At 45.5% G+C, this 564,087-nt stretch overlaps 7 protein-coding genes and 1 non-coding gene across 12 annotated transcripts; 6 read left to right on the top strand and 2 right to left on the bottom strand.

The window, feature by feature from the left end:
* Positions 1 to 10,324: 10,324 nt before the first annotated feature.
* On the top strand, positions 10,325 to 46,187 carry Tbc1d10a (TBC1 domain family member 10A). The gene is made up of 9 exons (XM_004664061.2): positions 10,325 to 10,575; positions 30,186 to 30,285; positions 37,362 to 37,469; positions 42,609 to 42,715; positions 43,338 to 43,452; positions 43,539 to 43,604; positions 44,162 to 44,351; positions 44,438 to 44,592; positions 45,335 to 46,187. The coding sequence occupies exons 1-9, from the start codon at positions 10,364 to 10,366 to the stop codon at positions 45,803 to 45,805; spliced, it is 1,524 nt and encodes a 507-aa protein (XP_004664118.1). The 5' UTR covers positions 10,325 to 10,363; the 3' UTR covers positions 45,806 to 46,187.
* A 3,099-nt stretch (positions 46,188 to 49,286) lies between these two features.
* On the top strand, positions 49,287 to 54,254 carry Castor1 (cytosolic arginine sensor for mTORC1 subunit 1). 2 transcript variants are annotated; one of them, XM_004663988.3, is made up of 9 exons: positions 49,287 to 49,434; positions 50,022 to 50,092; positions 51,489 to 51,676; positions 51,769 to 51,901; positions 52,132 to 52,255; positions 52,646 to 52,759; positions 53,275 to 53,357; positions 53,454 to 53,548; positions 53,697 to 54,254. In XM_004663988.3, the coding sequence occupies exons 1-9, from the start codon at positions 49,322 to 49,324 to the stop codon at positions 53,772 to 53,774; spliced, it is 999 nt and encodes a 332-aa protein (XP_004664045.2). In that variant the 5' UTR covers positions 49,287 to 49,321; the 3' UTR covers positions 53,775 to 54,254. The 2 variants fall into 2 exon arrangements, with proteins under 2 accessions (XP_004664045.2, XP_044988539.1); XM_045132604.1 differs by having other exon boundaries at positions 52,129 to 52,255.
* Positions 54,255 to 73,774: 19,520 nt separating this feature from the next.
* On the top strand, positions 73,775 to 76,716 carry Osm (oncostatin M). Its single transcript, XM_045132107.1, has 3 exons — positions 73,775 to 73,796; positions 75,444 to 75,574; positions 76,165 to 76,716. The coding sequence occupies exons 2-3, from the start codon at positions 75,479 to 75,481 to the stop codon at positions 76,714 to 76,716; spliced, it is 648 nt and encodes a 215-aa protein (XP_044988042.1). The 5' UTR covers positions 73,775 to 73,796; positions 75,444 to 75,478.
* Positions 76,717 to 88,966: 12,250 nt separating this feature from the next.
* Positions 88,967 to 105,507, top strand: Lif (LIF interleukin 6 family cytokine). The gene is made up of 4 exons (XM_045132690.1): positions 88,967 to 89,015; positions 99,638 to 99,768; positions 101,518 to 101,696; positions 102,388 to 105,507. The coding sequence occupies exons 2-4, from the start codon at positions 99,750 to 99,752 to the stop codon at positions 102,796 to 102,798; spliced, it is 609 nt and encodes a 202-aa protein (XP_044988625.1). The 5' UTR covers positions 88,967 to 89,015; positions 99,638 to 99,749; the 3' UTR covers positions 102,799 to 105,507.
* A 91,563-nt stretch (positions 105,508 to 197,070) lies between these two features.
* On the bottom strand, positions 197,071 to 300,586 carry Hormad2 (HORMA domain containing 2). Its single transcript, XM_004663986.2, has 11 exons — positions 300,512 to 300,586; positions 267,991 to 268,078; positions 260,587 to 260,728; positions 258,009 to 258,072; positions 257,485 to 257,521; positions 250,412 to 250,432; positions 249,691 to 249,717; positions 242,906 to 242,973; positions 239,140 to 239,291; positions 238,746 to 238,999; positions 197,071 to 197,850 (listed from the first exon to the last, which is right to left on the bottom strand). The coding sequence occupies exons 2-11, from the start codon at positions 268,039 to 268,041 to the stop codon at positions 197,746 to 197,748; spliced, it is 921 nt and encodes a 306-aa protein (XP_004664043.1). The 5' UTR covers positions 268,042 to 268,078; positions 300,512 to 300,586; the 3' UTR covers positions 197,071 to 197,745.
* A 504-nt stretch (positions 300,587 to 301,090) lies between these two features.
* On the top strand, positions 301,091 to 301,197 carry LOC123454290. The gene has a single exon (XR_006633275.1). It is a non-coding gene; the product is annotated as a U6 spliceosomal RNA (small nuclear RNA).
* A 20,771-nt stretch (positions 301,198 to 321,968) lies between these two features.
* Mtmr3 (myotubularin related protein 3) lies at positions 321,969 to 460,240 on the bottom strand. 3 transcript variants are annotated; one of them, XM_045133001.1, is made up of 20 exons: positions 460,157 to 460,240; positions 387,773 to 387,825; positions 378,038 to 378,128; positions 372,900 to 372,989; positions 372,410 to 372,526; positions 361,312 to 361,394; positions 356,054 to 356,220; positions 350,231 to 350,327; positions 348,471 to 348,584; positions 342,086 to 342,291; positions 340,560 to 340,691; positions 339,184 to 339,295; positions 335,442 to 335,637; positions 334,398 to 334,583; positions 331,945 to 332,115; positions 330,689 to 330,834; positions 328,292 to 329,699; positions 326,989 to 327,099; positions 326,438 to 326,526; positions 321,969 to 324,068 (listed from the first exon to the last, which is right to left on the bottom strand). In XM_045133001.1, the coding sequence occupies exons 3-20, from the start codon at positions 378,038 to 378,040 to the stop codon at positions 323,897 to 323,899; spliced, it is 3,600 nt and encodes a 1,199-aa protein (XP_044988936.1). In that variant the 5' UTR covers positions 378,041 to 378,128; positions 387,773 to 387,825; positions 460,157 to 460,240; the 3' UTR covers positions 321,969 to 323,896. The 3 variants fall into 3 exon arrangements, with proteins under 3 accessions (XP_044988936.1, XP_044988937.1, XP_044988938.1); XM_045133002.1 differs by lacking the exons at positions 387,773 to 387,825; positions 460,157 to 460,240 and adding an exon at positions 383,098 to 383,179; XM_045133003.1 differs by lacking the exons at positions 326,989 to 327,099; positions 460,157 to 460,240.
* Positions 460,241 to 518,430: 58,190 nt separating this feature from the next.
* On the top strand, positions 518,431 to 563,765 carry Ascc2 (activating signal cointegrator 1 complex subunit 2). 2 transcript variants are annotated; one of them, XM_045132625.1, is made up of 20 exons: positions 518,431 to 518,524; positions 521,637 to 521,734; positions 529,804 to 529,962; positions 530,313 to 530,483; positions 532,594 to 532,723; positions 537,819 to 537,886; positions 539,704 to 539,814; positions 541,207 to 541,319; positions 546,736 to 546,810; positions 548,927 to 549,034; positions 549,255 to 549,323; positions 549,824 to 549,898; positions 551,074 to 551,257; positions 553,079 to 553,293; positions 553,712 to 553,831; positions 558,668 to 558,761; positions 558,846 to 558,967; positions 559,457 to 559,556; positions 560,738 to 560,817; positions 563,253 to 563,765. In XM_045132625.1, exons 2-20 carry the CDS (start codon positions 521,654 to 521,656, stop codon positions 563,422 to 563,424), a joined length of 2,247 nt encoding a protein of 748 aa, XP_044988560.1. In that variant the 5' UTR covers positions 518,431 to 518,524; positions 521,637 to 521,653; the 3' UTR covers positions 563,425 to 563,765. The 2 variants fall into 2 exon arrangements, with proteins under 2 accessions (XP_044988560.1, XP_044988561.1); XM_045132626.1 differs by lacking the exon at positions 529,804 to 529,962.
* The last annotated feature ends 322 nt before the right edge of the window (positions 563,766 to 564,087 follow it).

The raw sequence follows: 564,087 nt of genomic DNA, 5'->3' as shown, positions 1-564,087 counted from the left end.
AGCCCATGCTAACTCAGCTTCCTAAGTGCTAGAATTAAAGGCATGTGCCACCACACCTGGCTCTCTCTGTCTCTTTTAAATAAATAAATAAGTTTTACAAGCTAAGGAGATGTCTCTACAGTGCTTATTGCACAAGCATCATGAGAACTTGAGTTCACATCCCGGACCACATCCAGGACCTACATAAAGGCTGGGCTCTGTAGCATGTGCCTGTAACTACTGGGGAGGTGGAGACAAGAGGATCCTTGGGGCTTGCTGACTAGCCAGTCTAGCAAAATCCAGCTCCAGGTTCAGGGAAAGACCCTAGCTCAAAAAACAAGATGGAGAGGCTGCAGAGATGGGTTAGCGGTTAAGGCGTTTGCCTGCAAAGCCAAAGGTTCCTGTTTCGATTCCCCAGGACCTACATAAGCCAGATGCACAAGGAAGCACATGCATCTGGAGTTCATTTGTAGTGACTAGAGGCCCTGGCACACCCATTCACACACACACACACTCTCTCTCTCTGCCTCTTTCACTCTCTCAAATAAATAAAAGTAAATAAAAATAATTTAAAAAAAAAAAAAAACAAGATGGAGGGGCTGGAGAGATGGCTTAGCAGTTAAGGTGTTTGCCTGAGAAGCCAAAGGACCTCGGTTCTATTCCCCAGCTTCCACAAAAGCCAGATGCACAAGGTGTCACATGCATCTGGAGTTTGTTTGCAGTGGATGGAGTGGTTGAGGAAGATGCCTGGTACCTACTTAATGGCTTCCACATGCACAAGTACCACAGACATGGACAAGCAAACACATGTATGCACACCATATGGCCAAAAAAAAAAAAAAAAAAAATCCAAAAACAAAAGTTGCATACACAGCTTTTCTAATTCTCAGTGCCAACTCCTGAAGACTATTTTAAAAGATTTTTATTTTATTTACTTGTTTGGGAGAGAAGAGATGAAAGTGGGCACACGAGGGCCTCCAGCCACGACAAACTCCAGACACATGTGCCACTTTGTGCATCTGGCTTTAAAAAAATTTTTTTTTAAGATTTATTTTTATCTATTTATTGGAGAGAGAAAGAGAGAATGGGCGCTCCAGGGCCTCTAGGCACTGCAAACAAACTCCAGATGCATGTGCCACCATGTGTATCTGGCTTACATGGGACCTGGAGAATTGAACCTGTGTCCCTAGGCTTTGCAGGCATGCACCTTGACCGCTAAGCCATCCCTCCAGCCCTGCATCTGGCTTTATGTGGGTACTGGGGAATTGAACCTAGGTCCTCAGGCTTCATAGGCACTGTCTTAACCACTAAGCCGTCCCTGCAGCACACACACACCCTTTTAATTTCTACATTTTTTTCAGCTTTTTTTTTTATTAAGTAGTCAGTTTGTCTGGACACATGTCCCTCTTCCTTGCCCCCATTCTGATGGGGCCCCCCTCAGTGGGATTGCTGTTATTCCCCTTGGGGTTGAGAGTTACGAGATGTGAGAGCATCAGTCATTGTTAGGGGGAGGGCAGTACCTCTGGATATTCCCTTCCACTCTGGCCCTTACAATCTTTCCACTCCATCCTCCACAAAATTCCCTGAGCTGGAGAGATGTCTTAGCTGTTAAGGCAGTTTTTCTGGGAAGCCTAAGGACCTAGGCTTAATTCCTTCCCCCAGTACCCGTGTAAGCCAGATACACAAGGTGGTGCATGTGTCTGGAGTTTGTTTGCAGTGGTTAGATGATCTATAATTATGAAAGCTGTCAATAAATTTTTAAAAAATGTTAAGATCTTTGAATCATTAACTTTATATCTGATTTGGGAATTTGTCTGTCACTTCTGCATTCCTTATGTAAAGGAGGAGATGCACTATTCTAGGTATCTCTGGGCCCTACAGTCCATGAAGCAGGACAAGATAAACTGTCCCTTACATCATTACAGAGAAAGTACTACAGTTGCCTTTAAGCTCAGTTCAATTAAGTGGTCCTTGTCCTTTAACTGTGCTGATTAGATCAGGGATAGGCATCTGACTCAGTGTAAGTGGTGGACGTTACCAGAGAATGGATGCAGCCTCATCTCTTCAATAGCACCTTCCAGAAGGTGTGTACATGTGAAGAAAGGTAAGTGGCAGCCGGGCATGGTGGCACACACCTTTAATCCTAGCACTTGGAAGACAGAGGTAGGAGGATTGCCAAGCGTTGGAGGCCACCCTGAGACTATATAGTGAATTCCAGATCAGCCTGGGCTACAGTGAGACCCGACCTCAAAGGAAAGAAGAAAGAAAGAAAGAGAGAGAGAGAGAGAGAGAAGTGGCATGGAACTGCTTGCTTCTAAGGGATGCAGACTGACAGGATTCATGGACACAACCATGCAAAGGGCCTGATGCAGGGTCTGAGAAGAGGAGCATATGTGCGTGAGTGCCTTATCAACACGTTCCTGTAGTCCTACTGTCTTCACTCCTCTCCAAAAGAACGCCCCTCCTACCCTCCAGCAGCCAATCCTGCAGGTGTCTCACTGCATGGCCTCAGGCCTGTTGCCCTTTGAACTCCAGTAAACCATATAAATATGCGGGGCTTTGCTTCTTTAATTTTTAATTTTGTCTTGGTTGTTGTTCCAGAGGTAGGGTCTCACTCTAGCTCAGGCTGATCTGGAATCACTGTAGTCTCAGGGTGGCCTTGAACTCACAGTGATCCTCCTACCTCTGCCTCCTGAGTGCTGGGATTAAAGGCGTGTGCCATCATGCTTGGCTTTTCTTATTACTTAGTATGAGTGTGCCAGGGCCTCTTACTACTATAAATAAACTCCAGATACATGTGCCACTTGGTTCATCTGGCTGTATGTGGGTGCTGGAGAATTGAACCTGAGCCAGCAGGCTTTGCAAACACAGGCCTTTAACAACTGAGTCATCTTCCCAGGGGCCCCTTTTTAAAAAAATTAATATATTTTATTTATTTATTTGAGAGAGAGAGAACAAAAGAAGGAGAGAAAGAGAGAGTGGGAGGGGGAATGGGCATGCCAGGGCCTCCAGCCACTGCAAACAAACTCCAGATGCATGTTCCCCCTTGTGCATCTGGCTTATGTGGGTCCTGGAGAATCGAACCAGGATCCTTTAGCTTTGCAGGCAAATGCCTTAACCGCTGAGCCATCCCTCCAGCCCCTGAGACCCCCTTTTTGGGGGTGGAGGTGGGATTTGTTTTGAGGCTGTGGTCTTGCCATGTTGTCCAGTTAGCCTCAAATACCAGGACTCAAGCTGTCTTTCCACCTCAGCCTTCCAGTTAGCTAGGATTACACACCGCCATACCTGGCTTGGAATTCCCCTTCTTTGATCATTTATTGATGTGTTCACTGCTCCCCTGCTTCCTCACTCCAATCTAAACACACCGTCTTCTGAACTGTGCCTTCTTCAAGGAGAGTCTCTTTTTTTTAAAAGACATGTATTGGAGAGAGGACGAGAGAGAGAGAGGGAGGGAGGGAAGGAGGGAGGGAGGGAGGGAGGGAGGGAGGGAGGGAGGGAGGAAAAGAAGCAGATAGAAAGACAGAATGAACACCAAAACCTCCAGCTACTGTAAACAAACTCCAGACACAAGCACCACCTTGTGCATCTGGCTTACATGGGTCCTGGGGAATCAATCGAACCAGGGTCCTTAGGCTTTGAAGGCAAGCGCCTTAACCTCTAACCAATCTCTCCAGTCCCAAGGAGAATCTTTATACCTTTTGGGTGCTAGGGTCCAAACCCAGGGCCTTGCAACCACTGAGCTAAATCCCCAACCTGCCCTGCTTCTTGTATACAGTTCTAGATGCCTCCCCCGCCAACCAGGGCTCCCTCATTTCTGTTTGCTTCCCACTGCCAGCCCTGTCCCACCACTGTCCAAACCTTACTCTGCTTGGTTTTCTTCACACCACCTGACAAATGCTCTACACTTGTCCATGTTCTCTTCACTCCGCTGACCTCTAACCCTCTGCTGAGCTAGAACTTCGTCGTTCTTTCTGTGGTGCTGGGAATTGAACCCAGGGCCTGAAGTATGCTAGGTAAGTGTTCTGCTGAGCTGTCTCCCTGCCTTTCTTATCTCTTGTCCACTGGAGTATTGTCTGGCCCCTGATAGGTCTATTAAATTAAAGAGCTCAAGCCTTTTTAACCCTAATCCCAGCATCCAGGAGACTGAGACAGGATTGTGAGTTTTGCGGTTAGCCTGGGCTACATAGCTTAAAAAAAGAAAAGCTAGGGCTAGAGGGATGGCTAAGTGGTTAAGCGATAGCCTGTGAAACCTAAAGACCCCAGTTCAGGGCTCCATTCCCCATGACCCACCCTAGTCAGATGCACAAGGGGGCGCACATGCGTCTGGAGTTCGTCTGCAGTGGCTGGAGGCCCTAGTGCACCCATTCTCTCTCTCTCTATCTGCCTCTTTCTCTCTGTCTGTCGCTCTCAAATAAATCAATAAAAATAAACAAAAAAAAATTTTAAAAGCTAGGTGTGATGGCATATTGGAATTCTAGCACTTGGGAGGTGGAAGGAAATATGAACATCTGGAATTAAGGTTATCTTCACCCACTGAGCAGGTTCACACACACACTAAACTATGTGAGATTTTGTAAAAACAAAACAAAACAAAACAAAACAAAAAACAACTGAAATGTCCTAAAATTTGAGTAAAAGAAACCTAACATTAGCAGGGTGTGGTGGTGCCTTTAGCATCAGTACTAGGGAGGCTGAGGTAGGAAGATCACTATGAGTTTGAAGCCATCCTGGGGCTACAAAGTTTCCAAGTCAGCCTGGACTAGAGACCCTGCCTTTAAACAAAATGCTATGCCCTGAGGCTTTAGCTCACTGACTCACCAAGTCATTATCAACATTCCTATTTTTTTTTTAATACTTATTTATTTACTTACTTGAGAGAGAAAGAAAGAGAGGAAGGGAGAGAGGGAGAGAAAGGGCGTGCCAGGGCCTCTTAGCCACTGCAAAGGAACTCCAGGTAGATGTGCCACCTTGTACATCTGGCTTTACATGGGTGCTGGGGAATTGAATCTGGGTCATTAGGCTTTGCAGGCAAGCACTTTAACTGCTGAGCCATCTCTCCAGCCCCAACATTTCTTTTATTTGTTCTGAGGTAGGGTCTTGCTCTAGCCCAGGCTGACTTATGTAGTCTCAGGGTGGCCTTGAACTCATGATGATCCTCCTATCTCTGCCTCCCAAGTGCTCTGATTAAAGGCATGTGCCACCATGCCCGGCTTCAACATTTCTTTTTTTTTGTTGTTGTTGTTTTGTTTTTTTTGAGGTAGGGTCTCACTCTAGCCCAGGCTGACCTGGAATTTACTCTCTAGTCTCAGGGTAGCCTGGAACTCACGGCAATCCTCCTACCTCTGCCCCCCAAGGGCTAGGATTAAAGGCATGCACCACACCTGCCTTCATTGTCAATTTGACAGGGTTTTCCATCACCTAGGAAACACACCATTGGGCACCTATGGGAGGGTATTTCCAGGCAAGTTTAACTGAGGAGGGATGACCTCCCCTGACTAGGGGTAGGTTAGGGTCCTGGAATACATATAAAGCAGGAAGGGGGGAGCTTTACATTAGCATTTATCTCTTTCTGCTTCCTATCTGGACACACAAGGTGACCAGCTATGTCCTGGTACCCCTTCCATGCTTTCCTCACCATGACTCACAGTCGTACTCAAACTATAAGTTGAAATAGACCCTTCCTTCCTTGAGTAATATAGTCAGTATACAATGCCCTTTTAGGAATATGTTTGGGAGCTTTAAATAACCTTACTAGGACCAGGATGCCAAAGTCGAAGGGTTGTAAATACTTTGCCATGTTTGGGGCTTTACATCTGTTCTGGATATATATGATTCATCTCTTTCCTTTTCCTGGGATAGGTCTACACCCTGAGGCAAGGCCCACTCTGCTTTTCCTGGGAGCTGGAACTAAAAGTCAGTACCTCTGTCTAGTCATTGGAGAGGAGGAATATTCTCCTAAATGGAGGACTTAAGGACAAATTGCCTGTGCCCACTCCCATGTCTGTCATGTGTCCATTTGTGACAAACCAGAATGCCACGGCATGTAAAGACTATGCAGAAAGGGACTGGAGAGATGGCTCAGCGGTTAAGGCACTTGCCTGCAGAGACTAATGACCCAGGTTCAGTTCCCCAGTGCCTGCGAAAGCCAGATACACAAAGTGGCACATGTGTCTGGAGTTCATTTGCAACGGCTGGAGGCACTGACACACCCATTTCTACCTGTCTCTCTCCTTTCTCTGTTTGCAAATAAGTAAATTTTTAAAAAATCTTTTTTTTTTTCCAAGGTAGGGTCTCACTCTAGTCCAGGCTGACCTGGAATTCACCATGTAGTCTCAGGGTGGCCTCGGACTCATGGCGATCCTCCTGCCTCTGCCTCCCAAGTGCTGAGATTAAAGGCATGCACCACCATGTCTGGCTTACCACTTTTTATTTTATATGAGAGAGTGAGAGAAAGGGCACACCAGGGCCTCTAGTCACTGCAAACAAACTCCAGACACATGCACCACCTTGTGCTTCTGGCTTACTGGGGTACAAGGGAATTAAACCTGAGTCCCTTGGCTTTGCAGGCAAGTGCCTGAACTGCTAAGCCATCTCTCCAGCCCCTATTTATTTATTTGAGACAGACAAAGAGAGAAAGAAGCAGATAGAGAGACCATGGGCAAGCCAGGGCGTCCAGTTGCTACAGATAAATTCCAGACACATGTGCTACCTTGTGCATTTTGCTTATGTGGGTCCTGGGGAATTGAACCTGGGTCCTTTGGCTTTGCAGGCAAATGCTTTTTTTTTTTTTTTTTTTTTTTTTTTTTTTTTTTTTTAAGACTGTGCAGTGAGATCTTCAATCAGAGAAACAGTGAATTTCTCAAAACTTAAATCCTCCCCTCTTGGAGCTTGCTTCTGGCCCTTTGTAGCCTGTCTTGAGGCCTGCAGCTCAGGCTGTCTCTTCTAGTCCCTTCCTTTCCTGGGCCGGTCTTCCCCCAGGTATGTAGGGAAGTGTTAAATGGCACCATAGCTGTGACTTGTAAACTGTAAAATACCAAACTTAAGTGAGGAACTGTCATTACAGCTGTAAGAGTTGACAATCTCTAGTGCAGAATTTGGCTGCTGGGGGCAAGTCCATTGGCCCCCAGTCTTGCTAACAGAAGCATTTGGTTTGGTGAGAACTGGGTTTGAGTCTTGGGTGTGTTTAATTCTGGGACTTCGAAACACTGTGACTTTATTACTACACAGACTCTCAATTCTTCTACCTATAAAATAGGACTGATTATATCTGCATATACATAATTATTAAAAGGCATAATTAAAGGAAAGCGGGTGTGGTGGCACACGCCTTTAATCCCAGCACTCAGGAGGCAGAGGTAGGAGGATCACCATGAGTTCAAGGCTGCCCTGAGACTACATAGTGAATTCCAGGTCAGCCTGGACTAGAGTAAAACCCTACCTCAAAAAACAAAAACTAACAAAAGAGAAAAAATACGAAAGCCAAGCTGGTGCCACATGCCTTTAATCTCAGCACTGGGGAGGCAGAGGTAGGAAGAACGCCCTACCAGGAAAAACTGGAAAAAAAGAAAAAAAAGAAAAAGAGAGAGAGAGAAAATGAGAGAAGCTGGACACAAAATCCACACATTATGATTACGGTTCCACTTAAAAAGGAAAAGTCCAGGGCTGGAGAGATGGCTTAGCAGTTAAGGTGTTTGCCTGTAAAGCCAAAGGACCCAGGTTTAATTCCCCACAACTCACATAAGCCAGGTGCACAAGGTGGCACATGTGTCTGCAGTTCATTTGCAGTGGCTGAAAGCTCTGGTGCACCTATCATCTACCTCTCTCTCTCTCTCTCTCTCTCTCTCTCTCAAATAAATAAAATAAATACTTTTTTTAAAAAGGAAAAGTCCAGAAAAAGTAAGTCTATTGGCAAAGTAGTGACTTAGTGCTAAGGAACAGGAGTTTCTTTTGGAGATGATGAAACGTTCTAAAATTAGATTGTGGTGATGGTTGCACACTATAAATATACTAAAAATGGAATTGTATGTTTTGCTATTATTTTAATTTTTTACTTTAAGGTTTTTTGGGGTAGGGTCTCACTGTAGCCCAGACTAACTTGGAACTCACTGTAGCCACAGGTTGGCCTTGAACTCACAGTGATCCTGCTACCACAGACTCCCATGAGCTGGGGTTAAAGGTGTGTGCCACTGCACCCAGCCTGGTTATTTTCCTTTTTCTTTTCTTTTCTTTCTGTCTGTCTCTCTCTCTCTCTCTTTTTTGAGATATGGCCTCTTATTGTAACCAAGGCTGGCTTCTCACAATCTGTGTCATCCTACTGAAGGCTGAGATTATGGGCATGTCCTACAGTGACTGGATTATTATTATTATTGTTTATTTTTATTTTTTGTTTCTCGAGGTAGGGTCTCACTATAGCTCAGGCTGACCTGCAATTTACTATGTAGTTTCAGGGCAGCCTTGAACTCATGGTGATCCTCCTACCTCTGCCTCCCGAGTGCTGGGATTAAAGGCGTGCGCCACCATGCCTGGCTCTATTTATTTATTTATTTATTTTTTGTTTTTCGAGGTAGGATCTCACTGTAGACCAGGCTGACCTGGAATTCACTATGTAGTCTCAGAGTGGCCTCAAACTCATGGCAATCCTCCTACCTCTGCCTCTTGAGTGCTGGGATTAAAGGTGTGTGTCACCATGCACAGCAGGATTATTTTTAATTTTTTAAAAATATTTTATTTATTTGAGAAAGGTAAGGAGAGGGAGAGAGTCAAAGAGGTGGAGAGAGAATGAATATGGGCATACCAGGGCCTCCAGCCTCTGCAAATGAACTCCAAATGCATGTGCCTTGTGCATCTGGCTTTAGGTATGTATTGGGGAATGGAATTCAGTCCTTCAGATTTTGCAAGTAAGCACCTTTAACCATTGCGCCATCCCTGCAGACCTTTACTTTTTTTTTCTTTTTTTCCCCCAAGGTAGGGTCTCACTTGGGCTCAGGCTGACCTGGAATTCACTATGTAATCTCAGGCTGGCCTCCAACTCATGGCGATCCTCCTACTTCTGCCTACCAAGTGCTGGGATTAAAGACATGCACTACCATGCCTGGCTGACCTTTAATTTTTATTTAACTATAGTTTTTGGTGGTAATGGGGTGCAGACCTATGATGTACGGTAAATATCCAGTAAAACTACTGAAGAGCCCACACTTACAGTCCCAGTATTGGGGAGACCGAATCAGGCATCACCCTGAGCCACAGAGTTGAGAGTTGTCTCAAGAAAGTGAACAGGGGCTGGAAGGATGGCTTAGCCGTTAACGCCCTTGCCTGCAAAGCCAAAGGACCCAAGTTTGATTGCCCAGTATCCAAGTAAAACCAGATGCACAAGGTGGTGCATGCGTCTGGAGTTCATCTGCAGTGTCCATTCTCTATCTGCCTCAATCTCTCTTTCTCTCTCAAATGAATAAATAAATAAATAAAACCTTAAAAAGTACATTTTTTAAAAAGCAACCCCCCCAAAAAAAACATAAAACTACCCACCAAAACAAAAAGTTATCTTGGAAACAAGATATCAAGAGAAAGTACATAGAGTTTAAGTCAGTAAATAAATGTAAATCATTCTTTTAATTTTTTAATATTAAAGTTATTCATTGGGCAGAGACAAAGAGGCAGGAAAGAAGAGTGAGTATAAACACCATAGGTCCTCCGCCAATGCAAATGAACTCCAGACAAATGTAACACTTTGTGCATCTGGTTTTTACTTGGGTACTGGGGAATCGAACCGGGTTCGTCGGGTTTTGCAAGCAGATCATCTCTCCAGCCCTGAACATCATTCATAAATAAGGTCTTCCACAAGCCAATTTAAAAGTCTTCTAAACAGTAAGCAAGGGAGGTGGGCCTTTAAGCCGAATCCCTAGACCTATTTCTCTATTCGGGTCTCTTCAGCGGAAACCATCCCATTCACGACTCAGGGGTTTCCCGCAAGGCGCGGGCCTCCGGAAGCCAGCAGGGCGCGGGGCCGAATCTCCAGGGATGCCCTAAGGGCCTAGGCCTGCCTGAAAGCTGTAAAGATGACAGACCTGGTTGGAGCCAACCCGGAAAGGCCAGAGCAGCTTGTCCAGGTGAGTTCCCATGACTGACAGCGGGGGCGGGGAGGGGTGGGAGGAGGGTCCCGGGTGACGGCTGCCCCGCCCCCTCACGTCCGTCCCGTTGGCGCCAGCCTGGAAGGTGGGCGGGGCCTGCAGCCCTTGGCGTCTATTGGGCGTGAACTCGGACGTTCCCGCCCACAGCCTTGTGCCAGCCAATGGGCGCGGCGCGTGGGCGGGGCATAAGCCGGGGCGGCTGAGGTGGCTGAGGTGGCCGCTTGGGGTTCTCGTCTGTGGTGGCGGGCGCGGCCGGGATGGCGAAGAGCAGCGGAGGAGAGGATGGGCCGCGCGCGCCTGCGGACGACGGGAGCCTGTCGGGGACCCGGGAGAATCTGGTCCAGGGCGCCGACGCCGTCACCACCGATGAACTCAGCTCTCTGGGCTCTGACTCCGAGGCCAACGGCTTTGCGGAGCGCCGCATAGACAAGTTCGGCTTCATCGTGGGCTCGCAAGGCGCCGAGGGCGCGTGAGTAGCGCCGGGGGGCGGGGAGGAGGAGGGGGGCGTCTACCTATAGGCCCTCCCCCCCGGGAGATCCGGGGATGGGGGGGGCGGAGGCGCGGGATCCGCGCAGGCGTGGGACCTGGGCGGACCTTGCCGCCCGCCGTCGTCGGTGGTGATGGTGGGGGTGGGACACACACACACACACACACACACACACACACACGCCACGACACTTCTCCTTCCCAACCAAGGGGACACGGGACCCCGGCTTTCCTCCGCTGTCCTGTCCCATCCCCACAGTCCCGCCCGAGGCTGCAGTTCTACTTCCGATCTAGGGCAGGCCAACCCCTCCTCCCTGCCCCCAAGCCCCTCCCTCCAGAGACACCGACCCGCCCCCCAAGCCCCCAAGGAAGGACAGGTCGTTGTCCTGCCCACTGCGAGACCACCATGGACACCAGCTCCAAACCCACCGCTGTCACCCAGGCCTTCTGAGCAGATCGACTTTACCCCCCCCCCCCCATGGGCTCACGCAGATGGTTTCCTCATCTCTCCCCACCCCCAGTAGACAGCTCTTGGCCATCCATCCACTCCCCAACCCTGGAAGCCCTAGGCAGACTTTAGAAGGACCTCCTTCTCTGCTGCCCGCCCCCAACCCCATTCCAGATCACACTAACTAACCCTCCCGCTCCTCGCCTGGGTTGAGACTAGCCAGCTTCCTCCCCGACCATAGTCCCATCTTGACATTGACCGGCTCTTTTCTCCTCATGGAAAGGGTCAGAGAATGTCACCCTCACACCTATTCCTCCACCAGCCAAAGGCAGTTTTCTCCCTTGTCGTAGGCAACAGGTGGGACCCTACTACTTCTTTACCTCAGCTTCACAGGCAGCATGCTGACTCCTGGGATGCTTGTGGGTGGGAGTAGTAAGAAAACCGCAGGGACCCCAACTTGCGTAGCACACCCAGGCACCCAGATGGCAGGCAGAGAAAGGTCAGGCAGTAATCAGCGCCTTCCCTGCAACATGGGCAGGCTGGGCCCCAGCTCTCTGCCACACACAACTCCCCCTGAGCTCAGTCCTCCCAGGTAAGTGCTCGCAGTCTGGTGGTCCCTTAGGAAAGGTGGCGTCTAGTTCCCATCCTGTCCTAGCTGTCTTGGCATACAAGGCTAGTGGCATGCACAGAATCATGAGGAGCTCCCAGTTAACATAGAGCCCCTCATAAGTCAACAAGGAGGCCCCACTCCAGTCATGACCCCCACTCTCTCCTCCTCTTTGATAGATTGTGACTGCCCAAGGTGCACCCACACACCTGTGGCTTATGGAAGTGCCTGGCTACCCCAAGACTCTACACCATAAAAGGTCACTTTCAGTCTCCAGACTCCACCCCCACACCCGCCCCAAAGCCTTCTAGTCACCAGACCTCCTTCTTAGGAGAAATATATAGAAAATTAGCTCTTCTTCTAGAGGGAGTCTCCTTCCAGTTAGTAGATCCAGCCCCTCCCCACTAAGAGCAGGCCAAGCCTACAGAAAGCATCCCTCATTCTTAGCCCTCACCCTGAACTTGTAAGGACATAGGGTGTGTTTGAATTGGGGCATAGTCTCCAGGGATCAGGGAGCCAGGGAGGGGTGGGGTCTTGAGAGGGTGGGAAGTTCTCAGTCTCATTTGTGGGGCCTTGGAAGTAGCAGTGCAAATTTGCTGGTTAATAATAATAATAGTTGTTATTATTATTAATTATTTTAGTATTTTGAGGTAAGGTCTCACTCTGACCAGGAATTCACTATGTAGTCTCAGGCTGGCCTCATACTGCGATCCACCTACCTCTGCCTCCCGAGTGCTGGGATTAAAGGTGAGCACCACTACGCTCAGCTTGCTGGTCAATTTTAAGCCATGGGAATTCCTCCTCCATGTTTATCAGGCATTTGACCAGATTTCAGAGTGAGGTTAGCATGATATAGTGAAGAGGGGCCAGACTTATTGATCACGCTTGTGACCATGGGCAGATCCTCTGAGTCTGTTTACTCACTCTGAAGGGCACCAGTAACACCTATATCTATCTAACATTACTGAGGGGAGTCAATGAGAATCCAGGTATATAAAAGCATCTAGTACTATGCCTGGCACAATTAGTAGCTAATAACATATTTTATTTTTTTCCTTCTAATGGTCTGAAAAGTGAGAAAATGAGGGTGTATCTCTGGTATTTGTGGGCAGAAAGAGGCCCCAGTGGGAGAGCCTCCCTTTGGCTGTGGTCTCCAACCAAGCCGCCAGACATCTGTCTTCCCCACCCCAGACCGCATATCCGATGTGGCTCTGCAACATGCCCACTGTATCTCTGGTGTCTATAAGGCCAAGGATGCAGTGAGATGCCAAGACCATTCCTCTCTCCCTGCCTCACTTTTTTGGTGATGGTTAGCAAAAGCTCTGATACTGGAAAACTTGGGTTTTCCTTGTTTAGTTTATATTGTGGTTCCCAGAAAGCCAAGAGTAAGTCCCAGCTCAAAGCCATAAGGGGGGAAGTTGTGGGAAGTTGCAGGGTGACCGCCCTGAACCTAGTCTCGTGGTTGAAGGCTAGGAGTCCATGTGCTGTCTCAGAGAAGTGAAACATTAGCACTGAAGGCTGCAGTGGAGATGGTGGGGACTCTGGCTCCAGATTAAAGGTCCATTTTAACCACTCTGGGCTAAAGGTTGTCTCAAAACAAGTCAGTTTTGGTAGTTGCCAGGGGCTGAGAGCATGAGAAAGAAAACAATCAGAGGCTACCTTAGGTGTCTGTTAGGTACCTGGCATGAATAGACAAGTATAACATAAAACCATAGATTGATTGAGCTGGAAGTGATTTTAAGAGATTGACTAGGGGCGGGGGGAGGGGGCGGAATTCAACGAGGCTAGCATTTACTTACTGTATAGAGAGGAAATGGAGAATAGAGAGATGAATAACTTACTAAAGATCACATAGCATATTTCTGGCAGAACCAGGACTTGGGCCCAGGGTTCCAGAATTCCAGGTCAGGACCAGCTGCATTGTCCATAATTGTGTCCTTTTGGCCCTAGCAAGAAATCAGGTGTCAGGCTGGAGAGATGGCTTAAGTGGTTAAGGCGCATACCTGCAAAGTCTAAGGACCCAGGTTCGATTGTGTAGGTCCCATATAAGCCAGGTAGATGCACATGGTGGCGTATGCCTCTGGAGTTTGTTTACAGCTCCCTCCCTCTCTCTATCTCTAAAAGGTAAATAAAAATAAATCTTAAAAAAAAATCAGGTGTCAAACAGACAAAACTAAAAACAAAACAAAAACCAAAAAACCCTATAGGAACCTCCAATGTCCTGGCTTAGCTCAGCGCTTTTCACTCCCTCAGCAGTGTCGGAGGCTAGTAGGTGGCTGTCATTATCCTGATCAGCTTATGGCTGCGACTATGCTTATTCTCACCTTTTCCTCCTCAGGCCTGCAGTGGAGTAAATGTTCAATATTTATTAACTGAATAAGTTAGACATTTCAAGTTGGAAAACTAAAAAGTGACCTTAGAGATGGCTGTTACCATTTGCAAAGTTATGACAGAAGTGATTAACTTTCCCTCTTCAGCCTATAAGGAGCAAAGCAGGATTCCCAGTTGTATGCTTTCACACTTCTTCACCTTCTCTCTGCTAGACTACTCTTCAGGGAACCTTTGGTAGGACCGAGATATTCCCTGTCTGCTCTTGAGCAATAGCCAGAAGCAAGAAAGCAGGTAGCCAGTGAATGACCCTGTGGGTGGTGTAGGTACAGATAAAGGACCTGGCAACATTCCTTCTAGCTTGGCCAGAAACCAACTTGGGCATTGTAGACCCAGGAAGACCAGGTGTTCTGAGCAGGGATAGGTAGGAGGAATGATGTTCCCCTTCCATAGCTCTTGGGGGTAGAAGGACCAAGCCTGAGCAAAACTCCTTCTGCAGCCTGGCAGGTCAGGAAGGGAAAGCAGATGTAAATTGAATACCAGATCTCCTTGCCTGAGGGAGATAACCTGAGAGATGAGTCTGGGACCTTTCTCTCCTTTTTTCCATGTGATATCAGGACTGGCCTGAGGCTAGAGCTTCCCACCCAGCCTCAGTCTACTCTACTCAGGCTGCAGGTCAGATGAGCTAGAGAGCTATGCTCCCTGGGATCCCGTGGGTGTTGACTTCCTGTTAAGGGATCTGAGTTGGGCTCTGGGAGAAACATCTGGAATAGCAAGCAGTGTTGCCTTCTTTAATTCCCTTGTTCCCTCTGCTTTCAACCAGTTAGGATATCCATAAAGTAAGAAATGGGAATCATAGAACTGGCTTAATTGGCATCCTTATATATGAATCTGTGCCAGTTTTGGTTGAGATGGGGCCAGGGCTCTCCTGGCAAGCCAGAGCCTGTTTCTTTGCCCACCTGCTACCACCACCTCTTGTTTGTAAGCTCAGAGCATCTACTTTTTTATTTTTTATGCAAGGGCAAGGAACTTTATTTCAGGCTTAAGCTTGGTCTCTTGACTTCACCAACGCAGTTTTTTTTTTTTGTTGTTGTTTTTGGACAGGTCTCGCTCTAGCCCAGGCTGACCTGGAATTCACTATGTAGTCTCAGGGTAGCCTCAAACTCATGGTGGTCCTCCTACCTCTGCCTGCATCTACATTTTTTTTTTTTTTTTTTTTTTGAGATCCCAGGAGAGCATGGGGCTGGCATTGAATGGTCCGTGGGAGGCCCATCTGGAAAAAGGCAGCTGCACATGTGGGCTTTGGTCTGTGACTGTGGACCATAGCCTCCCCCCCCCCCCCCCGTTTCTTTTCTCCTTCTTCCCTACTCTGAGCCTCAAAGGAAAATCTGGTTTGGTGGCCCTGTGGGTGTTCTAGGGCTTCTGACAAGACCTGACTTGGTAAAGAAGTGGGCAGCACCCCAGCTGCTGCCCTGGGAAGGTGCCTGTGTGTCCACCTGCTGGGAAACCCTAAGCTGTGGGAAAGAGATAAGGTGAAGGGGCCTGCTTGATGTTTGTCCTCCTAGCGTCTGTCTGAAACAGGACCTCCAGGGGGATGCCTGGCTCGGGTCTGGTCTCCCAGTCTGTTTACACAAGGGTGGGGGAGAGAAGGCAGCCATGGGCTTCTTCCTTAGGAGACCGTGGAGTCACCCTTGGACATGTGCCTCATTTCTGAGCATCAGTGTCTGTCTCACCTGTGAACTGGGTTAGCTAATGCTGACTTTACTTTGCACGGTTTAAATGAACTTAGGGTTGGCAAGATCCTGGAACAGAGTAGGTGTTCAGTGTCCTCATTATCTTAAATAAAAGCATTTATTTATTTATTTATTTATTTATTTATTTAGTTAGTTAGTTATTTGGGAGGGAGAGGGGGATATGAGTATGAATGGGTACACTAGGGCCTCTTTTTTTTCCGAGTCAGGGTCTCACTCCAGCTCAGGCTGACCTGGAATTCACTCACAGCAATCCTCCTACCTCTGCCTCCTGAATGCTAGGATTAAAGGCGTGAGCCACCGCGCCCGGCCACTAGGGCCTCTTGCACCACACTGTGTAACTGGCTTTCCCTGGGTGCTAGGGATTGGAATCTGGGCTGGCAGTCTCTGCAGCAAACACGTTTCACGGCTGAGCCATATTCCTAGCCCTGTCTTCATTTTCTACTTCCCCTCTCTGGCCATGATGATGAGTAGGCCCTTTTGGCAGGAGTGAATCCTAATCCAGTTGACCTCTCATTTCCTCTGAAAAGGGGTAATTATTCCCATTCTGTACATGAGCACTAAAGATCTAAGAAAAGAGTGCTGCAAATGTACCAGCTGATCAATGGCAGAGCTGGGACAAGAACATGTTTCTTGACATTGGCTCTAGTCACTAAGCCTTGCCTAGGTGGCAGCAGGCAGGGTGCTGGTTCTCCTTATCTCTGAGGACCCCCCAGCCAGGAGTTAGCAGGACCCTGGATGCCACCATGCCAGTGTGGAGGCCAGGGCATGCCTCAGTACAGTGAAAATCTGTGACTGTCCACGTGGGAGAAAAGCCTACAGAGGAAGATCCAAGATCCTTGGGCAGGCCCTGGAGGCATGGTCTAGTCCTTTGTAGGCTAGAGACAATACTGCATTGATGTTGACCTCCAATTGACCACATGGCTTTGATACCATTCTGTGCCTTTTTATTTTTTCCCCCAGTTTGTGCCTCTTTGGAAGATGTATTTGTAGTTTTTGTGGGCAAGGCAAGGATTTTGTTTCTTGTTCCAGCAAGGAGTCTGAAATGCAGACAAGTTGGGATTAGTTAAGAGTGGAGCTATGTGCCCTTGTCTACTCTCTTCGTCATTGTGGAGCCCATTGAGCCCCAGCCCAGGACCCATTGTCCCCTGAGTCTGGGCCCTCTCCTTCACTGGTGTCAGCGTATTAACTCATTACTTCCTTGGTCCTGCAGGAAGCACATTTGAGAGGGAGGCCTCCTTTAGCCACTTAGTTTACCCCTGGCATACGTGCTATTCTAAACCCTCTTAGAAGGGAGAAACTAGCCTGACTGCTTCACTAGAAAAATCCTGACACTTCACCTGCTTAGAAGCCTCTTGCCCAGGATTTTAGGGCTACTACTAACTTGGCTTTATTTATTTATTTATTTTGTTTTTTTCAAGGTAGGGTCTCACTCTAGCTCAGGCTGACCTGGAATTCACTGTGTAGTCTCAGGGTGGCCTCGAACTCATGATAATCCTCCTACCTCTGCCTCTCGAGTGCTGGGATTAAAGGCGTGCATCACCATGTCCAGCTTTTCCAACTTGGCTTTCTGTTTCATCTTCCCTTTGTCTAGTTCTCTCCTAACCTCACCCTCTATTCGGTTCCCTGTCCAGCTTCTCAGAGATTGTCAGAGCTTAGCTCTTTACTTTTGCTCAGGTAGGAAGGTAGGCAAGCCTCTGGGGACAGCCATTGAGGGTATTTTTTGCTAACTTTGACACTTTAGCAGTGAGCTTTTTTCCCCATATTCCTCTTTAGGTGCTGACTCCACTGGGTGCTGTGATTGGAATAAGAACTGAACTGTCTTGCTGCCCTCAAGGGCTTCAAAGAGTAGTTGGAAAACAACCACAAACAAGTCTTTACAGTGTTGAGAGACAAAAGCTGTAATTGGGCATGCAGCTACTTGGAGAGGCAATAGGAGGAAGCAGCAGCAAGAACTAGTATTTGATCCCAGAAAGTCATTCCACTGGAAGGGAAGGCTCCTATGTCCAGTGTTCCACCCCCAGACCCGCTGTTTGAAAGTATAGTGTGCCAAGAGCAGAGGTGGTCAGGAGAGTGGCAGGTAAGAGGAAAGAAGCTGGATAGGTTGGGGAAAGAGGTTAGGCCAGAGAGTTAGCTTTGAATGCCAGGCTGAGTCCTGGGTTTCATTCAGCAGGTTAGTTGTGGAAGATAGCGGAAAGAGGAGTTGGATCACAAGTGGTGAGATTGTTGGGAGAATCCAGGGTAGGCCAAAAGAACTGTGATGAGACCTGGAAAAGTTCTAGAGCTAGGAGGAGGACCAGACTGGTGAATCATTAGGCCTTGGACTATGACAGGCCCTCGTGAGCTATAAGGGAAGTGGGAACACATCACAGAGTCAGTCCATCCTGTAGCCTGGCTACATGAAGGCAGAGCTAGCTGCTCTTTCCTCTGTAGTGAGTGAGCAGTGAGCTGCTGCTGATTAAGGTCTGTCATAGCACTGGGCTTCCCAAGGTGCCTGGCTTGGCTGGTTGGCATGTGCAGGGCATATCAAGGGGCTCTTTGTCTCCAGCAGGAGAGTGGGTTGGCTGACCTGGTTGGGAGGGAGTGGGGCGAGGAGTACCAAGCTTTGTGGTCTGTGCCTGGTAAACATATTGAATGGCAAGAAGGCTGCAAGGAGAGCCAGATTCCTCTCCAGGGAGTGAGGCCGAGGACAGGAAAATGCTGCTTTAGGGTAGTGTGGCGGCTGGGAGGGTGGATCTGGGCTTTGGGGCACAGCATAGACTGGACAAGGGGAAACACATGACAACTGAGAACTAGCTTCACTTCAGCCAGGTAATTTTCTCTGGTCTCAGTGCTTCGTGCCGTGGCTGGGGCAGGTGGAAGCAAGCTCTGTACCTATGAGAGGCAGACCCTAGGGGCTCTACCAGTGGCTCTTAGAGATCAGAGATTTTGGCTAGAAATGTAGTGTTAGACTAATGTCAGAGGAAAGTGCTCTGATATAAGCACAGTATTAGCTGTATCAACTTCTCAAGTAACTCTTAGGGTTCATAGCTTAGGCATGTTTCCCATCCAACTGCAGGGTTAATGCCCCTGCTCTTCATCCAGCACTTACTGTGTGTGCAGCCTTGTGCCAGCCTCAGGGTAGACTGGTCTTGCGCTCATAGGACCTACAGCCTAGCAGGGAAGTCATACATTAGAAAGTAGTTATGGGTGTGGCTATGTATAAAGATTGTGAGGCTCAAACAAGGTGACTGGATTAGGAACATTGCAAACAAAGATTACTGAGCAAGGATCTGAAGATCCAGTCCTGGGCTTCCCTGAGCCATTCACTGGCTGTGTGACCTTGAGAAGGTTGCTTAATCTTTCTGAACCTCAGTTTCCCCACACCTATCTCTAACATTCTGAGACTGACCTTGGAACAATGCTTTGAGAAATTTTTTACATGGTAGGTGTCCCAACACAAGGGGTCATCGTGGCACATCCCGCAGGAACCAGTGCTTCCTGCAGTGCTCTGTTCCTCTCATATTCCTCTTTGTGCGCCAAGCCAGGGGCCCTTGTATCTGTGGAGGGGCGATCAGAGTGAAGGGTGCTGTGACATACCTAGCTCTTCCGTCTCCAGTATCCCTTACAAGAACAGTGGGAATTTGGTAAAGGGCAAAGATTATTTAGCCATGTTCACAGATAGGGAAGCTGAGGCTGAGGAGATGATGGAGCTGGCCCTGGAATCTGAGGATCCTCTTTCCCAATTTTCCTTCTCACCGAAGCTGGTGTCTACCTTGTGACCCCTCCTCCCATTTCCCGCCCCAGTCTTAGAAATTAGGCCCAGTCCCAAGTGTCTGTACTTTGCCTAATCGGTCTCTTGGTTTTTTTTTGGGGGGGTGGGGGGGTTTGAGGTAGGGTCTCTCTGTAGCTCAGGCCGATCTGGAATTCACTGTGTAGTCTCAGGATGCACTCAAACTCACAGCGATCCTCCTACCTCTGCCTCCCGAGTGCTGGGATTAAAGGCATGCACCACCACGCCCTGCTTCTTGGGTTGTTTTGGTGGTTGAATGTTACACAGAATAGAACTCCTCTCCCATGTCTGCACATACTCCTCCCTTCATATGTACCCCAAGATGAGGCAGGAGCAGGTTGTAAAGGGCCCAGGGAGGGAAGTGTGTGAGAAACTCTTTTATTGTGTCTGGGTCCTGGACACCATGGGTTTAGAATAATCTTTCTTGGCCTGTCTTTTTTGGAAGATGCTACTCCTATCCCCCTCCCCCATGTAAAATAAATAGGGCTGGAGAGATGGCTTAGTGGTTAAAGTGCTTGCTGCCAAAACCAAAATGACCCAGGTTCAATTCCCCAGTACCCATGTAAAGCCAGATGCATAAGGTGGCACATGTGTCTGGAGTCCCCTTGCAGTAGCTAGAGACCCTGGCATACTCTTTCTCTCTATCTGCCTCTTTCTCTTTCTCTCTCCCTTCCTCCCCCCACCTCAATAAATAAATAAAATATTTAAGCCAGGTGTGGTGGTGCACACCTTTAATACCAGCATTTGGGAGTTGGAGGTAGGAGGATTACCATGAGTTCAAGGCCATCCTGAGACTAATTCCAAGTCAGCCTGGGCTAGAGCAAAACCCTACCTCAAGGGCTGGAGAGATGGCTTAGCAGTTAAGCACTTGCCTGTGAAGCCTAAGGACCCCGGTTCGAGGCTCAACTCCCCAGGACCCACGTTAGCCAGATGCACAAGGGGGTGCACATGTCTGGAGTTCGTTTGCAGTGGCTGGAGGCCCTGGCGCACCCATTCTCTCTCCTTATCTCTGTCTGCCTCTTTCTCTGTCTGTCACTCTCAAATAAATAAATAAAAATATTAAAAAAAAACCTACCTCGAAAAAATATATATGTATGTGTGTGTATTTACATATGTGTGTGTGTATGTGTGTATATATATATATGTACATATATATATGTACGTATGTGTATATATAAATTATTTGGTTCATGAGGAAGCAAGGCAGCATGAGTATAAAAATCCAGCCTCCCTGATATGCTTTCTCCACAGATCCCCCCCCCCCCCACGGTACTGGGACAGACAGGAGCCAGTGCCAATCAGCTTATGGTCAGGAATTTTCTGGTCTACTAGGTCAGGTGGGAATCCTCCCCTTCCAATTCCTCACTGAGTCATTTGTAGTAGAACCCTTAGGCAGCCCTCACTCTGGGCCTATTCTTTCTTCTCCTCTACTCATGAATAGAAAGCAAAAGTGAGAGCAAAGATGGGTCTCCTGAGACCAATGTGTGACCAGAGGGCCACGTGGGGCCTCTGCTCTCCTAAGTAGTGGCAGTCACCATCTTCCTTCTGAGTGCCTTGTAGGCTTTTATCCTGGGCTTCTTGGCCTGCCGTAAGGTGACCTTCTCCATTCTCTCAGAATTGTCATCATAATGCCATTTCACAGAGAAATCTGTATACTGGACCAGGGTGTCACATACCGCACCTCATCTAATTCTATGAGATGTAGTTATCGTTATAATCCCCATTTTCCATAGAGGTAAATTGACTTGCCAAGTGCCACACAGCTGGCGGCTTGTGGTCCACTGAGCTCCAGGCTTCTGGAAGCTGAGCAGACAGCATCAAGGATGAAGTGGGTAAGAGCCAGAGAGGAGGAAAGGGCCTACATTCACCTGCCAGGGCCAGTGCCATGCCTGCTTGCTGTGGACTTGGATGGTGACTAGCATGCTGAGAAATCTGCCAAACGGGGTTGATAATTGGAGGATATATTTCTTGGGCTTGTTTCCAGGATTAAATGAAATGCTGTCAGTTAAGTGTTGAGCAGTATCTGGTGCAGAGCAAGTGCCTAGTAAGTGGTATAACAGACATTCAGTTACATTAATTGAATAGAACTGTAATGCTGTAAAAGACCATTGTGAAGCAGATCTGGCCTTAGCTGTGTGCTGGCCTTTAGCAAGATCTGGCGCTGGTGTTGGTCTGGAGAGGAGGTGCCCTTTACCACACTGTGACTGTGCTTGACCGACTACTCTCAAGGCAATCGGTATTCCCAGCACACTCCTGAGAACACTAAGACTTAAGACATCTGAGAGCACAGAACACATGAATTACTGGGTGCTGCTAGGTACCTGGGACACGCTGCAGAGAATGGGCCTGACTGAGCCCTCCAGGAGCATACCCCCTGAGCCAAGCTGCCTGGGCAGAGCAGGGCTTGGGTGAGGAAGCCAGACTCGCTCTGCTGGACTGCTCACGTTCCCTTACAAGCACGCCTTTCCTATTAGCTTGCACTTGCACATACTGGGCCTTCTGCCTGGTGTGTCCTTTTCCCTTTTTCAGCACGGCTACTTCCTGTCACCGTTCAAACCCCAATTTAAGTCAGGCTCCTCTTTGAAGTAGACACCCTCCGCCCTCACCCTGGGGATTTCTTGCAGGTGGCCAGCACTCATCCGCATGCTCTGTGCTGTCACTTCTGTGTCCTCAAGGGCAGGATCTGCATTTTATCCATCTTTGTAGCAGTCTGCAGAGAGGTGTATGGAATGTAATGAAGTGCTAATTGTGCTCTCCTGGATCAGGTAGGAGAGGCATTATAGAGGTGCAGGTAGCTCTAACCAGGCCTACAATGAATGGTGAGTAAGAACCAGTTAGTGGGGAGGCCAAAGGAAGTGGCTCATGGGGTGGGGCGCCTAGAGATAAGCCCAGGGGTGAAAGGAGTAATGGACAGGGAACAGGAGGGGGGAGAGTAGGGCCTACAGTTTCTACTGGAGAAGGAGGACGACAAGGAGCCATGAAGGAGTAGGAAGAGGGCCCTTGTGTAATCAGTCAAGGCAGTTAGGTGAGATCTATCAGTAAGACCTAGCAGTTTGGAAGAATAGTGAGGGGTCCATACATGAGTCCTGGGCGCCCATAGGGAGACTGTGACCTGAGAACCAGTTCCTGGCCAGAAGTTTCAAGCATTATTCTACCTTGTTGGGGTTGGGATTTGGGGGAGGACTATCTCCTGTTGAGAAAAGGCTCCACAGTTTGCTGTAGTTATTAGGCAAGGCTGCCCTGTAGGATTGTGCTGTCTGTGTCCTCCCCCAGTTGATTGGGCCAGATGAAAGGAGGAGAGCCCTTGGTTTTCTGGAGTCAGCAAGACTGGTGCCTAAAGGAGCCATTTCTTCTGCCTCACATAGAACAGGGTGGAGCTGAACGGAGTGGAGAACTGGACAGAGGCCCAGGGTGCCGAGGCCAGTGAAGGGTGGAGAGAACCTGTTTACCATTGTGCACTGACCCAGAGCCGGAAGGAGCAGAGCCAGGGAATGCCTCATGGGAAAGAGAGGCAGGCCCAGCACTTGCCTGCACTGGGAACCAGGGAAAAGTTAAGCAAGCCAGATTTTCTCATTCGACAGGGGCCTGACCACTGCCAGCTAGCTCCAAGGCAGGGTGGTCAGGCCATAGGAGGCAGTACCAGACTGCTCTAGACCATTACCTGTTCATACTACTCATGGCGTGGCCCTCAGACAGGCCGCTTCCCCCTGAGCTCCTGCCACCTCAGCTCTCTGGGAAGTGTGTTCTCTCAGCGTGATCTCACAGGCCTATTAGCCCATCACCAGCCTACCTTCTCCCACACTAGTTTCTCATCGTTCTTTCTATAGGGCTGGTTTACAAGTCAGTCATACTTTTAGTCATTACTCGCCTCCTAGGGTAATGAGCTCCAGAGGTTGTCACCCAGTGTGCAAAGTAGGTCAGTCTCTGTTGGTCCTCACTTTTCTTCCTGGATCCCCTGCCCTTACTGCCTTTCCATTCATGATTAATCATATTTTCTCTGTAAATCCCTGATTTTCCACACTTTGATGGATTTTCTCAGGGAACCTCTTTTCCACCCTAGAGACCCAGTTGTGCAATTGTGAAAGACCGCCGTCATGGTTTTCTTTTGAGGCAGGGTCTTGCTTTAGCCCAGGTTGGCTACATGAACTCACGAAGCTCCTTCTACCTCAGCCTCCCAAGCGCTGGGATTGTAGGTGTGAGCCACTGGATCTGGCTTGTCATGTTCTTTATTCCTGCCCTTCTCAGCTCAGAGGGTTGTAAAGAGTAGGAAAGAGAATGTGACAAAGACTGAGGCTGTGTTGTGTGCAGCGCACTTTATATCTGTTGCATGGTTTAGCACCTGAGTATTAGCAACCACTTCCAGGATGTGCAGTGTGGGCAGATTACTGAGCTGTGCTGCATGTTAGAGTTCTTGCTGTAGAATGCAGGTAATAAAAGCCACTTCCTTGGTGACATTGTGTGCCTTGTAGTGCTTGGTAGTTAGCACATGGCCAGTGCTTGAAATGTGTCAGCTTTTGGCTCAGCAGATGAAGGTGCTTGCTTGAAATGCGTTGGCTTTTATTGCCTCCTGTCATCTTTACAGCTACATGCCACACATTAGTGACAAGGAACCGGAAGCTCAGAGAGTAGAGAAGCCCTTCCTTGTTTCATACAGCCATAAAATGGTAGGGCTAGAAGCTGCATGTGGTGGCGCACACCTTTAATCTCAGTGCTTGGGAGGCAGAGGCAGGAGGATCACTGTGAGTTCCAGGCCAGTCTGAGTCTACTTAGTGACTTCCAGGTCCAGCCTTGGCTAGAGCAAGACCCTACCTCAAACAAACAAAAAGTGATAGGGCTGGGAGAATGGTGGAAACCATGAATTATAGTTCATGTGTCACTGAGTAAGTTATATAATCTCTTGTGCCCCCATGACCTTGTAGCTCAAGTGGAGATAATTCTGCCCTGCCTCCCAGTCAGATGAGAAAGAGGATGTGAAAGTTCTAGCTGCAAAGATAAGTTGCCATCTAAGTGTCATTTTCTGGTGACCTACTAATATCTATTCGTCATTGCAGTCCTCTGTAACATGAAGTTTGCATTGTTTTAGAAAATGATTTTATCTAGTAGATGAAGGAACTTGAATAGATTACGAGGTCTGTCTTCAGGGACCCATTCCTTTTTTATCTTTTTTTTTGAGGTAGGGTCTCACTCTAGTCCTGCTGACCTGAAATTTACTATGTAGTCTCAGTGTGGCCTCAAATTCATGGTAATCCTCCTACCTCTGCCTCCTGAGTGCTGGGATTAAAGGCACATACCACCATGCCAGGTTTTTTTTTTTTTCTTTAGGTTTTTTAAAGGTAGAGTCTCTTTCTAGCCCAAGCTGACCTGAAATTCAGGTAGTAGTCTCAGGGTGGCCTTGAACTCACAGTGATCCTTCTACCTCAGCCTTGCAGGTGCTGGGATTAAAGGTGTGAGCCACCACACCCGGCTTTTTTTTCCCCCCTCATTATTTTGAAGCAGGATCTCACTCTTGCCCAAATTGACCTGGAACTCACTCTGTAGCCCAGGCTGGTCTTGAACTCATGGTGATCTTCCTACCTCCCTACTTCAGCTGAGATTTTGGGTATGAGCCACCACACCTGGCACATAAAAATAAAAGTCAGAAGGGCAGGGCTAGAGATATGGCTTAGCAGTTAAGGCATGTGCCTACGACAACACAAGTCAGATGCACAAGGTAGTATATGCATCTGAAGTTCATTAGCCATGGCTAGAAACCCTCCATGCCCATTCCCATCTCTTAAATAAATAAGTAAATAAATAAACGCCAGAAGGTTAAATCCCAGCATTTGGGAAGCAGAGGTAGGAGGATTGTGGTGAGTTCAGAGCCAGCTTGAGACTACATAGTGAATTCCAGGTCAGCCTAGGCTAGATCAAGATCCTACCTCAAAAAAAAAAAAGTTAAAGAATCTTTTGGGGCTGGGGAGATGCTTAATGATTAAAGGCACTTGCTTGCAAAGCCTGTGGTCCCAGGATTCAGTTCCCCAATACCCATGAAAAGCCAGATGCACAAAGTGGTAAATGCATCTGGAGTTTGTTTGCAGTAGCAAGAGGCTCTGGTGTGCCCACCACTCTCTGGTTTTATTTGTTTGTTTGTTTTTGTTTTTCAAGGTAGGGTTTCACTCCAGCCTAGGCTGACCTGGAATTCATTATGTAGTCACAGGGTGGCTTCGAACTCACAGTGATCCTCCTACCTCTGCCTCCTGAGTGCTGGGATTAAAGGCATGTACCACCGTGCCCAGCCCATCTCTCTTTCTTAAATAAATAATTGAGTTTTTTGGTTTTTCTTTTTTTTAAAAATTTTTTATTTATTTATTTGAGAGCGACAGACACAGAGAGAAAGACAGATAGAGGGAGAGAGAGAGAATGGGCGCGCCAGGGCTTCCAGCCTCTGCAAACGAACTCCAGACGCGTGCGCCCCCTTGTGCATCTGGCTAACGTGGGACCTGGGGAACCGAGCCTCGAACTGGGGTCCTTAGGCTTCACAGGCAAGCGCTTAACCGCTAAGCCATCTCTCCAGCCCAGTTTTTTGGTTTTTCAAGGTTGGGTTTCACTCTAGCTCAGGCTGACCTGGAATTCACTATGTAGTCTCAGGGTGGCCTCATACTCACAGCGATCCTCCTTCCTCTGCCTCCTGAGTGCTAGGATTAAAGATGTGCACTACTACGTCCAGCAGAGATTTCTATTTTATTGTATTGTATTTTTAATTTTTTTGGTTTTGTTCGAGGTAGGGTCTCACTCTATTCCAGGCTAACCTGGAATTTACTATGTAGTCTCAGGGTGGCCTTGAACTCACAGTGATCCTCCTACTCTGCCTCTTGAATGCTGGGATTAAAGACTTGTGCAGACATGCCTGGAAAAATTTAAAATATATATATTTATTTATTTGAGAGAGAAATAGGCAGGGAGAGAGAGAGAGAGAGAGAAAAAGAATAGGCATGCCAGGACCTCTAGCCACTGCAAACAAACTCCAGATGTGTGCACTTCCTTACGCATCTGGCTTTTATGGGTCCTGGGGAACTGAACCTGGGTCCTTTGGCTTTGCAGGCAAGTGCCTGAACCTCTAAGCCATCTCTCCAGCCTAGGATTTTTTTTTTTAAGGATATTTCGAGCTGGGCGTGGTAGCACATGTCTTTAATCCCAGCACTCGGGAGGTAGAGGTAGGAGGATCCTTATGAGTTCCAGGCTACCCTGAGACTAACGTCGTGAATTCCAGTTCAGCCTGAGCTAGAGTGAGACCCTACCTCGAAAACAGCAACAGCAACAACAAAAACCCAAAAAAGGATATTTCAATTTGATCAGTCAGGATTTCAGATAGTGCCTGCTCTGGCTATTAGGAATCCCTTTTACAATGAGCAAATCCTCTTCCTTCTCTGAGTCTCAGTTTCCCTATGTGCTTGGATAGCTGCATTGTGACTTGACCTCGAAAGGATGCCCAGAAAGGCTAAGGGCTGAAACTGGAATGAACTCACGCCTGCACATTGCATGGTGGTATGAAGGTCCTGACATAGAGTGTGAGCCAAGAGCTAATGAGAGAGAAGCTGACCCAACTGATCCATGGCGATGCCTCAGGTCAGGAACTCATTCACTTTTCCAAAAAGACCTCTTTCCTAAAGGAGGCCTAAGGATCAAAGAATCTATTCAAGCAAAGAATCTATTCAGAAGAGTTTTGGGATCCAGCTTCTATTGGAACTCCACCAGGGCTGGGGCTTTAATTACCTCCAGGGAAAGCCACCCAGCTAAGCAATTTTCTACCGCTAAAACTCTCTTTTATGTTATGCTGAAAATGTCCTGGTATTGAGCTGGGAGTGGTGGCTCATGCCTTTAATCCTAGGAGGCCGAGGTAGGAGTAGGAGGATCACTGTGAATTCAAGCCTGGGTACAGATGGGGACCGAACTCCAGTAAGTGGTTCTCTGGTCTTCACCCTCCTTGCCCTCCCCATGGAGTCGGGTTACACATGTGCATGACCCGCTCAGCTTCTTAGGTGGGTTCTGTAGAGTCCGTCTCGGGCCCTCATGCTTCAGTGACAGTCATTCTTAACCACTAAGCCAATGTCCCAGACTATTTCTGTTTCTTTTCTTTTCTTTAACAAGCCATCTGTCTACCCTAACCTTCTGAGTTTAATTTTAAAAATATTTTAATTTCATTTATTTATTTGAGAGAGAGAATGGGTATGCCAGAGCCTCCAGCCACTGTAAACAAACTCCAGATGCATGTACCACCTTGTGCATCTGGCTTATGTGGGTCCTGGGGAATCAAACCTGGGGTCCTTCAGCTTTGCAGACAAGTGTCTTCACTGCTGAGCCATCTCTCCAGTCCTAGTTTTTATTATTTATTTTTGGATTTTCAAGGTAGAGATTTGCTGTAGCCCAGGCTGACCTAGAATTTACTATGTAGTCTCAGGCTGGCCTTGCAGCGATCCTCCTACCTCTACCTGCTGAGTGCTGGGCATGTACCACTGCATCTGACTCAAAACATCTTTTGATTGACATATATATTAAAGCAATGGCAGTTTTTGTTTTATTTTTGTCTTTGTGAAAGTATCTTCCCAAATAAATGGTATAGCTTAAAATCAGTAGTGTCTTAGAATTCAGGAAATTTGGTCGTTTGTTTTGTACTCTATTGAAATTCTGGTTTGAGGTTTAACATTGGGGCCTTGAAACTGCTGAAGCTGTTATCTGGCATCAGTTAAAAGAACTCTCAACATGTTCCTCTGTGCCTTTGCAGTTGGGAAAGTAAGCTCTGAGTCTCTTGCAGTCCAGTTTTACCAGCAAACCCTAGGGCTGAGGTATCAAGTAAACTTAGATTTAATCACATCAGCATTATTGGGAAATGGGCAATTTCAAATGAAAGTTCTATAAGCCTCAGTTTCTTTTTCTGCACACTGTATGTGTGTGTGGGTGGGGGGGATGAGGGATGTTGGATCAGATGTTATCGCATCCATAAGTACCAGAACTTCCTGTTAACTCATGTGGATACCCGTCCCTTTAGTTACCTGGAAGGCTCATCCTTGACTTGTTGCATAAGTGAGTAGCTTGTGGGTATAACATCACCACAGCTAGTGATGTGGGGGCCTTTAGTTTCTGCTTCTCGTTTGTTTGGGGTTGCCTGAGTATGCATATCCTTTTGTAATTTTCTTGACCTTTTAAAGCCTAGGGCCCTCCTGTTTACTTTTTTTTTTTTTGTTTTTTTCTTATCAAAGAGAGAAAGGAAGAAAGTTATCCTTGTGCTTTAGTTCTGCATCTAGGGGATGAGAGACAGCAGTTTGAGGGAAGGTGACTTTTGTCAGTATATTAAAATCCCCAGTTTGTAGTCCCTCCTCAGCCAGAGGTCTGCTCCCCAGCTGCTGTCCGGCCTGGGCAGCTCCCCTGTGAACTGGAGCGCACTAAGAAGAGGGCTTGCCCTTTTGTGTCTTGGCTCTGCCAGGTCCCCTCCCTGTGCTCTCCCAACCAGTAAAAGTCATAGCAACATATTTCCTTCCGGCAAAGAGAGTCAGAAACTCCAGGCCTGGCCCAGGCCCCAGTTCCACCATGCCCTGTTCCTGAGAGCTTCTCAGAGCTGCCTTGAGCACCTCCCACCCTGTGCCCCTTTCTGAAAGTCAGGTAGGACTGAGTGCCAGCTCTAGGCTAGGACCTGGCTTGGTATTGAATCATTCCAGCTTTCTCACTCCTTGGAGACTTTGTGAACTCACTCCCTAAAGAAAGCCCACTCAGTGGATTTGCCTTCTGGCTAAGCCAAGGATTCCCGCTGCCTGCTTTGGTGCTGGTCTGTCTGCCTGGGCTGTCTTAGTGTCCACTAAATGTCAGTTCCACAAGGTCATGGGAATACATCCCTGTAGCCTGCTCTGGCCCAACATAGCTTTCAGACAACAGGTGTCATACAAATGTAAGCAGTGGCATTTAAATGGGCTTTGAAGTGTCTTATGATTTTATTTTTTTAATGTTTTAAATATATATTTTATTTATTTGAGAGAGAGGGAGAAAGAGAGAGAATGGGTGCTCCAGGGCCTCCAGCCACTGCAAACCAATTCCAGATGCATGTGTCCCCTTGTGCTTCTGGCTTACATGGGTCCTGGAGAGTCAAACTGGGATCCTTTGGCTTTGCAGGCAAATGCCTTAGCAGCTAAGCCATCTCACCAGCCCCCAGTGTCTTGTGATTTTAATAGATGGAGACAACTTGTGGAGCATTCTGGCCAAGGGACTGACATAAGTAGAGGTTGAGAGGTGGGGAAGAATCTGGGCGTAATTGGGGAAAGTCTGAGTAATTAGTTTGGCTTAGGTGAAGAGGTGAGCATGTTATTTCTGTACTTGTTTGACTGGTTTTTGCATCTAACTCTGCTTCTAGTACCCAGGTCCTCTGAAGAGGCTTATTTATGGAGGCAGGCCCAAGACAGGAATGTTTAGTTCCAGTGCACAGATGCACAGATTCAGCCTTTGCCCCTGAGAAGCAGGGTGTCCCTGGCCTCTCGACACACTGGGGAATAGGCACTTAAACCTGGTATTCTGATCATCTGCAAAGGGGCAGTATGAGTTTGCAGCCCTGAAGGGAGGTGCAGGGATGGAGAACAGCGGCCAACCAGGTTGGTTGCTGGGTCAAAGTCAAGGCCTTTGCTTCTCTTGCTATGTCTGATGGGCCTTGCTCTCTGCTCCACAGGCTGGAGGAGGTCCCTCTGGAAGTGCTGAGGCAGAGAGAGTCTAAGTGGCTGGACATGCTCAACAACTGGGACAAGTGGATGGCCAAGAAGCACAAAAAGGTGAGGGGTCGGCCTTGGACCTTGGGCTTGGAGTTGGCAGCCTGGGGAGGAAGAGGAGGAAGAGGGAAAAACTTTATCAGCTTAATAAACAGGGGCTTCTCCAACTGCCAGGCTGCCTTCGATGTCCTCTGTTAGCCAAATAGGGAATGTAAGCTGGCTGCTTGACAGGGGAAGATTGGGTCCTTTTACACAACTTCAGAGTTGCACAGAACTTTGTCCTGGAGGTAAACTTCAAAACCACTTGTAGCTGGTTGCCCCTCTAGGTAGCTTTGCTCCAGCCCTGTTGAGAGAAGGGCTGAAGAACTTCCCAATATTAGTAATAGATAACTTGTGGGGAACATTTTAAAGGTGATCATCCCGACTTTCAGGAGCCCTCTTAACACCTCAACAAAGATAGTAATAGTGACTTTATTGTTTTACTGATGATCCAAAGAGTCAAGATTTGAACCCTCTTCACCACCACAGTGAGAGCTTTCTTTACCATCTAGATTATTTAATGATTCTCTCTTGCCTCCTGGCCAGAGTTAAAAGAGAAAACCCTTAATCCCAGCACTTGAGAGGCAGAGGTAGGAGGATGGCTGTGAGTTCAAGGCCACCCTGAGACTACATAGTGAATTCCAGGTCAGCCTGGGCTAGAGCGAGACCCTACCTCGAAAAACCAAACCAAAAAGAGAGAGAGAGAAAACCCTATAGTTTCCAGGAGTCTTATAGAAATGAAAACACTCATTCCTTATCTAGTTGGGCTGTCCTCGGGTACTAACTTGCTCACACTGTAGGGACACCATGCTCACCTACCACTCTAACGTGTGTGTCAGTGCGCTTGACACCCTTTCCCAAGGTTTAGTTATTTGCTAGACTAGAAACCTTCCTGGGTCCTCATGGCCACAGATCCCAGTCTACAGAGTGAGTTGAACCACCACCTACCCCTCATCCCGCAATCATTAGGTGACACAATGGTTTAGTCCCACTGGTCCAGTTGGCAGCAGGACCTACTGAAAGCTCAGGACTGAAACAATGAGGGATGAGTCTTGGCTTATCTTCACACCCTTCCTTCCTTCACACCTAGGCCTGGCTGGGTAACTTTTCTCTCAGCCTTAGTGTCACTGGCCAAGTGGGAGTGATAGGCCTTTAAGAAGATGGTAACAGTGCTTCATAGACTGTGTCATGGGGGAGAGGCTTACACAGGCCTGGCTCTTTGTTACTGTCCTATGTGGACTCAAGGCAGTTATCTTTTACATTTTTAAAAATTTTATTTTTATTTATTTGAGAGGGAGAGAAAGGGGAGGGGGAGAGAGAGGGAGAGGGAGGGAGGGAGGGAGAGGGAGAGAAAGAAAGAAAAGGTACACCAGAGCCTCCAGCCACTGCAAACAAACTCCAGATACATGTGCCACCTTGTGCATCTGGCTTACGTGGGTCCTGGGGAATTGAACCTGGGTCCTTTGGTTTGCATGAAAGTGCTTTAACTACTAAACCATCTCTCCAGCCCTTTGCTTTTTTTTTTTAAATGTATTTTATTTTTATTTATTTGTTAAAAGAGAGATAAAGAGGCAGATAGAAAGAAAGGACATGCCAGGGCCTCCAGCCACTGCAAACAAAGTCCAGATTTCATGTGCTACCTTGTGCATCTAGTTTATGTGAGTCCTGGGAAATAGAACCTGGGTCCTTTGGGTTTGCAGGCAAGTGCCTTAACCACTAAGCCATTCCTCCAGCCCTGTTTTGCTTTTTTTTTTTTTGTTTGTTTTTTTGGAGGCAGAGTTTGACTCTAGTCCAGGCTGACCTGGAATTCACTATGCCAGATGCACAAAGTGGTGGATGTTTCTAGAGTTCATTTTCAGTGGCAAGAGGCCCTGGCACAACCATACTCTTTCTCTTTCCCTCTCAAATACATATAACTATATATATATATTTTAGTTTGTTTTTTGAGGTAGAGTCTTGCTCTAGTCCAGGTTGACCTGGAATTCACTCTGTAGTCTCAGGCTGTCCTTGAACTCACAGAGGTCCCCCTACCTCTGCCTCCCAAGTGTTGGAATTAAAAGTGTGTACCACCATGCCTGGCCTAATAACAATATTTTAAAGAAAACCTTTCTGGGCTATAGCTGTGGTACAGTGGTAGATCATGTACTTAGCATTCATAGGAAAAGAAATCTCAATCTCTCTCTTTCTGAGACAGGGTGTTGCTATATAGATTAGTCTGGCCCTCAACTTGCAGTCATCTTCCTGCCTCGGTCTCCCAAGAACTGGGATTAAAGCATGCACCACCATGCCTGGCAAACTCTCAGTATTTTAAGGAAGTTATTCTTCAACTGTTCTTGACTAACATTTTTTTTGGGTGGAGGGGCTGCCTCATTTCAGGCTCTTAACCTGAGCTGAAGCTAGCTAGCTCTTTGGGTCTCTTTTGTGCTGACTGGTGGTTGGCAGGAACTGGTGCTGGCCTTCTTGCCCTAGCTTCCTTTGCACACTGAAACTCCTGAGGGCAGTTTAGGAGCTCCTCTCAGATAGAGCTCAGCAGCACTTCCTCTTGTTTCCTGGCTGCCCATGTCCATCAGAGGCCTTCAGAGGTGTACTTCAACTCACCCTACCCAGAGGCCCAATTCAGGACTGCTACAGGACCCCCTCCTGCTTGCTCAGCTGCAGCCACACCAGGCCCAGCTGGAGGAGCTCTTCCTGTCTAGGAGGAGGTGTAGGCTCTCCCTCTGTTCTGGAAGTCAAGGCACAGTGAGGATTAGATCTGCTTTGGGCAGACCTGATACTTCTGTTGACTTCATCCATAGTCCTGCCAGGAGAGACCTTCCTCTCCGGCTCAACTGTGTTTAGGACAGAAATCTGGGCCTGTAGAGAGGCAGGGCTATGCCTTTCTTTTGCAGGGCCCTGCCACGCCAAATCAGGCAGCAAGGAGCTGTGGTTTCACTCAGCTTTCATCAGCAACTGACCTCAGAGATTGGTAATCCTTTGTGCTTTCTATGAACACTTCCTCATGTGTTAGCCCAGCTCATCCTCTCCGACCTCTCTAAGAGACACAAGAAGGTGGATGACCATCTCTGCCCCTTTGTGCTGAAAAGGGTTTGGAGCTGGGAAAGGCTGACTGCTCTCACCTTTTCTTTCCCTTGCCAGTTCTGCATAAGGACAGAGCTTTACGGTGAACCTCAGTGGACTGAGTATGTTCTACGTTTGCTTTGGAGAAGGCTAAGTGTGAGCTTGAAGGACCTGTGATCTGAGCTGTCCTATTTCCCATTGCCAAAGCCTGCCCAGAGTGGCTTCCTTAAGGTGACCCTTGTCTCACAGCAACAGGAAGCTGTTTCCAGTGTCAGGGCGGTTTCCTTCCTTTCCCTTCTCTCCCTGTTTCCAGGCAGTCTCAGAAGCTATAGCTTAGCTCTTATGAGCAGCCGGTGGTTCTTGCCTGGTGCCCGTGGCCTGTTGCTTGTCTCCTCCTGGTTCTTGACTTGCTCTGACCTCTGAAAAGTTTCCTCCTATTTGTATTGGTCATCAGGAAGGCCAGGGCCTGTGTGTTCTTCTTCTGAGAGCTTCCAGCGGGACTGCTTGAGGGACCTTTCCAGGTGAGGAGAAGTTAGGTGGGAGCTGAGGCCCTGGGGCTTCTGTGTCAAGTGTCCTTCTGGGATGAGGGTGGAAAGGGAGCTGTCACTGAACAGACTGAGTCAGACCTCACATTAAGCACATTTCCTCCCTTCTTCTTTTTGTTTGGTTTTCCGAGGTAGGTTCTCGCTCTAGCTCAGGCTAACCTGGAATTCACTATGTAGTCTCAGGGTGGCCTCAAACTGTTAGCGATCCTCCTACCTCTGCCTCTTGAGGGCTGGGATTAAAGGCATGCGCCACCACGCCTAGTTTATTTTCTCACTTCTATTTTATTTTATTTTTATTTTTCAAGGTAGGGTCTCACTCTAGCCCAGGCTGACCTGGAATTCACTCTGTAGTCTCAGAGTAGCCTCAAACTAAGGGCAGTTCTGCTACCTCTGCCTCCCAAGTGCTGGGATTTAAGTCGTGCACCCCGCCACGCCTGGCCCATTTCCTCACTTCTAATGGAATGCTTTGAGCAAGTCTTCAGAGTGGTAGGTAACCTCAGTTAGACCCTAAAGTTGGTGAGAAGTGATTGATCCAAATTTAGTGTGAGATTCAAACCCACACCACTGTTCTCATGCCTCAAGCACATGTCTCCTTGATGCTCAGGCCTGGGTGCTTAGTGCAGGGGTGAGACAATGCCACTGTCATCCAGCCCTTTCCCTCTATGAATATCTCACAGGCCTGGGCCTCTGCCTTTGTACTTGCCTACCTGATGGGCTAGGGAAGCTTCCTTCAGAGCCTCTTGCTAAGTTTAGGCTCAAGGGAGCCTACTCCTTCCCCTGTGCCCTGTCTATCTCTTGAGGAACCAGTGAGGTAGAAACTGCTATCCACTTTCTATCTGGGTCTTTTCTAGCTGTGTGGTACAGGTGGTGGTGGTAACATTTCTGACTCTGTAACCTTAGTTTTTCCCACTCTAGAGAAAAATTTCAGTTTCCCTTACTTAAAAGATACAGTAGTTTTTCAAACCAGGTTTTGCTAGTGGCAGCCTTTTTTTTTTCTGATAAAAGTAGCTAACCTGAATTGGAGACTAGCTGTGGGCCACGAGCTGCCTTAAATACTTCTTTCACTTCCCTATTTTGTGAATGGCAGGGAAGACATGGGCCATTTTAGCAAGCACTAGGATGTGTACTCAGCCACAGCCCAGCCACCCCAGGTGGGGGTTGGGTCCAGGAGCTCAGGGTCAAGGAAGGAGAAGAGAGGAATTCTGACCAAAACAAAGAGCATGCCATGCGAGCACCCAGCCCCTGTCTTCTGCGTTTGGCTGAGATTTCTCCTCTCCATTCTCATCTGGCTGGGTCCTGCCAACAAAGTTGCTTGAACCAACACTTTTTAATTTTTTTTTTGGTTTTTCGAGGTAGGGTCTTACTCTAGCCCAGGCTGACCTGGATTTCACTCAGTAGTCTCAGGGTAGCCTTGAATTCATGGCAGTCCTCCTAGCTCTGCCTCCAAGTGCTGGGACTAAAGGCATGTGCCACTATGCCTGGCTTAAAACAATACTTTTATGGCAGTGCCTGAACCAGGCATGGTGGCGCATGGGAGGTGAGGGGAGGGGAAGGGAAGGGAGGGGTGTGTGAACCATAGTTCTGAGCACGTTCTGGTTCATCTTGTAAGTGACCTTACCTCTGCCTGCAACTATGCCCATACAGTGCACAGCCTTTCCTAGTAATAAACCATGGGGCAGCTCAATTTATAGGGCTGTATTTTGACTCCAAAAACAGTCAGTTCTATTTGTGGGTCCACACTAGTGGATCAAACCAGCTGCAGATTGAAAGCAAAGTTGGACCAGTGAGGATTGCATCTATGGAACATGTGCACACCCTTGTTCCCTAAACAGAAGTCTAACAACTGTTTGCATAGTGTTAGGTATCTGGAGATGATTTAAAGTGGATGTGAGGAATCCAGGCTGGGAGGCAGCAGTAGTATGATCACTATCAAGTTTGAGGCCAACCTGGGGCTACAGAGGCAGCTCCAGGCCAGCCTGGGCTAAGTGAGATCCTACCTTGAAACAAACAAACAAAAATACATTATTTGCTAGCATATGTACTGGTTATGTACAAATACTATTCCTTTCTAAAAAATTTTATTTTTTCAAATTTTTACTTATTTATTTGAGAGAGAGAGAGAGAAAGAGAGAGAGAGAGGGAGGGAGGGAGGGAGGGAGGGAGGGAGATTGGGCATGCCAAGACCTCTAGCCATAGCAAATGAACTCTAGATGCATGTGCCCCCTTGTGCATCTGGCTTACTTGGGTCCTGGGGAGTTGAACCTGGGACTTTTTGGCTTTGTAGGCAAACACCCTTTTTTTTTTTTTTTTAATACAGTTTTACTTATTTTTTATTTGAGAGAGAGAGAGAATTGGTGTGCCAGGGCCTAAGCCACTGAAATCAAACTCCAGACATTTGCACCATCTAATGGGCATGTGTGACCTTGTGCTTGCCTCACCTTTGTGCAACTGGCTTATGTGGCATCTGGAGAGTTGAACATGGGTCCTTAGGCTCTCAGGCAAGCGCCTTAACCACTAAGCCATCTCTTTAGCCCCGAAATTTCATTTTTATTATTTATTTGAGAGAGGAAGTGGGGGGGGGAGAGAAACAGAATAGGTATGTCAGGTCCTCTAGTAACTGCAAACTCCAGATGCTTGTGCCACATTGTGTATCTGGATTTATTTGGGTACTGAAGAATTGAACCTGGGTCATTTGGCTTTCTAGGCAAGCACCTTAACACTAAACCATCTCTCCAGCCCCAATTTTCATTTTTTATTTAATCTCAAGCAGAGATAGAGAGACAGAAAGACAGAGAGAAGACAGGCATGCCAGGGTCTCTCTAACTGCTGCAAACAAACTCCAGATGCATGCACCACCTGTGGATCTGGCTTTATGTGGGTACTGGAGAATCAAACCCAGGTCATTAGGCTTTGGACACAAGTGCCTTAATTGCTGAGCCATCCCTCCAGCCCAACTATTCCTTTTTTTTTTTTTTTTTTTTTGGTTTTTCGAGGTAGGGTCTCACTCTGGTCCAGGCTGACCTGGAATTAACTCTGTAGTCTTAGGGTGGCCTTGAACTCATGGCAATCCTCCTACCTCTGCCTCCCGAGTGCTGGGATTAAAGGCGTGCGCCACCACGCCCGGCTTCCAACTATTCCTTTTTATATACAGGATTTGAGCAGAATTTGCTGTCCATAAGGGATCCTGGAACCAATCCCCATGAATACTAAGGGATGGCTAGAGTTATGGGGTCTAGAATTCTGTGACAGACCTCAGGAATACCTATGTCGTCATTGAAGGATGTGCCCTCTGCCATCACCTGATGGTAACATGTCTAACTGCAGTATCCTTTGTCTCCACCATAGGCTCTGTATTGTAGCAACAGTAGGAATGGCCTCTGTTCTCCTCTGTTTGCTCTTGCATTATGCTTACTGAAGGCCCACCAAGCCCTTGCAAAGGGCCAACCCTGAAAGCTGCTGGCGTGGATACATAGGCACAGCTGTCCTTTTGACTTTCAGATTCGTCTGAGATGCCAGAAGGGTATCCCGCCTTCTCTGCGGGGACGAGCTTGGCAGTACCTGTCAGGAGGCAAGGTGAAACTACAGCAGAACCCTGGAAAATTTGACGTGAGTTTCTTTCCTTCACCTCACTGTTCATGGTGTGTCTTCCTTTCCTGGGCATCTTCCCATGGAAGTGATTCCCTTGCACTGTCCTGGACCAAAGCAAGTTGGCAGTTGATAGACCCTTTACTCACAGGCCTGACTGTGACCCAGATTGGCCCATTCTAGGAGCCATGACTCCTAAGGACTTACTGTTCATCTCATGCTTCAGTCAGAGCAGGCCTCAGTGGGACAAACACATCTGCCATTCCAACTCTTTCTCTCTCTTTTTAAAAAGATTTTATTATTTTCTTTCTTTTTTTTTTTTGAGGTAGGGTCTCACTCTGGTCCAGGCTGACCTGGAATTAACTCTGTAGTCTCAGGGTGGCCTTGAACTCACGGCGATCCTCCTACCTCTGCCTCCCGAGTGCTGGGATTAAAGGCGTGCACCACCACGCCCGGCTTAAAAGATTTTATTATTTATTTGACAGAGAGAGAGAGAAAGAAAGAGAGAGAGGCAGATAGAGAGATAATGGGCACACCATTTGGGTCCTAGAGGATTGAACCTGGATCCTTTGGCTTTGCAGGCAAGTGTCTTAACCATTAAACCATCTCTCCAGTCCTCTTTCTCTTATTTACTTATTTGCAAGCACAGAGAGATGGTGGGGGGGGGGGAGAGAGAGACAGACAGATAAACAGAATGGGCATGCCATAATGGTGCATCCAGCTTTACATGGATACTAGGGAAATGACCCTAGGTCGTTAGGCTTTGCAGACAAGCACCTCAACCACAAAGCCATCTCCCAGCCACAACTCTTTTTGTTTGTTTGTTTGTTTATTTTTTTAATTTGAGAGTGACAGAGAGATAGAGAGAGAATGGGCATGCCAGGGCCTCCAGCCACCGCAAATGAACTCCAGACACATGTGCCACCTTGTGCATCTGGCTAACGTGGGTCCTGGGGAATCGAGCCTTGAACCAGGGTCCTTAGGCTTCACAGGCAAGCGCTTCACCACTAAGCCATCTCTCCAGCCCCAGCCACAACTCTTTCCCCTGACAGTCATTCAGGTTTGCTTTCTTGGGCTGTGTGACTTTGTAGCTCTTGGTCATCAGGAGGGGACTTTCAGACCAATTTCTTCTTTTTTAGCCAAGGCTGACCTGGAATTCACGGTGTAATCTCAGGTGGGCCGCAGACTCATAGTGATGCTCCTGCTTCTGCCAATTTCCTCTTTTGTTTGTTTTATTTTTTCTAGGTAGGGTCTCACTCTAGCTTCAGCTGACCTGGAATTCACTATGTAGTCTCAGGGTGGCCTCGAACTTGTGGTGGCCCTCCTACCTCTGCTGGGACTAAAGGTCCCCAGTGTCCTCCTTTGTCTTGAGTCTGTGCAGTAGGCCTTTACATTTTTTTTTTTTTCGAGGTAGGGTCTCACTGTAGCCCAGGCTGACCTGGAATTCACTATGGAGTCTAAGGGTGGCCTCAAACTCACGGTCGTCCTCCTACCTCTGCCTCCCAAGTGCTGGGATTAAAGGCGTGCGCCACCACACCTGGCTGCAATTGGCCTTTAGAAGCTTACTCGGTAGGACCACAAGACCCTTGACCCACCAGTTTGGCTTCCCAAGCTCTGTTTCCTGTCTCTAAGCCTGGTCAGATGTGATCCACGGAATATCTTGAGGATCTGTCAGTCCTGGGAGTAGCAGAGCCAAATCACTATCTTCAGGGGTCAGAAACCAACCAGTAACCACAGAGGATGTCTAGCCATGAGTCTGTCTCACCTACTGTTGTCACCACCTTGGCCATGATATCATACTCCTCTAGCCACTGAATGAGCCACTGAACCCGCTGTCCTAGGGAATACTGGGGAAGCAGTTGACTTCCAGGGGTTGCCTCAGTATCCCAGCAGGCTGCATCCTGAGAAGAGCAGGAGGTTCAGGGACAGGAGCCCCACCATAGTTGTATCAGACTGCCAGGGCCCAGGCATGAGATCTGAGACTATGGGTGGCCTGACCAGCCTCCTAGGTGAACTGTCCAGGTACGAGTGTCCATTGTGTGTGAGAGTGTGCAATGAAGCTTGGGGCTTTGTGCATGTGTGCATGGAATAGTATGCCTTGAGGGAACCGAGATGTCTGGGACGTTGCTTGTGTGACCTTGATGCTCTGAAGCTGAGTGGTGGGTCCTTATGCAGTCCTCAGGGCCCCAACAGTTTTTTTTTATTTTACTTCTTTTTTTTTTTTAATTTTTAATTTATTTATTTGAGAGCGACAGACACAGAGAGAAAGACAGATAGAGGGAGAGAGAGAAAGTGGGCACGCCAGGGCTTCCAGCCTCTGCAAATGAACTCCAGACGCATGCGCCCCCTTGTGCATCTGGCTTATGTGGGTACTGGGGAATCGAACCAGGGTCCTTAGGCTTTTCAGGCAAGCACCTTAACCACTAAGCCATCTCTCCAGCCCAGATTTTTTTTTACCTGAGGAAAGTCTCTGTTGGATAAACTTGATTAGAACATTTAAAATGCAGGGACCTACAATCAGTCCTGAAACTAACAGAATTATGAGTACAGAGATGGTGGTAATCAGAATGGTGAGCCAGGGTGACCAAGAAAACAAATTTTCATACAGATGAACAGGCAGCTGGTTTACAGAAGCAGGACATGACAGCTTGTACAGTCTATATGATTTAAAACATTTTTTTTTTTTTTTTTTGGTTTTTCGAGGTAGGGTCTCACTCTAGCCCAGGCTGGCCTGGAATTCACTATGGAGTGTCAGGGTGGCCTTGAACTCAACGGCAATCCTCCTACCTTTGTCCGAGTGCTGGGATGAAAGGTGTGTGCCGCCACGCCCGGCTTAAAACTTTTTTTTTTTTTTTGATATCATGTTGAATTCCTCAAGCTTTTGCATACATACATGAGTCAGCTTCCAGAGTGACTAGAGCAGGGCTGTAGTCTTTTTGTCAGGGGTAGGTGTCCTCTGAGCTTGACTCGGAGGGGACCCTCTGGGTTCCTGGTAATCTGTTACCAGCCCAGATTTTGTTTGTTTGTGGAAGCAGGGTCTTACTCTAGCCCAGGCTGACCTCCAGTTCACTATGTAGTCTCAGGGTGGCTTTGAACTCAAGTGATCCTCCAACCTCTGCCTCCCGAATGCTGAGATTAAAGGCATATGCCACAAACCCTGGCTATGAATTTGTACTTATTTATTTATCTATCTTTATTTATTTATTTAAAGAGAGAATGGGTACGCCAGGCCCTCTAGACACTGCAGATGAACTCTAGATGCATGTGCCACCTTGTGCATCTGGCTTACATGGGTCCTGTGAAATTGAACCTGGGTGTTTTGGCTTTGTAAGCAAGCACCTTAACTGCTAAATCATCTCTCCAGCCCAAATATATATATGTATATATTTTTTGAGGTATAATTTCACTGTAGCCCAGGCTGACTTAAACTCTGTAGCCTCAGTCTGTCCTTGAATTCCTACCTCTTAGCCTCCCAAGTGCTGGGATCAAAGGCATGTACCACCACACCACTTCCCATTCCATTTTTTTTTTAAGCAAATCAGCATTATTGCCAAACTGTATGGGAGTGCACAGGACATCCATAGACCCTTACTGGAGGGTCCCTTGGTCTCAAAAGGGCAACACTCCCTCCTTCCACTGTAGAAATCGCAGTCACTTCCTCTGTGCTCTAGCTTGAGCATTCCACCAGTCTTTCCTCTTAGTATTTACTTAGGTTCTGGTGCGATAGGCTCTTCAGTTAAACTATAGCTCACCTCCACTTTGGGCCATGAGAAAGAAAGGGCTCTCTCTGAGCCATGGCCCAGGCCTGGTCCTATACCATGAGGTGCATTCCCAGCTCACTCCCTAGGACCTTCCCTTATGTAGCCCTGAAGGCAGATAGTACTTGTTAAGTTCATTTCTGTTTATTCTTTCTTTTCTGAAAATTGAGGTGTGAATTTATCTAAAGTAAAGTGGACAGATCTTGAGTGTATAGTTCAGTGAGTTTTGACAAATAATATATAATGCACAGGGGGCTGGAGAGATGGCTTAGTGGTTAAGGCGCTTCCTTATAAAGCCTAATAACACATGTTCAAATCTCCAGGTCCCACATAACCAGACACACAGTGACACAAGCATGCAATGTTGCATATGCACACAAGGCAGCACACACATCTACAGTTTGTTCACAGTAGCTAAAAGGCTCTGGTATGCCCATTCTTTCTCTGTTTTTTTTTTTTTCTCTCTCTCTCAAAAATAATAAAATATATAATGTGGAGCCAGGTGTGGTGGCACACACCTTTAATCTCCCAGCACTTGGGAGGCAGAGGTAGGAGGATTGCTGTGAGTTCGAGGCCACTCTGAGAATACATAGTGAATTCCAGGTCAGCCTGGGCCAGAGTGAGGTCCTACCTCAAAAAACCAACCCCTCCCAATATATATATATATAAACAAGGGCTGGACAAATGGCTCAGCACTTGAAGGTGCTTGCATGCAAAGCCTGACAACTCGGGTTCAATTCCCCAGTACCCATGTAAAGCCAGATGCACTGTGGTACATTCTTTTGCAGTGGCTGGAGGCCCTGGCATGCCCATATTCATTTATTCTCCCTCTCTCTCCCCTCTCTTCCTAAACAGCAGCAGAGAAGCTGAAGTTAGTGGCTCTGAGTCACACTTGCCTTCAAGACACAATGCCACCATTTTTCTAACCCAAAGCCTTGGGCAAGGGGCTTTCATCTAAACCTCAGTTCCCTCACCTGTGAACAGGTTGTGATTAAAGGACCCATCATTGGGTGGGGAAGGACTAGTGACACTCTTACATGCTCTGTGCTTGCCTCAGCACCTGGCTCTGAGCCATGGAAATGGGTGGTAGCTTTGCTTGAAGTAGCTTTTCATCTTCAGGATGTGGTATCATTCCTAGATAGACTGGGTCCTGCCTGGAGTGCTCAGAAATTCTAGCCACAGTCATGATGGACACTTGTTCACAAGAGTCTCCGGGAGCGAGTATCCCTCTCAGACTCTTCAGGGTCTGCTCTCCTTACTGTTGCCCAGGCTTCCTCACCTGTCTTGAGGAAGATGCATTCCCACTAAGGGCCTGGCTAGTGACTCATCTGGTATCTGGGATAGTCATGTCCTTTCAGGAGTGCCCCTTGCAGGTCTCCCTGATGTGTGCCCTTGTTTTCAGGAGCTGGACATGTCTCCTGGGGACCCCAAGTGGCTGGATGTGATTGAGCGGGACCTACACCGGCAGTTCCCTTTTCATGAGATGTTTGTGTCCCGGGGAGGCCATGGGTGAGTAGGCTGGGTCTGAGGGCTGAGGGTGGCTCTAGGCCTTGTCCCTCAGGAGGTCAGAGGAAATATGGTGAAAAGAGTTTGGGACCATCCCAGGGGCTTAGAAGCAATGTGTCCAAAATTCCAGTTGTGGAGTTGGCCTTCTTTGTTTGAGTTTTTGGTACTTTTAGCATCATCTATGAGTCCTGGAGCAGCTCTCATCATTTATTATCCAGACTGCTAGGGCTTGCTTGGCCTGGCCTTGGATGAGAAGGGTGGATGGGTGGAAAGCATATAGGAGGGGAAAGATACGGTAGGTAAGAGGACCAAGTTGAAAGTCCAGGAACAAGCTTCCCAGTGAGGGACATCCCTCCAACCCCTTACACCTCCTTATTCTGTATCTGTCCAGCATCCTGCCCTGGCCCAATCCTGCTTTCTCTCTCAGTCCTGCATTCACCTGGTCACATGATCACCCATGTGCTGCAGTTGGGAGACTGACTCCTTGGTGACCATAGGCAGATCACCTCCCCTCTTCAGGGAAGGAAGGGCAGATTCTGAGGCAGGTCTGGTCCAGTGGGGCACAGGTGAGGGCAGTGGGCAACAGTCACCCCTGTCATTACCACCCTGCCTGGCCTCTCCATAGCCAGCAGGACCTGTTCCGTGTGCTGAAGGCCTATACGCTGTACAGACCCGAGGAGGGCTACTGCCAGGCCCAGGCGCCCATTGCTGCCGTGCTGCTCATGCACATGCCTGCTGAGGTACCTCAGGCCCTGGGTGGGTGAGAGGGCAGGCGGGCAGGGGCCCGACCCCAGCAGCAAGGCCTCGTGTCTTCTTTCACCTGCAGCAAGCCTTCTGGTGTCTGGTACAGATCTGTGAGAAGTACCTGCCTGGCTACTACAGTGAGAAACTGGTGAGTGCTTGCCTAGCCTATACCCACCCCAGGCTGGCTGCCCTCTTTTCTCTAAAGCCACTGCAGGCTGAAGTCCCAAGACCTGTGAGAGTCAGGCTGCTTTAGACACCAGCATCATCAGTTGCACTCTCACCTCCATACCTGCCTCTGGCTACTTGGCAGGATGCACATTCCTCCGGGCACCCAGCTCCTCCCTCCTTGGCCTTGGCTGAAGCTCTATTCTGCCCTCCTTCCCTGGAGGAACACCTCCTTCCCCTCGGCTTTGGCTCAAGCATAGAGCTGTCCTTGACCCTGGCAGGCAGGACCCTCCAGCATGTGCTTGAGGAGTGCTCCTGTTCCTGCCATGTGCAGGGCATTCAGCCCATTGTCCTGGTCTCTGTGTTCCTAGACTGCTTACATGCTGAGTTCCCTGAAGGACCAGCTATGTCTGGTTTTCTCTTCATGGTCTTCCAGTCCCCTGCAGGCCATAGCTACTTGATGAATTAATGAATGTCGGCCTGGTGCTAGGAGCCCCTGTGGGCTCTGGTCATGGCTCTGTGGTCTCCATGTTCCCTCAGGAGGCAATTCAGCTAGATGGCGAGATCCTCTTCTCGCTACTACAGAAGGTGTCCCCAGTTGCTCACAAGCATCTCAGCCGGCAGAAGATTGACCCTCTACTCTACATGACAGAGTGGTTCATGTGCGCCTTTGCCCGTACCCTGCCCTGGAGCTCTGTGCTGCGCGTCTGGGACATGTTCTTCTGTGAAGGTACTGGGTTGGTCTGGGTGGTGAGGAGTGCCAGGGAAGCCCCAAGAAGCCCCGTTGCACTCACTACCTGCCTGCCCTCCATGCAGGAGTCAAGATCATCTTCCGAGTGGGGCTGGTGCTGCTGAAGCATGCACTGGGATCCCCTGAAAAGCTCAAAGCCTGCCAGGGCCAGTATGAGACCATCGAGCAGCTGCGGAGTCTCAGCCCCAAGATCATGCAGGAGGCCTTCCTGGTCCAGGAGGTGCGGCCCTTACCTGTCCCTTGCCACGGGAGGGAGGAGAACTGGCAGGGACTTTGCTGGGAGCCTGGGAAGCCCCTTTCCCCAAGGATGGGTTGGTTACTCATGTCCGACCTCCTGCTCAGCAACCCAAGACCAGGTAGAGGGTGAAGAGATGGGTCATCAAGAGGCCCAGCTTTGCAGAGCCTTCCTTTTCTAGTCCACTTGGGAATTAATAGGAGCTGTGGCCTGTAACCCCCTCTTTTCTCTCTGTGGACAGTTGTCTCTCAGGGGCTATAATGAGATACCTGCACAGGTGTCTTCTCTGCTGCAGGGTCAGGGCAGGCTGTGGCAGTGTACAGGGAGCAGTAGAAGGCCATTCTGCAGCTGCTTTGCCAGTAGCTGCTGAGGACTGAGGAAATAGAGGCTCACCCAGTCAGGGTCTCACAGTGACTCCCCCTAGTCACCAGCCAGAAAGCTGTAGAGCTGTAATTTGAGCCAGCCTACCCTGGGCAATGGGGCTCATATTGCCCATCTGAGTCTTGCCCCTTCTGCCCAGTACCTAAAGTGAGTGGTGAGTTGTGGACAGCTTTCTCCTCTGAGGCAGTGGTCTTGTGTCTAACTCACCTGGTGCAGCTCTGAGACTTGAGCACACCTCCATCCTTCCTGACAGGAACTTTTAGCAGATGGAGGGGAGCTGTAACTAGAGGGGGCCAGAAGGGAAAGGCCTCTTCCCGGTGCTCACGTGCTCCTCACTGGTCCACAGGTGGTGGAGTTGCCCGTGACAGAGCGCCAGATCGAGCGTGAACACCTCATCCAGATGCGGCGCTGGAAGGAGACCCGGGGAGAGCTGCAGTGTTGCTCCTCACCCAGGCTGCATGGTGCCAAAGCCATCCTGGATGCAGAGCCTGGTCCCCGGCCTGCCCTGCAACCTTCACCTTCCATCCGTCTGCCTCCAGATGCGCCCCTCCCTGGCTCCAAAGCTACGCCACTCAAGCAGGTCCAGAAGGAACAGCGGAAGCACGCTAAGGCGAGTGGACAGCTGAACAAGTCCTCGGCTTCCGGTCATGCGACAGTGGTGGCTGCTGGAGGAGACGCATGTTCCCCGCTGGATGTGCCTCAGAGGGACCCAGTCTCCCAGGACCCAGCCCCCCAGGACTCTGTGCCCCAGGACCTAGCTCACCACCACTCCCGAGAGAGCCTGATCTCCCAGGAGAGTGAGGACACCTATTTGTAACCCCTGCAGCTCAGGCCTCCAGGGCGGGGTCTTCACACACTTAACTCGGTTCGGTTCGAAGACTGACAGACACTCCACGGCCGGCGCACCCGAGGGCCTGTGCGCCTGATGCCCTAGCCGTTTGGCTGCTGGACCAGGATGGAGTCTGGCCGGCCCAGCACAGATTCTGCCTGAGCCTCCTTATTTATTTTCTCTAGAGTGAAGCTCGAGCTGGCAGAAGCTACAGCCAAGCAGGCGGGGCCTCACTCAGTCCCCTCCTTTGGAGTCTCTTCTGGGGAATGCTCCCCAGACCAGCGTGCTGGCATGAAAGGAGCAGTGGGGTGCTCTTTGTGTAAAATAGAAACATGATTTTGTACAGAAATAAACAAGCTTGTGTAGAGGACTGTTGTGCAGCCTGAGACCTGGAAGGAGTGCATCCTCTGTCCTGGGCCCCCAGCCCAGCAAGAATCCCTCTGAGAAGTGCCAAGTCCAGGGCCAGTCTCTGTTCTATTGCAGTTACCTTCCTGTTGCTGGCACAAAACACCCAACCAAAAGCAGCTGATGGGAGGAACAGGTTTATTTTGGCTTACAGACTCAACTGGAAGCTCCACGATGACAGGGGAAAGCGTGGCATGAGCAGAGGCTGGGCATCACCTCTGCCACAGCAGTGGAACATGGCAGCATGAGAATGAGCTGCACACTGGCTGGGGGAGCCAGGCGATAATGCTCATAAGCCATCCCCAACACCACGCCTCCTCCAGCAAGGCTTCAGTTCCCAAACTCTACCAGCTGAGGCCTGGCATTCAGAACACAGGAGTTTATGAGAGATGCCTAATTTGATTCAACCCACCACAGTTGTTTTTTTGTTTTTTCGAGGTAGGGGCTCACTCTAGCTCAGGCTGACCTGGAATTCACTATGCAGTCTTAGGGTGGCCTTGAACTCATGTAGACCCTCCTACCTCTGCCTCCCCAGTGCTGGGATTAAAGGTGTGTACCACCACACTTCTCCCCCCCCCCCCCTCTCTCTCTCTCTCTCGTTAATTTGGGAGAGAATGTATGGGCATGGCAGGCTTCTAGCCATGGCAAATGAACTTCAGATGCATGCAGCACTTTGTGTACCTGGCTTTAAGTGGGTACTGGGAAACTGAACCCAGGCTAACAGGCAAGCACCTTTAACCACTGAGCCATCTCCCCAGCCCCAGCCTCTGTTCTCGTCCCACTTTGCCTCTCCCTGCTTCCGCTGCCCCATATCTACCTTCCAGCAGGGATGAGGTACCCTGTGATCAAAGCCTTCCACTGGGGCCGATCAGGGCATGATTCCCAGGCCTTGGTCCCTGCTCTTCACTGAGGGGGAGCACTCCTCCAAGGTCAGGCCTGGATGTCACTTCAGGCCCCACTTAGCTTCTCAGCGTACTCATACAGGGTTGGGCTGCCTCCAGGCATGAGGCACTATGAATGTCCTCAATGCAGATGGGTGGGGAGAGAAGCCAGGCTGGGCTGGCTCTGCCTGACAGGTGGGAAATGTGAACTGAATGGAAAAAAGAATTTCATGCCCACCCAAGAGTCACATGTGTACCCAGAGACCCCCACTGAGCAACCTCTCTTGTCTAAGGTTTCAAGGCAGGTACTTGGTGACAACCTGATAACTGGCAAGGTTGAGAACTGGGTGTCCCTGGGAGAGGCCCCCCCCTACCCCTCTGCTGAGGAAGCAGCTTTCCCAATCAAACAATAGGGCTGTTCCTGGCCTGAGATCAAGCTGGGCCAAACCACAGCCGGGGCAGGCAGGGGAGGAACAAGCAGACTCCCCGGGGAGCCTTCAGGCATAGCCTAGCCCTGGAACATGTTGTCCAGGTACAATTGGGGATACTGAGGCTAAGGAGGTGAACGAGACCCAGGGCAGAGTACCAACTTCCTGCCCTGTCACCCCTGTGGTTTCCCATCTGTGGATGAGATGGGCTCAGCCTTTGGGAAGCACTCGTCCTCCCAGTCCTCTTGGGGACAGGCCAGGATGTGGCAGCTACACAGTGTTCCATGGGGTTCCCCAGAGCTGGAGAGACCGACGACGAGGTTAAGCCCAGCTTCCATCTGCCTGTGGTGCCCAGACCAGAGCCGGCAGGAGGCCTGCATAAGGCCTGCGTGGTCCTCAGCGGGCTTGAAACCTGCTTTAACCTGGTTCAAAGCCTGAGGGTACTTGCACCCAGCAAACAGCCCCTTGGAACACGCTGGACTTTGCCAATGGAGTCAACCTGAGCTTGCTCATGCCTGCTCAGCCTTGATGTCTCAAACCTGCACAGACCTGACCATTCCTCAGGTTGTCTGCCTGTGCTGGGCGCCTCCTTGGGCCTGAAGCCAATTTAGATGTGCTCAGGCCAGTTGAATTTTGCTAATGGCCACAGGCTTTGGGGAGGTTTCTTTTCTTTCTTGTTTTTCTACGAGATAGGGTCTTGCTAGCCCAGGCTGACCTGGTATTCACTATGTAGTCTCAGGATGTCCTTGAACTCATGGCAATATACTCCTACCTCTGCCTCTGGAGTGCTGGGATTAAAGGCATGTGCCACACACCCGGCTTGGGGAGGTTTCTTTTCTCTCTCTCTCTTTTTGGTTTTTCTAGGTAGGGTTTTGCTCTAGCCCAGGCCGACCTGGAATTCACTAGGTAGTCTCAGGGGAAGGTGTGGCCTGAGTAACCAGCAAGCCTCAACCACAAGGGCCTATCTCCCCAAAAAAGTCTGAGCCCTGGGCATTACAAGTATTTCTGGGTTTGCACTGCATTGAAACACCCTAAGCTATAGGCGTGGGCCACTTTCAGGAGGGCTCTACTTCACAGTATGTTGCTCATACCGAAGTGACCCAGGATTTTCCTTTCCTCTGTGCCTGTTGGGTAGCCTTCTACTCTGAAAGCTGGGTGATTAAAAACCTAGGCAAGATTTCAGCTGGTCAGGCCCACTCAAAAGGTAGGGAAGGACTGTTATCAATACCAATTCTAGGCAGTCCTTCCTTAGGGGACTTTAGCCCCCACCATTCCAGGCAGTTCTGGCAAACCCTGTGCCTCCCTCCCCCAGCAATCCCTGGAAAAGTAAAGAAAGGAGCTCTGTTGGGAACAAACCGCACGCTGTATGGGTTTGGAGACCGCGCTCCAGCCCCAGCCAAGCTCTTGAGACCCTTTCTGAGTCCTAAATGACCTCAATCCAGTGTCCACATGCGAGCCTCAAAGCACCCTTGGCTGCCCGCTTGTTGCCCCAAACTCAAAACAGCTGGCATGCAGCGGAAAGGGCGGAGCCTGGGAGGGGTGGAGCCAAGAGGAGATTTCCACGCCCCCCAGGTCAGGGCTAGAGTGGGTGGAGCTATCCCGGGTGGGGCTGAAAGGTGCGAAGTGAAGTGCTGGCGTCGGGAGGAGGCGTGGCCAACAAGAAGCTGGGCGTGGTCGGCGGCGTGGGTACGGCGGTACAGCGGCTCCTTTAAATCCCGGGGCGGCACCCGTGCCGCTCCGCCTCCGGCCCGGGTGTAGCTGGCGGCGGGGCCGGGGCAGCGCGATCGGCGATGGAGCTGCACATCCTAGAGCACCGGGTGCGGGTGCTGAGCGTCGCCCGCCCCGGTCTCTGGCTCTACACCCACCCGCTCATCAAGCTGCTCTTCTTGCCCCGTCGCAGCCGGTGCGCGCCCGGGTTCGGGGGCGCAGGTGGGGTGTGGGGGTAGTGGTGGTGGTGGTGGTGGTGGTCGGCTGTCTCGACTCTGGACGAGGGTCGGAGGATGAGGGTTTTTGCCTCGAGGCTACGGGGACGGGTGGAGAGAGGCACTCGCCCTCTGGCTGCCATCCGGCCTGGGCCTACCCTTCCTGGGACGCCGCCTATCCGGCCCCATAAGCGCCCCCCCCCCCATTTCTCCTAGTGCCAGGCAAGGCGCAAACAGCCTGGAAGTGGTCAATGCTTAACTCTAAATGGTATGCGTGGGGTCACTTCTCCACGGCTACTGCGGGCAGCTCCTGGCAGACGTCTCACATCGGGTGTGAGAACTGGCCTCGGGAGCCCAAGTTCCGGGCACCTCTTTTGGGGGGCAGGTCGCGAAGGTGGTTCCTGGAGGTGTCCACACCTCACGGCTCCCGGGGAGGGAACTGAGGCCTGAGGGAGCTGGTCAGGAAGGAGCCCAGCGAAGGGTCCTTTAGGGTGGAGGACGGAGCGAAGTCCACTGGCCCTCTCCAGCAATGGGAATTCACTGCGGGCTGAAATCCCCCTCCCCCCAGGTGCAAGTTCTTCAGCCTGACGGAGACCCCGGAGGATTACACACTCATGGTGGATGAGGAAGGCTTTAAAGGTGGGAGCTGGTCTCTAGTCCTCAACCTCTTCACGGGATTCTCACAGGGAACCAGCGTCCCCAAGAGGTTGGGCCTTTCAAGGCAGATGGGTCTGGGTTCAAATGTGCCACGATTCACTTGAGCAAATCATTCCCTTCTCTCGACTGCTTTCCATAAAATGAGTCTAAATTTATTGGTGGTAACCTAACATCTCAGGAGGGTTTTATAAACAAGACTCCTGAAGAGCTGATAGCAATCCTTCTGGCCAGCAAGGGGGCCTCAGTTACAGTTTCGGGCAAGAGTGTGTGTGGTGGTGGGGGATGTGGGGGGGGGGTTCCTGCAGCAGTTTTAAGCCACTTGTTATTATTTCCTCTTGGACTTATCTCCCCAGTGCCGGCCAGCTCCTCCCCTTGCTGGTCTGAGAACTCCAGGAGTCTGAGGGTTGGGGAAGGAATGCTGAAGCCGGCATCTAGCCCAGAGCAGGGTCCTGGGGCCTCCTGGCTGGGCTTGGGCGAACAACAACCACCTTGGCTCTTGTCCCTGCTCATGACTGGACGCTAGCCTGGTCCCTCCCTAGGCCCCGAAGATTTTTTTTTTTTTTTTTTGTTTCCACTTCTGCCTGCCTGGTCCTGTCCTCATAGGCCTGGGGTCTCAGACCAGCCACTTGGAGTTTGGCCTGATCCCCCTCTCCTCTCTCTGCTAGGACTTAGTTTCCCTGCAGAACATGCATGTTGGATCTGCAACGTGATCGGATGGTGCCCCTTAGTGGTGGCCATATAGCATGAAGCCCGTTAGTCTACAAAACAGTCCCGGGGAATATTTGTCATCCCATTTTATGGATAAGAAGCTGGGATTGTTTCAGCTGGATGTAGTAGTACCCTCCACCACTCAGGAGGCTCATTTGAGGCCAGCATTAGCTACAGTGTAAGAGACCCTGTCTTAAACAAAAACTAAAACAATTCTGAGACTGCAATTATTTGTCCTGAAGTCATGCAGCAAATAAATAGCAAAGCTGAGTTGCACCCAGTTCTGAATTTGAAGCTCTGATGTGAGCTGAGAAAGTTCGATTTCCCAGCCTAATAGCTGCTCTTTTTTTGTTTTGTTTTTCGAGGTAGTCTCACTCTAGCCCAGGCTGACGTGGAATTCACTATGTAGTCTCAGGGTGGCCTCGAACTCACCGCGATCCTCCTACCTCAGCCTCCCAAGTGCTGGGATTAAAGGCGTGCGCCACCACGCCTGGCCCCAGCCTAACAGCTTATGCACATGGAGGCATAAATACAGCGGGAGGCAGCTCCAGACTTGGCTTTACCTTGCAAGAAACCTTCAGGACACAGTTGGGGAAACGGGCTCCAAGGGAGGGAGGGAAGGACACCAACTCTGCAGACCTTAACCAGGCCCCATGCCCCTTACCCACAGAGCTACCCCCGTCAGAGTTTCTGCAAGTGGCTGAAGCCACGTGGCTGGTAATGAACGTGTCCTCTCACAGCGGCACAGCAGTGCAGGCTGCTGGGGTCACCAAGATCGCGCGCTCCGTCATCGCGCCGCTCGCCGAGCACCATGTGTCTGTGCTGATGTTGTCCACGTACCAGACCGACTTCATTCTCGTGAGCCTTGCTTGGCGAGTGCTGGTTTAGGGCAGGGTGGGTGAAGGTATCAGAGTGGACCCATGGGGGTGGACTCACCTGCCTTGGCCCAGGTGCGGGAGCAGGACCTGTCGGTGGTGATCCACACCCTGGCCCGAGAGTTCGACATTTACCGTGAAGTAGGCGGGGAACCTGTGCCTGTTACCAGAGAAGATTCCAGCAATGGCTTTCCGCGTGCCCACCATGGTGAGGTCTGCCCCCTAACACCTTCATTTGGGTGGGACCTCCTCCCCCAGGAACTGGTCCCCTGTAGGGGTGGTCCCATAGGCGAGGGGAACCTTACTTACTGTAAAAAAACACCGTCTCACACACTGGGAGGTGGGGAGGGCGCACCCATGCCCTTCCCTGTCTGGCCACTAGGGGTCGCCCTGGCCCACAGATACCTTTTCACCTGGCGCCCCGTCCATCCTAAGCAGGACCCAGCCCCACGGTACATCCCATTCAGAGCCCTCAGAACCGCTTCTGTGTCCTCACACTGGACCCCGAGACGCTGCCAGCCATAGCCACCACCCTCATCGACGTCCTCTTTTACTCACACAGGTGGGCTGTGTGTACCCTTCATCTCTAGCTTCATCCATACCAGTATTTCTGCACACTCTGACCCACCACCTTCCTCCCTCTGCTGCCACTCTGTGCCCTGCCCGGTGTCATGTGGTCCCTAGCAGCCCATGAGAGAGCCATGGGCCCTTCACCCATGTTCTAGAAGCTACTGCCCCCCCCAGAGACCGAGATGTGGACAGAGCCACCTCGGCAGCCCCTCTTCCCGTCAGGCTCTCTCTGCCCCAGTGTGCTTCAGGAAGTCAAAACTGGACAGGGTAGCAGAAGTGGCATGGCCTGCCCAGAGCCATCCACGGCAGCCTCTTTCTCCTAGGGTCTGGAGGAGGATGGGCAGGAAATGCAGCAGTCCCTTGACCTGTCCTCTCTTCCCAGTGTCCCCAAGGAGGCAGCTTCAGGTGATCCTGAGCCCAGCTCCATCCCATTCTTCGCCTTCTCCCTCATCGAGGGTTATATCTCCATCGTCATGGACGCAGAGACGCAGAAAATGTATGTGACCCATGATCCCTGTTGCAGTCAGGTTCGCGTTGCTGGCAGAAATCGCCCAACCAAGAGTAGCTTTTTCTGGGGAGAGGGAGAGGAAAAGGTTTATTTTGGCTTTACAGACTCCAGGGGAAGCTCCATGATGGCAGGGGCAAATGATGGCATGAGCCAGAGGGTGGACATCACCCCCTTGCCAACATCAGGTGGACCATAGCAACAGGAGAGTGTGCCAAACACTGGCAAGGGGACACTGGCTATAACACCTATAAGCCCGCTCCCAACAATACACCACCCCCAGTTAATTCCTGAATCTCCATCAGGTGGAACCTAGCATTCAGAACACCCAAGTTGATGGGGGACACCTGAATCAAACCACCACAACCCCCAAGTAGGCCACAGACACCAAGTCAGTCCGGGGGGAGAGAAGAGGGAGGGTGATATCAGCAGGAGAATCTACCTCAGGGCTTATAATGGGTGGAGAAGATTGGGGTACCCTACTCACCACCCCACTGCCTCTTCAGGTTCCCCAGTGACCTGCTGCTGACCAGCTCCTCTGGGGAGCTGTGGAGGATGGTGCGCATCGGAGGACAGCCCTTGGGTTTTGGTAAAGGCTGATTGGCCCCCCTGTGTTGGGCGGTGGGGAGGAGCCTTGGGGTGACCACGGCGGACAGGATGAGCCACATGTGTCCTCTGTCCTCAGATGAGTGTGGGATTGTAGCACAGATTGCCGGTCCCCTGGCTGCCGCTGACATCTCTGCCTACTACATCAGTACCTTCAACTTTGACCACGCCCTGGTAAGCCATGGGCTAGACAGGAGGCTTCTGAGATTCTGAGGCCCCAGAGGTGGGGACAGAAGGTAGTCCCAGCTCCCCACCCCCGCCCCCCAAGGGGATTGAGCAGCCTGGCCTGACATCCCTTCTTGCACACCTCCCGCCCACCCAGGTGCCCGAGGACGGGATCAGCAACGTCATAGAGGTCCTCCGGCAAAGGCAGGAGGGCTTGGCCTCTGGTGGCTCATAAGAAGCAGCAAGTTCCCAACTCTCTCTCTCGGCCGCTCGGCTTCCAGAGACTTCTCTAAGCTATTTCCCGAAGCTCTGGAGCTGAGACCCTGATCCTGCCAGGGACCCTTCGTTCCTCTGTACGTAAGCTGCGTGCAGGTGCTGGCTCCGGTGCACACGAGTGTGCGGCCGTCGTTGGTGTGCTGTGGGCAGGTGCTGCCCCCACAGTTTGTTTGCCCACACAGGGGCCTCGGTGCTTGGGGCTCAGGCCCTCCACCCATCACTCCCCAGCGTGGCCTCAGCTATTGCACAGTCCCTGCCTGAGGCCCAAGCCACGCCCCTCTGGCCCTGCAGGGGCTGGGTGGGTTTCCTTGCCAGATGAGTTCTGACAGTGCCCCCCGCCCCCAGGTTCCCAAGAAAAGTATTTTTTACATCTCACTTTTTTTTTTTGTTTGCTTTTTTGAATGACTGTTGAAATAAAAGACTTGATATTGACAAGACATTGACGGATTAGGCTGTGTGCCCTGTGTCCGAATGTCAGCCATGGCTTTGCCTCATGCCCCAAACGTCAGCTCCTGGCCTCGTGCAGTAGCTCACTCCAGCCAGTCACCCCACCTTCTTGGCTTCTCATAAGTATGTGAAATATGGCCGTGTGTCTCCGATGAGGAACTGAAGCTTCTAGCAGCCCAGTGACTTAGCCGGTCACGTGGTTCCTATCCAGAGCTGTCTGCCTCAGAAGCCTGGGGCTCCCTTCATTCCTTGCTGACTGCAAGAAACATGGGAAGTTTTTGATCTAGGCAACAACAAAATTCCCAAGGTCTCTTGTTTAGTGGTCCCCCAGCTGGGCTGCTTGGAACCCCATTGAGTACCCCAAAGTATCTTTGTCCCAGGCTCCTGCCTTCTTTCTTTTGGGCCTTGCTTGAGCTCTAATGTCCCTCTTACGGTGAAGTCATTCAGTTTATGCCACCAGGTCCCCTAGAGTGGTGGTCAGGTGATTATCCCCTCTGAGGCTCAGGGCTAGGAGACAAAACAGGACCCTTGAGGTCACCCGGGGCCTGTTTTGTCCTCCAGCACTGCATGCCTGGGCACATCTGGGTTTGGATTCTCCTGCCATCAGGGCCACCTCCCTTTTAGCAAGGCCAGACTTCAACTGCAGAGGTCGGGGTGGGGGTGAGCCCTCCCCACAGGCCCTGGGAGATTATCAGGTACCCTCAGCCCAGACCCGCCCGAGCTCGGGAAGGGAAGAAGGGTGTGACTTCTGTGTACCCAGGTCTCTCTGACTCCCCAGAAAAGCCAGAATGGGCCAGGCCGCTGGCAGTGCGCCCGCCTGGCTCTGGGAGACCACCCTGCCCCCCTCAAGGCTGGGCCTCCAGCTGCAGATGAGATGAGCCCAGAGCACAGCCCAGCCTGGTGAGTGAATGGTGGGGGACTTTGGCCGGCCCTTCCCTTCAGCCTGTTCTCCTCATACGCATGGAGACCCAGGAAGCGGCTCCTTCCAGAAGCCCGAGAGGGAGTATTTCCCTGGAGGTTTTCTGTGGCTACAAGTTGGATGGAGAAGTCCTGGTTCCTCTCCCTGGAGTGTCCTGTGTGGGTGCTGGCTTGGGAGGGGGCCTACCCAGGAGGCGGTGGCTTTGGGGCCAGGTCCCTCAGGGCTGCCTCTCATACCCCTTAGAGAGCTCCTAAATGCATGGTCCACGGGGGGGGGGGGGGGGGGGCGCGGGAATCTGACCACTCTTCTGTGTGCCTGTGAGTCACTGTCTGGTCTGGGTGCTTCTAGTTCTTAAAGGGTGTCAGGTCTCACCCAGTTCCTTAAATCGGGTCCTAGCCCAGCCCTGGCTAACTCTCCGAGCTGTCCACGGGCTGGTCCAGTAAGGGACCACAGGTATGGCCCAGTAGGCTAGTCTGACAGACCTAAGCCTGCGTGTTCATGTGGCCAGCAGTCTTTCTTGCCTACATCTGAGAGCGCCTGTGCAGAAGGGTCTTTAGTTCTTGGGTCATGAATGTCCTTGAGGGTCCCAAGGCCAGGTCCCAACCTCCAGTAGGTCACAGGTAGGGAAACACACTGACGAGTGCTGGGGAGTCTCAGATACACCTGGGGTCCCAGGCACAATATCTAGGAGACACTTTGGGGATGGGTCCCCACCTCATTGATGTTGATGCTCCAAGTCAGGCCTCAGGCTCTCCACACTTAGATGGAGACTCACGGAGCCTTCTGGTCCTACCTGGGAAGAAAAAGCTAGTGTCATCCGCTGGACAGGTATTGGCTTGTCACACTCCCTCAGGCAATAAAAGGGGATGCTCTGGCATCCCAGGGTCCAGTTTCTCTTGAGATGTGGGCTTGATTGGGTTTGTAAAGAAAGGGTGTGGGGATGCCCCAGCCAGAGCTATTTCTACCCTTTCCTGATGGTATACAGGAAACAACCTCTCGGGTCTTCCTCAGAGGTACAGGAGGAGAAACTGGAGGGTTCAAGATTCCATCCCCGCCCTGAGGGCTGCCTGGTCCCGGGCTTGCCAAGTTGTTCTACGGTTGTCTTTTTTTTCTCTAGTGGAGCAAGAAAGAGTGTGGGCTGAAGAGATGGCTCAGCTTTGCCTGCAAGGTCTGCCAACATGGGTTTGGTTCCCCAGTACCCAGGTAAAGCTGGGTTCAGAGTGGTGCATGCAGGTGGAGTTCCGTCGTAGTGGCAGGAAGCCCTGGCGTGCCTATTTCTCTCCCTCCCCTTCTCTTTCCTTGCAAAAAGTGTATAAACAAAACAAAACAAAAACAAAAACAAACCAACAATGTGCATGCTGTTTTCTGATACTACCATTTAAGAAAGGAGTCGGAGCCAGGCGTGGTGGCGCATGCCTTTAATCCCAGCACTCGGGAGGCAGAGGTAGGAGGATCGCTGTGAGTTCAAGGCCACCCTGAGACTACAGAGTTAATTCCAGGTCAGCCTGGACCAGAGTGAGACCCTTACCTCGAAAAACCAAAAAAAAAAAAAAAAAAAAAAAAAAAAGGGAGTTGGGAGGGCACTTCTCACACTTCTCATCCCAGCACTAGGGAGGCAGGGGTAGGAGGATCGAGGCCACCCTGAGACTATCTAGTAAATTCCAGGTCAGCCTGACTAGAGTGAGATCCTACCTCGAAAAGCCAAGAAAAGGTCCTGGGGCCAGTGGTGCTTGGGGGTGAGGGCAGGTGAGCGCTGTGCAGCTGCCTGGCCATGTGCACAAGGGAGCTGCGTCCCCCATTCACTTTGGTGCCCTCCTCTGTATAAGGGCTGGGGCAACATTAATTCATACACGTATTCAATGTGGACTTCATGTTGCCGTCACTTTGCATAGGCAGAAATGATGCACAGAGAAATCACGTGACTCCCCCAAGGTCACCCAGCCGGGCACAGCAGGACCAGGAATTCTAAAAGGTTACATGTGATCAAAGGAGCCTGGGACAGGGCTGGGAGTGTGTGTGTGTGGCTGAGAAGACACTCTAGCTGAACCCTGAAGGACAGAGGTTTTGCAAGATGCCTTGCAACCCCAATTGTCTGCGTTGGTGACTGGATGTCTGCTGCTGGTGGCAACGGGTACGTGGGCAGGCACGGGAGGCCTGGCACTGGCTTCTCCCTGACCCTGGGATGGATAGGGTAGGGGTGTTGGGCAATAGCCGTGGTTTGTGTCTTTCCCAAGCGGGTCCTAGTGCTGAGGCTCTGAGCTGAGGATGTTTATGGGGATGCCCAGAGCCTCCTTCCCAGAGGGTCACCTGGGACACTGTGTGGATGGGGGTGCTGCATGGGGGTGTGCATATGTGTTGGAGGAATGGTGTGGCCATTACTTTGTCCTCTGTGGCAGGTATCTGGACGTCTGTGGCTGTACATGCATTTCCTACTTGTACACATGTGCTTGTGTGTGTGCCAGTGGGCAAGGACTGACCTGTGTCTATAAGTGCTTCTGTTGGCAGCTGTGACTAGTTTTGGATGTGTGGGCATCACTCACATGCGAATATCTGTGTGCATGTGTTTCTTGTGCATCTCTAGGTGGATGGCATGTGTGTGCTGGGCCTGGGTGCCATGCTCTCTGCCCACACCCCTTCCCGGCTTCAGCTGTTCCAGTTTCCCCCACTCACTCACACTCCCTTGCTGCCACCAAAGCTAACCTACCCTGTCTTCTGCCCCCTGCACAATTGGTGAGGGTCCTGCCTGGATCCGAGATACCCCCCCACAACTCCTCAGCCCCTGCCCCTTCCAGGAGTCCTGATTAGCTGTCCTTGACCCCTGCTGCCCTCCCTAACTCAGTTTATTTAAATATTTTACTTAGAAAGAGGCAGATAGAGAATGGGCGCACCAGGGCCTCCAGCCACTGCAAGCGAACTCCAGACGTGTGTGCCACCTTGTGCATCTGGCTTATGTGGGTCCTGGGGAATCAAATCCGGGTCCTTTGGCTCTGCAGGCAAGTGCCTTAACCGCTAAGCCATCTCTTCAGCCAGCCCTCGGTTTCTTTTTCATCTAGCTGCACAAGTGTATTGTCCCAAACACAATCTTTGCAGGCCACAACTTGCTGCCAGCTGCTTGTGTAGTCTGGGTTTGAGAGCGCAGCCTGCACCACCTTCCCGTTGGAAGTGGGGAGCAGGGCCTCTGACTCACTCTGGTCCCCTGCAGACATTGACTTTCCTGGGGTTGCTGCATTCCTTCCCTCCCTTCCCTACTAGGGGTGAAGCAAGGCTTCTTACATGTTGAGCAATACCTCCAGTTCTTGTGTTTTTTAAATTGAGGTAAAATTCACATAATATAAAAGTAATTTTTTTTTCTGGAACAATGTCTACCTGTATGTATCTGGCCAGCACAGGACTTGTGATTCTCCTCAGGGCTGGGATTGCTGGTGTATATTGCCATGACTAGCTGACAGAGACATCTTGTATTTTATTTTTGGTTTCTTGAGGCAGGGTCTCACTCTAGCCCAGGCTGACCTGGAATTCATTCTGTAGTCTCAGGGTGGTCTCAAACTCACAGTGATCCTCCTACCTCTGCCTCCTGAGTGCTGGGATTAAAGGTATGTGCCACCATGCCAGGGTGGGGTGTGGAGGGGGGGTGGGGAGAGAGAATAGGTATACCAGGGCCTCTAGCTGCTACAAACTCACTCCAGATGCATGTGCCATTTTGTGCATCTGGCTTTATGTGGGTTTCTAGGTAATAAACTCGGGTCGTTAGGCTTTACTGGCAAGCAACTTAACTGCTGAACCATCTCTTCAGCCAAGTTAGCCATTAAAAAAAAAATTCATATTTGTAAGCAATGAAAAGACAGGATGGGCGCGCCAGGACCAGCTACTGCAAACCAACTCCAGACTCATGTGCCACTTTGTGCATCTGCTTATGTGGGTCCTGGGGAATTGAACCTGGGTCCTTTGGCTTGGCAGGCAAGTGTCTTAGCTGCTGCCTCTCTCCAGCCCCCCAAGTTATCCATTTAAAAATGAATAATTCAGTGGCATTGGGCACATTTACCATGTTGTATATACATCAGTTTTATTTAGTTCAAAGCATTTTCATGACACCAGCCCATCACCAGTCTATTCTATCTCTGCATTTACCTCTGTCAGGTACTTCACAAATATATATAAATATGAGAGAGATTTTTTATTTTTTGAGAGTAAGGGAGTGGGGGAGAGGGAGAAGCAGATAGGACGCAGTAGCTGGAGGTTCTGGTGCTCAAATGAACTCCAGTTGCATCTGGCTTATGTGGGTCCTGGGGAATTGAACCTGGGTCCTTAGTCTTCACAGGCAAGCACTTAACTGCTAAGCCATCTCCCTAGTCTGACTTTTATTTTTTTAATATGAGGGAGCAAGAGTGAGAAACAGAATTGATGTACCAGGGCCTCCAGCCACTATAATTGAACTCCAGATGTGTGTGCCATCTTGTGTGCATATACGACCTTCAGCATGTGTCACCTTGTGTATCTGGCTTATGTGGGATCTGGGGAGTTGAACTTGGACCTTTGGGCTTCACAGGCAAGCGCCTTAACCACTAAGCCATCTCTCTGGCCCTCAGCTCAACATTCTTGACTCGCCCACACTGTAGCATGGGTCAGTCAGCGTGTCATTCTTCATGGCTGAGTGCAGTTCATTGTACAGATAGACTGCATGTTACTTATTCATGATCTTTTTTATCTTTTACAAACTCCAGATACATGCACCACCTTGTGCATCTGGCTTATGTGGGTCCTGGGGAATTGAACCTGGGTCCTTTGGCTTTGCAGACAACCACCTTAACCTCTAAGCCACCTCTCCAGACCACTTATCTTCTGAAGTCAATTTTAGTTGTGTCCACCTCTCAGCAGTTAAACTTTGTCTTCTAGACTGTGGAGGTGCCCAGCATAATGCAGTACCGTTCTACCTTTCTTCCTTCTGGGTTCATTCTAAGATAAGGTGACCGGACACACATGGCCATACCCTGCTACCCACTAAATGGCTACTCATAGGTGTTTGGATACAGTGCATTTTGATGACCATTCCCTGTGGAACTACAAGATTTATTTCTATTTTTTTAATTTTATTTTATTGGCTTTTTGAGGTATGGTCTTATGTAGCTTAAGCTGACCTGGAATTCACGGCAATCCTCCTACCTCTGCCTCCTGAGTGCTGGGATTAAAGGTGTGTACCACCAAGCCCAGTTTATTTCTTATTTATTTATTTATTTTTGTATCAAAACACCCAGGGTGGGCTGGAGAGATGGCTTAGTAGTTAAGGTGCTTGCGTGCAAAACCTAAAGACCTAGGTTCAATTCCCCAGCACCCATGTAAGCCAGATGTAAAGGTGGCACATGCATCTGGAGTTCACTTTCAGTGGCTAGAGGCCTTGATCTGCCAATTCTCTCTCCAAAAAAATAAGCCATCTCTCCAGCCCTCTTTTTATTTAACAGTTAAGGCATTTGAGAAGCCTAAGGACCTAGGTTTGATTCCCTGGTACTCATGTAAGCCATATGCACAAAGTGGTACATGCATCTGGAGTTCATTTGCAGTGGCTAGAGACCCTGCTATGCCCATTTTCTATCTGCCCCTCTCATTTTAATTATGTACACAGTGTATACAGTCTTGTTGATACAATAAATTATTTTTTAAAATATTTGAGAGAGAAAGGCAGAGAGAGAGAAAGTGAATGAATATATGGGCATACCAGGGCCTCTAGCCACTGCAAACAAACTCCAGATGCATGTGCCCCCTTGTGCATCTGGCTTATGTGGGTTCTAGAGATTTGAACCAGGATCCTTTGGCTTTGCAGGCAAACGCCTTAACTGCTGAGCCATCTCTCTAGCCCCCTAATTTTTTTTGTTTTGGTTTTTTGAGATAGGGTCTCACTCTAGTCCAGGCTGACCTGGAATTCACTATATAGTCTCAGGGTGGCCTCGAACTCACTGTGATCCACCTACCTCTGCCTCCCGAGTGCTGGGATTAAAGGCGTGGGCCACTATGTCCAGCCTCCTCCCTTTTGTAAGGATTTCCACTCCTGCCTCGTGATATTGGGGGAGATTGGCTTCCCATGTTGACAGGCTGGTGGAGAACCCCAGCTATGTAGCAGAGGTGTGCTTCCTGCATCTGACGTCAGTCCCAGGGAAGGTTTCTGAGTGGTCCTGCTTGGAACACACAGGGATGCTGGAGGTCTCAGGGGAGGAGTGGGTGCCCGGCGCCTGGGTCTTCCAGGCACACGCTGGTATGGGTCTGTGTGCTCGTCCACCCTCCCAAATCCCGTTGTAAAAAAGGCTTTCACAGCAAACTCAGGCACGAGTTTCTTTTTGTCTTTCTTGATTTGTCTTTGTGCCCAACTCTTAAGTACAGGGAGGGACTGGAAAGCCACTACGATCTGTCTTTTGTATTTACAAAGAGCAGCATCCCTTCTCGCAATGGCCAGCCTCCTGTGAGGCCAGCAGGTGCTGCCTGTGTGGAATTGGCACTGAATTGGCACTATACAGGAAGCAGGAGAAATGGGTTGGCCTTTTCTTTTTCAGTTACTTTTCCTGGAAAGTGTTGCAATCTACAGTGGACCAAAAACAACAAAAAAAATTTTTTTTGAATTTGCTTTAAAAACAAAATGAAGGAAAAAGTCAGCGTCTTTTTAAGGCTGCCCAGAACCCGGATCACATGCTGGGTGCCTTGAAGATGGTGGGGATTCGACTTTCTTGGAACAGGAACCTGTGGGGCTGATGGAAACTGAGAGACGCTGCTCGCGCCGGCAGCTGCTGCTGGCCTTGCCAGTCTAGGAGCCTGGCCGCTGGGGTTCATAGATGCAGTACAAGGGCCGCAGCCCCCCTTTCTTGGAACTTCGGTACACATACCTGGATGGACATGCATCTATCTGAATTTTTTTTAATTTTATTTGAGAAAGAGGGTGAGGAGGCTTATCAGGGCCTCCAGCCACTGCAAACGAACTCCAGATGCATGTGGCCCCATGTGCCTCTGGCTTATGTGGGTTCTGGAGAATCAAACTGGGATTCTTTTGGCTTTGCAGGCAAACGCCTTAAATGCTAAGCCATCTCTCTAGCCCTCCATCTGAAGATTTCTTAATCACTCACTACATTCCAGCTCTCTACAATGGCATACCTTTTGGGATTTCTCCTGGCTGGGGAGACAATCCGAAGATACTGAAGTGGCCACTTCTGAGAAGTACTGCCCAGAGGGACACGCGGGCCACTCTGGGAGGGTCAGCGGAAGCAAGGACCAGCCTGGGGTGGAGGAATCAGGGAGGGCTTCCCCAGAGAGAAGTTGGACTGGACTTTGATGCCTGGATGGCAGCTCAGTGAGTAGAGGTGTTGAAGTGGAAAAACAGCACGTGCAGAGACCCTAAGATACGAACTCACCTCACCTGAGGGGCCGACGAAGGTCAGAGATGGCAAATGAAAGGCTATGGGGAGGCAAGAGGGTGTGGTGGTGTAGTAACACAATAGGAAATGGCAGAAGTGTTTGTGTGTTTAAATGTTTTATTCATTAGATTGAGAATGGGCATACCAGGGCCTCCAGCCATTGCAAATGAACGTCAGACTTGTGCCATCTTGTGCATCTGGCTTATGGGGAATCAAACCTGGGTCCTTAGGCTTCACAGATAAGCACCTTAACAGCTAAGCCATCTCTCCAATCCAAGAATCTGATCTTTCACATCAGCATTGTGTATTATCATGGAGAAAAGGTTAGAGGCGTGACTGGGCCTGCTGAGGGTGGCAGGGTTGTCCCAGAGCAGCCAGCCAGGCTGCAGTACCACCTCTGCTGTTGGCCTGTAACCTTGCTGTGGTCACCGTCACCGGATGTCCCTCGGACTCAGGTTCTCTGCGGCAAGTCCGATCTCTGGAGTTGTGGTCTCAGCTTGTGTGGAGGCAGTAGAGAGCCCAGCTGATGGCCTTCCCACACCCTTCTTCTCTGAACAGTAGTTTAGACCCCTGGGCGTCAGTCATTTTGGGAGGCAGCTGGGCCCAGGCATTGCATGGCTTCCTGTACCTGTTGACAGGCCGGAGGAGTCTGCAGCAGTGGGGGGAGAGGAATCCCTGGGCCTGGGTGACCTCACTGACCTGGGTTCTTGCTCACTCAGGGCTTACGTAACCCCGCCTTTCCCAACTGCCCCAGTGCTACCCAGTGACATAAACAAGTATAGTCCCTCCTCTGTGACAGGGGATGCTGGGTACATTTCACCAGGTCCGCTGAGGGTCAGACTCATTTCTATTTATTTTTACTATTTATTTGAGAGAAAGAGTCAAAGGAGAGAGAGAGAGAATGGGGGTGCCAGGGCCTCCAGCCACTGCAGACAAACTCCAGATGCATGCACTCCCTTGTGCATCTGGCTTACGTGGGTCCTGGAGAATCGAACCGGGAGCCTTTGGCTTCGTAGGCAAACGCCTTAACTGCTAAGCCATCTCTCTAGCCCCAGACTTATCTCTTGAATGACACTGACAGCCCTAAGACGTGGCCTGTGCCACTGCATTTTTTAAAAAGTGATACATTTATGAGCAGAGGGGGAGAGAGAAAAAATGAATATATCAAAGCCTCTTGATGCTGCAGACAAACTCTAGACACAGGCACCGCTTTGCACAGCTGGTTTTACGTGGGCAGGGGGGAATCAAACGGGGGTTGGCAGGCTTTGCAAGCAAATGCCCTTGACCACTGAACAATCTCCCCAGCCCCACCACTGCATTTTTATTTTTAAATATTCTCTTTATTTTTATTCGACAGAGAAAGAGAATGGGTGCTCTGGGGCCTCCAGCCACTGCAAACGAACTCCAGGTGCATGTACCACCTTGTGCATCTGGCTAACATGGGTCCTTTGGCTTTGCAGGCAAACGCTTTAACTGCTAAGCTATCCCTCCAGCCCCACCACTGCATTTTAAAAAAATCAGATGCAGGGCTGGAGAGATGGCTTAGCGGTTAAGCACTTGCCCGTGAAGCCTAAGGACCCTGGTTCGAAGCTCCGTTCCCCAGGTCCCATGTTAGCCAGATGCACAAGGGGGCGCACGCGTCTGGAGTTCGTTTGCAGAGGCTGGAAGCCCTGGCGTGCCCATTCTCTCTCTCTCCCTCTGTCTTTCTGTGTCTGTCGCTCTCAAATAAATAAAAAAAAATTAAAAAAAAATCAGATGCAGGGCTGGAGAGATGGCTTAGCGGTTAAGCGCTTGCCCGTGAAGCCTAAGGACCCCGGTTCGAGGCTCGGTTCCTCAGGTCCCACATTAGCCAGATGCACAAGGGGGCGCACACGTCTGGAGTTCGTTTGCAGAGGCTGGAAGCCCTGGCACGCCCGTTCTCTCTCCCTCTGTCTTTCTCTGTCTGTCGCTCTCAAATAAATAATGAACAAAAAAATATTTTTAAAAAAATCAGATGCAGGTCACATAGTATTTTTCATGTATTTAAGATTATCAGTCAAGTCTACTGTCTAATTCTAGAATAGTCTTTTCATCTCCCACAACCCCCTGCATGGCTGCTGTCATCCCTGGATTCCCCACTAACTCCCTGGTTCTCAGTAACACGCTGTCTATCTCCTGGGCGTGTCTGCCTGCCATTGAGTAAACGGCATTTCACCATCTGTGTGGCCTTTCCTGTTGCCTGCTTTCATTTGGCATCAGGTTTTCAAGGTTCACCTGTGTTGTTACTGTCAGTTTTGACGCTTTTTGTGACTTGATAATCATCCATTGTAGTATTGGGTGGGCTACATTTTGTTTATCCATTTTCTTTTTTTAATTTTTATTTGAGACGGAGATAAAGAGACTGAATGGGTGTGCCAGGGCCTCTAGCCATTGAACACGAACTCCAGGTGCATCTGACTTATGTGGGACCTGGAGAATCGAACCTGGGTCCTTAGGCTTTGCAGGCAAGAGCTGTAACTGCTAAGCCATTTCTCTAGCCCTTAAAGTTGCTTGATGCTTAAAAAAGTGTGCTCGCTGGTCGTGGTGGCGCATGCCAAAAAAAAGTTTTTTTGGGGGGTATTGTGGGCAGGCATAGTGGTACACATGTGTAATACCAGCACTGACAGAAAGATTGCTGTGAGTTCGAGGCTAGCCTGGGGTAGAAAGAGACAGAGAGACAGACAGGAGGAGAGATAATGGGTGTGCCAGGGCCTTTATCCACTGCAAATGAACTCCAGACACATGTGCTACCTTGTGCATCTGGCTTTGTGTGAGTACTGGGGAATCAAACCTGGGGTCCTTGAGCTTTGCAGGCAAGCACCTTAACCACTGAACAATCTCTCTATCCCCCACTTCCTCCTCCTTTGGTTTAGACTCAGGGTCTCTAACCCAGGCTGGCCTCCAACTACGCAGCAAGGATGATCTTAAACTCCTGATCCTCCTGTGTCCACCTCCTGAGTGCTGGGATCTCAAGTATAAACCAGCCTTAAAAAAAAAAAAAAAGACTATTTAGTCTTTATTTAGTTATGAGAGAGAGAGAATGGGCATGCCATGGCCTTCAGCCAGTTTAAATGAACTCCAGACACATGTGCTCCCTTGTGCATCTGGCTTACATGGGTCCTGGGGAATTGAACCAAGGTCCTTTGGCTTTGCAGGCAAGCACCTTAACCGCTAAGCCATCTCTCCAGGCCTAAGCCAGCCTTTTTTAAAAAAAAATTATTTGAGAGAGGGAAAGAGACCGACAGACACAGAGAGAGACAGAGAGAATGGGTGTGCCAGGGCCTCTGGCTGCTACAAATGAACTCACTCCAGACATGTGGTACCCCTTGTCCATCTGGATTATGTGGGCCCTGAGGAATTGAACCGGGATCCTTTGGCTTTACAGGAAAATGCCTTCACCACTAAGCCAGCCCTCCAGCCTAAGCCAGCCTTTTTTAAAGAAAAAAAAAATGGAAATTTTAATATATGAACCTGTTGTGAATTGGTCATATTCCCATAGGGTTATCTTGTTATGTCCCCTGTTCCTAGACCCCATGCCCCTGAGCGATACCCAGCCTTTTGCCCGTATTAAAATTGGGTTGTGGGCTGGAGAGATGACCCAGTGGTTAAGGCACTTGCCTACAAAGCCTAACAACCCTGGTTCAGTTCCCCAGTACCCACATGAAGCCAGATGCACAAAGTGGCACGTGCATCTGGAGTTCATTTGCAGTGGCTAGAGGCCATGAAGCACCCATTCTGCCTGCTTCTTCTCTATCTCTGCTTGCAAGTAAATTAATCAATAAATAAATTGGATTGCGTTGTGTCTTGCTATCGTTTAGTTGTGTCATTGCAGTTTATGAGGAGGGGAAACTGAGGCTCTGAGAAGGGACGTGACTTGGCCATGCATACTGGGCCCAAATTGAGACCGGAACTTGAGTTGAGGACCACCCCTGATGCAAAAGGTTGTAGTCCACCTTTTCTCTGCCCAGTGAAATATCCTGCTACTTCCACCCTAGGCTACCACAGGTCCTTTCCCTTCATTTCTATGTGCAGGACTCTCACAGCCAGAGGGTGGGCCGGAAAGGCTGGGCAACAGCAGTTCTAAGGAAGCAAGCTCGTCCTCTCTTAATCACGCGGGCCTGGTTGACGTGGCCCAGGAAGAGGGGACAGCCTGGGTCCTGTGGTTGAAGATCCTATTTATACTGGCTGTTGCAAGCTTTTCCTGCTAGTGACAGGGACGTCACTGGGCGCTGACCTCACCAGAAATGCTGACGCATCTTCCTTCACGCTTTGCCCAGATGGGATGGCTGTGAGGCCAGCCTCTGTACCTCTGGGCCACTGTCACCCACTCTGAACCCTCTGCCAATGTGCCCACTCCCTACCACTTTCAAGCTCCTCTTGTAAACTGTCATGGGTTTAATCACTCCCCCAACCCCAGGTTGTTGGTATAAGTCCTAATTCACAATATCTCAGATGTGACTTCTTTTGGAGATGAGACCTTTAAAAAGGTAATTATGGGCTGGAGAGATGGCTTAGCAGTTAAGGTCCTTGCCTACAAAGCTTAATAGCCCGGGTTTGATTGCCTAGTACCCGTGTAAAGCCAGATGCACAAAGTGGTGCATGCATCTGGAGTTCGTTTGCAGTGGCTTAGAGGCTCTGGCCCACCCTTTCTTCTTCCCTGCTCTCTGCTGGCAAATAAATCAATAAACACTTTTAAAAAGGTAACCATGGAGGCTGGCGTGGTGGCGCATGCCTTTAATCCCAGCACTAAGGAGGCAGAGGTAGGAGGATCACTGAGAGTTCAAGGACAACCTGAGACTATATAGCAAATTCCAGGTCTGCCTGAGCTGGCATAAAACCCTATCTCAGAAAACCAATAAAAAGGGTAACTGTGGGGCTGGAGAGATATCTTAGTGGTTAAGGCATTTGCCTGCAAAGCCAAAGGACCCAGGTTTGATTCCCCAGGACCCACGTAAGCCAGATGCACAAGGGGGTGCATGTATCTGGAGTTCATTTGAAGTGGCTGGAAGCCCTGGCATGCCCATTCTCTTCCTCCCCCAACCCACTCTCTCTCTCTGCCTCTTTCTCTCTCTCAAATAAACATTTTTTTTTAAATTGTAACTATGGAAAAATGAAATTATTGGGTGGGTTCTGATCTGATCTTAATAAAGGGTGGTTGTGGCTGAGCAGATTAAGAGTGCTTGCTGGAGAAACATTAAGACCTGAGTTTGAGCCAAAGCCTTCATGTCAAACACCAAGTGTGGCCACACATGCTTGTAACCCCAGAATAGCTTGGGCTCCCTGGTCAGCCAGTCTGACTGGAAGAAAACGGCAGCTCCAGATTCAGTGAGCTGCTTCCGCTCAAGGAGAAAAAGTGGAAGAGCTGCAAAAGATACCAGCCATCCTCCTGACACACACGCACGTGCAAAAGGTCCATTCACCTGCACATATGTGTTTTCACCTTACACCCTACACCACCACCCCACAATAAAAAAAAAAAAGAGGCAATTAGGGGCTGGGCTGGAGAGATGGCTCAGTGCATAAGGACTTTGCCTGTAAAGCCTAAGGACCCGAGTTTGATTCCCCACGACCCATGTAAGGCAGATGTACAAGGTGGTATATGCATCTGGAGTTCGTTTGCAGTATCTAGAGGCCCTGGCATGCCCATTCTCTCTCTATTGGCTTCTATTTCTCTTTCAAATAAATAAATAATAAATTAAAAAAAATTAAATTTATTTATTGGAGAAAGAGAACAGGCATTTCAGGCCTCTAGCACTGCATACAAACTACAGATGCATGTGCCACCTTATGCATCTGGTTTGCATGGGAATCGAATCTGTGTCCTTTGGTTTTGCAGGCAAATGCCTTAACCACTAAGCCATCTCTCCAGCCCTGATTGTCTCTTTTTTAAACACATATTTAGAGGCTGGAGAGATGGCTTAGTAGTTAAGCACTTGCCTGTGAAGCCTAAAGACCCCCGTTTGAGGCTCGGTTCCCCAGGTCTCACGTTAGCCAGATGCACAAGGGGGCGCACGTGTCTGGAGTTCACTTGCAGTGGCTGGAAGCCCTGGCGCGCCCATTCTCTCTCTTTCCCTCTATCTGTCTTTCTCTCTGTAACTGTTGCTCTCAAATAAATAAATAAAAAATGAACAAAAAAAATTTTTTTTAAAAAAGAGACAATCAGCCAGGCATGGTGGCGCACACACCTTTAATCCCAGCACGTGGGAATCAGAGGTAGAAGGCTCGCCATGAGTTCAAGGCCACCCTGAGACTACAGAGTGGATTCCAGGTCAGCCTGGACCAGAGTGAGACCCTACCTCAAAAAAAAAACAAAAAAGGCAATCAGGACACAGATAGCACATGGACCAACAGAGGGTCATATGAGGACACAGTGAAGTGATGGCCATCTGCAAACCAAAGACACGTGACAGTGCACACCTATACTGCCAGTATACTGGAGGTAGAGGCAGGAAGATTGCAAGTTCAGGGCTAACCTGGACTACATACTTAGTGTAGCCTGGGCTACATTGCGAGACTTTGTCTCAAAACAAACAAACAACAACAACAACAAAAGAGTAAGTAATTAATAGCCAAGAACAGAGGTCTGAGGAGAAACCAACCCTATTGACAGCCTGATCTCAAATTTCCAGCCTGTGGTACAGTGCCTCCACATGCATAGACTCTGCACCAGAAAATTCAAGTAAGCTGGGTGTGGTGGCACACGCCTTGAATCCCAGCAATTGGGAGGCAGAGGTAGGAGGATTGCTGTGAGTTCGAGGCCAGCCTGACACTACATAGTGAATTCCAGGTCAATTTAGGCTAAATTGAGACCTTACCTAAAAAAAAAAAAAAAAAAAAAAACAGATTCAAATAAGTAGGCATGGAAATTAGCCATGCCTGTGATGGTCTCCTCTGTGTGGAGCATGTGTAGAGTTTATTTTTCCTTCTAATTCCACAAGGAACACAATCTAACAAATATTTTCTTTTTTTTTTTTTAATTTGAGACAGTGAGAGGGTAGAGAGACAGAGATTGAAAGAGAGAGAGAGAATGGGCGCACCAGGGCCTCCAGCCACTACAAACGAACTCCAGAGTCATGCACCACCTTGTGCATCTGGCTTACATGGGACCTGGAGAATTGAACCTGGGTCTTTAGGCTTTGCAGGCAAACACCTTAACTGCTAAGCCATCTCTCCAGCTCCTAAAAACTGTCTTCATAGCATTCACCTTGTAGGAGGGATTCCTTACGTCATGTAGATGGTTTGAAATCTATACGAGGATCAGGTAGATTCCATACAAATACTGTGTCATTTTAAAGGAGTGACCTAAGCATATAGGGATTTTGGAGTCTTTGGAGCCAATCTCTTGTGGATCTGGAGGGACAGTTGTACCCCATTATGGCAGTCCTAGCCAACTAACATGCAAGTTGTCCTTGCCTTGGGTGACCTTGATGCCTAGGACCTGTGCAGAACATTATCATGGGCTCTGTGCTAAGAGTATGGTCCTCCAAATTAGATAGGTCTGGATGAATGCCACCCCTCTTTTTTAAGGAACCAGCAATGAACCCAAAGCCTCAAGCAGTTACCTTACCTTGACCTATACCTGCAGCCTGTTTTGTTTTATTTATTTATGTGTTTCTTCTTTCTTTTTTAAAAATAAAACACTTATTTATTCTTATTTATTTATTTATTAGAGACAGAGAGAGGGAGGAGAGAGATTGAGAGAGAGAGGGAGAGAGAATAGGCATGCCAGAACCTCCAGCCACTGCAAACGAACTCCAGATGCATGTGCTGCCTTGTGCATCTGGCTTACATGGGCTTGGAGACTCGAATCTGGGTCCTTAGGTTTTGCAGGCAAGCACCTTAACCACTAAGCCATCTCTCTGGCCCTTCTTTCTTTTCTTAAAAGGCCAAATGTCTCAATGTCAGGTGTCTTCCTCAGTTACTCTCCACCTTATTTAAAAGTTTTTTTAATTTTATTCATTTATTTGAAAGTTACTCTCCACCTTATTTAAAAGTTTTTTTTTTTAAATTTTATTCATTTATTTGAAAGAGAGAGAGAGAGAATTGGCACTTCAGGGCCTCTAGCCACTGCAAAAAAACTCCAGATGTATGCACCACATTGTGCATCTGGCTTATGTGGTACTGAGGAATTGAACCTTAGGCTTCACTGGCAAGTGCCTTAACTGCTAAGCCATCTCTCCAGCCGTGTGTGTGTGTGTGTGTGTGTGTGTGTGTGTGTGTGTGTTAGTATGTGTGTGTATATATAATGTTTTTCAAGGTAGGTTCTCACTCTAGCTCAGGCAGACCTGGAATTCACTATATACTCTCAGGCTGGTCTCAAAGTCACAACAATCCTCCTACCTCTGCCTCCAAAGTGCTGAGATTAAAGGTGTGTGCTACCATGCCCAACCTAAAATATATTTTTTGTTTATTTATTTGCAAGCAGATTCAGAGAAGGTGGGAGAGGGAGAGGGATAAGGAGAGAGAGAGAGAGAGAAAGAATGGGAACACCAGTGCCTCTTGCCTACAAACTCCAGATGCATGCACCATGTTGTGCATCTGGCTTTTTGTGGGTCTTGGGAAACTAAACCCTGGGCTGCTGAGCCATCTCCACAGACCCCAAACAGTGTGTGTGTGTGTGTACATACATACACACACACACATATATACATATATATGTATATATACATATATACATATATATGTATGTATACATACTCATATATACATTTATACATTATATATGTTTACACACACACACACACACAATTTATTTATTTGGGAGAGAGAGGGGAAGGGAGGGAATGGGTACGCCAGGGCCTCCAGCCACTGCAAATAAACTCCAGAGACATGTGCCCCCTTGTGCATCTGGCTGGCTTATGTGGGTCCTGAAGAATCAAACTGGGATCCTTTGGCTTTGAAGGCAAATGCCTTAACCGCTAAGCCCTCCCTCCAGCCCAATAAAAATATACTTCTGCCTCCCAAGTGCTGGGATTAAAGACATGCGCCATCATGCCCGGCTCCAAGCAGTGTTTTAAATTTTTATTTGTTTGTTTATTTTTATTTATTTATTTGAGGGCGACAGAGAGAAGGAGGCAGAAAGAGAGAGAGAGAGAGAGAGAGAGAGAGAACGGGCACGGCAGGGCCTCCAACCACTGCAGACGAACTCCAGACGCATTGCGTCCCCTTGTGCATCTGGCTAACGTGGGTCCTGGGGAATCGAGCCTTGAACCGGGGTCCTTAGGCTTCACAGGCAAGCGCTTAACCGCTAAACTATCTCTCCAGCCCACCAAGCAGTGTTTTTAAATGGGGGAGCTAACAAAGCCTCTATGAGCTAGGGGAGGACCCACTGAGACAACGGCATGGGGCTGTCCCGGGTGTGATGATCTGTCAGCAGAATCTGGGAAGGGCAAGGAGCTTTCCAGCCTTGAGTCAGCCTTGGCACTTCCCAGAGCTTCTGTCTCCTCATCTTCATGGTGGTGACGTGAGACAGCTCCCTAGTGGGAGTATGGGGAGCGGGGGCTATTGAAAGACGAAATCAGGGATGTGAAATGCAGAAGGATCCTCGCGTGGCCAAGGCTTAGGGGGTGAGGCAGAACTGAGGAATTTAGAGGAAGGAAGTCAAATCCTCAGGAAGCGGATCTAGCCCAGGTCGTGATTGGCGAAGGTGGGGTATCGCTGTCAACACGGGTGCAGAGGAGGGGGTGTAGATGGCAGCCTCCTGGGCTTGGAGGTTGGCTGGTTTAGCTGTATCCTCAACTGGCTGGCATGGGGCCAGAGAAGCTTGTTGAATGAATGTGAGCGTGGCGGGCACAACTGCAGAGTGGCAGGAAGTGGAGTCCCCTTGGTTGGCACTTTGCTGCCATCACTATTCCCAGATGGAGCAGCTCAGGCTCCTGGAAGCCCCTCGGGGTGCCATTTTTGTCCCCCAGGCTCCTTGGCACTGCCTCCCATTGGGCTCCTAAGATCAAAGGCTTGGGGGGAATATCAAGCATGGCCCGCGGGCCTGGGTCAGCTCCCTACACCAGAGTGCCTCTGGCCTCAGTTTACCCCATCATAAAGAAGCAGATCGACAAGGGCGGCGTTGTCTCCAGGGCCCCGAAGTTCTCACGCGCCTGCAGCTTTGAGACGAAGGGGACCAACCCACGATCGCTATCTTTCAGAGAAAGTGAAACCTGGCCTCCAACTGTCAGCACAGCCGTCCCCCACCCCTCCAGCTTCCCTTCTGAGCTCACTTCTTCCCCATCTCCTTCGTGCCTCCTCCCATCCCGTCCCCCGAAAACTAGTACTTGGAATTAAAGTTTCAACTTTTCTTTTTCTTTTCACAGTTTTTTTTTTTTTTTTTTTGCCTTTTATGTTCATATTGGCAATGGCCCTCTTCCCTTTCCCTTTACAGGTGGGGCCCAGAGTATAAGTGACTTGCCTCAGGTCACGTAGCATATCAGCAACCTGGTCTTTTTTTTTCCCTCTTGCTCCAAGTGTCCCCTGGTCCCTAGAAGATCCTATCTGTCAAGATGGGGCCTGGCATGGAGAGGCTGGTAGAGGTTGTCCATGAGAGAATGGAGGCAAGGGGAGTTGAACAAGGCTAGGGGATGCTAGCCCAGGGGTTAGAACCACAATCTCAGGGCTGCTGACCCAGGTCTGGCTCCGTGCCCAGAGTCGGGTGGTTTCCGCTCAGAGAAGTCCCAACATCCCCAGCGAGAGGGTGGGAAGGGCACTCAATAAGGAAGATGTCTTGCTCCTCTCGGCCCTAAACCTCGGTGTTCTGTGAGGCCAGGAGACTCCTGGGCTAAGGTCTGACTGGCACCTCCAGAGGCTTGGCTTGCAACTCCTCCTCCCACCCCAGGACTGACCTCCCCCTGAAGATGGCATGGACCCCCGTGCTGCCCGCCAGCCTCAAGAAAGCTGAGGCTGCGGTTTACATCATCCTTGGGCGTGGGGCTGACCTCGAAGAACGAATTCGAAGAAAACAGGAGGGGGAGCGGGCACGCCGCAGTGCCCAGCGCCCATTGGCCGCCCATGGAGACTTTGGTTTTTGGGGTCATGTTCCCAGAAGGCCTGCCCTCCCCCTCCCCCCTCCCCACCCACCTCACGAGGTGTTGGCCAATCACCCCAGCGGCCATAAAGTGGCTGTCAGCCCACAGGGCTCCCAGCCGGGACCTGTCACCCCCAGAAGCGCGGGCCGGAGCGTGGGCACCCAGCATGCAGGCCCAGAGGACCCAGCTCAGTAAGTGCTTCCTTCCTTTCTGCCAGCCCAGGACACAGCTGCACCAGATGGTGGGGTGCAGGGGCACCCTCTACCCTTGGGGAGATGCAGAGGCTGAGTACCTGGTAGAAGGATGCTGGAGAGACAGAGAGAGACAGGGAGAGAGAGAGAGTGAGAGAGAGAGAGAGAGAGAGAGAGAGAGAGAGAGAGAGAGAGAGAGGTTAGGCAAAGGAAGGGTCTTAGAGGACCTGCAGTGTCCCCACAGGTGATCACCAGGTATCCCACAGAGGCTTCCAGAAGGAAATGCTAAAGAGGGACCAGGGTATGAGAGGAGAGGATGGAGCCGGAAGAGGCTGGGGAAGTGGGAGGCAGGTAGCAGATGGGCAGGGCAGGGAAGGAAGTTGCAGAAACTCTCAGGAAGTGGGGCAATGTGTGCTCGGATGGGGCCTCCTTCTTGCCCGGGTTGGATTCTCAGGGTCTGGGGTGGGTGAGAAGTCAGCCAGGCCCAGGGGTCTTGGGGTCACTCACAGTTACCCATGCACATTTAATCACATCCACGTGGGGGCAGGCAAGCAGAGGCCGCGATGTCACCCCCAGTCCTCTCTCTCACCGGCTGGAGCAAGCTCACCTGCAGATCGGGGCCCCAGTGGACAGGGAGGTGCCTCCCACGGGCCCGGCCGCACACCACTGCAGGCACTTGCTGCCACGTGCACCTGTCACACGCCCCCCGCAGGCCCTTCACCCGGAGCCTGGCTGTGCTTGGGAAGTGGCAAGGAGGCCTTGTGGTTGGCAAGCTTGGGCGTCCAGCTCTCCCCAACAGCTGGTCCTTCCCATGGGGCTGGACAGTTTGTAGGAAGGGAAGGATGGTGTCACGGCCTTCCGGGCCATTGCGCCACAGGCCCCTTCCGACCACGTGGCTGCTGGTGCCTGTGTGTGTGTATGTGTGTGTGTGTGTGTGTGTGTGTGTGTGTGTGTGTGTATGTGTGTGTGTGGTGGTGGGGGGGAGTTGGAGGGCAGCAGCCAGGACTGTGCCAACTCTCAGAAACCTTCTCATGGGATCCCCAAATCCCTGGGGGTGTGTGTGTGTGTGGTTCTGACTGAGGGGCTATTTATAGAGAGAGGCTGAGGAGATCAGTGGCCTGTGTGACCTGGGCAGGACCTTCTCCTGTGACCTGATTTACCGGTCATAGAATGGGTATGAGCCCTGCATGACCCCTGGGGGGAAAGGGCATCTCTCTGAGCTCTGCATAGAGCTCAAGGGGTCTGTTGCTCCCGGGCTGCCCTCAAGGTTCTCTCCAGTCCCAACAGCCAGTGCTGGAGTCTGTGATGGGGATTTAGAAGACCAACGAGTCAGGGTACTGGGATGAGGTTGGCCTTTAGCCCAGGTGTCTACAGAGAGCTTGTCCCCTGCTTGCCTGCTGTCCCCAGCCCCCTGCCCCCTACCTCAGGTTGGGAAGGGACATGGGCAGAGTTTCATTCATCCTCTGCCCTTTAAAGACACGCTTGGGAAGTCCAAGCGGCTGCCTTGACCCCTCCCACCCTGCTCGGGTCCACTTGGTGACTCATTGGGGAAGGGGGTGGTGGCCCTGGCAGGTGGCCCCTGGGCCGTGCCACTTGCACCCTGGGCTGCACAGCCAGGTGCAGTGACCCCACCCTTCTGTGCCCCAGGTCTGGTCCTCCTACTTGCAAGTGCGGCGGCGGCCATGCGCGGCTGCTCCAGGTCTTACGCGCAGCTCCTGAGCCAGCTGCAGAACCAGGCGAACATGGAGGAGAACCCCAACTTGCTCCTGGAGCCCTATGTGAGCACCAGCCCCTGGGGTGTCTGAGCCTCAGAGAATTGTGGGGGTTGTTGAGAAAGCGCTGGGAGGACCAGTAAGGGGCGTGTGGGAAAACAGAATCACTGTTTTGTTTTGCTTTGTTTTCTGGTTTTTCGAGGTAGGGTCTCACTATAGCCCAGGCTGACCTGGAATTCACTTTATAGTCTCAGGGTGGCCTTGAACTCATGGCGATCCTCCTACCTCTGCCTCCCGAGTGCTGGGATTAAAGGCGTGCGCCACCATGCCCGGCAGTTCCCCCCCCCCCCCCAAAAAAAATCATGCCACTTTCCAGTTCCTAAACTCATTCTTAGCTCCTCTGCTTGTCTGGAGTGTTTGTCACACACCCATTGACCTCTTGTTCTGTCCCCCATGGTGCCATAGCCCTCTGACTCTGCCTTTGGTCGTCTCAGAGTTGCCCTCCCTGCCCCCCCATCTCTTGGGCCTCTTTTTCTGCATCTGTCCTCTGGGAAGATCACACAGACCCAGGGCAGGTCCGGGGTTCCAAAGGCAGTCAGGGAGGGCAGGCTCATCTAGGGCTACAGCATGCAATGGTCACTCTCTTGTTTCTCCAGATCCACCTGCAAGACCTGGACACAGATATTCTAAGAAATTCCTGCATGGTGTACCCCTCGGTCTTTCCCAGCGAGGATGCCCTGCGGGCACTGAGCAAGCCCGGCTTCCTGCACGCCGTCCATGCCACGCTGGGCCGGCTCTGGAATAGCCTGACTGCTCTACAGAAACAACTCTTGCAGGACCAGGACCTGCCGAGGCTTACTATAACCAAGCACAACATCCAAGGCATGAGAAACAACATCCATTGCTTGGCCTGGTGGCTCGGCAGCCCTCTGGAGACATCTGAGCCCACACAGGGGGGCTCGAGGGTCTCCCTGACTCCTACGCCAGCGCTCGATGTCTTTTGGTCCAAGATGAAGAGCTGCAGGCTCCTGTGGGGTTACCACCACTTCATAGGCTTGGTGGGGAGGGTCTTCAGGGAGTGGGAAGACAACCCAAACCGCAGCCGGAGACACAGCCCTCTCAGGCTTGTCCTGCCCAAGGGGACTCGCAAGATCCGACCCTCCAGAAGGGGCCAGAGGCCAGTGCGCAGGGCCCAGAGGCCCCGGTAGCCCCGATGAGGCCCCTCTTGCTGATTGAACAACAGCATGCTTTACAGATGCAGGGTGACGCCTCTGGGGAGTCTCCAGACATGCTCATCCTTCCCCAACATGCAGAAGAGCACTTTAAGGAGTGGAGCCTGGCCGCCCCCCCCCTCCTACCTCCATTGGGCTGGGGGGATAGTCAATAGTGGTGCCCTCCAAACCCCGAGTTCCCTAGTCCTGTTGCTGGGATTGGCTGGGTCAGGTTGTGGGCCCGACTTTCCATTGACACAAGGTGACTCATGCTGGGCTGATTCCCCCCCCACACCACCCAAAGGCTGCCTGCTCTTCCTTCTTATGACTTGCAGGCTTGTTACCCCCAGACTTCCTCCTTTCTAGGGTGGCAGGGTTCCAAGGGGGAGGTCAGGGCCTGAGCTGGTCTCCTATGCCTCATGGCTGCTCAGGCTAGACACCTGGTTGTCGGGGTGACCTCACTTTAGGCAGCTGTGACGGGAGTAGGGTGTTCTAGCAGAATGGCTGATGTGGGATCCCAGAGGTTTGGGGCTCAGGTCTCTCAGCTTAGCACCCAAACTCTCGTGTGACCTCCTTGGACCTGTCACTCTTACCACTCTGGACCTCAGTTTTCTATTTGGGAAGCTGGGCATGGGTGTGTGGGGGACTATGTAAGGCCCATTGTGTCTGTCAGTCGTTGGGACTCTATGACAGCAAGTTCTGTGTAAACTGGGACACAAGGTGCGAAGGGCTTGCATTTTGTGTTTTCTCCAGGGCCTGCAAACACCATCTTGGGTCTTTGCTGCTCGGTGCTTCCCCCTGGTGGTGGGTCATGGGATTTTTTTTCATATGCTGGAACCATTGTCCTCCTGAAAAGGGGACCCAGAAGTTGCTGGGCGATTCTCTGGAGCAACAAAGAGTAATTTATTGATTTTTTTTATCCTTTTTAAATCAATTTCATATTTATAAGGCTTATTTATGATATGTATTTAATGTTGATATTTTGCTAACATATATTTAAAATTTGTGTTGTTTCTAAAGCGAGTGTCTGTCTTTCCTTGTTGGAGAGGATTTGGGGGGGGAGACACTTGGGGAGCCCCAAGGTGGCAAGGCCAAAAGTGTTCACACTCTTGGGTGGGCTGGAGAGCTATGTAGCGTCAAGGAAGGGAAGTCATGTGCCACAGCCTTGTGGGGGCACTACAGCTGTGGGGTGTCTCACTTCCCTCAGCCTTTGGAGCTCTCCCCCTTCCCCAGGGGGAGAAGCCAGGCAGGAGGGGAGGAGGAAGGTAGGATGGACCGTGTGGGCTGCTAGGGGGTGACTGTGGTGGTGAGGCTAGGCCAGTGTGCTGGTGAGTGTGGGCGTCTTCATGGGCTTGTGTGCTGGTGTGTGTGTGTGTTTATGGGGTGTACTGCATGTTGATGGGTGTTACAGGGTATATGTGCTGATGGGTGTTGCGTGCTAAGCATGTGTGCTTATGGGACTATGTGTTGACCAGCACGTGTGTTGGCAGGTGGTGTGTACTTAGGGATGCGTGTGTCTTGATATGTGTGTATGTCTTGAGGGGTACTATGTGGTGATAGGTGTTGTATGTTGTATGTTGATGAGTGTATGTTATTAGTGTTTGTTTGTTTTGAGGTAGGGTCTCACTCTATCCCAGGCTGACTTGGAATTCACTATGTAGTCTCAGGGAGGCCTCGAACTCACAGAGATTCTCCTACCTCTGCCTCCTGAGTGCTGGGATTAAAGGAGTGTGCCACCATGCCTCATTAGTGTGTATTTTAAAAAAACTATTTATTTAGTTATTGTTACTGTAAACAAATTTCAGACACATGTGCCCCTTTGTGCATCTGGCTTTGTGTAGGAAGTGGGGAATCAAACCCAGGTCATTGGGCTTTGCAATCAAGTGCCTTTAACCACGGAACCATTGCCCCAGCCCATTTTTTTCTTTTTTCTTTTCTTTTTGGTTCTTCGAGGTAGGGTCTCACTCTAGCCCAGGCTGTCCTGGAATTCACTATGTAGTCTCAGGGTGGCCTTAAACTCATGGTGATCCTCCTGCCTCTGCCTCCCAAGTGCTGGGATTAAAGGTGTGCACCACCACGCCTGGCTTTTTTCTTTATTTATTTACTTGAGAGGGAGAAAAGGGACAAGAAAGTGGGAGAGAAAGAGAGAGAGAGAATGGGCACGCCAGGGCCTCCAACCACTGCAAATGAACTCCAGACACATGCACCTCTTTGTGTATTTGGTTTAGTTGGGTACTGGGGAATTGAACCTGGGTCCTTAGGCTTTGCAGGCAAGTGCCTTAATCACTAATCCATCTCTCCAGCCCACTTAAATTTATTTACTTATTTACTTGAGAGAGGAGCAGAGAGAGACAAAGAGAATGGGCTCCCCAGGGCCTCTTGCCACTGCAAACACACTCCAGATGCATGTGTCAGTCTGTGCATCTGGATTTATGTGGGTCCTGGGGGGTGGAACCTACTTGCTGCTGACCCATCTCCTCAGCCCTTGATAGATGCTCTGTGATGTGTACACTGATGGGTGTGTATTCTGATGAGTGTGTGTGCTAGTGAGGGGTTGTGTGTTGATGGACGGATGCGGTGATAGTGGCTGTACATGGTGGGTGTGTTTACTGATGGGTGTATGTATTGATGGGTGTGTGCTGATGGCTGTATGCATTGATGGGTGTGTGCCTGATTCCCAAATGCCCTGAGGATTTGGAAGTTACATGTATTTGCATCTGAACCCTGGGAGACTGAGCTCCTTCCAGGTAAGGGAGAGGAACCTGTAGGCCACTAACAGGGGAAGGGCCAATAGAAGCCAGTGAATCTGGAGTTTAATATCCCCATCCTTGGAAATGTAATAAATTTTGTGTGTTCTTTTTCCTATAAAAGTGTGTGGGGGTGAGGGTGTCTGGGGTCACAGCTCAATAGTAGAGTACTACCTAGCATGTGTAAGGCCCCAGGTTTGACCCCCAGCATTGTCAGAAAGAAAAGAAGAAGCTGAGGATGAACTTGACCTGATCAGTCCCCAGTCTCCCACCTCCCCACCCCCCCCGCCCCCACCGCCACCCCCACTTCCTGTGCTAGGAACCAAGATGGGAACCGGCTGTTTGCAGTAGAGGCGATCCACTTTGCAGACAAGAAGACTGTACCTCAGAAAGCCTGAGAGTCCTTCAGAGCAAAGTGGCCCCAAGAGGAGATGGTTAGGATTGAGGTTCTTCGGACCCTGGGGCAGGAGCATCATCGTGGTCCCTTCACCTCCCACCTCTGCAACTTGGCTGACAATTGCAAGAATCCCTGTGCTCCGGGGCAAGGGGCAGACAGGCAACAGACAAGCAAAAGAACCAACAGGAGCATCCGAGATTGCGTGAGAAGGGCAAAAAAAAAAAAAAAAAAAAAAACAACAAAAAAAAAAACAGTGGGGTGATGTAATACAGAGAACAAGAATCAGGCGACGTGGGTGGTCAGGTTGTGTCTGGAGAGATGACGTCCACACTGTGGTCTGAATGATGCAGGGGGCGGTGATGGGAGCAGCTAGGGCAAAGGCTCCCGATTCAAGGATCAGAACAGCACTCGTGAGGGGGTTTGCGACGTAGCTAAGAGACTCAGAGAGGTAGAACATGTGTCTCAAGGCCACAGAGCATGCGCACAAGGCTAGGACTAGATCTAATACTCTTGCCCCCAAACTCCCACTAGCAGTTTACGAAGGGCAGCTGTCCAATGTACTCCAGGCTCCTAGCCAAGAACTTCACAAGGGTGCTCCAAGACTCTCCTACTGTCTCTCCCAGGGCTCCCCCTTTATAAGTCACCAATGCTGTTCCCTCTCTCTAGAATGCTATTCCTGTTCTTCCTCCCCCCCAAAATTTATTCATTTATTTTATTAACAACTTCTATGATTATAAACAACATCCCATGGTAATGACCCCCCCCACTTTCCCCTTTGAAACTCCATCTCCATCATATCCCCTCCCCGTCTCAATCAGTCTCTTTTATTTTGATGTCATGATCGTTTCCTCCTCTTACGGTGGTCTTGTGTAGGTAGTGTCAGGCACTGTGAGGTCATGGGTATCCAGGCCACTTTGTGTCTGGGGGGAGCACGTTGTAAGGAGTCCTGCCCTTCCTTTGGCTCTTACATTCTTTCCTCTACCTCTTCTGCAATGGACCCTGAGCCTTGGAAGGTGTGATAGAGATGTTTCAGTGCTGAGCACTCCTGTTACTTCTTTCTAGTACCATGGTGCCTTCTGAGTCATGCCAAGACCACTGCCATCTAAAAAGAGAAGGTTCTCTACCAAAAATGAGAGTAGAATTAATATATAGGTATGAACATTAAGAGAAGTGCTTACTGGGCAGTTTGATGAGCATAGTATATACATTTAGCCAGACAACAGCAGATGTTACACCTCTAGGGCTCATGACTACCCGTTTTAGGTTTTCAGTATCAGGGATGTATTCCCTTCCATGGAGCGGACCTCCAGTCCAATTAGCGGGCAGTTGGTTTCCACCATGACAGATGTGCCACTGTTGCACCTGTTGGCTCATTTGGCCTGGCTGGCCAAATAAAAGGCTTGCAGTGTCTACTGTTGAGTACCTTCACTGGTGATTTTAGGTCTTTAGTCTTTGCAGGCAAGTGCCTTAACTGCTGAGTCATCTCTCCATCCCTCCTATTCTTTTTTAAAAATATCTTTTGTTTATTTATTGGCAAGGACAGAGAGGGAGAGGGAGAGAAAGAGAGCGAGAGAATGGGTGCAGCAGGGCCTCTTGCCATTGCAAAGAAAACTCCAGATGCATGCACTACTTTATGCATCTGACTTTATGTGGGTACTTGGGAACCAAATCCTGGCTATTAGGCTCTGCAAGCAAGGGCCTCAACTGCTGAACCACTCTCCAGCCCTATTCCTGATCTTCTGTCAAGTTAATTCACCTCCTTTTGTCTGTGTCAGCTCAAGGGCATTGGCAGCAACTCTTTCCCACCTGCCTGGACTGAGTCTGGTAATCTGGTTCTACATTCTTTTCAAACCATCCCGTGCAGGAGCATTCCTTAAGTGGCATTACTGACTACCTTCCCTACATGCCCAGGACTTTGGAGGATAGAGCCACCATTGGTTCCATCATTCTGTCCCTGCACCCAGCACAGTGCCCTGTGTATGGTAGGCACTCAGTAAGGTGCTCAGTGAGTAGGAGCTCAATGAGAGAGCTCCCAATCCCTAAGCCAGAAGAGATGACAGAGGAAGGCTGTTCATGAGCCCACCAGGGACCTCTCCCTACCATGATGCCCTCCTAATGATATGGCCAGTGTGGGGGTTTGATTCAGGTGTCCCCCATAAACTTAGGTGTTCTGGATGCTAGTTTCCCCAGATGATGGCAATTGGAAATTAACACCTCCTGGAGGCAGTGTATTGTTGGGGGCAGTCTTATGGGTGTTATAGCCAGTTTTCCCATGCCAGTATTTGGCATACTCTCCTGTTCTTGTTGCCCACCTTATGTGAGCCAGGGGGTGATGTCCACCCTCTGCTCATGCCATCATTTTCCCCTGTCATCGTGGAGCTTCCCCTCGAGCCTGTTAGCCAAAATAAACCTCTTTTTCCCACAAGCTTCTCTTGGTTGGGTGATTTCTACCAGCAATGTGAACCTGACTGCAACAGTAAAGTGGTGCCAGGAGTGGGGTTGCTGCTAGACACCTGACTATGTGGCTTTGACATTTTTGGAGCTGATTTTCAAGAGCAATGTGGAAGGATTTGAAACCTTGGCCTAAGAGATGCCTTGAAATGCTGTAAGTACAGCTTGATGGACTATTCTGGTCAAAGTTGCAAGACCTGAATGCAGTAAGAACTATGGACTGTGAGGTTTGGCTTATGAGGGTTAGAAAGAGCTTTGCTTGGACTGGGCTACAAGCAGTTTGTGTGAGAGGCTTGCTGTTATAGCTGGGTCCTGAGAAGTTGTGCAGGGTTGCTTTGCATAGAAATGAACTGGTGTGAGCAGAGGGATATGGCACACAAAGAAAAATCTTTGGGTGAACTGTTGCCCGTCCAGCTGCAATTGAGAGATTACAACCTTTGAGATTGGGCCAGCTGACCTGCACTGGGGCAACAGGAAGAATGTAGACTCTTATGGAGGGGGATGAATACTAAAGAAATGTCCTGCTCTTCAAAGTCTGCTTTAATCCCCCCTGGATTAACAAATTGGCACCCTACCTGGTATTGTGGAGTATGAGAAATTCAGTAAAGACAGAGTCATTGAGTTTGCAACACGGTCTTGTGTTTTGGTAATGGCCGTGGGCAGTGTGAAGCAGGTTTGCTGGTTGTCTGCATGGAGACCCCATAGGGCCATGAGGATGAGCTATGGATTGCAGTGGAGATGCCAGGACCATGAGATGGCTGCTAAGGAAAGCTGCTGGCCCCGATGAAGTTTTCTAGGACTGTGAGTAGCCTAGTAGACTTGTTGCTGGTTGGAATTATTGGACTTGGAGACTTGTCAGTAACTAGAGTTGTTGGACTTGGAGCTACAGAGTTTGATGTCTTCCCTGGTTGTTTTAAATTTTGTACTGGCTGAATGTTTCCTTGCTATGCCCAGTTCCATCTTTTGCAGTGTGAATGTTTATTCTGTGCCATTATGGGTTTTTTGGGGGATACTTTTTGGTATTGTGGCTCATTTAAAAGATCTTGGGCTATGGGGATGTATGAACATTATTGGAATTGATAAAGTTAGATGAATGCACTTCATTTTACATCATGTATAGTCATCAGTGTATGGGGGCCAAGGGCGGGATGTGGTGGTTGGGTTCAGGTGTCCCCCATAAACTTAGGTGTTCTGGATGCTAGTTTCCCCAGCTGATGGCAATTGGAAATTAACACCTCCTGGAGGCAGTGTATTGTTGGGGGCAGTCTTATGGGTGTTATAGCCAGTTTTCCCATGCCAGTGTTTGGCACACTCTCCTGTTCCTGTTGTCCACCTTATGTGAGCCAGGGGGTGATGTCCACCCTTTGCTCTCGTTGTTGTTTTCCCCTGCCATCGTGGAACTTCCTCTCGAGCCTGTATGCCAAAATAGACCTCTTTTTCCCACCAGCTTCTCTTGGTTGGGTGATTTCTACCAGCAATGTGAACCTGGCTGCAACAGCCAGTCTTGACCAGAGCCTCCCAATGCAAGGGACTGGCCCTCTCTCCAGGCTGCCCTGACCACAGCAGGGAAGAGGGCTTTCCTTGGCCTTGGCTGCTGGGAAGTTGTGGGGGAGAGGTGGCACCCAATAAATGCCAGGCACAGGCACCTTCAACCTCCTGAAGCAAAGGGGGAGTGGGTGCTGCACAGGGCACTGGGGCTGTCCTCAAGCAGGGCAGAGGTTGGTCAGCAGAGGAAGGGCAGGAGGCCTGTGCAGCTTTCTCCATCCTGACTGCCACTCCCCCCAAACAAGCCCTTTCTAGGAGGGTTGTCTGAGCTGGCATTGGCCTGGTGTAGCAGCCACCCCAGGCAGCAGGTGAAGACATTCCAGGCACCGTGAAGGGTCTCAGACACCTGTCTATGTCCATGGCTTGTCGTCTCCATAATGCCTGCCGGTGAATCGAAGAGCTGATCTTCTTTTTAAAAATTTTATTCTATTTGTATTTATTTATTTATTATGGAGAGAGAGGGGAGGGTGGGGGAGAGAATGGGTGTGTCAGGGCCTCTAGCCACTGCAAAGGAGCTCCAGATGCTTGCGCCACCGTGTGCATCTGGCTTACGTGGGTTCCGGGGAAGAAAACCTGGGTCCCCGGGTTTTGACAGTGAGCGCCTTAACCGCTAAGCCATCTCTCCAGCTTGAGAGCTGATCTCTTCACTAGCTCTACGCCATCCCCAGTGCCAGGGGGACCTGGGAGAGCCTCGAGTCCAAGCTTACTGTTTCCACAAGCTCCATCCACTTTCTGCATCTGTTTGCTGAGCTCCCAACGTTCTAAAATTCAGATTCGGTTCCCTCCATCCGTTGCCCAGTGCTTACACACCTCTCCCTCATCAGGTGCCCAGCGAGCGAGTCGCCTTGGCTCCCCTCCCCCAGCCGGGGTCTGGCTTCGGGCACGTGTTCAGAAAACATCCCAGAGTCATCCTATCTTCTGCCTTCAAGATTTCTGGGATCCCCTCGCTCCCAGTCCAGACCTGTCACAGCACTGGAGGCCAGTGCATCGTGGGCAGGCAAGCCGCTTCCCTACAGCTGCCATCTCCTCCTCCTCACTTCCTCCATGCCATCGCGCAAGTGCCCCCAGCTCCTCAATTTGCATAGAGGGGGCGGGTCGGTGGGACTTCCCTGGTGCTGGGGGCAGCTCTCAGGCGCCAGCTGTGGTGTCTGTGCAGGTGAAACAAGTCCTTTCCTCCCACAGTACAAGGACTCTGGTTATGTCACTGCTCCATGCTGGTGAGAGACAGGGATCTGAAAGCAACTGCTTTTGGGCTCCAGTGTAAGCTGATGTCTCCATTTATGTTATTATTTTATTTTATTTTGCTTCTTTTTGAGGCAGGGTCTCAGTCTAGTCCAGGTGACCTGGAGTTTACTATGTAGTTTTAGAGTGGCCTCGAACTCACAGTGATCTTACCTCAGTCTCCTGAGTGCTGGGGTTAAAGGCGTGTGCCACCACGCCCGGCTGACATTTATTTTTACTATTATTATTTTTATTTTATTTGCAAGCACAGAAAGATAGAAGAGAGAAGGAGAGAGAGAGAATGGGCACACCAGAGCCTCCAACTGCTGCGTTCTAACTCATGCTTCTGGCTGTTTGTGGGTACTGGGGAATTGAACCTGGGTCATTTAGGCTTCACAGGCAAGCACCTTAACTGCTGAGCCATCTCTCTAGCCAGACACTTATTTTTCCTACAGGGTTGATGCAAGTGAACGCATGCTCCCTCCACCGCCCTGTGTGAAGGGACAAGGTGGTCACACGTATGCCAGAGAGTTTCCTCCTTTCTGTTGAAACCGAACCTATTTAGAGCTGGGGTGTCTGTTTCTTTTCCAGGTTTCTCAGGGTGACAGTCATAGATTCTGTCATTGTTACATGCCGCACACTCAGACATTAAAAGTTATCAATGGCAGAGGGCTTGGTTGCCCTCACTCTCCCCGTTTTGTTCGTTCTGGTGTTAGGGATGGTACCCAGGCTCTGAGTATGTCAGGTTAGTACTTAGATGTGAGCTACAAATCTAAGTTGTTTTTTTTTTTTAATTTTTATTTATTTATTTGAGATAGACAGACACAGAGAGAAAGACAGATAGAGAGAGAGAGAGAATGGGCGCGCCAGGGCTTCCAGCCTCTGCAAACGAACTCCAGATGCGTGCGCCCCCTTGTGCATCTGGCTAACGTGGGACCTGGGGAACCGAGCCTCGAACCGGGGTCCTTAGGCTTCACAGGCAAGCGCTTAACCGCTAAGCCATCTCTCCAGCCCCAAATCTAAGTTTTTTGTTTGTTTGTTTTGCTTTGTTTTTAAGGCAGGGTCTTACTATAGCCTAGCCTGGCATCCAACTCACACCAATCCTTCTACCTTTGCCTCCTGAGTGCCGGGAATAACACCATATAGTGTGCTTTGCGATCTACGGGGTCTTTTTTGTTCTTTTTCTCTCTGAGGCTTCTGTTTGTTGGAGAAAGGGTATCCATATGGAGCCCACGCTGGCCTTGAATTTACCATCCTCCTGCCTCAGCATCCTGAATAACAGGGGTGTACCACAATGCTTCTAGCTCAGGCTGACCTGGAATTCACTCTGTAGTCTCAGGGTGGCCTTGAACCGTCAGTGATCCCCCTATCTCTGCCTCCTGAGTGCTGGGACTAAAGGCGTGCACCACCACGCCCGGAGTTGTACCAGGAGATTTTGTTGCATGCGTGTGTGTGTGCTTACATGGTTGTGTTATGTACATGTGTATGCATATGTGTGGAGGCCAGGCCAGAGGTCAATGTTGGGTGTCTCCTTCCTTTATTCTTTTTCCTTTTTTTTTGTATTTACACATGTGTAGTATGTGTGGGGTGCTGTGTGTACCTGTGTGTGCAGATGTGGCACCCTGTGTGCCCATGCAGAGCCAGAGAACATCAGGTGTCTCTCCTCTACTGCTGATGCCCTTGTTTCCTTGAGTGTCTTTCTCTTATTTGGGTTTTCAAGGTATGGTCTCATTCTAGCCTCTAGCCCACAGCTGACCTGCAATTCTCTATGTTGTCTTAGGCTGGTCTCAAACTCACAGCCAATCCTCCTACCTCAGCCTCCTGAGTGCTGGGATTAAAGGCGTGTGCCTCCACATCTGGTGAGAAAGAGTTTCTTACTGATTCCCCAGTTTGGCATTTTCATGATCCATAGTGATTGTCCAGTCCTCACTCCTCACAAGACTGCTGCTTCAGACGTGCATGCCTGTTAGCATGGGTGCTGGGGAATCGAACTCAGGAGATCTCTGGCTCATGCTTACACAGCAAGCACTCTTACTTGCTGAGTCATCTTTCCAGCCATCTCTCCACTTTCTCTCTCTCTCTCTTTCTATTTATTTTTGAGGTAGGGGCTTGCTCTAGCCCAGGCTGACCTGGAATTCATAATATAGCTCAGGGTGTCCTTGAACTCATAGTGATCCTCCTACCTCTGCCTCTCGGCTGCTGGGATTAAAGGTGTGCGCCACTACACCCGACCTCCATCTTACTTCTTCTTTTTTTTTAAATATTTTTTGTTCATTTTTTATTTATTTATTTGAGAGCGACAGACACAGAGAGAAAGACAGATAGAGGGAGAGAGAGAGAATGGGCGCGCCAGGGCTTCCAGCCTCTGCAAACGAACTCCAGATGCGTGCGTCCCCTTGTGCATCTGGCTAACGTGGGACCTGGGGAACCAAGCCTTGAACCGGGGTCCATAGGCTTCACAGGCAAGCGCTTAACCACTAAGCCATCTCTCCAGCCCTCCATCTTACTTCTTGAGGCAAGCTCTCTATCACTGAGCATGGAGCTCACCAGCTAGGCTAGACAAGCTAGCCAGCCAACCCTGGGGATCCGCCTGTCTCTACTTTTCTCAGCTCTGAGATTACAGCCACAGATGGTTACCTCTGGCATTGTACAGGGGTGCTGAGGATCCAAATTCACGTCCTCATATTTTCCTAGCAAACACCTCAGCCACGGAGCCGTCTCCTGCACCCTTCCTGTCCACGTTTTAGTGTCTTTTTTTTTTTTTTTTTTAGCACGAGATGAGAAGGACTTAGACTTAAGCAAAATAAGCCCGATCCCTGCCCTATCCAGTAACCTGCCTAGGCCAAGCCTCAGTTTCCCCTCTGTACAATGAAGCTGCTGTGGCCCAGCTCCCCGTTGTGACAGACCTGCCCAGGGCATGTCTGTGAGTTGTCACTTTCTGTCTCTGTCTCTCTCTCTGTCTTATCCCTCTCATCTCCCCTCCTTACAGGTCTCCTTCTCTCCTTTCCTCCCTCCCTCTCTCCTTCCTTCCTTTCTCTATAGCTCTTCTCTTTGTCTTTGTCCTCATCCACCTCCCACCCGGGAAGCATGGGCCCAGGGTGTCCACAGGATCCCTTTGCGGCACCCAGGGAAAGGTCACAGTCCACAGTGGAGTAGCAGCTTCCTGGGGCGTCCCTAAGGGCAGGGCTTGCTCGGGGAGGGAGGGACGAAGGTCTCAGCAAGGGGTTGGGCAGGTGGGGCTCCCCTCCCAGGGAGCCTCGGTTGGAGGGCAGACCAGATGAGCCAGGTAGCTCCCAGGGTTCTGAGGTGGGTGCCCCGGGGAACAGGAGGCTGGGAGCACCATGTCCAAGGAGACGACTGTATTCTTGGGGCTTTTCTAACTACGGGGCAAAGGGAGGGTGGTCATGGTGCACACGGCCCGTGGCAGGTCTGAGTCAAAACACCTAAGGCCGACCCCAGCCGGTCATGCGGAGGGCTGCCCAGTCATTGCCTTATGCTGGCCTGGGTCACCCAGGCAGGCTGGGCACCGCCCAGTCAGCTGTGACTCAGGCCACAGTGGCTTTGCCACGCAGCCCAGCCAGGGGCATTGGGCACAGGGACCCCCCCCTCCCCACACCTTGGCCTTGCCTCTCCCTTGGGTCACCCCCCCCCCCACCGCTTTGCCCTCCCCTGTGTCAGGCTCAGTTAGAGGGGGCTTTCTGCCCCTCTTGCCCCTGGTGCTGAGCTTGGGGGTGGGGTGGAAGTGGGGGGAGCCTCAAGCTACCGGGCTCTGGACGGGAAGTCAGGTGGGGGGCGGGGTGAGGAGCCTACCAGGACGCCAGAAAAGCTTCAACTGGAGAGGGAAGCAGAAGGGCTGGGCCCGAAGACGATGGTGTCCCCCTGAAGACTGGACATCGGCAGGCTGTGGAAGGCTTTGTGCAGACTCAGAGACCACGGTAGGCTTCCCTGAGGGGTCAGGATTGAGGGGTGCTGTCAACCTAAGTTATCCCCGTGGGGGGGGCCACTCATTCCGCTATGTGTCAGGGGCACCCAGTTGCTCATACAGCCTTCCAGGCCTCAGTTTCCCCATCTGTGTAATGGCATGTATTGTAAGGCGCCCTGAATCTTTCTCCCTGAGGTCGTCCAGGCAAAGCAGGAGAAACAACTGTGAGAGTCCTGTGGTCAGGTGAGGGTTAAAGGTCACAGGTGGGTCAAAGGGCAGAGGAGAGGCGCGTGATTCAAATGCTGCCTTGCATGATTGTGGCCGGGGTTCCTTCTGTGGTTGTCTTGGTCCCTGGATTCTCCAGGGTCCCTCCGCTTCCCTTTGTGTACAGCAGGGGAGTTCTGAGTCCACGGAGGCCCTGTGTATTCTCTGATGGTGGCAGAGCATCCAAGGACTGGACATTATCCCCTCAGGAGGGGCTGCAGTGGGTCGTGGGGACCCTTGTGTGTGGGGGGGAGGGGCTCCAGGGAGTTTTGATCAGTCAAGGTCATAGCCTGTATGACTTTGGGACAGTGCAAAACCCAAAGACTTAGCTCTGGGATAGTAGTGGGAAGAGAAGAAAAATGCAAGCCAAGTCTTTGCACAGAGCCTTGCATGGGGAAGAGGGGCGCTTGGCCACACCTTGAGGTCAGTAATTCCCAAGGCCTAGGGAAGGGGTTGCCAGGAGGGTGAGAATCTGTTCCCAGGGTCTTGTGCTGGGTCTGGACACTGGGGTCACTTGCCATGCTGGGACAGGGCAGGGAGGTGAGGCGCCTACCACCGCTGATTCTGTGGTAGGCTGCCCTGGTTGGTTCTGGTTCCTGCTCTTACTGTGTGAGCTTGGGCAGGTCATTTCAGTTTCGGGTCACAGTGGTTCTCCTGGCGATCATAACCTGGAAGGACTGCGAGGGCCAGGAGAGAGGGACTGCACTAAGGCTGGTGACCACTGCACTAAGGCTGGTGACCACTGCCCACTGCGTGTGGTCCTGGCGCCCCCTTGTGGTCAGTGTTCAGGGCTTTCCCCTGCAGATGGTGAACCTTAGATGTGCCTGTCCCTGTCCCCTTATTGGTCAATTGGTTCCGCCCACCCCAATTTGTGCCTTAGGCACACCCACTCACTTCCTCAAATCCCCAGGTCCTGCCTGGCTTACTCCCCCGCCCCCCAAACTGGGGCTAAACCAGGCCTGGGGCTGTCAAGGCTGTGGCTTCAACACATGCTGCCCCTGGGCAGTGGGGGGCGCTGCTGCCCACAGCTTGGAGTTGCTACACTGCAGGAAGCCCTGGCCTTGGCCATTTCCCCGGGGGACTATTTGCTCTCCTCCCCATCCACCCTCCCAAGACTGATGGCTGGGTCTAGGTTAGCCAATGGAGAGCCCAGAAACTTCTTTCTGGGATTCTCACAAACAGATCAGTTCAGAAACCCGGGGTCCTGTCACCCTGGGAGTCCAAGAAAGGCTAACTGGCCACATATACTATTGTGGATGTCCCACTGCTTATGCTGTGAGGCTTTGGAAAAGTGACTTTCCCTCCCAGGGCCCCACTTTTAAAAACCATACCTTGTCATGATATCGATAATAAAGACACATTTGTGGGTCTTGCCAACTTCTTGGTGGATGACACTGTCCTCCCGGGTTGCACATGTTGTAACTGAGGCCTAAGCAGTGGAGTCGCTTGCCTGAGATGGCATAACCCGTAAGTTGCAGAGCTGGGATTGAAGCTGAGGTCTGGTAAGTTCCAGAGCCCACCCGACCCCCTGCTCCAACTATCTTGGGTCACTGATGTTCTGTTGGAGGTGTGCAAGGGTTAGAGCGCACAGGCCACTATACTTCCTCTAAGAAGTTCCCTGGTCATCAGCTGAAGGTCAAAGTGAACCCAGGAGAGATGCAGCAGCTGAGGACTTGGCCAGGACTGGGCCTTTTCTATGTCATCCCCCCCCCCACGCCCCGTGATACCAGGGCCAGGTGGAGTTCCACCCAGAAGGGAAGGAAACGGAAGCAGGGTCCAGGGGTGGGGTGGGGTGGAGGCCCACTGGGCAGGAGATCAGAGCCTATTGTGTCATGGAGCTGTGTGCCTGATAAGTGACTGGTCACCTGGTCCAGGCAGAGAGAGACACTCCCCAGGGGTGACTGGTCTGGGTGACCATCATAAGCTCCTGCTGTTGTGAGCACCATCTGGCTGCCCGACCACCGCGGAGCTTCGAAGGTCCATTCCTGGGAGGATGAAGCTGGGGTGGGGATATGAGCGGTTACATACTGTGTGGTCCTGGACAAATCACTTCACCCTGAGCTCTCAGTTTCCAAATCTGTCAAATGGGTTGGGTGGGGAGAAGGACTGGAGATCTTGGGGCTCTGGTAAGTACTCCGTAATGACTTGCTGGGGTGGAATTGGGTAGAGTACCTCATGAGGCCATTGGGTTTGATGGCATGCCATCCTTGTGCCCCCAAGAAGGGCTGGGAGAATTCTTTTTTTTTTTTTTGTTTTTGTTTTTTCGAGGTAGGGTCTCACTCTGGCTCAGGCTGACCTGGAATTCACTATGTAGTCTCAGGGTGGCCTCGAACTCTCAGCGATCCCCCTACCTCTGCCTCCCAAATGCTGGGTTAAAGGTGTGCGCCACCACGCCCGGCTGGGAGAATTCTTTAGGTCTACAGAGTGTAGGACTGGTGAGAGACAGGTTGTCTGAGAGATGCTGGGGAGTCCTGGGCCTGCCCTCCTGGATCCCATCAGTGGCTCCTCGTATCTGCTTCTCTCCTGCCCTGACTTCTGAAGTTTATTCTTTTCCCTCTTCCCCAGGAAAAGAGCAGTCCCCCTCTAAGCAGGTCTCACCTTCCCATCATCCCTGGGAATGAACACTTTATTTTTCCCGTCGCATCAACATCTCCACATCCAAGGCTCACATCACCCACCTCCTAACCTCAAAACATTTCCTCAGGTCCCCCTGGCACTGAGGCATGGGTAGGGGACAGGACCCTGACCATCTCCCTAGCATCCATCGCTTGGTCCAGTTTAGCCTAGTGAACTTGGCTGGAGGAGGGGATGGAGAAGAGGCCAGACCCAACTTTGTGGCCAGTTTCAGGCCGAATGTGACCGTCCATCAGCACTTCCTGTCCTGTTTATTGCCTCCGACTTCAGGAAATTATTGAGTGACACATCCCTCACCCCCACTCTGCGATTATTTAATAACAGCGGTGCTGTGGTCTTTCTCTCTTTTGGAAAACCCAGTGGGAGAAGGAAGCTGTCAGCTCGGGGCTCTGACATCAGCGTTGTCCCTGTGCCAAGAGTCAGGGTGGCCAGGGTGGGGGGGCAGGGCGGGGCAGGGAGGAAACCAGCTGCTGGTGGCCCCCGTGATGTGAGGCTACCCCATGGTTCCCAGGGGCGGCGGGGGGGGCGGCGGGGAGCTGGCCAGTGAAGAGTGGAGAGTGATGGAGACACAGACGAGGGCACACACAGGAACACGTGCACACTTGTGCATAGGGTCACACCTCTCCACCCCCCGGGTCTCCTGTCTAGCACAGACTCACACAGACAGCACACACGCAGGACTCACAAAGTCCAGCTCTGTCTTAGCCACACACAGACAAGCAGTGTAATCAAACACACACACACACACACACACACACACACACACGGGATCAGACAGTTGAACACAGACTTGCACTGACACAGTGTGCCTACACACTTGTAGCCTAATGACCATTCAGACCCAGCCATGCCCATGACCCTCAGGGAGTCCCAAGAGTACCTCTTTCCAGCCCCAGGTGCTCCTGTGGGCCTTGGTTGCCCTGAAAGTGCCCAGCCACCTCCTGCTCCTCCAGATGTGCATTGCAGTGAGGATGAAGGGCTCCTGCTGCCCACAGCAAAAAGGTCTGGAACTTGTAACTGACCCCAGTGTCCCCAGGGTCAAACAAAGCAGACAGGGCGCACTGGGGTCTGAGTCTGAGGTAGGGGGTAGATGGTGAGAAAGTGGGTTCTGAGAGAGCCTTCTTTATGGCATGCATTGATGCCAGGCCTCTGCCCCTGCCCACCCTGTTTGTCCATTCCCCACCCCACCCAAGCCCATGCAGCACCCCTGGCCCATTCCTGAGCTGGCACCAGTGGCAGCTGAGGTGGAAGTCAGGGACACCTTGCTGCCAACTGCTGAATGACCTTGGGTAAGTCACTCTGGGCCTAGCCTGCATCACTGTAAGAAACACACAGATACAACCAGGAAAAAAAAAAGAAAAGAAAACTAAAAAAACATGGTTCACAGAACAATGACTCTGGCGATGTCAAGGAACTTTGCTGTTCTATCTATTTATTGCAAGGAGAGGGAGAGGGAATAGAGAGAGAAAGGACAGAATGGGTACGCTAGGCTCTCTAGCCACTGCAAACAAACTCCAGATGCATGTGCCACTTTGCACATATGACTTTATGTGGGTCCTGGGGAATAAAACCCAGGTCATTGGCTTCACAGACAAGCGCCTTGATTGCTGCGCCATCTCTCCAGCACTCAATTTCTTTAAAAAATTTTTCTGAGGGTACACTTCTTTTATTATTTATTTATTTATCTATTTTTGGTTTTTCAAGGTAGGGTCTCACTCTGACCCAGGCTGACCTGTAATTCACTATGGAGTCTCAGGGTGGCCTCAAACTCCCTGTGATCCTCCTACTTCTGCCTCCCAAGTGCTGGGATTAAAGGTGTGCGCCACCATGCCCGGCTCTATTTGTTTATTTATTTGAGAGAGAAAGAGGCACAGAGAAGGAAAGAATGGGCATGCCAGGGCCTCCAGCCACTGCAAATGAACTCCTGATGCATGTGCCCCTTGTGCATCTGGCTTATATGGGTTCTGGGAATTGAACCTGGGTCCTTTGGACTCACAGGCAAACGCCTTAACTGCTAAGCCATTTCTCCAGCCTCCTATTTAAAAATTTTTTAATGACAGAGAGAGAGAAAATGGGCACGCCAGGGCCTCCAGCCTCTGCAATCAAATGCCAGATGTGTGTACCACCTGGTGTGCATGCTTCACCCTGTGCATCTGGCTTACATGGGCTCTAGGGAGTCAAACCTGGGTCCTTAGGCTTCACAGACATGCGTCTTTACTGCTCAGCTATCTCTCCGGCCTTTCCATTTCTTTTTGAAGGAGAGATGGGTGGATGTAAAAGTTTTCACTTGCCATGGCCACAATATGCTGGGACCTTGGGCACAACAACCCCGCTTTCTACAGATGGAAGGAAGTGTGGAGGGAGGAGGATGGTTGGGGTGCCACCCCCCCCAACACTTCCGGCAGACCTCTGGCCCTGCTGATGGTCAGTCAGCTCTGTGGGCTGCTGTTTCCTTTGCAATTTCTATCAGAAATGAAGAAAAAAGAAATGCAGTCACTCTGATTCACCTCCAGGGGGTTGATTCTTGACGCAGAACGAGTCAGGAAATGTCAGGGTGATGCTGGGGCCACTGTCTGGGATTCAGGCTGCTTTTGGCTCCTCCTTGGACCCATGGGGAGTATTTCTAGTGGGATGGGGTGAGTTCAAGAAGGGGCAGATTCTAAATTCAGTATCTGGGCTCCCCAGGACCATGAGGTGGAAAGGCCCGCTGATGCTCTGGGAGGCTGCATCCCCCTGGGGACCTATGCCAAGCTCTGCGGACTGAGAGGCCCCCGGACCGTCCCCCTTCTCACCTCCCACGATGACCATCAAAGTCCCACTGTGCCAACCTGTGCACCCATGGTGGTCAGAATAGCTAGTGTGTCCCAGGCAGCCAGTCCTGGGGAAATTGAGGCTCAGAGAGGAGTCACTGTCCACGTTCCCATAAGCTAGTATGCGGTTATGGGCAGAAGTTAGACAATCTGTCTGGCTGAAGAGCTTAACTCTATTCCCCACTTTGCAGCAACTGTTCACCATGGTTGGCCCAAAGCTGACTTGTCCACTTAAGGTATCCCTGTGACTTCGTGGTGGGGTGGAAACAGTGGCCGCAGGGCATACAACACCTTCACGTCTTAAGTGTCATGTAAAGAGGCATCTTTGAACAGGGCACCAAGTGCCAGGCTGTGCCAGACATCCCTGAGCTTCTCCCATCTCCTCTGGCCACCTGTTCCTAGCCCTGCACTTGGGCAACATCTTCTGGCCCCTAACTTCCTGCTCATCTTCCAGATGGGAGCCCCCAGGACTGACTAAAGCTTTTCTGTTTTCAAAGAGCCAAGGAAACCCCTCCTGGGGAGGGGTCTGGCCTGGCATGTGGGGGCTGCTCAGAATCTGGGTCACTGGTCTTGGGGAATTCCCAATGCCCGGAGAGATGCTTACCTGCTGAGTAACGACTGTTGGCTGCCCACACAGGATGCCTGGCACTTCCCCCTACCCACTGCCAGTAGCCACTGTCATGTGGCCCTCTCTCCTGAGTGCCCCTGGGGCTAAGGAAAGAGACAGCCAGCCAGGGGGCTAGCCCCCACCCCCACATTCCCTCACTCCAGGAGCTCCGTAGGGGGTGGCTGGTGATTCAAGCCCCTCTGAGCCCAGCTTCTGGAATGGGGCCTGGGGAGGGGGGGGTGAATCAACTCCTGGGGGCGGAGAGGTCAGCGGCTGGCTTTAGTTGGGGGGGAGGGCACAGGGAGAACTAGCACTTTGCCCCACCCCCCCATCTGAGTTTTCTGGGGCACCCTTGAATCTGGAAGCTGTGGGCTGCAGGGTGTCCCCCTCTCCTGCTCAATTGTCACCCTTGGCTTTGGAGTATGCCAGAGTTTCCTTATCACCGAATGTGACAAGGACCTCTCTTTCATCGGGAAGTCAGTACAATTTACTCTGCTACTGAGGAGGTCACCCTGCTGAGTCCCGGACTCGCTCACCAAACGCATTCGGTAGGCACCGTAGTTCCTGCCTTACAGGTGAAGAAACTGAGGCCAAGAGGTAGCCACTTCCCCCAAAGCCACACAGCCCGTATCTGGCAGAGCCAAACCTCCAGCTTATTTCTGAATGAGGCCAAAGTCCACTCATGCTTCAAACCAGCAGACTTCCGCACCGCCTCAGTGTGAGGCCTTGGGCTAAGACAGCTTTTGGAAGGTGTAAAATGCTTTAGAAAAAAAACAAAAACAAAAACAAACTTCCCATCTCCTGTCAGTGTTAACCAAGACAGGTGCTGTCCGGAGCAGAGCCTGTCCAAACTCTCAGAGACTGAGGAGTGAATACACACTTGCACCAAGGTCAGGCAGGAGGGCTCCAAGGCTGATTGAAGGAGGCCCCGCACGCTGTCACAGAGAGGGGCTGTTTGGGCCCCCAAACCACTTCTGTTGTTAACTCCCTATGGCCTTGCGTGAGTGCCTTTACTTCCAAGCCTCAGTTTCTCCTGGTACAAAATAAGCAGCGATGGGGACCTCGGTGTGGGGGGGACATGTGGATGTTGGTTGGAAGTGAACAGACATAGAGGCTGATTGGCCATATGTGTCACAGTGCGTAGAAGAGCGAGCCCTGAGGGGTTCTGGGAAAGCCTCACCATCAAGGCCCGCAGGCCAGTCTGCATGCTCACTTCCTGGAAAGAAGCCGCTGCCACCTGGAGACAGCACTCTGACCTTCTGACGGTGTGGGAGGGTCCCCATATGGGTCCCAAAAGTCTCTTTCACCCTGAGGCCTGTCAAACCCCCAGTAGGCCCAGTGCAGGAACGAGACAGGCTGCAGATGAAGTCACAGCTGGAAGGGGCCCGGCTGGGGCTGTCACTCCAGGGTGGGGCCCAGGGTCACAACCCCGGGAGCAGGCAGCCAAGAAGGGAGGGTGCCTTCCGTGAGAGAGCAGGGGGGAAAACACACACACACACACACACACACACACACACACACACACACACACGCTCACGCGGCAGCACTGGGAGGGAGGGACGAATGCAAACTCCAGCCACGTTGCACGCTGCTCACAAACAAGACTCCCAGCTCGGAGACCCTGCCTGGCTTCTCCCCAGAGGCCCAGCGCAGATAGTGCCCAGACATGAACAGAAGCAGGAGGCTGGACCTAGGGCGCAGAGGGGCCTACAATGCTGGGGAAGCATGGACTAAGACAGGTACTGTGAGAGGGGAAACTGAGGCACGGGAAAGACACAGTCAGGGCTGGAATTAAATTGGCCCTAGCATCATGGTTTTCTAGATCCGGTTTCCACTTCCTGTTTCCTGTGGGGTGGGGCTGAGATTAAATGGCTTCTAAGGGGTGGCCATTGGGGATGGTGTGGGGTCTGAGGAGCCAAGGAACAGTGCATAGCCTGGAAATCTATTGAAAGGCTGTAGGGGAGATCTGGGGGTGTCTGGGTGAGGACCTCCAAGAGCACTGGAAGACTCAGTGAGGGGCTCAGCCTGGGGGACCGGAGATGGACATGGGGGGCCACAGTGGGATCCTGGGCCAATAGATTTGGGGTCCATGTTAAGGGAGCTAAATGACACATGCTTGGGATGCACCACAGTGGGACTAGAGGCTAGTCCAGAATTCTTGTGTTCTTTTTTATTTTTATTTATTTATTTGAGAGAGAGACAGAGAGAGAGGGCAGGTGAACATGGGCATGCCAGGGCGTCCAGCCACTGCAAATAAACTCCAGACACATACACCATCATGTACATCTGGCTTATGTGGGTACTGGGTGGGGAACCAAACCTTGGCCTTTAGGTTTGGTAGGCAAGCACCTTAACCACTAAGCCATCTCTCCAGCCAGTTTTAATTTTTTAAAAAACATTTTATTTATTTATTTATTTGTAAGCAGAAAGACAGAGGAAGAAGGGTGGGTAGAATGGACACACCAGGGCCTCTTGCCACTGCAAATGATGATGAACTCCAGATGCATGGGCCACTTTGTGCAGCTGGCTTTGTGTGGGTACTTGGGGAATCAAATCTGGGCCACCGGGTTTTGCAAGCAAGCGCTTTTAACCGCTGAGCCATTTCTCCTGCCCCAGAGTTCTTGTGTTCTGAGTGGTTCCCTCAGCTTGGTGCGGGCTCTCTGGGGTGTCTAGGATTGCTGGGCCAGATTAAGGGTTTGTGGTTACATGCTAACCCTAGACCAGGTATATAGAAGAAATAAGCCCCAGATGGATCCCTAAGGAAGAGACAAAGTGTGTTGGGCTATGGGGAGGAGGAAGAGAACCAACCTGGGTTCCAAGGGCTCCTCCTTGCCAGAAAATGCCAACTGGGAAGGACAGTTTTATCATCCCACCATCTGAGGCCCTACCAGAGAACTATGAGGAACAGGAGCCCGGATGGGGAAGTGTGTGTGTGTTTGTGTGTGTTTGAGTGTGTAAAGTGGTGAGGACAGGCGACAGGCACGAAGGCTGGTCCTGGCACAATGGAGGGGCAGCAGATGGATGAGGAGGTAGGTGGGGGTGTCAGGGACCAGGCAGGCTTTAGAAAACCAATTGCCTCGCCTGGCTGTATGGTCAGGATTAGATGGAAGGGTTGCGATGGGGTTGCCAGAGCAGCGAGACATCTGCAGGTCTAGGAAGACCTGACCACTTTGGGGACAACAGGGCCCACGTGTGGGTGTGGTACCTGGCCAGCTTCTGGTTACTGCCTCATACTTAGCGAGACCTTGCGTTCATCTCGGCCTGTCTCCAGCCTTCCTTTTTGTGTCCCTCACAAATTCACCAACCTAGCGGGCCATGGCACATACTCGACCTTAGGACCCTGCCTTAGATTGTAACCCATTGGAAGCCACCATAGTCCTCTGAGACGGAGCTCCAAGGGCCTTCTGATGAGGGCCTGGGAGGCTCTGGCCATTCCTGTTTCTCGGCATCCCTCAGTCTCCTGGGTAAGCTAGGGTCCTAATTTGCTCAGCTTCCCTGGATCTCCGGCTTTAAGTGCCCCTTCAGCATGGGACAGTTGAACCCCATTCCTGAAGTTCCTCCCCAGATGGTCCACAAAGAATGAAGTTAGTGACCACCCTGTCTGTTCACAGGCCTCACAGGTACTGATGAGAGGATGTGCTGATGGTTATTGGGTGGGGTGCTGGCACTCGTGAACCCCACACAATCCTTTTTGAACCCCTCTTTTTTCTGTGTCCATGGGCAGGCTGGAAAAGGCCACCCCTAAGGTGGCTTTCAATGCCCACGTTCTCTTCCACTTTATGACTGTCTAAAGTCCAATCAGGCCCCAGCCCCTCTTCCTGGAACCTGCTCAGCCAAGCGCCAGCCTGCCTCCTCCCAGTGCCCCCCCAAAGCCTCTTGATCAGGGGTCACAGTGGACAACCTCCATCTCTTTGTCCAGCCTCTTATCCCCTTCCCAAGCCCAGGTGAGTCAATGACGTCCCGGGTGCCCAAGGCTGGGGGACCCCTTCTGAATCCGCTGGGGGCCCCCTCCCCACCAAACCCATCTGCAAACAAGCACCTGGGGTTAGCCACTCAGGAAAACCACAGGGCGATTTTTTTTTCTTTTCTTTTCTTTTAGTCGAAGACTTCATTATAATTTTATCAATCGAATTCTTAGAAGAAGGAAAAAGCCTGCTCTCTCCACCCTCCCCCCCCCCCGCGCCCGTTCACCCTCCCCTCCCCCCACACACACTTCACTCTCACTTTCTTCCATTCATAATTTCCTATGATGCACCTCAAACAACTTCCTGGACTGGGGATCCCAGCTAAATATAGCTGTTTCTCTGTCTTACAACACAGGCTCCAGTATATAAATCAGGCAAAATTCCCCATTTGAGCATGAACTTCTGAAAACGGCCCTGGCATCTAAGATCTCCTCCTCCTCCCAAGGCTCTCTGGAGTCCAGTCCATAATGAAGGTCTTGGCTGCAGGTAAATCCACGCGCCCCAGGGCGCCGCTTCCCAGCGCCCCCCTGCTGCAGGGGGGGGTGAGGGTGGAGGGTGGAGGGAGGGGGTGGGCAGCGCGGCAGCTTAGGGAACTTGGCCGAGCAACCCCGCGAGGGACGGTCCACCCTGCCCTGCCGCTAGCCGCTCGGACACTTGGGGCGCCCGTGCGGTCCGCCCCGGGCCCGCCGGAGGCGCTGGGTGGCGGCCGGCCCCGGAGCGAGCGCGGCACATGGTTCGGGTACGGTGCGCCCTGGCCCGCCGGGGTTGGGGGGCGGAGGTGGGGGGCGCACGGCAGGTTGGCGGCAAGAGAGGGAGCCTTCCTCCTCCGCTGCCTCTTCCTCCTCGCTCCACTCCTCTGCCGCGCCGCTCTTCCTTCGCTTTCTCCTGGATTCACCCTCCCTGTTTTTTTTTTTTTTTTCTTTCTCTCTCTGTCTTTTTCTTGCTGCTTTCTCTTTTCCAACTGCGTCCCGGGCTGCTCTCTGGGAGGGACGCAGGCGGCCCCCTTTCCGAGCAGCTTGCAAACTCCAGCTCGCCAGGGACCCGAGCAGGTGCCTGGGAACACTGTGATCTGCTGTAGGTGAGATGGGGTGGCTGGGTGTGGATCCCCCCCTCCCCACAACTCAGCCGTCCCGGGGCCTCAGCACTGCCCGGAGATGCTGGGAGGAACACGGGGATGCGAGAGAAATGAACTGGAAACTTCTTGTCCCACCACGGGAGTTGGGGTGGGAGCTCTCCAGCTTTACCAGTGGGTTGACTTGGGGGGGGGGGCATCACCCTCAGATGCCTGCTGCTGGGTCCTAGAAAGGCGGAGATGGTGGTGGGGTTATCTGAGCGTGAAGGAGGGGGGCCCCTAGGGGGAAGGGCGATCGGGACAGGCCCGGACAGCTCCTTGCTCTCCCAACACCTTTCGCTTTTCTCCCGCCTAACTGCCTGCGACCTTTTCCCCTTTCTCTTTCCTGGTTGTACCGCTTCCTCTCGCTCCAAAGCCCAGGTACCTAGGGTGGAGGGACCGGAGAAGTCCTGGGCTCCAACCCCAGCGGGGGTGGGTGGGGGGGAGAGTAGGGGAAGGGAGAGGGTAGACAAGAGGGGAAGTATGTGTAGAGTTTTGGGGGAGGAGAAAGAGATGGAGAATGGGGACCTGAAGCATTGGGGTGGAGCTGAAGGTCCTGGATGGGGGACAGGCCCCATGAGGAAAGGACCGAGGTGGAGGGAGTCTATCAGAATTAGATACCCAGTGGTGGGTTTGGGAAGACAATCAAACCCCTGTTGTACATAGGGAACCTAGTTTGAAGATTTGCTCTGCAATGAGCCAATGAGCTTGAATCTGGTCTTCCAGCTCTGAAAGGGAAGGGAGGAAGGCCGGGTCCTTATTTCTTGTTGCCTCGACTGGACTCCGGAGGCGATGCCTTCCGACAGGGCTGGGCTCCTGGCAGGGCAAATGACTCCTGTTCTGACACCTTGCTCCTCCGCTCAACCAACATGGTGTAGAGGGTAAACTGAGTTCCAAGGTCAAGAAGTAAGAAGGCCAAGGGATATAGAGTTGGAGATCTGGAGCCAGGGAGCCAGGGAAGCATCCACAGCCTTGCAGTGAAAACTATAAATGGGTGCAGGGGACGGAGCTGGGGGGTGAGGGGAGGTGGGAAAGGATCCTGGCCCAGCCTCCATCCAGTGTGCTGCACAAGGCTCAAGGCACTGGCAGCCTTTCCACCTGGCTTCTTTATTGTGTCCTCACAGGGGTTGTGCCTTTGCTGCTGGTTCTGCACTGGAAACACGGGGCCGGGAGCCCCCTTCCCATCACCTCTGTCAATGCCACCTGCGCCACACGCCACCCGTGTCACAGCAACCTCATGAACCAGATCAGGAACCAACTGGCACAGCTCAATGGCAGTGCCAATGCGCTATTTATTTCCTATGTGAGTTGCTCCCCAGGAGATCAAGGAGGGAGGGCAGAGGGCTTGCAAACCTGGCTTCCCGGGCTGGCGGGGACCCTTTCAGAGCTGCAAAGACAGAGTGGTTAAACCAAACCCAGACTCTCACAGCTTCCTCCCCACACTCTGGGAGCCACTTTTGCCAAGGTGGCTGGTGGTGGGTAAGGAGCTGAGCTGGGTTGAGAGGCGGGGACTGACTGACTGCATTTCTGGTCTCGCTGTGCTACAAGGAGCAGTGGGCCACAGAAATGGATATGTAAGGCAGTGAAGGAACAGGGAGAGGCCATGGCTGTGGGCATGGGGGGTGGGGTGGGGCAGGAAGAGGCTGAGGGTCATGGGTACAAGTGCAAGTGTCTGTGGTGTACTGGCTGAGATGACACTGGTGAGACACCACATTTCCTTTCTGTCCCCCTGTGGTCACGATGGTACTGGTGACAACCACTTATGTGAAGCTAGGCTACTAATGGTTAATGGTTAGCAAGTGGGTTCACACTTCTGATCATTTCTGTCTCTCATGATGATTCTAATGCCTACAGGGCCAGGAGTTTGGTCCCCATGGCATAGCTGGGGAAACTGAGGCCCCAGAGCTTGCTGCAAGGGCTAGGTGGGGTCAGGCTGGGATGCCCATTCCTGACTCCCATGTCATCTTCTCCTTTGCCCTCCTCCTCCTCCTCAGTACACAGCACAGGGGGATCCGTTCCCCAACAACCTTGAGAAGCTGTGTGGGCCCAACATGACGGACTTCCCACCCTTCCACGCCAACGGCACGGAGAAAGCCAAGCTGGTGGAGCTGTACCGCATCGTCGCATACCTGGGGGCCTCCCTGGGCAACATCACCCGGGACCAGAAGATCCTGAACCCCAATGCCCTGAGCCTCCACAGCAAGCTCAACGCCACTGCAGATGCCATGCGTGGCCTCCTCAGCAATGTGCATTGCCGCCTGTGCAACAAGTACCATGTGGGGCACGTGGACGTGTCCTACAGCCCTGACACTTCGGGCAAGGACGTGTTCCAGAAGAAAAAGCTGGGCTGTCAGCTCCTGGGGACGTACAAGCAGGTTATCAGCACGGTGGCCCAGGCCTTCTAGACTCAAGGTCTCGAAGAATGGACCATGGGAATCTCAGGAGCAGGATCCAGATGTGGGGGGCTCAAAGCTTGACTGGGGGCCCAGGGCATTGTTCAACACAAGTGGGGGCCTGCTGGCAGACCCCTGCGAGCTCTCAGTCAGCCGCTCCGCTTTGGGGTGGGCTGTGATGGACACCCCAGCAGAGTTGAAACTCTCACAGGCAGGTCCTTCATGCAGTGCCAACTAGAAGCAGGTATCCCTTCCTCTGGGAGGTGTCAACCAGGGTATTGGATGGGGAGGGAAGTGTGGGCATGGGATTCTGTCCACTCCTTGTCCCCATCAGCTCCTTGTTTACTGTGTGTGTGAGCAAGCTGCACAAGTTGTTGACAGCAGCCCTGACGCAGGGCAAGACAGAAACAGTCTGGACAGTTGCCCAGCCCCCACTGGGGCAACTGTCCACTGAGCCTTTGCTGCCCCTTAGGGTGAATTTAGAAGGCTTGGTTGGGATTTGAATGGGCCAGAGGAGCTGGGATCCAGAAGGACTCCTTGGCCCCTTGAAGTTTGGTGGGTGGAAGATGAGAAGGGGACCTGGGATGGAATGCTATCTACTCTAGAGCATGATTAGAGAGTTCAGCCCTAGGTATTGTCCAGTGGAAGGTTCTAGAAGGTCAAAAGTATTCAGGCTCTTGGGGAGGCACAGAGGTCAACTTCAGGTCTGGAAAGGAGGACCCAGGAAGAAGAAGAAGAGACCCCTCCCCCCAAAGCTTGTTGTCTCTCTTCTCTGAAGTCTGGCATGGCTCTGGTCTGTTGGCCAGACCTGAAGGTGGGAGTGCGTGTGGGTGAGCAGGAACAGGTTGCAAAGGCAGGTGAGGAGGGTCAAGGGGACCCAGAGTCCTCCTTCCAGGGAAGGGTCTATAAGGGTATGGGAGCTGGGGAAGGAGCAGTCCCAGACTGCAGAGTTCTGGCTGCTTCTAACCCCTAAGCAGGTTGTCCTGAGTAGACGGATAGCTTAGAGTAGCGGCTCACATCCGAGGCCCATGGAGGCCCTGTGAGGTTACACAAAGGTACTTGAGAGGGACCAGGGGCCACCTCTGGTTCCTAGAGCAAGGGACAGCAGAACTTGAGGCTGGGGTCTCAGAGATCCAAGAGTGCTGTGTCTGACCCAACACAGTCATCTATTTATTATGATGTCCTATTTATATTAACTTATTGGTGCTTTACATGGCAAAGTTAACCCCTTTCCTTGCTCCCTACCCAGCAGAAATAACATGATGGCTCCACACAGAGGCCTCACCTAATGGGGCCTGGTCTGGGAGTTGACATTGTTACAAGTGGCAAAAGCCTTGAGAATGAAGCCCAGAGAGGGGTCTGCGTCAGAAAGGACTGGCCAGCTCATCTGCCCACACTGGGACTCACTTTGGGGATGTCAGGTTCTCCAGGCAGGTTGCTGGATCACTCTGTGAAATGGCTGAATGTCTTTAGTCTTTCTTTTTTTCTTCTTTCTTTCTGGTCTGGGGGTGGGGAGGGCTTTTGCCCCTCCATGCTTGTTCAAGCCCCTTACTGCAAGGTGCATTGTTTGTGGTTGAACTAAACGGCCCTGGAGCCTTGGGCAAGGCTCATTTCTTGCCTCTGGATGAGCAGCACCCTGCATACCCCCACCCAGCATAGAAGCTCCTCGGGTGGCCGGAACACCCACAGAGGGCAAATGCAGGAAGTTGGGGCAGTGCGGGGACTGAACAGCTGCCCAGCGTTCTGGAGAGAGGGGAGAGCAAGGCCCGAGATGCCTGGGACACCGACCAGGAAGCTGTGGTCCCCGCTTTGACCGCCTCCCTCCCACTCCCACCCATGTCTGGGCTCCCAGGCAGGGAACCCGATCTGATCTCTTCTTTGTGCAGAGGCCAGGCAAGCCGAGAAACGCCCTCCAGTCTGGGAGCAGGGGAGGGAGCGAGACAGCCAAGCTGGGGCAGCTCGACGGCTACAGCTGGCCGCCTCTCAACCCCGAGCAGGGCGGTCCCGGTCCCGAGCAGCTCCGCGGTGAGGTTCTCTGGGCTGCAAGCATGCTGCACCTCTGTGTTCTGTAAGCACTTTACCTCCCCGGTGGAAAGTGGGCAGGCGGGAGACAGGCTCCTAGGACTCGTGTAGGGAAGCCAGCGGCATGTGTGGCAGGGGTGCTATTTAAATGTGGGTGATACCATTGTCGGGGTGGGGGGGCACAGCTTGTTGCCCAGTCACTCCTGCTGCTTGGGGCTCGGCTCAGGCCTGGCTGCTCTTCTCCAAGCTATTCAAGAAAGACAACTTGGTCTGAAAGCCGGCATGGACCATTCCTACACCCCGAGGCCAGCTGGGTCTTGCCATCACCTCATCTCCCTGTGGACGTAGATTCCCTGGGTTCCGTCTACCTGGGCAGCCTCAGAAGGCTCAGGGACCAATGGACTTTCTATGCCAGCACGGCCCCTGGCTCTGTGATAGCCACCCCGCCGAGATCGGGTTCTGTCAGGTTGGCACCCACTTGGCACAGCCTCGTTGAATTATGGGGCCTTTGTGTGAAAAAAAAAAAAAAAAAGCTTTAGGATAGACCGTTGCTCATCTTGGCACCTTTTCATCTGCTGGTGTTGACCCCTACCTACCTCGCACGATGGGCTCTGTGCCTGGGCCAGCGGGGGAGGGGCGAGGCAGCCGCAAAGGAAAGGGTAGGATAGTCCTTTAACAGTTTATCAAGAGAGATGTATAGAAACCTTTATTTATTATTTAAAAGTTTAAATCCCCAAAGCACTGCTAGTTTTTTTTTTTTTTTTTCTCCTTGCATTCCTCCTTGTTCTTGACCCTGACTGAAGCAGTCCAGCCCTATTTCGCTGGCTCTCCGGAGCAGACACAACATGGGGGCTGGAGCCCCCAAATCTCTAGCAAAGTAGCATTTTCTCTTCAGACAGTACAGATGTCTCTGCTTTCAAATGGTCTCCAGCATTGCCCAATCCCGGTTCCTCTCTACTCGCTCAGTCCAAGGGACCTCAGATGTTTCCCTCCTTCCTTTCCAATAGAAGGGACTTGGCCTTGGGCAACAAATTCTTCTTTGATGAATGTACCCTGTGGGAATGTTTCATACTGACAGATTATTTTTATTTATTCAATATCATATTTAAAATATTTATTTTTTTATACTGAAGGAATATGTTTTTTTTAAGAAAGAAGAAATAATAAAGAATTTGCTCTTGTCAATCTTCTGGAGTATGTAGATTGTGTGGAAACAGGGATAGAAGATGCATTGGATGTGGGGAGACAAGGCACGAGAGTGGGAAGAGGGGGGACACCTCCGTTGGCTCAGGGCGCTGGCATAAGTAGGGGTGGCAGGATGGGATTTGGGGCCCATGCATAAATAGGTGCATGATATGCAGAATATGTGCTGTTACCAAGGAAGGGGACAGATTGCTTCTATAGAGGCGGGTGTGCACTTTTAAAAATAATATTATTTGTTTATTTGCAACTAGAGAGAGAGAATGAGAATGGGCACATCATGCCACCACAAACGAACTCCAAACACATGTGCAGCTTCGTGCATCAGGCTTTATGTGGGCACTGGGGAATCAAACCCGGGCCGTCAGGCTTTGCAGGCAAGTGTCTTTGACAGACGAGTCATTTCCCTAGCCCTGGTGTGTCATTTTGATACTCACCAAATTCCCACAAGTTTCATTGATTCCCCATCTCCATTTAACAGAGGAGGAAACTGAGGCACAGAGAGTTAGAACTGCGTGCCCAGGGTCATCTGAAACGTTGGGGTCACCTTCCTAATGAGAAGTGTGGCTGCTCACCAGCTGGACGGGGTTGGGCTGATTCATCTTCAGGCCTCATGTTCTTTCCCTTGAATGGGACGTCAGGGACTCAGAAGATACCAGCCATCCAGCGCTACCACTCAAGAAGGAAGCCAGGTGTGGTGGCACATGCCTTTAATCCCAGCACTCGGGAGGCAGAGGTAGGAGGATCGCCTTGAGTTCGAGGCCACCCTGAAAATACAGAGTGAATTCCAGGTCAGCCTGGGCTAGAGTAAGACCCTACTTTGAAAACAAAAAACAAAACAAAACAAAAAGAAGGGGCTGTTGCTACATAATGGTCACTCAAGAAGGGCCCATAGAGATTTCGGTACAGAAGGAGAAGGGCTGGTTCTGCGTGGAATCACACAGGACCCAAGGGCCCTAGCTGGAACTGACCAGTCGGCCCGATGACTTTTCTGCTGAGCTTCTTTGGGTCCCAGCAGCTCCCACAGTGGCACTATTTATCCCTTCTCCTGCCTCACCCTGGTAGAAGTGTCCTCCACAGCAACCTTCTTCCCAGCCTCCTTGTATCCTCCTCCTTGGGGGCAACAAGTAAGATCTAAGTTGGTTTGCCACAGTGAGAGGTCCTAGCACGGTGCCCAGTACCTCACGGGCTTTGCTCTGGGGTTCAGAGCTGGAGCTCGCTTAGGCAGATTCACTTTGGAAATCTGGGTGTGGTTGCTGGACGTGGCACATACGTTGGTGTGTGAATGGTGTTAAGAGTCTCTCACAGGCGGATGGAAGCAATGAACAATGAACGATCCACCTCTGGGAAGATGTGGGTGATGGAAAAGCTCCCCGGAAGGGGGGCAATCAAAATCAGAAGACGATTCACACTGATGGCCACTAGAGACTTCCAGCCACTGTCCTCTCTGGTTCACTGTGCCATGGTGGGTTGGCCCTCAGCATGGCTCAATGTTGGCGTCTTCACCTAGGAGCCAGTTAGAAACACAGAGTCTCAGCCTGGTCTCTTAGCAAAGGCCGTTGATTGGAAAACTTCAGCAAGGTCCCCATTTATTTGTGCACGCAGGGAAGTGAGAGGAAGGTCACACACTCTTTCCGTTCATGCTCTTCCCAAGGGCACCATGGTAATCCAAGTGCAAGTTGCCCAGGGCCCCCGGGGACAGCTCTGGGAGGAAGAACCAGTGGGACCTAGTGACTGTGTCTTTAGATTTTTTCATCTGTGGGCAGTCCAGGTCTCCTTGCCATCCTGCCAGCCTCCTATAGCCTGGCCAGGTCTTACATATGGCTCAGGAAAGAGCAAATTGAAGATTTCTTTCTTTTTTTTTTTTTAAATATATTTCATTTATTTATTTGACAGAGAAAGAGGGAGTGGGAGGAAGAAAGAGAATGGGCCACCAGGGCCTCCTGCCACTGCAAATGAACTCCAGATGCGTGTGCCACCTTGTGTGTCTGGCTTACGTGGGTCCTAGGGAATCGAACCTGGGTCCTTTGGCTTTGCAGGCAAGGACCTTAACCACTAAGCCATCCCTCCAGCCCAAAGTTGAAGATTTCTATTGTAGTCACCTTCTCATTGCTGGGACAAAGACCTGACCCAAACCAGTGGATGAAAGACAAGTTTTTATGTTAGCTTACAGTCTCAAGGGGGAAGCTTCATGATGCCAGGGGAAAGCATGGCATGAGCAGAGGCTGGACATCACTTCTTCCACAACAGGAGGAAAACAGCAGCAAGAGAGTGAGCCAAGTTCTGGCAAAGGAAGCTGGCTATAAAACCTCTAAGCCCATGCCCAGAAACATACCTCCTCCAGCAAGGCCCCACCTCCCAAATTGTCATCAGCTGGGGGCCAAACATTCAGAATACATGAGTTTATGGGGGGCATCTGATTCAAACTACCACATTCCACCCCTAGCCCCATAAACACATGATAGTCATGATGTAAAATGTAATACATTCAGTCTGATTTTAAGAGTCCCCACCGGCTAGGGAGATGGCTCAGTGGTTAAAGGCACTTGCTTGCAAAACTTAATGGCTCAGGTTTGATGCCCCAGTATCCATGTAAAGCCAGACGCACAAAGTGGTGCATGTGTCTGACGTTCATCTTCACAGGCAAGAGGGCCCAGCATGCCCATTCATATGCTCTCTCTCTCCTTCATTTCTTATAAATAAATAAATACTTAAAAATAAATAAATAAAATTCCCCATAGTTTTTGTCAATCCAAACAACCCCATAGTCCAATGTACCTTAACTGTGAGCCTGTAAAACCAAAACACACACTGGCACAGAAGCAGCATTCACAGGACAAAAGATGGCATTGTGAGGTTGAATCAACCCAAGATCTAAAACAAACAGGGCAAACATCAAGCATCAAGATTCGCTGTAGTTCCATGTCCATCTGAGACCCACAACCAAGCCTCTGGGGTTCTAATTCCACCCCTCCAGTTGGGTGCCTCACAGGCAGAGTACAGACAGGAAATGCAGGGATGTGGGGCCTGAGGTGAGCTCTGGGGCTGCCAGGGTCACCCAGGTCTTTGGTCTCTGGAATGAATTCTCCACCCTGGTAAGAGAGGGCCGTGGCCTGGCCTGATAGAACAAAGGACTGTTAATTGGGTCATCCTCCAAAGTGAGAGTGACCAACAATGGTGTGGGGGGAGGAAAAAGACACTGTGGGCCTGTTCTGCTGGGAAGAGCTGGCTGGGTTCCTTATCTATGAGCTCACAAGTGCAATCAGTGATGACCAATGGTCTAGCTACTTCACAGGGCTGCCCCAAGAGTAGAGGGTTAGAGAGATGGAGATGCTGGGTGAATAGTGAGTCGCTCCAGACCCAGTCTATCCAATCAAGCTTGGTGGGGGACAGAAGGCGGAGTGAATCTCACAGCCCTGATGACAGCTTTGCAGGCAGAGGCTCCCTGTGTCCCCTGGTGCATATGGAAAGGAGCATTCTGTCAGCTCTGAGTCGGAGGCCATGCTAGGCAAATGGAGACAAGCAGGGGAGGGCAGACAAACACCCCAACAACTACTTCTCTGATAGCAACCCGAGTCCCAGGCCACAGGACCACCCCCAGCCACGGGGGCCTCATGACATCAGGCACACAATGGAGCTATGGGGAAGCCCAGATACCCAACAGGTTGGTTCTAAGTTGGGATCCCAGGAATTCAACAGGACATGCTCTTCCAATCTGAGGGAACAATTGCCAACAGATATTCCATGAGCCCATAGTGGGAATCTGCACTTGGCAGTTTACAACACACTTTGACAGTCATCATTAGATTGTCTCAACTACTCGGCAAAGATAGGGTTGGGTCATTCTCTCCATTTTACAAATGAGGAAACTAAGGCCCAGCGGGAGGTCAAGGGATAATCCTGATATTACTCATCTTATAAAATCTTCTCTTTCTCTTTTTCTCCTCCCCCCCCCCGCCAGGGTTGGAGCACAGGACTTTGTGCATACTGAGAACACATTCTACCGCTAAGCTGTATCCCCAGCTGTGAGATGCTCTGGGGAGGTTTTTTATTTTTTATTTTTAATTTATTTGTTTGAGAGAGAGAGAGAGAGAGAGGGAGGGAGAGAATGGGCATGCCAGGACCTTCAGCTGCTGTAAGTGAACTCCAGATGCGGGCGCCCCCTTGTGCACAAGTGTGACATTGCACACTTGCGTCATTGTGTGTCTGGCTTACGAGGGACCTGCAGGTTTGAACATGAGTCCTTGGGCTTTGTTGGCAAGCACCTTAACCACTAAGCAATCTCTCTAGCCCATCTGTGTTTTTCTTTTTAATTTTTTTTTTTACATCTGTTTTGTTTTTGAGACTGGGTCTCAGTATGTAACCCCGGCTGGCCTTAAACTCTGGATTCTCCTGCCTCTGTCTCCCAAGGGCTGGTCTAAGCAGCCCAGGTGTTGTGAGGTGCTTCATTGCTCTGGATATTCAGTGATGTTTCTGGCAACATCTGTTATGTGGTCATCACATACCTGGTCAGGGCTTAACACATACTGATAAGAGCCCGCTTTTCACTAGGCTTTGTACCCAAGAGGTCTTGTGTTAGTGGATGGGAGAAAGAGAAGGAGAAAGAGCTCCCAGGTTAAAAAAAAAAAAAAATCTCAATTTCAAAGATAATGCAGTAGGAAAATGTATTGTGTGCTTTCAGCAATAAATAGGACGGACATGATGGAACCATATATTTGTCTTCTGATTTATAGTCTTCATTGTTTTCAGCAGCAGTGGCAGCTCAAGCCACTTACAGTAGAAGGCACATGATTTAAAAAAAAAAAAAAAAAAAGAGCCACTGATAACCGAGAATCAGCGGCAGAGAAGATATAAACAGAATTGAAAGACCAAGACCACAGAAAGAAAAATAACTGTTTCAGAGCACAAGGGGCCACGTAATTACCATGGCTCAACTTCAAAGCTGGCTCTGAGATTCCTGGCAGCAACAGGAAAAAGGGAAATGTGATCTTGTTATGTGATTCTCACAATTAGAAAAGAGGAGGCTGGGGGCTGGAGCGATGGTTCAGTGGTTAAGGTACTTGCCTGCAAAGCTAAGGGCCCAGGTTCCATTTCCCAGGACCTATGTAAAGCCAGATGCACAAAGTGGCGCATGTGTCTGGAGTTTGTATGCAGTGGCTGCAGGCCCTGGAGTGCCTATCCTTTCTCTCCCTCTGTCTCTCTTCTCTCTCTGCTTATAAATAAATAAACATATTAAAATTAAAACAGGAGGGCTGGAGAGATGGCTTAGTGGTTAAGGCGCTTGCCTGCAAAGCCTAAGGACCCATGTTCAACTCTCTAGGTCCCGTGTAAGCCAGATGCACAGTAACCCACGTGTGCAAGGTGACGCATGTGCACAAGGTGGCACATGCATCTGGAGTTCAACTGCAGTGGCTGGAGGCCCTGGGCACCCGTTCTCAATCTCTCATAAAAAAAAAAAAAAAAAAGGCCAGTCTGTTAAGCTTGCCTCAAAAATGCGGGGGGCGGGGGGAGAGGTGGAGGTGTGCAAATCCTGGGACTGGGAACCCACAGGAATGGAGGTGGGCCTCACCGTCAACAATGTGTGGGCGCCTGGGTGTTGTTTCTCCAGCATCTCCAGTGCAACTCAATGAATGGGACTTTATAAGGGGTCAGGATGACATGGATATGCAGTGGGCCTTCATCCTTCCCTAAGTGGGGACTTTTGAGTCTTAATAGTGGGGTAAGTGCTGAATATACCTCAGAAGTTTCCATCTACCCTTAAGATTTCAAAGCCCCCCTGCCCCCCACATTTTTGTTTTTTAAGGTAGGGTCTCACTCTAGCCCAGGCTGACCTGGAATTCACTCTGTATTCTCAGGATGGCCTTGAACTCATGGTGATCCTCCTACCTCTGCCTTCCGAGTGCTGGGATTAAAGGCATGCACCACCACGTGCTCAAAGCCCTTTTTTATGGGGAAAGGACAGTGAGTTAAGGTTTCACTATGTGGCCCCAGCTTGCCTCAAACTAGCAACCCTCCTGCCTTAGCTTTTCAAGTACTAGGATGATAGGTGTGTGCCACCACACTTGACTCTTAACCCCTCACCCCTTTTATTTTATTTTATTTTATTTTATTTTATTTTATTTTATTTTATTTTATTTTTTGGAGCAGGGTCTCATTCTAGCCCAGGCTGACCTGGAACACAGTCTGTAGCCCAGACTGACTTTGACATGACAGCGATCCTTCTACTTCACCCTCCTGAGTGCACAAAAACCTTCCCCCTCCTCCTTTTTATGAGATATGGTCTCACACTAGCTTAGGCTGACCTGGAATTCACTATGTAGTCTCAGGCTGGCCTTGAACTCACAGCGATCTTCCTACCTCAGTCTCCCCAGTGCTGGGGTTAAAAGACAGGTGCCACCACACCTGGCTGAATGCATGTTATAATTGTTATAATCGTTTTGTTATTGTTGTTTTAGAGGTAGGGTCTCACTCTAGCCCAGGCTGACCTGGAACTCACGCTGAAGTCCTAAGCTGAACTTGAACTCACAGCAATCCTCCTACCTCTGCATCTCAAGTACTGGGATTAAAGATGTGCACCACTGTGCCTGGCTTCTCAAAACCCTTTTTACTTATTTATTTTAAAGAGAGAGGTAGATAGAGAGAATGGGTGCACCAGAGCCTCCAGCCACTGCAAATGAACTCCAGACACATGCGCCACCTTGTGCATCTGGCTTACATGGGTACTGGAGAATTGAATGTGGGTCCTTTGGCTTTGCCAGCAAGCACCTTAACCGCCAAGCCACCTCTCCAGCCCTCAAAACCCTTTTTATTGATCTATAATGTGCCCACAAAATAGGAATCAAGTGGCTCCTGGAAGTTTCTCTGAAGGGCAAAGGAGGAATGCCAAGGGGTGCACGAGGAGGCTATGAAGGACTAGGAGGAAGTCACCATGACTGCGGCAGGGACTAAGGGAGCTGTAGTCCTGGGTACCTGCTCCAACTTCACTCCCAGGCCATCCGAGTCCTCTGGGACCTTGATATAAAATCTTTTGACTGGTCACTGGTTTTGACATCCAGTCTGCTTCCGGGAGCCTCCTCCTGTTATTCAGAGGTCCAGATTGAATCTGTCCCTTTGACTTGGGAAAGCACCACCCTGCTCTGGCCTCACTTCAAGGGCCAAATATTTCAATTATGAGGCTGTGGTCCAGCCCTGCCCACTCCAGCCAGCCTCAGGATGGGGGCGGGTATATGTGAAGAAGAGAGGGAGAGCCGCAGACAGGCCTGGGATGGGGATGGAGTGGGGGGGCAGCGAGCAGACAGAGCAGACAGGCTTTCTCTGCTACACTGGCCCAGAGCTAAACCACCGGCTGAGAGGAAAAAATGTGTGAGGCATTTTTGTCATTCCTAGCGGCCTGGCCAGCTCCTGGCCAGATGGTCAATGAATCAAAGCTGGGAAGGGCCTTACCTGTGAGGGGCTATCCCCTGGCGCCTTCTCCAAGACCCCACGCCTCTGGGCTCAGCAGACTAGCTGTAACTCCCCCAGGCCCCCAGAAGGGCTTTGGTCTTTGAGGGTGAGGATTTGTCCCAGGCAAGGTCCAGGTATGGACAGCTCTACAAATTCAGGGGCCTCCGGGTCCTCCTCTGCCTGGTTTCCTCCCCTCCTTCCCCCAGTCCATTCTGGGGTGTCATGGGCACCGACTGATGTCCCACCCCCACCTCCAACATGGACTGGGGCTAACGCTTAAACCTGTGACGGTGCCCTTGTTTGAAAAAAGCCATCTTTGGAGGTGTCGTGAAGCTAAGGATCGCACCGTGAGGTGTCTTTGATAATCCATGTCCTCAGACACACAACGGGACAGCCAACAAAGTGCTGGCTGAGCAAGTGTGAGGGCCTGAGTTCCGATTCCCAGTGCCCAGGGAAAAGGCCAGATGCGGCAGCAAGAGCCCCTAATCCTGGCCCTGGGAAAGGGGCGCTCAGAGGGTCCCTGGAACTTGCGGGCTGGCGTGTCTGTAACCGAAGCAGTGAGCTCTAGCTTTAGTGAGAGAACCTGTCTCAAAATATAAGGTGGCAGAAGAGGTGGCAGAAAGAATGTAAGAGCCAAAGGAAGGGTGGGACTCCTTATAATGCACTCTTCCAGACACAAAATGCCCTGGATGTCCATGACCTCACAGTGCCTGGCACTACCTCCACAAGACCCTCATGACAGGAGGAAAAGATGACGACATCAAAATAAGAGAGAGATCGATGGACGCGGGGAATGGGTATGGCAGAGGGTGGAGCTTCAAAGGGGAAAGTAGGAGGGGGAAGGGAATTACCATGATTTATTGTTTATAATTATGGAAGTCGTCAATAAAAAAAGGTGTGTGCCATTAAAAAAAAATACGGTGTATACACACACACACACACACACACACACACACACACACACACACACAGCAAATGTGGGGAGAAGGCCACTGAACACAGAACCTGGAGTGATGCAGTCATAAGCCAGGGGCTGTCTGGGGCCATTGACCATGAATTCAAGCTTCCAAATCAGTGAGCCAAGCAAGCAACACTTTTTAAATTCATTATCTCAATCTTAAAATTTTTTTTTTTAATTTTTAAAGTTTTTCGAGGTAGGGTCTCGCTCTAGTCCAGGCTGACCTGGAACTCACTATGTCGTCTCAGGGTGGTCTCAAACTCACGGCAATCCTCCTACCTCTGCCCCCCAAGTGCTGGGATTAAAGGCGTGCACAGCCATGCCCAGCTGTTTTTTGTTTTTTTTTTTTTTTCTTTTTGTGAGGTCGGTTATCACTCTAGTCCAGGCTGACCTCATGATGATCCTCCTACCTCTGCATCCCAAGTGATGGGATTAAAGGCGTGTGCCACCACACCTGGCTCAATCTTTTTTAAATTTATTTTTTATTTTAGAGACACAGAGAGAGAACTGGCACACCAGGGTCTCGGCCACTAAAATCGAACTCCAGACGCTCGGGCCACCCAGTGGGCATGTGCGACCTTGCACTTACCTCCCCTCTGTGTGTCAGGCTAACATGGGATCTCAAGAGAGATCGAACATGGTTCCTTAGGCTTTGCAGGCAAGCACCTTAACCGCTGAGCCATCTCTCCAGCCCTCAATCTGTTTTTTTCTTAAGTGTGTGTGTGTGTCCACAGTGCATGTGTGGAGGTCTATGGTCAACCCCAGGGCTTTTGTCTGTACCTCCACCCCTCTTGAGACAGTCTCTCTGTTGTGGTTATTCTGTTTTTGCCATTGCGCTTCCTGTCTAGCAGGCTGTGAGCTTCTGAATTCTCCTGGTTCCACCTCCCATTGTCCTACGTGCATGGGGGTCCCAGATGCATGAGCAACTTTACGTGGGTGCTGGGGAGTTGTGAACTTGGTTCAGAAGGCTTGTAAGCAAGTACTCTTAACCACTGAGCCATCTCTCCTGCCCGTCTCTCAATTATTTTGTTAAGGTGATGGCAGTAGACGAGCATTCACACCTTTCCCATGCCTTCTTCAGTACCTGCGTTGAATGTGTCCAAAGCAGTCTCCGTGTGGCTTGACCACCATTCCTCTCAGCATCTCTCCTGCAGCCACATAACTTCCTTCTCAGGCTTCTCCAAACAGTTTTTCTTTTCTTTTTAAAATATTTCATTTGGGCTGGAGAGATGGCTTAGCGGTTAAACGCTTGCCTGTGAAGCCTAAGGACCCCGGTTCGAGGCTCGCTTCCCCAGGTCCCACGTTAGCCAGATGCACAAGGGGGCGCACGCGTCTGGAGTTCGTTTGCAGAGGCTGGAAGCCCTGGCGCGCCCATTCTCTCTCTCTCCCTCTATCTGTCTTTCTCTCTGTGTCTGTTGCTCTCAAATAAATAAATAAAAAATATTAAAAAAAATATTTCATTTATTCATTTATTGGAGGAGTGGGGAGAGGAAGATAGAGAATGGGTGCACCAGCCACTGCAAACAAACTCCAGATGCATACAACACCCTGTGCGTCTGGGTTTATGTGGGTACTGGAGAATCGAACCTGGGTCCTCTGGCTTTACAGGCAAGCACCTTAACCGCTAAGCCATCTCTGGCATTTCCGTTTTGCAAGGCAAATATATCCTGGACAACTTAACTTTCTGGGCTTGCTTCATTCATGCCCACTTCTCTTTGGCCATGGTAGAGGCTTAGAAATTTGTTCCTGCAGCTGGGAAGACAGTTCAGTTGGGAAAATGTTTGCCTTCTGTGTGAGAACACCTGATTTCAATTTCCAGTACCAGTGTTAAAAAATGCCTAATGTGCAGGCGTGTGCCTGTAACCCCAGTGCTAGAGAGGTGGAGACAGGCGAGTCCCTGGAGCTCTCTGGCCAGCAAGTCTAGTCTAAATAAGCAAGCTCCAAGCTAGTGAGAGAATCTGTCTCAAGTAAAGGCGAATGGAAGCCAGGTGTGGTGGCGCACGCCTTTAATCCCAGAACTAGGGAGGCAGAGGTAGGAGGATTGCCATGAGTTCCAGGGCACCTGAAACTACACAGTGAATTCCAGGTCAGAGATCCTACCTCAAAAAAAGGGAGGGGGGTGCTGGAGAGATGGCTTAGCTTGCTTGTGAAGCCTAAGGACCCCAGTTCAAGGCTCAATTCCCCAGGTCCCACATAAGCCAGATGCATGAGGTGGCACATACATCTGGAGTTTGTTTGCAGTGGCTGGCGGCCCTGGTGTGCCCATTCTCTGTCTGTCTCTTTCTCTCTCTGTCACTCTCAAATAAATAAAACTAAACAAAAAAATTTTTTTTTCAAACAACAACAAAAAAAGTGTATGGGCTGGAGAGCTGGCTAAGTGGTCAAGGCGCTTGCCTGCGAAGCTTAAGGACCTAGGTTTGATTGTCCAGTACCCACTTAAGCCAGGTGGCTTATGTGCTTGGAGTTCATTTGCAGTGGCTAGAGGCCCTGGTGAGCCCATGGACACTCTCACTCTGTCTGTCTCTCTCCTACTTATAAATAATATCTTTTTTAAAAGTAAAAGGAGGGCGGGGGTATAGTTCAGTGGTAAAATGCTTGCCCAGCATGTTCAAGGCCCTGGATTCAAACACACACTCACGCACGCACCCACCCACCCACTCACCCAGCATATTGGTCCGTCTCTTCCCAGTACAGCTGCAACCTGTATTCAGCTGTATTCAGAGGCTCTGTTCATTTCCATTCACAAGCATGGAGCTATGCGCTTACCCCTGCCCTTGGCCTTTCTTTTTTTTTCTTTCTTTTTTTGTTTTTGTTTTTCGAGGTAGGGTGACTGTCCTGGGGTCATTAAGAGAGCAATGAAACATCCACATCTGGGGCCAGGTAGCGCTCTGGCATGTCCCTGCCCCTGGCCCATTTGCCTAGTCCTGCCCAGGGGTCATCAATCCTTGATTCATTTCTGGAATTCTCTCTCTCTCACATTCACACAGCCCTCAGAAAGGCCATCCCAGCTCTTCTATAGGGACAAAGGAAGTATTGGGGGCTGGGGGGGGGGGTCAGCCCGGTCCAGCCCTCTGATACTCTGCTTGTTCCCCTCCTCCCAGTGCCCAGGGAGGTCCTGCTTCCCGGCAGCAGGGAAGGCCCGAGGGAGGCGCTGGTGGAGGGGGAGCCTCGCATGAGGTCAGCCCCGCGTCAGCCCCTCTCTCTCTCCCCACTGTGGCTGGGAAGAGGCCGCTGAGCGGGTGCCAGCCACAGAGGAGGTCTGTCCCCTGCTCTGGGGCCAGACCACAGGCAGCCACGCTGGGCCATGGCCAGGCAGGGGGGAAGGGGACTTTTCAGCCCCCAGCTCCTCACTGTCTGGGCTTCTGGGACCCCTCCCCGACCCACGATCCCAGCAGCCGCCCAGGGCTCTTCCAAGCAGGTGAGGTCATTGTCTCCACCAGACCAGCCTGACGCAAAGAAGTTAGCCACCCACGTGGCGGGATGCAAGCAAGCCAGGCGCCCCTCTCCTCATCTTCCCAGCCCCTCAGGGCTGCCTCCAAAGGGCCTTCGGTGAACCACCCAATCACCTGCAAGAGCTGGAGAAACTGAGAAAGGGATTCCAGGACAGAGTGAACCCCGATGCTGATTCTGGATAGCCCACAAGTGCACACGTTCTGGAAACTTCTTCAGAGCATCATTACATGTACAACCATGGGACTCTATCCTGTGCCTGCTGGGAGCAAGAAAACCCCTTACTTTTGCATTTCGGGATTTTCTAGTAAGGCCAGGCATGTTTCTGGATGTTCAAAAAGGTCTTGAGAAAGGCCTGGGGAGATCCCAGGTCTCTGAAGGGGATGAGACAGAGGGGACTTCAGCCCCAGACAGGCAAAGCCAGGAATTCTCAACCCTCACCCAGGTCACTTGGTGCTGCCTGGAGACATTTTTGGCTGGCACACATCACTGGTGGGTAGAGACCTGGGCTGCAGATTCTGTTAAACCTGCTACATGGCCAAGGACAGCCCCCACCCCACCACCAATCATGTAGCTCAAATTGCAAGAAGTGTCCCCCCAAATCAATCCACCATCTTGCAGCTGCTTTTATTTATTTATTTATATTTTTATTTATTTATTTTTTTTTGAGGTAGGGTCTCACTCTATCTCATGCTGACCTGAAATTCACTATGTCTTCTCAGGGTGGCCTCAAACTCATGGCGATCCTCCTACCTCTGCCTCCCAAGTGCCACCATGCCTGGCTTTGTTTTTTATTTATTTATTAGAGACAGAGAGAGGGAGAGAAAGAATGGGTACACCAGGACCTCTAGCTCCTGCAAAGGTACTCCAGATGCATGCGCTACCATGTGCATCTGGCTTATGTGGGACCTGGAGAATCGAACCTTGGTCCTTAGGCTTCACAGACAAGTGTCTTAACCACTAAGCCCCCAGCCCTGCAGCTGCTTTTAATCTGCTCCCAGATCATAGTGATGTTGGAGTTAAGATCTAGCCACTGCCGCTCCCCCCGCCCCCAACACACACCACGCACACAGGCAATCATGTTTAGGTCCTGAGAAGTTACCAACTAGGAAGCTTCGCACACATAGAAGTGTGGAGTGGCTCTGGGAAGCTAAAGGGACAGGGAGCTAGGAGGCCCTTCACTCTGCCTAAGGCAGGCCAGACCCAATACTTCATCTCTCTGAGTCCTGGCTGTCACATACTAAAGTGAGGTTAGGGACTGGGGATAGTACAGTTGCTAACGTGCTTACCTTACTAATATGAAAACCTAAGTTTGATCTCCAAAACCCAGTAAAGAGCCAAGCGTGGTAGTGGCCATTTGTAATCCCAGTGTTGGTGAGGCAGAGACAGGCAGATCTCTGTGGCTCGCTGGCCAATGAGCCTCGACTAGTTGGTGAGTTCCAGGCCAATGAGAGACAGTCTCAAAAAAAAAAAAAAAAAAAAGGTGGAGGGCCTGAGAGATGACTCAGCAGTTAAGGCCTAATGACCAGGGTTCAGTTCCCCAATGTCCATGAAAAGCCAGATGCACAAAGTGGCGCATGCGCTGGAATTCATTTGCAATGGCTAGAGGCCCTGGCTTGCCTATTCTCTCTCTTTCCTTGCAAATAAATAAATAATAAGAAAAAGGTGGACAGCATCCGAAAGGATGACCCCTGAGGTTGTTCCCTCATACATACATGTACACATGCACCAGTATGTGAAAATAAAGCAAGGTTGGTGTACGCCAATACAGGTGTTTTGTTTTTTGTGGGTTTTTTTTTTTTTTTTGAGGTGGGGTCTCGCTGTAGCCCAAGCTGACCTGGAATTCACTCTGTAGTCTCAGGGTGGCCTCTAACTCACACGAATCCTCCTACCTCTGCCTCCTGAGTGCTGGGATTAACCACGCCCTGAGTTAGTCTGTGTCCCTGACCAGCTCCGGGAGGTCGGACTCCTCACGTGTCTTCTGAGTCCCCATTTCCTTATGTGTCAAAGGGTGTTAAACTGTTCAGTGCCCAGGGCTGCTGAGAAGACAAGCGTGGCAACACTCAGAAGGCATGCACAGTGTCACCTCTGCAATAAGCGATTCTGTAACAGAGGTTGCTCCTTTCCTGTCCCTTTGAGTTTCAAACCAACCCAGTCTATACCAACTGTGTCCTGACAGCCTAAGGTTGCAAATTTAGCTTGGTGTCCTGACTTTTCATTTGTTCAACCCAGCTCTCTGCTTTGCATATAAATGTGTGTGTGTGTGTGTGTGTGTGTGTGTGTGTAAACCAGGGGTGGTGGCACACACTTTAATTCCAGCACTCAGGAGGCAGAAGTAGGAGGATGATCGTGGGTTTGAGGCCTGCCTGAGATTACATTGTGAATTCCAAATTGGCCTAGGCTAACATGAGACCCTACCTCGATAAAACAAAAAACGACCAACAAAAAAGCACTCAATAATAATAACATATTTATTTATTTGAGAAAGAGAAAATGGGCATCCCAGGGCCTCTAGCCACTGTAAGTAAACTCCACATGTTTAAAAATAAAATAAAGTAAACTCCACTGCTCATTTGGCTTACCTGGGTACGGGGGAATCAAACCTAGGTCCTTAGGTGTTATAGGCAAGCACCTTAACCACTAAGCCATCTCTCCAAGCCTCAATGCTTCCTTCTTGTGAGGGCTTAAGATCTAGAATTACCTGTGAGGGATTATGTAGACCAGATTAGCCTCTGTGTACATCTGTGAGGAATTATCTTGATTAGGTTAATTGAGGTGGGAAGACCCACCTTCACTGTGGGCAGCACATGGGTTGGGGTCTTGGACTGTGTAAAAAGGAGAGAGCTGAGCTGGGCGTGGTGGCGCACGCCTTTAATCTCAGCACTCAGGAGGCAGAGGTAGGAGGATTGCCGTGAGTTCGAGGCCACCCTGAGACTACATAGTGAATTCCACGTCAGCCTGGGCTAGAGTGAGACTTTACCTTGGGGGGGGGGGGAAGAAGAAGAGAGCTGGCTAGAGAGATGGCTTAGTGGTTAAGGCACTTGCCTACGAAGCCTAAGGACCCATGTTCAACTCTCTAGGTCCTACATAAGCCAGACGCACAAGGTGACGCAAGCGTGCAGGGTTGCACATGCGCACAAGGTGGCACGTGGGTCTAGAGTTCAATTACAGCGACTGGAATGCCAGTTCTCTCTCTCTCACTTTTGCTCTCTTGCATTAAAAAAAAAAAGGCCATCCAGGCATGGTGGCATATGCCTTTAATCCCAGTACTTAGGAGGCAGAGGTAGGAGGATTGCTCTGAGTTTGAAGCCACCTTGAGACTACATAGTGAATTCCAGGTCAGCCTGGGCTAGAGAGAGACCCTACCTCAAAAAAAAAAAAAAAAAAAAAAAAGAGAGCTGGCTGGACCAAAGCACCCATCACTCTGCTTCCTCACTGGGAATGAATGTGAACAGCTGCCTCAGCTCCTGCCGCCATGTCTTCCCACCAAGATGGACTGCTGTCACTTGAAACACTAAGCTGAAATAAAGTTCTTCTTCCGTTTGACTGATTTGTGTCAGGTATTTTGTCCCAGCAATGAGAAGGTAACTGATATGCCTCCTGTTTTCCCAGAGGGCGCATCCTGGTCCCAATAGAGAGACCTGTCTTGTGGGCTTCCCACATAATCGGGACACTGTGGACAGAGACCGCTTATGTGAGTCTTGGCTTGTCCTCTTGAAGCCTCAGACCCAGATGTGGTTTGATGTAGGGAACAGGGCCTGATGAAGGCAGTGGTTCCCTGAGGCTCCCAGGACCCCAGCAGCTTGGTACAACACCCCATATTCCCTTTGGTTTGAATCTAAACTAGTTTCTGACTGGATTAGTCTGGTGAGTGAATTGCTTACAGTGATGACGTGAGGCTATGACAGGGTGCTAGTGGCTGAGGAAAGACACAGGAGGCCACACATTTACATTTTCATTGGGGCCTTTAGTGCCCTAAGGCAAGTGGGTGACTAATGGTGGAATTTGAGGCTCATGGCCAGCTGGCGGGGGATCAGGCCCCTTGAAATACAGTGTATGTGAAAACATGGTCCCTTAATAGTAAGCAGGGCTTTTAACTTTACCACCTTGAACTCACCTCATAGGTATTCAGGTATTTGGTTCCATAATGACTCCGGGGGGCGGGGGCGCAGGGGGTATTGGCGGAGGTAGGCCTCTCATTGCAGCCTTTTCCTCTAAGCATTCATTCTGCACTGGACTCCAGCACACCAGTGGGTCCATCTTACTGGGAGTCCTGTGATCACTAAGATAATTGTTTTGTAGGAGCCAGGAGGGCATGGAGGCCCAGAGAAGGAATGGATGTTCTTGCAGAGATCACCCTAACTCAGCTCTCCCACCCTGGCTGGGAACTCTTTTTCTTTTTTTTTTTCCTTCTTCTTTTTCCCCTTAGCAGTATCTGCTAAAGCAGGCTCTGCTACTTTTCTGTCAAAAACAAGCGTGTTGGGCTGGAAGGATGGCTTAACTGTTAAGGCACTTGTCTGCGAAGCCTAAGGATCCAGGTTCGATTCCCCAGAACAAATGTAAGCCATATGCACATGGTGGTGCGTGTGTCTGGAGTTCATTTGCAGTGGCTGGAGGCCCTGGAGTGCTTATTCTCTTCCTCTTTCTCATAAATAAGTAAAAATAAAATTTAAAAAACAAACAAACAAGGATGTTTGTCAGTGCTCAAAGAAAAACAGGACTTTGTGGTAGTAGTAGTAATATTAATAATAAATTTGGAGCCGGGCATGGTGGTGCACACCTTTAATTCCAGCACTTGGGAGGCAGAGGTAGTTGGATCACTGTGAGTTCGAGGCCAGTCTGGAACTACAGAGTGAGATGCAGGTCAGCCTGGGCTAGAGTGAGACCATACCTCGCAAACAAAACAAAACAACAAAAGGTTTGAGAAACAATGGATTAAATTAGACTTAAGAGGAGGTCTTTGTTGAAGAACTTTTCAGAGCCTTCAGGACAGCTGGGTAGAAATGTTGTGCGTGGCACGTCCTTGGAATCTCCAAAGAAGCTCTTCTGGGACCACGTTCCACGGACACCACCCAGTAGGCATCCCACTGACCTGTTCCCTGAAGGGCCCATGAACACATCTCTATGGGAAGGCTGGCCTGGTGCTAAATTCCGTCTGCAGATCTTTTCTGTCTGCACGCACACTTCCAGCCGGATCCAAGGGAAAGGTAGAGCCAGAATGATCTTTCTAAAACAAACTGACTGAGGTACATCCTGTTTAAACCCTCGGTGGCTCCCAGTGCCCCGAGGATCACGTGGGGAGCCTCCGCCTGCTCTGTGCACCTCTCAGCTGTCTGCCCCACCACATCCTGCCTTGGGGGCCATAAAGCTGAGCTGTGGTGATGGTGGGGAGAGGGAGGGAGACACATCCTGCAAATCCTTGTTTCATTTATTCCTGCCCTGGCATACTCGGCTTCTGCCCCTTGCATCCCTCTGTTGCCTGATCCTGGGAACGAGTGGTCTACTTCAGGCCTCCTCCCCGTGAGAACTGTCCTCCAGCCGCTCCTAGTCTACGGTATGACCTTGGATCATCTTGCTGCCCAGCTACACCCCAAACTCCTTCTCTACCCCACGAGGCCGCAGAGCCACACTGAGCAGAACTGCACAGCAGTTATTCAAGCCCTCACCTGTACTGAGCTCCTGTGTGCCAGGACGGTTCTGACCACCAGAGACACAGGGGCCAGCATCAGGCAGAGACAGGCTGTGTGACCCAGGACCTCCCTGGGCCCCTCTTCCTCCTCTGTAGAATGGGGTTCCTCTGAGTCAGTAGACACGTTAATGCCGAACAAGGTCTGGCCTGTCCTAGGTAACGCAGCGAGTTACCGCTGGAATAACCAGGTGGCTTCAGTGCCAGGATCCTGGGACATCCGGGGGGCCTGGTGATGTTGAGTGGTTTTCCCAGGCAAGAACCTATCCCCCCCGTGTGTACCCCAGCACACCAACAAGCGCTGTCACATGGCATAGCCCTGTAGCAGGTTGAAGGGTGGCCCTCCCCAAACGGTGTGTGTCCCACAACCCGAGGATGTGAGCTTTGTGGAGAAATGGTCACTGTGGATGTGACTAAATTGAGGCCCTACATAAGATCATCCTGGATTATGAGGGGATTCCCTAAGCCGAGTGACAGTTTTTCTTATCAGAGGAAGGCAAGGGTGACTGTGACACATGGAGGAAAAGCACGAGATGAACAGAGGGGAGTGAGGCAGCTGCCAACGAAGGAACGCCCCAGCCACCTGCTGGAAGCCATCTGTAGGAGTGCAGTGAGGGAAGATTCTCCTGGGGCCTCTGGAAGGGGCAGCCCTGAGGGTCCCTACCGGCAGACTTCTGGTCTCCAGCACTTCCAGTGAATAACTAACTGGCTGCCGTTTTCAGCCTCTGTGATAATTTCCTGTGGTAGCCTCGGGGACAAGTTTACTCTACCAGCTTCTCTCAGAGCTAGCAAGAACTGATGTAGAGAACCTAAAGATACTTGAACTGTTGCTCAAGGGAAGCCTCAGGGTCACTTGAAGCCTAGGAACCCAGCTCTAGGAACAGTGCACACTATTTTCTGTTTCTTTTTTTATTTTATTTTATTTTTATTTATTTGAGAGAGGAAAAGAGGGAGGGAGAGAAGGAGGGAGAGAGAGAGAAGGAATGGGCACTCTGGCCAGGGCTTCCAGCCACTGCAAACGAACTCCAGATGCATTTGCCACCTTGTGCATCTGGTTTACGTGGGTACTGGGGATTCGAACCAAAGTCTTTTGGCTTTGCAGGCAAGCACCTTAACCACTAAGCCATCTCTCCAGCTCCTTCCATTTCTTTAAAAAAAATTTTTTTTTTGAGGGAGAGAGAGAGACAGAATGGGTGCACCACGGTCTCTAGCTACTGCAAATGAACTCCAGATGCATGTGCTACCTTGTGGGCTTGCATAGGTACTGGGGAATCGAACCTGGGTCCTTAGGCTTCACAGAAAAGCCCCTTAACCACTAAGCCATCTCTCCAGCCCTCCTTTTTTTGAGGTAGGGTCTCACTGTAGCTCAGGCTGAACTGCAACTCACTCTGTAGTCCTAGGTGGCCTCGAACTCACAGCAATCCTCCTACCTCTGCCTCCCGAGTGCTGGGATTAAAGGCGTGAGCCACCATACCCAGCCAGAACACTATTTTCTACCTGAGGTATCGATCCTGGATACCCATCCTTCCTTCTCATCATCCCTTCACGACCCATCAGTACCGAAGGAAGTAAGTCACAGACAGAGGAATCCCTCAGCACAGGTTGCTTGCTGTGGAGGAAAACCTGCCTCATCTGTCATTTAACTGCACATCCTGTAAATTGGTTTAGATACCTTCTCTCTCTCCCTCTTTCCCTCTCTCTCTCTCTCTCTCTCTCTTTATTTATTTATTTATTTATTTATTTATTTATTTTGAGGAAGGAAATTTATTGAAGATAGAAGGGAAGTTCCATAATGGCCCCTCTCTTAAAAACAGAGGTGGGGTGAGGAGATAGCTCAGTCAGTAAATGCTTGCCTTTCAAGTATGAGGATCTAGGATTTTTTAAAAAAATTATTTATTTGCAAGAAGTAGGAGGGAGGGAGAGAGAGAGAGAAAGAGATTAAGGCCTCTAGCTCCTACAAATAAACTCCAGATGCATGTGCATGGATACTGAGGAAGCAAACCGGGGTCCTTAGGCTTCACAGGCAAGCGCCTTACCTGATAGGCCATCTCTCCAGCCCAAGGATCTAGGTTTAATTCCCAGCACATATGTAAAAATGCAAAATGTGATAACGTGTGCTTGTCATCCCCGCGCTGGAGAGATGGAGACAGAGATCCCTAAGACTCTGAGGCTGACTAGTCTAGCCTAACTGAAGAGCTCTAGACTGGGGGCAGACTGTCCCCCAAAAGGTGGACAATATTCCTGAGTAGACACCAAGGTTGTCCTCTGCCCTGCATGTGCACCTACACCCAAAAGCACTCGCCCACACATATGCGTTAATAAACAAAACCCAAAACAAAAACGCAGGGTGTGGTGATTCACACCTTTCATCCCAGCACTGGGGAGGCAGAGGTAGGAGGATCGCCATGAGTTTGAGGACGCTCTGAGACTACATAGTGAATTCCACGTCAGTCTGGGCTACAGTGAGACCCTACCTCGAAAAACCAAAAAAAAAAAAAGAAAAAAAAAGGATTAGGGCTGGAGAGATGGCATGGTGGCTAAAAGCCTAAAGACCCAGGTTCAATTCCCCAGCAGTACCCACGTCTGCATCTGGAGTTCATTTGTAGTGGCAAGAGATTCTGGTGCGTCCATTCTCTCCTCTCAAATAAATAAATAAATTTATAAAAAGACTACATGGCACATTTCATAGTTTCAAAAGGATTAAGAAAATGTTAACCCTTGCATGGCTTTTCAGAGCTCTGGCCTATTTATTCGGGGCTGTGGCTACCGCTGTCGGGCTGGGAGCCAAGCCAGGGTATCTCTACTCTGAGCTTTGTCATCCAAAACCAACAGGGGCCTGCCTGGGTATGTCTGAGCCCTGATCCTGTAACCCTTTCTGGGATAATGAGTCTTGGCCGTGGACTGTGAATTCCTGTTTATACTGAGACCCGAAGAAATAAACAGAATACTCTGATGACCAGACTTTTCCATCTGCATGTTCAGGGATAACCCAAAATCACCATGATCAGCCAGGTCTTGCGAGTGGGGGCCTTTGAGTCATTCAACATCCACCGTGTAATGTGGGGGGTGCCACCATTAAGTGGGCAGCTGCAGCTGAAGGGGTTCAGAGAGACTTTGAGTTCTAAACTGGGGAGCCTATTGGGGTTGGGAGGAGATTCAGGGCCACTCACTCCTGGGTATTGCATGAGATATCCCTTTAAGAAGTAGGGGTTCTGTTACTACAGACAAAATAAAAACACCCACAAAAGCTTGGAAACCACCAATTAGTTCAAATCTTCTGGGCTTTACAAAAGAAACCCAGGAGGGCAGTTCTGCGAGGGGCACGGTCCTCCTCACATCTTGGACGGTGATTTCGACCTAACCCGAATGACGGGTCACTTGAGTGGGAAATCTCCCACCTGCCTGTTTTCACTTGTCCCCAAGTATCTCCTTCCACTTGCAAGAAAGCGGCTGCTTGGGTGTCTGGGGCTTGGTGGTCACAACTGGGATCCTTCTCTTTGCAGGCTGCTCCCTCCTCCAGAGGAAGGTTCTGCCCACATCCCTCCCCTCATCCTTCCTGTGGAGCGGTTGTGTTTGGACACAGGCCCTGTAGGAACAGGCTGCCTCCCAAGGAGACACGGGGAGCTGGGGGGTACACAGGCAGGCAGCAGCCCTGACCCAGAAGGTGGGTTCACTTGACGGCTGAGCTGACATGGGTACCTCGGTCCCTTGCAGACATTTCTCCTACTGTATATGCACAACAGTTTCCAGAGAACTAGACACGGGGAGCGTATTCGTCAGGGTCTCTAGAGGACAGCCCTGAGGATGAATCGTCTTCAAAGGGAATTTATTGGATAAGCTTCGGCAGTCCGACAACAGCAGCCTGCGGCCGGAGAGGCAAGGAACTGGTAGCTCGCATCGGTCCACGAGGCTGGATGCCTCGGCTGTCCTAACCTGGCCCTGAGGGCCTGGAGGCTTCCTGGAGAGACGCTGCTCTGCTGTCCACGCTGGTCCTCAGTCCACGCTGGTCCTCAGTCCACTCTGCTCTGCAGTCCATGCTGGTCCTCAGTCTACGCTGGTCCTCAGTCCACGCTGGTCCTCAGTCCACGCTGCTCTGCAGTCCACGCTATTAGGCAGCAAGTGGTGTCAGCAGCCAGGTGGGAGGAAGGGACTCTTTTCTCCCAGAGCTTCCTTAGATAAAGCCCCCCTCCAAGAGGGGCCACCCGCACTGGGGGAAGGACTTCCTCTTTCACCTAATCCTTTCTGGAAGCAACCTCTGAGACCCACTCAAGAGGAATGTCTGTGGATTCCTAAACAGATCAAGTTAACAACAAACTTCACCATCACAGGGAGCTTCCACTATGTGAGGGCCCACACTTGAGCAAGACCCAGCTGGCTCTCCATGAACCCACTGCTCTAAGGAGGACATGCGTGGAGGCACATCTATACCATTAGGAAAGCACGAGAGCTAGAAGATAGCAAAGTGGTGGGGGGCTACAGGGAGAATCTGAAATGAGAGGGACACTTCACATGGGTCATGAGGTGGAGCTGGAGAAAGCCCAACCAAGGATGAGGGAGAATGGCCTAAGAAGAGGGGCCTGCGGAGGCTGTTAGGACATGACATGAGGTGGTGTATCCAATGCCAAGCATCACACAGGCCACAGGAGTGCTAGACCTGCCTGGGATTTTTCCAGTTCCTTGTATATGATGATGGCTTCATAGGCTCTCCTGGAACCTTAAAGATCATCTAAGCCAGTACCTCTCTCTCTCTCTCTCTCTCTCTCTCTCTCTCTCTCTCTCTCTATATATATATATATATATATATATATATATATATATATATATATATCCCAAGGATCTAGATTTAATTCCCAGCACATATGTAAAAATGCAAAATGTGATAACGTGTGCTTGTCATCCCCGCGCTGGAGAGATGGAGACAGAGATCCCTAAGACTCTCCGGCTGACTAGTCTAGCCTAACTGACATACATAAATACATAATACATATACATATACATATACATATATATACGTATATATGTGTGTGTATATATATAAATATGTATGTATGTGTGTATGTATGTGTGTGTGTGTGTGTGTGTATATATATATATACATTTTTTTCCCTTTTTTCAAGATAGGGTTTTGCTCTAACCCAGGCTAACCTGGAATTCACTATGTAGTTTCAGAGTGGCCCCAAATTTACAGCAATCCTCCTACCTCTGCCTCCCAAGTGCTGAGATTAAAGGAGTATGCCACCATGCCCAGCTACTTATTTATTTTCAAGCAGAGAGAGAGAGAGAGAGAAAAGAGAGACAGAGAGATAAAATGGGTGCTCCAGGGCCTACAGCTGCTGCAAACGAACTCCAGATGCATGTGCCACTTTATGCATTTGGCTTAATGTGGGTACTGGGAAATCGAACTTGGGTCATTAGGCTTTGCAGGCAAATGCCTTAGCCACTGGGTCATGTCTCCAGCCCCTAAGCCAGTACCTCTTAATTGGAGATGGTTCTGCTTCGGGGTACACCTGGCGCCGTCTAGGAACGGTGCTTTGAGAGCAGATGGCATCAATGGGTGGAGGGCATGGATGCTGACAGACATCGTACAGGGCAAGGGACAACCCCACCTCAAAGAGTGTCACTTGTGCCGAGACTGAGACTCCTGGCTCTGGGCTCTCTTCCCACATAGAATTTGCTCCCTCACATTACCTCTCCTGATGTCAGACCTGTGCCTCAGCACCCCCGGGGATGGGAGCTCGTGATTGACTTTTGTCTTTGTCCATGGTTCCTGGCCCATAACCCTGACCTACCTTGCTTGATTATCGGTCAGAAGGCACTTCTTATTCCCGAAGGGCCCCACTCCATCCCTTGGAGGGAAGGAGGTTGCACAGAGACGCCAAGAAGATCTGAACAGAGAGGCCTCGCTAGGTCTCAATCTATTGGCATTCACACCCAGGCAATGAAGCCTTTATAGAAACTCAGCAAGGACTGGAGAGATGGCTCAGCAGGTAAGGCACTTGCCTGCAAAGCCAAAGGACCCAAGGTTGGCTTCCCAGTACCCACATAAAGCCAGATGCACAACATGGTGCATGTGTCTGGAGTTCATTGCAGGGGCTAGAGGCCCTGGTGCACCCACTCACTCTCTCTTTCTTTCTCCTTGCAAATAAAATTTTAAAAATATATTATGGGGCTGGAGAGATGGTTTAGCAGTTAAGGTGCTTTCCCACGAAGTCAAGAGACCCAGGTTCGATCCCCAGGACCCATGTAAGCCAGATTCACAAGGTGGCGCATGTGTCTGGAGTTCGTTTGCAGCAGCTGAGGGCCCTGGCATGCCCATTCTCTCTCTCTTTATATGTGCCTCTTTCTCTTTCTCTCTCTCAAACAAATAAAATAAGTTTAAAGAAATCTATTCATTTTTAAAAAGTTTAAAAACTCGGCAAGACTGAGCTTGAGAAGCTTTGGGACATGGGGAAGCGTTCCTGGAGTGAAGCATTGGAAAGAGGTCATGGAAGGTCTGGGAGCCTCTTCATCTTAGCTTTTGTGATCTCCCTAACAGTAACAGTGGAGGTGTTTCTGTGAGCGGCTCAAGCACACTGATGGAAGCCAGGAAAGGGGCGAGGGGGCCCTGAGTTACAGCGGGCAGGTCAGAAGCTGGAAGGAAACCACTGGCATCGGAAAGGAGACGGTGTTGGAAACTGAGCTCCCACCGGGGGAGGGTGTCAGAACTGAGTGGCGTCATCATTAGGTTACATAGATGCTCAGTGCCATGAGAATGCAGTAGGAGAAACTGAGTCAGTCAGAGTTAGAGCTGGCTTTTCCTTCTTTCTTCAGCCTCACACTTCACTTCCAGCAGCCTATTCCATCTATCTCTCACCATTTGGTGACATTTTTTCTCTATGTCATTGGGACTCCAAGGGCAATTGATAATCTGCACTCAGGACCACCATGAGCCAGTCTCATTAGCTTCCCTCCCCCCAAGAAACCTTTGAATATTTGAGGACATGTCTGTGACTTTTCCCTGCCTTACCGAATACCCTCCATAGTCCCCAGAACATATTGTTTTGTATTCATTTTTTAAATTTATTTTATTTATTTAAAAAATATATATATATAAAGAAAGAGAAAGAGAATGGGTGTGCCAGGACATCTAGCCACTGTGAACAAACTCCAGATGCATGTACCACCTTGTGCATCTCACTTACGTGGGTTCTGGGGAATTGAACTTGGGTCCTTAGGCTTCACAGGCAAGTGCCTGAACCACAAAGCCATTTCTCCAGCCTCTGTTTTGTATTTATATATGGCATGCATGAAAAACATAAGACATCTGTCTTCCTGCTAATTCCCTGATAGCAGTCATGAGTGACACTAATTTTACAGATAAGCAGACAGAGGATCATTTAGACTTCAGTGAGGGAACACTGCTCAGTGGAAGGTGCTTGCTTGCAAAGCCTACGGGCCCAGGTTCAATTCCCTAGTTCCCACATAAAGCCAGATGCACAAAGTCAGCTGCAGAAAGTGTCGAGTTCATTTGCAGCAGCCAGAGGCTCTGGTGTACCCATGCACACACTCTCTCCTGCTGTCTCTCAGATAAATATATATATATTTGTATTTCGAGGTAAGATCTCACTCTAGCCCAAGCTGACCTGGAATTCACTCTGTAATCTCAGGTTAGCTACCAACTCACAGCCATCCTTCTACCTCTGACTCCTCAGTGCTGGGATTAAAAGTGTGTGTCATTGTGCCCAGAAAATATATATACATAGAGTGGTTTTCAGGGTAGCTCAGGCTGACCTGGAATTCACTCTGTAGTCTCAGGGTGGCCTTGAAGTCACAGGGATCCTCCTATCTGTGCCTCTCCAGTGCTGGGATCAAAGACGTGGGCCACCACACCCAACAGCTATTTTTTCGTTTTTAAGAAAAAAAAAAATGTAATGAAGACATGGCAGGGTCTTCTGTCTCCAAATTCAGGACATATAAGTAGCAGGGTCACAGGGACTGAGAGAGATACCAGGAAGAAGAAAGAGCGTTAGGGCTTAGGGACCCAGTGATGAGGGAAGTGCCCTGTTGCACAAGAGAGAGAGAGAGGGAGGCATAGAGTGTGGCATGCGTGGCCCACACCCGGGCACCTTCTTCTCTCTCACACCTACCTCCTCTTTCACTTCCTCTCGCGGCTAGCGTTTCCTTCCTCCCTTCAAAGCTCATGGGTCTCACGTCTGGAAGCTACCCTCTGTCCTTTCTTGGAATCTTCCCAGGGAGAGACACCTGCATTTCTGTTTTGATTTCTCTTCAGGCACCCAGATTTCCTGGAGAGGCCCAGGGTGGGTGGGGGTGGGTGGGGTTCAGGACCAAGAGCAGCAGCCTTCCTGACACAGACCTCCTCAGATTGCTTGTCTCATGGTCTCAGCCTGTGCTTACTGGTACTGTGACTGGAACTGTTCACTTGTGGGTCCTTCTCACTTATGAAATCCTTCCAGTCTGCACCTGAAAGTTTACCTTCCTCTCCTTCCCTTCCCTTCCCTTCCCATTCTTTGTTGCTGTTGTTATTTTGTTTTAAATATTTTTAGTTATTTATTTGCAAGCAGAGAGAAAGAGAGAGAGAGATTGAGAGAATGGATGGCACACCAGGGCCTTTTTGCCACTGCAAATGAACTCCAGATGCATGCGCCACCTTGTGCATCTGGCTTACATGGGTACTGGGGAATAGAGCCTCGAACCGGGGTCCTTAGGCTTCGCAGGCAAGTGCTTAACCACTAAGCCATCTCTTCAACCCCTCCCCCATTTTTTTAAAAATTTTATTTATTTATTTATTTGAGAGTGACAGACACAGAGAGAAAGACAGATAGAGGGAGAGAGAGAGAATGGGCGCGCCAGGGCTTCCAGCCACTGCAACCGAACTCCAGACGCGTGCGCCCCCTTGTGCATCTGGCTAACGTGGGACCTGGGGAACTGAGCCTCGAATCGGGGTCCTTAGGCTTCACAGGCAAGCGCTTAACCGCTAAGCCATCTCTCCAGCCCCCTCCCCCATTATTTTTTAATACAGGGTTTCTCTGTGGAGGCCATGCTGGCCTCAACCCCAAATCCCTTGCCTCTGCATCCCAAATGCCAGGATTTCAAGTGTGCGCTGCCATGCCTGGGCCTGACCTTTTCTTTTTTTTAAACAGTTATATGGCTATAGAAAGTTCACACCATGTAAATCCCCCAATAACTCAATGGCTTTTAACGTATTCAGATATGTAAGCCATTGCCAAAGACAAGCTTAGAACATTTTCATCACTTCAAAAAGAAACCCTGAAAGCCAGGGATGGTGGTACACACACCTTTACTCCCAGCGCTCAGAAGGCTAAGGTAGGAGGACTGCTGTGAGTTCAAGGCCAGCCTGAGGCTCCAGAGTAAGGACCAGGTCATCCTTTTTTTTTTTTTTTTTAAATTTTTTATTTATTTATTTGAGAGCGACAGACACAGAGAGAAAGACAGATAGAGGGAGAGAGAGAGAATGGGCGCGCCAGGGCTGCCAGCCTCTGCAAACGAACTCCAGACGCGTGCGCCCCCTTGTGCATCTGGCTAACGTGGGACCTGGGGAACCGAGCCTCGAACCAGGGTCCTTAGGCTTCACAGGCAAGCGCTTAACCGCTAAGCCATCTCTCCAGCCCCCCAGGTCATCCTTAAAAATAACAACAACGAAAAGAAACCTGGGGCTGGAGAGGTGGCTTAGTGGATAAGGCGCTTGTCTGCGAAACCCAAGAGCTCACTTTTCAACCTCCAGGTCCCATGTAGCCAGATGCACAGTGACGCAAGTGCACGATGTGGCCCATGCGCACAAGGGAGGACCCGAGTTCGTTCACAGCGGCTAAGGTGCTTCCAGTTCTCTCTCTCTCTGCCTCTCTCTCAAAAAAAAAATTTTTTTTTTTTTAAAAAGAAAGAAAGAAACTAGGTCTGATGTAGGGTTTTTTGTTGTTGTTGTTGTTTGTTTGTTTTTTTGAATTAGGGTCTCACCCTAGCCAAGTCTGACCTGGAATTAGTCTCAGGGTAGCCTCGAACTCACAGTGATCCTCCTACCTCTGCCTCCTGAGTGCTGGGATTAAAGGTGTGCACCACCACACCCGGCCGGATGTAGTTTTAATCCTAGTATTTAGAAGGCTGGGGACTGTGAATTTGAGGCTAGTTTGGGTCTCAGAAAACCAACCAGACAACAACAACACCCCTCTGCCCTCTGGCTGTCCCTCCTCCTCACCCAACACACACACTTTACCCCTGAGCAACACATCTGCCTTCTGCCTATGGATTTCCCAGCCCTGGACATTTCACACAAATGGAACCCCACATGTGGCCTTTGGGGACTGGCTTGCATCACTCATGCTAATGTTTTCAAAGATATCTCTGTTGTGGCATGGGTTAGAGCTTATGTTGTATGGACAGAACATACTGTCTTCCCCTATTTGAGTCCTTTCTACATTCTGCCTATTCTTTTTTTTTTAAATGTCACATTATTTATTTATTTGAAAGCAGGGGAGAGAGAGAGAGAGTATGGGCACGCCAGGGCCTCCAGCCACTGCAAACGAACTCCCGACGCTTGCACCCCCTTGTGCATCTGGCTAGTGTGGGTCCTGGCGAATTGAACCTGGGTCCTTTGGCTTTACAGGCAAATGCCATAACCACTAAGCCATCCCTTCAGCCCCATTTTGCCTATTCTGAACAATGCTGCTATAGTGGATAGGTCTTAGCATGGACCTGATCTTCATTCCTCTTCTCCATGTACTTAGCTGGGTCATCTGCTCACTCCACATCCAACTTGTTGGAGGAACTTCAGCTGCTGTCCCACAGCACCCGAGATACACCACCCTCTCCCATCATTCACCTACATGGGTCATGGTGTCTCCACCTCTTGGTTGTCTCTGGTTCCCATCTGACTTCTGGATTCTGGTCATCTTAGTAGGTGTGAAGTGAAGAGCCCTAAACTTTGTTTGTTGAGCAGTGAGACCTGAAGGCCTCTCAGGGACTAGGGGCTGCATGCCAACTTCGGCATGGATGTGGGATGGAGTACTTACTAGTGATCACCATTTCGAGATGTTCAGCTTATAAAGCTTAGCTTGGTTGCTGGCATGCAACATGCGCTCAGTCAATGTTAGCGACACTAACAGCTCCGAGGATTCCTCCAAAAGCCTTGCACAAGACCTGGTGGTCCTTGGTGCATACGTGTGGTGCAAATGACTGGGACGGGGAGACCTGGGCAACGGCTGCAGCTTCCCATTTAAGGGCTCCAGGAACAAGCTCCCATCAAGGCCTGCGCTTGCTTGCCTGGACTGTGGGAGCTGTTTCCTTCTACAGCGTCTGGAGGCTCAGACCTAGGAAGTCTCTGCCCGATGGTTTGAATTAGAAAGCTTCGTAGAAAAGCTGGGGAAAACATTATTGTTGGAGGCCTGTGTTTCTCCCTGGCAGAGCAGACTGGCCTGGCCTGGCATTCCAGAGCACAAAGACTTCACTGGCAACATCCGAGCCTTCCCAGCAGGGCTCGCTCCTCCCTCCCTCCCTTCCTCCCTCCCTCTTCCTTGGCCTCCTGGACCTGGGAACTTCTGGCTGCCAGGAGGAAGTTGGGAGTAGACTCCTCTGGCTCTCTGGGCTCATGCACCCAGCAGCATGTTGGTGGCTGGAGGTCTGACTCAACTCCTGGCCTGGCAAGGCCCCAGGTGCCTGGCACAGTGTAGAAGTCGTGTCTGCTGGGCAACGAGGGAGGCACTGGGAGAGGACAGAGGGTCAGCGGCAACATGACGACGGGCTGGCTGGACAGAGCTCAGACAAGGCAAAAGTGACGTTATTGTTTTCTTAAAAATTTTTAATCTTTTATTTTTATTTATTCATTTGAGAGAGAGAGAGAGAGGGGTAGATTGAGAGGGAGAGAGAATGGGTGCACCAGGGCCTTCAGTCACTGCAAACAAACTCCAGACAAGTGTGCCACCTTGTGCATCTGGCTTAAGTGGGTCCTGGGGAATCGAACCTGGGTGCTTTGGTTTTGCAGGCAAGTGCCTTAATGCTAAGCCATCTCTGCAGCCCAGCATGATTGTTATTTTATAGCTGAGGAGACTGAGGCTCAGGGAAGTGAGGTCTTCTGCTCATAGTTACACAGTCAGAGAGTTAGTAGTCGGAGGGCTGAACCCAGGCCAGCTCTGAGACCCTGTCTTTGTGAACCTAAAGGCGTTGCTCCAATGCAAGGGCCTTCAGTGTCCTTGTTGCTGCTCTCCTCTTCTGGATATGTTTTATTCTCGCTGACCCAGAGTGACCAGAAGGCTCTGGGGAGGTCTCGCTTCCTTTAAACTGGCCATCATCCTTGCTGTGGCTTCTGGCTGGTCAGCAACAGTCAGAGCCTCATGACCAGGACTGTCTTATCTCTGGTCTTGAGGATGTCAGGCCCCGTGCTTGTAGAAGTTGGGCTTCAGATAGGCAGTGGTGATTGTCGGGGTCTACGGGGTGCTGATAAAGTCTCTGTGGCACAGGACTGAGCAGGCAGTAAGGTTCCTCCATGCCTCTTTTATTTTTTAAATTATTTATTTGCAAGGAGAGAGAGAGAGAGAGAGAATGAGAATAGGTGCACCAGAGCCTCTTGCCACTGCAAAGGAACTCCAGATGCATGTGTCACTTTGAACATCCGCCTTTATGTAGGTACTGGGGAATCGGACCCCAACCTGTCAGACTTTGCAGGCAAGCGTCTTAACCACTGAATGGTTTCTCCGGTCATCAGCCCCTGCCCTCTTTTTTTTTTTTTTTTTGAACCTGCCCCAAGTCCTGACTCCTCATGCTCCTTCCTCAGAAAGATGGGTGTCAAGGGCTCAGCACCATCCCCTTATTCCAAGCACCCTCCACTTCACTTAGGTGTGAATTGGCCCTGGGTCTAAATGGTCTCCAAGGCCAGGAGGTACAGACACCTCAGTTTCTCGCCCTCAGATGGGACACCGCTTGTCTCCACCCCCTGGGTGGCTGGAAAGATGGAGAGAGGTAACATGTGTTATGCATAACAGAAGCTGGCCCGGTGGCAGGGACGCCACAGGCGGTCACACTCATTTCCCAGCCCTTGTCCTCAGCAGGGCTGCACCCCTCGTCTGGAATTCTTCTTTGTGGCCTTTCCAAACCCTTCCCCTCTTTTAAGGCCAAGTCCAAATTCCACTCTCTCCACAAGGTCATCTTGACTGTCCCAGTGTCTGTAGCCTCCTAGGGCTTCATCTTATTGTACTCTCAGTTGGTCTTACTGGAGAATGAATAAAAAGCTGGACGGTTGAACTCTCAAAGGCTGGCCAGGGCCGCCCGGAGCAAGCGTGGATCGAGCGGTGATTCCAGCTTTCCCGTGCATTGTGCGCTCGGGTGCGCGCACAGGCTGCCTTTCCCACGGCGTGCGCAGCTCCCTTCTCTATGCCGGGCACGTGAGCTCATGTATGAAGTTCCAGTGCCTTGGGAGGCTGAGGTAACAAAGAAAGGCCTTCCACCCCATCTCATAAATAAATTCCTGGTTTTTTTCATTTTAAAGATTTTTATTTTTATGTATTTATTTGAGACAGAGACAAAAGACAGTGTGTGAGGATGGGCATGCCAGGGCCTCTAGCCGCTGCAAACGAATTCCAGATGCATGTGCCACCATGTGCATCTGGCTTATGTGGGACCTGGAGAATCGAACCTGGGTCTTTAGGTTTCGTAGGCATGTGCCTGAACTGCTAAGCCGTCTTAGTTTGTTTGTTTGTTTTTTTGGTTTTTGAGGCAGGGTCTCACTCTAGCCGAGGATGACCTGGGATTCACTACTTAGGGTGGCCTTGAACTCACAGCAATTCTCCTATCTCTGCCTCCTGAGTCCTGGGATTAAAGGCGTGTGCCACAATGCCTGGCCCAAATGACTTCTATAAGGAGAAAACGATTGTAAATGAACGCTGTTGGGAGGATCTTTCCTTTAGCTGGACGCTTTGTAGGAAGACTCAGTCTTCAGTTGCCGCAACTGGGTTGATTGGTGGGTCCCTGACCCTTGGACAGGGAGCCATAGTTCCAGCCTTCCAGATGTGATCTTCACTCACTTGTCAGCCTTGGTTCCACTGGCTCGAGCCCTCAGACGGGTGCACTCACCACAAATCAGCCCAGGATCGCCCGAGTCTCATTTCAGAAGTTCAAATGGCCTCCTGACCCCCACTCTAGCCACACCTGCTCACCCGTGCTTCCCGAGCTGTGGCCTTCTACAGTGCTTGACCAGCTGCCTTGAGTCCTTGCTGAACTGGCTCCCTTGCTGGACTGTAAGCTTTATTTATTTATTTTTTAAAACTTTGAAAAAAATATTTGTTTATTTATCAGAGAAAGAAGGGGAGAGAGAGAGAGAGAGAGATTGGGTGTGCCAGGGCTTCCAGCCACTGTAAATGAACTCCAGACGCTTGCACCCCCTTGTGCATCTGGCTAACATAGGTCCTGGGGAATCGAACCTGGGTCCTTTGGCTTTGCAGGCAAATGCCTTAATGGCTAAGCCATCCCTCTAGCCCCATTTATTTATTTGCAAGGGCAGGGGGAAGACAGATAGAGAGAATGGGCATGCCATAGCCTCTAGCCCCACTGCGAATGAACTCCAGACGTATGTTCTCCTTGTGCATCTGGCTTATGTGGGTCCTGGGGAATTGAACCTGCATCCTTTGGCTTCACAAGCAAGTGCCTTAACTGCTAAGCCATCTCTCCAGCACCAGACTATAAGTTCTTTAGTAGAAGAAGCGCATCCTATACCCACTGCCTCTCAGCCCTGGGCCCCCATGGCAGCCTGTAGTTCAGGAAGTGTTAGGGGATGGCAAGGGTTAGAATGCTGAGTCATGATGACGATTATGATAATGATGGCGGCCACTGAGTCTTCAACGGTGACTTTGGCCTGGATTACGTCACATGACATCCCCATGACCTCCAGCAATCCAAATACAATGGTGTTATCAAGCACATCTAAAGGAGAAGAAAAGGCCAGCGTGGAAGAGGGCTTCCTGCCGCACAGCTGGGGACTGGCCCTGCTCTCCTGCCCTTTCTCCAAGTGACTGGGAAGTCCAAAGGCAGCGAGAAGGATGCTCACTGTGGACAACTGGGCAGGTGCTTGGTCTGGTGGGAGGAATGCTCACTGGAGGCCCTCCTCTAGCACCTGGGGAATATGGGAATATTGTTCTTTCTTTCTTTTTTTTTTTTTTTTTTTTGAGGTAGGGTCTCGTTCTAGCCCAGGCTGACCTGGAATTCCCTACGTAGTCGCAGGGTGGCCTCAAAGTCCCAAGTGTTGGGATTAAAGGTATGTGCCACCACACCTGACTGAATATTGCCTTTTTTTTTTTTTTTTTTTGGTTTCTCTAGGTAGGGTCTCACTCTAGCTCAGGCTGACCTGGAATTCACTAAGTAGTCTCAGGGTCAGGGTGGCCTCGAACTCATAGCGATCCTCCTACCTCTGCCTCCCAAGTGCTGGGATTAAAGGCGTGCGCCACCACACCAGGCTAATATTGCCTTTTTTTAAGGCTAACAGTGAGAGCAAAGATGGCAGCACTAGTCTTTGGTTCTATATTCAATGACTCAGGCACTGGGCAGGTTGGCACTGGCCCACATCCCTATTCTGTAACGAGGTCATAGGGCATCAGAAAAGTCCTGGAACCCTAAAGACCCTACGTCTGTGACTGTTTTAGTCAAAGAATTGAATAAAGTAAGACTGAGAAGGATAATTGTTAAATTATTTTATTTATTTAGGGAAGTACAGAGGCCAGGAAAAGGCACCCACATGGCTAGAGATCCCACATGGAGGGCCTGGGAAGCCTGTGGAGAGAAGTTCAAAGAGCTCCTGCCATGTGGGGAGCTGGAGGGGTAAAGAATCCATGTAGACAGTAAGGGGTGAGGGGGGCTCTCCCGTCCGCGTGGCCCCCCAGTTGGGCCAAGCCCAGGAGGAACTCACCAGCAGCTGGAAGTTCAGGAGAGGTCGGGCAGCAGAGAGAGCATGCCCTCGCCTCACAAATGTACTTTTAACCTTATAGTGGTGGGCCCTGCCTGGTTGGCCCCCTTAGTGGCTGGCACAGTTGTGACTCTTCTTGGTGACACATGTCTTCTGTAAGGCAACAATTGTGTGGTTCTGTGTTCCCGTTGGCCTGTCCTGCAGAGCTAGAGGCTCCTGGGGTCAGAGACCGGCTCACCTTATTCCTGCTTGAGTCAGGGCAATGTATCGGAGCACTCAGGTGGGTCTCACTGAGCACATGGTGCCAGACAGACTGGAGGAGGAGCTGGCAGACACCTCATTCAACTCCCTTCCTCACCAACCGTGCTATGAATCACCTATACTATGAATCTCTTTGTGCATCCCAGAGGGTGCTACATAGACTTGAGGGCTTTCTCCTTTCCTTTCCTTTCCTTTCCTTTCCTTTCCTTTCCTTTCCTTTCCTTTCCTTTCCTTTCCTTTCCTTTCCTTTCCTTTCCTTTCCTTTCCTTTCCTTTTCTTCCCTTCCTTTCCCTTCTCTTCCTTCCTTCCTTCCTTCCTTCCTTCCTTCCTTCCTTCCTTCCTTTTTTTTTTTTTTAAAGAATATGGTCTATATGCTCTGGAACCAGTTGTAGCTCAAATTTCAGCCATTTCTCAGCTCTGCGATATTGGGAAATTCTTCACAAAGCCCTCTGTCTATCCTTAGAATGACCCATTTGAAAAATGATAACAGCACCCACTTCCTTGGTGCGAAGGATGTGGAATTAACACAAATTAAAGACAATGAGTGTGACTGTAATTATTATTGCTGGTAATGACTCAGAGAGTTCCTCCTCCCAATTAATATCTTTGTCTTTTAATAGCTAGAACCAAGGTCTTGGTGACAGCATTGGAAGGGCCTGGGAGGGGAGCCAGGAGCCCTAAGACTGCAGCCCGGGGGGCCCTGGGCCCCGTGGAACAGGGCGGGCATCACCCCACCTCAACTGCTCAGCAGATGACTAACACCAGCAGCAATCACGTTTCCTAATTTGCTGCCTCACTCGCGGGGCGCGGGGGAAGATCAAACAGAGAAATGAATGAGGAGTGTTCCTCCGCAAATATTTGCTGAACACCTACTGTGTTCCGGGCCTTGAGGCTTGGGGGAGTACTGTGTCCAGGGCGAGATAGCACAGGCCCTCTCCTGGGAACGCTGACAGGAGAAGCCAGCAGGGGACGGATTAGTGCGGTGTCCCAGGAAAGCCCCTGAGGGAGGGAGGGAGGGAGGGCACCACGCCTCTGCAATTCAACAGCGTGCCACCCTGCGCTGCCTCCTTCCCGCCATGTGACCCTGGTGGCACCTTTGCTCTCAGTGCCCGAGTCTATATTTATTATTATTATTCTTTTAATTTTTAATTTCATTTAAAAAAATATTATTTATTTATATGAGAGAAAGAGAAAGAGGCAGATAGAATGGGCGTGCCTTTAGCCACTGCAAGCAAGCTCCAGACGCATGCGCCACCTTGTGCATCTGGCTTTATTTGGGTACTAGGGAATCGAACCTGGGTCCTTTGGTTTTGCAGGCAAGCATCTCAAGCACAAAGCCATCTCTCCAGCCCCTGAGTTTCTATTTATGAGATGGAGTTTGAAGTGGGCATAAAAATGCACCTTCCGAAAATACTTGGTAGCAGAGGCCAGTAAGTTAAAAAGGAGACGTAAAGGGAAGAGAAAGGAAGGGAGGAGGGTACTTAATAGGTTGATATTGTATATATGTAAGTACAATGATTGTAATGGGGAGGTAATATGATGGAGAATGTAATTTCAAAGGGGAAAGTGTGGGGGTGGGGAGGGAGGGAATTACCATGGGATATTTTTTATAATCATGGAAAATGTTAATAAAAATTAAAAAAAATAAAAATAAATGCATTTTAAGATTATCATTAAAAAAAAATGCACCTTCCAAGCCGGGCATGGTGGCACATGCCTTTAATCCCAGCACTTGGGAGGCAGAGGTAGGAGGATCATCGTGAGTTCAAGGCCACCCTGAGACTCCATAGTCAATTCCAGGTCCGCCTGGGCTGGAGTGAGACCCTACCTCGAAAAACCAAAAAAAAAAAAAAAAAAAAAAAAAAAAGCACCATCCCCCTGGCCCTGGTGTGAGGATTAAGTGAGTTCAAACAAGTAAGGGTTTAGTGCTGGGCCAGACACGTCCCAGGCATCCCTGCAGGCTGGTATTGCTAATGCCTTGCGGTAACCTTGCTGCCTGGCAACAGGATGCTATCATAGCACTGTCCTTTAGGGTCAGAAATGAGCATATCCAACACTGGACCTCAGGCCAGTTTTTTTCCCACACATGCATGGCTGCATATAGAATCATCACGTTTGATGAGAAATATTCTAAACTATTAACAGCAAGGTAGGTTTTGTTGGTGGTGGTAGTGGTTTTTGGTACTGGGTTTCAAACTCAGGACCTTGTACATACTAAGTTCTACTAATGAAGCTACAGTATATATATATTTTTAATTTTTATTTATTTATTTGAGAGTGACAGACAGAGAGAGAAAGAGGCAGATAGAGAGAGAATGGGCGCGCCAGGGCCTCCAGTCACTGCAAACTTACTCCAGACGTGTGCGCCCCCTTGTGCATCTGGCTAACGTGGGTCCTGGGGAAATCGAGCCTTGAACCGGGGTCCTCAGGCTTCACAGGCAAGTGCTTAACTGCTAAGCCATCTCTCCAGCCCTACACTATAATTTTTTGTTCCATCTTTTATTTTTATTTATTTGTTTCTTTATAATGTTTTGTCGTTCATATACTACCTAGATAATACATTGCTTTTCATTTGGTTTTCTTTGTTGTGTAAAACATACATAAATTTTCTATTTTAGCCATTTTGTGTGTGTGTCGTGTGTATGAGGGTCATTTACATGTGTGCATGTGCATGTGAGGGCAAAAGTCAATGTTGCATACTTTCCTCAGTCACTTTCCGCCTTCTTTCTTTTCTTTTAACTATTTTTTATTCATTTATTTATTTTGAAAGAGAAAGAGAGAGAGAGAATGGGAGCGCCAGGGCCACTAGCCACTGCAAATGAACTCCGGACGCATGCACCACCTTGTGCATTTGGCTTTCGTGGGTACTGGGGAATTGAACCTTGGTCCTTTGGCTATTCAGGCAAGCGTCATAACCTCTAAGCCATCTCTCCAGCCCTCCACCTTATTTCTGAGACAGGGTTTCTCACTGAACCTAGAGCTCCCTGACGCAGCTGGATGAGTTGGCCAGCAAAGCCCCTGGGTCTTCTTGTCTATGTGCCCCCCCCCCCAGCAGTGGGATTAAGGGTTCACACCATCATATCTGGTGCTGGGAGCTGAACTCAGGTCCTCTTGCTTGTGTGGTAAGCACTTTACCTACTGAGCCATCTCCCTAACCCAGAATATGGTACTTTCTGAAGCCTGAATACTGTTCAATACATTACTTGAAGAAGACAAGGGTCGCAAGAGGTTGGGGTCCCCCAGGAATGGCTGAGTTGTGGCTTTCTGATGATAGCCACAGGTCAGGTGGGTGAGAATTGGAGTAGGTGCCTATAAAACAGCCTGGGATCTCTTCTATAGTAAAAGGAGTCAAACCTCCCACTAGGGTTTTAGCCCCACTGTGCCACAGACAGGGACAATGAAGAAACTCAGCTGAGTTGTGTGACTCACAGGGTGTTGAAGCCAGGCAGGGCCCCCACACTTGGTCCCTGTGGCCTCAGCCATTCAACCTGGGTAATGACCAAGTTGTCTTTGAGTTCCGGTTCTCTTCTGATACCAGCCCAGCTCCCCAGGCTCCGGGGACGAACCAGTTGGTCCAGTGAGTAAGGACGCCTGGACAATTCCTCCTTTCATAAGCCTCTCAGCTGACTAATGCTTCCCAGCCAGGGTCACATTGAGCCCTTCCACCTTCCACCCTAAAACCAGTCCCTGCCCTGAAGCCAGCCCCCGATGGGTTTGAGTAAGTCCCTTCTTTATTCCCTGGTGCTGCCCTCCTGCCCTACCTCCCTCCAGAGTTCTTTCTGTCAACCCTGAGCCCCTAATCTGGGTTTTGCTATAAAGCTTTAGGCATCACTGTAATAAGCAAGTTTATGCTAAGGGGCTATTAGGCTCTCTTTTCTCTCTCCCTAGTCTGTCCCCTTAGGACAAAATGGCCCACCACTCAGATCTGACTCTTGGTGGCTCCTGAGGGGTGACCCCAAAAAAGGAATTTTGGCACTTGAGCAAGCCAGTGGGGACACTATTTCTTTCTAAAAATTTTTATTTTATTTTATTTATTATATATATATAGAGAGAGAGAGAGGCAGAGAGAGAGAATGGGCACGCCAGTTCCTCTAGCCACTGCAAACTCCAGATGCATGCACCACTTTGTGATCTGGCTTATGTGAGTCCTGGGGAATCGAATGTGGGTCCTTAGGCTTCACAGGCAAGCCTTAACTGTTAAGCCATCTCTCCAGCCCACTATTTCTTTCCTTTTTCAAAAAACTTTTTAAAGTGAAGCATGTACATAAAGTATTGTGATCATAATTAACTCCCATTACCTTCTCTGTTTTGTGTGTTTATTTGTTTTGTTTGTTTTTCCAAGGTAAAGTCTTGTTTTAGCCCAGACTTACCTGGAATGTACTCTGTAGTCTCAGGCTGGCCTTGAACTCACAGAGATCCTCCTACCTCTGCCTCCCTAGTGCTGGGATTAAAGGTGTGCACCACCATGCCTGGCTTCCATTGCCTTCTTTTATCTCCTTTTCCCTTCCACTGAACCCCTTCTTTTCAACTAGTCCCTCTTCTACTTCAATGTCCTTTAAAAAAAGTATTTTATTTACTTATTTGAGAGAGAGAGAGGAAGAGGCAGATAGAGAGAAAGAGAGAATGGGTGCGCCAGGGCCTCTAGCCACTGCAAATGTACTCCAGATGTATGTGCCCCCTTGTGCATCTGGCTTACGTGGATCCTGGGGAATCAAACTGGGGTTCTTAGGCTTCACAGGCAAATACCTCAACCACTAAGCCATTTTCCCAGCCCCCAATGTCTTTTTTCTTTAGTCATCTATGACAGAATGTTGATGAAGGAGATTATGATCAGGGTACATATGTATGAAGGTTGTCAACAAAAAGTTTAAAAGGGGGCTGGAGAGATGGCTTAGCAGTTGAGGCACTTGGCTGCAAAGCCTAACAATCCTGGTCTGATACTCCGGTACCCGCATAAAGCCAGGTGCACAAAGTGGCACATGCAGCTGGAGTTTGTTTGCAGTGGCTGGAGGGCCTGGTGAGCCCATTTTTCTCTGTCTCTCTTCACTCTATCTCTCTCTGCTTGCAAATAAATAAATAAAATATTAAAAAGAGAAAAGTTTAAAAAGGGCTGGGAAGATTACTTAGTGGTTAACGGCACTTGCTTGCAAAGCCCAACAGCCCAGGTTTGATTCCCCAGTGCCCATGTGAAGCATCAGTGGTACCTGCATCTGGAGTTCATTTTCAGTGGCAAGAGGCCCTGGTGTGCCCATCCTCTCTCTTTCTCTCTGTCTTTTTCCCTCTCTCTCACTCTCTCCTCACAAATAAATAAAAATAAAAGTTAAAAAAATGCTGATGGGCCAATATTGTGCAGGCAACGGCAGCCACTGTCAGCTCATGAGTGTAACAGCCTTTGAATCTGGAGGACAGTTTTCCAAAATACCCTCCCCATCCTCTACCTTTTACATCCTTCCCACCCTCTCTTCTGCAATGTTCCCTGAGCCAGGGAGGGGGTACTATCGATGTCCCATTTAACACTGATAACTTAATAATCACATATTCTTTTAATTAATTAATTTATTAGAGACAGAGAAAGGGAGAGAGAGAATGGGCACACCAGGGCCTCTAGCCACTGTAAATGAACTCCAGATGCATGTGCCACCATGTGCATCTGGCTTACGTGGGACCTGGAGAATCAAACCTGGGTCCTTAGGCTTTGCAGGAATGTGCCTTAACTGCTAAACCATCTCTTCAGTCCCCAACCTCCTTTTTTAAAGCAGGGTCTCACTCTAGCCCACGCTGACCTGGAATTCATGATGTAGTCTCAAGGTGGCCTCAAACTCACAGTGATCCTCCTACCTCTGCCTCCCAAATTCTGGGATTAAAGGCATGCGCCACCACATCTGGCTCACATATTCTTTCTTTTTTTAATTGTATTTATTCATTTTAGGTGGGGAGAGGGAGGGAGGGAGAGAATGAGCATGCCAGGGCCTCTAGCCACTGCAAATGAACTTTAGATGCGTGCACCACTTTATGCATCTGGCTTTATATGGGTTCTGGGGAATCGTACCAGCATTGTTAGGCTTTGAAGGCAAGCACCTTAACCGCTAAGCCATCTCTCCAGCCCCAACTGTCACATATTCTCCGTTTTCAGTCTCTCCCAGTGGTCACAGCTACCTGATGAAAGATGTTTCTCTGATGAAAGCTGAGAGCAGCACTAACCTATGGGCAAAAACATAAATATTTAGAGGGTGATTTGATGGGTACAACGCATCCATGTAGCCAAACAACAGTGGTGACCTCCCTCCTCGGGCCTATGACCTTTCCAGCCATAGGCTTTTGACTAGGTTTTCCGTACCAGGGGTGAATGTCCTCCCATGGAGTCCAGGTGGGGAGCAGTTGGTTACTCCCATACCAGTCATGCCACTGTTACACCCGCTACATCTTGATGTCTGGCCATTTGTGTGGTCTGCAGGATTCACTGGCGATTAAGACAGTTGGTGACTTTTCCCCTCCAGCAGCTTTGCGATGCTGTGACCGCTAGCCAGCAGGGAGGAGGAGGCTCCCAGCTCAGTGCCCGCTTGATGTCTCCGTGTCCCGCAACTGTCATCAGCACTAGGGTCTTAGCATGGAGGAAACTTCTTTTGAGCATGGAGGGACATCCTGAGATGCCTTCAGCTCCTTCAAGGCACATGGAAAGGTGGAGAGGCCTTGTGGAAAGGCATGAACTCTGGCGTCAGAGCTGGGTTTGAATTCTGACTCCACCATTCACTAGCTGACCAAGGGCAGGAAGGTAACTTAAGCTTTCTGCATTCTACATTCCACATGCATACTTACTCACACACACACACACACACACTATATATATATATATAGTGTGTATATTATATATTAATATATATAATATATATGTGTATATATATTGTGTCTATATATATATTGCATATATATTGCATATATATATATATATATATATATATATATGTAGCGTGTGTATGTGTATATTTTGTGAGTGTGTGTGTGTGTGTGTGTGTGTATAAGTTGGTGTGAGTGGTATGTACAAATTTCCACTATTTTCTTTAGGAAAAAATATACAATGGGGGTGATGGTGAGGATCATAATTCTTCCTTTCCATGGATGGGAAGCCCTTTCCAGAGAGCACACCAGCCTAGCCTTGAGTGGAGGGTGACCATCAATAAAGAGAGACTCAGGCTGGGTGTGGTGGCGCGCACCTTTATGCCAGCATTTGGGAGGCAGAGGTAGGATGGTCACTGTGAGTTCAAGGCCCGCCTGAGACTACATAGTGAATTCCAGGTTAGCCTGTGCTAGAATGAAACCCTACCACTGAGAGAGAGAGAGAGAGGGTGAGGGGAGAGAGAGAGGCTCTCAGAGCCAAGGTTGAGATGCCTGGAGCCTTGTTTGTTTAGGGAAGAGTTGACCTGCCTCTGTTTCCCTTGTCCCTTGTAGAGACTATGACTGTACAGGCTGATGGGAGAGTGAGTGGCGACTCTGTTATAACCAGGGTGAATGTGGTGGCTGTGATCCTGGAGGGGCTGGCAGCATGGATAATATAAAGCACCAGATGACCAGCAAAACCATCTGTATTTGGTCTTGAATGAGCTCTTTCTTGCCTTTTTGGTGGGAAGGGAAGGGGCTGGACTCCAGCAAGGGCCCTGGTCAGTTCTTTCACTAATGACCTGGACCGAAGCAAATGTGGAAATGACTTGGCATGTTCCGAGAGGCAGTTTGGAAAACCGGGAAGAGCTCTGGTCTGGGAGGTGAGAGTGGTGATCTGGGCTCAACTGGGCCTCCCACCAAGTTATGTGGCTGCAGTTGAGTCACAGCCTCTGAGTGACACGTCCTTTATCTACAAAGGAGGTGAGATGTGAGGCTGTTTCAGAGGTCCCTCTCAGCCCTGAGATTCTGTAACTCTCCAGCCATCTCTTTAAAGATGAAAAGCAGAGATGATGAGCTAAAACAGATGTTGATAAAAACAAGATAATCAGGCCAATGTGTTTTCTCCCAAGTGCCCCATGTCAACCAGGCTTCGGGTGAATTCTGCCGTTTGTTCTTCTTCTTCTTCTTTATTTTTTTTATTTTTATTTTTTTTTGAGATAGGGTCTCACTCTAGTCAAGGCTGACCTGGAATTCACTATATAGTCTCAAAGTGGCCTCGAACTCATGATGATCCTCCTACCTCTGTCACATCCCTCCCCCGAGTGCTGAGATTTAAGGCATGCACGACCACGCCTGACATGTTTGTTCATTAAAAAAATTTTCTTTGGGTTGGAGAGATGGCTTAGCGGTTAAGCACTTGCCTGTGAAGTCTAAGGACCCCGGTTCGAGGCTTGATTCCCCAGGACCCACGTTAGCCAGATGCACAAGGGGGTACACGCATCTGGAGTTTGTTTGCAGTGGCTGGAAGCCCTGGCGTGCCCATTCTCTCTCCCTCTCTCTCTCTCCAACTCCTCTCTGTCACGCTCAAATAAATAAATAAAAATAAACAAAAAGTTTTTTTAAATTTTTCTTTAAAATATTTTATTTGATTGAGAGAAAGAGGAAGATAGATAGATAGAGAGAATGTGCATGCCAGGGCCTCCAGCCACGCAAATGAACTCCAGATGCATACGCCACCTGGTGCATCTGGCTTACCTGAGTACCGAGGAATCGAACCTGGGTCCTTAGGCTTTGTAGGGAAGCACCTTAACCACTAAGCCATCTCTCCAGCCCCATTTGCTCATGTTGATAGGCAATCAAAGCAACAGCTGGAGACCTGAGCTCCTAAAATACAACCCTAATCCAACATGTTCTGCTGTCAGTTCTGCCTTCTTCCTGAATGGCATGGGCATGACACGGACCATGGCATCCACTGGTGCTTCCTACAGGTACCGTCTTCACTCAGGTCCCCGCCCTCCACCTCTCCGACCTTCCACAACTCCCTTGCAGCCATGGATGCCCTAAAGATAGAGCTATGACATGCCTCCCTAGTGACCAACACCAAAGCACAAAGCTCTGGGGCGCGTGTGTCTGAGGCAGGTCCCCCAGGTAAGGCACCGGTTCGTGAGAGGATCATGTTTCCTGTCTCCATGCGCTGCTCATGTAGGGAGGGCAAAGAGAAAGAGGTCACGCGGCAAGTTGGACAGTGTGGGTGAGCGGTATAGATTTTTGGAAGGTGGGAAGAAGAGGGAACCTGAAAAGGAAAATTACATCGGCTACGATGGCCAAGTGGAGATGTGAGGTGGCCGGTGGACAGCTCTAGGGGCTCAATTTCATTCTAGAGTAGCCCTTCCCCTTACTTTCTGCCACAGAGCTCGTTCATTCTTTCTCGGCCCTGGCCACCTGTCACCAAATGCCCTCTGGACTGTCGGAACCCCTCTGTAGAAGGAAAGTTCCACAAGGGAGGACACCACTCTGTTCTCTGCCAGTCACCAATGTCTGCACAAAGCCCTGTGCAGACAAGGTGCTGGAAAGATCCGTGGAGGGTGCATAAAGGCATCTAAGGAGCCGCGCAAGGTCACGTTTTTCAGAATAACAGAGTTGCAAGGCTAAAGTCAGAGTTGTGCAAAGAAACCAGTGGTCCTGTCCTTGAAGAGCCCCGGGGTATGGCTTTTAAACCCTCACTCCCTAATCAGTGGTTTCTTGCTCTGCCCTGGAGCCCAAGGGCTCCAAGCATCCGGACCTGGAAGGCGGACGTGTGGGGGCGGCATGTGGAACTGCGCCGGCTGCCTGGAGACAAGCATGTCTTCATCTTCCCATGCACCTGCCGTCCCCAGCCTTTGACAAACATCGTGGCACTCACCTTCCAAACCTCTCTGTGGATTCAGATTGGGCCTGGGGTGGGGGGAGGGATGGCAGACGGGGCAGGAGCCCACAGAGCCGCATTCCACTCATTCCTGCTTCCTGACAGCTCCTGGTACTGTAGCCGCGGAGCCTTCTTCCATGTCCAAAAATTCCAGCTGACTCATCCGTGGGTGAGCAAGGCCAAACATGAGGGGTGGGTGGAACCCCCTGGGGCTGTCTCTGTTGAGGTCCCCAATCTCAAGAGGAAAGTAGGGCAGGGGGCGATAGCCAGGATGTGAGCCATTTCTTCTTCAGTGATACTCAGGTGTCTGTTTTTTTTTTTTAGTAACCGGAAGTGGTGACAGGTATATAGGGTGGAAGCCTGGGCTCTGACCTCGGACCTTTGGATCAAGTTCCAGCACCCATCACCTTTTTCAGTCTATTAACTGTGGGGATCTCCAGAGATCCTCCTGTGGAGGTGAGGATGGGTGCTGGTTCCCACACTGTAGTGCTGAGGATGAAGCAAGGGTATGCAAATGAGCACTTTCCCTGACACACCAGAGCTGCCTAGCAGTGGTGACCTCGATTAGGAAGTCACCCTGTCGATGCAATGACGCCAGGCCCACTTCCGGACAGGCAGTCCAGTGTGTAATCGTCCCTTGCTGGATCCCACCGGACAGAAAAAAAGGGCTGCCAAGTTGCATGGCAGGAAGTCCTGCCCTGTACTGGGATTCCGAGTGGCATTTCTCTCCAAATTTCCCCATCGGGTTGGAGTCGGGCAGCTGCGTCTCCTGTACACAGAGGGCTGTGACCACAGTCAGGAAACCGGACCAAAGGGGAATGGGTCGTGGCTTCCCCGGCGCTCACACCGCTGGCCTCCAGATGGCCGATAGTTAGATCCCTGCCAAGTTCCTCTTGCCTCGCCTCGCCCCAGACTTGTCTGATGCCAAGGAAATACAGGTCTTTCGTCACTGCCTCATCGTGGGGGTCACAAGAGCCCCCAGCTTGGCCCTGCTTTCTAGTTGTCATCCCAGGAAATGCCTCTGGGGAGGTTTTTCCCCTGCTCTGTCCTTGTGAGTGTTGGGGGGGGGGTTGGGGAAGAGTCTGAAGTTTGGAATGAGGAAAGGGTATGAAACACAACATGACCTTGAATTAGTCGCTGGCTGTCACTTTCCCTTACTGTGAAAGGAGGTGGCTGGCTGCGGGCATGCAAGAGGCAGTTTCTGGAGGCTACATGGACCCCAGAGCATCCTGGCTCCCCCAGGTTGGGGGATGGAACAGACAAAGAGAGGCATACTTGTCCTTCCTCAGCGAGACAACACCGGGGTTGGGGGCAAATGGCTCTGGGTTCAAACCTTCCCTCTATCTCCAAATCCCCTTGCAGGCCGTGTGGCTTTAGGCAAGGCTCTTACCTTCTCTGATTAATCCTTCTATCTGGCAAGTGACTGTGATAATTACCACCTCCAGAGTTGTCAAGTGAGATAATGAGTGTGCAAAACTCAGTTCTGTACCAGGCACTCACTAAATTATATCATGATATTGTCCCCAAAGAGAAGCACTTGGTTTGCTTCATGCCGGACAGAGAAACCGAGGCCCAGAGGCAGTCGGCGGGAGGAGGGCTCGTCACCCGGGCCCGTGCCAGGGCTGCTCAGAAGGAAGCTGCAATAACTCAGGGGAGAAGTCTCAGCGTCTGCTCTGGCCCCCTCGGGCGCCTCTCAGGGCTCCTGCCAAGAGCTGGCTCGGCTTGGCTGCATCTTCCCTTTGTGCCCGTCAGCATAGTTCCAGATTGTCAGGCAGCTGCCTGGGAGCTCTGTCAGGTTCTGTTTCTTTGGATCTTCCCCCATGAAGCTTTTCTTTGCCCCTCCACCCCGCCCCAGCTGGCCAATGTAACCTCAAACGTGAAAGCCCACATCTTTGCTGTTACATTCAAAATCAGTTAAACACAGTTCCTTTCTTAGAACACCCCTGGAAATGTTTCAGTTAGCCAGATTTCACAAAGGGAAAGACACGGGCACCTTATAATATGTGCCTTGGACCAGCAAGTATAAGAACTGTCCCTTTGGACTGGAGAAGTGGCTCAGCACTTAAAGGCACTTGTTTACAAAGCCTGATGGCCCAGGTTCGATTCCCCAGAACTCACATAGAGTGCACAGAGTGCACTCATAAGGTGCACAGAGTGGCACATGCACCTGGAGTTCATTTAGTGGTAACAGTCCTGGTGCTCATTCCCCTTCTCTGTTCGAAAATAAATAAATAATAATAATAATAATTATTATTATTATTGGCTTTTCAAGGTAGGGGCTCACTCTAGCCCAGGCTGACCTGGTATTCACTGTGGAGTCTCAGGGTGGCCTCGAACTCATGGCAATCCTCCTACCTCTGCCTCCCGAGTGCTGGATTAAAGGCGTGTGCCACCAAGCCCGGCTTTAAATAAATTATTTTATTTTATTTCTTTGAGGTAGGGTCTCACTGTAGCTCAGGATGACCAGGAATTCACTTTGAAGTCTCAAGGTGGCATCGAACTCCCGGTGATCCTCCTACCTCTGCCACCCGAGTGCTGGGATTAAAGGCATGGGCCAACATGCCCAGCTCTAAAGGAAATTTTTTTGGGGGGAGGGTGTTTCAAGGTAGGGTCTCGATCTAGCCCAGGCTGACCTGGAATTCACTATGGACTCTCATGGTGGCCTTGAACTCATGGCCACCCTCCTACCTCTGCCTCCAGAGTGCCGGGATTAAAGGCATACGCCACCATGCCCAGCTAAATTAAATATTTTTTTAATTTTAATTTATTTATTAGCAAGCTGAGAGAAAGAGAAGAGAAAGAGAGAGAGAGAGAGAGAGAGAGAGGGCGGGGGGGGGGGGAGAGAACTGCCCTAAGTATTTTATGTGTGGATGTCATTAGCTCCTGTTCCCAACATGCCCAGTGTGCTGCAAACTGGGAGCCTGGGGAAGTCAGATGAGAAACTGAGACTCAGAAAGCCCCTTGGTCACTGAGCGAGTACGAGGACCAGACTGGTCCGGTTGCAGAGCCTGGCTTTCCTACAATGGGTGAATGGTAGGAACGTGGCTCCATGGCCCGTGTATGGACCAGAGCTCAAGGCCTTTGCTAACCTGAGTGCTAACCTGGGAAGTGGGCCATCAACTTTAAAGGGAAACACCAGCCCAGTGAATTCCTTGGCTTTCCCTTGTCATAGAGGAGAGAGAAAAATCGGCTATGAGAGAGGCACCAGCAAGAAAGGATGTGTGAGTCTCTGTGTAGCTCAATGGTAGAGTACAACCAGCATGCTCAGGGCCCTGGGTTCCAACCCTGGCGAGAAAGTGGGATAAAACCCAAAAGGCATATGTGAGGATGGCTGTGCATTTGTGTGTGAAGGTATATGTTTTTATTATTATTATTATTATTATTCATTTTTATTGAGGTAGGGTTTCACTGTAGCCCAGGCTGACCTGGAATTCACTATGTGGACTCCAACTCACAGCGATCCTCCTACCTCTGCCCCCCACCACCCAAGTGCTGGGATTAAAGGTGTGCGCCACCATGCCCCGCATGTTTTTGTGTGGATAGTGTGTGAGAATATATGTTGTATATATATCTGCTTATATGTGAAGGTAAAATGTGCCTAAGAATGTCTACAAGGGTGAATATGTACATGCTAATGGGTTATGTGTGTGGGTATACATATAAATACATGAGGATGTAAGTCTGTGAAAGCCAGGGCACGCACTGGGGAGGTTGCATGCCAGTGTGTGAAGGCAGGGAAAAGATGGCCCATGAGGACAGGAACACTGCCATCTCTAGATGACGGATCCTTTGAGTTTTGTTTTTTCTTCTCTCCCCCACCCCACACCCCACCACCCAGGTAGGGTCCCGCTCTAACCCACACTGGTCTGGAATTCACTATGTAGTGTCAAGCTGGCCTTGAACTCATGGCGATCCTCCTATCTCTGCCTCCTGAGTGCTGGATTAAAGGCGTGTGCCATCACGCCCAGCCTCAGTTGAGTTTTTTTTTAAATATATTTTATTCGAGAGAGAAAAAGGGAGGAGGGAGAGAGAATGGGTGTGCCAAGGCCTGCAGCCCACTGCAAATGAACTCCAGATGCATGTGCCATCTTGTACATCTGGCTTACATGGGTCCTGGGGAATTGAACCTGGATCCTTTGGCTTTGCAGGCAAGCATCTTAACCATCTCTCCAGCCCTCAGTTGAGTTTTGAGACCTCCTTGGTGTGAACTATTGTATGTTTCTCAGGAATATTATATTTATTTATTTATTTAGAGACAGGCTACTTCATCTCTCATTTGAGTCTTCCGGCCACCATAAAGCAGGAGTTTTCCACTGTGCTTACATGATTTATAGTTCTGGGGATCAAACCCAGGTTTTCATGCATGCATGCATGCCAGGTAATCACTCTACCACTGAACTACGTTCTCAGCCACAACTGTGGATCTTCTCACACACGTGTTTATTATTACCTACAGCTAAGGGGCAGAACTCAAGCTCACATCTCCCTCTTTCAGGGGAACTGGTCACTCCCACTTGGGCCTCATGGCCTCATCAGGCCTAGTTTCTTGGGCCAGGTTGCCCTGAGCCCATGATTGGCTCTGCTCCTCAGGGAGTAGCCCTGCTCTATTCCAGGGCAGATTAACTTCCCTGGCACTGGCTTTGTCTTGGCTCGCGAAGGAGGAACAACCACTGAGCACAGAGAGTGGAGGCCTCTCCCTTCCACCCCAGGGCCTGGTTCTGCTGAAAACATTCGAGTTAGGCTTCTCGATCTGCTTTCCCTGGCTAGGTGTCTCAGGCCGAGGGGAAGCACCTAGGGCCCTGACTATCTTGTCCGCTGTGATTTGGGAGAGGGATTTGGTATCCGCACTGAGGCGGCTCCAGACCCAGCAGCCATTGTGGATCTGGGCTGTTTGTTTGTCGAGCATTTGTTACTCAGGATGGGTGGGGTGAGAAGACCCAGAACACTGTAATTGGAAGCAGGAGAGTGGAAGCTGAGACTTGTGCAGATAAAAATTCTCCGCTGAGGGTCCAGCATGTGTGATGGTGTAAAGGCTGTGTCCTGCCAAAGAGAGCCCTGAGCCTGCTCATCTGAATCTCATGTTTAAAAACTCAGACCACCCCTACCACTGCCACCTCAAACCCCTGATTTACATACCATCTCTTTTTTTTTTAAATTACTTTTATTTATTTATTTGCAAGCAGGGAGAGATAGAAAGAAGAGGGACAGAGAATGGGCTCGCCAGGGCCTCTAGCCGCTGCAAACCAACTCCAGATGCATGCGCCACCATATGCATCTGGCTTTATGTGGGTATTGGGGAACCAAACTCAGGTCCTTAGGCTTTGCAAGCAAGCGCCTTAACCATCGAGCCATCTCTCCAGCCCCCCCCACCCACCAAATCACCACTTAAGGATCATAAAAGACCATGGGCCTTACCCTTGCAGTATGTGAAACATGTGTCCAGCCATCCTGCCCGGCCCTTTTCAGGATCCTCTAGAACGTAGGCTTCCTGAAGGCCAGACCTGCAGCCTTGAGACTTGCCATTGTCCCATTGCTTGGCCTGGGGCCTGATGCCTGGCCTACAATACACATCACACATACTTGTTAGATGAGGGAAGGATGAGGTAAGTCAGCAGTGCTTCTGGTGCTCAAGGTTGGTAGGCAGCCATAGTCCAAAGATCTTTTGGATCTCTGAGCCAAAATTAGTTCGAGCCAAACTCATCTTCCTTTTGAATGGCACCCCTGGAAAAACACTGATTAGGTGCACCAGGAAAGCCCTGCAACTATGTGCAGGTGGTATTATGCACCTCCAGAAGGCCCGGAGCCAAGCTGAAGATAGTTCCCATAGCACTTCTCATCCTGTGGCAGTGAGATCCTTTTCTTTTTAACATTTATTTATTTGAGAGAAAGAGAGAGAGAGAGAATGGGCACACCAGGGTTTCTCGCCACTGCAAATGAACTCCAGACCCATGTGCCACCATATGCAGCTGGCTTACATGGGTACTGGGGAGTTGAACCTGGGTCCTTAGTGTTTGTGGGCAAGCACCTTAACCATTAAGCTATCTCTTCAACCCCGGAAATGAGATTCTTTATGGTGTGGTCACTTTCATCGGTACACAAATAAGTTTTTCAATAGTATACATCTTGAAACATGCACCCCAACTTCTAAATGTTGTTTGGTCAGAGATAATGAACACTGGAGATGGTGTCCCCCTAAAAGATGTGCTTGAAGTCCTGACTCCCAGGTACCTGCAAATATGACCTTATTTGGACAGAGATTTTGTAGATGCAGTCAGGATAAGGCCACGCTAGATTAGGGTGGGTCCTAAAGCCAAGTCACTGATAGCCTTAGAGGTAAGAGATTTAGAGATTCTCAGCCACATGGAAAGAAAGCTATGTGAAGATCCAGGTAGAACTTGGAGCAATGTATCTACGAGAGACTGACATGATGGCTAAGAATCACCAGAACTTCTTGAAGCCAAGAGGCAGAGCATGGAGCAAATTCACACTTGGAGCCTATAGCCCTGCTGGCACCTTCACTGGCCTGATAGGCTTTGCAAGCAAGTGCCTTTAACTGCTGAGCCATCTCCCCAGTGCCCTGTGTGTGTGTGTGTGTGTGTGTGTGTGTGAGTGTGTGTGTGTGTGTTCATATATATGTGTGTGTGTTCATATATATGTGTGTGTGTGTGCTTTTTGGATGCCTGAGGTAGACATCAGGAGTCTCCCTCTATTGCACTCCACTTTATTTATTGAGACTAAGTTTACTGCTAGTCTGGATAACCAGTGAGCCCTAGAGATTCCATTTCTCTGCCTCCCCGGGGCTGGGATTATAGATGTATGCCAAGATGCCCAGTATTTCACATGGGTTCTGGGGATCAAACTCAGTTTCTCATGCTCGTGCAACGAGTACTTTACCCACTGAGCTGTTTCCTCAGACCTACTGCTGTTGTTTTAAGTCACTTTGTTTGTGGTACTTGTTACAGCAGCCCTAGGATATTAATATATTGGACCACTACCTGCCTTGACTTGTATATCAATATAAAACATCATTCTTTGCAATCATGTGGTTGCATCCCTAAGAAATTTCATGGAACCAGCTAAAAACTACCAGAGTTAATGAAAGGGTTTAGAAAGATGACTGGGCACAAGATAAACAAGCTCTAAGCATTCATCTGACATGTACCCATAGGCTACTGAAAACCATAATGACAACATTCTATTTACAACAGTGTCTGAAGCCATAAGTCACCTAGCAACAACTCTATGTGGGATCTTTATTAAAAAAAAAAAAAAAAAGACAGGTGGGGCTGGAGAGATGGCTCAGCAGTTAAAGTGCTTGAAAAACACGACATCCTGGTTCGAGTCCCCAGTACCCATGTAAAGCCAGATGCACAAAGTGGTACATGCATCTGGAGTTTGTTTACAGTAGCAATAGTCCCTGGCATGCTATTCTCTCTCTTTTTTTCTTGGTTTGCAAATAAATATTAAAAAAGAATGATGGACAATTTCACTAGGAGAGTTTTAAAAGAGATTTAAATAATTGAATATTCTTTTGTGGGGGAAAAGGTTTATTTTGGCTTGCAGACTCAAGGGGAAGCTCTATGATGGAAGGAGAAAACAATGGCATGAACAGAGAGTGGACATCACCTCCTGGCCAACATCAGATAGACAACAGCAACAGGAGTGTGCCTAAACTGAGTATTGTTAAATAGGAAAATTAAATTTATAAATTTTCTTTAGCCTCAAGTTAATTTGTCTATTCATTGTGATTTCAAATAAAAAACTCCATTTGATTCACTGATTAAAAAAACTTGGGGAGAGGGAGGGTATTACTATGGGATATTGTTTACAATCATGGAAGTTGTTAATAAACAATAATCCATGGGGGAGGGGCTGGAGTGATGGCTTAGTGGTATAGGCACTTGCCTCTGAAGCCTAAGATCCAGGTTCAATTCCCCAGTGCCCACATAAAGCCAGATGTACAAGGTGGTGCATACATCTGGAGTTTGTTTTCAGTGGCTAGAGGCCCTGGCCTGCCCATTCTTTCTCTCTCTCTGCTTACAAACAAGTTACATCTATTATCTATCTATCTAACTATCTACCCATCTATCTATCTGTCTGTCTATCTATTTATCTATCTGTCAATCATCTATCTCCATTGAGAGTCTGGGCTGGTGGTACATGTCTTTAATCTCAGCATTCAGGAGGCAAAGGTAGGAAGATCTCTGTGAGTTTGAGGCTAGCCAGAAACTACAGAGTTAGTTTCAAGTCAGCTTGGGCCACCATGGGACCCTACCTCAAAAAACAAAACAAACAAAATAAATCCACTGGTTTGAGGAAATGGCCCAGTGGTTAAAGGCCTTGCTTGCAAAGCCTGTCAGCCCGGGTTCGATTCCCTAGTACCCACATAAAGCCAGATGAACCAAATGGCCCATGAGTCTGTAGTCTATCAGCAGTGGAAAGAGGCCCTAGTGTGCCCATACTCTCCCTCTACTCCCAAATAAATAAAGATTTTTTTTTTTTTTAAATCTAGGGGCTGGAGAGATGGCTTAGTGAGAAAGAGTGCTTGTCATCAAGCATGAGGCCCTGAGTTTGACCCCCATCATCCATGTAAAAAGCCAGATGTGGCTGTGCATAGCTGTAACCCCAGTGCTGAGGCAGGGTAGAGACAAGAGGATCACCAGGGTTTCCTGGTTAGCCAGTCTCACCAAAATCAAGGTGCTCCAGGTTCTGTGAGAGAGTCTTTCAGAGAAACAGGATGGAAAAGCAGCAGAGGAGGACACTGAGGCTCTTCTCTGGCCTCTGCACATGTGTGCACGGTGTGTGCCTTTGCACACGCAGGTGCATGCACCGCACTCCTCCGCCCCCACGTCACATGCTACACACACAAACAGCCAAATCCGTATTTAGGAGTAGGAGAGATAGCTGAGTCAGCAAAGTTCTCGCCTTGCTGATCTGATTTTGTGGGCTAATGGAGGGAGGTTGCATATTAGGGGACAGGCCTGAACCAGTGGGTAGGGAGCCTAGACACACACTACCATCACCTGGAAAGCTTTTTAAAAAATGGGCACCATGGGATAGAGAGATGGCTTAGCTTTTAAGGCTCTTTCCTGCAAAGCCTAAGGACTCAGGTTCACTCCCCCAGTACCCATGTAAGCCAGTTGCACAGGTGGCGCATACACCTGGAGTTCATTTGCAGTGGCTAGAAGCCCTGGTGTGCCCATTCTCTCTCTATATGCCTCTCTCTCTCTCTAATAAATTAATAAAATATTAAAAATACTAGAGTTTGGGCTGGAGGGATGGCTTAGCAGTTAAGGTGTTTGCCTGCAAAGCCAATGTAACCAGGTTCGATTTCCCCAGGACCCACGTTAGCCAGATGCACAAGGGGGTGCATGCGTCCGGAGTTTGTTTACAGTGGCTAGATGCCCTGGCACGCCCATTCTCTCTTTCTTTCTCTCTCTCTTTCTCTCTCTCTTTCTGTCAAATAAATAAATAAAATTAAAATTAAAAAAACACTTGAGTTTGATCTCGAGTATCTATGTAAAATACCAGACATGATGGTTTAAACCTGGAATCCCAGTCCTGGGGAGACAGAGCTAGGAGGATTCCTGGGACTCACTGGCCAGCCAGTCTCGCCTCATTGGAAAGCTCCAGGCCAGTGAGAGGAGGTGGATAGTGTTCTGAAGGATAGCACCTGAGGTGGTCCTTTGGCACACACACACACACACACACACACACACACACACGCTCGTATGCACATCTGCACACACACATAACCCTCACAAACATGCATGCATACATATACACACATAAGAAAAAAATCATATTTAATGAGTGAGGGAAGACGACAGAGATAATCCTGAAAAAGGTAAGAGATCAGTCCTACAAGCTATCCGAACATATTAACTAAGAATATCCGGGCGTGGTGGTGCACCCCTTTGATCTCAGCACTCAGGAGGCAGAGGTAGGAGGATTGCTGTGAGTCCAAGGCCACCCTCAGACTACATAGTGAACCCCAGATCAGCATGGGTTAGAGTGAGACCCTACCTTGAAAACCTAAAACAACAACAACAACAAAAGAATATAATAAACCCAGCATCATATATACTTACAAAGGCTCATTCAAGGTCTATTTCCTCTTTCCAGGAATACGTTCATAGTGAAGTGGCATGGGCAATGCTGAGAAATTGGGCCACTTGAGTGCTTAAGGAAAATCTTCTCATCCATGTTTGATAAGCAACAATGCAGGGGGTCCTGTTTATAACCCAACTGGCTAAATGGCTTTCTGGGTAAAAAGGCACCCCTGTGCCCCACATCTGCAATGAAAAGAAATGTTCTTCCTAGTCAGGTGGGCGTGGTGGCGCACACCTTTGATCCCAGCACTGGGGAGGCAGAGGTATGAGGATCACCGTGAGTTTGAGGACAGCCTGAGACTACAGAGTAAATTCCAGGTCAGCCTGGGCTAGAGTGAGACCCTACCTTGAAAAACCAAAAAAGTAAAAAAAAAAAAAAGCTCTTCCCGAGGGCTAGGAAGAGGGAGAGACAGGCAGGACAGCTCAGTGCGCAAGGGTATCTGCCGATCCCTCCAGCAGTCTTGGGCTAGCTCTGCCGCAGCATGTGAACACAGCCAGCGTTCAGTGTGGGTGGAGTTCATAATCACCAGGACAACTTTTTCTCAGTGTGGTCATTTGAATTTCCAGAGTCACATTAGACTGGGGAAGTGCTCTGATTTTGCAGACTTTTATAGTCTCAGTTTCACCAGAAGTTTGTTAAGCCTCTGTGATGAGCCAAGGCCCCAGATTTTCCTAAAGAGTCATGACATGGTTACTTCTATGAGACAGATTAGCATCCATTCCTTAGGAAGCTGGCTCACGGGTTTGCCAAGGAAGTGAACAGTTATATGCCACTTACCAAAGCTTGGTGGTTCTCAGCTCATTCCACAAGAATGAATAGATACGTTGTCAATGCATTAATATTTATTGAGAATGAAGGAATAATTAAAATGCAGAGTTATATTTGGGAACATTTGTTTTTTGGTTTTGTGAGGTAGGGTCTTGCTATAGCCCAGGCTGACCTGGAATTCACTAAGCAGTCTTAGGCTGGCTTCAAACTCACAGCAATCCTCCTGCCTCTGCCTCCTGAGTGCTGGAATTAAAGGCATGCACCACCACTCCCACCTTAATAAAATATTTCTTAAAATGTACTCAACTGGGCATGGTGGTGCATGCCTTTAATTCCAACACTCAAGAGGCTGAGGTAGGAGGATCTCCACGAGTTTGAGGCCACCCTGAGACTACACTGTGAATTCCAGGTCAGCCTGGGATAGAGTGAGACTCTACTTTGAAAAGCCACAAATAAATAATTTGTTGTTGTTGTTGGTTTTCTTCAAGGTAGGGTCTCACTTTAGTCCAAGTTGACCTGGAATTCACTATGTAGTCTCAAGGTGGCCTTGAGTTCACAGAGATCCTCCACCTTTGCTCCTGAGTGCTGGAATTAAAGGTGTGGGCCACCACCTAGCTTATTTATTTAATTTTTATCAGAGAGACAAAGAGAAGAGAGACAGAGAGAATATGTGTACCAGGGCCTTCAGCCACTACAAACAAATTCCAGACGCATGCACCACTTTGTGTATCTGGCTTTACATGAGTACTGGAGAATTAAACTTGGGTCATAAAGTTTTGCAGGCAATGCCTTAATAGCTGAGACATCTTCAGCCCCCCTCTTTTCTTTTGGTTTTTAAAGGTAGGGTCAGCTGGGCGTGGAGTCCCATGCCTTTAACCCCAGCACTTGGGAGGCAGAGGTAGGAGTTGTCCATGAGTTCGAGGCCACCCTGAGACTACATAGTGAATTCCAGGTTAGCCTGGGCTAGAGTGAGACCCTACCTCGAAAAAAAAAAAAAAAAGGTAGGGTCTTATACTAGCCCAGGCTGACCTGGATTTCACTATGCAGTCTCAGGCTGGACTTGAACTCATAGTGATCCTCCTACCTCTACCTTCCAAGTGCTGGGATTAAAGGTGTGTGCCACCTCGCCCGGCTATTTGAGAACATTTTTAGGGAAAACTTTGCCAAGACATTGCCACAGAGGCCAGATATAGGATAAGTTCAGGGTTAAGACAAGAAAAATAATATGCTAATGTCTAAAGAAAAACATCATGGAAGGAGTTCACTGGTGGTCTGATTTTGTGGGCTAATGGAAGGAGGTTCCATTAGGGGGCTGGCCTGAATCAGTGGGTAGGGAGCCTAGACACACTAACGTCACCTGGAAAGCTTTTGAAAAAATGGGTACCATGGGTTGGAGAGATGGCTTAGCAGTTAAGGTACTTGCCTGTGAAGCCTACGGACCCATGTTCCATCCCCTCTCCAGATCCCATGTAAGCTAGATACATAAAGGTGAAGCAAGCGCAAGGTTGCACATTCCCACTAGGTGGAGGAAGCATCTAGAGTTTAATTTCAGTGGCTGAGGCCTTAGTTCCCCAATTCTCTCTCTTTCTCATAAATAAATAAATAAATAAATAAATAAATAAATAAATAAATAAATAAAATGGGTACCACGATCTCAGGCCAGTCTAATTAAAACAGAATCTTGGTGGGGATACTTGGTGCTCAAACATGCATATGTAGATAAAGCTTTTAAGGAAATGCCCATGTGAAGGCAGGTCTGAGAACAGAATTCTGAGCATTTCTTGCTTAATTGTACTTGGGCCAGTACAAATGTAAAAACACACATGTTGGTACACACAGTCATACACACACACACACACACACACACACACACACACGTAGAAAATTATGGTCATGTTGTGATTTTATCTTACTGTATGAATTTGTATTTTAAGACATGAGCTCACATAACCCTGAATGACCTTGAACACATTGTGTAGCCAAGGAAGACCTTGAACTTCTGAACCTCTTGATTCTGTCCATCCGGTGCTACAATGATTCTTGGGAATACAGAGAAGACAGTTTGAATGTTAATACAGCCTTAGCTCAATCCTTCAGTTTTACGCACAGTACTTGACTATTTTTCTTTCTTTATTTCTTCCTTCCTTTATTTATTTTTTGGTTTCAGCTGACCTGGAAGTCACTCTATAGCTCAAGTTGGCCTCCAACTCACAACATTCCTCCTACCTCAGCCTAGGACTAAAGGTGTGCAGCGCCACACCCAGCTTCCTTTCCTTGCTCAAAAAAATACATTATTTGGGCTGAAGAAATGGCTTAGTTGTTAAGGCATTTGCCCGCAAAGCCAAAGGACCCAGGCTCAATTCCCCAGGATCCATGTAAGTCAGATGCACAAAGTGGCACATGTGTCTGAAATTCGTTTGCATGGCTGGAGGCCTTAGCATGCCCATTCTCTATCTGCCTCTTTCTCTCTCAAATAAAATAAATACATTATTTGTTTCTTTTTTGAATGTGCAGGGAAAATGATTCTGGAGAAACAAGCCAAATAAACTGGGGCTTCCTCATCCTACAAAGTTAGTGCTGAGAGCCTTCTCAGATAGTCTCTTGGCAGGGGATCAGCAAAAAGTTGAGTTCATACTTGTGCTTTTGTAAGAGTTTGTGAGCAGGGCATGAAGTGAGATGGGCAACCCATGAGGTTTTCTTTCTTTATCTTTTTTTTCCTTAGTCCTTTCTATTCTCAGAAATTTGCTGTCATGTAGGGTAGGGTCATGGTTGTGAACTAAGCACCATTTTATTGTAGTCTGATGCTTTTTCTTCTCTCTCTCTCTCTCTCTTTTTCACTATGTAGTCTCAGACTGGCTTCCAACTCACTGTAATCTCCCTACCTCCACCTACCCCCCCCCAACACCTCCACAGCGCTGAAATTAAAGCTTGTTATCATTTGGTATTTTCCAAGGAAAAGATAAAATGTTGTAGGGCTTCCCTATGAGTGTAATAAAGAGACCGTGATCCAGGTCAGAACATACGACTGGAGAAAGTCCAATCCAACCCTTGTCAGGAGATCCAACCCTGCCCTGTCCCTAGGTGGCCCTTGCTGAACCCATCAGCCATTGTCACCTATGGGGGAAGCCTGCCTATAGCTTTAGTCCTAAGAACAGCTTTACTCTGAGAAAGAAACTGTATCCAGCTGCTCTCCTGGAAGGAGCTAGGCCAGGAGCTACACTACAGATAACAAGGCAGACCTCTATGCAAGTCTGCCAAGGAGGTAAGGGAAGGGGGGGGGTGGTGTAAAGATTCCTCATTTACATAGAGAATAAACTTCCTGTCCTATTAAACAATGAGGCATTCAAAATCCGCCTGAGTAAAAGTCCCCTGATGCAATAAGAGGGTGAGCAATTTCATGTCAGCCTGTTGTTATGGGATTTAAACATGTCCTAGCTAGGGCTTGAGGTGAACACCAGAGCCAAAGACAATAGCCCTAAACCCCACATGCGCAGAAACCTCATTCCAGCAGCGCTTCCTTAAGAGATTAGGGCAGACTTTTCACAAACAAAGTGACTTCAAAGGTCGGCCTGCATCACACACAGCTCTCCCCGCCTCCCTGAACATACTTGACATTAGCCCAGGCCACCATGCCCCCCTCCCCGGCTCTTGGTTTACTTTATGAGACTCTCACATATATTTCAGCACAGTTATCTGAGCTCATGAGCCAACAGGCAAATCATTGTCACAGAGCACCTCCTTTTGTCAAGGGCTGACCCTGACTGCAGCAAGTTGCTAGGTGTGCCCAGGCACCCAGGAGGGACATGATGCCCTCCCACCCCCAACACACCCGCTGCTCTCTTCTGAGGCCTGAATTCCCCAGGGAGGAGGAGGCCAGGGGACCAGGAACTGGGGAATTTTCTTACATCACTTGACGTGCTTGCCTCCACTCACAAAGTCCTGAGTCATGACTGAAGCCGTGTTGCCTCCAGGGCTCTGGGTGAAATCAGAGGCTATAGATTTGGAAACCTGACTCCACAGGGCTGACTCTTGTCCAGTGCATCAGAGGAAATGTGTGTTAGTTTAGTCGTCCCTCTTCAGGCTAGAGTGCCGTCTAATTGAGGGGATTACGTGAGGAAAGTGGCTCGATAGTGGCTTAGTAAGCCGATGCCATGCTGGTGAACAGTGTTTGACATTCGGTGAGTTTACAAAAAGGGCAGTCTCTCTATTTGTTTGAAGCAAGATTAAGTGAAAGGAAAAGTTTTTCTTTCCCATCCCAAGACAAATGGGAAACACATGTTTTCCCCTTTTGGACTTTGTAAGTACAAGTCTGCACACACTCCTCCCTGCCCCCTTCAGCTGTGAGTTTTCAAGGACTGGAGAATGTCCCCTCTCTTCAGTGGCCAAAGCCAACACAGTGGGAGCCTCTATATTTCCAGACAGTGCGGCTTACAACGGGGCCTGATTCCAGGTCCCTCCATGGGGTGTTCCTGGGTCTGCCATTTTTATGGGTGGATAGCATGGTAAAATCTAGTGCCAGGAACTGAGTTTAAGCAAGCATCTTTAACCACTGAGCCATCTCCCCAGCCAGGGAACTGGGTTTAAATCATACATGGGCCTTTGCCTCTGTGACCCCGCACCCCCCACCCACAAAACCCCACTTTCTTCATCTGTAACATGAAACTGATTAACTCTTAAATCCCTGGATTAATTTCTAACTCTGGAAGAATGTTCACCCGGGATCCAGGTTGGTTTTTCTGGAATGAGACTTGCCTGGTTGAGGGCACCCCTACTGTGGACTAGGGGGCAGTGTGCAGGCCCGAGGGGTCAGGAGACCTCAGTCAAGAAGCTTCCCTGCGGTGACTCACTGTGACCTTAAATGGCTCACTCCCCCTCTTGGTGAGCCCTTCTCCTTATCTGAGAGAGGAGCTTGACAATCTTGACCCTGACATAGCAGTTTAGATATGTGACAAGTCTGAATATGGCTAGGGTGTAAAGTACTTTGAGTTCCTTGGAATGAAAGGATCATTCATTTTGGAAGATAAGTTTGAAAGCAAAATGATAGTCCACGAACGCTTTTTGGATTATCTCAAGAAGAAAGAAAATCGATATATATATTTTTATTCTTGGCTTTCATTAAATCACTACTGGTTCGGGGAATATAAGTACCAAATGCTCAACACGGAATGTGAACCTAGGGCTGTCTTCCCACTCATTGGCCCAGTGTTTCTAGAAGGTTGTTTGGATCATGTTGCTACTTTGCTCAGTTTTTCTTCAAGATTCCGCTTGCCTCCAAGATTCAGTCTGGTCTGACATGGCTATGACCTAGGTTATTCCAGTGACTCCAACTCGAGAAGTCACTGGGCCCTCCACTAGGATGTTGGGACACCTCAGCAATATCGCCTCGCTTAGGCGGCTGACTGGCCACAAAGACACTTCTGGTACAAAGCAACCTGTTCTTTAAAAAATTACTTATTAGCCTCGCATGGTGGCTCACACCTTTAGTCCCTCGGGAGGCAGAGGTGGGAGGATCGCCGTGAGTTCGAGGCCACCCTGAGACTACAGAGTGAATTCCAGGTCAGCCTGAACTAGAGTGAGACCCTACCTCAAAAAACAAAAAACAAAAACAAACAAAAAAAATTATATATATATATTTGCAAGCAGAGAAAAAGAAAGAGAAAGAGTGGGGACAGGCTAGAACCTCGAGCCACTGCAAATGAACTCCAGATGCATGCACCACTTTGTGCACCTGGCTTCACATGGGTACTGGGGAACTGAAACTGAGTTGTTAGGCTTTTCAGGCAAAACGCCTTAGCCTCTGGGCCACCTCTCCAGCCCCAATCTGTCCTTCTGTTTTGTTTGTTTTGTTTTTAAGGTAGTCGGGCTGGCCTTGAACTCACAGTGATTTTTCTACCTCTGCCTCCTGAGTGCTGGGATTAAAGGCATGTGCCACCAGGCCTGGCTTTTAGTTGTTGTTGTTGTTTTTTCCCCTGAGGTAGGGTCTCACTCTGGCCCAGGCTGACCTGGAATTCACTATGTAGTCTCAAGGTGGCCTTGAACTCATGGTGATCCTCCTACCTCTGCCTCTCGAGTACTGGGATTAAAGGCGCACTCCACCATGCCCGGCTCTGTTTTTGTTTTTTGGGTTTTTTTTTTTTTTTGTCACTCATCATAACAGAAACTCCTCCGCTACACTGAGTGGAAGCTGCTCAGCATAGATCCCAGCCCTGCATAGGTCTGTTCAGCTTCACGCCTCTTCTTTGTCTGAAGATAGCCATCGTGCTATCCTGGAGTAGCCGCTTTTCCAGACTAAATAACTGTCTGTGACAGAGGTTCATTGACTTGACTTTTAGACTCCTAAATGTCGTTGTGATCTTTCCCCGGGGCAGGTCTCAAGTACCCTTTGAACTCAGTGAATGTTCTACATGTGACTGGTTGGTGCTGTGGTGTCTCCTTTGTTTATATAGTAGTTGGGTTAGGTCAGAGGCAGACAAATAATTTAGTATTTTAATGAATGCGGAAGTCTTTTTTCTCTCTGAAGCAAGTGTACAAGGCTAGCGACCCAGGTTAACAGGTGGTTCAGTTCACTGTTAATCATTAAGCAATCTAGGTCACTTCCACTTGGGGCTCTGCTTTTCATGGGGTGCTCCAACCCAAGCTTGGTTGCTGCCAGGTCTTAACCAACAATGGAAGAGCAGCCTGAGAAAGGGGTTGCTTGCGTCCACTCAGGAGAACTTGGGCCCACGGCCATGTTCAGCAGCAAAAGAGCCTGTAAAACCCAGCGGCCAACTAGAATTCAGTCTCTTTGGTCTTTCTGTTCTGAGAACGCGTCAAGTTCCTTCTGGACTCATGCTCGCTGTCGGGCCTCGTGCCATGCTCCTGCCTCAGTTGAGATGCCACTTCCTCAGAGGGGCCAGCTCTGACTATCCTATGAACAGCAAGGTTCTCCATACTGTCTTACCTTCAGTTGTGACCCCTATAGGCCCCTTGTCACAAGATTAATTAATTAATTTGAGAAAGAGGCAGAGAGAGAGAGAGAGGGAGGGAGGGAGGATGGGTGCACCAGGGCCTCTAGCCATGCAAACGATCTCCAGATGCTTGTGCCACCTTTTGCATCTGGCTTTACATGGGTACCGGGGAATCAAACCTGGATCCTTTGGCTTTGCAGGCAAGTGCCTTAACCTCTAAGCCATCTCTCCAGCCCTTGTCACAAGATTTAATGACTTCATGTGTTTCTGTAGTCTTTCTGGTGGCTGTTTCTCACCCCTGCTAAACATGTCTATGTGAGGGCAGGGACTCGGCCTTGTGCCCCACTCAGTGCCTGACACATGTTGGAGGCTAAACGAAGAACACAAGGGGGCTGGAGAGATTGCTCAGTGGTTAAGGAGCTTCTCTATAAAGCCTAAGGACCCAGTATGGACTTCCCTGAACCCACGTAAGCCAGATGCACATGGTGGTCCTTGCGTCTAGAGTTCGTTTGCAGTGGCTAGAGGCCTTGGCATGTTCACTCTCTCAAATAAATAAATAAAAGAACACAAAGGCTTTGTTTACTAAACACAGTCTCATTTGTCAAGTGCCTCACACTTCTGGGGCACACAGTGGTTGAGCAAAGCCCTGTGTTCTCTGTTCACATGTGAAGGTTGACACCTCCAGGTGCTATTTGAGAATCTGGCCCCAGATACGGTATCTTACATTTATACCTACTTATTTCAGATACTTGTATAAGCTGTCATTGTAGTCCAAAATATCTTTTTGAAATTTATTTATTTGCAAGGAGAGAGGAAATGGGCGCACCAGGGCCTCTAGCCACTGCAAATGAACTCCAGATGCATACACCAGTCTTGTGCATCCAGCTTTATGTGGGTCCTAGGGAATTAAACCTGGGTCGTTAGGCTTTGCAGGCAAGCACTTTTCCTGCTGAGTCATCTCTCTAACCCCTCTTTTCTTTTTTAAATTTCAGGGCAGAAGCCTTTTATTGTTTCAACACCTCTTATGCTACAGCCTTCAGGGCCTATCTCTGCTCTGTCCTGTTGATTCACACAAACTATGCTTCTCTTAGTGGAGCAAAATGACTTGTCAGTTGAGTCCATGGATCTTTTTCTGCAGTCTCTTCTGTGTGTGTGTGTGTGTGTGTGTGTGTGTGTGTGTGTGTACACGCACGCATGTGTATACCAGAGTCTCTTGCCGCTGCACGCACATGCCCATCTGGCTTTATGTAAATGGCTTAGGAATTGAACCCCTGGGTCATCTTGTTCATTTTCAGATAGTTTTTCTTTGCATGTTTCAGGAAGCTATCTCAGCTTATACAGTGCTTGATATATTCAATGCATATGTCCTTAACTCATTTACAACACTGCCAAGAGCCTGCCGGGTGACATTCTGGGCTTCCAGTTTTAGTATGGTAGCATTTGTGGGACATTCCTCTTTGAATACCATGGATTCCCTTGATGTCTGCTAGGTCTCCTTCCTTGTACATTTACTTCTGTTGACCACAAGAGCAGCCCCATGTTTTCTAGAAGACTGAAAGAATATATACAGTTGTCTGGTTGTCTCTCCGCTTTCCTTTCCTGTTCCTCATTTTGGTGAAATACTGGAAGGTGATGGCTTCAACCGAAAGGAAGTAGGATCTTTTTTTGGTGTGTCAACAAGTACATTCACTTATCCCTCCAGTTTGGTATCATCTGAAACCCTGATACATGCACGCTGCAGACGTTTCCTTATGTCATTGGCAAACACGAATGAAGATGGAAAAAGAAACAAGCCAAACAGAGCCCTGTCACCACACTGGGCCTTCCTCCGTCCTGCCATCAATCCATCATCGGTTCTTTGGGGCTGGATGTTTACTTGTACCCAGAGCAGGGCAGCCTGTGTGAGGTGCCCTGCAGTGGCGAGGGAGCCCGGCCCTTGGAAATCACGGAACCGCCACACTGGAAAAGTTCAAACACCAGCAGATACCACCCAGCCCCTTGACTTACCAACCTTATCATTTGCCCCTGGACTTTTCTAGAACCTTCGTTCTGAGAATGCTGTCACACAGGTGCCATTCTATGAGCACTATCCTTCATCCTAAATCAGTTGCTCCTTTGTAACTCCTCCTAAAAGGAAATGCTCTCCCTGCTTGACCATGTTCCTTTCTCCTGACAGGAAATGATCTCCCCACTGGACCTTGTTCCTTCCTCCTGACAGGAAATGCTCTCCCCGCTGGACCTTGTTCCTTCCTCCTGAAAGGAAATGCTCTCTCCGCTGCACTCCGTTCCTCCTCCTGACAGGAAATGCTCTCCCCCGCTGCACTCCGTTCCTCCTTCTGACAGGAAATGCTCTCCCCGCGGCACTCTGTTCTTCCTCCTGACAGGAAATGCTCTCCCCGCAGCACTCTGTTCTTCTCCTGACAGGAAACGCTCTCCCCGCGGCGCTCTGTTCCTTCCTCCCGACAGGAAACGCTCTCCCCGCGGCACTCTGTTCCTTCCTCCTGACAGGAAACGCTCTGCCCGCTGCACTCCGTTCCTTCCTCCTGACAGGAAATGCTCTTCCACTGCATTTTGTTTCTTCTCCTGACAGGAAATACTCTCCCCACTGGACCTTGTTCCTTCCTCCTGACAGGAAATGCTTTCCCCACTGCACTCTGTTCCTTCCTCCTGACAGGAAATGCTCTCCCCGCTGCACTCCGTTCCTCCTCCTGACAGGAAATGCTCTCCCCGCTGCACTCTGTTCCTCCTCCTGACAGGAAATGCTCTTCCACTGCATTTTGTTTCTTCTCCTGACAGGAAATACTCTCCCCACTGGACCTTGTTCCTTCCTCCTGACAGGAAATGCTCTCCCCGCTGCACTCCGTTCTTCCTCCTGACAGGAAATGCTCTCCCCGCGGCACTCTGTTCCTTCCTCCTGACAGGAAATGCTCTCCCCGCAGCACTCTGTTCTTCCTCCTGACAGGAAACGCTCTGCCCGCTGCACTCTGTTCTACTGACAGGAAACGCTCTCCCCGCTGCACTCTGTTCTTCTCCTGACAGGAAACGCTCTCCCCGCGGCACTCTGTTCCTTCCTCCTGACAGGAAATGCTCTCCCCGCGGCACTCTGTTCCTTCCTCCTGACAGGAAATGCTCTCTCCGTGGCACTCTGTTCCTTCCTCCTGACAGGAAATGCTCTCCCCGCAGCACTCTGTTCCTCCTCCTGACAGGAAACGCTCTCCCCGCGGCACTCTGTTCTTCTCCTGACAGGAAACGCTCTCCCACTGCACTCTGTTCTTCCTCCTGACAGGAAACGCTCTCCCCGCGGCGCTCCGTTCCTTCCTCCTGACAGGAAACGCTCTCCCCGCGGCGCTCCGTTCCTTCCTCCTGACAGGAAACGCTCTCCCCCCGGCACTCCGTTCCTCCTCCTGACAGGAAACGCTCTCCCCCCGGCACTCCGTTCCTCCTCCTGACAGGAAACGCTCTCCCCGCGGCACTCCGTTCCTCCTCCTGACAGGAAACGCTCTCCCCGCGGCACTCTGTTCCTTCCTCCCGACAGGAAACGCTCTCCCCGCGGCACTCTGTTCCTTCCTCCTGACAGGAAATGCTTTCCTCACTGCACTCTGTTCCTTCCTCCTGACAGGAAATGCTCTCCCCGCTGCACTCCGTTCCTCCTCCTGACAGGAAATGCTCTACCAGCTGGACCTTATTCCTTCCTCCTAACAGGAAATGCTCTACCAGCTGGACCTTGTTCCTTCCTCCTAACAGAAAATGCTCTCTCGCTGTGCTCTGTTTCTCCTCTTAACAGGAAATAGTCTCCCTTCTGGACTTTTCCTTCCCTCCCAATCTTAAACATCTTAACCCTGACTTTTTTTTTAAATCCAGCTGAAAATTTAGATTTCTATGAAGCCTTCCCTTTCAATGGTGTATCTCTCTCTGCCCTGAGTCCCTGTGGCATCCATTACTCCATTACCTCCTCAGGGATTGTTGTTGCTACCTAGGACAGATCATGAATGGCTACCTTATCTCCTGGTCCCCAGCTGGATCCTGGCACAGGAACTTCTTCCGACAAGGTATGCACATTGAACTGGCTACTGAAAACCAGTCTCAACTTAGGCTCCAGAATTAGCCCTACGTTAAACCATGGCTAAGGCTTGCTCAAGAGCAGGTGGTGCAGTTTTCCAGTAAAGACGTAAAAATATTATGAAGCCCAGGGCTGGATAAATGGCTTAGTGGTTGAGGCACTTCCTGAAAAGCCAAAGCTGAGGTTCTATTCCCCAGGACCCGTGTGACCCTGATGCACAAGGTGGCACATGCACCTTTAGTTCATTTGCAGTGACTAAAGGCCCTGGTGTGCCCCCTCTCTCTTTCTCTCTCCAATAAATAAATACAATTTAAAATATTACAAAGTCCAAAGGAAACCTGAGAACTATTGGGTGTTTGTTCGTTTGTTTTTTACAGTAAGGGAAACTAATACGATGTCATTCTGGGGGACTCAAGGTAGATAAGGACAGATGATGAATCTAACCCACAGCATTTTATAGTGAATATTATAACAAAGGAGACATCTAAATTCAGAGCTACCAAGCAAAGTGGTTTGAAAGTGTTTACCTACTTTTTAGAAATGTTGTCTCTTGAGGTATTACATACTTTTGCACAGCTATGAGCAAATACCTGGCAGAAACAACTTAAAGAAGTGAAGATTTATTTTATATTTATTTATGAGAGAGAGTGTGTGTGAGAATGGGCATGCCAGGGCCTCTAGTCACTGCAAATGAACTCTAGATTCATGTGCCACCATGTGCATCTGGCTTATGTGGAATCTGGAGAATTGAACGAGGGTCTTTAGGCTTCACAGACATGCACCTTAACTGCTAAGCCATCCCTCCAGCCCAAGATTTATTTATTTATTTTTGTTTCTTGAGGTAGGGTCTCACTCTAGCTCAGGCTGACCTGGAATTCACTATAAAGTCTCAGGCTGGCCTTGAACTCACGGCAATCCTCCTACCTCTGCCTCCTGAGTGCTGGGATTAAAGGAGTGTGCCACCACGCCCAGCTAAGATTTATTTTTTAAAATATTTACTTATTTAAAGAAATTGAGAGAGAGAGAGAGAACGTACCAGGGCCTCCTGCAACTGCAGACAAACTCCAAATGCATTGTGCTACTTTGTGCGTCTGGCTTTACGTGGGTCCTGGGGAATTAAACTTGGGCTGCCAGTCTTTGCAAGCCGGTACCTTTAACAGGTAGACCATCTCTCCAGCCTGGAAAGATTCATTTTGGTTCATAGTGTCAGAGGATTTGGTCCATGGCTGCCTGGCTCCTGGCACTTGAGCAGAACGTGACAGTGGGAGATATGGAAGAAGAAGCCATCTGCCTCAGAGTGGACAGGAAGCAGAGAAAGGAACACATAGGAAGGGGACAGCATAGGAGAGGGCCTCCAAAGCCATGCCCTCCAGTGACCCACTTCCTACAATAGGCCTGCCTTCTACTTTCTATTACCTCCCAATAAAACCATCACCTTATGAGCCCACCAGGGGGTTAATTAATTCATTAGGTCAGAGTCCATGATTTAACCATCTCTGGAAACAGCCTCAAAGAAACACCCAGAGGTGGGCTTTACTAACACCCTAGGCATCTGTCAATCCAGTTGACAATCAAGATGAATCATATGTGATATCTGTGGGGGATTACTTCCAAAATCCCCTTCAGCTATCAAATTCCACAGATTCAGTTCCCTTGTAGAATGGCTCAGTATGTGCCCATAAACTATGTACATTCTTGCATCTAACTCAAGTCATCTCTAGCATACTTACCATACCTAATACAATGTAAATGCTATACTAATAACAGAACAGTTATACTGTAATGCTTAGGAATAATGACAGGAAAAAGATATCTGTACATGTTTAGTACAGATGTGGCTATCATGGGCCTAAATATGTTTCTTTTTAATTTTTAAAAAATTTTGGGCTGGAGAGATGGCTTAGCAGTTAAGTGCTTGCCTGTGAAGCCTAAGGACCCCGGTTCGAGGCTCGGTTCCCCAGGTCCCACGTTAGCCAGATGCACAAGGGGGCGCATGCGTCTGGAGTTCGTTTGCAGAGGCTGGAAGCCCTGGTGCGCCCATTCTCTCTCTCTCCCTCTATCTGTCTTTCTCTCTGTGCCTGTCACTCTCAAATAAATAAATAAATAATTTTTAAAAATGCCTTTAATTTTTAAAAAATTTTATTTACATATTAAAGAGAGAGAAAGAAAGAGGGAGAGAGAGAGAGAATGGGCACACCAGGACCTCTAGCCGTTGCAGATGAACTCCAGATGCATCTACCACCTTGTGCATCTGACTTCAATGGATACTGGGGAATTGAACCTGGGTCCTTAGGCTTCACAGGCAAGCATCTTAACCACTAAGCCACCTCTCCAGACCCCTAAATACATTTCTGATCTGTGGTTGGTTGAATAGAGATATAGAACCCATGGATACAGAGGGTTGATTGGATTTAGATTTACAAATAGTTTCAAGTAGGTTTTCCTTAATTGCCTTTGTAGGTTTCAAACAATTTGATCTAACTATGAGCTGTCAGAGAAAGCGCAAGCTCCCTGCTTTTAAGTTCTCCTGAGCATCAGTAACTAGCAGATACACTGGGGCCACATCACATCACATTTGAGAGGAAAAAATTAGCACTATTAGATCATTGAGTCCAATTCCTCCTAACTGCAAGTAAAAACTGTACCCTGCCTGGGAGGGAAGGGACTCAAGACAGTATGAGGGCTCCACTGCTGGCGTGCCCCCAGGCTTGGAGAGGAGGGAGCCCCCTCCTGTTCCTAGCCTTAGCCAGCTGTCTCTTTCAGAAAATTTCAGGTAGAAACCTTTTTTTTTTTTCCTATCAAAATGCTGATGACTCTACTTGGAAAACGTCTCATTATAAAAGCCCTCTCTGCTGCTTGCTTTCTGAGCTTTAATAAATCCTGGATTAGTATGAAAACCACCCAGGCACTGACTCTCCACATTTCCCGACGAGCTGTCTAGAACTGGCTGCTTCTTCATGAGTAACTTCCCCAAGTGTTTGGACATTTGCCCAACGCCTGGAACTTAGGCCTACCGGATAAATTTCTCTAAGCAGGGCAAGGAAACACGTCCTCACGCCCGTCCTGAAAGCAGTGACGACCTCCTCATCTTTGCTCTCGTATCTCATGCCAATTCAAGATTTTGCCTATTTGTTTGTCTTTTGTTTTGTTTTAGAGTGCTGGTGATTGAATCCCAGGACTTCATGCATGCTTGGCAAGCACTCTACCCCTGAACAACACCATCACCAACTATGTTCCTTTTTTTATTTTATGTTTGTTGGTTTTTCGAGATAGGGTCTCACCGTAGCCCAGGCTGACCTGGAATTCACTCTGTATTCTCAGGGTGGCCTCGAATTCACATCCATCCTCCTACGTCTGCCTCCTGAGAGCTGGGATTAAAAGCATGCGCCACCACACCCAGCTTTATTTCAGTTTTTGATCAATAGTGGACTGTGGATTCCTGGCTGGCATGTTGAATTTATAACAACATATGGGGTCCAGGTTGCCTTAGCTCTGGCTCTCTGTGGCTTCCCTGTGACAGAACAGTCAGATAGGAGGCATTCCCCTCTCTTCCAACATGTCCCTCTAGATTTCTAGGAAAGTGCAGTGCTACGGCTGTTCTCCCTAGAGGGCCACATTAATGTTTCCAGTCTTAACATTTTTGCTGGCTGGTATTTCTGTGAGCTCATAGCCACTTTCACAGTTTCCACCTGCCTTTCTTCATTTCCTTCTGCACTCTCTCTTTTTGATGAGGGTGTGTGCACGTGTGCATGTGTAATGTGGTGGGGTGTGTGTGGTATATGCACTCGCCTGTGGCATGGAGGGAGTGGCAGGTGTCTCCCTCCACTGCTCTTCAGCCTTAATCACTGGGCCATCCCTCCAGCCCATCATTGCATTTAAACAGGGTCATTTTTATAAACCTGGTGAGTTTTATTGCTTTAGACTTCACATCATGTTATTTTAACTTTATTTTCAATTCTGGCAAAAGATTTCTAAAGAGCTTTGGTATTTTTCCTGACAAGCAGCTGGCAGTCCGATTTTGAAGATGGTCACTTAGTATGCCTAGCAGACGTGCACTAAAGAATGCATGTTTTGTCCCATATGTCAAAAACCATGTCTAATTTCAATATGTATTTATTTACTTATTTATTTAGTCATGGTTGGGTTTCACTCTAGCCTAGGCTGACCTGGAATTGCCTCTGTAGTTCCAGGCTGGTCTTGAATTCACAGTCCTACCTCTGCCTCCTGAGTGCTAGGATTAAACATGTGCGCCACCACGCCCGGCTTCAATATTTCTAATTCTTGATTAAAAACATGATTTTCGGACTTTGGATCACAGCTAGTGTCAGATTCCTACTGTCTTATTTTGGCTCTACTTATGCCTTCTTTGTGGTCAAACAAGTCTCTTAGTCCTTTAGTAAAGAACCGTATCCATTCTCAGCCCCTCTCACCTCCACATGATCACGAGAGTGGGAGAATGTGTCCCTGCATGGTACAAACCCCACCCTTCCTCTGGTCATTCTGGACACTCCTCACGAGACTCTGCTGGGCCACCAGATCATTTTCACCAGATCTGTGGTTGGGTCTAAGGAGCTGCTGGGCAGCCTCTTCATGTAGTTGGGTTTGTGATTATTGACCTTGGAGTCATGTGCCTCAAACTTTGGCCAAAGGACTGGGTGTATCAGCAAGAACCACGACATGAAAGAGAAGAGTGAACTGTATGTGTGGAGAGCAGCAGAAACACAACCCCAGGAACCCTGGATTTCTAAAGGCTTTGTGGTTTCCAGCTCCCGTCCCTATCCACAAACCAATTACACGCTTGGGTTCCATGAGACACCCTGCATGGTCATAACAAATGCTCCATCTCTTGTCTTTTTTTTTCCCCTTGTTAAGCTAATTCAGGATGGTTTCTGTTGCTTGCACATGTAGTAGTAGCAAGTAATAAACTTTGTAAAATATGAGTCTAATCCAGTTCATTGTTAAAGAGTCAGTTGAGGGTTGAAGAGATAGTTTAGTGGTTAAGTATTTGTCTACAAAACCTAAGGACCCAGGTTCAATTCTCCAGAATGCACATAAGCCAGATGCATATGGTGACACACATGTCTGGAGTTTGCAGTGGCCAGAGGCCCTGGTGCACCCATTCTCTCTCTCTCTCTCTAATAAATTAATAAAATTTTTTTAAAAGTTTTTTTTGAGGTAGGGTTTCACTCTAGCCCAGGCTGACCTGGAATTCACTCTGTAGTCTCAGGGTGGCCTCGAATTCATAGCAATCCTCCTACCTCTGCCTCCCGAGTGCTGTGATTAAAGGCGTGCGCCACCACACCCAGCTAAAAAAGTTTTGTGTTTTTTTTTTTTAAGTCAGTTGAGATGCCCATGTCTCTGCCACAGAAAGACTAATAATGCTAATCATGCTATGGTATTACTGTTATTATTATCGGGACCCCTTGGATTAAAAAATACTGTATTTTCTTGTTTAAGCTTAACATTCCAATCACTCTTATGGGAGCATGGATGGCCCAGTTTTGAAATGCAGAGAGAAGGGTGGAGGTTTTGAAATGCAAATATTTTCAAGGAAGAGTAAAGAATAATTGAGCACTTCCTATGCTGTAGGAAAGGTGCCAGGAATATTCCTTCACATCTTTCTCCTTGTCCTGGAATAGGAGTGGGGCCAGGGCTTTTCCTTCCCCATCCCGCCTCTCTCCTCCTTACCTCCCCTCCCCTCCCCTCTCCTTCCCTCCCTCTTAGCTTCCTGTTCAAGGCAGGAGGAATGGGCAGCCTGGCAGTATTACTATGTTCTCTGACCCAACTTCGAAAAAAAAAGCCTGACGTGGTGGTGCACGCCTTTAATCCCAGCACTCAGGAGGCAGAGGTAGGAGGATCACCGTGAGTTTGAGGCCACCCTGAAAATACAGAGTGAATTCCAGGTTAGCCTGAGCTAGAGTGAAACCCTACCTTGAAAAGTAAGACAAACAAACAACAACAAAAAAGAATGAAGTTGAAAAAGCTCTTTGGAGAGAAGAGTGTGGAAGAACAGTCTGACCAAAACCCCACAGGTAGAAGAGAGAGTGATGCATGCTGGGAGTTAGACACAGGCCCACTGGTGAAGCAAGTGATGGCCCCAGTGGGCAGTGTCCCTTGCAATGCCAAAGCTTCTGGGCTTGACCCAGGCCCTGGTAGCTGCTGTAGGATTTAGGCAGGGGACAAACCTGATCCTGTTTATACAAGAGGGCCATCCCCTTGGCCAGGGTGGAGAAGCTATGGTGATAACTATGTCTGGATGCAGGGAAGCTGTGGCAGTAATCTGGGCAGAAGAGGACAGTACCCGAAGAAAGGGAATTTGGTGTGCTGGAGAGTTATCTTTGAGGTTAAAAGCACTTCTGGAATTTGGATCCCCAGAACCCATGTAAAAACTGGATGCAAGCCAGGCATGGTGGCAAACAACTTTAATCCCAGCACTAGGGAGGCAGAGGTAGGAGGATTGTCATCAGTTTGAGGCCATCCTGAGACTACATAGTGAATTCCAGGTCAGCCTGGGCTAGAGTGAGACCCTACCTTGAAAAAAAAAAAATCTGGATGCAAGCAGCACATGTCTGTGATTCCAAACACGCCTGTAGCCATGGGAGGCAGCAGAGTCAGGAGAATCTTGAAGTTAATGGACCAGCTAGTCTGGGGCTCACAGTGGCATTAATAAGAGAACCTTTCTCAAACTAGGCAGAAGGGGAGAACTGACACTAACATTCACACAGTCCACATACAAAACACACATTAAAACAAAAGAACGAGGGCTGGATATGGCTTAGCAGTTGAGGCACTTGTCTGCAAAGCTAAAGGACCCAGGTTTGATTCCCCAGGAGCCACATAAGCCAAATGCACAAGGTGGCTCATGCATCTGGAGTTCATTTGCAGTGGCTGGAGCTGGAGGTCCTGGCACACCCCCTCCTTTTTTCTGTCAAATAAATAAAAATTTTTAAAACCCAAAAGACAAAGGGATTTGGAGGGTAAAAAGTCCTCTGATGTACATAGCATTTCAAATGTTTTCACTTATGAAGGATCCTTATATTCATTCATAAGCGACTCTGGGTGGAGGTGAATGGTTCACCCAGGCCTACGTAGCTAGTAAGAGGCTCTGAAGGCCTTGGGCATCCATATGTTATGTCATTGCCTTCTTCTAGTCTTAGCAGAACATAGAGTGATGAGATATAGGGCAAAGCAGTTTCGCTATGGGAGAAAAGGCCTGGTTCAAATTGTTAAATGGCTTCCCAGGAAAATGGCCTGGTGGAATGTGGCCTCTGGGGGTCCTGGAGGAATGACAGGCATGGCATGAGGGGACAGGGATAGCAGGCAGCAGGAGTATCAGGTGATGGCCATAGGTTAGAGGAACACCAAAGCCAAACACTGACGGACTGACTGACAGTCTTTGAGTCCAGCTTAATAAGGCGACAGAAGAGCTGGACAGGAGTGGAAGAAGGAGACTCGGGGAGGGAAGAGCCAGGCCACAGAGCGCTCAGCAGAGGCTTCTCCACAACCTGTGGTCTGGGGCAGCTGGCTCAGCCTCTCTATGCTGAAGAGTAATCTCCACAGTTTTGGGTCACTTGAGAACAGGGAGGTCATCTGAGACATGTGTTGTTAGGTGACTGCATCCTTGCATGAACACCACAGTATGTTCTTACTCTGCTGCCAAAAACATTGGTAGGTAACATCATATATATATATATATATATATATATATATATATATATATATATATATATTTATATATATTTATTTATTTATTTAACAGAGAAAGAGGGAGACAGAGAAAGAATGGGTGTGCCAGGGCCTCCAGCCACTGCAAACAAACTCTAGATGCATGTGTCACCTTGTGCATCTGGCTAACTTGGGTCCTGAGAAACCAAACCAGGGTCCTTTGGCCTTGCAGGCAAATGCCTTAACCGCTAAGCCATCCCTCCAGCCCAGCAGGTAACATCTTATGGGACTACTGCTGTGCTCGCCCTGTGTTGTTGGATGAAACGTTACTGTTCAGTGGCTGTATCTTAAACTGAGAGATTATGTCATTGACTATTTAAATCTTCCCTGCAGAAAGATCCTTCTTGGGGTCCACTGCTCCCCAAATCTTCGACCATTTCTTTGGAGAAGTGTCTTTGGAATCTGAAGACTGAAGAATGGAGTGGCCTTCAGCAGCAGGACTATATAGGTGGAGTGGCTAACTAGCCCTCTGTCCCAACAACACTTTGTCATTTTCCCAAGACCCAGAATTAGTTAGAACTGGTTTTCAAAACACTTGATACAAGAACCTTTGGTCTTAGTTTTAGGCCTAAAAAAATTTTTCATCTTTTCCATTGGCTGCCTGGTAGCTCATCTGAAATGTCAAATGGTTCTCCCTAAATTATACCCAGGGCACCTCAGACTAGGGACTGAGGAAGTGGGGAAAAAAATACTTTAAGTCCGGCATGGTGGCACACACCTTTGTTCCCAGCACTAGGGAGGCTGAGGCAGAAGGATAACGATAAGTTCTAGGCCAGCTTTGGTTAGAGTGAGACCCTCCCTCAATAAAACAAAACCCCAAAAAACTTTAAAGTGACAAATATGGGGTGAAGGAGAACTTAGGGCTCCAGGTGGTGAGTTTTAGTTTCCTCTTGCCTTTCTCCAAAGCCAAGTTTGACATAGAAATCAAGATGCACCTGATTTTCTGGTAGCACAATTCAAGTCAGAACATTGGACAGGAAGTTTGAAGGAGCCACTCAGTTGTGGGCAAACTCCAGCAGGTACTTAAAGTACTTACTGTGTAAACTTCTGTGCATACAAAAGTAAGACCCCGAGAGGACCTCTGAGAGGGTAGTACTTGCCTCTCCTACCCACCTGAACATGGATAAAACAGCAGCTCCTGGGATCCTTCTAGCCCAGGCTGGAATTCACTATGTAGTCTCAGGGTGGCCTCAAACTCACAGGAATCCTCCTACCTCTGCCTCCCGAGTGCTAGGATTAAATGCGTGCATCACAAGCCGGGCGTGGTGGCGCATGCCTTTAATCCCAGCACTTGGGAGGCAGAGGTAGGAGGATCACCGTGAGTTCGAGGCCACCCTGAGACTACATAGTGAATTCCAGGTCAGCCTGAGCCAGTGTGAGACCCTACCTCAAAAAAACCAAAAAAAAAAAAAAAAAAAAAAATGCGTGCATCACACCTTTTTGTTTTTAGGAGTTTTTTTTTTTTTTAATGGACATCTTCCATAATTGTAGACAATAAGCCATGATAATTCCCTCCCCTCCCCCACTTTGCCTTTCACAAATCTACTCTCCATCATATTTCCCCCCCAACCAGTCTCTATTTTATTTTGATGTCATCATCTTTTCCTCCTATTATAATGGTCTTGTGTAGGTATGTCAGGCACTGTGTGGTCATGGATATCCAGGCCATTTTGTATCTGGAAGACTGCAGTGTAAGCAGACCTGCCCTTCCTTTGGCTCTTAATTCTTCCTGCCACCTCTTCTTCAATGGACCCTGAGCCTTGGAAGGTGTGATAGAGATGTTTCAGTGCTGAGCACTCCTCTGTCACTTCTTCTCAGCACTATGGTGCCTTTTGAGTCATCCCAAGGTCACTGCCATCTGAAAAGAGAAGGTTCTCTAACCAAAAGTGAAGACAGCATTAATATATGGGTATGAACATTAAGAGAAGTGCTTACTGGGCAGTTTGGTGAGCATTGTATATGCATTTAGCCAGACACCAGTAGGCCTTAAACCCCTGGGGCTCATGACCTCCCCTGTCATTCTAGTATCAGGCATGTATTCCCTCCTGTGGAGCAGGCCTGCAGTCCAATTAGAGAGCAGTTTGTTTCCCCCATAACAGACATGCCACTATTGCACCCATTGGCTCATTTGGCCTGGCTAACTCAACTTAAGGCTTTAAGTGTCCACTGTTGCTTATCTTCACTGATGATTTCTCTCTCTCCCATAGAGCTGCATGCAACATAGCTTTTTCCAGCTTTCTACCAGTTGGTCTTGCAGCCCAAGCATGTGGAGTCTTCAGCAATAGGATCTTACCATCTACTCCTGGTGGGAAATCAAGAGCCTTGGCAATGACCTGTAATGTTTTGGGGGCATCAGGGACCTCCCTGGCCAACAACTTGCTGAAATGTTTTCCATCCCTGGCACTGAAATTTTTCTAGTAACAAACTATGGCTTCTGAGTGCACCATTGTCCAAAAAAGTAGTTTTCCATATTATTCATTTCATTTTAAATTTTGATTAACTCTTCTCCAACCCTTACTTTACTCATTCACTTCCCCTGACCTCACTTAGGCCATTCCACCCCCAGTAATCTGTTCATCCCCTTGAGTCCCTCCCTTATAGCCCCTTTCTGGCCTCTGCTACTGATTTTTATTCCACCTCACATATAAGTCTAAACATTTGCAGCTAGGATCCAGTCATGAGAGAGAACATGTGGCCTTTGGCTTCCTGGGCCTGGGTTACCTCACTTAGTATAATCCTTTCCAGATCCATCCAATTCCCTACAAATTTCATTAATTTTGTTGTCTTTAGTAGAGATATGCGTTATTCTTTGACGTTTTCTTTGTTTTTAAACCTTGTGTTTTGCCTCTGCCTCTTTAATTAGGGCTATAAATTCCACCAATGAAAATCCGCATGACGGTATGCTTGAGAGTGTAGCAGCAGGAGGGCTGGGAATGTAAGGCCACCCTGGGTTGCATAGTGAGTTTGAGGTCAGTCTGGGCTACATAGCAAACCTCTGTTTCAAGAAAAGAAAACAGAGCAAAAATTAAAAAGTAATGAATCAAACCAACCATGGTGTGACAGGCCTGTCATCCTAGCACTCAGGAGGCAGAGGTGGGAGGGTCAGAATTCAAGGTCACCCTTAGCGCTTGATACCAGCCTGGGCTACATGAAATCCCATCAAAATTTAATTAACTAATTAATTCAATTAACAAGGAAAAATAAAAAGTCTTAAACAAATTTTTTTATTAATGTTGTAAAATTTTATTTGCAAGCAGAGAGAAAGAGTAAGAATAGGAATATGAGAATGGGCACCCAGGGCGACCCGCCACTGCAAACTCCAGATGCACATCCCACTTTGTGCCATCTGGATTTACAAGGATACCCTGGGGACTCAAATCCAGATTGTTAGGCTTTGCAAGCAAGTGCCTTTCACCACTGGGCCATCTCCCCAGCTTTAAAAAGTCTTATAACGTCAACTTCCTCTTGCTGCTTCTAAGGGTCAGTCAGCACTTACTTATCTGTGCTGCTCGCCCCTCTGGCTGTTGACAGAATGGCATGTGACTTGGCCAAAACTGTAATTCGCAGTAGTAATGCTGTCTTGGCTTCAGAAACTGTTCTTTTTCTTTTTCTTTCTTTCTTTTTTTTAAAGCAGGATCTCCTCTAGCCCAGGTTGACCTGGAACACTCTGTATAGCCCAGCAGGATGGCCTCAAACTCACAAGGATCCTCATACCTCAACTTCAGAGTATAGGATTAAAGGCGTGAGCCGCCACACCCTGGCTGAGAAATTGTTCTTTAATGTTTTTGGCATATGATGCTAATTTAGTTTTCTAGGCAAATGGATTTATTCAACCCCATTATTATTATCATCAGCATCATCACTACAACATTTATTCAAGCAGGAGGAGGCAGCCATGCCGAGGTGCAATCAGAAGTCAGTCTGGGGCTGGAGGGGTGGCTTAGCGGTTAAGGCGTTTGCTGAAAGGATCCAGGTTCAATTCCCCAGGACCCATGTAAGCCAGATGCACAAGGGGGCGCATGCGTCTGGAGTTCATTTGCAGTGGCTAGAGGCCCTGGGGCGCCCATTCTCTGTCTGTCTGTCTCTCTGACTCTCATAAATAAATAAATAAAATAAATAAATAAATAAAACTTAAAAAAAGAAATCAGTCTGCAGCAGCACCAAGGACTCTGGGTTTCCTGTTGACTACCTACATTACATTTGCTTTTTTTTTGTTTTTTGTGTTTGTTTGTTTTTATTTATTTGAGAGCGACAGAGAGAGAGAGAGAAAGAGGCAGAAAGTGAGAGAGAGAATGGGTGCATCAGGCTTCCAGCCACTGCAAATGAACTCCAGTTGCATGCGCCCCCTTGTGCCTCTAGCTAACATGGAACCTGGGGAATCAAGCCTTGAACCGGGGTCCATAGGCTTCACAGGCAAGCACTTAACCACTAAGCCATCTCTCCAGCCCTACATTTGCTTTCACATAGATTCATCTCCCCCACCTCGCTCTGCAGAAAACTATACACAGTGGACAGGGCATGAAATGCTGTGTAAGGAGAAGTCACACTGCTGCTAGCTCTACCGTTTCTTCAAATTACTTACAAGAAGGTATGTTTAGTTCCCTTTTAGGGTAGCTCTTTGAGCTTGGGTACATAAAGCATTTGCTAAATCAACAGGTCACTCCCCCCTCACACACTCTTTACTTCACCAATAAGGGCTTCCAAACTTAGCACAGATATTTACAAAGTAGATTAAAAATTGGTTTGAATATTCAATCACATTAATTTTTTTTCCTCTTGGTTTTTTGAGGTAGGGTCTCGCTCTAGCCCAGGCTGACCTGGAATTCACTATATACTCTCAGGGTGGCCTCGAACTCATGGCGATCCTCCTACCTCTGCCTCATGAGTGTTGGCATTAAAGGCATGTGCCACCACGCCCGGCTCAAATTAATCTCTTTCTATAGAAGAATGTTCACAAGGCATAATGAGCTGGAAAAAAATCAGGAAATTTATGTATAGTCCACGTAATTAAATACTTAGACACATAGATATACAAACACACAAAGAATGTACACTGGAATGGGTTTACGGGACTGGGTAATTTTTTGATGCTTTTCTTATTTTTCCAAACCTTCTGCCCTAAGCAAGTGTTATTCTCACTGAGAGTATGATAACTTCAAAAGCAGACTTTGGTACTGGAGAGATGGCTCAGCAGTTAAAGGCACTCGTTACAGAGCCTGATGGTCAGGATTCAATTCCCCAGTATTCACGTAAAGCCAGCATGCAGCTGGAATTTGTGTGCAGTGGCAAGAGGCCCTGTCACACCTATCTCTCTTTCTTTCTTTCTCGCTCTCTCTCTGTCTCTCCCACTCTGCTTGTAAATAGGTAAATAAAAACATTTGAAATAATTAAAAGCAGACTTTGGAACTAGGTTGCCTAATGCAAATCCTGGCTGTACTACTATTTTTTGTGGTGACCTTAAACAAATTGTTCAGTTTCTCTGGCCTCAGTTTCATCTGTAGAGTGAGGATCAAGTTACTAAGAGAATGAAAGAGTTAATATTATAATACACTGGCATATGGAAAGCAATGTGTTTGTTAAAAAGAAAATATTTATTATTTTAGTAATTTATGTGAGAGCTACAGACAGAGAAAGAGGCAGAGGGGTGGGAGGAGGGAGAGAATGGGCGTGCCAGGGTCTCCAGACACTGGAAACAAACTCCAGACACATGCGCCCCCTTGTGCATCTGGCTAACGTGGGTCCTGGGGAATGAAACCTCAAACAGGGGTCCTTAGGCTTCATAGGCAAGTGCTTAACCGCTAAGCCATCTCTCCATCCCAAGAAAATCTTTTTTTTTTAATTTTTATTTATTTATTTATTTGAGAGCATCAGACACAGAGAGAAAGACAGATAGAGGGAGAGAGAGAGAATGGGCGCGCCAGGGCTCTGCAAACGAACTCCAGACGCGTGCGCCCCCTTGTGCATCTGGCTAACGTGGGACCTGGGGAACCGAGCCTCGAACCAGGGTCCTTAGGCTTCACAGGCAAGCGCTTAACTGCTAAGCTATCTCTCTAGCCCCCCCCCTTTTTTTTTGGTGTGTATGTATGATGTGGGTATGTCTGTGTGAGGGTGGGCACACGCGTGTCATGGCACGTATGTGGAGGTCAGAAGACAACTTTGATATCAGTCCTTGCTTTCCACCTTGTTTGAGGCGCCTTTTCTTTCTCTTGTTCTGCACTGCGTATGCCAGGATACCTGGCAAGCTCACTTTGGAGAAATTCTGCTGTCTCTGCCTCCCTTTTTGCCCTAAGCATGCTGGGATTATGTGGGTTTGGGGGATCTGAATTCAGGTACTCACACTTCATGACAAGCACTTTATCCGCTAAGCCACCTCTCCGGCCCAGCCTTAATTTAGCCAAATGGTGGTTAATACCTTAGTCAAATGGTGGTTTATTTTCCCTGTCACGCTACTTGCCATATTTTCTATGACTGTGATGTATGTCACTAAAGGGAGAACACATATATATTCCTATGGGCACGTTTGCCTTCGACGGATAGAGTGAGTGAGGATGTGTGACCCACAGTGGATGCCGAGAACTCGTAGCTATTTATCTGACCATGACAAAGAGCGAAGATTTTTCCCAAGGATGTACTATCCCCCCCCACCCACACCATTTGGTTCTGGGTGGATTATTAAGGAAAGCCTAATTCTCTCCTAAACCACCGGTTGACTATTACAATTTGATTAATGACGTCACAGACTCATTAGCCCCTTGCCCAGAGTCCAAATGCCTTGGGTAACCCTAAGCTTGGTCACGTGTTCTTCCCTTCCTCATGGAGGCCTGGGAGGAGCAGAGAAATGACCTGCTTTGTGGTAGATATTCAAATTGTGCAATTGCTAGTGAGAGATAGCAAAAAGCCAGAGGATGTGATGACAATGCAGCGAGTGTGGCAAGATTTTTCTCATCGTGAAGGTTTCCACCTGAGAGCAAATCCAGTCGTTAGAACTCTCCATGTGTGGAAAATGAAAAACATATACTTTACGTTGTCTTGTAGGCTACAGGACTGAAAGACTGAGATAAATTTTTCTTTTAAAAATATTTTTATTTTTATTTATTTGAGAGAGAGAGAGAGAGTGGGGGGGAAGAGAGAAAGAGAATGGGCACAGCAGGGCCTACAGCCACTGCAACCGAACTCCAGGCCCATGCGCCCCCTTGTGCATCTGGCTTACGTGGGTCCTGGGGAACTGAACCTGGGTCCCGAGGTTTCACAGGCAAGCACATTAACTGCTAAGCCATCTCACCAGCCCAAATTCTTTTGCAATTAAAAAAAAATGCAGTGTTGGTGAGGTTTAAGAACCAACAGAAAGAAGAAAATTGGGAAAAAAATATATCATAAAAGCTTACAAGATTGGATCCATCAACAGACCCTCATGGGTGAGGGAGGGGCTCATGAGGCCACTACTCCTCCTAAAGAGCAGTTTAATGGTTGCTAGAGGAGGGGACATTTTTTCAGTGGTGTAGCCAGTGGCAAGTTGCCCATGCTCTGATAAATTACCTGCCACCCATGGTCATGCAAGCAACCAAATTAAACCCAAAGAGTCTGTCTGTCTGTCTGTCTCTCTCTCTCACACACACACAAACACACACACACACACACACACACACACACACACACACACACACACAGATCAAACCAGAAGAGAGACTAGCTAGGAAGAAGGGTTCAGTGGGATGGGAAAAAGAGAAGTGATAGGAGCTGATTATGTTTGAAGTACTTCACATACACGTGTGAAATTGTCAATAAATAAAATCCAAGCCGGGCATGGTGGCGCACGTCTTTGATCCCAGCACTCGGGTGGTAGAGGTAGGAGGATTGCCATGAGTTCAAGGCCACCCTGAAACTCCATAGTGAATTCCAGGTCAGCCTGGGCTAGAGTGAGACCCTACCTCGAAAAACCAAAATAAATAAATAAATAAAATCCAAAAGGTGGGTTTCTCCTGCCAATGAGAGAAAGACCAGGATGGTACTGAAAGCCATATAAAATCACTTACTGATGCAGTTTATTTTCAGCCAATGAGGGAAAAAAATCTAGAAAAAGGAAACTCCAAATCTTTTGTTTACCCAGCTGTCTGTACAAAGTGAATTATTCATGATTCAATGTGAATAATAACCTATGCAAATATTTGTTGTATTCTCAGTTTTGAGGGAGCAGCAGGAAATGAAGTCACTACAAAGTGATTTAGTTAACTCTTGCCTTTGGAAATAAATTGAGAAAATAGAAAAACGAAATACATCAGATTGTTTTATCTTAGGCACTTTTGTCCTGTTGGAAATGACAATTTAAAGCTTCTGTTAGTATCATGACCTTCATATAATTTCCTTAGAAACTAATTGTGAAAGTTTTTTTTTTCCTCTTTAGAGGGTTAAAAAGCTTACAGCAGACATTCTTCAATGAAAGGAAGCCTTAACTGACAAGTTTCCAAGTACTTGCTGCTTACTGTAACTTCTTACAAATTTCAGTTATAGGTTTTTGATAAAGGGAGTATTACAATAATACTGATACCTGGCAGCCTTAAGCTGTTAATCTTTTCTGGTTACAGAATTGGTTGAACCGTTTCCATCAGAACTGCTAGAATTGGTTGAACCGTTTCCATCAGAACTGCTAGACTAATGACTTTTAGCTAGAACTGTGTTAAAGTTTATAGACCACATCTATTCAAAGAGGCACAAGTCAACTAACAGCTGGATATTGTGCTGTTACCTTGTTACCCCAGTAACTGTTTTCAGTCCCTTACACAGTGTGCCTTCACTATGGTCTCCTCCACATCCTCACTTTTTCTTTTCTTTTTTTTTTTTCTCTTTTTTTTTGAGACAGGGCCTCACTATGTAAACCAAGGCTGGTCTGGAACTCCTGAGTCCTCTCTCTCAGCCTCTAAAGCGCTTGAACCATAGCTGTGCACCACAGAGCCCCAGTTTATGATAATCTTTTAACGACTATATGGCACGTAAATGATTGCCTTATTTACTGGACTCATGAATGAATTTCATTAATAAAAATCTTCCCCTTGAGCCTCACTGTGAAACTGCTGGGTTCATGCCTGCGTTTCAGTTAACCCGAGAGCAGGTTCAGCGGAATATGGCTTTTGGTCAATATTAATCCCAGTGCCTCCGGAGGGTAGAGAACTGGCTTGACCTCTGGGGTTCCTGGGAACTGGGCTCTCCTGAGAACTACTGGTGGATGGTCTTGCTCTACCCAGGGGGACTTGAAGGGGTCACAGGTACCGCATCCGATTTAGAGTAGACTGTTGATTGGTGGCAGGTTCACTATCCACATTTTACATTCAAAGGCAACCAGATGGCTTACTTGTCCAGGAGCAACAGGAGGAGCAAGATGAAGACTCACATACTAAATTTTCCACACTACTCTGTACCTTATCACCCTCCTCAATCTACCTAGAAACCAGGGAATTGGTAGCTTGTCTGTCATTATCAGCACAATTCCTATATGACAGCGAACCCTTTGTGACTATCTTTCTTCTCCCATTATATTTGTGGAAGTTTGGACAGGAAAAGAAAGAAAGAGAGAAAGAAAGAAAGAGAGAGAGAGGGAGGAGGGGATCATATAGAGGAATAGCAGAAAGTTATCTGTTTCCCAGGCACTAGGCAGCAGTGTTGAAAACAATCTAGACTTCCAAAATGATAATTTTAGTTTTCTCTTGAATTTGAATGCTGCCTAATGCACCCTAAGTCCATTTTGTTTCATTCTGTGTTGATAAGGAGTAACTGCCTCTTTTAGAAAAAATTGTTTTTAAAACTATTCTAATCTTTTTAATTTAATTTAATTTAATTAATTTATTTGAGAGAGAGAGGAAGAGACAGAGAAAAAAAGAGAATGGACACGCCAGGGCCTCCAGCCACTGCAAACGAACTCCAAACGCATGCGCCCCATTGTGCATCTGGCCTGTGTGGGTCCTTGGGAATCGAACTGGGATCCTTAGGCTTCACAGGCAAATGCCTTAAACACTAAGCCATTTCCCCAGCCTAGGAGTAACTGCTTCTTATTTAAAAATATTAACATTACATCTCAAAGTTAATGCAATATTAATAAAAGGTAAATTTGGGTCTCAAAAGGTGGTACAAAAGAAACTTGAAATGCTTGGGAAAATGATACATACTTAATGAAACATCTGTGAGTGAAAATTGGTTCCATTATTAACATTTCATCACCCTGTTTCTCATAAGATTTTTTAAAAATGTATGTTTTGGCTTTTTTGTTTGTTTCCATATATATAGATTTTGAGACAGGGGTTTCACTAGGTCCTCCTGGCTGGACTAGAATTAAGTAGTAATTAAGGCTGGCCTCAAACTTGGGGTGATTCTCCTGCCTCTGTCTCCCCAGTTCTTGGATTTACAGTAATGCTCTACCATGCTAGGCGCTCATAGAACTGACTGTAGCAAACTCACATTTCACTTGGTAGGGGCTTCTGTTATAATTCAGTTCCATGTTTTCCTCTGACACTATTACAGCTGAGGAGACATTTTCACTATTCTTGGAAGGTTCTTAATAGGCAATGTAGTTAATTCCTTCACTATTAAGGCTACTCTTTAGGGGAGTTCCATAACTGGACAGCTCTATGAATTAACATCTTACTTAGTCCAAGAAAAAGCACTTTAGAGACAGCAGGGAAACAGATCAATCTTTGTTGAGAGGTGTGACCAGGGAGACTTAACCACATTCCTTGTGGTTTCAGAATGACATGCGTATTCTGGAACCCATAGATAGGCAGAAGAGATAATTGTCATTCTTAGTAACGTTCTGACCACACCAGTCCTTGAACACAAAGCAGAAGTTCTGGATGTTATAACTTCTGAGAAGCAGCATGGCTGCTGTGTACCATGAAGGTGAATAAAGTGGAATTCTGTCCACCGACCAGTTTTTTTTTCTATTTTTTTATTTTCTATTTCATTCTATTTATTTATTTGAGGTAGAGAGAAAGAGGAAGAGAAAGAGAGAGGGAGAGAGAGAGAGAATGAATGGGCAAACCAGAGCCTGTAGCCACTGCAAATGAACTCCAGATGCATGTGCCATCTTGTGATGTATGCATCTGGCTTACATGGGTACTGGGAAATGGAACCTGTGTCCTTAGGCTTCACAGGCAAGGATCTTAACCACTAAGTCATCTCTCCAGCCCTGACTAGTTTTTGTTTTTTTTTTTTAATTATTTGTAAGGAGAGAGAGAGAAAAAAAAAAAACAAACAGACAGTCATCGAATTGATGTGCCAGGTCCCCTAGCCACTGCAAAGGAACTCCAGATGCATTCTGCCACCTTGTACATATGGCTTTACATGAGTACTGGGGAATTGCAGGCAAGTGTCTTAACTGGTGAGCCATCTCTCCAGCTCCACTATTTCTTAGCAAGAAAGGTTATTGGCTGCTTAAAGTGCACTCAACAGCTGTGGACGAATTCTTTCTATACTTTCCTACTAACTAGGCTACTAATGGGCCCCTACCTCTATCTTGCTGAATAGTCTTTCTATTGGAGCCAGAATCTCTTCTTTGTTCAGTTTGTTTTGGTTTCAAAATGATGGCTCTGCTATTTATTAGCTGTGGGGCCTTGGCCAAATGATTTAACTTCTCCAGGTCTTAGCTATCTCATCTGAGGTTGAGATAACCAACAGGTGAGTTCCTGCTCAGTAGGTTGCAGAGAGAAGTGGATGAATGGTGATGGAGGTGTACTCAGTAGAGTGCTCTGCTGAATGACACGGATGTGGCCTGGACCAGCCCTGCTCTATACAAGTCCTCCACAGTCAGAAAGTCCTGTATGACACACAAAGGAGAGGTGCACTGGCTTTCAAAGGGACATGAGGGCACTTCTGCAGCTAGAGGAAATGCTCTATATGTCTTGATAGTTACCCTTGCCCTTAATGATGTAAGTGAAAAACAAAAACAAACAAACAAAAAACCCTCCAACAACTCTTTTCCTGATCACTCCCTTTAATATGAGTCCAGATCCTCCACACTTTAAACATGCCTTGATGCATTAGTCTCTGGTTGATTTTTCTAACTTTGAGCTCTTTTTGTTTTAATTTCTCCTTGCATGCCCACACAAATTGGGGCTACTTCAATAATCATGCCTAGATCAGTGTATGATGCTATTTGTTTAAAAAAAAAAGAGGGGGAGAAGTGAATGTGCGTAAGCAAGCACGTTTGCTTGTTTATGCCTAAAATAGCTCTGCAAGGATATATGAGAAAGTGGTTATGCTAGTTACCTTTGAAGAAGGGAACCAGATGACAGGGGCAGGGGAGAATGCCTTTATATATCTTTTTTGTTCCTTTTGAATTTTAAGTCATGTGAATGTGTTGCCTAACCAAAAATAAACAAATAACATGTAGGCGATAATAGGAACTCTGCCAACTTCATCTATTCATTAAACAAATATTTACTGGGTATCTACTACTTGCAGGCACACAGCAGGGTGAGGGCGCCCATGGCCTGGATCTTGTTTCATCATCAGGATCCTTTGGAAACGATGTCTATGCCCTACCCGCTTGCTACTTTGACAACCTGCTCATAGGAGAGTCAAAAAGTGCTGGTTAATCACAGTGGCCAAGGCTGTCATCTGACTTAGGAACAAACTAGGTCAGGGTCAATTATGCTACAGAGGATGTGCATGTCCCTCTGCATGCTGAAAAGTTGAGAAAAGGCTTGCTTAGAGGTGGCCAGAGTCTCAGATGATATTTTAAAACTAACATTTACTGAGCGATAATTTTCTGGGTGCTGGGCATCATAAGCTCTTTACATGTATAATGGTGATTCACTTAGCTCTCATAAGAACTGTGAAAGATGTCGGGTGTGGTAGGGCACACCTTTGATCCCAGCACTCGGGTCGCCACGAGTTCAAGTCTACATAGTGAATTCCAGGTCAGCCTGGGCTAGTGGGAGACCCTACCTCAAAAAAACAAGAAACAGGGCTGGAGAGATGGCTTAGTGATTAAGCGCTTGCCTGTGAAGCCTAAGGACCCTGGTTCAAGGCTCATTTCCCCAGGACTCATGTTAGCCAGATGCACAAGGGGGCACATGCATCTGGAGTTTGTTTGCAGTGGCTGGAGACCCTGGCGCGCCCATTCTCTCTCTCTCTCTCTCTCTCTCTCTCTCTCTCTGCCTTGTTCTCTCTCTGTCACTCTCAAATAAATAAATAAAAACTAAAACAAAAACAAGAAACAACTGTGAAAGAGATAGTACCTCGCCCCCCAATTTACAGGTAAGGAAAACTGAAACAGAGAGAGCAGACAGATAACTCCCCCAGAGTCACATTGCTAGTAAGTTTTGAACTCCAGAACCTCACTTTAAACAGCTCACTTTCTTTTAGCAAAGGATTATGAAAACAATTCCTCACTCCCAAATATTTCTGTTGAAATTTTAATTTTACTGTTAGTGAAACGTGTCATAGAACTTTGCAGCTGGAAGAGACTTCAATACTTGGTTCAACTCTTATGCAAAGGAATGACTTCCCATATGACTGGGCTTGGACACGTCCAGTGATGAGGACTCAGTGCCACCAGATGCAGTCACCAGCTGGCAGCCCTGAATGCTGATAAAAATGGGAAAATGGTGCATGCTTTCCAGGTGCCAGGCACTTTGCTAGAGTACGGAGGAGCAATTCCTTAGTCTGTTGTGGCCAGGCTCTGCCTCTCTTCCACTTCCTCTTCTGGCCCTGTGTTTTGCTCTTTGTGACACCACGGAATGTGTCTGTGGCTCTCTGAATTTCACGAATTTCCTATGTTTGGAGATGGCTGTTCAGTTCTCCTTGAACTTTATCCTTGTATTCAAATCTGTTCTCATATCATACTTCCTAGGTTGAGATTCATTTTTCTTATTAATAATCTATGTGTAAAATGCAGATGTGGGCCAGAGCATGGTGGCACATGCCTTTAATCCCAGCACTTGGGGATCACTATGAGTTCAAGGCTACCCTGAGACTAGATAGTGAATTCCAGGTTAGCCTGGGTTAGGGTGAGACCTCACCTCAGAAGAAAAAAAAAATTAAGATGTGGTAAGGCAGCGCATTAGGTCTAATGTATAACGTGATGCTTCCCTCCCATGAAATTGTCCCAAGGGAAAAGGAGATTTGATTCTGGGGAGAAGGGTGGAGAGGAGCGTGGCCTAGTGCCAGCCCCAGGCTTGGACAGGGTGCTGGTGGCAGAGCTCTGGGTAGACAACAAAGCAGCCCAGATGCCCCAGCTCCTGGGGACTCCAGGAGAGGACGTGTGCAAACCTTAAAGATCACTACGATGATAAACATCTGTGGGACACTGGCTCTACGCATGCTGAGCAGTTGGCTAAACTGCCTTGTATCATCTTCACAAGAGTTACAAGCCAGGTTCCATTATTCCCCACATTTCACAGATTGAGTAAACAAAGAGCCAGAGGGGTGAAATAATTTGTCCAGAAAATAGTAATGAGATTTTGAACCCAGAAGCCCAGGCTTTTCCCCTTCTTTCTTGTGGGTGTACACACACATGTGTATCTGAGATGGTCTTGCTCGGGAGCCCAGGCGAGCCTCAAACTCAGTCTTCTAGCCTCAGCCTCCTGAGTGCTTGATTACAGGTGGTCCCCACAATGCGTGGCCAGCCCAGGCTTTTCCTTAACTACCTTGTTAAAAGGAAAACAGACAACCAACTTTGCTGTGTATATTGGAACTACTCAGTAATTATCCTTTAATGGAACCAGGCTTCTCCAGCCTTCAAGAGTATTGTACAACCTGATAACAATTTTACAAAGCCACTCCTATGCTAGGTTTCCCTCCTCAGGTATCTGAGACCCCAAGGAATGCTTCTGTGCTTCACTAGTGCCTCCTAGAAGTTTCTGGCTGCCTCGCCACTCCTGAGGGAGGGGCTATTTATACTGCTGAACCCCAGTTAAGACCAAACTAATATATGTAGTAAGACTCATTGAAGGCCTGAGGATAACATAATGGAATTATAAAGAAAAATCGTGACTCTGGATAAGTTAATTTAGCCCCAGAAATGCTGGCCAAGTCTTCTCCTAGGGTCTCCTATTGAGCAAATCTCCCTGTAACTTCCAGTTGGATTGCAAGGGCCAGTTTGTCCTCCACCATGCACGTGGACAGCCAGAGGTACCTATGAGCCACTGCCTCCTCAAGAATGGGTCTCACTAACTTTGACCATCCAGAAGATGAAATCCTATTTGCAGAGATGTAGTGCATCCAAGTGCATATTATATGAGCAGATTTGCTCTTCAATGCCTCATGTCTCCCTATTTATGGGTAGGAACTTGACTTTAACATTGCAAAATCAGTTAACTTATTAATGAAAGTTTGCTTTTTAAACAATGGGGACTGGAAAGATGGCTTAGCGGTTAAGGCGCTTGCCTGTGAAGCCTAACACAGGTTCCATTCCCCAATAATAAGCCAGATGCACAAGGGGGGCATATGCATCTGGGGTCCATTTGCAGTGGCTAGAGACCCTGGAATGCCCATTCTCTATCTGCCTCTCTCTTAAATAAATATTAAACAAACAATGCCCCAATTGACTGCCTTGTCTTCTACTAAATTGCGTATCATGTCTCAGCAGGTACTTGGTAGGCAAATCACAAAATTATACTTAAAATATTAGCTGAACACAAACATTTTTTTTTTCTAAAGAAGATACACTTAGGTACTTTCTCACTTGTGTAGAATCTTTTCAACTATCACCTGGGACCCTCTCCTAAATGATAATGATTACAAGTGAGAATTATTTTTACTGTAAGAGTCTGTGGCAGGTATTGAAGAGCTTATACTGTTGGCCTCAAAGCCATAAATCAATAATTCTGATTTACTCTAAACATCAGCTCTGATGGTTAGTAGAACTTTAAAAGCACACCACTTTGAACTAATCTGAATGCAGCTCTGACGCTGATCATCATCACCAGCCTTCTTCCTGGCAGAAATGAGCTGGAGAGTGAAAGAACCCAGACCCCAGAGGGACCTGCAGGAGGGGAAGTGGAGGTGCGGTTTCGGTGCCTGGCTTCAAAGGCTGGAGGCAATCATAAGCCTAACCCGTTTCTTTCCAGCTAGACTAATTTCTGTAAAGACAGAAAACCCCCAGATAGCCAAAAATCAAACTTCCCCCACATAATTTTTTAATTTAACAATGTCCCAGTTTCCAAGCTAGCGTCATCTAATCTTTGTAATTGTGCTGAAAAAGCAAGCGTAGTCAGGTTGAGGAAAGCGCTGGTCAGGCACAGCGCAGGTGTCCCAACTTGGGGCCAGGTTTTCTTCATCTTCTCCCTTCCTTTCCATCTCCTCCCCACCTCTTTTCCTTATCCTCCTCCTCTCCTTTCTTCTCCTCATCCTCTTGCTTCTCTTCCTCCTTCTTCCTCTACCCCTTCATTCCTACTTTTCCTCTCCCATTTCCTTCTCCTCCTTCCTCCCTCTTCTTCTTTCCTTCCTCCATCTCCTCTTCCTCCTCTCCCCCCCCCACCCCAAGTTCTAGCTCCTTGATGCATCTGTGTTTACTCATTCCATAACAGTTAGGGACAGAAATGAATAAAGATTTCTTTCCATCTAATAGATCACTCAGTGAATGGAACTGAATAGCCTCCAGTCTTGATATCCAGTTGCATGTATGAGCTATGCTGTGTAAAATCAGCTATCTCAAATTTCCATGTTTCTCAGATCTTCTTGATAGCAGGTCTCTTTCCCTATGTGCCAAGCCAAGCGCATGGGCCCAGCGCGCTCTCTCTGCTGCCTCATACACATTCTGCATCAGAAACTGATGCCATACCCAACGGTGGTGGCACAGCTGGCCCACTAGGAAAGGAGTGTTAAAACACAGTAAGCTCATTACAGAAATCTTCCACACAGACTTAGCTTCGGAACTTCAACTTTTAGGATCACTATCGATCTTAGGCTAAGTTTATGATAACTGTAAATACAGATTAAGAGCTAAATTCCCCCTTTAAACAACGTAGTTCCTTCTGAAATCCAGATTGACTAATTACGCTGTATAGCTCATTTGCTTTGCAAGTCCAAGACCCCTAGAGTCTGGTAAAACTCCTCTGTGTTCAAAAGCTTACAGTGATTGTAAACTCTTAAGAGAGCCCATTTCAAAATTCTTACAACCTATGAAGTTGAGAAGCTCCACCTTACTTTCAGCCAAACTGACCTCTTTCACCAAATTGGTTTTATATCTTCCCTCTGGAGACACAAAATAAACCTAATCCCTCTACTAGACAGCTAATCTCTTTATGTGATTCTCTTAAAAATTATGGTGACTCAGGCTACAATTCTGTCAGGGATATAATATGCACAATTACCTTTCCCTCCTCCTTTTAGTGGCAGAGTAGGCTTACATGAATCCACTCCAAATGCTACTGAGAAAAGTCCCCCAACCCCCTTGAAGTGGGTGCATTAGCCCAGTTCAAGGCCTCGGTATGTAGGCAGCTCTTAGGGCCTCTGAAACAGATGACAGTCCAGTTAGGGGTAGTTCTATACAGGCAGGTTCCTTTGAATTTTCCTGCTACTGTATGTTCTGTTACACATGAACTTTGCACACTAAGGAACATCTAGCCCAAGGATCTCCCTAGTCAGAGATCACAGGCTCTCGATTCGTGCCTGTTAGATCCCTGGACTTTCCACAGGGCCCACTTGACAGTCTGATTTAGCAGAAATGAGTTAGGACTAGTACTCCATACTGTAATCATTACGCCATGCACTGATGGCCTCTACACTTGACATGTGCAGAAACACTGATGGCAGTGACGAAACTACCCAGTGTGAAAGAGGATGAGTAAAAAATACCTTGCATTTTGATTTTTATTTAACTTATTGAGTTGATCCATTTAAATTGTTAAATACCATGTTATATAATCATAAAATAATTCTTTACATCATTTATTATTCATCTCTTGCTAATCCTTAAATCGATCAAAATTCTCCTAGAATCAGAAGAAAGCAAATAGTATCATCAGCAGGTTACAGATTAATAAACTAAAGCATTTATTGGGAAATAATCAACAAAGGACTTAAAAGGGAGACAGGCTCCTAAATTACAACATGTTCCATGTTTGGGATTGGCCAACAGAACAGAACCCGGAGGCAAAGCTGAGGAACTTTACAGGGAAAGCACATGTTGGTCCCACACGTAGCTGATCAACCTCGTGACTGAAGTTAACACATCAATCACACCTGGCTGAGCACCTCCACACACGTCCTATGCAACTCTGTGGGAATTTTAATAAAGCTATAGAGGGATTCCAGCACACAGGTTACAACAAGCCAAAACACTTCATGGTAGCCTAAATAGCTGGATAGTTTAATTATGAACAGAAAACCCCTCTTTCTTGAAGAACAACAGCTTACTTCTTTTCAAAATAGCTGCTGTGGTTCTTTTGCAAATACAGAAGATGTCTCATGCTAGTGCCGCCTTGAAATAATGCATCCCAAGACAGCCCTGGCAACCTTGTTTCCTTTCAGCAAAGTGAACCCTTACCCTACTCAATAGCTTAGTGAATTGACTATTAATGAATTCACTAAGAGTTGAGCAACAACTTTAGGAAATAATTTTGGGGATAAGAAGCTACTTTAACACTATGACATTTCTTACATGTTTTCTCAAAATGAAATTAATTTAAAATAGATGTAGTAAAGTCATTTGACTTTCATTTTCCGTTATGGATGAAGACTTTCACTGGCTCGCTGACCTTCCTCCTCTTCTTGGCGCTTTCAAAACTTGACTCATTGTATATAAAATTCATCCTTTGAATCTGTGAGAATCACCAGAGAGAGGAACAGGTCAGCAGAGATCTGACAGCTGCACAAGACATATATAAGACAGGCAGACCAAGCATTAATCCCTCCACCTGCCTAACACATCCAAACCTGCTTTCCTGAGGGCTGGTTTGGCCCTGCACACAACCCTGCTGCCAGTATCAGAGTCTGGCATTCCAAGTTTCAGGAGCTGAGGTCCCCTGCAGGCAGCTAGTTTCTGGGACAGATTCTTGGCTCTTGATAGTGAATTTAGCACATCACCTCTTGAGGGTAGGGTTGTCAAGGTGTGAGGCCAACCCGGAGCAAATAAAGGTCAGGAGAGATCTAGGGCACTGATTGCTTTAGAGGCAAACATAATTTAACTCCCAATTTTAGCTAGCAGAGGCAACTGGCCTTGTCTTTTCTATAAAATGTTCAAACTCATGAATTAAGAAGGACAATAACTCCTTGTGCTGAAAAGAAGTGTATGTTATTGATTAAAGGGAAGTTGATCAGTGAATCATATAATTAATCATCAGCTTCATTGGACTCAACTTTGGTAAAGATCTTAGAACTTATTTTTGCTTTACCAAGTGAACAACTGAAGGAATATAATCTGTCCGACAACTCCTGATAACTGGAATTCTAAGTACATAGGGGACATCTGTAAATATTTCAGCTGAGAGATAAGAGGAAAGGTTTTTCCACATGAAACAATATGTATTTAATGACAGACTTGTTAGACTCCCTAACAGGGCCACCAGCATTACCCCTTCTTCATGTTGTAGTAGATGGACACATGTCATTATTGATACGGTGGTACTAGAAGAGTGAGAATGTCAACAAAGCACTTACATGCCATTTACAAACAATAATTGGGTCTGAAAATGGATAGTTTAGGTGCTATTTATCCTTTCGTTTTAAAAAGTGATTGAATTTCTGATTTTAGATACCACAAACCCCCCCTGGCCTTAACTAAAGCACTGACTAATAAAGTAGTGAAACTTTCAGAAAATAAATAGAGCCCCTTATCAAATGACAGGTTTGCTTATATGTGCTGAAGTTTGAAATGGCTTGTTCTACAGGAAAGGAAGCAGCAACATCAAAACACAAAACCAACTTCTTCCTGAGAGCTGCAGCTTGGCTGTAAGCATAAATACTTTGTAAATCACAGCTTGTCTGAAAATGCTGCTAGGCCATGCCTCATTCAGACCAAACTGTCCCCACCTCTGTCAACCGGGGACCGCAAAAGAAACACAAGAGAGGTGAACAAATTTGCAAATGACAACCTGACCTGGTGGTTTAATAAAGTTTTATTCTCTTTTCTTACTGTCTCAATAAAACAGGGTTTTGTTACTAGTTGTAGAATTCTAATTTTCTTGCAGTGAGTTAGTAAACACATCTTCAATAATGTATGGAGTTTCAGACAACTGTTGAAGCCTGGTCATTCTTAACAGTTTATAGAGAATTAGTGGGTTCAAAGGTGAGTATGTTATCAAGCAGGGAACACTTCCACATACATGATCTACATGAACTATATAAACTAAAAATTTTATCCACACAAAGGAACATTTTTCAGATGTTTTCCAACAGATTAAGTTTGCATATATGATGCAAGAATCCAACTGGCCAAGCAAAGAGCCAGCCAGTAACTGGGCAGGTTAGACCTACATCACACATAAACCATTATAGGAAAATCAAATGCTTTCTAATGCAAGTCCCACTTGCTTGTGTATGAGTGTGTGCACATGTCTTACTCATTTTGTTTTCAGTCAGGATCTCATGTATATTATAGCCTGTCTCTACCTCTCAAGTGCTGAGATCACAGGTATGTGTCAGCATGTCTGGTTTGATGTGGTGCTAGAGATGGAACCTAGGCCTTTATGCACACTACACAAAGCACTCTACCAACTAAGTCACATCCCAGTCCTGTTATATGAATATACATACAGGGCTGGAGAGATGGCTTAGTGGTTAAGCGCTTGCCTGTGAAGCCTAAGGACCCCGGTTCGAGGCTCGGTTCCCCAGGTCCCACGTTAGCCACATGCACAAGGGGGCGCACGCATCTGGAGTTCGTTTGCAGAGGCTGGAAGCCCTGGCGCGCCCATTCTCTCTCTCTCCCTCTATCTGTCTTTCTCTCTGTGTCTGTCACTCTCAAATAAATAAATAAATAATTTAAAAAAATATACATACATACATATACATATATGTATGTATGTATGTATTTTTTTTTTCCAAGGTAGGGTCTCACTCTAGCTCAGGCTAACCAGGAATTCACTATGTAGTCCCAGGGTAGTCTTAAACTCATGGCCATGATCCTCCTACCTCTGCATCCTAAATGCTGGGATTAAAGGCATGCGGCATCACACCCAGCCTCCAGTCCTGTTATATTTTAAGCATACTGCTTTTAAGATTTTTTTTAGCCAATTATGGTGATTCATAACCCCAGCTGTAACCACAGGCCTTGCAAGGCTGAAGCAGGAAGACTGTTCTTAGTTCAAGGCCAAGCTAGGCTACAATGACATACCATGTCTTGAGAATAATAAAATAAAAATGCTTCTTGTATATAAATTAATAAGAGGCCACCATGGTCACATTACCAATAGACCCCAAGAAGTATTCACATGTGTTTTTAAAAGCCTTGAAGACGGGAAAAAAAGTTCTGAAGATACACTTTCTACTATATGATACTTATCTATTTTTGATTTTTGGTTTAATAACATTCTCCACTAGGGAGACCTAAAGACAGGCTTTGCCTTAAGTACAGATAGTATAGCTGGCTGATTTGGTAGCAGCACTTGGGACAGCATTGGGACGGAATCTTGTAAAATCATTTCACTGATATTTTTCCTCTATATTTATCTCCTTAAAAAATGCTTGTTACTTGAATACTGTCCTGGATTTCTATTGTTTCTGCTTTTTATCCACATTATTACTGGTGTATTTTATACTTTCCTAGGACTTAGTTATCATTCATATGCAAAGGCTCCCACATTTATGTGTGCAATCTAATCTGCCTTCTGAATTCCACAAACACATCAGTAGCCAGTTGCCTACAGGAAGTCTTCACATGGTCATTACAAAGGACACTCAGTGGTAGCATGTCCTGGTTGTAACTGATCACCCGCTTCTCTCAGCTGCTTCCAGTATCTGCTCTCACCTACAGCATTCTCATTGAACCCTGAGATGCTGGGGCTGTAGAGATAGATGGCTCAGTTGGTAAAGCAAGCATGAGAACCTCAGTTCAACTCCCCAAAGCCCACGTAAAAATGGTAGGGTGTGTGGTATGCACCTGTCATTCTAGCTCTGGGGAGGGGAAGGGAAGTTGTTCCCCATAGCTTACTGGCTAGCTAGACGAGCTTAATTGGTGAGTTCTAGGTTCAGTGAGAGATCCTGCCTCAAAAATAATAATAGAGGGCTGGAGAGATGGCTTAGTGGTTAAGACACTTGCCTGCAAAGCCAAAGGACCTAGGTTCAGCTCCCTAGAACCTGCATAAGCCAGATGCACATGGTGGCGCATGCATGTGGAGTTCGTTTGCAGTGGCTGGATGCCCTGGTGTGCCCATTCTCTCTCTCTCTCAAATATAATAAATAAATAAACAATTAAAAATAATAATATAGGGCTGGAGATATGGCAAAGCCTAAGGGCCCATGTTTGACTCCCAGATCCCATTTAAGCCAGACGCACAAGGTGACACATGCACAAGGTTGCACATGCACACAAGGCGGTGCATGTATCTGGAGCTTGATTACACTGGCTGGAGGCCCCAGCACACCAGTTCTTTATCTCCCTCTCACTCACTCTCTCTCACATAAAAAATAGCCAGTCTGATCAAAATAAAAGAGAAACTGATTGAGAGGGGGAGGGGATATAGTGGAGAATGGAGTTTCAAAGGGGAAAGTAGGGAAGGGAGGGCATTACCATGGGATATTGTTTACAATCATGGAAGTTGTTAATAGAAAGTAATAAATAAATAAATGGCCAGTCTGTTGGGCTTGCCTCAAAAAAAAATAATATAGAGAGCAATTACGGATGCCTGATATCAGCCTCCACAGGCACAAGCACATGCATGGGCACACCCACACACAAACCCCCACACAAAACACACAACATATAGATAGGTATGAACACCACACACATATACCCCCCAAAGTAAAGCAAAACTTGAGATTCACCCATGACAACTTCAGCCTTCTCACCCTAACATCTAATTAATCCCTCAATCTTACTGGTCCTACCTTCTTAACAGTGTTCAAATCCATCCATGTCTTTCTAGTCCCACCACCTCTACTTCATTGCAGGCCAATATCATCTCCCCCAGTTTTCATCTACTGTTTCTGCCACCCACTCTCCAGTCTGAAGCACAAGCAGTATCGTCTACAGCAAATATGCTTAGTTATTCTTCTGCTGCATCCTTCAACCCTTAGTGGCTTCTCCTTGTCAACAGGACAAAGTTCAAAAGTTTAGGACCCTGACCCCTCTCCATAGCTTCAGTTTACACCCCACCCCCACATGATCTGACTGGTACAGATCTCCAAATGGAACCTTTTTTCTCTCCTCCAGATTACTCCGTTAATATTCCCCACCATGTTCTGTTCTTCCCTTCACCTGGACCAGGGCAGCCCACAAATCCTTGTCTGCTGGACTTTCTTGGGATCCCTACAGCTGTTTTCAGTTCTCATCCTTTTTGTAGTATTTACTTCAGGATTCTACTATGCCTAGTTATCAGTCTTCCCTCCCTAGAATCACCTCATCAAGCTGAAGATGGTACTTTAGTCTTCTTTGTTTTTCGGTTCCTACCTAGCAAATGGCAGATGCTCTTTAATTATTGTCCAAATGAATGAATGCATAACTAAAAGTGATTTTTACTTAGGCACTAGCAATCTCTAGTATGTAAAAATTAGTAAAACCTTTAATGTGTCCTTGTGGAGTTCTGGCAGGCATTCTGTCCATACTCATCATCCTGGAAGCACAGGGAAAACAACCTGGGGCTTGCTTACAACTGGCATTTGAAGTGCGTGTGGACTTGGGGACTGAATCATTAACTTATGGCTTTAGATACTCTCTCAACTAGACAGTGCCAGAACTGAACTGGATTGGATGACACCAAGTTGGTGTCCCCTGTTGAAGAACTAATTGCTTCCTTGCCAGTGAGGAGAAATTTTCACACCTTTTGAGGTCATGGAAGTCTTAATTCTTGATTGTGGTGTGAAAGCAAAGGAAAAATAATTTTCTTTATCTACACACTCCCCATCCAAATTAAGTTAACTTAATAGGTCCCCCAGTCTTTTATACTCAATGGAGTTGTAGGAAATCAGGAGGACACCGGTGGTAATAGACACATTTGTACCAGCAACATCTAGGAAGTACCTTGCATGTAGAAGAGGCTCAAGAATGAATGAATAGGGCTGGAGAGATGGCTCTGAGGTTAAAGACACTTGCTTGCAAAGCCTGATGGCCTGGGTTCAGTTCCCCAGTACCCACATAAAGCCAGATGCACAAAGCGGCGCATGCATCTGGAGTTCAATTGTAGTGACAAGAGGCCCTGGTGTATCCATACCCCTCTTCTCGCAAATAATATTTATTTATTTGAGGAGAGAGAACAGGCATGCCAGGGCCCCCTTAACTTTTTAATTTTTTATTTATTTGCACCCAGAGAGAGACATAGAGAAGAGAGAGAGAGAGAATGAACGGTAGGGCCTCTAGCCACTGTAAACAAACTCCAGATGCATGTGCCACTTTGTGTATCTGACTTTACATGGGAACTGGGGAATTGAACCTGGGTCATTAGGCTTTGCAGGCAAATGCCTTAGCCACTGAGCCTCTCTCCAGCTCTGCAAATAATAATTAAAGGAGAATAAGAATAAATGAATGAATAAATAAAAGTCTTCAAAAGCCTACAGGGTTAATTGCACTGGAGACATCAAGTTGGTGCAAGGTGAGGAGACTGTTTATAGTAGTAATTCTGGGTGGCAATAGAGTTGGAGAGAAGTCAACACTGAGAGAAATATTTAGAAGGTAGAGTCAGAAGAATGGCTAATTGGGGGTGATGGTCAAGGACAGGTAGATGGATTAATAATAACTTCTGGTTTGGCCAATGCATGGATGGAAGTACTGTTTTCTCAGCTAGAGAATACTGTGAATTTTGAGTTTATAGACAATAAAAGTACCTGCAAAACTCCCACAGGGGCATATGGAATAGGTATTGTAGTTTGATGTCTGAAACTCAGGAGTTCTGTGTTGGAGACGTCAATGTGAGAAGCCACCTGGAGGTGGGGATTAGTTAAAGCACGGGTGTGGAAAAGAGTGCTCATTGAGAGACCAGAGCATGAGAAGGAAGGGAAAGGGGCCAGACGTAGCCTTAAGGAATTCAAACATTTAGAGATTAGCTAGAGGAGTAGTCAACAAACAAGACAGAAAAAGAAAGACAGATAAAAGACTAGCAGACTGTCAAATCAGGCAAGCCAGGGGCAAATGGTGTGAAGACAGGGGAATGGAGAAAATAAAAGGTGGTGGTCAGTAGTGTCAAGTGTTGTTGAGAGAACAAGGATGTGAGAACCAATGTATGTTCACTTGATTTAGGCCCATGGGAACTACTGGATAAATTAGATTGATAAGAGTAGAAGTCAACTGAAAAGTGCATATATCTCAAGGAAACTGAGATAAGTATACAAAATTTTATAGATCTTGAAGCCAGGCATGGTGGCGCACGCCTTTAATCCCAGCACTCAGTAGGCAGAGGTAGGAGGATCACCGTGAGTTCAAGGCCAGCCTGAGTCTACAGAGTGAATTCCAGGTCAGCCTGAACTAGAGTTAGACCCTACCTACTTCAAAAAAAACTTTTTAATAAAAATTAATTTGGATTGATTAGAAGTTAGAGAAGGTTTCTTAGAAGAGAGAGACTGAGCTACGTCTCAAAGAATGCGTAACAGTTTACCTGCCTGGTAGTGGTAGAGGCAGCAAAGGTATTCTAGGCAGAAGGTTCAAGATGAATCATGAAAAGACAAGGAAGCAAAAAGTGTCCTATTGGATCAGCTTTTAGGGTTAAGTGCTATTATCTAACATACTTATATTAAATGTAAATTCTTCTTGCAATATTACTCAACATGATGTTAGCATAAATTAACTTATCAAAGGATCTCCAGGTGGCAGCCAGTTGGAAGCAGGGCCTCATAGGCTTTGGAAAGAAGACAGGTATGTCTCCATACAGCAAGGGAAGCAGTTCAGGCCACAGTGATTGCTTTGCATCAGGAGATAGAAGGACAGACAGCCTCAGGCACCCAGGAAATATTGTTGAGTACTTTACATGCCTGGGGTGAAAGTGAAATGAATTTTGTTTACTTCAAAATTACTTTTCATGTCAGATCTGGCAAAATGTTTTTCTTAAGAAGACTAGACTTCATCAGAATGAATTCATAATAAAATCTTAACTCTAGATCTTTGGATTTAGTATTTCCAAGGTCAAGGAAATCTTCTGGGTCAGAGAGTCTATGCCCCTGCAAGAAAGCTGAAGTGTTGATGTTTTGATTACTTTCCTATTTATCTTTTTGGCACAAAGAAAATTAGTTCAGCATCAATTTAAGAATAAATAATATCAACATGGATGTAGCTTATGTGAACAGTGTGGTGAGTGAGCAGTAAGAGTGCAAAAGCTTGCAGAGAACCATTATCTCCGACTTCAGGAGTGCTGTCAGCTCTCCCGTGCCTTGGGAAATGCACTGTTTTACTTTTGGAGGATTATTGTTTGTGCTTTATGATCAGGGTTCTGAACCATGCTATTTTTATTTAGGAGACAGATGTGTATTCTTCCTAGTGTCTGTGTTAGTTACTTTTCTTGTGGGTGAGAAAGGCTTATTTCAGCTTACAGTTCAAGGCATCCAGTACATACATGGTGGTAGGAGCATGAAACGGCTGGCCACATTTCATTTAGTCAGGAAGCCAAAGAGTGATGAATGCTGGTGTTCAGTGAGCTTTCTCCTTTTTATGCAATCTAGGACCCCAGCCCATGGGATGGCACCACCTACATTTTAAAAAATATTTTATTTATTTATTTATTTTGAGAGAGAGAGAGAGACAGGAAGAGGCAGAGAGAGGGACTAGGCATGCCAGGGCCTCCAGCCACTGCAAACAAACTCCAGACGCATGCAACCCCTTGTGCATCTGTCTTACATGGGTCCTGGGGAATCGAACTGGGGTCCTTAGGCTTTGCAGGTAAATGCCTTAACTGCTAAGCCATTTCCCCAGCCCACCACCTACATTTTGAGTAGGTCTTTCCCCTTCAATTAACCTCATCTAGAAAATCCCTCTAAGGCAGGCCCAGAGCTTTGTAAGCATGATGCTTCTCAAACCTGTCAAGGTGTCAACAGAGATGAACCATCTTAGGGCCATAGCTAAGTATTTTCATTTCCCGAAGCTACCAACCCAATTCTCCCTCAGTGTTCCCTAAGAAGGTAAGTATGTCTTTAAATGTCTTATAATTAGCTGATCTAACAAATGCATTTTGAGCACCTTTCTGTTCCAGATATTGAACTAAGTGCAAAAGATCTGAAGATGATCAAGACACACACTGTGTCCTCAAAGAGCCTAGTGAGGAAAATAATTAGGGAACAGATAAGATGATAGTCATGTATTAGGTACAGTAGGAATTCACAAAAGATATTATCAGTTCTTCCAGGAAGACCTGGAAAGACTCTAAAACAGAAAAAAAAAAAAATTAAAAAAAGAAAAATCATGCTGCCAATTAAAAAATTTTTTTGTTTATTTATTTATTTGAGAGCAACAGACAGAGAGAGAAAGAGGCAGAGAGAGAGAGAGAGAGAGAGAGAGAGAGAATGGAAACGCCAGGGCCACTAGCCACTGCAAACAAACTCCAGACGTGTGTGCCCCCTTGTGCTAACATGGGTCCTGGGAAATCGAGCCTCGAACCGGGGTCCTTAGGCTTCACAGGCAAGCGCTTAACCGCTAAGCCATTTCTCCAGCCCTGTGCTGCCAAGTTTGATGAGTATCCAGACTGTGTCATAAAATAAGATACAAGATAATATAGCCGAAAAAAGTCTACATTCTCTACAAGAATTATTTGAAAAGTTACAACTCAGGGCTAGGAAGAAGGCTCAGTTGGTAAAGTACTTGCCATGTGAGTATACGGACTTGAGTTCAGATATTCTGCATCAACACAGAAGCCAGGCATGCAGGCACGTATCTGTAATCCTAGTGCAGGGAGGTGGAGACAAGTGAATCTCAGGAACTTACTGGTTAGCAAGTCTAGCTGAATTAGTGAGCTCGAAGTTCAATGACACATCTTGTCTCAAAAACTAAGGTGGAATGTGATTAAGGAAGACACCTATGTCAATCTCTGGCCTTCATATGCATGCACACATACATGTATGAGACCCAAGAGAGACCCTTCCTGAAAAAAAGGTGGAAAGTGAGGAACAATACTCAGGGCTGTACTCTGACCTCCACACGTGTGCTGTGGCACACACATGCCCACACTCAACATACATCATACATGCACACACACATGAAAAAAATACAACTAAATCAAGAAATTTACAAAAGCAATAAAAATATATTAAAGCAATTCCTTTGAACCCAGTTTTTTCTTATGACTCTTCAACTTCTGTTACTCATCATTTCTCAGTCATCAGATATGGCCTACACGGTGTTCTTGTAATGAGTAAGTGGAATAGCACAGACAGAGCACCGAGACCAATATCTCACAAGTACAAGTCATTCGGTGACTGACAGTTGTAATCACTCTTTACTGTCACAGGAATCTCCAGCCATACAGGATCCCTATGGTAGGATAAACATGGTCCCTAAGAGATAAAGTCTTAACCCCTGGAACAAGTGAATGCTATCTTACATGGGGAAGAGGGTGTGCGAGACACTTGATATGATTAAAGATCTTGAGGTGGAGAGATTGCTCTTAATGATCCAGATGGAACGAATAGAATCATGTGAATCCTTAGACATAGGAGGCATGGCCTTCTAGTTTTACAGTTCCAGTCTTCAGCACTCGAGCTGCTGTCAGTTGCCTATGCTCCAGTTGATAACTCCCCCACCTCAAGCTCATGCAACACTAAGTAAACTCACTGAATCATAAGTAAACTCACTGAATCACAAAAAAATGTAAAAACCATGAGAGCAGGAGGGGGACTACATGGGAAGAAGGGGCTTACCCATAGTGAGAAAGGAATAAGCAAGAAAAAAGTAGGGGAACATATTCAAAATATTTATATATACATATGAAATTGTAACAAAAAAAGAACATTACTATTACAAAAGGAGACATGAAGAGAAGACAGGGTGAGTACAGAGGTGGAGCCCTGAGGTAATGTTGTACAAGCCAAGGAATGCTAGTGGAACTGCAAGAAGCAAAGTCCCTCAGTTGCATCAATTATATGTTCAACCAGGTGTTCAGCAGCCATACATGATGCATTATCACCTAGTATACATCACAGATAAAGAGCATTTTCCACAAGCACAAAATGTTCTGTTGGGCAGAACCGTTCTTCAGAGGCCAGCTGGTACAATATAAGAAAATATAAAATTTGCTAAGGAACATGGTGATAATGGAGGCATAGACACTAATGCTTCCTCAAGACACAAAGATTTACTACCATAATTATTCCCAAAATTAACTTACCAAATTAACATAGTCCTGGCCACAATTCCAATAATAAGCCTTTGGAATTTAAGCTGCTTCTAATAGTCACACAGAAGACAAAATAGATAATCAAACATTTAAAGCACATAAAAGAAAAATAGAAAGAAGAGCTGTCCTTCTTGATAACAAAACATAAAGTTAGTTATTCAAGCATGATAACAATAGTTCAGGAGTAGATATGAGTATAGCAAGTGTAAAGATGAATCCATGTATATATGAAAATGTGATTTATGATAAGGGTGGCATTTCAGTTAGAGGGAAAGGGCAGACTGGAAAAAGAAGTCCCAGCTAGCTTTAAGAAGCCAAATATTAAAAAGCATTAATCAAAGGGCTTTAACATATGCATCTAGATGGGCTTTTGGTGTGCATAACATCTCCATTTAACCAAAGAACAGTGGGAGCTTCCTTCTAGAGTCTATGGCCTTCCAAGCCTTAAGTCTTTTCACTCAATTCTCAGTACTAGGCATGAATTCCTCCCACTGAGTGGGCCTCATATCCAATCAGAGTGCAATAAATTACCCCACAACTTTGTGCCACTATGGTACCCATGGGTAAATCTTGCCTGGTTTATTAATTTTGTAGCTTACAGAATCCACTGCTTGTTCACACTGTTAGTGACTTCTGCAGCTCACACAGCATCCAGCACTATGACATGCAGTCAGCAGAGTGATGGCCTCCATCTAGTTCCAGCTTGATTTCTCAACAAAAGGACAGGAAGAGAAAGTCCAATGCTTAGTACTGGACAAGTTGTCTCTGTCTCACCCACCAGGGCTCAGGCAACACTGCAGAGGAAACAGCCTAATGATGTGAGTGCTGTTCTCGCTGCTAGCCACAGAACCTTCTTGAGATGGCGGTAGACACTGAAGAGACTCAAACTCTTCAAAGCAGAAAATAAGAGGTTGTTGAGAGCTCAGCACTAAATGAAATGTCTATCATGCCCTCCAAGGATCAGAGAACACTGCAGAAGAGGGGACCAAAACAATGTATGAGCCACAGAATGGGAAAGAGTACTTGGAGCTCTGTCCTCCCGACATGAACCATGGGTGCATACATGACCCCACAGTGGTTACTGATAACGCTAGAAGACCCGCACTGTTCTGACCCTGTCAACATTTTTTTTAAAGATCTTAAAGTTTTAAATTTTTTTAACTTTTTATTTATTTGTTTGAGCGCAATGGACACGGAGAGAGAACGAGGCAGATAGAGAGAAAGAGAGAATGGGCGCACCAGGGCCTCTAGCCACTGCAAACGAACTCCAGACACGTGTGCCCCCTTGTGCATCTGGCTAACATGGGTCCTGGAGAATCGAACCTCAAACTGGAATCCTTAGGCTTCACAGGCAAGCGCTTAACCACTAAGCCATCTCTCCAGCTCCCTGTCAACATTTTGACATGGAGGATGGAGAAGGATAAGACATGAGACAACTAAACAAAGGAAGGACTATCTTGAAAGAGAGAGGATAATGGAATGGGAATATGATCAAATTACAGTATGTTCATATATTAAATTCTCAAGAAAATAATTTAAACAGAAAAATGGCAAAATTATTAGAATATAGAAATTTTTGTTGGTTACTTTAGCATTTGGGAAAGACTTTTTTTAAAATTTTTTATTTATTTATTTGAGAGCGACAGACACAGAGAGAAAGACAGATAGAGGGAGAGAGAGAGAATGGGCACGCCAGGGCTTCCAGCCTTTGCAAACGAACTCCAGATGCGTGCGCCCCCTTGTGCATCTGGCTAACGTGGGTCCTGGGGAACCGAGCCTCGAACCGGGGTCCTTAGGCTTCACAGGCAAGCGCTTAACCGCTAAGCCATCTCTCCAGCCCAGGGAAAGACTTTTTAAGCAACATATAAGATAATGAAGCCAATGACATGGACTGGAAAACAATATTATTAAGATGTCAACACTAGGGGATAGAGAGATGACTTAGTGGTTACGGTGCTTGCCTGCAAAGCCTAAGGACCCAGGTTCAATTCCCCAGTAACTATGTAAGCCAGATGCACAAAGTAGCACATGTGTGGAGTTCATTTGCAGTGGCTGGAGGCCCTGGTGTGCCCATTCTCTCTCTGCCTCTTTCTCTCTCTATTAAATAAATAAAATATATATTTTTTTAAAAGATGTCAACACCATAGATTAAATGCAGCCTATAGATTCAATGAAATATCTGTCAAAAACCCTAATAACATTTTACATGAATAAGAAAACAACATTCTAAAATTCATGTAGGGGTATGACAGTGTAGGTAAGTGGTACAGTACTTGTCTAAAATATGACAGAGCTTGGGTTCAGTCTAATGAATTAATATAATAAAGTGCATATGGACTCTCCAGGGACTCTGCATAGCCTAAACAATCTTGAATAAGAAGAACAAAGCAAGAGGCCTCACACTTCCTGACTTCACACTACAAGGGGACAGCAGGGCACAGTCATGAAGATAGATACCTAGACCAATGGAAAAGAATAGAGAGCCCAGAAATGAACCCTGACATAAAAGGTCAAATTACTTTCAACAAGGGTACTAAAAACATTCAATGAGGAAAGAACAGTCTTTTCAACAGTGTTGAGGAAACTACAGACCCATGTGCAAAAAGAATGAAATTGGACCATCTTCATATATCATATACAAAATAATTAACTCATAATCAATCAAGACCAAATTTAAGGACCCAAACTATATCATTCTTAGAACAAAGCTGGTGTGGTGGCTTATGTTTAATCCTAATACATGGAATACTGAAGAGGATTTCTGTGAGCTAGTGGGCTCTAGATGAGTTCCAGGCAGCCTGGGCTACAAAGTAAGACCCTGGTTTATTTGAATAATTTTTTCTAAAGACAAGTTTGGCTTTCCCAGTGGCAAAACAACAAGAGAGATCTATCTCAAACAATATGGAAAGAGAAGACCAATACACCGTGGTTGTCCTCTGACCTTTACACAAGTGCCGTGGCACAGGTATGCCCATATACACATACAAATACATACATACACAAATAAATTTTTAAAAATAAAATAAAACAATAAAAATAACAAACCAACTTAATTTTTTTTTATTAGTTTTGTATTCAGCAAATACAGGCAGTTTGGTACCATTATTAGGCTCATCCATGTCCTACCTCCTCCCCATTTTCCCCAAGCAACCTAATTTTATTTTGTTTTTGGCAATAGAGATTGAACCTAGGGCCTGGTATATGGTTAGGTAAATGCTTTGCCATTGCCATTGGGTTATATTCCCTGCCCCAAACACCCTAATTTTAATATTTTATTTATTTATTTATTTATTAATTCATTCATTCATTCATTTATTCATTTGAGAGAAAGAGACAGATGGAGAGAGAATGGGTATGCCAGGTCTCTAGCCACTGTAAATGAACTCCAGACACATGTGCCATCTTGTGCATCTTGTTTACATGGGTACTGGGGAATTGAACCTGGGTCCTTAGGCTTTTCAGGCAAGTGCCTTAACCACTAAGCCATCTCTTTAGCCCAGTGACTTAATTTTAAAATGGGCAAAGGACTTAAAAAGACAAATAAATTTAAAAAATTAAAACTAGGGGAAGAAGGGGACATCCCTGACAGAAATGCCCTGTAGAAAGTGGAAAAAGCTTAACTCTAAAACCATGGGCTCTGGTTAGTGAATGCCAGGCCCAGAACTGAATTAGCCCCAAGAGTGAGCTGTTGGCCAGGAAGACCCATGAGGTTCCCAAAACAATGCAGGCCTTTGCCATAACACTTGATTACATGCCAGAGCTAAAAGGTAAGACCCTACTGCTAAAAACACCACAGACTATGGTCACAGGACATGGAAATACCACACTGGAGCCAAGTGTGGTGGTGCATGCCTTTAATCCTGGCACTCGGGAGGCATAGGTAGGAGGATCACTGTGAGTTCAAGGCCACCCTAAGACTACATAGTTAATTCCAGGTCAGCCTGGACCAGAGTAAGACCCTACCTCGAAAAACCAAAAAAAAAAAAAAAAAAAAAAAAAAAAAAAAAAGAAAAAGAAAAAGAACTGAGAGGTGAAACCAGTTCCTTCCTGGTTAGCCCTAATAGTGTTGGAAAATGCTGAGAGTTGCTGGGGAATAATGGTCACCACAGCATGAATAAAATAAGCAGAGGACTCTGCAAGCTATGAAATCAACCAGCCAGGCAAGAAATACACACTTGTGCAATAGTGGCACATAGCCTTTGTGGATAAACAACTGTTCTCTGGACATGAGGTCTGCTCAGTGGGGGAAAACTCATATCTGGTATCAGAAAGCAAGTCAGAATCCCATGGCCAGGAAACTCACAGACTCCAGAGAAAAGCCACCAGTGCTCTCTTACACAGCAAAATCTCTCTCAAATAACTATGCATATTCCCTTTAATCTAAGCTGTTCTCACCCCTGGCTAGAGAATGTGTTTATTTTAGAGATGGCAGAGAAAATTCAGGAGAGCCAAGATCCATCAGTACAAGAAAACATACCCAACTGCCGACTATAAGACGTGCTACCTATACCACATATACTGGGGCCTATGAGAAATTGCAGAGGAAGCAACAACATGATGATTGCTCCCACTGCTAGCCTGACAACCAGCTCCAGAGGAACAGAAACAGACACTGTGGTCAATCAAAACACACCCAATCAGAAACCCAGAGGCTACAAAAAACTCAATACTAAACCTTATTGCTAATAGACCTGCCAAAACTCAGGCACCACTGTGGAAGAGGGGGTGGGAAGATTTTAAGAGCCACAGCCTCCCTCCAACCCCACTGACTGAGACTTTTGTTTAATTATTCAACAGTAAACACCAATAGCTCCATTAAGGAGAGCCCTCAAGGAAAGTAGAACCTGGGTAGAGAGGATATAAGACTATAATCTTTGTTTAAAAAAAAAAAGGCAGGTGTGGTAGCGCACACCTTTAATCCCAGTACTTGGGAGGCAGAGGTAGGAGGATCACCATGAGTTCAAGCCCACCCTGAGACTACAGAGTGAATTCCAGCTCAGCCTGAGCTAGAGTGAGACCCTACCTCAAAAAACCAATAACAACAACAAAAAGAAGATAAATACATAAACCACTCCTAATACCCCCCAAAATAAAATAAATAAATAAAAATTTAAAAGTTAAAACCAGGGCCATAATATGATCCAGCAATTTCACTGCTGGGTATATACTGAAAAGGAATGAGAGCAGGAATGTGCACAGAAATTTGCACACCCATGTTCATAACCTAATTCACAAAAGCCAAAAGGTGGAAGCAACCCAAATGTCCACCAACAGATGAAATGGATAAACAAAATAGGTTATATGGGCTGGAGAGATGGCTTAGTGGTTAAGGTGCATGTCTGAGAAGCCTAAGGACCCTGGTTCCATTCTCCAGGCCCCATGTTACCCAGATGCACAAGGGGCACATGCGTCTGGAGTTCATTTGCAGTGGCTAGAGGCCCTGGCACACCCATTCTCATTCTCTCTCTCTCTCTCACTCTCTCTCTCCCCCCACCATCCCTCCCTTGCTCTGTCTCTAATAAATAAATAAATAAAAATAAAAATAAGATCTTTAAATATAGCCGGGCATGGTGCCACACGCCTTTAATCCCAGCCCTCAGGAGGCAGAGGTAGGAGGATCACTGTGAGTTCAAGGCCACCCTGAGACTCCATAGTGAATTCCAAGTCAGCCTGGGCTAGAGTGAGACCCTACCTCGAAAAACAAACAAAAAAAGATCTTTAAAAACAAAACCCAGGCATGATGGTACATGTCTTTAATTCCAGCACTTGGGAGGTAGAGGTAGGCCCTAGAGGTGTAACACCTGCTGTGTCTGGTTAAATGCATAGATTATGCTCACCAAATGGCCCAGCAAGCACTTTTCTTAATGTTTGTACCCATATATTATTGCTACTCTCACTTTTGGTTAGAGAAGCTTCTCTTTTCAGATGGTGGTGACCATTGGGATACTCAAAAGTCACCATAGTGCTGAGAATAAGTGACAGAGGAGTGCTCAGCACTAAAACATCTCTATCACATCTTCCAAGGCTCAGGATCCATTGCGGAAGAGGTGGCGGGAAGAATGTAAGTGCCAAAGGAAGGATAGGACTCCTTAAGATACACTCTTCTAGGGGCTGGAGAGATGGCTTAGCGGTTAAGCACTTGCCTGTGAAGGCTAAGGACCCCAGTTCAAGGCTCAACTCCCCAGGACCCACATTAGCCAGATGCACAAGGGGGTGCACACATCTGGAGTTCATTTGCTATGGATGAAGGCCCTGGCGCGCCCATTCTCTCTCTCTTTCTATCTGCCTCTTTCTCTCTCTGTTTGTTGCTCTCAAATAAATAAATAAATATGAACAAAATAATACTCTTCTAGCCTGGATATCCATGATCTCGCAGTGCCTGGCACTACCTACACAAGGCCATTGTAATAGGAGGAAAAGATGATGACATCAAAATAAAAGAGAGACTGATTGAGAGGGGGAGAGGATATGATGGAGAATGGAGTTATGAAGGGGAGGAGGGAACTATCATGGTTTATTGTCTAATTATGGAAGGTGTCAATAATAAAAGCTTTTAAAATGTGTGTGTGTGTCTGAGACAGAGAGAAAGAGAGAAAGAGAGAGAGAGAATGGGCATAGCAGGGTCTCTTGCCCCTGTAAACACACTCCAAATGCATAGTCTACTTTGTGCTCCCAGCTTTATATGGGCACTGGGGAACTGAATCCAGGATGAGAAGCTTTGTCAGCAAGCACATCTCTACTTTCAAGGTCCTGAGTAATTAATTTTGAATTCTCTTGTGGCTAAAGATGAACACATAAGCCTACAAGCTTGCCTGCTCAAGTAACAACTTCCATAGTTTAAAAATGAAAAAGTTGGAAGCTGGGTGTGGTGGTGCACACCTTTAATCCCAGCACTCAGGAGGCAGAGGTTGGGGGATTGCCATGAGTTCAAGGCCACCCTGGGAATACAGAGTGAATTCCAGGTCAGCCTGGACTACAGTAAAACCCTACCACAAAAAAAGAAAGAAAGAGAGAGAGAGAGAGACAGAGAGAGGGAGGGAGGGAGGGAGGGAGAAAGAAAGAAAGAAAGAAAGAAAGAAAGAAAGAAAGAAAGAAAGAAAGAAAGAAAGAAAGAGGAAGGAAAGAAAAGAAAAGAAAAGAAAAGAAAAGAAAAGAAAAGAAAAAGAAAAATTTGGTGTTTGGCATGAATGGAAGAAATCTGCAGGCATGGTAGTGTTATTAGATATATTATACATGACATAACTGCTATTTCTTAAAAAAAATGAACAGATATTAGATACGAGTTAGAAATGCAACAGTTTGCTTCTTGAACTTGCTCTGTAGGTCATTTGCTTGTATCTGGCTCTCTAGAAAATGATTTCTTTCAGGGATTGGAAGGAACATAGTATAACTGTAATTACAAAAATCACTATAAAGGTAGGTTCCATAAAACACCAAGGATCACTTCGGTGTGAGCTCTCTGAGATGGAAAAGCTCTGTTGGTGACAGTCATGTCATAATTGTCTATTCTCACTGGCAAGAATGAGCAAGGCCAAGGGCCCTAGGGAACGCACCCTCCTCAAACAAGTCCTCCACACAGGGTGGAGACAGAGTTGTAAGATATGGTCACTGAGGGGCCACATTTCCGTTTTAAGTTGGTCTATGTTCACTTAAAGAGAAAAAGACAGAAAACCTCTGGAGAGCAGTAGTTGGATACACATAGCAAGAGTGAGGCTAAGTATTATGTGAGGGGCAGGTTCCTGTATTTAATTTTCATACCATTTTTCCAACAAACAATGCATTTCAAATTTCTAAAACAAAATGAAAGCCGGAATGATAGCTTATGTTTATAATTCCAGCACTCAGGAAGCAGAGGCAGGAGGATTGTGAGTTCCAGACTAGCCTAGAATATAAAATGAGACCTTGTCTCAAAAAAATTGTTTTGAACAAGAAAATTTCTAAAACAAAATGAAAATAATCATATATTTCTTGCTGATCTTTTATTTTTTAAATATATTTATATCCTTTCTATACTTTTTCTATATATAATGACAGAAATTTTTTGTCATTGGCATATTTGGAATCTTGCTACCGAATTGTCTGCTTCCATTTTTTGTATTTTTTTTTTTACTTATTCATTCATTCATCATTTTAATAGCTAATATAATCATTGTTGTAGTAAAGTTCGCATTGCTGGCAGAAATCATGCAGGCATCCCAGCAAGCCTGTTTCACACCACCCATGGCCATTTCCAAAACACAAGACCGTGTTGCAAACTCCATGACCCTCTTTCCTGCATTTCTTATATTCCACAATACCAGGGAGGGTGCCAGTTTGTTAATCCAGGGGGGAATAAAGCAGACTTTGAAGAACAGGACACTCCTTGAGCACTCAGGCCCCTTCAAAAGAGTCTACATTCTTTCTGTTGCCCCAGTGCAGGTCAGCTGGCCCAATCTCAAAAATCGTAATCTCTCAATTGCAGCTGAACAGGCAGCAATTCAACCAAAGGTTTCATTTTTTCTGTGCCATATCCCTCTACTCACACCAGTTCATTTCTATTCAATACAACCCTGCACAACTTCTCAAGACCCGGCTATAACAGCAAGCCTCTCACACAAACTGCTTATAGCCCAGTCCAGGCAAAGCTCTTTCTAACCCTCATAAGCCAAACCTCACGGTCCATAGTTCTTACTGTATTCAGGTCTTGCAGCTCAGACCAGAATAGTCGATCAAGCTGTACCTACAGCACTGCAAGGCATCTCTTAGGCCAAGGTTTTAAATTCTTCCACATTCCTTTTGAAAATCAGCTCCAAAAGGCCAAAGCCACACAGTCAGGTGTCTAGCAGCCATCCCACTCCTCGATACCACTTTACTGTTGAAGTCAGGTTCGCATTGCTGGCAGAAATCACCCAACCAAGAGCAGCTTGTGGGAAAAAAAAAAAAAAGATTATTTTGGCTAACAGTCTCGAGGGGAAGCTCCACGATGGCAGGAGAAAACGATGGCATGAGCAGAGGGTGGACATCACCTCCTAGCCAACATCAGGTAGACAACAGGAATAGGAGAGTGTGCCAAACACTGGTAAGGGGACACTGGCTATAACACCCATAAACCCGCCCCCAGTGACAGTGCTTCCGGGAGGCATTAATTCTCAACTGCCATCAGCCAGGAAGACTAGCATTCAGAATAACTAAGTTTATGGGGGACGCCTGAGTCAAACCTCCACAGTCATGTACTATGCAACTAAAAGGTATGTGTGGGGACTCTCCCTATCATTTCAGAGCCACTCAATTCCCCTGCTAGGAAGCAACCGCTATTATCAGCTTTTTGAACATTCTTACAGAAACAACCTAGTCTGTTCTCATTTCAGAGTCAACTATACCACACACACACACACCTTAGCTGCTATCAAATTTAAGTTATCATACTTTTCAAACTGTTTAATTATGGCTAGATCAGACCTAACCATACTAAGATTGAGAAGAGAAGGGTTTTATCTACAGAGCCATTCGTGGTCTTCTAAGTAGGGAAGCATCCTTTCCATTGCCTCTACTTAGCATCCCACCTAGCGACCACATGTTGCTCCCTTAACTGAAGGAAATTAAAGAGAAGCAAAGAATGTAAGGGTAAACGGGGAGGGTCAGAAAGACAGAAAAGTCAAACTTCCATGCTCGGTGCTGTGGGGTGAAGGGAGTAGGGCATGGTAGGGATTGGCACTAGAGTATTTCAAGGTAGTGAGACAGGAATAGAAGCCATACATTCTAACCTCTATCTAACTCAGATAAAATGAAAAAAGAGCTAAATCCAGGTACAAGCGGTATGCTGGAAGAATGCAGAGGGAGAGAGAGATTAGAGGAAGGGACTTCATAACTTAGCTTGGGGCTGGTTGAGCACATCATACAACTTCACAGACGGCACAAATTTTCCCTGACTCATGAAAACTCAGCGGTGGGACAATGCCAGATCAGTGCACTGAAGCTCAGTGAGTGACAAAGTCTTTTGGAGCCAAGATGAAGAGGAAAAATCTAAGAAACTTGCAGGCACACAAAAGATAAAAATAATATTAAAAGTTCTTCTTTAGACACAACTGGTCTTCAGTTGCAAGTCAAGAAAAAAAAAGAATGAGCCTTTTCAAAAGCTTTATTATTTAAAAAAAAAAAAATCCAAGCCTCCACACGTGGTTTAACTCCAGGGGCATCTGCTGCATGCTCTCTGTGTGTTGAAGTGTCCCTAGACATGTCCAGGGTTTACTCGCTCAGCACCCTGTGCACGGCAAGCCTGCCAGGGCAAACACGAGAGTTCTTTTGCAGCAAGTGCTGCTTGCAGTTCTGCAAATCAAATCCAGGGCTGTACACATGGTAGTCAAGCGCCCTACCACAGCTCCAAACATCAGTTTTTCGACTAACACTTTCTAAATTACCCATCATTAAACTTTTACTTGGAATATGAAGGGTATTCATTTGGCGAATGTTTCCTATGACAAGAAAAAAATGTTTGGAATGTTTTGAATATATCTTACAAACCCAAGGCTGTTGAGTATACATTGCAGCGTAACTATGCTACAAAATACAGTTAGATTAGACACCAAAGTATGACGTGAATATACATTTTCCAGCCTATAAAAATTTTCCATGATATGGTAGGGCTGCTCTGTTTCAAATTAAAACCCTATTTATTAAGAAATGCAAGGCCATTTTAAATGGCGCTGGGCCAGACAGCAGAGTAGAGCAGTATTGTTGCAGGGTACATTTTTACTCCGAGCCTTTCAGGACTTAGTGATCAAGAGCTGAAGATTTAGAAGAACTTTTCTGATTTTTATCCAGTCTCCCTCTATTCACTGCCAAGATCTAATTCAGCAAAGTATAGACATTTTCCAAACTGGGAGGCAGCATGACAGTAGGCCATATAAAAGAATTTTAAAATGAGGTATGAAACTAATTTTTTGTGAGTGTTTAAAGTCATGTTACTATAGTTCACAATTCCCGATTCTAATGATCCTGATTAGGAACTGTCTCACCAGATGTTATCAAGGAATATTTACTCTCAGCTATGGCTATTTAGTGCTCTTCTCTGTGCTTTGCATCAACTGTACTGCAATTAGTCTTTGGAGCCTTTTGTGACTTTGTGAGTACTGAGCTAACTTCTGGTGACTTTTTTTTTTTAAGATTTTGCTTTTATTTTTATTTATTTATTAATTAGAGTCAGTGAGAGAGGGAGAAAGAGAGAGAGAGAGGGATAATGGGCGCACCAGGGCTTCCAGCCACTGCAAATGAACCCCAGACACACGTGCCAGTATGTGCATCTGGCTTTCATGGGACCTGGAGAACCAAGCTTGGGTCTTTAGGCTTCACAGGCAACTGCTAAGCCATCTCTCCAGTCCAGTGACCTTTATATTTTACTCAGATGTTCCCTCTTTGTGGAAATATTTACCCTGGGGGTTTCCACTAAAAGAATGAGAGTTAATTGTGGAAGTTCTTTTCTTGGGCGGGGAGGGAATGTAACAGCTTGGGACATATTTCTATCAGTGCTTGTTTTTTCTCTCTGCCCTATTCTAGGGAAGTATTTCCACACTCACAGAACTTAAATCTAATAGGTTCTTTCTTTCTTTCTTCTTTCCCTTTATTTTTATTTTTTGATTTTTCGAGGTAGGGTCTCACTCTGGCTCAGGCTTACCTGCAATTCACTATGTGGTCTCAGGGTGGCCTCAAACTCACAATGATCCTCCTACCTTTGCTTCCCCAGTGCTGGGATTAAAGGCGTGCGCCATCAAGCCTGGCTTCCGGCTTCCCTTCTTTCTTTATTGTTTTTTTTTTTTTTTTTTTTTTTGAGGTAGGGTCTCGCTCTCTAGCCCAGGCTGATCTGGAATTCACTATGTAGTCTCAGGATGGCCTCGAACAGCCATTCTCCTACCTCTGCCTCCTAAGTGCTGGGATTAAAAGTGTGCACCATCATGCCTAGGTTCTTATCAAATGTTACATATGCAAATAAGGCATATGTTTGAAAATGTGTGGCATAAAGGTTGGTTCATGTTAATTATTCACTGGTTGTATCTAGTTGAACATAAACAGATCTTGGTGAACACTGGTTTGCTAAAAAAATGACATGTGTTCTGAGCTGGCATGGTGAGTTTTAAAAATCTAACTTATTTTGGTAAGAGAAGAATAAAGAACCTTTAAGAAGCAAGTGAAATTACATATCCAACAACAAAGTCTTTCCCTACAAGTTTCAGCTACAGACTTTATTTTTCCCATAAATCCAACAGCACAGGTAAACTATGAATCCTTGAAATGCTAAGCTTATAGTGAGGAAAACTGTAAGAGGAGAGCTAAAGCTAGAGACACTGAACACCAAAATGCATACAAATTGGGGCATCCTTTCAAATCCCACCTAAGAAGCAAGAAATAAGCTTGAAAAACTATTTGTCTGGCCTTTTTCATGGTATAGTGCATAGACTAAGAACCAGGGCACTGGGTTCCATCACTGACTCGCAAGTTTCCGTAACAGTCAAAAAAAGGGAGGGGGATCATATTTGCCATATACCAAACAGGGATGCTTTGAGGATTAATGACATAATGTCTGTAAAGAGGTTGGAGTTCCCTGGAAAAAAGACTCTACATAAATATTAAGTTATAATATTTAGGCTTAGTCCACAATGTGAGACCTGGTTTCCTTGGCTCATGAGGTCATCAGCAGCTTTGTAGAATACGCTCAAACACCCACAGAGCAAGCTTGTTAGCGCCTCAGAAGTAGACTGCCCAGTGAAGCTGGCCCACCTGGCTGCAGAATCACAGGGCAGTTCTCCCTCTTCCGACTTCAAGAGGATACAGGAGAGTGTCAGTTCCTTAAAGGAGTGAGACACAGCCAAGAGAGCACTTCCACAGAATTTAGGCTTTCCAAGACATGCAGTGGGAGTTTGGGTATATTTTGGCTCAAAATTAAACAAATTTTATATCAGATCTTGATTTGGAAGACTAATTGTGTGATTCAGACTAAGAAATTTCAGAGTAAGCAGAAGAATGAGAAAGCTACTTCTTTTTTTTTTTTTTAAAGAAAAAGTCTCCATTTTTATTGAAAAACAAAAATCCATTGACTTGTCATTTGTTAACGCTGACAAAGGAGCACAACCTAATATTAACCTAGAAATATCTCACACACTATAATGCACCATGCGGATTCAGTTCTGGAAGCACTTTGTTTTTACACCTCAGAATAGAGTACCTGGCTTTTCCCCGAAAGCAGTTACAAACTCAAGCACTGTTCTAACTATACGCTGACCACTGATCTTCTTTTTTATGAAAGCTTTTAAAAAACATTTTCTTTTTTAAAATTTGTGTGTGTGTGTGTGTGAGAGAGAGAGAGCGAGAGGGGAGGGAGAAAGGCATAGGCAGATAGAAAATGGGCATGCCAGGGCTTCTAGCCACTGCAAACAAACTCCAGATGTATGCACCACCTTGTGCATCTGACTTATGTGAGTCCTAGTGAATCGAACCTAGTCCTTTGGAGAAAGCTACTTCTTGAAGTGGTTGACTTCTATCTTGAAAGGATTTGGAAGTAAACTCAGGGATGGGAATTGTGCTGGGTAAGCTGTCATCTCCAGCTCAGTCTCTGATGACAGTAAAAAGGCTACCAGGGCCATCCTGAAGACACTTTAGTTCTAGAGCTCCAAGACACAATTACAATTAATTCAATGTGGGCATTGCTTTGCAAATGTTGTGGTAAAACTGAGTGATACTAACGTTACTGTGACTAAATATTTGCATTTTTCAGTCTTAGATAAGGAGGTGAATTCTGATCCAAAGGCTTGAGACAGCAGAAAGCATCTTCTTCAAGATAAAAGGTTCATGAACATATCATCAATGCTGAATAGTCATTCTGAGACTGTTGTCTGTAACACTTGACAAAAGACAAAAATGTGAAGGATTCCTTTATTTGGTGGCTTGTTTCTGCAGTTAGGATGACATGTATTTGTAACTGTATGAGGAAAGTAAGGATGGGAGTTTGGTTGCATTCGAAGGAACTGATCAAGTAGCTACATATGCTAAGTGCAGCCAGCTCTCACTGATGGAAAGCGGGAAACTCAGGCTGATTGATCAGTGTTAGATTGCAATGTCAGTGTAAGTAAGCAATCACAGTCTTCTTCCTGGTACATAAATGTAGGGACAAGTAGGTGTGGGGGGTGTGGGGAGTGTTTATATATATTTTCTAGCTCTGTCCACTAACACTGCTCATATACTGGCTGCTAAAAGGAGCCATTAAAAAGTAGAGCTTTTCCAGAAAAATGCTTGATTCCAGGACTGGAAGAGGAAAAATATGAATCTGGGACAGCTTGTCATGCCAGAACATAAGAAGTGCTTAAAAAATTAGGAGGACACATCCAAGAACACAGAAGCCTTCCCAGTGAGATTCCTACTGGAAAAATCTTAAAGATGAGCATCACAGTATATAGTAAATGGATAAAATAAGGACCCATGGATTCATGTTGATATAAGAAATCTGATGAGGATCAATATAGTGTTCATAGTTTCAAATTATTACTACATAGTCATATACTAATGATTAATTGCAAAAATAAAAAGTAACTGTTTCATGGCTGGAGGCCCTGACATGCCCATTTTCTCTCTCCCTCTCTCTGTTTCTTTCTCTGTCTCTCTCTCTCAAATAAATAAATAAAGATTTAAATAGTTTATTTTCAAAGAGAGAGAGAGAATTGGAACACCAGGGCCTCCTGGCCCTGCAAGTGGACTCCAGATGCATGTGCCTCTTTGTGCATCTGGCTTTATGTGGGTACTGGGGAATTGAACCTGGGCCTTTAGGCTTTGCAAGTAAGTACTTTAACCATTGAGCCATCTCTCCAGCCCTGAGAAGGATTTATTGAGGGGAAACATTTGAACCAAAATCCAAATGTAGAAAGTCATTATTTAAAAAAAAAAAAAGCTGGATGTGGTAGCATACACCTTTAGTCCCAGCACTCAGGAGGGAGTATATAGGAGGATCATCTTGAGTTCAAGGCCAGCCTAAGACTACATAGTGAATTCCAGGTCAGCCTGGGCTACAGTGAAACCCTACCTCAAAAAAACAAAAACAAACAAACAAACAACAACAACAACAAAAAAAAAAAACCAAGAGTGGGCTTGAGAAATGGCTTAGTGGTTAAGGCGCCTACCTACAAAGCCAAAGGACCCAGGTTTGATTCCCAGGACCCATGTAAGCCAGATTCACAAGGTGGCAAATGCTTCTGGAGTTTGTTTGCAATGGCTAGAGGTCCTGACACCCCCATCCTCTCTCTCTACCTCTTTCTGTCTATATATCGCTCTCAAATAAATAATAAAATAAAATTAAAAAAAAAGTAACTGTTTCATAGAGAAGCCTGGCAGACACCATCTTAATCAAGTGAGCAAATGCATGTTTCATCAAAATTATCTGCTTCTTTAAGGAAGTAATGGTTATCAACATCACTTCTGGGTATATTTACAAAATGACAGGCCTGTGCCATTAAAACACACTAGTATGAAAGTCAAGAAAGACCAAGGTTCTGTCCCAAACTAAAGGAAAATTTTAAAAAAAAAGAAAAAAACCTTAACAACTAAATGAAATATGTAATTCTGACCTGGATCCCTTTGCTATAATGGACATTGTTGGGACAACTAGAAAAACTTGAATGGAGTCTGAGGTTTAACAACAACAATTTATTGAAGTTTATTTTTAGCTTTGAAGGCTGCATTGTGACTATGTAAGGGAATGGCTCTATTTCTAATAATTGCATACTTCAGTATTCATGGGTAATGAAGCAAGTGGTTCAGGAAAAAAAAAAAGCCATGATTCATGCTGTACTTGCAGCTCCTCTATAAGCTTAGCATAACCTTAAAACTAAAACAACAAATACTGGCTTTAGAAAAAAGGCTTACTTTTAATGTTACTATTACATATATATATTGCTGACAAATACTGGGCAAATTAAAATATTTATTGTTTTCTAACATATCTACTGACTTTTCTGAGATGAGAACATGTGCAGATGAGGTGTCAGTAAGCTTAACTTGTTCTAGAAATAGAAAAGCCAGAAAAACTTGAGAGAATAAGAAATTGGAAAGATTTAAGTCAGAGCTAGGGGCTGGGGCAGATCAGAAATGGCCTTCAAGACTACACACACACACACAAAGACAATAGACACCTTTAGAAGATGGCTCTGGATGTTTTGTATCAACTAAACCATGAATGAATGGAAAGGTCACAGGGCTTCCTGGTGGATTGGACTGGGCTATGAGGGAGGAGACACAAGGATGGTTCCTGGATTTTGGTTAAAGCAAATGGTATTACTTACTAAAATGGCAAAGACTGAAGAAGTAACTAGTGATAGGAAAATAAAAAAATTTGGGACTGAACTGTGGAGTTGTGGGAATGAGAGCCTTATTAAAGTGGATAAAGACAACAGGAAGCACAGAAATAGACATAAGAAAGACACAGGCAATTCTCTTGCAAGGTGGATATAATTTTGATCAGTAGAAAGAAAGACATTTGGGATAAGATAAAACCTACAACCCATGGAGAATATTTGCAACCCCACTGAGGAGGATCCCCATCAGACTGGGGGCAGGGACGAGGAAAAAGAGGGTACCAAAACATGATGCATCCATACAAAGTATGTTGTTAACAATAATAATAATAAATAAAAATACATTTGTTAAGATATGTAAGCAGGGATGAAGAGATGGCTTAGCGGTTAAGGTGCTTGCCTACAAAGCCAAAGGACCCAGGTTCAATTCCCCAGTACCCATGTAAGCCAGATGTACAAGGTGACACATGCATCTGGAGTTCATTTGCAATAGCTAGAGACCCTGGCATGCCCATTCTCTCTCTCTCTCCCTCCATATATATATATATATATATTTGCGTCTCTGTCTCTCTCAAATAAAAATAAAATACAAAAAATTAAATATGTGAGCAAGCTGGAGAGATGGCTCAGTGATTAAGGCACTTGCCTGCAAAGCCTAAGGACCTGACTTCAATTCTCCAGTACCCCACGTAAAGCCAGATGCACAAAGTGGTACATGCATCTGAAGTTCATTTGCAACAGCTAGAGGCTCCAACACACCCATTCTCTCTCACTGTCTGTCTCTCCTTGCAATTAAATTTAAAATGTGTGTGTGTGGTGAGAGGGTTGTCAAACATTTAGCCGGGTGTGGTGGAGAATACCTTTAATCCCAGCACTCAGGAGACCGAGGTAGGAGGATCACTGTGAGTTCCAGGCCAGCCTGAAGACTACATAGTGAATGCCAGGTCAGCCTGTGCTACAGCAGGAAGATCATACCTCGAACCTCACCCCAAAAGAATGTGAGCAAAAATAAACTTAACTTTTTCTCATGGTAGTGGAAAGAGCAAACTAACTCAAGGATGAGGAACATGCTTGGTAAGAAGGAGAAATAAGATAGATAATGTGGAGAGATTATGAGCAGCCTGAAAGCCAGGGAGAGGTGTTTAGACTTGATGCACTAGGAAATAGGTGTCATAATATATTTCTGATTGTGGAAGTGATAAGATGAAAGTTATATTGAAAGCAGATTGGATGGCAGTAGTATGAAGGGTAGAGGAGGCCATGGAAGGCTCTGGAGGCAATGGCAACCGTTCAAATTGGGAGACGTTCTGAACTCAAGTTCTGTCAGTAAGAACACACTGGAAAGAGAAAGCTTGGGGGAATTCAGATATCTGCCTAAATAAAGAGAATGATTTCAAAACTCATAAATTTAATGGGTATGCTGTGCCCATCAAGTTGCCCAAAGACTGGTGCTGTTCTCAGGTTTGGTCAGAGAATCTTCTTTCTGCAAATGCCTGTGATACTGGGGAGACTTAAAATTTGTCAAAGGCCGGGCGGGGTGGCACACACCTTTAATCCTAGCACATGGGAGGCAGAGGTAGGAGGATCACCAAGAGTTTGAGGCCACCCTGAGACTACATAGTGAATTCCAGGTCAGCCTGGCCTAGCATGAGACCCTACCTCAGGAAAAAAAAAAAAAAAAAAACCTTGTCGAAGTACTGAGTATAAGTGACTGTTGAGTGCTTAGCACTAATTAAGACATCTCTATTATGTCGGGGAACATTGTGGAAGAGGAAGTGGAAAGAATATAAGAGCCACAGGATAGAAAGGAATGCTTTGGAACACTCTCTTTTGGACATAAGGTAGCCACTGCATTCCTGACCTCACAGTAACTCTTATTTCATGCACAACATTCAGCCCATCGATATTCCATCATGGATAACAGAGGAGGGAAAAAAAGGCATCAAAGTAGAAGAGGGACTAGTTGGAAAGAAGGGGTTCAGTGAAGGAGAGATATAGGGGACAAAAAGTACTGGGAGGGGATTATGATCAAAATACATTATAAACATATGTGAAAATGATCAACAAAAAGTTTTTAAAGATTCTAAATGTTAGACATTGAGATAAAAGTGATGTTGAGTGGTAGGAAAAATAGTACAGAAACTTTTTCTGGGTGTGGAAGAGGAAGAGCAGTAAACAAAATGATTCATATACTGAATTTGAGATGGTCATGGGACATGAAAAGAGAAATGGTCAATGAAAGGTTAAAATTCAGAAACTGAATTTTTGAGCGTGGTCAGGACTGAGGACATGACATTTGGAAGTCAATGCACACATGATGCCTGAAGCCCTAAGAACTCATGAGCCTTCCACAGAAAGTGTGCAGTGGTGGAAGAGCACCCGGTAAACCTTTGGTGCTATTGGGTGACGCTGACCATAAGAAATAGGAAGAGGAACAAAAGCAAAACCAAAGCTAGAGAGATGGTGCAGTAACTAAAGGTTCTTGCTTACAAAGACTGCCAGCGTGGGTTCAATTCCCCAGCACTCAAGTAAAGCCAGATGCACAAAGTGATACATGCATCTGGAGTTTGTTTGCAATAGCAAGAGGCCCTGGTGTGCTCATTCTCTTTTTTTTTTCTTGGATTACAAATAAATAAATAATAATATATGAAATGTTCCTGTTCCTTGTCTCCCTATCATAAGAAAAAAAAGAAACAGCCGGGCGTGGTGGCGCACGCCTTTAATCCCAGCACTCGGGAGGCAGAGGTAGGAGGATTGCCATGAGTTCAAGGCCACCCTGAGATGACAGAGTTAATTCCAGGTCAGCCTGGACCAGAGTAAGACCCTACCTCGAAAAACCAAAAAAAAAAAAAAAAAAGAAAGAAACATACCAGGTACAAGGTAATGGCAGGATGTCTCCATTGACTAAGTGGTCAGTGATCTGTGTCTTACATGGAAAAACTCCTTACACCATAAGGAAGACTTTTCCTTTCCTTTCCTTTTCTTCTCCTCTCTTTTCTTCCTTTCCTTTTTTTTTTTTTTTTTGGTTTTTTGAGGTAGGGTCTCACTCTGGTCCAGGCTGACCTGGAATTAACTATGGAGTCTCAGGGTGGCCTTGAACTCTCAGTGATCCTTCTATCTCTGCCTCCCGAGTGCTGGGATTAAAGGCGTGCACCACCACCCCCGGCTTCCTTCTGTTCTTTTTTGTGGTAGCAAGCATCAAACTCAGGGCCTTGTGCAGCTATAACTGAGCTGCACCCCTACCCTAGAACGTGATTTCTTGTTTATTTTTATTTATTTATTTGAGAGTGACAGAGAGAGAGAGAGAAAATGGGCACACCAGGGCCTCCAGCCACTGCAAATGAACTCCAGACACGTGCGCCCCCTGGTGCATCTGACTAACATGGTTCCTGAGGAATCAAGCCTCGAACCTGGGTCCTTAGGCTTCACAAGCAAGCACTTAACTGCTAAGCCATCTCTCCAGCCCTAAAGCGATTTCTTCAAAGTACCATCCTCATAACTAATAAAAATGATCAGATGGGTTGGAGAGATGGCTTAGCAGTTAAAGCACTTGACTGCAAAGTCTAAGGACCCAGGTTCGTTTTCCCAGTACCCATGTAAGTCAGATACACATGGCGGCTCATGCATCTGGAGTTTGTTTGTAGTGGCTGGAAGCCCTTGCACGCCCATATTCTCTCTGTCTCTCTCTCTCTCTCTCTCTCTCTTTCTCTCTCTCTCTCCCCCTCTTTCTTAAATAAATAAATAATTTTTAAAAAACAGAAAAAAAAAATGATCAGAGACCAGACCACTCCAACAACCTAATAAAATGCCTATTCTTTTCCTCTGTTGGGGGATAGCTTGAATCTCCTGTAATCAATGCTACTTCTTTTTCCATATCCTACTTTTCTCTTCCAATTAAAACTTTTGAGACTTAGTTATTTACATCTCAGTTTTTATTTCTTTTAAAAAATATTTTATGCCGGGCGTGGTGGCGCATGCCTTTCGTCCCAGCTCTCGGAAGGCAGAGGTAGGAGGATCACCATGAGTTCGAGGCCACGCCGAGACTACATAGTGGGGGAAAAAAAAAAAGACCAATAGGTCTGGTAACATCTACTTATAATCCCAGAAGTAACATAAACTGAGGCAGAAGAATCCCTGGTTCAAGGCCAACTTGACTATACAGTGAGACCCTGTCCCAAAAACCAAGTCTCTACTTGACTTTCCACTTGAAGATACTGGGGAAGGGCACAAACTAGCCCTAAAGCGAGCCCAAGGAAGGAAATAGCAAAAGCTAGGGTTGAAATTTATGAAACAGGGCTGGGGAGATGGCTTGGTGGTTAAGGCACTTCCCTGCAAAGCCAAAGGACCTAGGTTCGATTCCCCAGAACCCACATAAGCCAGATGCACAAGGGAGCACATGTGTCTGGAGTTTGTTTGCAATGGCTGGAGGCCCTGGTATGCCCCTTTCTCTCTCTCATCTTCTTTCTCTCAAATAAATAAATAAAATAAAAGTATTTTAAAAAAAAAGAAAAGAAATTTATGAAACAAGGAGTAGAAAGATAATAGATTTTAAAAATCAATGAATCCTAGCTGGGCGTGGTGGCACATGCCTTTAATCCCAGCACTCAGGAGGCAGAGGTAGGAGGAGTGCCATGAGTTCAAGGCCACCCTGAGATGACAGAGTTAATTCCAGGTCATGGAAGTCAGGTTGGGGGTCCTCAAATGAGTAGGCATTGAATTCCCATAAGAATTTAGTCAATTTGTGTGTGTACTACCTTTGTACTGTGACTCAAGCACAGAAGGTTTCAATATCAATTTGTTGATTAATTCTAAAAAGTTATGGTTGTTAGAATACATAAGAATTAGAATATCACTTTAAACTTTCTTCATGGTGAAGCTGAATAGCTTTGTTTAAATGCCAGAATAGTGCTCTCATCTTAACGTTTCTGTTGGTTCCAAGTGTGAGAACCAAGCCGGGAGGGCCCAGAAGACAGCCGAGGGGGAAGCTCCAGGAAGTCTGGATTTCTGCTTGTAGCTTTTCTCCACCATGTCTGAAGCGTACTGTTCTAAGCCTTAGTTCTCCGTTTTGAGAACCTAATCTAGATACAAAAAGAATTATTCTTCCAGGCTTGGAGAGAGGGGTTAGCAATTAAGGTACTTGCCTGTGAAACCTAAGGACCTAGGTTCTACTCCCCAGAGCCCACCTAAGCCAGACACACAAGGTGACACACGGGCACAGGTGGCGCCCACGTCTGGAGTTCAACTGCAGTGGCTAAGGCCCTGGCATCCCAATTCTCTCTCTCTCGTTCTGTCTTGTGAAAAAAAAGTTTTAAAGAGAATTATTCTCCCTATTATGACAAGATTTGTTTTGTCTATTTGTTTCTGAAACAGGATCTAACTTTGTAGCCCTGGTGTCATGGCCTATAACTTGTGGCAGTTCTCCTGTCTCTGCCTTCTGAGTGCTGGGATCATAGCAGTGCACTGTATTAATGCTTAGTGACATAATTTGTTACAAGTACAATCTCACCTGTGTTTCAGTAGTCAATTTAGCTTCAAATGGAAAACTAGAAGTACACATAACAGTATTAGGAAGCTCAGCCAATGGAATATAATCCTGGACAATTAAGTTTGTGTTAGAGTTTTACAATATATAATTGACTAAATCTCCGTGAGGTTACCTTTTGTCTAATATGAATTTAAATAAACTTAATATCTCAGGCTGGGGAGATAGCTCAGCCTTTAAGGGAACTTACTTGCAAAGCCTGCCAGCTCAGGTTCAATTCCCCAGTACCCACAGATGGACAGAATGGCACACATATCTGGAGTTTGTTTGCTACACCGAGAGGCCCTGGCACACCCATACTTTCTCTCAAATAACAAAATAAAAATATTTTTAAAACCTAATGTGTCAGTGTTTTTAATATAATGATGTACTATTAAGAACATTTTTTTTGACATTCATGATATTTACTATAGAGTTTGAGTTGACATAACCTGTTCTATAAAATAGAGTTATCAACAAGCAGAAATGACTCCTTCTGAGGCAGGGGGGTGGATATGACAGTGGCCGCTCCTTTAAAGTGATCCTCTGCAAGATTACACTCCCTCCCCTTGCCAGGAGTTCTGAATCCTAAAGCCACACCTGACACTCATTGCTAAGTAATCTAAGAACATATTTTTTAAACCAAATATTCTCTGGGCTTACTCTCTCTCTCTTTTTTTTTTCCCTTTGAGGTAGGGTCTCACTCTAGCCCAAGCTGACCTCCTGGAATTTACTATTTATTCTCAAGATGGCCTTGAACTCACAATGATCCTCCTACCTCTGCCTCTTGAGTGCTTGGATTAAAAGCTTGCACCACCATGCCAGCCTTTATTTTTTTAAGGTTTTATTTTTATTAATTTATTTATTACAGAGAGAAAGAGAGTGAGTGAGAATGGGAATGCCAGGGCCTGTAGCCATTGCAAACGAACTCCAGATGCATGTGCCACCATGTGCATCTGGCTTACATGGGACCTGGTAAGTCAAACAGGGTTCCTTAGACTTCAAAGACACTAAGCCATCTCTCCAGCCCTTCTGTTTGTTTTATAAACAAAGCATTTCTTTTTCTATATATTTTTTTGAGGCAGGGTCTCACTCTAGCCCTGCCTGGAATTCATTATGTAGTCTCAGGGTGGCACCACCGTGCCCAGTCAAACCATTTCATGCCTTTAATCCCAGCACTCGGGAGACAGAGGTAGGAGGATCACCATGAGTTCAAGGCCACCCTGAGACTACATAGTGAATTCCAGGTCAGTCTGGGCTACAGTGAAATCCTACCTCAAAAAACAACAACAACAAAAAGCATTTCTTGTAATGTTAGTAATTACCAAAGTGTTCCTACATTAGATTATTCACTATGCTGAACTTGTCTTCTTTTGAGATACAGATACACACACACACACACGCACGCACACACACCCCTCTATTCTTTTTTAAGTAGGCAAAACAAGCAGGTTATCACTCACAGAAGGAAGGAAAAAATTCTCTGACAGAATGATTCATACGAAAAAGAAATGACTTATAAGACTAATGGGAAAGACAAAACTAACTTTCACTCCTCTTTGCATGTTTAACAGAGAGTGAATACCAATTACAGAAAAATAAATTTTTATGGCAAAGAGAAGTTTAATGAAAGAGACTATAGTCTCATGATAAAGAATGATGTGTGGTTTTTAGGGCCAAATATTTTCTGAAGATAATTTTCTATGCATCTATACTATTTCCAATAATAAGTTCTTCTTCCAAGAACATGAAATATTCTTGCCAATGTATTATATTAAACAAGATACATATGCTTGATAGGATGGGATGTAATGAAAATCATTAGTCTATGCTTCCGGTGAATGCAAAACTTCAGGTCAGAGTTTAGTTCTGAAAAAAAAGTTTTTCTTAATCTACTGGCCAGAAAACAAAGCAATCTTAAGGGATTCAGAAAAGATCTTTCTAGACCACACTTCAGTATTATCATTTACTTTGGCACAAAAACCCTTGTACTTGGGGCTGGAGAGATGGCTTAGCAGTTAAGCACTTGCCTGTGAAGCCTAAGGACCCCGGTTAGAGGCTCAGTTCCCCAGAACCCATGTTAGCCATATGCAGAAGGGGTGCACACATCTGGACTTCATTTGTAGTGGCTAAAGGCCCTAACATGCCCATTCTCTCATTCTATTTGCCTCTTTTTCTCTCTGTCACTCTCAAATAAATAAATAAAAATAACAAAAAAAAATCCTTGTACTAATTTCTTAAAAACATGCCACTTGTACTTTATTTAAATGTTGGGTACCAAAAGATGAGGAAAAAGGGCTTTCTGGAGGAAAAAGCTATCCATGAAAACAAGGTATTGTTATACATTCTCTTATCAAATTCATTAAAAAAAAAAACAAACCTGGGCTGGAAAGATGGCTTCGCAGTTAAGGCTCTTGCCTGTGAAGCCTAAGGACCCAGGTTTGATTTCCCTAGGACCCACGTAAGCCAGATGCACAAGGTGTGCCCATTCTCTATCTGCCCCTCTCTCAAATAAATAAAATAAATAAAAACAAAATAAATTTAAAAAACTATCTCAAAACATTTTCAAGTTGAAGTGAATAAAAATCCATGCAAAATGCAAACCATTTTTCATTACACTTGAAAAGGTGGAAGTTCTTAGGGAATATGCTTAAAAACAAATAATTTATGGAAACTAAATCAGTGCCACTGAATAAATGTTAGAGATGCTCATGGAATCCTCAAAACCCATCATTTCTATGATTTACTTATGCTTCAGTGAAATGAAGGTATGGCAGATATATATACACACATACATATCATCTTACATTAAGGAAAGGTCTAGGAAGATCTGGACAGAGTATCTAGCAACTCTTTCTAAGATAGAGAAAGCAAATTACACACTGCTGGACATATGCCTAGATACCTGCACTTATTATGGCATTATTCATAACAGCCATGCAAGGTACGTGGCCAAGCTGCCCATCAACAGATGAATGGATAAGAAAATATGATATATATACACACTGGAGTATTAATTAACATAAAGAAGAGTAAATCCTGTCATTTGCAGGAAAACTGATGGTCCTGGAGAACATCACATTATATGAAATAAGCCAGACACAGAAAGATAAGTGTCACATGTTTCCTCTATTTGTGGGGGAAGAAGAAGATGACCTGCAAGTGGAAGACTTAGGAGCTATGAAATGGGTCAAGGGCACGGAAACAGAAAAGGGAAGTAAGGAGAGGGCAGAAGAAGCGTGAATGAACCCAATCACACAATATAGGAATGCATGGTAATAACACAATGGATCTAATGTATTTCTGTAGGTAATAAGTAATGGGTATTAATATTTATAATTTTAAAAAGAAAAAGGCACACTCTTGAGGAGTCCATGCCCATTCTTGGGTATGTACTATGCTTTGCTAAGAGCCACCCTCACTCCCCTAATGCCTGTGCTTAAAGCTATATTAAAACTGTTTCTTTTTTAATATTTTTATTTATTTATAAGCAGGGAGAGATAGAGAGAAAGAATGGGCACACCAGGGCCTCTTGCCATTGCAAATAAACTCCAGATGCATGTACTGTACCGTTTTGTGCATCTGGCTTTACGTGGGTACTGGGGAATTAAACCCTAGATGTCAGACTTTGCAGGCAAGCATCTTTAACCACTGAGCCATCTCTCCAGCCCCAAAATGGTTTCTTTTTTTTTTTTTTAATTTATTTATTTGAGAGTGATACAGAGAGAGAGAGAGAGAGAGAACGGGCATGCCAGGGCCTCCAGCCACTGCAAACGAACTCCAGATGCGTGCGAACCCTTGTGCATCTGGCTAACATGGGGTCTGGGGAACCGAGCCTCGAACCGGGGTCCTTAGGCTTCACAGGCAAGCGCTTAACCACTAAGCCATCTCTCCAGACCCCAAAATGGTTTCTTTAAAAAAAAAAAAAAAATCTAGGGCTGGGCATGGTGGCACAGGCCTTTAATCCCAGGCAGAGATAGGAGTATCATCATGAGTTCAAAGCCACCCTGCAATTACATAGTGAATTCCAAGTCAGCCTGGGCTAAAACGAGACCCAACCTCAAAAAATAAATAAATAAATATGGTTTCTTAATAAAGTACAATTCTGCTGCAAATATAAAAAAGTAAAAATTGTAGCATACAGACCACTATTAAAAATATAATAAAAACATTAATACTCAAAGAGCTATAATGGCTTAATAAACTAGAACCATTTGTCACCAAAGTAATCTAACATCTCGTTAGATTAATAAGTGACATTAGTCCTCCATCTTTTTATAGCTGTCCTTATTGATTTGCCAACAGAGAGGGAGAGAGTATGGACATGCCAGGGCCTCTTACCACTGCAAATGAACTCCAGATGCATGTGCTACTTTGTGCATCTGGCTTTAAGTAGGTATTGGAGCATTGAAGTCAGGCTGGCAGGCTTTTCAAGAAAATGCCTTTAACCTCTGAGCCATCACCCTAGCTCTCTAGTTGTCTTTATATGTCAATAATTACTAAATTCTTTTTTAAAAAAGAAACATGGTCTGTGTATGTGTATATGTGAGGCCATGTACACATCGCAGCATCTATGTGGTCAAAGGACACTTCAGCTGTTGGTCTTCACCTTCCACCTTGTTCAAGATACAGTCTCTCATTCTTGTTCTTCACTGCTGTAGTCTATAGGCTGCGAGCGTCCTGGAAATTCTCCTGCACCTGCCTCCCTTCTTGCCATAGGTGCAATGACATTACAGATCGTGCCACAGCACTGGCTTTTAGATGCTTTCCGGGGATTCTAGCTCATGTGACTCATGCTTGCATAGCATGACCTTAGCCATTGAGCCATCTTCCCAGACCATACTGAGTTAGCTGACTCCGTTAGGAAAAAGTGCCTCTCCCTTTGCATTTGAACTTACAAACATGATTCTATATTCAGTTCCAGACCATGTTTTGAAAATGCTTGTTTAGCGGCCTTTCTGTAGAGGATGCTGCTCTTGATGTATAGGGTCTACTATTGTGTTCAGCTGATTCATCCCAGTACTTGAGAGGCTGAGGTAGGAGCATCACTGTGAGTTTCAGGCCAGCCTGAGACTAATTCCAGGTCAACCTGGATGAGAGGAAGACTCGACCTCAAAAAAACAAAAAAAACCCAAACCCCACTTTATGATATTTGTCTTTCTGCAACTGAGATAAGGAATAGCATGAAAAAGAAATATGTATTCACATCTTTTTCATTTTCAATCTCACCACAAGGAGACTGTACTAAATCTTTTCCTTATTATGAATCATAATATAAACTACCAACTTGAGATTTTTTTTAAGTTTTCTATTTCAATAGAAAAATCTTTTTAAAATATTTACTTATTTTAAATGTTTTTCTCATTTGTAAGAGAAACAGAGAGAGACCAGAGAGCTCTGGGATCAGTAAGATACTTTGGCTCAAAACTAGAATGGGGGCTTGAGAGATGGCTCAGCAGTTAAGGTGCTTGCCTGCAAAGCCTAAGGACCCAGGTTTGATTCCCCAGGACCCACATAAAGCCAGTCGCACAAGGTGGCACATGTTTCTGGAGTTGGTTTGCAGTGGCCTGGACCCTGGGTCACCCATTCTCCCTCTCTCTTTTTGTCTCTTTGTCTCTCACACACTCTCTCAAATCAATAAACAAAAATACTTTTTTCAAAGCTGTTGTTTGATTACATTGGTCATATTAAGACTAGAACTTCTTTTTCAACCAATATACTAAACATAATACATAGTTAAAGACTTAGAAAGTACTTTAGGAAGTAACCTTGGACAGCCATTTTCTTTTTGCTTATGTGTGGAATGGGGTGTGTATGTGGTGCATGCACATGTATGTGCTCTGTGGCACCCTAAGCACTCACCTGTGGTGGGGGTCAGGAGGGGTGGGCTCACCCACAGTGGCCAGAGTAAAGAGTAAAGGGTGTCCCACCCTTTCACTCATTTTGTTTTTGATTTTTTAATGAGCATTAAAGAGAGAGATTCAGGGAGAGAGAATTGGTGCACCAGGGCCTCTAGCCACTGCAAGCGAACTCCAGACACATGCACCACCTTCTGTGCATGTATGAACTTGTGCATCTAGCTTATGTGGGCCCTAGGGAGTCAAACCTAGGTCCTTGGGCTTCACAGGTCAAGTGCCTTAACTGCTAAGCCATCTCTCCAGCACTTTTTTTTCCAAACAATTTTGTTTATTTATTTATTATTTATTTACAAGCACAGAGAGATACAAGAGACAGAACAGGCATGCCAAGGCCTCTAGCCACTGCAAACAGATGTCAGATGCATGTGCCAGTTTGCATTTGGCTTTATATGGGGAACAGAATTCAAGTCATTAGGCTCTGCAAATGCCTTAACTGCTGAGTCATCTCTCAAACCCCCATTCTAGTTTTGAGCTACAGTATTTTACTGATCCCACAGCTTGCTTTTGGGGGTAGGTTTTTGTTTGTTTGTTTGTTTGTTTTGTTTTGTTTTGTTTTTTGAGGTAGGGTCTTACTCTAGCCCAAGCTGACCTGGAACTCACTATGTAGTTTCAGGCTGGCCTCGAACTTGTGGCAATTCTCCTACCTCTGCCTCCCAAGTGGTGGGATGAAAGGTGTGTGCCACCACACCTGGCTTGGGAAGTTTTGTTTTGTTTTGTGGGCTTTGGTGATTCTTCAGTCTCTGCTTCCCTAAAAGACAAGGGTTACAGGATCATGTGGCTATATCCAACTGTTTAACAGTGGGATCTGGAGATTCAAACTCAGCTGGTCTTAGGCCTCTCAGACCCTCATGTTTGTACAGGAAGTGCACTTACCTGCTGAGACATTGTTCCAGCCCAGATTGTTGTTGTTGTTCTTTTTTATTATTTATTTATATTTTTAATTTATTAGAGAGAGAAAGACAGAATGGGTGTGCCAGGGCCTCTAGCCACTGCAAATGAACTCCGGATACATGCATCATCATGTGCATCTGGCTTACATGGGATCTGGAGAATCAAGCCTGGATCCTTAGGTTTCACAGGCATGCGCCTTAACTGCTAAGCCATCCCTCCAACCCTCTTGCTGTTTTCTTTTGAGGCCAGGTCTCACTCCAGCCTAGGCTGACCTGGACCTCACTCTGTAGCCCAGCCTGGCCTCAAATTTATGATGATTGGGCTGGAGGATGGCTTAGCAGTTAAAGTACATACATGCGAAGCCTAAGGGCCCCAGGTTCAATTCTCTAGGTCCCACGTAAGCCAGATGCACATGGTGGCACATACATCTGGAGTTTGTCTGCAGTGGCTAGAGGCCATGGCATGCCCATTCTCTCTCTCTTTATCTCCCTCTCTCTGTCTCAAATAAATAAATAAACAATGATGACCCTCCTACCTCAGCTTCCCAACTACTGGGATGAAATGTATGAGCCTGGTTTTACAGTCATCTTTTTAAAGTAGGATGTTCAGGCAAATAAGTTATCCTAATCTTAAATATCTCCTAAAAAAAATTATACTATCCTTTCCCAGTAAACAACCTGAAAATGTCCCTTTACATATAATAACATCATACAGTAAAACTACCCAGAAAACATCCAGGTAATGGCACAGATTTACTTAGGACACCAACAAAACCTTAGTTCTAAGTTTCTTTTCTTTCTTTCTTTCTGTCTTTTGTTTTGTTTTTCGAAGTAGGGTCTAACTCTGGCTCAGGCTGACCTGGTCTTTCTGTCTTTATTTTATTGTATTTTATTTTTTGGTTTTTCAAGGTATGGTTTCGCTCTAGCTCAGGCTGACCTGAAATTTACTATGTAATCTCACGGTGCCCTCAAACTCACAGCAATCCTCCTACCTCTGCTTCCCAAGTGCTGGGATTAAAGGCGTGTGCTACCACACCCAGCTAGTTCTAAGTTTCTAAGTCTCTGTAAATAAGCATGGTCAAGGGTGTCAAACCTTGTCTGTCAGTTCCACTGGCTACAACCCCACCACAACCCTCTGGCTCTCCCAGTGATCTGACCCCAAAGCTTGCTTCTCTCCACATGAAAGTTGATATTATTTTGTTTTTACTTTGACTCAGGTTAATCTGTATTTACTCCAATAATCAAAAGCTGAGTTAAATTTCTCTTGACTGCAAACATCTTAGATACATAAACTATCTTAAGTTCTAAATGATGTTACTTATAAATGAAAGGACTCCCAAATTTTCTAAGTATACAGGCACTTTTAATAAAAAGAAATGTGTTGGGAATTTTTTTCTCCTAGTAATGGAAAAATTTATCTAATAGCATATATTTCCTTCTTGAAGACTGAAAGTTTTAACTAAAAACTCCTTACATCAGAGGCTACTTTTGTTTCAGCTTTTATACCTGGCACGCTCCACTGGACTCTGTTATTGTGACATGACCTGTATGCAAACTGAAAAATGTCAACTGTGTTTAACTGAAGCAATGGAGGATCACCAAAACCTGGCCTTACTTGATTGTTGCAGTCCTCTTCTTCCTCGTCACAGTCTAGACCCTGATGGGCAATCTCAGTAGCATGGTGCTCCTGAAAGAGATTGTCCTCCATGTCAGGCACTCTGGTAGCCTCGGTGGTGACTTTGACTTTCATATTATGAAAGCCAGTGGAGACCAGTCCCATTTGCAGGCCCATAGGCTCCCCATCAAATAGTAGAAAGTGTGAGCTCATCCCTTCCTTAAAACCAGGAGGTTGGTAATCATGTGGGGTCACTGCAAAAAGGGAAAAAAAAACAATGAAAAGTATGTTTCATTAGAATAAGTCAGATTAATATTTCATCTTTCAAATGTTTATAGAATCATTCTATTGATTCAGAACTTAAGAAGGAATTTAACCAAAGGGTTATACTCACCTGCATTGTAGTAGTGGAGTGTCATAGTAAGCATAACATCATTAGGAAGGGGTCCAAGGTTCTGCACCAGTACATACAGTCGACGGATCAGTAGAACACTGGCTTTTTTAATATCTTTAGAGATTGCCCCACTTGCAAAGCTTGTACTACTGCTATAGTAAAAAAAAAAAAAAAAAAAAAAAAAGCATATCTTTTCATTATATGCAATACTGAATGCATTCTGAAAACAATAAAACTTCTGACTATAATGACTAAATAAATAGAAATTAAGTATCAGAACAGTTTGTAGACAATTTGGGGAGATAATATAAGGGAGTATTAATAGTATTTCTTGCAATGTATATGTAAATGATTTCTAACCACAAAACTCCCATAAACCATTTAAAATATGACCTATTTTTTAATTTGTCTTTCAAACAGTCACGTGTAACAATAATGAGAACAATGGATGTGGAATTAGGTGACCTGGCATTCACTATCAGTTCTACTGTTAACTGGCTGAATGACCCTGGTCAAGTCACTTAGACACACTCTAGGTCAGTTAGCTCTTTTATGTGATTAAGTTTATAGACATTTCTACAGCTCAAGTATAAAATCAGTCACTAGCTCTGGGCTTTTCTGCCATTTGGTTGTCTCTCAAGAACATTCCCTCTTAAGCATTTTTCTTTCTTTCCTTCTTGTCAGCATTGCAAGACATTCTCCAAACCACTGCCAAAATAATATTCCTAACAGGAAAATTCATCCCTTTCCTCTTCTTGCTCAGAATTCTTCTACTTATATCCATTACTCTTCAATCAAATACAAGGATGGTGTATGTTCACGTGTCCTTTTATGTCCAGATACACCCTCATTTCCACCCTCTTCTTCAGCTACTACCCAATTCCCTCTCACCACATGCATGTGCACACATACTGTCCACTTCATATCCACTGTGCTTTCCTCTCTCCTTCCTGACGTTCCCTCTCTACCCTCTGGTAACTACCTACTACCTCATGTGTCATCTCTTCAAGGAAGTCTTCCTTATAATCTCTACATGTTTCTCCTCAGAAGAATTACTGTCCCCACCTAGACTGCTAGTGGCCATACCCTTTCTCTCTATAGTACTGAGTTGGTGTCTAGTTATTCAATAAACATGTGTTGAAATTAACTGAATGAGCAAGTCAGACTAATTATTTTCCAATTCAAAAATATTTTTCTTGCTGGACATGGTGGCACATGTCCTTAATCCCAGCACTTGGGAGGCAGAGGTAGGAGGACTGCCATGAGTTTGAGACCACTCTGAGAGTACAGAGTAAATTCCAGATTAGCCTGAGCTAGAGTGGGACCCTACCTCAAAAAAACAAAATTTTTTTCTCTCCAAAGTTTTCTTCTCCAATTAGCCTCACATTTGCGTGGCTTTAAGAAAGAACTATGACAGCTGGGCGTGGTAGCGCACGCCTTTAATCCCAGTACTTGGAGGCAGAGGTAGGAGGATCACTGTGAGTTCGAGGCCACCCTGAGACTCCATAGTGAATTCCAGGTCAGACTGAGCTAGAGCAAGACCCTATCTTGAAAAGGCAAAAAAAAAAAAAAAAAAAAGAGCTATGATTACAATGTATCTACAGTGTCATGGATGTTGTAAGCACCCAGCACTGAACAGTAACCCCAAATCCTTGAATTATGGATCTTTGGAGGCGGTGTAAATTCATAAAGAAAACAATGTAATGGATGCTTTAGCTCCTCTGTCAACTTCCAACAACTTTAAAGCTTTGACTACCGCGATTTTTACCAATTTAAACATGAGTAACAAGACTGAAGAGCTGTAGCCACAGCTCGTAGGATTCTCCAGGAAACATCAGAAAATCCTGTTCATCAGTCTTGTAGGGAACTGTAATACGCATTACTTTCTTATCCCCTTAGTATCTGAAAGATACAGCCATTTGTCTTATTGCTCACCTTCTTGGCAGATGTGACTTTAAAATAAGAAGAATTAGTCTGGTTGTCAACAGTACTTAAATATTTAAGTTTTGGAACGTAAAGGAATTTGTTCTATGTGGAAAGAAAAAGTGTATGAAATGTACTGTGTAGGAGCTAGGAGTACTGGCCCACTGCCAGCACTTGGTAAGTGCAGGCAGTTGGGTTAGGAATGCAAGTCCAACCTCAGCCATACAGTGAGCTCAAAGCCAGCCTGAGTTACATGAGACCCTGTCTCAAAAAAAATAAAACAACCCAGCTGGAGAGATGGCTTAGCGATTAAGGCCTTTGCCTACAAAGCCAAAAGATCCCGGTTCGATTCTCCAGGACCCACGTAAGACATATGCACAAGGGAGTGCATGCATCTGGAGTTCATTTGCAGTAGCTGGAGACCCTGGCACACCCATTCTCTCTCTCTCTCTCTCTCTCTCTCTCTCTCTCTCTCTCTCTCTCTTTCTCCCCTTATTTCTCTCAAATAAATAATAAAATATAAAAAATAAATAACTGCTGTATGATATGTCAAGTGCTATACAAATATTAGATTATGATGACTAATGCTTTAACTCTTACTTCTTTTTGTTGTTTGTTTGTTTTCAAGGTAGGGTTCTCACTTTAAAAGCCCAGGCTGACCTGGAACTCACCCTCTAGTCCTACTCCGGCTGGCCCTGAACTCACAGCAATCCTCCTACCTCTGCCTCCCAAATACTGGGATTAAAGTCTGGAATTTTTGCTTGTTTGGTTTGGTTTGAGGCTTTAGCTTTTATTTCTGAAATTGATTTTCTCTTTATATTTAAGTGCCTTCTTTAAGTCTTAACAAATAATAGAATAATTAAGGAAGTAAGTATTAGAGAGAAATCTTCAAGTTCCTCAGTTAACAGTAGGGAAGGGAAGAATTTAGCCAAATATTTCTCTCCAGTAGTTCCTTTCTAGGGGCATCCATCCCCACTACTAGGAGCCCTTTGTTACCAAGACTTTTCACCATCACCTGTTCCTTCTACCTTTTTTTTTTTTTTTTTTTTTTGGTTTTTCAAGGTAGGCTCTCTCTCTGGTCCAAGCTGACCTAGAATTAACTATGGAGTCTCAGGGTGGCCTCGAACTCATGGTGATCCTCCTACCTCTGCTTCCCAAGTGCCAGGATTAAAGGTATGCGCCACCATGCCCAGCTTTCCTTCTACTTTTATTCCAACTCCTCAGCAATCCTTAGTTCTCTACATGTCCTGACAAATCTGAAGCTAGAAGCTACCAAGAGAGGAGTAAATGTTGCTGCTCAACAAAGCATCTCCATCTGCACTGGCTTCTTCTGAAACATACATTCTTGCCTTTGCTCTTTAATCCATCTGCGGATCGTGTGGAACATGGAGTTTGGGACTTGATAGGAGAACATAGTACTTCTAAGTCTTTCCAGTGATACAAACAGAAAATGGTATTTGTATGGCCTCGTGGGATATACAAATAGTCCAGGGGGGCTAATCTACCTTAATAGTGAAGATGGAGAGGATCAATATCTTGGCATAGCAACTGAGCAACTAAATAATTGCTAGGCAGTCTTAAATGTTTTTTAAACCAACATCATGAGACAGCCTTATTAATATAATTTTAAGTGACATGCCATCTACATTGCCTCTACTCCCACAAGCTTAATCCGTAAATTTCAGAGAATCAATTATTGCATTCTCTTTTTATAATAGTAGGGGTTGTATAGGCTTAGGGAGAAGTGACAAAATAAGTGTAAGTTTTTTTTCTGCCCTAATAGAAGCTTATATTTACCTTCCTCTTACAAATTTCTCATGTTCATTAAACAATTAGATTCTACCTGTTAAAATCCATAGTGGCTCCTTTTGTTGTGTATTTGAATTTGAACTGATATATCTCAGTCACTTTCTAGAAAAATCAAAGGAAATACAAAAAATAATTAAATTTTAAAAGAAATTCAGAATTTTACATCATAAAGAGAACATTTTCATTACATACCCATTATACGTCCCACACATCTGTTTGTCTCTCAACATTATTCAGGAGTAATATTTCCAGCTATAAAGATAACTTGGTTTTTCTCATCCATGCTAAAACTGAGTTAGGTGGCAAACACAATGACTGAACTTGCAAATACAACTAAGGTACAGATAGAAATATCAGCCTCGATCAGGTAAATGATAGTGAAGCCAGTTGAGAAACCAATCATCCACATAACAAAGATTTCACCAAATGCCTATTTTGCGCTAGGCATGGGAGTCACAGTGGTAAACACAGAAGAAAAGATTCCTCTTTTTCTGAAATCTACAATTTGGTCAGGGAGAAAGGCTAAAAATAAGGTAATTTCAGATAAAATGAGAATAATATGAAGCAGATGTTGTGATGGAAAGTGTACAAAGGGTGAGACAGGGATGAACACCAGGGTTGAGCACCAGGGTTCTAGCTGCCTGGGAGCCTGGGAGCAAACAACCAGGGGAAGATCAGTGAAGACACAGCAAATGAAGGAGAGCCAAGATCCATCAATAAGACAAAACGACAGCCAAGAGCCCACCATGAAACATGCCACCTCTACAACGTCTGCCGGGCCCAGGAGAAACTGAGGGGAAGCAGCAACATGGAGAAATTAAGAGGAAGCAGCAATATGAATACTGCACTTACTGCTAGCCTGACAACCAGACCCAAGGCAATGGTGATCAGTCAAAACAGAACTCCAGGGCTGAAGAGATTGCTTAGTGGTTAAGCACTTACTTGCCTGTGAAGCCTGAGGACCCTGGTACGAGGCTCTAATCCTCAGTACCCATGTAAGCCAGATGCACAAGGTAGCACATGCATCTGGAGTTCGTTTGCATTGGCTGAAGGCCCAGATGTGCCCATTCTCTCTCTCTCTTTCTGCCTCTTTCTCTCCCTGTCTGTTGCTCTCAAATAAATTTAAAAAATAAACAAACAAAAAACAGAAATCCAGAGTCTACAGAGAACTCAATACTAAATCAAACTGCCAATAGGCCTGCCATGGCTCAGGGGACATTGCAGAAGAGCAGGTAGAAAGATTGTAAGGGGGCTGGAGAGATGGCTTAACAGTTAAGGCGTTTACCTGCAAAGCCAAAGGATCCTGGTTCAACTCTCCAAAACCCATGTAAGCCAGATGCACAAAGGGGTGCACGCATCTGGGGTTCCTCTGCAGTGGCTGGAGGCCCTGGCGCGCCCATCCTCTTCCTCTTCCTCTCTCTCTACCTCTTTCTCTCTCTCAAATAAAAAAATAAAATATATTTTTAAAAAGTATTGTAAGAGCCAAAATGGGTAGGAATACCCAGAGGCACAGTCTCCTACCACCCCACCAGGACTGACTGAGGCCTTCATGACCCCACAGTGAATACCATTACCCTACTGAAGAAAACATTTCCTCAGGGAAATGGGAGCAAGGACAAGTGATTTAAAAAAACAGTATAACCTGTCATAATATATATATAATAAAATAAAATTTACAAAGAAAGTACACAAAAGAGAGACGGGCTTATTGGATTTGCAGGAGTCAAGTACAGCATTTGACTGAGCCCCAGAAGAAATCAGTCACATGCAGACTGAGGTGTTCAGTGTCCCACAAAGAGGGGAACAGTAATCCAAAGGTTCTGGACTGTGCAAGGATCCCTGTTTTAGAATCCAAGAAGGGGCTAAATGGCTGGAAATAAGAAAGCAACAGGGAAAATGTAAGGCATGCGGTTTTAGAGGGAGTTGTGGGGCCTTGTTGGCTTTGGTAGAAGTTTGGATTTTATTCTAAGCACATCAAAATTCTATTGAAGGTTTAAGGTTGCATTTTTTTAAAGTTCAACTTGACTACATTAAGAATACAGAGGGAAGATGCGGAAAACATGAGAGTGGCTAAGAGGTTACTGTGCTCACTCAGGACAGGCTTGAGTGGCAACAAGCAGAACAACTGGAAAGGGAGTTGAGATCTATGGCATCAAGTCTTGTTTTTTCAATCCTGCACTAAAAACTAGCTACTTCTGCTATTTGCTCTCCTTGCTGGTGAGAAAGCTAGAAATAAAGGTAAAGTTCCTCATGAGAGACACATTTTGTTGAAAATAAAATGGTTCTCTACTCCTTGAAGTAAATGTTTGACTAGATACATTGTATAGGTTGTCACCAAAGTGGAGAAGGTACTAAAGGCAGATGAAAAGTAGGAGTTTAAACTGGGCATGGTGGAACACGCCTTTAATCCCAGCACTCAGGAGGCAGAGGGAGGAGGATCACTGTGAGTTTGAGGCCACGCTGAGTGAATTCCAGGTCAACCTGGACTAGCACAAGACCTGCCCTCAAAAAAACAAAAAAGTAGAGCTGAAGAGATGGCTTAGCAGGTAAGGCCCTCATCTGTAAAGCCAAAGGGCACAGGTTCAATTCCCCAGGACTCATGTAAGCCAGACACACAAGGTGGCACACTCATTTGGAGTTCATTTGCTGTGGCTGAGAGCCCTTGTGTGCCCATTCTCTCCCTCCTCCTCCCCCCCCCTCACTTTCTCGCTCTCTCCCTTTCTCTCTCTCTCTCAAATAATCTAATAAATTGCCAATGCTTATTTTCATTCATTCACCTGGCACAGTATTAATTCTTGAAAATGTGGAAATGAGGTCAGACTGATCAGGAGTTTTGGTGTTCCTTGTTCCTATTCTCTAAGATTGGGACTCCCAGCCCTGGTGATCTTACACCTTAACATACAACTTGATCACAAGTGATAGGGTCCTGGGACATTGACTCATGCTTCCTCACTCTGAGGTGACTGATTTGTAAAAAGTTCATTTTAAAAGGGAAAGCTGCTTTTATACCTAGCCAGCTTACTTGAAAAATCAGACCAAGTTCAGAAGGCTGCTTTATGAATACAATAGGAGAGATGGGTGAGATTAGAAGTGATTGCAGGGCTGGAGAGATGGCTTAGCAGTTAAGCGCTTGCCTGTGAAGCCTAAGGACCCCAGTTCGAGGCTCGGTTCCCCAGGTCCCACGTTAGCCAGATGCACAAGGGGGCGCACGCATCTGGAGTTCGTTTGCAGAGGCTGGAAGCCCTGGCGCACCCATTCTCTCTCTCTCCCTCTACCTGTCTTTCTGTGTCTGTCGCTCTCAAATAAATAAATAAATAAATAAATAAATAAATAAATAAATAAATAAATAGAAGTGATTGCAGGCAGGTGCCTAACAGCAACAGGTTCTCTCTGGATGGGCTAGATACATAGTGTCCCCTCTCACCAATGCCAGGTGTGACTATCCTGACAAACAATGCCCATTCTTCTTGCCTGCCCATGTTTCTCAGTCAACTCTAGCTTCTTGATGCTGTTAGTATTTATTTTTTTAAGTAATAGAGATCTTTTAGTAGTTCAGAATTTTACTTACACTTTATTATTTGACCCCTAACCCTAGTGGTAAAAGACATTTATAATTGTTTAACAGAAGATACTAATCCTCAGTAACTTCAAACAACAACAACAAAGAAAGAAGGCATGATTGTAGATGTACTAGTATCTCCTCCAACTTTTAGTCTGTGTTGCCTAACAAAGATGAGCCTTTAATGTGCTCACTGACAGCTTCCATCAGCTCTGTTGAACATATTCATGTAAACCAAAGCAACATAACATAGTCAGCCTTTCCTTCTTGCTCCACATACCACTGGCAAGACTGTTCAGGTATATCTTCAATGTAAATCAAAGTCCACGTGATATTCATTCTCTGTTCAAAAGCCACAGAGTTTCTGAATATAAATGAGTCCAGGAAGGGTGGTGACACATGCTTGTAATCCCAGTAATTTGGGAGGCTGAGACTGGAAGATCACTCATTGAAAGCCAACCTTAACAATTTAGTGAGATCCCCATCTCAAAATGAAGTTAAGCGGGGCGTGGTGGCACATGCCTTTAATCCCAGCACTCAGGAAGCAGAGGTAGGGGGATCGCTGTGAGTTCAAGGCCACCCTGACACTACATAGTGAATTCCAGGTCGGCCTGGACTAGAGTGAAACCCTACCTCGAAAAACCAAAAAAAAAAAAAATTATTTCTTTACATGAGAGAGTGAGTGTTGGTATGGCAGGGCCTCCTGCCACTAATTCCAGGTACATGCACCATCTTGTGCATCTGGCTGTACTAGGGAACTGAATCTGGGACAGTAAGCTTTGCAAGCAATGGCCCTTAATCACTGAGCCATCTCACCAGCCCTAAGCCAGGGTTCTTAACTACTGTATTGCCATGAGATACTCTTCACAAGTGTGCTGCAAATTTCAATCTGTGTGCATAGTTTATTTTTGTCCCAGGTAAATATTAACATTGTTATTTTTTGTGAAATTTTGTTTAGGGAAGGGTATATTTCCAGAGATGTGACTAAAGCATTTGGCACAGTATCAGATAAATGCCAAACACTGTGTTTATATGAAAGTGTTGTTTTGTGAATATACTGGAGAATGAGATCAGGGAACTAGACAGTTGCATCTGCAACGTGATGCTAAGCAGCAGCCATAAGACAGTGGAACCCGTGGTGCTTTTAGGCACAATGAACATTGCTATACTATTGTAGTAATTATACTATAGCTGATAACTTTAATGTTATTCTGACTTTTTAATTATCCTAAAATATGTTTTCTGTTTTTTAGTAATCAGAAGTATACCATGAATACCTAGCAGTTAGAGATTACTACTATAAAGAATAATCTGTAGGTATTCAAACTATTTTTCTTGGTCATAAATGATAATATGATAATATTCCTAATATTATTATATATTCTGTCATCAAAATTAATTTAACAGGGTTGGACAGATGGCTTAGCAGTTAAGGCGCTTTCCTGTGAAACCAAATGACCCAGGTTTGATTCCCTAGGACCCACATAAGCCAGATGCACAAGGAGCACATGCATCTGGAGTTTGTTTGTAGTGGCTACAGGCCCTGGTGTGCCCATTCTCTCCCTGTCTCTCTTCTCTATCTCTCTCTCTGCTTGCAACTAAATAAATTAAATTTTAAAAATTTTAACTAATCTAACAGTTTCATTCTCACCTTGCAAGACTTTTCTGTAGTCAAGCATAACTTCACTACCTGCAAAACAACTACTTTCAAGCTAGTTTTACATTCATCCAAAAGTACGTTAAGTCCTTCACTAAGGAGCAGGTCAGTCTATTAGTGTTTTATCAGGAAATTTTCATTTGGGAAATTCTTCAAACCTAAATTTCAAAAATTTGAAACCAAACAAGAGACAAAGATAGGGCTGGGATGTACTTAGTTGGGAGAGTGCTTGCCTAGAATACACGAAATCCTGGGTTTGAATCCCTAGCACTGCATAAATGAGACATAGTAGCACGTGCCTATAATTCCAGCACTTTAGAGGTGGAGGCGAGAAGTTCAGGGTCATCTTCTACTACATAGGGAGAGAAAGCGTACAGGGAAAGGAAAGAAGGGAGAAAGAGAGGCAGAGGTTAGAGTTCAAGCTTTTAGGAATTGCTACTCACCTGTTTCCTTTATACTTATACAATTACTTGTGATCTTTCATAAGGAGAATGTTTTGGTCTAAAAAAAAGACCACTTAATCTAATCTTGAACATCATCATTCAACTAAATCTATTGGGTTAGAGAAAGAAATTTGAAAGCAAGGAAAGAGCAAAGAAAACTAGTATATGAGGACAAAAATAAACAGAAAGAGAACACAGATGGTTTCTCCCTCTAATGCTGTGTCACAGCCATAAAAGCCATTCGAAGTGGCACAAGGAACTACCATGTGTCTAAGACTGCAATAAGTCACTCTAGGAGGTCAAAGACAAGACCCTTGTCAAGAATTCATCATCTACTTAGGGATGTGAAGTCATGTATTAAATCAATCAAGAGGGCTAAGTTGTGGGGTCCTGCTGGAAACAGAGTTTAGAAAAGGAAAAAGTTGGGCTGGAGAGATGGCTTAGCGGTTAAGGTGCTTGTCTATGAAGTCTAAGGACCCAGGTTCTACTCTCCAGGTCCCATGTAAGCCAGATGCACAAGGTGGTGCATGCGTCTGCAGTCTGTTTGCAGGAGGCGCTGGCGTGCCCATTCTCTCTCTCTCTTTGTCCCTCCCTTCTTATTCTCTTTCTCTTTCCCTCCCTTTCTCTATTTCTAATAAATAAAAATAAAAACTTAAAAAAAAAAAAAGGAAAAAGTTAGTAGAGGCAGTTGACTAGCCAAACAGGTTTTCCCTAAAAGATTTGACTCATTAAGCAATAGGAAGAAAGCTACAGAAAGGAGCAAAGAAGTAAAGCACTGAAAACTTTGTGAACAAACCAACAAAGGGAGAATTCAGTTGGCAAAAGAAGTTTGCAACAATGTCATATTACATTTTTCCAAAAGGCCCTAAAATGAATTCACATTAGTTGATAACTAACAACATGTGGTTTTTATCCATGTATACATTAGAGGACTGTTAGAAAATAGGTTCCGTTCTACTCAATGCTCTCCTAATACCCCTAGATAGTTTTTGAAAATTTCATCATAAAAGATTGGTTACATTTATAATAAAATGCTGAAAGTTCATTATGAGTTGCTTTGTTCATATGGTAATCTAGTAACATAATCTGTAGCCTCAATTCAGAAAACATACTTAACTATAATGCACATATACTATCTGCCTATATTTGTGTCTTCTTACCTCAGGCTCCTTGGGGTTTGTGTAAAGCTGTATAAGGGAAAATGAACATAATTTAAATTCCAAAATTTACTAGATTACTCCTCACTGACTATACTTCCATTTAAATTTTTTTTTTCATTTAATTTTTTTAAATTTTTATTTATTTATTTGCAAGCAGAGAAAGACAGAGAGAATGGGTGCATCAGGGCCTCCAGCCACTGCAAATGAACTCCTGATGCATGCAACACTTTGTGCATCTGGTTTTACAAGAGTACTGGGGAATCAAACTTGGATTATTAGGCTTTGCAGGCCTTAACTACTGAACCATCTTAGTTGCTAGAGCACCACAAGTTGACCTCTTTACTTAGTACATTCATGGAGGCTGGAGTTACTCTCTACAGTATTTTTTGAGACAAGGCCATTCACTGAACCTAGAACTTACCAATTAGGTTAGACTAGCTAGTCAGCAAGCTCAAGGGATCCAGCTATCTCCACCATACCAGCGCTGGGATTATAACACATACCATAATGCCTAGCATTTTTACATGGGCACTGGAGGTCCAAAGTCAGGTCCTCATGCTTCCTTAGTATTTTATCCTCCGAGCCATCATCCCAGACCTTATCTTTTTAATTGCAAGGTGCCATATACTACAAAGGAGAAGGAAACTATTACTGCTTAAACGCCTCTCTTTCCAAAAGTCAATGAAGTAGAGATAGAAGCTTATCTTAAGTGTGTACTTACTGTAAGTACTGCCACGTGCAGCTTCAAGAGAAAAGAAAACTGTTATTACATACCTGTGAATATATTATTTTAAACAATATTATTATTTCAATGAAATATTATTTCAGACAGGTTCCAAAGATTTGGGTAGATAAAAATATTCTTATGATTAGAAAAAGCATTCATTTAAGCAGTGCCTATTACATACATAGGGCTGTGAAGTACAGAATAAGAATACCAAAAACAGAAGTTATACTCTAGGAGGGGAAAAAATATATGTATATAAGCATTAATTATTGCTCAAAATTAAATATACCACAAGTATCTCCCAAAGTGCCCCCTTTGAAACTAACAAATTAGGTTAAAAAGTCTGATAGATCTTTTAAAATCCTTGCCTATCTGCATACTACACAACAATAAAGAAATTCTCTCTGATTTAAGGAATAGAATATATACACATAGATGTGATCAAGCCTATAATCATTTTTAGACTAAAATATAAAATTTCAGGATTATAATTTCATAGTAAAGGACTAAAACTTTAGTGACACCCTGTGGCCATTTTGGTTACTGCATAACTGATTTTATGACCACACAGTGAAACTTGAATAATATAGATAATTAATAGTTCAATAATACATGCAAAAAATAGACATGGCCACTGATCTCAGGAAACACGCAGACTAGCAGAAAAGACAATCATTAAACAAAAACAGCTACATTATTACAATCATGTTAATGGGTGAAGAAACAGCATGGGGTGCCCTGAGAACACGAAAATGGGACCATTTAGGCTAGAGAAGGATAAATTGGAGTTAGATAGGCAATGCTATCATGTGGATGTATGTACTGTGAAAGAGCATTAATGAAGCAAAAGGAATATTATGTACAAAAGTATAAATAGTATGTTCTAGCCAGGCGTGGTGATACATATCTTTAATCCCAGCACTCAGGAGGCAGAGGTAGGAGGAGGATTGTTAGGAGTTTGAGGCCAGCCTTGGGACTACAGAGTATATTCTAGGTCAGCCTGAGTTAGAGTGAGACCCTACCTCAGAAAAGCAAGTGAGGAAAAATAAAGAAAGAAAGAAAGAAAGAAAGAAGGGAGGGAGGGAGGGAGGGAGGGAGGGAGGGAGGGAGGGAGGGAGGGAGGGAGGGAGGAAGGAAAGAAAGAAAGAAAGAAAGAAAGAAAGAAAGAAAGAAAGAAAGAAAGAAAGAAAGAAAGAAAGAAAGAAAGAAAGAAAGAAAATAATATGTTCTAGAATCTGTTTTGTTGTTGCTGCTGTTTTTTTTTTTAATATTTTTTGTTCATTTTTTATTTATTTATTTGAGAGCGACAGACACAGGGAGAAAGACAAATAGAGGGGGAGAGAGAGAATGGGCGCGCCAGGGCTTCCAGCCACTGCAAACAAACATGGGACCTGGGGAACCGAGCCTTGAACCGGGGTCCTTAGGCTTCACAGGCAAGCGCTTAACCGCTAAGCAATCTCTCCAGCCCGCTGCTGTTGTTTTTAAGGTAGAGTCTTGCTCTAGCCCAGAATGACCTGGAATTCTCTATGTAGTCTCAGCTTGCCTTGAACTCATAGAGATCCTCCTACCTCTGCCTCCTGAGTGCTGTGACTAAAGGCACACGCCACCTCACCTGGCTTTTTGTTTTGTTTTTGTTTTTCAAGGTAGGGTCTTGCTCTAGTCCAAGACAACTTGGAATTCACTATTAAAGATGTACATCATTATACCTGGCAAGTTCTAGAATCTTTATGTTAACTTAAATATGGGAGTGAGAAGGATGCCTTAGAAAGGTACATAGGGATCATTCAGGCCTTGCAGATCATGTAAAAGATTCTGAACTTTGTTTTAAAAGCCATGAAAAAAGTTTAGGCAAAATAATAACACAATCAGGGGCTGGAGAGATTGCTTAGTGATTAAGGCACTTGCCTGCAAAGCCTAAGGACCCACTTTTATTTATTTATTTATTTTTATTTATTTATTTGAGAGCAACAGACAGAGAGAGAAAGGCAGAGAGAGAGAATGGGCGCACCTGAGCTTCCAGCCACTGCAAAGGAATTCCAGACGCATGCGCCCCCTTGTGCATCTGGCTAACATGGGTTCTGGGGAATCAAGCCTCGAACGAGGGTCCTTAGGCTTCATAGGCAAGTGCTTAACTGCTAAGCCATCTTTCCAGCCCAAGAACCCACTTTTGATTCCTCAGGACCCACATAAAGCCAGATGCACAAGGTGGCACATGCATCTGGAGTTCATTTGTAGTGGCTAGAGACCCTAGTGTGACCATTCTCTCTCTATATATTATCTGTCTCTCTCCCTCTCTCTCTCTCAAATAAATAATAAATGCATAAAATATTTTTTAAAGAGAATAACATGAACAGACTCAGGCTTCTGAAAGAATGTAGTGTTGACAGTGGTTTGGAATGGTGGGAATAAGGAGGTAAGCTTGGTAGCTATACAATTATAGTCTCTTTCAATCATAATTATCTAAACTATATATACATGCTTATTTTAAAGATTTCAAACATAACTAGTAATAATTATCTTCTTCAACAGGAGAACATCTTCCAAGATCTCCAGATACTCAAACTTGGATTTAATAAAACTAATTCCTCTTAAAAAAATATTTTTATTGATTATTTTCAAGCAGAGAAAGACAGCATGGAAAAAAGACAAAGACAGAGAATGGGTATGCCAGGGCCTTCTGCCAATGCAAACAAACTCCAGACACATGCATTACTTTGTATGCCTGTCTTTACATGCATATTGGGAAAGTGAACCCCAGGCTGTCAGGTTTTGTAAGTGCCTTTAACTGCTAAGCCATCTCTCCAGCCCACTAGTTCTTTATTAAATAGTGTCTGGCTATATAGTCCAGGCTGGCCTTGAAACTATGATCTTCCTGCCTCAGGCTTCCATTTAACTACTTTAAAATTATATTCTCCTTTCGAGGGCTGAGGAGATGGCTCAGAAGTTGAAGGCCCTTGCTTGCAAAGCCTGCTGCCCTGGAGCTATTCCCTAGCACGCACAAAAAGCCAGATATAAAAGGTACTGCAAGCATCTGGCATTCGTTTGCAATGGCAGAGACCCTGGTGCGCCCATGTGCAGGCACAGGGCCATGCATGCACACACATGCATGTATGTGTGTACACACAGAGAAAAAAATAAAGATGTTTTAATAATAATATACTATTCCCAATAGAATCACATGAGAAATTATAAGATACTAAAAGTCAAAGAACAATGTAAGGACTTTATGACTTTAAATCATCTAACATTTTGTCCTTTTGAGTGTGTGAAGTGTACATGTGTGCACGTATGCATGTGAAGGCCAGAGGTCAATGTTGGGTGTCTCCCCCTATGTTCTCCACCTTGTTTTTGAGACAGAGTCACGGATCCCAGAGCTCACCAATTCTTCTAGATTGGCTGGCCAGTGAGCTCCAGGAATCTTCCTGTCTCTACCATCCCAGCATTGGGATTCAGGTGTGTACCACAACGTCCAACATTTATGTGAGTTTTAGGGATATGAACTCAGGTCTTCACACTTGCACAGCAAATATTTTACTGACTGAGCCATATCCTCAGCCCAAAGTTTCTGCCTTTTGATATTTCCAGAACAGTTCATGATAGACAGTCTATATAAGGTAGTCATTTAGTAAATATTAGGCAAATGCCTTAACCGTTGAGCCCTCTCCAACCTCAATTTAGTAAAAATTAGTTGAGCTACTCTTTGTATATTACACTGCTATTTTGGCACATGTAATACTGTTCCATGTATTTGTTTAAGAAGTGACATTTTCGGGGCTGGAGAGATGGCTTAGCAGTTAAGCGCTTGCCTGTGAAGCCTAAGGACCCCGGTTCAAGGCTTGATTCCCCAGGACCCACGTTAGCCAGATGCACAAGGGGGCGCACGCGTCTGGAGTTCGTTTGCAGAGGCTGGAAGCCCTGGCACGCCCATTCTCTCTCTCTCTCTATCTGTCTTTCTCTCTGTGTCTGTCGCTCTCAAATAAATAAATAAATAAATTTTTTAAAAAAAGAAGTGATATTTTCGGGCTGGGGAGATGACTTTGCGGTTAAGGCACTTGCCTGCAAAACCAAAGGACCTTGGTTCAATTCCCCAAGACCCACGTAAACCAGATACACAAGGTGGCACATGTGTCTTGAGGACATTTGTAGTGGCTGCAGGCCCTGGCACACCCATTCTTTCTCTCTCTCTCTCTCTCTCTTACTATCTCTCTTTGCCTGTTTCTCTCTCTCAAATAAATAAAAAAATAAATATTAAAAAAAGAAGTGATATTTTCAATTAGACTATGACTTTGAGAAGAGGAATCACGTTTATATTCATTTTTATGCTATCCAGGGCCTAGACACAGTGCCTGGTATGGATTAAATAGCCAACGGATAAAGAACACATGGATAAACGTTACATGTTTAGTGTTTGTTATGTGTCAAGCATTATTCTAAACATTTCAGATAAATAGTCATCAACGTATGACCCTAAACCAGAAATCAAGGCATCACCTAAAATTTTTCTAAAATACAAATTCTCAGATCAGAAATTTGGGAACGGGACTTGCAATTTTATCTATATCTAGGTGATTCAGATACAAGCTGCAGTTTGAGAACCATTGCTTCAATTAACTCAGTTAATTCTCAAATAACCCTGAGGAAGGTAGTATTATTATCCCCATTTTATATGTAGAGAAATTAAGTTACTAAGAGACAGGTTATTTGCCACAGTCAAAAAGGTATTAAATAAAAGAGCTTCAGACTGACTCCAAAACTCCAGATCTTAACTCTATCATATTTCTTCCAATGATGACACCCCGGAAGTGTTGCTAAATGAATGCTGGAGAATGAATGTGTGCTGTTTAAGATGCCAGTGGTGACACTCTCCCTTCTCAACCTGCCCAAATACTCAGAGCCTTCAAAGTTCAAACGTCATTTTCTCTTGAGCTAGGGATACAGCATCCAATCCCTAGTTCTGCCAAGAAAAAAAAGGAATTTTGTCTTAATAATTTCCCCTATGCCCCTCATTGGGTATAGTCCCTCTTTTTCTATGCTTCCTATTGTACAGGATCAGGATCTTTCCTTTGGCATGAACCAATTTTGTGTGTGTGTGTGGGGGGGAATTTAGGTAGTGTCTCGCTCTAGCTCAGGCTGACCTGGAATTCACTATGTAGTCTCAGGGTGGCCTCAAACTCACAGTGATCCTTCTACCTCTGCCACCCCAGTGCTGGGATTAAAGGAATGCACCACTACACCCAGCTGTGAATCACTTTTATGAGTATTACAGTCACTTATGGTAGTGGTGATAGTCAAAATATCACTAATATTTTTATATAAAGTATCAACATGGCACAATAAATAAGGTCCAATATGGCACAGGAACTGACCAATCAGAAAGTGTGCTTAGCTCCAAAGCTAGGTTCCTGTAAGAAACTCTTGCACTAGGTATGAACTTTGAATTACTGGACATTGAAGTCTGAGGAAATGGCAAATGAAACACTAGGTGGGTTGGGGGAGGGTTTCTATAGGCATCCACACAAAAATGCAGCTATTTACCATCAATATAGAAGTGCTACCAACAGGGCAAGAGGGATGGCTTAGTGGTTAAGGTGTTTGCTTGCAAAGCCAAAGGACCCTGGTTCGATTCCCCAGGACCCACGTTAGCCAGATGCACAAGGGGGCGTACGTGTCTGGAATTCATTTGCAGTGGCTGGAGGCCCTGGTGTGCTCATTCTCTCCCTCCCCCCACTCTCTCTCTCTCTCTCTCTCTCTCTCTGTCTCTCTTTCTCTGTCAAATAAATAAATAAATAAAAATAACATTTTTTTTTTTAAAGAAGTACCACCAGTAAGTCCAGTGTAGTGGCACAAGTCTCAGGAGGCAGAGGTAGAAGGATCACTGTGAGTTCGAGGCCAGTCTGGGACTACAGAGTGAAAACAAGGTCAGCCTATCTATGCTACATTGAGATCCTGCCTCAAACACACACACAAAGGTACCACCAATAGTTTACCCACAAGTACAGCTGGGCCAGTTGTAACTACAGATGATCAGTCATGAGTCTTCCACCATGGTCTATAAAATCTTTTCCTCATCTGCTTTACCTCTGTGTCCCTTAGGCCCCTGGGTCAGTGTTGAATAAATCATGAGTAATAACTGTTCACTGAAGATACGTGTGTGTGTGTGTGTGTGTGTGTGTGTGTGTTATCCAATATAATACTTATTCACCTCAACATTTTGTAAAAATAAAAAAAGGAACTGAAAAGTAGAGAAGACACAGATAGGAAAGGAGAGAAGAATGGTAACAGAAATTTCATTTATATGCATCTTATCTCCTCAACTAGAAATAGAGCCTTCATCTTTTATGTTCTTCATAGTTGTCTAGTAGGTAAACATGAGAGATCAGATGCACTTAAAATTTAACCCAGGTTTTCAAAAAATTCTAACTATACTAGCTACTGTGAAAAAATAAGTTATGAATCAAACATCATTACCAACCTAAGGTAGAATAAAAATTAATGTCATCTTTTTTTCCTTTCATATCTGCAAACTGAATTAGCACTATTTTGAGCATGTTCACTGTGCTAAGTGCCAGATCTTTGTCTTCCCTGTACCACATCCTATGGATCTAATTCAGTCACCTCAGGGTCACAAAGATGTGAGTAGGGCTGGAGAGATGGCTTAGTGGTGAAGGAGTTTGCTTGCAAAGCCAAAGAACCCAGGTTCAATTTCCCAGGACCCATATAAGCCAAATGCACATGGTGGCACATGTGTCTGGAGTTCGTCTGCAGTGGCTGAAGGCCCTGGCATGCCTGTTCTCACCCTCTCTCTCTTTCTATCTCCCTCTCTCTCTCAAATAAATAAATATTTTTTAAAATGTGAGTACATAAAAGAGGAAAACTAAGCTTTCCTTTCTAATTATATCAAGGAGATATCAGTGGGGCAACAAAGACATAAAATGAAATGAAATCAATTGGCTTGTGTGTGCAAACATAAGCACTGGCACACTGTTAACAGACAAAATAAAACTCTAAACTTCTTTAAGATACAATGAGTCTTTGACCCTGTCCAGAAGATGTAAAAACATTCTTACGTATCTCTTTTCCAAAGCATCAAAACAACCTTGAATCCTGTCAAAAAATAAATATTTGTCAATTTTGACCATGTACAAAGCAAAAAAAAAAAAAAAAATCCCAAGTACAGAATTAGTTTACATCTTTTGCTTTTAAATATATTAAACTGATAATCATTTTGCAATTTCCATGTAATTATTTTTAGAATGTTCAACATCTTTTAATCCATGTGTAGAACCTTACAAATAACAGACAGACCATGTGAAGTACAGAATCACATTTTGGAAGGCTCCTACAATGCTCAGTGCGCTGATATGTATATGATATAGAATAAATCCTTTTCTTTAAGACAAGTCCATTATCTTCTAAAACTAAATCAACATCTTAAAAGAATACTAAATAGCTGCTACAATTTTCTAGGAAATTATTTCATGAAGCAAAAAGAAAATGGTTTAAGAAAACAATCTTACAAAATAAAATCTTAGGGGTAATTTCAGCCATGATAAAAATGCTACTCAAATTTTATGGAATTTAAGGTACTTACCATTTGATAATATGCACTGATCCAGGACATCTTTTGTCTTCTCGGAGAATTTTTAAATTCAAGTCTACAGAATAGAAACAACCACTATCCTAAAAATGTCCATGCCAAATAGGGCATTTCCTTTCATTACTTACCTAATTTATTTGGTTTTATGGCAGTTTTAGGGCTGGAGATGTGGCTTAATGATTAAGGCATTTGCCTGCAAAGCCAGAGGACCCATGTTCAATTCCCCAGGACCCACATAAGCCAGATGCACAAGGTGACACATGTCTGGAGTTTGTTTACAGTGGCTGAAAGCCCTGGTGTGCCCATTCTCTCCCTCCCCCTCTCTCTTTCTCTCTCTCTCTCCCAAATAAATAAAATAAAATAAAAAATTTTAAGCTAAAAATTTTTACATTTCTATTGAAAAAAATTAAAAATAAAAACTATGCTGATGACTGCCTTAGTCCCAATTTCACTAACAGTTTAACAGTCTCCCCATCCTACAGTGCAGCACCACTGAGATTTGTGTGTAATCAATTGTGTCTTTCCTTCACTTCCTTTCACTAGGGAGTAACCTAATGATCGGTTAGAAATGTACTCCCTACTCTGATTTCTTTGTGATGCTTCTCTCATGCAATAAATTTTTTTAAAAATAAATGCATGCATTATTCTCAAATATTTATTTCCATGTCAAATCTAATTACTTTTTTATACTCAGATGAGAAGAGGAAGATGACACATTTTGGTTGAAATCAATTATTGATTCATATGTGACTTCATATGACTCTCCTTACCTTCTCATATTGTTTTCCTATGCCAAAATTGACATCGCATCTTTCACTTGAAGGATATGAAAATTATTTCATATTGCCACATTTAGAGATTATTAGAAAGAAGAGTGACAGATATACTAAGCATTGTGTGATGTGTCACTGTAAATACAAACATTGAGGGGGAGATATAGCTTCTACTATATCACAAAAAATAAATCTATAAGAAATGGCTTTACACTCATGCCTAGGGTAGTGACTGACATACAATAAACATTTAATAATTCCCATGTTCCAAACAAGAGGGAAAAACCCAACTATATGCTACATATAAACACATTTATAATTACAGATTTATATTTCATAGACTATAAAAAGTCACAATACAAATGAAGTTGTCATGATCACAAGTATGCTGTGTGTTTATAGCGTACGTGCATTTCAGTGATGTTCATTTGGAGAGTCAATTGCTTATGAAAATTAAATTGGAATGAGGCCAAGGTATATCATTAAATACAAATGTGATAAATTTAGATTTTTTTAAAAATAGCATCTTATAAGGAAACTATACGTCTCCATATATTTTAAATGACAGTTTCCATTTTAATGACAAATCCATAAGATTCACAACCCACTTTGTAAACAAATAGTAAGATTTTGAAAAACTGAAGCAATCTCAGGAACATTTTTCTGATATAAGAGAAGGAAAAAAACCAGAACTGGTTAGAGTAACTTGTCTAAATAGCCATGCTAATAAACAAGTGGGTTTGCCTCCCCTCATGCATATTTATATGTTAATAGAGAGGAGTTTATCACCTGGTTTGAACTTCCTCAGGATCAAAATATTCCTCAGGGCTGGAAAGATGGCTTAGCAATCAATTAAGGCTTGCCAGCAAAGCCAAAGGACCAGGTTCAATTCCCCAGTACTCCACAAGGTGGCACATGCATGTGGAGTTTGTTTGCAGTAGCAACAGTAGGCTCTAGCACACTCATAGTCTCTCTCTCTCTCTCTCCCCCCTCAATCTTTCTCTATCTAAATAAATACAATATTTTAAAAATACATATGTCACTGGGTATAGTGGCACATGCCTTTAATCCCAGTACTTGGGAGGCACAGGTAGGAAGATCGCCATGAGTTCGAAGCTACTCTGAGACTACATAGTGAATTCCAGGTCAGACTAAGCTAGAGTAAGACTCTACCTCAAAATTACAAAACAAACAAACAAACAAACTCTCTCTCTCTCTCTCTCTCTCTCTCTCTCTCTCTCTCTATATATATATATATATATATATATATATATATATATATGTATCTTATACATATATATATAATCTCCAAGGATAAATTTAATTGAGGCACAAAATAATGTGATTCTTAAGCATTCAAATACACTTTTATCCTGCCTGTTGTTTCTATAGGGATGGCTCAGAATTACTAGGCTTATCCCTACAGATTTCTTTTTTCATTTGATATCTTGCCAGAAGCTAATGATTCCTACAAGTAAAACCACTAGACATAGCAAAAATTAAAATGGAAAATAGATCTTAAAGAACAAGCACATGAGCCAGGCGTGGTGGCACACGCCTTTAATCCCAGCACTCGGGAGGCAGAGGTAGGAGGATCGCCATGAGTTCAAGGCCACCCTGAGATGACAGAGTTAATTCCAGGTCAGCCTGGATCAGAGTGAGACCCTACCTCAAAAAAAACCAAAAAAAAAAGAACAAGCACATGAACTAGAATGAATGCATTATGTGAGAGAGCAAAGATTGCTAAATACTGAAAAAAAAATCACAAAAATCAGAGCAATCACTTAATTAAACTTTACCATCCAAATGACGATCTCCATAAGCGCTCTCTGGAAACAAGCCCCTCAAATATGTTATACATGAGATAGAAGTAACAAAAAGTTTCTTCACCACCATCAGTGACTCACGCTCATTAGTAACTCGGGATGGGAAAACTGTCTCCTGAGGGGGAAAAAACAGGTGAAAAAACAGACCATCAAACTATTACCACAGATGGGATGGAAAGATTTTCTTCAAGACTACAAATTTGATACAGGACTTTGAACACTGCATTAAAATACATCTTCACAAGCAAGGCAGAGCAGAAAGGAGGACAATTATCCAATTAAGACTAAATTTATTTCACAATGACCCATTGATTTGAGGTAAAAGTGGAGTTTCATTAAGACTACATTATCTCATTCCTTCTCGTACTCTTCTCAGACCTCACTGAAATCTGAATTTTACCCATCCATTCTACATTGTTCTCTCCAAAGCCACCATGTGCCTCTTCTCATTCCTCATTACTGTGCAACTTCATTATGGCAATTGACACTGCAGCCCCCGCCCTCTTCTCTCAAGCGTCCCTAACCCTGTTCTGTTGTGTTGTCTGGACAGGGCTGGGAATCAAATCCAGAGCTTCATCCACGCTAGGCAAAAGCTCTGCCATTGAGCTAAACTGCTAGCCCTGACAACACTATTTTGCTTTTCACCTACTCCTACACACCCAGCTCCATTTCTTTATTTTTTCAAATCCATTTCTTTATTTTTTTATTTATTTAATCTCTCTCGGGATTCAGCCTTCATTTTATTTTTCTCTTCTTGCAGTCTTTCATTCACACAGCTTCAGCTACAGCCATAGAGAAGAGTTCAAGTCCCTACTTATGTTCTGAGTCTCATGCTACATTTCTAACTTCTGGACAGCTGTTTCTAGACTGCTTTGTAGATCTGTCAGACTCAGTTTATCTGCACCATATAGCAAGAACGTAAGCTCAGGTTTCATTCTCAGACATGTAAACCTGGAACCTATCCAGCCATCTAGGCTAGAAGTAGCTTCATTCATCTTTGACTATTCTCCCTTCTTCATACTCCATATCCAACCACGAAATTCTTTCTACAAGACTCCTCATGGGCTGGGAGATGGCTCGGTGGCTGACAGTGCTTGCTGCATAGGCAGGAGGACCTGGGTTCTATTCCCAGCGCTCACATGAAAACCCAGGCATGGCTGTGCATGCCTGTACCTCCAGGGCTGAGGGGGGTGGAGACATGAGGCTTGCTGGAGCTTACTAGTCAGTCAGTCTAGCTGAAAAGCAGCAAGCTCCAGTTCAATGATAGACTCTGTTGTTAAGAAAATAAAGTTGCAGCACTATAGAGGAAGTCACCTGATGCTCTCGTTTGGCCTCTCTCGCTTTCTCTTTCTTTCTCTCTCTCTCTCCCTCTTTCTCAAATAATAAATAAAAATAAAATATTTTAAACACTTTTTTAAAAACTTGAATCTGTGTGTGTGTTTATGGATAGAGACAGGTAATAGTGCATAGCTTAACAAGAAGAGCAAGTATGGACAGAATCATGTGAAGTTCTTAACACTCATCACCATAGAGGGTGGCTTGAGGATAGAATGGTATGAGGAAGGCAATCTGGTGACAAGATTGAAAGCAAAACTCTGCAACTAAACAGCTGAGGCCAAATCCTTATTCTGCTATATGATCTTGGACAGGGGTTGGGAAACTTTTTCCAGTAAAGTTTCAAATAGTAAATATTTTATACTTTGCAATTAATTCTGACATTGTAGCTGAATAACCGTTACAATAAAACTTGTATTTATGGGCTACGGAGAGAGCTCAGAGGTTAAAGGCACTTGCTGACAAAGCCTGAGTTCCATTTCCCAGTGCCCACATAAACGCAGATCACAATGTAGTGCATGTGCCTGGAGATAATTTGTAGCAGCAAGAAGTCCTGGCACATCCATTCATTCTCATTCTCCTCTCTCTCCTCCTGCCTCCATACACAACAAATAAATTTAACATGTTTTTTTAAAACTTTATTTATGGGCTGGAGAGATGGCTTAGCAGTTAAGGTGCTTGCCTATGAAGCCTAAGGACTCATGTTCAACTCTTCAGGTCCCATGTAAGCCAGATGCACAGTGACACAGTACACAAGGTCACACATGTATACAAGTGAACATACACATCTGGAATTTAACTGCAGAGGCTGGAGGTCATGGAATGTTAATTCTCTCCCTTTCTCTCTCTCTCATGTTCTCACTCTCACATTTAAAAGAGGCAGTCTGTTGGGTTTGCCTCAAAAAAGTGACTTATAGTGACTTGTGGCAATCACCTAATTTACTCATCTCTCTGCATCTTCATCTGTAAAATACGGGTAATAGTAATACTTTATGGCGGTTTAAATGAGTTAATGTCTGTAAAGAGCTCAGATCAGTACCTAGTTCAACCACTTATTATTATTGAGAATGCTTTCATTGTTACAACAAATATGTGTGCGTTACTTTGGTACTTTGTAAACAATCAAATAATGAAAACCAAAAGGGAAGCAAACACCTAGACCCCCATGGAATTTACAATCCAGCTGGAAAGGAAAAATTAAACTTTTATAAAAGCATACTATGTACCAAATCAAGAGACATGAGCAGATATATAAACAAGAAGGTGAGCAGTTTACCTGAGTGGGAAGGTTTTTTATTGGGCGGGGGCGGGGGGATAAGATTTAGGTGAGTCCTGAAGAAAAGGATTCAGACAAGTGACAAGGAAGAGAAATGTTATTAGGACAGGCCAGAAGGCAGGAATCTGTGACATATCTGGGGCGCAAGGCATAAGCCAGTATAGCTGATGCTGAGAATTCAACCAGGATACAGTGAGAGGAAGAGAAGCAGGCAGAAGTCAACATGTCATAAACCGAAAATGCCACAGCAGTGAAAGTGCATTTATTTCTTAGAGCACAGGAACCCCATAAAATTTGAATGCTGAAGATTTTCTTTTTTAACTAAAAAAAAAAATCTGCAGCTCTGGGACTATCAGAAATATTCGATAAGACTACTGATCCCTGTCAGGGTCATAAGCAGCAAAGTACTCATTTCTCAGAAGCCCAAGAAGTTCTTTTTGAGACAAGTCATGCTTACTTGTTTTTGTTGTTGTTGTTTGTTTTTTGTTTTGTTTTTTCAAGGTAGGGTCTTGCTCTAGTTCAGGCTGACCTGTAATTCACTATGTAGTCTCAAGCTGGCCTCGAACTCACAGTGATCATCCTACCACTGCCTCTCGAGTGCTGGGATTAAAGGCGGCACCACCATGCATGGTTCTAAATACTGCTTTTTAAAACATACATTGATTGATTTGAGAGAGAGAGAATGGACACACACAGGCCTCTAGCCTTTGCAAACAAACTCCAGACGCATATGCCACCATGAGCATCTGGCTTACGTAGGTTCAAGGGAATTGAACCTTGGTACTTAGGCTCTGCAGGCAAGTGCCTTAACTTCTAACCCATCTCTCCAGCCCAATACTGCTTTTTGAGGACAGGTGTGGTGGCACACATCTGTAATACCAATGTTCAGAAGACAGAGGCAAGAGGATCACCAGCTCAAGGACAGCCAGGGCTACATAGTGAGGTCCAGATATCTTGGGCAATATAGTAAACCTCTGTATCAAAACAGTAAACAAGAAGAATTGTGTTTTGTACCTATAGATCCTGAGAAATTATGGTTCTCTTGGGTAATCAGGTAATAGCTGATACAGCATGCATGTAGTAATTTAATGAAAACATTCAAGTGTAGAGGGAATACTTGAATAACTCATTTGTAAAGCTAAATAACTTGAAAGTAAAAAGACATTTACTTTCATATAGGACCTAAAAGGCCATTTGCAGTAACAAAGATCAATGATTGGAAAGGTTTGCTACTCCAGATTTTATCTTAGATTCAGCTGAGCTAGTACTTTAAGAATTTTTATTGACGTTTTCATAAATACCTAATATATGAAAATACTATAGCTTACAAATATAAAACATCATTATATAATTATTTTAATAATAAAGCTTGCTAGTGCTATAAAGTTTATCTGTTGAGTTATATGACTTTGAGCTAATTACTTTATATCTCCAAGGTTCAGTTTCTTCCTTATTGAGAGGTTTAATTAAAATAATAACATAAGGGCTGGAAAGATGGCTTAGCAGTTAAGGCACTTGTCTGCAAAGCCTAAGAACTCATGTTTGAATCTCCAGGTCCCATATAACATGGATGCAAAATGATGCAAGCATGCAATGTCACACATGCATACAAGGGGGTGCATGCATCTGGAGTTTGTTTGCAACGGGTAAAGGTCCTGGCACATCCATTCTCTTTCTCTCTCTCCCTTTCTCTCTCAAATGAATAAAAAATAATAACATAAAGTTCTTGGAACAATACTTAACACACAGTTAAACGCCAAATAAAAATTGACTTTTAGGGGCTGGAGAGATGGTTTAGCAGTTAAGCACTTGCCTGTGAATCCTAAAGACCCCGGTTTGAAACTCAATTCCCCAGTACCCATGTAAGCCAGATGCACAAGGTGGCAAATGCATCTGGAGTTCGTTTACAGTGGCTGGAGGCCCTGATGCATCCATTCTCTCTTTGTCTCTCTCCCTCTTTCCCTCTCCCCCCCCCCCCCGCCTCTCTCTCCCTCTTGGTCTGTCACTCTCAAATAATAAATAAATAAAAATACAACAAACAAAAAAATTGGCGTTTATAGCCAGGCATGGTGGCACACGCCTTTAATCCCAGCACTCAGGAGGCAGAGGTAGGTGGATCGCCATGAGTTTGAGGCCACCCTGAGAATACAGAGTGAATTCCAGGTCAGCCTGGGCTAGAGTGAGACCCTACCTTGAACCCCCCCCCAAAAAAATTGGCTTTTATAGTTATCATTGTTGATTTTAACACTAGATAACAGAAAACAACTGCCAAGCTAATTGCAACTCACTGCAACATTTCCCCAAAAGGAAACACACTAAGTAAAGCAAATAAGATTAAGGAGTCGGCTTGGTGAGTGTGTTGAAACCACGCCCGAAGGATAACAGCTTTCCCTATGCCCCATTTCTCCTTCAACTTCAGCTTTCTCTATCTCTGATATAATTTAATATTCCTAAAGTTTTCACTTTCCTGATCAAACAGACACTCTGACTCTGTTTTAACTAAAGAATAAAGCAGGCTGGAGGGATGGCTTAGCAGTTAAGCATTTGCCTGCAAAGGCAAAGAACCTAGGTTCAATTCCCCAGGACCCATGTAAGTCAGATGCACAAGGTGGCGCATGCATTCGGAGTTCATTCGCAGTGGCTGGAGGCCCTGGTGTGCCCATTCTGTCTCTATCTGCCCCTCTCTCTGCTTCTTTCTCTTCTTCTCAACTTAGTAAATAAAGAAGACTTTATTTACTAAGGCATGGTGGCACACGCCTTTAATTCCAGTACTGGAAGGCAGAAGTAGGAGGATCGCTGTGAGTTCGAGGCCACCCTGAGACTCCATAGTGATTCCAGGTCAGCCTGGGCTAGAGTGAGACCCTACCTCGAAACCCCCCCCTCAAAAAAAGAAGACTTTAAAAAAAGATTTACAAAAAAAAAAAAGCATAAATCCTTTAGCCTGCCTTCTAAGAACCAAATTAGTCATTCCCAAAGTTCCTATTCAATTTCATTTTCTCCTTCTGGCCAACATCATGAGATCTTCAGAAACCATGGCTTGGTATTCTCTAAAATATGCCATGCTTATTTCTTTTTTAAAAATCTTGTTTATTTATTTGCATGTGTATAAATGTATGGGTATATGAAACATTTGCACCATTTTTTGTGTACAGCTTATGTGGGTGGTTGGGGAATTGAACCCAGGCTGGCAGGTTTTGTAAGCCAGTGCCTTTAACCACTGAGCAACCTCCTCGAACCCCATGCTTTTTCTTTTCATTCTTTCTTTCCTTTGTGTGTGTGTGTGTGTGTTTGTTTTTCAAGGTAGAGACTCATTCTAGCTCCGACTGACCCGGAATTCACTATATACTCTCAGGGTGGCCTCAAACTCATGGCAATCCTTCTACCTCTGCTCCTGAGTGCTGGGATTAAAGGTGGGCATCACCACACCCAGCACTTTTTCCTTTTTTATTCTAAGCCAAAGCTAGGCTAGGTTTTCTTCATGAAATTTTCCTCTGTGAGTCTTTTCATAATTCAAGGCCTAACTTAAGTCTCACCTACTTGGTGAGGAATATATAAACCACTTAGAGTATACAAAAAAAATCCCTGAGTTGCTTCATTTGAATTGCCTTATTTAGTTGGAGAGAAGAGTAATACAGTGTCTTACTCTAGTTTAGGCTGACCTCAAACTCACTATGCATCCCAGACTGGCTTCAACCTTGCAACAATCATTTTGTCTCAGTCCCCCAAACTCTTTCCCTACATGTAAATATAGAAAAACTGACTTGACTAACATAAACCTTGTGCCCTAACCAGCTTATAAACTTTTAGAAGTTGAGCATCATTTTCTATATTATCTCGTAAAATAATACAGTATTATATAGTTATATTGAATATAATTGAATTGTTATATTGAATATAATGAATAGACAAATGATGCATTGACAAATGTTCTGCAACATGTTAAGCTGGCCAGGATAAATCCAGCAGTTTCCTGGTCCCGACATGCTATATATCCTGTTATGTTTGTGTCTTAAATGTCCCCCAAATGCTTGGTTATCAGCCTCTTATACTATTGGAAGGTGGTGGAACCTTGAGGAGGCACAATCTAGTGGAAGGAGAGCAGAGCATTAGAAGCATTCCCTTGAGGGACTATTGGGAATCGAGCTCACTCACAAATTCTCTCTTCTCCTCTTCCCTCCCCTCCCCCTTCTCTCTAGTTCTCTTCTCTCTTCTCCTCTCCTTTTCCCAGCCATTATGACATGGTCAATTCACTCTAGCTTGCACTCTTCCATGATATTCTGCCTGGCTCCAGGCTCCAAAACTGTGGACTCAATCTCCAAAGCCATGGTCCAAAACAAATCCTTTCTCCATTTAGTTGACCATCTCCAGTATTTTGTCACAGGCATAGGAAGCTGAATAAAACAGGTTCCTAGCATCAAAGTTCCGCTCAGTGCTCCGCTCTTGAGTTCTTCAAATAACATCACATTTCAAGACTGCTTCAGAAAGTAGACGTCTAACAAAGAAGCGGTTTCTTTAAATACCTTCTTAGTTTCTGATTTCTTTGACTCCAGAAGAAAGGCATGAAATAAGAATTCAGTAAGTAACTTCGTAATCGGTTTTAATTTTCTGAATATCCTCAGTCCATTAGGTAGTTAAAATGTAGACATACTTACCCAGAACATTATTTTCCAATTAGCTGATAAAATGGCTGCTAAAAAAAATTAAAATCATGGTTCTGAAGCAACTCACTAAATGGTCATTGATTTTCTTTTAATTCTAACTAATACCTTAGATGCCTTGGGTGTTCTGATGGAGTGGGAGAGCTGAACAGTAGCCATTGTGGAAGTGAATCAGGATTATTTCAACAATTTTAACCTGTTAAAAGATTAATTAATTAGAGATATGCCTAACATATACTTCCTATCATATTTTTTCCAAAGATGAAATTGAACTCTCAAAACAAACAAAAAATTAAACTTGCTGGGTGTGGTGGTGCATGCCTTTAATCCCAGCACTTGGGAGGCAGAGGCAGGAGGACTGCCATGAGTTCAAGGCCACCCTGAGACTACATAGGGAATTCTAGGTCAGCCTGAGCTAGAGTGAGACCTTACCTTGAAATAAAAAAATTAAACTCAGGATAGTTAAGTATAAACTGTTTCCCAGAATGCTTAGTTTAGACAGAAATTTACCAAGCTCAATTTTGAAAACACAAAGGAAGAATTAATAGTAAATGGTTCTATCCAGTTCTGTAAAAACTATAAAATTAATGTGAGTTAGAATAATCCTTATTGTGATTTTTCAAAATGAGAACTATATAATTATAAGTTGACTACATTATTTGGCAAAACAGTTAGTAAACATTTTAATCTCCATTACCAGTTTCCTCTAAATTTGGCATAAAGTCTCTGAATTTTCCACCACCCAGTGAAAATTATAATATGATTTATTCATTCATAAACACATTCAAAGGAGAAAAATAAAATATAAATCTCCTAAAGACTCACCACTATGTCTTACTCATTTTTGTTATTCCCCTAGAGAACAACAGTGTTCCTATGTATAGGAAGAGCTCATGCACATTTCTTAACTACAAGTATAATATATTTGCAAATTCAAAACTTCAAAATTTATTCTGGGTTGAGAAAATGAATCAATGCATAAAATTTTTGCCACACAGGTATGAGCCCCTGAGTTAGGACCCTCTGCTGCTGCACTAGCATCCATAATACCATTGCATCTAGGATGAGAAGGGAGTTGGAGACAAGAGAATTTCCCAGACGCTTATGGGCCAGCTAGCCTGGTAAACACAGATGTAAACAATGAGACACTGCCTCAGTGAGGAAGAAGACAAAGACTGACACCTGAAGTTGTCCTCTGACCTCCACACATGCACTATGCATGTGCTCACCCACACTCTCATACACAAGATACACACACATGAACAACAACCAAAAAAGTTAATGTGTATACTTAATACCCATTGGGGTGGTTATTTAAAAATGACAGAAGTGTTAGTGAAGATATAAAGAAATTCAAATCCTTATGTGCTGGTGAGGATGTAAAATAGTTCAGTCACTGTGGAAAACAGTATGGCAGTTCCTCAAAATATTTTATAGCAATACTCTAGCACCCAACATTTTAACTTCTAAGTATATGTAGAGAAGAAAGAAAGGGAGGGAGAGGGAAGGAGGGAGGGATGAAGGAAGGAAGGAAAGAAGGAAAGAAGGAAGGAAGGAAGGAAGGAAGGAAGGAAGGAAGGAAGGAAGGAAGGAAGGAAGGAAAGAGAAGGGGAAGGAAAGGAAAGGAGGAAGGAAGGAAAGAAGGACAGAGAAGGGGATGGAAGGAGGGAGGAAGAAAGGAAGGAAGGAAGGAGGTGAGGGAGAGGGAAGAAGAGAGGGAGGGAAGAAGGGAAGGGAGAGGGAAGGAAGGAGGGAGAAAGGAAGGAAGGAAGAAGGGGAGGGAGAAGGAAGGAGGGAGGGAGGAAGGAAGGAAGGGAGAAAGGAAAGAGGAAGGGGAGGGAGGGAGGCAGGAAGGAAGGAAGGGGAAGGGCAGAGAGAGAAGGAGGGAGGAAGAGAAGGAAGAAAGGAAGGAAGGAAAGAGGAAGGGAAGAGGGAAGGAGGGAGGGAGGGAAGAAGGAAGGAAGGAAGGAGGGAGGAACTCAACTACTTGAACTCCAATGGTCATAGAAGCATTATTCATAATAGTCAAAAGGTAGAAATAATCCAAATGTCTATCAATAGACAAATGCATAAACAACCAGGTACCTTGGCATGCTCCTGTAGTCCCAGCTACTCCAGAGCGGAGGTGGGAGGACAATTTGAGCCCAGGAGTTCCAAGCCAGCCTGGACAACTAGCAAGACCCCATTTCAAAAAAAAAAAAAAAAAAAGATCAAACTAGATGAATGGATAAACAAACTGTGATGTATGGTATGTACAAACTAAAGAATATTCAAGTTTTAAAAAATAATGAAATTCTGTATGTAAATAAAACTAGAAAACATTGTGCTAAGTAAAAAAACCATAAAAGGGACAAATACTGTACTATGTCATATATGAGGTACCTATAATTAAAGTAAGCAAATGCTTACAGACAGAAAACAGAATAGAGGTTACTAGGACCAGGGAGAAGAAATGGGAGTTTAGTAGATACAGTTTCTATTCAGGGTGCTGAAAAAGGGTTGGAAATAGAAAGTGGTGATGGTTGAGCAACACTGTGAATGTACTTCGTGCTCCCTGAGAATGGCTGAGGCGATCAGTTTTACATTATGTATAGTTTCGCACAATTTTAAAAGAAGTTGATGTTGGAGTTGGTGGGGGACCTACACCTAAGTTAAACCCAAAAATTAATTAACCATTTTAACAATTTTTAAAAGTTGTTAGCCAGCCATGATGGCGCACACCTTTAATCCTAGCACTTGGGAGGCAGAGGTAGGAGGATCGCTATGAGTTTGAGGCCACCCTGAGACAACATAATGAATTCCAGGTCAGCCTGGACTAGAGTGAAACCCTACCTTAAAAAAAAGTTGTTACAACACATGCTTTTTACTTCTGCTGTTAAAAAATGTTTAAAAGGCCATGCGTGGTTGTGCACACCTTTAATCCCATCACTCAGGAGGCTGAGGCAGGAGGACAGGTGTGAGTTTGAGGCTACCCTGAGACTACATAATGAATTCCAGGTCAGCCTAGACTAGAACGAGACCCTACCTCAAAAAAAGGTAAATCTTCCATTTTCTTTCCAAAGGCCTTAATTTCTTATGAAGGCTATTTTAAAGGCATAGAATTATGACTAAAATACTTAAAATATAAAAACAAACATGGGCTGAAGAGATGGCTTAGTGGATAATGTGTCTGCCTGTGGAGCCTAATGATCCAGGTTCAGTTCTCCAGTATCCACATAAGCCAGATGCACAGGGGGCAGGACATGCAGTCTGGAGTTTGATTGCAGTGGCTGGAGGCCCTGGCATGCCCATTCTCTTTCTCTCTAGCTGCCTCTTTCTCTCTCAAATAAATAAATAAAATGTTTTGTAAAATAAACAATTTAGGGCTAGAGAGATGGCTTAGCCATTAAGGCGTCTGCCTGCAAAGCTAAAGGATCCCAGTTCGACCCTCCAGGACCCACATTAGCCAGATGCTCAAGGTGGCACATGCATCTGGAGTTCGTTGCAGTGGCTGGAGGCCCTGGCATGCCCATTTGCTTTCTCTCTCTCTCTTTCTCCCCCCCTCCCCCCTTGTCTCTGCCTTTCTCTCTCTCAAATAAATAAAAATACATGTTTTTTAAAAAGTAATTTAGCCGGGCATGGTGGCACATGTCTTTAATCCCAACACTCAGGAGACAGAGGTAGGAGGATTGCCATGAATTCGAGGCCACCCTGAGAATACATACTAAATTCCAGGTCAGCCTGAGCTAGAGTGAGACCCTACCTCAGAAAAAAAAAAAAATTAACCAAGCATGGTGGCACAAGCCTTTAATCCCAGCATTTAGGAAGCCAAGGTAGGAGGATTGCTGTGACTTTGAGGCCAGCCTGAAAATACATAGTCATTTCCAGGTCAGACTGGGCTAGAGTGAGAACCTTCCTCAAAAAAACAAAAATTAGGGCTGGAGAGATTGCTTAGCAGTTAAGGTGTTCACCTGCAAAGCCAAAGGACCCAGGTTCGAATCTCCAGGACCCACATAAGCCAGATGCACAAGGGGGCACATGCACCTGGAGTTCATTTAAAGTGGCTGGAGGCCCTGGCGTGCTCATCCTCTCACTGTCTCTTCCTTTTTCTCTGTCAAATAAATAAATAAAAATAAAATAAATAAGTAACCAACCAACCAATTTATGGACTGAGAAGATGACTCAGCAGTTAAAGGTATTTGATTGCAAAGCATTATGATCTGGGATCAATTCCCTATTACCCACAAAAGGCCAGATGCACAGTGGTGGGCACATACAACTTGAGTTTGTAGTGGCAAAAGGCCCTGTGCACCAATGCTCGCTCGCTCACTTTCTCTCTCTCTCTCTCTCCCCCTCCCTCCCTCTCTCTCTCTCTCTCTCTCTCTCAATCTCTCTCTCTCTCTCTTTCTCAAATAAACAAGTAAATACTTTTAATAACCAATTAAAGAAATTCCATTCTGAGTCACTGGGTAGTATATTATCTGTTGTATTGGCAATTAATGCAAAATTCTGAAACCTTTTTTCCAGTAAGAGGTAAGACTTATTTAAGGACACTGCCACAAGGTGGTGATAGAGATTACAAATGGACAGTATTTAATTTCTCTCAAATTACTTCTTCAAAGCAGCAGTAGGGGACACTCTATTACAATATTTTATTATGAGACTGAAACTACCTAATGGTCCTTGTGCCCTTAAACATCCTAACTAATCTTTTGTTAACTTTAGAGTGTAACCTTCAAATCATATTCAACGTATCTGTTACCTCCATTAAGAAATAAAATTGGGCTGGGCTTGGTAGCACATGCCTTTAATCCCAGCAGTTGGGAGGCAAAGGTAGGAGAATTGCTGTGAGTTTGAGATCAGCCTGAGACTACATAGTGAATTCCAGGTCAGCCTGAGCTAGAGCGAGATCCTACCTTGAAATAAATAAATAAATAAATTAGGAAGGAGAGGGAGAAGGTAGGTATAAAAGTTTTAGTTTCAGCCAATTAAATCATGACCCTCTGCTGATGAAGTTATTAGTTTTAGAGATAATAAATAATAATGATTTCAAATCATTTTCTATATTAGTAGCTTTCAAGAACTTATCTATGATTGTAAGATATTCTGATTGTATGTCTAGAGAACAAAACCTGGAAAAGAGAGCACCAGCTAATTAGACATGCACTGCTACAGCTAATATTTTTAATAAACGGATGGCTTAGATTAAGTTGGTATTATTGCTGAAAACTTATTTCTCTAGGGCAGTTGCTTCTGAGAAAAAAATTCAAAGAACTCTATTAGCATTTGGTAAATTCCTTGGGGATTACTATGTATTAACTAAGTAAAATTGTATGCAACATAAATGGATGTATACCCCCAAAAAATCAGTAATATAATCTAGTAGAAAAGGGCTTTAAAATTAAGGAATCTGGGTTCAAATTATGATTAAACTAACTAGCAGCTATATAACTCTAGATAAATTAATTTTACTGGGATCAGTGTCATTTTTGTAGATGAAGGCATTGATCCAATTTTTCAGGTTTTGTTCAGTGTTGATCTGAGCATGTGTTTATTGGGAGTGGTAGCATAGCACCATGATTTAAGCATTTGATTTTCTGAAACAAAACTGCCTAGGATCAAATCTCTGAAATTCACTGACCATACAACTTTGGGTAAGTTATGTGTCACAGTTCCCCATCTATTAAAAAAATCACAACATTAAATTATAAGGCACTTGCAACACTTTCTGGTACACATTTCATCGTATGTAACAAAGCATGCTTGCTTTAAAAAAAAAAAAAATTCCTATTAGTGTTTCTCCTCTCCTAGTGTTCTTCCAGAATCCTAGTTCCCTCTCACTGCCCTCTTCAGACAGTTTCCCCTGTCATTTTGGTATTCCTCAGGATTCTGCCCTCACAGTCCCTTCTTCCCTCCCTCCCCTGCTTTTTGTATTTCTAAGCATACTCCCTGAACAAATAAACATACTCCCATTGTTTCAATTACTAATCTTATTCCAATTATTTTAAATGTACATCCCCAGCCCAGGTCACTCTCAGGAGTAACTGACCCATAACTATATTTGACAATTCCACTTTGATGTTTTTAGCATATCCAAATGTGTATTCTGTTCCCCAGAAACCTACTTCTGTTTCCCAGCCAAGTGAGTGACATCAAATATCTAGTTACTCAAGCTGAAAAGATATGATTCAATTCTGACCCTTTTCTCATTCCTCTGTCCATTCGGCTTAGTAGTGCTTAAATGTACTCAATGCTTCACTTTATACATGTTGCTGTCAACTTTATTTGGCGAATGCGTCTTTTTGGTTTTGTTGGGTTGGGTTGGGTTTTAGATGGGATCTTGCTATGTAGCCCTAGCTAGCTAGAATGTAGCTGGCTATGTATGCCATGCTGACCTTGAACCGGAGGTGATCCTACTGCCTCTACCTCCCAAAGACTGGGATTACAGGCATGCGCCACCATGGGCTACTCTGTCATTTCTACTCTAGATCAGGCTCATTTTCAGCTGGATTGCAGTAACCACCAATATTCCTTCTCTATTCTGTTTTTTTAGAAGTCACTCTAGCTGGCTTCAAATTCATGACAATCCTCCTACCTCAGCTTCTCAAGTACTAAGATGATAGGCGTGAGCCATCATGCCAGCTTCCTTCTGCTTTTTATACTGTAGCCAGGCTTTGAAAATTACAACCTTTATTATGTATTATTTCCCAAACTGAGTGACTCCAATGGCTCCCCTCTACCCTCAGAAAAATAAATCCCAACTCCTTACCATGGTTTCAAGATTTGCCTTATGCCCTCCCTAGCAATCATTTTCTCTTTAAGTTTTATTTGGAACCATTTTTGTATATTTACCCTAAGTGATTATATTCCCTCTAGATTTCACTTTGGCAATATTTCCTTGGTTTGAAACACTCTCCACTATTCCCAATTCCTATATATCTCTTAGACATATCTTATTATACTTTTTTCCAAAGAATCATGTCCTAATTCCCATTATCATCAAGTCCAAGTTCTGTGCCACTGAACACACACACTTTATCATACTCACTTTTGTAGCTACTTGCTTATCATGAGCTAACATAAGAATAAACTTATATCTGCTAGCTGACTTTTGTAAGTTTTTTTTTTTTCAAGGTAGGGTCTCACTCTGGCCCAGACTGACCTGGAATTCACTATATAGTCTCAGGGTGGCCTTGAGCTCACAGAAATCCTCCTATATCTGCCTCCCGAGTGCTGGGATTAAAGGCATGTGCCACCATGCCCAGCTTTTTTAGTTTTTAAAGGTACAAAGAATCTTAGAATACTACAAATCATACATCATCAGTACTATATAATTCATGCTGCTAAAAGAAACCCAGGATCTAAACCGGGTATGGTGGCACACGCCTTTAATCCCAACACTAGGGAGGCAGAGATAGGAGGATCACCATGAGTTTGAGGCCACCCTGAGACTCCACAGTGAATTCCAGGTCAATCTGGACGAGAGTGAGACCCTACCTCAAAAAACCGAAAGAAAAAAAGAAAGGAAGGAAGGAAGGAAGGAAGGAAGGAAGGAAGGAAGGAAGGAAGGAAGGAAGGAAGGAAGGAAAGAAGGAAGGAAGATATCCAGGATCTGTTAGCATTCTTTCTTAGTCTATCTTTCTGACAGGCCCTGGCAACCATTAATCTATTTGTTTTTTTTTTTATTTTTTAGAAAGGATCTCACTATGTAATCCACCTAGGCCCTGAACTCACTATCTAAACTGGCATCAAATTCACAATCTTCCTGCCTGACTCCTGAGTGCTGGGATTACAAACCTGTACCACCGTGATTGGCTTTTAATCTTTCAGCCCTATGAATATAAATCGAATCACATACTATGTAACCTTTGTATTTGGTTTAGCTGATTCTTGGGTTTTTGGGGAGGGTGGTTCTTTCAAGGTAGGTCTCACTCTAGCCCAGGCTGGTCTGGAACTCACAGCAATCCTCCTACCTCAACCTTCCAAGTGCTGGGATCAAAAGTGTGCGCCATGACACCTGGCTGGTGTAACTGATTCTTGTATCCTTGCATCATCACAGTACTGGAACAAAACAGGTATTCAATAAATAATTGCTAAATTAATGGAAATAAATAATTAAGGGTCTAGGAAAAAAGTCACAAAGTTTTAAAGTAGGGAGGAACTTAACTGCCATCTAGTCCAAATATCTATTTTTTATAGATTAGGAAATGAGATCCAAGAAATCACTGGCTTACCCAGAGCCTAAAACACAGGATACTTGATTTGCAGTGTAGGGGCTTTTCTAGATCGACTCTCCAAAATGAAACTCCCTTTTGCTCTCACTGAATCTATGAGATGCATTGTCAGTGCCCTCCCTAGGTGTTGGGGCTTACGTGCTCATTTCTAAACATAGCAGAGCCCCTTTCTTGTATTAGAATGAGCTTACTTCAGTAAGGTAAAAAGACCCAAATGATTTATCAGACTAACCAGGCTCCTTTCAACCTCTGTTTTGTTGCCACTGTTTTCTCTTTGAGCAGGTGTTTTATGGAGGTCTCCTATTCAAGTACAAACCCTGCTTGGTTTTGAAAGCTCACAAACTGCCAGCCCCAGGAGGTATGCATGACTCCAGAGGTTATGCACTCTCAGAGAATATCTCTGATGTGTTTTTTATAACTTTGTTTTGATTCATTATCTAAAACCTAGAAGAGATTTCATAAGTATGGATTTTTTAGAACTCTTAACTTTCAAATGCCTTTTGCTTAAGTATTTGCTTCCATATTAGGTTGTTTTTTGTTTCTTTGTGTTTTTTTTTTTTTTTTTTTCAAGGTAGAGTCTCACTCTAGCCCAGGCTGACCTGGAATTCACTCTGTAATCTCAGAGTGGCCTTGAACTCATGCATGTGCTACCATGCCCAGTTTATTTGTGTTTTTCTTCAAGACAAGGTCTCACTCTAGCCCAGGCTGACCTGGGACTCACTCCATAGTTCCAGACTAGCCTCAAACTTACAGCAATTCTCCTACCTCTGTCTCCCAAGTGCAGGAGCTAAAGGTATGCACTACCATGTCCAGCTCAAGTACCCTGTTTTAAACAGTGTCACAATTACTATTTAATCCCTTTTATGTGTTAATACAAAACTCAGATAATGATTAACTGGCTGCTTTTTTTTTTTTTTTTTTTGCTAAGACCTAAACCCTTTTTCCTTTTTTTTTTTTTTTTCCTGCCATTCCATTGGAAGCAAAAACAAGTTTATTATACTTTCCCACAGGTGATCATATTTAGAGGTTGGGGAAATGGTTCAGCAGTTAAAGTTGCTTGCTTGCAAAGTCTACCAGTTGGGGTCCAATTCCCCAGCCACCCATGCACGTTAGACATAAAAAATGGCACAGGCGTTTGGTATCATTTTCAGAAGCAAGAGGTTGTGACATGCCTATACACTCACATGCACATGTGCAATGAAACAAATAAATGTTTAAAAAAGAAAGAAGATGGGTTATGGATTTAAATGTAAAACATAAGGCTTTAAAAAAAAGTGAACATTAAGAAGGGCACTTGGTTTGCCAAAGTTCTGTTATATAGACCTTTCCCAGAACTTGCTTCAATAAAATATTATCTCCCATTTTAACACATCCCATTTGGTCTTAATAATTCCACTGCTTCATGCTCACTCAGAGTAAGTGGTTTCTACTATATTAATTGGGTATTTATTCATGCTCTTTTGATTTTTAAAATATATTTTTCATGCTGCTTCCATTATTCATTAATTCATTCAGCATTTATGAGGCAATTGCAATGTGCCAGGCAAAGTGTAGGATGACAAAATATAAAATATGGCTCCTGTCCCAAGAAATGTGTGGTTTGATGGGTGAGAAATAAGATTATCCTAATGAGATCTAAAACCCCATTAGGGAAAAGAACCATGCTTTTACTTCATTTCCACCAGATGAGCATATGATATACAGAACAACCCATCCAATGTCTGCACACTTGAACACATTTTGGTGATTGGATAATCTTGAGCTTTGAGACATTTCCCCAATGCTGTTTGAAAAACAAAACTAAATTCAAACAGATTAAATGTGAGATCATCCCAGGGGGTCTCAATGACACTTTTCTCCTTTCTTTCCTTCCTTCCTTCCTTCTTTCTTTTGAGACAAGCCAAACAGACTGGTTTTTCTTTTTTTTTTTTTTTAATGTGAGAGAGCAAGAGCAAGAAAGAGAGAGAGAAAAGGGGGGAGAATTTAAGCCCTCCAGCCACTGTAACCGAACTCAATGTGAGTGCTACCTTGTGCGCATGTGCAACCTTGCGCCCTTGCACCACCTTGAGTCTGACTTACGTGGGACTTGCATAGTCAAACATGGATCCTTAAGCTTCACAGGCAAGCATCTTAACCACTAAGCCATCTCTCCAACCCATCTCATCTCCTGGTCTGTATTAGGCATTGTAAACCTGACCCAAGTAAGATAAACCCAAAAAGCACCCTTCCAGTACCCACAAATTGTCTGTCTCACCAACATTTATGGCTGTGGCTTCCTCACTGAAAGTGATTCCTCCTGCAAAGCCTAAGGATGCAGGTTCAATACTCCAAGCCCCATGTAAGCCAGATGCACATGGTAGTGCATGCGTCTGGAGTTCATTTGTAGTAGCTAGAGGAGCTGGTATGCCTATTCTCTCCCTTTTCCTCTCCCTCTGTCTCTAATAAATAAAATCTTTAAAACTTATAAAAAAGAAAAATGGGGGGCTGGAGAGATGGCTTAGCAGTTAAGCGCTTGCCTGTGAAGCCTAAGGACCCCGGTTCAAGGCTCGATTCCCCAGGACCCATGTTAGCCCGATGCACAAGGGGGCGCACGCGTCCTCTCTCTCTCTCTCTCTCTCTCTCTCTCTCTCTTTCTCTCTCTCTCTATCTGCCTCTTTCTCTCTGACACTCTCAAGTAAAATAAATAAAAATGAACAAAAAAAATTTTTTAAAGAAAAATGGGGGGTGCTGGAGAGATAGCTTAGTGGTTAAGGCACTTGCCTGCAAAGCCAAAGAACCCAGGTTCAATTCCCTAGGACCCACCTAAGCCATATACACAAGGTGGAACATGTGTCTGGAGTTCATTTGCAGCAGCTGAAGCCCTGGTGTGCCCATTCTCTCTCCCAAATAAATAAATTAAAAAAGAAAACATACTTGGTTCTTAATCATGATCATGTTCTCTCTTCCCACCTTCCATCATTCTCTTGTTGATCCCTTTCCTCTCCTAAATAGTCCTCCTATCTGCTTTTGTGACCTCTTCCTCCCCTCTCAATGTCCCCTTTCTGCTTTCCTGTCTCTCAAATATATAATTGAAGGCTTAGGCTGGTAGGTTGCTCAGTGGTTAAAGCTTGCTTTCAAAGCCCAAGGGCCCAGGTTGAAGTCCTCAGTACCCAAGTAGAACCAGATACACAAAGTGACACATATGTCTAAATTTTATTTGCAGTGGCAGGAGGCCCTGGCATGCCCACTCATATTCTCTGTCGTTCCCTCATTCATATTCTATGTTTCCAAAGAAAAATATTTTATTTATTTATTTGAGAAAGAGTGAGAGAGAGAGAGACAGATAGAGAGAGAATTGGGTGTATCAGGGCTTCCAGTCACTGCAAATGAACTCCAGATGCATGTGCCACTTTGTGCATCTGCCTTTATGTGGGAACTGGGGAATTGAACCCTGGGCTGTCCGGCTGTCAGGCTGTGCAAGCAAGCATCTTCAACCGCTAAGCCATCTCTCCAGGTTCTCAAAAATATTTTTTAAAAACCCAGTGTAGCATGGTGGTGCATACCTTTAATTCCAGCACTTGGGAGGCAGAAAATAGGAGGATCACCTTGAGTTCAAGGCCAACTTAAGACTACATAGTGAATTCCAGGTCAGCCTGAGCTAGAGCGAGACCCTACCTTGAAAAAGAAAAAGCAAACAAACAAAATAAAAAAATAAAAAAAATAAAAAACAGATTCCACATCTGAGAGAAAACGTTAAGATCCGTCTGAGTGGCTTCTTTGGCTTCACACACTGCTCTCCAGTTTCATCCACAAAATCTGAATCCTAACGCTATCTAGATGGTGGGAATGTGAATGAATGTGGGGTGTTAAAGTCCATTCCTTTTTGTTTCCCTTCAACACACACCCCCTTTTGAGTTTTTTTATTTATTTTTGGGTTTTTGAGGTAGGGTCTCTCTCTAGCCCAGGCTGACCTGGAATTCACTATGTATGCTCAGGGAGGCCTCGAACTCACGGGGATCCTCTTACCTCTCTCTGCCTCACGAGTGCTGAGGTTAAAGGAGGGAAGAAAAAGGTGTGAAATTCGTCTTCATCACACATCCTCCTCTTCAGCCTCCTCCCGCACTTTTGCTTCTCCTCAGAGCACATTAAGTCGTCCCCCCACCCGCCCCATGAAACACTGTCGAACCAAACTTAAAGTTTCAAGCCAAAGAAAATCAGAGAGAGAGAGAGAGAGGAGAGAGTCTGAACCCGCGAGACCACTGCAGAAGCAACCACCGCCCATCTCCCTGCCTTTCACTCTCACCTCAGCCGCTCGACGCCTCCCACTCTGCTCAACGGCCTTTGGCCTTTGCCCGGCTCGGCCCCGCCCCACCACCTTGGGCTCATGAATAATCAACGAGGCCTGGGGGAAGGGAGAGGGATCTTCATGAATATGCAAAAATAAGGCTGAGTGGCAGCTAACGGTTTCCTGGCCAGCCCCGCCCCAGAGAGCCAGGGAGGGGGCGGAGCCTCAGTGAGGCAGCTCTGGGTACCTGCGCTATCCGCTGTCCCTCACCGTCCCGAAGGTGTTCTCGCGATGCTTGCAATGCTCACGGCCTGCCCGGCACGTGCGAAGCCCACAGGGTCTCCAGGCGAGTGGGCGCGAGCTGTACATGAGGACCCGGATGAGGCCTTCTGCCTGGGCAAGCCATAGAGCTAGGCAGGGGGACGGCCTGCACGGGGTTTCCTCGGGAGGCTCCTGCACGCTGAGGTGAATGAAACGGGTCCCTGAGAGGCCTGAGGATGGCCAACCTCTGAGCCCAAGGCCTGGAAGGACCGGAAGTCAGCCAGGACGAGGTAGATGTCTGGAGAGCAGAGCTCTGGTCTCTCCCACCACTTCAGTGTCCCCCCCCCCCCGCATGTCCCTGTGGATTTATATTACATTAGTATGCAATTAATGCAAATAAAACATGACTATGGAGACTTGGGAGGCTGGGGTGGGAGGGTCTCTGTGAATTCAAGGCCAGCCTGGGCTGTAATGAGACCCTACCTCAAAAAAAAAAAATGATACTTTTAGATCATTTTTTAAAAATTTTTATTTATTTGAGAGAACGGCATGGGGCTCCAGCCACTGCAAATGAACTCCAGATGCATGCGCTGAAAGGCCCAAGAATTCAGAAGCTCAGAAATACTACCACGCTCCAAGGGGAGCTTAAGCAGGCTCCCTGCATACCTCAAACTCCAGGCTTTACTCTCTGTTGGAAGCAAGTAAAGAATCCCTCTTCTCATTATATCAGAGCCCACTCCTAATATAAAACTAGGTAAAAGGGCATGAGATAGCCCTCAAGGATGGGAAATGAGTAATGAAGTGAACCACTTATTTGGTTTCTGTAAATAGCCTGCACCATAAGCCTTAATAGCCCACACTGTAAGCCTTAGTAGCCTACACTGTAAGCCTTAGTAACTCGCACCATAGGCTGTAGCAGCCTGCCTCAGACCACCAAGGTCATAGGAGGCTGATACCATACTCTGTTACCCCCACCTAAGGAATTGCACAAGTGCTGACCTCCAAGGTCACAGGAGACTGATACCACACTCTGCTACTCCCACCCAAGGACCTGCGCAAACGCTGACCACCAAGGTCATAAACTAATTGGCTTAGAAACTATGGGGTGGCACCAACTGACTGGCTAACACCCTGCGGGGCTCCTAATATTAGAAAATGATTGGTCTAAGGCACAGGCTTTGTTAGAAACCCTATAAAAACTGTCCTGTTCCTGCATTCAGGGCTCTGCAGTCCTCTACCCCTGTGCGGTGTACGACTGTGGGCCCCAGCGCGCTTGGAATAAAATCCTCTTGCAGTTTGCATCAAGACCGCTTCTCGTGAGTGAGTGATTTGGGGTGTCGCCTTATTCGGGCAGAGCGTGGGGACCCCCTGTGGGGGTTTTTTCCTACAGCGCCACCTTGTGCACCTGTCTTACGTGGCTACTGGGGAATCAAACCTGGGTCCTTAGGCTCACTCAAGAGGCCTTAACTGCTAAGCCATTCCTTTTAACATTAGTTTAGGTATATATGTAGCACCCTGTGTAATTTTTAGAGGTTCCTGAAGCCCCTTGAGTGTGCATTGGGATTTTTCCAAAGTGTTAAATGAGTGTAATCACCTAACACTTTTTCCTGGCAGGCAAGACAAATAAATAATGTGAATCAAGGCTGGTGAGATTTTGGACAAAAATAATGTTTCAGTACAGGTTTTCTCAACCTCACTACACTTCTCCCCGGTCATGGCAAAACTGTCTCTAGACTACCCAAAGTCCTCTAGGAAGCAAAGTCACTTTCAGTTAAGTACTGCCTGCATCCTGTGCTTTCTAGAAGTATCCACATATTCAATACAGTTAATCTCTCTTATTCCTTCACAGAATTTATCTCAATCTGGGTATCATTTCATCGTTAACCTGTTCTTTCTCCATCAGAGCTCTGGTCTGGCTAAACCACAACCCCAGGATTTCTATTACTCAGTATACTGCCTGGCACACAGTATGCACTCAATAACTGTTGGTGGGTTGGGTGTACCGGTGCCATGCCTGAAATTTCCAGTCACTCAGAAGGTGAAACAAAAAATTTCACAAGTTTGAGACCAGCCTGAGCATCTTAGCAGTACCCTGTCTCAAAATTTCTTTTTAAAGAATTTTAAAAGTTTTATTTTATTTATTTATTTGAGAAAAGGAGAGAAAGAGAGAGAGAGGAAGGGAAGGAGGGAGGGAAGGAGGGAGGGAGGGAGGGAAGGAGAGAGAGAGAGAGAGAGAGAGAGAGAGGAGAGAGGAGAGAGAATGGGCACACCAAGGCATCCAGCCACTGCAAATGAACTCCAGACATATGTGCCACCTTGTGCATCTGGCTTATGTGAGTTTTCAGGAATCAAACCTGGGTCCTTAGCCTTCTGAAGCAAGCATCTTAACTGCTAAGCCAACTCTCCAGCCCTCAACAATTTAAAAAGACAAAAGGAGGGAGGACTGGTGGTATAGTTCAGTAGTAGAACACCTGCAGAGCCAGCATGAGGCCCTAGGTTCAATTCTAAGTATATCATAATAAAATTAAACATTGGGGAACTGAAACAATAAATTACACCCTCTCTCCTAATGCATCTATGATGTTTCTCCTACTCTTTTCCTTGCTTATTCCTTGTGACTTTTTAACTATATATATATTTATAAGGAGAGAGAGAAAGAGAATCAGAATAAATGGGCACACCAGGGCCTCCAGCCACTGCAAATGAACTCCAAATGCATGTGCTACCTTATGCATCTGGCTTTAAGTGGGTACTGGAGAATTGAACTCAAGTCGTTAGGTTTTGCAGGCAAGTGCCTTAACCACTGAGCAATCTCTCTAGCCCTCCTTGTGACTTGTTTAGAACCTGAAGTGATGAATGCGCACCCTAGCCCTCACCCTATGCTAAGAGTTTTGGGGACAGCCTTCTCTTTTCTCACTGGCTCATCAACTCTGTGAGAGCAGATGTTAATTTTACTTCTTGCATTATGTTCATGGAAGGTATTCAAGTAGATAATTGAATGAACTAATCAGTGACTTAAGGGAAAATGTTAGACAATTAAAAATTGATAGTGCTAGAGGAGGCTTTAGAAGTCATCAAAGTGTATTCCTTTACTTTACAGATGAGAGTTGAAGTAATTTGTTCAAAGCCCCCAAGCTTTTTAAAAGATCAAGCCACAAGTACAACCAGTGGTCTCATATCTCTCATTTCAAGGCTCTGTTCATGTCTCTAGCCAGGCTTGTTTCTAATGACTTTTTTGTGAATCCCACTTACAACTCAAACACAGAAATCCCAAGCCGAAGACTTGCTTCGTGTCAACGAAATCGCATTTGAAATAGTGACTTTTACTGGACACATGTACCTTTTTTTTTCTACTTGGAGACAAGTTTGTCATCTGACTATGTGCCTGGGACAATTCCTCATCAACCAGTCATGACATAGACCCTTATTCTCTGAGTACCCAAGACCAGTTTTTCCTTCTCAGTTTAAAGCAATGTGGGGCTCCTTTGCTCTTCTGGGTCTCTAGGCAACATCTGGTAGGTAGAATCTGTGGAGTTATGTTCTCAGCTGTAGAATCTCGGTTTCTCCTGAGGCACAGGGTATCCTGGGAAGCACAGCTACCTTTGGCCTACTCAGACTGGCCAAAAATTTTCCCATTACATTGTTTAACCTTGAAAATCTTGTTTTTGAAACTATACTATCTATCTATTTAGTTCTTTATTTGAAAGCAAGAGAATGGGCACACCAGGGCTTCCGGCCACTGCAAACGAACTCCAGACGCATGTCACCTCATGCATCTGGCTTACGTGAGTCTTGGGGAATTGAACCTGTGTCCCTACGCTTTGCAGGCAAGTGCCTTAACCCCTAAGCCATCTCTCTAGCCCTAAAAAACTTTTTAAAAATATATTATTTATTTGAGAGAGAGAAAGAATGGGCACATCAGGGCATCCAGCCACTGCAAACAAACTCCAGACACATGTGCCACCTTGTGCATCTTATTTAGGTAGGTACTGGGAAATAGAACCTGGGTCCTTGGCCTTCACAGAAAGTACCTTAACTGCTAAGCCTTCTCTCCAGCCCTTGAAAATCTTTTTTAAAAGATAGTGTATTTGAGAGTTATAGGACATACAGTGAACATAGAATTATTCTGATAAAAATGACATATTTGGGGCATTTTCCTCCTTAGTGTGCACAATCATGATACCAAATATGGAGAAAAGAGATGAAGGACTAGAGGTGCTACATAGAAAGGGTGGTCTACTTATCCTGTTTGCCTTCAACTTTTTACTAGCATGCCTAAAATCCTCATAACTTCCAGTCACCATGAAGTTGACATTGTCATATTTATTTATTTGTCCAGCATTTGTTTTGCACCTGCCATTTATAAAGCATTCTACTTAGCACTGCTGGGATCAGAGAGATAATGACCCTGAACTGTGGAAGGGTATGGCTGGCTTAGTGAAAGCGAGAGACCTGCAAATGTGTTACTCACATAAAAAATGGTTTGCAAGTAGCAATGGAAGTAGAAAGGACAATGGGAGGCAGAGAAGAAAGCTGTGTGTTCTGAATAGGGAATCCAAACAACTTCACAAAGTAAGTGGTATTTTAGGAAGGGAGTATGTGTATATAATTTCATTTATTTGTTCTTTGATAATGGCTTGGCTACTTCAAACCAATAAAAGCAGACTTTTCGCCCACCACTTGAGAACTAAGAGAGAAAAGACAGTGTAAGTTCCTTTCTTTCCACTGCTGGCAGCGGCATACTCCTCAGAACTTGATGTCACCTTTACAATCTCCAGTGCATCGCTCATGGTTAAGAGGAGAGCTGAGTGCTTTCTTACTGGGGTTAAATCAAACGTGACTCCTCTATGCCAGCTGCATCACTTCAAGCCCTCACATGTCTATGTTAGGATGTTATTTTACTCTAGTTTCTATGGGAGCATGTAGTAGTATTAGAATTAGGGTCTTAAATGCCCCCCCCCACCAATATGCTAGAGGTGTGTTTGTCAGCCTGCAATACTGTGGGAAGTGGTGAAATCTTTAGCAAGCTGGGACTGGTAGAAGGAAGTTTGGTTGTTGGAGAGCTATATTGGAACCCAAGCCCTTCTATTTCTCTTTTATAAATATTTTATTTATTAAAGAGAGAGAAAGGCAGATAGAAAATGGGCACACCAGGGTCTATAGCCACTGCAAACAAACTCCAGTCGAGTGTGCCACCTTGTGCATCTGGCTTAGGTGGGTAATGGGGAATTGAACGTGGGTCCTTAGGCTTTGCAGGCAAACGCCATAACTGCTAAGCCATCTTTGGAGCCCTCTTCTATTTCTCTTTGCTTCCTGATTGCCAGGAGGTGAGCTTTGCACTACCATGTAGGCCTCACCATCATGTGTTATCTCGCCTCCCCACCCAAGACCCAGAAACAACACAGCCAAGCACCTATGACTGACACATCAGAAACTATGAGCCAAAAGAAATATGTCCTCCTTCTAAGTTGCTTCTCACACATATTTTGATCACAGCAATGGAAAACAAACACAACCATGTGGTGTGAAAGGAGAATGAAGGGCCAGGTGTTTATAAATCATTTATGAAAATGATTGTAGAGTCCTGTGATTTCTTAACATGTTTTTATTTATTTTTAAATATTTAATTCATTTATTTATTTGAGAAAGAGACAGAAAAAAAAAAGAGGTAGAGAGAGAGAGAACAGGCATGTACCAGGGCCTCTATCACCACAAACAATCTCCAGATGCATGTGCTACTTTTTGCATCTGGTTTTACATAGGTACTAGGGAATAGAACAAGAGTCATTAGGCTTTTCAGGCAAGTGCCTTTACTGCTGAGCCATCTCTCCAGCCATTTATTTGTTTATTGATTTATTTATTTATTACTTATTTATTTAAGAGAGAGACAGAGAGTGAGCATGGACACTTGAAGGTCTCTTGCCAGTGCAAACAAGCTCCAGACATGTGTCACTTTGTACATCTGGCTTTACATGGGTACTGGGGACTCGAACCCAAGCAAACACCTTTCCATCTCGCCAGCCAAAGTCCTTTGAATCTTAAGCACCATGGAGAAGAAAAAAGAAACAAAGTGATGTGGAGAACTTGAGTTCCGAATGAGACTTGATTATGTAAACTTACTGCTAACTTTCAGGGGTGCAGTTTTAGAGAGAAAGGCAAAAGGAATAGGGTTGCCAAATTGGCTGAGCTTCTAAACTTTCTTTATCCTTTGTCAGCCAAAGAGAAGCTAGTCAATATGAAATAAGCTCTCGACAGTAAGGCCTAAACAGAAACTCCTGCTGCTTCTGCCCACACACTGTCAACCCACAAAACGTGATTCCTTGCGTAGGTGGCAATTCACTGTGGCCTTCATACCCGCTCAGAGCTGCATGTCAATTTTTAAACCCCTTCCGAATTGATTGTTTCCTGACTGACAGAGGACCTCCATGTGGGTTGTTTGATTCTAGGAAAGCCTAGAGTTTAATGAACTAGAACAGGAAATGACAGGGGCTGTAAGTGACAGGCTGCTGCTTGCTTGAGTTCCCAAGACTAGGAAATGATGCTAAGGAAGATACTGAAACCTCTAGCATTATAGAAATGTTCTGTTTGCCCACTTGGTTCAGTCTTCTACTGAATATGAAGTTTTGATAACATGTAAAAATGATGTTTGTTAGTCCTCTTAATGATTATCATCTTATTAAAAAGTTCCAAATGAAAATGGATTTTAAACTAGATTTCCATGATAGCCACTTGGAATATCTGCACAGAAAAGTAAGGTAAGGTAGTTGTGGTGGTTTGACTCAGGTGTCCCCCATAAACTTAAGTGTTGTGAATGCTAGGTCCCCAGCTGATGGCAATTGGGAATTGAAGCCTCCTGGAGGCAGTGTATTGTTGGGGGTGGGCTTATGGATGTTATAGCCAGCTTCCCCTTGTCAGTGTTTGGCACACTCGCCTGTTGTTGTCCCTCTGATGTTGGCCAGGAGATGACGTCCACACTCTGCTCATGCTATCGTTTTCCCCTGCCATCATGGAGTTTCCCCTTGAGTCTACAGGCCAAAATAAACCTTTTTTCTCCCACAAGCTGCTCTTGGTTGGGTGTTTTCTGCCAGCAATACAAACCTGACTGCAACAGTAAAGTTGGTACCAAGAAGTGGGATCGTTGCTGCTAGAAACCTGAATGTATGGCTATTGGCCTTTTGGAGCTTATTTTCAAGAGGTATGTGGAAGAATTTTAAACTTTGACCTAAAAGATGCCTTGAAGTGCTGTAAGTACACGTTGATAGACTAGTCTGGTCAGAGTTAAAAGACCTGAATGCAGTAAGAACTATGAACTGTGAGGTTTGGCTTATGAGGGTGAGAAACAGCTTTGCCTGGTCTGGGCCAGAAGTAGTTCATGTGAAAGGCTTGCTGTTATGGCCATGTCTTGAGAAGTTGTGCAGGGTTGCATTGCATAGAAATGAACTGGTATGAGCAGAGGGATATGGCACAGAAAAAAATGAAATCTTTGGGCTGAAACTGCTGCTCATTCAGCTGCAATTGTATGAGATTCCAACCATTGAGATTGGGCCAGCTGACCTGCATTGGAATAAAAGAAAGAATACAGTCTTTTGAAGGGAACTGAATGCTCTTGGAGTATCCTATTCTTCAAGGTCTCCTTGATTCCCCATGGCTTAACATATTTTCACCCCACCTGGTATTATGGAGTATAAGAAAAGCAGGAAAGTGAGGGTTATTGAATTTGCAACATGGTCTTGTATTTTGGAAATGGCCATGGACAGTGTGAAGCAAGCTTGCTGGATTACCTGCATGCATGGAGACCCGGGGGAGCCATGAGGATGAACTGTGGGTTGCAATGGAGACCAGTGGAGATGCCAGAACTATGGGATGGCTGCCAAGGAGAGTTGTTGGCACTAGATGAAGTTTTCCGGGACCGTGAGTAAACTAGCTAGGGGGTGGAATTGGAGCTCCAGAGACTTGTCACTGGTTAGAGTTGTTGCACTTGGAGCTACAGAGTTTGATGTTTGCCCTGTTTAAATCTTGTATTGGTTGAATATTTCTTTGCTATAACCAATGTCATCTTTTGATATGTGAATGTTTATTCTATGCCATTATGTTTTGTTTTGTTTTGTTTTTTTGCTTTGTTTTGTTTTGTTTTTGGTATTATGGCTCAGTTAAAAGACCTTGGACTATGAAGATGTTTGAACATCATTGGGATTAATAAAAACCATGGGAACTTTTAAAGATGGACTGAATGCATTGCATTTTACACCATATATATCATTTTATGGGAGTCAGAGGCAGAATGTGGTGGTTTGATGCAGGTGTCCCCCCATAAACTTAGGTGTTCTTAATGCTAGGTCCCCAGCTGATGGCAATTTGGAAATTAAATTCTCCTAGAGACAGTGTGTTGTTGGGGGTGAACTTACAGGTATTATAGCCAGCTTCCTCTTGCTAGTGTTTGGCACACTCTCCTGTTCTGTTTTCCATCTGACGATGGCGAGGAGGTGATATCTACCCTCTGCTCATGTCATCATTTTCTCCTGCCATCAAGGAGCTTCTACTAGAGGCTGTAAGCCAAAATGGATCTTTTTTCCCACAAGCTGCTTTTGGTCAGGTGGTTTCTGCCAGCAATGTGAATCTGAATGCAACAGTGATATCCACAATTTATCACATAACTGACAGCTAATATTATGAGGCCCTTTAGTTTTCATATTTCCTGCTGATGGAAGATGACAGGTACCAAAATATAATTTAGAATTCATATGAGACCACACTGCAAACTCAAGCCCATGAGATATTTCCCCCTTAATTTATACTAACCAAATGATAATTAAACATGTACTCTCTAATTGAGAGGATCTTAATTTAAGACATAGAATGAATCTTAACCTACACTGAAGATAATAGTACAAGAAAAAGTTAAGCAGGCTTTTCTAACATTCCTTCTAATTAAAGATACAAATACAAATTTTTTCCTGTCAAGGAAAGGGTTAAATGGTTGGAAAGTGTAAGATATCACAGAAAAGTTACCTACATAATTTTAAATTATTTATTTGAGAGCGACAGACACAGAGAGAAAGACAGATAGAGGGAGAGAGAGAGAATGGGCACGCCAGGGCTTCCAGCCTCTGCAAACGAACTCCAGACACGTGCACCCCCTTGTGCATCTGGCTAACGTGGGACCTGGGGAACTGAGCCTCGAACCGGGGTCCTTAGGCTTCACAGCAAGCGCTTAACCGCTAAGCCATCTCTCCAGCCCACCTACATAATTTTAAAAGGGGGAGGGAAAGCCAGGCATGGTGGCTTTACTCCCAGCACTCGAGAGGCAGAGGTAGGAGGATCACTGTGAGTTCAAGGCCAGCCTGAGACGACCTAGTGAATTCCAGGTCAGCCTGGGCTCAAGCGACACTCTACCTCAAAAAATCAAGCCAAAAAAAAAAAAAAAAAAAAAGAAGAAGAAGAAGAGAACAGATAAGAAAAGAAAAAAAGTGGGAGGGAAAAAGAAGATACAAGAAGGCATTATTTAAAGGTTTTCTAGACCTATCCTCTTCCCAGAGAGCCAGATTTCCATGGGAGCCATATTCGTAAATATCCAAGGACTGTGGTGACTTCAGTCACATTCGTTCCCTGCACAGAAAGAAAGTTCCCTGCGGCAAAACTCACTGGGAGAAAGCAGACTCTTCCATAACTTTTGCACACCACCTTTTTTTGCTAAAGAGTGCCTGGATACAAGATATTCTATAAATACATGTTGAATGGATCCACCTGTTGTTGGAAGAATCCTCAATATTACGCAAGTGATTAGTGAGAATGTATTCAAATTATGCATAGCAGAGTTGAACTTTGACAAGAAACACTGTAGCTGACCTAATCTAGTTCATCATTTGGGGCGGGGGGATGTTTGTTTATTCAGTACTGGGAATTGAACTAGGGCTTTACACATGTGAGACAAGCACTCTATCAGTGAAGTAACCTAGACCCTACTACCCACATAAAGATAGATGCACATAGTGGCACATGTGTCCAGTTCGACTCTCCAGATGCCAGGTAAGCCATAAAGGTGAGGCAAGTGCAAGATTGCACATGCCCACTTGGTGGCACATACAATCTGGAGTTTGATTGCAGTGGCTGAGGTCCTGACATGCCAATTCTCTCTGTGTCTTTCTCTCTTGCTTTCTCTCTAAAAAATAAAAATAAAAATAAAAATATTTTTTTAAAGGGCTGGAGAGCCAGGTATGGTGGTGCACACCTTTAATCCCAGCACTGGGAAGCAGAGATAAGAGGATCGCTGTGAGTTCAAGGCCACCCTGAGACTCCATAGTGAATTCTAGGTCAGCCTGGTCTAGAGTGAGACCCTACCTTGTAAAACCAAAAATAAATTAATTAACTAATTTAATTTAATAAAATAAAGGGCTGGAGAGATGGCTTAGCAGGAAAGATGCTTGTCTTCAAAACCTAAGGACCCAGGTTCAATTCTTTAGATCCCATAAAAAACAGATGCACATGGTGGCACATACATCTGGAGTTCATTTGCAGTGGCTAGAGGCCCTGGCACACCCATTTTCTCTCTCTTTCCCTCTCTCTCTGTCTCTAATAAATAAATAAAATATTTGAAATATAGGTCTCGGGCTGGAGGGATGGCTTAGCATTTAAGGTGTTTGCCTGCAAAACCAAAGGACCTAGTTCAATTCCCTAGGACCCACGTTAGCCAGATGTACAAGGGGGCATGCATCTGGAGTTTGTTTGCAGTGGCTGGAGGCCCTGGTGTGCCCATCTCCCTCGTTCTCTGTCAAATAAATAAATAAATAAAAATAAAACATTTTTAAATATATATAGGCCTGAAGAGATGGCTTAGCAATTAAGGCACTTGCCTACAAAGCCTAAGAACTCATGTTCAAATTTTCAGGTCCCATGTAGCCAGACACACATTGACTCAAGTGCACAATGTTGCACATGTGCAAAGGGAGCACAAGTGTCTGGAGTTCATTTGTAGCAGGCTGAAGGTCCTGGTGTGCCAATTCTCTCTTTCTTCCTCCCTCCCTCCCTCCCTCTTTCTTTCTGCTTCTTAATCTCTCTCAAAAAAAAATCATATATATATATATATATATATATATATATATACATATATGATATGCGACACAAACCATGCATAAGTTGGAAGTCAGCATGGGCTACATGAGAGCCTGGTTTGTTTATATTTATATTTACACACAGACATACTTATATTTACACACATTGTTTTTTCAGAGGCTGGAATATATGTATCAGTGTATATGATATAACTTGGAGGAGTGGAATAGGAACATGTCTCAGTGGGTAAAGTGCTTGCCATCCAAGCATGCAAACCCGAGTTCAGATCCCCAGCGCCCACACTGAAAAGTTGGGGATTGACAGTGGTGCCTGTAACCCCAGCACTGGGGAGACAGGGACAGGAAGATCCCTGGGGCTTGCTGGCTAGCTGGTCTAGTCAAACTGGTGAGCTCTAGGTTCAGTGAGACTGTCTCAAAGAATAAGGTGAAGAGCCTTTGAGAAAAACACATGCCATCGACCTCTAACCTACACAGAGAAAGAGAGCCCTGAAACTGAATATCCAGTTTGACAAGGTGTTTGTTTTTTGTTTTTTGGTTTTTTGGGGTTTTTTTTGTTGTTGTTTTTTTTTTGTCTTCGAGGTAGGGTCTCACTCTCAGGGAAGCCTTGAACTCTGGGCAATCCTCCTACCTCTCCGCCCTCTCCCCACCATGTACTGGGATTAAAGGGGTGCACCACCACGCCCAGCCTGTTTAACAAGTATTTTTATATGCCTGAAGCTTTGGGCCACATTGTATGAGTCTGACCACAGCAGTTATGCTAACAATGAGACTTATATTACCAGTTTGATAACTTCTTCTCCTCCTCCTCTCTTCTACTACCTCCTCTTCTACCTCCACCTTTTTTTTTAATTGTTTTTTTTTTTTTGGTTTTATTATTTTTATTTATTTGAGAGTGACAGATGGAGAAAGAGGCAGAGAGAGAGAGAGAGAGAGAATGGGCGTGCCAGGGCTTCCAGCCACTGCAGACGAATTCCAGATGCGTGCGCCCCCTTGTGCATTTTGAGTTAGGGTCTCTATCCCAGGCTGACCTGGAATTCCCTACGTAGTCTCAGAGTGGCCTCGAACTCACGGCAATCCTCCTACCTCTGCCTCCTGAGTGCTGGGATTCAAGGCGTGCGCCACCACGCCTGGCTTCAGTTTGACTTCTACGTGATTGAGGTCACTTATACAGAGCCTGCATGACAGGTCTCTGGTAAAAATCCTGGACGCAGAGACTCAGGTGAGCTTCCTTGTTTAGTGACACCGCACCTCACTGCTGGGAGAATGCAGCACTAGCTGTGGGAACAGCAGAGAATGGCTGCGTGCTTGTGCCTGATGCCTTCCAGACTTTTCCCTATGTGGTTTTTTCCTTCTGCTGATTGTTCCGAGTCCTATTAGTAAATTAAAGCACCTCAGGGACCCTTGATGCACACTCAAAACCATGTATGTTGAGCTGACCAATCTGCCACGCACTCATGCAACAATTACGTCATGTGACTCAGTCCTTAGAGCACAAGTTCATTCCAAATGGCATGTTTATTTCTGTTCTAATATCATTTATTTATTTGAGAGAGACAAAAAGGCAGACAGAGAGAATGGGTGCACCACAGCCTCTGGGCACTGCACACGAACTCCAGAAGCATGCAGCATTTTGTGCATCTGCCTTACAGGGGTACTGGGGAGTTGAACCTGGGTCCTTAGGCTTTGCCAGCAAGCACCTTAACCTCTAAGCCTAAGCCATCTCTCTAGCCCCATGCCTATCATTTTCTAAGTGCTAGAAAAGTACAGACTCAGAGATACATAGATTCAGACCTTGGGCTGCAACCTTGGCATAGACCATTCCAGCCTTCTAAATCTAAATGGTAGAACTCGTATAAGTATATGTATATGTATATGTATATGTATATGTATGTGTATGTGTATGTGTATGTGTATGTGTATGTGTATGTGTATGTGTATGTGTATGTGTATGTGTAGTATTGTTGCTTCTAGTTTCTTTCACCTAACATATCATGCTACTGTAGATTCCCCCTTTTCCTGAGGGAGATAAAATTATCACATGCCATGGTCATTACTTTTACACTTTGAGGTGCAACAGAAAATTTCCTTTTTATTTTTTCCACAATTTCACTGATTTGTTCTTACCATAGATTCCTCACATGATCATACTATTTCTTTTCTTTGTTTACTATGTCAAGAGTCTTTCCTTTTTTTTTTTTTTTCATGCTTTGTTTTGTTTTGTTTTTCAAGGTAGAGTCTCACTCTAGCTCAGTCTGACCTGGAATTCACTATGTAGTCTCAGGGTGGCCTCGAACTCATGGCAACCCTCCCACCTCTGCCTCCCGAATGTTGGAATTAAAGGCATGCACCACCATGCCCAGCTTGCCTTCCCCTTTTCGTGTAAAAGAAAGCCCTTTGGTTTTTCATTGACATTCAGATCACCAACATTATTAATCTTGAGCTCTGGGGCTGTTATTAAGTAAAATAGTGATTCCACTGATCCCACGACCGTCCTGAGAACTGCAGGTGTTTAAATGATTAACAGGCAGGTGGCATGTACTCCGCAGATAACTGGACATAGGGATGACTCATGTCCTAGGCAAGATGGTGCAGATGGTGAAAGATTTCATCACACTCTTCGGAACGATGTGCACTTTACAGCTTAACAGTCACTTGCTTCTGGAATTTTCCACTTCATACTTTTAAACCATGAGACATTGACCATGAGAAGTGAAAACTGGCTAAGGGGTACTGCCACATGCCTTTTTCTTCTGTATTCATTCAATGTGAAGTCATTTAAAATGTTTTATTTAATTAATTATTAATTTTAAGCAAAGAGAGAGAAGAGACGCAGAGAGATAGAATGGGCATACCAGGGTCTCCAGATGCTGCAAACAAAATGCAAATGCATGCGCCAATAGGCATCTGGCTTTCTGTGGGTTCTGGGGAACAGAATGCACGTCATTAGGCTTTATAGGCAAGCACCTTAGCCTTTGAGCTATCTCTCCAGCCCCATGAAGCCATTTTTTTTGTTTGTTTGTTTTTTGTTCTTTTTTCTTTTCAAGATAGGGTCCTGATCTAGCCCAGGCTGACCTGGAATTCACTATGCAGTCTCAGACTGTCGTCAAACTCACAACAATCCTCCTGCCTCTGCCTCCCAAGTGCTGGGATTAAAGGAGTACACCACCATGCCTGACTCCCATAAAGCCATTTTTAAAGGAAATATTTTGTTCATAAGGTAATGACTGTATTTGATACTTGTTTTATTTACTTATTTATTTTTGGATTTTCAAGGTAGAGTCTTACTCTAGCCCAGGTTGACCTGGAATTCACTCTGTATTCTCAGGGTGGCTTCGAACTCACAGCAATCCTCCTACCTCTGCCTATGGAGTGCTGGGATTAAAGGTGTGTGCCACCACACCCAGCTTATTTTTATTTTTTTGAAAATAGTTTTAGTTGGTTTATGTATTTATTTATTTATTGATGGGCTCTCCCTAGTTAGCCTAGACTGGACTTCAACCCACTAGGTAATCCACACCAACCTTGAACTTCCAATCCTCTTGGAACTCACTACATAGCCCACACTGCCTGGAACTGGCAGCCATCCTCCTGCCTGCCTCAACTTCTGGCGTTCAGGGGTCAGCTCTTTGCTGTCATTGCTGTCCATCTGTGGCTCGTGTGTTCAGTGTCTTTTGATGGACACTTTCCAATTTGGGGAACGAAAGTTCATATATTTTGTTAATATTTAATGTTTTTCTATCTCCTAAGAAAGTTTTAGCGAATTTGGAGTCAGAAAAACTGCTTTTCCTTCTAAGCATTTTATACTTCTAGCACTTACATTTTGATCAAATTTAATTTTTTTTTCCAAGGTAGGGAGGGTCTTGCAGGCTGACCTAGAATTCACTATGTAGTGTCAGGATGGCCTTGAACTCACAGCGATCCTCCTATCTCTGCCTCCAGAGTGCTGGGATTAAAGCTGTATGCCACCATTAATTGAATTCATTTTTACCTAGGATACAAGGCAAGGGTTGAGGCTCATCTACACAGCCGTCTATTTTAAAAGATTTCCTTTTTCTCACTGAATCATTTTGGCATCTTTGTAGAAAGCTCATTGACCCTGCATATGTCAGTTTATTTTGGCCTCTCATTTCAAATCTATTAATCTGTGTCTATCCTTACCCTTTTTCTGATCTTGATTATCATAGTCTCATACTAAGTCTTGAAAACATGCAATTAGGACTGGGGAGATGACTCAGTGGGTAAGATTGCTTGCAACACAAGCATGAGGGCCTGAGTTTGATCCCCAGCACCCATGTCAAAGGTCAGATGTGGGCTGGAGAGATGGCTAAGCAGTTAAGGCATTTGCCTGCAAAGCCAAAGGACCTAGGTTCAATTCCCCAGGACCCAGGTAAGCCAGATGCACAAGGGGGCACATGCGTCTGGAATTTTGTTTGCAGGGGCTGGAGGCCCTGGTGCACCCATTCTCTACCTTTCTCTCTCTCTGTCTCCCTCCCTCTCTCTCTCTCTCTCTCTCTCTCCCTCTTTCTCTCTTGCTCTCTCAACTAAATAAAAATAAAATTTAAAAAGTCAGATGTGACCACACATAGCTGTAACCCCAGTCCTCAAGCAAGGTGGAGACAAGAGAATCACTGAGGCTTGCTGCTCAGCGGGGGGGGGGGGGGGGGCAGAAATAAACACAAAACAAATAAACAGCAAAAAAATGGCAACTTCAACAAGACACTGTGTCAAGGAAACAACAATAGAGAAGTTCACCTGACATTTTCCTTGGCCCCTGGCATATGTGCGCACACACACACAGGTTACACACCACACCACACATACTACACACACACACATGCTACACACCACTCCATATATACTACACACACACAAGAAAACATGTAATTCAGTTTCTCCAACTTCATTCTTCTTTTTGAAGATTGCATTGACTCTTCTAAATTCTTCATAGTAATTTGAGAAGCAGTTTTTTAATCTCCACCAAATTACCTGCTGGGATTTTGATTGGGCTAGCACTGAATCTCTAGATCAATTGGGGTGGTTTAACATCTTAACAATACTGAGTCCTTTAATCCCTGAACATGGAGTATCATCCTGTGTATTTAGGTTGTCTTTTATTTCTCTCAGAAATGTTTTGTAGTTTCCATTGTGTAGCTCTTATGCATATTTTGTTTAATTCATCCCTGGATACTTCATGTTGGTTAATGCTGTTAAAAAATTTATTTTTAATTTAAATGACTCATTGCTAGCACAGAGGAGTGCAATGGATTTTGTATACTTATGTACATTGCATATTTTTAAATTTTATTTGTTTATTTGTGAGCGAGTAAGAGGCAGATAAAGAGAATGGGCACACCCAGGGCCTCTAGCCACTGCAAACAAACTCCAGATGCATGTGCCACTTTGTGCATTTGGCTTTATGTATGCATGCTGGGGAATTGAACCCAGGTCCCTAGGCTTTGAGACAAGCACCTTAACTGCTGAGCCATCTCTCCAGCCCATCTTTTTATTTTTATTTATTTAATATCTTATTTAATCATTTATTTGACAGAGAGAGAGGGAGAGACATAGGCAGAGAGAGAATGGGCATGCCAGGGCCTTTATCCACTGCAAACGAAGTCCAGATGTGTGTGCCATCTTGTGCATCTGGCTAACGTGGGTCCTGGGAAATTGAACCTGGGTCCTTTGGCTTTGTAGGCAAATGCCTTAACTGCTAAGCCATCTCTCCAGCCCTATATTTTTATTTTATTTTTATTTATTTATTATTTATTTATTTGACAGAGAAAGAGAGAGAATGGGCACCCCAGGACCTCCATCCACTGCAAACTCCAGATGAGTGCACCCCCCTGTGCATCTGGCTGACGTGGGTCTTGGGCAATTGCACCTGGATCCTTTGGCTTTGCAGGCAAACACCTTAACCCTTAAGCCATCCCTCCAGCCCCATATTTTTATTTTTAAATGAAACTGGCACAACTGGACTGAGATTGCTAAAAGGTTTCATGTATCCTTTTTTTTAGATTTTGTGTCCCTTCAACTTCATATTCTTTTATAAAATATATGTGTCTGGAGCTGGAGAGATAGCTCAGTGGTTAAGGTGCTTGCCTGCAAAGCCTAAGGATCCAGGTTTAATTCCCCAATAACCACATAAGCCAGATGCACAAGGTGGCACATGCATCTGGAGTGCATTTGCAGTGGCTGAGGCCCTGCCACTCTTTCTCTCTCTCCCTCTCTCTTTCTCTTCTTGCAAATAAATAAATAAATATTTTAAAACAAGAAAATGTGTCTGTCCTGTTTATTTCAACAAACACAGTAACACCCATATAATGCTTCATATTTGACAAACATTATCCCAATGTTATAGGTATTATTATTGGCTCAATTTACTTTTTATTTTTTGTTTTTTTGAGGTAGGGTCTCACTCTAGCCCAGGTTGACTTGGAATTCACTATGGAGTCTCAGGGTGGCCTCAAACTGATGGTGATCCTCCTACCTCTGCCTCCCAGGTGCTGGGATTAAAGGCATGTGCCACCACACCCAGCCTTATTGGCTCAATTTAGAGATGAAGAAACAGCAACACAAAATAATTACCTACAAAGTTCTCACAGCTAATTGGTTGGAACTGAGATTTGATCATGGGCTTGTAGGTTTTAAACCCATCATCTAAATCAGCAGGAATTTAAGATAACCATACTTTGGAGCTGAACACATGGCTTAAAGGTTAAGGTACTTGATTGCAAAGCCAAAGGACCCAGGTTAGATTCCCCCGGACCCATGTAAGCCAGATGCACAAGGTGGCACATGTGTCTAGAGTTAGTTTGCAGTAGCTGGAGGCCCTGGTGCACCCATTCTCTCTCTTTCTACCTGCCTCTTTCTCACCCTCGCTCATAAATAAATAAATAAATAAACTACTCTTTAAAATATCATTTAGAAAGTAAGTAGGTCAGCTACAGACTGACAAAGAACTCATCTACAAAATATACAAAGAACTGCCAACAAATCAATAAGCAAAAACTGGTGCATCACCCACCAAGAAACTTCTACAAGAATGTTCCAAAACAAAAACAAAAGGGAGGTAATATGATGGAGAATGGAATTTCAAAGGGGAAAGTGTGGGGGGGGGGAGGGAATTAACATGGGATTTTTTTTTATAATCATGGAAAGTGCTAATAAAAATTAAAAAAACAAAAGCTGGCCATGGTAGTGCATGCCTTTAATCCCAGCACTCAGGAGGCAGAAATAGGAGGATCACTATAAATTGAGGCCACCCTGAGACTATATAGTGAAATCCAGGTTGGCCTGGGCTAGAGTGAGACCCTACCTAAAAAACAAAAAAGAATGTTCATAGCAGCTTTATTCCTAACAGCCAAAGATTTAACAAAATCCAAATATGCATCAAAAGGAAAATAAAATAAAACAAGTTGTCAATTAAAAAATTTAAATAACCCAAATGGCTGAAAGCCCCCCCCCCAGAGGGCTTTTCTGTATTATCTATCAAATACTTCCATTTTAAAAATTGTTATGGAAAAATTAAGAAATACTTATTAACTTTCTAAAATAACATTAAATGTAATAGACATTAATGTAAGTAACGCCTTTATGAAAAATAACTGTTGGGCTGGGGAGATGGCTCAGCAGTTGAGTGTACTTCCTGCACCAGCATGAGGCCGAGAGGATTCCACATAAACAGCTGGATGTGGCCTCAGGTGCCTGGAACCCCAGGAAAGCAGAGCCGTCGAGCTCAGGAACAGTACACAGAGAGCCTCTGGCTCAAAACAAGACCATGTAGAAGAGCAACGGAACCAGACATCCAACGCTCCACTCCAGCCACCACAGGTGAGCAACATGTGCATTCACACTCACACACACACACACATATCACTATATTACACACACACACACACACACACACACCACTTCGTTACACATGCTTACACACACACCAAATAAAAAATTAATGAGTGGGCTGGAGAGATGGCTTAGTGGCTGAGGCTCTTACCTGCAAAGCCAAAGGACTCGGGTTCGATTCCCCAGAACCGACACAAACCAGATGCACAAGGTGGCACAGGCATCTGGAGTTTGTTTGCAGCTGCTAGAGGCCCTGGTGTGCCCATCCTCTCTCTTTCTCTCTCTCATTTAAATAAACAAAAATAATATATTTTCAAAAATAAAAAAATCAGTGAGCACCAGGCATGGTGATGCATGTCTGAAATCGTGCCCTTCTTGGGAAACAAAGGCAGGAGGATTGCAAGTTCTAGGCCAGCCTGGGCTACATAGCAAGACTCTGTCTTCACAAACAGCAACAGAATTAGTGCCATACATGGTGGCACATGCCTTTAATCCCAGCACTCAGGAGGCAGAGGTAAAAGGATTGCTGTGACTTCGAGGCCAACCTGAGACTACAGAGTAAATTCTAAATCAGCCTGGGCTGGAGCAAGGCCCTACCTTGAAAAAACAAACCAAAACAAAAATAGTGAAAACAAAATGACATTGAAATTCTCCTTAGAGTGACTATTGTGCTATGCAAGTTTCTTTAATGTTTGGCTTAAAAGAAATCAGCTGGCTTCTCAAGCCTGCTTCTGCATTTAATTTGTTAAAACCTCACATTTCATGCAGCGTTTGGAAATGCCAGTGCACATTTACAGGAGAACACAAATGCAAAGACAAAGAGCAGCTTGGAATGATTATGAAAATAGTTTAGACCCCGGAAGCTTCCTTGATTATCAGAGCCACTAAATTCTCCCGCACCACGCGTTGACTCGCCTCCCGCGGCTACTTCCCTGGCAGGAGGCTGGAAGTCAAATAAGCACGTTTCGAATGGGGCTCACCTCAGCTGCTGTTCCTTAGGCAGGCTCCCCAGTAGCTTGCATTTTCCCCTTCTACCCCAACTTCCTCCTTGACATTTTCCAGGTTCACCGGCTTTGGAAGATGGACATCTCTTTTTCCTGTCATCTTTGCCTCCTCTGTTGGAGCTGCGTTCCAGCAGGAAGGACAAAGCCAGACACATGAACACAGCAGGACCAAGTCCCCGTATCAACATGACCTCTAACATCTCCACTCTCCGAGGCAGGATGATCAGCACACTGCGCTGTTAGAATGAGTCTTCGTAGCTGGGTGTGGTGGCGCACGCCTTTAATCCCAGCACTTGGGAGGCAGAGGTAGGAGGATCGCTGTGAGTTCGAGGCTACCCTGAGACTACATATAGTGAATTCCAGGTCAGCCTGGGCTAGAGTGAGACCCTACTTTAAAAATCACGCCGGTAGGATGTTGCTGAAGAGGCAGAGGCAGGAGGATCATGAGTTCGAGGCCAGCCTGGGCTACCCATTCCAAGGCTAGCCTGAGACTACATAGTGACTTCCAGGTCAGCCTGGGCTAGAGTGAGAGCCTACTTCAAAAACCAAAAAGCAGTACTCACTTCAGCAGCACATATACTAAAATTGGAACAATGCAGAGAAGATTAGCATGGCCCTTGAGCAAGAATGACATGCAAATTCATGAAGCATTCCATATTAATAAAAAACAAAAACAGGAGATTTATTGAGAAAGACCATAGTGTCAGGGCAAGCAAACATGGAATTTCAGCCAACATGCCAAGAAGATATAGAAGGGGAAGGAAAGACTGTGCTCTTCAAGCCAGAACTTAGGAAAGCAAGCAGGCTTAGCAGTGAATATCTGCAAGTTGCTACCACATTTTATTTTGAGAAAATGCATTTTCAGAGCGTAAGTGCACCACTTTGTGTGACTGGCTTTATGTGTGCACTAGGAAATGGAACTTGCTCAGGCAAGCTTTGCAAGCAAGTGCCTTTAACCACGAAACAATTTGCCCAGCCTTCTATTTGGTGTAATTTTTTTTTTTTCAAAGTAGAGTCTTGCTCTGGCCCAGGCTGACCTGGAATTCACTATGTAGTCTCAGACTGGCCTGGAATTCATAGTGATCCTCCTAAAAAAAATAATATAAATAAAAGAAAACAAACAAAAACTGGGCGTAGTGGTGCATGCACCACCACTAGCCAAAAACATTTTTTGTTTGTTTTGTTTTGCAGTGGCTGGAGGCCCTGGCATGCCCATCCTCTCTCTCACTCTCTCCCCCACCTTCAAATAAATAAAACTAAAAATAAAAAAATAAAAAAAAAACAAACAAACAATAACAACAACAACAACAAAAGAATTAGTCTTTGACAAATGTGCTCACGCTTATGTTGTTCCACATCCAATTATTGACTTTTTTTTTCTTTTGATTCTTGCAGGTAGGGTCTCACTGTAGCCAAGGCTAACCCAGAATTCACCCAGTAGTCTCAGGGTGGCCTCAAACTCACGGCGATCCTCCTACCTCTGCCTCCCAAGTGTTGGCATTAAAGACATGAGCCACCACACCCAGCTGAGCTTTATTTTTTATTTATTTGTTTGTTTATTTATTTTTTAGTTTTTTGAGGTAGAGTCTCACTCTAGCCCAGGCTGACCTGGAATTCACCCAGTAATCTCAGGGTGGCCTCAAACTCACAGCGATCCTCCTACCTCTGCCTCCTGAGTGCTGGCGTTAAAGGCATGCACCACCACGCCCAGCTCACATCCGATTATTAATGTATGATTGCAAACTGTTCTCCAATATCTCCTCCCAAGCTCTGTGCCTACCACACTCCCATATACTCATAGCTTCTGAATATACATATATGTTTTTTAATTGACAGCCCAATAAATTCATATTTAAATGAACTGGGAAATCTCTGGGTTATTTAGGCCTACTGTTTTTACTTAGAGTCTACAAAAGTCACCTACATTCTCTATTCTTTCCCTAGATGATAATTGATATTTGGAGGGTTTTTTCTCTTGCTAGTTATTTGAAGCTATGAGAAGGGGAAGCAAGTCTTCAAGCCATTGAACCAAGTGTTCAATGAAAATTTGTTTTTTATTTTCGTAGTACCTAACTGCATGAACCTAAGGCAGAATGTATTGAAAGGACAAAACTTTGAGAAGAAAGGAGAAAACACGTCACTGGCTCTCATTCCCACTTCTCAATAGTCCAGCAAGGGCAAAGTGTTTGAGGCATTGTGCAAGGTAAAAAGGAAGCTGTCAAACTTCAGAGTTGCAGGATATGATTAAAGCTCCACTACAATGGAGTCTGTTTCTCGGATAACTCCATCTAACACTGGCACTCCAGGCAGCTCAGAACCTTTCAGAGCCAAGGAAAATAGATCCTAGGGTGCTTAATCACACACATCTCGAGGCCTGTAGATAAACTCTGTCATCAAAGGAAGGCTTGAGTCTCAAACAAGTACTGAGTGCCTCACTTATCCTCTCCTTTGTCCCACCAAATGGCTTTTTTAGTGTGGAGGAGAATTCTGTGCATGTCTCTCATGTCCTTGTGTAGACCTACCTATCCCTGTGGAGCGCATGAGGATAAAAACGTGACTCCCCATTTTAAGGGGCTTACAATCTCTATAGTTCTCAGTATTATGGAGGGTACCCAATATAGAAGAATTCAGACTAAGTGGTCAGGCCAGGTAGGGAAGGGACTTGCAGAAGAGGGAAAATTTTGAATTAGGCTATAAAAGACTGGTAAGTAGCAGGGCGTGGTGGCACACACCTTTAATCCCAGCACTCGGGAGACAGAGGTAGGAGGATCGCCATGAGTTCAAGGCCACCCTGAGACTACATAGTGAATTCCAGGTCAGCCTACGTTAGTGTGAAACCCTACCTCGAAAAAACAATGTATATATATAATACAGTGTAAAGGTTTGCCATCAATCATGGCTTGGCTAAGTGGACCTGTGGATAATGCCAGCAAATAGCTGTGAGAAGTACAGTTCATAACACTAGCCCAGAAAAAGCATGAAATTCACAACTCAGCAGGTTCTGCTCAGTGCTTTTCATTTTCACACCATCATAAAATTGTAAAACAATCAGCCAAACCATTGTAAGTTGGAGTTATCATCATATTTAACTAAAGGTCCATAATTCCAACACACCATGGTTTGTTTTTTTAAAATAAAATTGTTTATTTATTTGCAAACAGAGAGACAGAGAGAAGAGAGACAGACAAAGAGCCCCTGCAAACAAACTCCAGTTGCATGAGCCACCTTGTGCATCTGGTTTTAGGTAAGTCCTGGGGAATCAAACCTGAGTTGTTAGGTTTTGCCGGCAAGCGCCTTAACCTCTGAGTCATCGCTCCAGCCCCATGACTTGTTAAAATTTATTTATCTGAAGCCAGAGAGAGAAGAGAGACAGAGACATAGAGAATAGGAGTGGCAGGGCATCTAGCCACTGCAAACAAACTCCAGATGCATACACCACTTTGTGCATCTAACATTTTGTGGGCATTGGAGAATTGAACCTGGGTCATCAGGCACCACAGGCAAATGCCTTAACCACTGAACCATCTCTCCATCCCCCATAATTGTTTTTTTTTAATATTTAATTTTATTTATTTATTTGAGAGAGAGAGAGAAAGAGAATGGGCGCACTAGGGCCTCCAGCCACTGCAAACAAACTCCAAACTCCCACCTTGTGCATCTGGTTTACATGGGTCCTAGGGAATCTAACCGGGGTCCTTTGGCTTTGCAGGCAAATTCCTTAACCCCTAAGCCATCTCTCCAGCCCCCATAATTGTTTTAAGAGAGGAGGAAAAAAAAGGCAACACAAACTGTGTGGTAGTGCACACTAATGGTCCTTGGGAGACTGAGGCAGGAGGACTGAAAGTTGGAGGCTAGCCTGAGTAACTTAGCAAGACCCTGTTTAAAAAGTTAAAAAAAGAAAGAAAAAGGACAGGCTGGGAGGATGTAGCTCAGTGATAAAACTCTCGCCTAGCATGTGCAAGGCCCTGGGTACAATCCTTAGTACTACAGAAAAAAAAGAAAGAAAACTCTACAGCATCCACCATCATATGGTGCATACGGAAACCAGCAACATAGCTGCTTATTATCGTGAGTGACTGCACGCTCTACACAAGTGTACGTGCCGTACTTTTACACAGCTGGCAGCACAGTAGGTTTGTTGACACCAGCACCACCACAAACAAGACGTCACTAGGCAACAGGAATCTTGCAGCTCCTTTATAATCTCATGGGACCACTGACACACATTCTGTTTGTCATTGCTCAAACTATCATTAGGGAAGCGCTGGAGAGATGGAACTTGTCTGAGAAGCCTAAAGACGCAGGTTCAATTCCCCAGGACCCACATGAGCCAGATGCAAAAGGTGGCGCACGCGTCTGGAGTTTGTTTGCAGGGGCTGAAGGTCCTGGCGCGCCCATTCTCTCTCTCTCTCTCTATCTGCCTCTTTCTCTCTCTGTCACTTTCAAATAAATAAATAAATAAAATAATAATAAAAAAGAAAGTGCTCTACCATTGAACCATATGCCCATAGTCTAGCTTAACTTTTCAATTGGATGTGGTGTAATGAGCAAGGATTTGCAGTGGTTTGGAACCTAGAAGATCATTTCTTGGGGTACAAGTTATATCCAGAAAGATACCTGGGATGGTATATATATATATATCCACGTCCACACCTGCTGGAAGACTCTGGAATCTCAAGTGAGAGGCCTCAATGGCTCACCCCTGGAGAGATCTGGGTAGTGGCTGGGACTTCCAAGAGCCCAGCTGGGATTTCTCCATGGCTCCTTGCTGTCCTCCCCAGGGGCCCCAAGTTAGGCAGCCCTCCCTCCCCACCTGTGAATGCCAGAGCAGCTGAGACAAACCTCTGCTCTAAGCCATAAAGAAACAATTAGACACAGTTAATAGCCCGTAATTTGTTATTTCTGTATTCTATTTCCATGGGTTCCCTCCTAAGTTATTACCCAGGAAGAAACATAAAACTGCACATAAATATGTGTCTTTCATAGAAACAAAGGAAGTGGCTCCCCATGATTTAATCTGTGAGTCTTCCCAGCTGGAAATGTGGCTGCTTGGCGCAGAAGGCAGAAGCTGTGGCTCACTGGCTCCTACTAGCCAGTGATGCACACGTGCACAGGAAGGAACAGCTACAGGGCTTGTGAAGCCCAGACCAATATAAACAGCTTAAAGAAAAAAAGGCGGGCCAGAGGTGAGTTCGAGACTACCCTCAGATTACCACCATGCCCGGCTAACTTTTTTAATTTAATTAATTAATTTATTTATTTGAGAGAGGGAAAGAGGCAGAGAGAGAGAGAGACAGAGAGACAGAGAATGGGTGTGCCAGGGGCTCCAGTCACTGAAAATCAACTCCAGACACATGTGCCACCTTGTGCATGTGGCTTAAGTGGGTCCTGGGGAATCAAACGGAGGTTCTTTGGCTTTGTAGGCAAATGCCTTAACTGCTAAGCCATCTCTCCATCCCTTAAAAAAAAACTATTTATTTGAGAGAGTGAGAGAAAGAGGCAGACAGAGAGAAAGAGGTAAATAAAATATTTTTAAAGTAAACATGATGGGGGCTGGAGAGATGGCTTAACAATTAAGGCACTTGCTTGTGAAGCCTAAGGACCCATGTTCAACTCTCCAGATCCCATGTAAGCTAGACGTACAAAGGTGAGGCAAGCACAAGGTCATATATGTGCACTAGGTGACATAAGCATCTGGAGTTCAATTTCAGTGGCTGAGGCCCTGGCGAGCCAATTCTCTCTCTCTCTCTCTCTCTCTCTCTCTCTCTCTCTCTCTGTCTCTAAAATAAGGGGAAAAAATCATGCTGGGCATGGTGGCACATGCCTTTAATCCCAGCATTCAGGAGGCTAGGGTAGGAGAATGGCTGTGAGTTTGAGGCCACCTTGAGACTACATAGTGAATTACAGGTCAGCCTGGACTAGTGAAAGACCCTAACTTGAAAAAAAAAAAAAAAAAAAGGAAAAATTTTAATGCTAAAAATATTTCAAGAGAAAAATTTAAAAAGAGAGAAAAACGTGTTGGTGAGGTAAAGTCATCCTCAGCGGGGGCCTGCGTGTCCCAGGCGAACAGAGCCAGGCTCGCCAGGGAAGGAACGAAGACGGGATTCCCTGGTTCATTGATTGGGGGTCACCTGAGCAGTTTGGCCAACCTGTTGTCCTCAGGCCCTGACAGTCCCCCACTCTGTTTCCCACTGAGGCCACCTGGGGGACAAACTAGAAGATCAGTGCCCTGAGGGCAGAGCTGTAGCTGGTGTGTAGGGACGTGGAGTGTGTTCTTGTGAACTTTGTGAAGAAACATGTATGGTGGAAATTACATGAAACTTGTCTGGGAGCTGGCATGAAATGTGTAGACATTTGAAGGATTGCGTCACCAGCACCTCCAGTTCTCTGTCCATCTGCCCTCCCCAACCTGCCCTCTGCCCAGAGAGCCTTGGTCCTGGCCATGCTTGTTAGGATGTCCTCATACCCTACAGAAGAGCTTCGCCTTGCCTGGTTTTGAACCTAAAGATTAGGATGTCCTCATACCCCTTCAGAAAGAGACAGATAGAGTTACATCCAGCCCAATTTGGTTTATACTTTTAAACTTTTCAAAAAATTTGTATTTATTAGACTGAGAGTGAGAGACAGAAGCAGATAGAGAATGGGCATGCCAGGGCAAACGAACTCCAGATGTATGCACCACCTTGTGCGTCTGGATTATGTGGGGAATCAAACCTGGGTCTTTTGGCTCTGCAGGCAAGCGCCTTAACCGCTAAGCCATCTCTCCAGCCCTTGGTTTGTATTTTTTAAAATATTTTATTTATTTATTTATTTTGAGAGAGAGGCAGGGAGAGAGAATGGGCACACCAGGGCCTCTAGCTGCAAATGCACCACCTTGTGCATCTGGCTTGCATGGGATCTGTGGAATTGGACCTAGGTCCTTTGGCTTCCCAGGCAAGCGCCTTAACCGCTAAGCCATCTCTCCAGCCCCTTGCTATGACTATTTTTTTTACTCACTGCTGCTCTTTATGTCCTGTGGGCGAAGTTACGGGCCCTTGTTCCATCAGCGGGGGCTGTGCTGTTTCTGGCTTGTGTCTTAGTTTGAGGCTGGCATTCTGAATTGCTGGCAGAGGCAGGAGGCATTTAGAAAAGAAAGTAAGAGACGGAAGAAGCCAAAATGGTCCTGGGGATGGGGATGGGGGGGTTAGGGACTCACCTCAGAAGTGCAGAGTAGGCCTTGGGGGAAGGGAGTCCATAAGGGATCCTTTGACATTTTTAAAAAATATTTTAATATTTTTATTTATTTATTTGAAAGTAGAGAGACAGCTGCAGCCGCTGCAAATGAAGTCCAAATGCAGCCATTTTGTACACTTGGCTTTATGTGGGTACTGGGGAATTGAACCCAGGTTGTTAGGCTTTGTAGGCAAGTATCTTAACCGCTGAGCCAGCTCTCCAGCCCCCTTTGACATTTGTTCCTGTCCAAGACTGTGTGATTCCATCAAAGCCACAGTTGTAGGTTTGGCAGACATGGACATGACCTCATTCCCCGCTGAACTGGTCATCAGAACCCACTTTTCTTTTAATTTTTAGACATATTTAAATTACTTATTTTGTGTGAGAGAGAACCGGCAGGTCAGGGCCTTCAGCCACTGAGAATGAACACCAGACACGGCACCTCCTGGTTCACGTGTGTGATATTGCACACTTGCGTCACTGCATCTGGCCTGGAGGGTTGAACATGAGTTCTTAGGCTTCGCCGGCAAGCGCCTTCACCACTAAGCCATCACTCCAGCTGCGGGCCCCACATTTCTATCTCCTTCCCACCACCCCCTTCCCGAGGTGCGGACCAGATCTGTGTGCATATAGGGGCCAGACAATACAGCAAAGCGCTGCCTTTGGAAAACAGAGGAGGTGCCACACGCTGCTTCTCCTTTCCCAGTAAGGGGCCGGCTCAGAAGGGAAGTCCGGAGACTGGCCGACTTGGAGGACAAGCCAGAGCCCTGGCAAGAAGAGGCGAGCGTGCTGGCCGCTCCCCCGCCTCACCTGGTTGTGAGGCTGTCTCGTGGAGCCCATCTCTTGGACACTTCCCCACAGCCAGAGCAGAGCCCTGGAGTGATGGCTTAGTGGTGAAGGCGCTTGCCGGCGAAGCCTAAGAACTCATCCTTGCCAGGTAGCACACCAACCCTAGTATTTCCTGCCAGGGACTTTCCTGCCTGGACATGGCTGGGAAACTCTCCTAACCTCAAAGAGACCTGACAGATCGCCCCCTTTTTTGCGAACTTATGGGTGTGGGTGAGAGGAGAGCACCTCTGTCCGGAGCTGGCGGGCTGTAGGGCAGTTGAGAGGGATTTACACCCACAAGGACCACACTGGAAAGCAATTATAGTGTAAGGCACAATCACAGGGGCGCTTTGACGGGATGCCAACCCTCACCTATAGACCAGGCAAATTTTGTTAAACATGATCTACTTCCTCACTTGGATCAAATGGTCTCAATTTTTCACAGGTGAGGAACTGAAGCAGAGTAGTGGAGACCACCCTGCGATGGGTAACTAAAGGGGTTAGAACCTGCGTCCCACGCCTCCGAGCCAGTGCTCCGGTCTGCTGGGTGGCAGGCACCTTGCTATAGCTGGGCTGACGGAGGTCGTGTCAGTCATGATGGACTCTGTTGCAAAATGTTGTGACTAGGGCTGGAGAGATGGCTTAGCGGTTAAGCGCTTGCCTGTGAAGCCTAAGGACCCCGGTTCGAGGCTCGGTTCCCCAGGTCCCACGTTAGCCAGATGCACAAGGGGGCGCACGCGTCTGGAGTTCGTTTGCAGAGGCTGGAGGCCCTGGCGCACCCATTCTCCCTCTCTCCCTCTATCTGTCTTTCTCTGTGTCGCTCTCAAATAAAAAAAAAAAAAAAATGTTGTGACTAGCCAGGCGTGGTGGTGCACGCCTTTGATCCCAGCACTCGGGAAGCAGAGGTAGGAGGATCGCCATGAGTTCGGGGCCACCTTGAGAATACAGAGTGAATTCCAGGTCAGCCAGGGCTAGAGTAAGACCCTACCTCAAAAAACCACAAGAAAAAAAATGCTGTGATTGTTTTTAAAGGTTATGTTCTTTTTAAAAATGTTTTATTTATTTGAGAGAGAGAGAGAGAGAGAGAGAGAGAAGATGGGTGCGCCAGGGCCTCCAGCCATTGCAAACTCCAGACATGTATGCCACTTTGTGCAGCTGGCTTATGTGGGTACTAGGGAATTGAACCTGGGTCCATAGGCTTTGCAGGCCTTAACTGTTAAGCCATCTCTCCAGCCCTAAAATAATTTTATTTACTTGTGTGTGTGTGTGTGTGTGTGTGTGTGTATGTGTGTGTGAACACATGAGACATGGCATGCATGTGAAGTTTAAAGGACAACTCTGAGATGTTTATGCTTTACCCTCCTTGAGATGGTATCTCTTGCCACTGCAAATGTATGGCAGACCAGCTGGCCCACAAGTCCTGAGGCTCCTGGCTCTGCCTCCCACTTTACATCTGGTTTTACGTGGATACTGGGGAACTGAAACTGGGCCAGCAGGCTTTGAAAGCAAGCGCCTTTGACTGCTGAGCCTTCTCTTAAAATTTTTTTGTTTATTTTTAATTTATTTATTTGAGAGCAACAGAGAGAGAAAGAGGCAGACAGAGAGAGAGAGAGAGAGAGAGAGAGAGAATGGGCGTGCCAGGGCCTCCAGCCACTGCAAACGAACTCCAGACACATGCGCCCCCTTGTGCATCTGGCTAACGTGGGTCCTGGGGTATCGAGCCTTGAACCGGGGTCCTTAGGCTTCACAGGCAAGCACGCAACCACTAAGCCATCTCTCCAGCCCTCTTAAAATGATGTACTTGTGTTGTTTTTGTTATTTTGATTTTAAGGCAGGAACTCACTATACAGCTCAGGTTGTCCTCAAATTCCCTATATAGCCCAGGCTGGGCTTCATCTCATGATTCTCCTGCCTCTGCTTTCTGAGTGCTGAGACTACATCCATACCTACCTCACCTGGTTTGCAAACTGTTCTCAGATGCAAGCTGGCCATGGTTAGACACAGAAACTATGGAGGCGAGAATGGCAGCCCCTCCTGAGAAACCTGGTGGTCCCCTGTGTACCTGACTGTTTACTGCAGTGTGGACTACTTGTGAATAATTTTATACAGCTGAGTTCTGTGTATTCAATGTAAATACATTGTAGGATTGGTTATTTATTTACTTCTTGTGGTATTGGAATTGAACCTATGGCTTTGCAAATGCCAGGCAAGCACTCTGCCAACTGAGCTGTATCCACATCTTTCCTCCTTCTCTGTTTTTAACATCTTATTTATTTATTCGAGAGAGAGAGAGAGAATGGGAGTGACAGGGCCTCCAGACACTGCAAATGAACTCCAGATGCATGTGGCACCTTGTGTATCTGGCTTACTTGGGTACTGGGGAAATCAAACCTGGGTCCATTCTCTGTTTTTTCCTCCTTTAAAAAAAAATGATTGAGTGCTGGAGAGATTGGCTTAGCGGTTAAGCGCTTGCCTTGAAGCCTAAGAACCCTGGTTCGAGGCTCAATTCCCCAGGACCCACGTTAGCCAGACGCACAAGGGGGCGCACACGTCTGGAGTTTGTTTGCAGTGGCTGGAGGCCCTGGTGCGCCCATTCCCTCTCTCTCTGTCTCTCTATCTGCCTCTTCCTCTCTCTGTCTGTCACTCTCAAATAAATAAATAAAAACAAAAAAAAAATTTTAAAAAAATGGTTGGGCAAAAGAGATGGCTTAGTGGTGGAGTGCTTGCCTGTGAAGCCTAAGGACCCTGGTTTGAGGGTTGATTCCTCAGGACCCACGTTAGCCAGATGCACAAGGGGCACATGCATCTGGAGTTTGTTTGCAGTGACTGGAGGCCCTGATGCACCCATTCTCTCTCTCTCTATCTTTCTGCTCTTTCTCTGTGTGTGTCACTCTCAAATATAAATAAATAAATGAACAAAAAAATTTTAAAAAATGTTAAAACAGGTTCTAAGTTCCCCAGGATAGACTTGAACTTGCTGTGTATCCCAGGCAGGCCTTGTACTAGCCATCCCCCTGACAGCCAGCTTACTGATTAGCAGAGATCACAGGCCTGGATCACCTGGCCCAGGCACTTTCAAATGCATGGCCTCTTACTGCACTACTTCTCATCTCAGCTTGCCTGTGTGTGCCTCAGCCACCTCCCTCATGCAGCTTGCAAGGAATCAAAAGAGAAAAAGAGGCGCAGTGGTTGGATACAGGACCTTAATGCTAACCAGGACTCCTCTGCTTATTTTCTGGGTGACCTTGCAAGTGGGGCTTTCCAGCTCTATAGGTTGTTGTCTTCCTTCCAGATGACAACACACCAGCTGCCCCATCTAGTTGATAGGAGATTCATGGTAAATGCTTCAACAGCACCTGGCCTGTAGTAAACTTTAACGATCATCAGCATCTTGCTCATCCTCTATTCAGAAACCTCAATTAGTCATAGAAGAGAGGGAGACCAGTGTTCAGACTGACAGAATGCTTTTTGGCTGAAGCTTTTATTTATTTATTTTTTAATTATTATTTATTTTGAGAGAGAGAGTGAATGGACGTGCCAGGGCCTTCAGCCACTGCAAATGACATCCAAATGCATGTGCCCCCTTGTGGTGCATTGTAGTATTGCATGCTTGTGTCACTGCGTCTGGCTCCACCGGACCTGGAGATTCAAACCAGAGTTCTTGGGCTTCGCAGGCAAGTGCCTTAACCGCTAAGCCATTTCTCCAGCCCTTGTTTTGTTTTTTCGAGGTAGGGTCTTGCTCTAGCCCAGGATGACCTGGAATTCACTTTGTAGTCTCAGGGTGGTCTCAAACTCATGGTGATTCTTCTATCTCTGTCTCCTGAGTGCTGGGATTAAAGGTGTGTGCCACCATGGCCAGCTAAAATTTTAATTAATTCAAAGCCAGGCATGGTGGCACATACCTTTGATCCCAGCAATCGGGAGGCAGAGATAGGAGGATCACTGTGAGTTCAAGGCCACCCTGAGACTACATAGTGAATTTCAGGTCAGCCTGGACCAAAGTAAGACCTTACCTTGAAAAAGCCAAAATAAATAAATAAAATAATTCAAAAGGTCGACTTGATTTTTTTTGTTTTGTTTTTAACAATAAGGGTTAGTAATCAGTTACCTTGGTTTTTAATTTTTTTATTTTATTGATTTATTTAAGAGAAAGAGGCAGAGAGACAGAAAAAGAGGCAGAGACAAGAGAGAGAGAATGGACACATCAGGGACTCCAGCTGCTGCAAACGAACTCCAGACACATGTGCCACCTTGTGCATCTGGCTTACATAAGCACTGAGGAATCATCAAACCTGGGTCCTTAGGCTCTGCAGGCAAATGCCTTAACTGCTAAGCTATCTCCCCACCCTCCCTTATGATTCCCTCCCATGCCCCGTGCTGAACCAAATCCAGGGCCTTGAGCTTGCTAGGCAATCACTCACCCTTTGAGTTAAATCCCCAAATTGGTTTTTTTGTTGTTGTTTTGGTTTTTCAAGGTAGGGTCTTGCTCTAGCCCAGGCTGACCTGGAATTCACTGTGGAGTCTTAGAGTGGCCTTGAACTCACAGTAATCCTCCTTCCTCTGCCTTTGCCTCCCAAGATCAAAGGTATGCACCACCACGCCTGGCTTCCAAGTTGTTTTTTAAATATTTTATTTTTGCTTATTTGATTGAGAAAGAGGCGGTGGTGGAGAGAGTAAGAGAGAGAGAGGGAGGGGGGAGAGAGAGAATGGGCAAGCTAGGGCATCCAGCCACTGCAAACAAACTCTAGACACGTGTGACACCTTGTGCAGCTAGCTTATGTGGGTTCTGGGAATCAAACCTGGGTCATTTAGTTTTGCAGGCAAGAGCCTTAATCACTAAGCCATATCTACAGCACCACAAATTGTTCTGTTATTGTTGTTTTGAGGCAGGGCCTCACTCTAGCGAAACTCTGTAGACCAGACTGGCCTTGAACACATCTTTCTTTCTCAGCCTCTCAAGTGCTATAATTATAGGCATGTACCTCGATGCCAAGTTTGAGATCATTGTTAACAAAATGTACTATGTTCCTGAAGCATTCACATTTTTTAATTTTTCAAAATATTTAATTAACTTATTTATTTGAGAAGGAGGGGCAGATAGAAAGAATGGGTGTGCCAGGGCCTCTAGCTACTGTAAACTCCAGATACATGTGCCACCTTGTGCAACTGGCTTTATGTGGGCACTGGGGAATTGAACCTGTGTCCTTTGGCATTGCAAGCAAGGGCCTTAACATCTCTCCAGGCCCAACATTTACATTTTTTAAGTGTCCTCATCACAAAAATTGATAGACATAATATGTGCTCATTGGCTTAATTTAGCTATTCCACAATGTACACATATTACAAAACATTATATACATGTTTCAGTTTATCAATTCAAAACTAAGGGTTGGGAACACAGCTCAGTGATAGAGCACTTACCTTGCATGCTCAAAGACCTGGGTTCCATCTCCCACAGTGCATAAACAAAATTGAGTTTTAAAAGTGAATTTAGCCAGGTGTGGTGGCACACACCTTTTATCCCAGCACTCGGGAGGCAGAGGCAGGAGGATTGCTGAGAGTTTGAGGGCACTCTGAGACGACATAGTGAATTCTAGGTCAGCCTGAGCTAGAGTGAGACCCAACCTTTGAAAACCAAAAATAACTAACTGGCTAACTAATTAAACTAAAAAATAAAAGAGAATTTAAACAATTTTGTCAGTTAAAAATTAGCTTAGAAGAATACTTGCTTTCCCCCCTCACCTCCCAAGTTTTTTCAAGGTCTTGCTGTAGCCCAGGATGACCTGGAATTTGTCTCAGGCTGGCCTCAAACTCACAGCAATCCTCCTACCCCTGCCTCCCGAGTGGTGGGATTAAAGGCGTGTGCCACCGCGCCTGGGTAGTACTTTAGTAGTACTTTCAAGATAAAATTCTGAATACATATATGAAACTCTGGTTTCCCTTGTCATCAGCCACTTCTGGAAGCTTCTCTAGGTGCCAGTTCTTATTGGATAGTGGAACTTCTTAAATATATTTATCTGCCTGATCTTTCCAAATGGTGGTATATTCTTGAGGACAAATAGTGCCAGGGACAGAATAGTGCCATGTCATCTCATGGAACAGAAGGGGCAGGGAGGCATCTGAGTCACCAGAAGCCTGGACAGAGCTCAGCTCCAAATTCCTTGTTAAATGAATGAGTCACAGGACACATTCAGATCTGGCAGAAGCAAAGGCCTTATGGTTGGGGCCTTGGCCAGGTTCTCTAGCAACTGGGAGGGTGACAGGGTCTGTTTCAAGGTGGAACAGGGCGGAGGGGGCTTCAGCAGACAGTGGATTCTTGCCCTCAGCGCTGGCAGGGATCAGAAAGCCTGGTGCGCTTTCAAGGGCAAGCTAGCTGGAGGGCACATGATAGGCAAGGTGCCAGGGAGGCCTGCCACTGGCCTCTCTGCTCTGGTCCTTGGGAGAGCATGTGGCCCTGGCCAGTGGCTTTGGCTAGCTGGGTTCACTGCTGCCTGGCACAGGTCAGAACTGAACTGAGCTCCGTGGGGAGAGTTTGTACAGGCCCAGGAAAGGCGGGCGGGGAACGAGGAGGAATTCACCTATATATAGTATAGCGGTAACAGGTGAACTCCCTACTTAGGGTTGAGGTAAGAGGGCAAAAGTGCTCTACTACGTGCTGACCAGATCCTGTGGGCAGAGGACAGCCAAGGCCCGTTCGGGGGACGCCCCACTGCTTTGGTCCTTCTGGCTGATGAAACGGGGCTAGCAAGGACTCCAGGCCTATGAAAGCTGGTCCTGGGCCAATACCGCAGCACGAACCGTGCGGAAGCAGGGCACAAGTGTGAGCATGTGAGGCCTTGGGGGTAACGCCAGACACAGCCTCCGCTGGGTCCCCTGCACAAACTCCTGTGGAACCGTGGTCGGTAACAAGCTTCCATGTTGAGCATTTTTATTTTATTTACTTTTTGGTGGTGCTAGAGATCGAACCCAGGGCTTATAAATGGTAAGCATATGCTCTGCCACTAGACTGCTGTCTAGCCTGATTGCCGAGTCTCCTGGAAAGCAAGTGTAGGAGGAGGACAGCTCTGCTGAGCCTCAGGGACACCTGCAGCCAGGGAGCAGGTACAGGCCAGAGGCAGCCGGCTCCTCCTTGGAGCCCGGCGGTGAAGGGCGGGAGGAGCCGGAGACAGAGACTTTAAGAACTTGCTTTTCAGGCCTTAGGGACAGGAGAGGAGCTGAACCAGGATGAAGGAAGAGGCTGTAGGCAGGAGGGAAATAGCGAAAAGTCCCATACCATCTGGCTAATGTCATCTTGTCACTTACTGAGCTATTTCTGTGTGCTACCCCCAGAAGTATTAGGGCTTCTGATGGGGAAGCCAGCATCAGCATTTGACTAGTCTACAGACACGAGCAAGCAGTAAGGCTCTGCGGTACAGTATTTAAACAAGCCATTACAGCCCCACTAGAGATGTTGCCTCAGTGGCCTCCGGGAAGTGAAAATTTTACTTGAAATTGTATACAGCTTATATACACTGTGTTAATAACAATGTCGTTATTATCACTATTATTTTGGTTTTTCGAGGAAGGGTCTCACCCTAGCCCAGGCTGGCCTGGAATTCACTGTGTAGTCTCAGGGTGGCCTTGAACTCACAGTGATTCTCCTACCTCTGCCTCTCGAGTGCTGGGATTAAAGGCATGCACCCTGACGCCCAGATCATGGCTTTATGGGGGCAGTGGGGAGTCGAACCTGGCTTGTCAGACTTTGTAAGCAAGTACCTTTAACTGCTGAGCCATCTCTCCAGCTCCCAGATATTTTCATCACGAGTCCCAGGTCCCCAACATGGAGCCACAAGATCTGATTTTTGCCCTGCTGGTTTTCTGTCTTGCATTGATCTGGTCTTTCCTTGTGATGCCCCCATCCCTCCTTTTTGGAACAGGAATGTTATGTTGGAAGCATGTAACTTTTGTTTTGATTTTATAGGGTTCATAGTTAAGACTATCTGAGTCTCAGATGGACTTTGGACTTTTGAATAGTGTTGGGACTAGTAGAAACTATAGGAAGTTTTTTCCTTTTTGGCTGTTTTTCCAGATAGGGTCTCACTCTAGCTAAGGCTGACCTGAAACTCACTCTGTAGTCTTAGGCTGGCCTTGAACTCATGGTGATCCTCCTACCTCTGCCTCGGAAGTGCTGGGGTTAAAGGCGTGCGCCACCACGCCCAGTTAGACTGAATGCATTTTGCATTACGAGATGGTCAAGAGTGCATGGGGGCCAGGGTTGTAATGTAGTAGCTTGAATGTTCAATGTGCTCAGCTTCATGTGTTTGTGATTAAGCTTCGTACTTAATCCTCCGTGGTGGAGCCTTTACCGGGAGAGGTGTGACTGGGGGCTGGCCTTGGCTTGGCACTTAGCTCACGCTCTTCCCTGCTGGTGTGGAAATGTGATGCCTGGCTCTCTGCTTCTGCTATGCTTTTCCTGTCATGATAAAACTTCCCCTCAACCCTTTCCATTCATAAGCTGCTTCTGGTCAGCGGTTTTGTCACAGTAATGAGAAGGTAACTTGGGAGACAGCTCCTTTGTCATTGGTGAGTCAAGGCCATCTGAAAGTGAGGTCTTCATTTCTTTTTCCAGCCACAAGCTGTGGGATTCTGACAGGGTCACTCTAAGTCAGCTGCCCAGAGAGCAGTGTGTACCTTCTGGCAGTCTTCAGTTGGCAGCTTAAATTCATTAGTGTTCAGCCAACCTGATGCTATGCCACTCTCTACAGGATTGCTGTGGAGCGGGACTCTCTCTGCCTCTGCCTTCCAGTTGTCTATACAACTTAACTCCGTGCACACAGACTTGCATCTGTCAAAAAATATTTTATTATTATTATGGTTTTTCAAGGTAAGGTCTCACTCTAGCCCAGGCTGGCCGGGAACTCACGGCGATCCTCTTACCTTTGCCTCCTGAGTGCTGGGATCAAAGGCGTGAGCACCACACCCAGTTTGTTTGAATTCTTTAATGAAACACTTGTGAACTTTAGTTTGTCTTTGGCTAATTGATACTTTGGCAAGTTAGTGTAAAACTTAAGACCAAATGCTTCACACGCCAGGCATGGTGGTGGTGCATGCCTTTAATCCCAGCACTCGGGAGGCAGAAGTAGGAGGATCACTGTGGGTTCAAGGCCACCCTGAGACTACATAGTGCATTCTAAGTCAGCCTGAGCTAGAGTGAGACCCTATATTAAAAAAAAAAAAAAAAAAAGCCTCACAGTAAAAATCTATCCTTGTAAGGTAAAGGCAGCCAGTTCTCCAAGTCACGGATTCCAGATGTGAGGACTCGCATTTGGATCATTCATGCTAATTGCCTTGTTTGTTGTCATGAATTTGAAGGGTAAAATGAAAAATATGGGGTTAAACCACCACTGGTTTAAGTTATGTGGTAGATCCAAAGGGCTACTTGGGTCTGAAGGCTCAGAACACAGCCAGCAGCCTGGTGCCTCGAAGGATGGGACAGCGAGGTGAGGCACATGTGCAAGACACTCGTCTTCAGTCTCCTCTTAGGTGCCATGTGCTCTCTACCAAGGATGAACTAGCCGGTAATTGTGTGCCCATGGGCAGCTTGACTGGCACAGCAGGCCTCCCTCCACACAACCTAGTTCTTTCCAGCAAGTCAGTGGTTCATAAGCCGACTGTGGTTGTAGTGTTTCTCTGTACACATCCGTTCTGAACGCTACGTGAAAAACACTAAAAAACTAGCTGGGCATGGTGGTGCACGTCTTTAATCCCAGAACTCGGGAGGCAGAGGTAGGAGGATCGCTGTGAGTTCAAGACCACCCTGAGACTACATAGTGAGTTCCAGGTCAGCCTGTGCTAGAGTGAGACCCTACCTTGAAAAACCAAAAAATTAAAAACTATCTCTAATATGTATGCTCAAGGGTTTGAAACTCTGGTGCTGCCAAGGCATCACAGTAAGGTCTACATTGCCATATATACATGTGTATGTATGTATATATGTATATATATGTGTGTGTGTATATATATGTTTATATATATATATATATATATACATATATATATATATATATGTAAATTTTCCCAGGGTCACCAATTGGAAGGGAACTGGCCTGGGGTAATGGTCACTAATACACAAAGCAATTTAATGCCTGGCAGTGGCTTCAAAAACACATAGCGAAACTGAGCACAGGAATTAAAGGCATGCACTTCCTTGCACAGCTAAGAGATTTTATTCACATTTTGACATTAACTCATTAGGTAGTTTGAATTAATCTTTTGCTCCTTCTTAAAGTTTGTGTTCAATATTGGGCATCTTCAATTGCTCTCCAATTATTTTTTTTTTTAATATTTTGAGAGAAAGGCAGGTAAGAGAGAATGGGTGCACAAGTGCGGTGCACCAGGGCTTCTACGCACTGCTGACAAATCCCAGACACACGTGCCACCTTGAGCATCTGTTCTTATGTGAGTAGCGGGGAATCAAACCTGGCATTAGGCTTTGCAGGCACTTGCCTTACTGCTGAGCCATCTCTTCAGTTCACTCCCCCCCGCTTTTTTTTTTTTTTTTTTGAGGTAGGGTTTCACTCTAGCCCAGGCTGAGCTGACCTGGAATTCACTGTATAGTCTCAGGGTTGCCTCAAACTCATCATTATGTTCTACCTCTGCCTCCTGAGTGCTGGGGTTAAAAGCGTGGGCTACCATGCCCAGCTATACTTTACTCATTTTTGATTAAAGGAGAGGTGGCAGAGAGAATGGGTGTGCTAGGGCCTTGAGCCATTGCAAATCAACTCCAGATGCATGCACCACCTTGTGCATCTGGCTTACATGGGTACTGGGGGTATCAAACCTGGGTCTTTGGGCTTCCCAGGCAAGTGCCTTAACTGCTGACCCATCCTCCAGCCCCAAAACCTTTCTTTTTATCTTCCTTTAAGTGTAAGCCTGGGTGCTCACTTCCTACAATCCTCCCACACAAAAACCATGGACACAGATAATATGAGGCTCTTTGTGTTTTTGCCAATGAAGACCAATGCTGACCCATGTCACCCGCTCCTCGCTGAGACCCCTCCTAAGACTAGGAGGTTGAGGTAACTCTTCCCTACACCCAAGGCACACTCACAGCACTGACCGGAGAACCAGAGGCTACCCAAATCCAGGGGCTGAACAACTGTTTTTGGGTGGCAATGGCATATTTATTCAGCTTCCATGATCAATGAGGCTACAGAAGACTCAATTCTGTTACATCAGGCAAGGGCTACTGTTGGTAGCAACACACCAGTGCATTTGACAGCATCCAAGCCTCATGGGTTACTTTCTCATTTCCTTAGACACATCTTAAAACCTGTCGGTAAGCAGTGGAAGGATGACTTTAAAGGCAATGCAAACAACTTCACTGCAAGTACAATTCAGATGCAACTGCTTTGAACACTAAGTCAGTTAAGAAATCATCCTATGTAACAGAACTCAAATGGTAGCAGCATTTAGGAACTTAACAGCCCCCCGTCCCAAGGAGCCCTTACCCATCACCATCAACCTGGTGGAGCAGGAGGCAACAGTCTCCATGCAGAACATGTGCCAGGTGATGACCCCTATTCAGTATGGTGCAGGATTTCAGGATTATGTACCGGGGACGGTGAGAGGTATGTTTAAGTGTCGGAGACTGAGAAGGCTCACCTGCTACTTCTGAACAGGAAGCCTCTGGTGGATGCCCTGATCCTTTTACAACCACCTCTTCAGAAATGTGGCAAGGCATTAAACAGCTGGAACTCTTACCATGTTTCTCCAGAGAGGGGCCCATTTTAAGCTCTGCTGTTAGCCCTAAGGTGACAGATATAGCTGCAGGTCCCTTAATCAGGAACCCACCACATAAAATCCTGCAAGAGCACTTAGACACCAGCAGCGTCACTCTTAGGACAGCAGACTCAGCGCTCGAGTTAACTTCGGTAGCATGGGACCACCAAGCCGCACAGGCAGGCTGCCAAGTGGATCCTACTCCAGGATCTTACCTTCGATTCCTGCTTTGATACTAATGGCTGGGGATTAAGATTTTATGGCACAGTTTTTACTCGTTTGCCTTTAGATGTCCACGGTACCTTTCTGTGCTGACAAGGAAGATATGCTAGCAAAATTCTGTGAAAACAATGTTCTGCACATCCTCATGAGGAAATCCCAGTGGGTTAAGGCAGTATATATAAAATTTGGTTTCTGTTGAACTGGGATTAAGGAAGTCAAAGTATACAAAAAGACCGTGAGGGTCCAGAAGAGGAAAGTTCAGAGACTGGACACTGTGCAGCTGTTTCAGATCTTGTTCTTCTACCCTGGCCTTGCCAAGAACTACTTTCCCCTAGAAGCTGCTTTCCTCAGGGCCTGTCATGCAGGACCCTGTTTCCTGCCTCCTACAGTTCTCCACTTATGAACCCCAACAGATTTAGGGATACTGGTGGCCATGTGGAGAACATGCTGGCCACCTCACACACTTAGGGGTTTTTCTGTAGCTTGGTCTGAACACAGGGTCCCTGGTGGGCTGATGACGTTCAGTTTTCAGCTGAACCAGTTTTCAAGTGCTTCAGGCACAGGTTATGATCTAGGAAGTGGCCCTATGGAGACTGCTTCAGAGTTAAGACCCCCAGAGGGGCTTCCAGCAGGTTACTCTTCAGGAGCTCACCAGCTCACTCAGATCTATGTGTGGCAACTTCATTCAACCTATCCTGAGGCCCACCCTATCAGGGAAAGAAAGTTCACCCCTCTAACAGTAAGAACTAGTCCAGAAGTGACTAGATGTCACGGCCTTGCTGTTGTAGGCAGAACAACTAAGGGGCAGATACAGGGAGGGAGGTGATCTTTACTTGGGCACAAAACCCAATCCCATTGGAGTCTGCCTCTGCCCACCTCCCCCCATATTCTCTTACCCAGGAATGATGGGCAGGACAATTTCTAATCTTCTCCCCCAGCACTGCTTGCATTCAGGTGCCAACACTACCTAGGTGTGGAGCCCAGAGCCCAGAGAGTTAAGATGCCCTGAAATCAGAGCAGCAACAAAAACAGGCCCATTCTCTCCAAAACTAACACACAGCGAGTTCAAGGCCAGACCGGGTTACATGGCAAGTCCCTGGCCTCCCCCTCTCCTCCCTCAAGAGCCTAGAGGTAGTGTTAATTACTACAGATGTGCAACTATTCATTAAGCTGCCCAAACGCTTTGCCCCTTTCAGCTTGGGAGACCTAAGGGGCAAAATTGAGGAAAAGGATTCCAGTACTTGGGCACTGTGCTAAGGCTCCTTGCCAAGATCTCAGGTTGACATGTGTCTTCCCTTTGCCAAAGGCCGCTTCCCCAGCAGCTCCTCAAAGCACTTCTCTGTGAGCAGGACAAGGGCAAGAGGAGGCCAATCACAGGCAAAGAATCGGAACACGTGAGCAGACGCCACCGTGCGGAACACTCAGCTTTATTCACTTATTTATACATTTAACAACTCTAAAGTATTCACTTCTTGCTTTGACAAAAAAAATGAAAAATCTAGGAGCACTGACTGACTCCTCTTTAGGAGAAAAGGGTTATATGTACAGCTACGGAGAGTTACACTTCCTCCTTTACATACAAAGAAAATATTAAAAAAGTGCTTCATTGATCAAAAAAGGCTAAGAGCTGCAAGCATTTATTCACACTGTACAACAGACCCAAGAAACCCGTATCATAACCTCTTGGCACCTGTCATCAGGAACTGACAATCTTCAATTACACCAGCTTCTCCCTACCTGCACCTCCAGACCACAGTGCGTGTGGAGGTAAGTCACACCCTGTTTCACTACACCTGGACTGAGTGACCTGCTGTCGCAGGAGTGAGAGGCTCTGGGCTTTGCCTCAGCTGACAACGCCACAGAAGGCTTCTGGACCTAGTGTGCCCACTCTCAGGCACACAAGGAAGCCACCTTGCTGACGCAGCTTGCCCCTGACAGGGAACAGCTTCCAAAGGGGAAAAGGAGTGGGCACAGGCCAGCCTGGAACTGAGGCACCCCCTGACCTCACCCTGCCTCCATTCACGATCAGCCCTGTCCCTAGTCTACAGCTTTCAGCAGAGCCAAACGTGGCCTTCCCTATGAGAGAGGGCAGGCACAAACCATGGGCGCCAACATTCAAAGCACAAATCAAAACTCCATCCTTTCCCACATCCACCTCCACTACAAATATTTCTTGGTTTAAGGCTCTTTTTGGACCATATCAAAGCTCACGGAGGAAGGGTACCCCAGATTTCCTCCAGTCCTTGTCTCTAAGAAACCCTGCAGCTACTAAGTAGTCCTTCACTCTGACAGCAGCAGACATGGCCCACCCAGGCCTCCGGGAGAAGGGCAGGGAGACTGCGAGGCCTTTCCTGTTGCCCCAGAAGAGGAAGAAGGGGAAGGTTGATTGTGTGGGGACCTTTGTACCTCTAAAGGTGATTCCATCCCTCAGGGGGAGATCCATGATTGGTTTGGTTTGGGAGTGAGGAACTTTTGGAACCCTGAGTCTGGATTTCCCTGTGTTGGCCAAGGAAGAGACTGTTTGTAGGACCAGGCCCCAGAAGAGAGTTCCAGGTATGCCTAGGCTCAGTGCAGGCCTCAGCCATAGCAGGACACTTCATTCTGGCCAGTCTACCCTGCCCGTACCTAGAGGCATTACCTAGCCTGGCCAGGGAAATCGCCCCTGAAAACAAAAGGAGCCCTACCCAATCTGGGTCAAGGTAAAGACAGGATCCATGTGGGCCAGCAACATGCTACCCACTCCGTCCCAGCCCCATATTGCCTTAAGAAACACACATCTTTCTTCCCCAAGTGGGGTTTGTTGGGTTCTTACTGTATAACCCCCCAATGCCAATTGATTTGTTGTCTATGAGGTGAGATCGGCCTACCCACCCCAGGAGCACAAGACGGTGCTCCTGGAAGTGCATCTCCAGCCAGCAAAGGCTCCCACACAGCGGGATGCAGCTGTGCTGTGGGGAATGGTCACCAGCGTTAGTGCTCACTCTCCTGTCTCAGGTCTTCACTCCTGGCCTCCTACCGCTGGGAAGCATCATGCCACCCCTCAGAATGCCTGACAGTACGCGGCTTGGCAGTTACAGGGGGCCTGGTAACCTCTGGTCTTCTATCTTAGAGGAGAAAAGACACCCAGGGGACATTATTCTGTTTTGAAGACAGAGGGGGAGGGAAGGGGAAAGAAAAATCAATCTCCAATCAATCCAGTGGTACATCCCAATCTCTGGCCCTTGTACAGGTGGTTCCCAGCTCCCATTCCAAAGTGCACGGCCTCTCGGTCTGCCCAGGCTGTGTATGCCTGTCAGAGGAACAGCAGCACGGTCTCTGCCCACTCCAAGTCACAGAGCTTCAGTTTGAAGAGGCAGCAATGGGTTTATCCAGTTCAAGGTCAATACTGGAGCTTGTGGGATGCAGACTGCTATAGCAAGATTTGCACACTCGACTGGGTTCAAAGAGCCGCTGGCTAGGAACTGGAACCTTCTGGTTACAACAACTGGAGCAGAATACGTTCCCACAATTCCTTGAGATAAGAAGATACAGAAAAATGTTAGTTTCACCTGGTAGGTAGGTAGTGAGTGGGGAAATCAACTTCAACAGGCAGATTTTTATTGTGCATCATCTGATGTGCCACAGACTCCTCTGAAATAATGCTTTCATTTCTCTAGCCCAGGAAGAGGCTAGAATCACATGTGCTTGTCACTTCAGGGCTAAGGACGTCATGTGGCTGCCTCATTGCTACAGCTCAGGGTTGTCACACATTCAAGAAGATGCTACTGCAGAGAAGTCTTTAAGAGCAGATAGGTGTAGCCCAGAAGCAGCTCCTGGGACCTTTCCAGGCAGCCTCTGTGCAGCTGTGGCAACAGAGAGGCTGGAGTCAAATGGAGCTGGTCTCTGGGCCCTTCTGGGGAGAGAAACGATGGCCCAACCAACACTGCTGAGGGTAAGGAGCCTTGCCCAAGGGCCTCAGCAGCTTAGAGGCAGCAAGTTGGAGGCAGACTGCTATAGACAGCATGCAAAGCCAGAAGTCAAGCAGCCCATGACATGCTCAGAGTGAAGGAGGAGCAGTAAAAGGATGAGGACATAGATAAGCACACGTGTGCATACATGTACCCTTATTAGGCAGCGGTCAGTTATGGCTCATGGCCCTGCCCCATGCATCTCCAGAGACTCAGATCTCTGGGTCTGATGGCACTCAACCCCTACACCTGCCCTTTCCTCTACACCAAAAGCCCTATTCTTTTGCATCTGTAGGGCACAGGTTTGTACAGCCAGACCAAAGCATGTCATACCCACAGGAAAGGGAACCAGCAGAGGATAAGCTCATGACCACCTTGCAACTCTACTTTTGCTGAGTCCTAGAATACAAACCCTCCCTCCCATGAGCCCAGCACAGGGAACTCCCAGGGGCCTGCATAGAGATGAGGGAAAGCAGCTGATAGGAAAGCCGCCTTCTCACTAACAGCTCTCAGAACGCAGCCCCGCCACCAGATAAAGAGCACTCAGGCACAGGAAGACAGAAGACTGAAGACCGTCTGTGGGGACACAGTACCAGTGCAGAAGGGAAAACTGGGACAAAGGGCAGTGGGAAGACAGGACTAAAGTTTCATTTCTAGAATTTAGTGAGCACTTTATAAAAGCTTGAGTCAGCAAGGACCTGTAGTTACACAGGAAACTTTCTGAATATTTAACATTTCTTTAATGCATCTGTGAAGTCCAGTTCAAAAGCCCCACATGAGCTTGACAGTTAAGCTTTCTATCTGACTTCCATACTACCATAATTTCCTGGGAAGATCATCTGTTCAATTCTCTCTATACAAACAAAATAAAACAAAAAGGTATTGTGATGCTCTTTGACTAAAAAGTTACTGGTGTCATTTTGGCATCTCAACGAGTGACTGCCCTGCCAATAAAAGCTCTAAAACTCACCGGGGCTGCCCGTGAGATCAGCCATTGCAAAAGCACCACTTCTTGTCACAAGCATGATGGCCCAGCTGACATGTACAGTCCTCAGGGGAAGCACCGAGTGGCAGCCAGGCTCACCCTTGACCTGCTCTGCCAGCTGCTTTGGCTCCCTTCAGCCCACCTGCCTGCCTAGGCTCCCAGCCTCACCCCTCAGCCCATGAGTGCACTGAGGATACAGTACAGTAGCATTAGTGTGGAGAAGTTACTGTGGGTGTGCAGACATCACAGACAGTTGTTGCAAATGCTCACCACGTTTGATCAACACGGTCAGTATCCCTGCAAGGAGGGAGAAAGAGCTCAGAGAAGCCATATGGATTTGGGGTGCAGGGTGAGGGGACATGTGCTTCTACAAGAACCATCCGCACACCATCATCATCTTGCCCCACGTTCAGTGCAGGCTCACTTGTGTGGTGAGCCATGGCTCGGTTCTGACAAACTTCCTGTCCCAGGAGCATGGCACATCTGCTGGGCAGTCACACACCACTGCAGCAGAGCGGCCCTGGGGGCTCACTGCCCAGCTTGCAAAGAGGAAGGTGGAGGGAACAGGAAGAACTGAGGACCGTCCTCCGCTATCTCTACTGTCGCCCCAGCTACAGTAGCTCACCAAAGGCATAATGAACAAGTCTGGGGGTCAGAAAGCAGGGAAGGAACAGGGAAATGAGGTTCCCTGCCCACAGCTTGAAAACGACACTATTTTGGGCCAGAGTAGCCATGATGAAGTTTATGCTGGGAAAGAATGGTTTGCATGGTGGCTCTTGCTCTACCAACTTGAGAAATCAAAGTATCATTTCCACATTTCACAATTTAATAGTGATCACTGAATTGGAATAAAGTTAGCAAATGTCAGCTGCAACTATCGAAGACAAAGAAATGTGACCCCAGGGGTGGCCTCATACCCCAGCCCACCCTACAAGCCCCCAATAAAACCTGCAGTGGTGCTTCCTGCTGGCGAGCCAGAAGGCACTGTCACAGGCATAGCAGTGGGCGGCCAAATGGTCAGGGAGCCAACGGGTCATCTGCAAAACAGATGGGGCTAGGTTAGTAACAGCCCTGGGAGGGGGCAGCCAGCTGGAATCAACAGAGCCAAGCCACAGTGAGCAAGAAGTGAGTAAGTCATAAGGACCACATTGGCTCTGGTGGTACCAACCTAACAGGTCTGACGTCAACAGTACAATAAAGGCGTCCAAGTCGTTGCCCTGGAGGGGATTCCAGTAGCCCTGAGACCAAGTGGTGGCAGCAGCACTGTGGGTTGCCATGACTGCTGTCAGAGCTCCAGTGACAGAGGCAATGGAGGGAGAGGGCCAGTTCCCTGAGTGTCCGTGGCTCAGAAATGATGGATGTGGGTTTCCAGGAGCTGAGATGTAGAGGCTCAAGGCTAACTATTACAGGTTTCTTCCTCGGCCAGGGGCGGGGCAAGGATGGGGTTAATTACTGCACAACTGCATGGATGGCACTCAGAGCAGGGGCTGAGCCTGTACCTCTGTGTCCTGCTTATCCACCTGCTCCCAGCTGGCTTCAGAGAAAATCTCTGTGCTGCAGCGAGACAGACAGCTCTGATCCAGATTGCTTTCCGAGTCAGGGATTGAAGTCTGTTGGCAAACAAACACAGCTGAACAGAATGAACCTGGTCTCCCAAAAGCAGCAGAAGGGCTTGGTGAAGATGGGAGCACTGGGGTCTACGGGCAGGCCTCAGCGCTAGGGCTGCCAGATCCACGGATGTGTCAGCTGTCCAGCTTTGGGTTGACCAGGTACAGAGGACAGGCTGGGCGCAGCTAGGAGGACACACGGATTCTGTGCAGTGACACTGGAGTGGAATGATGGGCATTAGGGTTCCAGGAAGCAAGTGGAGAGGATGGAGTAAGTACTGTGTCAGCTGTTCTGGTGGGCTAGTTGCCCTAATTTTGCCACTTAGTTAAAACAGTACTTTGGGTATGTCACCCTTTCTCTAAAGGACTCTCTGGGACAACAAGAATCCATTAGTAATTAGTATGAAGGAAAAGCCAAGAGTTACTTTGGATTAAAAGTCATTAGATGTGCCCGCCTTTAATGTACGATGACAGCTTCAGAGCCTGGCTTACACTTGTACTTGACAGACCCATTCGGAGAAAGTCCCTCCTCAAACCATCTCCTAGGTCCCCATTTCCAGCCACCAAGGCGCATCACTGTTAGTTCCTCAAGAGTTCTAAAAAGACATATCACTTTTCCACTTCTGCTGCCAGCATCTGCCACAGGGTGGGTACGAATATTTGTTCACAAAGAACCCCCAAAGCTTCCAAAACCTGGAGAGCTAGCAGTTACTAAGGTGGGACAAGCACTCCCACGTGGCAGGGTAATATTTAGCATTTCCCTATAAATGTCGTTCCAGCTCTGTCTAGTTCAAGATCTTTATAAGCCATATAGGATTTGTGTGTTTGTTGAGGGGCCAGGGAGGAAAAGTCAAACTCCATAGTTAAGACTGGCCTCAAACCTGTGGCAACCCTCTTGCCTTGACCTATGTGCTGGGATTATAGGCACAAGTCACCAAGCCCAGCTCACAGGATCCTCTCTGAAAAGCATCTATTCCCTTATCATACATGCAAACTCCCATGGGGCACAGAAAGCAGCAAAGCAGAAAAAAAAGGCAGAAGCGGTATCTACAGCTTTTCACCAAACAGGGCAACTGTGGACCTTTCCAATCCTTCTAGAAATTCATTCCAATCCCTATACACTGGATGCAAAGCACAACCAAACTTCATGTGTCATCTCCTCAGGCAGCTTCAAAGGAACTAAGACCTAACTCACCACTTCATCTCCAAAGTCCCCATTGAAGCGCAGGGAGCTGGTCAAGTACTGACTCTCCAGGCGACTCTTTAACTCTTGGACTTGTTTCTTTAAGGTCTCCACTTCCTGCTGGTGGCCTGACTCAATCTGACGCAAGCGCTGTTGAATTGTGTCTGTGTACACAGGCATTCCATCATCATCCAGATGGCTGCGGGAAGGCTGGTCAGGACTGCTGGTGACAGACTGCCTCCCTGAGTGGCTGTGTAGCCACTTGTGGTGCAAGTTCCTCGAATACAATTGGGCAGAGCTGCAGCTCACGGCAGACAGCTGGCGGCTCAGTGAGTCCTTACTCCCTTCAGCGTCCCCGTTGGCACAGTGACCATTGGGTGTGGGATACCTCTCGGGGGTGCCAAGCTCCACAGGCTGCTCTGAGGCCTTGTTTTCAGTCTCTAGGGCCCCATTGTACACAAGTTCCTCTTTACATTCAGCTAAAGGCAAGGCACCAGGGACCCGCATGAGGTTGAAGGTGCTGCCAGGGGAAGTCCTGTGCACCACAGAACCCCCTTGGGACCTCTCACCCAGCAGCTTCTCTACAGACCTGGACTCCAAAGCTGGGGGAAGCATGTCCTTGCCACTGTATCTGCCACTGCTTACCAGCCAAGGTCTATAATGGACTTGGGGTCCACTCTCTGACTTCACCTTATCTTCCGCTATCACGTCCACAGAACTGTTCACATTTGGTCCTCTTGTCTCCAATGGGACTTGGGAAGGTAGAGAAGTAGACTGTGAGGTACCAAGGCCAAGTTTTGATTCTACTGGCCGAGAAGGAGCTGTGTCTTCCTTATCTTCTGTCATATCCCCTATGTGAGACTGCTCCCCAGGGACCTCCTGGGACTCCTCTTCCCTGGGAGGGCCCTGGAGTAAACTGGGGAGAACCCTGTACCCACCCTGCTGTTCAGGATCACCCTGTGAAAGCGAAGGCAAGCTGGGGTCTAAATGACTTCTCGGAGTCGCACCATCCAGCTCCAGTTCTTGGTCAAGCACAACTGAGCGCTCCACGACCACCCCGCTCTCCTTCCCTAGGAGTGCCTCCTCTTTGACCTCGGGCGTCTCAATGCGACCCCTGTGGGCAGGGTCCTCTGCCCCACTCTCTTCCTTGGTGGCCTCTTGCAAAATGTTCTCCATCTGCCCCTCAGCCACCCCAGCTGCCACAGATAGCTCAGCACCCCCTGGCATCCTGCTGGGCTTCCCCAGGCTGTCGGGCACAGGAGACTCCTCTCCCGGGCTAGCCAGGCTGCTCAGCTCCAGTGAGCGCCGGTGCTCCTGCCACTTCTCATTCAAGCTGGGATCACTGCTGCGCCGGCTGGCCAGAGGCACTGTGCTGTCGCAGGCTGTGGTCAGATTGTCGAATGATCTCGTCTTTGGTAACCTGCACAGACGGAGTTACAGGAAAATTAGAACCTTGGAGGTTATTCAGAGGGCAGCAAGAGATCTAGGTTTTAGCAAGCCATTGTTTCCTAAGTGGGCCACTACCGCAGGTCTCTGAAGTGAGCGCCCTCCCACACAGTGCCAGCAGCACCCGCTCTTTAAGGCAGCGCTCTCTGTAATGCTCTTGAGCTTCTCAGCTGGAGGCAGACAGCACTGCTGATTCTGATATTAAGGTAGTTTAGGTTAATGTATTCCCTATCACTCTTAATTGTTTTTTAATTCTTATGTTTTATTCACAACTTCCATAATTGTAAACAATATCCCATGGTAATTCCCTCCCTCCCCCCACTTTCCTCTTTGAAAGGCCACTCTCCATCATGTCCCCTCGCCCTCTCAGTCAGCTTCTCTTTTATTCTGATGTCATGATCTTTTCCTCCTATTATGAGGGTCTTGTCTGTCACTCTTAATTTTAATAAACCTAACTCACAAGTGGCAAAATCTAAGTTTTTACCATCACATAGCATCTGCCTTCCAAGACTCTAAAGTCAATCAGGCGGGAAGGCAGGCACAGAAAGCAGTGGGCAAGATGCACACCAGAGGTGCCACAAAAAGCTCTGCTACTGAGAAAGCCTCAGTGCGCATGTGGAGAATGATGTCACAACCAGGGCCAGACATACTCCCAGAAGCAAGGCTTTGCTGCCATCTTAAGGAACTGGAGGGCTGACTCATGCCCATAATTCCAGCATTCAGATGGCTGCAAGTTCAAGGCCAACCTGGTCTACACAGTGAGTTCCCAGCCTGTCTGCATTAGAGTGGGATCCTGTTTCAAAACCTTAAAAAAAAAAAAAAGTAGAAAAAATAAAATAAACTTCAGAGATGTAAGAAAGATGTAGAGACAATGTCACAGTCTCTGATCCTCCCTGGGCACATCCTGATACAGAACGAAAGCCATGCAGGACCTGAGGCCTGTGGCACCACGACAGGGCTCACCGGCTCAGGGGGGCATCATCAGGGCTGGTGCCTGGAGCTGGGTAGGGCGCACAGCTGTCATCCACCGGGGTAGATGGGGATGGGCAAGGCAGGTACACTGCACTCCACAGCATCAGGTTCCGCACATGGCACACAGGGTATAGCACCTGAGGAGGTGGAGGACAGATGTTCACACATGTCCCAATAGGACTCTTAGAACTGTCTCCAGATGAGGAAGCACAGGCACCTGGCTGGGCTACAAGATCAACACAGAGGTGACATCAACAGCCACAGGTCTATTTCCCAAGAGGACCAATTCAGGACCACAGTTTTTGCTTGGTACCATTTTCTACCTAAACACCTCTAGTGGGCATGCAAGATCCACTTCACATTAGTTATAACTCAGGTCACCTCTAATGACTGACTGACTTTCATCAGCTTGATTTGCTGCTTTTCTGCAAAGAGTGAGTCATTCTGTTAGGTGGCGATTGTCTGTTCCCTTGGCAATAAAGCCTGGCTTTAGGAGAAGCGGTCAAACCTGTTCTCTAGGGTCAGTGAGGGACCTCCTTCCTGCGTTCTTACTCCCCCAGCAGGCACAGTGAAGGAGGCAGAGAAGCAGCTTTTTCTTTGATTTTTAAATGTAATGAGAAGCATATTAACAACCTAGCAAAGCAATATAAACTCTGATTAGCTTACTTTTGAGTTCATAAGGGTTTAAGGTTTGACAAACTAATAAACAGATATATGTACCTCCTCCTATCTGCCTAACAGAAGGTATTCGTTTGGTGAGCAGTCTTAAAAGGCCTGCCAGCTCTCCACGTGGGCAAGAATCACAGGACACACATTGCCAATATCAGAAACAGTTTTGTGTGGAGACAGAGCTGCAGTGGGAATCAGTGCAGGGTTTATGGGGAGAGTGCTGGGGCCTGGGGCAGCCCCTTCTCAACCCTAAAAGGCATCAGGAAAACGACTTCAGTGGCTCTGGTGAGATGGAACATTCCAGGAATACATCAAACTCTGGACTTCTGTCTCCAGGGTAACAAAGTAGAGATGTGTATTACACCAAATCACCCTGAGCACAGAGTGGGGAGGGGCAGGTCAGAGCATCATTAGGAAACAGGCTTTACTTAAAACAGAATGGCAGGGGAGTGGGAACCAGGCCTAGAGATAGCAGAAATGCTTCCACAAAATGCACTATCCTCAATCAGGCCCTCTCCTCTATGTCTGCCACCCCCAAATCGCTTCTGCTGATGAGAGACAGGCTGAAGGGTACATACGGCTTCTGACTGGGAGGAATACAGGAGGTTTTTGAAAGCCTTGTTGCCTGCTCGAAGCAGCGACCACACGGAGCACGTCCGTTCCTGAGTATGCTTCTCCCCTCTCTCCTTGGCGTTGTTGCACAGGAATGTTCCAAAGAGGCAGGAATAGGTATGCTGTACCAGTTTCACCTATGAGAGTCCAATGAGGCAAAAGCATGCAGTAAGGCACAAGTTCTTGGGGAGGAGGTCAATCCAACTAAGCCACTCCACCATGACATCTCTGAAAGAACTTCATTCACTCTGTAGGGGTGGAGGGGAGGGGTAACAGGCATCATCGAACCTGTCCCCACCACTGGAATTCCTGAGTCAAAGAGCTTCTGAGTTAATAGAGACCCTCATAGTGCAACGGATACTACATATAGGAGCAGTGGTTGTAAACTCCAGCTTGAGCTGAAAGCACACTTGTCAAACTGCTTATTCATTCAACAAATCATTCGTGAACATTTTACGCGCCTCAGAAAGCCTAAGGGTGCTGGTTACACAGCAAGAACAGCCAGCTCTCTCAGTCTGGTGGAGCTTGTCTAGCTGTCAGGGAGACAGGTAACAGGGACAACAGAGTAAGGCAGGTGAGAGGGGCAAGGCAAGTGCTGGGCATGGGAAGTCTTCCCTAGCTGAGAGCTGCTGGAAGCGAGAGCAGGTCACAGACGTATGAGGGGAACATGCTAGGCAGAGGCAAGCCCAAGCACATGTGTGTGCTCTCCAAGAAGCAAGGAGTCAATGTGACTAAAGGAGATCGTGGGGGAGGGGTAGAAAATGTGCCTAGACAGGGAGCATGTAAGCCACTGTGAAGACTCTGGTACTGACCTGAGGTCACTAGAACTGTCTGAGTAGGGGAAGGGCATGGTCTACTTAACGTTTTAAAGGAACTTTCTGTGCTAAGTTTACTTTCAGTACTTAGGGAAGGATACTGGTGGCTTAGATCAACATGGCAGTAGTAGCTACTAGATATTTTGAAAGCAGAGCTACAGAACCTAACAGACTGAAAATATGAAAGAGCTGGTTTTTCCCTTAATAAAAGAATGGAGTTGATATGGAAAACTCCTGTAATTTTAATTTTGGGGGGATGGAGAAATACAGGAACCAGGAAAGGAGTTTTACATTATGAAGTGTGAAAGGCCATTAAGACATGCAAGTGGAGATGGCAAAGATTCAGTTATGAATGTAAGGTGAGTGAAATGAAGAGACCTGAGATGAATGCAGTAGGCCACATCTTGGGGAGGAGTCAGCCCAGCTAGGCCAAGCCACCCTGGCACTTCTGAAAGCACATCTTCATTCAATTTTGGGTGAGTCCTCAGCATATAGACGGCATTTAAAACTACTAGGTTTGGTGAGGTTCTTAGTGAGGAAGATAGGTGGGAAAAGCAACTTAAGGTTTGAGCCATGTGGCATTCCAACACTCAGAACTGAGGAGATAGAAAGGACCAGCCAGGAAGATAAGAGAAGAAATGAAGAGTAATAACTATGGGATTTTTTTATTATTATTATTATTATTATTTTTTTTTTTTTGGTTTTTCAAGGTAGGGTCTTGCTCTAGCCCAGGCTGACCTGGAATTCACTATGGAGTCTCAGGTGGCCTCGAACTCATGGTGATCCTTCTACCTCTGCCTCCCGAGTGTTGGGATTAAAGGCGTGCACCACCACACCTGGCTATAATTATGGTGAATTTTTAAAAATGAGTTAAGCTGTGACCATGGTAATAATGCATGACTGCTGGGCACATGTCTTTAATTCCAGCACTTGGGAAGCAAAAGCAGGAGAGTTATCAAATTCAAAGCCAGGCCAGCTAGGAGCACAGAAAGATTAGATTAGATTAGATTGATAGACATACATACATACATACATACAGAATGAGACAGACACAGTCACGATGTACTGATCATTAAATTAGCAACACCAAAGTCACTGGCTCCCCTAAGGAGACCAGCTATGGCAAAGTAGTGGTGAATAAATCCATGACCAAGATGAGGTTAAAAGGGAAATTTGAGAAAACAAGTGTTAAAAAAAACAAAAAACCCTGAGGCACCCAGAAAGGGACTTCACAAAGATACAAGACCCTCTACCATGTTTGTATGTCTGACTGACCTGCAGAGAAGGCAACGTGCTAATGCAGATGGTAAGGGGGTGCAAGTGGAGAGGAGGCATGGGAGCTGCAGGACAAAGGAGCAGAGGAGAAGGGACAGAGCCTGACAGACAGCATTGGTAGATGGACTGGAAAGAACATGGGACGTTCTGATTGCTTCTATTTTTAACTACTTTTTAGAGTTTCTAAGTCTTTTTTTTTCAACTGTTGTTGCTTTTAAATAAAACAAAAGATTACATAGTTTAGTGTGAACATGAGCCACTAACACGGCATCAACATCCTCTCAAGTTTAGGGAGTTCCCAAAAGGTAAAACAGCAAGTTCAAACTCACAAGGAATGCTTCATTGAACTCAAAAGAGCAAGGAAATTGCCTCTGAAGCTGATGAACGCAGTCAAGCCACTGCAGAAATACTGGGCAACGCTCATTCAGATCGTCCGAGTTTTCCCCATGACCACATCGGTCAGCAAACTTATGGCCAAAATCCAGCCACTCCATCTCCACAAGGACCTGGAAACCCTGCAGGGAGGCACCAGGAGAGACCATCTGACTATCTCACCTGTGACAGTGCTGAGCCTTGTGTCGCCAACAGCAACCTCCTTTAACAGCCTCCTGGAAGTCCCTCTGGCAGAGGTCCACAGCCAAAGGCAAGATTTCTTCCCTAGTGGCAAGGACACTTGGGGAAATTTCCCAGTTTGTTGACCTCCCTTCCATACTCACTGAAAGGGCACTGGCGGCATCTACGCATGCCTTTCTTGAGTATGGCTAGCCTCTCTCATTTACCACATAAAAGCCAACCCCACCCAAATCTTCCCTTAAGTTTGAAACTTTTGCCTTTGGTGTTACATTTATAAAGTCGTATTCTAAAAACTTCTGCACCACAGATGTTACAAATATCTGCATGTAATTTAGGGCAGCACTTTATCAGTTTCCTTATATCTTTAACCCAATAGGCAGTCATTTCAGAGCAGGATCCTTTCTCCACGAACCCTGTGTGGTACCAGCTAGACTATACTTCAACTACTCTGAGAGGATGCAGACATCCTTTTGTAGAAACCCATTTCCCCTAGTAGTCAAAACTTTAAAAAAAGTTTTCCAAATAGGGTACAAAGGAAACATGCCAGGACCCTCAATTCTTGTTACCCATAATTTGCCCCACTATAAGAGGCAAAAAAGAATGTTCAGGAGACATGATTACCATTCAACTCAAGGTGAAGGTAGAATGATTATAAATAGCAACTTTCTTTAGAGCTAATCATCACCCCCAAAACTGATCAAGTCCTTCAAAGAGGTTTCCACTTCCCATTCTGAAGTACTAGCTCCCACTGTTGGGTTCACACAGTCCCCTCAAAAAGGGTATCATGTCACCTTTCTCACCTCTATGGTTCGGTAATAAGGGTCCAGCAGGAGCTTAGCCAATGCCACTATCTGAGGGGTGCGGTCCCAACCATCCGAGCAGTGCACTAGCACTGGCCGCTGATCACGGTCCACAGCGTGCACCACCAGAAGTGCAGATTTCAGAAGCACAGACAGGTGATGGAGCCATTTTGTACTTTCGAGAGCTGAAAGCCAACTATAAAAACAGGAGATGAAGAAACACTGATTTCTAGAATTTATTGTATTATATTCAATGCCTATCAAATTAAAAAAAACTTCAAGACTTTTCTAAATATGATATTGCTACAACAAATAGAAAACCCCTGTTGAGGGCTAGAGAGATGGCTCAGCAGTTAAGGTGCTTGCCTGGAAAGTCTAAGAGCCTTGGATATGATTCTCCAGTTCCCATGTAAAGCCAGATGATCAAAGAGGTACATGTATCTAGGTATTCTCTCTTTCTCTCACTCTGTTTACAAATAAATAAATAAAACCTCTGTTTATAAAGTATGTCCAAGTATGAGACATAAGCTCTACAATCAATACAGGAGAACATTTAAAATAGGGACTATAGGGCTGGAAAGATGGCTTAGCAGTTAAGGTGCATGCCTGTGAAGCCTAAGGATCCAGGTTTGATTCTCCAGGTCCCATGTAAGCCAGATGCACATGGTGGCACATGCGTCTGGAGTTCATATGCAGTGGCTGGAGGCCCTGGCATACCCATTCTCTCTGTTTCTAATAAACAAACCAACAAAGAAAATCTTTTTTAAAAAAAAATAGGGACTCTAGTAATACCCTGGCTTCTAGCACTTTTTTTTCTTACCACACTGAGGATGGAAACCAGGGCCTTGCAATTGCTAGGCAAGCATTCTATAGCAGCAGCCCTGTTTCTAACATCTCTGTGGATTTTTTTTTCTTGAGACAAAGATTTTGCTATGGAGCCCAGGCTGGCCTGGAATTCACAGTCCTCCTTTACATCAGCCTCCCAAATTCAAGATCACAGGAATGCACCACCACACCAGGCTATTATTTCCCAGAAAAACTTCATAGATATATGCATAAGAAAAGTAGATCTTTCTGGAATCTTCTGAGAGCCACTTAAGGAGATGTAAAACAATATTTCTATTAATTAACAACTCTCCCCAGCAAAATAAAGAAAACACCCATGTACAAAAATGTCTGTAAGAAGGTGTAAGTTAGAGAACACACACAAGAATGGTATAAGCATCACCTGTCACCCATGACCTAATACCTTCCCCATTGTTCAAGCCTTAACTATTAACCAAAACAGGACAGGCCTACCAAGATGATTTCTACCCATGCAAGCTAGTACACTAATGACCACACGGTATTGCTAGGGTCTAGAAGAACCTTTTTTCACAAGACCTTCAGAACTCTCAGAGAAAAAGAACTGCCCCAAGACAGAAGCTCTACACTGAAAGCTGCCAGCAAAGGACGTGCTGTGCTTCTGTGACTGGAGCAGCAGCTTATCACTGTCCAGTGCTCCACAGCCCAAGCAGATGTGGGGCTTGCTCAAAAACTGCTTCAAGAATGAATGCATTGTGATTTGTTACTAAATACAATGTTTTCGTTTTTGTTATTTTGAGGTAGGGTCCTGCTGTAGCCTAGGCTAACCTACAATTCACTCTGTAGTCCCAGGTTGGGCTCGAACTCACAGCAATCCTACCATTGCCTCTCAAGTACTCGGATTAAATATATGGGGTACTTTTTTTTTAAGAGGAAAGCGCTTTGTTTCGCTAGGATGGTGTCACACTCCTCTGGATCAGGTAAAAGCTTTTAGGATTCATTAAAGTCAAAACAAAGTTTTTAAAAATATTTTTTTATTTTTATTTGCCGGGAGGGGAGAGAGAAAAAACACAAATGAATGGGAATATGAATGATTAATTGTGGGCACACCAGGCCTCTTGCTGCTAGAAATTAGCTACAGATGCATGCATCACTCTGTACATCTTCCTTTGCATGCATACTGGAGAACCTGGACCAGCGGGCTTTGCCTTTAATGACTGAGCCATCTCCCCAGCTCCAAAATAAAGCTTTTTAGGAAAGATTTTTTTTTTAACTTATTTTATTTATGAGTGCAAGAGCATGTGCAAGAGAAGGCGAGAGAAAAAATTGTGCTCTAGGGCCTCTAGACAGTGCAACTGAACTCCAGATGCATGTGCCATCTTGTCCACATACATCACCTTGTCCATCTGGCTTGTGTGGGTTCTGGAGAGCTAAACCTGGATCCTTAGGCTTCACAGGCAAGCACCTTTACTGCTTAAGCCACCTCTCCAGCCTAAGACATGGAAGGTACTAGAGACCACCTAGCACTGACCTAGCCTTTTCATTTTACAGGCAGGAAAACAGACCTACAGCAATCAAGCTACTTGACAGACCAGCTAGGTCCTGGTACTATGTGACAGATGCAAATGGATAAATCCCTAAAGGAAAGCAGCAAGCTCATGTCTTTGGTTAGGCTCTCCCCACAGGACACCACTTTACCCACAGGGCCAATGATGAATTTAATCATTTGCTTCTCAAGAGTCAGTACAAGTGACTCAGGTGCATCTGACTTAATAAATCCCAGGGGTGCACGCCTTTAAGCCCAACACTCGGGAAGCAGAGGTAGGAAGATCACTGAGTTCAAGGCCACCCTGAGATTACATAGCGTATTCCAGGTCATCCTGGGCTAGAGTGAGACCCTACCTCAGAAAACCAAAAAATAAATGAATAAATAAACAAATCTAAAAAAGAATGCACAAAGCTCAATGTGATCACCAGGCCTGCGGAACAGGACTCAGGGAAACAACTATGGGCTTTAGCATAAACAGCAAAAAAAAAAGAAGAAGAAGAAGAAGAAGAAAAGAAAGAAAACAGTTTTTTTTTTTTTGTTTTTTTCTGGCATACCTTTGGCTTCCTGAAATAGTTAAATGGGCTTTTAAATATTTATCTGTCCTCATTTGTTTTACAGAGCACTCCTAATTTATCTTGTATTCAAACAGTCCCCTCAGTAGAGAGAATTATTTTATCTTTCTCAGTGCTTATTTTTAATAAGGAATAGAAATCATGACAGTGGACTTATTAAATAAGTACTTTAGAAATAGAAGCAGAGGGCTGGAGAAATGGCTTAGTGGTTAAGGCATTTATCTGTGAAGCCAAAGGACCCAGGTTTGATTCCCCAGGACCCATGTAAGCCAGATGCACAATGGGCAGATGCATTTGGAGTTCGTTTGCAGTGGCTAGAATGCCCATTCTTATTCTCTCTCTTCCCCCTTGCAAATAAAATTTAAAAAAAAAAGAAAGAAAGAAAGAAAAGAAAAATAGAAGCAGAGGTAAAAAGAACTGACCAAATAAGTTGGATCCTCTGAAAAATAGTGAACAAACTGACTTCATTGTTGAGACATCCATTTAACAAATAAGTGTCAATACACTTCAGAATGTGAAGAATTATACTGCTTTAGGTTGAAAACAACGTGGAAGAGAAGGAAGAGGTCCCAGGAAAAACAAAAAGGTGGTTTCTGTTCTGTGAGCTGAGATTTCTTTTGTGCTGCACATTTTAAAACCCTGCCAAGAGCTGGATTTTTCTGCCAGCTCCCACTCAGTGTGGGCCTGCTCCTCATCTAGGAAGATGAACAGCCATAGACACCGAAAGCATAACTGAAGTTCACTGAGAAACGGACAGCTCCCCATTAATCTAAAACAAAGAAACAAGCATGCAAAATTAAAGCCACGGTCTTCTTACTTTCCAGGATCTGGCATTTGTGTGCACAGCAACCTCAGAGACTGAAAACTCCTCCGAATAGAATGAATGTTTGCCATCCCCATAAACACGACTTCACAGTTCGGATAATATTCTGGAAAGAATAACAATAAAGAGAACACAAACATGTTGAACTTAAAGCCCACTTCAACTGCTGATTAATGAAAGAGCCATGTGACAGGTAACTAGTACATAGCCCAAATGCTTGATCCTACGAGGAAAACAAACAGTGCTTGAATTTTAGATGGCTTTGTGAGAAGGGTAGAAAAGGAAGGTTAGATCTGAAAAGAACATACTGATATACAATAAAAACTAGTGTCTTTAAAAGTAAGATTCAGGCCGAGCATGGTGGCACACTCCTTTAATCCCAGTACTGGGGAGGCAGAGATAGGAGGATCGCCATGAGTTTGAGGCCACCCTGAGACTGCATAGTAAATTCCAGGTCAGCCTGAGCTAGAGTGAGACCCTACCTTGGAAAAAAAAAAAAAGAGAAAGAAAGAAAGACAGACAGACAGACAGACAGACAGACTTAGAACATGTTGGGCCTCTTCAAACATATGGCTCTGCAATCTCTGGAAGAATCTGGCAGAACAATGCCTTCAGATTTGACCTAGGTTCAGCTGCTTTCAATGTGCAGCTTAGCTCACTTCTGAATGAGGAGCTCGGGGACTCTGCCTGCATTGTCAGCACACACTGGCACAGAAGTCCCTTCTTGGGGAAAGCCAGCGTTCAAACAGCAGGGGTTTGACAGATTCAAGACAGGGACACTATACTAGAGTTCTGTATTTAACTGCCTCAATTTTGACTCTAGCTTTTCTAAGAAGTCCTGTAAAGAATGTGTTAGGGGGCATATCTACCATCAAAGGCCACAAATGCTTTTGGAAGTGTGAGAAACAAACAGACCTGGTGGGAGAAGAGCTACTTTTCTTATCACAGAAGGGCTGGCTCAAGGAAGAAGACGATTTGGCTTGACTGCACCTCTTCCTCCCTTTTGATTCAGAAAAGCAATGTTAAGAATACAAAGAGGGCTGGAGAGATGGCTCAGCGGTTAAGGCATTTGCCTGTGAAGGCAGAAGACCCAGGATTGACTGTTCAGAACCCACATAAGCCAGATGCATAAGGTGGCGCATGTGCCTGGAGTTCGTTTATAGTGGCTAAAGGACGTGGCACACCAATTCCCTCCCTATTTGCCATTCTCTATCTCTCAAATAAATAAAATTTTTTTAAAGAATACAGAGAAGCTATGGCTCTCTGGAGACAGGATGAAGACTATGGCTTGCCATCCATTTCAAACTGAGTGACGTCTAGAGTGAGCGCAGACCACCAAATACTTCGAGATGAAGCACCGTGCACCTCACCTGGGCATTCACAGCCTCCTCCTTTGGCTCGATTTGCCACAGCTGCTGCATAGGAGCGTGCGTCCAGAATCAAAAGCTTCTGAGGCTGGATAGCTATACTCTCTGCTCCTGAAGTATTTGATAGAGAAGAATCTGGGGACAGGAGAAAGGGGGTAAAAATAGAATCAACCTGTCTCTTCTAGAACTATGAAAATTAGGACCAGAGGCACTTTCACAGAATAAAGGCTCAACTGAATGAAATCCTCCAACTAGACCCTTGATACACAAGACTTAACTCCAGCTTATTTTGTTTTGCCTTCTAATTAAAAGCTGATGAAGAGTGGGCCTTGGGGACACATGCCTTTAATCCCAGCACCTGGGAAGCAGAGGTGGGAGGATGGCTGCCAGCCTAAGACTACAGAGTGAATTCCAGGTCAGCCTGAGCTAAAGGGAGACCCTGTCTCGAAAAAACAAACAAAACAAAACAAAAAAGATTGATGAGCAGGAGGCAAAGGTAGGAGGATAGCTGTGAGTTCGAGGCCACCATGAGACTACATAGGGAATTCCAGGTAAGCCTGGGCTATAGCGAGACCCTACCTCAAAAAAAATAAATAAATAAATAAATAAAAGTAGATGAGAATTTATTTTTCAAAAACAACTCCTGAAGCACATGGAGACCTACAAAACCCAATCTTTTTCCCCTAATTTCTACATCTATAGTCCCCTTCATGAAGTCCAATATTTCCTCCAGACTTCTGGCACTGTTTTCATCACAGATACACTCATTCTCATGATAGCAAGGAAGACAACAGTAGGCTCTTAAACCAAGCTTGAAACAGTCTTCGAGTTCTGTCAAAACCTAGGACTCACTGGGTGTGGTGGTGCACGGCTTTAATCCCAGCACTTGGGAGGCAGAGGTAGAAGGATAACCATGAGTTTGAGGACAATCTGACCCTACATAGTTAGTTCCAGGTCAGACTGGGCTAGAGCAAGACACTAACTCAAAAAAAAAAAAAAAAGAAAAGAAAAGAGAACTAGGACTTGTAGGATTCCAACAATACCTATAAAAGTAACTCTGTCTTCAAAGGAAAGGGGTACTTCAAGCAAAGGTTCTTTGGAGCTAGGAAGAAGGTCCAGCGGCTTAAGGTGTTTGTTTGCAAAGCCTGCATGGGTTCAATTGCCAAGCTACCCATGTAAAAAGTGGTATAGGGCTGGAGAGATGACTCAATGGTTAAGATGTTTGTCTACAAAGCCTAATGACCCAGTTTGATTCCCCAGTCAGTACTCACATAAAGCCAGATGCAGAAAGTGGCGCATGCATCTTGAATTCATTTGCAGCAGCTGGAGGCCCTAGTGCACCTATCATATTCATTCTCTCCTTGCAAATCCATATATTTTTTTAAAGAAAAAAGTACTCCAAGCATCTGACATTTGTTTACTGTAGCAAGAGGCCCTGCCTTGCCTCTCCACCCCACATTCAAGTACATAAATAAACTTTTTAAAAAGATGCTGTAAGAAGTGCTACCACAGATCTAGGAGCACCTTACCAAACTCCACATCAGAAAGGTCTCCCCCATGGGAAAAGTCTCGAGGACGGTTCCTGGTTGGAAACTTGCCGCCACTTGACCGGGAGTCAGAAGCACAAGCTTTGGCCACCGACTGCACCAGGTGCTCATCATCTGCACTTCGCCAGCCCCACCAGCTAACCTCCGGTTGTCCACAGCGGGCAATGACGGCCCCATTGCTCTGATGCCTGTGCGGGGAAACAGGACAGTGAATGCACCATCTCAGATCCCTCATTCCAATACTCTGTACTTAACATGAAAAGTAAGGCAGTGGACTTTTAAGCACCTTAATGAACAGCACAGCCTGATAGTAGCTAACTGGACTGGCTCCAAGTCTTCTCAGTATTGAAGGAGCAGAAATCTCATTTACCAACATTAATAACAAAAACTATGTAACTTTCTCATTCATCATACTTCCCTAGAGTCCTTTGCAGAGTTACCAACAAAATGATAAATGCACAGGAAAGATAATATTAACAGTTTAAATATTTGAATCTTATTTTTGGGAAATAAGTCTTAGAAATCCATAAATATTATACACTGATTTTTCTACTCAATAATGAAGCACAAATTTCTCCTTCCTGTTAATGAACCTAAATACCATGACAACAGGTGATGGAGTAGAAAGAACTGTGTGCCGCCTTTCTAAGGGTCCACTATAACACGCACTCATTACTGCTGGCTTCAGGATTCTTTTCATGGAGAACCTAATTTTGTAATGGGACCCTTAACTGGTCTGAGACTTCAGAGTCACAAACTACTCTTGGAGAGATGGCTCAGAGGTTAAAGGTGCTTGCATACAAACCTGATGACCTGGGTTCTATTACCATATAACCATGTAAAGCCAGATGCATAAAGAGATACCTCAGTCTGGAGTTTGTTTACAGACACAAGAGGCACTAGCCCACCCATTCTGTCTCTCTGCTTACAAATAAAATAAATAAAATACAAATAAAAATATTTTTCAAAAAAGGGAGGGAACAGCAACCTCAATAAGCCATATTCTTTGAAAGATCTATTTTTTTTTTAATTTTTTGTTCACTTTTATTTATTTATTTGAGAGTGACGGGGGGGGGGCAGATAGAGAGAGAGAATGGGCGTGCCAGGGCTTCCAACCACTGCAAACAAACTCCAGATGCATACACCCCCTTGTGCATCTGGCGAATGTGGGTCCTGGGGAATCGAGCCTCAAACCAGGATCCTTAGGCTTCACAGGCAAGCGCTTAACCGCTAAGCCATCTCTCCAGCCCTGAAAGATCTTTTCCCCCCAAGGTAGGGCCTCACTCTAGCCCAGGCTGACCTGGAACCATGTAGTCAGTCTCAGGGTGGCCTTGAACTCACAGCAATCCTCCTACCTCTGCTTCCCAAGTGCTGGGATTAAAGGCATGCACCACCATGCCTGGCTTGGTCTTTCTTTTTTATATATTTTATTTATTTGAGAGAGACAGAGGCAGATATAGAGAATGGGGGCACCAGGGCCTCTAGCCAATGCAAGTGAACTCCAGATGCATATGCCACCTTGTGCATCTGGCTTTATATGGGTACTAGGGAGTTGAACCTGGGTCCTTTGAATTTGTAGGCAAGCACCATAACCACTAAGCCATCTCTCCAGCTCCAACAGATCTTTCTTCAAAAGCAGAAATCATATAGTCTACTTTAAGATGCTATTAAAACCCATAGTATTTCCTCCTAATAAGGCAATTTAAGTCAGAAACATTACATTATTTAGCAGTAAAAAGATGAAAGTTCTGGTACATGCTATAACACTGATGAAATGGATGTTACACTAAGTAAAATAAGACCACTATTTTAAAAAATCATACAAGCCCGGCATGGTGGCAGAGGCCTTTGATCCCAGCACTTGGGAGGCAGAGGTAAGAGGATCGCCGTGAGCTCGAGGCCACCCTGAGACTACATAGTGAATTCCAGGTCAACCTGGGCTAGAGCGAAACCCTACCTAGAAAAAAAAAAAAAAAAAAAAAAAAAAAAAAAAAAAAAAGGGCTGGAGAGATGGCTTAGGGCTTAAGGCACTGTCTGCAAAGCCTAACAACCCAGGTACAGTTCCCCAGTACCCATGTAAAGCCAGATGCACAAAGTACTGTATGTATTTGGAGTTTGTTTACAGTAGCTGGAGGCCCTGGTGCACCTATTCTCTCTCCCCCCCTCAAATATATTAAAATATGTATTTATATATAACAAATAAAAATATAAAATAAATTGAAAATAAATAAACATTTTTAAAAATCATTTTAAGGGTTCCATTTATATGAAGGCAAATCTAGAGACAAAATGTTTTATTACTGGTCACCTCAGGCTAAGGCAGTTAAGGAAGTAAGTATGAGGTTGGGTAATGAAAATGTACTAAAATTATAAAAATGGTCATAACTAAATGAATATGGTAAAAGTTAAATTATAATATGCTTTAAAGGGTGATTTGCTGATGACATACTTAAATAAAGGTTTTTTACATTATAAATGTTTCCAGTTTACTGTACAAAAAAATTGGGTAAGCTAAAATTTAAATGCCTACCAACTGTATATCCCAGAGGAAATGTCCCTATTTTTCTTTTGAAATTACTATATGTATATATATGCAAATGTACACACAAACACACAATATGGCTTAAATGGATTCAAGTAAAACATAGTACTGAATTTTTTTTTAAGGCACAATAAAAAGGCTTATTTTTAATCAAGTTATTTTGGGGGTTTGAGGAGGTAGGGTCTCACTCTAACCCAGGATGGCCTAGAATTCACTTTATAGTCTCAGGCTGGCTTCAAGCTTGCAGACATCCTCCTACCTCGGCCCTCTGAGTGCTAGATTAAAGGAGTTTGCCACCACGCCTGGCTGGTTTTTGTTTTTAATCCTAAAGTTCACAAGCAATAAATTAAAGTTGGCAGTAATTAAATCCCACTCGAACCAACAGTTTGCTTGCAGGTTTTCAATCCTCCTTCAGTGAGAGAGGTAAGTAGTGACAAGTTCATATTCCGCCCAATCATGCAAATGAAATCAAGCTTCATCAGTCCTGGTCATGCTTCCCTACAAATACAGGAATTGGGCAAGAGTGGAACTGAATGACTACAGACTTCCCCAGGAGGATGACAGGTCCTTCCCTTCCTGACTGTCCACAGCCTGTGCGGGGCTTGCTTCCCAGCACTGCCAGCAGGTGGCACTCAGCAGCCTGGGTCATGGGTTTTCAGGGCTACTGGCCTTACAACAGCTTTGGCTGGGTTCTGCAAACAGCAGTTAAGTTTTCTGCAGTCTTCTAAAATGTTTTAGACTACTTGAAAGAAAGCAATACATTAAAATAACTGAGAGATGAAACATTTCTACCACTTTAACAAGCAGAACCAAGAAAAGGACAAAGGGTAAGATGTCTAATGAATGAGCCTCACCTACTAAAACACTGCTTCAATTTTACATAGAAACATAACTATTTTAAACTATTCCCAACTTACTGACACAGGCAAGTTCCCTACATGATTAAGTTGTGGATTTTTGTTTTGGTTTGGTTTATTGAGGTAAGGTCTCACTCTAGCTCAGGCTGACCTGGAATTAATTCACTATGTAGTCTCAGGGTGGCCTTGAACTCATAGCGATCCTCCTACCTCTGCCTCCCGAGTGCTGGGATTAAAGGCGTGTGCCACCACACCCGGCGTCATGACCAAGTTTTTAATGACCACTGTGTGCACAGAGGAGCATGTGAAGTGCACTACAGATGGGTGCCTTTGGCATCATCTTGCTGTATTTCTCTGTCTTCTCCTATAAATCCAATTAAGTGCTCACTCATCACAGCAGGAGAATGCTCTAATCAGGCTACAGTGCTGTCAAGTAACTGCCACTAGAAACCTCGGAAATCACTGCTACACTCTGCAGACAACTATATTCAGTTAATGTATGTGGACTGACTCAAAAGCATTCTGCTACCCAAGCTGACAAGACAGTGGTGATAATCTCAGAGTATTCAACATACTCACCATAGAACTCCCAACCAATACAGCAATCCAGTGGAGTTCAGAGATACTAGCCCCATCTTCTGAGACAGAGAGCAGTTCTAGGAAGCCTTAGATTTTACTTACTCCCTATCAGGAATTCAAATTATAACAGTGGGAATTTTCCTCTGAAAGACTGCAAATAAAAGCTGTTATTTACGTATATGTCCTAGGATCTTGAGATGGGGGAGAGATCTTAGAGCTTATGCCTCCTAGAACAAATTTTAGAAAAAAGGATTTTGGAGTTTTTTGTTGTTGTTGCTGTTGTTTTACATTTTAAGCTTTTCTAAACTAGCACTTATACTACTTTCTGCCTTAAGGGAGAATTTATTAAATCTTTTAGGAGCTAGGGAGATGGCTCAGTGGGGTAAGAGCCCTTGCAGAGCAAGCTACCAGGACCTGAGAAGGCCTGACTCACCCTGAATTCGATTCCCCAGCAGTCATGTAAACAGATGGGTGTGGCCATATACAACTGTAACCCAGGGCGAGTGAGGGGCAGTGACCGGAGAATTGCTGGGGTTTGCTGAGTCGGAAATTGTGACTCTGAGTTTATTGCGTTTGTCTCAAGGAAACATGAGGATAAGCAAAAGAGGTAGACATCTGACAACCTTCTCTGGCTTCTGCACATATGCACATGGGATGTGTGCATTTGCACAGATGTGCAGATACCACACAATCCTTTTATTTGGAAAATGAGAACAGTACTTGCCCCTTATGCTCTAGTCAGCAAGTTCCACAAATGCCAGATAGCTGATCTAACAGCGGTTGGCCAGAGCAGCAGTTGGCGGCTTCTCCCATTCCAGTAGGGCTGTTTCCTGATAAGACTTAGAAATCCCTTCCACTTTCATCAGTCTCTAATTCTTACCACTTTAGTGACAGGTAAATTTGGTGACCTACTTTTTGTAGGTTGTCTGGAATCAAGTGATGAAAGTTGACACTGAAAACTTAATGGGCTCCACTGGGTCCCAGCAACTACTTTTCAATTTCCCTTCAGGAAGGGCATAATAATTCACCTTCAGTGGACTCCTTGGAGCGATTGCTGCCATGAGAATTCAAGAGAAATCCTTTTCTACAACACCTCAATATTTGAGTGAAATAGCTCCTGGCATTAAAGAATTCTGAACTAAGCTATTGGTTTAGCCCAACTCAAGGAGAGTCCAAAAAGTCTACAAACTGGAAAAAGTTAACCTAATAAAGGCTTCCTAAAAACTTAACACGGCTCTGTAAGACCCAAGACATCGCCAATTTATAAAGCAAGCACTCATGAATAAAATTTACTCCAAATGTGGCTTAAAAGAGAAGCCCATCTAGCTGGGTGTGGTGGTCCACACCTTTAATCCAAGCACTCGGGAGGCACAGGTAGGAGGATCATCCTGAGTTTGAGGCCACCCCGAGATTACATAGTAAACTCCAGGTCAGCCTGGGCTAGAATGAGACTACCGTGAAGGACTAAAAGATTGATCAATTAGAGCACAGCACAGACCTGAACTCGGGTCTGTAACTACAGAACATACACTTTGCTGTTATTCCATCATCTCTTTCTAGAATTTGCATCCCTTGGCTTTCCTGAGGGCGGGAGGGAAGATAGAAACTCCCAGGACTATAAGCCCTCCCCCAAGGTTCTAGAAGCAGTGAACAGTTGCTGGCTAGGGTGGAGGTACTTTGGTGGCCCCTACAGGGAGCTCCAGTGATGTTGCAGCTGTGCCAAGTCCTCACTGGTGTTAGGGTGGGCTTCCTAGTGCTGTGGCTGCTTTGGGTCATCCACGCCCCTGTAAGTAACCCCAATAAAGGCAATTGTTCACCAGGCTTCACTCATGTGAAGTAGCTTCTCAGGTCTGTAGTCAGTGCCCTCTATGGGGTGAAAAGATCTTTGTTTATATCGTCCCAGGAAAAGCCACACAACAGCTTTCATACCTTGGATCTCTGAAACAAACCTTCAACCCAGCCCAGCCTTCTCTAGACATGTTCTCCCTCTCCAAACCGTCTTTCCACATGTCAAAGGATCAACCACAAAGACAACCACAGGTAATTCAACTCTATTCTCCTAGGACTCACTTCTCAACATGAAGGCCCTGCTAACGTCTGAATCTACATGCAGCAAACACAATAAAGAACGTGCTCTTGCTATTCCAACTCCAGCCACTTCTACTACAATATCCTCAGCAGTGTCTACCTGAATCACCACCTAGTGTTCTAGATGCAACAAGTGTTGGTGTGTTACTGGAGGAGCCGCTTCAGCAATAAGGAAGCATAGGCTTTCCTGGAAAGTTCTCTGAACCCTACCACCCACTCAAGTTGGCAGCAGTAGTAGCAGACAACCATATGCAATGGGGTAACAGCACCAGCCTGATCCAGGCTGGCCTGGCTCACTAACCTGTAGACCACAGCGGGGATGCGCTTCCAGGACCTGAAGCTTGCCACACTTTCTAGTTCTTTGTCAGTGATCCAGACAGGTACTATGAGTTCTTGTGGGTAACTACCACATAACCTGTTGGAAAGATGTGGGGTGGATAAGAGGAAGAAAAACAAGGGCAGAAGACAGGTGGGGACAGAGACACAGACACACTGTGAGCCAGCAAGGCTGGTCAATGAGGCAATGGGGCTGCTTGCCTAACATGTGCAAGGCCTATATTCAACCCCTAGCTAAAGGAGAGGGGACAAGGAAATGGCAGGGGAGCTGCAGAACGGGCTGCCATGACCTCAGGTAACACTATCATGGATGGTTCCACTTGCTACTGCCATTTGGAATCTGGGACTCTAACAACACAAATGCATATGCCTTTAATCCCAGCATTCTCAGGAGGCAGAGGTAGAATCGCTATGAGTTTGAGGCCAGCCTGGGGCTACAGAGTGAGTTCCAGGTCAGCCTGGACTAGAGTGAGACCCTATGTTGAAACTGCCAACCCGACCCCCACCCCCCCAAAAAAAAACAAAAACATGGAGAGTTGAGGGGCATTCTCTTTACTTTCTATTGTCAGGCATAGTGATACATGCCTTTAATCCCAGCACTCGGGAGGCAGAGGCAGGAGGATCACCATGAGTTTAAGGCCAGGCTGAGACTACATAGTGAATTCCAGGTCAACCTAGGCTAGAGTGAGACCCTACCTCAGAGAAGAAAAAAAAATTCTTTATCTTTATTCTTCATAATTTTCTACTGTACCAACACATTTCTAACTACCCAAGCACTCAGTTCAATTATAGAAATGAGAATTTGTGTCACCGCCATCAAACCTTGAGTTGCTGGGGCTTTTATCAAAGGGAAGCATGTAAAGATTACCAGAGACCAGTGAGGACTGGACCAGAGCACCCCAAATGTAAGTAACAGATACAGCCAGGAGTTATACATAAGCAATATAATCACAGTCCCACTGAGCCAAGTTAGCCATGGGGACAGCTATTAATCATAACTTCTGTAGAACAAACTAGACTCCGGGAAAAAAAAAAATATCTTTGCTCCCCTCAGAGAAGATGCTAGCTGCATGTTAAGATGGTGGCCTGGGACAGGTTTTATCTGTAAGACAGTGTCTCTGGGTAATCCAATCTTCCTTTTGAATAGTGAAGGCAATTCCTAAGACTTTAACCCAAATTCTAAAACATACAAACCACCATGTCCACCACCACCCTGCCCAGTCTAGTCTATGTACTAAAGGAGAAACAGAACATCAGACAAGATCTTAGGAGTTCTGAGAGAGAACAACTGATCATTCTACACTAGATCTCCTTTTCTCAATTCCTGAAAGATAAAGTATCAGGAATTTAAAAGCCACTGAGCCAGAGGATGACTATGACTAAGAACAGCTATACCAACTTCCTAATACTTACCCAAAAGCTCCTAAAGTGACCTGGGACACAGTGTTTGTGGTTACTGTTTTGATCATGTGCCTTGTTCCTTTCTTGAAGTTTAAGACTAGATTTGGCTCTCATTCTCCCTTAAGAGTGCAAACAATATTTCAAGTGGAGCTAGTAGACAAGCGGTAATTTTTATTGCTGTTTTGAGGCAGTCTCACACTAGTCTGGCTGCCCTAGAAGTCTATAGTCCAGGCTGGCCTTAAATTCAGTGATTCTCCTACCTCATGAGAATTAGCATTTCTGCAAAAGTATCAGCTGTCAAACACAGTAAACCATTAAACTCACTTGTATTTCTCATTGATGTTGGAAATTCTCCAAGCATTGTTCATATCAAAACCCATCCGCTCCACTTCATTTTTAAACCTTGACGTTACATGCTCCCCTAGGGCCAGAGACAGTAAAAAGAAATGAATGTCATTTTTCAAAACAGGAAAAATAAAAGCATAGTTAACTCTATTTCAATTGTTTATAAAGCAGGCTTTGGATAATTAGTTAAGATAACATTTAACATTAGTTGAAAAAAATGGTTAAGACTATAGAGGAAACAAATGAACTGTGATCAAGAATGATCTTCTCAGGCTGGAGAGATTCCTGCTTAGCAGTTAAGGCACCTGCCTGCAAAGCCAAAGGAACCAGGTTTGATTCCCCAGTGTCCACATAGAGCTAGATGCACAAAGTGGCACATGCATCCGGAGTTTGTTTGCAGTGGCTAGAGGCCCTATTGTGCCCATTCATTCATTCTCTCTCTCTAATAAAGTTTTAAAGAAATTTTTTTAATGAAACACCTTCTCATCTGACCTGAGGGCAGTATCATTGAGCTCATTCTAGAGGACCAACAGAGCAAGAGAGCATTTTGTGGTGCACCTCTCTAGATGGTCTTTGTCATTACACTGGCTGCTTTTCTACTACCACATTCAGGCTGACAGTGTATATAATAAGAAAAAGTCAATTTTAAAGGTCACCAGGAACAACAAAGATCTGTAACTCTTCTGAAACCCATTGGGTCAGATTTCAGAACTTAGGAGCTTTCTGGCTTTTAGAAAGATTAGATAGTACATGTCTTACAATATTGGATCGATACTAATCTATACAATAAGGTTTAATCAAGCATTAATATTTCTTCCACAGGGTGCAGGGATAATTCACATCAAGTGGGACAGCTTCATGTCAGCTCAGATCAGGTAGAGCTACCAATCAAGGTAAGAAATACCTTGGTTTTCAGAACTTTTGGGATTGCAGGTTAATCCATGTGGTGCAAGTGAGTGATCATGAAACCCTTCCTACTAGTGGCCAGAAATCCCAAGAGATAGGCCACTGCTAAATCAGGTGCTGGAGCAGCTGAAAACATCCACCCCAACAGCTCAAATCTGGACAGATTTGCCTTAGTGAATTTGGATTTTTCTTCCTTAACTCAGTAACAAAGAGATCAATCTAACAAATGTCAACACATCTGTATTTTCTTCCTTGAAAAACACACAGTCCTAGGGCAGTAATTTTATTAAGACACAAATACAAAGCAGACTACTAATATATAAAACCTGGTACAGGTTGTAAAAGAACTGCTGGTGGGCAACTGGGAAAAACAACGAATAAAGCAAAACCCAGACTGCTTTGGTGATGTACGTATAAAGCTTTACTCTCCTGGTAGAGGAGCTACAGAACAGGAAATAGCAATTGCTTGGAATAAGGCCAATTCTGCAAAACTACTCACCATTTAAAACTATGTTTCTTGAGCTTAAGCTAGATACTACATGCTTCCTGAAGGAAAGCTATAAAAAGATGAGGTTCAGAGATACAGAAGAAATAATAATGGTTGATTCTGGCCCATTTGGAAAAGTTTTAGAATGTAGCAGGCTCCCAAATAGGGGGAGAAGCTATTTGAATTGAGGTACCATCTGTGTACAAATTGCAGGGAGTACTGGCCCTTGGGAATACTAAGCAAGGAGAGATTCACTCAAAATCTAAGAGCTATAAAGCTAGTAAGATCCAAGTTTACTGATATTCATCCTTTTCATGTAGCTCTGCAGTTTTGCAAAGTTACAAAGTACATTTATTAATGGTTTTGTAGTAATACTTCTATTTTAGGATGACAGATATCCTAATAGCATCATGATTTAAAAATAAACACAGTGGCTAGATGCCATCTTAAGACAGAATCTATTGTCTAAGAGGGAGAAGGATAGGAAGGATCCTTTGGCTTCCCAGGCAAGCACCTTGACTGCTAAGCCATCTCTCCAGCCCTCAAAATCTTTTGTTGGGAAGAATCATTCTTTTCTTTGTAGCAGCAAGGTTCCAGAGACACACACTTCCTGGACTGCATCCAAACCCAGAAGACAGCTGCACAGCAGTGTGAGATCTAGAGTTAGATGCTAGCAGTGGATGAACAAGGTGTACTTACTAAGTACATCTCATGGAGAGATCAGAGAGGTGTGCACTAATACAAACCTGGCACCAAGCAGTTGGCTACAATGAGGAATGCTGAGGATGTGGGAGAGAAGACTGCAGGTCTGAGTCCATTGCTTGGCTTGAGTTTAAGATGGGATTAGAAGTAGAGCTAGGAGTCGGCAAAGACATTCACAGCAATGCTGAGACCGCTTCCAAAGCTGATTAGAGAGATGGAGCTGTGGCTACAACAGGCCTGGCTCAACTATGATGGGTTCAACACTAGGCACTAAATTTATATGAACACCAAAGCAATAGTGTAATTTTCCTAGTTCCCAGCTCTCTAATACACTCAACCCTTTAGGAACAGGACAAATGGAGAGGAGCTGCAGAAAGCTTGAAGAACAGCTGAAGAGCTGCACTTCTACACCTCAGAGTCTGGACAGGTGACCTTAAGTACTGGGCAGACTATACAACGCTTCACTACGAAATACCCCACATGTGGTCACTCTTCAGGTGACCTGTAAGAATGTGGTTGTCTGGTATGCTCACATTCAGAGAGTAATGCTGTAGCCACCAACACTCAACAGTATTGGATGATGACAGAAGAACCAAGTTGTGTAGCCTGAAAGGTGCCACCAGTGTTTTTTAATCAAAGAATGCTTTCTCACTATATTCTGTAGCAAAAACAAAAGGAAAAAGCAACAATGTAGGTCCATGTAAATGCCAAGTGCCAAGTTAGCATCAATGTGGACTGTGGGTCTTGGGAAGAAACAAAATGCAACCTTTGCCTAGGGAATTGCTGACAACAATGTAGGTCCAGGCTGACCTGGAGCTCAAGGCTAAGATGGCCTTGAACTCATGGCAATCTGCTTCCCAGGTGCTGGGAGTATAAGTATGAGCCACCATGCCTGGCTGAATGTCCCAGTTTTGACAAAGGAAGCTAAAGGACAAAAGGCTTGCACTGTATTGTTTTCAATGCAATAGCAGAGTACAGATTTGAATTTGTGCCAATTTTTTGATTTTGAGTTCTAAAATCAGTATTTTACCTACTACATGCCCCCAATGTTTCAAAGGCCCGTGAAAAGACAGGGGACACCGTGGACAACTCTGTTATTGAAGGCCAAAGACTAACATATCAACAAGAACAGACCAGAGGACCCTTCTCAGGACAAAGTCACCCATAATTAAGAGTGAGGTTCTAAGCCAGGCATGGTGGCTCACGCCTTTAATCCCAGCACTGGGGAGGCAGAGGTAGGAGGATCACCGTGAGTTCCAGGCCACCCTGAGACTACATAGTGAATTCCAGGTCAGCGTGGGCTAAAGTGAAACCCTACCTCCCCCGCCAAAAAAAGAAAGAGTGAGGTTCTAACTTGCCATATCTTGGGAATAGCTTAAGAATTAGCTCACACCCAAAAGAAACAACTATTAAGGCTATAAAGAAGCTTCTTAAAAAGCTTATATTGAGTCGCGCATGGTGGTGCATGCCTTTAATCCCAGCACTTGGGAGGCAGAGGTAGCAGGACTGCCATGAGTTCGAGGCCACCCTGAGACTCCATAGTGAATTCCAGGTCAGCAAAAAAAAAAAAAAAAAAGCTTATTGTGCGGGCTGGAGGGATGGCTGGCTTAGCAGTTAAGGTGTTTGCCTGCAAAGCCAAAGGACCCAGGTTCAATTCCCCAGGACCCACGTAAGCCAGATGCACAAGGTAGCACAAGCATCTGGAGTTGGTTTGCAGGGCTACAGGCCCTAGTGCACCCATTCTCTCCCTCTCTTCTCCCTGCCTATTTCCTTCTCTTTCAAAAACATTTTTAAAAAAAGAAAAGAAAAGAAAAACTCACAAACGTACACAAAAGATTTGTCTACTCCAATGTCTGTAAACTTCACCATTAAAAAACTTGGAAAGTAACCAGGCGTGGTGGCGCAGCCTTTAACCCCAGCACTCGGGAGGCAGAGGTAGGAGGATGGCTGTGAGTTTGAGGCCACCCTGAGACTACAGAGTGAATTCCAGGTCAGCCTGGGCTAGAGCTAGACCCTACCTCGAAAAAAAACAAAAACAACAACAACAACAAAAAAGAAACTTAGAGCTGAAAACATTTCAAAAAATAAATTTAAACTATCATGGCATTTCAAATGTTAGCCTAGGACAGAAGAAGTAAGAGGACAGATGGGAGAAGAGGGGAGGAGGTAATACCTAGGAGTACAGTGCACCATTAAGCACCTTTATTGAAAGGTCTGAGGTTGATGTGCTTTCTGGGGATGACACTGGGCTCCACCATCTACACAGACTAGGAAGAAGTCTGGATTCTAGGGCTTTCCCTGACACTGTACAAGGACAGGTGACTCTGTTCCTCAAGTTCTGTATCCATAGCACCCTATGCAATTCTCAATACCTGAGGACTGATTTTAAGTCCTACCTCTGTTACTGGCTAGCAATAGGACTTAGCAACAGGTTTTAACTCTGGGAATATTTTTAAAAAATTATTTTCTAATGTATTTTTATCTGAGAAAGAAAGAGGCAGAGAGAGAGAGAGAGAGAGAGGGAGGGGCAAAGATAGAGGGGGGAAGAAAGAGGAAGGGGGGGAGAAAGAGGCGGAGGGGGGAGAAAGAGGAAGAAAGAGGCAGAAAGGAGAGGGGAAGAAAGGCAGAAAGGGGGGAGGGAGAAATATGCAGAGAGAGAGGGGGGGGGAATGGAGGAGAGGGTGGGGAGGGAGGGAGAATATGGGCGCACCAGGGCCTTCAGCTGCTGCAAATGAACTCCGGATATATGCGTCAACTTGTGCATCTATCTGGCTTGTGAGGGTCCTGGGTACTTGAACTTGGGTCCTTTGGCTTTGCAAGCAAATGCCTTAACTACTAAGCCATTTCTCCAGCCCTAAAAGTATTTTAAGTCTTCCTTTCTTTGGCTCCTAAAAGAGACAACAATGTATCTTGCCTGCTTGACAAGGTCATACAGAGAATTATCTGAACCAAAAACTTTAGTGATAGGCCAAGGAAACAAAGTGATGTGATACAGACAGATTAGCCTCAAGTGTTCAAAAAAGATCCAGGGCAGACTGGTAAGACTGAAGATTCAGGCTTAAAGAACATTTCAGGCTTAAAGAAAAACCCAAAATGCATTCTTACTGGGAAGAATGCTCAAAGCTTTTCACTGCTCATAAACTCAAGACCTTGCCTCTAAGCAAACATTGGCATACTAGAGAGTCAACAATGGACCAGTGTTGGATCTCAATTTCTCCATTTATGGGCTTACAGGGTTCAGAACAGGTAATTCACAACCTGAAATCGTAGAGCAGTAAAATCTACCACTCCCTGTCTTCACACTTACACGTCTCAGTTCATACTACTGGCGGTTTCAAATTCTCTTCCTTTTTCTCTAACAGTGAGCCTTCAGGGGCCTACTCAAAACCCACCTTAACATGAAGTCTTCCCAACCATGTACACAAAATTCACAGCCTTGTTCTACTAGGGACCAACAGCCACAAACCTTATTATAATTGTTTCAGCCTAGCAGATTATGATGCCAAATGTAATGCTCTACCCTTCCCCTGGAAGGCAGGAAGCATCTCTTACTAAGCTCAGAACAATGAGAACACGCTAGATGCTACATAAAATATACACTGATTGAATGAATACATGAGTATTATGAGATAACATTTCACAATAAAGGTACCACCAGCAAAGCTTGGTAAGGAACCTGGCCATATGGAAAATTTAAAAAGGCCTACCTGGTCTGCACAAGTCTCCATGTTGCTCTTTTTCACTGGCGTAGACCTCCATGCACCAAGCATGGTATGCAAATGAGAAAAGATCTTCTATTTTACCAGGTGGTCGGATTGCATTGTTCAGTCTCTTAAGCCAGTCTTGACACTGCTCAAAGGTTGAGAACTGACACCTTTGCAAAGCCAAAAAAAGTATAAATGTAATCAGATGACAGCTGATAAAGAAGTCTAAGAAAGCCACATTTCAAGAGTGCCTATTTGTAGTGAAGGACAATTAACAATGGAGAAAGCATCACAAGAAGTCATTCACTCTCACAATAAGAGGTCCAACAGATTTTAACCAGTGGTACAAAATGTCAAACTGAAGGAAACTGGACATGTGGAAAAATCTATCATCTTGAGCTGGGCGTGGTGGCACACCCCTTTAATCCCAGCACTCAGGAGGCAGAGGTAGGAGGATCGCCATGAGTTCAAAGCCACCCTGAGACTACATAGTGAATTCCAGGTAAGCCTGGGCTAGAGTGAGACTACCTCAAAAAACAAAACAAAACAAAACAAATCTATTATCTTAATTTCATGAAATAAATCTCTTCTAAAACTGATTAATGACAACTACTAAAGTAAAATGGTAGTTATTCTCTTATATGAATGAGAGTTCATTTAATCTCTTCAATTTGTTTTATAATTTCCCCTTTCAAGAAATATGTTTAGCCGGGCGTGGTGGCGCACGCCTTTAATCCCAGCACTTGGGAGGCAGAGGTAGGAGGATCGCTGTGAGTTCAAGGCCACCCTGAGACTCCATAGTGAATTCCAGGTCAGCCTGGGCTAGAGTGAGACCCTGCCTCGAAAACCCCCCAAAAAAAAAAAAGAAGAAATATGTTTAGCCAGGCATGGTGGCAGACGCCTTTAATCCTAGCACTTGGGAGGCAGAAGTAGGAGGATCACCATGAGTTCGAGGCCACCCTGAGACTACATAGTGAATATTCCAGGTCAGCCTAGGCTAGAGCAAAACCCTACCTCAAAAAACAAAAACAAAAACAAAAAAAAAAAAAAAAAAAAGTGCAAAGCCTGCTGGCCCAGGTTTAATTCCTAAGACACCCACATAAGCCAGATGCAAAAAGTGGCCTAAGCATCTGGGGTTCATTTGCAATGCCAAGAGGCTGTGGTGTATGTACATATGTATGTACGCGCGCGCGCGCGCGCACACACACACACACACACACACACACACACAGAGAGAGAGAGAGAGAGAGAGAGAGACAGACAGACAGAGACAGAGACAGAGACAGAGAGAGAAATTGATCAAAAAGATTTCAGTGGCACACAGCCATGGTGGGTAACCAACTACTTTGGATTTGGCTTACAGATCTGCTCAGTGGAATGGAACCCATAGCTGGAGCTGGGAAACAAGTCAGAACCACATCCAAAAAACAAGCCCACTCTCCATTATCAGGCTCCTACCAATCATTGGCTAGAAGATGGCATATATCCTATTAAATTCTCTCTAAAATAATAATGGTTATCCCATTTATCCAGTGCTGACTTCACTCTCCATTGGAGAATTTGCTTCTCTTTCAGATGGACACAGATCCTGAGGAGATAATCAACCCATCACACCTCACCAGGGCCCAAATGAAACCAAGAGTAATTGGGGAAATGAGCAAGAGTGCTGCTTTCTTGGTGAACCTAGTACCAGCACAGGGGTGAAGGAGATAGACACAGAACACTGAACTCCTACCAAACCAGAGATCCAGAGACTCAGAGGCTCCCAACACCTCATCACTGAAGTAGACCCACAATGAACCCATCATGGCTCAGGGAAATTCGTGGAAGAGGGGGCGGAAAGATTGTTACAGCCCCATGTTGGGAAATTATGTACAGAGACATTGCCTCTTCCCCATAACTGATGGCTAACCCCACAATGCACAACCCACATTCCCCAACAAGGAGGGTCCCTGCAGAGGGGGCAAGGCAGGGAGGAGGCTAACAATGGTATCAACATGGCTGTATACATACTGTATACATAACTAATAAAAAAAATTGGCAAACAGGAAAAAAAGAGAAATTAGAAAAGAAAAAAACTGAGCTGGAGAGATGGCTTAGCGGTTAAGCGCTTGCCTGTGATGCCTAAGGACTCCAGTTCGAGGCTCAATTCCCCAGGACCCACATTAGCCAGATGCACAAGGGGGCACATGTGTCTGGAGTTTGTTTGCAGTGGCTGGAAGCCCTGGCGTGCCCATTCTTTCTCTCTCTGCCTCTTTCTCTCTCTCTGTCTGTTGCTCTCAAATAAATAAAATAAACAAAAAAAAATTAAAAAAAATAAGAAAAAAACTATTTTTTTGAAGTTTAGAAAAGCCCTTAATGACATAATAGGCCAACCTAAGAAAATAAATTCCTACACTACCTATAGGCAGTTAGAAAATAATTTCAAAATTTGTCTCTATTTAGAGGCCGGAGAGATGGCTTAGCCATTTAGGCATTTGCTTGCAAAGCCAAAGGACCTAGTTTCAATTCCCCAGGACCCACATAAGCTGCACAAGGGGCGCATGCATATGGATTTCTTTTGCAGTGGCTGGAGGACCTGAATGCCACTCTCTATCTGCTCTTCTTTTCTCCTCCTCCCTTTTCTCTAAAATAAATAAATAAAAATAAAATGTTAAAGAAGAACAAAAAATTTGGCTCTATTTAGCAATTAGGCCAAATCTCTTATATCCCAAATAAGATAGAGGTACAACTTTTAGTTATGACCACACAAAGAAAACAATTCTAATATCATTTTTCAACTAAAATAATTGGTGCAAACTGATTTTTTTTTTTGAGGCTTTAAGTAATATGACTTCATTTTTAAATGCAATATTAAATTAAAAATGAGAAACTGGGGCTGAAGAGATGGCTCACTGAATACGAGTTCTTGCTGCACAAGCAGGAGAACCTGAGCTTGGATCCCCAGCACCCACATAAAAACCTTGGCATGGTCAAGCATGTCTACACCCCAGCACTGGCGCAGAGGCAGGGCACAGGCAGGAGGGTTGGTGGGGCTTCCCAATCAGCCAAGGTAGCTGACAAACAGCCAGCTGCAGGTTCAGGGAGTGTCTCAGTAAGGTGTAAGGGTGATAGAGAAGGTCCTCCTCTGGCACCTTCTTTGGCCTCTACACATATGCACACAAAAATGGGAAATAAGTAAGCTTAACACTGAGTGGTATTCAGTCACTATCAAAAGTAAGCCAGAAGCCAGCTGTAATGGTTGGGCCCACAATCCAGCACTTTAGCAGCTAAAGTATGAAGATTGCATCAAGGCTAATGCCAGCCTAAGCTACTCACTGAGATCCAATGTAAGCTAAATCTGACCAGCTAAAAAGAAATTTATATACCTGAATAGGCCACTTAAATTCTGGTCCCAATTAATGTGGTTCATCAACATGACAATACACAATGCTTACTAGTACCCTCCCAACATGCCAAAGGGGTAAGTAAAAAAACTTGAAATGAGCATTTATAGAGCTACTAAACTGATATGCATTTTAGGCATCATTGTACAATCATTAGAGTTAAAATCAGATCTGATAGAAATCAGGAATGAATTCCAGACTTAGAAACTTTGATAAGCAAGAAATCAAAGTGCTTTCCATAAACTATTAGTTGCAAGAAAGAAAATGTAGAAAATATTCGGAAATCAGGTGGCATCTTGACTATAGTGATCAGAATTCACCTATGATGGACAAGTAGATTGCTTATTTTTGGATATTATACTCCTTTAGAGGCTTGAAGGAGGGAAAGAAAAGAGAATTGCATCTAGTTGCTAAAGCGTAACTTGAATTTAATCTTGAGAAAACACAGACAAACATAAAATAAGCATTAAGCCAAGACTGAATTTGTCAAAATGTAAAAGTCATGAAAGGAAAGCTGCAGAAATGTTCCGATTATAGATGACAGAATCATGACAGCTAAGTGTATTATCTGACTCAGTATGCATCATAAATGGGAGGTGCTAGGAAAAATGTTATAAAGGACATTATTAGGTCAACTAACAAAACTGGAACAAGGATAGCTGACTGGGAAAAAGTATTATAATCTTAAAATCATGAAGTTCATAATAATGCCCTGGTTATGTAACAAATATTCCTGTTAGGAAAGCATACTAAAACATTTTGGGATTCAACAGCTAGGCTTATGCATTTTACTACTATCTAGTTGCTTTGGAAAATAATCTCTCCCCTAACCCTCCTCACATCCCCTTCACCCTTTCCACACCCACCTCTCTCTAATCTTCTCTCTCTCTCTCTCTCTCTCTCTCTCTCTCTCTCTCTCTCTCTCACACACACACACACACTCGCTCCTAACAGTCAAGTAAATTAAAGTTAACAATCACTTGGTAAATTAGGGGAAATAGTGTATTAGTGTACTACTTTGCATTATTTTTATTTTGTTACTTTTATGTATATTTTGAAATTATTTTCCAGATGCATAAAGTGGCACATGCTTTTGGAGTTCATGTGTAGTGGCTGGGGGCCCTGGTACACCCATACATAAACACTTGTGCATGCGTGCACACACACACTGAGCTCTCTCTCTCAAATAAGCAAGTTTTCTTAAAAAAAAAAAAAAAAAAAAAAAAAAAGACATGTTCTAAGCCAGGTGTGGTGGCGCACAGCTTTAATCCCAGCACTCGAGAAGCAGAGTCTGTAAGAAGATCACCGTATGTTCAAGGCCACCCTAACATTACATGGTGAATTCCAGATCAGCCTGGGATAGCACAAGACCCTATCTCAAAAAAAAACAGAGGGCTGGAGAGATGGCTTAGTGGTTAAGGCACATGCCTGTGAAGCCTAAGGACCCAGGTTCAATTCTCCAGATCCCATGTAAGCCAGATGCACATGGTGGCACAAAAGTCTGAAGTTCGTTTGCAGTGGCTGGAGGGTCTGGCACTCCCATTCTCACTCTCTCACCCACCCCTCTCTGTCTCAAGTAAATAGCAAAAATAAGTCTTTAAAAAACAAATAAAGACATGTTCTAATTATTTTAAAAGCATTTAGCAGGGCTGGGGAGAGGGTTCAGTGGTTAAAGGCTCCTGTTTGCAAAGTCTGCCACCCCAGTATACATGTAAATCCAGATGCATAAAACACATGCATCTGGAGTTTGTTTGCAGTGGTAAGAGGTCCTGATACGTCCATTCATATTCATTCTCTCTCTTTCTCTCTCGTATAAGTGAGGACTAAATAAAGAATTAAAATATTTTCTACACAGCCTCAGAAACAAATACCTACCTGATAACTTTGCAGTCTTTGCAAGTCAAATGAAGCTGAAATATATCACGACATTCAACACTTTCTATAAGCTGTAGTGGAACCTGCAATTAAAAAAAAAAGCACAAGTCCTCTTAGTCTAAAAAGTATTGACTTTACAGTCCTTCAATGTGTCCAACTGACTAAACAAACAGGGGAAAGAAGCAAACAATCACAAATTTAGCTGGATCAATATTACTCAAGTGACCTATCAAAGAGTAAATTAAGGGAAAGGGAATTTCCCTAAATCAATAGCTTCAAAGTCGTAGCACAAAGATGACCAATTAGAGGCACCAGCTCTAGAAGAGAAAAAAAAGAAAAGATCTCTAGAGCAAGCTCACAAGTTCCTTTCTTGAGCAGCTATAGCTGGTTATGATTTACAATGACACAGAAGTTGGCAGGCACCACAAGAGCAATCTTGTCTTGCTTACAGAAAAGAAGTATAGATATGAGTGCTAACAGGGCTCAATGCATGCAGTGAGTGTCCCAATTGACAGAATGGGTTTACAGCTTAGCATTGACAAATGAGGCTCCTGAAAAGGGCTGGAAGCCTGCATGTTACCAAACTAAGATGGTAGGACAGGGCTGGAGAGATGGCTTAGCAGTTAAGGCACTTCTCTGCAAAGCCTAAGGATCCATGTTCCACTCTCCAGATCCCCCATTAGTCAGACACATAAAGGTGAGGCAAGCACAAGGTCACACATGCCTACGAGGTGGCTCAAACATGTGGAGTTCAATTACAATGGCTGAGGCCCTAGCACACCAAACCTTGCTCTCGCTCTTGCGTTCTTAAAAAAAATAGGAGGGGGGAAGGGGGAGGAGAAGAAAGAGCTGGGCATGGTGGCACATGCCTTTAATCCCAGCACTTGGGAGGCAGAGGTAGAAAGATCACCATGACTTTGAGGCCATCCTGAGATTACATAGTGAATTCCAGGTCAGCCTGGACTAGAGTGAGCCCCTACCTCAAAACAACAAAACAAAAATAAGATAAAAAGATGGTAGGACAGCAGTTGTTGGGCAGGCTCTCTGATCAGTAGGCTAGAACCAGAGATAGCAAGAAGACAAGAGGGCTTGAGAGATTGCTTAGCGGTTAAGACCCTTGCCTGTGAAGCCTAAGGACTCAGGTTTAATTCCCCAGTACCTACGTAAGCCAGATATACATTGTGACGCATGTGCATGAAATTCGTTTGCAGTGACTAGAGGCCCTGGCACGCCTATTCATAAATGATTCATTCTCTTTAATAAAAACAATTACTTTAAAAAAGAAGAAGGGCTGGAGAGATGGCTTAGCAGTTAAGGCATTTGTCTGCAAAGCCAAAAGATCCTGGTTCAATTCCCTAGGACCCACATACGCCAGATGCACAAGGGGGCGCATGCAAATGGAGTTCCTTTGCAGTGGCTGGAGGCCCTGGAGTGCCCATTCTCTCTCTATCTCTTTCTCTCTCAAATAAATAAATATTTAAAAAGAAGAATAAGAAAAGAACCCAAACCTGGTGGCCTATGTCTTTGATCCCAGCACTTGGAGGCAGAGGTAGGATGACCTCTGAGTTCAAGGCTATCTGAGACTACATAGTGCATTCCAGGTCAGCCTGGGCTACAGTGAGATCCTACCTCAGGGGGAAAATAAAGGAAAAAAAAAGTGAAAGTCACATAGCAATAAAAGAATTAAAATTGGTTAGATTTGGGCTGGAGAGATGGCTTAGTGGTTAAGCGCTTGCCTGTGAAGCCTAAGGACCCTGGTTAAAGGCTCCATTCCCCAGGACCCACATTAGCCAGATGCACAAGGGGGTGCACACGTATGGTGTTCTTTTGCAGTGGCTGGAGGTCCTGGTGTGCCCATTTCTCTGTCTGTTGCTCTCGAATAAATAAAAATAAACAAAAATTTTTAAAAATTGGTTAGATTCAACTTGCTCCAAAAGACTATTGGACAAGAGCCTTGTTTGCCAAAGACAGCTTGATTGAGGTTTGAGTAGCAATGGTTCCTTCCTGCCTATGTGGTCAGCTAACTACACTTAACTATATTGGACAGAGAACAGAAAAGAGCGAGAGACAGAATGAAAAGCATCTGCAAGGGTGCAAATAATTCCTATTCTGATGGCCTCTGGCTTAAAACAAAACAAAACAAAAAGTCAAAAGAAATTCAATGGATACACTTTCTGGGGGGCGGGGTGTGAAATGGTCTCATGTAGCTCATACTGGCCTCAAACTCATTATGCAGCTAAGGATAAGCCTTCTGAACCTCCTGCCTCAACCTCTCTAGTGTTGTAATTACAGGTGTGCACTGTCACACCCAGTGCTGCTGGGGATCGAACCCAAGGTAGGTACTCTATTAACTGACTCTTAATTTCTTGGAAAAGAAATGGCTTACTTGTCTTTTACACTCTATGAAGCATAGCCAAGATGTGGCCCTGGGAGTTCCAAGTAGAGTTCTAACAATTTGTGTTTGACATAAGATTGGGGGGGGGGGTCCTCCTCCAACGCAGAGCAGAGAGAAACAAGACTGCTACCCAGGCTGCCCATGTTAGCTATGCCAGTTTCAGAACAGACGTTCTGCAATCTGACCCACCATGCATCTGCCAGAACCAGTAGAGAGCTTTCAGAACCAAGGAAGCTCAATCAAAAAGAAGCCCAGTACTAGAAGGCCAAAATGAAAAAAAAAAAAGAAAGAAAGAAAGAAAGAAATGGGGGCACACATTACAGGAAGCCAAAAAAAATTACACAGAGAAATGACAAGAATTTTATCCTCAGGGTTAAAGCATTCTTCTCTATGTCTATGATCTGTAAAAATTCTCATACACTTGTAGTACTTAGATACTGGGGCAGCCTTGGCTAAAAACTTTTTTCCAAGAGCCTGATCATCTAAGCAGCAGCAGAGGTAGCAGAGAGAACTCAACTGTCAGTAAAGATTATAAAACAAGAATATGGAAGCCAGGCATGATGGCACACGCCTTTAATAGCAGCACTCAGAAGACAGAGGTAGGAGGATCGCTATAAGCCAGAGGCCAGCCTGAGACTACACAGTGAAGTCCAGGTTAGACTTGGCTACAGTGAGACCCTACCAAGAAAAACCAAAATATGGAAATCAAGAAGATAGATCACTAGAGGATACTGACCCACTCTAGGCCAGACTTTTTAGATGCTCTGTAACAGACTCCCTTTTTTGTGTGTGTGTGGTTTTTCGAGGTAGGGTCTCATTGTAGCCCAGGCTGACCAGGAATTCACTATGGAGTCTCAGGGTGGCCTTGAACTCACAGCAATCCTCCCACCTCTGCCTCCCAAGTGCTGGGATTAAAGGCGTGAGCCACCACGCCCGGCTTCAGACTCCCATTTTTTTTATTATTGACTTACTGTCTTTAAAAAAAAAAATGTGCTCCTGCAAATTAGCTACCTAATTCTCCTACCCCCATCCCCCCCACCCAAAAAAAAACCAGTGGCCACTGTCCTAGCAACTGAAAATCCTGAACTCTTCTATAGTGTCACTCTTCTAACCCTTCACCAAGACACATGCTGCCTGCTTCTCTCTGTGAGCCTCAGGTGGACTCTAGTTGGAGTGGAGTGGGCAACAGTGAGCTTTACACGTCCTGAGGGGTTGTTCTCTCAGCAGTCACCTACATGCCAGGTCCCCTGCAAGTGCCTTTCCTTAAGACTTTCATCTCTACACTCTACCAGAGCCCTGGGGTCTGTGCCCAAACTTCCAGAATAAGAACAATACTCCAGAAGGTGCAAAATGTCACTACCTAAAATATAAATCAGACTGATGGCACAGATGTAGAGAACAGGAGATTCCAAACCCCAGACTGTTACATGCTGGGAAGGTGAATATGTAGTAGAAGAGGAAAGAATGAAGGGATAAGAGAAACCTCCAAGTCTGTATCAAGTACAAATCTACCCTCAGTGCTCCCTCCTCAGATTGCCTCTTCTTTCTTCCATGAAGGCAGAGCTGCCCTCCAGCCTCTCTCCACTTAGCTGATCAAAACACTTTAAGGTGTATACCACTGCTCTAGCTTTCTCAATTTTCCTCATACATTAGAATAAAAATATACATATATATACTTAATATTTCTATGATTGACACATACCCAGTATATACTGTCATAAGCAAAGAATTAAAGACTCAAGAGCCTGCCTACTTCCTAGCCCAGGAAGGTTAAACTACTACATGATAAACAGCAAAATCTGAGTCAGGAGCCATGCTTTCTCACCTAGGTTCCTTCTACCATATATTATTTGGTTTGCTTTTCTTTCTTCCTCTAAGATTGCCCTTTTCTTCTGTGTTAGCTCTACTTGAGTCTACCTTCACAAATAAGTGGACTTCTCTGCCAGATATCCTCAAGAGAGAAAGCAATTTAAGCCAAAATTCCTTAAAGGCAATCTCATCCACAGAGAAAGATAAGACGACTAAAATCATTTCGAGCCCTCTATATATAGCTCATGGATTCAATGTTTCATAGCAACTCATTTTCTTTTTGCTTCTTTCTCTTTCATTTCCTGTTTGCCAGGTTAATTTTCTCTTTACAGTACTTTTTGCTATAATCAAGTTCACCAAAATCCATGCTCTAAGAATGCACTAAACACATTCAATGTTGTTAATCAAGTCTTCAAAGGGCCGTAAGTTTTATCATGGGCACCAAACCCCATAAGAACATCAACTCAAATAAGCAAAAGAGCAATTTAAAATGTTAAAAGGCATGCATCGATATTAAAGATCCACAGTACTGTCACATTCTGGAAGGTTCTGCTATCATTCTCTACTATATACTTCCTCAATTCAATTCATTCTAGATGTATGTGTGTGCCTATGTTTAAGGACAAAATCTCTACCTTTCTTAAAACTAGCCACTTTGGGTCTGCAGGGATGGCTGGGCAGTTAAGGCGTTTTGCCTGCAAAGCTAAAGGATCCAGGCTCAATTCTCCAGGACCCACATAAGCCAGATGCATAAGGAGGCACATGCATCTGGACGTCATTTGCAGTGGCTGGATGTCCTGACATGCCCATTCTCTCCCTCTCAAATAAATAAATAAAATATGTTTTTTAAAAATAGCTATTTTGGGGCTGGAGAGACAGCTTAGTAGTTAGGGCATTTGCCTGCAAAGCCAAAGGACCTCAGTTTGATTCCCCAGGACCCATGTAAGCCAGATACACAAGGGGGTGCATGTGTTTGGAGTTCATTTGCAGTAGCTGGAGGCCCTGGGCTCCCATACTCTTTCTCCCTCTCTCTGCCTCTTTCTTTCAAATAAAGTTTTTTTTTTTTAATAGCCATTTTTATAGTATGAATGGGATTAATTTTGTATATACATCTGAAAAAGAAAATGGTATAACATGGTGAAAATAAATCCAGTACAGAATATAAACCTTGATATGTAATAAACTATGAAGTATTTAGGCACTAAAATTATTCATTTAAAAATAAATTGGGGAGCTGGAGAGATGGCTTAGCGGTTAAGTGCTTGCCTGTGAAGCCTAAGGACCCCGGTTCAAGGCTCACCTCCCTAGGACCCACGTTAGCCAGATGCACAAGAGGGTGCACGTGTCTGGAGTTCATTTGCAGTGGTTGGAGGCCCTGGCGTACCCATTCTCTCTCCCTCTATCTGCCTCTTTGTCACTCTCAATTAAATAAATAAAAAATGTTTAAAAAAAAATAAAAAATAAAAGTAAATTGGGGGCTGGACAGATGGCTTAGCAGTTAAGGCATATGCCTGAGAAGCCTAAGGACCCAGGTTTGATTCACCAGTATCCATATAAGCCAGATGTACAGGGTGGCGCATGTGTCTGGAGATCACTTGTAGTAGCTGGAGGCCCTCTCTCCTCTCCTCTCTCAAAAGTAAATAAATAAAATAAAAATATTTTTAAAGTAAATTGAGGGCTAGAGAGATGGTTTAGCGGTTAAGGCACATGCCTGCAAAGCCAAAAGACCCTGGTTCAAGTCTCCAAGTCCCACATTAGCCAGATGCACAAGGGAGCACACACATCTGGAGTTCGTTTGCAGTGGCTAGAGGCCCTGGCACATCCATTCTCTTTCCCTCTGTCTCAAATATATAAATAAAAATAAAAATCTAAGAAACAACAAAAAAAAAGTAAATTGAGGCTGAATGTGGTGACACATGTCCTTAGTCCCAGCATTTATGGAGATAGAGACAGAGGTAGGAGGATCACCATGAGCTCAAGGCCACCCTGAGACTACACAGTGAATTCCCAGTCAGTCTGGACTAGAGTGAAGGCTTATCTTAAATAGTAATAATAATAATAATAATAAAAGCAAAAACTATATAAATAAAATAAACATAAAAGTAAATTGGGGCCAGGTGTGGAGGTGCACACTTTTCATCCCAGCACTTGGGAGGGAGAACTAGGAAAATGACCATGAGTTCAAGGTCAGCCTCAAACTACATAGCAAATTCCAGGTCAGCCTGGGCTAGAGGGAGATCCTTCCTCAAAAACAATAGCAACACCACCACCACAAGTACATTGGGGAGGAGGACTGTCACAAAGTAATACCAGAGTTCATCGTGGATATAAACAAGCAGCCTTTCCAGCACTGCTTTCAAAGGCCTCTGCTGGCAAGTGAATAATAGGCCAAAAGAAATGAGCTATTAACAAAACCTCTTCTAAAGCCAAGTGTGCCTGTTCATGCCTTAACCCAAACACTCAACGTGCTAAAGGAGAATTGCTCGAGTTTGAGGCCAGCCTGGGGTACAAGGTGAATACCAGGTTTACGAAGACTACATAGAAAGACCCTATCTCAATACAAGCAAACAAACAATGAACTTTCCTCTTAGTGTATGAGGAATGAAAAGGACATGTTAAACAAAGAACTGCTAAAGAAAGATGTTTCCAGCTGCTATACTGCCACCTTTCTCCTAAGACACTGACAAATTGAGCTGGAAACAAAGTTTTAATGTCTTCTTAAATACTGGTGATAAGTTTAATACATTATTTCTGTATAAAACTCGAGTCTACATTTTATGTAAACATGTGTGTAGAGGCCAGAGGTCAACATCAGGTGTCTTCTTCAATCACTTTATATATAACTTTTTTGTTGTTTATTTGTTTTGTTTTTGTTTTTCAAGGCAGGGTCTCACTTTAGCCCAGGCTGACCTGGAATTCACTCTGTAGTCTCAGGGTGGCCTCAAACTCATGGTGATCCTCCTCCCTCTGCCTCCCAAGTGCTGAGATTAAAGGCGTGCACCACCACACCCAGCCACTCTATACTTTTAAGACAGAGTCTCTCACTGAGTGTGGAGCTCACCAATTTGACTAAGCTAGCTAAGCCAACAAGCCTCAAGATCCTCCTGCTTTCACACCTCCCCATTACTGGATTACAGGCGTTTGCTGTTGTGCACAGCTTTGTATGAGAGTGCTGGGGCTGGAACTCAGGCCCTCATGCTTGCTTAGAAAGCCCTCTAGTGACGAGCCATCTCCACAGCCCTCTCAATCGACTGCTCTCCCCCCCCCCCCCACCCTGGCAGGGTCTCACTGTATATAGCCAGGATGACCTGGAACCAACTCTGTAGTGCCAGGCTGGCCACAAACTCATTGTGACCCTCCTACCTCAGCTTCCCGAGTGCTGGGATTAAAGGTGTACACCCTCATGGCTGGCTCTGTCTACATTTTTTAAAGATAATTCCATTGCTTATATATAAACTGTGGGACTTAACCCTCACCCCAAAAGCTATTCTCAGAGCATAGCACTAGAACTTTGGAAAAAGGGAAGAGACACATGCAGAGAAGACACATTTTGCTGATATGCAAAACAACTCAACTCAAAACAATTTTATTCCAAGCACAGTGCAGCAATCACCTAGGTTATCATGCTACTTACTGGAATTTCAGAAGCAGCAGATTGAGGAGGAGTCTATTGGATTACACAACAAAAACTGTTTTAAACTTTCATAAATCCCACTAGAACCCTGGTTTATAAATTATCTCAGCTTCAAAGAAATATAGTTTGGGGAAAACAAAGCATCAGAGCAATTCATAGTCCAAAATGCTACAAATGAACTTCACAGCTCTTTATCCATAAACTGTAAACTTCGTATTCAGTAAATGTGCATAGACTAGAATAAGTGTTTAGTATCTAAATGTACAAACACATTTTATTTACTCAATGTGCTGTGAAATTAAAAGAGAATATGATATCAGGTAGCTATTTAAAACTTGATGGCAAGTCATTTTCTAAAGTGCTAAATAATGCAAAGTGGGGCATGCATGCCATAATAGAGATGGTACATTTGGGTTCTAATGGTTTAAATGTGTTTGATTTGGATAAAATAACCTTTAATAGGGTCACTTGATCTCACATGTTTTGTTGAAAGACTTATCTGCTGAGAAAAGAAAAAGGGAAGAAAAGTGGGGGACAGGCAACCCAGACCATCTAGGACCTGATACAGGAAAAGCCATGCATTATTTCCTGGGGTGACCTTAAGTTCCAGGAACCTTAGTGCTGACAGTGATGAGATTAACATATTGATATGCAGAAACCCTAGTGTCTCTCAGTATGAAATGCTTACAGTCCCTGCCATACCATAATACTTTTGCATAATCATTTTTCTCTGTAAAGGTGATTTCTTGAGATTTTTAAGTTACATGCAAGCTCTAAGCCTTGGATTTAGAGGGTTATGCTAGAGACAAACGCTTTCATGTGAGCGAACAGGTCAAAAGCAAATGCAGTGGTCAGTTTCTCCAAACATGTATCAATCACAATAGGAGAACAGCAATTCCAGTAAACAATCTACTTATACATCATAGAGGAAAAAAAGTGACAAAACAAAATAACGTGTTTACGTTAGTAGTTCTAAAATGAACTTCAAATCCAAAATGGAAAAAATAGCCTAGTTCGCATTTGAGATCTATACTACTTCATTTAGTATAGCGTAACTTCAGGAGACATGCTGGATCCTGAAGATACAAAGATGAATAAGCAAGAACATGTCTAGTAAACGCTGTAAACGTGTGGTTAAGACAGAAACAGCTTCTGTCACTGTCAGGGAGGGAACTGGCACTAAATAAGGCTTGTCAGGGAAAGTTAACACCTGGACTAAGTTTTGACAGATGGTAAGAGATTTCTTGGGCAGGAAAGAAGGGAAAATTTGAAGAAGTGACATATGTCTGGACAGTCTAGGAAGGCTGACCTTAGTAGTACAAAAGGAAAAAGGAAAGCAGGCAGGAAAGTTGGCAGGGGCCAGGTATCCTAACCTCACATCACACTATTAAATAATCTGACCTCCTTGGAAAAAAGAAACACTGAAAGCTCTAAGAAGGTGAATGACATGATTCCTTCCAACAGACCCTATTGCCAAACAAATCTAAAAATAGCCCTTCAAATACTTAGCCCAAACCTAGTAAGCTGATAAATAGAGGATGATATGGGAAAATACAATGTTATGAAATTATCATAAGCAACTTAATTACAATTTCACTGATTTTAGCCGCTTTAAGAACACAAAATTAAATTGAGTAGTAGTTTTACTTATCACTGACTCCCATAGTAGATAGAGGGGAAATTTAGATTGCTGCAACTTTATGGTTTGAGTCATGACCACTCAAATCCAAATGGAGCCTTATGAACATAGTTCATTTTGTTCCTTGAAGAAGCTGGTGTGTAGTTTTAGTGATAGACAGAAAATAGACATAATACCTATAATCATAGCCCAAATGTAGAAGGCAGAAGGAATTCAAGTCAACATGGCTCCAGAACAAAAATGTATAGCTACAAAGAATTAATAAACACCATCTACTACTAAGAAAATGACAGCCTCTGACCTTGTCTTAAATAGAATGAAGCATGCATGAGGAGTTAGGTAACTTAGAGAAAGGTAAAATGAATGAAAGCAACAGATTTCATAAAACTCCAAGTGGGGCTGGAGAGATGGCTTAGCGGTAAAGCGCTTGCCTGTGAAGCCTAAGGACCCCGGTTCGAGGCTTGGTTCCCCAGGTCCCATGTTAGCCAGATGCACAAGGGGGCGCATGCGTCTGGAGTTCGTTTGCAGAGGCTGGAAGCCCTGGCGCGCCCATTCTCTCTCTTTCCCTCTATCTGTCTTTCTCTCGGTGTCTGTCGCTCTCAGATAAATAAATAAATAAATAAATAAATAAATAAATAAATAAATAAATAAATAAATAAATAAAAAAAACTCCAAGGGAACCCCAAATCAGGTAATTTGAATGGAAGTGTAGTCCTGGGCTCTTATATAAGGTATTCTAATAAATTTGTCCATGTTAGCATTCATATACAGAAAACAAAAACACTCAATCTGTAGAAATACATGAACTTTGTGGCCTTTGTTGAATTCATTTGAGATTACTAATACCGGGCCGGAAGGATGGCTTAGCAGTTAAGGCACTTGCCCACAAGGCCAAAGGACCCAGGTTCAATTCCCCAGGACCCACGTTAGCCAGATGCTCAAGGGGGTACACGTGTCTGGAGTTCGGTTGCAGTGGCTGGAGGCCCTGGCACACCCATTCTCACTCTTTCCTTCTTTCTCTGTCAAATAAATAATTTCCCCTTTTAAAAAACAAAGATTACTAATACCAGTAGTATGCTAAAAGAACAAGTTTACTGAGGAGACCCTCATAACTTAAAAGGACAATTAAGAATTGAAAGCTTTCCTTTTTCTTGGTAATATATAGTCCATTATGCAAATTAACATGTACTTAACATCTGTACTTATACCACTTAGGGGCCATTAGAGTAACTCTATCCTATAATGAGAGTCTGCAATGAGCTCAAAGAGCTCCTCTTCTGACATTAAGACCCAGGAAATTATCTCAACTGAATCAGCTGGTAACTACTAAAGAGCGGTAGGAAGGGGGCCTACTCAGTCTTCACCTTTATAAAGCTTAATACAGCACTACCTAATGCAAATCATTCAGTGTTAATCTTAGCTGACAAGATGCCTTGTTTAAATAAAGCATAGAATTGGTTTAAAAAAAAAAAAAACAACTTATCCCTTCAATGTGAAGTTGAAAGAAAAACACAGTCTTATAAATGGTGCTTTCGCATACCCAATCCTGTCTCTCTGGAATATTACCAAGTTTTTCAACTTCCTGCCTACCTCACAGAGAAAACAGTTGACAATCACTTACATTAACAAGAGACTCCTTGAATTTGATGTGAAGTCTGTAATTAGAAAGGGCAATAATGGCATCCTCAGCACGACCCACATACTCTGTGCTCTCTCCATGAAGTTCAAGGAAAGGAACCTTGAAAATGGAAAGAGAAACCCTTCAGAGTTCTGAAGCACAAAAGCCCAATCTTAAATGCTATTCAGGTGGATGAATGGATGGTAATAAATGGTAAATCCTGTTATCTAAGTTTAAAGTACTAAGGAGGATGGGTATATGTCCACCTAATTCAAATATACTTATTCAAATTATGGACTTCTAAATGAATGACACCATGATCTCAAACAATGAGTTCTCAGGAAATAAGTTGCTAAAATGAGACAGTTTCTAGCTTGCATTTACGTGCATGACTTAAGAGAAAAATAATCCATTATTTTAATCCATTAGCTTTGCTGCATCACGACTATGATGCTAAGTACACAGTACACAGTCAAAAGTGGCCTATGATTACCTGAAGATTCTCATCCTCCCGAATCAGCTGCTTCCTAGGAAAGATCTGATTGGCCTGAATGCACTCTAGGCTGTGCCGAGTCTCTTCATCCTGGAAAACGACAAAATCTTTAAATAATTCAAGAACTTTCAGTCACTCATATTTGGTTTGTTTTCCCCCATGTGCATTTACATAATCACAATAACAATCCAACAACTGCCTTGGAATAAGTAGAAAGGCCCGCCCCCCCAAAAAAGCCTCATCCCTGAAAGTGTCCGTCTAATATACTAGATACCAATATGAACTGTGTAGCAGTAGCCAAAGGCCCACATGTCCAGGACTTTGCTGCTAGCCTACAGCACGGTGGGAGGTGGCGGGTCTGGCAGGAGGAAGTTGTATCAGTAGTTGTATCCCAAAAGGGGAGGTGGGGATCGTGTTCCTTCTAAGGCTTCCTCTACTGCATTGCATGCTCTCACACCATGTACTGCCTCATCACACACTATTAGCTGAAACTGCCACAACAATGAGCCAAAATAAACCTTTTCTCCTTAAAGCCGAGTTATCTCAGGCATTTGAAATAGGACCAAATATATGATCACCACAGATAGGACTAAGCTGAAAACAAACGGACACAAAACCTGTCAGACATTACATGTCTCTTCTCAGACACTAACAGGCTGGTATTGATTATTTTTGAAGAAGACAAGATATTTTTCTTCTCTTTGAAAGTTATAAATTTGGGCTGGAAAGATGGCCTAGCAGTTAAGCGCTTGCCCATGAAGTCTAAGGATCCCGGTTCAAGGCTCGATTCCCCAAGACCCATGAAAGCCAGATAGATGCACAAGGTGGCACGTGCATCTGGAGTTCGTTTGCAGTGGTTGGGGGCCCTGATGTGCCCATTCTCTCCAGAGCCTGGACTAGAGCAAGACTCTATCTCGAAAAAAAAAATAATAATAATAAAATAAAAAATACAGACAGAAATGGTATGTTGCTATTACTTCTCTAGGGCCAATGAACTATTCAGTAGGATTAAGAGGTTATAGCTGGGGCTGGAGAAATGACTCAGCATTTGAAGACCCTTGCTTGCAAAGCTTGACATCCTAGGTTCGATTTCCCAGTACCCATGTAAAGCCAGACGCACAAAGTGGCACTTGCATCTGGAGTTTGTTTGCAATGGCAGGAGGCCCTAGCATGCCCATACTTATCCTTTCTCTAACAAATACAATTCTTTAAAAAAGATATTACACCTAATAATATAGCTTGGGGGATCCCTGAAAGTGTAATTACCTAGGGTATACAAACCTTTATACATGGCTTCAGTCCTTTCAATACCAATTATTTATTTGATAGATGAAAACTTTTTGCCATCTGTACTATTTCAACTCTTTCCACTCATTTCGTCTGAGGTCAATGAACAGTAAAGGAGTAATAAGGGCAGTCATTCATTTAAAGGAATTCATTTTTCTGTTACCTAGCTTTGTTTTCAGAAACTTATTTTCATTCCTACAACACAGTTCTTGACCTAAAGAACACAGAGTATTTACTCTTAAAGCTAAAGGGAAGCTGAGCATGGTGGCGCATGCCTTTAATTCTACCACGGGGGGTGGGGGGCAGAGGTAGGAGGAGCTCTGTGAGTTCGAGGACAGCCTGAGATTATGGAGTGAGATCCAAGTCAGTCTGGGTTATAGTGAGACTCCTCCTGGAAAAAAAAAACTTTAAGAAGCTAAAGAGACAAGATGTGGAAAGTCTTGAATCTAGAAAACTTTTATCATGAAACAGTAACTACTAGGGGGCCTAGTGAGATGGCTTAGCCGTTAAGGTGCTTGCCTACAAAGCCGAAGGACCCATGTTCAATTCCCCAGGCCCCATGTAAGCCAGATGCACAAGAGGGTGCATACATCTGGAGTTCATTTGCAGCAGCTGGAGGCCCTGGTGCACCCATTCTCTCTTTCTCAAATAAAATAAAATATATTAAAAAAAAAGAATACTAGATAGGAAGTGAGATAAAGCACACACAGGAAGACTTTTAAAAGTTCTTAGAGGGGACTGGAAAGATGGCTTGGTGGTTAAAAGGTACTTGCTTGCAAAGCCTATAGTCTCAGGTTCAATTCCCAAGATACTCATGTAAGTCAGATGTAAAAAGTGGCACAAACATCTGGTGTGTGTTTGCAGTGGCAAGAGGCCCTGGTCCGTGCACATATGCATTTAAGTTCTTACATAAAAATACACTTTAGGGGCTGGAGAGATGACTTAAGAGGTCAAAGCACTTGTCTACAAAGCCAAAGGACCCATGTTCAATTCCTCAGGATCCACATAAAGCCAGACACACAAGGTGGTACATGCATCTGGAGTTCCTCTGCAATGGCTGAGGGCCTTGTTGCACCCATTCTCACTCTCTCCCTCTCTACCTCTCAAATTAAAACAAAAATAAATTTAACACTTAAAATATAACTTGTCAGTACCACATTAACTAGCTTTGTGACTTAACATAAGTGTGTAAAGTCTGAACTTTTACTGTTGTTAAGATATTTACAGTGGGGCTCTTTATCTCTAAATTAACCTCTGACATACGTTTTCTGCTGACCCTTTAGAACCTCAGAACTAAAATAACATAGTAAGCCTTTAAGAAAGAGGAGAGGCAGGCATGGTGGTGCACACCTTTAATCCCAGAACTCAGGAGACAGAGGTAGGAGGATCACCATAAGTTTGAGGCCACACTGAGACTACATAGTGAATTCCAGGTCAGCCTGAGCTAAAGTAAGACCATGCCTGGAAAATACAAGAAAAAAAAAAGGGGGGGTGGGGAGTAAAGAAGGAAGGAGGGACAGAGGGAGAGAGACCAATTTCACAAAAGTAGCAACTAAAAACTGAAAATAGAGTCATTTTCAATATAAGAACTGAGAATCAGGTCAGCAAGATGAGAGCATGAAGTGCTTACTTTCCGTAGATAAATCAAATAAGCTGGAGAGTATGCCCCATTTATGTTGACGTCACAAAGTTAGTTAATGTGATGCTGTGAGCATGTAACCATGAAGTGAGTTCTATAGCTGAATGACCTGTGCAACAGTTCACTTTCTCCCCATAAACAGGCTTGAGATTTTCCATTAAAAACAAACAAAAGGGGCTGGAGAGTTGGCTTAGCAGTTAAGCGCTTGCCTGTGAAGACTAAGGACCCCGGTTCAAGGCTTGGTTCCCCAGGTCCCACGTTAGCCAGATGCACAAGGGGGCGCACGCATCTGGAGTTCGTTTGCAGAGGCTGGAGGCCCTGGCGCGCCCATTCTCTCTCTCTCCCTCTATCTGTCTTTCTCTCCGTCTGTCACTCTCAAATAAATAAATAAAAATAAAAAGTTAAAAACAAAAAACACAAAAGCAGGGCCAGGTGTTAAAAGGTACTTTAATTCCTTTAATTCCAGCACTCAGGAGGCAGAGGTAGGAGGAATGCTGTGAGTTCAAGGCCACCCTGAGAGGATACATAGTGAATTCCAGGCCAGACTGGGTTACAGTGAGACCCTACCTCAAAAAGCCAAAAACTAAAATAAAACAAAGCACCTCAGTTTTGAAGAATTTTCTTCAAAAACTAAGAATTAAACATAAAATCTAAATGACAGAACATCATCATTCCTAGTTAAGTGAATCAATGGCTCAACTTCTTAGATATTCCACAGGTGATAAAATCATCTCCAGGAATCCAATGAGAACATAAGGAAATAAAATAGAAGTGTAATTATGTTATACGTTCTAAATACTTAAGACATATATAAATATGACATAGACCAGTCAGACTAAAATCTGCACACCCATGAATTCTGGTGTTAGAAATCTAAATAAGAAATGTAAAGTTTGCCATCATGCTGCTTTATGAAAAAAAAAAAAACAGTTTAAGACGACGTACAGCCCACTGCACCACAACTATCTTATAGAGGCACCACCACAGTGTGTCTGGATGCAGCAACCACATGGGCCTCGGCAGCTCAGGAAGACCATGCTGTGACTAGCTGTGTGGCCTATGATCAAGAACAAACCCTCAATACGAACAAAGCTGCTTTCAAAAGCCCATCATTGGCACTAGCATGAATTCCCTATAACTACAAACACATGTTCAATTCATTAAAAAACCTGGAAAATCTGAAAATACAAATGACATAAAAGTAACAGTAAAAGTTCATCAATGTTTGGGTACAGAATAAATCCGAAAGTTGCAATGACCACAAATTAAGCAAACATTGGCCCCTGTTAAACAGGGGGAATATTACCTCTCTTCCTTCTAATATGCCATTTCTGCACAACTAATATTTTGTTTTGTTTTGTTTTGCTTTTTTTTAATTTTGAAAAACATTTTACACATGTCCCCAATGAAGCTTGAAGTTAACATAGTATTTTCAATTCCCTCTTTGTGCACCAGTATGAAACAGTTGAGATACAGGAAATATCCTAAGGTAAAAATCCAACAACATGATAGAGAATAATTTCTCTTTCCAGTCTTGAAGCACTGTCTATATGTCCTCAGGATTGATGCAATGTGGTCAGCCTGCTGCTCCATCTTTTCTGCCTATACTGGGCCTTAAGTGGCCCACAAATCACTGTATATGTCATGTCCATCATGTGCTCTACTTTGCCAACGATACAGGTAGGTGTGTGCACAGCTGCTAAAGGATCAGAACAGTGTTTATGGGTTGCAGAGATGGTCTAGCAGTTAGACACTTGCCTGAAAAGCCTAAAGATGCAGAATCAATTCCCTAGTACCCAAATAAGCCAGATGCACAAGGTGACCCACGTACCTGGAGTTCGTTTGCAGGGTCTGAAGGCCCCGGCACCCCTATTCTTTCTCCTGCCCATCCCCCCACCTCTCTTTTTGAGCTTTTTCTTCTTTGGAAGTAAAACTGAGACCTTCAAGCATGTAGACTACCACTGGAACTATACCCCCAAACCAGCTTCCTGGAAGAGTTATGAGAACTCTGCTTTCCAATAGCTTACTTAAAATGTGATATGTATCCAGCTTGCAAGATTCAGTGAACAGAAATGAAGCTGCTTTCTATATACCCACGGATAAGAGTTTTAGAAAAATGAAAAACGAAATGCCTTACAAAAACACAAATGGATTTGTTAATGTTCACTGTCAGTATTGTTCAATTCTAATTTTCTTATCTTCTTATACTCACCATGATAGGAGGCCCAGATTAGGAGGAGAGATCCTCGTTCTTTCTTCAGTGTCTGGCAAGGCTCTCCTTTTTCTTATGCTGAGATCTTTTACTTGAGGAAAAAAAAAAAAAAAGGCAAAATTGGCAATAATTTTCTTCAGTTGTCAAGCCCAGTTAAAGGAGGTGCATATACATGGATATAAAATTTGACCCGAGCCGGGCATGGTAGCACATGCTTTTAATCCCAGCACTTGGGAGGCAGAGGTAGGAGGATCACTGTGAATTCGAGGACAGCCTGGAACTTCAGAGTGAGTTCCAGGTCAGCCTGGGTGAGAGTGAGACCCTACCTCAAAAAATTGTCTCTGTTCTTTTGTTTGTTTGGGGGAGTTTTGAGGTAGGGTCTCAGTCTTGCCCAGGCTGACCTAGAATTCACTATGTAGTCTCAGGGTGGCCTTGAACTCATGGCAATCCTACTAGCCCCGTCTCCCAAGTACTGGGGTTAAAGGCATGCGCCATCACACCCAACTCTGTTCTTTGTTATTAAGAATTTTTTTTTCATTTGTAAGGACAAAGGATGGATGTGTCAGGACCTTTTGTCACTACAAAAAACTCCAGAAAAATTTGACACTTTGTATCTGGCTTTACCTGGGACAAGGGAATCAAAAACAAACTTGGGCCAACAGGCTTTGCAAGCAAGCACCCTCAACTATTGAACTACCCCCCACCCCCACTGCCACCCTTACTTTTCTATATCCCAAATTTTCACATAATGAGGCTTTTTTTCTTATTGCTATAATCTTTCAAAATCCCATTAGTCCATCACAACAAAAATGTAAGGCCCTATTGCTGAAGTCACCATATATACTGGTTGCTAGACACTGAGAAATCAAGCTAGTACTGGGCTGGAAGGAAGCCTTCTGCTTGCTGGCTAGCTACCACAGTGCTATAAAATACTATATAGGCTGCTGAGGGAGAAAAGTCATCAATATATTCTTAACCAACATGAAAGGAATTGGAGGGCATTATGCTAAGTGACATATGGTCAAGAACAGAAAAACAATACTGCATATTTTTACATATACACAGAACCTAAAAAGTTGGTCTCAAAAAAGCAGAAAATAGAACAGTAGTTACCAGAGTATAGAAAATGCATGGGGAGGAAGGTAGGGATTTAGAGAGGGCGGTTAATGAATAAAGGCTACAGCTGGATAGAGGAGTAACTTCTAATTATCTACAGCACAGTAGGGTAACTATAGTTCACAATATTTCAAAATAGCAGAGCTTTTTGTATGTTCAGAACACAATAATAAGTAATCTGATTATTAAGCACTGTGTACATGAAATGTCCCAGTATATCCCATAAGTATATACAATTACTGTGTCAATTAAACAAGTATATTTTTAAAAATTATATAGTAAAGAACTAATTTAAAGAGTCACAGTCTTAGAGCAGGAGAGACGGCTCATCAGTTAAAGGTACTTTGCAAAAGCCTGGAGGCCTGGGTTCAATTCCCCAGTACCTATGTAAAGCCAGATGCAAAAAAACAGTGCAGGGCTGGAGAGATGACTTAGCAGTTAAGTCACCTACCTGCAAAACCTAAGGACCCAGGTTCAATTCCCCAGGACTCACGTAAAGCCAGATGTCCAAGGGGACACACGCATCTGGAGTATGTTTGCAGCGCTTATTCTATCTGCACCCCCCACAACAAATAAAAAGTAGGGTATGTATCTGGGGTTACTTTGCAGTGGCAAGGGGAACTCCCCACCCCCTACTGCCTCTCTTCTCTTTGCTTGCAAATTAAAAAATTTAAAGTCTTAGCCATCATAAAACCAAGAGTAATACACTTATCAATATGCATCTGATGTCTTAATATTTTTCCACAAAAAAATTATTTTAGAGAAAATACACAAGCATCACAGAATGAGATATCCCAATTAAATATACTCACCTTCAGTGACAATGAACTACAAATCAGAGTAAACTCAAGCAGTCTTTTAAACACATAAGCTATCTTCCCAACAATCTAATGTTTTCATGAGTACTGCAAAGATTTGCTACTCAGCATTACGAGTCTTCAGAGATGACTGGCTTTATGCCAAAAAATAGTAGACTCAAAAAAAAAAAAGTCTGTCAGATGACCAAGGGATGGGTACTCGGTTCAATAATTAGAGTACTTGCCTAACTAAGTTTTGTCCCCAGTACCTTCATATATGTATGTATACACACACACACTTTTTTGTTGTTGCTGTTGCTCTGAGGCAAGCCTCACAGACTGGCCTTTTTTTCTTCTCCCCTCCCCCTCCCTAGGTAGGGTTTCACTGTAGCTGAAGCTGACCTGGAATTCACTATGTAGTCTCAGAATGGCCTCAAACCTACTACCTCTGCCTCCCGAGTGCTGGGATTAACGGCGTGCGTCACCATGCCCAGCTTTTTTTTTTTTTTTTTTTTAAATACAAGAGAGAATTGGCTTGCCAGGGCCTCCATCCACTGCAATCAAACTCCAGATGCATGTGCCCCGTTGTGCACATGTGCAACATTGTGCACTTATGTCACTGTGTGTCTGGGCTTATATGGGACCTGGAGAGAAGAACATGAGTCCTTAGGTTTTGCAGACAAGTGCCTTAACTACTAAGCCATCTCTTTATCTCCCCCACACACACCTTTTTTCCGAGACAGGGTCTCACTCTAGTCCAGGCTGACCTAGAACTCTTCATAGCTAAACTCTGCCTGTCCTCAAACTCATGGCAATCCTCCCACCTTAGCATCCTGAGTGCTGGAGCTAAAGGTGTGTACCACCACCCTGGTGTGGCAATTGCTAGAATGAAACACCTGACCAGAAACAGCTCATGGGAGGAAAGGATTTGTTTCAGCTTACAGTCTGCATGAGAGGCCTGAACAGGAAGCCTGAGCACATCTCCACATCAGCAGGAAGAAGTAATGCAAGGACTGGGCTTGGAGCTGGGTTTTATCACTTCAAAGCCCACCCCCAACGACACACCTCTTCTAGCAAGGCTCCACCTCCCAAAGGCCCCAGTGCTTTCTCAAACTGCTATCAGTGAGGAGCCAAATATTCAAAACACATGAGCCTAAGGGAGGCATTTCATTCAAACCACCACACTTGGCTCCATTTTTTTTCACCCCAAGAACCTACTATGCCACACAGAATATCACACTGCATTGCTTCCTATAACAATACAGCTTATATTCCAAAGCAACCGATAGAAAAGATCAGTGTACAAAGAAACAAGGAGCGTGAGACAGACACAACTTTGGGGTATAAGATGCCTACTTTAAACAAGACAATGAGAAAAGTTACAATCTTCTGGTATGGAAACTAGTATGTGTTCCTGGGTCCAGAAAGACCCTGACGTATTTAAGAAACTGAAAAGAAGCCACTAAAGCTAAAATGCAATCAACCAGAAATGAAGTTGCACACCTCAGGTTGGAGAACTACACACACAAAAGGTCTATTAAGCACAGAGGGTAAAGATTACTGTATTAGTTGCCTTTCTCAGTGCTTCCACAGAATACGTGACAAAAACAACACAGAGAGAAAGGCTTATTTCATCTTACAGTTCAAGACTGCAATCCACTATGTTAGGAAAGGCACGATGGCAGGAGCAGGAGGTAGCTAATCACATTTACTCTGCAGTCACAAAGCAAAGAGAAGAATGCCTGTGCTCGGCTACCTTCTCCTTTTTATTCAGTCCAGGACCACAGCCCAAAGAATGGTTTCACCAGCCCACAGTTAAGGAAAGTATTCCACCTCAATTAATCCAATCAAGATAATCCCTCACAAGCTTGCCCAGGGGCTAGTTTCCCAGGTGATTCTAGGTCTTGTCAAGTTAACCAATCTCAACCATCATAATTATATTCCATACACAATGAGGCACCAGTGACTGGTTTTAAACAGCAGGTTGATGGGCTGGAGAGATGGCTTAGCGGTTAAGCGCTTGCCTGTGAAGCCTAAGGACCCCGGTTCGAGGCTCGGTGCCCCAGGTCCCACGTTAGCCAGATGCACAAGGGGGCGCACGCGTCTGGAGTTCGTTTGCAGAGGCTGGAAGCCCTGGCGCGCCATTCTCTCTCTCTCCCTCTATCTGTCTTTCTCTCTGTGTCTGTCGCTCTCAAATTAAAAAAAAACAAAAAAAAAAAAAAAACAGCAGGTTGATATGCTATGATTTTAAAAGAAATCTGGCTGATGTGTGAATACATTATAGGAGGAAAAGGATTAAGGATAAAGACAATCAGGACAGGCCTAGGGAGGTGACTCAGTAGTAGTTCTTGTACTCAGCGCCCACATCAAAGTAGGGCTTGGTGGCATATACCTGTAATTTCAGCACTGAATTAAGTGGAGACAGGAGAACCCCATGGCATGCTGGCTATCTAATCTAGGCAAATTTGTGAGCTCCAGGTTTAGTGAGAAATTCTGTCTCTAGACTGAGTGAATGAATGAACAAACAAGTCAGTAAGCCAGCAAGGAAGACACACACATCAACTCCTGGCGCACACGCGCACGCGCACACACACACACACACATGACAATTACAGGAAAGGAATGATATTGGACTTAAAACACAGGCAATATAGGCAGAAGAAAACATAAGGATCTGAATAGTATTTTGGAATGTAATAAGAGGATGAGGTAAAAGCCTGGATGTGGAAGCTAAGCAAGTTTCGGGTTTATAATACAGGAAGGAAAATTTTTTTAAAAAACACATAAAAATAGGTCAAAACAGAGGTAATCAATGAGGTATCAGTTTCAATCTCCAGCACTGCAAAAACAAAAGGGAGGAGGTGCTGCTTTAAGAGAAATACAAGAATTCCAAATTCATAAGCCAAGACCATGAAGAAGTTTGCAATCAATATGAAGGAAGAAACTGCTGACAATTTCCTTGAAAACCTCCAAGAGCAGATATGACCAATCTTCAGGAAACAGGGGTCAATGCAGCACCTCATTTGCAAAAAGCACAAAAGAAACTAAGTCATGACTGTTAGTCTGGCAAGCAGCTTAAAGTTTTTTAAGTAATGCAGGCACCTTGTAAGGAATTTTAAAACACAGGTGTAAAAAATAATCAAGTACCTTCTCACAATGTTGTCACAAGTATCAGAGGTGCTGCTTCTTTACAAATTGTCACTACCCTCCTCAAATGATCAAACCACCTGATCCGCAATTACACTCCTTTACCTAAGCTAGAAAACAAAAATATACGTCCACATGGAAACATGTACATGTGTTTGTAATGGCATTATTCAAAACCGACAAAAAATGGAAAACAATACAAATAGCCATTAACAAGATGAACAGAAAAACAAGATGCCGCTTATTAGAACAATAGACTGTTCAGTCATAGAAAAGAACACTACTGACATATGCAGACTTCAACATGAATGAACCTCAAAGACATTATAGTTATACTGAGTGAAAGAAGACAGTCACAAAAATGACAGCACTCCAGAAAAGGGAAGTCTGGTACGATTCCTGACAAAAGGAAGTGGACTGATTAGTGGTGCTTAGTGCCTGCAGAGAGGCACAGTAAGGGTGGCGACTGCTAGGGAGTATGGGATTTCCCTTAGAAATGAAGCAAATGCTCTGAAATGGACTGTGGTGCTGGCTCCCTAACTGAATATATGACACTGAGCCACGGGATCACATACTTTAAACTGATGAGCCATGCAGCAAGTGAATTATAACTCAATCATTTTTTAATATTTTTGGCATGTGTATGTGTGTGTTCACATGGGTGTGCAGGTGTGGAAGCCAGAGTTGATGCAGGTTATCTTCATAATTCGCTCTCTATCAATTCTACCAGACTAGCTGGACAGCAAGCCTCTGGGACCCTCCCGCCTCTGCCTCTCCAGAGCTGAAATGGCAGGCACACACCGTCATACCTGGTTTTATGTGGGTGCTGGGGGTCCAAACTGCTTTTCATGCTCCTGCAGCAAATACTTTCCAAACCATCTCACCAGCCCCTTTAATCATTTATTTTAATAAGTTGCCTTTGCTGCCTTTCAGCTCACCTTATACCTAAGTACAACCATTATTAACTATTTTATACTTTTGTCCAAGAACTTCTCTATGCATATATAAAAACACACATAGGGATGTTGAGAGAATCAGACTGCATTTCCTTTTCTCTAACTCACTTTATTCCAATAATTAGTGCATACATTTGGATGGCAACTCAGTCTTTCGTTCTATCCCAATTTACCAGTTCACACTAACTGGTCAGGCATTTAGATTGTTTCCATTATTACCTCAAAAGCCACAAAAACTATCCTAGTCACATCCCTGAACAAGACACTATTCTTTTTAGTTTTTTTAATTTTCATTTATTTTTAAAGATTTTATTTATTTATTTATTTAAGACAGAGAGAGAGAGAGAGAGAGAGAGAGAGAGAGAATAAGGCCCACTAGGGTCTCTAACCACTGCAAATGAACTCCAGGCGCATGTGCCACCTTGTGCATCTGGCTTACATGGGACCTGGCAATCCATAGGTTAGTGCCTTAACCACTAAGCCATCTCTCCAGCCTCAGTTTTTTTTTTTTAATTTTATAGGACAGAAAGAGGCAGGGGGGGGGGGGAGAACACATACGCAAAAGAGAAAATTGGCAGGCCAGGGCCTCCAGCCACCCCAAACAAACTCCAGATGCAAGTGCCACCTTGTACATCTGGCTTACATGGGTCCTGGGGAATCAAACCAGGGTCCTTTGGTTTGCAGGAAAGTTTCTTAACCGCTAAGCCATACCCCCAGCCCTAAGTCAATATTTTTGAAGTAATGATTCTTTTTGTTGTTGTTGCTGTGTGTTTTGTTTATTTTCAAGGTAAGGTTCACTCTTGCCCAGGGTGACCTGGACCTCACTTTAGTCCCATGCTGGCCTTGAACTCATGCTAATCCTCCAACCTCTACACTTGTCCAGTGCTGGGAATAAAGGCATGCACACTCATGCCCAGATGATGAATCTTATTTTTTTTTAAATTTATTTACACATGTGTTTATCTTGCTGCTGAAAATAAACGCCAGACACAAGTGCCACTTTTGAATATGGCTTTATGTAGGCACTGAGAAAATGAAGATGGGTCAGTAGGTCTTGCAAGCAAGCTCCTTTAACTACTAAGTCATCTCCCAGTTGTGGTAGTTTGAATCAGATGTCCCCCATAAGCTCATGTGGTAAGTTTGAATCAGATGTCCCCCATAAGCTCATGTGTTTTGAATTATTTTTAAATATTTTAAATATTTTTTATTTATTTGATGCAGGAAAAGGAGGAGGAAGGCAATGAACACATCAAGGCCTCTTGCTGCTGCAAAGGAACTCCATATGCATACGCTACTTTGTGTGTCTGGGCTTATGTGGTTACTGGGGAACTGAACCCAGGCCTGCAGACATTGAAAGCAAGTGTCTTTACCCACTGAGTCCCCAGCTCATGGTTTGAATCCCCAGCTGGTGGCAATTTGGGAGGTGGAGCCTTGCTAGAGGTGATGAGTTGGGGATTGACTTTGGGGCGTAATGGTTCAGCTTCCCTCTTGCCAGAGCTCAGCTCACTCTCTTGCTGCTGTTTTCCACCTGCAGGAAGTGAAACTGTAATTCCATGGTAACACAAAAGAAAGAAATGTATTCTGACCTAGGTACCCAAAGGAGCTATGTAAAAAATTAAGCTTTTAAAGGTTCAATCAGTAAGATTTTGAGCTGTAAGACAAAGATGAAACAGAAAGGGTACACGCAGCAGAATTAGACAATAAAATATACCAGGAAGTAGTTGAAAGACAGGAACTAGGCCAAACAGGTTACAAGAAGAGATGCACTAGGTTGTAAGGAACAGGTTAATCTAGCTTGTAAGAGATGTATTACAAACCAATCTGTAAAGAGTCCTGCATGACATTCTAAGGAATTAGATCCTTGCAAGCCAAAGGCTCTTATCAAGGAAATGCTTTGGAGTTAGAAACTTAAAACCAAAGCAACCCCCCACCCCATGCCAAGTACAACTGGAATATATCTCCTTAAATTGAGCAGATATGAGGCAGTTATAAGACATAATAAGAGACAAAAACTAGCCTACAAAAAGTATTTATTATGAAGCAGGACTAAGATTACAACTACAATGGTGAAAAGACTGCCAATGTTTTCAGAACTTACTCTTTTTAAAACATAGTATTTACTAGCTGGGCATGGTGGCGCACACCTTTAATCTGAGCACTCGGGAGGTAGAGGTAGGAGGATCGCCATGAGTTCGAGGCCACCTGAGACTCCACAGTGAATTCTAGGTCAGCCTGGGCTAGAGTAAGACCCTACCTCAAAAAAACAAACAAACAATAACAAAAAAAAACTTATTTGAGAGACAGAGAGAGAGAGATAATGGGCTCACCAGGGTCTCTAGCCACTGCAAACGAACTCCAGACACATGCACCACTTTGTACACCTGCCTTTATATGGGTGCTGGGGAATCGAACCTGGGTCATTAGGCTTTTGCAGGCAAGCACCTTAACTGCTACGCCATCCTTCAGCCCCTGTTTCTTTTTTTTTTTTTTTAAGGTATTTTTATTAATTGATGTGAGAGAGGGAAAAAAAAGACAGAGTAAGTGAGCATGAGTACATCCGGGTCTTTTGTCATTGCAAACAAACTCCAGATGCATGCTCCACTTTGTGCCTCTAGCTTTACTCAGGTACTGGGGAACAGAAGCTAGGCCATCAGGCTTTGCAAGCAAGCACATTTAACCACTGCTCAATCTCTCCAGCCTAGAACTTTTCTTTCTAATTAAACATCACATTTCTAAGACTAACTCTAGTAATAAGGTCTTAATTTTCACATAAGAATATACAACAATTTGGGGAAAAATGGCTTAGCAGTTAAGGCACTTGCCTGCAAAACCTAAGGACCCAAGTTCAATCCCCAGGTCCCAGGTAAACCAGATGCATAAGGTGTCAAATACTTCTGGAGTACATCTTCAGTGACTGGAGGCCCTGGTGCACCTATTCTCTCTCTTTCCTTCCCCCCCCATCACCTCAAAAAAATAAAGTTTTTAAAAAGGTATAAAAGGACTGGAGGGATGGCTTTAGCGATTAAGGCATTTGCCTGCAGAGTCAAAGGACCCAGATTTGATTCCACAGGACCCATATAAAGCGAGGTACACAAAGTGGTGCATGTGTGTGGGAGTTTGTTTTCAGTGGCTGAAGGCCCTGGCATACCCATATATTCTCCCTAATAAAAAATAAAATAAAAATAAATATATATATAATTATTAAAAATATATAGCAATTTAAGAAAACCAAAAACAAAACTCAAGTTTTAAGTTTAAAAGCCCTAAACTAATAAGGACTATTTAGACAAAAGATTAGTGTAACAACTCACCAAATTGCATTTTAAAAGATTTCTGGTACTGAGCCAAGCATGGTGGCACACGCCTTTAATCCCAGCATTTGGGAGGCAGAGGTAAGGGGATTGCTGTGAGTTCGAGACCATCCTGACACTACATAGCGAATTCCAGGTCAGCCTGGGCTAGAGGGAGACCCTACCTTGGAAAACTTAAAAAAAAAAAAGATTTCTGGCATTGAAAATACTGTATTATGCTACAAATATACATGGGAAAATTAATTTGGTCTTAGTGAAAATAAAAAACCTAAATACTTAGAAACATTAAAATTAACATAGAAAAACCCATCTAAGTATGTACGGGGCCAAAGAGTCACAAAATCAATATGTAGATAAATTTTCTTGGCTTCAAATCTGCACAGAGTATGAAGGGAAAAAAAAACTTACCAACTGAAGTTTTTCCTGAAAGCTTTTTCTACTGGAAGGTTTCATAAGAAAATCTGCAAAGCAAAAACCAAATATTTTATGATGACAACTACCATTAGCCCCTTAAGGTCCATTCAAGACCTTTCTCTGCATACCAACAAATTTTAAAATTGCTGCATATGGACTATTGATGGGACTTCAGATCCTAGAATTGTACAGGATGTTCCCAGTCAAGACATAGTATGCCTTCAGAAACCACAGAGCTTTCCAGGAACTTAAAGATACTCCTATTTCAGAATTTCCTCAATCAAGCAATTATCATTCCTGTTAGAAAAATATTTGCTACTACCAGCAAAGTTGCTTTAAAAACTAAGATTCTCCCACCTCAGTCTCCCCAGTAGCTGGGTTTACAGGCACAGACCACAGCGCCCAGCTAGTTTAAGGTCTTTTGTACACATGACTGGCTCCTACCAAGAGATCTTTTTGTTTAAGGAAAAAAGCCTTTGGGGACTGGAGAAATGGCTTAGCGGTTAAGGCGTTTGCCTACAAAGCCAAAGAACCCAGGTTTGATTCTTCAGGACCAACAAAAGTCAGATGCACTAGGAGGTACACGCACCTGGAGTTCATTTGCAGTGGCTGGAGGCCCTCTCCCCTGCACCCCTGGCCTATTTCTCTCTCTCTCAAATAAAGAAAAAGGAAAGGAAAGAAAAGGAAGGGAAAGGGGAAAGGGAAGGAAAAAAGAGAGCCTTTGGTATATAAAAGTACAAAGAATTCTTGCCACTACATAACAATCTAAACTTAACAGGAAAAAAAAAAGAGAGAGACCTAATCAAACTAATTTCATTGTAACAATTTCTCTCAGTATTTGCAGACATAATTCATCATTTTGGGGATTATTTGTTTTGCTGGCTTTATTTCTCTTTTCTTTTTCTGAAATATGGTCTCATTTTTATAGCCCAGGATAACCTGGTAGTTACCAAGTAGCCTAGGCTGGCCTCAAACTCATGGCAATCTTCCTGCTTCAGCTTCCTGAGTGCTATGATTACAAGCTTGAGCTACCATATCCAGCACAAACTCATTGTTTAATTGACATAAAGTTGCATGAATAAATGAGATATACAATTATGTTAAAACTAAAGAATCAGAACTGTATCCCCACCCCCCCAGTCTCACCCTCTAGCCCAGGCTGACCTGAAACTCACTCTATACCACCAGGCTGGCCTCAAACTCATGGCAATCCTCCTACCTCAGCCTCCCTTGTACTGGGACTAAAGACATGAGCCATCATGCAGCTGTTATTGTTTTTTTAGAATTTTTAAATATTTTTTATTTTTATTTATTTATTTGAGAGCAACAAACAGAGAAAGAGGCAGAAAGAGAGAATGGGCGCACCAGGGCCTCCAGCCACTGCAAACGAACTCCAGATGTGTGTGTCCCCTTGTGCATCTGGCTAACGTGGGTCCTGGGGAATCGAGCCTCGAACCAGGGTCCTTAGACTTCACAGGCAAGCGCTTAACCGCTAAGCCATCTCTCCATCACCCCAGCTATTTTTGGATACAGAGACTCCATACATAGCTCAGGCTAACCTGGAAATCACAATCCTCCTGCCTTAGCCTCCTAGGTACAGGATTTACAGATATAAACCACCAAGCCCAGCTAGCATGGGTCATATTTTTGTCATTACTCAAATTTTAAAAAATTAAGCCTGGTGTGGTAGCACACACCTTTAATCCCACCACTTGGGAGGCAGAGGTAGGAGGATCGCCATGAATTCCAAGCCAGCCTGGGACTACATAGTGAACTCCAGAACAGCATGGGCTAACATGAGACCTACCTCAATAAACAAACAAACAAAAAAATTAACACCTACTGACCCAGATTTAATTCCCCAGTACCTATGCCAGGCGCACTAAGTGGCACATGTATCTGGAGTTTGTTTGCAGTGGCAAAAGTTCCTGGTAGGCCCACCCTCCTCCCTATTTCTCTTTCTACTTACAAATAATAAACAAAAATATATCAAATATATCAAAAGGCCTAGAGAGATGGCTCAGTGGTTAAGGTGCTTGCCTGCAAAGCCTAACAACCCAGGTTCAATTCCCTAGTACCCACATAAGCTAGATGCACAAAGAGGTGCCTTCATCTGGAGTTTGTTTGCAGTGGCTAAAGGCCCTGGTGTGCCCATATTCTCTCTCTCTTTCTCTTCTTGCAAGTAAATAAAATAAATAAAAATTAAAGAATCATTGGGAAGAGGGAATAATAGTATACAACCTGTTATAATATATATAAAACAAAATTTTAAAAATGAAAGACTCAGAAAAGGGACATATCATCAAGAAAAGAAGGGTAAGCCGGGCATGGTGGCGCACACCTTTAATCCCAGCACTTGGGAGGCAGAGGTAGGAGGATCACATGAGTTCAAGGCCACCCTCATATGACATAGTGAATTCCAGGTCAGCCTGAGCTAGAGTGAGACCCCACTTTGGAAAAAAAAAAAGGGGGGAGTAATCTGGGCATGGTGGCACATCCCTTTAATCTCAGTACTTGGGAAGCAGAGGTAGGAGGATTGCTCAGAGTTCCAGGCCAGCCTGAAAATACCTAGTAAATTCCAAGTTAGCCTGGGCTACCTTAAAAAGCCAAAAAAGAAAGAAAAAAGTGAAGGGTAGGAGTCCAAGGAGCTGGACAACTATTATGTGCTGGTGACCTCCCAAGTAGATCATCAATGCATGTCACACAGGTAATGGAGGGAAGGAGTATGGGATTAAAGTCAAGACACAGGTCAAGTTTATGAATAAGAATAAAGTTATGTGCTGAAGATGGCTTTGTGATTAAGGTGCTTGCCTGCAAAGGGTAAGGACCTACATGGGTCTGGAGTCTGATTATGGTGGCTGGAGACCCTGGAATGCCAATTTTCCCCCCGCCCCCCGCCATAAAAAGAAGGTCAGTCTGTTCAAGTCTTGCCTCAAAAAAAAAAAAAAAAAGTTATAAGCAGGCATGGTAGCATGCACCTGTAATCCTAGCATTCAAGAAGCTGAGGCAAGGGCTGGAGAGATGGCTTAGCGGTTAAGCGCTTGCCTGTGAAGCCTAAGGACCCCAGTTTGAGGCTCGATTCCCCAGAACCCACATTAGCCAGATGCACAAGAGGGCGCACACATCTGGAGTTCGTTTGCAGTGGCTGGAAGCCCTGGCATGCCTATTCTCTCTCACTCTCTCTCTGTCGCTCATAAATAAATAAATAAAAAAAAAAAAAATTTTTTAAGAAACTGAGGCAGGAGAATTGCCACAAATTCAGTTAGCCTGTCACAAAACAAAACAGACCAGAACTTGACTGTGTAGATTCTGTGCTTGCCTGCAAAGCTGAAGGACCCAGGTTTGACTCCCCAGGATCCATGTAAACCAGGTGCACAAGGTGGCACATGCATCTGGGGTCCATCTGCAATGGCTGGAGGTCCTGATGCACCCATTCTCTCTATGTGCCGGTTCCCAAGCCCCCCCCCCAAAATTATTTTGTTAAGTCTCTTTATTTACTTTAGAATCAACTAGCATATTTTAAAAATTATTTTGCCTGTCAAATGAGGTGTTTTTTTAATTTTTTACTTTTATTTATTTGAGAGAGAAAAAGAGAAATTAGCAGATAGAGGTAGAGAAAGAGAGAGACAAACTGGGCATGCAAGGGCCTCCACAGCAAACAAATTCCAAATGCATGTGCCACCCTGTGCATCTAGCTTACATGGGTCCTGGGGAATCAAACCCAGGTCCTCAGGCTTCACAGGCAAGTGCCTTAACTGCTAAGCCATCTCTCCAACCCAAATGAGGTGTTATTAATATAGAAGTGCTTGCATAAAATTTCTACAGGTGTCCAAGACGCTCCAAAAGATGGAACAAGCAACAGGCACAGTCAACAAAAAGGTATAGGTAGGTCAGCTTGGTGACAGCACAAGAACTAAATTCAAACACCCCCTTACCTGGAAACAAGTGTATCTTCCTTGAGAAGGATCACTAACAAAATCAAACCCTGCTTCTGCCTCTAAGGACTATTTGCTAGATAAGGGCATGATACAGGGGAAAGAGGCTCTCCTATGCCACAAGGAACCTTCTTATGAAATAACCATGTATACCTCAGAGAATTAAGAGTAGCTATGTTTGGGTGACCTTCAATGTTCAACCATTTATACAGATAACTGCATGTGCTTATGTTAAATCTAAGCAATCAACTGAATCAGATCTAATTTCAAGGATATTTAAACATATGAAGCAGAGCCTGGAGAGATGGCTTAGTGGTTAAGGTGCTGCCTACAAAGCCAAAGGATCCAGGTTTGATTATCCAGGAACAACGTAACGCCGGGTGTGGTGGCGAACGCCTTTAATCCCAGCACTTGGGAAGCAGAGGTAGGAAGATCACTGTGAGTTCCAGGCCACCCTGTGACTATACAGTGAATTCCAGGTCAGCCTGAGCTAGAGCAAGACCCTGCCTCAAAAAAAAAAAAAAAAAAACCAGTAACAACGTAAGCCAAATACACAAGGGGGACCCAGCGTCTGGAGTTCATTTGCAGTGGCTAGAGGCCCTGGTGCCTGCTCGCTCTCGTGCTCGCTCATGCACTCTCTCTCTCTCTCTCGCTCTCCCTCTGTCTTGCTTGCTCTCTAATAAATTTTTTAAAAATTGAGGTAGTTAAGTAGAATGATTGTGATGGAGAGGGGATATGATGGAGAATGGAATTTCAAAGGGGGAAGTGTGGGGGGAGGAGGGTATTACCATGGGATATTTTTATAATCATGGAAAATGTTAATAAAAATTGAGAAAATAAATAAATAATTTAAAAAATTGAGGTAGGGTCTCACTCTGGCCCAGGCCGACCTGTAATTCACTATGTAGTTTCAGGGTGGCCTTGAACTCATGGTGATCCTCCTACCTCTGCCTCCCAAGTGCTGGGATTAAAGGTGTGCACCAGCACACCCAGCAAAATAAAATATTTTTAAATATATGAAGCAGTAATGAACATATATAAACAGGGAAGAGAGAAGCAGAGCAGGATTTAGAGTAAACCTGAATTGTTACAAATTAGAGTTATGTTAAAAAAAAAAATCAGTCTTTCTGAAGTTGCCTGAAATAAGACACACATTGTTATTACATAATATATCATATGGCTATAACTATCTACTATGAGATAACCCAGAAAAGAATAATCAGTAACTTGATTTAAAACGCTGCAATACTGGGGGAAAGGAAGATGGCTCAGTGCTTAAAGGCACTTGTTCTGCAAGCCCGCTGACTAGGATTTGGATCCCCAGCACCCATGTAGAGGTAGGCACACACTGGTGTACTGTCTGTGATCCTAAGATAACCACAGCCAGGTAAGAGCTATGATACAAGTGTATCATAGTGAAAGAGGCTCTCCTGCCCCACAAGGTACCTACAGTCAGGAGAATCACAAAGCTCATAGGCCAGCTAGTATTGCCTTCCTAGAGGCAAATGACAGTCTTATCTCAAACAAGGCAGAAGGAAAGACCAACACCCATAGATTGTCCTCTGACCTCCACACATATGCTGTGGCATGCATGTGCACACACATTCAAATAATATTTATTTATTTATTTTTAATTTTTGGTTTTTTGTTTTTGTTTATTCGAGGTAAGGTTTCACTCCACTAGCTCAGGCTGACCTGGAATTCACTATGTAGTCTCAGGGTGACCACAAACTCATGGTGATCCTCCTATCCCTGCCTCCCAAGTGCTGGGATTAAAGGCATGTGCACTATGCCTGGCTTGCTTATTTATTTATTTATTTATTTATTTATTTATTTATTTATTTATTTATTTGACAGAGAAAGAGGGAGAGAGAGAGAATGGGCGTGCCAGGACTTCCAGCCACTGCAAACAAACTCCAGATGCTTGGGCCCCCTTGTGCATCTAGCTAATGTGGGTCCTGGGGAACTGAACCTGCGTCCTTTGGCTTTGCAGGCAAATGCCTTCACCACTAAGCCATTCCTCCTGCCCTCAAATATTTTTTTAATGTTCTGCTAGTGTATATTACCATTCAGCTTAATTAGAAAGCAGAAGCTTGGGCTGGAGAGATAGCTCAGTGGTTAAAGACACTTGTGTGCAACACCTAATGGCCTCAGTTCAATTCCCCAGTATCCATGGAAAGCCAGATGCACAAAGCGGCACATGTGTCTGAAGTTTGTTTGGAGTGGTAAGAGGCCCTGAGGTGCCCATTTTCCTTCTCTTTCTCTCTCATTCTATCTTTCTCTTCCTCTTTCCTCCCTCCTTTTTTTAAAATTAAATATTTATTTTCTTTTTTTTTAATATTTATTATTTATTTATTTGAGATCGACAGACACAGAGAGAGAAAGAGACAGAGAAAGAGTGAGAGAATGGGCACACCAGGGCCTCCAGCCACTGCAAACGAACTCCAGGTGTGTGCACCCCTTGTGCATCTGGCAAATGTGGATCCTGGAGAATTGAGCCTCAAACCGGAGTCCTTAGGTTTCATAGGCAAGCACTTAACTGCTAAGCCATTTCTCCAGCCCATTTATTTATTTTCAAGCAACATGAGAAAGAGAGAGAGAGAGAGAAAGAACAGAAAAACCAAGACAGAGAGAACTAGCATGCCTTCCTCCCTCCCTTTCTGTTTACAAATACATAAATATTTAAAAGAAAAAAAAGTGGAACCTTATATAATACACTCAAATACCTTAATGGTAGATAATTAGCTAACAACTTAGGAAAGGGCATGAAAGCCCTGAGAACACCAAGAAGAAATATACACATTTAGCACCTACACAGAATAGTTTGTGTGTGCCACCTGGCACACTGCCTTCAACACAGACAAAGAGACACAGTAATCTGTATAATTTATGTAATTTTTTAAAACTTACATACAGGGCTAGAGAGATAGCTTAGTGGTTAAGGTAACTGCCTGTGAAGCCTAAGGACTTCTGATTCCCCAGGACCCACATAAGCCAGATGCACTAGGTGGTGCATGCATCTGGAGTTCGCTTGCAGTGGCTGGAGGCCTTGGTGCACCCATTCGCTCTTTCTGCCCCTCCCGCCCCTGTCACTCCCAAATAAATAAAATAAATAAAATAAAAATAAAAAATCACCCTCTCTCTAGAGAAAAAAAATACCAATAAGCTGTCAGAAACAACTAGATTCCATGTTAATGGAGCATTTCTGTATCAAAGAACTTTGTATGATCATGAGTTGTTTGAAGTAGTAACACCATGTTACAAGTAAATGTCTTACTTCAATACATAATAACCAAAAGCCAATCTTGTACAATGTTGTAACTATGTAAGTGCTGACAAAAGTGTGGCTCATACTTGATTTACATAAACTGATATTTTTTTTTATTTTAGAAAGACAGAGAAAGAGAGAGAGAATTGGCATGCTAGGGCCTTAGTCACTGAAATCGAACTTCAGACGCCTGCACCACTTAGTGGGCATGTGTGACCTTGTACACTACGGCACAAACTTACGTGGGATCCGGAGAGTCAATCATGGGTTTTTAGAGTTACTCCTCAAAAAGATCTGTGCAATAAAATTTTCTTTAGTGATCAATGCTTAAAGTCATTTGTCTTCAGTGAGTAGCTGAATCATTGCCTACAGATTTTCCAAAAATGACCTCAGTATGTGAGAAGTCAAAAGAGAAGGAACTCCTCTGGTACACTAAGATGTGAGTGTATCTCAAGCACCTTTTTGCTTTCCACAACTCAAGAATACAGGTAAGAGGAAGCCCAAATCCTCAGAAAGGATTAATTATAAACAAACCAATGTACCTTTTAAAATTACTGTTGTTTACAAGAGTTTTTCTTTACAATTTAATCCTTGTAAGGAAGGGTGGGGAGTACCACCCATATAATGATGTTTTTATCACCAGAAGGGATTACAAAGGTCAAGATCAAAATTTAAATTTAAAAATTTTAAGAATGTAAGGCTGGAGAAATGGCACAGCAGTTAAAGGCTCTTGCTTGCAAAGCTTGACAGACCAAGTTCAATTCCCCAGTACAAATATAAAGCAAGGTACACAAACTGTCACATACATCTGGAATTGGCTTCCAGTGCCAAGAGCCTCTGGTGGGCCCATTCATTTGCTCTCTGTAAATAAATAATGTTGTATGGCCAATTTCCTCTGCATTGAAAGGTGTAAACAACTATTGCCAGCTTTATCAAAAGCAGCTGGCTCAACTCATAAGAGAAGGCATCAGGTCCCCACCTGAGATTACAGCATACCACGTATACAATAATGCAGAGATGTTGCAGCCTCTAGGCGAGAGAAGGGTATACAGAGGGCAAAAAGTCAAGGAACAATGAGCTCCCTGTACGTGGTTTCTTTGGTGTTTCCATGCTCTGTAAGTAAGCCGTTACCCAGAGGCTGAGGAAGGAACATCTGCAGGGATTACCCTGGCACTGTGAGTCCTACTGAAGTGCTGCTTTGGGGTCTCATGCTCTGTAAGTAAGCCTGCACCCTGAGGCTAAGGGAGGGGCATCTGCAGAGTAGCCCCGATACAGACAAGGAGCTTCTAGAAGTGGCCATAGGGAAGTCATCATTTGGGGTGGAATGAAACTTCTCTGTAGTGCACAGCTGCACAGCTGCTCTGGGATCCTGATGCTCTGTAAGTAACTCTGAGACTAGGGGAAGAGCATCCCAATAGTAATCTTGACACAGGAATCTCCATCAAAGTGCTTTGGGGGGCGGGGGTGTTTCCACATTCCTATAAATAATCCCTTTTTATGCACTGTAAGTGACCTCACAATAAACTCATTGATTCACTGCTATTGGTGTAATCATAGTTTGGTCTACCATCTGAGCCCTATTTGGAGTAAAGTGTGTTCACATCTCCACAGGGGAAAAGTTTGCCACTACAAATAAATAAAAATAATTTAAAATACTCTAAAAAGCAATAATCCTATGCAAAGTTTATAATAAAAATACAGATATAATTCTGGAGCCTACAAAATTTACACTGTTTATGCCAATATGCTTTGCTTCTGGATCTTGCCATAAAGTAACAAAAGTAGAAGCCCATTTTAATACCACTATCACCATCACTCCCAACCTCCCATCACTCCCAACCTCCCTCTCACCTGGCAGCTGCCTAACAGGTTTCCTAAAAAAAAAAAAAAAAGAAAGAAAAGAAAGCCGGGCATGGTGGCTCATGCCTTCGATCCCAGTACTAGGGAGGTAGAGGTAGGAGGACTGCTGTGAGCTCAAGGCCACCCTGACTACAGAGTGAATTTCAGGTCAGCCTGGGCTAGAGCAAGACCCTACCACAGAGGAGGAAAAAAAAAAAACCTGCTGTGAAAGTCTAGCAAGTACAAAGCCCTGGGTTTGACACTTGGCATCACAAAAATAAAACAAACAAGTCTCTTATCTCTTCTGCCCGTAAATACATTCGGAGAAGACTACATTGAGAAAAAGAAACGAAATTCACAAGGTAGAGGCTGTGTGAAGTGAAAAGCCTACTCTTCTACTGCCCTAAAGTTTACAGTCTGGCCATTCAGCAGGGGACTACTCATACTTCTGAAAATAAGCCAATAAAAATGCAGTAACTGCCACAATGTGGGCTCTGTTCAGTGATGAACTTCTGAGTTCTATTCAGATTGTTTAATGGCCAAGAGACCAGAAACCAGCATCTTTAACACATTCCCAGAAACAGACCCACCCTTTTTTAAACTAGCAATATTTATCTCATGTAAACAGAAGGATACATATGGCTGTCATCCAAATGAATACAAGAAAAACACAGAACTTTGTCAGCTAAAGCCAAAAAGTAGAAATCATCATCAGAAAGTAGAATGGAAGCTGGAGCTTGGTGGTTAAAGGAACCTGGGTTCAGCTCCCCAATACCTATGTAAAGCTACAAAGTGATACATACATCTGGTGGGCAAGAAGCACACACACACTCACTCTTACTCATTAAAAAAGTAGAACATTTTACTTAAGAAAACAAAGACAAAGAATCAAGTTATGGCTGTAGGGATGGCTTAGAGGTTAAGGTGCTTGCCTGCAAAGCCAAAAGACCCAGGTTTGACTCCCCATGACCCATGGAAGCCAAATACACAAGGAGTGCACACATAGTCTGTCTGTCTCTCTCTCTCTCTCTCTCTCTCTCCCTCTCTCTCTCTCCCCCTGCCTATTTCTCTCTCTCAAATAAATAAATAAAAATAAGATTAAAAAAAAAGAATCAAGTTAAGCTGGGTGTGGTGGCACACGCCTTTACTCCCAGCACTTGGGAGGCAGAGGTAGGAGGATCACGGTGAGTTCGAGGCCACCCTGAGACTACAGAGTGTCCAGATCACCCTGGACTAGAATGAAACCCTAACTAAAAAAAAAAAAGGGGGGGTTAATAATGACAAGGGGGTGCACACATCTGGAGTTCATTTGCAGTGGCTGGAGGCCCTGGCGCTCCCATTCTCTCTCTCTCCCCCCCCCCCATCTGCCTCTGTCTGTCTCTGTTGCTCAAATCAATAAATAAAAATAAATGGAAAAAAATTTTTTTAAAAAGGGCAATTATGAAAAAAATGGCAATTATGTGGATGAAAAGAGTACTTACCTAGCATGCATAAAACTTGCAGCTCAATCTCTAGTACCACAAAAAGGAATATGAAAATACAACTAACCTAAGGGCTTATACACATCTGTTGCAAATAAAGATTTATTAGAATGAAAAGTAACTTGGTTAATATGTCACAATTTACCTATTCATCTGGTATTCTTCCTTGGTCACACTATTTAAAAAAAAAAAAAACAACAATCCTATGACTCAGAAAGCATCATGGTGCTGGAAAGAAGTGACAGGAGTGCTCAGCACTGCAATATCTCTATCACACTTTCCAAGGCTCAGGGTCTATTGCAGAAGAGGTGGCAGAAAGAATGTAAGAGCCAAAGGAAGGGTAGGACTCCTTACAAAGTGCTCCCCCCAGACACAAAATGGCCTGGATATCCATGACCTCACAATGCCTGACACTACCTACACAAGACCATCATAAGAGGAAGAAAAGATCATGACATCAAAATAAAAAAGAGACTGATTGAGAGGGGGAGGGGATATGATGGAGAGTGGAGTTTCAAAGGGGAAAGTGGGGGGAGGGAGGGCATTACCATGGGATATTGTTTACAATCATGGAAGTTATTAAAAAATAAGTAAATAAAAATAAAATAAAAAAAATCCTAGTAGGAAGCCAGATGCACAGGGTCGTGCATGTGTCTGGAGTTCATTTGCAGTGGGTAAAGCCCCTGGTGCATCCATTCTCTCCATCTGCCAAACATTTTTAATTTGTTTTATTTATTTATAAGAGATGAGAAGAGGGAATGGGTGCTCTAGGACCTCTAGCCACTGCAAACCAACACCGGATGCATCTGGTGTACATGTGTTCTGGAGAACTGAACCTGGGTTCTTAGGCTTCCCATGCTAGGGAAGGGGTCAGTGAGGAAGGGAAGAGAGAAGTAAGTAAGTAAGTAAGTAAGTAAGTGAGTAGGTAAGTAAGTAAGCAAGCAAGCAAGCAAGCAAGCAAGCAAGGATGCATCTGGCTTATGTGGAGTATGGGGATTGAACCAAGGTCCTGTGGCTTTGCAGGCAAGCACCTTAACCACTAAACCACCTCTCCAGCTCAATAAAAATACTTTTTAATAAACGTGATTACCACCATTGTACCAGAAAGGTTTTTCTGTTTCACAGTGTTTGTCAGTTCCCAGTGATGTCAGTTGCTACCTTGCTGCCATAACTTCTAGGAGTCATAGAGCATAAATAAAAAGTGAAGACTGATAGGACCTTCTCTGTCCCTTCCCGAACTAACTTAATCACTTCAAGCTAAACAGAACCTAACCTTATTGTCTGTTTTCTAGACAATGCTGCAAAGGACCAGGCTCGAATGGGTTCATGTAGCATGTCAGGGGGCAGTACACCTGTCAGTAGCGGCAATATGTCGTCAGGTCAGTTCATTGGGAAAGTATCTTTTTAGAAAATCTGTGAGTTCTATTCTTGGCTTTGTTTTTTCTTTTCTTTTTCTTTTTGTTTGTTTTTTCCTTCAGTTTTTGAAGTAGGATCTCATTCTAGCTCAGGCTGATCTGGAATTCACTGTGTAGTCTAGAACTCACAGTGATCCTTGTACCTCTGCCTTCCCAGTGCTGCGATTAAGGTGTGTGCCACCACAAAAAAAAAAAAAAAATCCTACTAGGGCTGGAGAGATGGCTTAATGGTTAAGGCACTTGCCTATGAAACTTAAGGACTGAAATTCGATTCCCCAGTACCCACATAAGCCAGATGCACAAGGTGGTGCATGAGTCTGGAGTTTGTTTGCAATAGCTGAAGGCCCTAACATGCCCATTCATTCATTCTTTCTTTCTTTCTTTCTCTATCTCCCTCCCTCCCTCCCTCCCTCCCTCCCTCTCCCCCTCTCTCTCTCTTCTTCCCTCCCTCCCTCCCTCCCTTCCCTCCCTATCATTTGCTTCTTCCTCTCTTTCTCAAATGGATAAAATATTTTTTTAAATAAATGCTAATAATGGGGCTAGAGAGATAGCTTACTGGTTAAGGCACTTGCCTGCAAAGTCTACTGACCCAAGTTCAATTACTCAGTATCCACATAAAGCTACATGTACAAAGTGGCACATACATCTAGAATCCATTTGCAGTGGCTAGAGGCCCTAGCACACCAGCACACCCATTCTCTCTGTAGCCAGGTATGGTGGTACAATGCCTTTAATCCCAGCACTTAAAGGCAGAAGCAGGAGGACTGCCAAGGCCAAACTGAGACTATACAGTGAATTCCAGGTTAGACTGGGCTAGATGGAGACCCTACCTAGGGGAAAAAAAAAATCCGAATAATGGTGCTTGGGAAATGGCTCACTGGTTAAAAGCACTGGCCGTACAAGCCTGACACCTGAAGGTCAGAGTCTCCAGAACCCAGATAAAACTGGATTAGGTGCATGTACTTGTAATCCCAACACATCTACAGCAATGAGAAGAATCAGGACAATCTCCAAATTCATGGGCCAACTAGCTTCAAAACTAGAGAGGGCTGGGTACATGCCTTTAATCCCAGCACTTGGGAGGCAGAGATAAAAGGATCACTGTGAGTTCAAGGCCAGCCTGAGACTACACAGTGAATTCCAGTCAGCCTGGGCTAGAGCGAGACCCTATCTCAAAAAAGTGGGGGGGGGGGGGATCCTGTCTCAAAAAAGGTAGAAGGCAAGGACTTACACTCCAGGTTATCCGCTGACCTCCAAACATGTGCCAAACACATATATACATGCACCCCCACCCCCGACACACACACACTCTCTCTCTCTCTCTTTCTCTCCCCCCCCAATAATGAATTTCTAGTCCTACTACCTGAAGAATAAAAAGCAATCCACCATTTTGTTCCCTCTCAGTATCCATATACATTTTTACCCTGTGTCCATATAAAAAATTGATCGCCGAGAGTTCGAGGCCAACCTGAGACTACAGAGTGAATTCCAGGTCAGCCTGAGCTACAGTGAGACCCTACCTCCAAAACCAAAACAAAGCAACACAAAAAAAAATTGATTTATTTATTAATCTTAAGTTGTTGTTTTTGTTTAAGTTTTTGTTGTTGTTGTTGGTTTGTTCGGTTGGTTTTACGAGGTAGGGTCTCACTCTAGCCCAGGCTGACCTCAAATTCACTATGTAGCCTCAGGGTGGCCTTGAACTCACCAGGATTCTCCTACCTCTGCCTCCCAAATGCTGGGATTAAAGGCGTGCACCACCACACCCAGATCTAATCTTAAAGTATTTTGTATATATCAGGTATTTAGCCCGCTTTTGTAACATGAAGTATAAATGTTTTTCCCATGTCACTTGATTTTCTCTCTATTTATATTTCCCCCTAGACTTATGTTTACTTTCATGCAGCACTGTTTGTTAGAAACTTATTACCTACTTAATATCACTTAAATATACTTAAATAACATGTAAAGTGCCTCTTCTCTAAGTGTAATTTGATCTAGTGAGACTGCCTAAAATTTCTAGGGTGAAACAGAAAGGACCTAAACCAGGTGTGGTGGTGCACACCTTTAATCCCAGCACTTGGGAGGCAGAGGTAGAAGGATGTCTATGAGATCAAGACCAGCATGAAACTACCAAGTGAATTCTAGGCGAGCATGGGCTAGTGAGACCTTACCTCAAAAAAAGAAAAGAAAAAGAAAAAGAAAAAAGAAAGGAGGGAATGAAGAAAAAAGAAATATAAAGGGCCTTAAGTATTTTGAAGGTTAGGTGTCTCCAATCATTTACTTAAACCTCTCTCAAGGGAGAATTCAGACTATGCAGTCTACCGAGTTGTAAGTTTCCAGAGGCCTGAAGACGATGTGCAAGGAAAGAGAAATAAGTTAAATGACTACTTAAGGGAAAGAAGATAAAACTTACCACAAAAATCAGTATTCTGGGGCTGGAGAGATGGCTTAGCGGTTAAGTGCTTGCCTGTGAAGCCTAAGGACCCCAGTTCGAGGCTTGATTCCCCAGGACCCATGTAAGCCAGATGCACGAGGTGGTGCATGCATCTGGAGTTTGTTTGCAGTGGCTGAAGCCCTGATGCACCCAATTTTCTCCCTGCCTCTCTCTCTATTAGACTCAAATAAATAAATAAATAAAATCAAAAATCAGTATTCTGTGTATGCATGAGGCAAAGAAAGGGGGGCTTGCAAACAGTTTATTAGCCTTTGTTAAACTGGCCAAAAACGGAGAGATGAGACTAGGAAGGGAAGAAATAAGGAAAACTGGGCACGCCAGAACCTCCAGCCACTGCTAATGAACTCTAGATGCAGGTGCCCCCTTGTGCATCTGGCTTACATGGGTCCTGGAGAATCAAACCAGGATCCTTTGTCTTTGAAGGCCAATGCCTTAACCGCTAAGCCAACTCTCCAGCCTACTTTAAGTTTTTTAGATTTGGAAATATTTGCTTGCAAAGTGTGGTAGCCTGGGTTCAATTTCCAAGCCACCATGCAAGTCAGATGCAAAAAAGTAATGCAAGCATTTGTCATTCCTTTGAGCAGGCAAAAGGTCTGCCCAGTGCACCCATGCACACATGTGCATGCATGCAAATAAAGATTTAAAACTTTATTTAAAGCCAGGTGTGCTGGCACACGCCTTTAATCCCAGCACTCGGGAGGCAGAGGTAGGAGACTGCCGTGAGTTTGAGGCCACCCTGAGACTCCATAGTGAGTTCCAGGTCAGCCTGGACTAGAGTGAGACCCTACCTCAAAAAAAAAAAAAAAAAAAAAACTTTATTTAAGGATTTTAAGGTATTATACAGCAGCACATTAAATTAAATATAGAACCTTCCAGTGAGTTGTTGGCCAGGGAGGTTCCTGATGCCCCTAAGACATTATAGGCCATTGTCGAGGCCTTTGGTTTCCCACCAGGAATAGATGGTAAGACCCTATTGCTGAAGACTCCACATACTCAGGCTGCAAGGTCACTGAGAAACCCTGCTGGAGCTGAGCTGAAAACCCCTTCCATGCAGACCAGCTGACAGAAAGCTGGAAAAAGCCACACTGCATGCAGTTCAATGGGAGAGAGAGAAAGCACCAATGAAGATACCCAACAGTGGACACAAGCCAGCCTCAAATGTGCTGTGTAGCCAAGATGACCTTGAATTTCCAATCTTCCTATATCTACCTCCAAAGTAATGATATTATAGGTATGCATCACCACACCTGGTTTATGCAGTGGTGGGGATGAAACTAAGGTTTTATACATGCTAAGCAAGAACTCCATCAACTGAACCATATCTGCAACCTGATTTTGCCTTCATTATGTAAATTTATGAAGTACATTTTGATGTCTGCTTCAGACCCACAAATTACCTGTGGTGCTATCATCAAAAATGTATATTTGCACTGGAGAGATGGCTTAGCATTTAAGGCACTTGCCTGTGAAGCCTAAGGACCCATTTTCAATTGTTCAAGTCCCACATAAGCCAGACGCACAAGGTGATGCAAACACACAAAGTTGCACATGCACACAAGGTTGGCTCTTGCGTCTGGAGTTTGATTGCAGTAGCTGGAGGTCCTGGTGTGCCAATTCTCTCCCTCTCTCATTAAAAAAATGTTTTTAAAAGTAAAAAGTAGGGCTGAAGAGATGGCTTAGTGGTTAAGCGCTTGCATGCAAAGCCTAAGGACCCCAGTTCGAGGCTCAATTCCCCAGGACCCACGTTAGCCAGATGCACAAGGGGGCGCAAGCATCTGGAGATCGCTTGCAGTGGCTGGAGGTCCTGGCACGCCCATTCTCTCTCTCTCTCTCTCTATCTGCCTCTTTCTCTCTGTCTGTCACTCTCAAATAAACAAATAAAAATAAACAAAAAATAAAAGTAAAAAGTAAATTTTTACTTATGGAGATGGCTTAACAGTTAAGTTGCTTGCCTGTGAAGCCAAAGGAATCATGTTCAATTCCCCAGTACCCACAAAAGCCAGGTGTACGAGGTGGCACATGCATTTGGAGTTCACTTGCATATACCTGTCTCTCTCTCTCATAAGTAAAGAAAATAAAATGAAAAACGTTTTCAAACAAATTATATCCTAAAAGATAGCATTTAAAAGACATTTTTATTTATTTGCAAGGAAAGAATGAATGAATGAGTAAGTGAGTGAGTGAGTATGGGCACATCAAGGCCTCCTGCTGTTTACAAACAAACTCCATATGTATGCACCCCTTTTACTGGGGAAGTGAACCCAAGACATCAGAATTTGCAAGCAAGGACCTTTAACCACTGAGCCATCTCCCCAGCCCTAAAAGCCAGCATTTTATAAAAACATCCTTCAAAGTTTCATGAGAGAGAGAAAATGAGTAAGCTCAAAAGAGGAGAGAGGGGCTGGAGAGATAGTTCAGTGGTTAAGATACTTGCCTGCAAATCCAAAGGGTTCTCGGTTTGATTCTCCAGGACCCATGTAAGCCAGATGCAAAAGGCGGCGCATGCATCTGGAATTTGTTTGCAGTGGAAGGAAACCCTAGCGCGCCCATTCTCTCTGTGTCTGTCTGTCTGTCTCTCCCTCCCTCCAATAAATAGATAAATAAATAAATAAACAAATAGAAGAGAAGAGAATAAGCCAGGCATGGCAATGCACACCTTTAATCCCAGCACTCAGGAGGAAGAAGGAGGAGGATCACCATGAGTTCCAGGACTGCCTGAGAATACATAGTGAAATCCAGGTCAGCCTGAGCTAGAGTGAGACCCCACCTGGGAAAAAAAAAAAGAGAGAGAGAGAGAGAGAATAAATAACCCATGGGCCTCCAATCTGCTATGACCAAAGGCAGACAGTGTATAATACAAAGGCCTTAGCCAAGAAGGTAACTTGGCAATCAAGAAGCACTCAAGGCAACTGAATGACCAAGGCAAGTAAGTGGCTACTGAATAAAAAACTTAAGTGTCATTAAATAATGGTCTAGTAACGGTAATGCCATTTTCAAAAATTAACAAAGCAAAAAAATCCATTCATTCTAAAAGTGAACATTAAATATCCTCAAGCCAAATACTACTTTTTACTCTCTTAGAACCTCCTTACTTCTACATTGAGACAACCTAATTATATGGAAAAAAGTCAGGAAATCCGGTTTTCCATTAAATTCCTAGGCTCACCATCCTCCGATTTGGCATCTAGTACAGGAAAAAGCCCCAGAGTAGGAAGGAAGCCTGCTTGTCCTACATTTCTAGGCTGTAAGTTTATGTTGTTATGGGCACCAGCACAACAGAGCAAATATAACAGCAAGAAAGCAAAAAGCTGGCCAAAGGAGGACAATTTAATCCATGTGATCAGTATATTAATGAGGCTGCAACTACCTAGGGTTCTCAAATAGATCTAAATAATCTACCTTTCCCTAAAAATATACTACTAGGTGATAACAGTTCTGTAAAAATATAAACAAGGAACATCTTATTCTTAAATCTAATATTGGTACACATTACAATCAGAGGCTACAAAATAGAAATGCCAGCCTAGCTAAGGAATTTACCAATGGACAGCAGGGTTTCACTCTCTCCAAACCAGGGATTCATAAACTATTTCTATTTGTGACCTCTTTCCATTCAACAAATTTGTATTAAACCCAGATATATAAAGTAGAGATACAAATCAAACTTTATGAAAAATAAATCACAAAGAATTTCATTTTATTTTTCTTTTCTTTTCTTTTTTTTTTTTTTTTGGTTTTTCGAGGTAGGGTCTCACTCTGGTCCAGGCTGACCTGGAATTAACTCTGTAGTCTCAGGGTGGCCTTGAACTCATGGCGATCCTCCTACCTCTGCCTCCCGAGTGCTGGGATGAAAGGCGTGTGCCACCATGCCAGGCACAAAGAATTTTATTAAAATAATTCTTTAGTATACATATCACTTTATTATTTTAAAGTCACAGAAAAGTTACATATTAATGAGATGTACAGGCTTGATTCTTTTTATATACAGAGTTAAACCTTGGGGGCTTAGAAGTGACTCAGTGGATTAAGTGCTTGCTACTCAAACGTTAGTGCCTAAATTCTGACCCCCAGAGTGTAAGCTGCCTGAGGAGGAACATACAGAACACCAGGGCATCTGTGGTGAGAAGGGAGGCAGAAGCAGTAGAATTGTCCAGCTCATCTACTTTGCTAATGCACTGGGGAACAAGAAGAAACCTGGTCTGAAACACAATGGAAGGTGAAGATCAACCCCTGAAGTTATACTCTGACTTCTACACACACATCAAACATGCATGTATCCACACATGATACACCTCCCCCTCTCTCTCTCTCTCTCTCTCTCTCTCTCTCTCTCTCTCTCTCTCTCTCACACACACACACACACACACACACAAAGAATTAAATCCTAATTGAGTAATGGATACAGCAAAATGTACAGCATCTTCAACATTTTTAGAGCTGATCAGTATTTTAATTTTATAATAGATAATGCTGAGAATATCATCACACACACACATACACACACACACACAAAAAAAAAAAAAAAAAAAAAAAAGGAGTACAGGGGCTGGAAAGATTCATTTGCCTGCGAAGCCTAAGAACCCAGGTTCAATTCCCCAGGACCCACATAAGCACAAGGTGGCGCATGTCTCTGGAGTGGATTTGCAGTGGCTAGAGACCCTGGCATGCCTATTCAATTTGCTTCTCTCTCTCTTTCAAATAAATAAATTTTTTTAAGTTTTTAATTTTCTTTAAAGGAGTACAAGAACTGGAGAGGTGGCTTAGCAGTTAAGGTGCTTGCCTGCGAAGCCTAAGCACCCAGGTTCAATTCCCCAGGACCCACGTAAGCCAGATGCACAAGGTGGCACACGCATGTGCAGTTGATTTACAGTGGCTAGAGGCCTTGACATGCCCATTCTCTCTCCATCTGCCTCTTTCTCTCTCAAAATAAAATAATAGAGAGTATAAAATGACAGGAGTATTTTTAGCATCACTACAAAAATTGTTGGATGCACAAAGTGGCACGAGTCTGGAGTTCATTTGCAATGGCCACAAGCCTTGGCACACCCATTCTCATTCGCTCTCATTTTCTCCCCCCCCACTTGAAATAACTAAATAATTTTTTTTAATTTTGTTTTATGTTTATTTATTTATTTGAAAGTGACAGAGAGACAGAGAGAGAGAGTGAGAAAGAATGGTGCGCCAGGGCCTCCAGACACTGCAAATGAACTCCAGAAGCATGTGCCCCTTGCGCATGTGGGTCCTGGGGAATCGAGCCTCGAACTGGTGTCCTTAGGCTTCATAGGCAAGTGCTTAACTGCTAAGCCATCTCTCCAGCCCCCTAAATAATTTTTTTTTAAATTCTAACATTTGGGCTGGAGAGATGGCTTAGCACTTGCCTGCAAAGCCTAAGGACACAGGTTCAATTCCCCAAGAACCACATAAGCCAGCTGCACAAGGTGGCAGCTGGAATTCATTTCCAATGGCTAAAGGCCCTGGTGTGCCCATTCTCTCTGTCACACACACACACACTCTCTCTCTCTCCCCCCCTCCCTCTTTCAAATAAATACATAAAAATAAAACATTTTTTAAAAAATTCAAACATTCTAATATAATACAATACTACCTAAAAATGCACTAACTTCATACTCACATACTGAGGAATGATAGTAGGAAAATATCAAGACGGTGTTTTCCATGACTACACCATTATATTTCCAGAAGAGCAAAAACTCTTATATGTAAAGTAAAAATACTAAAGCCACAGTGCTTCCAGGAGCCTTTGCTGGCACTGTATATGACAGCATCCACAGTGTAAAGCTGAGCATGCTTGGCATTCAGAACTAAAGCTTCAGTGAATCTTACGCTATAACACAGGTGAACACTGCCAGAGACACTTTGGATTCAGTACACAATTGATTTGGAATTAATTTTTGGTCACAGCATAATTAGAAACCTTTTATCATTATCTAGTTTTTCACAATGTCCATATTTAGTCATGTATTCCATGTCTACAATTTAAGAGGATATGGTTCTAGATGTCTTCTGCCATATGTCAGGGAGATAAAATATCACCAAGCCAGGCGTGGTGGCGCACGCCTTTAATACCAGCACTCGGGAGGCAGAGGTAGGAGGATTGCCATGAGTTCGAGGACACCCTGAGACTACAGAGTTAATTCCAGGTCAGCCTGAGCCAGAGTGAGACCTTACCTTGAAAAAAATAATAATAATAATCACCAAACCAGGAAGCAAAGTTCATCAGAGAAGCAAATTCTTTGGCAAAGATCAGGATATAAAACCACATCTCCTGCTTTTACTCCTTTATTCTACTCCCCAATTTGTGACAGAGTATTACTTCTCTGTGCTTTGGCCTAGCACAGTAGTGTGACTCTCTTTCACTGGGCAATAGCACCTTAGTGTCTACTATTTAAACAAAACCTTTCAGAAAAAATCTAACTGTTAAGGTAAGGTAAGGAAACACACGCTAGCATCTTATAAAATGATAGTTTTTGGTTTTGTTTTTAAATATTTATTTATTGAGAGAGAAGCAGAGAGAAAGAATGAAACTGGAGGACATGATGTTAAATGAAATAAACTAAGCACAGGCCGACATATGATCTCACTCATGGAATCTTTTTTCTTTTTTCTTTTTTTGAGGCTAGCCCAACAGATTGGCCTTTTTCTTTTTAATGAGAGAGAGATTTGGCATGTCAGGGTCTCCAACCACTGCAACTGAACTCCAGATGCATGTGACCCCTGGTGTGCATGTGCAACACTGCCTGCTTGTGTCACTATGCGTCTGGCTTATGTGGGACTTGGAGAGTCGAACATGAGCCTTTAGGATTAACTGCTAAGCCATCTCTCCAACCCTCACCCATGAAATCCTAAATGGTTAATCTGGTAGAAGCAGATAGTTCTAAGAGGCTTAGTTGCCTCTTAGTAGGGAAAGGGGAGTGGAGAAATACTGCTTGAAAAATATAAAATTAGAGCTGGCTCAGCAGTTAAGGCACTTGCCTGCAATGCCTAACAACCTAGGTTCATTTCCCCAGTGTTCATATAAAGCCTCTAGAGTTTGTTTGCAGTGGGTAGAGGCCCTGGCACACCCATATTCATGCATTCTCATTCATTTTCTCTCTCTCTCTCTTTCTCTCCTTGCCAATAAATATTTAATATTTTGAATTTCTTTTTTAATATTTTATTTAGTTATTAGAGAGAGAAAAAGAGTTAAGATACAGTTTGGGGGATTTTTAATAATGAAAATGTTCTAAAATTATGATGAATGAACAATCCTGTCAACAAACAAAATAAAACATTAGATTGTATTATTTGGAATGGGTAATATATCTGAATTACATGTTAATAAAGTTTTTTTGTTTGTTTTGGGGGGGGTGTTCAAGGTAGAGCTTTACTCTAGCCCAGGCTGACGTGGAATTCACTACATAGTTTCAGGGTGGCCTTGAACTCATGGCAATCCTCCTATCTCTGCCTCCCGAGTGCTGGGATTAAAGTCATGCACCAGCACACCCAGCTTACTGTGTTTTTTTGGTTTTGTTTTGTTTACTTTTTGCTTATTTGAGAGCACAAACAGAGAGAGAAAGAGGCAGAGAGAGAGAGAGAGAGAGAGAGAGAGAGAGAGAGAGGGAGGGGGGGAGGGAGAAAATGGGCGCACTAGAGTCTCTCGCCACAAAGGAACTCCAGACACATGTGTCCCCTTGTGCATCTGGCTAAAGTGAGTCCTGGGGAACCAAGCCTTGAACCAGGATCCTTAGGCTTCACAGGCAAGCAGTTAACGTCTAGGCCATCTCTGCAGCCCAGCGAAGTTGTTTTTAAAGAGGGATAGAAATCAGGTTAGAAGCCAGGCATGGTGTCACACACCTTTAATCCCATCACTCATGATCACAGTGAGTTTGAAGCCACCCTGAGACTATATAGTGAATTCCAGGTCAGCCTGAACCAGAGTGAGACCCTACCTCAAAAAACCAAAAAAAATAAAAGTAAAGAAATCAGGTTAGACATGTTCCACCACCACCATTCATCCATCCATATATACATATATCCACCCACACATACACTGTCAGTTTGCTTTAAAAAAAAAAAAGCAAAAGCAAAAAAAAAAAGGTGCCAGGCATGGTAGTTTACAATTTTAATCCCAACACTAAAGTAGGAAGGTCTCCATGAGTTTGAGGACAGCCTGAGATACACAGTGAGTTCTAGATCAGCCTGGACTAGAATGAAACCCTGCCTCAAACAAAAAAAAAAAAACTAAACTAAACAAAAACCCTCATTAAAAAAAAAAAAAAAAGATTATGGAAATACAACATTATTTTTTTAAAAAGCTTGGGCAAAAATAATACTGTCACTTTAGATGCTTTCTTTTCAGAACAATGTCTTTCAGTATGCACAGGACAATATAAGGCAAAAGTCAATGTATAACATTAACAGGACAATGAAACCAACATTTATGGAAACAGAGTAGAGCAGATCAGCTACTGCTATCTTCCTTCCACTGAGCTATATCTCATTTCAGAGACTCAAGTTCTGTTAACCATGCTGTGTCAGTATTTCCACTATAGAATGTGATACAAAAAAAATCATTTATTAAGTAGTGAAGTAAAATTGCCAAGTCATTGTTCAGAAACAACCCTGAATCCTAGGAAAATTTAAGATTTTAAACCAACAAATCTTAAAGTTCATCATTTCTTAGTTCATGTTTTCAATAATAAAATAAATACAATCATAAACTTAGAAGTTCTAATTAATAATCTGAAAATAAACATTTGCATTAAGCTCTACAAGAGACAAAACTAGCCTATAGTGACAAAAGCATTTTAGTGATTCGCTGGGGCAAGAGGGAGAAACAAGGAGAAATGAAAATATTCTTTATCTTGCCAGGTGTGGTGGCACACGCCTTTAATCCCAGCACTCCGGATTCAAAGGTAGGAAGATGGCCTCAAAAAAACCAACAATAAATAAATAAATAAAAGAAAATATGCTTTATCTTGATAGGATGGTGACTTTATCAATTTTTTTTTTAAAGTAGGGTTTCACTCTCTCTAGTCCAAGATGACCTGGAAGTCACTATGTCATCTCAGGGTGGCCTCAAACTCACAGCACTCCATCTACCTCTGCCTCCCAAGTGCTGGGATTAAAGGCATGCACCACCATGCCCGGCTTACCAATGTTTATATCTGTCAAAATACACTTGGTGAGGAGGACATGGTGGCCTTTAATACCAACACTCAGGAGGCAGAGATAAAGGATCTCCACGAGTTCAAGGCCAACCTGGGACTACAGAGTGAGTGCCAGGTCAGCTTGGGCTACAGTGAACCCCTGCCTTGAAAAATAAATAAACAAACAAACATTTGGTGAATTTCATCATATATAAATTCACCTTAGTAAAATTGACTTTATAAAAGTAAAACCATACAATTCAAGCTTTAAAAAATTACTGAGAAATTAAATACTAAGAAATTCACTAAAATTGTTTTAAGGACAAACAAGGCTATTTTGGTTTGGGCTGTGTTGAGACAGAGTATCACTGTGTAATTGGACTGCCCTCAAATTTGCAATGTTCCTGCCACCACTTCCCAAGTGCTGGGATTACTGGAATACACTACCCACACCCAGTTTAAATTAGGCTAATTATATAGTCAGGGAGCCTCCCAGAATCACATACCTGCCCTGACCTGCTACACTCTTCACATATCACCCCCATCACTCAACAAAGCATTTCAGTCAAAATATAAACCTTCCTTTAAGCATTAGAATACCATTAAAAATGACACGTCTTGGGCTGGAGAGATGGCTTAAAGCACTTACCTGCAAAACCTAAAGACTCCTGTTTGACTCTCCAGGTCCTACATAAGCCAGATGCACAGTGATAAACAATAAACAATAAAGGCAACTATTGTTTCATCCGAAAGACTCGCATGAGTTTGCAAGCCTTTAAAACCTAGCATACAAAAGGTTAATAAATTGGAGGGTAGCATGAGCTACAAAGCAAGATGAGACAGAGACAGAGAGAGAGAGAGAAGGAACACCAGCTATTGGTTACTTTCAAGTACAGATAAAGTATAAAAAAGTGAGCAACTGTATATACTTTTGGTAATGGCAAAACTGTTACTTTGAAGAATTATCTTACAGTGGCTTGGAGGCCCTGGTGCACCCAGTCTCTCTGTTTCTCTACTATTTTTCTCTGCATGCAAATAAAAATATTTTTTAAAATGGGGGGGGTAGAAGAGGGCTGGAGAACTGGCTTAGCAGTTAAGTTGCTTGCCTGTGAAGCCTAAGAACCCAGGTTCAACTCGCCAGACAAACATGGTGACACATGGCACACGTCACACATGCCCACAAGATGGTACACATATCTGGAGTTCAACTGCAGTGGCCAGAGGCCCTGAAATGAAGTCCCAATTATGTATCAAGCTAATGAGCTGAATAAACTTCATGCTAAATAAGATAAACAAACAGCCAATATGTACATAAACATGTGCTGAACCTCACCAATCATTCAGGACTTGTCCCTCATATCCACAAGGACCTATCCCTACAAGCCCACTAGGAGGGCTAGAATCCAGAAGACAAGGCTGAGAGGAATGCACTCACTAGCATGTGGGAAGCCCTGGGTTCAGTCCCCAGCACGGTAAAAATTAGCAATAAATGTAGTCAAAGATACAGAGAAAACAGAACTCTACTGTAGTAATAGTAGGAATGTGAAATGGTACAGCTTCACTGTGGAAAGCAGTCTGGTAGCTCATTAAAAACTTAAGCATAGCCAGGTATGGTGGCGCACGCCTTTAGTCCCAGCCACTTGGGAGGCACAGGTAGGAGGATTACTGTGAGTCCGAGGCCACCCTGAGACGATATAGTAAATTCCAAGTCAGCCTGAGCTAGAGTGAGACCCTACCTCGAAACCCGACCCCCCAAAAAACCTAAGCACATGCTTATCATGTAACTTAGCAATTTCCATCCCTGATACATATTCAAAGGACTAAAACTGTGGACAACAAAACCCTGCACGGAAAAGTTCATGGCAACAGTATCTGTAATAGTGAAACAAATGGGGACAGCCTAAATGTCCACTGGTAAATGGATAAACAAAATGTGGTATATTTAGGGCTAGAGAGATGGCTTATTGGTTAAGCACTTGCCTGTGAAGCCTAAGGACCCCACCCAGTTCAAGGCTCGATTCCCCAGGACCAACATTAGCCAGATGCACAAGGGGGCGCACGTGTTTGGAGTTCGTTTGCAGTGGCTGAAGGCCTTGGCGCACCCATTCTCTCACTCTCTCTTTCTTTCTCTCTGTCTTTCTCTCTCTCTGTCTGTCGCTCTTAAATAAATAAAAATAAACAAAAAAAAAATCTTAATGTGGTATATTCAGACATGAGTGGAAAGAACCACTTTTAGATAAAACATAGTACCATGGATGAACCTTAAGAACATTTTGCAGCCGGGCATGGTGGCTCACACCTTTAATCCCAGCACTCGGGAGGCAGAGGTAGGAAAATCGCTGAGACTGCAGAGTGAATTTCACATCAGCCTGAGCTACAGTGAGACCCTACCTTGAAAAAACCAAAAAAAAAAAAAAAAAAAAAATTGCTAGCTGAGTACAGTGATATGCCCTGCAATCCTAGCACTGGAGAGGTTTGGGGAGAAGGGTTTCAAGCCAACTTGGTCATAGTGAGTTTTATATCAACCTGGGATACATGGAAAGACCCTGTCTCAAACAAACAAAAAAACTATAGAAGTAGAGCCCAGCATGGTGGCGCACGCCTTTAATCCCAGCACTTGGGTGGCAGAGGTAGGAGGATTGCTGAGAGTTCAAGGCCACCCTGAGACTACAGAGTGAATTCTAGGTCAGCCTGGGCTAGAGTGAAACCCTACCTCGATAAATCAAAAAAAAAAAAAAAAAAAAAAGTCCAGGCACAGAACATCCATATGGCTCCATTTATATGAAGCATCTAAAATAGATAAATCCACAGAAACAGAAAGTCAATTAGTGGCTGTCAGGGACAAGGGAGGTGTGGGAAACTGGAATAACTGCTAAGAGATACTGAATATTTTAGGAGGTTCTAAAATTAGATCCCAGTGATAAGCGCACGACCGAAAATACTGAATGCCACTGAACTCTACACCTTAAAAGGCTATTTGTGGTATACTACTCATATCCCAAAAAGCTGTTATTTTAAAAGAAAAGAAAAAAAAAAAAAACCTTCCTTAGTATTTTGTGCATTTATTTATTTATTTATGAGAAAGGAGAGAGAGATACCAAACATGGGTGCTCTAGTACCTTCTTATCACTGCAGTTGAACACCAGACACATGCACTACTTTGTGTTTCTAAGTTTATGTGGGTACTGGGGAATCTAACCTAGGCCATCAGGCTTTGCAAGCAAGCCCCTTTTACCACTGAACCATTTCTCTAGCATCCAAAAAGTAATCTAGTTTTACTCCTGGGTACTTTTGTTAAAAATATGACTTATCCATTTGAAATCTATTTGTGATTTTCCAATAAGTAGTCTTACTTTTAAATCAATTTATGTTTAAGGTTTATTATTTAAGACAACCAAATTCAATGATTAAACAACTTATATGTATCACAAAATTTAGCAATTTTATTCCTGATCGAAAAAAAAACACTAAAAATAAATAGTATTTTTTAAAAAAAGAAATTTTTTTTTAATTAATTTATTTATTTATTTGAGAGCGACAGACACAGAGAGAAAGACAGATAGAGGGGGAAAGAGAGAATTGGCGCGCCAGGGCTTCCAGCCTCTGCAAACGAACTCCAGACGCGTGCGCCCCCTTGTGCATCTGGCTAACGTGGGACCTGGGGAACCGAGCCTCGAACCGGGGTCCTTAGGCTTCACAGGCAAGCGCTTAACCGCTAAGCCATCTCTCCAGCCCAAAAAAAGAAATTTAAGAAAGCAGTTCTGGATAGGGATGTAGGTAAGTGGCAGTGTTTTCAAAAGGGAGAGCAAGAGAAAATAATTCCCTCACAATACCATCAGAGAGCACATTCAAGAATTCGCCAAGCATGGTGGCACATGCCTTTAATCCCAGCACTTGGGAGGCAGAGGTAGGAGGATCACCTTGAGTTTGAGGCCACCCTGAGACTACACAGTGAATTCCAGGTCAGCATTGGCTAGAATGAGACTCTACCTCAAAACAACCAAAAAAAAAAAAAAAGTAATCCAAACCAGGCATAGTGGCGCACGCCTTTAATCCCAACACTTGGGAGGCAGAGGTAGGAGATCACCATGTGTTTGAGGCCACCCTAAAATTACATAGTGAATTCCAAGTCAGCCTGGGCTAGAGTGAGACCATACCTCGAAACAACAACAAAAAAGTAAGCCAAGCCGGCATGGTGGCACACACCTTTAATCCCAGAGCTCGGGAGGCAGGGGTAGGAAGATCGCCACAAGTTCAAGGCCACCCTGAGACTACATAGTTAATTCCAGGTCAGCCTGGATCAGAGTGAGGCCCTACCTCAAAACACCAACAACAACAAAAAAAAAAAAAAGCCAAATGCACAAGGTGGCACATGTGTCTAGAGTTTATTTACAGTGGCTAGAGGTCGTGATGCACCCATTCTCTGTATCGGGCCTCTCCCTCTCCCTCCCCAACCCCCTCTTATACAGAGATAATTTTTTTAACCTTTTTATTATTTTTTTATCAGAGAAAGAGAAAATTGGCATGCCAGGGCATCCAGCCACTGTGATCAAACTATACAGATGCATGTGCCATCTTGTGTGCATGTGCAACATTGTGTACTTGCATCACCTTGTGCATCTGGTTTACATGAGACCTAGAGTCAAACGTGAGTCCTTAGGCTTTGCAGGTGTGGTGGCTTGATTCAGGTGTCCCTCATAAACTCAGGTGTTCTGAATGCTAGGTTCCCAGCTGATGGAGATTTGGGAATTAACATCTCCTGAAGGCAGTGTATTGTTGGGGGCGGGCTTATGGGTATGATAGCCAGTGTCCCCTTGCCAGTGGTTGGCACACTCCCCTGTTCCTATTGTCCACCTTATGTTGGCCAGGTGGTGATATCCACCCTCTGCTCATGTCGTTTTCCCTGCCATCATGGAGCTTCCTCCTCAAGCCTGTAAGTTTTAAAATAAACCTCTTTTTTCCCCCACAAGCTACTCTTTAATTGGGTGACTTCTACAAGCAATGTGAACCTGACTGCAACAGCAGGCAAGCGCCTTAACCACCAAGCAATCTCTCCAGCCCCAAAATGTTTTTTTTTTAATTTTTTTATTATTCATTTATTTGAGAGTGACAGGCAGAGAAAGACGGATAGAGAGAGAATGGGCGCGCCAGGGCCTCCAGCCTCTGCAAACGAACTCCAGACGCGTGCGCCCCCTTGTGCATCTGGCTAACGTGGGACCTGGGGAACCGAGCCTCGAACCGGGGTCCTTAGGCTTCACAGGCAAGTGCTTAACCGCTAAGCCATCTCTCCAGCCCCAAAAAGGTTTTTTAAAAAACATTTTAGGGTGCTGGGGAGATGGCATTTTAGGGGGCTGGGGAGATGGCATTTTAGGGGGCTGGGGAGATGGCATTTTAGGGGGCTGGGGAGATGGCATTTTAGGGGGCTGGGGAGATGGCTTAGCGGTTAAGCACTTGCCTGGGAAGCCTAAGGACCCCGGTTCGAGGCTCGGTTCCCCAGGTCCCACGTTAGCCAGATGCACAAGGGGGCGCACGCGTCTGGAGTTCGTTTGCAGAGGCTGGAGGCCCTGGCGCGCCCATTCTCTCTCTCTCTCTATCTGTCTTTCTCTCTGTGTCTGTCGCTCTCAAATAAATAAATAAAATAAAATAAAATAAAAAGAAAAACCAGAAATAAATAAAATAAAATAAATAAATAAAAAACCTTTTTGTGGTCTGGGTGTGGTGGCACATGCCTTTAGTTCCAGCACTTAGGAGGCTGAGGTAGGAGGATTGCTGTAAGTTCATATCCACCCTGAGACTACATAGTGAATTCCAGGGCAGCCTGGGCTAGAGTGAGACCCTCCCTTGAAAAAAATAAAAATAATAAGATATAAAATAAAATAAAATAAAAATCTTTTTGTGGAGGGGGCTGAGAGATGGCTCAATGTTTAAAACACACTTGCAGGCAAAGCCTAACAACCTGAGGTTCAATGCCCAGTATGCATGTAAAGCCAGATGCACAAAGTGGCACAAGCATATGGAGTTTGTTTACAGGGGCTGTAGGTCCTGGCCCACCCACTCTCCCCCCCGACCCTGCTAATAAAGAAAATACTTAAGGGCTGGAGAGATGGCTTAGCTTAGAGATGCCTGCAAAGCCAAAGGACCTCGGTACGATTTCCCAAGACCCACATAAGCCAGATGCACAAGGTGGCGCGTGCGTCTGGAGTTCGTTTGCAGTGCCTGGAAGCCCTGGTGCACTCATTCTCTCTCCCTCTCTCTCCCTTTCTCCCTCTTCCCCCCCGCCAACTCTTTCAAATAAATAAATAATTTTTTTAATGAAAATACTTTTTTTTTAATTTTTATTAACATTTTCCATGATTATAAAATATATCCCGGGCTGGAGAGATGGCTTAGCGGTTAAGCGCTTGCCTATGAAGACTAAGGACCCGGTTCGAGGCTCAGCTCCCCAGGTCCCACGTTAGCCAGATGCACAAGGGGGTGCACGCGTCTGGAGTTCGTTTGCAGAGGCTGGAAGCCCTGGCGCGCCCATTCTCTCTCTCTCCGTCTATCTGTCTTTCTCTCTGTGTCTGTCGCTCTCACATAAATAAATAAAAATTTTAAAAAAAAATAATAAATAAATCTTAAAATATATCCCATGGTAATTCCCTCCCTCCCCACCCCCACACTTTCCCATTTGAAATTCCATTCTCCATCATATTACCTCCCCATTACAATCATTGTAATTACATATATACAATATCAACCTATTAAGTATCCTCCTCCCTTCCTTTTTCCACCCTTTATGTCTCCTTTTCAACTTACTGGCCTCTGCTACTAAGTATTTTCATTCTCACACAGAAGCCCAGTCATCTGTAGCTAGGATCCACATATGAGAGAGAACATGTGGCGCTTGGCTTTCTGGGCCTGGGTTACCTCACTTAGTATAATACTTTCCAGGTCCATCCATTTTTCTGCAAATTTCATAACTTCATTTTTCTTTACCGCTGAGTAGAACTCCATTGTATAAATGTGCCACATCTTCATTATCCACTCATCTGTTGAGGGACATCTAGGCTGGTTCCATTTCCCAGCTATTATAAATTGAGCAGCAATAAACATGGTTGAGCGTGTACTTCTAAGGAAATGAGATGAGTCCTTTGGATATATGCCTAGGAGTGCTATAGCTGGGTCATATGGTAGATCAATCTCTAGCTGTTTTAGGAACCTCCACACTGTTTTCCACAATGGCTGGACCAGATTGCATTCCCACCAGCAGTGCAGAAGGGTTCCTTTTTTTCCACATCCCCGCCAACATTTATGATCATTTGTTTTCATGATGGTGGCCAATCTGACAGGAGTGAGATGGAATCTCAATGTAGTTTTAATCTGCATTTCCCTGATGACTAGTGACGTAGAACATTTTTTTAGATGCTTATATGCCATTCGTATTTCTTCCTTTGAGAACTCTCTATTTAGCTCCATAGCCCATTTTTTGATTGGCTTGTTTGATTCCTTATTATTTAACTTTTTGAGTTCTTTGTATATCCTAGATATTAATCCTCTATCAGATATATAGCTGGCGAAGATTTTTTCCCGTTCTGTAGGTTGCCTCTTTGCTTTTTTCACTGTGTCCTTTGCGGTGCAAAATCTTTGTAATTTCATTAGGTCCCAGTGGTTGATCTGTGGTTTTATTGCCTGAGCAATTGGGGTTAAAAAACATTTGTGCATTAAAGAGTACTATCAACAAAATATAAACACAGAATGGGAGAAAATACATGCAAATCACATATATAGTAAGGGATTAATATCCAGAAAGTATCTTTAAATTTCTATAATTCAATAATTTATAAAGAACCAGAGTGTAGAGCAATGGCTTAGTCAGTAAAGCATTTGTCACATAATCATGAGAACCTGATTCTGGATCCCAACCACTCACAGAAATGCTGTGTGTGACAGCATTCCCCTGCAAACCCAGCATCTGGGAAGCAGAAACAGGCAGATCCCTGTGGTAAGCTGGCTAGCCAGACTAGTGGGTCAGTGGGCTTTGGGTTCAGTGAGAGACCCTGTCTCCGTAAGTAAAGCAGAGAGCAACTGAGGACAACACCCAATGACAACCTTTGGCCCCCACATGAATGTGCACACATGCACTGCACACCAACACACACATGCACCACACATATATGAACATGCACACACACTACAAGCCCAGATACCAAAAAAAAGTTTGTCTGTGAAGCCTAACCACCCACATTTGATCCCCTAGTACCCACGTAAAGCCAGATGCACAAAGTGGCACATGCATCTGAAGTTTGTTTGAAGCAGCCAGGGGTCATGGTGCACCCATTCTCTGTCTCTATTTGAGAATAAATAAACAAAAATATTTTTTAAAAAGGTATTGATATCTGGGTCTCTTGTCCCAGAGATTCTGATGGAGAATACCTATTAGTTAGAGGGGAAATGGACAGAGGACTCTGATATGGCTGTGTGTCTGTTCGGATTTCAAGTGCTGAAGCACTAACCTCCAATGTCACGGAGAGGCCTTCAGTAATGCAGTTAGGATTAAAGAAGATGACACAAGTGAGGACTGATCCAACAGGGTTACCAGAGAGCTTACCCTCCAGGAGGACAGCCCTCACCAGAACCAGAACCATGCCACAATCAGGCCTCCAGCATCCCAGATGAAATTTAGTAAATTTCTGTCATTTAAGCCACCAAACTTATGCTTTTTTATTTCAGTAACCTGTGAAGATTAATGAAGACCTTCTAATATATATGTTCCAAAGAATATATACAAAAGGCCAGTTATAAACAATGCTCCCAATATCACTAGTCATTAGAGACAAGCAAATCAGAACCCAAATAAAGCTCTACTTCACACCCACTACGACTGTTGAATTTTAACTTTTTTGTTTTTGAGACAGCATCTCATGTAGCCTAGGTAGGCCTCAAACTGTGTAGCCAAGACAGCCTGGAACTCCTTATCATCCTGCCTATCTAAGCACTTGGATTTAGGATGGTGATACCATACCTGGACAACAGCAAATCTTTTAAATTATTATTTATTTGCATGGGGGGTATGCCAGAGAATAATGCCAGATGCTTATACCATTTTTTGGATACAGATTTACAAGTTGGCTAGAGAGGGCTGGAGAGATGGCTTAGCGGTTAAGCGCTTGCCTGAGAAGCCTAAGGACCCCGGTTCAAGGCTCGGTTCCCCAGGTCCCACGTTAGCCAGATGCACAAGGGGGCGCACACGTCTGGAGTTCGTTTGCAGAGGCTGGAAGCCCTGGTGCGCCCATTCTCTCTCTCTCCCTCTATCTGTCTTTCTCTCTGTGTCTGTCGCTCTCAAATAAATAAATAAATTTAAAAAAATTAAAAAAAAAAAAAACAAGTTGGCTAGAGAACTGAACCCAGGACAGCAGGCTTTGCAAGGTAAGTGCTTAACTGCTGAGCCATCTTCCCAGCCCCAAGAATTTTGTTTTTGTTTTGTTTTTAACATTTTTAAGTGTTGGTTAGGATATGAAGAAACTGGAATCCTTGGGCATAGTTAGTTGAGACTATGCAATACAGTCACTAAGGAAATGGAAATTTGTTTTTAAAAAGTAAGCAATGAGTAGCAACAGGATTTAGTAATTCCACTGCTGGGTATAACCCAAAAGAAACAGAAACAGCAACTGGAACAGATATTTGTACATTAATATTCATAGCACCATCATTTACAATACTCAAAAGACAGAAGCAAGCCAACAGTTGATCAGTGGATGAATGTATAAACAAATGTGATGTATATATGCAATGGAACTGTATTCATCCTTTAAGCAGAATGTCATTCCTGACCCGTGCCACAAAATGATGAACCTTGAAGACATCAGTCTCTTTTTTGAAATATTTTATTTATTAGAGAAAGAGAGAATGGGCACATTAGAGCCTTTAGCCACTGCAAACATACTCTCCAAACACATGCGCCACCTTGTACATCTGGCTTTATGTGGGTACTAGATAATTGAACCTGGGTCCTTTGGCTTTGTCGGCAAGCACCTTAACCACTTTCCAGTCCTAAAAGACATTATTCTTTTGTTTGTTTGTTTGTTTTGTTTTGTTTTTTCAAGGTAGGGTTTCACTCTAGCCCAGGCTGACCTGGAATTCATTATGTAGTCCCAGAATGGCCTCAAACTCACAGCAATTTTCCTACCTCTGCCTCCCAAGTGCTGGGATTAAAGGCGTGTGCCACCATGCCCCACTAACATTATTCTTTAAAAAAAAGAAGCTGCTATGAAAAGAAAAATATATTGCATGTTTCTGCACATAGGAGACACAAAGTAGGCAATTTCATAGAAAACAGAATAGTGGTTGCCAGTTAATAATGCCAGAAACTAATGGACAATTAAGAATTTCAATGAGGGAGCCGGGTATGGTGGCACACGCCTTTAATCCCAGCACTTGGGAGGCAGAGGTAGTAGGATTCCTGTGAGTTTGAGGCCACCCTCAGACTACACAGTGAATTCCAGGTCAGCCTGGGCTAGAGTGAGACCCTACCTCAAAAAAAAAAAAGAAAAAAATTTCAATGAGGGGCTAGGGGGATGGCTTAGCCATTAAGGTGTTTGCCTGCAAAGCCAAAGGACTCAGGTTCAATTCCCCAGAACCTACATTAGCCAGATGCACAAAGGGGCACACACGTCTGGAGTTCATTTGCAGTGGCTAGAGGCCTTAGCGTGCCCATTCTCTCTCTTTTTCTGTCAAATTAATTAATTAGATAAATATTTTTAAAAATTTTCATTGAGGAAGCCGGGCATGGTGGCACACACCTTTAATCTCAGCACTTGGGATGCAGAGGTAGGAGGATTACCTTGAGTTTGAGGCCACGCTGAGACCACATAGTGAATTCCAGGTCAGCCTGGGCTAGATAGCATGAGACACTACCTCAGAAAACCAAAAAAAAAAAAAAAAAAAAGAAGAAGAAGAATGTCATTGAGGAGTTGAAGGGATGGCTTAATGATTGAGGCACTTGCCTGCAAAGCCTAAGGATCCAGGTTCAGTTCCCTAGTACCCACATAAGCCAGATGCACAAGGTGGCACATGCATCTGGAGTTTGTTTGCAGTGGCTGGAAGCCATGGCACACTCATTCTCTCTCTCAATCTTTCTCTCTCTCTCATAAATAAACAAAAATAAAAATATACTTTTAAACAAAGAATTTAATTGAGTAGCATTGTCTCCAAAAGTCTTAATCTTTGTTATGAATTTCCAATTGTGCATACTCTAGCAAAATGAAATGCCAGAAAAAAAGTTCTTTCTTTTCTTCAGTCTTTCATAGATAGTAGTCTAGAAATAAGTCACTTTAATTAGTATAATATGCAGTCATCTAATTAGAAGAAATAAGTCCCTTTAATTACATAATATGCAATGCTCTAATTAGCAGAAATAAGTCACTTTAATTAGTATAATATGCAAAGATTTAGTAACTGTTTAGATGTTAGAAAATAATAAGCTCATGAATTATTTGACTAATTTTTTAAGTAAACTGTCTAACTCTTTATAACAAAAACACAAATAAAATATGCACAGAAAGTTACCAGCCCAATTGACAAGTTGGTGATTTTTCTCTAACTTAAAATGATTGGTTCTAACAAAGCACACTGTGCTGTCTCTCCATTGTACGGGCCTTCTGTATAGTACACATCTTGTTCTGGACAGTTTCATAACACTATATTTATTCCTAAGAATAAAATGTTCATGAGCAGTGTTAAAAAAAAAAAAAAAAGGGCTGGAGAGATGGCTTAGCGGTTAAGCGCTTGCCTGTAAAGCCTAAGGACCCCGGTTCGAGGCTCGGTTCCCCAGGTCCCACGTTAGCCAGATGCACAAGGGGGCGCACGCGTCTGGAGTTCGGTTGCAGTGGCTGGAAGCCCTGGCGCGCCCATTCTCTCTCTCTCCCTCTACCTGTCTTTCTCTCTCTGTCTGTCGCTCTCAAATAAATAAATAAATAAAAATATTAAAAAAAAAAAAGTTACCAGACTGTAAACATAATTGTACTGGACTGAGTTTATCTTAAAACTCTCTCTACCTGCCTATTTCTGTATCTGTCTCTCAAATAAATAAATATAAAATATTTAAAAAAGTATTTTTCTGAGCCATGCATGGTGGCGCATGCCTTTAATCCCAGCACTCGGGAGGCAGAGGTAAAGAAGGCCACAAATTCAATTCCAGGTCAGCCTGGGCTAGTGTGAAATCCTACCTCAAAAAACCAAAACAATAAAAAAATAAAAATTCTAAAGACTGCAATCAGGACTAGAAACATGGCCAAAGTAAATATAAAGTAATAATATAGAACAATGAACCTCAAGTGGCAAATATCATGCTGGGCATGTATCACTGTTCTAACACAGTAATTTTTAAATATTTATTTATTTACAAGGAGAGAGAGAGAGAGATTGAATGTGTGTGAATGGGTGCTCCAGGTCTTCTAGCCACTGCAAACAAACTCCAGATGTATGTACCACTTTCTAACACAGTAATTAACCTGTAGTAGAGAAAACTTTCCTTGGTCCTTTCTTGATTATTATCTATTGTTCTAGGTATTTAAAAATGGACAGTTAACCATTTCACCAGATATATTATGAGAAAACAATAGCAAGTCAAATGTTATTTACACACACACACACACACACACACACACACAGTTATTAAAAATGCTCTGCGCAGGCTGGAGAGATGGCTTTGTGGTTGGGCACTTGCCTGTGAAGCCTAAGGACCCTAGTTCGAGGCTCAGTTCTCCAGGACCCATGTTAACCAGATGCACAAGGGGTGCATGCATCTGGAGTTTGTTTGCAGTGGCTGGAAGCCCTGGCGCACCCATTCTCTCTCCCTCTCTCTCTCTCTCTCTCTCTCTCTCTCTCTCTTCCTCTTTCTCTCTCTCTCTGTCACTCTCAAATAAATAAATAAGAATGAACAAAAAAAAAAAATGCTCTGCGCAAGCTGGGCGTGGTAGCGCACGCCTTTAGTCCCAGCACTTGGGAGGCAGAGGTAGGAGGATTGCCATGAGTTCGAGGCCATCCTGAGACTCCATAGTAAATTCCAGGTCTGCCTGGGCTAGAGTGAGACCCTACCTCGAAAAATTAAAAAAAAAAAAATTTTTAAAAATGCTCTTCCCAACATGGTTGGCACACACCTGTAATTGTAGCACTCAAGAAGCAGAGGCAAGCCAGGCATGGTGGCACACGCCCTTGATGCCAGCATTCAGGAAGCAGAGGCAGGAGGAATGCTGTGAGTTTGAGACCAGCCTAAGACTACAGAATGAGTTCCAGTTCAACCTGGGCTACAGTGAGACCCTACCTCAAAAAACAAAAAAACCAGAGGCAGAGGCAGAAGCAGAGGCCGAAGCCAAACTGAGAAGATGGGGGCTTGGAAGATGGCTCAGGGAATAAAGAAAGGGTCTGCAAGCTGAGTATCTGAGTTGAGGCACTCACATAAAGGTACTGAGATAAAGTCATGCACAGCAGCACAAGCAGCAATAATCCCAGCCTGCCTGCAGTGAGAAGGAAGGTGGGGACAGAAAAACACCTCAGAAGCTCACAGACCTTAATCAAAACAGTGAACAAGAGAACCTGCCTCAAACAAGGCAGAAGAAGAAGACAGGCCCTTGAAGTGGGCCCCCGACTTTCACACACACTGTCCTGCACTCGCACACATGAACACACAGAGACAAAAAAATATGCATGAAAGATAAGTTAAGAAGCAATGGAGACTAGAAATACCCCACCAGCGGTGGAGAGATGGCTTAGCAGTTAAGCGCTTGCCTGTGAAGCCTAAGAACCCTGGTTCGAAGCTCGATTCCCCAGGACCCATGTTAGCCAGATGTACAAGGGGGTGCCTCTTTGTCGCTCTCAAATAAATAAATAAATAAATAAACAAAAAAGAAAATAAATACCCCACCAACAGTAAAAGGACACAAAACACAAAATGAGGTATGTGAATGAACCAATGACAACTGCAAAACTATGTCAGCATGCTTGTCCCCCAAAACACTGACAGCAGTCATCTCAGATTTTTACCATATTTTATACTGTCCTTGTGAGAAGAAATGAGAATATATTATTCAGGGGCCTGGAGATATGACTCAACAGTTAAGGCTCTTTTCTGCAAAGCCTAACAACCTGGGTTCAACTCCCCAGTACCTGCATAAAGCCAGACCCACAAAGTGGAGCATGCATGTGGAGTTTGTTTGCAGAGGCTGGAGGCTCTGGCGCACTCATATTCTCTGCTTGCAAATAAATAAAATATTTTTAAAACAGAATATATTACTCAATACTATCTCCACTAGGTCCACAGTATATGAGTGCCTAGTAAACAGGAGGCATTTCTATTATGTATTAATGCGCCTGTGCCAAGTCCTACAAAGGCAAAGAACAGTATCTAGCAAACTGTTTCAAGGTGCTGGGAACTTGGCTCAGTGGGAATGCACCTGCCTAGCTATTCAAGACAGGTCATGGGTTAGTTCCCCAACATTTTAGATGCAAACACACAACAAAATAAAAAGATGTTTCAAGTCATGAGTAGTACTTTAGAGAACCCTTACCTGCTAATCAAAGAGTATTTTCTAAATTCAGAATTAATTACATGGCAAATAAATAAAAATATTTATTTTTTGTTGTTGTTGTTCATTTTTTATTTATTTATTTGAGGGCGACAGACACAGAGAGAAAGACAGATAGAGGGAGAGAGAGAGAATGGGCGCGCCAGGGCTTCCAGCCTCTGCAAACGAACTCCAGACGCGTGCACCCCCTTGTGCATCTAGCTAACGTGGGACCTGGGGAACCAAGCCTCGAACCGGGGTCCTTAGGCTTCACAGGCAAGCGCTTAACCGCTAAGCCATCTCTCCCAAATAAAAATATTTTTTACTAGAGGATATGAGGGCAATCTGGCTACAACAACTGTCACCCCACTGATTGTCAGAGTTGATTCAGCTGGTTTGCTAGGTGGCTGTCCCCTTCCTCCCTCAGCACTGCATGTGCGTCCCTCTGGAAGCTGCACGCTCAAAGGGACAACCAAATAAAGAAGGACCAGTTTTTGGTCAAGGGTATACAAGTAGCTGCAGTACCCTGCTAGAATCTCCAATCAAGCTCTAAAATTAAAAAGCTACACTTGGGCTGCAAAGCCCAAAGACCCAGGTTCAATTTCTCAAGACCCACATAAGCCAGATGCACAAGGTAGTACAGGCGTATGGAATTCATTTACAGTGGCTGAAGGCCCTGGCACATACATTTTCTTTCTCTCTCTCATCTCCCTCTTTCTATCTCTCTGTCAAATAAATCAAATAATTTTTTTTAAGGAGGAAAAAAAAAAGGAGGGCTGGGGAGATGGCTCAGTGGATAAAGATGCTTGCTTGTAAAGCCTGCTAGCCAGATTCAATTCCCAAGTACCCATATAAAGTCATATGCACAAGGTAGCACATGACTCTGGAGTTTGTTTGCAATAGTAAGAAGCCTTGACACACCCACAGTCAATTTAATAGGGCAATCTCATTATTCAAATATAGTTAATAATAGCACCAATCTAAACATATAGCATGAGATTATCACACAATCACCATAGCAATGACCAAAATGCGTAAAACACTCAAGGAGCTAAAAATCTCTGGAGAAATGCTTTTCTTCAAAATAAAGGTTTCTTTTAAGTGTAAAGGAATCCAAAATTACCCAGCATACCTAAGTTTAATATTACTTTGTTTCAGGGTAAATCACTTCAAAACAATTGAGTATTGGATGAAAACCAGCAACCCCAAATTCTTTTGCTGACCCACTGACGCACGTTGCTACCAACTACAATCTCTATCTTTCCAGTACTTCCAGTCCCAGGCAAACGGTTTTGTTCTTCATGGTGCCCTAAACCCAGATGCACATTCAACTCAAACAATGATCTACATTCTACATAAGTATATGAATACCTGTAAGAGACAGAAAAGAAACAACTTTCCAAAACCATGTTATCTTTCAAGCACAATATAGACAATAAAATGATATTCTTTCTTTTTCTTTTTTTGATATTCTATTTTTAACAAGCAGTAAGTTTTATGGTTATTAATGACAAAGAATTAAATACAAAGTAGTAGCATTCTTTGACACAAGGTTCTATTAGATTCTAATAATCACAGTTGATTAAAATAATTACAAGCCGGGCGTGGTAGCGCATGCCTTTAATCCCAGCACTCGGGAGGCAGAGGTAGGAGGGTCACCGTGAGTTCGAGGCCACCCTGAGCCTCCTTAGTGAATTCCAGGTCAGCCTGGGCTACAGTGAGACCTTACCTCAAAAAACCAAAAAAAAAAAAAAAAAAAAAATTACAAAAATGAAGAATTGCAAAAAATATAAAGGAAATGTCAAGGCCCTTGGCTTATAATAATTATAAGCCAATGTACTCAGAACATACTTTTTGAATATTTTATTTTCATTTATTTATTTGAGAGAAAGACAAAGAGAGAGATAGAGAATGGTCACGCCAAGGCCTCCAGCCATTGCAAACTAACTCCAGACACATGCACCACCTTGTGCATCTGGCTTATGTGGGTCCTGGGGAATTGAACCTGGGTTCTTTTGCTTTGCTTTGCAAGCAAGCACCTAAACTGCTAAGCCATCCCTCCAGCCCCCATTTTTTAATATTTTATTTTGATTTATTTGAGAGTGAGAACATTCTTTTAAGAGCTTCACCATTTATTGATGACTTAATCTGTAACTGTACAAGGTAGGTAATACTACTTGTTTTACAATTACAAACAGGGAAACTAAGGCACAGAGAGATGAGACAACATGCCCAAATCATAATGCTAGCTAGTAAATAATTTACATATGCAAGTTTAAACCATATAAGAAGAATGCCAGCTGTGGTGGCACATGTCTTTAATCCCAGCATTCCAGGCCATCCTGAGACTACATGCCTCCAGGTGTATTCCAGGTCAGCCTGGGCTAGAGTGAGACCCTACCTCGGAAAACCAAAAAAACAAAAAAACAAAAAAAAACTCTACTGTTGAACTACCTTTTGCCAATCTTGGTGTTTTTTGTTTGTTTGTTTGTTTGTTTTTGTTTTTGTTTTTGGAGGTAGGGTCTCTCTCTACCTTAGGCTGACCTGGAATTCACTATGGAGTCTCAGGGTGGCCTCGATCTCACGGTGATCCTCCTACCTCTGCCTCCCAAGTGCTAGGATTAAAGGCGTGAGACCACGCCCAGCTAACAGTGGAGTTTTTAAATTAATCCCCTGAATGGCATGTATGGATGGATGGATGGATGGATGGATGGATGGATGGATGGATGGATGGAGATGGATCCTTTTTAAAAGATCACTGCCAAAGCACTGTACCTAGCTAGAAAGGCTGAAAAACACAAATGAAGAGAACTAGCAATCTATATTATGATATTATACAATAAAAGGTATCAAAAAGAAACATGTGGGTGCTGAAGAGATGCCTTAGTGGGTGAGGTGCTTGCCTGCAAAGCCTAAGGATCAAGGTTCCATCATACAACCTACATAAGCCAGATGCACGTGGTGGCGAATGAGTCTGGAGTTTGTCTGCAGTGGCCAGAGGTCCTGGCGCACCCATTCTCTCTCTGTCTCTAGAATAAATAAAAATAAAATAAAATAATGAAAAATAGGAGAGATGGCTTAGCAGTTAAGGCACTTGCCTGCAAGGCCTAAGGACCTAGGTTCGATTCCCCAGGACCCATGTAAGCCAGATGCACAAGGTGGTGCATGCATCTGGAGTTCGTTTATAGTGGCTAGAGGCCCTAGCATACCCACTCTCTATATATATTTGTCTCTCTCTTTTTCTCTCACAAATAAATATGTTTTTAAAAATTAAAATAAATAGCCAGGCATGGTGGCTCACACCTTTAATGCCAATACTCGGGAGGCAGAGGTAGGAAGAATGCTGTAAGTTGAGAACAGCCTAAGACTACATAGTGAATTCCAGATCAACCTGGACTAGAGTAAGACCCTACCTCAAAAAACAAAGGGGGGACGACTTTAATATAGTACTGGAAGTCTTCACCATAGCAATAAGGCAAGAGACACATAAAAGGGATACAAATTGGAAAGGAAGAGATCAATTTATTATTTGCAGATGACATGATTCTATATATAAAGGACCCTAAAGACTCTACCAGCAAACTTTTAGAGCTGATAAACACCTACAGTCATGTAGCAGGATACAAAATAAATACACAGAAATCAGCAGCCTTCCTATATGCTAACAACAAGCACACAGAGGATGAAATCAGAGGATCACTCCCATTCACAATTGCATCAAAAATAAAGAAAGAAATAAAGTACCTTGGAATAAACCTAACCAAGGACCTTAAAACACTCAAGACAAAAACTGCAGAAGACACCAGGAAATGGAAAGACATCTCTTGTTCCTGGGTTGGAAGAATCAATATTGTGAAAATGGCAATCTTACCAAAAGCAATCTACACATTTAATGCAATCCCCATCAAAATTCCAAAAGCCATGGAAAATGTTAATAAAAATTAAAATTAAAAAAAAATTCCAAAAGCAAGCCAGGTGTCGTGGCACACACCTTTAATTCCAGCACTTGGGAGGCAGAGGTAGGAGCATCGCAGAGTTTGGGGCCACCCTGAGACTACATAGTGAATTCCAGGTCAGCATGAACTAGAGTGAGACCCTACCTTGAAAAAAAATAAATAAATAAAAATAAAAATAAATTCCAATGGCATACCTCACAGAAATAATACAAAAAAACCAAACATTCATTTGGAAGCACAAAAAACCTCGAATATCTAAAACAATTTTGAGCAACAAAAATGAGGCTGGTGGTATCACCATACATGATTTTAATTGACATTACAGAGCCATAGTAACAAAAAAAGACATGTAGATCAATGGAACAGAACAGAGGACCCAGATGTAAGTCCAGGTAGCTACAGCCACCTAATCTTCGACAAAAATGCCAAAAATACTTAGGAAGATCACTGTGAGTTCGAGGTCACCCTGAGACTATAGAGTGAATTCCAGGTGAGCCTGGGCTAGAATGAAACCATACCTCAAAAAAAAAAAAAAAAAAAAAAAAAAAAAAAAACCTCACTGGAGAAAAGACAGCCTCTTCAGCAAATGATGCAGGGAAAACTGAATATGCATCTGTAGAAGGATGAAAATAGACCCTTATCTCTCTCCATGCACAAGTATTAAAGCCAAATGGATCAAAGACCTGATACTCTGAAACTGCTAGAGGAAAAAGTAGAGGAAACCCCTCAACATACTGGTCTTGGCAAAGACTTTCTAAATGTAATTCCAATTGCTCAGGAAATAAAACCACTAATCAACCACTGGGACCTCATAAAATTACAAAGCTTTTGTACAGCAAAGGACACTGAATAGAGCAAAGAGGCAACCTACAGAATGGGAGAAAATCTTTGCCAGCTATACATCTGACAGACAATTAATATCTAGGATATACAAAGAACTCAAAAAACTAAATAATAAGAAATCAAACAACCCAATTAAAAATGGGCTATGGAACTAAATAGAGAGTTCTCAAAAGAAGAAATACAGATGGCATATAAATATCTAAAAAATATTCCTACATCCCTAGCCATCAGGGAAATGCAGATTAAAACTATATTGAGATTCCATCTCATTCCTGTCAGAATGGCTACCATCATGAAAACAAATGACCATAAATGCTGGTGAGGATGTGGAAAAAGAGGAACCCTTCTACACTGTTGGTGGGAATACAATCTAGTCCAGCCATGTGGATATCAGTGTGGAGGTTCCTAAGACAGCTAAAAATAGGTTTGCCATATGACCCAACTATAGCACTCTTAGGCATATATCCTAAGGACTCATCTCATTACCTTAGAGATACATGCACATCCAAGTTTATTGCTGCTCTACTCACAACAGTTAGGGAATGGAACCAACCTAGATGTCTCTCAACTGATGAGTGGATAATGAAGATGTAGCAGATTTATACAATAGAGTTCTACTCAGTAATAAAGAAAAACAAAATTATTAAATTTTCAGGAAAATGGATGAATCTGGAAAGGATATTTAGTGAGGTAATCCAGACCCAGAAAGCCAAATGTCACATATTCTCTCATAAGTGGATCCTAGCTACAAATGATTGGACTTCTATGTGAGTAGGAATAAAACTCAGTATCAGAGGCCAGAAAACTAGAAAGGGAATAAAAAGGGAGGGAAGGGGGACTTGATAGGATGTTACTATATATATGTAAGGAGAAGAACAGATTAATGGGGGTGAAAAGACCTAAGTGAGGTCAGGGGAGGAGATTGAGTAATGGAAAGGTGGAGGGAGGGATAATCAAAATCTAAGAGGAAATAAATAAGTCACATGGAAACCTACTTTTTTGGACAATGGAACACTCAGAAGCCACAGACTGTTGCTAAAAAAATTTCAGTGCCAGGGATGGGATAACTTCCAGTAGTTGTTGGCCAGGAGGTCCCTGATGTCCCCAAAACGTTATAGCCTATTGCCGAGGCTCTTGGTTTCCCACCAAGAATGGATGGTAAGACCCTACTGCTGATGACTCCACATGCTTGGGCTGCAAGGTCACTGAAAAATCAACCTGGAGCTGAGCTGAAAACCTCCTCCATGTAGACCAGCTGACAGAAAGCTGGAAAAAGCTATGCTGCATGCAGTTCAATGGGAAAAAGAGAAATCACCAGTACAGACACTCAACAATGGACACTGCAAGCCTTAAATTTGGCCAGCCAGGCAAAATGAGCCAACAAGTGCAATAGTGGCATGTCTGTTATGGGGGAAACCAACTGCCCTCTAATTGGGCTGGAGGCCCACTCCATAGGAGGGAATACATCTCTGATACTGAAAACCTACAACAGGGGTAGTCATGAGCCTTAGGGGTGTAACATCTGCTGCTGTCTGGCTAAATGTACATACTATGTTTACCAAACTTCCCAGTAAGCACTTCTCTTAATGTTCATACTCATATATTAATGCTACTCTCATTTTTGGTTAGAAAAGCTTCTCTTTTCAGATGGTAGTGACCTTGGGATGACTCGGAAGGCACCATGGTGCTGAGTAGAAGTGACAGAGGAGTGCTCAGCACTGAAATATCTCTATCACGCCTTCCATGGCTCAGGGTCTATTGTGGAAGAAGTGGCAAAAAGAATGTAAGAGCCAAAGGAAGGGTAGGACTCCTTATAACGTACTCCTGCAGACACAAAATGGTCTGGATATCCATGACCTTGCAGTGCCTGACACTACCTACACAAGACCATCATAACAGGAGGAAAAGATCATGACATCAAAATAAAAGAGAGAGGCTGGGTATGGTAGCACGTGCCTTAATCCCAGCACTCGGGAGGCAGAGGTAGGAGGACTGCCATGAATTCAAGGGCACCGGGAGACTACAGAGTGAATTCCAGGTCAGCCTGGGCTAAAGTGAGACCTACCTTTAAAAACCAAATAATAATAATAATAATAATAATAATAATAATAATAATAATAAAAGAGACTGAGAAGGGGAAGGGATATGATGGAGAGCAGAGTTTCAAAGGGGAAAGTGGGAAAAGGGAGGGAATTACCATGAGATATTGTCTATAATTTTGGAAGCTGTCAATAAGAAAAATAAATTTTAAGGGCTGGAGAGATGGCTTAGTGGTTAAGCACTTGCCTATGAAGCCTAGACTTCAGTTCAAGGCTCGATTCCCCAAGACCCACATTAGCCAGATGCACAAGGGGGCGCACATGTCTGGAGTTCGTTTGCAGTGGCTGGAGGCTCTGGCGTGCTCATTCTCTCTCTCTCTGTCTCTTTTTCTCTGTCTTTCTCCTCTCTGCCTCTTTCTCTGTCTGTCACTTTCAAATAAACAAATAAAAAAATAGACAAAAAAGAAAAGTATTTTTTAAAAAGGGGGGGTGAACTGGGCATGGTGGCACACGCCTTTAATCCCAGCACTCGGGAGGCAGATGTAGGAGGATCGCTGTGAGTTCAAAGCCACCCTGAGACTATTTAGTAAATTCCAGGATAGCCTGGGCTACAGTGAGACCCTACCTCAAAAAAAGGGAGACGGGGGCTGGAGAAATGGGTAAGTGGTTAAGGTGCTTGCCTACAAAGCCCAAGGACCCATGTTCGACTCTCCAGGTCCTACATAAGCCAGATGCAAAAAGTGATGCAAGCGCATGAGGGTGCTCCAGGTCACGCACATGGCTAGAAGTCAATTGCAATGGCTGGAGGCCCTGGCACACCAACTCTCTCTCACACACACACCCTCTCTCATTAAAAAAAAAAAAAAAAAAAAAGGCCAGTCTGTTGAGCTTGCCCCCAAAAAATGAGGGGGGAGGATTGGAGAGATGGTGTAGTGGTTGAGGCGCTTGCCTGTAACCTAAGAACCCATTTAACTTGTGTACAAGGTGGCACAAGCATCTGGAGTTCAATTACAGTGACTAGAGACCCTGGCATGCAAATTCTCTCTCACTGTTTGTCTCTCTCTCACCAAAAAAAAGTAACATCAGGCTGACAGATTACTTAATGGTTAAGGCGCACTTGCCTGCAAAGTCAAAAGATCCAGATCTGAGTCAGGCATGGTGGCGTATGCCTTCACTCCCAGCACTTGGAAGGCAGAGGTAAGAGGATGGCTATGAGTTCAAGACTGCACAGTGAATTCCAGGTCAGCCTGGGCCAGAGCGAGACACTACCTCAAAAAAACAAAAACAGGTTTGTTGCCCCAGGAGTCCCATGTAAACCAAGTGCACAAAGTGGTACATGCATCTCGAGATCATTTACAGCAGTTGGAGGTCCTGGCACACTCATTCTCTATGTGCCTCTTTCTCTCAAATAAATAAATTTTTAAAACTTTTTTAAAGCTTAAGAGATGGCTTAGTGGTTAAGGTGCTTGATTGCAAAGCCAAAGGTTTGATACCCCAGGACCCACATAAGCCAGATGCACAAGGTGGCACATGTGCCAAGTTCGTTCACAGTGGCTGAAGGCCTTGGCATGCTCATTCTCTATCTCCCTCCCTCCCTCTTTCTTTCTCAAGTAAATTAAATAAATAAAAATAAAGTGAAAAAAATTTATGTAACATATATAGCTGGGCATGGTGGCACATGCTTTTAATCCTAGTACTTGGGAGGCAGAAGTAGGAGGATCACCATGTGAGGTCACCCTGAAACTACATAGTGAATTCCAGGTCAGCCTGGGCTACAGAACAAGACCTTACCTCGAAACTAAAATTTAAAAAGTAACATATATCTTTTTGTTTGTTTTTTGGTTTTTTGGAGGGTAGGGTCTTGCTCTAGCTTGGGCTGACCTGGAATTCACTATGTAGTCCCAGGGTGGCCTCAAACTCACAGCAATTCTCCTACCTCTGCCTCCTGCATGCTGGCATTAAAAGCATGTGCCACCAAGCCTGGCACATATTAAGTAAAGAACTTTTGAAAAACTACTATAGAGAAAAGTTGAGAACTTTTATTCCCAAATATTATGATTAAGATAATTAAAATTACTAAGTACAATCCTAAAATGCTCTTATGTTTAACACTTTTTTAACTTATTTATCTACAAGAAAAGAGAGAATAGTCACAGCCAAAGCTTCCTGCCACTGCAAACTAACTCCAGATGCACATAAAACTTTGTGATCTAGCTTACATGGGTACCGAGGTATCAAACCCAGGCCATCAAGCCTTGTAAGCAAGCACTTAACCACTAAGCCACCTCTCCAGCCCATGTTTAACAATTTTGATTGAGGAAAAAGACTCTACAATAATCAAAATGAGTCAATTTATTATTGTGGCAGACTCAGTCTTATCTCTGAAAACTATTCTACAGTTTAGATGTTTTCTAATCTAATTTAGGGTCAAACCCAGGCAGGCAGCCTTTGCAATTAGTTCCTAGTATAACCTTGAACATGAAAAAGACAAACTCCTACTCTTCTACTCAGGGTCAATAATAAGGTGATCTTTGGCAGTGTTTATAAAAGATTAGTTGGCCACCCAGGAAAAAAATTGATGGCTATGAAACTATTTTAGAAATGGAACTGCAATCCCCAATCCAGGAAAAGCAGTGGTAGTTTCTATTTCACAGAACTAAAGTAAGTTCACTTTCCTACTATTTTTACTCTTCAAATGTGCAATGCTTTAATAAGTAAAGGGCCTATTCCTCAAAACTGAACTGACACTGGTCTTGCTTTGGTTTCTCCTGGTTTGTTAAGTAGGAAACAGTGGCTACAGTGTCTGACATGAACATGATACTTGTGCTTACTACTGAGCTAAGTATATTCCCTTAGCTCTAGAAAACTGATCCGCCTTGGGCTTCAGTTAACCCTTAGTCATTGTAAGGATATTCTCATCCAGGCCCAGAAAAGAAAAAAGGCACCGCCAATGGCCACACACCACTCTGAAGACTCAATTTATTCCACACCCTAAAATTTTACAACACTGTTAGAGGGGGGGAAAAAAAATCTTACTTGCATACTACTATCATTACTCCCAGAGGGTATGAGTAAGATCTCTTCACTTCTTGGCTGCCTTTTACTGATGTAATCACAGCATGAAGCTTTGAAATACGATCCTGGACTAGGTCATTCCCTTCAAAGTGTCTATCATTACTCCTTGGTGAGTCAGCTTCTGAAATACTGCCAATTATATTTCTTGCTGCAGAGTTTGAATGGTCACCAAAACACTGCGCTGCAAGACTCCCTCCAAGTGTTTTATCAAAGGAAGGATACATACCCCAGCAAGCCACTTTTACATACTTGAATAAAAGAGGAAATGAGAAATACAGGGGATGGGTAATGTTTACTAGATAATCTTGTGTGCAAGTGTCCAGAACACTCCAGTACTCTCCTGATAATTTTGAGTAGATTTTATGAAAATGAGCACATGTAAATGTTTTACGGCCTTGAGGAAGAAAACAAATCATCTCAACCCTTTATATCAAATAAGAATAATACTAAAGGGGGGGGAATACCTCTTTACCTTTTAAGAGGACACTGTTAATTTTTTTAAGAAAATAATTCTTACTTTTGACAAAGTTAGAAGAAAGTGCTAGAACTAGGAAGAGGAATGTATGTAGGGCAACTGAAGTAGTCCACAAAGCCAAACTGAGAAAGATCCTTTCTCTGAATCAAGTAATGAGTAAATCAGTGCTTTCAGGGTACACAAGGCCAAGTTAAATAAATATTAATGTATGGTATTATTGTTGGTCTCTTTAAGCCAAAAGTTTTTCCTATAAATTTGGGAGGGGTTTTTTGTTGTTGTTGTTGTTTCCAGGTAGGGTCTCACTCTAGCTCAGGCTGACCTGGAATTTACTCTGTATTCTCAGGGTAGCCTTGAACTCATGGCGATCCGCCTACCTCTGTCTCCTGAGTGCTGGGTTTAAAGGCGTGGGCTACCACGCCTGGCTTTTCCTGTAAATTTTAAAAACTGCCATGGGAACAAATGATCAGTATGAACTTAAACTCAAAGTTTATTAGGGGTTTATTAACAAAAATGACTTTGAATAAAAGCTAATATAGGCCAGGCGAGGTGGCACACGCCCTTAATCCCATCCCAAAACTTGGGAGGCAGAGGCAGGAGGCTGCTGTGACTTCTAGGCTACGCTGAGACTACACAGTGAATTCTAGGTCAGCCTGGGCTAGAGTGAGACCCTACCTCAGAAAAGAAAAGCTAATACAGATGTATCAGCAGGTTTAAGAAACTCACCCTAATTTTCAATATTCTTCTGCAGTACTTAGTAATTACATTGTTATAAAGTATACTCCCATATACATAAAGTTGATTCAATATCAAAGATAAAGCTATGCATTAAAACAATAAAAGCCATGTGGGAGTCTGAGGTAGGCAGATCACCATAAGTTCAAGGCCACCCTAAGAATACAGAGTAAATTCCAGGTCAGCCTGAGCTACAGTGAGACTCTACCTTGAAAACTAAAAACTAATAAATAAATAAAGATACAAATTCAAGAACACTAGGGCATATGAAGTATATAATTCTATACAGCAATATCATATTAAAGCTGAGAAATTCCCAAACAAATAAATTCAAACAACTTGCATTTAAGTTAGAATGCTTTTAAAAAGTGCCTAACATTAAGGAAATACTTTATTCAAACAAAAGGGATTAAGTACCAAGTCATTCAACACTAACTTCTATTTCAGAAATCCCTAGCTCTTAAGAATTATACACAAGAGGGCTGGAGAGATGGTTTAGCGGTTAAGCGCTTGCCTGTGAAGCCTAAGGACCCCAGTTCGAGGCTCGATTCCCCAGGACCCATGTTAGCCAGATGCACAAGGGGGCGCACGCGTCTGGAGTTCCTTTGCAATGGCTGGAAGCCCTGGCACACCCGTTCTCTCTCTCTCTCTCTCTCTCTCTCTCTCTCTCTCCCTCTTTCTCTCTCTGTCTGTCACTCTCAAAATAAATAAAAATAAGTAAAAAAAAAAAAAGAATTATACACAAGAGCTGGGGATTTAGTTCAGTGCATAGTGTTTGTTTAACATGCCTTAAACCCTGGGTCCAACACCCAACACACAGTACTGTCCTCCTTAGCCCTATCCGAAAGCTCCAAGTGCCCAACATACTTGTACCTAAATGTCCAGCTACCTCCATGTTTAAAAGCAAGACACATACATATACAAACTTCAACATAATCCTCCTGCCAAAATCAATTCTTTGAATACTTCTTTTAGAGTGTGTGTGTGTGTTACTTTTTGGATACAACTTTAAGTGGATGACTAGAAATAAACCCTGGGCCAGCAGACTTTACAAGCAGTTACTTGTAACCACTCACTGAGCCATCTCTCCAGCCAACCCAACCCCCCCCACCCATTTTAAATAATCTTTAATTCTTGCACTTACCTTTTAAACACTTTTTTAGTTTTTAAAAAGTTTTTTATATTTTTTTATTTTTTTGAGAGAGAGAAAGAGGCAGAGAAAGAAAGAGAGGGAGAACAGAGATAGAATGGGCATGCCAGGGCCTCTAGCCACTGCAAACAAATTCCAGACACATGTGCCACCTGTGCATCTGGCTTATGTGGGTCCTGGGGAATTGAACCTGAATCCTTTGGCTTTGCAGCCTTAACTGCTAAACCATCTTTCCAGCCCCAAAACTTTTTTAATATTTTATTTCATTCATTTATTAGAGAAAGAGATAGAAAATGAATGGCCTTTAGCCACTGCAAACAAACTCCAAATGCATGTTCCACCTTGTGCATCTGGCTAAAGGCCCTGGTGCACCCATTCTCTATCTGCCTCTCCCTTTCTCTACCCCCCCTCAAATAAATAAATAAAATATTTAGAAAAAAAACAGAAAACTAAGACACAAAAAGTTAAGGAACTAAGCTGGGCGTGGTTGGCGCAGCACTCAGGAAGCAGAGATAGGAGGATCACCGTGGGTTCAAGGCCACCCTGAGACTGCACAGTGAATTCCAGTTCAGCCTGGGCCAGAGTGAGACCCTACCTTGAAAAACCAAAAAAAAAGTTAAAGAACTTGCCTAAGATCATAGGGAAGTTCTAATACAAGACTTTTATAACCAATTACATAACCATTCTAATACTTGTAGGAACAAAAGAAAGTCACTAGTTATAATTTAAAAGCCACACAAAATATGACATTAAACATTAAGACATTTAATATATAAATCTATCCATTAAATAAGCATGCATGCCTAATTTTCTTTAAAACTTCTTAATTAGCAGGGTTTTTTTTCTCTTGAGCCCAAAGCTCCCAATTCAGTTATTCATGCTAGCCAGCTCGCTCCTCAGACTCCCCATCTACACCTCCTACAAACCAACAGGCAGGTCACCACAACCGGCCAGCACTCACCTGGGAGCTGGGACTCCAACTCCCACACTGACACTTGCACGGCAAGCACTTTCTCCCCGAGCCATCTCCCCAGCCCCAGAAAATCCTCTTGTGTTCAGCTGTTCACTATTCAGTTAGAGTGGCATTCACAGTGAGAAAATTCACATCAGCTTGCCTGTCTCATTTTTTCCATACCTCTTCCTACAGCTGCCCTCTGCTTACCACCTTCTCACTGGTAACTCTGACTTAAACTTCATTAGGCACCCTAAAAAATAAAACTTAAAAGCTGCATGTATTCCTAACTGTAAGCCACCCATGCTAATTAGAGAAAACTTGGAAAACTAAAAATGAATATGAAACAAAACTCATGTTATCCCTTCAGACATAGATTAATTGCTACTAATACTCACCCATCTTCTGCCAGTTGCTTGTCTCCTATATGTAAGTTTATGAATTCATTTACCAAATGAGTTACCACTTAAGTACCACAGGACAAGGGGGAAATACTATCCCATTGCTTTGGAATATTGTCTTCATTGGTTTCTAGATAAGTCAAAATCACATGCCCAGGGAACTAAAGAAAATAAGGCAGACAGGAGGAATCAAACCTGCTCCTTTGGTACCCATTTGCAAATACTGCCTGCATGATTTCAATACCCAAGCCATTCACATAAGCAAGATGCAAAAAGTAATGCAAGCATCTGGTGTTCATCTACAGCAGCAAGAGGTTCTGGTACACATGTACATGCACACGCACATGCAGACACACAAGTAAAAATAAATAAGTTTAAAAAATTTTAAATATCCTCTCCTTTTCATTTGCTCCCATAGCAAAGCATGGAGTGCATGTTTGATGAACATTAAAAATGCAGCTGATTGGTAAGAGTGAGAACCTACCTAACATAAAAGCAAGGCCCTGATTTGATCCCCAGCACTGAGGGAGGGAGGGAGGGAAAAGAAGAAAACTACTAAATATGCAAACACCAAGTATGATTCCTTTTTAATTTTTTAAATATATTTTATTTATTTGAAAGAGAAGGAGAGAGAATGGACACACCAGGACCTCCAGCCACTGCAAACGAACTCCAGATGCATGCGCCCTCCTGTGTATCTGGCTTACATGGGTCCTGGAGAGTTGAGCCTGGATCCTTTGGCTTTGCAGGCAAACACCTTAACTGCTAAGCCATCTCTCCAGCCACATGATTCCTTTTTAAGAAACAGTCTGCTATATATATAAAACACATCCCTACATTCATGTAGACAATCATGTTAGTAGGCAGGACATACACACAGTAAAAGAAACTACCCGACATTAAGTTTTCCAACCCTTAAAAAAATATCTGAAGAGGGCTGGAGAAATGGCTTGCAGTTAAGGCATTTCCCTGCAAAGCCAAAGGACCAAGGTTCAATTCCCCAGGACCCACATAAGCCAGATGCACAAGGTGGTACATGTGTCTGGAGTTTGCTAAAGGCCCTGGCACACCCATTTATTCTCTCTCTCTCTCTAATAAATAAAATAAATAAATAATTACAAAAAATATAACTGAACACAGTCTGGAGAGATGATGGCTAAGCAATTAAGGCACTTGCCTACAAAGCTAACAATCCGGGCTAGACAGATGGCTTAGCAGTTAAGCGCTTGCCTGTGAAGCCTAAGGACCCCGGTTCAAGGCTCGATTCTCCAGGACCCACGTTAGCCAGATGCACAAGTGGGCGCATGTGTCTGGAGTTCGTTTGCAGTGGCTGGAAACCCAGGCGTGCCCATTCTCTCTATCTATCTATCTATCTATCTATCTATCTATCTATCTATCTATCTACCTGCCTACCTACCTACCTACCTACCTACCTGCCTGCCTCTTTCTCTCTCTGTCATTCGCAAATAAATAAATAAAAATGAACAAAAAAACTTAAAAAAAAAAAAGCTAACAATCCAGTTCAATTCCCCAATACCCATGTAAAACCAAATGCACAAAGTGGCACATGCATGTAGAGTTTGTTTGCAGTGGCTAGAGGCCCTGGTGCACCCATTCATATTCATAAGGTCCCTCTCTAAATAAATAAAAATAAATAAAAATATTTTTACATAGGAGAGTAGAAACCCAAGAATCACTGGAGCTTGTTAAAAAAAAAAAAAAAAGACAAGTTCAGGGCTGGAGAGATGGCTTAGCGGTTAAGGCGTTTGCCTGCAAAGCTGAAAGACCCAGGTTTGATTCCCCAAGACCCACGTTAGCCAGATGCACAAGGGCATGCATGCATCTACAGTTTGTTTGCAATGGCTGGAGGCTCTGGCGTGCCCATTCTCTCTCTTTCCCCATCAAATAAATAAATAAATAAAAATTGAAACCGGGCGTGGTGGCGCACGCCTTTAATCCCAGCACTTGGGAGGCAGAGGTAGGAGGATCACCGAGAATTCGAGGCCACGCTGAGAATACATAGTGAATTCCAGGTCAGCCTGAGCTAGCATGAGACCCTACCTTCCAAAACCAAAAATAAACAAATAAATAAATAAAATCGGAAAAGAAAAGAAAATGGAAAGCTCAGATTAGCAAGAGACTTGTACTCAAGAATGTGCAGAAGAGCAGGAAAGACACCTGATGTTCTGTCCCAGACACCTCAGGCGAGCACACGGCACTTGCTGTTTCCACGCCACACCAATGCCAATGCCCGAGACACCATCAACCTGATCCACACATTCCGGGACTACCTGCACTACCACATCAAGTGCTCTAAGGCCTATATTCACACACGTATGCGGGCAAAGACCTCGGACTTCCTCAAGGTGCTCAACCATGCACGCCCAGATGCTGAGAAAAAAGAAATGAAAACAATCACAGGGAAGATGTTTTCATCCCACTAATTCTTGGGAACTGAGGAAGCACAGAAGGCGGGAGCGCTTGCTACTGGATCATCGTAGCCCTTCATGTTGCACCTCTCCAGGTTCTTAAGGGATTCTCTATTCGGGTTCCATTTTGTACACGTTTGGAAAGTAATCTGCAGAAACGAGCTGTGCTTGCAAGGACTTTATAGTTTCCAAGATTAAGAAAAAATCCACTTGATCAACTTAATTTCTTTTCTTTTATCTTCCCTCTTCCCCTTCCCACATTCTTTTTCCAAGCTGTTTTGCTTTGCAATATGTTACTGGTAATGAGTTGCAGGTAATGCAATCTTAACTTGTTTTCTTCTTGAAGTATTTGAGTTCAAAACTCCTGTATCTAAAGAAATACGGTTGGGATTGGGATCATTAATAAAGAAAATCTTTCTATCTTAAAAAATATATTTTTTTAAATACCTGAAGACATGGAACTTGTTAATAATTTTTTTTTTTTTTTTTTTTTTTTTGGTTTTGGTTTTTTGAGGTAGGGTCTCACTCTGGTCCAGGCTGACCTGGAATTAATTCTGTCATCTCAGGGTGGCCTTGAACTCATGGCAATCCTCCTACCTCTGCCTCCCAAGTGCTGGGATTAAAGGCATGCACCACCACGCCCGGCTATAAAAATTTTTTTTGAAAAGAAAAAAAATAAAAATAAAATACCTGAAGAGTACCTTAGTGTTTGCTCTAAAATTAATGACCTTGGGCTGGAGAGATGCTTCTTCAAGCATAAGGGCCTGAGCTCAAGACTCCAGATCCCATATAAAGCACTAAAGTATAGCCACACACGCCTGTAACCACAATCCCAACAGGAAACAGAGACAAGAGAATTTTTGGAGCCCTGTCAGCTCCAGAATTAGCAAAAAGAGACTCAAAACAAGACAAGGCAGATGTACCAAGTTCACCAGATATTCCACTCTGGCCTCCACAGGCAAGTGATCTTCATCCCCATACTAACCCTGCTGCAGGTGAGCATAGGAGGGGCCACACGGGGGGCTGGAGAGATGGCTTAGCGGTTAAGCACTTGCCTGTGAAGCATAAGGACCCCAGGACCCACGTTAGCTAGATGCACTGCACACATCTGGAGTTCACATCTGGAGTTCATTTGCAGTAGCTGGAGGCCCTAGCCTGCCCATTCTCTCCCTCCCTCCCTCCCTCCCTCCCTCCCTCTCTCTCTCTCTCTCTCTCTCTCTCTCTCTCTCTCTCTCTCTCTCCCCCTGTCATTCTCAGATAAATAAATTAAATAAATAAAAATAAACAAAAAAAGGGGCCACACGGGCACATACATACTCATACACCACACACATCACATTACATGCACACACATAAAAGCAAAAAATTAATTATAATTAATGGCCTTAAAAAATATTTTCTCTGCACATTACATAAAGGAACAATCTACAGAAAATGTGTTAGTTTTACAGTATAACTTTTAAAATATTTTCTTTATTTATTTGAGCAAGAGAGACAGAGAGAACAGGCGTACTAGGGCCTCCAACCACTGCAAATAAATTTCAGATGTGTGCATCACCTTGTGCATGTAGGTTGTGTGGGTCCTGAGGAATCAAACCTGAGTCCTTTGGCTTTGCAGGAAAGTGCCTTAACTGCTAAACCATCTCTCTAGCCCCAGTATAACTTTTTTTACATGGAAATAAATATGTATGAGCCAGGCATGATGGCACATGCTTACAATTTCATCACTTGGGAGATAGAGAAAGATCAGGAGTTGAAGGTCAGCCTGAGCTACATGAAACCTTGTCTTAAAAAGGGGGAGAGGCTGCAGAGACGGCTCAGTGTGCTTCCTGAGCAATCATGAGGATTTACGGAGTTCTGAGAGTTGGACATGGCCACACACACCTGTTAACATCCCAGTTCCACAAGTTCTGGAATCAGTAAAGAGACTCCAGCTCAAAACAAGGCCAGGTGGAAGGGTGATGTAATAGGATATCCAATGCTCCACTCTGGCCTCTACAGGGGAATGTTTCCAAGGAGCATATGGGACACCACACACCACACCCACATGCAAAAAAAAAAAATGTTTATGCATTCTGAACCAGGCAGTGCATGAAGTGCTAAGGAGGTAAGGGCAAGAACCATCAGTCACCACTGCAGTTTTCAGTCTACTTCTTTAAATATGATGTCAAGCCCTCCTGCAGCCTCAGGCAACTCCCAACATCCCTGAGAAACAAGAATCTCAAATCAAATCCTTGTGGGAAACTATGATACCTGTATAAGAACCCTGTAAATCATGTTATCTAAGATAAAAGAGGATAGCTGAGCTGGGTGTGATGGCACACGCCTTTAATCCCAGCACTCGGGAGGCAGAGGTAGGAGGATCACCGTGAGTTTGAGGCCACCCTGAGACTCCATAGTGAATTCCATGTCAGCCTGAGCTAGAGTGAGACCCTACATTGAAGAAAAAAAAAAAAAAAAAAGAGGATAGCTGATCTTTCATCTAAAATGCTGCATGTAGCAATCATCTTCAATATAAATTTCTTTTAACTAGCAAAAAAAACACACTAGTTTAACTATAATCTTTTTCACAAAAATTTTATTATCTTTCTTTGAAAATGATCTATACAAAATAACTAAAATTAAGTTCCCTAAGAATTTTTTTTCCTAGTACAAAAAGCAGTATCTCATGATTTCATAACCAGAGACTTAGTCAAAAGCAATTTTTTAAAGTTAATGTCAAGTGTGGTAGCACGGGCTTGTAATTATGGCATTTAGGAGGTGCAGGCATGATTGCAAGTTCAAGGCTAATCAGAGGTACACAATAAGTTCCAAAACAGCCTGGGCAATGAGTAAGACTCTGTCTCAAATTAAAAGTAAAAAGGAGGCTGGAAAGGTGGCTTAGCAGTTAAGGCGTTTACCTGCAAGCCAATGGACCTCAATTTGGTTCCCCAGGACCCAAGTAAGCCCACTGCACAAGGTGGCACATGTAGCTGGAGTTCATTTGCAGTGGCCGGAGGCCCTGGTGCACCCATTCTCTCTCTCTCTCTCTCTCTCTGCCTATTTTCCTCTCTCTCTCTCTCAAATAACTAAAAATAAAAGTTAAAAAGTAAAAAGGGCTGAGCATAGTGGTACATGCCTTTAATCCCAGCAATTAGGAGGCAGAAAGAGAAGGATCGCCATGGGCTCAAGGCCACCCTGCAGCCTAGGCTACAGTGAAACCCTACCTCAAGAAACCAAAAGAGGGCTGGAAAGATGGCTTAGCGGTTAAGCACTTGCCTGTGAAGCCTAAGGACCCTGGTTTGAGGCTCAGTTCCCCAGGTCCCACGTTAGCCAGATGCACAAGGGGGGGGCGCACGCGTCTGGAGTTCATTTGCAGAGGCTGGAAGCCCTGGCGCGCCCATTCATTCTCTCTCTCTCTCCCTCTATCTGTCTTTCTCTCTGTGTCTGTCACTCTCAAATAAATAAATAAATAAGATAAATAAATAAGAATAAAATAAAAATAAAAAAAGAAACCAAAAGATTAGCTGGGTGTGGTGGCGCATGCCTTTAATCCCAGCAGAGGTAGGAGAATTGCTGTGAATTCAAGGCCACCTTAAGACTACATATAAATTCCAGGTCAACCTGGGCTACAGTGAGACTCTACCTCAAAAAAAAAAAGAAACCAAAACATTAAAAAAAAAAAAAAAACAGACTGGGGAGATGGTTTAGCAGTTAAGGCACTTGCCTCTGATGCCTAAAGATCCATGTTCAATCTCTCTCCAGATCCCACCTAAACCAGATACACAAAGGTGACTCAAGTGCAAGGCTGCACACGCGCCTAGGTACTGCAAGCATCTGGAGCTCTTCAACTGCAGTGGCTGAGGCCCTGGTGTGCCAATTTCGCAAGCATTCACTTGCTCTAAAAATAATAATAATAGTAAAAAGGGGACTGGAGGGTGGGTGCTGGGGAGATGACTCAGCAGTTTAGTAGTGTTTGCTTGTTTGCAAGCCTCCTGGCTTGAGTTCAAGTCCCAAGCACCCACATAAAGCTGGATGCAAAAGTGGTGCATGTATACACACACACACACACACACACACACACACACACATACACACACGTGAGCACTCACACTCACAATCCTAGCATGCCCACTAGCAATAGGAAGAAGAGCCAGGAGAATCCAGAAGCTCACAGGCCAGCTAGTCTGGGTCACATTAAGCAGCAAAACACAACAAGGGAGACTCTGTCTCAAACAAAAGTGGAAGGAGAGGACAAATACCCCAGCACTGTCCTCAGACATCCCCATGTGCGCCATGTCAAATGAGTGCCCATAGAAACACACAATTTTTCTAAAAGGGAGGGATGGAAATAAACATCAATGGTAAAGCACCTTCCTAACAGGCAAGGGGTGTTGAGTTCAATCCTTAAGGAAAAAAAAAAAAAAAAAAAAAAAACTGTTTAATCTAAGATTCACCATGAAAAGTTTCAGCCAAGAAAGCAGTTTTAAAATGTTAAGAGACTCAAGAGCTTCCAAATGGAGTTAGAATGACAGGTTAATTGTGGCACTTTGAAAGCAAAGAAAAGCAAGCAGCAGTTATGTATCCCTTCACTCAGCCTCTAAGACCTACAGCCCTTTTAAAAGATCAGTGATATAACAGAACTGCTCTCCATAAAGCATAAACTTTCTAAAATATATTCTATACAACAGCAACTCTTCATAATTAAGTACACTAATTGTTTATATTATTTCTTATCCTATGATTTACCTTTTTCAAACTCAACTAGTAAAGAGTAAAAAGAGGACTGGAGGGCTGGGGAGATGGCCTAGCGGTTGAGCGCTCGCCTGTGAAGCCTAAGGACCCTGGTTCGAGGCTCGGCTCCCCAGGTCCCACGTTAGCCAGATGCACAAGGGGGCGCACGCATCTGGAGTTCGTTTGCAGAGGCTGGAAGCCCTGGCGCGCCCATTCTCTCTCTCTCCCTCTATCTGTCTTTCTCTCTATGTCTGTCGCTCTCAAATAAATAAATATAAATAAATAAATTTATAAAAAAAAAGAGGACTGGAGATGAATATACCTCAGTGGCAGTGCATGTGCACTCACAGCGATCCTTCTACCTCCGCCTCCCAGGTGCTGGGATTAAAGGTGTGCACCACCACGCCCCGCAGAACTTTATTTTTAATTCATTTATTTTTTTTTGTTTTTCGAGGTAGGGTCTGTAGGCCAGGCTGACCTGGAATTCACTATGTAGTTTCAGGGTGGCCTCAAACTCACAGCAATCCTCCTACCTCTGCCTTCCAAGTGCTAGGATTAAAGGTATGTGCCACCACACCTGGCAGAACTTTATTCTTTTTAATTTTTTTATTTTAATATACTTATTTACTAGAGAGAGAGAAGAGAATGGGTACACCAGGATCTCTAGCCACAGCAAACAAACTCCAGATGCACGTATCACCATGTGCAAAAGCCATCTCTCCACCCCTGAACTTCATTTTTAATTCTCATCCTTGTTCATTTTTGTGGTTTTATTTTATGGAATACATAATAACTAGTTACCATATGTATACTGTTTGTAAAGTAAACACCTAAGGATTGAGGATTTATGCTCAAAACATTTTTATGGGTTTTTTTGAGGGGCTCAGTCTAATACAGTCCTTGCTTTGTAAACATTAAGACCTGAGTTCTGTCCCCAGAACCCACATTTAAAAAAAAAAAAAGGAAAAAAAGTTGTGGGGCATGGTAGTAATCACAGCACTTGTTAGATGGAAACAGGCGGATCCCTGAGGCTGGCAATCTAGCCTAATTATGAGTTCCAGACCACTGAGAGACTTTGTTTAAAAGACCTTTCTTACTGATAGGGTGAATAATCAAGTTTACACACCACTGGTCTAAATGGTCCTTATCTCCTTGTCATTTAACTCATTTGTACCCCTCCAAAGAGATACACTACAGAGGTAAGGCCTGGTGTAAAAAAAAAAAAAGAAACGTGTGGCACACACCTTTAATCCCAGCCCTGGGGAGGAAAGGGTAGGAGGACAGCTGTGAGTGTGAGGCCACCCTGAGACTACATAGTGAATTCCAGGTCAGCCCGGGCTAGAGTGAAACCCTACTTCAAAAAAACAAAAAAAAAAAAAAAACAAGAAAATTAATACAAACCATTTTCTTTAATTTTTAAATCTTATTTATTATTTATTTGAAAGGAAGAGAGACATACAGAAAAAGAGACAGAATGTGCACACCAGGGCCTTCAGCCACTGCAAACCAACTCTGTATGCATGTGCCACTTTGTGCATCTGGCTTACATGAGTCCTGGGGAATAGAACCTAGGTCCTTTGGCTTTGCACGCAAACATCTTAACTGCTAAGATACCTCTCCAGTCCTGATCCAAACCATTTTAAACTCCAAATTATAAGGTGAAGACACAGTAAATTACTAGCAAGAATATATGAAATGTGCACTAACATGTGGTTGATGAAAGTTACAAGAGGCAGCTTACCAACAGAACACCTTCAGTTTATTCAAACTTAAAAAAAAATTGTACATGCCAGGGGCTGGGGACTTAGGCATGTGCAAGGCTCTTGGTTCAACCACCAGCACATATTCACATACACATGCACCACCACCAATAACAACAAATACTCCTGATCTAATAAACCCACTTACAAGAAGGCATCTCTCAGCTGTCAGTCCTTGCCTCCCATCTCATTTGAAGCAGGGTCTCATAGTTCACTGTTTAGTTTTCCAGGTTAGCTGATCCATAAGCTCCCAGGGGATTCTCCATTCTCTACCTCCTATCTCACCACAGGTGCCCTAAGGTTCCAGAAACCCACCACAGCTTCCAGCTTTTATGTGCAGCCTGGGGATCCAAACTCAGGTACCCACACTTGTTCAGCTAGTGCTTTATCCACTAACCCATTTCCCTAGCATGAATACATACATATGAATAAGCATGTGTATGTGTGTATATGTGTGTATAGGTATTTTAAGTTTATTTGGGGGCCGCAGAGATGGCTGAGTGGTTAATGTGTTTGCCTGCCAGGTTCGATTCTCCAGGACCCACGAAAGCCAGGTGCACAAGGGGACGCACGCATCTGGAGTTTGTTTACAGTGGCTGGAGGCCCTGGTGCACCCATTCTCTCTCTTTCTTTCTCTATCTGCCTCTTCCTCTCAAATAAGTAAAAAATATTTTTAGAAATATTTAAGTGTATTTGGGTAGAGTATGTGTGTACATGTGAACACGAGTGTGTACATGCAACAGCACACATGTGGGAGGTCAGACAACAACTTTGGGGTTGGTCCCCATTCTCCACCTGATTTGAGGCAGGGTCTCTCCTTGTAGTTCACTGCTCCATTCACAAGCTTTCCAGAAAGTCTCCCCTGTCCTCCCTTCTTACCATAGGTGCACTGGGATTACAGAAACCTACCACAGCTTCTGACTTTTATGTGGGGACAGGGATCCAAACTCAAGTACTCAGAGTAGTGTATCAAATACCACTGAGCCATCTCCACAACCCATGTGTGTGTGTATGTGTGTCTGTGTGTAGGTTTTATGTTTTCAAGGTAGGGTCTCACGTTACTTCACACTGACCTGGAATTCACTATTGTAGACTCAAGGTGGCCTTGAACTCACAGGACTCCTCGTACCTCTGCCTCCCAAATGCTGGGATTAAAGGTATGTGTCACCACACCCAGCTCCAAGATATATTTTTATTTTGTTACTTGCAATGAGAGAGAGGAGAGATAATGGGCATGCCAGGGCCTCCTGCTACTGCAAACAAATTCCAGATACATGTGCCACTTTGTACATCTAGTTTTACACAGGTACTGGGAAATCAAACCCAGGCCATCTGACTTTGCCTAGCAAGAGCCTTTAACTGTTTACCCATCTCTCCAACCCCAATATATTTATTTTGAAACTAAAATATATATGCTTTTAATTGCCTCACATTTTACCATACTACCAATCTATGAATAATTCAGAGAACCAAATGAATTTCTACTTCTCTACTATAAGTACATTACAAAAGCAAGAGGTTATAAAAAATTAGATATGAATCTCAGATGAATGAAATAAAAAGGCTTGCTACCATTTCTTTGAGTAGAATCATTTGGAACATTGTGTAAAGACTCAAATAGGAACGTAATAGATGTAAGCCTGGATGTATCCAAGATGATGCTCTGTAGTATTCAGCATCAAGACAACCTCTTGTGGTTACCAAGTACTCCATTTTAAACAAAAAGAGTTCCTAAGAACATTACCGTGAGTTTATATGCTATCGCTCATTGAAACAGCAATTCAGTGCTGAAGAATAGAAGAATTCAGTGCTGCTCAGCAGTTAAGGCACTTGCCTGCAAAGCCTAATGACCCGGGGTTCCATTCCCCAATACCCACATAAAGCCAGATGCACAAAGTGGCAATTGCATCTGGAGTTCATTTGCAGAGGCCCTGGCACACCCATTCTCTGACTTTCATTTATTCATTCTCTCTTCCTCTCTCTCTCCTTGCAAATAAATAAATAAAATAAAAACAGCAATTCAAAATAGAGCTATGAGGTATTTTACTATTAAGATCTTTAATATAATCTAATTTCACAATTTTCTTCTGTTTTTTATTTATTTTATGCCTCACTATCCTACATGTCCCCTAAACAATTTTTTTTTTGTGTGTGTTTCTCTTAAACTTCTAAGCCATCTCTCCAGGCCCTGGGGTTTTTTGCTTGTTTGTTTGTTTGGTTGGTTGGTTTTTCAAAGTAGGGTCTCACTCTAGCCCAGGCTGACCAGGAATTCACTCTGTATTCTCAGGGTGGCCTCGAACTCACAGTGATCCTCTACCTCTGCCTCCCAAGTGTTGGGATTAAAGGTGTGCACCACCACACCTTTTTTTTAGAAGTTTATTTTGTAGTACTAGGAATTGAACCCAGGACCCATGTAAGCCTGATGCACAAGGTGGCACATATGTATGGAGTTTGTTTGCAATGGCTGAAGGCCCTGGTATACCCATTCTCTCTCTCTGCCTCTTTCTCACCCTCAAATAAATAACATTAAATTAAAATTTAAAAAAAATATATCGGCCAAGCCTGGTGACACACGCATTTGGGAGGCAGAGGTAGGAGGAGTCCTGTAAGTTCAAAGCCTTCTTGAGACTACATAGTGAATTCCAGGTCAGTGTGAAGTAATGTGAGACCCTACCTTGAAAACACAGAACAAAAACTACACACAGACACACACACACACACACATACACGGGTTGTGGAGATGGCTCAGTGGTATTTGATACACTACTCTGAGTACTTGAGTTTGGATCCTTGTCCCCACATAAAATTGTCAGAAGCTGTGGTAGGTTTCTGTAATCACAGTGCACCTATGGTAAGAAGGGAGTACTTGAATATGGATCCCCAGAACCCACATAAAACCAAATAAGGTTATCATGTGTCTGTAATCCCAATGCTCCTACCGTGAGACAGGAGGGGCAGAGACAGGAGAATCCTGAAAACATACAAGCCAGCCACACAGGCATACACAGTGGAGAACAACAGACCCTACCTCCAACAAGGGGGAAGATGAGGAGTGATACCTGAGGCTGTCCTCTGACTTCCACACGCACATCATGGCGTGCACATCATGGTGTGCACACATCTACATACAAAACGTCATACATATAAAACAATAATCTAATACAAAAGAATAGTCTGTGGGCTAGAGATGGCTTGACAGTTAAGTTGCTTGCCAGTAAAGCCAGAAGACCCAGGTTCGATTCCCCAGACCCATGTTAGCCAGATGCACGGGAGGGGGGACGGTGGGTGGGGGAGGCATACACGTCTGGAATTTGTTTGCAGAGGCTGGAGGCCCTGGTGTGCCCATTCTCTCTCTATCTGCCTCTTTCTGTCTGTCTCTCAAATAAATAAATAAAAATTTAAAAAAATTTTAATAAATAAATAAAATAAAATAAAAAATTAGCCATGCATGGTGGCACATGTCTTTAATCCCAGCAATCGGTAGGCAGAGGTAAAGAGGATTCCTGTGATTTCAAGACCAGCCTGAAACTGCATAATGAACTCCAAATCAGCCTGGGCTAGAGTGAAACCCTACCTTAAAAAAAAAAAGAAAGAAAGAAAGAAAGAAAGCCAGGGTGGCTCATGCCTTTAATCCCAGCACTTGGGAGGCAGAGGTAGGAGGATCGCCATGAGTTCAAGTCCACCCTGAGACTACACAGTGAGTTCCCAGTCAGCCTGGGCTAATGTGCGACCCTACCTCGACGAAACAAACAATATATAAATAACTTGGGTAGTCTCTAAAATTACTGGGAGTATAAATTCGACCCACTATGTATGTAAAGTAACTTTATACTGTCTTAAGTCAATGTTATACTGATTATGAAATTACATAGAAATTCAACACAGAAAATTATAGAATTGGGTGGCATATATATATGAAACCAGCCATGTAAATTACACATCTTCTCCCAAACCATTCTTAAGTCTTGTGACTTCATACCAAGTCCCTCTGAAACCTGACTTGATTTCAACATTAAGTGAATTACAACAACGTAAGCATATTGTTTCTGCCTATTTGCAACATGCACTTCATCTCCAGAGCAGTTGGAACAATGTATAACACTCCATAAGCTAAAGGCAAGACAGAATGTTGTTTCTGGGTTATTGTTTGAGGGGAGAGCAGAGGGGCAGGGTCATTTGTTCCTACTGTTGGGGTGGGGGGGGTTCAGGGTGTTATAAGTGGTGCATGCACATGTGCACATGCATGTGCATGTTGAGGCCAGAGGACCTCAGTAACCCTTCTCTGTAACTCATCCACACACTTCCTTGACACAGGGTCACTCCCTCAACGTGGACTCAACCTGGAGCTGCTGCTTTCGGTCAGTAAGCCCCCCAATTCTGCAGTCTTCACCTCCCTCCTTTTCTACCCCTCCCCCACCACTGGGGTTACAGATATGCATGGCCACCCCTAGCCTTTTAGCCTAGCCTTTCTTGGGTTTCAGGGAGTCAAACTCTGCGGTCTCAGGCCCTCCCCGGCCCTCATGTGTAAACAGTAAGTACGCTTAACTGTTGAGCCATCTCCCTAGTCCTGTTTCCATTTTTTTTTCTGGTATTTTTTTGTTGTTGTTGTTGGTTTATTTTTTTTTTCAAGGGAGGGTCTCACTCTAGCTCAGGCTCACCTGGAATTCACTGTCATATCAGGGTGGCCTCGAACTCACTGCGATCCTCCTACCTCTGCCTCCCAAGTGCTGGGATTAAAGGTGTGCGCCACCATGCCCGTCTTTTTTCTGTTTTTTTGAGGTAAGGCCTCTCACTTTAGCCCAAGCAGACCTAGAACTCACTCTACAGTCCCAGGCTGGCCTAGAAGTCAGGGATATCCTCCGATTTTAGTCTCCCAAGTGGTGAGATTAAAGGCATGTGCCACCACGACCAGGCTGTTTCTTTCTCTTTCTTTTTGGTTTTTCGAAGTAAGGTCTCACCTGGAATTCACTATGCAGTCTCAGGGTGGCCTCAAACTCCCAAGTACTGGGATTAAAGGTGTGCACCATCACGCCCAGCTTTGTTTCCATTTTTTGAGACAGGGTCTTACTAGGTGGACCTGGCTGATCTGCTACTTGCTTGATAGACCAAGTTGGCCTCAAACTCTTGGCAATCCTCCTGTTTCACCATGCCCGACTATGTGTTGTTTTTTTTTTTTTTTTAATAAAAAAGATTCACCTACCTACAAGAGAGGAATACTAAATAATACAATTAGAAAGTATTAAAAATGTGCAGAGGAGAGGTGGAGAGATGGCTTAGCCGTTAAGGCACTTGGTGCAAAGCCAAAGGAATCAGGTTTGATTCCCCAGTACCCACATAAACCAGATGCACAAGGAGGGGGCATGCATCTGGAGTTTGTTTGCAGTGGCACACGCGCACGCACACGCACACGCGCTTGCGCACTCTCTCTCTCCCCCTTGCAAATAAATTTAAAAAAAAAAATTTTAATGTGCAGAGGACACTAGCAAGATAGCTCAGTGGATAAAATGCTTACCTCACAAACAATCCCTAGAACCAAAATAAAATTTGGGGCATAGAAATTTATGCCTGTAATCCCAGCATGTGGGAGAAAGATAGACAGATACCTGGGACACTCTGCTATCTAGTCTAGCCTCATCAGGAACAGTGCAGGCCATTGAGAGGCCTTGTCTCACAGAAGAGATGGAAGGGACTGGAGAGACAGTGTAAGTGTTACGACCTGAGTTTGGATCCCCAGAACCCACACCCTGCCTCACCAGGTGTGGTGGCGTAGGATTTTAATCCCAGCACTCAGGAGGGAGAGGTAGGAAGTTTACTCTGAGTTTTCGAGGCTAGCCTAGGACTACAGAGTGAGTTCCAGTCAGCCAGAGCTTTTGGGGGGGGGGGCTGCCTCAAGCACCATGGAAGGCAAGGACCAACAAGAGGGCTGTCCTCTGACTTCCACATGCTGTTACCCACTCATGCCCATACTCGTACATGACACAAACACACACACAAAATTTAGAAAAAAGGAAGACAGTGGTGCTCAAGAGAATAACGGCTAAGGTTGCCCTCAAGCAGGCCTCCATGTGTATTTGCAAACACATACACGCATACCCACACACAGACACATCTACATACATATGAGCATGCATACACACATGCACACCACACACACACACACACGCACGCACATGCACATGCACACAAAAATGTGTAGAACTGGGCTAAGTAGTTAACAAATGCAGGCCTTTCACTCCCAGAACTTGGGAGGCAAAAGTAGGCAGGAAAATCGCTGAGTTCAAGGCCAGCCTCAGACTACATAGGGAATTCCAGTTCAGCCTAGGCTAGAGTAAGATCCTACCTCGAAAACCCAAACAAACAAAAAAAGTCACTAACAGGGGTGGAGGAGATGGCTCAGTGAGTACTTACCATGCAACTGAGTACCTGACTTCAGATCCCCAGACCTCATGTAAAAAGGCCAGAAGGTATAATTCCAGAGTTCAAGAAGAAATGGAATTTCCTAAAAGCTCATCAACAGAAGCTCACAAACTGAACAATGAACAACAATGAGAGACTTGCTTCAAACAAGGTGGAAGTCAGGACCAATCAAAAAAGCTGTGCTCTGACCACCACAAATGTGTGCTGTCGCACACTCACATGAACTCACATACTAAAAAAATAGTTTGGAGGCTGGAGAAATGGCTTAGCAGTTAAGCGCTTGCCTGTGAAACCTAAGGACCCCAGTTCAAGGCTTGATTCCCCAGGACCCACATTAGCCAGATGTACAAGGGGGCACAGGCATCTGGAGTTTGTTTGCAGTGGCTGGAGGCCCTGGAGCACCCATTCTCTCCCTCCCTCCCTCCCTCCCTCCCTCTCTCTCTCTCTCTCTCTCTCTCTCTCTCTCTGCCTCTTTCTCTCTCTGGCACTCTTTTTTTTTTTTTTTTAATTTTTTATTTATTTATTTGAGAGCGACGGACATAGAGAGAAAGACAGATAGAGGGAGAGAGAGAATGGGCGCCAGGGCCTCCAGCCTCTGCAAACGAACTCCAGACGCGTGCGCCCCCTTGTGCATCTGGCTAACGTGGGACCTGGAGAACCGAGCCTCGAACCGGGGTCCTTAGGCTTCACAGGCAAGCACTTAACAGCTAAGCCATCTCTCCAGCCCTCTATCTGGCACTCTTAAATAAATAAAATAAACAAAAATTTAAAAAATAATAATAATTTGGGGGCTGGAGAAATTGCTTAGCACTTGCCTGTGAAACCAAAGAACCCAGGTTTGATTCCCCAGGACCCATGTAAGGTGGTGCATGCATCTGGAGTTCATTTGCGGTGGCTAAAGGCCCTGACACGCCCATTCTCCTTCTCTCAAACAAATAATAAAATATTTTTTAAGATTTTTTTTTTGGGGGGGGGGTTCAAGGTAGTGTTTCACTCTAGCCCAGGCTGGAATTCACTATGTAGTTTCAAGGTGGCCTCAAACTCACTGCAATCCTCCTACCTCTGCCTCCCAAGTGCTGGGATTAAAGGCATGCACCACCATGCCTGGCTAAGAGTAATTTTGTGTGTGTGTGTGTGTGCAGTGTGTGTGTCTGGGGAGGAGCATGTTGTAAGGAGTCCTACCCTTCCTTTGGTTCTTATATTCTTTCTGCCACCTCTTCCACAAAAAAAAAAAAAAAGAATAATTTTTTTCTTTTCTGTGGGGGGGGGTCAAGGTAGGGTTTCACTCTAGCTCAGGCTGGCCTAGAATTCACTATGTACTCTCAGGGTGGCCTCAAACTCACAGTGATCCTCCTACCTCTGCCTACCAAGTGCTGGGATTAAAGGCATGCACCACCATGCCTGGCTAAAAGTAAGTTTGTGTGTGTGTGAGTGTGTGTGCAGTGTGTGTGTCTGGGGAGGAGCATGTTGTAAGGAGTCCTACCCTTCCTTTGGTTCTTATATTCTTTCTGCCACCTCTTCCACAAAAAAAAAAAAAAAAGAATAATTTTTTTCTTTTTTGTGGCGGGGGGTTCAAGGTAGGGTTTCACTCTAGCTCAGGCTGGCCTAGAATTCACTATGTACTCTCAGGGTGGCCTCAAACTCACAGTGATCCTCCAACCTCTGCCTCCCGAGTACTGGGATTAAAGGCATAAACTACCACGTCCGGCTAAGAATAATTTTTATAAGTCATTAACACCTAAAAAGTTTTTAAAACATAAGACTCAAAATCTAGAAGACAGTATAGAGTTCAATGACAGTCTGTGTGTGTGCATGTTTTCGTATATGTGAATGTGGGCCATGATGTGCATGTGGACATCAAAGGAAAACGCTGAGTGTTAGTTAGCCCTTGTCTTCCACCTTGTTTCTGAGACAAGGTCTCTCCTCTGCTTGTTCACAGCTGTGTTGCCAGGGTAGCTGGCACGCAGCCTTTCAGGATTCTCCTGTCTCAGCCTCTCTTTTCTATGTAGGTGCACTGGGATTACAGACATGGCCACTACATGTGCAGCTAACAGTCTTTATAAAATTACAGAAAGCAGGGGCTGGAGAGATGGATTAGTGGTTAAGGCACTTGCCTGCAAAGTCAAACGACCCAGGTTTGATTCCTCAAGACCCATATAAGCCAGATACACAAAGTGGCACATGCGTCTGGAGTTTGTTCACAGCAGCTAGAGGACCTGGCACACCCATTCATATTCTTTCTTTGTCTCTCTCTCTCTCTCTAGTCCCCTCTCCCTCTCTCTCAAACAAATATATAAAAAAAAATTTTAATGACAGAAAGCAATCTTTTAAAAGAAAAATCAAGTTACAATGACTGGTCCTTCAATCCAAAGCAAGACATCCAGTAGTGTGCAATAGCTACAACTGCTATGAACCACCATAACTTTTTCCCATAGAATACTATTCTTTTTTTTTTAATATTTTACTTATTTATTTGAGAGAGAGGAAGAGAAAGAGAATGGGCACACCAGCGCCTCTAGCCATTGCAAATGAACTCCAGATGCATGTGTCATCTTGTGCATCTGACTTATGTGGGTGCTGGGGAATCGAACCTGGGTACTTAGGCTTCACGGGCAAACACCTTAACTGCTAAGCCATCTCTCCAGCCCACTAGTCTTCTTCTTTTTTTTTTTTTTAACTCAAAAAATTTCTACTGGGAAGTGTACTAAGTACTGGGGACACTAGGAAACAAAAGAGACTTGGCCTCTGGCCTTTGTGGTGAACAGCTTAGGTGCACCTCTCTAAAAATACTTCTCTAGGATATGAGGGTTATTTACCAAACTCCTTTGCTACCCTACACAATGGTAAGAACACTTTCTTCTACCTCCTCCAACCTTGTAAGGACCCTTACCACACCCCTTTGAAACATGAATACTTCCTTTAGAAAGTCAGAAACCCATTGGACCACAGAAGGTATTAACCAGGAGTTATAGAAGATTTTTAAACTGACTCCACCACACCTCACAGCCTAGGGCAAATTTGAAGAACTTTTCACAATTCACAGTACACCTTCCTGGTTCACAACCCTGGTCTCAAATGACTCTAACACACTCATCCTACCCTCTACTAGAAACCTGAGTCAGATGGTTTAGGAGTAACCACGATATTGTCCCTTAGTAGACCCCTGGTGGGGCAGAAGCAGACTGAATGACTCTTTGTCTGCCTCTTTCCTCTAGGCTCTTCAGCTTATCTCTGAACACACCTCCAGGGCTGCTGCACCAAATTTAATAAAAAGTGTTCTAGGGTTAGGGAGATGGCTCAGCTGTTAAAGGTGCTTGTCTGAGAAGTCTAAGGACCCAGGTTCGATCCCCCAGTACCCACATAAGCCAGAGGCACAAGGTGGCACATGTGTCTGGAGTTTGTTTGCAGTGGTTAGAGGCCCTGGTGTGTCCATTCTCTATATGCCTCTCTCTCTCTCTCTCTCAAATAAAAAGTGTTCCTATGACTTGGGAACAAATTCCCCACATCCTGCATGAGCCCCAGAAATCAGCATTTTTAGGCAGTCCCTAATGTTTCTAATGACCAACTTTTAAGTAACCACTAAACCTGTCCGATAAGCTAAGAAACTTGAGCTCTCCTATGGTCTGTTACTAAGTGAGGTGGACCACTATGCTGCTCTCCTGAACCTGAGGGCAGAAGATCTGAAAGAGACCCTCTTTCATAGACTCTCAACTCAAAATTCTAGAAGCCAGGCTGGAGAGATAGCTTAGCAGTTAAGGCATTTGCCTGTGAAGCTAAAGGACCCAGGCTCGATTCCCCACGACCCACATAAGCCAGATGCACAAGGGGCACATGCATCTGGAGTTCGTTCGCAGTGGCTACAGGTCCTGGTGCAACCATTCTCTCTCTGTGTCTGTTTCTCTCTCTCTCTCTCTCCCCCTCTCTCTCTCCCTCCCTCCCCCCCCTCTCTGTTTGCAAATAAATAAATAAAAAATTTTTTAAACTTCCAGAAGCCTCCAAAGTTAGTTTAGCAACACTTTACAGGGTTTATCCAAAATGGTGCCATTCTGTAAAGTCTTCTATTCAACGAAGTCGTACACCCCAGAAAGGAAGACTTTCAACAGGCCACAAGATACCTTACTTGGTCTCCAAGCAAAAGCAACACAGATCATCATGCATGTGTCTCTTGCTCTATCCAAACAGCCCTAAATCTAAATGGGGAAGATCCCAGTCACTTCTCCATGTACATGTTGCATAAAGAATAATCACCAAAACAAAGATTAAAAAAAAGAAGAATCTCCTATAATTCAGCCATAAACTCTTATCAGCTCACTGTTCATATTATGAGAAAGTAAGCTGAATCTCAACTACAAGAGAATGTGCAAAAAAATTTGCACACGCGCGCGCGCACACACACACACACACACACACACACGATGTCAGAAATCAAAGTGGACATCAAGATACAAGAACAGTGGGAATTTAAGCCTGGTTCTGGAGATGACAACCGAACATCACTTCCAAACAGAAGCCCATGACAAAAAACTCTCTAGTGAGATTCATATCCAGAAGAGCCAATTCTCCAACATCTTGAGATGAGTTTTCCAGCCCAAAGGTACAATCAACAATGTCATCCTATAATAGCTCCGGCGATGCAACAAGACATCCGGAACAATTTCTGCCAGAAAGTTAACACTGTAATATTCTTTTAGGGGGGGGAGGCAGGGCTATCTGACCAGTGTTCCCTGGGCTCCCTCCTGCCCCTCCCCTAAAACCATCCTTGCCACCCAAGTACCACCAGGTCAAGGAGAAGGATGCCCTACTGAACAGTCAGGCCGCCCGCCACTTCCTCCCTTTCACACAAGGCCCAAGGCCCTGACATACTGGTCGGCCCTGGGTTCCAATGGACACCACCACCCCCGAGGACCTCTCCGGCCACAGTGGATTTCCCACGGACTCAGGATGAGGGCGGGAACCCCGAAGGGCACACACCCACCTCCCTGAGGCGGGGATGGGGGGGAGGAAGGAGGGAGTCGGCGGGCATTTTATATTACCCCCCTCCCGCCAGGTTTCAAGTAGGTAAGCGCCCCACATCGCAGAGACAGCCCCCAAGGCAGGTTCGAGACCCGTCCCGGGCCGAGCGTCCTGACGTCCACGGATGGCCGCAGCGGTCACCACGGAACCATCCCCCCTTCCTGAGCCTTCCCTCCCCCCCCGACAACCACACACACACACCCCCGCCGCAGGGTCGCCGCCGCCTCCCTCTGCGGGGTGACAGCCATCCCGGAGGGACCCCCGAGGCCCGTCCCTCCTCCTCCCCACCCACCGCGGGGGATGGGATGGGGTGGGGTGGGGTGGGGTGGTCTTCTTACCGGGCGGCAGGACATGGCGAGGCCCGTCACGGCACGGCCCCTCTCCTCCGCCACCCCACGACGTGGCCGAGCCAAGGCCCGCGGGGCCGGCGGGCGGAGGGGGGGCGTGGGGGAGGGGGCAGCGCCTCGGCCGCCGGCAGCGTCTCCACCGACTGCTCCTCCACCTCCACCTCCGCCGCCGCCGCCGCCGCCGCCGCCGCCGCCGCCGCCGCCTTCTCACAACCACAACAACATGGCGGCAGCGGCCACACAGAGCGCGCTCCCGACGCCGAGCGGGAGGGCCGCGAGCGAGCGGGGACGCGCGCGCACACGCTCCGGAGCTCCGGCGGCCCCGCCCGGGAGAGAAGTGGGCGTGGCCAGCGCGGGTTCCCCACACACACACCCGCCTCCCTGGGGTGGGCGGGGCTGCAGGAGAGCGATGGAATGCGGGCTGCACGCAAGAAGAAACATTACCCCCCCCCAAATAGGAACAAGGAAAACTACAGTGAAAAGAAAAAAAAAAAAAAAAAATCAAGAAAAATGCCGGGTGTGGTGGCACACGCCTTTAATACCAGCACTCGGGGATGCCGAGGTAAGAGGATCGCTGTGAGTTCGAGACCAGCCTGTGACTACATAGTGAATTCCAGGTCAGCCCGGGCTAGAGCAAGACACTACCTCGAAAAACGAAGGACCAAAAAAAAAAAAAAAGAAAAAAGAAAAAGATGCTTCTAACAGATCTTCAGTAGCTCGGGATTGAACTTCCACTCACTCTATTTACCATTAAACAGAACAGTGGTGAATTTCACCTGTAGTCAAGATTTACATGCTGTAAATACAGCGTGCTGGACTTTAGACTCAGAATACAAGTTCAAACTGCCTCAATCCCAGCTCCTAATAAAAATGTCAGTGAAGCATGGCCTCACAGTGCCTGACACTACCTGCACAAGACCATCATAAGAGGAGGAAAAGATCATGACATCAAAACTAAAAGAAAGACTGAGTGAGATGGGGAGGGGTATGATGGAGAATGGAGTTTCAAAGGGGAAAGTGGGGGGAGGGAGGGTATTACCATGGGGTATTTTTTATAATCATGGAAGTTGTTAATAAAAATTTGGAAGAAAAACTGTCAGTGAAGGGCTAGGGAGATGGCTCAGGAGTTAAAGTCACTTGCTTGCAAAGCCTGATGGTCTGGGTTTGATGCCCCAGTACCCACCTAAAGGCAGATGTACAAACTGACACATGCATTGGAGTTTACAGTGGCAAGAGGCCCTGGCAGGCGCATTGTGTGTGTGTGTGTCTGTCTGTCTGTCTGTCTTCTCTCTGTCTCACTCTGCTTGCAAATGAATGAATTTTATTTTACGGTGATACACATCTTTAATCCCAGCACTCAGGAGGCAAAGGTAGTTGGATCACCGAGTTCAAGGCCACCCTGAGACTACTTAGTGAATTCCAGGTCAGCCTGGGCTAGAGGGAAACTCTACCTCAAAAAACACAAACAGAGGGAAAGAAAAAAAAAAAGCTGGGCACGGTGGCACATGTCTTTAATCCCAGCACTCTGGAGGCAGAGGTAGGAGGATTGCCATGAGTTCGAGGCCACCCTGAGACTACATAGTGAGACCCTACCTCAAAAACAAAAACAAAAAAGAAAACAGTAAAATAAAATAAGGAGAAAAAGACATTACATCACAGTTAGTTAGGAAAGACTTTGGGTTACTTTCAGCAAAACTGGTAGCTTCCTCCTTTTTGATAACTGATGTTACGCAACTGTTTTTGTCTCTCTTTTCACCTTCACCAAAAAAGGTAATTTTGTTTTGTTTTTTGAGGTAAGGTCTTGCTCTAGCCCAGGATAACCTGGAATTCACTATGTTGTCTCAGGCTGGCCTCAATTCACCTCTGCCTCCCGAATACTAGGATTAAAGGTATGTGCCATCATGCTCAGACAGAAAAGCTAAATTTGAAGCCCAATGATGACTATTCTTGGCATTTAAGGCACTATCACCTCAAGGGTTTTTGTTGTTGTTGTTGTTTTCTCTCTCTCTCTTATTGTAGTGCTTGGCATGGAACCCTCCACTTTTATTTATATACCACTGTCCTGATCCCCCAGTTTATGTATATGATCATAGCCTTTATGGAATAGGAAAAGAAATAGGTTATAGGGATTGGAGGAATGGCTTAGCATTTAAGGCGTTTGCCTGCAAAGCCAAAGGACCCAGGTTCAATTCCCCCAGGACCCATGTTAGCTACTTGCACAAGGGGGCACATACATTTGGAGTTCGTTTGCAGTGGCTGCAGGCCCTGACGTGCCATTCTCTGTCTCTCTCTCTCTCTCCCTCTTTCACTGTCAAATAAATAAATAAATAAATAAATAAGCTGGATGTGGTGGTGCATGCCTTTAATCCCAGCACTTGGGAAGCAGAGGGAGGAGGATCGCTGTGAATTTGATGCCACTCTGAAACTACATAGTGAATTCCAGGTCAGCCTGAGCTACAGTGAGACCCTACTTTGAAAAACCAAAAAAAAAAATAAAAATATGAAGGCTGGATCTGAGGATATAGTTCAGTGGCTAAAGGTGCTTGCTATCAAAGCCTGCCACCCTGTGCCCACATAATGCCAGATGCACGATGTGGCACATGCATCTGGAGTTCATTTGCAATGGCAAGGGGCCCTGGCATGCTGGCGCATTCTCTCCCCCGCCCCCATTTGCAAATAAGTAAATTTTAAAATTATGTTTAAAAAAAAAAAAAAACTAAGGGAGCTGCACATAGTGGCTCACCAGCACTCGGGAGGCAGAGGTAGGAGGATTGCCATGAGTTCGAGGCCAGCCTGAGACTACATAGTGAATTCCAGGTCAGCCTCAGCTAGAGTGAGACCCTTCCTGGGAAAAAAAAAAAACAAACAAACAAACAAAACAAACAAACAAAAAAAAAACTAAGGTTCCCATCAATCACTAGCCCCTTGGGAGTGGAAGTTTCCCTACCTATCCCCCACTAATAGCAAATCTGTTATAGACTAGGAAAAGAAATCGTACATATAAATAGATAAATGACACATACATAGGCTAGACGGACTGTCAGAGATGGCTGGCCTCTGACTGGACTGGAGTTAGTGACTGACAGTTAGAGTTCAGCCAATAAAAAGTTGATATATAGGCTGGGCATGGTGGAACATACCTTTAAAGGAGGATCAAAGTGAGTTCAGGCCAATCTGAGGCTAGGGAATGAATTCCAGGTTAGCCTGGGCTGGGGTGAGACCCTACCTTGAAAAATAAAAAAAGAATAAGAAAAAGAAAGAAAGCTGGTTTGAGTCTAACAAATACAAATGTGAATCTTGGTACCTGCACATACTGGTTCCTTCCCTTTTCTGCCCTTCAGCTTCCTCATGCGATCATTATCACTACCTGGCTTACCTCACAGAAGTATGTAAGGGTTCTCTGAAGTAATGGATTTGAAGACATCCTGTGTCCTACCTACAAACTAAGCCAGTGAACAAGATCCTTGAGATAAGGGCCACAGACAAAACCCTATGTGGGGTGAGTCAAAGGAAGAGAAAAACCAACCAGACTCAGGCTTCTTCGCATGTGAGGGCCTCCTTCCACCCACCTGACCTTCATCGCCCTGTATTGCTAACCTTTCACCGTCCTTCTCCCCTGCTATATTCAAAGCTGAAAATATTTTCTCCCAGCTGCTTGAGAATTCTTTGAAGTAGCCTAAGACAGATGGAAAAGCTGATTGATACAGAACTGGACGTTTCCCATAGTCACAGAGTTCCCTTGAAAAGCAAGGATCTGGGCTGGAGAGATGGCTTAGCGGTTAAGCGCTTGCCTGTGAAGCCTAAGGACCCCGGTTCGAGGCTCGGTTCCCCAGGTCCCACGTTAGCCAGATGCACAAGGGGGCGCACGCGTCTGGAGTTCGTTTGCAGAGGCTGGAAGCCCTGGCGCGCCCATTCTCTCTCTCTCCCCCATCTGTCTTTCTCTCTGTGTCTGTTGCTCTCAAATAAATAAATAAAAATTAAAAAAAAAAGCCGGGCGTGGTGGCGCACGCCTTTAATCCCAGCACTCGGGAGGCAGAGGTAGGAGGATTGCCATGAGTTCAAGGCCACCCTGAGATGACAGAGTTAATTCCAGGTCAGCCTGGACCAGAGTGAGACCCTACCTCGAAAAACCAAAACAAAACAAAACAAAAAAAATTAAAAAAAAAAAAAGAAAAGAAAAGCAAGGATCTCTTAGCCCTTAAAATGCAGACTTCTCGACAGGCGTGGTGGCCTATGTCTTTAATCCCAGCACTCGGGAAGCAGAGGTAGGAGGATCGCCGTGAGTTCAAGGCCAACCTGAGACTGCATAGTGAACTCCAAGTCAGCCTCCACTAGAGTGAAACCCTACCTCAGGAAAAAGAAAAAAAAAAATGCAGATTTCTCAACATTCAGCCTGCTGCTTGATGACGAAAGTCACTCATTTCAGTGAGCACTTGGTGTGCCTCACCCTTGACTTCTCCCAGTCTGAGCTCAAGACACAACTCTAAAGTTTTGAGGTGTCCTATTTCCCCAGCTAATTTTATACAGTCCTCAGCATTAACCACACAATCATTCTTTCTTTTCCCCACTGTTTTTTTTAATGTTTTATTTTTATTTATTTATTTGAGAAGGAGTCAGACAGAGGGAGAGAGAGATATTGGGTGCTCCAGGGCATCTAGCCACTGCAAACGAACTCCATGCATCCCCTTGTGCATCTGGCTAACGTGGGTCCTGGGGAATCGAACCTGGACTTTGGCTTTGTAGGCAAACACTTAACCTTAACCGCTAAGCCATCTCCTCAGCCCCAGCAAAGTCAGTCTTATCACATTAACATCTTGGGTTCTGAAAACTGGATTGAGATATCATATAAGTAGATGATTTGTTTCATATATGTAGATTTGTTTCAGGGCTTCTTTTATTTATTTTTATTTGCAAGCAAACAGAGACAGAAAGAGAGAGAAGAACAGAGGTTGGGCCCACTAGGGCCTCTAGCCACTGTTCGAAAACAAATTGCAGATGCATGTACCACTTTGTGAAATGAACAAAAAAAGGGACTTTTTGAGCTGGAGAGATGACTCAGTGGTTAATGGCACTTGCCTGAAAATCCTGGTAGAAGCCTGGCATGGTGGCTCATGCCTTTAGTCCCAGCACACAGGAGGCTGAGGTAGGAGGATTGCTGTGAGTTTGAGGCCACCCTGAGACTATACAGTGAATTCCAGGTCAGCCTGGGCTAGAGCAAGACCCTACCTTGTGGAAAGAAAGGAAGGAAGGAGGGAAGGAGGGAGGGAGGGAGGGAGGGAGGGAGAGAGGGAGAGAAGGAAGGAAGAAAGAAGGGGAGAAAGAGACAAAGAAAGAAAGAGAGAGAGGAAGAAAAGCCTGGTGAAGCCAGAAGTGGTGGTATAGGTCTTTAATCCCAGCACTCAGGAGGCATAGATAAGAAGATCACCTTGAGTTCAATGCCAGCCTGAGATAAAATAGTGAATTCCTGGTTGGCCTGGGCTAGAGCAAGACTCTACCTCAAAAAAAAAAAAAAAAAAAAAAAAGTTGGGCTGGAGGGATGGCTTAGTGGTTAAGGCATTATTTGCCTGCAAAGCCAAAGGACCTAGGTTCAATTCCCCAAGACCCACGTTTGCCAGATGGACAAGGGGGCGCAATCATCTGGAGTTTGTTTGCAGTGGCTGGAGGCCCTGGCATGCCCATTCTCTTTCCCCTGACCCCCCCCGTCAAATAAATAAATAAATAAATAAAATTGTATATATTATATATCATATAAATTTTATATAATTGAAATGAATATATAATTACAAATTCAATTGAAGTTATATGTTGAATTGAATATATGTATATATATGACTCAAGCATAAGCAAATATGGGACCCAGCTAACAAAATGAAATGAACATAAGGTCTAAGTAAATGTTTCTCAAGGAAACATGCAAGCAAAGGGACAACAGGTATATGAAAACTATGTTCCATGTCATTAATCATCAAGAGAATGCAAATTAAAACCACAATGTAGGTTAATTAAGGGGTATGCTTCACTGATCACGTGTGTGCTTAGCATAGGCAAGGCCCTAGATGAATTCCTCAGCACTGTCCCACTCCCCAAAATAAACCCACAATGAGATAGATACATGGGAGAATGGCTATTATCAAGCTGGGGAGATATAATTAAAAGAGCTTTTTTTATTTCCCCAAAGCCTTCTGGCCCCAAGGTTCAATTCTTCAGTACCCAAGTAAAGTCAAATGCATACACTATTATACCCGTTCTCCCTCTCTGTGTTTCTCTATATATATCTGCTTCCACATAAATAAAATAAAATTAAACAAATGATTTTTTTTTTTCTTTTTGAGGTAAGGTTTCACTCTAGCCCAGGCTGACCTGGAATTCACTATGTAATCTCAGGGTGGCCTTGAACTCACTGTGATCCTCCTACCTCTGCCTCCCGAGTGCTGGGATTAAAGGCGTGCGCCACCACGCCCGGCTAAACCAAAGCTTTTAAAAGTAGACCATATCTGAGAAACCCACACATACACATGAACACTAGACCACTGGGGATACTCACGCTCAACAAAGTGCTGAGAAGAAATGACAGTGGTGTTTTCAACACTAAGTAAGACATCTCTATCACACCCTCCAAGGCTCAGGGACCATTGCAGAAGAGGTGGCAGAAAGAATGTAAGAGCCAAAGGGTGGGGAGGAATGCTTGCAGTACAGTCTTCCAGTCACAAAGTGGCTGTGGCATTCATGATCTCACAGTGGCTGATGTTACCTAAACAAGACCTGCATAATAGGAGGGGAAAATGATGACATCAAATAGAAGAGAGGGCTGGAAAATCAGGCATGGTGGCGCATGCCTTTAATCCCAGCACTCGGGAGGCAGAGGTAGGAGGATTGCCGTGAGTTCCAGGCCACCCTGAGACTCCATAGTGAATTCCAGGTCCTCTTAGGCTAGAGCAAGACCTTGCCTTAAAAAAAAAAAAAAATCATGTAGATGGTATGGATAAACGGACTTTGGGAAACATGTGAATCACAATTGAGCTTTTAGATCAAGTAGATCTGTCACTACTCTTTCATCTGGAGAAATGGAGGCTTGTGGGAGCTAAAGAGTTAACACGTGTACAGTAGCACTTAGTGCGTGTGATTCCCGCCGTCCTCCCAGACAGACTAGCCTGGCAGCCCAGGGTCAGCGAAGACAGGCTACATGGGAGGTCAAAGGCTAAGCCACTGAGTCACTGTCTGATCTGAGCTCACTGGTCGGTCCTCAGTTTTCCCATCCAGAAAATGACAGGGTTTGTGTTCTCTCTGGAGTCGGCCAGGTCCACACACCATCCTCTAATTAAAGGATCAGCCTTACCTTGTTTGATGATGGCCTCAGAGAATCACAGAACTGCAACTGGAAAGGGCTTAAGAGCCAGATCCCTGACATCCCCATCCCATTTGACAAATGCGGAAACTGAGGCCCGGAGATATTAAACAGCTTGCTTAGTCACATCCCCGGGGAGGGGGTGGGGGGATAAACTGACAGATTGTTCCCCGGGGTCCCTTGGGAAATAAGAGTGCTTCTTCTCTTCTTTGAGGGATGACTTAGGGGGTTTAGATGCTGAACGGCCACATGCCTTAACAAATAATCTACAATTCCTCTGGGGACACAAATCTCTCTCTCTCTCTCTCTCTCTGTCTCTCTCTCTTTCTTTCTCTCTCTCTCTCTCTCTCACACACACACACACACACACACACACAGCCGAGAAAAATCAATATTCTAAGGCCTCCGCTGGGTTAACAGGCTTGATGGATGCTTCATGTTACTAACTAAATGCACCATTTTGAAGGTCAGACACCCCTCTAGAGTCCCCCAGGAAAGGCAGAGGAAATGATATTGGCAAGAAGAAGTTAGAAAGGTGACTGCTGGGTTGGCTCCTTCCTCTCCTTTGCTGCCCTCTCCAATGTCACACAACACATCCCTCTCAGCACCAACCTTGCTCTACCCAAGGCTTCCCTGCAGCCTGGGCCAACTCACCCGCTACAAATAGAACCAGAACCCACTGAAAATAGCTCCTTCTCCCTTCTGCCGGGAACTTCCAAGTGCTGGCTAGGACACCCTGCCCCCACTGAGCAGGTCTCTGGCCAGGAACTCAGGTAGAAGGACACCCAAGTCCAAGGTTAGGGACTACCAATTCAAAAGCAGCAGTAAATAGCTAGCTGACTCTTGAGGCACTGACTCTGCCAGTATCATGGCACTTCCTGGCAACCCAAAGAGGAAGGTCCTGTCTACTCACACAAAATAGTGCAGCTAAAGCTCAGAGGAATGGAGGTACAGCTGGGGTCTGAATCTTCCCTTCCACCAATACTAGGTGACTGCAGCCCACAGATGCAATGTGCTTCGCCCCTTGCAACCACCACTCCAGATCCATGAGGCTGAATGAAGGCAGCTCAAACCATCCAGCTCTTTTGTTTTCCCCCTGATTTATTTTGTGTTTATTTCTTAGAGACAGAGAGGAGGGAGAGAGAGAGAGAGAATGGGCATGCCAGGGCCTCTAGCCACTGCAAACAAACTCCAGATGCATGCACCACCATGTCCATCTGGCTAACATGGGACCTGGAGGATTGAACCTGTGTCTTCAGGCTTCACGGGCAAGGGCCTTAACCACTAAGCCATCTCTCTAGCCCCCAACCAGCTTTTTTTTTAAAATATTTTATTTATTTATTTGAGAGAAGAAGTGATCAAACAAGAGAGAGAGAGAAGACAGAGAGAAAAAAATGGGTGCACCAGGGCCTCCAGCCACTGCAAACCAACTCCAGACGCATGTGCTACCTTCTGCATCTGGCTTATGTGGGTCCTGGGAAATTGAACCTGGGTCCTTTGGCTTTGCAGGCAAGTATCTTAACTGCTGAGCCATCTCTCCAGCCCTTTTTTTTTTTTTTTGCTTTTTGAGGCAGGGTCTCACTCTAGCACAGGCTGACCTGGAATTCACTATGTAGTCTCAAGCTGGCCTTGCACTCACAACAATCCTCCTACCTTTGCCTCCAGAATGCTATGATTAAAGGTGTGCGCCACCACGTCCTGCTTCCATCCAGCTCTTTTGGATAGCTGGGGGGCCCAAAGAGTAGAGTTTTCCCAAAGCAGGCCTTAATAAATGAGCAAATCAAGCCCCTGGGTCATTGGGTTCAGAGGCCAGTTGTTTTTGCAGAGGCAAACCCCGTGGGTCTCTCTCTCTCTCTCTTTCTCCCCTTCCCTCCCCCCCTCCCCCAGGTAGGGTCTCACTCTAGCTCAGGCTGACCTGGAATTCACTATGTAGTCTCAGGGTGGCCTCGAACTCATGGCAATCCTCCTACCTCTGTGTCCTGAGTGCTGGGATTAAAGGCATGAGCCACCACAGCCCAGCTCCCTCTCTCTTTTTGACTTTTTAGCTTCAACAGAACAAAATGCCTGTCTTCTCCCTAACCCCCACCCCCAGACACCTGTCTGGCAGCCAGGCATCCTGAGGTTACCTCTTCTTCCCCCTCTGCTCAGATGTTTAATGTTCTTGGGGAAGAGAGCAAACAGCAGGACATAAATCACAGTGACCCGGGCTGCCTTTCTCCTTTGCTAAATGTAAAAGCAGACAGGACCCAGCAAGGGGAGAGAATTAGTACGGATTTGCTGGCTCATTTAAATCCAAAGTCCGAAGGCACACATTTCTCCCACTCCTGAGAGCTAGATAAATTGTCCTCGGCTCCAAGATCCTATTTGTTATAAAATGATTTACAGTCTTAACCTCTGCTGTGGTGACAAGAAAGACCAGAATAAGGCCAAGGGAGCTCTGCTATGTAGGAATTAAGTTATTTAAGACATGTTTGAGGGGAATGAAAAACTCTCACACCTAGTGTGTCAAAGGATCTCAATTCCATTCCCAACCCTGCTACAGCTCTATGGAGTCTGCCCAGCTGCCTCAGTTTCCCCAGTGTCCTTTGATATCAAAGAACCTAATGAGATGCATAAATCTCAATATTTTTTCTTTTTCATTTCCTTCCTTTTCTTTTAAGATAGAGTCTCACTCTAGCCGAGACTGATCTGGAATTTACCATGTAGTTTCAAGGTGGCCTTGAACCCAGAGCAATCCTCCTGCCTCAGCCTCCCGAGTGCTGGGAATAAAGCTGCGTGCCACCACGCCCAGCTCTTTCTTTTGTTGTATGTGTGTGAGTGTAGTATGTGTGGTGTGACATGTGTGTGTGGTGTATGCACTTGTGTATGACCTCTGCAGGTGTGCATGCAAAGGTCAGAGCATATCAGGTGCTTTCCTCTCTTGCTCATCCTGAACCTGAAGCTGCTGGGGGTTTTTTTTTGTTGTTGTTGTTTTGTTTTGTTTTGTTTTGTTTTTGTTTTCAGTCAAACTGGCTGACCAGTGAACCCCAGTGCTTCTCTGGTTTCAGCTTCTCACAGGATTGGGGTTTCAGGCATGCAAGACCATGCCAGCTATTTATGTGGATGCTGGAGACTTGAACTCAGGGCAAATTAGACTCTCTCAGGGTCTCATACTAACATAGCAAGTGTTCTTACTCTCTGAACCATCTCCCCAGATTGGAAGGATATATAAAGTACATTGGCCAGTGGGGCATCAGCAGGGTATGGTGGCCCACACCTGTAATCTCAGCACTGGGCAGGGGTGAAGGAAGGAGAATCAAAAATGCAATGTAGCCAGGCATGGTGGCACATGCCTTTAATTCCAGCACTCAGGAGGCAGAGGTAGGAGGATCACCGTGTGTTCAAGGCCACCCTGAGACTACATAGTGAATTCCAAGTCAGCCTGGACCAGAGTGAGACCCTACCTCCAGAAATCAAAAAGAAAGAAAGAAAGAAAGAAAGAAAGAAAGAAAGAAAGAAAGAAAGAAAAAGTAAAAAGAAAAAAGAAAAGAACAATCCATTAAACTTGGCTTACCACTCTAGAAAGCATCTTCAGTTGCAAGCACCAAGTCCATGCCTATTCCTCCAAAACAAAGGTTAGAAAAGATCAACATCCCCATGATGAGGTTCATCTTACCCCACTCCTGGTACCAGCTTTGTAGCTGACAGCTTCAGGTTTACTGAAATGAACTTCCAGACCAGGCAAAGTTATGGAGGTAGGGATATTCATTGAAGCTTATAGATCCATGGGAAGTTCCATAATGGCAGAAGAAGTTGGCCTGTCTTCACAGGTCCAAGCAGAGAGAGAGAAGCTAGGATTAAAGGCATCTACCATGCCAGGCTTTATGGACTATTCTGATAAGAGTTTAAGAATGCTAAGTGCAGACAGTATTAAGCTTGGCTTGTGAGCTTTCTAAGGGGAAGAAAAGACTACAGAGGACTTTGTTGGAACTGGGCTACTGGCATAAGAGCTGGCTGCATTCTGCTGCCCAGGCCCAAAGAGTTTGATCAAGGTTAAATATGTTATGGATTGATGTGCTTGGCTAAAGATAATGGACTTGAGAGAGTTAAGATTTTAAGTTGGAAAACCTCAAGCAAGTTAAAATTACAAGCACTGAGACTGGCTTTAGGTTACTGAACGAGCTATTGTTAAATACATTAGCAATCTTAAGGAAGATGGTCCAACTGCTTTATGTTAAAATAATGGAAAGGATGCCTGAGGAAGGACTATCATAAAAATGCAAGCTCTTTTGGAAAGAGTTGGCTGGAAAAGGAACCTGCTTTTCAAGGCTATGATTTATTTTGTCCCTGAATTAAGAATATGGCTGTGTCCTGCACACCTGGTATTGGTTTCAGAAGCATGAAAAATGCAAGGAGTGGTTGTAAATTGCACATGGTTCCAGGAGCCGCTGCTGAGATGCAACATGAGGCAGGGTGTGATGCCCTGATAGGCTGAAAGAGCTTTTGGAAGATGGACTATGGTTTTCATGGAGACCTGAAGACATTTTGGATATACCAGGACTATGCAAGGGCTACCATAGAGCGCACTGTTGGCCTATGATGGAACTGTCACTGGCTACTCTGCCTAGCTGCGGGGGCAGAATTGGAAAATCTGGAGACTGTCAATCTCTGGTTATATTGGACTCTGCAGAAGTTTGATGTTTGGTGGTGATTGAGTTTGCATTGTTTTAGTCTCTCTGCTATGCCTTTTATCAGTTGAAAATGTTTACTCTGTGCCTTTATATGTTGGAAGTATTTAATTTGTTTGATTTTATAGGACTTACTTCTTAAATTGGTCAAGACTGTGGGGACCTTTGAAATTGAACTGAATACAATTTACAATGTGTGATGGTTATGAATTTATTGGGGGCCAGGGGTAGAATGTGGTAATTTGAACAGATGGCCCCCAATATGTTCAGTGTTTTATTACTTTGTACTTTGCATCTATAGCCACCTGGCTAGAGGCAGTTTTACTGGGTGGATCTTAAGGAGTGGAGATAGGTTTTAGATTTCAATCTAAAGATATGCAAAGTGTGCCTAGCTGGAGTTCCTGAAGTGTGCTGTGCTGTGTGGTTTTTAGGCTTATGCTTCTCTCTCTCTGCTTGGGCCTGTGAAGACAGGCCAGCTGCTTCTGCCATTATGGAACTTCTCCTGGATCTGTACACTTCAATAAATCCCTTCCTCCATAACTGTGCCTGGTCTAGAAGTTCATCTCAGTGAACCTGAAGCTGTCTGTTACAAGGCGTTTGCCTGCAAAGCCAAAGGACCTTGGTTCGATTTCCCCAGGACCCATGTTAGCCAGATGCACGAGAGGGTGCATGCGTCTGGAGTCTGTTTGCAGTGGCTGGAGGTGCTGGCATGTCGCTGCATTCTCTCTCTCTCTCAAATAAATAAATTAAAATACAGTTTTAAAAAATAAAAGACAGAAACACAATGTCATCCTTTAGTATGTAGCAAGTCTGAAGCCTGCCTGGTCTACACTTGGGAGGCTGAGGCAGGAGGATTGCCACAAATTGAGGCCAACTTGTGCTACAATGTGAGTTCCAGGGTAACCTAGTCTATTAAGTAAGACCCTGTCTCAAACAACAAAATAGGAGGTTAGGGCTAGGGAGATGGCTCAGTGGTTAAAGGCGCTTGATTGCAAAATCTGATGGCCAGGAGTTCAATTCCCCAGTACCAACATAAAGCCAGATGCACAAAGTGGCACATGTATCTGGAGTTCACTTGAAGTAGCAAGATGTCCTCATGTGCTCACTCTCTCTCTCTCAAATAATGAACAAAAATATGTAAGAAAGGGCTAGGCACAGTGGTGCATGCCTTTAATTCCAGCACTCAGGAGGCCCAGGTAGGAGGAACACTAAAATTGAGGTCAGCCTGAGATTAAATAGTGAGTTCCAGATCAGCCTGGCCTAGAGTGAGACCCTGCGGGGGAAAAAAGAAAGAAAGAAAGAAAGAAAGAAAGAAAGAAAGAAAGAAAGAAAGAAGGAAGGAAGGAAGGAAGGAAGGAAGGAAGGAAGGAAGGAAGGAAGGAAGGAAGGAAGGAAGGAAGGAAGGAAGGAAGGAAGGAAGGAAAGAAGGAAGGAAGAAAAGAAGGAAGGAAGGGAGGAAAAGAAAAGATGCTTAAAATGTAAAAACCTCTAGGTGGACGTGGTGGCACATGCCTTTAATCTGAGCACTCAGGAGGCAGAGGTAGGAGGATTGCCATATCTCCATGAGTTGGATGCCACCCTGAGTCAGTCTGGGGTAGAGTGAGACCCTACCTCGAAACCACCCCCCCAAAAAAAGCAAAAACCATTCTTGAGGGCTGGAGAGATGGCTTAGCAGTTAAGACATTTGCCTGCAAAGCCAAATTTGATTTGATTTCCCAGGACTCATGTAAGCCAGATGCACAAGGGGGCACATATATCTGGAGGTCATTTGCAGTGGCTGGAGACCTTGACATGCCCATTCTCTTTCTCCCTCGCTGTCTTTCAAGTAAATAAATAAATACAATAAAATATATTTTAAAAAAATTCTTGAGTGCCAGGCTAAGAAAACAGACTACAGGGAAGGGCAGAGTAACATTTTGGCCTGAGCCATAGGTAGCATACCTACTCATGCTACACAGTGTTCACTACACCCATGAAAGTTGTGAGGAAATTTGCCAGGTATTGATTTTTTTTAAAATATTTTTTCTCGAGCCGGGCATAGTGGCACACGCCTTTAATCCCAGTACTTGGGAGGCAGAGGTAGGAGGATTGCCATGAGTTGGAGGCCACCCTGAGAATACATAGTGAATTCCAGATCAGCCTGGGCTAGAGTGAGACCCTACCTCAAAAAACCAAAAAAAAAAAAAAAAAAAAAAAAAGCCACAGGGTGGGAAGAAGTATCCAGAGATCCAGAGGCATTGTCTCCACCCCATGACTGACTGTTGCTCTCACAACTCATCATCCATAACCCCATGGTAAATAACAGTAACCCCAGGGAGGAGGGCCCTCAGTGAAACAGAGGTGGGAAGGAGGGGAATGGGATCAACACATGATTTGTCCATACAACAAAGTTTCTAATAAATAAAAATATACCAGGCATGGTGGCACACACCTTTAATGCCAGCACTTGGGAGGCAGAGGTAGAAAGATCATTGTGAGTTTGAGGCCAGCCTGAGACTACATGGTGAATTTCAGGTCAGCCTGGGCTACAGCAAGACCCCACCTCAAAAAAAATAATAGTAATAATAAAATATGATAATAATAATAATAAAACCATAGTCTGGAGAGATGGCTTAGCAGTTAAGGCACTTGCTTGCTAAGCCTAAGGACCAGGTTCGATTCCTTAGTACACATGTAAGCCAGATTCACAAGATGGTGCATGCGTCTGGAGTTCATTTGCAGTGGCTAGTGGGCTAAAGAGATGGCTTAGCGGTAAATGCACTTGCCTGTAAAGCCAAAGGACCCAGGTTCAATTCCCCAGGACCCACATAAACCAGATGCACAAGGTGGCATCTGGAGTTCATTACCAGCAGCTGAAGGCCCTGGTGTGCCCATTCTCTCTCTCTCTGTCTCTCTTTCTCTCTCTCTCTCCCTCTTTCAAATAAATAAATAAAAATAAAATATTTTTTTAAATAAACATTTAGGGGTTGGAGAGATGGCTAAGCAGTTAAGGCATTTGCCTATAAAACCAAAGGATTCGGGTTTGATTCTCTAGGACCCACGTAAGCCAGATGCACAAGGGGGCCCATGCATCTGGAGTTCACTTGCAGTGGCTGGAGGCCTTGGCACACCTATTCTCTCCCTCTCTCTTTCTCTCTCTCTCAAAACAAATAAATAAATAAATAAATAGAAACATTAAAAAAAAAGAAGAAGAAGAAAGAAACTCATCAAGCTCTGATGCTTAGGGGAGAAGATGCAGAGCCCATAGTGTATGCTGGTAGCATCTCTGCCTTCTATGAGACAACGACTTGAAAGTGGTAGTTTCGGGGCTGGCTCCATGGTAGAGTAACTAGTTATCATACACGAGGTCCTGGGTTCGATACCCAGTGCTTCACCACAGAAAAAGAACAGTAGCTTAGTTGAAAGAAGCGACTCAGTGATTTGCCCTGAAGCTGCACATTTGCATAGCACATCTGCCTGGAGGTTTAGGATGTGGCTGTCAGAAAAGATGGGATTAGACTTTCAAGCCATTCCTTAGATCCATCCTTCTGTTGTTACTATAGAGAGGCTTAGTGTCAACCATGTTTATTTTCGAGGTAGGGTCTCACTCTAGCCCGGGCTGACCTGGAACTCATTCGAGTCCCATGCTGGCCTCGAACTCACAGCAATCCTACCTCAGCCTCCCACGTGCTGGGATTGAAGGTGTGCACCACCATGCCAGGCTGTCAAACACTTTTCTAGGTCTCCATTTCATAGGGCCTCAGATTTCCTCTCTGGAGCAAGTAGTGTGATGTCCATGGAATGATGGACTAGGCTCCCAGAGACTAGTTAACTTTACTCGGGTAATGTTACATTCTAACCGAGATGAAGTCACAGTCTAACTGCAGGCCTCAAAGTTGGAACCTGTTTCAATATATTCTGCTGATTCAAACCACTGCCCTGAGCCTGTAACTGAATGACTAGAGTACTCACAGTCAATTTCTTACAGCTTCATACTTAATTACACGGAATGTTAGATTGTTTGATAAATGTTTCTCAAGTTAGTCTTAGGCTCTATATGCATTGATTTCTCAGGTTCTGTTCACTCAAGTTCAATATTTGAGTTAAAATTCCTTTGGGTTTTTGGCTCAGAAATAGATTCACATAAATATACCCAATTGATTTTTGACAGGTACAAAAGCAATTCAATAGAGAAAAAAATAGCTTTCTCAAAAATGGTGCCAAACCAATTAGATATCCATAGGCAAAAAAATGAACCTGAATCATAAAAAAAATTAACTCTAGCCAGGCGTGGTGGCATACACCTTTAATCCAAGCACTCAGGAAGCAGAGGTAGGAGGATAATGGAGAGTTTGAGGCCACCCTGAGACTATATAGTGATTTCCAGATCAGCCTGAGCTAGAGTGAGATCCTACCTCAAGAAAACTAAAACAAAATTAACTCAAGGGCTGGAGAGATGGCTTAGTGGTTAAGGCATTGGCCTGCGAAGCCAAAGGACCCAGGTTCAGTTCCCCAGAACCCACGTAAGGCAGATGCACAAGGGGCACATACATCTGGAGTTTGTTTGCAGTGGCTACAGGCCCCAGCGTGCCCATTCTCTCTCTCTCTTTGCCTCCTTCCCTCTCTCAAATCAATAAATAAAATTAAAATATTTTTAAAAAATCTGAGGAGGCTGGAGAGATGGCTCAACCGTTAAGTTACTTACATGCAAAGTCTAATGACCCTAGTTTAATTCCCCAGGACCCACATCAAGCCAGATGCACAAAGTGGCTCATGAGTCTGGAGTTCTTTTGCAGCGGCAGAAGACCCTGGCATGCCCATTCTCTCTCTTTCTCTCTCTCTCTCTGCCTCTTTCTTTCTTTCTCTCAAATAAATAAATAAGATATATATATTTAAAGTTGGGCATGATGGTGCATGCCTTTAATCCCAGTACTCAGTAGACAGAGGTAAAATGATCGCTGAGTTTAACCAAGGCTGGAGCTACAGAGTAAATTCCAGGTCCACCTGGACTGGAGTAAGACCCTACCTCGAAAACAAACAAACAAGACCAAGAAAAGTACATGAGTGGAGGGCAATAAGGTGGCCCAGACAGTAAAGTGCTTGCCACATAAGCATTTGGACTTGAGTTTATGTCTCCAGCATCCATGTCAAAGCTGGGGGTGGTGGCATATGCTTGTAATCCCAGGATTAGGGAGGCAGGGACTTAACTGGATGTATAGTCTAGCCATATATGTGAGCTCTAATCTCAGAGAGAGAAAGACAGAGCTAATAGAGTGAGACTCTACCAAAAAAAAAAAAAAAAAAGGCATGGTGGCACATGCCTTTAATCCCAGCACTTGTGTTAATCCCAGCACTCAGGAGGCAGAACTTGGAAGATCACTACGAGTTCAAGGCCAGCCTGAGACTACATGGTAAATTCCAGGCCAGTTTGGGCTAGAGCAAAACCTATCCCGAAAAACAAAATACAGAAAAAGAAAACAAAAGAGGGGCTGGAAAGATGATTTAATGGTTAAGACGCTTACCTGCAAAGCCAAAGGACCAAGGTTCTATTCCCCAGAACCCATATAAGCCAGATACACAAGGTAGTATATGCTTTGGGAGTTCATTTGCAATGGCTATAGGTCCTGGTGTGCCCATTCTCTCTCTCTCTCTCTCTCTCTCTCTCTCTCTCTCTCTCTCTCTCTCATTTATATATATGTATATATGAAAAGATGCTGGGCGTGGTGGTGCACACCTTTAATCCCAGCACTCAGGAAGAAGAAATAGGATTGCCATGAGTTCGAGGCCACCCTAAGACTACATAGTAAGTTCCAGGTCAGCCTGAGCTAGAGTGAAACCCTATCTCAGAAAAAGGAAGAAAGAAAGAAAGAAAGAAAGAAAGAAAGAAAGAAAGAAAGAAAGAAAGAAAGGAAGGAAGGAAGGAAGGAAGGAAGGAAGGAAGGAAGGAAGGAAGGAAGGAAGGAAGGAAGGGAGGAAAGACAGAAAGAAAGAAAGAAAGAAAGAAAGAAAGAAAGAAAGAAAGAAAGAAAGAAAGAGAGAGAGAGAGAAAGAAAGAAAGAAAGAAAGAAAGAAAGAAAGAAAGAAAGAAAGAAAGAAAGAAAGAAGTAAATATTACCCCTGGGGGGAAAATAAATAAAGGACATATGGAGTGGAGTGTTTTGTTATGATTTCTTACAACATGTAAATTCAAACATTTTGTTATGATTGTTTTCTTACTGATTCAACATGGCTCATTTCATGGTTTAAGGTTCCACTTGCTTGTCTACTAAATTCTTAGCCTAATAACTATGAGCCTGTGGCTGCCAGGCACTATGTTAAGTGTCCTGCATAGATTATCTCTTGCCGAGAATAGGGAAGAAGGAAAGACTATCATTACCTCTCACGGAACAGATGAGGAAACTGAAGTTCAGCGAGGTAGTCAGACTCTTGAGTCAAGAACAAGGCGGAGCCTGTGAGCCCCAGGCCCACACACCTACAACTTTAACCTATACCTCCTCTCTCATTAGCTGCCACGTGATACTGGCCTTTGGCCTGGACTAGCCTTGAATCTGAAACTAGCCAGCGTTCTCCTTTTGGATCATTCCTTCTAACTCCCAAGGCCAAGTTGAAGTTCACTAAGACCTCCCATCACTTGCAGCTTATGGCCCTAGTGAAGTCACTTCTCTCTGAGCTTCAGTTTCCTCGCCCTTACATTGGAGCTTGAAATTCCAGCACTGTCGGTGGATCAAATGAAATAATACATTTCAAAGGGCTCTGGACACACCAAAGGGGGCAGGTATTATTAATAACAGGGCACCGTGAAGTGCGTTCTAAATATAGGCCACTCACTCCTATTTAGCTTCTGGTTTGATGGGTAAATGCTTTGAGGTCTTAGGCAGAGTTTTAAGCCTTTTATTTTATCCCAACCTCTCCTTTTATGAAGGGTTCCCGAAAGTGGTAAGCTTCTTAAAGTTCTTGTTAACTATGATGCTGGCAGAAATGTAACCAGAATGCATAAAGAAAAAGCCAGGCATTGATGGTGAAAATTAAAAACCCTGCGTCCGGAACTGAATTTTTCTTGTAAATTGTGACAAGAACGGAGGATGTTCTCAGCCAAAAACTGATCCCTGGATTTCCTGCCTTATGACCCCAGGTAACTCCTTGTTTTTTGGTTTTTGGTTTTTTTTTTTTCAATTTTTGCAAGTGTGGGTTCCATCTTTTCAGGGGCATGCAAGAATGTGAAATTTACAAAGTACTTTAAGGCACAATATGTTCTTGTTATTTATTCCAACCAGGATCTGTGGCTATTTTTTGGGCAATCCTTTTCCACATAAAATCAATCTTTTTTTTTTTTCCTTCCCTTTTCCCAGTTATGACAACCCTACAAATTCATAAACAAATTCCTTGGCTTTATGACTAATGCCAACAACATGGACTTTTAAAACTACCTTTCATCTCTACATCTTAAACTATGGTGCAAACAGTAATTAAAGTTCAACACCCCGATGAGGGAGGAGGCATCAACCCATTTTTCAAACAGGTAAACCCAGACTTACAAGTTAAAGGCCTGCCCATGGCTCAGCAGCTCTAGGAGTAGAGTAGAGTAGAAATTAGAATTCTAGACTTGGGAGTCATGACTGGTGGCCCATACCTGTAATCCCAGCATTTAGAAGGTGAAGGCAGGAGAATCAAAAGAACAAGGTCATCCTCAGCTACATAGTGAGGCCAGCCTGAGATACGAGAAAGTGTCTCAAAAAGAAAACTTTTTTTTTTTTTTTGAGGTAGGGTCTCACTCTAGCCCAGGCTGACCTGGAACTCACTATGTAGTCTCAGGGTGGCCTCGAGCTCACAGCGATCCTCCTACCTCTGCCTCCCAAGTGCTGGGATTAAAGGCATGCACCACCACACCCAGCATGAGAACTTTTTTTTAAATATTTTTTTTTGTTTATTTATTCATTAGACTCAGAGAGGGGGAAAGAGAGAGAAAATGGATGCGCCAGGGCCTCTAGCCACTGCAAACGAACTCCAGACACAAGCGCTGCATGTGCATCTGGCTTATGTGGGACCTGGAGAATCAAACCTGGGTCCTTAAGCTTCACAAGCATGCACCTTAACCACTAAGCCATCTCTCCAGCCTGAAAACTTTTTTGGGGGGGGGGGAGGTTGAAGGTTGAGAAATATGATTTAAACATAATGTTTAGTATGTTTAAACCATCTAATTTTTTTAAAAGGTAGGTTAGGGAGGGTAAGTTTATTTCTAAATTTTGAAGTTTGAAATAAATATAGACTTGCAAGAAGTTACAAAATTAGTACAGAGAGGTGATGTGATGTGTACCCATCACTCAACTTCCTCCCATAGCATCATCTCATATAACTAGAGAACATTATCAAAACCAGGAAATTATCTGGGCATGGTGGCATAGCCTTTAATTCCAGCACTTTGGAGGCTGAATAGGAGGATAGCCATGAGTTTGAGGCCAGCTTGAGACTACAGAGTGAGTTCTAGGCCAGCCTGGGCTAGAGTGAGATTACCTCAAGAAAAGGGAGAGGGCTAAGGAATGGCTCTGTGGTTAAAGGCATTTGTTTGCAAAGACTACAGGTAAAGGTTCAATTCTCTAGCACCCACATAAAGCCAGAAGCACAAAGTGGAGCATGCTTCACTGGCAAGAGGCCCTGGCATGACCACTGCTTGCAAATAAATAAAAATAATTTTAGCCAGGCATGGCGGCGCACATCTTTAATCCCAGCACTGGGGAGGCAGAAGTAGGAGGATTGCTGTGAGTTGGAGGCCAGCCTAAGACTACATAGCAAATTCCACCTCAGCCTGGGATAGAGAAACATCCTACCCTGAAAAATAAAACAAAACAAAAACAATTTATTTTATTTTATTTATTTGAGAGAGACAGGGAGAAACAGGCAGAGGGAGAGAGAGAGAACGGGCGCACCAGTGCCTCCAGCCGCTGCAAATGAACTCCGGACATGTGCGCTCCCTTGTGCATCTGGCTAATGTGGGTCCTGGGGAATCAAGCCTTGAACTTCGGTCCTTAGGCTTCACAGGCAAGCACTTAACCATTAAGCCATCTCTCCAGCCCAAAAGCAAATTTTTTAAAGTAGGTAATTAATTGACACAATCCAATTACAAAGACTACAGATCTTGGGCTAGAGAGGTGACTTAGCGGTTAAGGCACTTGCCTGTGAAGCCTGAGGACTCCAGGTCCCATATAAGCCAGACGCACAAGGTGGTACATGCATCTGGAGTTTGTTTGCAGTGGCTAGAGGCCCTGGTACACCCATTTTCTCTCTCTCCCTTTTTCTCCCCTTCTCTCCATTTCTAATAAAACAATTAAAAGACTACAGATCTTAATTACATTGTACCAATTTGAGAAGTGCAAATATTTTTAAAAAATGTTTTGAGGCAGGGTCTCAGGCTAGCCCAGGCTAACCTTGATCTCACTCTGTAGTTCCAGGCTGGCTTCAAACTCACAGTGATCTTCTTATTTTTGCCTCCCGAGTGCTGGGTATAAAGGCATGCACACCTGTCTGCAAATGATTAAAATTTAATTTCACAAATAAAGTACACAAATGTTAAGTTATTGACATTAGAGTTTGAATATTGGATGCCCTGCCAAGACCCACATGGGGCTTGGTCCCCAGGGTGGTGCCATTGGGAGGTGATAGAGGATTTAAGAGGTGGGCCCACTGGAAGGTGCTTAGGTCATTGTTCCGTGCCTTTAAAGAAATAGGACCCTGTCTCCTTGTTCTCTCTTTTGCTTCCTGACAATGAAGTTCTGGGTTTTTAAAAAATATTTTATTTGGGGCTGGAGGGATGGCTTAGTGGCAAAGTTGTTTGTCTGCAAAGCCAAAGGACTTAGGTTTGATTCCCCAGGACCCATGTAAGCCAGATGCACAAGGGGACAACAAATGCATCTGGAGTTCGTTTATAGTGGCTGGAGGCCCTGGCACACCCATTCTCTCTCTCTCTCTGTCAAATAAATAAATAAAAATAAAATATTTTAAAAAAGGTTTATTTATTTGTGGGAGAGAGAATGGGTGGTCCAGGACCTCTTGCCACTACAAACAAATGAACTCCAGACTTACGTGCTGCCTTGTGCATCTGGCTTACTTAGGTGCTGGGGAATCGAACCTGGATCCTTAGGCTTTGCAGGCAAATGCCTTAACTGCTAAGCTATCTCTTCCCGAGGTAAGAAATTGTGTTCTGTCATTTGCTCCTGCTATGCTGTCAGGCCTCATCAGACACTAAACAATGAAACCAATTATCTTGGACTGAAAATTCCAAAACTGTGAGCCAGATAAACTTTGTTCTCTTTGCCAGTCATTACCTCAGGTGTCTCATTATAGTAACAGAAAGCTGCCAATTACACAGTCTGATGTACCATAGATACTCATGTAATCAACACACACATATATTTTATTAATGTCTACAATATTACTGTATTATTATGCTTTGTTTCAATGTATCTATAAAAAGTTGTGTGTGTGTGTGTGTGTGTGTGTGTGTGTGTGTGTGTTTGGTTGTCATTTGTTTGTTTTATGTTTCTGAGGATAGGACTTCATGGCCTTCATATACCAAGCAAGTGTTCTACAACTGATCTAGACTCCAAGACCTAAAAAATAGTTTGTTTTTAAGTGGGCATGGTGGCACATGCCTTTAATCCCACACTTGGGAGACAGAGGTAAGAGGATCATTATGAATTCGAGGTCAACCTGAGACTTCATAGTGAATTCTAGGCCAGTCTGGGCTTGAACAATACCCTACCTTGAAAAAAATGTTATTTTTTTTTATTTTTAATTTTAGAGAGAATATGAGAGAGAGAGAGAGGGAGACAGAGGGAAGGAGAGAATTGGCAGGCCAGAGCCTCAGCTACTGAAATCAAACTCCAGACACTTGCACCACCTAGTGGTCATGTGCAACCTTGCACTTGCCTCACCTTTGTGGGCCTGGCTTAGATGGGATCTGGAGAGTCAAACATGGGTCCTCAGGCTTTGCAGACAAACGCCTTAACTGCTAAGCCATCTCTCCAGCCCAAAAGTTTTGTTTTGACTTGATATGGACTGTTATTAGCACCTATACTTCCAGCTCTCTCATGTCCCCTGTAGTTAATATTTGCCCTCCAACTTAAGGACCACTCTCTTTTATTATTTTTGTTTTTAAATGCAGGGGTTGGAATCCAGGGTCTTGAACATGCTAGGAAGGCTCTCTATCACTGAGCCACACCACCAGACAAATACTGCACTTTTATCACTATATCTTGCTCTATCTTGAACCTTATGTAAAAGAAACCATTCAATTTTTTTCCCCCCCGAGGTAGGGTCTCGCTTTAGCCCAGGCTGACCTGGAACTCACTATGAAGTCTCAGGGTGGCCTTGAACTCACAGTGATCCTCCTACCTCGGCCTCTCCAGTTCTGGGATTAAAGGCATGCACTACAGCTCCTGACATTTTTGTTGTTGTTGCTATGTTTTGTTTTGCCACTAGGTATGCTTTATTTTCATTAACCATATGAATAATTTTCTACAATATCCCAGAACAAACTGGAGAAATTTGTCAGTCCAATTGGATGTCCCCAAAGAAGACCCGCAGGCCGGTGACATTGGTGTGGAGTGCTCAGGTTATTTCATGTGGCTCTCCCTCCACATCCCGAGCAGACTCAAGAGATGTCAGGGGGTGGGGGATCCTCTAGGCTTTTAGGTATTCACACTCTGCTTTTCCTGTTCAAAGGTCTCTTTGGTTGTCAGGGTGTTTTGTTTTTCTCCTGCATCTCGGTTTTCTTCAGCTTGACTTTATTTTTCAAATTTTTTTTTTTTGTTCATTTTTATTTATTTATGTGAGAGTGACAGAGAGAGAAAGAGGCAGATAGAGAGAGTGAGATTGAGAATGGGCGCGCCAGGGCCTCCAGCCTCTGCAAACGAACTCCAGACGCGTGGGCCCCCTTGTGCATCTGGCTAACGTGGGACCTGGGGAACCGAGCCTCGAACCGGTGTCCTTAGGCTTCACAGGCAAGCGCTTAACCGCTAAGCCATCTCTCCAGCCCTTGACTTTATTTTTCGAGGTAGGGTTTTATTCTAGCTCGGGCTGACCTGGAATTCACTATGCAGTCTCAGCGTGGCCTTGAACTCATGGCGATCCTCCTAGTTCTGCCTCCCGAGTGCTGGAATTAAAGGCAGGCGCCACCACGCCTGGCTTGTCTGCCATTTTTTTGAAAGCAATCCGTGTGAGTGGAGTCTAGCTAGTGTACCCACTCTCCTTGCTGCAAGAAGAGACCTTTTCTTTTTTTTTTTCTTTTTTTTGAGGAAGGGTCTCATGTATTCCATACTGGCTTAGAATTTGCTATGTAGCCAAGGATGACCTTGAACTTCTGATGCTTCCATTGCCATTCCCAAGTGCTGGATTACACTTGTGTGTCACCACACCTAGTTTGTGTAGTGCTAGGTGTTGAAGCCAGGTCCTCATGTATGCCTGGCAAGCACCCTACCAACTGAGCTGTATCCCCAGCCTATATATTCCTTTTTATATTGGCTTCTTTCAGTCAATCTGATGTTCATGAGACTCATGATTTGACACGTAGCAGAGGGTCATTGTTTCTCCTTGTATAGTATTGCTTTTGTATGAACAAACCAAAATTATTTATGTATTTACTGGTGATGGATGTAGGAGTTGTATGCAGTTTTTGGTACCATGAATAAAAAAAGCAATGAGGAGCCAGGCATGGTGGTGTACATCTTTAATTCCAGCACTTGGGAGGCAGAGGTAGGAAGATCGCTGTGAGTTCAAGGCCAACCTGAGACTACATAGTGAATTCCAGGTCAGCCTGGTCTAGAGTGAAACTCTACTTTGCAAAACCAAAAGAAAAAGAAAAAAGCTATGAGGACTGGGTGTGGTGGCACATACCTTTAATCCCAGCACTCGGGAGCAGAGGTAGGAGAATCATCATTAATTCCTGGTCACTATGAGACTACATAGTGAATTCCAGGTCAGCCAGGGCTAGAGCAAGACCTTACCTTGAAAGCAACAACAACAAAAACAAATAAATAAAAAAGCTATGAGGGGCCTAGGACATGGCACAATGGTTAAAGGCACTTGCAAGCAAAGCCTGATGGCCTGGGTTTGATTCCCCAAGACCCATGTAAAGCCAGATACACAAAGTGGTACATGCATCTGGAGTTCATTAGCAGTGGCAAGAGATCCTGGTGCTCCCATTTCTCCCCTCATTTTCTCTCTCTGCAAATAAATAAATACAAATATTTAAAAAGAAAGTTGTGGCCAGGCATGGTGGCACACACCTTTAATCCCAGCACTCTGGAGGTAAAGGCAGGGGGATCTTTCGAAGGCACCCTGAGACTGCATATGAGCCTAGAGCAAGACCCTACTTTAAAAAACAAAAGAATAAAACAAACAAAAAAGAAAGCAGACAAGTCTCTGTGTGCAAGTATACAAGGTGTGCACATTGCATGCATGTGCACACACCACATGCACATACTACACAGACACATAAGAAACTAAAAAAAAAGCTCTGAACATTTTTGTACATGTAAAATGGGCTGAAGCACTCTCTATTTTTAAAAATATTGTAGTGATTTCTTTCTTTTTTTTGGACTTTTTTAAATTTTTTATTTATTTGAGAGCAACAGACAGAGAGAGAAGGAGGGAGAGAGAGAGAGGGAGAGAATGGGCGCACCAGGGCCTCCAGCCACTGCAAATGAACTCCAGACACATGGGTTACCTTGTGCATCTGGCTTAGGTGGGTACTTGGGAATTGAGCCTAAGTCCTTAGGTTTTGCAGGCAAGTGCCTTAACTGCTAAGCCATCTCTCCAGCCCATGGGTTGTTTCGTGTGTGTGTGTGTGTGTGTTGAGGTAGGGTCTCACTCTAGCTTAGGCTGATCTGGAATGCACTACGTGATCCTCCTGCCTCTGCCTCCCAAGTGCTGGGATTAAAGGTGTGCACCATCGTACCTGGCTCAAGCACTCATTTATTTTCTTTTTCTTTTTTTGAAGCAAGCCCAACAGACTGGTTTTTTGTTTTTGTTTTTGTTTTTGCGAGGTAGGGTCTCACTCTGGCCCAGGCTGACCTGGAGTTCACTATGTAGTCTCAGGGTGGCCTCGAACTCATGATCCTCCTACCTCTGCCTCCCATGTGTTGGGATTAAAGGGGTGAACCACCACACTCAGCCAGATGGGCTTTGTGGTTTTTTGTTTTCTTTATTTTTTTACTCAGAGAGTGAGGTTGAGAGAGAGAGAATTGCCAGGGCCTACAAGCACTGTAATCAAACTCCAGACACTTGCATCACCTTGTGCTCATGTGCAATCTTACATGTTTATGTCACCTTGTGTGTCTGGCTTACATGGGGCCTAGAGAGTTGAGCATGGGTCCTTAGGCTTTGCAGGAAAGTGCATTAACCACTAAGCCATCTCTCCAGCCCGCAAGCACTCATTTCTAATGAGAGAAAATCAAGTAGATGTTAACCTTTGATTTTCCAAAGTGGTTGTACCAATTTGATTTACCTTCCAGCCAGCAATGTATGGGAATTCCACGGGAGAATAAAAGTTTACAGCATTAAACCAGGTGTGGTGGCACACACCTTTAATCCCTGCATTCAGGAGGCAGGATGATGGGGTAGGAGGTAGGAGGATGGGCCTGAGTTCAAGGCCACCCTGAGAATACAGAGTGAATTCCAGGTCAGCCTGGGCTAGAATGACACCCTACTTCGAAAAACCAAAAAAATAAATAAATAAATTACGTCATTAAACTCTAACAAGTGACTACATGCAGATCCAATTATGATCTGAGTATGCCTCAGAATTCTTATCTCAAGTGTTTTCTTGTTCAGAACCAAAAATGGAGGAAGCATCAAAGAAATCTCAAAAGGCTGTGCGGCCAGAAGGTGACATCACAGGTCAGAAAGTTAAGAAACTAGAGTTGCCATTTCGTTAGGAAACTTGGAGCCAATCACTGTGTTGGGCCTCAGTTTTCTTATCTCTAAAAATAAAGCAGTGGTGCTAACATTTTTCTTAGCTCCAAAGGTCATCATTCCAACGTGAAAAAATGTGGATGTTGTAATGTTAAATGAAAGGGTAGAAAAGTATGTGCCACAACTTAGGAAATATCATTTCCCAAAGACAAGGGTTGGAGGAAAAAACATAATGCTGTGTTGTTTGATTGCTGCATTTTTATTTTCTTTCTTTCTTTCTTTCTTTTTTGGAGGTAAGGTTTCACTCTAGCCCAGGCTAACTTGGAATTCACTACATAGTCTCAGGGCAGCCTTGAACTCATGGTGATCCTCCTTACCTCTGCCTCCCGAGTGCTGAGAGTAAAGGCGTGTGCCACCACACCTGGCTTAAAAATATTATTAAAAACAGAAAGGAAAGCTGGGCGTGGTGGCACACGCCTTTACTCTCAGCACTCGGGAGGCAGAGGTAAATGGATCACTGTGAGTTTCTGTGAGTTTGAGGCCACCTTGAGACTACAAAGTGAGTTCCAGGTCAATCTGGGCTAGAGACTGAAATCCTACCTTGAAAAACAAAACAAAAAAAATTATGTGTATGTGCATGTGTGTGACTGTGGATGTATGACTTTTAAGATATTTATCTATGCAAAAATATATTTCCTGGGCTAGAGAGATGGCTTAGCGGTTAAGTGCTTGCCTGCGAAGCGTAAGGACCCCAGTTTGAGGCTGATTCCCCAGGACCCATGTTAGCCAGATGCACAAAGGGGCGCACACATCTGGAGTTCATTTGCAGTGGCTGGATGCCCTGTCTCTCCCATTCTCTCTCTCTCTCCTAACTGCCTCTTTCTCTCTCTACCTGTTGCTCTCAAATAAATAAATAAAGATAAACAAAAAATATATTTCTTACCCAGGTGTGGTGGTCCACACCTTTAATGCCAATACTCAGGAGGCAAAGGAAGGAGGATCGTTGTGAGTTCAAGCCTGAGACAACATAATGAATTCCAAGTCAGCTTGGGCTAGAGTGAAACACTACCTCAAAAAAAAAAAAAAAATTAGACCAGCTGACAGAAAGCTGGAAGAAGCCATTCTGCATGCAGTTCAATGGGAGAAAGAGAAATCACCAGTGAAGATACTCAACAGTGGACACTGCAAGCCTTATATTTGGCCAGCCAGGCCAAATGAGCCAATGGATGCAATAGTGGCATGTCTGTTATGGGGGAAACTGACTGCCCTCTAATTTGACAGGAGAGCCACTACATGGGAGGGAATACATCTCTGATGCTGAAAACCTACAACAGGGGTAGTCATGAGCCCTGGGGGTGTAATGTCTGCTGTTGTGTGGCTAAATGTATATATTGTGCCCAGTAAGCACTTCTCTTAATGTCCATACCCTTATATTAATGCTATTCTCACTTTTGGTAGAAAATCTTCTCTTTTCAGATGGCAGTGACCTTGGGATGACTCAGAAGGCATCATGGTGCTGGAAAGAAGTGACAGGAGTGCTCAGCACTGCAATATCTCTATCACACCTTCCAAGGCTCAGGGTCCATTGTGGAAGAGGTGGCAGAAAGAATGTAAGAGCCAAAGGAAGGCTAGGACTCCTTACCACGTGCTCCCCCCAGACACAAAATGGGCTGGATATCCATGACCTCACAGTGCCTGACAACTACCTACACAAGACCATCATAATAGGAGGAAAAATCATGACATCAAAATAAAAAAGAGACTGATTGAAATGGGGAGGGGATATGATGGAGAATGGCATTTCAAAGGGAAAGTGGGGGGGACATTACCATGGGATATTTTTTATAGTCATGGAAGTTGTTAATAAAAAAATTCCTATACTTAAATTTTTTTGTTTGTTTCTCGAGGTAGGGTCTCACTCTATCCCAGGCAGACCTGGAATTTCACTATGTAGTCTCAGGGTGGTCTTGAACTCACAGCGACCCTCCTACCTCTCCCTTTCAAGAACTGGTATTAAAGGCATGTGCCACCATGCCCAGCTACTTTTATTTATTTATTTGTTTGTTTGTTTTTTTATTTATTTGTAACCAGAGGGAAAGTAATGAGTAAGTGGATGGGCAGGACAGGGCCTCTTGCAAAAGAACTCCAGTTGCAGGCACACTTTGTGCATCTGGCTTTATGTGAGTACTGGGAATGAAACCTATGCCATCAGGCTTTGCAAGCAAGTGCCTTTAACCACTGACCAATCTCTCTAGCTCCACATTAACATAATTTAATAATATTAATGTATCACACTAATATGTGGATTCTTTTTCTTTTTTTATTATGTAAAGACCTGAGATTTCATTTCTTTGGAATATACCTCAACTTCAGTTAGATACCTTGAAGCCTCCTTATGTTCATGCATTGTCAGTGATTGAATTTAGGGCTTCACATATGCTGGCAAGTGCTACCGCAGAGCTACACTCCCCAGCACCTAAGCCTTCTAATATTTACTCAACAAGTGCTTACCAAGCACCTTGTCTGTGCCAAGCATGGGGCTGGCCCTGAGGGCCTGATGGGTGAACTAGAAATGGTACTTGAATGTCTAGGAATTTATCACCTACTGCAGCAGACAAACACATAAACAGATGGGTTCAAGAAAGTATTTTAAAGTTTATTTTAAGCAACTTGGTAACTTACAGGAAGAACCTTTACTCTGTTCGAGAAGGCAAGGACTTTCTGGAGGAGGTGACAGCTGAAACCTGATAGATGATTCAAAACATACTAAGTACAGGGAACAGGAGTGGAAAGATTTTGTTTGTTTGTTTGTTTGTTTGTTTTGTTTTGTCTTTCGAGGTAGGGTCTCACTCTAACCTAGGCTGACCTGGATTCACTATGTAGTCTCAGGGTGGCCTCGAACTCATGGTGATCCTCCTATCTCTGCCTCCCAAGTGCTGGGATTAAAGGCATGCACCACCATGCCCAGTTAGTCTGTCTTTTATTTTGATGTCATCATCTTTTCCTCCTATTATGAGGGTCTTGTGTAGGTAGTGTCAAGCACAGTGAAGTCATGGATATCCAGGCCATTTTGTGTCTGGAGGAGCACGTTGTAAGGAGACCTATCCTTCCTTTGGCTCTTACTTTCTTTCCAACACCTCTTCTGCAATGGACCCTGAGCCTTGGAAGGTGTTATAGAGAGCTTTCTTCTAGAATTTATTGGGCCTTTATTTTTTAATTAACTGTGTATATTTATTTGAGAAAGAGGCAGAGACAGAGAGAATGGACATGCCAGAGCCTCTTGTCAATGCAAAGTAGCTCCAGACTTATGCTCTATTTGGTGCCTCAGGCTTTATGTGGGTACTGGGGAACCGAACTGAGGCCATCAGGCACCTCTAACCCCTGAACAATCTCTCCAGCCCCAGAAAGGGTTTATTGACAGCTTGCCACACCTGGCTATCTAACATACAGGTTTTAAAAAATATATATTTTATTTATTTATTTGAGAGAGAGAGAGAGAGAGAATGGGTGCACCAGGACCTCCAGCCACTGCAAATAAACGCCAGATGCATGCACCCCCCTTGTGCATCTGGCTTATGTGGGTGCTGGAGAGTTGAACCGGGATCCTTTGGCTTTGCAGGCAAATGCTTTAACTGCTGATCCGTCTCTCCAGCCCCCCAACTTACAGTTTTGAGGGGAGGTTTCATCAGGGTGGAAGAGCATGGCAGGCCCAGACAACCAGGTGTCACCTGTTCATGTCTCATCAGCAGGGAGGAAGTAGCAAGAGAATGCTCAGAGAGGGGGGCGGGGTAGGCTCTGACACCTCAAGGCCCTCTCCCAGCACCACACCTCTTCACCTACCAAAGGCTCCAGCATCTGGGGAGCCAGGTATGAGGTTTAATCACAAACAATGAGACCTTGAGGAACATGCCGCATTCAAACCACAATAGGCAGCTAGAGAACAGTCAAAAGGCAAGAAAGCCAGGCATGGTGCTGCATGTCTGTAATTCCAACATTTAGGAGGCAGAGGTAAGAGCATTGCTGTGAGTTCGAGGCCACCCTGAGACTAAATGGTAAATTCCAGGTCAGCCTGGGCTATAGCAAGATCCTACCTTGAAGAAAAAAAAGGTTGGAGAGATGGCTTAGTGGTTACGGTGCTTGCCTTCCAAGCCTAAGTAAGGACCCATGTCTGACTCTCCAGGTTCCACGTAAGCCAGATGCACAAGGTGACACCAGTGTGCAGGTTGCACATGTGCACAAGGTGGCACACACATCTGGAGTTCTATTACAGTGACTGGAGTCCCTGTCATGCCAATTCTCTCTGTGTCTCTCTCTTGCTCTCTTACATTAAAAAAAAAAAAAAAAATTTTAATCCCAGTACTCCAGTGGCAGAGGTAGGAGGATCAGCATGAGTTTGAGGCCACCCTGAGACTACATAGTAAATTCCAGGACAGCCTGGGTTAGGGTGAGACCCTACCTTGAAAAAAAAAAAAAAAAAAAGGCTGGCGAGATGGCAATTAAGGTGCTTACCTGTAAAGCCTAAGGACCCAGGTTCCATTCCCTAGTACCCATGTAAGCTAGATGCATAGGGTGGAGGCACATGCATCTGGAGTTCATTTGCAGTGGTTGGAGGACCTGGATCTCCCATTCTCTCTCTGTATCTGCCACTTTCTCTCTCCCACTCTTTCTCAAATAAATAATTTAAAATGTTTTTGTTTAAAAAAAAAAAAAGCTGGGTGTGGTGGTGCATGCCTTTAATCTCAGCACTCCAGAGGCAGAGGTAGGAGGATTACTGTGAGTTTGAGGCCACCTTGAGACTACATAGTGAATTCCAGGTCAGCCTGGGCTACAGCGAGACTATCTCAAAAAAAAAATTTTTTTTTTAAGTTTAAAAAAATTAAAAACATATTTTACAAAAGGCAAAAAAAAAAAAAAACAACCATAGGCTTGCTAGCTTCTTCGGTCATCAGCAAGGAGTAGGCAAGATTTGAGTTCAGGATAAGTGGCCAACAGCCCTACCAGGAAGGAGACACAGTAGATGGCTGGGCAGGGGCCACAGAATTGAGAAAGAGCAGCATTTTTATTTTTATTTTTTTTAGGTAGGGTCTCACTCTAGCTCAGGCTGACCTGGAATTCACTCTATTCTCAGGGTGGCCTTGAACTCACGGCGATCCTCCTACCTCTGCCTCCCAAGGGATTTAAAGCGTGCACCACCAGGCTCTGCTAAGAGCAGCATTCTTGCAAACAGCACCCCGGGAATTATGAGTGGGCATTGGGACAGCAACTTGAGCCCAGGGGAGCAGGAAGCTGAGACACAGTGTAACATGTCTGTGTGTATGGAGGAGAGGCGTGGCCCTTGCCAACAGAGTGACAATCCATTCTCCAGCCCGCTCTCACTATCTCTACAAAGGGTGTTTTCTGCCTTGTGACAAGCCGCTGGGAGTAAGTACTTCATGTGCAAGGGAACATGTTGGTGTCCTCATCCATCAATCTAATCGCAGGAACTCAGACAGAGGCAGGGCAGCCTTCCCTGTTTGACTGGTGACATCTTGATAAAGTCCTCAAGGCCTGCCGTCAGGCCCTGACAGCTCCTCCGGGCGGCACTTCATCCTGGGACACTCTGTCATTTGCCTGGGCCACCTCAGGCACAGCAGCTGGCAGGCTACTGCCTCCTGCCAGTAAAGGCCTGGATCTCACTTGTATTCTAGAATCTTGACTTGCAGTCCCTGAGAGCAACATCCTGAGTATAGCCACTCGTCAGCAGGCAGGAGGCCAATGTAAAGGCTCAAAATCTACTGTTTTTCTTGTTGCTGGGGATCAATCCAAGGACCTTATGCATGATAGGCAAACTCTCTTCCACTAAACTACAACCCCAGCAACCCCAAAGAATACTTAAAAAAATATTGCCGGGTGTGGTGGTGCACACTTTTAATCCCAGCACTCGGGAATCAGAGGGAGGAGGATCACTGAGTTTGAGGCCAGCCTGAGACTACATAGTGAATTCTAGGGCAGCCTGGGCTAGAGTGAGACCTTACCTTGAAAAACTAAAAAGCAAAAAAAATTGGGGGGCTGGAGAGATGGTTTAATAGTTAAGACATATGCCTGCAAAGCCAAAGACTCAGGCTCGATTCTCCAGGACCCATGTAAACCAGATGCATAAGGTGGCGCATGCATCTGGAGTTTGTTTGCAGTGGCAGGAGGCACTGGTGTGTCCATTCTCTCTCTATCTGCCTCTCTGCTTCTTTCTCTCCCTTTCTCTCAAATAAATGAAATATATATTAAAAAATATTTTATTTGGGCCAGGTGTGGTGGTGCATGTCTTTAATCCCACACTCACTCATGGGGAGGCACAGGTAGGAGGATCGCCGTGAGTTCAAGGCCACCCTGAGACTACATAGTGAATTCCAGGTCAGCCTGGGCTACAGTGAGACCCTACCTCGAAAAAAAAATTTTTTTTTATTTGGGCTTGAGAAATGGCTCAGCAGTTAAGGCGCTTGCCTGCAAAGCCAAAGGACCCAGGTTTGATTCCCCAAGACCCATGTAAGCCACATACACAAGGTAGAGCATGCATCTGGAATCCGTTTGAATTGGTTGAAAGTGCACCCATTTTCTATCTGCCTCTCCCTCTCTTAAATAAATAAAAATTTATAATGTTATATTTATTTGCAAGGAGAAAGAGAGAGAGAGAATGAGAATGGGTGCACCGGGGCCTCCAGCCAACACAAGCAAATCCCAGATACATGCATCACTTCATGCATCTGGCCTTATAGGGGTCCTGAGGAATTGAACCCTGTTCATTAGGCATTGCCTGCAAGTGTCTTAACCCTTGAGCCATCTCTCCAGCCCCCCAAAGCATACCTTTAATTACTCTTCACATCTTCTCTAAAAAGTATAAATCTAAACTCCGACTAGCCAAATCTTTATTGTCCTGAGTTCCCCTGGAAGTTGAGTCTGAAACAAAGGCTTCTGTGTGGATGGTTGTTTTAGGAAGTAGCCCAAGGGAGCAGAAAGATGGGATAAGGAATAGATCTGATATGCTAATTAGTGGCTTAATCTTTGAAGACCTGGCTGAGATGCCTTGAGAAAGAATCATTCCCTCCAAGGAGTAAAGGTTAACACACTTTACCCATCAGTACCTGTCCTCATGGGTCAAGTATTGCCTTGGGGGCACTAATTGTCTGATTTCTTCCCAATTACACCTAGATGAGTATTGAGGGTGGCAGGTCCTCATACACCCATGGCGTATGGCAAGAGGGGCAAGATTCTGTCAAGTGGCACCTGAGATCACCTGTCAGTAACTGTAATGAAAGAGGGATCAGCCAGATGTGGTGGCACACGCCTTTAATCCCAGCATTGGGAGGCAGAGGTAGGAGGATCACAGTGAGTTCGAGGCCACCCTGAGACGACATGGTGAATTCCAGGTCAGCCTGAGCCAGACTGAGACCCTGTGTCGAAAACCCACCCCCCTAAAAAAAAGAAAGAAAGAAAGATCAGGGGCTGGAGAGATGGATCAGCAGTTAAGGTGCTGGCTCGCAAAGCCTCATGACCTGCAGTTCAAGTGCCAAGTACCCACATAAAGCCAGTTGAACAGAGTGGTGCATGTGTCTGAAGTTTGTTTGCAGTGGCCAAGAGGCCTCTGTGAGTCCTTTCTTTCTTTCTTTCTTTCTTTCTTTCTTTCTTTCTTTCTTTCTTTCTTTCTTTCTTTCTTTCTTTCTCTCTCTCTCTTTCTGTCTTTCTCTGTCTGCCTCCCTGTGCTTGAAAATAAATATGGACATCCACCTTTCATTCTTGCCTGCCTAACATTCATTTCCCCTGTTCTGATAATAGCACCTCTATTTTGGAATGGGGCAGCCAACCTTCCCCCATCTCCTGTCCCTGTGGTTAGGGGAGACCGACCTCCCAGTATTCTCCATGTCCTCAATTCCAAGGGTCCAGCCAGTCAACATGGTCTGCTCCTCCCCTCCAGCTACATGATTGGTTCAGGGACAGTCACTGGATCCTATTAGTGCTTGGATTTTTAAAAAAATATTTTTTCTTTCTTTTAAAAAATTTTATTAATTTACTTGAGAGAGAGAGGAAAAAAAAAAGAGACTGAGAGAGAGAGAGAGAAAGAGAATGGCCATGCCAGGGCCTCCAACCACCGTAACTGAACTCCAGATACATGCGCCTCCTGGAGCATCTGGTGTACGTGTGTCCTGGGGAATCAAACCAGGGTCCTTCGGCTTTGCAGGCAAGTGTCTTAACTGCTAAGCCATCCCTCCAGCCCTCTCTTTTTTATTTTTTTAAATATGATTTATTTTTTTTCTTTTAAAATATTTTATTGTTATTTATTTATTTGAGACTGAGACAAAGAAGCAAAGAGAGAGAGTGGGAGATAGAGAATGGGCATGCCAGAGCCTCCAGCCACTGCAAACGAACTCCAGGCACATGTGCCACCTTGTGCATATGGCTTACATGGGTCCTGGGGAATCGAACCTAGGTCCTTTGATTTTGCAGGCAACTGCCTTAGCCACTAAGCCATCTCTCCAGCCCTGATTTATTATTTTATTACATACTTTATTTTAAAAAAATCAAAACTCAAAACACACATATTCTACCATCAGAGAACTTTTGTTTTTGTTTTTTGAGGTAGGGTCTGTCTATAGTCCATGCTGACCTAGAATTCACTATGTCATCTCAGGGCAGCCTTGAACTCACAGCGATCCTCCTACCTCTGCCTCCTGAGCACTGGGATTAAAGGCATGCGCCACCACACCTGGCTCACTTATTTCTTTTTCTTTTATTTTGAGACTGGAGCTCCTGTAGCCCAGGCTGGCCTTGAACTTGTTTTTAACTGAGTCTGAACTTGAACTTCTGGCCCTTCTGCCTCCACCTCCCAAGTGCTGGGATTACAGGAGTGTGCCTGGTTCTATGCAGGGCTGAAGACTGGACCCAGGGTTTTATGCATGCTGGGTAAGTGCTATGCCACCCAAACTACTACACCCCCACCTCCTCACTTGGGTATCCGTATAACCAGATGCCTTCGGACAACTTCATACTGAGTAAGTTCTAGGGCTGAGACCTGAGGGGGTTAAAACAGAGTGCTCATCCATTCTATTGATTTTGGAGTGAACCTGTGACCTAAGCAGCCCAGCTAGTGTGACTCTCAGGACATGCTTGGAATGCGGGAACAGATGTGTTCCTTCAGTCCCTGAAGGAAAAAGGAAGCCCTCAGTCCCATAGGCACTGGAAGGCATGCTAAGATCCCAACATGAGGGCTGGAGAGACAGCTTAGTGGTTAAGGCCTTTGCCTGCAAAGCCAAAGGATCCTGGTTCGTTTCTCCAGGATCCAAGAAAGCTGGATGCACAAGGGGTGCACGCATCTAGAGTTCATCTGCAGTGGCTGGAGGCCCTGGAGTACCCATTCTCTCTTTCTCTCTCTCTCACTCTCTTCCCCTTTTTCTCTCAAATAGATAAATAAAATATATTTTTTTAAAAGAAAATCCTGGGCTGCAGAGATGGCTTAGTGGTTAAGTGCTTGCCTGTGAAGCCTAAGAATCCCAGTTGAGGCTCTATTCTTCAGGACCCACGTAAGCCAGATGTACAAGGTGGTGCATGCATCTGGAGTTCATTTGCAGTGGCTGGAGGTCCTGGTGCACCTATCCTCTCTCTCTCTTTCTATATTTGCCTCTTTGTCTGTTGCTCTCAAATAAATAAACCAAAATAAATTTTAAAAAAAAGATCCCAACATGAGCCCACGTAAACCCTTGTTATCTGTGCCAGCAAAGAAATGGAACTGGCTCTTGGGGACGTGAGTGAGTTGTTGGGTCAACCTGAAGCTCCACCAACTGCTTATGGGTCTCCACTGATGTGAGCCACTCACTGTCCAAAGGAACGAATTCAAAGTGGGTTTTCTGTTACCTGCAACTGAACACAATCCTAACTTGTATGTGAGTTAGAATAAAACTTGGGGCTGGAGAGATGGCTTAGCAGTTAAGCGCTTGCCTGTGAAGCCTAAGGACCCCGGTTCGAGGCTCGGTTCCCCAGGTCCCACGTTAGCCAGATGCACAAGGGGGCGCACGCGTCTGGAGTTCATTTGCAGAGGCTGGAAGCCCTGGCGCGCCCATTCTCTCTCTCTCCCTCTATCTGTCTTTCTGTCTGTGTCTATCGCTCTCAAATAAATAAATAAATAAAAATTTTTTAAAAAAAAAGAAGAAGAAAAGTTGGTAGCAGAGAGCTGGGCATGGTTGGTGCACGTCTTTATCCCAGCACTTAGGAGGCAGAGGTAGGGGGATCTCTGAGAGTTTGAGGTGACCCTGACACTACATAGTGAATTCCAGGAGAGCCTGAACTAGAGTGAGACCCTACCTCGAAAAAACAAAAAACAACAAAAGGCTACAAGGGAGGGAAGAGAGGGGAGGACTTAAGGGGATATGTAACTAGAAGAACAGATTACTGGGAGTAGAAAGGCCTAAGTGAGGTCAGGGGAAGAGACTGAGTAAAGGAAAGGTGGAGGGAGGGCTAATCAAAATCTAAGAGGGGGGCTGGAGAGATGGCTTAGCGGTTAAGCACTTGCCTGTGAAGCTTAAGGACCCTGGTTTGAGGCTCGATTCCTCAGGACCCACGTTAGCCAGATGCATAAGGGGGCGCACGTGTCTGGAGTTCGTTTGCAGTGGCTGGAGGCCCTGGTGCGCCCATTCTTTCTCTCTGCCTCTCTCTGTATGTCTGTCACTCTCAAATAAATAGATAAAAATTTTAAAAAAATTTTTTAAAAATTTAAAAAAAATCTAAGAGGGTATGAATAAGCCATATGGAGACTACTGCTTTGGACAATGGTGCACACAGAAGCCATAGATTGTTACTAGAAAGATTTCAGTTCCAGGGATGGGATACCTTCCAGTGAGTTGTTGGCCAGAGAGGTCCTTGATTCTCCCCAAAACATTACAGGCCACTGCTGAGGCTCTTGGTTTCCCACCAGGAATAGATGGTAAGACCCTATTGCTGAAGACTCCACATACTTGTGTTACAAGGTTGCTGGAGCTGAGCTGAAAACCTTCTCCATGTAGACCAGCTGGAAGAAAGCTGGAAAAAGCTATGCTGCATGCAGTTCAATGGGAGAGAAAGAAGTCACTGGTGGAGATACTCAACAGTGGACTTGTCAGCCTTAAGTTGAGCCAGCTAGGCCAAATGAGCCAATGGGTGCAATAGTGGCATGTCTGTTATGGGGGAAACCAGCCTCTCTTTAATTAGACTGGAGGCCTACTCCATGGTAGAGAATACATGCCTGGTACTGAAAATCTATGTCAGGGGAGGTTATAAGCCCCAGGTGTATAATGCCTGCTGGTGTCTGGTTACATGCGTATATTATGCTCATCAAACTGCCCAGTAAGCACTTCTCTTAATTTTCACACCCATATATTAATACCACTCTCATTTTGGTTAGAGAAGCTTCTCTTTTCAGATGGCAGTTACCTCTGGGATGACTCAACAGGCACCACAGTGCTGAGAAGAAGTAACAGTGGAGTGCTCAGCACTGAAACATCTCTATCACACCTTCCAAGGCTCAGGGTCCATTGCAGAAGAGGTGATAGAAAGAATGTAAGAGCCAAAGGAAGGGTAGGACTGCTTACAATGCAGTATTCCAGACACAAAATGGCCTGATATCTATGACCTCACAGTACCTGCCACTACCTACACATGACCCTCCTAATAGGAAAAGATGATGACATCAAAATAAAAGAGAGACTGATTGAGAGAGAAGAAGGGGATATGATGGAGCGGGGAGTTGTGAAGGGGGATGGGGAGGAGGTAATTATCATGGCTTATTGTCTATAATTATGGAAGTTGTCAACAACAAAAAAAAAATTTCAAGACATGTAAGCCGGGCATGGTGCCACATGCCTTTAATTCCAACACTTGGGAGGCAGAGGTAAGAGGATCGCCGTGCGTTAAAGGCCACCCTAAGACTACATAGTAAATTCCAGGTCAGCCTGGGCTACAGCAAGACCCTACCTCAAACCAAGCATGGTGGCTCATGCTTTTACTCAGGAGGCAGAGGTAAGAGGCAAGTGGTTTGAGGACAGCCTGAGACTACACAGTGAATTCCAGGTCAGTCTGAGCTAGAGTGAGATACTACCTTAAAAAAGATAATAATAATAATAATAAATAAGGAGGAGAGAAAGAGAAAGAGGAGAGGGAGAAGTCATCCCAGGGTAAACCGCATATGGGAGGAGGCTGAGGCAGGGAATTGACTGGTTAAGGTTGGCCTAGTTGAAACATCCCAATAAGCCATGGATGATAATGAGGTGATCTCATCATTATCATCTCATTCAAATGACTAGTATTCTGATCCTCAACAAACAGATGGGATGGGAGAAGACTCCACAAGGCACGAGGTGGGTGTTGTATCACACACATGGAATCCTACCTAGAAGTTTGGAAATTGAGACAGGAGGAGACAGCCCGAGCTATACAATGAGAGCCTATTGCCCAAGGGGAAAAAAAAAAAAAAGATGATTTAAGGAAGTGTAGGTGTTTATAGGTGTTTACCCAGAAGTTCTCCAATGGAAGCAATTTTGCCCCCAGGGGGCAAGGTATACTAGATAATATATATGTTTATTCTATTTTTTAAAATTTATTTGCCATCAGAGAGAGAGAAAGTTAGAGAGGAGACAGAGAGAATTGGTGAGCCAGAGACTACAGCCACTGCAAACAAGCTCCAGATGCATGCGCCACTTGGTGCATCTGGCTTGACCTTGGTACTGGGGAATCAAACCTGAGTTGTTAGGCTTTGCAGGAAAGTGTCCCAACCATTGAGCCATCTCTCCAGTGCCCTAGAGATAGTTTTGGTTAACTGGCATAGACTTGGGGGAGCAGGGACTATGCTACTAATGTGTACAAGTGTGTACAAAATTACTTCTCAATACCCAGCAATGCACAGAACCACCCAACAACAGAGAATGGTCCAGTGCAACATTAGAGTTAAAGTTGAAAAGCCAGAGCTGGGCGTGGTGGCGCACGCCTTTAATCCCAGCACTTAGGAGGCAGAGGTAGGAGGATTGCCGTGAGTTCGAGGCCACCCTGAGACTACATAGTGAATTCCAGGTCAGCCTGGACCAGAGTGAGACCCTACCTTGAAAAAACAACAACAACAACAACAAAAATGTTGAAAAGCCAGCTTGCCGGGCATGGTAGTACATGCCTTTAATTTCAGCACTTTGGAGGCAGAGGTAGGAGAATCACCGTGAGTTTGAGGCCATCCTGAGACTACATAGTGAATTCCAGGTCAGCCTGGACCAGAGTGAGACCCTACCTTGAAAAAACAACAACAGCAACAACAAAAATGTTGAAAAGCCAGCTTGCCGGGCATGGTAGTACATGCCTTTAATTTCAGCACTTTGGAGGCAGAGGTAGGAGGATCACCATGAGTTTGAGGCCATCCTGAGACTACATAGTGAATTCCAGGTCAGCCTGGGCTAGAGCAAGACCCTACTTTGAAAACAAACAAACAAACAAACAAAAATGCCAGCTTAACTAAATCAGGGCCACTTAGAGTCAAGGCTCAGATTCAAAACCAAACCACCCAGTGACTGCTGTTTGAGGCCCTCTCAGGAGAGCCAGCCAGGGGTGCCTTGGCAAAGGCTTAGGCAAACAAGAGGCCTGAGAGCTGGCTGGCTACCGAGCCCAGACACTTCAGGGGCATCCTAACCTTAAACTAACTTTATCCGCAGTCGAATACATTCCAGAGTGAGTCCCTCGTGGATTCTTGCATAATTTTTTGGCCCTGGTGGCCTGTGCTTCAGGGGACCTGGGGAGGTCTGTGGCTCCACGCCCAGGGTCTCAAACTCCATTTCTACCATTTTGCCTGGTATTTGCTATACAAAATTACAAATTAATAATTCATCTTTTAGGTTGAATAATTCAACAGGAGGGGAACAAAGGGCTGCAAGTAATAGTTGGCATCACAAAACCAGCCCCTAACCCTAGCTATTTTTCTTCTAGAGGAGAAGGAAAAACAGCCAGTCTGGTCTCTGGTGAAAACGACTCCAATAGCAGGCAGTTTAAACAGGACTTCTGGGCTGGAGAGATGGCTCAGGGGTTAAAGGTGCCTGCTTGCAAAGTGTGACAGTCTGGATTCGATTCCCCGGTACCCACATAAAGCCAGATGCACAAAGTGGCACCTGCATCTGGAGTTTGTTTGCAGAGGCTAGAGGCCCTAGCATGCCCATTCTATCTGTCTCTCTTCTCTCTTTGTATGCAAATAAATAAATAAACAAGTATATAGAATGCTAGTTTGGCATGGTGGCACACTTCTTTAATCAGGAGACAGAGGTAGGAGGATCACCGTGAGTTCTAGGCCACCCTGAGACTCCATAGTGAATTCCAGGTAAGCCTGGACTACAGTGAAACCCTACCTCAAAAAACCAAAAAAAAAAAAAAAAAAAAAAAAAGGAAGAAAGAAAGAAATTCATTTTCTTTTTTTTTTTTGTTTGTTTGTTTGTTTTTGTTGTTTTTCAAGGTAGGGTTTCACTGTAGTCCAGGCTTATCTGGAATTCATTATGGAGTCTCAGGGTGGCCTCAAACTCACGGCGAACCTCCTACCTCTGCCTCCCGAGTGCTGGGATTAAAGGTGTGAGCCACCACGCCTAGCTAAAAATGAGTATCTATTTGATTCCACATTACAGTCATTTTGTCTTTATCCCTACCTGGCCCGTATCGAGCTATGTTTGTCATTGGGCTTTTTGGTTTTGCTTTCCTTTTAATGTTTTTATTTATTCATTTGCAAACAGATAGAAATAGAGAAAATGGGCACGCCAGGGCCTCTAGCCCTTGCAAATGATCTCCAGATGCATGCACCATTGTGCATCTGGCTTTGTGTGGGTACTGGGGAATCAAACTTGGGTCATTAGGCTTTGCAGGCAAACACCTTAGCCACTGAGCCATCTCTCCAGCCTGCTTTTCTGCTTTTCTGAATAGATGGGGAGAAGAGTTTTTAGCAGAGTGTTGTAAATGGCTTTAGTATGTGGGAAAATGCACTTCTTCACTCTTTTTATTTTATTTTATTTTATTTTTTATTTTTTGCTTTTGTGAGATAGGGTCTCACTCTAGCCCAGGCTGACCTGGAATTCATATGTAGCCCCAGGCTGGCCTCCAACCTATGGCATTCCTCTTACCTCTGCCTCCTGAGTGCTGGCATTAAAGGAGTGCACCACCATGCCCAGCTCCCTTCACTCTTTCTTTTTCTTTTTTCTTTTTTTTGTTTTTGGTTTTTGGTTTTAAGGTAAGGGGTCTATATAGAGCCTATAGCCCAGGCTGGCCTCAAACTCTCAATTCTCCTATCTCAGCCCCCAAGGCATGAGATTTTTAGAGATGTTATTTGAGGATCAGATAAAATCCATGTGCTCTTAGTACTCAAATGCACTCCTTACAAGTCAGGAGGCATCAATCTCAGGATCACCATTATGAACTGGGGTGTAGAATGGCCTCCTCAGGGAGAGCCTCTTGCTAAGGAGACGACTGCAGGGCACATGTGATGGTTTCAATGTGTTCTCCCCAAAATTCGGGTATGGCCCATGTGCTAGCATTAAATTGTGGGGCCTTTAAGAGGTGACTGAATCATAAAGGCTCTCCCCTTATGAATGGGATTCAAGTGCCCTTGTAAAAGGGTTTGCTGGGGCTGGAGGGATGGCTTAGCAGTTAAGGCGCTTGCTTGCAAAGCCAAAGGACCTCAGTTCAATTCCCCAGGACCCATGTAAGCCAGCTGTACAAGGTGGTGGGTGCACCTGGAGTCCATTTGCAATGGCTAGAGGCCCTGATGCACCCATTGTCTCCCTCTTTCTCTCTCTCAAATAAATAAATGATATATATCTAAAAGGCTTGGTTGGCAAGGCACTTGCCTTTCGATATTCTGCCAGATGAAGACACAGCTCTTTTCTTTATTTCCTTTTTGGTTTTTTGATGTAGGGTCTCACTCTAGCCCAGGCTGATCTGGAATTCACTATGTAGTGTCAAGGTGACTTTGAACTCATGGTGATTTTCCTACCTCTGCCTGCCTCCCAAGTGCTGGGATTAAAGGCATGTGCCACCATACTAGGCTCAAGACAAAGCCCTCTGTCTCTCCAGAAGATGTAGTGTCAAGGTGTCATTTTAGAAGCAGAGGGCAGCCCTCATCAGACAACCAAATCTCTTGGTACTTTGACCTTGGACTTTACAGATAGGTTTTCAAGAACACTGAGAAATAAATTTCCATTCATTATAAATTACCCAGTCTCGGAAATTCTGTTTTGGTTATACAAAGAGATTAAAATAGCATGGAATAGCCGGGCGTGGTGGCGCGCGCCTTTAATCCCAGCACTCTGGAGGCAGAGGTAGGAGGATCCCCGTGAGTTTGAGGCCAGCCTGAGACCACATAGTTAATTCCAGATTAGCCTGAGCTAGAATAAGACCCTACCTCAAAAAAAAAAAAAAAAAAAAAAAAGAATTACATTGGTTCCAAGATGAGGTCATGTTGAGGAACATAAAAACCTGTGAGTGGTGTTTTCCATGCTATTTTATTTATTTATTTATTTATTTTGTTTTTCGAGGTAGGGTCTCACTCTGGTCCAGGCTGACCTGGAATTAACTCTGTCATCTCAGGGTGGCTTCGAACTCACGGTGATCCTCCTACCTCTGCCTCCAGAGTGCTGGGATTAAAGAAAGACATGCTCTGCTACACCTGGCTGAGTTTTTTTTTTTTTTTTTTTTTTTTTTTTTAAATGAGAGAGAGAATTGGCATGCCAGGACCTCCAGCCATTGTAATCAAACTCCATATGCATTCGCCACCTTGTGCACATGTGCGACCTTGCATATGCATCACCTTGTGCATCTGGCTTATGTGGGATCTGTGGAGTCAAACATGGGTCCTTAGGCTTTGCAGGCAAGTACCTTAACCACTAAGCCATCTCTCCAGCCCTGTGTGAGTTTTTGAGTCAGGGTCTCACTCTAGCCCAGGTTGACCTGGACCTCACTCTAGCCCAAACTAGCCTCTTTTACCTAAATTTACCTATATCTGGGTATAGTGGTACATGTCTATAATTGCAACACTTGGGAGGCTGAAGCAGGAAGATTGCCAGAGTGGACTAAAGAGAAACCCTGTCTCAAAAGCCCTCTGGTTCAAGGCATGATGGCACACACCTTTAAGCTCACCACTCGGGATGCTGAGGCAGGAGAATGGCCATGAGTTCAAGGCCAGAGTGAGATACAGAGTGAGTTCCAGGTTAGCCTGAGCTAGAGTTAGAGACTGACTAAAAAGAATAAAAAGTCCTCCATCAAGGCAAAGAGTTTCAGCTTCTTTCTTTGTTCTTTCTCTCCCCCTCTTTCTTTCTTTCTTTCTTTCTTTCTTTCTTTCTTTCTTTCTTTCTTTCTTTCTCTCTTTCTTTCGCCATACTGGAGATTGAAACAAGGCTGTGTACATGTTAAGTACTCTACCATTGAGCCACATCCCCAGCCCTCATTCAGCAACTATTAATAGTGTAGTATCAGGTGCCAGGTACTAAGCTAAGTACTGGGCTTAAGGTTAGTGAATAAAACAGATGAGACCCTTCACTTGTCTGAACACATGCCATGAATTGAACAGCAGCGAATCCATACAAAATGATAAGCTGTGACCCTTGTACACATCAAGTCTTTCTGAGCTTGGTGTGGTGGTTCATACCTGTAAATCCCAGCATTCAGGAGGTGGCAGCAAAAGGATTAGTTCAAAGACAATCTTGGGTATATATCAAATTTGAGACCTATATGAGACCCTGTTTCAGAAAAACAAAAGCAAAAACAAACAAACAAACAGGGCTGGAGAGACAGCTTAGTGGTTAAGGCACTTGCCTATGAAGCCTAAGGACCCAGGTTGGACTCTCCAGAACCCACATAAACCAGACGCACAAAGTGACGCATGTGCACAAGGTGGCCCATGCATTTGAAGTTCAGTTGCAGTGGCTAGAGGCCCTGTCACGCCAATTCTCTCTCGTGGGCTCCCTCTCTCCCTCTCTTTCTCTCATAAAAATATTAAAAATTAAAATTAAAAAAAAAACAGTTTGGGGCTGGAGAGATGGCTTAGTGGTTAAGCGCTTGTCTGTGAAGCCTAAGGACCCCAGTTCGAGGCTTGATTTCCCAGGACCCACGTTAGCCAGATGCACAAGGGGGCACACGCGCCTGGAGTTCATTTGCAATGGCTGGAAGCCCTGGTGTGCCCATTTTCTCCCTCTTCCTCTCTCTCTCTCTCCCCCCCTTCTCTCTCTCTCTGTCGCTCTCAAATAAATAAACAAAAAAAAAATTTAAAAAAAAAACAGTCTGTTGTAGTAGTGCACACCTTTAATCCCAGCACGCAGGGAGACAGAGGTAGGAGGATTGCTGTGAGTTCAAGGCCACCCTGAGACTACATAGTGAATTCCAGGCCCAGGGCAAGGCTCTACCTCAAGAAACAAAACAAGTCTATGGCCATACCATCCTGAATGTACCCAATCTCTCCTGATCTTGAAACACAAAACAAAAAAAATCATCATGAAATATCCATGTTTCCCATAAACCAGCCCATGCTGGGGGTGTCTTGAAAGTCCTCCCTTTTAGATTCCATGTGCAGGGCTGGAAAGATGGCTTAGCTGTTAAGGTGCTTTTCGGCAAAGCCCAAGGACCCAGGTTCAATTCCCCAGGACCCATGTAAGCCAGATGCGCAAGGAGGCACATGCATCTGGAGTTCATTTGCAGTGGCGAGAGGCCCTGGTGCACCCATTCTTTCTCTATATATGCCTCTTTCCCTTTCTCTGTCTCCCTCTCAAAATAAATAAATAGGGCTGGAGAGATGGCTTAGCAGTTAAGCGCTTGCCTATGAAGCTTAAGGACCCCGGTTCGAGGCTCCGTTCCCCAGGTCCCACGTTAGCCAGATGCACAAGGGGGCGCATGTGTCTGGAGTTCGTTTGCAGAGGCTGGAAGCCCTGGCACGCCCATTCTCTCTCTCTCCCTCTGTCTTTCTCTCTGTGTCTGTCTCTCTCAAATAAATAAATTAAAAATAAATAAATAAATAAAATTAACTATTTTAAAAACTGGAAATCAATTCTATGTGCAAATCACATAATCCTACCAAATAGAAAAGAGTTTCCTCTTGATTTCTAGCACCTAGCTGGCCGCTAGTGCTTCCTATAATTTAAACTATGTCCCAGCCTTGGAGGAACTGTTTCCACCTACTGGTTCTGTGGCTCAGTCATCCTACACTGATGATTACAGAAGGAACAGGACTCAGCGATTGTTGCCTTCATGGTGGGCTGAGCGCAGTGTCTAGGTGACATGGGGCAGACAGGGCTACCCTTTCATCTTCTCTGGTGGGGCTTTAGGCTAGAGTAGGCAGGGGGACTTCAGTGCCAGTGGCCACTCTGTAAATTTCCCAGCTGCCAGGTGACTCTGGGTAAGTCCTATCCTCTCTCTGGGGTTCAGTTTCCCCATGAGAGATATGATTTTGTGTTTGATAAACGTCTGAATTGGCTTGAGAATCCACTGTCTTCTGATTTTTTGGGGGGTGGGTTCGAGGTAGGGTCTACCTCTTTAGCCCAGGCTGATCTGGAATTCACTATGTAGTCTCAGGGTGGCCTTGAACTCACAGCCATCCTCCTACCTCTGCCTCCCGAGTGCTGGGACTAAAGGAGTGTGCCTCCTGTGATTTCTAAGAGGTGTTATATTGAACCCCACCCCCACATTTCCACTGTTCACAGATCAGTGAGAGAAGGCAAAGCAGTCACTTTTTGTAAATGGTAACGAGTGGATAATCAGCTGTCTTCAAATTAGACCTCCCATCTTCGATGCCAGGAGGCTTGGGGTTTTAAGTTATCGGTATCGGCATGCGACTCAATTTTCTCACTAAAATCCAGAGGGATGAAACGACAAGCAGATGTTTTGCTGTTATGGGCCCTGGGGGATGGTTGGAAACTCTCACTGCAGTGGTCATTCTCTAGATTCTTCCAGAGTCAGCAAAAGCTTTGATGGATTCAGCAGAGGACAGGGGGATTGCCCAGGCACTGAGCAGAGGACTGCCGACAGAAAGCCTGGCTTAACGGAAAACTGCTTGGGATAGCAGTTGCTGGCTGGGGACAGCATGGATTAATAAACCAGTGTATTTACGTAACACTTTGCAAAGAGATGTCAACTGCGATTAGCTCATTTCTCATGAGGACACTTCTGTAAACATTATCACCTCTCACACGCATCTATCTCTCTTGTTCATTAGTCTCCCTGACTTTGGTAGATGGCATGCAAAAATGGCCACCAAACATCTATAGTGAGAGAAAGATTAGTGGCTGTGCACAGATAGGAGGAGAGCTAATTCCATTCTCACTTGAGTCAAAACTGGTCTTTTTGTTGTTGTTGTTTTGGTTTTTTGAGGTAGGGTCTCGCTCTGGTCCAGGTTGACTTGGAATTCACTATGAAATCTCAGGGTGGCCTCGAACTCATAGCAACCCTCCCATCTCTGCCTCCCAAGTGCTGGGATTAGAGGCATGCACCACCATGCCCAAACCAAAACTGCTCTTTTAACTTTAAAAAAAAAATTTAGCCGGGTGTAGTGGCGCACGCCTTTAATCCCAGCACTCAGGAGGCAGAGGTAGGAGGATTGCCATGAGTTCAAGGCCACCCTGAGACTACAGAGTTAATTCCAGGTCAGCCTGGATCAGAGTGAGACCCTACCTCAAAAAACCAAAAAAAAAAAAACTATTTATTGGGCTGGATAGATGGCTTAGTGGTTAAGTGCTTGCCTGTGAAGCCTAAGGACCCTGGTTCGAGGCTTGGTTCCCCACGTCCCACGTTAGCCAGATGCACAAGGGGGCGCATGCATCTGGAGTTCGTTTGCAGAGGCTGGAAGCCCTGGCTCGCCCATTCTCTCTCTCCCTCTATCTGTCTTTCTCTCTGTGTCTGTCGCTCTCAAATAAATAAATATTTTTAAAAAAATTATTTATTTATTTGCAAGCAGAGAGAAGAGACACAGAAAGAAAGAAAGAATGGGGGGTGGGGCTGCCCGGATGTCTCAGCGGTTAAGGCGCTTGCCTGAAAAGCCCAAGGACCCAGGTTCAACTCTCCAGGACCATGTAAACCAGATGCACAAGATGGTGCATGCATCTGGAGTTTGTTTGCAGTGGTTGGAGGCCCTGACATGCCCATTCTCTCTCTATCTGCCTCTTTCTCTCTTTCCCTCCCTCTCTTTCTCTCTTTCTCAAATAAAATAAAAAAATAATAAAATATTTTAAAAAGAGAGAGAGAGAATGGGGATGTCAGGGACTCCAGCCTCTGCAAATGAACTTCAGATGCATGTGCCCCTTAGCGCATCTGGCTTTTCATGGTACTGGGGAATTGAACCTGGGTCCTTACGCTTTGCAGGCAAGCGTGTTAACCTCTGAGTCATCTCTCCATCCTGTTAACTTGGGGGGGGGGTGTTTGTTTGTTTTTGGTTTTGAGGTAGGGTATTGCACTGGCCCAGGCTGACCTGGAATTCACTATGTATTTTCAGGGTGGCCTTGAACTCATGGTGTTCCTCCTACCTCTGCCTCCAGAGTTCTGGGATTAAAAGCATGTGCCAGCATGTGCCAGCATGTCCAGATTATTTTTTTAAGGAAAAGATAGACAGACACACAGACAAAAAGTGTGGGTGCACCAAGGACTGCCACTGCAAACAAAGTTCAGACAGACAAATGTGCCACTTTGTGCACCTGGCTTTACATGACCACTGGGCAATTGAACATGAATCATCAGGCTTTGCAAGTAAGTGCCTTTAACCAGGGAGCCATCTTTCCAACCCTCAACTTTGCTTTTTGTTTGTTTGCTTGCTTATTTTCGGGCAGGGTCTCATTGTGTAGCCTGGTGGCCTAGAACTTCCTATGTAGACCAGGCTAGCCCTGTGGACCTCCTGCCTCTGCCTACTGAATGTTGGGATTGTAGGTATGTGCTGCGGCACCCAGTTGACAACTTTGCTTTTTGACCAGTGGAATGCGGAGGAAGTGACGTCATGGGAGTTCTAGAGCCTACGCCTTAAAAAATCTGGCAGCTTCCACGTTCACACTTCCAGGATCAGTTCCGACTTGACCTGAAGCGTTCCCCACGGGGTTACGTGTTGAATGCTTTGTCCCAGGCCGGTGGTGCGATTTTGGAATGTGACTGACAGCAACTTGGGAGGGGATCTGCAGGCTGCGGGGAGGAAGGGTCACTAGGGGCATGATTGTGAGGTTCTACGGGCCTCAGTCCCTTCATGCTTCCTGTCCACTGGGAAGCAAAGCGTGACTAATGCTCTGCCTCATTTGGGGGCTCAAAATCAACAGAACCAAGGATTACGTATTGAAGTCTCTAAAACTATGAGATAAAATAAATCCTTTCTCTGTCTCTCTCTCTCTCTATCTCTCTCTCTCTTTGCCCCCAGACAGAGTCCCACTCTGTAGCCTATACTGGCCTAGATCACTATGATCTCATGGCAATCCTCCTACTTGAGGCTTAGATTGCAAGTTATTAGTGACCTCATCTAGCCTGGCTTCTATTAATTTATTAAAATTTTTTTTTTTTAGTTGAGCAAGAAAGAGAGAGAAAGAAGCAGATAACTAAAGAGAAAGGGAGAGAGAATGGGTGCACCAGGACCTTCAGCTCTGCAAACAAACTCCAGACGCATGTGCCACCTTGTACATCTGGTTTACATGGTTCCTAGGAAATCAGACCTGGGTCCTTTGGCTTTGCAGGCAAGTGCCTTAATCACTAAGCCATCTCTCCACCCCTCCAATTTATTTTTAAGTTTTTTTTGTTGTTGTTGTTTATTTACTTGCAAGCACAGAGAGAATGGGTGTTCCAGGGCCTCTAGTCACTGCAAACGAACTCCAGATGCAGGTGCTACGTTGTGCATATGACTTTACATGAGTACTAGGGAACTGAACCTGGATTGTTAGGTTTTGCAGGAAAGTACCCTAATGATTGAGCCATCTCTCCAGTCCCTGGTCTCTCTTTAAACTAACCTCCTCCTCTAAGAGTCAAGCTATATTCATCTATACACTTTCCTGAATGCTGCACCTTGTTTTACCCTTCTAGGTATTTCCTTGGGTTGTGTTTCTTACCAGTTGTATTCTTCCAACCTGTCAATTACCAAGTTTCCTGAAAACTCGAATTAAATAGCATTCTAAACCAGGTGTGGTGGTGCAACCCTTTAATCCCAGCACACGGGAGGCAGAATTAGGAGGATCACCGTGAGTTTGAGGCCAGCCTGAGGCTACCTAGTGAATTCCAGGTCAGCCTGGGCTAGAGTGAGACCTTACAAAAAGAAAAGAAATAGCATTCTTGGTAGTGTGGTGGCACACTGCATTAACCCCAGCATTCAGGAGGCAGAGGTAGGAGGATTACTGTGGGTTTGAGGCCAGCCTGGAACTACAGAGTGAATTCTAGGTCAGCAAGGGCTAGAGTGAGATCCTACCTCAAAAAACTACATAAGGGCTGAGAAGATGGCTTAGCGATTAAGGCACTTGCCTGTAAAGCCTAAGGACCCAGGTTCAATTCCCCAGTACCCACATAAAGCCAGATGCATAAAGTTGTGCATGCATCTGGAGTTTGTCTGCAGTGACTAGAAGCCCTGGCATGCCTATTCTTTCCCTCACTCTCTCTCTGCCTTCTTTCAAATAAATAAAAAATATATATTTTTTAAAAACATGGGCTGGAGGGATGGTTTAGCAGTTAAGACACTTGCCTGTGAAGCCTAAGGACCAAGGTTTGATTACCCAGTTCCCATATAAGCCAGATGCACAAGGTGGTACATGCATCTGGAGTTCATTTGCACTGACTAGAGGCCCTGTACCCGTTCCTGCCCCCCTCTCTGTCTGTCTCGCTCTCTCTATCTGCCTCTTTGTCTCTCAAATAAATAAATAAATATTAAAAAAAAATAAACAGCTGGAGAGATGGCTCAGTGGTTAAAGCACTGGCCTGCAAAGCCAAAGGGCCCAGGTTTGATTCCCCAGGACCCACATAAACCATATAGACAAGGTGGCACATATACCCAAAGGATTCTACATCCTAATACAGAGACACCTGTTCATCAATGTTAATCACTTATGCTCTTCATAGTGTCAGGGAAATAGAGTCAGCCTAGACGTGCATCTACTGAAGAATGGAAAATGAAAATGTAGGACACATATTCAATGGTATTCTATTCAACCATAAAGAGATGGCTCAGTGGTTAAGAGTTTGCTTGCAGAGCCTAATGACCCAGGACATGTATTTAGAGTTCATTTGCAGTGGCAGGAGACCCTGATGCACCCATTCTCTCACACTCTCTGCTTCTTTCTCTCTGTCTCCCCCTTTTTTTATGCATGAGTGAATGAGAGAGAGAGAGAGAGAGAGAAAGGGAGGGAGGGAGGAAGAGAATTGGCACACCAGGGCCTCCAGCCACTGAAATACGACTCCAGAGGTATGTGCCCCCTTGTGCGCATGTGCAACATTGTGCGCTTGCATTACGGTGCGTCTGGCTTATGTGGGCCCTGAAGAGTTGAACATGAGGGCTGGAGAGATGGCTTAGTGGTTAAGCGCTTGCCTGTGAAGCCTAAGGACCCCGGTTCGAGGCTTGGGTCCCCAGGTCCCACGTTAGCCAGATGCACATGGGGGCGCACGCGTCTGGAGTTCGTTTGCAGAGGCTGGAAGCCCTGGCGTGCCCATTCTCTCTCTCTCCCTCTATCTGTCTTTCTCTCTGTGTCTGTCGTTCTCAAATAAATAAATAAAAATTTAAAAAAAAAAAGAGTTGAACATGAGTCCTTAGGCTTCACAGGAAATCACCTTGACTGCTAAGCCATCTCTCCAACCCTCTGTTTCTCTCTTAAATAAATAAATAAATAATGTTTTTTTAATTGCTGGAAAAGAAATGGAACTAGAAAATATGTTTAGTAACCCAGGTACACAAAGACAGCCTTATATGTACAGATCAGAGCCTCAAATCTTTTTTTTATTTTCTTTTTCTTTTTATTTATTTATTAAGGCGAGAGAGAGAATGAGAATGAGCACACTGGGGCCTCCAGGCGGTGCAAACGAACTCCAGACACGTGCACCACCATGTGCATCTGCCTTATGCGGGCTCTGGGGAATCGAACCGAGGTCCTTAGGCTTCACAGGCAGGGCCTTAACTGCTAAGCCATCTCTCCAACCCTGAAATCTTTATATGTGTGTGTTGTTGTGGGAAAGAGTGTAGATGCTAGGAAACTAGAAAGGGGATCAAGAGAGGGGAAAAATAAAAGAGACTGCAAGGGGGAAGGATAGGAAGGAGAACAGATCTTAAGTGACATGAAGGTCAAAGAGGGGACTCCAAGGAGTAGGTGGGTGGGTGACAGTAGGAGGGGAGGCAGGGGATGGGGCAGGGACAGAGGAGAGTAAAGAAGAAGCTAGTCCAAAGCTAAGACTATGTATAAATGAAAAAAAAAAAAGAATGTAAACACCCAGGTCCTGCACTCTACCACTCAGCTGTACCACCTCCAGCCCAAGTTACGTGTTTTATTGGATACATTTTGTGTCTTTCTGTGTTTATGGATAGGATTTTTTTTTTTTTTTTCAAGGTAGGGTCTCACTCTAGCTCAGGCTGACCCGGAATTCACTATGTAGTCTCAGGGTGGCCTCCAACTCATGGCGATCCTCCTACCTCTGCCTCCCGGAGCTGAGATTAAAAGAGTGCGCCACCACGCCAGGCTAGGAATATTTTTTTTATACCCACAGGAAAAGGTGCACAAAACAGTGTTTCCAGAAGTCTTAGTTTAAATTTTCCTGGTGCCGAAGCCTGTGCCTATGGTTTTCTTCCAACCAACCACCAAGTTACAGTGTATTTCCTTTGTGCTCAGTGTGTGTGTGGTGACAAAGAAAATACAAAGCAGAGCCAGGTGTGGTGGCGTACGCCTCTGATCCCAGCTCTCGGGAGGCAGAGGTAGGAGGATTACTGTGAGTTCGAGGCCATCCTGATACTAAATAGTGAATTCCGGGTCAGCCTGGGATAGAGCAAGACCCTATCTCAGAAAACAAACAAACAAAAAACAAAACCATAAAAAAAAAAAAGTGGATTTGGGCTTGAGAGATGACTTAGTGGTTAAGCGCTTGCCTGTGAAGCCTAAGGACCCAGTTCAAGGCTCAGTTCCCCAGGACCCACGTTAGCCAGATGCACAAGGGGGCCCACGCGTCTGGAGGACGTTTGCAGTGGCTGGAGGCCCTGGCGTGCCCATTCTCTCTCTCTCTCCCTCTGTCTGTTGCTCTCAAATAAATAAATAAAAATAAACCAAAAAAAGTGGATTTATTGGCTTTTTTTTTTTGTATCCCTTCTATGTCAATGGACTAAAATCTGATAGGGAGCTGGGCGTAGTGGCACACACCTTTAATTCCGGCATTTAGAAGGCAGAGATAAGTGGATCACCATGAGTTGGAGGCCACCCTGAGACTGCATAGTGAATTCCAGGTCAGCCTGAGCTAGAGTGAAACCCTACCAAAAAAAAAAAAAAAAAAAAAACACCTTCACAGGGTCGGTCCATTGCAGATGAGGTGGCGGAAAGAATGTAAGAGCCAAAGGAAGGGTAGAACTCCTTACAATGCACTCTTCCAGACACAGGATGGCCTGGATATCCATGACCTTGCAGTGCCTACACAAGACCATCATAATAGGAGGAAAAGATCACGACATCAAAATAAAAGACAGACTGATTGAGGGGGGAGGGAATATGATAGAGAGGGGAGTTGCAAAGGGGAAAGGGAAGGGGGAGGGAATTATGGTTTATTGTCTATAATTATGGAAGTTGTCAATTAAAAAGTTTAATATTTTATTTATTTGCAAGGAGAGAGAGAGAGAAAGACAGAGAATGGGCATGCCCGGGCCTCCAGCCACTGTAAACAAACTCCAGATGCATGCTACCAAGTGCATCTGGCTTGTATGGGTACTGAAGAATTAAACCTGGGTCCTTAGGCTTCACAGGCAAATGCTTTAACTGCTAAGCCATCTCTCAGGCCCCCCCAAAAAAAATCAAAAAAAAAAAAAAAACCTGGGCTGGAGAGATGGCTTAGCGGTTAAGCGCTTGCCTGTGAAGCCTAAGGACCCCGGTTTGAGGCTCGGTTCCCCAGGTCCCACGTTAGCCAGATGCACAAGGGGGCGCACGCGTCTGGAGTTCGTTTGCAGAGGCTGGAAGCCCTGGCGCGCCCATTCTCTCTCTCTCCCTCTATCTGTCTTTCTCTCTGTGTCTGTCGCTCTCAAATAAATAAATAAAAATTTAAAAAAAAAACAAACCTGACAGCAGCTAGGAGAAGCATACACTGTCCTGACTTTGTGGCATTTTGGACTTGAGATTTCTCCACATTTGGGTCCTGGACCTTGGGGAGGTCCTTGGCAGGAAGGCTGAGAAGACAGGCTTTGGACCCACACGGGGCTGGGCTATATGCCCACTCCACCCACTTACTACCTCAGTGACTGCTTTCTTCTCTAAACATTCCCACAAAGTGGGATTGCCTACTGCTGCATTGGTTGTGAGACAGTCTCACTCACCACATACCTAAGGCAGACCTGGAACTCACTATGTAGCTCAGGCTGGTCTTGAACTGGTGACTCTCCTGACTCCCGAGTACTAGGATTTTAGATATGAGCCACTATCTTGAGTTTCTACCTCTTACAATTCTGTTTTTAATTTTTTTTACTTTATTTTTATATATTTATTTGAGAAAGAGAAAGAGGGAGAGACAAGGGGCGCACCAGGGCCTCCAGCCACTGCAAACGAACTCCAGATGCATGCGCCCCCTTGTGCATCTGGATAACGTGGGTCCTGGGGAATCTATCCTGGGTCCTTTGGCTTTGCAGGCAAACACCTTAACTGCTAAGCCATCTCTCTAGCCCTGTTTTTAAAATATTTTATTTATCTTATTTTGAGAAAAAGAAAGAGGCAGATATAAATATATAGAAAGAGGGCTGGAGAGATGGCTTAGCGGTTAAGCGCTTGCCTGTGAAGCCTAAGGACCCTGGTTCGAGGCTCGGTTCCCCAGGTCCCACGTTAGCCAGATGCACAAGGGGGCGCACGCGTCTGGAGTTCGTTTGCAGAGGCTGGAAGCCCTGGCGCGCCCATTCTTTCTCTCTCCCTCTATCTGTCTTTCTCTGTGTGTCTGTCGCTCTCAAATAAATAAATAAATAAACAGAAAAAAAAATAAATATATAGAAAGAATGGGCATGCCGGGGCCTCTAGCCATTGTAAACGAACTCCAGATGCATGCACCACCTTGTGCATCTGGCTTACATGGGTCCTGGGGTATCTAGCTTGGGTCCTTATGCTTCGCAGGCAAGCACCTTCACCGCTAGGCCATTTCTCCAGTTCCCTCTTACAAGTCTCCTGATCAAGGGGAAAATAGTTATAGAGTGTGTAACCCATTACCTCGATGAAGTAAGGGCATGACAAATGCGTTCATTCCTATTCACGACTGCTTTTACCTATCAGCGCCTCTGCTGAACACCAGGGGAAGATGGGTGGCTTCTAAGTGGCAGGCAGACTCAAAGATGGTCCCTTCTGATCTCTACCCATTCCCCCAGCTTCTCAGCATCTTGTGTTTATCACATTTCTCCACAACTGTTGTTTCTCTTGTGCCCACTCCTATAAAAAAAAAAAATAGTGCCAGTTGCACATGGTGGCTCATGCCTTTGATCCCAACACTTGAGAAGTAGAGGTAGACGGATTTACTGTGAGTTTGAGGCCAGCCTGGGACTACAGATTGAGTTCCATGTCTACCTGGGTTAGAGTGAGACCCTACCTCAAAAAAAAAATAAAATAAAATAAAATAGGGCTGGAGAGATGGCTTAGTGGTTAAGCACTTGCCTGTGAAGTCTAAGGATCCCAGTTCAAGGCTCATATTCCCCAGGACCCACTTAAGCCAGATGCACAAGGGGGCGCACGCATCTGGAGTTTGTTTGCAGTGGCTGGAGGCGCTGGTGTGCCCATTCTCTCTCACTCTCACTCTCTCTCTGCCTCTTTCTTTGTCTGTCACTCTCAAATAAATAAATAAATAAGTAAAAATATTAAATGAAAAAAAAATATACCCACCAGGCTGGAGAGATTGCTTAGAGGTTAAGGTGCTTACCTGCAAAATCAAAGGACCCAGGTTCAATTTACTAGGACCCACATAAGCCAGATGCCCAAGGTGGCACATGTGTCTGGAGTTTGTTTGCATCAGTTGGAGACCCTTGCACTCCCATACTTTCTCTATCTGCCTCTTTCTCTCTCAAATAAATAAATAAATAAATAAATAAAAGTTAAAAAAAAAAAAAAAAACAACCACACACACACACACAAAAAAAACAATAACAAAATGGGGAAGACAAAAAAAAAAAAAGAGAAAAAATAGGGCCTTGCAGTGTAGACCTGAGATATCTCTCCAGTACAACTATGCACTTTAAAAAAATAATATATTTTATTTATTTATTTGAGAAAGAGGTAGAGAGTGAGAGAGAGAGAATGGGCACGCCAGGGCCTCCAACCACTGCAAACAAACTCTAGACGCGTGCGCCCCTCGTGCATCTGGCTTACCTGGGTAAGCCATTTCTGCAGCCCACAACTATGCCCTTTTCACTGACCTAGAACTTTTATTTTGTGTGTATGTGTGTTTCATTTTAAATATCTTATTATTTATTTATTTGAAAGAGAGAGAAAGGGGCTGGAGAGGTGGCTTAGCGGTTAAGCACTTGCCTGTGAAGCCTAAGGACCCCGGTTCGAGGCTCGGTTCCCCAGGTCCCACGTTAGCCAGATGCACAAGGGGGCGCACGCGTCTGGAGTTCGTTTGCAGTGGCTGGAAGCCCTGGCTCGCCCATTCTCTCTCTCTCCCTCTATCTGTCTTTCTCTCTGTGTCTGTCACTCTCAAATAAATAAATAAAAAGTGAACAAAAAAATATTTTTTTTTAATTTTCATTAACATTTTCCATGATTATAAAATATATCCCATGGTAATTCCCTCCCTCCCCACCCCCACACTTTCCCATTTGAAATTCCATTCTCCATCATATTACCTCCCCATTACAATCATTGTAATTACATATATACAATATCAACCTATTAAGTATCCTCCTCCCTTCCTTTCTCCACCCTTTATGTCTCCTTTTCAACTTACTGGCCTCTGCTACTAAGTATTTTCATTCTCACGCAGAAGCCCAGTCATCTGTAGCTAGGATCCACATATGAGAGAGAACATGTGGCGCTTGGCTTTCTGGGCCTGGGTTACCTCACTTAGTATAATACTTTCCAGGTCCATCCATTTTTCTGCAAATTTCATAACTTCATTTTTCCTTACCGCTGAGTAGAACTCCATTGTATAAATGTACCACATCTTCATTATCCACTCATCTGTTGAGGGACATCTAGGCTGGTTCCATTTCCCAGCTATTATAAATTGAGCAGCAATAAACATGGTTGAGCATGTACTTCTAAGGAAATGAGATGAGTCCTTTGGATATATGCCTAGGAGCGCTATAGCTGGGTCATATGGTAGATCAATCTCTAGCTGTTTTAGGAACCTCCACACTGTTTTCCACAATGGCTGGACCAGATTGCATTCCCACCAGCAGTGCAGAAGGGTTCCTTTTTTTCCACATCCCCGCCAACATTTATGATCATTTGTTTTCATGATGGTGGCCAATCTGACAGGAGTGAGATGGAATCTCAATGTAGTTTTAATCTGCATTTCCCTGATGACTAGTGACGTAGAACATTTTTTTAGATGCTTATATGCCATTCGTATTTCTTCCTTTGAGAACTCTCTATTTAGCTCCATAGCCCATTTTTTGATTGGCTTATTTGATTCCTTATTATTTAACTTCAAAAAAATATTTTAAAAAATAAAAATAAAAGAAGAGAATGGCAGTGGCAGATGTTTAAAAAAAAAAAAGAGAGAGAAAGAATGAAGGCGTTAGCACGTGCCACCTTGTGCATTTGGCTTTACATGGGTACTGAGGAATCGAATCTGGGTCCTTTGTCTTTGCCAGCAAACACCTTAACCACTAAACCATCTCTCCAGCCATTTTTTGGTTTTGTTTTGTTTTCCACTATGTAGCCTCAGGCTGGCTTTGAACACACGGAGATCCACCTACTTCTGCCTACCGAGTGCTGGCATTAAAGGCATGCGCCACTACGCCTGGCAAAACAAAACAAAACAAAACAAAAACTTTTCTTCTGGACTAAGTTTGTAAAACGATGACCAAGGAGATGTTATACTAGAGCTTTCCAAAACGTGCAATCGCTTAACCCGCCGGATTGCCAAGGAGGGGAGTGGGCGTGGCCACAGCTGGCTCCGCGTGGGCGTGGCCTGCGGGCGGGGGCGGGGCCAGGCGGGGGCATCGGCGCCGCCGTGGGCGCCCCGGGGGCGGGGACCGCAGCCGAGCTTCCTGTCTGCGCCTGCGGAATCGCCGTTTGACCCCGGAAGTGCGGGCTCCCCGGGAGCTGTCACCGTGTTCGGCGGCGGCACGGCGCCGGTGGTGGAGCCGCCGAGGTGAGTGCGAGCCTGGGTCCTCCCGGATGCGAGGCCTGGGGGCTCGGGGGAGGACCCGGGGCTGTGGTTTGGAAGAGTCAGCATCCGTATCCTCGCTGCCCCCAAACCCCCCCCCCCGGGGGCCGTGAGCCCTCACCGCCCTCCCTGACTAGGACGCCTGAACCAGAAACCCCGGACCCCGAGTGAGGCAAGACGAGCCAGGGTTCCCCGGGCTTCAGTTTGTCGGTGTTCATTCATTCGTTCAGCAAGGTTTTGTTGAGTGTCTGCTATGGGCCAGCTCACAGACGTAGGCCCTGCCCTCATGGAGCTTACAGTCTAGTGGGAGGAGACAGTCGACGGCAAGTAAAATGCACCAGGCAAATTAAAGATAGACTACCGCAGGATCTAGGTCACGTTCTGAAGAGAGTAATGCTGAACTGAGACCAGCAGATCGATGGCAGTTAGAAATAACTGATGCCATGGGGATATATGCGGATCATCTTATAATTGGTGGTTGTGTGAGACTCTCCCCCTAACTTTTGGCTTGTGCTGCCCCACCCAGCAAGAGAGATATAGTGATTATGTATGTATGTATTTGTGTGTGTGTATTATATGTATATCCATTGTATTTGTCCTTTTGGAACTAATTTTGGCCTAGTTGCTGAGGTGAAGTGAGGTAAAAATTGAAGCCACTTTGGCAACCTCCCTCTTCCCTTACGTCATTTTTCTCTGGTTAAACGCTGCTCGAGTCCCTACACAGCAAACATGATGTTGATTATTATTTGTAAGGCCACTGAATTTGTATCTGTAATTCTCATGAAAGAGAACCTTAGTATTTCCTGGGCACCAGAGCCTGCAATGTAGTATGTACTGAAAAGTATATAGAGCTGGGTGTGATACACATGGCTATAATCCCAGCACTCAGGAGGCTGAGACAGGAGGATCAGGAATTCAAGGCCAGTTCAAGGATAGCCTGGACTATAGGAGACTCTGTCTTAACATTACCAACAAAAGTATCGAATGGATGAGATGATTGTCCCGGTAGTATTTGCTTTCCAGTGGCTCCCTTTTTTCTTTTTTTTTAAATTTAATTTTACTCTGTTAAATGTTTTTTGTATATATTTGAGAGAGAGAGAAGCAGGTAGAGACAGAATGGGCACGCCAGAACCTCTAGCCACTGCAAACAAACTCCAGACGCATATGCCATCTTGTGTATCTGGCTTGTGTGGGTACTGGGGAATCAAATGTCGGTCCTTAGGCTTCACAGGTAAGCGCCTTAACCACTAAGCCATCTCTGTAGCTCACCTTTTTTTTTCTTTAGAAAAAAATATTTTTCTTTATTTAAGAGAGAGATACAGAGAAGCAGAGAATGCAAAGCCAGGCGTGGTGGCGCACGCCTTTAATCCCAGCACTCGGGAGGCAGCGGTAGGAGGATCACCATGAGTTCGAGGCCACCCTGAGACTCCATAGTGAATTCCAGGTCAGCATAAGCTAGAGTGAGACCCTACCTAAAAGCCAAAAAAAAAAAAAGAGAGAGAGAGAGAGAGAGAAGCAGAGAATGGGCACACCACAGCCTCCTGCTATGGCAAACAGACTCCAGATGCAGATGCATGTGCATGTGCCAGTTTATGCACCTGGCTTTATCTAGGTCCTGGGGAATTGAACCTGGGCCATCAGGCTTTGCAAGCAAATGCCTTTAACCACTGAGCCATTCTTGAGCCCAGCCCCCTTTGTGTTTTTTTTTTCTTTGTGGGTTTTATTTATTTATTTATTTATTTATTATTTTATTTTATTTTTTTTTTTTTTTGAGGCAGTGTTTTGCTGGAGCCCAGGCTGACCTAAAACTTATTCTGTATACCAGGCTGGTCTTGAACCTACAATTAAAGGCATGAGCCACCACATCCTGCGCAGATTATCATCTCTTTCTGATCATGCCTGCACTATGTAAGATGACTCCTCACTGCTTTTATATAAAAGGCCAACATTTTTAGCATAACACTGGAGGCTCTTTTTGAACTGGTCCTGTCTTCCTTGTCTAACCTCTTCTCATTGTGTCATCCCTTCTTGACCTAGCATTTTCTTTCTTCCTTCCTTCCTTTTTTTTTTGGGGGGGGGCGAGATTTCACTCTAACTTGGGCTCTCAGGCTGACCTGGAACTCACTATGTAATCTCAGGGTGGTTTCGAACTCTTGGTGATCCTCCTACCTCTGCCTCCCAAATGCTGGGATTAAAGATGTGTGCCACCACACCTGGCCTTGATCTTGCATTTTCAGAAACACAAATTATCTCCCTCTTCCTTCAGAGCCATGTATATTATGCCTCTGAATCCTTGCTTTTGTTTGTTCTCTCTCCTCCTGTCTGTCAGCATCCAGATTGCAGGTTACCTTCTCTATTACTCCCTCCCTCTCTCTTCTTGGCTCCAGTTTTGGAAATGTCCTGTTACAGCTCTACCATCAAATTATAGTCATTGACATGCCCAGGACCCAGCATGTATTCAATCAACATTATTGAATAAATAGGAAGCCCAAAGTGCTTTGTCTATGGTTGGGAATTGAATGATAACAGCTTAACTTTACAGAGTTCTTATTATATATAAGGCCTTTTGTAGACCACTTGGCATTGAAGATGTCCCACAGCAATCCTGAGAGATCATATTATAACAGTGGTGTTAAAGGAAAGAAAATCAAGGGGAAGAGAGATCAAAGAACTATCTCTGGGTCTCAACATGTATAGAAAAACATGGAGACAGAATTTGAACATAGGCATAGGACTGTAAAATGCTCTTTTTTTATTTATTTACTCGAGAAAGAGTAAATATTTATTTATTTACTTGAGAAAGAGTAAATTAGCCACTGCAAATGAACTCTAGATACATGTGCCACCGTGTGCATCTGGCTTTACCTGGGTACTGGGGAATCGAACCTGGGTACTTCGGCTTTGCCCACAAGTATCTTAACCAGTAAGCCATCTCTCCAGCCCTGTAGACTCTTCAACTCCCACACCAACTGCTTTTGCAGGTACTGGTTTGTAGAGGTTGGTACTTCTCTTCTGGCGCTGGGGTTGACCCCAGAATAGGCTCTGCCCGCAGGAATCTGTGTGTCTACTCTCTTCTTCCCATCCATATTCCTTCCAGGAGGGTCACGCAGCACAATGCCAGCTCTGCCCCTGGACCAACTCCAGATTACCCACAAGGACCCGAAGACGGGAAAGCCGAGGACTTCACCAGCACTGGTGAGCCAGCGCCTTGAGGGTGTTTAGCCTGATAGGATCAGTCTTGCAGTTTCAGAAGAAAAAGTAAATTCCTTCCTTATCTGTTCCAAAAATGACCTGAGAGCTGTAGTCAGTCATGCAGTAGTTGGGACATTACTAGGCCCTTCCAAGGTTAGTGCAGAAATCCACTTCTGACCTGCAGCCTCAATTTGAGTGGTATTCTTTTCTTTCTTTCTTTTTCTTTATAATTTTTCTTTAACTGAGAGAGAGAGAGAATTGGTGCTCCAGGGCCTCGAGCCTCTGCAGTTGAACTCCAGACGCGTGTACCACCTTGTACACATGTGCAACCTTGCATGCTTGCATCGCCTGTGCGTCTGGCTTATGTGGGACCTGTAGAGTCAAACATGGGTCATTAGGCTTTGCAGGCAAGTGCCTTAACCGCTAAGCCATCTCTCCAGCCCGTGAGTAGTGTTCTTTATGCCATCCGCCTTCCCCTCAAAGCATTTTATTTCCAGTCAGTCTGGTGACAGTTCTGACTTGGCCTTCACTGGGTTAGGAATGGATTCAGAGCCAGATTTGGTGATTGGATCGTGTGGAAGTCTCAGGGCGTCAGTAGGACCTTTTGCAGAGTGATCTGAGCTGCTCCCCACACTTCTGAAGCAACCTGACTTCAGAGGTTGGACTGGCTTTTATTTTAACTGTGACAAGAACTGCCACATCCAGCGTCCAGCAGCGCTGGTGACACTGAAAACTAAGGAGTCTGTGAAACCGCTGATTCCTAGCTGCAGAGAGATTAGAGCCATGGCAAGGTGCCAGTTTACTGAAGAAGGAGACAGGCATGAGGACTCAAGTCCCTGTACCCACTTGTTGACTTCCCAGGAATATGAGCTTACTTGAATAAGGTGGGAAAGAAGTACTTACTAGAGGCTTGAATAAAGTCATGGACAACAGGAGCGGGTATTTTATTTCCTGCCTTCTGTTTGGCTTTTTACTACTTCCTAAAGAGTCTCTAGTAATAGAACCCAGCATGTACTCAGTACTTCATTCTAACTCACCTGGATTATTTTATTCAAGCTGTATTCCAGCCCTATGAATGGAGGTTTGGTTGTCCCCATTTTACAGAGGAGAAGATTGACAGTTTAAAGTCACAGAACTAAGGAATCAGAGCCAGGATGGGACTTCAGCCATGCAGATCCCAGAATCCCATACCCTTCACCTTGCTTCTATAAAGCAAATTATTTTTCTTCTCATAACCTGTGTATGTACGGAATATATTTGTCAGAAAAGCTAGAAGTCTGCTGTTAAGTACAGTAACCATTCAGTGGGGACCATTCACTGCCTGGAGCTTTTGAGCCCTTGTGATGTGGCTAGTGGCTAAAATGTGGACTTTTGAACTGGATTTTTTTTGCAAGGCAGGGTCTCACTGTAGCCCAGGCTGATGGTGCTCTATAGACCTCAGGCTGTAGGCTGGCCTCAAAATTACTTGTGGTCCTCTGACCTCAGCCTCCCTAGTGATGGGATAAAGGTGTGTGTCACTATGACCAGCTCTGAATTGAATTTTGTTTGTTTGTTTTTTTCAATGTAAGGTCTCTAACCCAGGCTGACCTGGAACTCACTCTAGTTTCAGGGTGGTCTTGAACTCATGGCGGTCCTCCTACTTCCTACCTTGATCTCCCAACCTCCCAAGGAATGCCCCATCATGCCTGGCTGAGCTGGATTTTTGTTTGTTTGTTTTACAAAGTAGGGTTTTAACCTTAACTGCTAAGCCATCTCTCCAGCCCTCAGTATTATTTTTTTGCTGGAGTGGGGGTTAAAGGTAGGCTTTTGCTCTAACCCAGGCTGACCTAGAATTTACTATGTAGTGTCAGGGCTGCCTCAAACTCACAGCTATCCTCTTACCTCTGCCTTCCAAGTGCTGGGATTAAAAGTGTGTGCCACCACGCCTGGCTTGAACTTGATTTTTTTATAAGACACAGAGAAAGAGTTGGTGCTCCAGGGCCTCTAGCTACTGCAGTTGAACTCCAGACACGTGCACCACCTTGTGTACATATATAACTTTGTGCGCATAAATCACCTTGTACATCTGGCTTATGTGGGTTCTAGGAAGTCAAGCCTGAACCGCTAAACCATCTCTCTAGCCCTTAAATTGGATTTTTTTTTTTTTTTGAGGCAAGCCCAACAGACTGGCCTTTTAAAAAAAAAATTTGTGTTCATTTTTATTTATTTATTTGAGAGTGACAGAGAAAGAGAGAGAATGGATGCACCAGGGCTTCCAGCCACTGCAAACAAACTCCAGATGTGTGCGCCTCTTTGTGCATCTGGCTAATGTGGGTCCTGGGGAATTGAGCCTCGAACTGGTGTCCTTAGGCTTCACAGGCAAGTGCTTAACCGCTAAGCCATCTCTCCAGCCCTGGCCTTTTTTTTTTTTTTTTTTTAATTGTGTGTGCCAGAGGGAGATGATTGGCACACCAGGACCTTCAGCCACTGCAATGGAACTCTAGATGCATGTGCCCCCTTGTGTGCATGTGTGACCTTGCACACTTATGTCACTTGGTGTGTCTGGCTTACGTGAGACCTGAGGAGTCGAACATGAGTCCTCAGGCTTCTCAGGCAAGCCCCTTAACTGCTATCTCTCTAGCCCTTGAACTGGATTTTTAATTAATCATTGTAAATGAAAGTAGCCCCATGTAGTGAATGCCTACAGGTGTAAGGTTCCATGGAAGATCAGAACACTCAAGACCACTCTGAGGCAGGAAAATAACTTTATCAGGGACCCCAAGCTGCTAGGCTGTTTCATGGGAGGAGAGAGAGAGCATAGTCTAGATAGTTTGGGTGGGTTTTTAAAAATATTTTATTTATTTTTTTATTTGAGGGAGAGAATGGGTGTGCTAGGGCCTCCTGCCACTGCAAATAAACTCCAGATGCATGGCCATCTTGTGCATCTGGCTTTATGTGGTTCCTGGGGAATCAAACCTGGATCCTTAGATTTCAAAGACAAGCATCTTAACTAAGCCATCTATCTCTTCAGCCCTAGTTTGGGTTTTTATAGTCTTTTCCTTTGGGAGGGGGATACAGAAGGCAGAGGACTGAGGAATTTGGGGAAGAGCCGGGACCAAATGGAGAAATGGCGGGGGGGCAGAGACATGGAGGAGGTAATCAGTCCGAGGATGGATTGCCATCAGAAGAGGAGCCAGGTTGTCTCTAAGATCAGATCAGCAGGAAAATTGTGGCCAAGGACATTGTTAGGTCAGGGGAATCCAGCTTAAGCAATGTAAACATCTAAGGTTGCATCAGTCAGGCTGCTGCCTTTCTCCTCCGTCATTCGGGACTCGTGTCCTATCTGTACATGTACCGATGATGCAGCTCCTGTTGTTCCAGAAAGCTCTGCTGGGCAGCGCTGGTGGAGACTGAGTGGTTGAGTTTGGTTTTCCACCTCTGTCCTCCTCTGTCTCCTGACACCAAAGTTGTTAACTCTGGGCCCTGGGAGGGCCAGGAGCCTGATTTTTTTCTCTTTACTTCTGGTTTCTCAGTGACAGGCACATGGTACGTTCTATAGAAATACTCAGTAAGGGAGTCAGGGAACCATGTGCTGGCAAGAAAAGGTGTGGTCCTGTCCTAGTGGGGCCCACACCGGAAAGCAAAACAGATCAATAGTTTGCTAATAGTCATCGGGGTTATGATCAGAGGAAGGCCAGCTTAGTATGGACTGGGACTGCTGAGTCATACCAGGTGGGGGCCGGGGGAGGGGGGAATGCTACCAGGAAGGGTGTGTTTGTAACTGTAAGGTCTTGGATTAGTGGGAAGGACATGTTGCCAAAGGATGGCTTCCTAGAGGAGGGAGATTCTGCACTGGGAGGCACTATTTGGGCCTAGCAGGGGGAAAAGGAAGGTCTGGCCAGAGTCCCCTAGGATGCTGTGCTAAGTCTTGAGGGAGCCTGCCTCCTTAACTCCAAGCCTGGGTCACTAGAGGTAGCAGCAGTGTAGCAGATCGAATGAGCACAGCCTTTGCATTAATCTTACACATACTTGGCACGTTATTTAAGGTCTCTAGGCCTCAGGGTCCACAAAGGGTAATAATGGGACAAGCTTGGGCCTATGGTGGGTATGTAGTTAAATTGTGCCTGGCAACCAAGGAAGTACTCAATAATTGCAGTTAATGATGCAGTGACAACAGCATTGGAGGGGGCTGGGGCGGTCAGAGAGATGAGCCAGGGAGGAAAGGTCCTGAGCTGTACTGAAGAGCAGTGACCAGCAAGCGGCAGGAAATGCGAAAGGTCGTCTTGGCGCATGCATAGGGGTTTGCCTTTTTGTCTTTTTCTTTTCTTTCTTTTTTTCTTGTTTTTTCGAGGTAGAGCCTTGCTGTAACCCAGGCTGACCTGGAATTCACTCTGTAGTCTCAGGGTGGCTTGAACTCCTTGTGATCCTCCTGCCTCTGGCCTCCTGAGTGTTGGGATTAGAGGCATCTGCCAACATGTCCAGGTTTTTTTTTTTTTTTTTTTGGTTTTTCGAGGTAGGCTCTCACTCTAGTCCAGGCTGACCTGGAATTCACTATGTAGCTATGTAGTTTTTTCAGGGTGCCTCAAACTTATGACAATCCTCCTACCTCTGCCTCCTGAATGCTGGAATTAAAAGCATGAGCCACCGCGGCCGGCCTCCAGCCCTTTTTTTTTTTTTTTTTTAATTATTTACTGGGCTGGAGAGATGGCTTAGTGGTTAAACGCTTACCTGTGAAGCCTAAGGACCGTGGTTCAAGGCTTGATTCCCCAGTACCCACGTAAGCCAGATGCACAAGGTGGTGGTGCATGCATCTGGATTTTCTTTGCAGTGGCTGGAGGCCCTGATGTGCCCATTCTCTCTCTCTCTGCCTCTTTATCTGTCTGTTGCTCTCAAATAAATAAAGAGGTATGGAGAGCTGGCTTAGCAGTTAAGACACTTGCCTACAAAGCCAAAGGACCCAGGTTCAAATTCCTAGGACCCATGTAAGCCAGATGCAAAAGGGGGCGGACACATCTGGAGTTCGTTTGCAGTGGCTAGAGGCTCTGGCATGCCCATTCTCTCTTTCTCTCTCTCCCTATTTCTCTCTCAAGTAAATAAATAGTAAAATATTTTAAAATAAACAAAAAATTATTTATTTATGAGAGGGAGGGAGAAAGAGACAGAGAGAACCTCTCTTAAAAAAAAAATCGGGCTGGAGAGATGCCTTAACAGTTAAGCACTTGCGTGTGAAGCCTAAGGATCCTGGTTCGAGGGACTCCCCAGGATCCACGTTAGCTAGATGCACAAGGGGGCGCACGCATCTGGAGTTTGCTTTCAGTGGCTGGAGGCCCTGGTGCACCCATTCTCTTATCTATCTCTATCTGCCTCTTTTCTCTGTCTGTCTGTCACTCTCAAATAAATAAAAATAAATTTCATTTTCAACAGATCAATACCTAGACCCTGACTGTACAGTCTGTAAATAGACAAGAGCCCCACAGCCCCCAGTGAGTCCTTGTGGAACCCCAACACTGCCGTTTGCAAACTTACATGCAAGGCCTGGGAAGTTCTTTAGGATATTGGCCCAGCATTCTCAGTTAATTGTTCTGCGGGAAGTGGGAGACTGTGGTCTGATAACAGCGGAGGCATCAGCATCACCTGGCCCTCCTCCTGTTACCCCTGCCCCGAGGCATTCTCCCTCATGCAGTCAGGAGTCAGGGGAGAGAACTGAGCTCATCCTCTGTCCTTGATGGTGAACAAAGGGAGGTCTGTTCACAGTGTCATTGGGGCCAGGAGAGAGAACTTGTGACTCAAGGCTGAGACCTGCAGCTACTTGATTAGAATCTCTTCTTTAAAAAAAAAAAAAAGTAACGGCTGGAGAGATGGCTCTGTGGATAAAACCCTTGCCATACAAGCATGAGTACCTGAGTTAAGATTCCCCAGACACTACATTCAAAAAAGTTTAAAAAAAAATACCACTGGTTTGCTTTCCTCTAGTTATATAAGAGAAAAAAAGTGATATATAGAATATGATGCTATTTGACCGGGCGTGGTGGGTGCACGCCTTTAATCCCAGCACTCGGGAGGCAAAGGTAGGAGGATCGCTGTGAGTTTTAGGCCACCCTGAGGCTACATAGTGAAATCCAGGTCAACCTGGGCTAGAGTGAGACCCTACCTTGAAAAACAAAACAAGGCAAAAGAATATGATGCTATTTGCCTCAGAAAGAAAAAAAAAAGACCCAAACACATCTTTCATATGGTTCTGTCTCTCTCTCTCTCTTTTTTTTTTGGGGGGGGTTGTTTTTCGAGGTAGGGTATTGTTGTCTAGCCCAGGCTAACTTGGAATTTACTATGTAGTCTCAGGGTGGCTTTGAACTCACAGTGATCCACCTACCCCTGCCTCCATTCCCAGGTGCTGGGACTAAAGGGGTGCACCACCACACTTGGCTTCATATGGCTGTATTTTAATATAAATACTTAGAACTGCTAGGACCCCTAACAGCTGATGAGTGGCTTCCTCAGATCATGGGGACTAGGAGTATGGTCCTGGGTGACTCAGCTTTTCTGAAGCCCTCTCTCTCTCTCTCTCTCTCTCTCTCTCTCTGTCTTCCTTCCCTTCCTTTCTCTCAATTTCTCTGGTTTGTGCACTTACTGGGAATTGAATCTAGGGCCTCACACATGCTAAGTACATGCTTACCACTGGGTTACACCCACAGTCCAAATTTTTTGAAAGAAAAGATCCTTATGAGCCAGGCATGGTGGCACACACCTTTAATCCCAGCACTCAGGAGGTAGAGATAGGAGGATCAGAGTGAGTTTGAGGCCAGTGTGGGACTACATAGTGAATTCCAGGTCAGCCTGGCCTAGTGTGAGACCCTACCATAGGAAAAAAAAAATTTTTATGTGCCAGCCATTTATATAATGAAAAATTATTTTTAAAAGTAATATATTGGTCAGGTGTGATGGCACACGCCTTTAATCCCAGCACTTGGGAGGCACAGGTAGGAGGATTGCCGAGAGTTCAAGGCTACCCTGAGACTACATAGTGAATTCCAGGTTAGCCTGGACCAGAGTGAAACCCTAAAAAAAAAAAACAAAAAAAATTACTATTTGTTTATTGTTTAAAAGTTGGAAAATATATTCAAGCCACAAGCCACGGTTCCCTGCCCATTACATACTCACTGATTTTTGGCATTTATTCCCCTTATTTGTTTGTTTGTTTGTTTATTTATTTATTTATTTATTCCCCCCAGGGTAGAGTCTCACTCTAGCTCAGGCTGACCTGGAATTCACCATGTAGTCTCAGAGTGGCCTTGAACTCAGGAGGCAATCCTCCTACATCTCTGCCTCCCAAGTGCTGGGATTAAAGGTGTGCGCCACCACACCCAGCTCTTTTTTTTTTTTTTTTTTTTTTTTTTGGTTTTTCTAGGTAGAGCCTTGCTCTAGTCCAGGCTGACCTGGAACTCACTATGTAGTCTCAGGATGGCCTTGAAATGGAGATCCACCTACCCCTGCCTTCCAAATGCTGGGATTAAAGGTGTGCACCACCACACCCAGCTCATAAATTTTTATTTATTTATTTTTTTTTTGAGAGAAAGAGGCAGATAGAGAGAATGGGTACACCAGGGCCTCCAGCCACTGCATATGAACTCCAGACACATGCACCCCCTCGTGCATCTGGCTTACATGTCCTGGGGAATCAAACCATGGTCCTTATGCTTCACAGGCAAACGCCTTAACCGCTAAGCCATTTCCCTAGCCCCTCATTCATTTTTTTAAATCTGTAACCAGCATCTAAGTATGTGGACTTTCCAAAAATAAAATGAAAAAACACCCAAACCTGATTATATTACAGAGTTTTGTATCCTGCTTTCACTTCCCTTAACTTTTCCCTCATGTAATTAAAAATGTTCCAAAAACATGTTTTTTACCAGCTCCCCTCGTGTTCCCTGGTACAGCCATGCCCGCTTTGTTAGATACACTTAGTTCTTTATGCTTAAAATCTTCTTGGAGGGTCACTGGTTGGAACAGCCAAGAGTTGTCATTGCTGTGGGTTGGCAAATGGGCCCTCACTGACTAACCTCTGCCACGTTAACACGTGGTTTTTGGATCCGTAGCACCCTGAGCAGAAGGCAGACCGGTATTTTGTGTTATACAAACCGCCCCCTAAAGACAACATTCCCGCCCTAGTGGAGGAGTACCTGGAACGCGCCACCTTCGTAGCCAATGACCTCGACTGGCTCCTGGCCTTGCCTCACGATAAATTCTGGTGCCAGGTAACATTCTATCAAAATTAGCACTAAGACAAAGCACATGACATGCCATTGGTCGCTGTTGTTTTTTTCTCCCTGTAGGAGGTGCCTTTTTGTCTTCTACTTCCCTTGGATCTTTAAGAGCAAATTGTGGTCTGGATTGCTCTATCACAATCATATTGATGTTTACACACTGCCCAGGTGTCACTTTAGAAACGTGGGTTTAGCCCTGGGCTCATCTGTATCTCATTAGTCCCTTGGGGTTGGGGTATTTGCACTAGGCCAGGGATCATAGGCCATGAGCCCCTGTACAGTCTACCTACAAAGCTTTGGGCCTCAGGGATCAATCTTTGCTCTCCTGTTGCCCGACTTAGGTGATCTTCGATGAGACCCTGCAGAAGTGTCTGGACTCCTACCTGCGCTATGTCCCCCGAAAGTTTGATGAGTGGGTGGCCCCAACCCCTGAGGTTGCTGCCACGCAGAAGCATCTCCACCGCAGTGTTTTTCTCACCTTCCTCCGCATGTCCACCCACAAGGAATCCAAAGTAAGCCCGTGACCCTTTGATAGAGGGCCACCCGACACCTCCCTGCCAGGCCCTCTGCCCCTGGGAAAGTCGGTGCTGAGAGTGTCAAGTTGCCTCTGTCTCCTCTCTGCCTTTATTTCATCATTTAGGAAGAAATCTGTGCCACCTCCCTCAGCCTCTAATCCAGCAGCCTGTCTGCAGCACACCCTGGGTTTTCATCAGTGGGAGGCAAGGGCCTTGCCAGTGACATGTCTTTACTCATGTGTCCGAGGGTAACCGCACCAATTCTGACTTTTTAAAGAACTGTTTTTTGTTTTGTTTTGTTTTCCAAGGTAGGGTCTCACTCTAGCCCAGGCTGACCTGGAATTCACTGTGGAGTCTTAGGGTGGCCTCAAACTCATGGCAATCCTCCTACCTCTGCCTCCTGAGTGCTGGGATTAAAGGCGTGTGCCACCACGCCTGGCCCAGCTCTCTTTTTTTAATATTTCTTTATTTGAGAGAAGTAAAGAATCAGAGAGAGAGAATGGGAATGCCAGGGCTTCCAGCCACTGCAAATGAACTGCAGATGCATGTGCCACCTTGTGCATTTGGCTTACATGGGTCCTGGGGAGTAGAACTGAGGTCTTTTGGCTCTGCAGGCAAGCACCTTAACTGCTGAGCCATCTCTCCAGCCCTTAAAGAACTCTTATATTCTTAAACAAAATCAGCCAGGTGTGGAGATGCACACCTTTAATCACAGCACTCAGAAGGCAGAGGTAGGAGAGTTGCCATGAATTCGAGGCTACCCTGAGACTACAGAGTGAATTCCAGGTCAGCCTGGGCTAGAGTGAGACCCTACCTCGAAAAAAAACAAAAACACAAAACTTCTTTAAAAAAAAAAAAAAAAAAGCCGGGCGTGGTGGTGCATGTCTTTAATCCCAGCACTTGGGAGGCAGAGGTAGGATCTCCGTGAGTTTGAGGCCAGCCTGATACTACATACTGAATTCTGGGAACAAACAAATTCTGCAAACAAACTCCAGACATATGTGCCACCTTGTACATCTGGCTCATGTGGGTACTGGGAAATTGAACCTGGGTCCTTAGGTTCAACAGGCAAGTGCCTTAACCACTAAGCCATCTCTCCAGCCTGGATTGTAGTTTTGAAAACTTTTTTGCACTTGGTGTGGTGGTGCACACCTTAATCCCAGCACTCAAGAGGAAGAGGTAGGAGGATTGCAGTGAGTTTGAGGCCACCCCAAGACTACACACTGAATTCCAGATCAGCCTGGACTAGAGTGAAACTCTACCTTGAAAAAAAAAAAACAAAACCAACTTTTGCATAGAAATTTTCACATACACACATATACTTGTGTAAGAGTTTCATATATACAGTACGGTGAAATCCGTCCTGCAGTTTTAACCATAGCTACCATTTTGCCAAGCTTGTTTTATCCTTTTCTTTTGAGTTCTCTTATTTTCTTGGAGTTTTGTTGTTGTTTTTTTGTTTGTTTTGTTGTTTTGTTTTGTTTTTTTGGTTTTTCAAGGTAGGGTCTCGCCCAGGCTGACTTGGAATTCACTATGTAGTCCCAGGCTGGCCTTGAACTCATCATGGCAATCCTCCTATCATTGCCTCCTAAGTGCTGGGATTAAAGGTGTGTGCCACCACACCTGGCTCTCTTGGAGTATTTCAATGTAATGCCAGACATCATGCTGATTCACCCATAACTATTTCAGAACAAACCCCCAATTCCACAATGTGTTTTTGCTTCTGTTAATAGTAAGATGGAAGCTGGGTGTGATGGCATACGCCTTTAATCCCAGCACTCAGCCATTCCAGAGGCTGAGATAGGAGGATCGTCATGAGTTCAAGGCCACCCTGAGACCACATAGTGAATTCCTGGTCAGCCTGGACTACAGCGAGACCCTATCACAAAACAAAACAAAAAATCCACAAAAATAGCAACAAAATGGAGCATCACTGTTGCTCCAGGCCTGCTCATGAAACTGGGACTTAGTCTCAGTGTGGGCAGACCGTCCCTGATCAGCCCTTCCACAGCTGATGGGCATGAAGATTGTTTCTCACTAAGTTGCTGTTACTGTACAGTAGTTACACATCCAGAAAATCTCCGTCTTTTCTCTGCTTCTCTCTTAGGATCACTACATTTCTCCCTCTGCGTTCGGGGAAATCCTCTACAATAACTTCCTCTTCGACATCCCAAAGATCCTGGACCTCTGTGTGCTCTTTGGAAAAGGCAACTCGATGCTGCTCCAGAAGATGATAGGTGCGTACTGCACAGGGCCGTGGGGACGCTCAGAGACGTCTGTCAACCCCCCCCCCCCAATGTACCAAGCTAGAGATCAAAGGCTTGTGCTAAAAACACCAGGGACTTGGGGTAGAGAAGCAAGTGATGCTGGGAAATTGCTTTGTAGATAGAGGAATGTCAGTTCTGCAAGAAGTAAGTGGGGAGTAGAGACAAAAATAAAAATAAGCCGGGCGTGGTGGCACATGCCTTTAATCCCAGCACTTATGAGGCAGAGGTAGGAAGATCGCCATAAGTTCTAGCCTGAGCTAGAGTGAGACCCTACCTCGAAAAACAAAAATAATAATAAATAAATAAATAAAATATATAGCTGGGCGTGGTTGCATACACCTTTAATCCCAGCACTCAAGAGGCAGAGGTAGGATTGCTGTGAGTTTGAGGCCACTCTGAGACTACATAGTGAATTCCAGGTTAGCTTGGGCTAGAGCAAGACTCTACCTCGAAAAACCAAAAACTAATAATAATTATACACACACACGTGCAAAATGTGCTAAGCATTTTCTCAAAAATCTGTTGAGTCTTGCTGAGTATGGGCATACAAGCTGCTGTTGCCAGTATTCGAGAGGCTGGGTTAGGAAGATTATGAGTTTGAGGCCAACTTGGACTGTTACAAGTTCTTTACCATCCTAGGCTGTATATTAAGACCCTGTTTCAAAACAGCAACAAACTATCTGAAAGTCTTAGTATGAGGCCACATGTCAGTCAGTGGCAGAAATGGGGAAGTTTGCTTTGGCAATGAGTCCGAACAGCAATGACAGCCTTCATTGGAGTGTGGCATGTGGACTGGGCCCTGACATGACACACATACCACATTTATTATCTCCACTGGGTCCTCACAGCAACTGTCTGGGATCAGGGCTGTTATTTACAAATGAGGAGACTGCGGTTGAACTGTAAGGGACGTGCATGAAAGTTTGTGACTAATGTGTGGCCAAGCTGGAACTTACAGCCTCACATTCATGGCAGTCTTCCTTCCTCAGCCTCTGGAGTGCTGAGATTAAAGGTGTTAGCTATTATACCTGGCTTCTCTGTATATATTTGAAAATGTATTAGATCATAACCTGTGTGTATATATGTATGTATATGTGCATGTGTGTATAACTGTCCTTTTCTTTGAAACAATCTCTGGTTTGTTTTACTAGTCTAATTATTGCCTGCGCATCAGTTCATCTTCTATTTTCCCAGAGGAACACTTTTCATAATTTTACTATAGAATTAGAAGCTGGGACAAGTGAGCACCAGACATCATGATTAGTCAGGGAAGCAGTGAACCAGGCCAGTTTGCTTAAGAACAGTTTTCAGAAGAACAGCAACAGGAGACAGGGACGGGGTAGCAGGACCCATTCCAGCTACAGCCCCTGGAAGTGGGATTGTTCAGTGGCCTAAGTTGAACTGCCCAGTTCACACCTCAGCTCTATTCCTGGTTACATCAACGACAGTTTAGCTTGTCGAAGCCTTAGTGTTTTCACCTGGAGAAAGGGAAGGTCAGTAGCACACCTTCTCCCATGAGGGTAGCTGTGGAATGAAGTCAGAGGAAGCATGGGTAGCATGCCCAGTGCCATGCCTACACTTGTGAGCCTTGAGGAGCTCGGAGCAGGGCGATCAGCCATCTGGTGACAAGGTTAATCTGACAGCATGCTGGTGGAGAGGATGGTGTTAGGGCCACTGGAAAGCAGACTGGCCGACAATGCGGCGGAAAGGTGAGTGCATGGCCGGTTACTGGAGCAGAAGAGGACATCTGTAACGCGCATCAGGCTTGGTGAGGTCAGCTGGAAATAGTGCTGGAGAAAACTGGTGTTGATTGCAGAAAGGGAGGTAGTGGTGTGAGTCGAAGCAAGGTCATACTGGTGTGTTGGGTACGAGGTGACTGAGGATGCGGTGGGAGCTGGTGTGGCAAAGGTGGAGCAAGTCCCTCATCTTTGGGGTCGTCACTGGCTCGGAGAATCTGATGAAGGTGGATTTCATAGGTTTTTTCTTGTTGTCGTTTTTCGTAGTAGGGTCTCACTCTAGCCCAGGCTGACCTGGAATTCACTCTGTAGTCTCAGTATGGCCTTAAACTCACAGTGATCCTCCTGCCTCTGACTCCCAAGTGCTGGGGTTAAAAGCGTGCACCACCACGCCCTGCTGGTTTCATAGATTTTAAGGAATTTTGTTGTGTTCTGTTTGCTGGAACTCCTGATCCTCCTGCCTCAACCTCCCAAGTGCTGGGATTACGGATGTGGGCTACTGTGCCTTGTTGTTGTTTGAGACACTCGCTTTGTAGCCTAGGTTGGCCTGGAACTTTCCATGTAGCCCAGGTTGGCCTTGAAGACAAGCTTCTCCTGCCTCTACCTCCCTGATGCTAGGATTACAGGCAGGTGCTTCCATGCCCTGCTGGGCTGCTTTTCAGTTGTTCTTAGATTCCAGGTTAAGATTTCTAAACTTACTTACTTTTTTGAAAATATATTTTATTTATTTATTTATTTATTTATTTATTTATTTATTTATTTATTTGAGAGAGAGAGAGAGAGAATGGGCATGCCAGGGCCTCCAGCCACTGCAAACAAACTCCAGATGCATGCACCTCCTTGTGCATCTGGCTTATATAGGTCCTGGAGAGTCAAACTGGGATTCTTTGGCTTTGCAGGCAAATGCCTTAATTGCTAAGCCATCTCCCCAGCCCCTAAACTGACTTATTAAGGACAGTCTCATTGGCTCCTAGAGAGTGATTAACACAAAAAAAGTCAGAACTAAACACATCTGCAACTGGAGCCTCCTTTCTTCCTTCCTCCCCTCCCTCCCCTGCTCTCCTCCTCCTCTCTTCTTGTTTCCCCCTCCCTCACTCACTGTCTTCCTTTCTCCCTCTCTTCTTCCTTTTCTTCCACCCCTTCAGGGCTCGCTTTTCAATCCTTGAGTAGAATACACAAGGCCATCCTCTATTTTCAATACCATAGAAACTCTTGGGGAAAGCAATTATCTGTAAGAGACTTGATGAGAGAGAGATGTGAGCTGGCCAGCTGACTTGTAGGCACAAATCCAGTTCTTATCCTTGCCCTTTCCATAAACCGTCAAGGTTGGTATTGGGAATCGGCAAGTACACTTGTGAAGGTAGGCTTTGCAGTCAGTGTCCCTTGGAGCGGCTTTGCAGACTAGGAGGAAATTGGGTCATGGTCCTTTCCTAGGCTGTGCTCATCTGTTTGGCAGCATCTCTCTCCTATTCACCCTGAGCTGAATTGCCTTTGTCTGATAAGGGGCAGTTCAAAGGGTGCCCTTGCCTGTCCCCCTTACCTTTGTGTTATTTCTTTAAGGGATCAAAAGCTAGAGAGCTCTTCACTGTCATCTCTAGGATCAGATCAAGGAGAAGAAAGGAACTGAAAAGACTCCGAGGATAGATTGTGAAATTTAAGCTATCTTGATGTTTGGGTGAAAAAAAAAAAATCACTATTTCTCAGTCAGAGCTGACAGGCTCATGAGAGTGCTTTGCCCTGGGCCAGGCAGTCAGGATACCATAAGGAATCTACCATGGTCTTGGGGTTGTGAGAGACCTTTCCTGCTGCCTGTGTCAGAGGTGTTGCCTTAGGTGGGGAAGCCTGCCTCCTGGCAGTGTGAAACTGGGAGGCCGTTCCAGGCACAGGGCTTGTTGACTGAGGGTGAGGGTGGTCTGAGGGAGGACTGCAATGCAGGGGTGGGAACAGGGCGACCTGGATGCCAGCAGAGGCCAGATCTCGGAGGGCCCTTGAGGATCAGGACAGGAGGTTTTGAGGAGGAGCAGAGGTTGGTTAGTGCAAGAGGAAGATGCAGGTGGCCCAGTCACACCCCCGCAGATTGCAGGATCAGCATCCCGTCAGGAGGCAAGAGCACTGAGCATTGGAGTCTGGGCTGGAGGAGCTGAGCTTTCTAGAGCCAAGGAATGAAGTGGCATCCAGAACTGTGCTGGTGGAAAGTCTGGCTCCTAGTGACTGGCCTTTGCTCTTTGTGTTTAGATACCCCAGGATTGGGCTAGGGCCATAGGGTTAGTAATAAGGAAACTGGAAAGACCTCCCCAGAGGCAGAGGGCACTAGATTTCAGAGCATCTGGCCATCAGCTTGACAGGCAGAGATAACAGAGAGATCAGGCGTCCCCAGCCTCTTCTGGCTGGGCATTGGCATTTCTCATCTGCATGTCCTCCAGCTAACTGCTGCTCCTCTTCCTCCCTCCCTCACCATTTGGACAGTGGAACACTGGGTTTCTGTTCCAGCTACCATATGTCCTAACCCACGCACGCACAGAGCAGCAGTTGGAGGATAGTAAACACTCGGATGGGCTCCATCTTAACAGAACAGCCACAAATGTGTGCCAGCCCGTTTCCAAGTCTCCCTCTGCCTCCCCTCCCCCACCCCACTTAGAGCAGGGAGGACTGGGATGGTGACATGTCCAGAAGCAAGGATTCCCAGAGAAATTCTTCACATTTTCAGAGGTGTGGCCTGGCAAGAATCCTGCATTACTGTATGCAGCTTTACTGAGCAGAGATCATAGTTGCTAAAATTTTCCTGGATGTCTAGCTCTTACCTCCAAAGCCAATGATGTCATAGGAGGCATGGTGCCCAAGTTTGGTCACTCCCTGGAGTTATCAAGATGAGCTGGTTTGGCCAGGGCCAGTCTTTTATATAATTCACTAGTCAGGGATGCCTGAAAAGTTACATTGTACTAGACAAGCTCCTTTCCCAGCCCTAGGCCAAAGGTCATTGCCAGCAGGGCCAGAGCCCAAGACTTGTCTTTTGTCTTCCCCATAGGCTTAGGGAAAGAGAAAGATCACAGAATATTCTGGTAACCATTTGTTTTTGTTTTTTATTTTTATTTGCTAGAGAGAGGCAGATAGAGAATGGGTGCACCAGGGCCTCTAGCCACTGCAAACTCCAGATGCATGTGCCACCTTGTGCATCTGGCTTATGTGGGTCCTGAGGAAGCCAACCTGCATCCTTTGGCTTTCCAGACAAGCGCCTTAACCATTAAGCCATCTCTCCAGCCCCTGATAACCATTTGTAACATGTCCTCTCCACCCCTCACCACCAGCTCCTTTTTGTTTTTTCTTTCTAGGGAACATTTTTACCCAGCAGCCAAGTTACTATAGCGACCTGGACGAAACCATCCCCACCATCCTTCAGGTACCCGCTCTCAGCCCTGGGTGGGGAGGGTGAGTCTGGGGTGTGCGTCAGTCCTCATCACTTGATGGTTTTCTGGAAGAAACATTTGTCCTCTAGCCCCTCTCTAGACCCCAACCCAGGCTGGAAGTGTGGCTTGGTAGGAGAGTACTTACCTAGCATATGCAAAGCCCTGGTTTGATCCTTAACGGAAATAAAAAAGGGAGGCGAGGAGGGAGGGAAGCACACCCCTTCAGATTCACCCTTTGTCCTCCTTAATAGGACTGAAATCTTAAGGGCTGTCTGACACTCACTGAAAGTTTGGCTTGCATTTTATTTATTTATTTATTTTTGGTTTTTTGAGATTTTTATTTATTTGAGAGAGAAAGAGGCAGAGAGAGAGAGAGGGAGAGAATGGGTAAAACCTTGTACATGTGGTTTATGTGGGTTTTGGAGAATCGAACCTGGGTTCGAAGTACCTTAACTGCTAAGCCATTTCACCAGCCCATGGCTTGCATTTTATATTGTTTGCCAACAGCTTTATACCTCCAAGAGCTATCCCTTTCAGAGGCCTATATTTCTCAAATAGAAACTTAAAAGTCTTACAAAACCATTTCATAAAAGAATAATACTCATTGTAGAAAATGTAAGAAATTTAAAAAAAAAAGAAACAGAAAGGAGCCAGTCATAGTGACTCATGCCTATATTCTCATCACTTGGGAAGCTAAGACAGGAGGATTGCCTTGAGTTTGAGGGCAGCTTGGGCTCTATGGTAAGACCATTTAAAAAAAAAAAAAAAAAAAAGCCAGGCATGGTGACTCATGCCTTTAATCCCAGCATTTAGGAGGCAGAGGTCAAGGATGGCCATGACTTCAAAGGCCACCCTGAGACTACATAGTGAATTCCATGTCAGCCTGAGCTACAGCGAGACCCTACCTCAAAAAAACAAAGAAATGAATGAAAAAATAAAAGAGACCTTGGGGATTGAGCATGGTAGCACATACCTTTAATCCCAGCACTCAGGAGGTAGAGGTAGGAGGATCGCCGTGAGTTCGAGGCCATCCTGAGACTGCATAGTGAATTCCAGGTCAGCCTGAGCTACAGTGAGACCTTACCTCGAAAGACAAAAAAAAAAAGGTATGTCCCATAAATAGCCATCTACAAAGGGATACAAAAACGTATTATATATTGCTGAAAGTATTTTCACATTGCCTTGTATTTGCTGAATCAATCACATCAAGTAATATCTGCAAGTCTCTTCAGGCCTTACATTTTACCTACATGTTGTGGTTTTATGTATATGGTGGATCCAACCCAGGGCACGCTAGGCAAATGCTGTCGCTGAGCCACACCTATGCCCCTTCATAGTGTGCTTTTAATCTTTACTGTCACCTCGTAAGGATGCTTCTGTCACCCATATCCGGTTTCTTCTCTGACCCTGCTTTCTTTACTTTTTTTATTTTTATTTATTTATTTGAGAGCAACAGACAGAGAGAAAGAGGCAGAGAGCAAGAGAGAGAATGGGCACGCCAGGGCCTCCAGCCACCTAAACGAATTCCAGATGCGTGCGCCCCCTTGTGCATCTGGCTAACGTGGGTCCTGGGGAATCGAGCCTTGAACCGGGGTCCTTAGGCTTCACAGGCAAGCGCTTAACCGCTAAGCCAACTCTCCAGCCCATGACCTCACTTTCTTAAGAAGTCATCGTCTCAGCTGGTGTCCTGGGAGCACGGTCTGTTCTCAAGGCCCCAAGGCCATTTTTGGATCACTTGTCCCTGGCTGTGGGGAGAGGTCCTAGCTGCTGGTTCCGCAGATTGTGGAAGAGAGCCCCTTGCCTTTCTCAGGTCTTCAGCAGTATCCTCAAGCACTGTGGACTGCAAGGGGACGCGGCTGGAATCACACCACAGAAGCTTGAGGAGAAAGGACGGCCTACCCCCAGCGACATGCCTCTTCTGGTGAGGTTGCCTTCCAGCCCAGCCTCTTCTAGCCGGACCTCTCCAGCCAAAGCCTGGCTGCTCCAGGGCCTAGAAGATTGCCATTATACCGGCCTCAGTGGCTTCTTCCCCTGCTCCCAACCTCCTTTCCTGACTTAGCATCCATTTCTCCTTGTCTCGTGGGTGAAGTGCCTTGTCTATGGAGTACTGGAAGAAGAAGTCACTAGAATTCGGAGACTGGGCTCTAGTCCTCATTTGGTTCTGTGCAGCAGGTCCATTCCTTGAGCCAGTCGCTGATTCAATGATTTATACTGAGAGATGCCAGCACGTGCTAGGCCCTGGGTTGGGCTTTATGGGTAAAGCAGAAGCAGACCTGGTGCCTGTCTCATGGGACTTGAAGCCTGCTGAGGATGACATACAGAAAGTGGACATTTAAGGAACCCAGAAAAGCACTAAAGAGCAGGGCCGGGCGTGATGACGCACGCCTTTAATTTCGGCACTCAGGACGCAGAGGTAGGAGGATTGCTGTGAGTTGGAGGCCAGCCTGAGACTACATAGTGAATTCCAGGTCAGCCTGGGCTAAAGTGAGACCCTACCTCGAAAGCCACCTGTACCCCCCCAAAAAATAGAAGGAGCAGGAATGGGGCAACTGAGAGCCACCCTTCTGGCATTTGCCATCTAGTGGAAAAACATCCACTAAGCAAGGGTTTCAGAAGAGTACATACCAGGAACTGTGGGAGCAAAACAGCTCAGCCCTCTCAGCCTCGGTTTCCTTATCAGTCACACAGGGATCCTGACAGCCACCCAGCCGGCTCCTTAGTTGGCAAGAGAATCAGCATAACAGATGAGCAAGCACCCCATGTCCTGTGTGCCCTCTTCAGGATGAGGGAGGTGTGGGCTCGCTATTCTTGTCCTCACCAGGCTGTGCCTTCTCTCTGTGAGCACAGATAGGGTTCAGATTCTGGGGATGGTTTTCCTTCAGTCTGGAGGAGAGAGAGTATTATCTTAGAACTAGAAGTGGCCAGGCATGGTGGCACACATCTTTAATGCCAGCACTCAGGAGGCTGAGGTAGGAAGGAGGATTGCTTTGAGTTCTGGGTTGGCTGCTAGGCTACAGTTCAGACCCTGCCTCAAAAACAAAACAAACAAAACCTAGAAGTGACCTTATCTGTCACCAAATGTGAGCCTATTGGAGCTACAATAGCAAATGATGAGGCTTAGGGTGCCAGGTGGCCCAGCTCAACCTCCAGAGATGGACTGGTCAAGCTGTACACGGGTCTTTACTGCCCACTCTTCCCCCCAGCAATCTCCTGCCTACTAGGGACTCTGACTTCTGTTAGTTATGCCTCAGGCCCTCCACAGAGCTGTCTGTGGGGCAGAGGAAAGTAATACAGTGTTTTCTCTTGGCAACAGGAATTAAAGGACATTGTTCTCTACCTGTGTGATACCTGTACCACACTCTGGGCCTTTTTGGATATCTTCCCTTTGGCTTCCCAGACCTTCCAGAAACATGACTTCTGTAGCAGGTACAGTGGCAGTTGAAGTAAGGGGCTCTGGTCCATGAATCATTCACACACATATTATTGACTTGGTCCTTAGAATGGGCCAGTCCCTCTTCCAGCTGGGAGTGTGAAGTAAGGAACACATGTAAGACTCCTGCCAAGAGAAGCCTTTGTGTTTGGAAGCAGTCCTAATTTGGGGTAAGAATTGGTAGAGTGGGGTGGGGTGGAGTGGGGGGATGCTGGAGAGATGGCTTAGCAGTTAAGGCATTTACCTGTGAAGCCAAAGGACCCATGTTCGATTCCCCACGACCCAAGTAAGCCAGATGCACAAGGTGGCACATGCATCTGTTGCTCATTTTCAGTGGCTGAAGACCCTGGCACACCCATATTCTCTCTTTTTCTCTGTCAAATAAATAAAATTAGAAATAATTTGTTTTAAAAGAAGCTGGGCGTAGTGCACACGCCTTTAATCCCAGCACTCAGGAGGCAGAGGTAGGAGGATCACCGTGAGTTTGAGGCTAGCCTGGGACTACATAGTGAATTCCAGGTCAGGTTGTGTTACAATAAGACCCTATCTCAAAAAAAGAGAGAGAGGGAAAGAAAAGGCCTTAAAGAATGAAGAGGAAGCTAGCTACACAGTAGCTATCTTTTCCTGCTGTCCCAGCTACTCAGGAGGCTGAGGTAAGAGAATCACTGGAGGCCAGCCCAGGTAACATAGAGCCTGTCTGAAAAAAACTTTTTTAAAAGAAGGGGCCTAAGGGCTGGAGGGATGGCTTGGTAGTTAAGGTGTTTGCCTGCAATGCCAAAGGACCTACGTTCGATGCCCCAGGACACATATTAGCCAGATGCACAAGGGAGCACACGTGTCTAGAATTTATTTGCAGTGGCTAGAGGCCCTGGTGCACCCATTCTGTCTCTCTCCCTCTTTCTCTGTCAAATAAGTAAAATAAAACAAAACAAAAAAAAGGAGGGGTCATAAAAGAATAGGAATGCTCTAAACAAAAGTAATGGCAGGGAAGGATGCTGAGGCAGAAGTGGTGTGTATATGAATCTGAAGTAAGTTCTAGGGAGAGCCAGGGTATTCCCCGAGTTGGGGTTGAGGGCACAGTACAGTGGGCAAAGGAGTCAGTACAACAAGATGCGCCGGTTGGTAGAAAACAGACTGTGGAGTGGGGCTTTTATTCTCCTTAATGTGGGAGAGGTTGGGGGGTTTTGCTCCAGTGGAGCTATGGGAAGGTCCTGCTGAGATGAAGAAAAAAAGCTCAGGGTAGTTGATGGCAGGGAGGCTTTATCCGCTTAATACCATACTGATACATACAAGAGATGGCAGCCGGTCCTCTGTCCTGCATGGTCTCCTCCCCTCATGAGAATCAAACATCAGGATTGATAGCCTCACAGACATTGATAGAATCAAGTGCTGAGCAGCAGCCTCCACAGAAGAAAAGACTTGGGAAGCATCTGTAGCCATCCACTTGAAAAAAGGATATTCTTACATGATGAAGGGGCACGTGCTGGGAGAAATGCAGGAAGCAAGGTCACTGAGGAAATCTGCCACTCTCACTGTGTTATCTTTTACCATTTTGTCCAAGCATCACCCTAAGCAAGGTACACATGGCTTCTGAAAGAGAGATTGGGAAAGTTCTGGATGAGCAAGCTTTTCCTTCAGTGGGGTGGACAGTAGAGGGAAAGAGGCCCCACCCATCTCAGAGTGTGGGAAAGAAAATACTTTGGAAGTGGCTCTGCCTTTGACCCCCCCCACAGCCTATGACTAGGCCAGCCTGTCCAGCCTGTCTTACAGACCAGGAAAGCCCACTGGCACCCACCGTGACTCCAGTCCCCACAGCCCAGTGGAAGAGGCCGAGCTTACCAAGACAGCTCTTTCACTCATCACTGTCACAACCGCCTTCCTCCTCAGCAAATCCAAGCATGCTGTCTGTGCTCTTGAATTTTATGAATCAATAAAACCTTCACATCGTTCAGAATTCAAAGTGTAAAATAGAATCTCCTCTCCCCCTTCTTTGAAAGTTCTGTTCCTTGCATACAAACACTGTCTTTAATTTTGTGGAATTTTCTAGAGACATGTCTGTAGACTTACACATGTAGGCAAGTGTGCACGCTTGTACCTTCTCCCCTTGCTTTTCAGGTGTTGAGGATAGGACCCAGCACCTTGCAAATGCTAGGCAAGGGCTCTACCACTGAGCACACTGCCAGCCCCCACCCCGCTTTTTAAAAATAAATGCTAGCTTATAAAGACCACCCACAGTACTATTTGCATTTTACTTTTCACTCAGTGGTACCGTGCACTGTGTAAAGCACCTCTGTCTTTGGTTTGAATAAGGGTACCAGACCACAGAGGCAGACCCTTAGGTTCTTCCCCCGCCCCCAAGTTGTTATTTCAAAGAGAAAGAAAGCCTATGTGGGGTGCAGGGATCTGGGCATGGTGGGGCACGCCTTTAATCCCAGCACTTGGGAGGCAGAGGTAAAAGGATCACCATGGGTCCAAGGATACTCTGAGACTATATAGTGAGTTTCAGGTCACCCTGGGCTAGCTGAAACCCTACCTTGGGGGAAAAAAAAAACCTACCTTGGTGGGGGGAAGAAAAGAGAGAAATTGTCAGGTGTGGTGGCAGAGGTAGGATCGCCGTGAGTTGAGGCCAGCCTGAGACTACAGTGAATTCCAGGTCAGCCTTAGCTAGAGCGAGACCCTACCTCGAAAAACTGAAAAGGGGGAGAGAGAGAGAAAAATGCTACATAGAATAACTTTGTACCTCAACAAACATTTGAGAATTGATTCCTAGAAGTAAAATTGCAGGGACAGCCTGGCGTGGTGGTGCACACCTTTAATCCCAGCACTCAGAGAGGCAGAGGTCAGAAGATCACTGAGTTCAAGGCCAGCCTAGGCTAGAATGAGACCCTAGTTGGAAGAGGAAAAAAAAACATTACAGGGACAGATGGTATGTACGTCTGTAATTTTCATAGGTTTTGCCAAATTGCCCTCCATTGGGGTTATTTCAATTTACCTTTCCACCAACAGCAGTCTGGCAAGAGTTGAACCTGCCAGGGCCAAACTGCCCTCTCTAAAAGGCCTCTGCTGATGCCATATCTAGTCGGGTCTGCCTCTTTGGCTTAGTTACCTTCTGCTGTGTACAGTATACAGCAAGATGATTTGTTGCCAAAAGCCAGCTGAAGGACAGGCGAGCATTTGCAGGACACCTGTGATAAGTTCATCACCATTTTAGGCCCTGAAAATGCCTGTGTGGCTTGGGGAAGCTGAAGATATGCGGAGGGAAGAATTACACCGCAGGAAAGAGGCAGCGGCGTTCCAGTGGCCAGGGCAATATGCACTGGACATCTGGTCCCTGAGGGAGGGAGCCCTTGGGTAAGCATGACCAGGAAGTGGACAGAGGAAGTCAGTCTGGAATGCTGTGGGGGGCGGGAAGGGAAGGATAGAAGGATGTAGAGTAGAAAAAAGGAGATCTCTGCCTCCTGATGTTGCCCAGGCTGGGCTCAAAGTCCTAGGCTCAAGAAGTCTTCCTGGGCTGAGGAAATGGCTCAGCAGTTAAAGGTGCTTGCAAGTCCTGCCAGCCTGAGTTCCCTTCCCAGTGCACTTCCCAGAGCCAGACGCATGAAGTAGTGCATGTGTCTGGAATTCATTTGCAATGGCAAGAGGTCCTGCTATGCCCATCTCACTGTGCCCAACTTGTTTTATATATGTAATGTTTGTTTATTTATTTATTTGGGAGAGAGAACAGGTGTGCCAGGGCCTCCAGCTGCTGCAAACAAACTCCAGATACATTCACCACCTTGTGCATCTGGCTTATATCCTGGGGAATCAAACCTGGGTTGTTCGGCTTTGCAGGCAAGTGCCTTAACCACTAAGTCATCTCTCCCGCCCCTATCTGTAATTTTTAATTGTTTTGTTTTTATTACATACAAAATTGCATTTACTATTTAACGTATTTATTTGAGATAGACAGGTAGAAAATGGGCACTCCAGAGACTCTAGTCTCTGTAAACAAACTCCAGATGCATGTGTTACCTTGTGCATCTGGCTTTACATGGGTTATTGGAAACCCAGGTCCTTAGGCTTTGCAGTCAAGCGCTTTAACCACTGAGCCATCTCCCTAGCCCTTGTTTTGCTTTTGAGATAGTGTCTTAACTATGTAGTCTAGGCTGGCCTCCAACTCATGATCCTTCTGCTTCAGTCTCCCAAGTTCTGGAGCTACAGGAGTCAGTCACTACACATGGCTTATTTTTGTTTTGTTTTTCAAGGTAGGGTCTCACTGTAGCCCAAACTGACCTGGAATTCACTATGTAGTCTCAGGCTGGGCTTGAACTTACAGGGATCCTCCTACTTCTGCCTCCTGAGTGCTGGGGTTAAAGATGTGCGCCACCTCACCAGACCATAATTTTTAACTCTATAAGTGATATAAAAAACATTCAATGTGGCCTGGCGAGATGGCTTAGTAGTTAAGGCGCTTGCCTGCAAAGCCAAAGGACCTCGGTATGATTCCTCAGGACCCATGTAAACCAGATGTGCAAGGTGGCACATGCATCTGGGGTTCATTTGCAGTGGCTGGAAGCCCTGGAATGCCCATTCTCTCTCTCTCTCTCTCTCTCAGAAAGAATGTAAGAGCCAAAGGAAGGATAGGACTGCTTATAATATAATCGTCCAGACACAAAATGGCATATAGTGCCTGGTACTAGCTATACAAGAGCTTCATAATAGGAGGAAAAGATGATGACATCAAAATAAAATAGAGACTCATTGAGAGGGGGAGAGGATATGACGGAGAGTAGACTTGTAAAGGGGAAAGTGAGAGGGAAGGGAATTATGGTTTATTATCTATAATTATGGAAGTTATTAAAATTTTTTTTCAATTTATTTACTTATTTGAGAGAGAGAGAGAGAGGCAGATAGAGAGAATGGGTGTGCTGGGGCCTCTAGCTATTGCAAACAAACTCCAGATACATGCACCACCTTGTACATCTGGTTTACATGGGTCCTGGGGAATTGAACCTGGGTCTTTTGGCTTTGCAGGCAAGCGCCTTAACTGCTAAGCCATCTCTCTAGCCCCCCACCCATTTTGTTTAAGTAAAAAAACAAAGAGATAATCTTGTCTGTTTCACAAACCTCAGGAGTCATGGTGGCTCTCTGGCTGCTATGCTAGAATAGGCACAGCCACCAGTCACTTCCCATGAGGCTCTTGGTGGAGCCAGCCTAGTGTGTCATTCTGGGTCTGCTCAGGGAAGCTCCTGGGTAGTCCCGGAAATTTAAAATGGTTAGGGGAGAAAGAAATGAGGCTTTCTGCTCCATTGGGTTAACTTTTTCAATAAAATGTGACATTTACACATTGATAATTGGTGATACATCTACTTTTAGAAAGTGGTACTTAGCAATTAATCCAGCTTTTTTCTTTTTCTGTGTTTGCCTCCACAGATTGGCTTCCTTTTATGAAGTGGCAATTCCCGAAATGGAGTCTGCAATTAAGAAGAGGAGGCTTGAAGACAGCAAGTGAGGCAGGGACCAAACTAAGAATGCTGTGTGGGAAAGGGAGGCCAGAGCACAGTGGGCTTTTGCTGGCTACAACACCCCCAAAGCTAGCACAAAGGAGCAGGACCGGTGACCATGTAGTTTGAGCGCATGACTATCTCCATGCTTAATGGTCTCCTTTTTTTTTTAACTCCTAAGATTTTGTTTGTTTGTTTGTTTTTCAAGGTAGGATCTCACCCTAGCCCAGGCTGACCTGTAATTCACTAGGTAATCTCAGGTGCTCAGATTAAAGGTGTGCACCACCACGCCTGTCTTAAATCCTAAAATTTTATTGTAGCTTTATTTTGTGGTGCTGGGGATTGAACCCAGGGCTTTATGCATGCAAAGCATATTTATTTATGCGTAAGTCTGTGCTACACATGCCTTGAGACAGGGTCCTGTGCTGCTGCAAACAAGTGTCACACTAGCTGGCCCGCAAGCTTCAGATTCTCCGGGCTCCACTTCTCATTGTCATAGGTGCATTGGGATCATGTGCCATTTGCATCTGGCTTTATATGGGTGCTGGGTAATTGAACCCTAGCTGGCAGATTTTGCAAGCAAGCACCTTTAACACTAAGCCATCTCCCCAGCTCCAAGATTTTTTTTTAATAATTTATTTATTTATTTATTTATTTATTTGGTGGGGGGAGGAGAAGGGGCATGCCAGGGCCTTTAGCCAGTGCTAATGAATTTCAGATGCATGCGCCACCTCGTGCATCTGGCTTTGGGTACTGGGGCACTGAACCTGGGTCCTTTGACTTTGCTGGCAAGCATCTTAACTGCTAAGCTATCTCTCTAGCCCCACCCTCAAAATTTTTTTTTTTCTTTTTTTTAGTTTTTAGAGATATGATCTTGCTGTAGCCTAGGCTGACCTAGAATTCACTCCATATTCTCAGGCTGGCCTTGAACTCATGGTGATCCTCCTACCTCATCCTTCTGAGTGCTGGGATTAAAGGCATGTGCCACTATGCCTGGCTCCCAAAATTTTTTTAAATACATGCTCTGTAGGGACCTAAGGATGAAGACTTTGCAAATCAAGACTCATTATTAAGTGCATAAAGGAAATTGGTGTCAAAATCCTGTTTGTCAACTAGGTCCTTTTATCCAGAACCCCCCAAATCCTGGTAGGTAATAGGATGGCTGGCCCCCATGTTTAAACCTTCCCTTCAGCTGTTGATTCAAGCCCTTGGTTCAACCCACTGTTGTGATAAGAAGTGATCCTGGAGCCAGCTAGCCACCTAGTACCTTTAGCCTGTTGCCAGCTGTGACCTATGGCCTTCTCAGCAGTGAAGAGGTTCCTGTACCTGGTTCAAAGAGGTCACTTGATGCCTTTTATATATATATTTATATATGTGTGTGTATGTGTGTATATGTATACATACACACACACATTTAAAAAAAAATTTTTTTTGTTTTATTTATTTATTTGAGAGTGACAGACGAGAGAGAGAGAGAGAGAGGCAGAGAGAGAGAGAGAGAATGGGTGCGCCAGGGCCTTAGCCACTGCAAACGAACTCCAGATGCTTGTGCCCTCTTGTGCATCTGGCTAACGTGGGTCCTGGGGAACTGAGCCTCAAACTGGGGTCCTTAGGTTTCACAGGCAAGCACTTAACCGCTAAGCCATCTCTCCAGCCTTCACACACATTTTTTTTTCTTTCTTTTTTTTTTTCAAAGTAGGGCCTCGCACTAGCCTAAACTGACTTGAAATTCACTATGTAGTCTCAGGGTGGCCTTGAACTCATGGTGATCCTCCTACCTCTGCCTCTCAATTGTTGGGATTAAAGTTGTGCACCACCATGTCCAGCTTCCTTTCATCTTTTTAAAAAAATAATTAATTAATTAATTAATTAATTGAGAGCAACAGGCAGAGAATGAGGAAGATAGAGTAAGAGAGAATGGGCATGCCAGGGCCTCTAGCCACTGCAAACGAACTCCAGATGCATGTGCCAGCCTGTGCATCTGGCTTTCGTGGGTCCTGGGGAATTGAGCCTTGAACCGGGGTCCTTAGGTTTCACAGGCAAGTGCTTAACCACTAAGCTATCTCTCCAGCCCCCTTTTATCTTTTTAAATCTATATTTCTTCTCTCTGGCCATCAAAGGCTGCTTGGTGACATGTGGCAGAGGCTTTCCCATTCCAAGAAGAAGCTAATGGAGGTGTTTCACATCATCCTAAACCAGATCTGCCTCCTTCCCATTCTAGAAAGCAGGTAAGCCCCCAGGAGCAGCCTCCACACCCAGCAGGTACGGTCTCATCACTCCATTTCGGCTCCTCCTTACTCTGGTTGCTGAGGCGGATAGGAAACCCCAAAAAAAATGCCTCTTCCCTCCAACCAGCCAGAGCCTTACAGAGGGGTGGCATAAGTGTGCTCGGGACCGCCACATCCTCTGGCACTGCCAGGGCTCATCCTCACTGGTTTTCTGTTCCAGCTGTGACAACATTCAGGGCTTCATTGAAGAGTTCCTTCAGATCTTCAGTTCCTTGCTGCAGGAGAAGAGGTGAGTGGATCCTGGAGGTGGCTCCAGAGTTCAGGCTTCTGCTCCACTAGCCCAAGATCCCGGTGCCTCCGAAAGCCAGTTGCAATCCCAGTACACCTAGAGCAATGGGAGGTGGAAGCAGGAGAACCCCGAAACTCACAAGTCAGCTGGCCTTCCCAGAGGCAGACAACAAGAGAGCCCTGTCTCAAATGAGGTGGAGAGGACTGACACCCAAGGTTGTCCTCAGACTGCCACAGGTACACCGTGGTACACACACACCTGTACCCACATAACACACACGATAGTAAAACTAAGAAAAGAAAGTCGTGAGTGGGGCTGAGTTGAGGACAGCTATGGGACCCTTTGGCCCACGAGGCCTTACGTAGTAGAGCCCCTGACAGATGCTCACCACAGCACAAAGGTTCCGGAGCTTGTGTTTGGGTAGAAAGACAGGGTGTCCCTGAGCAGAACAGTGTCCCTGTGGTCCCAGCCCTGACCTCCCTGCCTGCTCTCTGCCTCAGATTTCTCCGGGACTATGATGCACTCTTCCCTGTGGCTGAAGATATCAGCTTGCTGCAGCAGGCCTCGTCAGTCTTGTATCCTTCTCCCGCAGGCCAGGGCCTGAGCAGGTCATACATGGCCTCCCAGGACACAGAGGGACAGAGATGAGCCCCAAAATACATAGGTCGGGCAGCTATTGCTCAAGGCCTACTAAAGCCCCAATGCCCTCTTTTCTAGAAGAGATCAAGTGCTCTGATACTTGAGGCAGGGGAAGTGCTGCTGTGTCTAGGTGTCTTCTGAGAGTCTGGACCTGTGGAACTATATGGAACTCTGGCCACTCTCTTAGACTCACCGTAGGAGGGAAAGAGGCAAGTAAGTGGGTAGTTAGAAGTTAGACAGCACTTCTAGTGGCATTCAAGGCAGGGCATCGGATGGAAGTGATGTCCAAGCTGGGAAGAGCAGGCCTGGAAGAAGGCCTGGCTCAGGCTGGGGATGAGCCCAGGATGTTCCCAGGGACTGGAGGACAGAAAGAGCTGGCCCTTCTGAGGCATCCTCCAGTGCTCTGTGTAGACTGCAGGGGGGTGGCATCTTCACCAGATGTTGCCCCTCTACACTCTGAAAAGGTTCCATTCATCTCTGGAAAGAGACTGCACTGGCCTCGGACCCAGCAGGGGTGGTCAGGGGCTAAGGAGGCGACTACAGGCATCCTACATGGGTAACGGGGTTGGGGCTAGAAATGGAAGGAGGGCATTAGAGGCAACTTGAATTTTCACCTCGGTAGTGCCCAGGGTAGGGAGGGGAGGAGAGACAGGGAGTTGCTGGCCTATGGGCCATTTCTGTGCCCGGGGTAGGTTGTCAGTCCTGCCTCAGGGGCTCTCTGCTCCCCTAGCCTTTGTAGAAAGTCCTCAGCCATGTGAACAGGAAGCTTAGTACCAGTGGCCCTATTGGCCCTCCTGGCTGTCAGAGCAAAAGAGTAGCTGCTGGATCTCCCAGTCACCCAGGACACTGGCGGTAATCCCGAGCCTTGTCCACCAGAGCTGCTCCCTGCTGAGCGAGCAGCACGCGCTGGGCTGCACGCCTGTATGGGAACAGTCTACTTGTTGCTCCACATAGCTCAGGCTTCCATGACACCTGTCAGCTAAGCTCAGAAAGCCCCTGGCGAGAGCCGGATGGTCAGATGCTAGACAGGAACTGAGAAATCAGGGTGCTCCAGAGCTTGGAAGGTGAAGAGAGTGGATCCCAAGAAAGAGCTCTTAACCCAGCCTCACAGGGACGAGACGCGGACGGCATACATCCTCCAGGCTGTGGAGAGTGCGTGGGAAGGGGTGGACAGACAGAAAGTCAGAGATACTAAAGACCCATCGGGGACCAAGGATCCTAGTAACCAGGTCACCGTGACAGCGGAGCCAGTCAGTGAAGTGCCATCACACCTGGAAAACTTGGAGGAGAAGGAGGTACGTGTGTGGGGACGCACTCCTCTGCTTCTCTAACCTCTCCTGGCCACCTCTGAAAGGTGGGGCAGTGGCCAGGCTCCTTTCCTTGTTCTGCCCTCAGAAAAGACTTATTTTAGGATTGATGGACTTGAATGATGAGGTAGCTTGTGGTGCCTTTAAGAGGTCCCCAGTCCAAGGAAGTTGATTAGGAAGAGAGCAAGAGCCTTAAACTGTTGCAGCCGTAGCTAGCGTGCTGCGTGCGTGCATGTACATGTGTCTGTCTTTTTCCTCTTTTTCCTTTTTAGGTTTTTCAAGATAGAGTTTCTCTCTAGCCCAGGCTAGCCTGGAAATCATTATGTAGTCTCAAGGTGGCCTCGAACTCATGGCCATCCTTCTGCCTCTACCTCCTGAGTGCTGGGATTACAGGTGTGTGCCACCACACCTGGCTCTCTTTGTTGCTTTTTGAATCAGGTCTCCCTGTAGCTCAGGCTGACCTGGAACTCATTCTGTTGCCAAGGCTGGTTTCAAACTCACAGTGATCTCCCACCTCAGCCTTGGTGTGAGCCACCACCCCTGACTTCTTTCCTTCATTTAGTTTTGTTGGTTGTTGTTCTTTTGAGACAGAGTCTATTTCTTGAACTCATGGCAGTCCTCCTGTCTTGGCCTTGACATGCTGAGATTACGGGCATGTGCCACCACATCCAGCCCTCAGTTTCCTTCTGCAACATGACATTAGCCTTGCTGGAACCACAGGGCTGTGCTAAGCAAGTTGGGAAGCCTTAGATCCAGCGCTTCCCCCAGGCTTTTCCTGAGCTGGCCAGACTGTACTGATCGGCACTCGATTGATTCCAGGACACCACAAATCACAGCAGGCTGCAGGGGTAGCCTGTTCTGCTGCTCGCCAACTGTGGGGTCTTGGCATGTCACTTCTGTTCAGCCTGGCCTCTGCATGAAGGAAAGATGCAGAGCCCACTTGGATGAGGTTGTTAGGATTCCCACAGCTGCTACATGGGACACCAGGTGCCCAGCTGGTCCTCCGTGCCCATTAACAATTGCTGCTGTTCTTCCTGTTAGATCCCAAACTTCATGATTCTCCTAGGGCCTTGGAGAAAGACAATCCTTCCACCTCCAGCCTCCCTTGCACATTCGGCTTGCTCTCCAAGCCGTAGAGGACCTTCATTACTCTATCCCCATCATCGTTTCGGTGCTGGGAGTCTTAACCCAGGGCCTTGCTAGCGCTGCACAAGCACGCCACCGCTGCACCAAAGCCCCACCCTTCATGCTTCAGTGTGTCCGTTTCCTCAGAAATCCTGAGAAAACAAAGCTACGTTGGGCCGCATGTAAGATGAACCCCCTTACTTGACAGTACTGCTAAAGGGGCACATCGCCACAGTCTGGCTAGTGGGAGCTGTTTCCTTCCCTCTGCTGTCTGTCACTTGGCAGAGCTGGAGAAGGGTCTTGCTCAGCAGCACATGGCCATTTGGAAGGCCAGGCACATACCGGGTGCTGTGTTCAGTGGGTAATGTGCATTGCCTCCTGCAGCCATATGCACCAGCCCCATGAGATGGGTGGCACTGTGCCCATTTCATAAGGAGGAGATGGGCTCCAAGGGGGAGCACCACACCCAAGTCACACAGCAGAAGCACAGCCAGAAGTCGGAATCCCGCTTTGCAGAGGAAGAAAATGGAGGCCGAAAGAGGTCTGAGTCACTTGACAAAGTCCCACAGACAGGAGGAACAGTGCCAGCGCCCCTGATGCCAGGTCCAGTGCTATTTGGGGACTGTTTCTTTTTCGCTTGTCTGCTTAGCCATTCTCTCCCCTTCACTCTGACCCCCAATACAGTGCATGGGTGCAGCCGCTGCCCTGGGCCCTGCGGTGAGCGGCGTGGAGCTGGACTCGCTCATCTCCCAAGTGAAGGACCTGCTGCCAGACCTTGGGGAAGGCTTCATCTTGGCCTGCCTGGAGCACTACAGCTATGACCCGGAACGGGTGATCAACAACATTCTAGAGGAGCGGCTGGCCCCCGCCCTCAGCCAGCTGGACCGCAGCCTAGACAGGTGGGAGGAGGCCCTTGGGGTGGGGGCACCCTTTCCCTGCCTCCCACTGTCCCCCCAGCGTCTGGCACTCAGCTTGCTTCCTCTGCCACAGCGGTGTTTCTCCACTGTTAGAACCAGTGCCCTCTTTGGGAAAAGAAGACTGACTAGAGACTGGGGCTGGTCCAGGGCTGCAGGACCCTTTAGAGCTCCTGGAATCCTGTCTTGCCCTGGTCTGGATGCATTCCCAGCAGATTCCCAAGAGATGACAGCAAAAGCCACTCCTCTGCTGACCTTTTTATTTATTTACTTATCTTTTTTTCAAGGTAGGGTCTCACTCTAGCCTGTTTCCCCACCGCAGGCTGCACACAGAGGAGGGCTGAGGCGCGCGCAGGTGTCAGGCGGCGGGGCCCCTTCAGTTGATTTCTGTTCTGTGTCCCAGACAGGTGAAGCCAGACCCCACACCCCTGCTGTCATCTCGGCACAGCGTCTTCCAGAACGACGAGTTTGATGTGTTCAGCAGGGACTCAGTCGACCTGAGCCGAGTGCACAAGGGCCGGAGGTGAGTGTGGCAAGTCGCAGTGCGGCACGCCTCGGCTCTGCAGCTGTGGAAAGAAAGCAGAGGGCCGTCCTTACCTTACGTAACTTGCCATGGGCCTTCCGGCCTGAGGGCGCGCTTCTTCATGATGTGCTTCAGGCTCCGCTTGTGTAGGACCCTTGAGTGAAGAATCTTTTGTCGGCAGGAGGCCAGAGGGCCAAACCTGTCCCCTCTTCCCTTCCTATGATGTCTTTTGATGTGTTGACTGTTGACTCTGTGGGTGTAGAGCTAGGCAGTGCTTCCCAAAACCCACTCCTTATTTTTGGTTTTTTGAGGTAGGGTCTCACTCGCTCTAGCCCAGGCTGACCTGGAATTCACTCTGTAGTCTCAGGCTGGCCTCGAACTCACAGCGATCCTCCTACCTCTGCCTCCCGAGTGCTGGGATTAAAGGCATGCGCCACCACGCCTGGCCCAAAAGCTACTTTTCAACCTGATTGTCCCCCAGGTTATGAGAAAATTGGGGCTAGGGAGATAGCTCAGCAGTTAAACACTTGCTTGCAAAGCCTGCTGGCCCTAGTTCAATTCCCCAGCACCCATGAAAGCCAGACGCAAAGTCACACAAGTGTCTTGGACTTTATTTGTAGTTCAGTGACAGATCACATGCTAGCATGTACAAGGTGTGAATTATACATACTCCCAGTACCAAAAACAAGCCAAAAAGAGGTGGAGCAACCTAGGACTCTGTCTCATAGGGCCATTATGAGCAGAGAGAGAGAGCAAGAGAGAATGGGCATGCCAGGATTGCTTCCTGCTGGAAACAAACTCCAGACACATGCCAGTTTGTGCATCTGGCTTTATTTGGGTACTAGGGAATCAAACCCAGCCCAGCAGGCTATGCAAGCAAGTGTCTTTAACCACTGAGCAGTCTTCCCAGCTCAGGAATTCCTTTTTCTTTTTTCTTTTTCCTGGTTTTTCGAGGTAGGGTCTCACTCTGGTCCAGGCTGACCTGGAATTCACTCTGTAGTCTCAGCCTGGCCTCGAAAAAAAGAAAGAACAAAAAAGAAAAAGAAAAGCCCATTCATGATGTCATCACTTATTCAGTAGATGTTTGCTAACAGCTCTGGATTCTGGATTATTGTGCGTCTGGAGCTGTGGTGGGGATGAACCGTCACAACCTCTGTCTATGTGGAGTTTGCATTAGCAAGCGTCACATAGCAGATACTACAAGTGCTACAAAATGAGGTGGGCACACTCCTGGGCCCTTGGTGGGAGCCTCATGCCAGGCAGGAAGGCTCTGCTGAGAAACAGAAGACTGACGGGGTCAGTTCTGCCAAGCAGCAAAGCAGAAGCTTCCCAAGCAGAGTGAACGACAGGGACGTTGGCTCCACTGTGGCGAAGGTCCCATGAGAGAGAGCTCCCAAGTTTATGTTTTGAAAAGGTCACCCAGCCAGGCGTGATGGTGCACATCTTTAATCCCAGCACTTAGGAGGCTGAGGCAGGAAGATTGCCAGCTTGAACCACAGAGTGAAACTCTCTCTTTACATGTAAACAAATACCTTGAACAGAGCCATCTTCCCAGCCCATCTTAAATAAATAAATAAATAGAAGAAAACCAGGTGTGGTGTCACACGCCTTTAATCCCAGCACTTGGGAGGCAGAGGTAGGAGGATCAACTGTGAGTTCAAGGCCACCCTGAACCTAGTGAATTCCAGGTCAGCCTGGGCTGGAGTGAGGACTCTACTTCAAACAAACAAACAAATAAATGGGCTGGAGAGATGACTTAGTGGTTAAGGCATTTGCCTGCAAAGCATAAGGACCCAGGTTCCAATTCCCCAGAACCCACAAAAGCCAGATGCACAAGGTGGCGCATGCGTCTGGAATTTTTTGACCTGGCATGCCTATTCTCTCTACCTTTCTCTCTCTCTCTCTCTCTCTCACACTCAAATAACTTTTTTTTTTTTAATACTGGGTTTGGAATGGTAACCTGTGGAAGAGATCAAAAGTCAATGGTGGACTGCAGAGATGGCTCAGCAGTTAAGCACTTACCTGCAAAGCCTAATGACCCAGGTTTGGTTCCCTAGTACCCACATAAAGTCAGATGCACAAAGTAGTACGTGCATCTGGAGTTCGTTTACACTGGCTAGAGGCCCTGGTGTGCCCATTCTCTGTCTCTCTCTCTCCCCTTGCAAAATAATTTTTTTAAAGAAAAAAGTCAGTGGTGATGGCAGAGAGAATAACAGACAAGTGAAAAAGAAAAAACATGTTGGTAACTCTGTGCTATAATGTTCTACTCATGGACTCGTGGGACTGAGACATCCGGGGGCCTCTGGACGAGTGCAGCCTGTGATGTCCCTCGTTGTAGTGAAGGGGGAAAGGCCCAGAGAGGGAGGAGATGGCCCATACATGCAGCTGTTTTCTGGAAGGAGTCCTAGGTCCAAAGTGTAAGCTTCTGTTTGATTTGGGGCTTAGAGCTGTTCCCCACTCCTTGGAGCTGTCTGGTGCTGTAAGCTTGCCACCCAAGGGCTTGGGGAGCAGGCACCAGGCAGCTCTGAAGCCATCGAGCTGGCTGGTCATGAAGGCCTAGTGAAATGTTTGCTCACCTACAACATTGATTGCAACATGCCCAGCTCCCAGTGGCTACAGTGGGAGAGGTTAAAGGCAGGGTCTCCCAAGCTAACAAAAGGCTTTCTCCTGCCCTAACCCAGGGAGCCTGATTGGTGGGTCGCCCCACATAGCATCTTTGGACACAAACTTTCCCCTTGAGCTTCATGTACGGATTCGCCCAGGGCTCGTGGTATCATTGAGTTCTGCGTTGACCCCACCCTGGTTGTAGGTCACTCTTGAGCATTTGACGGGAGCTGCTCCCAGCTGTCAGGGTTGATCTGAAGCAGCCGGGTGTCCTGAGGGCTGTGCCATGATCCTGGGGTAATCTGTCTACTAGCAAAGATGACTAGATGGCCAGTGTTTACTGACCCCACTCTGCTGGGCAGTACAGGGCAGAGATTGCAAAGAGGCAAAGCCTCCATTCAGGTGTTCAGTATTTATTCACTCAACAAATATTTATTAAGCGATTTACCAGCACCAGATACAGGGCAAGGCATCAGGGAAACAAAGTGAACCGGGCACCTGGGCTTTGCCCTCCAAGGGCAGAGACCGTGGGAAAGACAAACCACTAAACAAGCAGGCTGCTGCTGGGATGAGTGCACCAGGAGTTCAGCAAGGACACCTGGGTGCAGAGGCTGGCTCCCTGCCCTCGGGGCACAAGTGGGGAATGAAGTAATGCCAAGCAGATGGTGGCGGGCATGCAGGCGGGCGTGGCGCCACTGCTGGAGCTGCTGCATGGGCCCCGCAGCTTTGATAGTGAGGAGGATCCATTCCCTTGCACTCAGGAGCCGCGGGGGGCGGGGTGCAGCAGGCTCGTTTTGCTTGTGATTTTAGGTGTTTTTGAGATAGGGTTTCCCTCTAGCCCAGGCCTGGAATTCACTATGTAGTCTCAGGCTGTCCTTGAACTCACAGTGATCCTTGTACCTCTGCCTCCCAAGTGCTGGGATTAGAGGTGTGAGCCATCACCACCAGCCAAGGTTCCTGTTGACTGGTTTCTCACTGGTCCAAATAAAATGTGCTGTTCTGTTGTCTCCTGCCACGAAGCCTCCCCACCCATTCATCCAGACTGCTGGGCCCCGGAGCCAGGTTTTCTTTTCCTGTGTCTGTGCCGGGGGTCAGACGTACCTCCAGCACACTTCATCACCCCCACTGCATGTTCGGTCACGAAAACAGATCCATACCTGACTCATTTCTGAATCTCCCCTACTCAGCCTTAGAACCCTGCCTGCAAGCAGCAGGTTCTTAACAAAGACTGTTGCAGAGCGCTGCTCCCCACACCAGCGCTGGCCCTCCTGACCTGGCCCTGGCTTCCAAGCAGATAGGAGGACAGACTCAGGTGTCCTCCCTCCCCCGCCAAAAAAAAAGGAAGAGCCAGTTACTAGATCCTCATAGCAGCTGTGCACAGCCTTGTGTCTCTTTTTCTTCTCCCTACCCCTCACCCATTCCAGAGACCTGATTTCACAGCTAAGCTGGATTTTCTTGTCTGGCATCACGAATTGATTTTCCCCCGCCGTGCCAGACTACCTACAGTCCACAGGCCCGCGCATGTGACTGACAGGCCAGGGTTCTCTGCAGGTTTGCAGAAAACTCGGCCAAGAGACCTGAGACCCTGCCGACACCGTGCTGTGTGCAGTTTAGTGTGACCCCTCACTTCACATGCTGCCCTCACCTGCAACATGATTATAGTTGGCCTTCTAGATTTTTCCCACACTGAGCTCTCTCCCCCCCACCCCACCCCCGTTCCCCCGAGGTAGGGTCTCACTGTTCCCCAGGCTGACCTGGAATAATTCACTATGGTTTCAGGGTAGCCTTGAAATTATGGCAGCCCTCCTACCTCTGCCTCCCAAGTGCTGGGATTAAAGGTATGTGCCACCATGTCTGGCTTAAATAAAAAAAAAAAAATTAATAAATAAAGTGCCGTTCAGATCTTTTTGTATATGCAGCTAGCATTTCTCCAGAGTAGGTCACTGAGAGGGAACTTCCTGGGGGAAAGGCGTAGCGTCAAGGGAAAGGTTTGTTTTGGTTCATTGTTTCAGAGGGTCTCAGCCCATCGTGGTGGGGAAGGCGTGGTGGCAAGCTGTCCCGTGGGCACGAGCAGTGGTGAAGGCCTGACCTCCCTGGGCTTGCCACCTGTCTCAGCGTGGGCCAGTCCAAAGGGTAGAGAAGCAAGCCCAGCATCTCTCTGGAACCTTCCCACCCTTCAGTCTTCCCGGCCTGATGGTTTCCTCCCTTTCTCCCTGCTGCCCCACGTCCCAGGAAGGAGCAGAGCGTGCGGAGGCTGGTGAATGACAAGCGGGCTGTGGCAGCCCAGCGGCCGCGCTACGAGCAGTACAGCTTGGTGGCGGAGGAGGTAGGCAGCCCTGCTGGCTCTCTGCGGGCTGTGGGGAGACTGGGCGCCCTCCCAGCCCCCCTAACCCGGCTCCTGCTACTGCAGGTCCCGCTGCCGCCAGGGGGTCCCCGGGGCGACGACTATGAGGACGAGTACGACGACACCTACGACGGCAACCAGGTGGGCGCCAACGACGCGGACTCGGATGACGAGCTCATCGGCCGCAGGTGAGGCGCCGGGCGAGCAGCTCTGGCCTGGGGCCTCTACAGCGTCGCGTCTCGTGTGCACGGAAGAGGGAGCCAGAGCTGACGGCCTGCAGCTCCCTGCTGCTGGCCGGGTCCTCTTCCACCGCCGCCCAGCCTGAGTCAGGCAGCACTTACTTGATCTCACCAGGCAGCTTTGCCTTTTTCGTTAAGTGCCGAGCACTTCCTGGTGGGCTCTAGAGGCTCCCCGGTGCAGATCAAAGCAGGACTTCCCTGATGAGCAGGACCTGAGAGCCCCGGGCCCAACCCGGCAACCCCCTACTCCCTCCCCTCACATCGAACCTGAGGCTGGAGCGTGGTTGGATTACAAAGCCCTGTGCGGTTGCCTGGCCTCCCGAACTCTGCCTCTCCTCCCCAGCTCGCTCTCCCTAACCGTATTCCCTGCCCCTGAGGCCAGAGGATGCTTCCAAGTTTAACCTAGTCTTTGATCTCACTTTCTCCCACAACCCTCAGGCCCTTCACCATCCCTCAGGTGCTGAGAACCAAAGTGCCTGGAGAAAGGCAGGAAGAGGAAGATGATGAAGAAGAGGAGACAGAAGATGATGCCCCCAAGGTACCTTCTGGGCAAACTGCAGATAAAAAGTGGGGTACAGCCTGGGCATGGTGGTACATGCCTTTAATCCCAGCAGATGGAAGGCCGAGGTAGAATAGCGATTAGTGATTCCAGGTCAGCCTGGGCTACAATGAGGTATACCTCAAAAAACAAAACAAAAAGTGGGGTACATTTTTGAAGGACAGATGGAAAGATTTGTGCTGCCCACCTCTCCCTGCCCCTGGTCTTTGGACAACCTCAGCATCATTGCTGGGTGGGGAGGGCCCCTTCTAGCCAGGCTATGCTTGAACTGCTGGCTTAGAACTAACCTTTGCTGCCCAGAGAGGGCCCAGGGGACAATTGAGAGGCTGAGCTTTTGAACCGTTCATCAGATGTAGGGGTCTGGGAGAAGAACTGCTGCTGGCTGCCGTGTCCAGGGTGGTAATTGTTAAAATCAGAGAGGAGTTAGAGCGCAGAGGTTCGGGAGGTCATCTGGGCTCAGTGAAAAGCCTTTTAACTGCTAAACTTTTTCTTCGACTGAAATCTTCATAAGAACCTCAACATAAGAAGCAGATGAAAGTGGTACTGTTTGGGTTGAAGGTGACAGCAGCCCCCACAGATGTTTCTAGGGCCAGGGCACCAGTGGGCCTGTATAGAAGGTCTAGCAGGAACTGCCTTGAGTGGTGGGACGCACATGCCCTGCCAGTAACTACTGTGCCTCCGGGGTGCCACTCTGCTGACATTCTTCTGTGAAATCTCCCATCTTTCCAGATCACTAATTCTACTTGTTTAAGTTGTGAGCTTCTACCCATTGACCCCCAAAGCCTGCCCACATCCTTAGGTCCCAGTTTTCCTCTTTGCAGGTCTGCATGTACTCGAGGCGGGGGGACTGTCCCCAAGAGCAGCACTCTTAGTGTGCTGCCGGTGGCAAGAAGGTGAGGCCTGGCCTCCAGCTCCCAGGACACGGCGGCTTTGATGGCTCTGTCCTTTCCCGGTGGCCGTCTCAGACAGTCTGCACACAGTCTGTTCAGCTGCCTCCTCTTCTCAAGGAAGCACTAGCCCACAGCCAGCCAGCTGTGTCACCCTGCTAGGCCGCCCGGTAGCCCACTCCTGGCATGAACGCACCAGGATTCCTTCCAGCATGGCCCCACAGCCTTCAGGAATGGGAAACCTCATGACTCATGATTCTCTTTCATCCACAGCCGGACCATTTCGTGCAGGACCCTGCAGTGCTGCGGGAGAAGGCAGAAGCCAGGCGCATGGCGTTCCTTGCCAGGAAGGGGTAAGCACTGAAGAGAGTAAGCCCCGGCTGACCCCCAGGACACCCACACATACGCCGTAGGGGCTTCTTGGGTACTAGTTTAGCTATCAGGACAACCCTACGTACTCTTGTCATTGCCCACGTTTGACAGGTGAGGAAACTGATGACCTGAGACATTATGTAATCTGCCAAAGGTCTCTCAGCTACTTGACCTGTTGAAGCAGGAGACGCAGGAGGACTATTTGAAGCTAGGAATTGACCAGCCTGGGCAATATAGCAAGACCCTACCTCAAAAATAAAGGAAAAGGCTGGGCATGGTGGCTCACACCTTTAATCCCAGCACTCAGGAGGCAGAGGTCGGAGGATTGCTATGAGTTTGAGGCTAGTCTGAGACTACAGAGTGAGTTCCAGGTCAGCCTGTGATAGAGCGAGACCCACCTCAAAAAAACAAAAAAAAAGGTCAGGTGTAGAGGTGCACACCTTTAATCCCAGCACTCAGGAGGCAGAGATAGTAGGATCACTGTGAGTTCAAGGCCAGCCTGAGACTACATAGTGAATTCCAGGTCAGCCTGGACCAGAGTGAGACACTACCTAAAAAAAATAAGTAAAAATATAAAAATAAAGAAAAAGAGGGTCTTCCTCATAATAGGATGAAAAGATGATGACATTAAAATAAAAGAGAAACTAAGCCAGGCATGGTGACACACACCTTTAATTCCAGCACTTTGGAGGCCAAGGCTAAGGTGTGAGTTCAAGGCCACCCTTAGATTATATAGTGAATTCCAGGTCAGCCTGGGCTAGAGCAAGACCCTATCTTGAAAAACCAAATAATAATAAACAAGTAAATAAAAGAAAAACTAATTGAGAGGGGGAGGGGAAATTATAGAGGATGGATTTGTGAAGGGGAGGTTCAGGAGGGGAGATAATTATGGTTTATTGTCTATAATTATGGAAATTGTCAAGAAAAAAGTTAAAAGGAAAAAAAGAAAGAAAAAGAGGGTCTTTACCCACTCTTTCCTTCTCATAGGCAGGAACTCTTCATAATATCTCCTCTTCTCTTAGTCTAACAGTCTCTAAACTTGGAAGGAAGGAAGGAAGGAAGGAAGGAAGGGGGAAGGAAGGAAAAAGGAAGGGAAGAGGAGGGAAGGAAAAAGGAAGGGAAGGGGAAGGAGAGGGCTAGAGAGATGGTTTAAGTTAAGGCACTTGCCTGCAAAGCCAAAGGACTCAGGTTCGATTCCCCAGGATCCATGTAGCCAGATGCACAAGGTGGCTCATGTATCTGGAGTTCATTTGCAGTGGCTGAGGCCCTAGCATGCCCTTTTTCTCTCTATCTGCCCCTCTCTCTCTCAAATTTAAAAAAATAAAAAGGAAGGAAGAGAGACAGGCAAGCATCATAATGAGGTGATAAAGCCTACAATCCCAGCATTCAGGCAGCAGAGGCAGGAAGATCACAAGTCTGAGGCCAGCCTGCACAGTGAGACCTCGGCTCAAAAGGGTTGAGGCCAGATGGCTCCAGCTTTGGCTCCCACTCTTGTAGCCATCACTTGGCAGGCAGTGTAAGGTCTGTCACTCAGCAGGGAAAGCCATCGTGTCCAGAGCTAGTTGGCATCAGGCAGAGTATAGAAGGAGTGCCAGGCAGACCGATATATCCTGTATGGCCAAGAGTCATGGTAGGGACACGGGCATTTGAGCTAGGCTCTGAAGGGTAGGGAGTGTCCAGTGGCATTTGTCCTGAGGGTTAAAAGGCCATCAAACACAAGTATGCGCAGGGAAAGGGTGCTTAGTTTATCCTGAGACTCATTTGTCTAGCCACACACCCCCCCTTCATCTTCCCACTGAAGAAACGGCCAAGAGGGTCGAAGACTCTTGGCGTCCTCCTAAGGCCAGCCCCTGTCCTGAACCTCCTAGCCCCACTTTGTGGATACAGTAGGCCTCCCTGAGAGGTCCAGCATTTGGATTTCATCCTGAAGGCAGTGGGGCCATATAAGGTTGTTGAGCAGGAAACAAAACCACTCTAACTTTTCTTTAATCCCCGTCCCCTGAGGGTGGGGTTCTGGGCAAATCCCAATGCTTGAGTTGGGCTGAAAAGCTCCCAGGTCAAATCTGTGGGCACACTTGACACTGGAGACCGCCACGTGAAGCTCTGCGTTGTAGCTCACTATTGTCCCATCTACAGCAGGAGGCTCCAATGGGGAAGGGAGAGGACACATTTGTCACCTCTCCAGTCATTTGTCCCCACAATTGAAAGTGAGGCTTAGGGACAGACAGCAGATGGGCTCTGGCTAGAGTACCATTCCTGAAACTCCTTACCTTCTCCCGCTGCGCTTGGGTCATGGTAAGCTGGTCCGGGCTGTGCATCCTCAACAGGAAGCCACCAAGGTGGGCTGTGGGGTCTTCCCAGTACAGTCTCTTCTGACTGATGCCCCCCCACCCTGGGGTGGGTGTTGCGCCCTCAGGTACCGGCACGACAGCTCCACAGCAGTGACTGGCAGCCCGCGGGGCCATGGGCAGAGCCGGGAGACAACCCAGGAGCGCAGGAAGAAGGAAGCCAACAAGGCAGCCAGAGCCAACCACAGCCGCAGAGCCATGGCTGACCGCAAGAGAAACAAAGGCATGATCCCCTCTTGAGGCCACAAAGCTGCCCGAGCGAGGGAGGCCCCTCCAGGTCCGCTTGCCCTCGGCAGCCTCCGCTTTGGCCCCTAAGAAGGCCGCCGCAGCACCTCGTCCACCAGCCAGCCGTGAGCGCCTTCTTGAACACACAGTGCCTTATCTATCCCTCGCCAGAGGAACACGACGCTGGCCGGCGGCCTCCTCCCCAGGCTGCCCCAGCTGCAAAGGAACAAGGGACACAGCCCCAAGGGCTCATGCAGCAGGACACCACCTCCCTTTATCCCTTGATGGCAGGAGATCCGTATGTTCAAAACCAACAGAAGGCCCGTGAATAAAGTTTCTGATCCTTCCAACAATGATTCATGATGCCACGACCCTCTGTCTCTGTCTCATTCCTCACTGACGCCCACCCGCTGGAGGACAGGAAGTCAGGGTGGACCCATGCTCTGTCCATTGACCTGGGTTTGTCTCTCTGTGCAACCCTCCTAATGTTGCTTTGCCCTGTGTGACCCTGAGCACATCTCCCCCTGCAGTGAGCCTCCAGTCTTTGCCTGCATAAGAAACGGTAGCTCCAAAACGTCCTTCACGTTATCTATGTAGTCCTGGCAACCTTCACGTAGGAGGTGGGTACTATTTTCAGTCCTTTCTTGCAGCTGAGGAAAGTTGAACATGGAAGGCTTA

This window comes from Jaculus jaculus, chromosome 13 (genome assembly GCF_020740685.1).
Source record: "Jaculus jaculus isolate mJacJac1 chromosome 13, mJacJac1.mat.Y.cur, whole genome shotgun sequence".
Lineage (NCBI taxonomy): Eukaryota > Metazoa > Chordata > Mammalia > Rodentia > Dipodidae > Jaculus > Jaculus jaculus.
This window is presented reverse-complemented; position numbering and strand designations above follow the sequence as displayed.

Excerpts from the sequence above, each read along its gene's own strand:
- Osm (XM_045132107.1), top strand. The coding sequence starts at position 75,479 with ATGCGCGGCTGCTCCAGGTCTTACGCGCAGCTCCTGAGCCAGCTGCAG. Across the intron at positions 75,575-76,164 it reads ACTTGCTCCTGGAGCCCTAT|ATCCACCTGCAAGACCTGGA; the intron begins GTGAGCACCAGC and ends TTGTTTCTCCAG.
- Hormad2 (XM_004663986.2), bottom strand. The coding sequence starts at position 268,041 with ATGGCTACTGTTCAGCTCTCCCACTCCATCAGAACACCCAAGGCATCT. Across the intron at positions 257,522-258,008 it reads TCAGTGCATATTATCAAATG|GATTCAAGGTTGTTTTGATG; the intron begins GTAAGTACCTTA and ends ATTTTTTGACAG. Across the intron at positions 249,718-250,411 it reads TGCACGTGGCAGTACTTACA|CTTTACACAAACCCCAAGGA; the intron begins GTAAGTACACAC and ends TCCCTTATACAG.
- Ascc2 (XM_045132625.1), top strand. The coding sequence starts at position 521,654 with ATGCCAGCTCTGCCCCTGGACCAACTCCAGATTACCCACAAGGACCCG. Across the intron at positions 537,887-539,703 it reads CCATCCCCACCATCCTTCAG|GTCTTCAGCAGTATCCTCAA; the intron begins GTACCCGCTCTC and ends TGCCTTTCTCAG. Across the intron at positions 549,035-549,254 it reads CTTCCCATTCTAGAAAGCAG|CTGTGACAACATTCAGGGCT; the intron begins GTAAGCCCCCAG and ends TTTCTGTTCCAG.
- Mtmr3 (XM_045133001.1), bottom strand. Across the intron at positions 350,328-356,053 it reads TGGAGACTTGTGCAGACCAG|GGGAGCATGTAACGTCAAGG; the intron begins GTAGGCCTTTTT and ends CTCTGGCCCTAG. Across the intron at positions 342,292-348,470 it reads ATCCCCGCTGTGGTCTACAG|GCATCAGAGCAATGGGGCCG; the intron begins GTTAGTGAGCCA and ends TTCCCCGCACAG.
- Lif (XM_045132690.1), top strand. Across the intron at positions 101,697-102,387 it reads ATGCGCTATTTATTTCCTAT|TACACAGCACAGGGGGATCC; the intron begins GTGAGTTGCTCC and ends CCTCCTCCTCAG.
- Castor1 (XM_045132604.1), top strand. The coding sequence starts at position 49,322 with ATGGAGCTGCACATCCTAGAGCACCGGGTGCGGGTGCTGAGCGTCGCC. Across the intron at positions 49,435-50,021 it reads TTCTTGCCCCGTCGCAGCCG|GTGCAAGTTCTTCAGCCTGA; the intron begins GTGCGCGCCCGG and ends CCCTCCCCCCAG. Across the intron at positions 51,677-51,768 it reads ACCAGACCGACTTCATTCTC|GTGCGGGAGCAGGACCTGTC; the intron begins GTGAGCCTTGCT and ends GCCTTGGCCCAG.
- Tbc1d10a (XM_004664061.2), top strand. The coding sequence starts at position 10,364 with ATGGCGAAGAGCAGCGGAGGAGAGGATGGGCCGCGCGCGCCTGCGGAC. Across the intron at positions 10,576-30,185 it reads TCGCAAGGCGCCGAGGGCGC|GCTGGAGGAGGTCCCTCTGG; the intron begins GTGAGTAGCGCC and ends TCTGCTCCACAG. Across the intron at positions 43,453-43,538 it reads TCATGCACATGCCTGCTGAG|CAAGCCTTCTGGTGTCTGGT; the intron begins GTACCTCAGGCC and ends TTTCACCTGCAG.